The sequence below is a fragment of the Eumetopias jubatus genome, unplaced genomic scaffold, assembly GCF_037043125.1.
Source record: "Eumetopias jubatus isolate StellerSeaLion01/CBP00866 unplaced genomic scaffold, mEumJub1_p1.0 scaffold_8, whole genome shotgun sequence".
NCBI lineage: Eukaryota > Metazoa > Chordata > Mammalia > Carnivora > Otariidae > Eumetopias > Eumetopias jubatus.
Window position 1 is genome coordinate 134714502 of NW_028274814.1, and position 523326 is coordinate 135237827.

General features: G+C 49.4%; 14 protein-coding genes and 2 non-coding genes across 25 annotated transcripts; 8 read left to right on the forward strand and 8 right to left on the reverse strand.

Moving 5' to 3' along the window:
- Nucleotides 1–12824: 12824 nt before the first annotated feature.
- On the forward strand, nucleotides 12825–97575 carry EP300 (EP300 lysine acetyltransferase). Its single transcript, XM_028115674.2, has 31 exons — nucleotides 12825–13567; nucleotides 33261–33898; nucleotides 43556–43732; nucleotides 45194–45455; nucleotides 46060–46173; nucleotides 47182–47427; nucleotides 55414–55507; nucleotides 56068–56205; nucleotides 58242–58359; nucleotides 59222–59396; nucleotides 67566–67643; nucleotides 68686–68795; nucleotides 70736–70873; nucleotides 71648–72082; nucleotides 73354–73533; nucleotides 73732–73876; nucleotides 75917–76035; nucleotides 77443–77682; nucleotides 78527–78615; nucleotides 80597–80677; nucleotides 82692–82748; nucleotides 84022–84099; nucleotides 86435–86502; nucleotides 87544–87694; nucleotides 87803–87949; nucleotides 88567–88680; nucleotides 89412–89577; nucleotides 90336–90500; nucleotides 91666–91827; nucleotides 93720–94001; nucleotides 94252–97575. The coding sequence occupies exons 1-31, from the start codon at nucleotides 13474–13476 to the stop codon at nucleotides 96454–96456; spliced, it is 7266 nt and encodes a 2421-aa protein (XP_027971475.1). The 5' UTR covers nucleotides 12825–13473; the 3' UTR covers nucleotides 96457–97575.
- On the forward strand, nucleotides 87274–87375 carry LOC114218561 (U6 spliceosomal RNA). Its single transcript, XR_003611215.1, has one exon. It is a non-coding gene; the product is annotated as a U6 spliceosomal RNA (small nuclear RNA).
- A 42503-nt stretch (nucleotides 97576–140078) lies between the features above and the next one.
- Nucleotides 140079–140185, reverse strand: LOC114218567 (small nucleolar RNA U13). Its single transcript, XR_003611220.1, has one exon. It is a non-coding gene; the product is annotated as a small nucleolar RNA U13 (small nucleolar RNA).
- A 14408-nt stretch (nucleotides 140186–154593) lies between these two features.
- Nucleotides 154594–176279, forward strand: L3MBTL2 (L3MBTL histone methyl-lysine binding protein 2). 2 transcript variants are annotated; one of them, XM_028115477.1, is made up of 18 exons: nucleotides 154597–154674; nucleotides 155698–155831; nucleotides 156506–156749; nucleotides 158000–158133; nucleotides 161883–162006; nucleotides 162803–162882; nucleotides 164380–164497; nucleotides 164919–165053; nucleotides 165328–165416; nucleotides 168897–169128; nucleotides 169524–169600; nucleotides 169776–169880; nucleotides 170608–170755; nucleotides 171159–171241; nucleotides 171779–172013; nucleotides 172492–172557; nucleotides 173725–173841; nucleotides 174212–176279. In XM_028115477.1, the coding sequence occupies exons 3-18, from the start codon at nucleotides 156527–156529 to the stop codon at nucleotides 174322–174324; spliced, it is 2079 nt and encodes a 692-aa protein (XP_027971278.1). In that variant the 5' UTR covers nucleotides 154597–154674; nucleotides 155698–155831; nucleotides 156506–156526; the 3' UTR covers nucleotides 174325–176279. The 2 variants fall into 2 exon arrangements, with proteins under 2 accessions (XP_027971277.1, XP_027971278.1); XM_028115476.2 differs by lacking the exon at nucleotides 155698–155831 and having other exon boundaries at nucleotides 154594–154674.
- Nucleotides 173660–184371, reverse strand: CHADL (chondroadherin like). The gene is made up of 6 exons (XM_088025388.1): nucleotides 184364–184371; nucleotides 182754–182922; nucleotides 180354–182054; nucleotides 179661–179827; nucleotides 178729–178927; nucleotides 173660–173914 (listed from the first exon to the last, which is right to left on the reverse strand). Exons 1-5 carry the CDS (start codon nucleotides 184369–184371, stop codon nucleotides 178747–178749), a joined length of 2226 nt encoding a protein of 741 aa, XP_087881514.1. The 3' UTR covers nucleotides 173660–173914; nucleotides 178729–178746.
- Nucleotides 184372–191413: 7042 nt separating this feature from the next.
- On the reverse strand, nucleotides 191414–224155 carry RANGAP1 (Ran GTPase activating protein 1). Its single transcript, XM_028115441.2, has 16 exons — nucleotides 222575–224155; nucleotides 219754–219903; nucleotides 214825–214952; nucleotides 211204–211263; nucleotides 208022–208201; nucleotides 205211–205345; nucleotides 202653–202811; nucleotides 201281–201394; nucleotides 200757–200856; nucleotides 200580–200664; nucleotides 199379–199547; nucleotides 198373–198492; nucleotides 196146–196248; nucleotides 194879–194967; nucleotides 194515–194636; nucleotides 191414–192467 (listed from the first exon to the last, which is right to left on the reverse strand). Exons 2-16 carry the CDS (start codon nucleotides 219863–219865, stop codon nucleotides 192398–192400), a joined length of 1746 nt encoding a protein of 581 aa, XP_027971242.1. The 5' UTR covers nucleotides 219866–219903; nucleotides 222575–224155; the 3' UTR covers nucleotides 191414–192397.
- Nucleotides 224156–232062: 7907 nt separating this feature from the next.
- ZC3H7B (zinc finger CCCH-type containing 7B) lies at nucleotides 232063–288621 on the forward strand. 3 transcript variants are annotated; one of them, XM_028115304.2, is made up of 23 exons: nucleotides 232063–232343; nucleotides 255346–255404; nucleotides 257998–258031; nucleotides 258170–258367; nucleotides 259089–259247; nucleotides 262058–262138; nucleotides 262959–263015; nucleotides 268205–268247; nucleotides 268797–268990; nucleotides 269334–269655; nucleotides 270622–270710; nucleotides 271533–271632; nucleotides 273074–273235; nucleotides 275188–275393; nucleotides 276329–276429; nucleotides 277836–278017; nucleotides 280379–280464; nucleotides 284055–284188; nucleotides 284350–284455; nucleotides 284598–284706; nucleotides 284960–285093; nucleotides 285226–285389; nucleotides 285748–288621. In XM_028115304.2, exons 2-23 carry the CDS (start codon nucleotides 255352–255354, stop codon nucleotides 285992–285994), a joined length of 2961 nt encoding a protein of 986 aa, XP_027971105.2. In that variant the 5' UTR covers nucleotides 232063–232343; nucleotides 255346–255351; the 3' UTR covers nucleotides 285995–288621. The 3 variants fall into 3 exon arrangements, with proteins under 3 accessions (XP_027971105.2, XP_027971107.2, XP_027971106.2); XM_028115306.2 differs by having other exon boundaries at nucleotides 270652–270710; XM_028115305.2 differs by lacking the exon at nucleotides 232063–232343 and adding an exon at nucleotides 241363–241576.
- Nucleotides 288622–293077: 4456 nt separating this feature from the next.
- TEF (TEF transcription factor, PAR bZIP family member) lies at nucleotides 293078–317999 on the forward strand. Of its 2 annotated transcripts, none has more exons than XM_028115514.2 (4): nucleotides 293078–293224; nucleotides 307653–307967; nucleotides 313008–313228; nucleotides 314417–317999. In XM_028115514.2, the coding sequence occupies exons 1-4, from the start codon at nucleotides 293122–293124 to the stop codon at nucleotides 314630–314632; spliced, it is 855 nt and encodes a 284-aa protein (XP_027971315.1). In that variant the 5' UTR covers nucleotides 293078–293121; the 3' UTR covers nucleotides 314633–317999. The 2 variants fall into 2 exon arrangements, with proteins under 2 accessions (XP_027971315.1, XP_027971314.1); XM_028115513.2 differs by lacking the exon at nucleotides 293078–293224 and adding an exon at nucleotides 303223–303466.
- Nucleotides 318000–340070: 22071 nt separating this feature from the next.
- Nucleotides 340071–348773, reverse strand: TOB2 (transducer of ERBB2, 2). Its single transcript, XM_028115484.2, has 2 exons — nucleotides 348265–348773; nucleotides 340071–341997 (listed from the first exon to the last, which is right to left on the reverse strand). The coding sequence occupies exon 2, from the start codon at nucleotides 341896–341898 to the stop codon at nucleotides 340897–340899; it is 1002 nt and encodes a 333-aa protein (XP_027971285.1). The 5' UTR covers nucleotides 341899–341997; nucleotides 348265–348773; the 3' UTR covers nucleotides 340071–340896.
- A 7436-nt stretch (nucleotides 348774–356209) lies between these two features.
- Nucleotides 356210–365811, reverse strand: PHF5A (PHD finger protein 5A). Its single transcript, XM_028115370.2, has 4 exons — nucleotides 365672–365811; nucleotides 365231–365254; nucleotides 364335–364501; nucleotides 356210–356858 (listed from the first exon to the last, which is right to left on the reverse strand). Exons 1-4 carry the CDS (start codon nucleotides 365721–365723, stop codon nucleotides 356769–356771), a joined length of 333 nt encoding a protein of 110 aa, XP_027971171.1. The 5' UTR covers nucleotides 365724–365811; the 3' UTR covers nucleotides 356210–356768.
- A 345-nt stretch (nucleotides 365812–366156) lies between these two features.
- ACO2 (aconitase 2) lies at nucleotides 366157–421745 on the forward strand. Its single transcript, XM_028115369.2, has 18 exons — nucleotides 366157–366262; nucleotides 398912–399048; nucleotides 403390–403648; nucleotides 407064–407156; nucleotides 410898–411056; nucleotides 411285–411435; nucleotides 412637–412741; nucleotides 413711–413802; nucleotides 414849–414954; nucleotides 416094–416251; nucleotides 416472–416545; nucleotides 417033–417144; nucleotides 418018–418140; nucleotides 418321–418476; nucleotides 419402–419593; nucleotides 420034–420166; nucleotides 420714–420835; nucleotides 421242–421745. The coding sequence occupies exons 1-18, from the start codon at nucleotides 366227–366229 to the stop codon at nucleotides 421377–421379; spliced, it is 2346 nt and encodes a 781-aa protein (XP_027971170.1). The 5' UTR covers nucleotides 366157–366226; the 3' UTR covers nucleotides 421380–421745.
- Nucleotides 421746–422415: 670 nt separating this feature from the next.
- POLR3H (RNA polymerase III subunit H) lies at nucleotides 422416–434237 on the reverse strand. 3 transcript variants are annotated; one of them, XM_028115725.2, is made up of 7 exons: nucleotides 434176–434237; nucleotides 433800–433929; nucleotides 431148–431244; nucleotides 426217–426303; nucleotides 425728–425791; nucleotides 423980–424181; nucleotides 422416–423006 (listed from the first exon to the last, which is right to left on the reverse strand). In XM_028115725.2, the coding sequence occupies exons 2-7, from the start codon at nucleotides 433908–433910 to the stop codon at nucleotides 422953–422955; spliced, it is 615 nt and encodes a 204-aa protein (XP_027971526.1). In that variant the 5' UTR covers nucleotides 433911–433929; nucleotides 434176–434237; the 3' UTR covers nucleotides 422416–422952. The 3 variants fall into 3 exon arrangements, with proteins under 3 accessions (XP_027971526.1, XP_027971529.1, XP_027971527.1); XM_028115728.2 differs by having other exon boundaries at nucleotides 434156–434198; XM_028115726.2 differs by having other exon boundaries at nucleotides 434070–434197.
- A 10157-nt stretch (nucleotides 434238–444394) lies between these two features.
- Nucleotides 444395–456403, forward strand: CSDC2 (cold shock domain containing C2). Of its 2 annotated transcripts, none has more exons than XM_028115621.2 (4): nucleotides 444395–444568; nucleotides 452282–452580; nucleotides 453744–453866; nucleotides 454477–456403. In XM_028115621.2, the coding sequence occupies exons 2-4, from the start codon at nucleotides 452405–452407 to the stop codon at nucleotides 454637–454639; spliced, it is 462 nt and encodes a 153-aa protein (XP_027971422.1). In that variant the 5' UTR covers nucleotides 444395–444568; nucleotides 452282–452404; the 3' UTR covers nucleotides 454640–456403. The 2 variants fall into 2 exon arrangements, with proteins under 2 accessions (XP_027971422.1, XP_027971420.1); XM_028115619.2 differs by lacking the exon at nucleotides 444395–444568 and adding an exon at nucleotides 444887–445030.
- A 327-nt stretch (nucleotides 456404–456730) lies between these two features.
- Nucleotides 456731–466189, reverse strand: PMM1 (phosphomannomutase 1). 3 transcript variants are annotated; one of them, XM_028115392.2, is made up of 8 exons: nucleotides 466043–466189; nucleotides 463381–463498; nucleotides 462205–462281; nucleotides 461987–462078; nucleotides 461645–461744; nucleotides 458543–458618; nucleotides 457651–457766; nucleotides 456731–457276 (listed from the first exon to the last, which is right to left on the reverse strand). In XM_028115392.2, the coding sequence occupies exons 1-8, from the start codon at nucleotides 466127–466129 to the stop codon at nucleotides 457154–457156; spliced, it is 789 nt and encodes a 262-aa protein (XP_027971193.1). In that variant the 5' UTR covers nucleotides 466130–466189; the 3' UTR covers nucleotides 456731–457153. The 3 variants fall into 3 exon arrangements, with proteins under 3 accessions (XP_027971193.1, XP_027971192.1, XP_027971194.1); XM_028115391.2 differs by lacking the exon at nucleotides 456731–457276 and having other exon boundaries at nucleotides 457426–457766; XM_028115393.2 differs by lacking the exon at nucleotides 456731–457276 and having other exon boundaries at nucleotides 457680–458339.
- Nucleotides 466190–475040: 8851 nt separating this feature from the next.
- Nucleotides 475041–494093, reverse strand: DESI1 (desumoylating isopeptidase 1). Its single transcript, XM_028115388.2, has 6 exons — nucleotides 493786–494093; nucleotides 483701–483722; nucleotides 482484–482553; nucleotides 480061–480170; nucleotides 479267–479389; nucleotides 475041–477574 (listed from the first exon to the last, which is right to left on the reverse strand). Exons 1-6 carry the CDS (start codon nucleotides 493871–493873, stop codon nucleotides 477481–477483), a joined length of 507 nt encoding a protein of 168 aa, XP_027971189.1. The 5' UTR covers nucleotides 493874–494093; the 3' UTR covers nucleotides 475041–477480.
- Nucleotides 494094–494308: 215 nt separating this feature from the next.
- XRCC6 (X-ray repair cross complementing 6) lies at nucleotides 494309–517671 on the forward strand. Its single transcript, XM_028115547.1, has 13 exons — nucleotides 494309–494382; nucleotides 495000–495083; nucleotides 497292–497404; nucleotides 501532–501670; nucleotides 501934–502188; nucleotides 502864–503047; nucleotides 505380–505566; nucleotides 507498–507666; nucleotides 508376–508537; nucleotides 510041–510170; nucleotides 510626–510726; nucleotides 514492–514605; nucleotides 517262–517671. The coding sequence occupies exons 2-13, from the start codon at nucleotides 495008–495010 to the stop codon at nucleotides 517453–517455; spliced, it is 1824 nt and encodes a 607-aa protein (XP_027971348.1). The 5' UTR covers nucleotides 494309–494382; nucleotides 495000–495007; the 3' UTR covers nucleotides 517456–517671.
- The last annotated feature ends 5655 nt before the right edge of the window (nucleotides 517672–523326 follow it).

The window sequence follows — 523326 nt, forward strand, 5'->3', positions numbered from 1 at the left end:
CCCTTGTAAATTTGTATCATAAATTACTTAAGCAGTCCTCAGCCATTGGGGATTGTAGCTGTTTTCAATTTTTTGCTCTTATAAACAATGTTACCTTGACTATCCTTGAATGTGTCATTTCACACATGAGCCCTGTTTTCCCTCTCTCTCTGTCCCTCCCCCCAACTCGGTTTTCTCTCTCTCTCAAATAAATAAAATCTTAAAAATAAATAAGTAAATAAAATTAAATCTGACAATACCAAATGTTGTCAATGAAGTGGGATGATAGGAACTCTCAGGCACTGCTGGCAGGAGTGTAAATTGGTAAACTGCTCAGAAAAACTGAAACAATGAATGCCCTATATCCCTCCCAGAAATTCCAGTCCTAGGACCTATACTCCTTGAGAGAGCGTTGCCCATGTGCACCGGTTCGGAGCAGAGCTGTTCCTAATAGGATAAAAATGAAAAGCCTTAAAATGTCCATCCATAGTGAAATGGAAAAGTAAATTGTGATTTATTAAGACAGTGGAAAACCCTACAGCAATAGAATGAACAAATCACAACTTCATGCATCAACATGGCTGGGTTGCAGCCATCACAAAAGAAGAGTGTGATTTCCTTTATACAAAGGTCAAAATGGGCAAAACTATTCTACAGTGTCTGATGATGCATGCACAGGAGGGAAAACCATATTCAACAGTCAAGGGGAGGGTAGTGACTGAAATCAGTGTAGTAGTTATGCTTCCGAGAAACAACAGTTATGTAATAGGAGAGGCCACACAGCCATGGACGGAGCTGCTAAAGACTGGCTATATTTCATTTCATGGCCTGCCTGATGTCACACAAGTGTTGGCTTTGTTTTTAAAATGTATATATATAGGGGCACCTGGGTGGCTCAGTCGTTAAGCATCTGCCTTCGGCTCAGGTCATGGTCCCAGGACCCTGGGATCGAGCCCCGCATCGGGCTCCCTGCTCAATGGGAAGCCTGCTTCTCCCTCTCCCGCTGCTGCTTCCCCTGCTTGTGCTCTCTCTCCCTCTCTCTCTGTCAAATAAATAAAATCTTTAAAAAAATAAAATAAAATAAATAAAAGGTATATATATATATATATATACATTTTATATATATATATGTATATTTCACACACTCCTCTGTATGTATGAAGTATATCACAGTTTAGAGAATAATTTCTCTTTTTATTTATTTTTATTTTTTTAGTAGGCTCCATGCCCAGTGGGGAGCCAGGCTTGAACTCACGACCCTGAGATCAAGACCTGAGCTGAGATCAAGAGTCAGATGTTTAGGGCGCCTGGGTGGGCTCAGTCGGTTAAGCGACAGCCTTCGGCTCAGGTCATGATCCTGGAGTCCCAGGACCGAGTCCCACATCGGGCTCCCTGCCCGGCAGAGAGTCTGCTTCTCCCTCTGACCCTCTCCCTTCTCATGTGCTCTCTCTCTCTCTCATTCTCGCTCTCTCAAATAAATAAAGAAAGAAAAGAAAAAAGTTAAAAATATAAAGAAATATAAATTTATTTGCTCAAATATGCACTGCTTTGCTCTGGAAGCATATGTAAGAAACTGGGGATAAAGATTGTCACTGGGGTGGGGCACTAAGTGACTAGGGGACAAGAGCAGAAGGAAAAATATACCTTTTCTTTTTTTCTTTTTTATTTTTTAAAGATTTTATTTATTTATTTGAGAGAGAGAGAATGAGAGATAGAGAGCACGAGAGGGAAGAGGGTCAGAGGGAGAAGCAGACTCCCTGCCGAGCAGGGAGCCTGATGTGGGACTCGATCCCGGGACTCCAGGATCATGACCTGAGCCGAAGGCAGTCGCTTAACCAACTGAGCCATCCAGGCGCCCCCCTTTTTTTTAAGTATTTATTTATTTGACACACACACAGAGAGAGAGAGAGAGAGAGCACAAGCAGGGGGAACAGCAGGCAGGGGAGAAACAGGCTCCCCACTGAGCAAGGAGCCCTATGTGGGGCTCAATCCCAGGACCCTGGGATCAGGACCTGAGCCGAAGGCAGCCCCTTAAGCAACTGAGCCACCCAGGCACCCCAAACTTTTCTTTTTTAAACATTTTATTTATTTACTTTAAGTAATCTCTACACCCAACACTGGGCTCAAACTCATGACCCCAAGATCAAGAGTTGCATGCTCCACTAACTGAGCCAGCCAGGTGTCCCAAAACACACCTTTTAAAGTGTTAAACCTTGTTGATATATTACCTGCTTAAAAATACATTTGCATTTTTGAAAAAGTAGTCCCATTTGTATTATTTTTCTATGGCTACATAACAAGTTACCACAAATTTAGTGGCTTAAACAATACAGACATTTATTATTTCACAGTTTATACCGGTCAGGAGTCCAGGCATTGCTTAGCTGGGTCTTCAGCTCAGGTTCTCCCAGGGCTGCAGGGAAGGTGTTGACAGGGCTGCATTTCATCTGGAGGCTTGAATGGGGAAGAATCTGGTTCCAAGCTCATTCAGTTGGTTGGCAGAATTCATTTCCTTGTAGCAGTATGACTGAGGGCCCCAGCTTTGTTGCTGCTGGCTATTGGCCTATAGTTCCTGGAAACCAATCACAGTTTCTTGCCACTTGGCTTCCTCCACATGGCTGTTTACTCCATCAAGCCAGCAAGGAGAATCTCTTGATCTGACTCTCTAATTGGCTAAGTCTTGATGCAGTCTTATATAACACAATTGATCTGGGAGTGATATCCTATCACCTTTGCCACTTCTGTTGATTAGAAACAAGTCACAGATTCTGCCCACACATAACGGGAGGGGACCACACAGAGGCATGAACATCAGGAGGTGGGAATTTGGGGGAGTCACCTTCAGGTTTGTCAGCCACCACTGTTTATTGTTTTGTGAGTTTTTCATCCAATTTCTTTTCTATTTTTTTTTCCTTATCCACATGCAAGAGCTCTGTGGATTAAATCGATTAACCCTTTGTTTGCCAAAGTGCCAATTCCTTTTTAATTTTTATTTATTGATTTATTTTAAGTAATCTCTACACCCAATGTGGGGCTCAAACTCACAATTCTGAAATTGTTCTGACTTTGATTTATGCCAAGATGAGTCAAAGTAGTAGTGCAAAAAATAAACCTGCAATGAGGCTGCAGGTAGGAGGACAAGGCAGATATTCTACCTGTGTCTCATGGAGATGCACCTGAAGTCCTTTGGAAGGAGCTGGTTTCCCAGGTTGGCATTGTGTGGAACACTGGGTTTGCTACTTTGTATGCTTCTAATGATCTCACCACCCCAGACTATCTCTTGTCACCGAGTGATGCCACATGTTTAGCTCCCCAGTAAGCCACATCACCAGATCACCAGTGCCCATAGCCCAGGGCCTGGGCTTTATATTGTTTGCTGTGCCTCCCCTTACCTATGCCTGGACTACAGAGCTAAAGAGTTGTTCAATTATTTCATATAGGACCTTTTGTTTTTGTTTGCTTGTTTGTTTGGTTTGGTTTGGTTTACCAGGATAGCCACTCTGAGTCATTCAAGACTCAGCTCCTAGGCTCTCTCCTAGAGGGACATCAAAACTTCCAGGTCAAGGTAGTTGTACCATCATCTTTGTGTGAATTGTAACTGTGAGTATTATAATTGATCTCTGTATTTACATTTCTGTCTCTTTCACTCAATAGCAAGACCCACCAGGGCAAGGACTGAGTCTGATTTCCCTATAGACCTGTATGTCCATCTGTCCATTGGAGATGTCCATATGGGTGTCCCAGAAGCACATTACCATGTCCAAAGCTGAACACATCTAAAGCACCCTGTCTGAGTGTTCATATAGCACCCAAGACTCTATCATTGCATCTTGTATATTAGATTATAGTTTCCTGTTTATGAGACTATCTCTACCACTAGATAGTGAGAAACTGAGGGCATAAATCATGTGAATTTTATTTATTTTTGCTGGAGCCCAGCACAGTGCCTCCATATAGGAGCTATTCAAAAAATGTTCAATGATCTGAATTGGATATCTGTATCTTCAGGACCAGGTACCACAGGAGTTCCTAGGAAATTCTCAGGACACATTTGTTACATTAGATTCTAGGAAAGATGCTTCTCCCAAAGCCCTCTGCCCGCCCTCCTTCTCTGGCAGGCTTAGATTAACAGTGAGAGCCAATAGTTTGTCACATAGCAACAATAGTAAAGAATGAGCTACTGCCGAATAGAGCAGACGCTTGCCTGCCGCAGAGAGCAGAGCAGAGCTATTTTGAGATCCTTTAGGTAGAGTCACAGTCTGATAGGCCCACACATTGTGGCGATAGTTACCATCAGCTTAGGGGTACAAGGCATTGAAAACATCTGATTTGCATGTCTGTCCTTTTTGCCATCCTTTGAAGAACCCTTTAAGAATATAAAGGACCAAATTTTAAGTCATGGTTTTCTTATTTTGAAGTCAATCATATTTTTATTTATAATACTGCTAACATATTTTAATATTCCACTGAATTGCCGTACATTCTAATTTGTAGATCAAATGACCACAAGTTCCAAATAAAAAGCAGGTCTCAGTCCAGACTTCCCGGTGTGGCACACGTGGTCCTTTGTGGCCTGGCCAGGCCACTCTTTCAGCATCCTCTGCTGCCTGGGTCCTCTCAGCATATCCTCCAGCCTCAGTGAGCAGCACCCAGGCACCAATGTGACAAACGTTTCACTCATGAATTATCCATCCTCATTTGCCTTGAGATAGATTCCATCACTCTGTCTGGTAACTATTTATCACTATAGATTTCTTTCCAACTAGATGGTGTGCCCAGAGGATGGGAATAGTGTCTTCTCCATCTTGGAATCCCAGTCCTCAGCAAAGTGCTGGACACAGAGAAGATGCTCAGAAAAAGTTGGTTCAGGGTGGAAAGATTGCAAGTTTTTGCTTGCTAGTAGTTATGCTCTGCTAGTCCACTTCAGTCCTTATGGTGAGACACCATGCCTAACAACATGGAAAGTTACAAGTTCTGTGGCTGCTTTTGTGGCTTTGTATTCTGATACAATTTAGAATTTGTATTCTAATTTTATAGAAAAGATTTTGTGATGGGGCACCTGGGTGGCTCAGTCAGTTAAGTGTCTGACATCTTGGTTTCAGCTCAGGTCCTCATCCCAGGGTCATGAGTTCAAGCCCCACCTTGGGCTCCATGTTGAGCAAGGAGTCTACTTAAAAGAAAAAAAAAAAGGATTTTGTGAATGTGTGTGTTTGAGTATATGTTTATGTATAGAACTTCCTTCTTCCCTTATTCATTCATTCACGCATTCACTCATTCAACAGATACTCATTGACTATGAATCCTATAGCAGTTCCTGTACTAGGTACTAGAGGCATGAGAAAGCATGAGACCCTCTTCCTGCCCTGAGGGTTCAGTGGTGAGAGGCCTGTATGTGCTGTTGGAAAACCTGAGTTCAAGCCTTCCCTTTGCCTCAGTTTGGGGTCTCATGAAGGACATTTTACTTGCTTTAGAGCCTTGGTTTCCCAGATCATTAGTGAATACACTTACTCTCCTTCTGTTATAAAGAATCTGGGTCAAGATAGTCATGATTCCAGGAGGAGGAAACTGGCCGGTACCCAATGGACAGGTATGATGGACTGTCCTTTTCAGGGCCAGATAGACTGTGTCCTTGTCGCTGCAGTGAATAAAAGGATGGGCGAGGAGACCTACTCACTCAGACCAGATTGACAAATCAGTGGTATCTATTCGTTTGCTCAAGAAGTTTGAGTTGAGGGCGCCTGGGTGGCTCAGTTGGTTAAGCGACTGCCTTCAGCTCAGGTCATGATCCTGGAGTCCCTGGATCGAGTCCCGCATCGGGCTCCCTGCTTGGCAGGGAGTCTGCTTCTCCCTCTGACCCTCCCCCCATCTCATGTGCTCTCTCTCTCTCATTCTCTCTGTCTCAAATAAATAAATAAAAATCTTAAAAAAAAAAGCTTTAAGAAGTTTGAGTTGAGGGCGCCTGGGTGGCTCAGTCGGTTAAGTGACTGCCTTCGGCTCAGGTCATGATCTGGGAGTCCCGGGATCCAGTCCCGCATCGGGCTCCCTGCTCGGCAGGGAGTCTGCTTCTCCCTCTGACCCTCTTCCCTCTCGTGTTCTCTGGTTCTCATTCTCTCTCTCTCAAATAAATGAATAAAATCTTTAAAAAAAAAAAAAAAAAGAAGTTTGAGTTGAGTTTCTACCATGCATCACGTCCTGAGTTAGGAGCCGGGAGAGAGAGAGACGGACAACACAGTCACCTTTCCTGCTGTCACTGGAAAAGGCCAACGAGGACTATAACACAGTGCGAAATGCAGGCAATTCGGAATTATAGGATGCTGGCTATGGGATGGCAGGGGAGAAGTCTGCAACCAGGATTTGGGGGCATCAGGAAGGCCTTTACAGGAAAAGGGATGTGTAAGTTGAGACCTGAAAAGTGATGGGGAATTAGGTGGATAAAAGGGGTGGGGGTGGTGAGTGTTTCAGACAGAAGGAATATGTGTGAATGTCTTGAGGACAGAGAAAGCACGTCACAAGCGGCACAGAAATGATTCCACTTGGCTGCAAGGAGGGAATTTGAAAGAAATGAGACAGGTAGACAAGGGCCATTTCTTGCACATGAAACTTTATCCTAATGGCAAAGAGGCATTGTTTAGGCTTTTTAAAAAAATACTTTTTACTTCTGATTTCACACACCACAAAATTTATTTATTTTATTTTATTTTTTTAAAGATTTTATTTATTGAGAGAGAGAGAGCACATGAGAGGGGGTAGGGTCAGAGGGAGGAGCAGACTCCCCGCCGAGCAGGGAGCCCGATGTGGGACTCGATCCGGGGACTCCAGGATCATGACCTGAGCTGAAGGCAGTCGCTTAACCAACTGAGCCACCCAGGAGCCCTACACCACAAAATTTATAATGTAGAATGAAAGCTCCTCATAACACTTCTCTTACTGCAACACCGTTGACAGTTTGGTACATATTCTCTCAGCTTCAAACCCATTATTATTATTAATTACATTTATAAAAATAGAGCCATTCTATACCTGCTGTTCTATAATTTTCTTTTTGTCTTTAGCAATATATGGATATTTTTCTATGGTAGTACATATCTACCTACTCATTTTTATTTTTTATTTTTGTTTTTATTTTTTTAAAGGATTTTATTTATCTTGACAGAGAGAGATACGGTGAGAAAGGAAACACAAGCAGGGGGAGTGGGAGAGGGAGAAGCAGGCTTCCCACTGAGCAGGGAGCCCGCAATGTGGGGCTCGATCCAACGATTGAGCCACCCAAGTGCCCCCTACTCATTTTTAAATGACTGCATTATATCCCACCATGGTAAGGCTATTTCATTGCTTGGGGTTTTTTTTGTTTGTTTGTTTTGGCTTGTTTTTTTCCTTTTGTGGTAAAAAATACATAACATAAAATTTACCAGTTTTTTTTAAAGATTTTATTTATTTATTTGACAGAGACACAGTGAAAGAGGGAACACAAGCAGGGGGACTGGGAGAGGGAGAAGCAGGCCTCCCGTGGAGCAGGGAGCCCGATGTGGGGCTCGATCCCAGGACGCCAGGATCATGACCTGAGCCGAAGGCAGACGCCCAAGGACTGAGCTACTCAGGCACCCCTAAAATTTACCATTTTAACCATTTAAAATTTTTTGTATAAATTGTGGTCAAATATACATAACAAACTTTACCATCTTTTTTTTTTAAAGATTTATTTATTTATTTATTTGAGAGAGAGAGAATGAGAGAGAGAGAGTACATGAGAGGGGGAAGGGTCAGAGGGAGAAGTAGGCTCCTTTGCTGAGCCGGGAGCCTGATGTGGGACTTGATCCTGGGGCTCCGGGATCATGACCTGAGCCAAAGGCAGTTGCTTAACCAACTGAGCCACCCAGGTGCCCATAAACTTTACCATCTTAACCCTTTTTTTAAGAAAAGATTTTATTTATTTGAGAGAGAGAGTGTGCGCATGCGCTTGGTGGGGGGGGAGGGGCAGAGGGAGAGAGAATCCCAAGCCGACGCCAGGCTGAGCCTGGAACTGATACCAGACTCCATGTCATGATACCGAGATCATGACCTGAGCCGAAATGAAGAGTGAGACACTTAACCGACTGAGCCACCCAGGTGCGCATCTTAACCATTTTTATTTTTATTTTTTTAAAAGATTTTTATTTATTTATTTGAGAGAGAGAATGAGATAGAGAGAGCATGGGGGGGGTGTCAGAGGGAGAAGCAGACTCCCTGCTGAGCAGGGAGCCCGATGTGGGACTCGATCCCGGGACTCCAGGATCTTGACCTGAGCTGAAGGCAGTTGCTTAACCAACTGAGCCACCCAGGCACCCCTTAACCATTTTTAAGTGCACAGTTAATGGCATTAGGTACATTCACACAGCTATGCAACCATCACCACCATCCAGCTCCAGAATTTTTTAATCTCACCAAACTGAAACTCTCTACCCATTAAACAATTATCTTCCCAGTCTTCTCAGCCCCTGGCAACCACCATTCTTTCTGTCTCTGTGAATCTGAGTACCTTCATAAGCTTATATAAGTGGAATCATATCCATAGTTGGTTTTTGTTGTTGTTGTTGTTGTTTTTAACATTCACCTAGAGATGGGCTGCTGGTTTGTTTAACTTTGGGAGCAGGGAGAGAAAGTATAATGGCTGCAAGAAACATTCTCATATCCATCTCTGTGCACTTGCAGAATACATTCTAGAGATACTGGGATTTTCAAAATCTGTAAGTGTAATCGTATGAACCTAGGGGCGGCTGGGTGGCTCAGTCGTTAAGCATCTGCCTTTGGCTCAGGTCATGATGGGCTCGAGCCCGACATCAGCCTCCTTGCTTAGCGGGAAGCCTGCTTCTCCCTCTCCCACTCCCCCTGCTTGCATTCCTGCTCTCGCTGTCTCTCTCTCTCTGTCAAATAAATAAATTCTTTTTTAAAGATTTTATTTATTTATTTGAGAGAGAGAGAATGAGAGATAGAGAGCATGAGAGGGAAGAGGGTCAGAGGGAGAAGCAGACTCCCCGCCGAGCAGGGAGCCCGATGTGGGACTCGATCCCGGGACTCCAGGATCATGACCTGAGCCGAAGGCAGTTGCCCAACCAACTGAGCCACCCAGGCGCCCAAATAAATAAATTCTTTAAAAAAAAAAATCATATGAATCTAAACATTTTTTCCATGCTCTTTTCCCATTAACATTGTATGTAAACACCAAGTCTCCACAACCTTGCCAATATTTTTTTTTAAAAGATTTTATTTATTTGACAGAGAGATAGAGAGCAGAAGTAGGCAGAGCTGCAGGCAGAGGGAGAAGGAGAAGCAGGCTCTCTGCTGAGCAGGGAGCCCAATGCAGGGCTCTATCCCAGGACCCCGGGATCATGACCTGAGCCGAAGGCCCCCACTTAACCGACTGAGCCACCCAGGCGCCCCCATCCTTGCCAATATTGACTACTAAAATTTTTTTCAAGAACAGATTTTATTAAATGTATGATATAAATAAAAATGTGTTCTTGCAAATGCTGACAACATTTTAGAAGAGTATATAAATCAATAATTCCTTGGAATGGATACGCAGCCACTTTCACAGCCCCATCCCCATTCGTATTTGCAGGAGGAACCCAAGTTCATGAGGCATTCTTCCCTTGATGACAAATGCTTGAGACAAACTTTGTTGGGCCACACCTAGAATAGCCCCTTCTAATTTAATTTTAGAATGTATGACTAGATATAGCTAAGGTATATTGAGTGCTTACTATGTGTTAAACACTGTGGTAAGCATTATTTATAAATTATCATGTTTAATCTTCATAATAAAGTAGGTCTAATCAAGAAATCCATTTTACAGATTAGAAGCCTGCTCAAGTCACACAGCTGGTGACACAGCCAGAATTTAACCCCAGGCCTGGTAGCCTTCAGTGCCCATGTTCTTACCTGCCAGTCTCCGCTCACTCCTGTGTCTCCCTCTCCCATCCCCCTTCCACGTCCCAGCTAGTGACTGACAGACAATTCCTTCTTCATGAACACTCTTAATCTACACATAGCATGGCACAATTGGAGCGAATTTTCTTTTTTAAAGATTTTATTTATTTATTTATTTGACAGAGAGAGTGCACAAGCAGGGGGAGCAAGCCTAGGGGGAGGGAGAAGCGGGCTCCCCCAATGCGATGCGGGGCTCCATCCCAGGACTCTGGGATCATGACCTGAGCCAAAGGCAGCTGCTTAACTGACTGAGCCACCCAGGTGCCCTTGAAGCAAATTTTCATTTGATTAGGCTGGATATAATCCAGGCTGATGATTCCATTCTGCTTTTTTGAAACTATCTGAAGTCCCATCTTGACTGCATTTGTGTGACCCTTATGTCTCCAACTCAGCTGACTTGAAGGTCTGGGTAAAGACCCCAAGGCGCAAATCCTGGGAAGGAGCAGAAGGCATAAGAACTCCCAGTTTACTGTGGAGCCTTCCCTTCTGGGCAGGTCCATGGCTCCCGATTCTCCTTTTCGCAGAATTCTCTCATGAGATGGTCCTCAGATCTTCTTGGACAGGCTTCCTTTACCTAGTCCTAAGGTATTTTTGGTCAGGCAGGCCAGTTATGTTTGAATGCTGCTTAGACTCAGGTTGGCTCCTCTGCAAAAGGAGGCAAATCTTTTTCCAAAGGTCAGAAACTCTTCAAAAAGTTGGGTGAGCAACCTTCCAGAAGGAAACTACCAGTCAAGTTTCCAGGTATTGTCCACATTTCTTTCCTATGTCCTCTTTACTGTGAATGTGGGTATAAACTATTAGAAATAACTGAATCATTCTTGAAGGCCTATTTTGACCTTAGTCCTACATGCTGAATCCATCCAAAACAACTTTCTTAAAGTACCTTTTCAATTTACCTGTTTTTCTACTGTAGTTGGGGTGAATTAGGCCCAAACATCACAGAACAGAACTCATCCTTGTTGGTAACCTGAATCGTTCCCTTAATATCTTCACTGCTACCTTATTTATTCTCCTCACCATTCACTTTAAAGAGCAAACCACCACCACCACCAAAGTAAATTCAACATAAGCAAACACCAACTAAGGAGGATGAGATTTGAAATACGTGAAAAAGCTTTTAACTATCTCCATAGATACTGGTTTGGGGGTTTCCCTGGGGAACGCTAACAACCTTGCCACCTCCTCAAGTACCAATTTACCCAAGGCCAAGCACAGCGGAATCCCGTAACGTGTAGGAATGTAAAAGCATGCTGGTGAGGCCCTCCTCTGCAAAACTGTGTTTTGCACACACTTTATTTATATTCAAGAATTTTCCTCTGTAGTTACATTTTTGCTTTTGTCCATGCTTGGATTATCTTTAGCACATTACGTTTTTGCGCTTTTCCGTATACACATTATCTTTAAAGCACTATTTAAACGTGGTCTTTTGTTGAGCTAGCCTACTGGGGGTGGGTGAAATAAGTAACATAAGATGTCCTCAGGTCTCAGATGTATTCAGAAAAATAAATTCAAGTCTCCTCTGGTGAGAGAGGTACCTGGTAGGGGCGAGGGGACACGTGGTGGGCAAGAAACGAATTTAGGTCTGGTCCCACAGTGTCTTCCCACCGCTGCGATTTTTGTTTCCTGATTATCAAAATAATATATGCTTATTGTAAAACAAATTGTAAAATTCGGAGAAAAGGGAAACAACTCATAATCAGTGTGATTTTTGGATGATCCCTCCGGGAAAGAGATGGAGGAGAGAACACAGGCCAACGACGGAGTACCCCCAGCCTGGTTGATTCAACCGGGGTTCGGAAGACTGGCCGCCCAAGGACCCGGGACACAGGGCCATCCCCACGGCGCTCCTATTCGGCCACTTGCGCGGTAACCTCACGTCTTCCCCAGCGCAGCTCCCAGGCTCCGTCACCCCCGGTTCCCACCGGTCCCCTACGCAGAGACCCAACCCAGGCACCTTCCCCCGCAAGTGTCCACCGACTGAAAATAGATCCCGAGGCTGGCCCTGAACCCCGCCCCCCGCCGCCGCCAAGTCCTCCCCTTTAAAGGGAGCCACCGGTGACGCCGGGGGAGTTTGCGGAAGCGCCAACCGCGTTGGGGCCTTGGGCGGATCCCGTGATTGCAACTGGTCCCGCCCCCCGGGTCCTCTTCCCCCATTGTGTGAGCGGCTCGGGCCCAGGCCCCGCCCCCTCACCGCCTCCCTCCGGAGGCCCAACCCCTCCCCTTTTTTTCACCCCCCCCTTGGCTCATTTCCGGCCGCCGCTGCTACCGCTAGCCTGTAAGGAGGTTTCGGCAGAGGGAAGAAACAACAGCCGCCATCTTGTTTGTGTGCTAGGCTGGGGGGGAGAGAGGGCGAGAGGGAGCGGGCGAGAGTGGGCAAGCGGGACGCCGGGCTGAGTGCGAACTGCGGGAGCCAGAGTGCGGAGGCGAGCCGGGCCGAAGAAAGGCGGCAGGGGCCGAGACAGTGGCAGGGGGCCTGGGGCGCACGGGCTGAGGCGACCCCAGCCCCCTCCCGTCCGCACACACCCCCACCGCGGCCCGGCAGCCGGGTCGGCGTCGACGCCTAGGGGGGACCATTACATAACCCCGCGCCCCGCGGCGCCTTCGCCCGCCGCGGAGGGCGGCCCCGAGCCGAGCCCCGGGGGGCGGGCGCTCCCGGCACCTGGCCGCCGCGGGTGGGGGCCGTAGCGGCGGCCGTATTTATTTCTGTGCCGCGGGAGAGGAGGGTGAAGGGGGAGAGCGCGGCGCGAGGAGAGGCCGCCTGCGCCGCCCGCCGGAGCGGGGCCTCCTCGGTGGGCTCGGCGTCGGCGCGGGCGGGCGGCGCTGCTCGGCCCGGCCCCCTCGGCCCTCTGGACCGGCGAGCTCCGCGCCCGGCGTCCTCGCCGCGCCTCCGCCGCCCGCCGCGCGATGTGAGGCGGCGGCGCCAGCCTGGCTCTCGGCTCTGGCGAGCTCTCTGCGGCCATTAGGGGCCGGTGCGGCGGCGGCGCGGAGCGCGGCGGCAGGAGGAGGTCTCGGAGGGTGGGGGCGCAGGTCCGGGAGGGGGCACCGGGAGGAGGTGAGTGTCTCTCGTCGCCTCCTCCTCTCCCCCCTTTTCGCCCCCGCCTCCTTGTGGCGATGAGAAGGAGGAGGACAGCGCCGAGGAGGAAGAGGCTGATGGCGGCGGCGGAGCTCCGAGAGACCTCGGCTGGGCAGGGGCCGGCCGTGGCGGGCCGGGGACTGCGCCTCTAGAGCCGCGAGTTCTCGGGAATTCGCCGCAGCGGACGCGCTCGGCGGATTTGTGCTCCTGTGCCCTCCTCCGGGCCTGGGCGCAGGCCCGGCCCCTCGCACTTGCCCCTACCTTTTCTATCGAGTCCGCATCCCTCTTCGGCCACCGCGACCCAGCGAAGAGAAAAAGGAACTTCCCCCACCCCCCTCGGGGGCCGGCGGAGCCCCCCAAGCCCACCCCAGGGAGCGGGGCGGGGAGCCCTGGCCGAAGAAGAGATTTCCCGAGGATTCTCGTTTTCCTCGCCTGTATCTCCGAAAGAATTAAAAATGGCCGAGAATGTGGTGGAACCGGGGCCGCCTTCAGCCAAGCGGCCTAAACTCTCATCTCCGGCCCTCTCGGCGTCGGCCAGCGATGGCACAGGTTAGTCCCGGGAGCCCTGGCCTTCCACATTCCCCTTAATCTTTTTTGCTCGGTGCACCTTTCCTCTTCCATATTTTCCTTTTTCTCTCTTCTTAGTTTTTTGCTTCTTGATTAATTTTAAAGGTGTTTGAATGAGCTGGTCGAAGACGTCCAGTAGCCCAACCATTTTCTTTGCTTCCTAATACATTTGTTGCAACACTATGTCATATCGATGTGTGTTCTGGAATTAGAGCTTTTGAGTGGTGCTATGGAAATAGCTTTTATTGTTGCTCCCATGCAGTTTAATTTTTGAAATGCCAGTGCATTTGTGTGTAAGGGTTTTTTATGCAATTTTGCTTTGAATTTTTTGTTGTTGAGAAATGAGGAATTGCGAATCCTTTCTCCTCAATTGCACTTACTCTGTTTTCTCTACTTTCCACTCTTTTCAAGATTTTCTCTTTTTTGCACAAGATTTTCCGTTGAGGATGAGAGTGTAAAAAATCTTGATTTTTATTTGTGTGTTATGTGTGATCCAGGATTTCAGGTTTGACGTTAGCTGTAACGTCAAAGCTGAAATTTGTTTCGAATTATTTTACCTACCATTCCTAGCTCCCCCCCTTTTTTATTTGCCTTAAGAATCAATATGGAGCGCAGTTCATTTTACATCTCCCATTTCTTTGGTGTGAGACCAAAATGTCTGAAATTCTGGGGTTTTAGGTTGTGAGAGAGCAGAGGCATTTTCTTTGCAGTTTGTAGTCACTTTCTCTTTTGGGGGGGCGGTGGAGATAACCAATTGTGTGGAGTTATGTACTTGGAAATCAAAATTAGGAGTTGTAAGGATCCCAGTCATGAACTGCAAACATAGACTGACCGTACAAAAGTTTAAAATGTGCATAAGGTACTGTATTTGTGTGTTTTTGTGGGTTTTTTTTTTTTTTATGCTTTAAACATTCTTGGAGATCCATATTTCAGCGTAGAAAAGCTCTACCATTCTTAACTTCACTCAGTTGTGGACCAGCCCTTTTGTCAAGGGAAATTCAGGGAGACTTCCCTCCATCATCCCCTCCTTATAATTAGTTTGGTGCTGTCCTGATGGCCACCGACCTTCTCTTTTGCTGTCGTAGTTGTTTGAGGTGCCAGGATAATGAAGAGGAAGAATGGCTGGCCATCTGACAGTCCACAAGATGTTCCCCCTTACTACGGAGCATCTCTTTAACTCCGCGTCATCCCTCCATCTGCCAGTGAGAGTGCATAATGGAGTTAAATGTACCCTATGAGTTTGTAGAGAACTTTTAAAGCATGTTTCTAAGCAGGCTTCATTTCAGAGGGTGAAAATGTAAGGATATGGCAAATGCTTTGGATTCTTTGCTTTTATAAGAAAAATGTGTCATGAGTTTAAGATAACCTGCAAAGATTGAGGATTTTTGCAGTTTTCTTGTAGTTTTCTACTTTCAGACTTGTAAAATTGGCAATGCAAGAACTTTGATCTGTTCTTATTCCTTGAACTTTCTGTAGTCTTCACAGATTTTTTTTCTCTTACTTGCCTTTTTTCCTTAGAACTGTTACACATATTGAGTATCATATTCCTTTGCACTTACTAAAATGTTCCGAAGGATTTTCAGATCACCTTTAGACGTATTTCTGCCTGTATGTTTTTGTGTTATTTCTTTAATTTTTGTGTAATGTGGTAATGGATTTTACATTTGAGTTCACTAGAGACTTGAGATACTGTAGAGAAAACTTCTTTAATGTGTGTCATTTTGATTACTCCTGATTTGAGTAGCTTACTCTTGGAGTAATGCAAGGCCTGAAGGGAGAGCTGCGCTCTGCTGTTCAGACACCTCTATTCAGGTGCACTACTGCCTTCTCCATATTTGATCTATGTACTTGGCAACTTTAGCTAACTCATTTAGTAGTGTCTCACCTGTCCAGTATACAAAAACTATTTTGCTACTTGAAATATCTTTGTATAATTAAAAGAGTCCAAAATGTATCAAGTGGGTTTTTAGAGTAAAAAACCCTCAACATTGAGATGAACTCAGTAAGAGTTTATCTTAGTATTAGTTACCTTTCTCTGAATTTTGTGATGAGAGTTGATCCCTCCTGCCCCCATTAAGATTGTACTCTAGGAATTCTTCGGTGTCAATTTTTAATCCTAATCAGTATGGGTTTTCGCGGGGGAGGTTGGAGGGAGGTAGTTAAAAAGAAAATACTGTCCCATTGTGAACGTAATACAAGTTGATGATTTTTTATTTTTATTTTATTTTTCTTTTTGCAGGCAGTAGTGTGTAGTATAAGTTGTCAGGGAACTTTTAACAAAGACACTTCACTTCTTAAAGTTTTTCAAACTGTTTAAGTTTTCAAACTGTTTAAGTTTTCAAACATGTAACTTTTCTGTGTTTTGACTTTTGAGTTATTACCTGGATATTTTATAAATGAAAGTAAGTTGTTTTTTGGTAATTGATTATGAATTTTATCTAGAACTGGGTCAAAATGATCCCAACATTCTAGACATCAGAAACTTTTTTTTATTAATGATTAGGACGTGTGATTTTAGTAGTGTTAAGTGTACCTACCAAGAGTGTTGGCATGTGCCAGTTTTATAGGAAAGAAAACTGGAGCCCAGTTGGGTTGACATACTAACATGTTAACAAAACAGATTAGTGTTTAAATTCCAATTTCTGAATTTTTAAGGTTAGCCACTGATGCAGAATATAAATGACTTTTTTTTCTTTTTAAAGATTTTATTTATTTATTTGAGAGAGAGAATGAGATAGAGAGCATGAGAGGGGAGAGGGTCAGAGGGAGAAGCAGACTCCCCGCCGAGCAGGGACCCCGATGCGGGACTCGATCCCGGGACTCCAGGATCATGACCTGAGCCGAAGGCTGTCGCTTAACCAACTGAGCCACCCAGGCACCCTATAAATGATTTCTTAATGAGATGTCAAAGATTCTTCTAAAACATTCCAGATTGATTCAAATAACTTGAATTAAGTTCAGGTTTTATGTGTTGGAATAGGGAGGGAGAGACTTACTTTTTTAGCTTTGCATCTTTATGTTCCTGCTTCAATATTTGTACTTGATCCATTGTAAATTTTATTTAACTTGGTATGGTTAGGACAAAACTATTTGATAAATAAAATAACTTTATGTTCTCCACCCAAAAAAAGATTATAAAAGCCATTTGTAGAAATATTTTGGTAAAATTATTGACCAAGAAAGTTAACAGGTAAGTCCTGAAAATATTTTTTTTTTCTTTTTAAGATTTTATTTATTTATTTGAGAGAGAGAATGAGAGAGACAGTACATGAGAGGGGGTAAGGTCAGAGGGAGAAGCAGACTCCCCGCTGAGCAGGGAGTCCGATGTGGGACTCGATCCCGGGACTCCAGGATCATGACCTGAGCCGAAGGCAGTCGCTTAACCAACTGAGCCACCCAGGCGCCCAATCCTGAAAATATTTCTTGAACCTATTTCTAGTAATAATAATCTGAGCAATGGGCTTGATGAGGATGATATAGTTGCTTTCATTGTTCATTGGATATGTTCTGTCTCTGCTTTGTAAACACTTAATGCTATATGCATTGAAAGAACAGACTCTGGAAAGGTGGATGACAGCCTTAGGATCTGGCATATTAAGTAACGATCTTTCTGGTCTTGGTACCAGTTTTGTAGTTCTACTGTGTACTCATGTCAGAATTGGCTTGGATTTTATCCCTGTTTTTCATTTCAAAGGAACAGGGCAGATAGTATATAAAATATATTATTTTGACCACTAGATTAATATACATAATAGAGAAGTGGCAAGGATTTTTTTTTTTTTTAATGTCAGTTATACTTTCTCAAAACACTGCTGTGGATTAATGGTTTATTATCCTAACCAGAATATTTTTGTTGGAGGCCATTTCTTTTTCAGCTCTTAAACCTATGATACTGTGTTTTAATTTTATTTTTAAGGCATGCATGTTTACATTAGAGTTCTCTTGGAGTTTTTCGGTTATGGCTCCTTGGTCCAATGAGGTATTGCTGACCTCAGTGTTATGTTGCAAAACATTTTATTAAGTGCCTTGAACTCTGGCAGTTGCTTATTCTCAAGGCTTTGTAAGTTCATTTATAGGGCTTCAAGAAGGCTATATGTGGTTGATAGTGAGATAGTGACTTTTGTTAAATTGTAAATCTTGTACATGTTACATACAGTATGGGTGCCCTTTTCCAGCAGAAATTCGTGTCTGTCACAGACGTAAGAAATGTACTGGCGTGTCCAGTGAATGTGTAATGGAGAGAGAGGAAACGGTTTCTGCCTTTGGTTGCCTTTTCGCATTATTTTCTGTTTTACTTTGCTTTTCCACCTTCTCCATAGTCTGTTCTATAAAAAGCGAGATAAATTGAAACAAGAAGTTGAAAATAAGTGCCTAGTGGTGTTTGTAGGGACATTAAGTGGTAAATAGGAAAGGGAAAAAAAGAGTAGGAAGAATGTTGCAGATACAAGTGGGAGTGTAAAATACCTCTTCCTGGTATATTTACAAAAACAGTTCAGGAGCTGTTCTGCCAATTCCTAACAGCCAACAATTAATAGAAAAATAAGATATGCTTGTTGTGTGTGTATTTTGTGATTTTAGGGTTTCTTCTTTGAGAATTTCCGAAGTTGAATTTTTTTAGTGTAGCAAATATTAGAGAAATTAATCGGCAAATTGAAACTTAAATTATGCCAAGTATAAACATTTAAAACATTAAATTTTGCAGGTGATTTTTTTCATGTGATGGGTGTTAGTTTTCTTAAATTTTGGTAGGAAATTTTTTATTGTTCAGTTCTTACAGGTTTTTTTTGTTGTTGTTTGTTTTTTCTCACAGGTTTAAGAGAATAAATATTAAGGTGTTAAGCTTCTCCTGAACAGTTTAGATATCCTTTGTTTTTAGATATAGATCTTACTTTATAAATGCTTCAAAAGGCAATTAGGAGTAATTTAGTTGAGAGAGAGAAACAAAAACTAAAACTCCTGGGGAAAAAAGTGAGCGGTTAAGAAAAGGGGTTTTGGAGACACTACTTTAGAGTTCTGATCCCAGACGTGCCTTTTTAACTGTGAACCTTGGGCCAGTTACTTAACCTCTTTCTCTCAGCTTCCTCACCTGTAGTACCCACCCTACAGGATTGTGGTGCGGAATAAACGAAAATTCTCTTTGTCGACAAATGTTTAGGATAGAGTGCTTGCTGCAGTGTAGCATGCGCTCATTGTGTTGATGGTTTTTAACCTTACTGGCTAAATATATAGCAACGACAAAGCAGTGGTGATTTTTTAATGGATTTATAGATAGATTGGATAAAGAGAGCCAAGTTCGTGAAGTTCAGAGAGTAGTAGTCCAAGAAGTAAAGCTTATGGTGCAGTTAGCCAATAGATCTCAAAGATTGTTTCTGAAGAGTGTAAGAATATGGTAGCAGAGACTAAAATAAAAGTAGAAGTACTATATGTACTGTCATATAGGGTGTCTTGAATATGTAAGTAATTAAAATGGAAATCAAGTATTTAAAGCGTGAGAAATCAAAGATTGTTCCTACTGGAAATGCTCAAGTCAGAATGGCTTTTTGCTAAAGAACTGTGTGATTGAGCACTACTTTTTCTATTTTCTGTTTGCTTACTGGGTTTTTTTTTTTTTTTTTAAGATTTGATTTATTTATTTGACAGAGAGATAGCGAGAGCAGGAACACAAGCCAGGGGGAGTGGGAGAGGGAGAAGCAGGCTTCCCGTGGAGCAGGGAGCCCGATGCGGGGCTCGATCCCAGGACCCTGGGATCATGACCTGAGCTGAAGGCAGACGCTTAACGACTAGCCACCCAGGCGCCCCTGCTTACTGGGTCTTAAAAGACTTTTTTAAAAAGGAAGAGGGAGAAGAAAAGAAGCAGTGCAGTGCTTTTCAGATTTTTTTGACCACACCCCGTAAGAACTACATTTTACATGGAGAACTAGAGACGCTACCTCAGCAAGCGGACAAACTACTTACCCTTACTATCTGTAATATACTCTGGTGTTTTCTATTATGTTTGTTTCTTTTTTTTTTAAAGTGCTGGTTGTGACCTACCATATTGATTTCATGACCCACTATTGGCTTGTGACCCACAATTTGAAAAATACTGGCTTAGAAGAGTTGACAAGCTGGCATTCATCTGTATTGGACCAATATTTTCTGTATATTAGGCATTTATCCTCAGTGCAGGGAATACTCTGGTAATCAAGATGGATATGGACCCTTCCTTCCCATTGCTCATAGATAAGGGGATGAGAGTGACATTCAAGACTGATGTGACCAGGGCGCCTGGGTGGCTCAGTTGTTAAGCGTCTGCCTTCAGCTCAGGTCATGATCCCAGGATACTGGGATCGAGCCCTGCATCGGGCTCCCTGCTCCGCGGGAAGCCTGCTTCTCCCTCTTCCACTCCCCCTGCTTGTGTTCCCTCTCTCGCTGTGTCATTCTCTGTCAAATAAATAAATTAAAAAAAAAAAAAGACATGTGACCAGCGTTGTATTTGGGAAGTACTCTGTACAGTGGGAGAAATAGGAGGGCCTATAACCTGTAACTACTGTTCCTCTGGTTGCTGTCTTTGAGGAATTGATGTCTGATCTTGAAATCTGAAGGATAGAATATAATCGTAAGAGTGAGCCCAGGCTGGGAACAAGAGTATGGCCTGTTCAGGGAACCTATTAAGTTCATCTGACTGGGGGGATAGCAAGAAATATAATCATAGAGGTGAGTATGGAGCCAGTTATGCTTGGCTTATAATACCTTTTTTTTTTTGGCTTATAATACTTATTGGAGTTCAGATTTTCCATTTCAGCTCTTTTTCAAAAGATTTTTATTTATTTATTTGACAGAAAGCAATCGCATGCAAACATGCACAATTGAGCAGCAGGGAGAGGGAGAAGCAGGTTCCCCACTGAGCGAGGAGGAGCCCGATGGGGGGCTCCATCCCAGGGCCCTGAGATCATGACCTGAGCCAAAGGCAGATGCTTAACCCATTGAGCCACCCAGGCACTCCCCATTTTAGCTCTTTTAAATGGATGGGGCATAATTGTACCTTGATGATTGACTAAAGTGAGGAATGCTTTGGAAAGGAACAGGGAAAAATATGAAACAGGGAGACCAGAGAGATGGCTGTTTTAGGATTCCAGCTGTGATGAGGGTGGCCTGAATTAGTAGATGGAAAGCAGTGAAAAGATTTGAGGAAAGTGGGTGACCAGCAGAACTTGGTGATTAATTACTCATTAGGATTTTGTGATAGAGGGATCAAGGGTAATTCCCAAGTTTCAAGTTTGGGCAGCTGGGTTGGAGAGGTTGCCATTTTCTAAGATAGCAAACATAGGAAGTGAAGTATTTGTGTATGGATGTGGTGGGGAGGGGTTGTGATGAGTTAAATTGTGAACATTTTGAAGTTGTGTGATTCTCCTGAGTTGAGTAGTCACTGTTTTCATTTGGTGTGTCTTTCTCTCCTTTCAGCCAACAAACATTAATTACCAAAGATCAATTATTAGACACTTGGAAATTTAAAAATGAATCGGTTGCACTTTTTGCTCTCAAAGCACTTAGGATCTGGTGGGGTTGGTATACATGTCCACACAATTTTCCTGTGAGTTATACAAATAAGTATTCTTTTTTTTTTTTTTAAGATTTTATTTATTTATTTGACAGAGAGCGAGAGCAGGAACACAAGCAGGAGGAGTGGGAGAGGGAGAAGCAGGCTTCCCGCAGAGCAGGGAGCCCGATGCGGGGCTCGATCCCAGGACCCTGGGATCATGACCTGAGCCGAAGGCAGATGCTCTACGACTGAGCCACCCAGGCGCCCTCTCATAAGTATTCTGAAAAGTAGAGGATAGGGATTGTGTCTGACGGGGTGTGTTTGGAGAACTGAGGGAAAACTTCAGAGGGAAAGTTGAACAGAGGTAGGAGAACTTGAAGATAACTTACCTTAGAAGTAGAGAAAATTGGAAGAGTACTTCTTTTTTCTTTTTTTCTTTTTTAAGATTTATTTATTTGACAGAGACACAGCGGGAGAGGGAACACAAGCAGGGGGGAGTGGGAGAGGGAGAAACAGGCTTCTCCCTAAGTAGGGAACCCAGTGCAGGACTCAATCCCAGGACCCTGGGATCATGACCTAAGCCGAAGGCAGACGCTTAACGACTGAGCCACCCGGGCGCCCCGGAAGAGTATTTCTGTTTAACAAATGCAGGTGGTTCTAATGTGGCTGGAATCAGACTATGGTGTATGTTTTCATGTGAGACAGATGGGAAAGGATTTTGGTGTCCTATTATGAAAAGACAGCAATGTAGTAAGGAGTTTGACATTTTTACCATCAGAATTAAAATTTTATGAATGAGAGAATGACATGGTCAGGGAAAAGGGAAGACTAATTCTGGTGACATGGTATAGGATCAGTAGCAAGGAGAGCACCTAATGGCAGGAAGACTAGGGGTATGTCATTTATCTTTTGAAGTGCACTTCCATTTGCCTTGGAAGTTTTCGGTAGACTGTAATTATTGATGTGAATTGTTTATTTTTTTAAGGTCCAAGTTTTGTTTACCAGTTGTCCTAAATGTAGAGAATAACAGCAGATAACTCAAACAATTCACTCTCTCCTTTTTCTTTGCAGATATGCAATCTTTAGAAATTTTTTTGGTTTTGTTTTTTGGAGAGATGGTATGATAGCTCTATCACGTAGGATCCCCTATAGGCATTTCATTCCCTCAGAACTAACCCCAGTCAAGCAAACAAATCTTATACTCACCACAAAGCTTCTCCCAAGATGTTACCACTACTCAAAATCAAGAAATGATCAGTGGTAGTTAAGTTAACATGCAGTTTAGGTTTAATATAAACATGTCATTGAGTTGATTTTTAAGGTGGGATTTTGATAAAAGTGTCCTCACCTTTTAGTTAATTTCATGCGAAGAAGTGTCACCATATTAATAAATAAAGAGCAAGGCAGATAGTCCGTATAAAACTTCTAAAAGTGGGCCGAGGTCACACATTTGATCAGTTATAGCACTTGATCTCTGTTTAAATTTTAAGACTAACTTAAATGTGTTGGGGTTAAGAGGCAACTTCAAGTCAATCACTTGCCAAAGTATAGGTACACCTTTTGATGTCATGGTTGCAGGACAATGTTAAGAATGCATATTTTGAAATTTGCTTGCACTTCTGCCCTTTAACTCCATTGGATTTCAGAATTCAACACTTGATAACATGCATAACTATGTGATCCTGTATAATCCAATATTGATCATCATCTTCAATCCAAGTTTGTATATAAAATCACAAATTGTTTTCCAGTTTTCTTGAAAAGTATTAGAAGTCATATCTGTTTTTCCAGCATGGATATTTCATTTAATTTTCTTAGTTTTTCAAAAGTAGTTTTAAGTGTTTATGCATCTTTCTTACCTTGATAGGTGGATTGTTTGTGATTAGATTAGTTCTGCATCTACAGAGTATCAAAATACTATTTTTAAATAAAGCACTGAATGAAGGTTAGGAAAGTTGTTTCAACCTAATTTCATGAAGTTTGCAAATTTGCCTCATTTTAAAGACTGTATCTAAAATGTCATGCTGCTTTTTTTTTTTTTTTAAGATTTTTATTTGAGAGAGAGAGCACAAGTGGGGTGAGGGGCAGAGGGAGAAGCAGGCTCTTCGTTGAGCAGGGAGCCCCATGCGGGGTTCGATCCCAGGACTCCAGGATCATGACCTGAGCTGAAGGCAGCCTTTTAACCGACTGAGCCACCCAGGTGCCCCTAAAATGTCATGCTTCTTAAGCACCCCAAAAAGTTGAGTTAATAATGTAGGAAGTGCCCTAAACCAGTAAGAATGAGAGATCTTTGTTATATTGTCAATGTCTAGCCAAACTGTTATCAGATTTATTGAAGTTACATAGATTTGACTTTCATTTCCATCCTTATTTTTTTTAAATCCCAGATCCCTCACCTGGAATAGGGACTCTGAGCATCCTGATTTCCGCCCACCTCATCACTCACTTTGCTCTCCCTACTTGTAATTCTTGCGGTTGAACTGGTTGAGCTTTAGGTGGTACACGTCCCATTTTCTTTCTCTCCACGCTTCACCTGCCCTGCTCCTACTTACCCTCTGGCCTTACCACTGGGTTAGAGGAAAGAGAGGTTTTGAGATCTGGAATGTTCGTTTTTTTAAAAACATTTTAATGCCATATAGAAAACTAATGAGATCTGGAATGTTCGTTTTTTTAAAAACATTTTAATGCCATGTAGAAAACTAAATGAAAGCAGAATCAGGGGCACCTGGGTGTCTCAGTTCGTTAAGTGTCTGCCTTTGGCTGAGGTCATAATCCCAGGGTCCCTCCATCGGGCTCCTTGCTCAGTAGGGAGCCTGCTTCTCCCTCTCCCTCTGCCGCTCCCTCTGCCTGTGGACGTGCGTGCGCGCCCTCTCTGCCAAATAAATAAAATCTTAAAAAAAAGAATCAGTGGATGAGTTCTGTCTTCTAAGTGGATACTTGAGAATTTACTAGTTTTGGAACAGTATGGTTATTAGTATGGGTATTTTGCTTATGTGCACAGTTTAAGAGCAGAACTGAGTTTTTATTTGACTTCAGTTTACCTGAAGCACAAAAATAAGCCTGTTACAAACAAATAATGTTTGAGCCTTCTATATAGGAAAAAAACGTATAACTGGGAAGAGGTGCTATTCAGTAAAATTAGATTTTGAGCCAAAATTATTTCAAGTTTCACATTGTAATTAGTAATTTAAGAAAAAGCCTCTTATTTATGCTCACAGCACAGTGCAGTGTGTGGGATTGTATTAAGAATTCTAATTTTGGGGGTGCCTGGGTGGCTCAGTCGTTAAGCGTCTGCCTTCAGCTCAGGTCATGGTTCCAGGTTCCTGGGATCCAGCCCCGCATCGGGCTCCCTGCTCAGCGGGAAGCCTGCTTCTCCCTCTCCCACTCCCCCTGCTTGTGTTCCCTCTCTTGGTGTGTCTCTCTCTGTCAAATAAATAAAATCTTTAAAAAAAAAAATTCTAATTTTGAAGGTTATGCTTCATTTATATATTTCATGGTGGGTAGTATTTATCTAGTTCTCACATATTGTGGAATCATCTTTATCTTGATTTTTTGGAAAGGCTAAGTGATGTCAGTATTCATTTTGCAAGATTATATGGCTAAATCAATATAGCAATGTAGAAAACACCAAGTGTGACCTACAAAATCAGTAGGTAATAATGAAAGGATTTTTTTTTTTGAAAGGATGTTTTGACTCAACACTAGTTTCCCACATATTCAATCCAAATTCGTTTTTGTTTAGATTGTCACATTTCTAAATACCTGGTCCATTGGATACACTTCATATATTCTAAACATTGCAAATCACATTTAAATCTGTCCTGTCAGTCACATTTGTATCACTGTATCACTGTGTTTGGGTTGAATGTACACTCAGGTGAAGAAACATTTTACTCAAAGTTATTTTGTACTTGAGCATCATTAAAGGTATTTGGGAACTTGTCAATGAACTATTTGGTAGAAATCATCTGCTAATGATATTGATTGGTTGATAATTTTGGAAAGTAAGCAGGAAATGTCTTATTGGAGATAGTGTGAGTTCATTCAACAGTTGTTTGTGATACTGTTTTTTGATACTTGCCATAGGATAGTTTAAAAGGTAATGGAATAAATTTCAGATTTATAAATTTCTAATCATAGAGAAAGGGGGCAATTAAACAAGTATTTAGGAGCTTACTTTAATATCTAGAAGAGATACTTGTTGTCTTTTCCTTTCTTACCTCCTCAGTCCGCTGCAGTCTGGCATTTGCTCTTTCCAACTCCACTGAACTACTCTTATCTAGATTAGTAAATATTTCCTAGTATATCTACATTTAGTAAATTCTGTCTGGAGCATGGGACACCACTAACATTTCCTTCTTGGAACCTGGTTTCCAGGACAGTGTTCCTGGTGGATGGGCTTGGGGAATGGTGGGTTTCAACATCCTTTGATGGTTAAGATTATTGTCCCTTAAATACTTGTATATCTGATGGTCCCCTTAATGTCTAACAGTGACTTTTTTCTTACATCACCATGTCGTCCTCTGGATTTCCCTTCTGGATAACAGAACTCCTGTATACTTTTAGGTTGTCCAACCCAGAAACTTAGGCGTCATCCTTGTTTTTCTTCTAAATCCCCTACCTATAGTCACAAAGAGTTCTTACAGTTGGCATCTTTGATGCCTCTGCCCATTTAGTACTTCTGCTCCAGATCAACTGCTAGTTTTTGTTACTTCTCCAGCAGCAGCCTCCTAACCAGTCTCTCTGACTCCAGACACGTCTGTCCGATTCATTCTTCATCTTGTTTGCCTGAGTGGGCTTTAAGAAATACAAATCTGTTCATACCAGATTTTTGCTTAAAAGTCTTCAGTAGACCAATTTTCTCTTTAGAATAAAAATTCTGAACTCTTAGGTTAAGGGATCATCTAGGTTTCTCATGTTTGTTGAACATCTAAATTTTATTCAGCTGATCTGGACTAATCCCTATGAAGGGCAAGTTGAGATAGGGGCCTGAGAAGATGATTTATTTGAACCTTCATTTTTTCCCCTTTCCTTGAAGGAAAAGGAAGAACTTGAAGAGCTCAGTAACAAGCGTGAAATTGAGACTGGTCAGTACTAAAATCCACCATCCAGTAGGATTTCCTAAATTGTGACATTACATTTTTTAATTATTCCCTTGCATCTTCATACATACTGCTTTTAGTTTGGGACTTGCTTTTCTAACAGGTTTTAGACCATGGGTTTCATTTGCTGTTGAGGACAAAGTTGTAGCTAAGGACTCACCCTGGAAGTTATCCTGGCCCTTCCCTCTGGACAGAAGGTTCTGAAATTTCTCATCAGGCATTCAGATTCTCTATCACTCAGCCAGGGACACCAGAATCTTCTGTGTGAGTTTACCTTTCTCAATGAACACTCTTCCTATCCCAAAAAAACAGAACAACAGTAGAACTCCATGAGGGAAGTAGAGAAAGTTGTACTGTCTCTTGATGGAAGGGGTGACTTGAGCTCACAGTTGCTAAATGAGGTCAGCTTATAGAATTGGGTTTAGACTCCCTGAGCAGTGCCAAGGTATAGGTAACAGTGATAGCTGATGGTATTTAGGAATTATAAATGTCCAGAGCTTTTAGGCACACAAAGTAGCTTAGGAGTAATGATGACTTAATGATATTAAATGAAATAATAGCATCTATTTGATCAAAGTATATATGACTTTTACAGTCTTCCAAATTTAATCAGTATAGCTGTTGAAAATGTTTTAAGTAGAGGTAAGAGAACTTTTATTAAGTTACAAATACCAAATCAGATATAAATAATTATAATATGCAATTTTAGAATTGCTGAAAACGTTAATTCTGTGAGCTTATGCTAGATCTTGTGAGAAATGTAAATATTTATTAAATACAACCCTTGGGGCGCCTGGGTGGCTCAGTCACTTGAGCGTTCGACTCTTGATTTCGGCCCAGGTCATGATCTTGGGGTTGTGGGGTTGAGCCCCCACATCCGGCAGGGAGTCTGCTTGAGAATCTTTGCCTTTGCCCCTCCCCCGTGCACATACTTGAGCTCTCTCTCTCTCTCTCAAATCTTTTAAAAAAGATAAATGCAACCCTTCTCCTTCAGATACTCATAATTTGGTAATGAAGTAATGATGCACACAAATATTTAGCCATAACAAAAGATAGAAGATAGTAAGTGCACAGTTGATTGAGAGCCATCTTGGAAAAGAAGAGAATTGGAATCAGTCTTGAGTTGAAACCTGAGTGGATCTCTTGTAGTAGTAACTACAATTTAGGTCTTTTAAAAGTACAGGATTGCCATTAAAGAACAGTCCTAAACTTTTATTTTCAGGGTCTACCAATGTAAACCCTCCTGTCTGGCTTCACAATGGAGCTTAACTTTGTAATGTGATGTGAAATGTTTTGCATAAACATGAGGCAGCCATCAAATGGAGCAAATTTGGCTGTAGTACAGATTAAATTAAAATCCTCAAGATTCTAGGGTCTACAGTAAGATTTGTGTATTACTAAAGTTGATTTCTCCTCAGTGAATTCTGTGTATGTGGCTCTTACCTACTTCTGATATTGTTGAGAGGATTAGTGGGAATAATAAAATTATTGAAGTGCCAAGAACAATCCCTGACAACGTTGAAAGTGCCTGATAAAAGTTTCTTGTTATTATAAGATTGTTTTGTCTCCTAATAGGGTAATGATTCCATTGAATAATAATAAAGTATTTTCATGGTGCTTAATATGTGTCAGCACTATTTTAAATACATATTAACTCATTTAATACTCAACAAATAACTTATGAAGTAGGTACTTTCCTATTATACAGAGGTGGAAACTAGGCTCTTCTGTGTGTACTTCAGAACCCTCTGGTCTGTTTCCCTGAAAAACTTAGAATTTTGATTGGCATTGCACTGAATGTGTAATTTTTCTTGTATTATTACTTTGGCTAGATTCTCCAGTACAACATTGAATTAGAAATGTTTGTCATAGGTATCTTTGTCTTGTTCTGATGCTAAAGAGACTTTTGGTGTTGGTCCATTAATGCATATTTGCTGTCAGTTTTTATGTTTTGGAAGGAACCTTTTTTATCACTTTAAGGAAGTTCCCATCACTTTCTTGATCGCTGTAGTTTTTTGTTGGTTTGGTTTGGGTTTTTTTGTGTGTGATTGGGTATTGAATTTTATACAGTGCTTTTCTTAGAGCCTTGAGATGAACCTTGTATTTTCTTTCTCCTTTGTTAATATGATGAATGACTTAAAGATATTCTAGGCTTCTAATGCAAACCCCTCCCCCCCGGATTCCTGACATTATCTCAACTTGATCGGTACAGTACATTTTAAAGACACTTGATGAGTTTGATTTGCTGGGGGTTTGTTTTTGTTTTGGGGGGTGTTTTATTTTTTGGATTTTTGCTTATGCTCATGATTTTCTTTTCTTGTACTGGCCATGTGATTTTTAGAGTATTCTGTTTTCTAGAAGTGTGTGTATGAGGTTGACTTGTCTTTTACTTGAAAGTTCAGTAAGACATGCCTGTAAAAACATTTAGATCTGGTGTTTTCCTTATGGGAAGATTAACCAATGATTAAGACAGACTATTTCTTTCTTTTCTTTTTTTTAAGATTTATTTATTTGAGAGGGAGGGAGAGAACCTGGGGAGGGGCACGGGGAGAGGGAGGGAGAATCCCAAGCCGACTCCTCCCTGGGCAGAAGCCTGATGCACGGCTGGATCTCATGACCCTCAGATCATGACCTGAGCCAAAACCAAGAATTAGACACTTGACTGCACCACTGAGGCACCCCCAGACTATTTCTTTAATAGTAATAATAGGCTCTCTATGTCTCCTTCTTTTAAACTTTTTTAAATGGGAAATTTCAATTTAATAGTATAAAGGAACTCCCGTGTGCCTGTTACTTGAAGTTATTTTTGCATACACATACATGCTCCCTCCTTTCTTTTTTTTGCTGGAGTGTTTTATAGCAAATCCCAGACAAGTCATTTCACCAGAAATACTTCAATATGTATCTTTTAGTTAAAAGGATTTGTTTTAACGTAGTAACTATGCTATTACCACACCCACCAAAATTGATAATTTAATATTACCCACCACTCAGTCGTATATAATTTTCCTGATTTTCTTTTTAAGATTTTATTTATTTATTTGAGATACATGAGTGGCACCTGGGGAGGGGCAGAAGGAGAGGGAGGGACAGAGAAACTCTTGCGGACTTCCTTGCTGAGCGCAGAGCCCAACTCAGGGCTCAGTCCCATGACCCTGAGAACATGACCTCAGCCAAAACCAGGAGTCAGATGCTCGACTGACTGAGCCACCCAGGTGCCTCGTCCTGATTCTCTTCTTAAAAATGTGTGTTCTTATAGTTGGTTTTCAGGTTCCAAACAAGATATGTCTAGTTGTAAAAAAAAAAAAAAAAAAAAAAGAAGATATGTTTAGTTGGGTCTTTTTTTTTTAAGATTTTATTTATTTATTTGACAGCGATAGCAGGAACACAAGCAGGGGGAGTGGGAGAGGGAGAAGCGGGGCTCAATCCCATCATGACCGGAGCCAAAGGCAGATGCTTAACGACTGAGCCACCCAGGCGCCCCTAGTTGTTGGATCTTTAAAACAACTCCTCCCATTCCTTTATATTTGTCTTTTTATTTTATTTTAGGTTTTATTTATTTATTTGACAGAGACACAGCCAGAGAGGGAACAGAAGCAGGGGGAGAGGGAGGGAGAGGGAGAAGCAGGCTTCCCGCGGAGCAGGGAGCCCGATGAAGGGCTCGATCCCAGGACCCTGGGATCATGACCTGAGCCGAAGGCAGACGCTTAACGACTGAGCCACCCAGGCGCCCCTATATTTGTCTTTTAATATCATTGATTTGTTGCAGAAACTAGGACGTTTATCCTACAGAATTTCTTTTTTTTTTTTTTCCAGAATTTCTTTTTGACTAAGGTTTCATGAATATTTTCTCAGGAACATATCCGTTTTTGACTCTTCAGTTTTTTTGTGTGAAGCTTATTAGATGTATTGCTTTCTGTTTTTTTTTTTTCTTAACCTTCCCATAAATTTATTTTTTATTACTCTTCAAAGAACCAACTTCTGGGCGCCTGGGTGGCTCAGTTGGTTAAGTGACTGCCTTTGGCTCAGGTCATGATCCTGGAGTCCCGGGATCGAGTCCCACATCGGGCTCCCTGCTCAGCGGGGAGTCTGCTTCTCCCTCTGACCCTCCCCCCTCTCATGCTCTCTCTCTCTCTCTCTCTCTCTCTCATTCTCTCTCTCAAATAAATAAATAAAATCTTTAAAAAAAAAAAAAAAAAACAAAGAACCAACTTCTGGTTTTGTTGGTACCCTCTCAGTTGTATCCCTATTTTTCTCTTCTGTTGATAATTGCTTTTATCTTTTATTATCTTGCTACTATTTTTTTCTAACATCATAACTTGGCTACTTAACTCAAGTTTTATCTTTATTTTTTTATTTAAGTTTTGAAATGTTACTTTTCTTTTGTGATTTCCTCTTACTCATATGTATGCTTTTAAAATTTCTAAGTGAGCGGAGGTGGTTTTTTTTGTTTTGTTTTTTACTTAAATGTTCAACACTAAAACTATGCAGATAATGGGATATTACCTTGTATACTGCAGGGGGAAAGTAAAATGCAAAATTGTTCATAAAATATGTATGATTTTAGTTTTGTGACTTGTGTAAGTGGAAACAGTGAAGGAAATACATCCACATATTAAGCAGTTGTCTTTCAGTAGTGATATCAGGGGCATTTTTTTAAAAAGATTTTATTTATTTGTCAGAGAGCACAAAGCAGGGGGAGCGGCAGGCAGAGGAAGAAGCAGGCTCCCCACTGAGCAGGGAGCATGATGATCCCAAGATCCTGGGATCATGACCTGAGCTGAAGGCAGACACTTTACCAACTGAGCCACCCAGGTATCCCGATGATATCAGGGAAATTTTATTTAAAACCTTATTTGTATTCCAAAACACCTAAGACACATTCTGTTTTTATAATGGAGGAGCATAAAATGATTTTTTCAAAAGGAAAGAATAATACTGTAAAAGTCTGGATTCTGAATCACGCCCTGAGATCCTGGGATGTGATTGATAGCAAATATATATATTAATATATATTTTCCATATATATTAGAATTTCCCATTCTTTTTTTAAAACAGATTTTGTTTATTTGACAGAGAGTGAGAGTGAGAGAGCACAAGCAGGGGCAGTGGCAGAGGAAGAGGGAGAAGCAGCCTCCCTGCTGAGCAGGGAGTGATGTGGGGCTTGATCCCAGGACCCTGAGATCCTGACCTGACAGCTGAAGGTGGACGCTTAACCAACTGAGCCATCTAGGTGTCCCAATTCAGAGTAATTATAATATGACCAGATGCTTAAGTGTGTTGGACATTAGGCAGGGAGTTGGTGTATAAGTGGTGAAACTTGTCCTTCCCAAAAAGCTACAGTCTGGATGCAGGCGTGGGGTGAGGGGTGGTGGTAGGAAGAGATAGCAGGGAGGAGGGGAGAGAGACACACACACAGATAATTTCAGTGCCATGATAGAACGCTTTTAAGAATAGGAAGGGCACATAGAGGAAGAGTTGGGCTTTGGAACCAAGATTAAGTGGACCAAGTAGATCATTACTAAGTGGTATTTTGTCTTCAAGGGATGGACTTTTAATAGTATAATGAGTTGTTGATTAAATACCCAATTATGCCTTGTTAATGTGAAAAGTACTTGGAGAATTAAAAGGAAAAAAAACTAAACACCTCAATCTATATAATGAGTTAATACGAATACTGTTAGTCCACAGATCAACCAGGACAATTTTTTCCCTCCAGTGGACATTTGGTAATTTCTGGAGATATTTTTTGATTGTCACAAATGGGCTGGGGGTACTACTGGCATTGAGAGAGACCGAGGATCTGCTGCTTATCTTTTTTTTTTTTTTTTTTTTGACAGAGGTAGACACAGTGAAAGCAGTAACGCAAGCAGGGGGAGTGGGAGAGGGAGAACCAGGCTTCCCACCGAGCAGGGAGCCCGATGCGGGGCTTGATCCCAGAACCCTGGGATCATGACCTGAGCCAAAGGCAGATGCTTAACGACTGAGCCACCCAGGCGCCCCTGCTGCTTATCTTAAAGTTCACAGGACAGTCTCTCCTTCCCCCACAACAGAGAAGAATCCAGCCCAAAATGTTCAGTAGTGCCAAGATTGAGAAACCCTGAGTTAATCCATAATTTGCATCCTCTTTTTGTTGGGTTCAGGGTGATTTGTATGTTGTTGAAGGAATAGGCATGGTTTTATATCCTGTGCCAGCGAGATTTTGGTTAAGGGAAACTGATCTGTAGCCTGAGGTCAGGTGGAAGTGAATTCACTCAGATCAAGGACTTGCTTTGTGGCAGGTACTGTGATAGGCACTTGGTAAAGAATGGAGATAGCCCCTGCATTTTTTTTTTTTTTAAAGAATATTTATTTGACAGAGAGAGCGAGAGAGGGAACACAAGCAGGGGGAGTGGGAGAGGGAGAAGCAGAGAACGTTATGAACAATTTTGCATTCTACTTCCCCCCTGCAGTATACAAGGAAATATCCCATCATCTGCATAGTTTTAGTGTTGAACATTTAAGTAGATGTTCTGCTGTCCCGCCGAGCAGAGAGCCCGATGCAGGGCTCCATCCTGGGGCTCCAGGATCACGACCTGAGCCAAAGGCAGTCACTTAACCAGCTGAGTCACCCAGGTGCCCCAGTTGTCTATTATTGTAATATTTTAAATCTTTTATTTCATTCTGAACTTAGTTTGTGTATATATAAGTTATTTTAACCTCTTCTAAGGAATTCTGGAATATTAAACGATTGTATATCTTTTTTTCATAAACATCGGTACAAACTGGGCAACTCATGTAATGGGTGTTGTGCTAACATTTAATCCTTTTTCCTTTGGTCTTGCGTTAGGTACAGTTCATAAGTGTTTAAATTTGTTGGCATAACCAAATATTCTCTAATTTTTAAATACATATGTAACAAAAAATTTTTTAGCATAATATGAAAGACTGCAGTACAAATAGTATCCCATGGAGTGAGGCTTGGAAATATTTAATGCTTATCAAGAACAAAACAAATTTGTGATTTTGATTCTTTCAAACTCTAACTTTTATTTTTTCTCTTCTCTTTTAGATTTTGGCTCTCTGTTTGATTTGGAGCATGACTTACCAGATGAATTAATCAACTCTACAGAATTGGGACTAACCAATGGTGGTGATATTAGTCAGCTTCAGACAAGTCTTGGCATAGTACAAGATGCAGCCTCTAAACATAAACAACTGTCAGAATTGCTACGGTCTGGTAGTTCCCCTAACCTCAATATGGGGGTTGGTGGCCCAGGCCAAGGCATGGCCAGCCAGCCCCAACAGAATAGTCCTGGATTAGGTTTGATAAATAGCATGGTTAAAAGCCCAATGGCACAGGCAGGCTTGACTTCTCCCAACATGGGGATGGGCACTAGTGGACCAAATCAGGGTCCTACGCCATCTGCAGCAGGTATGATGAACAGTCCAGTAAATCAACCTGCCATGGGAATGAACACAGGGATGAATGCTGGCATGAATCCTGGAATGTTGAATGCAGGCAATGGACAGGGGATGATGCCTAATCAAGTCATGAACGGTTCAATTGGAGCAGGCCGGGGGCGACCTAACATGCAGTACCCAAACCCAGGCATGGGAAATGCTGGCAGTTTAATGACCGAGCCACTGCAACAAGGCTCTCCTCAGATGGGAGGACAAACGGGATTGAGAGGCCCTCAGCCTCTTAAGGTAAGTGCAGTTTTGATTGGTATGCACTATCAGTATGTTGTTGATTGTTCCAATGATGGAGGGAGGACTTGAGGTCAGTTACTCAGAATTTCTTTACTATTCATGCTTAATCTTCTTACATGGTGTACCATTTCTCCCATACATGCCAAGGATCTGTGTTATAAATTTTATGAAGCTTTTACATTAATTTTAAGTAAAACCGTTATTTTATAGTTCGTTGATATTGTATGCCTTCAGTTTGTTCCAACTGATTGCTAATTCATGTTCTCTCAGTGTTACAATATTAGAATAAGTGTTAGAATATTTTCACAAATATTAGAATATTTTTAACTCCTTTCTAAGCCCACTTTAGCCTTCATAGCCTCCTTGTAAAAATAGTTTTGAGCTAGCTGGCTTTATACCATCGTCAGAGAGACATCACTTATTTCCACCACTTGGAATGTCCCTGGTTTTCAAGAAGTATTTATTCTAATGTTACTTTTTTCTCATTAGTTGATGGACATTAAGGTGCATTGTGTACTCTGAAACCTCAACTAACATTCCAAGTGTCCAGTTAACCTAATTTTGGTCATTGTTTGAAAGGCTTTTCTTTTTCAAAAAGCCTACTTTTTAGCTTTATTAAGTAAAGCATACTAAATATGTTTTTCAGAACTTTTTAAATGTGTTCTTTATGTATAAAATTAAGATGTTACAAGCATATATTTGATGCTTATTCCTTCATATTTTTCCTACATATTTTTTTTCTCGAAGTGGATCACACTACAATTGCCAACACCTGGTGTATAGTTAGTAAACATTTGTTGAATAAAAAAGATGACTTTGCTTGGGAGGTGATACTGGAGATGGGTAAGATTTTCACAAGGAGTTAAGAAAGCTCTCTCCGTTAGAGGAATAACTGAGTAGGCATTAGGACTTTGTGTTCCTGAGAATCATGATGAGAGTTCAGGGATCAAATTAAGACATTGGGATAAGAGGCGCCTGGGTGGCTCAGTTGGGTAAGCATCCGACTCTTGATCTCAGCTCAGGTTTTGATCTCAGGGTCCTGAGTTCAAGTGCTGCTTTGGGCTCTACAGTGGGCATGGAGCCGACTTAAAAAAAGGGATAAATTGGGAGTGAGAAGACTGAGGTCATTTTCATATATGAAAGCTCCTAATTTTATTTATTTATTTAATTTATTTATTTTTTTGCCACACAGTAAACATTGACCTCTTAACTTAGGGAAAGATTCTGTTTGCATTCCTACCTCCTCTGTAGAGTCTCCCTTTTTGGCACTTTCATGTTGCTGTGTTAATATGGTTGAGTTTGAATATTTGGAGTGGAAACCAGAAACAAGAAGGTAAAATATTTATTAGGTACCTCTTCCAGGTTCTAGAACAGAGCTGTGAAGAGTCCCTGCCCTCCTGATGGTTATACTCCAGTGGGGAGTGGGGTGACAGACTAAACCTTCACTGATTGATCAAATATTTATTGAGCCCTAGCTTTGGTGAATTAAACTTATTTCATAGAACTTACTTTCTAGTGTGCACATAAGTTACAAGTTTGTAGTATTCCAGGTATGTGCTATGAAGAAAAATTTTAAAAGGAAAAGCCCAGGGGTGGCTGGCTGGCTTAGTTTGTTGAGCATGCGGTTGTAAGTTATCTTGGGGTTGTAAGTTTGAGCCCCACGTGTGTGTAGAGATTACTTAAAAATAAAATCTTAAAAAAAAAGGAAAGGCTCAGTGGGAGTGGGGCACTGTTCTTCTTATAATCTAAATCACAAATTTCTCGTATCAGCATTGTTTCAGGGACTGGATATATAGCAGTGTACAAAACAGACAAAAATTCCTGTCTTTGTGGAACTTCTGTTTTCATGGGATGGAGAAATTCAAATATAAAAATATTATTAAAATATTTTTGGTTTTAAATGAGTCCCACCTATATTTTAAAGTCGATACTTGTACTTAGAGCAGTGCTAAGAACTCTAAATGCTTATTTATTAGTAAATGAGTTTGGAGGAATTATGGAAGTTTACGATGAGATACCCAATTAATATACAACTAAGTACTTTTGTAAAATGAGTTTTCTCTTTATAGGAGGAAAAAAAGCCTTCCGTATTTTCCTATTGAAGATTAAAATAAATTCAAGTCAAGGTGTTAAAATAGCTCCATGGGACCAGGTCCTAAAATTACCTCTAAGAGCTAATTATATTTATTACATTTCTTCCAAAATTCTTAGAGTTTAATGATATTTAAGAATCAGGAATTAAGGAAGTTTTCAGTGAGACTTGAATATTTGAACCTTCTTGGCAAATGGCAGTGGCTTTTGTACACAGTTCTTTTTTATGGATGAATCTATGGTTCAGAGTGTGCACGCAGGTTGTGACATTACTACTTAGAACATTCTTCCAAAGCCTAACAGTGGTTAATGGGGAAAAACTTGGATCATATCCTCTTTTAAATCAAGTCTTTGATTTTAAAGTTAACATAAGATAAAGACAAAATGTTTTAATGTCTTAAAGTTACTTCTGACTGATTAGTTCAGGAGGGTACAGTGAAGGGCAGAATAGTGCCAGTTTGGAATTCTGCTACCCGGGTTAGCATCTGGGCTGTTACCATCCATAGTCGTCGTCCTCTTCAGCTGTATATTGCCAAGCTTCTTGGTTAAATCGTTTCACTCTCCAACAACGTCCCAAAACATTCTGTCTGCCTCCTTAAAAATGCTGGTGACAAAAGAAATAAACATTTTCGAAAATCCTTTCCCTAATAGCTGCTCTTTATGTGTAAAGAAAGAGATGAAGTTAATTATCGTAGTTAATGGTATGGACTGTGGAGCTTTACTGCCTGGGTTAAAAATGAACTCAGTCACTCACATAGTAGCTATATTACCTTGGGCAACTTGCTTGCTATACCTCAGTTTTCCCATCTGTAGAATGGAAATAGTAAAAGTGGGTGTAACCTACCTCATGGGATTATTGGGGAACTAAGTGATTAATAGAAGTAAGCTCTTTGTGAGTGGCGTGTAGTAAGGACTTGTGGGGTAGTGATAGTAGTGGTAGCAAGTGTTCAGTATTATTGTAGTTCCCGTTTTGTGACGTTCTTAAAACTTTTATGGGGGAGGGGAGAAGTCAAATCCAGGTCACGGAAGTTGTAACCTTCTAGAGGCGTAGCTCTTGGCTCTAACAGGAGATAAACGACCTACTACGTGAACAGCTGTTGGCTGGAGGATATGGGAATGCCCACTAGTAGAGACTTCAGTGGATTAATATTCTATAAATTTGGTGGAAAGGTAACTTTCTTTGGAACTAAGGACTTTTTATTCAGGAAGTGTTTATTAATATTCTGGAGGGTTCCTCCCGCCCTTAGAAATTAAAAAAAAAAAAGCTGGGAACGCCTGGGGGACTCAGTTAAGCAGAATCTGCCTTCAGCTCAGGTCATGATCCCAGGATCCTGGGATCGAGCCCCACATTGGTGCTCCCTGCTCAGCGGGGAGTCTGCTTATCCCTCTGCCTCTTCCCCTGCTCGTGTGCGCGCACGCTCTCTCTTCCTCTCTCTCTCTCACTCTCTTAAATAAATCTTTTTTTTAAAGGAATAAAAAAATCTGTTCCATGAAAGAGCTTGTTAGGATTAAAGAGATAAGATTCAGAATATTGTTAAATAACAACATCAGTATAATTGTACCTAAATTAGTGTTAGGCTCCAAAAGTTAAGGAGCTACTGAATGTTAATAGGTTTAATATGTGTTAGAGCCATTAATTCTAATATCAACCCTATGGTTTTATTCTCATTATACAGGTGAGGGAACAGAGTCAGGGAATGGGTATTACAGAGAACTCTTGTCTTTCTGAATTGAAAGTGCATGTTGTTTGGGGCACTTTGGGTGGCTCAGTCGGTTAAGCGTCTGCCTTCGGCTCAGGGTCATGATCTCAGGATCCTGGGATCAAGCCCCGCATCGGGCTCCCTGCTCAGCGGGGAGCCTGCTTCTCCCTCTCCCTCTGCCTGCTGCTCCCCCTGTTTATGCGCTCTCTCTCACTATCTCTGTCTCTGTGTCAAATAAAAATAAATAAAAAATCTTTAAAAAGTGCATGTTGTTTACCACTATAGTATCATGTCATTCTATTATGATTCATATATTGATAAGACACAGCTAAAAACATACAACGCTTTTATGTTTCTTACAGCAACAGTCCCTCCTCACTTACTTGTAACTTTGTATAGGGGTGATCATTGCTAGACTAGGATCTATAAGAGCAGGAGCCTTGCCTGTTTTCTATAATTCAGTCTTAGTGATTGCTGGACCTTTCACAGTCTTGGAGCATCCTTTTGTTTTTAAGATTTTATTTATTATTTATTTGAGAGAGCGAGAGGAGGAGCCGAGGGGAAGGGAGAGAATCCCAAGCCGACTCCGTACTGAGCACAGAGCTGGATATGGGGCTCAGTCCTATGAGTTGCAAGATCAACCTGAGCCAAAATCGAGAGTCAGACACAACCAACCGACTGAGCCACCCAGGTGCCCCATCTTTTTTTTTTTTTTTAAAGATTTTTAAAATTTATTTTAGAGAGCACAAGCCAGGGTTAAGGGGCAGAGGAAGAAGAAGTGGACTCCCCGCTGAGCAGGGAACCCAAACTGGGGCTCCAACCCAGGACCCCAGGATCGTAATCTGAGCCAAAGGCAACACTTAACTGACCGAGCCACCCAGGCGCTGCCAGTCACCCTATCTTGGAGGATCTTTGTGTATTACTCTTTAGTTTTTATTCTGTAGTCCTGGATCTGGGGGATGACAAATCCTAACCCTCCTTTCCTCTGACTCTGGTTAGCTCACATGTTGTGAAGAATTGTGTGTTACTTGGCATCTGGATAAATTAATATCCAAATTTTGTATGAATTGTGGCTGATGATATTTATTTATTTATTTATTTGACAGTGGGAGAGGGAGAAGCAGGTCTCCCGCCGAGCAGGGAGCCCGATGTGGGGCTTGATCCCAGGACTCCGGGATCATGACCTGAGCCAAAGGCAGACGCTTAACGACTGAGCCAGCCAGGCGCCCCTGAAATTGATATTAAAAAAACAAAAACAAAAACCTCTTCATTCAAATGAATATTGGCCTTAGGAATAATTCCCTTTTCCTTCTTTCTTTTTCTCATTTTAAAATTTTTTTGAGGAGGTAGGAACAGTAATGTCATTTTTGGAGCTCTTCTCTTAAAATTAACATCACTTAGTGATGGTCTTTGGCATATGATATTAAAGAGTATTTAACCTATAAAATTTTAAAGTATAAGAGCAGTGATTGATCTGTTTTAGAACTTGGATTGGCCAGGAGTGAAGCAGGTAAGGAGGACCAGTTGGGACCGCAGGTATTAAGTGTAAGGAAAGGAGGGAGAATCCCCGTTGAGAGAAAGACTAATTTTAAATGCTGTAATCTGACAGGTTTGAAAGAGGAGAGTTTTTTTTGTTTTGTTTTTAAAGATTTTACTTATTTATTTGACATAGCACAAACAAGGGGAGAGGCAGGGGGAGAGGGAGAAACAGGCTTCCTGCTGCAGGGAGCCCGATGTGGGGCTTGATCCCAGGACCCCAGGATCACGACCTGAGCCGAAGGCAGATGCCCAACGACTGAGCCACCCAGGCGCCCAAAAGAGGAGAGTTTTATACCCAAATTTACCATCTAGATGGATGTGGTTTTAAGTGTGTAATAACAGTTTGAGGGGTAGTCCCAGTGGGGGTGATGAGGCCTCCTAAACTAAGGCATTGGTATAGGGGTAATGGGAACGAGTCTGAAAAGTAATGTTTAGGATTTGCTGTAGGTTCTAAGAGATCCCTTGTCTTCCTTGTTTATCATTGTACCCTCAGTTATTAACGTAGTGTCTGGCATCTAACTTGGATACAGATTTACATAACATGTAACGTAACATGTTACATAACATGGGCATTTATTAAATCCAGTAGGTAGTAGGAAATGTCTGATTGTAGTTTAATTTTGTTTTTATTATTTGATGAATCTTGGAGTCACATGCATGGTATTGGTTTGTTACTGTGGTGCCTGCAAATATTAAGGGATTTTTTTTTCTCTGTGCTAAATATTCCTAAACAATTATTTTCTTAATATTTGAGGTACTACTTTTATTTTTCCTGTATATTTGCCAATTATTGCCACCATCGGGTGTTTTTTGAATTCCTGTGCTCCATAAGTTTCTGCTCTTACTATATTGAAAACTTAGAAAAAACCTGTAGAGTCAGATTTTTTTTTTTTTTAAGGATTTATTTATTTGAGAGAGAGAGAATGAGTGAGGGGCAGAGGGAGAGCTGAGCCAGGGATGCCCCCTCCTTCCCCCCACGCAGGGCTCCCTCCCAGGACTCTGGGATACTGACCTGAGCTGAAGGCAGACGCTTAACAGACTGAGCCACCTAGATGCCCCTGTAGAGTCAGATTTTTTTTAAAAAGAAGAGAGATCCCCTGAGGTGTTTTTGTTTTAGTTGCCTAGAACTGTTGTGGCTTCCTGGTCTCCTGGTCCTTTTCCGTTTAGGTGGTTATCTGTATCCTTGTGATGCAGGTAGGTGGTGGGGAGTTGGACATCAAGATCACTTGAGATACAGAAAAGGGGAACAAGATCAAATAAGGAACTACAGTGCATCGGACATTAAGTCCAGTATATTCCTTTCCTGTTACATTTGGTGGGGGAGTACTGAGGGTTAGCAAGATGGAAAGGAGAGGGATGGGGGATGGGGAGATTGGTTGTATTCTGTCTAACACTGGCAGCAGAACTCTGAGGAAGACAGAAAAGCCAAAAGCCTGAGAGTCTTTGTTGGTCAGAGTGACCAGAAGTGTCAGGAATGAATTACTGCCGACAGACCAGCAGTCAGTGCAGTCTGTATATTTGAGACCATGGTCCACTTTGGAGTTTCTAGGTAATGCATTGTGATTGGGAAAACAAGCAATGTCAGGAACTGGTTGAAACCTAGTTGTTGTAAGCAGGTAAGGCAGTGTCTGTGTGAACAAATGTGAAGGACCAGATTCTACTGTGGTATATTTGAGTAGAGATACTATGCTTATCAAGAGACATCAAGGCAGCTTACAAATTCCTGTGTTTTATTTTCGTAAATAATGGACTCCTAAAAGCTGAATTTATTGTCTGTTGGTCTTTTATGGTCTGTCTTGCAGATTCTGTGTTAGAAGAGCTTTCATTTTATGTCTGTCATGAATTTCTACGCTAGTAGGAAACACAGTCAAGTGAACTGTAACTCCCCCAGATACAGGCTCATGTACTATTAGAACTATATTCATGTAAATATTAGTACATTAAAAGCATATGGAGGAACAGCACTTGCAGCCACACTTGAAACTACCAAAAGAAACCTGAACTTGGCGTTTAAGCCTGTTTCTGTATTTGATAGTCTCTTTAATCTTTTGGCCAGATTCACTTAGGAAATTCCAGTTACTGGGGACTGAAGCAGTTAGCTTTTCACGCTGGATGCTTCCTCTTCAGGCTGCCCCCATTCTTGTATGCTTTCCCCCGAACCTTGCCACTTCCCTCAGGCTTATTCCCTTAGTTATCTCATTTGGAAACTGTAAATGTTCTTGAATTTTTCATTACAGGCAAACCTTTAAACTGATAAACGTATCATATTCCTAAAAATTCTCAGAATATATGCACTCAGAGTATAGATACTGCATATGATTTAAAGAACAGTTTTATTTACAGAGGTTTATGTGTTTATGACTTTTATATTTTTGTTTTCCTGAGTCAATGGGCTCTTTTGGGTCGATTAGGATTAGGGCAGTGGGGCTACAAAGATAAGTGAACTAAGGTTCTTTCCCTTAATATGTGTGGCCTGGGGGGATAGAAGAGGCATGAATTTTATTTTATCACCTATGTTGTATTATAAATGCACAAACATTTATTTGGGAGAGGAAGAGCTCTTTAGCGGTCTAGAACAATAGATGCTTCACAGAGCTGGTAACATTTGGAATGTATCTTAGAGGATGAGTAGAATCTGTAGCTGCTTCTTAATTATGGTTGTACCAACTAAGTAAGCAACAAAAAATGAAAATTGGACTGCCTCTTTGTGAACTAAGTATTTTATTTCCTTTACAGGTTATCGTTCAGGAATCAAATAGGAAGGGAGGGTATGCCACTGCCTAGTTATAGGGAAAAGGAAAATCTTTAAGGCAAATGCTAGAGATTTAAGAAACAAGTTGCTCCTCAGATTTGCAAGTTAATGGGTGCAGGCTATAGTAGGATACCATGGATAGATAGGCCTGATGAACATCATGAGGCTCTGGGTAGAAAATAGAAGAGACAGAAGGCAAGAAAACCTGTTGGACACAGTCTACACAAGCTGTGATGAGGGGCTTGAATTAAGACAGTGACAGCGGACTGGGGACAGTTTCAGGGTGTGTGTGTGCGTGTATGTGTGTGTATTTAGAGGTAGAATTTGAAGGCCCCTCTTATAGAATTGGATCTGGCTAAGAAGAATAGAAATCTAGTATGACTCCTTTTAATTGGGTAGTAGTACTAATCTCCTTAGTTTCTATTCTGAGAGCTTTGCTGTATGTTTTTAGTAGGTGGTGTTTGACTACTGGTGGGTTCTTCTATGGAAGAATAGGATTGTAAGTTGCATCATTGCTATCAGTAAAACATTTGGCTTCTGAATAATTAATACTCTGTTCTTTAAATTAATAACTACACGCATGATTGCTCCAGACTGTTGTAAATACAGACAATTTTAGTATATGTGCTGCCGAAGCGAGCACTGTAAATACAGACAAAAGTCTACTTTTTAAAATATATACAGGTTACAGAAAAACTCAGATGACTTTAGGAGCCAAGCAGGTAATTTAATGAATAAAGCAGCTAGGTTTAAGACTGCAAGGAATGATGTGGACTCTGAACTTTGCATGTTCTATCTAAGGGATTCAGATTTCAAAAGTTTTAAAATCATTGTGCCGCCATATCCCTAAATGAAAAAGGACATATACCCTAAATTATGTTTTCTATCTTTTATGTGAACAAAATGCTGGAATAAGCATTCAGATCCACACACTCTAACATATTTAGGGATTAGGTCATTTATTGAGTTGAATTTATTAAGCCGTATTTTGTACATTAAATAAAAATGCATCTTCTTCATTCAAGCGAAGATGAATGGCAAACCTTGATTTGTAGATACAGCTTGGTGAATATGCTTATAAGTTTTTCTAAAACACATTTATCTCAAATATTTACAGAAAATAGCTCTGTAAATTTACTCTACCTGAGCTGAAGCCCCTAAATCTTAATCTTTTTTTAATAATTTCTTTTTAAAGATTTTATTTATTTGAGAGCGTGAGTGAACAAGAGAGAGCACAAGAGAGTGTGCACAAGTGGGGGGGGAGGGGGCAGAGAGAGAAGCAGACTCCCGGCTAAGCAGGGAGCCCAACTGAGTGTGTGATCCCAGGACCCCAGGATCATGACCTGAGCCTAAGGCAGATGCTTAACCGACTGAGCCACCTAGGCGCCCCCCCATAAATCTTAATCTTTGAAAACATATGAGTATTTTCATGAACATACTTCTATAGTCTGTTTATAACAGCAGAGAACTACCTTTAAAATTGTCTTTACAAATTAGGAAGTGGAAAAGGAATAGTAATGTTCTGTTAATGCAGGGAATAAGATTTAATTTCTTGTCTGTTTTTATTCTTAGATGGGAATGATGAACAACCCTAATCCTTATGGTTCACCATACACTCAGAATTCTGGACAGCAGATTGGAGCCGGTGGCCTTGGTCTCCAGATTCAGACAAAGTCTGTACTACCAAATAACTTATCTCCATTTGCAATGGACAAAAAGGCAGTTCCTGGTGGAGGAATGCCCAACATGGTGGGTAGTAATCTATCTACAGATTTGTCTTTAAACTGGCATTTTGACAAAAGAATTGTGTTAAACTTTCATGCTGTCTGCTATACACACTAGGAGGTAATGGATGGACCCGGACCCCATGATTGAGGAGGCTTGTGCCTTCCTTCCATTTCCCATGGATTTTTTTCTTACCGTATTGTTCAGTAAGGGTGCTTGGCCAAATGGGAGCAAGTGGGGCTTCTACAACGAAAATTTTGTGGCCTGCTATACTACATACCTTCTGCTTGTGAGCATTTCTATGGAATAGGAAAGTAGAACCTTTCTCCTCTCGGGAAGGACTCTGTGGCAAAGGATTCCAACTCTCAATGACCGTATCTATGATACAATGATTTGTATCTGATACTGCTATACAAGAGTAACCTCCCTCAAAGTTACACATTGTTTTATTTTTATTTATTTATTTAAAGATTTTATTTTTTTATTATTTTTATTTATTTTTTATTATTTATTTGAGAAAGCACAAGAGCGGGGAGGGGAGGGTCAGAGGGAGAAGCAGACTCTCCACTGAGCAGGGAGCCTGAAGGGGACTCGATCCTGGGATGCCAGGATCATGACCTGAGCCGAAGGCAGTTGCTTAACCGATTGAGCCACCCAGGCATCCCATTACACATTGTTTTAAACAGTGATTTTTGTTTTGGGAAATCTCCAAAGCTTCTAACATTGCTATTTTTCTTTCTTTTTTCGGTACAAAAAGGAATTTTATTAAAGCACGGGGACAAGACCCATAGGTAGAAAGAGCTGCTGCTTGCTATTTTTCTAAAGTAAAACAATCTCTAGCTGTAAATTTGTTAAGTAGTCCGTGTTCACCTTTGGAAAAAATTGTCCTGTAGAAATGCTGCTTCTCTTTCAGATTTTTTATTTGTATTTTTTGCTTTGTGTCATATAGTCACTGAATTGCCTGTATTTCAGATACTTTAAGTACTGGAGATATAAAAATGAATAAAACAGGGCATCTCTGTCCCCAGAAGTGTTTACTTTTTTTACTAGGGGAAAAAGGGGGTTTACTTTGTAATTACAAAAACTGATTTTTCACCCACCTAAAAGGCCCATGCTGGGTCTCCCAAGGAGTTCTTCATTGTTACTGTGTTTCAAAACCTGACTTGAACATTCTCTTCACCACAGACTCCTTGCCTTTTCCTCTCCCAGCCCAGCTTATCATGCCTTTTTTTTTTTTTTGCTTTGCATACTATATATGCTTTGAGTATATTACTTGGTAATGTAACTTTGTTTTCTTATTGAGCTTCTTGATGGTAGGAACCATTGTTTATTTACCTTGGACTCACCTGTGGCACATGGTAGACTGTCCTTAAAGGTTTTAATTGAAAATGTCTAGGTCTATATTTATTAAAGAGCACACTGGGACACACCTATAGACCTAGATATTTTCAACGTTAAATGTATCTTTGTTGTTTTTTCCCTTAGGGTCAACAGCAGGCCCCACAGGTCCAGCAGCCAGGCCTTGTGACTCCAGTAGCCCAAGGGATGGGTTCTGGAGCGCATACAGCTGATCCAGAGAAGCGCAAGCTCATCCAGCAGCAGCTTGTTCTCCTTTTGCATGCTCACAAGTGCCAGCGCCGGGAGCAGGCTAATGGGGAAGTGAGGCAGTGCAATCTTCCCCACTGTCGCACAATGAAGAACGTCCTAAACCACATGACACACTGCCAGTCAGGCAAGTCCTGCCAAGGTGAGTGGGCTTAAAGGGTTTCTGTGGTCAGCAATTAACATTTAGAGTCCAAGAGAAAACGTGATCTACTCTATTTTGAAACTCCTTTACTGATAATGTCTTAACTCCATATTAGGATGTGATAAAATTCAGTATCATTTTGTCAGTATCTAGGGATATGATAAAAATTTTAAAGGATCCTTATTGACTTTGATTTGCCCCAGCATAGCATATTTTAAATATTATTGAGGATTTGCTAACTATCAGATAGGCAAATACTAAAACAATGTTACCCAGCTTAATGCATTTTGTATATTTATGGAGTCATTAGAAATCTGTTTTTATAAAGTAGATTGCACATCTTGGTGGAAAATATGGGCTCTGGAGCCAGGTTGCTTAAGTTTGAATCCCACTTTGAGTACTCTGACTTTATGCAAATTGGTTAACCAGGTTTTGCCTGTTTTCTCAACTATAAAATGTGAGTGCTAATAGCTACCCTATAGGGATGTTAGGAAGATGAAGTGAGTTAACATTTGTAGCACTTGTTAAGTGATCAGTAATTTAGCTGATACTAATATAAAAAAGTATAAGCTGCATTTGAAAAAATTATTTTTCTTCTTTTTAGTGGCACACTGTGCTTCTTCTCGACAAATCATTTCACACTGGAAGAATTGTACAAGACATGATTGTCCTGTGTGTCTCCCCCTTAAAAATGCTGGAGATAAGAGAAACCAACAGTGTAAGTGATTAAATCTTTTGAAGCTTTCATACCGAAAATATTCTTAGACTCTTACGACATGCAGTTTGGTGGGATTTAGAGTACTTCTTGATTATGTGAAGTTCCTGTGTCTTCCTTGTGTTATTCTACTTGGTTGTTTGCATTCCTGTTAACTTCATATTAATGAGATTAGAATTGATCTACCTATTACCTAAAGTAAGATCTAGAAACTGTTAATAGTCATTCTTTAAAAACGGTGAATTTATACTTCATATTTACATTCATGAAAACTTAAAAGGCAGTGACATTGGGCACGTTATTCTTTTATACTTGTGGTCTAATAATTTAGATAATCTGAAATTTTTTAAGGAGAAAGGAAAAAAGTTTGAGATTATTTTTAGAAGCTTGGGATGTTGAGGAGCTTTTCTTAGAGAAAGACAAAAGTAGAAAGATTTAAGTGCAGCTACCACACCTCCTCTCTAGAAACAAAACAGTAAGCATTTAGGGCTGAAAAGATGAATTTGGAAATATATGTATAGCATGTGAAGAAGGAATTAAGTACCATAAATTAAGAAGTCATAAATAACCCAGGAGAAAATTGGGATAAGGAAATAGTTTAATAGAGGGAGGAGGACATACCAAAAAGTTCACTTATTAAATTAAGAAATGAAATGTGCTATTTCTCTCGCATCACATTGGCAGAAACGATGCTCTCTGGTGTTGGTATTTGTGTGGCTCTGAGTCATTCATACACTGTTAGTGGGAACACTGATACAGTCTGTAGGGAGGCTTTTGCGTATTCTGGATCAAAAGCCTCTCGTGCCATTGACCCTCTTTTGACCATTCAGTTCTGCATCTAGACTTTTTTTTAAGGAAATAATGAGAAACAAGATGCATGTACTGAGATGTTTAATGATCACATAACTAATTTGGTGTCTTTTAAATTCATGATGGGTTAGTCTATTTTTCTTACATCTTTAACATTATAATCCCTTTTTTTTTTTTTTTTTTTTTTTTGGTCTTCTCTAGCAATTCTGACTGGAGCACCAGTTGGACTTGGAAATACTAGCTCTCTAGGGGTGGGTCAACAGTCTACCCCCAGCCTAAGCACTGTTAGTCAGATTGATCCCAGCTCTATAGAAAGGGCGTATGCAGCTCTTGGGCTGCCCTATCAAGTAAATCAAATGCCGACGCAGCCCCAGGTGCAAGCAAAGAACCAGCAGAATCAGCAGTCTGGGCAATCTCCCCAAGGCATGCGGCCCATGAGCAACATGAGTAAGTTTGTGTCCTCTCTGGTGACAGATGTGATGTTGGTTATATATGTAAATGCCATGTAATATGCAGAATTATCTCCTTAGTTTATTTTAGTCTAAGTGTGTGTGTGTCTGTCCCCACTCTTAATTTTTTTGTTACATGATTCCTTTTAAGGTATTTTTTTTTTAAGTCTTTATTTATTTGTCAGAGAGAGAGCACAAGCCAGGGGGAGCAGCAGAGGGAGAGGGAGAAGCAGCAGGGAGCCCAGTGTGGGGCTCCATCCCAGGACCCTGGGATCGATGACCTAAGCCAAAGGCAGATACGTAAAACCAACTGAGCCACCCAGGTGTCCCATGTGATTAATTCTTGAATTAATTTTTTAAAGACTGTAGTAGAAAAAATTAATTTTTTAAAGACTGTAGATGTCTGGTATACTGACATCACAGTCAGTGTACCAGACGCAACTGCTAGTGATTTATATCTTTCTTAATTCTTTCATGCATATGTGAATTTGTATTTCCAGAAGTGTGATCTTGTGTATTACTCTATAACTATTTCTTTACACAATTGAGGACATCTTTCATTTTACATACCCATGTATCCTTTCTAATGGTTGAGAGTAGTTCATTGTATAGAACAGTCTTTTACACATAGACATTTAGGTTTCCTTCTCCCTCCCCCCCCATCTTAAACCGCACAGAGAAATTCTTGTGGGGGCCCCTGGGTGGCTCAGTTGGTTAAGCGTCTGCCTTTGGCTCAGGTCATGATCCCAGGGTTGGGGATCAAGTCATGGGGAGCCCACTTCTCTCTCTCCTCCCTGCTCATGATCTTTCTTGCTATCTCTGTCGCTTTCTATCTCTCTCTCAAATAAATAAAATCTTTAAAAAAGAAAAAGGAAATGAAATTGTTATATTTTGGTTTGAGATGTGTAGAAATGAATGTGGTTATTAATACAGATTCCCGTATTCTTGCTAAAGTAGTGTGCCTTTTGAAATAGCTTATTGAATGTATGTGTTTACTTAACTTCTTCCTATGATATGACTGAGAAGGAAGGGGAAGAATGAGCAGTGTTCTAGTATCCTAATTTGGGGCATATTTTTCTTTTCCTCTAATTGTGTAGTGAAGTAAAGGAGATTTGCATTTAGATTGTATCCCTTTGCTGTTAAGAAGTTGAACATCTAAGCAATTTTGTTTAAATAAATAAGTAGGTCCACTGGTGAGTCAGTGACTTTTAATACCTTGCCTCTTTATTCTAAAATTGTCCTCGGTGTTGAGTTCTTTGTAACTAGAAAACAGTCTGGGGGCGTCTGGGTGGCACAGTCATTTAAGCATCCAACTCTTGGTTTTGGCTCAGGTCATGATCTCGGGGTCCTGGGATCAAGCCCCACAGTCAAGCTCTTCGCTCAGTGCAGAGTCTGAGATTCTTTCTTCCTATCCCTCTGCCCCTCTCACTTGTGCTGTCTGTCTCCTTAAATAAATCTTAAAAAAAAAAAAAAAAAAAAAAACTGGTTCTGTATGATCCACCGTGTTTTTTCCTATGAAGTCCATTGTCTTCCTTCAGTTAATATTTATAGTAAGCTTTAGTTTCTGCCCATTATTGTTCAGTTCCAAATGAGGAAACAAAATTGGGCATACTGCTCTTAAAAAATGTAATCTGGTTGATTTTTGTGCTTTTTAACTTTAACGAAATGTACATCATTCCTTGATGGGCAGTGCTAACTTGTTAAATAATTATTGAGTGAGGAGTTTAAAAAGCTAGACCAGAAACTGGGATGAAGAGCTAATCCTGCCTTTTCAGGCTAGTTTTCAAACTCTTGTGTATTCAGATACATGAAAGGGGTCAGAAATAGAGATCTGGGGACTTCATTTCCCCCCTTTTTTTTTACTTAAGATTGCTTTTTTCTTCTTTCTTCCCATGTTATCCGAAGTGTTATCCAAACTCTTTTTTTTTTTTAATTTTTTTTTTATTTGAGAGAGAATGAGATGGAGAGAGCATGAGAGGTGGTAGGATCAGAGAGAGAAGCAGACTCCCTGCTGAGCAGGGAGCCTGATGCGGGACTTGATCCCAGGAGCCTGGGATCATGACCTGAGCCGAAGGCAGTCGCTTTAACCAACTGAGCCACCCAGGCGCCCTATCCAAACTCTTCTTGAGTTTTAGGATCTCAACCCAGTGCTGTTGTCTATCTGTGCCTGGCCTGGATTTTCATTTTTGTAATTGGTTATTTCCGATTAATTTTTCAAATTTTCTGTGTTTAATTCCTAGTTTTGTTCTTTTTGTCTCCTCTTGTATCATCTGTGTATGTACATTTGCATATAGCCAAAATCATTTGAAAGTTAGCTTCTTGAGATTTCTTTTTTCCTTACCTCAGTGTCTTTATTTTAAGATTAAAGATTAATCAAGTTTCCATCTATTTCTTCTTAGTTCAGTTAATGGTGCCTTATTAGTAATAATCACCATGAGCCGAAACTTCTAGAATACCTCATTTATCTCTTTTGTTGTGTTCAATCTCATCCTAAAAACTACTGTGAAAACATAAACTCTTCTTTTTGGCATGTTACAGCCTCATGGTTTTTATTCATCAGGCCCAAGCCAGATGGGCAAAGGCTTATATATGAAGTGTTATTTGTTTTTTATTTTTTTAAAGATTTTATTTATTTATTTGACAGAGAGAGACGCAGCGAGAGAGGGAACACAAGCAGGGGGAGTGGGAGAGGGAGAAGCAGGCTTCCCACTGAGCAGGGAGCCCAATGCGAGGCTCGATCCCAGGACCCTGGGATCATGACCCGAGCTGAAGGCAGATGCTTAATGACTGAGCCACCCAGGCGCCCCTGAAGTGTTATTCTTTTATACCAAAGCCCTTTTAAAAGTAATTAATCCTGTGTGTTTATGTTGAAGGGTGCCCCCCGTCTTTTCATTTTCTTTTTTGAGTTCCGTAAAACTTAGACAATAAAAGAAATGTAGCTCAAAATGAAATCCCCCTGACTGGGGCATGTAATTTTCTCCACACTCTTTTCTTTTTATTTTCTTTTTTGAGAGAGGGGAGAGAGAGAATCTCAGGAAGGCTCCACACCTGGAGCCTTCTGTGGAGCTCAGTCTCACGACCCTGAGATTATGACCTGAGCTGAAATCAAGAGTCGGATGCTTAATTGACTAAGCCACACAGGCGTCCCTCTCTGCAGTCTTTAAGAGGGTTTTAAGAAAATATTTTATTGCATGTTATGAACATGTGACCTCTTTTTCACTTCACACCAAAATCTTAACCAGTTAGTTGTTGTGTTGTTTTAAAGATTTATTTATTCATTTGAGGGTTGGGGGAGAGAGAGCGAGCATGGGAGCGGGGGCAGAGGGAGAGGAAGGGAAAATCTTAAGCAGACTCTGCACTCACTGTGGAGCACATTGTGGGGCTCAGTCTCACAACCCTGAGATCATGACCTGAGCCGAAACCAAGAGTTGGATGCTTAACCAGCTGCGCCACCCAGGCGCCCCAGCAGTTTATTTTAATCTGATCTTTATACTTCTGAGTAATGTTTGGACTAGGGATTACTATAAATTGATTTTTGGGGGGTACTTAAAGTGATCCTTTCAGGCTTCTATTTTTAGAGTTTTATAATGGATTTTACTAGGAATATAATGATTCTGATGATCAGAAGTAATGACTCTGGAGTTGCATCTTGGCCTTAGCCTAGAGCCATATTATCAGAAAGAGTAAAGAAATACACAGTTCAATACTCAAAATTAGTGTTAACTGTATTTTTTTGATGTCTCATGATTTTGAAATACTAAACCAGACTCCTTTCACTTCTGTTTTCTTTCATTAATGGTCTTTATTTTAGGACACGAGGTTTGAACCTGATATGGTAGACTGTATCCACAAATGGGACTATATTGTGTCCTCCAACAGTGTAGGATTTTTATGGCATTTGTAAACAAAAGCAGTTTACTTGAGTATATTTCCATTTACTCAGCAACCTAAAATGTTTATCTTTTGTGTTTTTCCAAGATCGGACTCCCAAGTGGTTAGTGCTGTCAGGTCTCACCCATATTATTTTAGCCCTAAAGTATTGTTGGGGGCTCTGCCAAGAGGGCAGATTGGATATATAATCAGAAATCCAGGGGAAAACTTCGTCAGGAAATTTGAGACATAAAAACATTTTTTGTATCCTCCTTTACAGCAGTTTAAAATACTCTAGGTTCGGGGCACCTGGATGGCTCATTCGTTAAGTGTCTGCCTTCAGCTCAAGTCATGATCCCAGGGTCCTGAGATAGAGTCCTGCATCGGGCTCCCTGCTCAGCGGGAAGCCTGCTTCTCCCTCTCCCACTCCCCCTGCTTGTGTTTCTGCTCTCGCTATCTCTCTCTCTGTCAAATAAATAAAATATTTTTTTAAAAAATTAAAAAAAAAAATACTCTAGATTCTTCATAATCGTTGCAGATTTAAGGTAAAGGTAGTATTTACATGTTTTCTTTTCCCTATATGAATACATTTTTTTCTTCTAAATTTTAGTTTGGAGTTTTCAAAACCTACCTAAAAGTTGTAATACTCCATTAAAGACCATATACATACCTTTTACCTAGATTTCTTTATTCTCATCATTTTTTGCCAAATTTGCTTTGTTTCTGTGTGTTCTTGAGCTGTCCTGACATTTGACTGCTGTTTCAGCATGTGTTTCCTAATCAGAGATTCTTCTCCATGACCACAACACCATTATCATGCCTACAAAATTTAACATTAGTTAATAATGTCATCTAATGTGTACAGTCTATATTTTAATTTCTCCAGTTGTCCCCCGAAGTTATTCAGGGTTTTTTCCATTCAGTTATGTGCCGTTTGTTTCTCTTAATTTAGAAGTCATCTCCCCTCTCTTTATTCATCTCACATTGACTTTTGATGAACACTGTAGATTGTCCTATAATTTGGATTAGTCTGTTGTTGCCTTGTAGTTAGATCCAGATTAAACATTCTTGGTATGAATATGTCATGTATAGTGGTGTTTATGTTCAGGTTTTAATAATCTCAGCATAAAAATGTCTTGGGACTCTTTATTTGCCTTTAACTGGCCTTTATAGTATCCTTATTCTCTTTATTACTGACCTTCAAATTATTGGTTAGTTATCTTTCAGCTATTTTATGGATATTCTGGAACTATTACTGTTAAGAACTCCTGGGTTTTGTTTTGTACTCTCTCTAAAGGTGTTCTGTTTCACCTATTTGTCAGATACAAGTGGTAGTTTATGTTCCGAGGCTGTTGGATTTTTAGAAAAGGTAGTATTTGTGTTTATGGGTCTATGTCATAGCATCTTTCCCTGAGGTGTGTAGTACTGGGTAGGATGAAGCACTTAAGCAAACCTTCATACTAGTGCTTTTAAGCAGACATATTCACCAAAACAACTTGCAACTCCAGATGTGTCTCCCACTGTGGCAGAACTGGCTGTAATGCTGGAATCAGTTATAAATTTCAGGTACCTTTGATTGATGGGGACATTTGAATAAATGAGAAACAGCATTCATTCAAATGTGCTATGTGCTGGAAAAAAAATTAAGAAAGGGGAATGGCCCTTACTTTGAAACATCTCTGGTTTGGGGCGCCTGGGTGGCTCAGTCGTTAAGCGTCTGCCTTCGGCTCAGGTCATATCCCAGGGTCCTGGGATCGAGCCCCGCATCGGGCTCCCTGCTCGGTGGGAGGCCTGCTTCTCTCTCTCCCACTCCCCCTGCTTGTGTTCTCTCTCTGGCTGTCTCTCTCTGTCAAATAAATAAATAAAATCTTTAAAAAAAAAAAAGAAAAAGAAACATCTCTGGTTTGGATGGGCAAGGAAGCTATTAAGCAGACAAAACTACAAGATCTCTGTTAACATATATCAGGTTATGGAGATTCTGTAGCCAAAAGGTAGAAACCCTTCTGGAGCCCTAAATTAGAGCTTTTTTTGTATAAGACTTCCTTGACCATATTTGACCACATTCTTACAGTCCCTGCTGAGTTCCCTTACTTTATAAAGGTTAGTATGGGGTTCCTCCTAGGGCTTAGAAAACAAAAATACATTCTTTTTTATTTTAAGAGGGGAAGGAGGGGCAAAGGGATGGGGGAGAGAGAATCTTAAGCAGGCTCCATGCCCTGGAGCTAGATCGCACTACCCTGAGATCATGACCTGAGCCAACAGCAAGAGTCAGATGCAGGGGGTGCTGGGTGGCTCAGTTACGCTTAGTCTGCATTGGGCTCCGGTCATGATTTCAGGGTCCTAGGATCAGCCTGCATCCTTGGCTCCCTGCTCAACGGGAAGCCTGCTTCTCCCTCTCCCTCTGTTGTTTCCTTTGCTTGTGTGTGCGCACGAGCGCCCTTTCTCTCTCTCTCTCTCTCTCTCTCTCTCAAATAAATCTTAACAAAAAAGTCGGACTCTTAACCGACTGAGCTACCCAGGTACCCCAACAAAAATATATATATATATATTTTTTTAAGATTTTATTTATTTATTCGACAGAGAGAGAGAGAGCGAGAGAGGGAGGGAACACAAGCAGGGGGAGTGGGAGAGGGAGAAGCAGGCTTCCCAAGCAACAAGAAGCCCGATGCGGGGCTCGATCCCAGGACCCTGGGATCATGACCTGAGCTGAAGGCAGCTGATTAACGACTGAGCCACCCAGGCGCCCCCAAAAATATATTCTTGATGATTTTTAGGTGTTGCAATTCCCTCCCCCCACCGCCTTCTGACTTAATCTCAGGCAGTGCCCGTATTGTTTGACTTCATTTTTGTATTCTCAAGTGAATGTTTGCTCTTGGAATTTTTTTTTTAACCCCCTCTTAGGATCTTAAATATTAACCTATATAAGGTATTCCTTCTCAAGTTATGATTGAGCCATAACTTGGAGTCAATGCCGAATATTAAATGGACTTGGGGACGTCATAGAGAATGTTTTGCTATGTTTTCATGTGCCATCAGAAGACAGTAAGCAAATAGATGGAGTGTCATCACTTTTTCTTTTACCCCTTCATGCTGTTGCCAGCAATAAAGCAAACCAATGTGATGGGTACCTAATTTCTCTAAAAAGGAGTATTTACACATGTAATGTTTACATTGGCAAATACAGAATTAGGAACAACACAATTCTGTTTTAAAAAGACCACTTCCAGCAACTACATTTCAGAGCTGGGCTGATGTTAGAAGCAAATTTCTACCTAAATATTTAGGAAACATGGTGAAGGAAAGCACCAGCATTTTTTTTCATTAAATGTTGTTTACAGATCTTGCCAGTTATTTGCATTATAGTGGGAAGTTTCTTTTTTTTCCTTGTTTTTAACATACCTTGAGGTATATTAATAAAATTGTGTATTTAAAGAAAAAAATTTTTTAACCACATGAAAATCTGGTTTAGTGTGAATATTGCTGTTAGCTTTTGTTTTTAAAGAAATAGACTATTCATTAAAATTGCTAATTGAAGAGGTAATATATGCACATAGAGGTATTCAGGCCAGTTTGAAGGAATATTCAGATGTTTAACCAAAACACCATCTTTCTGATTAAGATTTCATTCCCCCCTCTCCAGGGATCATCACACTTAACTTTCCTTATGTCCTTACGTAAGTTGTACTTATGAAAATATATGCATATATAGTTATGTCACCTAAACCGTTTTGGTTCTGATTTTTTGCTCCTTTTGACATCATTGTAGGCATTGTCTGTCCATACATATATGAGTAAACCTATAAGACAAAGTATCAGAAGTAGAAATACTTAGTCAGAGTGTGCGTGGATTTTTTTTGTCAGCATTTGGTAAATAGCCCTACTGTTTTCTTTGTTTTGTTTTTTCCCCTGGTTTGTCATTTGTCTCTTTGCTCATGGTGATTATTTTATTACTCAAGTTTCTAAATGTTGTCCTTATGGCTTCTGGGTTTTGGGTCTTTGAAAGCACAAAAATTTCCTGTGATATGTTCTTCTAGTACTTTTATAGCTATTCTTTTTTTTGTTCTTTCTTTTTGCTATGGTATTTAAAATATTCCTTTTGTTTGTTTTGACCTAGGTGCTAGTCCAATGGGAGTAAATGGAGGTGTAGGGGTTCAAACGTCGAATCTTCTTTCTGACTCAATGTTGCATTCAGCCATAAATTCTCAAAAGTAAGTTTTTTCTCAGTGTGTTCCCTATGTCATGTTTTAAACACTTGTTAGAATTCCTTATTTGAGTTTTTTTGTTTCCTTGATTTGAAGCTATCTTTGATGAATGAAGGCAAAAACTATATTTGAGTCCATGCTTTTGGCTTTCTACAGTCTTATTTGAAATTGTATCAATTATCCGGGGTAACCTGTACCTTCCCTCTATATAGTAAGAAGTTGCAAGTATGCACCTACTTAAAATATGAGTTATCCCAGAGGTAAGAATTAATCCATTACCTAGTGGATTCCCTGGGATAAGTTGTGTCAGAGTAACAGTTTAGTTTTACAACATAACACTTAATCTTCTAAACCCAAGACTTCGTCCTCCCCTCCAGAGGATGAAGTATTGTGGGTTAACTCTGCCTCACACAAGTACAAACACATATACACTGTTTCTCTCAGATTTCTTTATATAAATAGACTTGTCATAGTGTGTTGGACCCGTTGCAGTCATCACTGTTAGCTCTAAATGAAATCTTTCTCCTACCTTCTTCACTAAAAATATTCACAATTCCTTTTTAAAGTCCAATGATGAGTGAAAATGCCAGTGTGGCCTCCCTGGGTCCTATGCCAACAGCAGCTCAACCATCCAATACTGGAATTCGGAAACAATGGCATGAAGATATTACTCAGGATCTTCGAAATCATCTTGTTCACAAACTGTATGTCTTATTCATAAAGACTGGGCATGTCTTATTCATAAAGAGTTACCATGTCAACATGCTTCCAATCTGCCAGGCACTTAACCACAGAGGAGGAGTATTGATTTTTCTGTAGCCTGGCTCTTGCTGCTAATGCTTCTGTTCCTGTAGCTTTCTTGCTTCCTGTTCTCTGCTTCTCAGCTTTTCCACCACCATTCGTAGAAGTCTTTCAGCTTTAACAGTGTATAAACTATTCTACCTAGTGACCGTTTTCAATATATTAGCTAAAAATTATTTTAGTGTCACTGTCTTTGCAACTCAAATTTTAGAAGAAAAACCATGTCTCAGTGCATTAGAATATGGTAGTGGTAAATATCCCTAATAAAGATCTTAAGATGTTGAATGGTGGCCGCTCTGTTGTCTTCTGGCCCTCCAAAAATGCATGTCAGTGGTTTGTGAGATACCTCTGCACTGTTGTGGAGTTGATATATACCAGGCATTCAGCTTATTTAAAGAAGCATCTTGTCAGATGAAAGGGGAGGGATAGAAAGCAGTAAAGTGTAATGTGCCCAATATCATAAAAGTAGAGCTTGGACCTCGCTCATTACAGAGCTTGTGCTGTGAATAACGTCCAGCTTTTTTTTCTCAGAGAGAGCAATCTTTTTCATTTCTCTTCCACTTAATAGAAGGGTCTCCTTCATTCTATCCATATTTTTTATTGGTTTAGGATCATGTGGCCTATCTTTTATCTAAACTTAATTTTATCTTACATAAGCCTACCAAGTATATTTAAGTTTCATTTAGGAATTCAAAAATGATGGCACTAGAAGTGGAATTTGACAACAAGGAGGAAACTCCTAATTTTTAATAAAAAGAATTAAAAAAGAACAACCAAAACAAACTTACTTTGTGACATTCAAATTGTTTAACAACCATTATCTCATAACAGATAATAGATTATTTGGGATTGATCATCTGACTTGACATTAAAAGTATATTATATACTTGTGAATTTTTTTACCAACTCAAATATTCTTCTAAACTTCCATTTATTTCTTTTCCATCTGGTTTTTCCAAATCCTGCACAACTGAACATGAGATACCCAAATAGTAAAGTTAGTGACTGGAAATATATTTGTCAAATCTTCAGGAACACTAGTGCCAAGCATTTTGTAGGGAATTGTTAGAAAGTAAAAGACACTTGAATTGGGCAGAATCATCATGCATCTCTGCCCCTTCCACTTCATGTTTTTTATCTTGTAAGATTTTGTAGTGATTATTAGGTTTTATTTGTTTATTTATTTATTAAGAGAGAGAGAAAGAAAATCCTTTTTTTTTTTTTTTAAGATTTTATTTATTTATTTGAGAGAGAGAGAGAGAGCACGAGAAGGGGGAGGATCAGAGGGAGAAGCAGACTCCCCGCCGAGCAGGGAGCTCGATGCGGGACTCGATCCCGGAATCCAGGATCATGACCTGAGCCGAAGGCAGTCGCCCAACCAACTGAGCCACCCAGGTGCCCCGAGAAAGAAAATCCTTAAGCAGCCTCCATGCTCAGTGTGTGGAGCCCGACGTGGGGCTCGATCCTATGTCCCTGAGATCATGACCTGAGCTGAAATCAGTTAAGAGTCGGGTGCTGAGTTACCCAGGCACCCCGTTAGGTTTCATTAAGCTGAATAAATTGAGAATAGAAGGATCTGAAGGCAGTTGGATCTTGACACTATGACAGAGGTCAGGTTTCCTCACTTCCTTTATGCAAATAGCTTGGTATAATTTTTTTACTCTGTGTTAGAGTGACAGGGACCAGCGGGGATTTTTGCGGTGTCATTTCTTATGTTCTGATCGGCGGGGAAGCCTTTTGTTTACCACAGAGACAATGTCATTTGGGCCAGTATTATTTAATATTTGAGTACGTCCCACCCCTTTTTATTTTACTTAATGCGCACATTGTATAAAAATGAGAAAGCACTAATCAGGAAAAAGTTTAAAGTACTGTATATTTCTATGATGAGAATGAAAAGTTGACATGATATAATAGTGGTAGAATTTTCTTTTCCTAGTGTTCAAGCCATATTTCCTACTCCGGATCCTGCTGCTTTAAAAGACAGACGGATGGAAAACTTAGTTGCATACGCCCGGAAAGTGGAAGGGGACATGTATGAATCTGCAAATAATCGAGTGAGCGTCTGTTTTCCTATATAAAGGCAGAAATGGAACTGTCCTAGTTGTTTATTCTTCTTTGTAACATATACAAATAATAGTGTACTTTAGCTATCCTGTCTTATTCTCACTGTGCACAGTCAAGATAACAAAGCAATTTTCTTAAAAGTGTATGTCATCAAGAATCTTACATTTTTCCTCTTAATAACACAGTGTACTCGTGTGGCACTTTATCTGGGTTGTCCTTCTGTCAACTTAAAAAGTGGTTGAGCTGTTACCAGCTCTGTGCCATTTTCACTTGAGTGTGGTGAATCAGCTGCTTAGTATTTTCATCTCAAGTATTCCAGTTTCTCTTCATCATTTGAACTTTGTTCTTTAAATTGGCAGTTTTTCAAAATATAGCATATTCATCCCCTGTGCTGCAAATTGCCAGCATGTATTTTGTAAACCTACTTTTGAGAGGTCATGCTTTACTATATAGGTTCATAATTAAGCTGCTTTTCACATGATGATTTCAAACATGAGTTCACATCTGGAATGATCTAAGAAAGTAGATTAGATGGTGGTTATCAGAGGGGAGGGGTGGGGGATGAGGGAAACAAGTGATGGAGATTCAGAAGTGCACTTGTCATGATGAGTACCTGGTGTGGTGTATCAGGTGTTGAGTCACTGTATTGTACACCTAAAACTAGTATTACACTGTATGTTAACTAACTGAAATTAAAATAAAAACTTTAAAAAAATAGATTATATTTTCCCCCTTTGGGTTTCTGCTTAACCTCTTTAAATGAAGCTAATATCTGTTCTTCGTTCATTTTTTTCTGTTACCTAATGGTAGTTACTCTTTTTTCCTTATCTTTTATTTCCAACATTCAAAAAGGCGGAATACTACCACCTGCTAGCTGAGAAGATCTATAAGATCCAGAAAGAACTAGAAGAAAAACGAAGGACTAGACTACAGAAACAAAACATGCTGCCCAGTGCTGCAGGCATGGTGCCAGTTTCTATGAATCCAGGGCCCAATATGGGGCAGCCACAACCAGGAATGACTTCCAGTAAGTGCTTTTTGTTACAGTTATTTTGGGGAGAAATTGGTAATAAAATGGTTTCTAACCAAAGTCATTAATTTGCACTAGCTTATGTACCTATTCTAGAGCTTCTGAATGATCCTTTTTTTTTTTTTTTTTTGACTTTGCAAAGAAACTAATTCATCCCTTAGTAAAAGAAGTAACAGCATATTTAAGATTTCTGGGCATAGTAAGTACTTAACAAGTCTTGATAATCTGACATCATTTTTAGAAGCCCAAGATACTGTTCTCTCAAAGCAACACCTAGAAAATGATGGCCCACAAGTTTACACTGACCTGAATTTGGTAGGCATCTAATAAATACAGGCCAAGCAGGTTCAAAGTCCCCACCAGCTTTCATCCTAAACACACAATAAATATCATGTTACTTAACAATGTCACACTTTCTTCTTGACACAATATGTTTGAAGGCTAAGAACTATTTTTTAGAAGCATTTAAAATTCATCTTGACAGTTGTAGTGTTCTGGTTATAGGAGCCTTCTCAACCTAATGATTTAACCAGATAGCCAAGATTATTATGCATTCCCTTATTCACTGTCTCATTACTAGATTTCAAGTAGTGAAATGAGGAGTTTTGTACATGGTGAAGAACAACACAGGCTATTCTGAATGATGTGAGAAAGGTTATGAGAAGGAAAAGCCTGTATTTTTTGACTGACTACCTTTAGATAGTGCCATGTGAGCTGGCAGGTACCAACTCATATGTCAGGGTTTTAGGAGGGCTAAGAAATTCATCTCCCTCAGGACTTGAAGTAGTAAAATGGTGAACTCCAGGGTTGCCAGTGGCCTTTAGCAGACCCATTTGTTAAATGCAGAGTGCTGGTTACATGTTCTCATAGGGCGGTGATTTGAGCAAAATTGAGAAGAGCAACAGTGTTTCTGGCAGAGGAAGAGTATACAGGGAGGTCCACTGGCAAAGGAAAAGCAGCTTTTGTTTTGTTTAAGATTTTATTGAGAGAGAGCATAAGCAGGGGGGAGGGGTAGAGGGAGAAGCAGATTCCCTGGTGAGCAGGGAGCCCAATGCGGGGCTCAGTCCCAGGACCCTGAGATCGTGACTGGATCTGAAGGCAGATGCTTAACCAACTGAGCTACCCAGATGCCCAAGCAGCTGTTTTTTGAGTAGATAGGAGAACAAATGTTCAGAAACAAAGTTAAGATTAAAATTGACTAGACTGATTCAGTGCTGATGGTTTAAACCAGGACAGTTAGGTATAGAGACAAGTGGGCAAACCTGAGATACTTGGGTGTGATACAGCCCCGCCTCTGGCTCTTTAGAAATTTGAACCAATCGGGCGCCTGGGTGGCTCAGTTGGTTAAGCGACTGCCTTCGGCTCAGGTCATGATCCTGGAGTGCCGGGATGGAGTCCCACATCCGACTCCCTGCTCAGTGGGGAGTCTGCTTCTCCCTCTGACCCTCTTCCCTCTCATGCTTTCTGTCTCTCATTCTTTCATTCTGAAATAAATAAAATCTTAAAAAAAATATTTGAGCCAACTCTAAAGTCTACAGGTATTAATTGTGGTCTTACATTAGAGGGAAATCAGTATGGTGTATTGATGCAGACAGGAACAAATATTAATTAATATTAATATTAATACTGAATCACCTCTAAGTATATGTTGACCTTTAGCCTGTACTAATTCTGGCATTTTGTAGAATGAGATCACTGCCTTATCGCACACGCAAATTAATTATAGAAGAATAGAAAGTTTTAAATTTTAAACAAAAAATTAAAAGTAGTACACAGAATGTATTGAAGAAAATATAAAATGAAATGAGAAACGTCTTTAAACTAGATACTACCTAGAAGTTTTGAAGAAAAAAATGACAACAGAAGATACCATAAACATAATTAATGGACAAACCAAGGTAAATATTTTCAACATTAAAGGTGCTAATTTCCTTTAGTATGTGACTGGGGAAAAAGATGGAACATAGGAAGACAAATGAGAAAAGAAATGGAAAGAACAAGTAAAATCGACATGACCTTTTGGAGTCTCTAAAGGTTAAAGTAGGTATTAAAGATTGTATAGTAACATGGCTCTGGAATATGCTGTTGGTGAGAATTTAAACTTTTTTTCATTTTCTTAACTCCAATTGTGAAATATTCACAATAACCTAATCTATAGTATAGAAACATCTGCAAAGTGCCTCCAGTATTGCATTGCTGAAGTAGCCATACAGCTGTACACTAGAATATTTTAATTGAGGGTTCTCCAGAGCATTCCCTTTTTACCCAAGCAGTTGGAAGATTGAATAGACTTAACCAACCATCTGGATCCCTTTACTTAAAGGTAAAGGGCAAGGTGTGGCTGCTACAGAAACCACTCTTAGGGTAATTCCACCTACCCTCTGGAGCAGACAGCACACCCTGAGGGGACTGCTCCCTATATAGAGATAAATAATGATCAGGAAGGATTCATCCTGTGGTCCTTGTATAGATAATTAAAACTGCAAGGGAAATTTATTATACAAAAAGGAAATGTTCAAAAGAAAAATTACTACACAGAAGGAATGAAAACAAAAAGGATGGAAAACGAACTGGGAGGGGCACCTGGGTGGCTCAGTCTGGTAAGTGTCTGCCTTCGGCTCAGGTCATGCTCTCAGGGTCCTGGGATCAAGCCCCGCCTCTGGCTCCTTGCTGAGTGGGGAGTCCACTTCCCTCTCTCCTCCCTGCTTGTGTTCTCTATTTCTCTCTCTGTGTCAAATAAATAAATAAAATCTTAAAAAAAAGAAAATAAATAAAACGAACTGGGAGAGTTGATGCAGTATAAAACCAGATTAGCATTTAAAAAAACAAGATAAGATTTAAAACAGCTTTATTTTTTATTGTTTTAAAGAATTTTATTTTTATTTGACAGAGACACAACGAGAGAGGGAACACAAGCAGGGGGAGTGGGAGAGGGAGAAGCAGGCTTCCTGTGGAGCAGGGACCCCGATGCGGGGCTCGATCCCAGGACCCTGAGGTCATGACCTGAGCTGAAGGCAAACGCTTAACGTCTGAACCACCCAGGTGCCTCAGACAGCTATTTAAAAAGGTACAAAATGTGGGTCACCTGGCTGGCTCAGTCAGTGGAGTATGTGACTCTTGATCTCAGGATTATGAGTTTAAGCCCTCCATTGGGCTGTAGAGCTTACATTAATAAAAAAATTAGTAGATGATAAATACATAGAAAAAAAGATTTGAGCGATAATCTTAGGTACTGTTGCCTCATTTTACCAGTGAGGAACTGAGGCATAGAGAGGTGGCCTAACTTGTGGTCACAATGTTAGTGGCAGAACCAAGAATCAAACCCAGGCATTTTGTCTTCACAGTCTGCTCTAAACTATTAGATATGTTAAATACAATTGTAATTAAAAATAAAGTTTTCTTGAAAGAAAAAGCTGAATTGCCCAACCAAACCTAGCTCATCACTGTCTTAACATAAAAGTAGATGAGAAAATATCCAGAAAATAAAACCACACCATGAAGAAAGATTTGACCAGGTAAAAAGCCCGAAGTGTATCGTAAGGAAGAAACTAGTTAAGAAGATAAACATACATGCACCCTCATGTTCATTGCAACATTATTTACAATAGACAAGATATGTCCATCAGTGGGTCAAGAAAATGTGTGTGTGCGTGCACATGCATGCACCCACAAATACTACTTAGTCATAAAAAAAAGGAAGTCTTGTCATTTGCAACATGGATGGGCCTTGAGTGCACTGGGTGCAGTGAAGTAAGTCAGAAAGACCTACCATATGATCTCCCTTAGATTTGGCCTCTTTATTTAAAAAAAATGAGCTCATAGATACAGAGAACAGTTTGGTGGTTGCAAGAGGCAGGGTGGGGACAGCAGTATGGATGGGGTGGGTGAAATGGGGGAAGATCAAAGGTACAAACTTCCACTTATAATTTAAGTCCTGAGGATGTGTAATGTACCGCATGATGACTATAGTTAATAATACCGTATTAGACATTTGAAACTTGCCAGAAGGGTAGATCTTAAAAGTTCTCATCACAAAAAAAACCCTTGTTGTTCTGTATGGTAGTGGGTGTGGGGTAGACTTACTGTGGTGGTCCTTTTGTAATATACACAAAACACTGAATCATGTACACCTGAAACTAATACACTGTCATGTCGGTTATGTCTCAGTTCTTAAAAAGATAGACAAACGCAATGGGAAATTTGGAAAACAGTTTCTATACTCATTTAATATAATATGTCAAATTCAGTATGAATTTATTTCTACCTCATTTTTATATTTGCATGAGAAAATTATGGGCACAAGGATGGATTATGGAAGACTTGAACTTTCTCATTTTTGTATTTCTATAAGGTCCCCCCACCCCAAAGAGCATGCATTATATAATCAGAGGGTGGCTATGGTAGGTATTTGTATAGACTAGAAAGGTGTTTATAATAAGTGGATATAAACAACATATATGTGTAGTCTTAAAATGAGGAACCTAATTTTTAATGAGTTTGAATAAGGAACTGACTCCTCAATTTTTTGCAAACATAAAAACATTAAGAGAAAGTTGACAAGTATGTGTATTATCTGAATAATATTTAATATGGCAAATTCCCAGAAAAAAAGTTCTAGAAGAAATAAATACCTATTAATATTGGTTTCTTGTGGGGGTGATAGGCTTACTTGGATATATTTAATGTTGTGTTTTAAAAGGTTTTTGATTGTCCAGTCTGTGTGCACTTTGCGTTGAGAGTATTTTATTTAAATGTGAATGATAAGCATTTTAATTAATGGTTTTGTATGTGTCTGTGTGTGTACATGTTATAAAAATTTGTAAATAATTAAAAATTATCAAAATGTTCCTTCAGTGTCCATCAGATATTCCTTATAAGAGAATTTAAGACCTGCCTAATAGGCCAACAGTAGGTTTTATGACACATTTATACCATGTAGCCAGAAAAAACTAGCATGTGCATCATAGTTGTAAATGAAGGTATTAGGGCCAGATGTGGGCCATAGAATTAGGTTTTTGATTTTTCATTTGATTAGTCTCATATATTTGAAAAGATTTTGCATTAGAATACTGATTTTTGGTTTCCTTTAAGAAGGGAAGGATCTAGCAGATTTGACCCTCTCCAAGGGTACCACAGTCTCCATCTGGAGTCGTGACTGCTTGTTAGAAGAGTTGTGCCTTCCCCACTTCATCCCAGTCGCTCCTTGTTCCTTCCCTGTTGCTTCAGATACCTAGTCTTTCCCACTCATTGATATTAACTGCCTGGTCCCTGCTGGCATTTAGCTTACAACACCTATCCATATTATTATTTTTTTTTTTTTAAAGATTTTATTCATCCATTTCAGACAGACAGAGTCAGCGAGAGAGGGAACACAAGCAGGGGGAGTGGGAGAGGGAGAAGCAGGCTTCCCGCCGAGCAGGGAGCCCGATGCGGGGCTCGATCCCAGGACTCTGGGATCATGACCTGAGCCGAAGGCAGACGCTTAACGACTGAGCCACCCAGGCGCCCCACCTATCCGTATTATTGACAGGAAAAACGTTCTTTATATATTAGGTGAAAATCTTGCTTTTACATAAAGTCTAATGAATACACATATGGAAGATTATATAGGTTTTATCTGTCTTAGGGTCTCTAATTTTTATATAGTGAACCTAGGTTATATGCATAATTTTATAAATCTTGCAGTTGTGTATAAAAGTATATGAATAAATGTTTAGAATCCAGTATTCAATTTGACTGTTTTAATTTTATTAAGAACAATATTAGTGTTAAATCCTGGTGGATTTAGTTACTTGAATTGCACTAAACCGCTTAGTTGTGTGATCATTTTTGTTGTTAGTATAGCACACTTGCAGAAGTGACAGGGAATTTTGAGTTGTCTGAAGTGCCTTCTCTTTAGAGCATAGTCTGCCACAAGCACATCTGAGGATTGTGTGCACAGCACTTTGGTTTGGCGGGGTGTCCAGGGCAGAGCTGGGTCACTTATAAGCATCTTGTCTTTTCCCAGAGTGCTGGAGAAGTATTATTTTCTCTGCACCATGGTATGGAAAAGGTTGGAAAGCACTGTGCTAGAGGATATCCAGATAATCCACGAAACCATTAGAATTTACGTACTTTTGACCCTTTGAACAACTCAGGAGTTGGGGGCGCTGACCTCAACACAGAAATCCACAAAAAACTCTCAACTCCCCCCAAAATTTAATTATCAATAGCCTACTGTTGACAAGAAGCTTTAGGGATAGCATAAACAGTTAACACATATTTGCATGTTATAGATGTTAAATACTGTATTGGGGAGCCTGGGTGGCTCAGTTGGTTAAGCAACTGCCTTCGGCTCAAGTCATGATCCTGGAGCCCCGGGATCAAGTTCTGCATCAGGCTCCCTGCTGAGCAGGGAGTCTGCTTCTCGCTCTGACTCCCCCCTCTCATGCTTTCTCTCTCTCTCATTCTCTCTCTCTCAAATAAATAAAATCTTTAAAAAAAAAAAGCTAGAGAGAAGAAACGTGGGCGCCTGGGTGGCTCAGTTGGTTAAGCGACTGCCTTCGGCTCAGGTCATGATCCTGGAGTCCCGCATCGGGCTCCCTGCTCAGCAGGGAGTCTGCTTCTCCCTCTGACCCTCTTCACTCTCGTGCTCTCTGTCTCTCATTCTCTCTCTCTCTCAAATAAATAAATAAAATCTTTAAAAAAAAAAAAAAAAAAGAAACGTTACTAGGAAACTCCTAAGAAATATATATTTACCCAAAAAAACTTGCATAAGTGGACTTGTGGAGTTCAAATGTTTTTTTTTTTTTTTAAGATTTTATTTATTTATTTGAGAGAGAGATTGAGATAGAGAGAGAGCATGAGACGGGGGAGGGTCCAAGGGAGAAGCAGACTCCCTGCCGAGCAGGGAGTCTGATGCGGGACTCGATCCCGGGACTCCAGGATCATGACCTGAGCTGAAGACGGTTGCTTAACCAACTGAGCCACTCAGGCGCCCCTGGAGTTCAAATGTTGTTCAAGGGTCAACTATATTTATATTTTGATGTCATTTTAATTATTTCTGCTTTTGTATTTAAGAGGTCCTTGGCATATAGAGCAGTATAATAAGTGAATTATTTAAGGTCAGTGGTCACAGTGGGTTTGTGCGCATGAAAACACATGGGGGTACACATCAAATTTGGTCACTGAACAAAACGTGTGGCTGTCTCTTGGAGGTATTCTGCTGCATACCAACCAAAGAATCCAGCTTAGTCAAACAGTAGCATATTAAATGCTATAGTAGCCTTTGTCTTTTTTTTTAATTTAAGATTTTACATTATTTTCCTGTCAACACTGAAAGATTAAATAAAGATTATACTATAACTATTTGGAGACTTTTTTTTCTTTAGATTTTATTTATTTGACAGAATAGTGAGAGAAGGAACACAAGCGGGGGAGTGGGAGAGGGAGAAGCAGGCTTCCCACTGAGTGGGGAGCCCAAGTGGGGCTTGATCCCAGGACCCTGGGATCATGCCCCGAGCCGAAGGCGGACGCTTAACAACTGAGCCACCTCGGTGCCCCTGGAGGCTTTTCTTATATACCAGAAATAACGTTTTCGTCAGGTTCCTAAGTTCATAGCTTTATTCTTTGGAGATTCAGGCTAAATATTTCATGATATTGTTAAAGATATTTTGTGAGGGTTTTTTCTTTTTTTCCTTTTCTCTCCCTCTCCCTTTCCCACTCTCTCTCTTTTTAATGGAAGGGCCACTGGCTAAAAGATGGTATTCTAGGGTGCCTGGGTGGCTCAGTAGGTTGAGCATCTGCCTTCAGCTCAGATCATGGTCCCAGGGTTCTGGGATCGAGTCCCTCATTGGGGAGCCTGCTTCTCCCCCTTCCTCTGCTTGTACTTTCTCACTCTCTCTGTCAAGTAAAATAAAATCTTAAAAAAAAAAAAAAAAAAAAATGGTTTTTTAGGGATGTCTGGGTGGCTCAAGTCTGTTGAGCATCTGCCTTCGGCTCAGGTCATGATCCCAGGGTCCTGCGATGGAACCCTGTGTCGGGCTCCCTGCTCAGTGGGGAGTCTGCTTCTCCCTCTCCCTCTGCCCCTCCCCCCTGCTCATGCTTGCTCGCTCACTCTCTCAACAATGGTTAAAATCTTAAAAAAAAAAAAAATGATTTTCTAACCATTTCTCTATTCCACCCTAGATGGCCCTCTACCTGACCCATCTATGATCCGTGGCAGTGTGCCAAACCAGATGATGCCTCGGATAACTCCACAGCCTGGTAAGTTATAAAAGAAATCCATGTATCTAACCATGGCTTTTTTTTTTTTTTTTTTAAAGTAAGCTCGATGCCCAGCATGGGGCCTAACTAAACTCACAACCCTGAGATCAAGAATCCCATGCTCTACCAACTATGCAAGCCAGGTGCCCCAACCATGGCTTTTTTTTTTTTCCCCCCCAAACCATGGCTTTTTAAAAGAGTCTCTGGTGTACTACAAGATTATTCTTGCCACCTTGATTCCTGCCTCAGACCAGCATATTTCATAATTACCTACTTGAGAAATCAGAACACATTTTGGAGTTGGAGCCCAGGGAGGGAAAAAAGGGTATTAGAACACAGGTTGGCTGGCAGGTCAGGTGGCAAAGATACGAAATGATCAAGCATCTGTTTAAAGACAACTGGTCAGGGGCGCCTGGGTGGCTCAGTTGGTTAAGCGTCTGCCTTAGGCTCAGGTCATGATCCCAGATCCTGGGATTGAGCCCCGCATCGGGCTCCCTGCTTGGCCAAGAGTTTGCCTCTCCTTTTCCATCTGTCCCCCTCCCCCCCAACTTGTGCTCACTCGCTTTCAAATAAATAAATGAAATCTTTTAAAAAATAATAAAATAAAAACAACTGGTCAAGATGGGTTTATTCCAAATTATAAAAAATTTTTTTAAAGATTTTATTTATATTTATTTATTTGAGAGGGAGAGAATGAGAGATAGAGAGCACGAGAGGGAAGAGGGTCAGAGGGAGAAGCAGACTCCCTGCTGAGCAGGGAGCCCGATGTGGGACTCGATCCCGGGACTCCAGGATCATGACCCGAGCCGAAGGCAGTCGCTTAACCAACTGAGCCACCCAGGCGCCCCAAATTATAAAATTTTATTCAGAGAACATATGTTAATTAATTAACCGTGTCCTTCTGTGGCTGCTGTGATTGAAACAAATTCATTCACAGTTGAGAGCAGGTTCCTTTATTTGTCCTGATAAAATGTTACAAAATCAGAATTCATTCTTTAGTTCTCCAATGAAGGTATTCAGACGAAATATTTTGTACTTACAGGTTTGAATCAGTTTGGCCAGATGAGTATGCCCCAGCCCCCAATTGGACCCCGGCAAACCTCTCCTCTTCAGCACCATGGACAGTTAGCTCAGCCTGGAACTCTCAACCCAGTAAGTGTGTTGTCTTTGGGTAATTATTTTGGCCTTTACCTAACATTTAAGAATCCTTTTTATTTGTTTCTACTTTGTAAACAACAAATCTTAACAGTTGCTTAAATAGCTAACTATAAGTGATTAACCTTTAACGTTGATTTTTTTCTGTAATTCTGTTTATTTGGCCCTTATACACATGATAAATGATTATATATGTGTTTTAGAGCTGAGAATAGTTTTTTTTTTTTAAAGTGGAGTAGGAGAAAACTAAACCATATACCACAGTTAGGCAGTAAATGCTATAATCCCTAATTTTCATCTGTCTCTTTTACCAATATTGTATTTAGAAATTTACCCTACAAAATTCATCAGTAAGGTACCAAAAGGATATATGAGAAAATTCATGTTAAGGATCTTATATTACATACTCTGTTTTTAAAAACAGGCCATATCCTGAATGTACAGTAGCGGATTCATTATGGTTAAATTATGGTACATTTGTAAATTGGAATGCTCTGTAAGCAAAATTTCAGAACTTACATGGTGGCATAAAAGCTGTTTATAGCTTTAAATGAAAAAACCAAGTTTCTGAAGTATATGTTATTAGAGGATCCAATATAGTTAAGAACTCTCTTGATTATAATCTATATAAAATAAACACTAAAAAAAATTTATTTCCAAGTACGGCCCATGGTCTTCATACTAGAAAGTTGGTAAGAGCAGCCAGTCACCTTTCCCTGGAATCTCAATATTTAGTAGCCTGCACACTTTGATAGTTGCCTCTTTTTTATAATGTGCATCAAACACAGATAGGTTCTATCCAGACAGGAAACTGTCTCTTGCAGGAGTGATGTAGGGACAGTTGCTTGGTTCTAGAGACTGGAGGGAGAAGAGGGACTCTGAGCATTCACTGCTCATTATGCAAATTCTAAGGCAATCCACCTTTTCCATGTTAACCCCAACCCTTAAGCTTTCAGAATTAGATAGTGCCTTTAGTCCTTGAGCACCAGACTGCCATGTTTATAAGATAAATACCTTTCTTAGATTATGAAGTTTTTGGCCTTTGTTTTTCCATAATTCCTTCCTCTATTAAAGGCCTATATTTGTTTGAGGGAATTTTAGAAATGAAATTTAATAATCCTCAAGCACATTTCCACTAGAGAGTGCCCTCATGTCCCCTTCCACTCAATCACTATCTCCTTTAGACAACTGATGCCGTGATTTCTATCACCATGGATTAGCCTTACCTGTTTTTCAACTTCATATAAATGGAATTATTGAGATGTACTCTTGTGTCTGATCTTTTTGGCTCAGTATAATGGTTTTAATGTTCATCTACATTGTTGTTTATGTCAGTAATTTGTTCTTGCTGAGTAGTATTCCATTTTGTGAGTGTGCCACAATGTGTTTATTCTTTGTTATTGATGGACATTTCAGTTGTTTCCAGTTGTTGACTTTTATGAATAAAGCTACTATAAATACTCCCCCACCCCCAGAAAAGAAATGAAATGTAACAATCCTCAAATATTTGTGGACCATGAATGCTACCAAGTTCAGCCACAACTTTTGTAAGATTTTCATTGTACCTATTACAGAGTCTTAGGATTTGTGCTACTACAACATCATTACATGAACACAGACCTCATGAAGGTGTAATTCACTGTCACTTAACAAACAGTATGCAAAGAGCAGTTATCTCTGTACCTTGTCAGGTGCATTTGTGTATCAGGAGAATTGGTTTGTCAGTAACCTCCTGTAATTGCTTTAGAGTAGGCTTGGGTCAGCTGTAAGGCTGTTCTCCATTATCTTTGCATGAGAGTCCAGTGTTGCACACTTTCTTCCTTTTCTACCCCACTTTCTCCTCAGCAGAGCCATAGCAGTTGTGATTCTAGCTGTAGTAGAATAACCATAATGAAGCAATTGGTGCTCTGTTTTTGTTTTTTTCCCCCCCTATGCAGCCTATGGGCTATGGGCCTCGCATGCAGCAGCCTTCCAACCAGAGCCAGTTCCTTCCCCAGACTCAGTTCTCAACACAGGGAATGAATGTAACGAATATGCCTTTGGCTCCGTCTGGCGGGCAAGCACCGGTGTCCCAAGTAGGTCTCACAGATGGGTTTTTTTCACTTGTTTTTGTGATTCTTTAAACTTCTCTTGATCTAGGTTTTTACCGGAAAGGGTAGCAGCAAATAATGGGTGAAAATAGATGGTTTTAAGTTTTTGTTTTTGTTTTTTTTAAGATTTGATTTGACAGAGACACAGTGAGAGAGGGAACACAAGCAGGGGGAGTGGGAGAGGGAGAAACAGGCTTCCCATGGAGCAGGGAGCCTGATGTGGGGCTCGATCGCAGGACCCTGGGATCATGACCTGAGCTGAAGGCAGACGCCTAACGACTGAGCCACCCAGGCACACCCCGTTTTTTAAGTTTTTAATAAGAGCAGTTATGGACATACGGTATTCTGAACATGAAGAGATTATTCTGTGAAGTAGCAGTGCTGCAATTGTTACAAACTAGGAAAGAGAATAAATTGATAGTTGTAACCATTTTTTTACACTTCTTAAAATGGAATCTTAGAACTATAATGCAGAAGAACGAACTGTGGCTAAAGAGCATCACCAGGCAGAAAATACTGTGTACTCAACTGTCCCATGCCCCTGTAGCAGCTGAGGCCATTCTGGTGTGGGTTGTTTTTGTTTTGGTGAATTTTTTTGAAGTCTACTAATTAAGTACATTGGATTATCTGAAGGTATACCCCCCCAGTAACAGGATTTTTGACACATTTTTAAATGGAAGCATATTGCATATAGTCTGCCTGTGTAAATATTTCTTTTATTGTGTTCTCAATTGTCATCTTATGTTTCTCATTTAACAGGCACAAATGTCCAGTTCTTCCTGCCCTGTGAACTCTCCTATAATGCCTCCAGGGTCTCAAGGGAGCCACATTCACTGTCCCCCTCTCCCTCAGTCAGCTCTGCATCAGAATTCACCCTCTCCAGTACCTAGTCGTACCCCTACGCCTCACCACACTCCCCCAAGCATAGGGGCTCAGCAGCCACCAGCAACAATTCCAGCCCCTGTTCCTACACCTCCAGCCATGCCACCCGGGCCACCGACCCAGGCCCTCCATCCACCTCCGAGGCAGACACCTACACCACCACCGACGCAGCTTCCTCCTCCAGTTCAGCCTTCGCTTCCTGCTGCTCCTTCAGCTGAGCAGCCGCAGCAGCAGCCTGTCTCCCAGCAGAGCGCCGCGGCTTCTGCCCCCACCCCGACGGCGCCGCTGCTGCCCCCACAGCCTTCGACTCCAGTAAGCAGAGATCTGGGTTTCGGCAGACCCTCAAATTGTACTGTAGTGTTAAGATTATTTATATGCCAGTTCTAGTCTCTATTGTGTTGTTTCCCCTGTTAAACTAGAATTAGGACTTTCTTTACTTCCTGTTCTTTCTTCCCAGGGTAGTACCTAGCATAGAGGGAGGTCAAAGACTTTGTTTAGGTCTGACATTGACCATGGTATGTTTTGTGTTGTGTTCTGAGACTTGAAGGCATATAACCAGGGTGACAAGGGGGAAGAGTCTGTAGTATGTTTAGTGTGCTAAACATAAGTTTTCTGTTAGTTTAAAGAATCTTTTTCAAACAGTCTGAGCTGTAGTATTTGAGAATGAATGAACAAAACCATAGATTTATGAATGTCTGTGGTCCTAGCCAAGGTTAGAAAATCATGACCTAAGATGAGAAAAGTTTGGGCCTGGAACAGTCTGTAGCTTCCTTGTGAGAGGCTCTTTATGTACATAACAGAAATCCAAGTTCACATCTAATAGTTGCATCCTTACTGATAGAATTCTGTGTCAAGGCTCAGAACTTTCTACTTGCTCACCGATACTTACATTTTACTTCTCTGTCATGTTGGTGAATGGAGAAGTCCCATGAATCATAGCTACTTCATGAAACACTGTAAGTCAGCAATTGGTTCATCCCACCCTCTGATAGGCAAGGAACAGCAGAATTCAGAAAGGAAACTTTTGATTAGGGTAGTTCCTGAAAATACTAACTACTCATGAGGTTTCTTATTGGAAGACCTAGGAAAATGAGAGATTGCTCGTTATCCCATTAGAGTGTGGTGATTCAGAACAGCCACTCAGTATGGGAGTTCATTATTTGCTCTCTGCTTTTTCTTTACACTTGCAGCCTTCTCACTGGAAAGTTAAAAACAAAACAAAATAGCTAGTCAATCCATCATTTCTTTGGATTTCTCTGTAAATGTGAGCTCCCCTGAGGAAGTCATCTCTGAGACCCCAGCCCTCACACACTGCTACAGAATGACAGCTAGTGCAGAAACTGTTGAGTGTCTCTTTCATGTATAGCCAGCCAGCCAGCCAGTATTTGCAAGTCCTCAGTCTTCTGTTCTGAAGCACCATTTACTTCAAGGAGTGAAATAGGCCGAGTACCTGAAAGCACCATAAATGAATATAATGATAGGACTCTAGAGATAGGTGGTTAATCATGCGATCTTGTTGTGGAGCTTAAACTGTGGTTGTATAATTGGCAAATTTTTGTGTGTTTTCCTCTCTTTCTGCCCAGCTTTCCCAACCAGCTGTAAGCATTGAAGGGCAGGTATCAAACCCACCATCCACTAGTAGCACAGAAGTGAATTCTCAGACCATTCCTGAGAAGCAGTCTTCACAGGAAGTGAAAATGGAGGCAAAGATGGAAGTGGATCCACCAGAACCAGCTGATGCTCAGCCAGAGGATATTCCAGAGGTGAGAGCAGGGCGAGGACTGCCGTTGGTTAGGACCTCAGTCTGGGAACCCAACTTAGCATTCTGATAATTCTCATTTCACTGATTTCTGCATGAGACCTTTGGATAGGTCTCCAAGACAGGGTAAATAAGATAATGATCTTGTTGCTTCCTGGTGGCGAGTCTTTGGAATACTAAAAATATTTACCTTTTCTTTCAGACTAAAGCAGAAGACTGTAAAATGGAACCTATAGAAACGGAAGAGAGAGGCACTGAATTAAAGACTGAAACAAAAGAGGAGGAAGACCAGCCAAGTACTTCAGCTACCCAGTCATCCCCAGCCCCGGGACAGTCAAAGAAGAAGAGTAGGTCTCTTAGGCTCTCTGTTCCTAGAGGCAGGGAAAAAACCGTAGACTTTGAGTAGAATGGGATCAGGCTTCTTGGATTTCTGAAATTGATTTTAAAGTGATTTCATTAAGCTTAGAGCCCTTTTGGCCTGGTATCTGGGTTATTACTAATGTTGGGGAAGACTTTTCTTTCTTTCTTTTTCTTTTTTTTCTTTTTTTTTTTTTAAGATTTTTATTTATTTATTTTGACAGACAGAGGGGGGGAACACAAGCAGGGGGAGTGGGAGGGGGAGAAGCAGGCTTCCCGCTGAGCAGGAAGCCCAATGTGGGACTTGATCCCAGGATCCTGGGATCATGACCTGAGCCGAAGGCAGACACTTAACAGTTGACTGAGCCACCCAGGCACTGAGCCACCCGGGGAAGACTTCTTCTTTTCTGTAGGTGCATTTCCTTCCTGCAGTCATTGGGTCAGTCACACCCATCATTTCTTCAGGGTTGGGTGGTTAATAACTTCTCAAAATTGTTTTTTTTCAGAGGAGAAAAATTGTTACATATCCTTGACTGAAATGCAGGAAATAATAGCAGTGATAATAGTACTGTTTATTGTTAACCTCCTGGGCACCAGGCATTGTGCCACCTGCATTGTCTCCTCTAAAAATTTTACAACAACTCTGAGTTATTGATCCCTGTTTTACAGGCAGGGAAAACCTGAGGCTCAGCAAGGTTAAGTAGCTTGCCCCAGCTTACTCAGCTGGTAAGTGAACCCAGGCAGGCTGATTCAGAGTCTCTGCTCCCAACCAACTCTTAAATATTAATGAGTCAAGCCGAGCAAGCAGCTCTGCTTGATATAGAGTGTTACTCTCTTTAGTTAATTCCCACAAAAACTGATTTACCAACTACTTTAGGACTAGAACTTCTCATGGCTCTTAGTGATCCCTTCTATGGCAGAGGTAGGACTTCTCCCAAGGGAGGAGTCTGCTGGCTCCTAAAGATGGTATATATAAAGGTGTTCATTAATATAATGCAGCTTAACAGGTTGGGGTTAAAACAGTTATTTAAATAAGGTTTATATAACTGAGATGTTATTTTAATATAGGCTGCAAGAAACCCAATCTTATTGTTAGGAATCTGTCTTTAAAACAGATTTTGTTTCTTTTGAGTATAAGCAGATATGAAAAAGTATTCTCTCCCTTCTGTTTTTTCATTTTTTTCATGGTCACCCCCACCATGAAGTGAAAAATACCTAAAGTACTAACAGATATCCCCTCCTGAAGATAAAAAATAATTGGTAAATAGAAGAAACAACAAGGTCTCTGCTGAGAGTATTTTAAAGTTCAATACTAGACCCTTAATGAATAGCTTCTTAAATAGCTTAAATTAATTCCATTTGGATCACACCAGCAAATCTTTCCTGACCTTTAGGAAACATTAAGAACATACTGGGATGAAATTTGATCAACTCAGTCCATTGGCAATAACAATTTAGTTCTCTCTTTATTTAGACTTAAATCTAACATTTGCCATTAAAATAATAAATGTGTCCTCCTCAGCTCTAAAACACCACGCTAAATTTAATGAGGGACTCTTCCTTCAGGGATTCGGATTCCTTTAGTGTTAAGACAATACCAGGTCTAATTTCTGACTTGTTAAATACTGTTATCGTTAATGAGGACTTCTTTCTATTCTTGACAGCATCCCCTGCCTCTCCCCATTGCTAGTATCTTTTGGAATGTTTTTTTTGACAAGTCTGTTCATAAATTTTTAGAATGCTTAGGATTCTGTTTCTACTTGGTCAAGACTATCTTAACTGAATTTCTGACTGAAAAATTAGCTGAGCCATGAAGGGTGTTTAAAGCTGACTAGACATGGTGTTTTAAAGGTGCTACCTGATGCAGACCAGGAATTAGAAATAGGAAGTGTGTCCTAAGTGATAACCTTCATGGAGATAATGTAGGCAGATTTGTGTTTTGTGGTTTGTGAGATATTTCCATAGCTTCAACTCAAGCGTTTTTTTCTTCCTTTGCTTCATTGATAACTAATTTTAAATGTGCTCTTAAGTTTTCAAACCAGAAGAGTTACGACAGGCACTGATGCCAACTTTGGAGGCACTTTACCGACAGGATCCAGAATCCCTTCCCTTTCGTCAACCTGTGGACCCTCAACTTCTTGGAATCCCTGTAAGTATGTGGTGGTACTTTTGATTTTTTTTAATATGTTAACAGCTTTATTCAGATATAATTCACATATTATACGAGACACCCATTTAAACTGTACAATTCAATGATTTCTGTGTATTAACAGGATTGTGCAACTGTCACTAGTCAATTTTGGATCATTTTCATCACCCCCCAAGAAGACACCCCATGTCCATAAGCAGTCACTCCCATTTCCTTCCCCCATCCAACCACTAGTCTACTTCTGTCTCTATGGATTTGTTTGTCCTGGACATTTCATTAAATGGAATTAAATAGTATGTGTTGTTTTGTATGACTGACTTCGTTCAAGGTTCATCCACATTATAGCATGAACTTATACTTTGTTCCTTTTTGTGTCCCAGCAATATCTCTCTGTATGGCTATATCACATTTTGTTTACCCCTTCATGAGTTGATAGACATTTTGAGTTGTTTACACTTTTTGACCTTTGAGGGTAGTGCTGCTATGAATATTCATTCGTGTACAAAATTTTGTGTGGGTGTATGTTTTTGTTTTTTGGGGGTATATACCAAGGAGTTTGATTACTGGGTCATACATTTAGGATTTTGATTCCTGGGTCATACGTTTGTTTATTTCGTAGAAAAGATGGACCAAATTAGCTTCATCTGCTTCTAAAGTTGCCTTTCTACACCAGGCTGCTGGCAGGCTTCACTTGAAGCTTCTAAGTGGTATTGGATAAGGCAGTGGAGTGCTTACAGAGGCAAACTCCATTAGTAACTTCTTTTTTCCTATATTTTTCTGTGGTCTTAGATCACTGATGTTCACTGGGCTTAGTTTTCTCATCAGTAGGCTCTTTTTAGTACTAAAATGTTAAGGTCGTTTGACTTATTGGTCATTAAATGGATGGCACATATACTATGGTAAAGTATCTGGAGTTGTTTCAGTAGATCATCAGCCTACTTTCCAGCCTACTGTCTGGAAAGTCTACATAGTAGCTCTGTTATTTCTGCTGTCTGAGCTGCTTCATAATCTCTATAGACTAGTAATTTAAAGAAGCGATGGAGATGCCTGAGTGGCTCAGTCGGTTGAGTAGCCGACTCTTGATTTCAGCTCAGGTCATGATCCCAGGGTCCTGGAATCCAGCCCCGTGTGTCGGTCTCCATGCTCAGCGGGGAATCTGCTTGAGGATTCTCTCTCCCTCTTCCCCTACCCCCAGTTGACACAGTCGCTCATGTGCTGTCTCTCTCTAAATTGAATAAATCTTTAAAAAAAAGTGATGGCCATCAGTCAATTTCTTGGACATACAGTCAGGTCAGAGACTCAACTTTTCTGGAAAACTCTCATGATGCTAATAGGAAGACACACCATCTACCTTAAAACATACTGAGACTTTGAGGTAATGTTTCTTGGTGTCACTTACCTTTCTAGGATTACTTTGATATTGTGAAGAGCCCCATGGACCTTTCTACCATCAAGAGGAAGTTAGACACTGGACAGTATCAGGAGCCCTGGCAGTATGTGGATGACATTTGGCTTATGTTCAACAATGCCTGGTTGTATAATCGGAAAACATCTCGGGTATACAAATACTGCTCCAAGCTGTCTGAAGTCTTTGAACAAGAAATTGACCCAGTAATGCAAAGCCTTGGATATTGTTGTGGCAGAAAGGTAAGAAATTTTTGCATGGACAAGAATTACTGAAAACTTGACTAATTAGAATCCTACATCATCAGATTGTAAACTTACCTGGAGTAGGACTTTGGATCTTTTTCACCTATGGGTGCACATTGCCTGGCATGTGCTGGTTTTTCCGTGCATACCAAGTCACAGGGAGCTCATCTTATCCTGTTGAGTTTTTTGCTGAGTGGTTGAAGGACATGACTGCTAAGCTTACCTCAGAGTGGTGAGCTAATACAGTACCATAGTCCCTCCTTATCTGTGGGTTTCCTTCCCCTGGTTTCTGCCAACCATGGGTCCAGAAACAGATGCTCCAACTTCTGACATACTAGCAAGAGGTCAGTAGTAGCCTTTATGCTACATCGGAATACCTACATCATTGACTTCACTTCATCTCATCACCTAGGCATCATAGCATCACAAGAAGGGTGGGTACAGTACAGTAAGGTATTTTGAGAGAGACCATAATCACATAACTTTGTTTATAGTATGTTGTTATTGTTCTATTTTATTATTCGTTATTAATCTCTGTGCTTAATTTACAAGTTAACTTTATTATAGGTATGTATGTATAGGAAAGAACATATACGTAGGGTTTGGTACTATGCGAGATCTTAGGCATTCACGAGAGTGTGGTCTTTGCCTGTGGGTAAGTGGGACTGCTACAGTATACTAGAATGGTTTTAGTTCTCTCTGTGCTCTTGGAAACTGAATTAGCCCATTATATAAATGAGAACTTAAGAATTCACTGACTTTCGTTTCTGATCTGCCATTATGAATACTCTAGCTTGTCTTTCAGGCCTATGTACTATTTAACAAATGGTTTCTATTGCAGTTGGAGTTCTCTCCACAGACACTCTGTTGCTATGGCAAACAGTTATGCACAATCCCTCGTGATGCCACTTACTACAGTTACCAGAACAGGTAAGCTCGACTGTGTGTGGACCATGGTCCACATATCCGTGTGTCCAGGGACTGCATGCGGATGGACCAGCACACATACATTCATGGTTCATGTGTACCTTGCTTGAAAACAACTGTATAGCACAAGTTCTGGTCTTAGCATTCTGCCTTTGTTTGAAGAATCAGTACAGTTTTCTAGCAGAAAGTAACCTTGTGTCAGTTGTCTGGCCCCTTATTTTTATAAGGCAGGAGCCCGAGTCCTTGAGAGGTTAAACAACTTTTTGTGAGTTGGTGGCATAAGTGGGACTATATTCCAGCCCCCACTTCTCATTGTCCTGTCTTTTTCACGGCTTACCACACAGCCTGAGGCAAACTGAGAAAATTTTTAAACGAATTAGTCTTTTCTTATCCCTGAAATTGCTGCAATCTAGCTCCTTTCCAAAAACTCTCCAAAAAACTTTTAGCCAGAAATTTGTTAGCCAGCTATTATCTTTTGGGAAATGTTTCCTTTTTGTGTGCAGCCTATCACTAAGTTGTTCTTCTCAGAGCATATGAAAACAGAGGATTTCAGAGTTTTTTGCTTTGCCTCTGTTAAGCAAATAAAAAGGAGCATCTCCAAAAAATAGGTCTGTACCAGTGGATGCTAGAGTTCTAATAAATTAGGGACCTCTGCCTTATTTTCTCCTGGCCAAACAGTGGCTGTAATCACCCAGATGGCATTCATTAATCTATCTTAAGCATGATCTGTCTCCTCTATTTTCAATCATCAGCCTACAATATAACTTCTGTAGGATGTTTATTTGGGGCTCTGAGACAGTCATAACAAGGCTGGGCAGTTAATATTCTTTAATAAAACCAAGTCCATGGTGGTGGTTCTTGCTGAACTTGTGTGCTACAGTTGCATTTCTAGCTTTGAAAAAGTCATTTAAACTTTTTGTTTTGTTTACAAAAAGTTAGGTGCACTCTCCTAATGCTTTGTTGTAATCATTAGAATCCACAGTTTTTCACTGTTAATACCTACGAAAACTGAATTAAGTTGTTAAAAGCACTTAATGTTTTAAAAAAAAAAAAACTTGCATGAAACTTTGCTCATGCTGCAGTCTTGACATACCGTTTTTGGATTTTTAATGTCGGTGTGCAGTGTTTGTAAACTTTGTACCTAAGGAACATGTAATCATGTGCCTGCTCGCACCACTGCCTTTCTTTTTGCCTTTTCAGCTATGTCAGTTGATGGCTACAATCAGTATTTAAGCACTTGTGCAGATTTTTCATTGAAAACAAAAACAAAATTTTAATGTGGCTTCCTTGGGATCAAAAAGAAATTTTGTGGATTTTTTTCAATTCAGGGTTGTTTTTAGGTGATTGCTTCCTGGTTCTGTATCCATGGTGGATTTTTATTTGTTACTTATTTTGTTGTGGAAATGGGGAGAAGTGTGTTGATTGCTATGTTTCAGTAATAGAGTAGCAATTCTTCTCTCTCCAGTATATTTATCCTTCCTCCTTTTGATTATTTGCATCAAGTAGCATTAATTACTAAAATGAAAGAATGTAGGTCTGTGTAAGTGAAACTTTTTTATTTGCTGTAATCATTTGCTACTTGTGATCCCATTTGAGATATTTAATGCTAATCTGTGCTTTGCCTTGGCTTTCTGCTTTGTGTTGTCTTGTCTTGCTTTTATGTTTTTTGTTGTCTTGCAATCCCTCATTTCTTCGTTTGTTTTGTGTTTTTTTTTCTCCCTCATGCTTGTCGTTGTCTGCACTTGGCTTTGATTGCAAAAAAAAACCAAAAAACAAAAAACAAAACAAAAAACAAAACAAAACAAAAAAACCAAACTGTGGGGCCCATAAATCTGCATCATTGAATGTCCTTGTCGCCGTTGATGACCTGCTCTCTGCTCCCGTCCCCCTCCTTGGCCTGCTGTGATTGGTGGCTTCGTTGCTTGGCTTGGGCTGTGTTGTGTGAACGGAACAGTTCACCCCAGTATGGCCTTCTTGCCGACAGGTATCATTTCTGTGAGAAGTGTTTCAATGAAATCCAAGGGGAGAGCGTTTCTTTGGGGGATGACCCTTCCCAGCCTCAAACGTAAGTAACTGCATTATTTTGGAAAGTGCTGTCTTGGTTTGTTGTCAAGTGATTATCCTTAAGCTGCTAGGTGGTCTTGGGTTACACTGCCAGTATAGTAGCCATTAGCCACAGTTTGCTATTTAAATACAAATTAATTAAAGGAAATAAAGTTAAAAATTCACATTTCAAATGCTCAGTAGACATCTTTGGGTAGTGGCTGCCATGTTGGCAGAGAACATTTCTGTCACAGCAGAAAGTTTTTTCAACACTGATATGGGAAATATATCAACAATGGATTGGATGTTCATTTTAGGTATTTCGTCTATAAGGAAACAGCTTCTCTCCTAAAAATTGACAGGTTGTAGTGCAAGGGAACTTCATTATTAACTGTTTTAAGTTGAAGGGGAATTGAACAAATAACTTCCTTTTATAGCTTCTCATGTAGGTTATCAATCCTGAAATCACTATAATCATTGACATTCATTTCACATTAGGGGTTTAGGCACTTATTAGAGTGGCCTAGAAGAAAGAGACTTGGTTGGGCTTTTGCAGTCTCACAAGCTCTTACCGTGTGTGGTAAATGCCAGGACAAATTTTCAAACATAGCCTAAATCGGCTAATAGCTCTCCTGATTGCTAAGATGTAGTTAGACACTGTGTTTCAAGTGTGTACTGTTTGAGAAAGAAAGAACTATTTGGTGTGCTTTTAATATTCTTCAGTTCCTTCTTTCCTGGTTTAACCTATAATAAACAGAAGCAGTTTAGAACATTCCAAAAAGTGTGGAATTGTTAAACTAGTAAAAAATAGGGCTTCTGAGGAAAAACTGGTTAATTTTTCCTTCAGTCACCATTGAACTACAGTATAATAGAGTTGGGTGCTAGTCTGGGGAGTAGATGCTGGGTCCCCTTGAACCTTAAGGAGATTTTCTGACCCTTGGCTAAATAAATCAGCCTGACTAGCTCTAACTAGGTTCCTTCTATGATAGGAAAGGAAGGCAACCTTACCATTGGTACAGCTGAGTGGCTTCCCATAACATCTAAACCATAGGACAGTGAATCTCTTAAGACTAAAGGGCATAGAAACCGCTTTCCAATTCTATAGGTCTATAGTGGGCCTGAGAGTCTGCATTACTGATAAGCTCCCGGTCCTTCTATGCCTCTGGTCTTCAGAACGCTCTTTGAAAAGCAAGGACTTTGGCCATTTAGAGAATCTCTAGGCTATACCTAGTAGGAAAGAGTTTAAATGTGGCGATGTCCTCATTTTTGTGAGGAGGAATAACAGTAGTCAAAGTTGGGCCTCCTGAAGTTTATTCTAGGTAGAGAAGGTTAAGACGTTAGCTCTCTAAGGCTGTGAGCAATGTGGTGTGCTAGATTTGGGGATAGGCCATGTGAAAGTTTTAAAATGAATATTATAAAGAATTTTTACCCTTTAAAATGACTTCTGGGTAACGATAAGTAACCTGAAATATGTATTTTTAATATTGAGATTTTTTTTTATTAAAATAAAATGTTGACTAGACTGCCCTGAGAAATGAATATTAATTTTAAATAGGGGTTTAGTGCCCTACATATATACAATTTTTAATAGCTCACTAACATTAAAATATTAAAAGGTGTAAATATTGGGGGCACCTGGCTGTCTCAGTCAAGAGACTCTTGACCCTCGGGGTGGTGAGTTCAAGCCCCACGTTGGGTGTAGAGATTACTTAAAAATAAAATCTTTAAAAAAGAAAAAAGGTATAAAAACCTAATACCAAGAGTAGTAGACAAGACTTTATAAGTTCCTGGGTTCTCCATTTCCTCTAAGAGGAAATAGATTATAAAGTTCTTTCCAAAAATGTAGGCATTCCTTTATGTAAAAAATGTACATTGTGTGGGAGCCTAAAATATACCTGTTTAATGTATCTTCAGTATCTTCTTAGAAGACTTAAATAATCCATTTTTACAAGATTTGTTCCTTTGGTTAGAATAGTAGTCAGATTGCTCATCTTTACATATTGCATTTTCTCATTGTGTCCCTCTTTTCTCCTTAGTACAATAAATAAAGAACAATTTTCCAAGAGAAAAAATGACACACTGGATCCTGAACTGTAAGTAGTTACGCTTGAATGGTCCATATACTTTGATATTCCCTCTTCCTTTCATTCTCTGTTTGCATAGCTGGTGCGGTCTGAGGATAGACCGACACAACATACGTGCACCGTGCACTGTGCACCTGGGCATGTGGAAGTCTGCATTTCACTAAATCCCCTTGAATAGTTTAGGCCCAAGTGAAGCTCCAGCCTACCTGTGCTGAGTGTCATGTGTTCCGTTCCTGTTGTCCTGTGCATTTTCTTTCTTTCTTTCTTCTTTTTTTAAAGATTTTATTTATTAGCGAGAAAGCACAAGCAGGGGGAGTGGCAGGCAGAGGGAGAAGCAGGCTCCTCGCTGAACAAGGAACCTGATGGCGGGACTTGATCCCCGGACCCTGGGATCATGACCTGAGCTGAAGGCAAACGCTTAACCGACTGAGCCACCCAGGCATCCCTGTCCTGTGCATTTTCAAACATCTTTATACTCCCCTACTTTGTAGTGAGGCCACTCAGAGAGTACAGAACCGTGCTAGTACTCTGGGCACTCCTAGAATGGGTAGGATGGCGTCAGACTTCGTTATAGATTTTATTTACTTGTCAGAGAGCGCACAAGCAAGGGGAGCAGCAGGCTGAGGGAGAAGCAGCCTCCCCACTGAGCAAGGAGCCCGGACTCGATCCCAGGACCTGGGATCATGACCTGAGCCGAAGGCGGACACTTAACTGACTGAGCCACCCAGGCATCCAAATGGCATCAGACTTCTTTGGAAGTTTAAGCAGCAGTGATCTTTCACTTTTTACTGCCTGCCCACAGTCACATTTAAAATTATCACATCCAGGAGCACCTGGCTGTCTCAGTAGGTAGAGCGTGTGACTCTTAATCTCAGGGTTGTAAGCTTGAGCCCCATGTTAGGTGTAGAAATTACTTAAAATCTTTTAAAAATAAAATTTTTGATGTGCCTGGGCGACGCAGTTGGTTAAGCGTCTGACTCTTGGTTTCAGCTCAGGTCATCATCTTGGGGTCATGTGATCGGGCTCCACACTCAGCAGGGAGTCTGCTTAAGTTCTGTGTCGTGCACTTTCTCTCAAATAAAAATAAAATTGTCATAGTCAATGACTTAATTTTTTTGAATTTTGCTCTGCCTATAATACTGAAGAGCTTTTTAAAAACAATTCAATTCTTTGGATGTGATCTTGGCTGTCTTAAATTGTCAGGAATCAGGGGAAATGTTGGAAAGTTTTGATTTGGTTAAAGTTTTGGTTCTAATCTTGACTTTTTGGCTTTTCATTCTAGGTTTGTTGAATGTACAGAGTGTGGAAGAAAGATGCATCAGATCTGTGTCCTTCATCATGAAATCATCTGGCCATCTGGGTGAGACATTACTATTTTTTCTAGACTTTTTCTTTGTGAATTATAGCAAGTTTTTGTCTTTGCAATGATGGTATCATATTTTCAAAGTTACTGTCTCTAAAATTAGTTTCGGATTGAGAGAGATAACTAAAATTCACTTTTAGGGGCACCTGGGTGGCTCAGTCTGTTAAGCGTCTGTCTTCGGCTCAGGTCATGATCCCAGGGTCCTGGGATCGAGCCCCGTGTCAGGCTCCCTTCTTATTGGGGGTCTGTTACTTCTCCCTCTGCCACTCCCCCTGCTTGTATGTGCTCGCTTTCTTTCTCTCTCTCTCTCCCTCTCCCTCTCTCTCTCTCTCTCTCTGTGTTAAATAAATAAAATATTTTTTAAAAATTTTCAAATTCACTTTTAAAACATTAAACTAGAATCCAAAAATACAGGTCTTTCTGTTAATTTGCATGGCTTATTTTAATCCATGTACAAATATTTTATTCTGCTGGTATTTAAAATTATTTTGTCGGGGCGCCTGGGTGGCTCAGTAGTTAAGCATCTGCCTTTGGCTCAGGTCATGCTCCCAGAGTCCTGGGATCGAGCCCTGCATCAGGCTTCCATGCTCAGTGGGAAGCCTGCTTCTCCCTCTCCCACTCCCCCTGCTTGTGTCCCCTCTCTTGCTGTCTCTCTCTGTCAAATAAATAAGTAAAATCTTTAAAAAATAAAAAATAAAAAAAAAATAAAATTCATTTGTAATCATTACACATCAAAAGTAAGTATTTTGGGGGGCACCTGTGTGGCTCAGTCAGTTAAACATCTGCCTTCGGCTCAGGTCATGATCCCAGGGTCCTGGAATTGAGCCCCCCATCAGGCTCCCTGCTCAGAAGGAAGCCTGCTTCTTCCTCTCCCTCTCCCACTCCCCCTGCTTGAGTTCCCTCTCATGCTGTCTCTGTCAAATAAATACATAAAATCTTTAAAAATATATTTTTTTGAAAGATTTATCAGTAGAGATAAGAAATCTCTAGCACCTGGAAACTAGCAAGGAGTTGTTAGAAGGAATTAAATTTGCCAGATTTTGAGTGTTACTTATACTGGCTATAGTAGGAAAATTAGAAGATACAGAGGGTGTCCATGGGCAGCTCTGTTCTTACCTGTGAGAAAATGTCATGCTGTGAATGGTTTACTAAATGGTGAAATGGGTTAGGATTTGATGTTTTGAGGGGTTGGACAGTAAGTTACATGTCTATTGTCCAGTGAAAGAGTTTCATAGAAATGACTGCAAACAGACTTTAGTAAACAAGCTGTTCTTGGGCCCCGTGTTCTTTTTCTGAATATTCTCCACATGTAACTTAAGTTGCACATCATCAAAGACTTTGACAACAGTAAGTGGATTTTTGTCCATTGTGACACTTGTCTACTACTATGGGTCTCCTTTCACTCTCCCAGAATGGAGTTGATCCCAGTTCTGTTCCAAGGTTGGGGGTGTCTGTGAATGAAGTGATTCATTAAGATGGGATCTCAGGATTCCTGGCTGATCAGTTGGAAGAGCATGTGACTCTTGATCTCAGGGTCATGAGTTTGAGCCCCATGTTGCGGGTAGAGATTACTTAAATGAATAAATAAATACAAACTTAAAAGAAAAAAGATAGGATAGCTACACTATCCTCTGCTCTTTACTTTGATTGTTGATACTGGTTTGGGGATCACAGGAAAGAGGTGGCTAATTAACACATTTCTAGAAACTAACATGCAGGGAAAAATCACAGTCATTTGATGTATATATGGCTTATCTTTAGATAGGCCTTTTTAGTGCTCTCCTTAATTAAAGAGTTGGGTAAGAAGAACAGTTAAAAGACTTGCAGTGATTCTTGCAACTTGAAATCAGTCACTTTGTATTTAATGTGCTCTCAAGTTTTTGTAAGAAATTCTACTTACACACATCCTTATGTAATTGGGACAAAGAGAATGTTTACCTTTTAAGTCTATTGGTACTACTCAAAACATACTGATTTATATTCCTACCAGTAGGAATATAGACTTTGGCCAAACTGAAATTCCTGTTTTCATCTGTAGTCCATCATATTTTCATATGTCAACCAGTTTATATGCCCTTCACATTTCCTCATGGTTTTCTGACTGTTCTTCAGTTAGGCTTTTTTTATTCTTTTTTTTTTTTTCCTTTAATGATTTCTAAACACTTTTTGTATATTGCTTATTTTAAGATGTTATATATTTAGAAATATTTCTCCCAGGTTGTCTTTTGAATTTTAACTTGGTACATATATATGGTAGATTGTGTTACTAGAATATTGTTAACTTTAAATGTTTATCTAAGCTGTGTAAGCAAAGTCTTGGTTTACATTTTAGATTTGTCTGTGATGGCTGCTTAAAGAAATCTGCACGAACCAGGAAAGAAAATAAGTTTTCTGCTAAAAGTAAGTTTTATTCTTACAAGTAAAGCCTAGCAATACTTAAGTGAAGCATAGTTAAAATAAACCCATCCAAGGGGCTAGGCGGCTGGTTCAGTCTGAAGAGCATGTGATTCTTGATCTCTGGGTTGTGAGTTCAAGCCCCACGTTGGGTGTAGAGATTACTTAAAAGGATCAGGATTTGAAATGTGCAAGATACGTGTTTTTCTTTCTCCTATAATTCTTCATTTTGGGGGCCACATGTAGAAATACTACCCAGAATTGCCATCTCATGTGTGGTTATCTCAATTTGGTCCATACCATTAGCAAGGCTTCTTTCAGACCTATCTTGCTTGGGGACTGGGGGGAATTGTAGTCAGAGATTGTACCATACAGTTGAGATTATCACATTATTTGGTATTTGGTTTAATTTTGGGGATGCTTTGCAGTTTGTTATTGACCTACAAATTGCTTTTTTTCTTGTAAGGTTTCTCATAATACCCAACCATTGTCATTTTTTTAAATATTACTGTAGTTGAGGCATGTTTTTTTTTTAACTTCTGAAATTGGAAAATTTTCCAAATAAAATGTTGGGTGGAGGGGTGCCTGGGTGGCTCAGTTGGTTAAGCAGCTGTCTTTGGCTCAGGTCATGATCCCAGGGTCCCGGAATCAAATCCTGCTTAGGGCTCCCTGCTCAGCGGGGAGTCTGCTTCTCCCTCTCCCCACCCCCCGCTCATGCTTTCTTTCTAATAAATAAAAAAAGAAGTTGGGTGGGAGACACTTTAAATTGACTATCATGTCTGCTTCAACTGCACATAGGCTGAAATTGGAATGACACAGAGATTTGCATAGCCCCTATGCAGGGATGGCACACAAATTCATGAAGTAGTCCATTTTTTTTTTTTAAAAGATTGTTTTCAAGTATTCACCACATTGCTTTAACAAAATCAAGTTATCCTATTTGTACGGAAAAAGCAGAAATTATATTTGATATTGAAGTGTCAGACTTTTAACAATTATAAATTTGCACCTTGGTTATTGCCAAACTTCTCACTTCTTCGTTTCTAGGGTTGCCATCCACCAGGCTTGGTACCTTTCTGGAGAATCGTGTGAATGACTTTCTTAGGCGACAAAATCACCCTGAGTCAGGAGAGGTCACTGTTCGGGTAGTTCATGCTTCTGACAAAACTGTGGAAGTGAAACCAGGCATGAAAGCAAGGTATCCAGTAATTTTCCCTTTTCTTCCCTTGTGCTTAATACAGTTACTGCTGATAATTCTGATCTGAATGAGATGTTGTGGTTTTTCTTTCCAATCTGAACTGTGTAGGTTTGTAGATAGTGGAGAGATGGCAGAATCCTTTCCATACCGAACCAAAGCCCTCTTTGCCTTTGAAGAGATAGACGGTGTTGACTTGTGCTTCTTTGGCATGCATGTTCAAGAGTATGGCTCTGACTGCCCTCCACCCAACCAGAGGTAGGACTTAACACAGCTATCTTCCAAATTTGAGGGGGGGGGTTGAAGTTTAATAGGCAAAAAGCATTATGGGCAAGAAACTATTTGATGTGCTTGATTTGGAAATGGAAATGCAAATTCTCACTGCTCAAGACTGCTTTTATGCAGTCATAGTAATAAGGAAGGGGATATGAACAGCAGCCTGAAATTGGAAGTGGGAAGCAGACTATTTTTCAGAAAATGGCTTAAATCTAGATTGTGTTAAGTACCTTGCCTGAGAAGTATGTGAAAGAATGTCACACAAATAAAGTTAGGATATGGTTTAGAATTTCTTTCCAAAATAGTATAAAGGCCAGAATAAGAATGCTGCCAGAATACATTTGGATCCATAAATACTAATATACTATACTTCAGGCACTACAGGGTACTGAGACTATAATAGAGACTATAATAGAGCCATAGGCTCACGAAAGTCCCCTAAAGGGTGCACAGTCTTGTCATTTATCTAACTGTGACTGTGTGATGTGTAGTGTAAATGAGGTGAAAAAAGCACAGAAGAGAGAGATTGTGTTTTTAGCCACATCAGCAAGAACTCCTTATGTGACTTGACTTGGTTTCTTTCTCCCCACTTGATACAGGAGAGTTTACATATCATACCTTGACAGTGTTCATTTCTTCCGTCCTAAATGCTTGAGGACTGCAGTCTACCATGAGATTCTAATTGGATATTTAGAATACGTCAAGAAATTAGGGTAAGCATATCGATAAATGTTATCTTTAAAAACAATTAGCTTAAACTAATTAGGTCTTAAACTAATTACCACCGTGGTATTGTGGTGAGACGTAGGTTAAAACATGGAGATAGGTGACTTTTTTTGCTTCCTTTTCTCAGTGTTGCCAATTGGACAGAAATGGGTATTTTGACCCTAGGCATACTCCTTCCAGATTAGTTTTATTTTGTTCAGTTGAGCTGTTAGGTACAGTTTGATTGGAAGGTTGTTACTCATTTAGGGCCAGAACCTGAAACTGGAGTTGATCCTTTCATACCTGGATTTCAGAACCAAAAGCAAACTAAGGTCTGGAGATACGCAAATGAGTCTGATTCCTTACCTTCAGGGTAAACATGTGCTTGAGAATATTCACCACCTCACCTTGCACTTTCTTCCTCTTAACATTTTGCATTCTGTTTAACTCTCTTGTTGGAATGGATCCACATCCACGTTCCTTTGCATTGTAGCTTTTGTTTGGTCTTCAAATGCAAATGTGGGATTTGGGGATCCAGGGTTAGCCTCTAACAAGAACTTCACAGTGTGGACCCACTTTAAGTGCTGTAGGTTAGGCCTGGGTTCTGGCCTGATGCTGGATAGTACACTTAGTATTGTCTTAGAAAAAAATCACTGGTTTCTGTACTGACTCCACCTTGTAGCATTCTTTCTGGAATGGACGATAAACTTTTCAATATTATACCTCTCTGTGTTGTTAGATATACAACAGGGCATATTTGGGCTTGTCCCCCAAGTGAGGGAGACGACTATATCTTCCATTGCCATCCTCCTGACCAGAAGATACCCAAGCCCAAGCGACTGCAGGAGTGGTACAAAAAGATGCTTGACAAGGCCGTGTCTGAGCGAATCGTCCATGACTACAAGGTCAGGAGGAGTGGGGGGCAAGGACTGATCCTGTTCCTCTGTAGTCTGCCATTTGACTATCTTAACAAAAATCTGTTTGTTCTTCCTTTTTCAAAGCAAGAAAAACTCAGTTTTAAAAGAGTCTTAGATCAACAAATCTCTGTTTTAAAGATGTGATGAAAAACGTATTCTTAATAGCCATTCACGATTAGAGGGCGTCTCATGATAAGAACTTGAACAGATAAGTTTCTTATCTGTTTTTACTCCTGGGGAGAAAAGCAAGAACTGGATGTTTTCCCAGCAGAGCAGCCTGTAGCCATGCAGTTTCCAGTATTTGTGGTTTGGGTTGTTTTGGACATATTTCTCTGTCGGGATGGGTGATGGGTACAAGGCAGGCATTCCTCACATTGCACTGCATTGTGTTATCAGCAGTAGGAAAGGCCACGGCATGATTAATGGTGCCTCCGCCTGTGCCTTCGGTCCTAGCAGGAAGATGTCCCACTCGGCTTTATAAAGGCAGGTAACCTCCCTGTCCTCACAGGCAGAGGAAAGACAGAACCAGAACTACTGACTTCAGACCTTGAGTTTTCACTGTTTAGGACTTAAATGTCTCCCTGGGGCATCAATAAAATCTCTGCTACTTTTCTTTCAGAAGACGTTTTAATCCTTTGTGTTTCTTGTGTCCACTAGCTGTGATTGCTTTTGAATGATAAATGCTTTTTTAAAAAAAATTGAGAAAAGAAAAACAAATACCTGTTTGTCCCGGGGTGTTTTCACAGGATATTTTTAAACAAGCTACTGAAGATCGATTAACAAGTGCAAAGGAGTTGCCTTACTTTGAGGGTGATTTCTGGCCCAATGTTCTGGAAGAGAGCATTAAGGAACTGGAACAGGAGGAGGAAGAGCGAAAGCGAGAAGAAAACACCAGCAACGAGAGCACAGATGTAAGGGCTTTGTGTTTTCCTTTCCAGCTTCTGCCCTGATTCTCTTGTGTAATCCACGAGTGGGCTTCAGCCTTTGACTTGGTCTTAAAGCTCTCGGGTGTAAAAGAGCTCTTCAAATTGGCCAAGAAATAATTGGATTAGATAAGTTATTAATGTTCTGTTTTAGTGATTTTTGACCTTTTTAGCATCAGACCCCCTTTTTAACTGCAACGTTGGATTTCTGGCAGTGGAAAACGGAAGGAAACCCTGAAAAACTGATAGGAAATTAGCTATGTAGAGCAGGGGGCTGGCAAAAGTGTTTTCCATAAAGATCCAGATTGAATATTTGGGACCTTTTTTTTTTTTTTAAACACTACTTTATAAACGTACAGAGCATTCTGAACCATAGGAAAACAGACCTGGGCCAGAATCTGGCTTTGTAGGGGGATCATCTGAGGAGCTTTTCCCCATAGCATAGCTACCATGGTCTCCATTGAGTCTGACCTAACTAAAGTCACTTTTAAGTAGTAGCCTATAAACTCCTCACAGCCTTGTAGTTTGAATCCATTGATTGACTTTTCAAGTTGTTTTTTTATGGTAGGCCCATAAAATTCTAGAATGTTCGGTATCCCACCCTTCCACTCCTTGTGCCCTGGCCCCAAATCTGGAATAGGATGGATCTGAGTGGTATCCAAATTGGGGCTCTTCTAGTCAAAAAGCTAAGGCTGCCATTGTCTTATTGAAGGCTTTTGGTATAGGGATTCTTCACTGGAGGAAAATTAGTGCAAAAACCTTAGTAAACATTAGTCTACTGTAAGTAACAGGTTAAAAAAGGGGGTCTGTGAAAAGAGTTGGTAGAGGCAGAAGATTAGAATCTCCAGTTCCAAAGAGAAGAAGAACCCTTTTACCATTAGTATTATTCAGATCACTTAACAAAAATGTTAACGTTTTGGGCGCCTGGGTGGCTCAGTTGGTTAAGCGACTGCCTTCGGCTCAGGTCATGATCCTGGAGTCCCGGGGTCGAGTCCCGCATCGGGCTCCCTGCTCGGCAGGGAGTCTGCTTCTCCCTCTGACCCTCTTCCCTCTCGTGCTCTCTCTCTATCTCATTCTCTCTCTCAAATGAATAAATAAAATCTATTAAAAAAAAAAATGTTAACGTTTTTTTGTCCCTCTTGCTAACCTGCAGGTGACAAAAGGAGACAGCAAAAATGCTAAAAAGAAAAATAATAAGAAAACCAGCAAAAACAAGAGCAGCCTGAGTAGGGGCAACAAGAAGAAGCCAGGCATGCCCAACGTATCCAATGACCTCTCGCAGAAACTGTATGCCACGATGGAGAAACACAAAGAGGTAAGATGTAGCCACTTGTGGGGAGAAAGGCGGAGAGGGAAGTCTGAAACACTGCCCACCACGGCTGGTGTTTAAGACGTGAGCGCCCGACCATTTGAAGTTCAGAAGGAAGAAATCAAATCGAGACTAAGAAGAAAGAAGAGAGGATAGCTAGAGTGGGAGGCGGGAACAGGAAGTGGTAAGGTTTCTTTGATTTGTAGCTGTTATAAATCTCCGTGGTGGTGTATTGTGTCTGGTGCATTAAAAGCATCAGCGTAGTTTTTCCAACCCTGTTTGTAATCTTCAGGGTTTCTGAGTTCTGGTGAGTGTCTCATTTTGATATTATCAACAATTAATTATTAGCTGTTTCGAGCAGTATTTAGTGTCACGAGATTCTGGCATAACAAAATAGTTGGGAAAGGTCCCTAGAGTATATTATAATAGGCTTGACTTAAATTGTGGATCTAGTCTTCTGCCTTTGTTTAGTCTGAAGATGTAAGTAGTGGATACCTGTTGGAGATTAGAATCTAAGGTTGTCAATTTAGCTTAAATTTGAGTATTGTCTTAGCTAGAGGGTAACATAGAGCGGAAATACTCAATAAAATTGTTACTGGAGGGTTGGCCATAGTAAAGATTTCCAAGGGAGTCACCAGATGGTTTTATTTATTTACCTCTATTTTAAATGAGTTGTTAGAGGCATTCCCCGCTTGTTAGAGTCAGTGCTTTCCTGTGCATCACACTTTCACAATGCTCTTCCATGCTTTAGGACTGCTTTGAGCCACAACCTTAAACCCAATATTATAAGGTCAAACACCCATCACAGTCCTCCCTTGATGCTTTTAACTTTTGGCATCTGTTCAGGTGGTGTCTCAGTGTGCTCTCTTGTCCTGTTCTTTTTTAGAGATGTCTTAATCTTGTTTTATTCAAATATTGCTGCCCAAGTATATTACATGTGTTACTGCCAATTGGCACAGATTTTCAGTCTCTGAGAAACTGGTAGAATGTAGTGGGCAGTACAGCAGTTACTCACAAGTTCCTCATCTCTTGAAGGTACCTTTGCATTTTTCATCTTTAGAGTTACATACTAATTAATGTAAAATAGACATGCAATATCAGCTTCCTGTTGTAGCCTTTATGCTAATGGTTATGGGAATTAGGGGTGGTTGTGTCATTTCAGACTTGAACGAACAAGACTTTTCTTGTTCTGCAGCAAGGACTAAGAAGGTTTTGCTAAATTTCCACCCCCACAAACTTTTCCCATCCCCAAAATTTCAGACTTACAGAAAGTTGCATAGCGGACCCCCTGCCGTACCCCTCGCTTAGATTCACCAGTTGTTAACCTTTTTCTACACCTTCTTTATCTGTAGTTCAGCAAGCAGCTTCTAAGAAAAGAGGACCTCCTCTCCTTAACCACACTGTGGCTTCGCACTCGGGAAGCTTCCCCCCGTGCCACTCTCTAATGTCTGGTCCTTATGCTCCAAGCAAGGATTATGTGTCAGGTTGAGTTGCCATTTCTCAGTTTCTGGCTTTCTTTTCATTCATAATATGGGCATTTTATTGAAAGTGAAGGCCCAAAATCGTTTTGTAGAATGTCCCTCAATTTGGATCTGTCTGACTTGTTCCCTTGTGATTAGATTTGGAGTCACCCATGGATTGGATCTCAGAGTGGACCACTTTGAGGTGAAGTGTCCACTGTATGTATGCTGTCATCCCCAGACCCTTTTTATTTAGAAGGAATTACTGAGAGAATAAGATGTCGATTTTAGGCCCATTGTAGTCCTCCTCAGAGAGGAGACCAGAGGTCTGTGAGCAGCCTTGCGAGCATCCGGCTTGACTCACCCGTCGGCTGCTGTCGATCCAGTGCCACGTGGTGCTCTTATTCCAGAGTCAGACTGGGGCGGTCTCTTCCGTAGGTCTTCTTTGTGATCCGCCTCATCGCCGGCCCTGCCGCCAACTCCCTGCCCCCCATCGTCGACCCTGACCCCCTCATCCCCTGCGATCTCATGGACGGGCGGGACGCCTTCCTTACCCTCGCAAGGGACAAGCACCTGGAGTTCTCTTCCCTCCGAAGAGCCCAGTGGTCCACCATGTGCATGCTGGTGGAGCTGCACACCCAGAGCCAGGACCGCTTCGTCTACACCTGCAACGAGTGCAAGCACCACGTGGAGACGCGCTGGCACTGCACTGTCTGCGAGGTAGGCCCCAGGGGGCCGGGGGGAGGGTGTCTGGGTTCCCGAGAGGCAGTAGGATCAGCTGTCACACAGGCCTGTGCTCGGTGCCAGTGGTGAGGCGGCATGCAGAGGGGGAGGGGCCTGGTCTTAACAATCTAGTGGTGGAGCTGCAGGGTCTTTCTCTAAAAGGGGGCTTCGGGGCCGTAGCAGAATACACAAAATGTTTTTGAGTGACTTAAATCTGGGAGAGTTGACTGCACCTGTTCTCCCCCAGGATTATGATTTGTGCATCACCTGCTACAACACTAAAAACCATGACCACAAAATGGAGAAACTTGGTCTCGGCTTAGATGACGAGAGCAACAGCCAACAGGCTGCAGCCACCCAGAGCCCAGGAGACTCTCGGCGCCTGAGCATCCAGCGCTGCATCCAGTCCCTGGTGCACGCCTGCCAGTGCCGCAACGCCAACTGCTCACTGCCGTCCTGCCAGAAGATGAAGCGGGTGGTGCAGCACACCAAGGGCTGCAAGCGGAAAACCAACGGGGGCTGCCCCATCTGCAAGCAGCTCATCGCCCTCTGCTGCTACCACGCCAAGCACTGCCAGGAGAACAAGTGCCCGGTGCCCTTCTGCCTCAACATCAAGCAGAAGCTCCGGCAGCAGCAGCTGCAGCACCGGCTCCAGCAGGCCCAGATGCTCCGCAGGAGGATGGCTAGCATGCAGCGGACCGGTGTGGTGGGGCAGCAGCAAGGCCTGCCCTCCCCGACTCCTGCCACTCCCACCACACCAACAGGCCAGCAGCCAGCCACGCCACAGACACCCCAGCCCCCGCCTCCCTCTCAGCCTCAGCCCACCCCTCCCAACAGCATGCCACCCTACTTGCCCAGGACTCAGGCTGCTGGCCCTGTCTCCCAGGGTAAGGCGGCGGGCCAGGTGACACCTCCCACCCCTCCTCAGACTGCTCAGCCACCCCTGCCGGGGCCCCCGCCTGCTGCAGTGGAAATGGCAATGCAGATTCAGAGGGCAGCTGAGACGCAGCGCCAGATGGCCCACGTGCAAATTTTTCAAAGGCCAATCCAGCACCAGATGCCCCAGATGACTCCGATGGCCCCCATGAGTATGAACCCACCCCCTATGGCCAGAGGTCCCAGTGGGCATTTGGAGCCAGGGATGGGGCCCACAGGGATGCAGCAACAGCCACAGTGGGTCCAAGGAGGATTGCCTCAGCCCCAGCAGCTACAGCCTGGGATGCAGAGGCCAGCCATGATGTCGGTGGCCCAGCATGGTCAGCCCTTGAATATAGCTCCCCAGCCAGGACTGGGCCAGGTAGGTGTGAGCCCTCTCAAACCAGGCACTGTGTCTCAACAAGCCTTACAAAACCTTTTGCGGACTCTCAGGTCTCCCAGCTCTCCCCTACAGCAGCAACAGGTGCTTAGTATCCTTCATGCCAACCCCCAGCTGTTGGCTGCGTTCATCAAGCAGCGGGCTGCCAAGTATGCCAACTCGAATCCGCAGCCCCTCCCTGGGCAGCCTGGCATGCCCCAGGGCCAGCCAGGGTTGCAACCGCCTGCCATGCCAGGCCAGCAGGGGGTACACTCTAACGCAGCCATGCCGAACATGAACCCCATGCCAGCGGGCGTCCAGAGGGCTGGCCTGCCCCAGCAGCAGCCGCAGCAGCAGCTCCAACCACCCATGGGAGGGATGAGCCCCCAAGCCCAGCAGATGAACATGAACCACAACGCCATGCCTTCGCAGTTCCGAGACATCTTGAGGCGGCAGCAGATAATGCAGCAGCAGCAACAACAGGGAGCGGGACCCGGAATCGGGCCCGGGATGGCCAACCATAACCAGTTCCAGCAACCCCAGGGAGTTGGCTACCCGCCGCCACCGCCCCAGCCCCAGCCGCAGCCGCGGATGCAGCATCACATGCAGCAGATGCAGCAAGGGAGCATGGGGCAGATGGGCCAGCTCCCCCAGGCCTTGGGAGCAGAGGCAGGAGCCAGCCTGCAGGCGTATCAGCAACGACTCCTGCAGCAACAGATGGGGTCCCCTGCTCAGCCCAACCCCATGAGCCCCCAGCAGCATATGCTCCCAAGCCAGGCTCAGTCCCCACACCTCCAAGGCCAGCAGATCCCTTCTTCTCTCTCCAATCAAGTGCGTTCTCCCCAGCCTGTCCCTTCTCCGCGGCCGCAGTCCCAGCCCCCCCACTCCAGCCCTTCCCCAAGGATGCAGCCTCAGCCTTCTCCACACCACGTTTCCCCACAGACCAGTTCTCCACATCCTGGACTGGTAGCTGCCCAGGCCAACCCCATGGAACAAGGGCATTTTGCCAGCCCGGACCAGAGTTCAATGCTGTCTCAGCTCGCTAGCAATCCAGGCATGGCAAACCTCCATGGTGCAAGCGCCACGGACCTGGGACTCAGCACCGATAACTCAGACTTGAATTCAAACCTCTCACAGAGTACACTAGACATACACTAGAGACACCTTGTAGTATTTTGGGAGCAAAAAAATTATTTTCTCTTAACAAGACTTTTTGTACTGAAAACAATTTTTTTGAATCTTTCTTAGCCTAAAAGACAATTTTCCGTGGAACACATAAGAACTGTGCAGTAGCTGTTTGTGGTTTAAAGCAAACATGCCAGATGAACCTGAGGGATGATAGAATACAAAGAATATATTTTTGTTATGGCTGGTTACCACCGGCCTTTTTTTCCCCCTTGTGTGTGTGGTTCAAGTGTGCACTGGGAGGAGGCTGAGGTCTGTGAAGCCAACCACATGCTCCTGCCTTGCACCTCCAATAGGTTTTATTATTTTTTTTAAATTAATGAAAATATGTAATATTAATAGTTATTATTTACTGGTGCAGATGGTTGACATTTTTCCCTATTTTCCTCACTTTATGGAAGAGTTAGAACATTTCTAAAACCAGAGGACAAAAGGGGTTAATGTTACTTTAAAATTACATTCTATATATATATAAATATATATAAATATATATTAAAATACCAATTTTTTTTTCTCTGGGTGCAAAGATGTTCATTCTTTTAAAAATGTAAAAAAAAAAAAAAAAATTCCCCTTTCCTCCCCTCAAGTCAACTTTTGTGCTCCAGAAAATTTTCTATTCCGTAAGTCTGAGCGTAAAAACTTCAAGTATTAAAATAATTTGTACATGTAGAGAGAAAAATGACTTTTTCAAAATATACAGGGGCAGCTGCCAAATTGATGTATTATAATTGTGGTTCTGTTTCTTGAAAGAATTTTTTTCGTTATTTTTACATCTAACAAAGGAAAAAATTAAAAAGAGGGTAAGAAACGATTCCAGTGGGATGATTTTAACATACAAAATGTCCCTGGGGTTTCTTCTTTGCTTGCTTTCTTCCTCCTTACCCTGCCCCCACCCCATACACACACATACACACACACACACACACACAGACACACTTTCTGTAAAACTTGAAAATAGAAAGCAAAAACCCTCAACTGTTGTAAATCATGCAATTAAAGTTGATTACTTATAAATATGAACTTTGGATCACTGTATAGACTGTTAAATTTGATTTCTTATTACCTATTGTTAAATAAACTGTGTGAGACAGACACCTGACCTTGTTTTACTTCTTTGCTATCACATCTTTGTCTTAGAATGCGTCAGTTTGAGTCAGTGCCTGATACATGGGATTCAGAGGAAAAAGCAAAAGCACTAGCTTGCAGTTTTCCTAAACTATCACAGAAAGTGAATTCACAAATAGATTTAGATAAATTTATCCAAATGTCAGGGAAAAACCCAAGGACCAGCTAAATGTCAATTTCACTAATTTGACTTGATACAAATGAGCTGTTAACTGGTTTATAGAGGACAACCTTCTAACATGGTTCCCTATGGATGACCTGCTCTAATCACCCCTCATTTTACAGGGATGAGAATTTACACCTCAGAGGGATCATGTATCTGCCTAAGTCAGAAGTAACTTCTTGAAAAAGCAGAACTTGGTGCTACCTAGCCTGTTACACTTTGGTTTTGCTACCTGCCAACCAAGAAGTCAATGGGGGGTATGAGGTTGTGAGAAAGGAAAATGTGTGGGAATAAAACCTGGAAGCCTAAGAGATTACAACAATGAGTCCAGTATTGTGCTAGGTAGCTAAAGAATGAAGAGGTTACTGGTCTCCCTCCAACTGAATATCCGTTGGCTATAAACTGAAAAATTAGACTACTACTAATGGCTTTGGCATCACTGGGCAAGCCTTGTCTCTGTCCTAAAGCTTCACACTATGATAAGTCTACTAAGGGCTAAAGAAAGATCTTCAAGTAGCTTAATTCAAACACCTATCTGTTCTACTATTTTACATTGTCTCAAAAATAACCAGTATCTTAATGTAAGGTTTACTTGCACACTGAGCATTAATCAGAGACCATCCCAGAAAAATGTGTCAAGTGCCTACCAGCCTCTGGTCCGTGGTCCAGCAGATCCACCTGGAGCACCTACATCAGATGCCAGGCCAGATGGCACACAAGATGCAACGCTGCAAGAAGATGGAGGGATGCTTAAGTGAGATAAAACCGAAAGGGGTGATGGTAGAAGCAGGGGAACAGATGGAGTTGGGGAAACCTGCTGATGGAAATTGGGCCAGTTTCTGGAACGGATAGTATTTAAAATGGATCTTGGAGGGGCGCCTGGCTGGCTCAGTTTTGTGATTATCACAGGGTTGTAAATTCAAGTCCTGCGTGTGGCATACAATTTACTTAGATAAAATAAAATAGATCTTGCAGGGAACATGAATGGGAAAAGGTGGAAAGGAGTGAGGAGGAACTCCCCCAGAAGAGTCAGATCCTGTTGGGGAAACAGCTTCAGGTCCACTTGGCTGACACCAGATTACAGAAGAGGCTGAATGCCTATGTTAGAGAAAGACCCCCCATTTTCTCCCTAGTACTACGGACCCGGGATCAATTGGAGCCCTCAACAGGGAAACACTCAAGAATTCTAACCCATTTCCAAGCAGTAAATATCCAGCTTTCACAGCTCTAGCCTCTTCAGCTTAAAGACAGCTGGGTTGAAGTGTTCAAGTACATTTTCCCTACAATGTTGCAAAGAGAAAAGTGGGAGCAGAAATAAATGGGGTGCGGGGTAGAAGCTGTCCTTGTCCAGGCCGGAGGCAGTGCTAGGGAGGGGGAAGATAAGAATTAATCCAGAGTCAGGAATACAAGAAGCTGATTTCAATGTTTCTGTATATTTGAAAATTATCACCAGGAAAAGTTGGGAGGAGCCGAAAGGAGCCACAAGTCTCCAGTTGAGCTGTTTATAACACGTCAATCTAGGAAATAGGCCCAAGGGGGACAAGTGGTGTTCAGGTGCTTTCATTTACTTAGCTTACTGAAATCCTCAAAAACAGCCCCAACTGATCAATGAGAAGACTGCAGCTCAAGTGAGAAGTTGCTCAAGGTCACACAGCCAGGATATGGCTTACCAGAATGTCAAAGGTCTCGGGCTCCAAAGCCTTTCTCCTCCATACCCTTCATCTCCCTTACACTGTAGAGACTCCCTAGTCATGGCAGCAAACTAATACATGTGACACAGGGGACCTGCTCCAAGCAAATGCAACACACAGACTAAAAACTGAAAGGGGAGAAAGAAACCAAGGCATCCTAAAGATAAGTTCCCCAGGCTTCTCCTTTTACAAACTAGGAAGCTGGTCTCCAGATGGATGGTTTCCTGGAATGTTAACGTTCATGGTGAGGTCGCCCTGTTTAAAGAGCACATAGAGCAGCATCAAAAAGAACAAAATGTTTAGGAATAGATTTAACAAAAAAAGTATAAGACGTGTACGCTGAAAACTAAAAACACTGAAAGAAAATAAAGACCTAAATAAATGAGAAGACATTGTTCAGGGATCAGAAGACTGGGAAGACCTCACTAATTTGTTAGGGAAGAGGTACTCTCCAAATCCAGCTAGAGATTCAGTGCAACCCCTACCAAAATATCTGCTGGCTTTTGGCTTTTTTGGGGGGGGGGGCAGAAATTGAGATGTTGATCCTAAAATTTGTATGGAAATGCAAAGGAGCCAGATAGCCAAAACAATCTTGAAAAAGAAGTATGAATTTGGAGGACTCATACTTCCAAATTTCAAAACTTAAACTACAAATCTAATCAAGACAACAGTAGTAGCATAAGGACAGACATTTAGATCAATGGAACAGAGTCCAGAAATAAAGCCAAATATTTATGGTCAATTGATTTTTGATAAGGGTGCCAAGAGAACTCAATGCAGAAGGAATAATCTTTTTCCATAAATGGTGCTGGGACAACTGGATATCCACATAACAGAAGAAAGAAATTGGACCTCTACTTCACATCAAATACAAAAATTAACTCAAAATAGATTGTTAGAGGGGCACCTGGGTGGCTCAGTCGTTAGGCGTCTGCCTTGGGCTCAGGCCCCAGGGTCCTGGGATCAAGCCCCGCATCGGGTCCCCTGCTCCGCGGGAAGCCTGCTTCTCCCTCTCCCACTCCCCCTGCTTGTGTTCCCTCTCTCGCTGTGTCTCTCTCTGTCAAATAAATAAATAAAATCTTAAAAAATAAATAGATCGTTACACCAAAACGTAAGAGCTAAAACTACAAGTCATAGTAGAAAACACAGGTAAAGGTCTTCATGACCTTGGTAATCCATGATTACATAGGACACCTAAAGCACAAGCAACCGGGAAAAAAAAATGTACTTGAACGGAATTTAAAACTCTTGTGCATCCAAGGATACGATCAGGAAAGTGAAAGACACCCCACAGAATGGGATCATATGTTCGTGAATCATATCTGATAAGAGACTATATAGAAACTCTGACACTCGACCCAACAAAAAGACAACCCAATGAAAAATTGGGCAACAGATTTGAAGAGGCATTTTTCCCCACAGAGGAGATACAAATGGCCCATAAGCAGTGGAAATGAAACTGCTATAGAAAAGTACAGATGCGGGGCGCCTGGGTGGCTCCGTTAAGCGTCTGCCTTCGGCTCAGGTCATGATCCCGGGATCCTGGGATCGAGCCCTACATGGGGCTCCCTGCTCAAAAGGAAGTCTGCTTCTCCCTCTGCCTCTGCCTCTCCCCTGCTTTTGCTCGCTCTCCCTCTCTCTCAAGTGAATAAAATTAAAAAATATTTTTAAAAAAAGAAAAGTGCAGATACATGAAGATGAAGATGGACGCACGAATGCTTCAGCAAGGCTTGACTTTAAACTCAAGGAGGTTTTCTCTTTTCATTCTTGATGCCTCCTCCTCCTCCCCTGAACTTGTTTTTCTGTGGATCCTTTGTCCCAGGAACTCCCTTCTTATCCATGTGGACATCTCGCTGATCTCAATGTATACTTAGTAACGAGACTCAGATGGCTGTTGCCAGGGCTGGTCAGGAGACCACCTTAAAGACATGACGAACGTGGCTGGCAGCACATACCAGATTCCTATCGAAACCGCCCCGATCCTGTATTTTCCTATAAAACCCTTCAGCCTTTTACCCCCAGGCAGCTCTGCAGTTTTGTTTTGTTTTGTATTAAAGTAGGTTCCACACCCCAACGTGGGGCCTGAACTCACAACCGGGAGATTAAGAGTTGCATGCTCTACTGAGTAAGCCAGCCAGGTGCCCCTGGTCTGCAGTTGCAGACTAGCCTGTTGCAACCTCCTTTGCCTGGCAAAGTAATAAAATTATCACCAAACTGTCTTTGTGTTCTATTTTGGCTCCAGAGCACAGAGGTTGGTTATCGACAACAAAAAGATGCTCAACATCATTAGTAATCGGGGAAATGCAAATCAAAACTACAATAAGATACCGTTTCACACCTGGTAGGATGGTTAGTATCAAAGATACAGGCTGGTGAGGATGTGGAGAAAATGGAACCTCACACACTGCCGGGGGGATGTAAAACGGGATAGCCACTTTGGAAAATTGTAGCAGTTCCTCTAAAAAGTTAAATATTTAGGGGCGCTTGAGTGGCTCAGTGGGTTAAGCATCCAACTCTTGGTTTCAGGTCAGGTCATGATCTCAGGGTCATGAAATCAAGCCCCCCTTTGGCTCCGTGCTAGGTGTGGAATCTGCTTAAGATTCTTTCTCCCTCTCCCTCTGCCTTACCCCCATTCTCTCCCTCTCTCTCTCAAAAAAATTTTTTTTAAGTTAAATATCTATAAGAATGATTTGTACGCTGCAGAAAATTTATCTCAGTAAATATCTGTCCATAACATAAAAACTAGTTATACATAGAGTTACCATATGACCTGGCAATTCCTCTCCTTGTTATAGACCCAAGAAAACTGAACACATATGTTCACACGAAAATCTGTACACAAACATCCATGGCAGCATTATTCATAATAGCTGAAAAATAAGCAATTGACACGTCCGTCAACTGATAAATGGATACCCATCCAATGGAATAGTATTCAGCCATTGAAAGGAATGAGGTAGTGATTTACACAAGAACCTGGATGAACTTTGAACACATGATGCTCAGTGAAAGGAACCAAACACAAAAGACCACATACTATACGGTTCTATTTTTTTTTTTTAAGATTTTATTTATTTATTTGACAGAGAGAGACACAGCGAGAGAGGGAACACAAGCAGGGGGAGTGGGAGAGGGAGAAGCAGGCTTCCCGCTGAGCAGGGAGCCCGATGCGGGGCTCGATCCCAGGACCCTGGGACCATGACCTGAGCCGAAGGCAGATGCCCAACGACTGAGCCACCCAGGCGCCCCAAGCCTGACATTTTTGAGAGGGATGTTTATCACCCTTCTTACTGGCTACACGGGGGGGGGGGAAATTAACCCAAAACCAAGAATACGCAGAAATTACCCAAAACCAAGAATACGCAGCAGTTAACACTTCCCAACTATAATCCTTAAACCTAAGTTCAGTCATTTCCCATTTATGAAGCATTGAAGATCTATTGTGTATGATAAGCTCCGGAGACAGAAGGAAGAACTAAAACAAAAACAAAACCAAAATGAAGTGGTAGTCACAGTAAACTATAAAATCAAAAGGTTTGGGAAACAACCTAAGTGCCAAGAGATATGAATGTGTAAAGAAGTAATGGCATATACATATACATACGCAGAGTGGCATTCAGCCCTGAGAAAGAAGGAAATCCTGCCAATTGAGACATCGGTGAACCTCAAGGGCATTATGCTAAGTGAGATAAGTCAGAGAAAGACAAATACTGTTTGATATCAGTTATATGTCTAAAAGAGCCACATTTGCAAACACAGAGAGTAGAATGGTGGTCACCAGAAGCTCAGGGGTCGGGGGACTTGGGGAGATGTTGTTTAAGGGTACTCACGTGGAACTAGGAGATAGCTACATGAGTCCTGGAGATCTAATGCATGGCATAGTGATGAGAGTCAACAATACTGTAGTATCAATTTCAAAGGTGCTAACAGGCTAGCTCTTAATTGTTCCCACCACAAAAATAAATAAATAATTATGTGACATGAGATGTTAGTTAAAATGGTGGTTATCATATCACTATATAGAAATGTAGCAAATTAACATACTGCACCCCTCAAACATACACAGTGTTATACCATCAATGATATTTCAATTAAAAAATATCAAAAGGCTTGGACTGGTGACTATGAAGTGAACTCACCAGTCTATAACCTTCGGCAAGTAACTGGACTTCAATAGTCTCAGCTGTGAAGTGGAGATAATCTTGTCCATGCTGCCTCACTGAGCAGTTGTAAAGATACACGAGTATTGGCGAGCATGTCAGAAATTAGAACTCTTGTGTGTTGGTGGTGAGAATGAAAAATGGTATAGCGACTATGGACACAGGATAGTGGTTCCTCAAAAACTGTACATAAAATTACCCTATGACCCAGCAATTCTAATTCAGAGCATATACACTAAAGAATTAAAGGCAGGGACTTGAACAAATATTTGGACGGCCACATTCATAGCAGCATTACTCATTGGCCAGAAGCCCAAGTGTCCATTGACGGATGAAGGGATAAAGAAAATGTGGTATATCCATACAGTGGAACATTATTCCTTAAAAAGGAAGGAAAATCAACAAAGGCTACCACATAGATGAACCATGAACCATGAAGACATTATGCTAAGGGAAACAGACTAGACACAAAAGGACCAATACTGTAGGATTCCACTATGTGAGGTTCCTAAACTGGTCAAATGCATAGAGACAGAAAGTAGACTGGTGGCAGCCAGGGGTCGGGGACAGAGGCGACTGGGGTATTACTGTTTAATGGGCATAGAGTTCAGTTTGGGTTGCACAACAATGTGAATGTGCTTAATGCCACAGAATAGCACACCTAAAAATGGTTAAAATGGTCAATTTTTTGTTATGTATATTTCACAATAAGAATACATAAAATCATGTCAATAAAAGTATGTTGTCAACAATAAAGCCCTGACCCATATATTATTTTATTTCTTTCCTTCCTGGATGCTGTCAATCAATTAGCCAACTAGGGGCCAACTATGTATTATTACGTGTAAGGATGACGGAGAGATTTCTGGCCATGAATTCTAGTCCTTTCTCCTAGTTCACACATACTACAGAGCCCGATATACAGCACAGCCAAAAGGAGGGGAGAGATGGTGGCTTATGTCCTTGAAGCAAACAACAAGATGAGTGCCATTTTCCATATACAGCCTGCTGGGAAGAACCACATGAAATGAGGCAGTAGGTGGTGACAGTCCGGAATGAGATACACAGAACAGACCCCTCAATTCTCAGGGCTACCAGGTGGTCACAGGCAGAAAAAAAAAATTAGAAGAAGAAAGAAAACACAGCCCATAAAGAGTGTATGACTGGACGTTCCTATTCGCGTAGCAAGTGCGTACTGCGTGTGACGCACAGGCCTGCGCTGAGTAAGGTCCTGACGGTGGGGCCGGTGGGGGGCATTCGTGACTCCAACAAATGGAAAACACAACATCTGAAATGGAAAGTCAACGAATGGGATTAACAGAGGATTAAATACAGCAGAAAATTATGATTGGTGAATTGGTAGATATGATGATAGAAACTCTTTACAATGTAGAGAAAAAAGACTGAAAAAAAAATGAACAGAGACTCTGTGGGACAATATCAAGCTAATATATAATTAAAGTTCCAGAATAAAAGGGCAAGAAAATATTTTTTGAAATAAATGACCGAAAAATTTCCAAATATGATGAAAACCGTAAGTTCACAGATCCAGGAAGCTCGGTGAACCCTAAGCAGGATAAACTCATAGAAAATAATACCAAGACACATAATAAAATTACTGAAAAACAGTAATAAAATCTTTTTTTTTAAGATGTTATTTATTTACTTGACAGAGAGAGAGAGCACAAGCAGGGGGAGCAGCAGAGGGAGAGAGAGAAGCGGGCTCCTCACTGAGCAGAGAGCCTGATGAGGGGCTCGATTCCAGGACTCCGGGATCATGACCTGAGCCCAAGGCAGACACTTAACTGACTGAACCACCCAGGTGCCCCCAAAGAGAAAATCTTAAAAACAGCCAGAAGATTAAAAAAACAGCCAGAAGATAAAAAGACACATTTGGAACAAAGATAGATTTCTTATCAGAAACTATGCAAGTCAGAAATCAATTTAAAAAAAAAAACTGTCACGACGCGGATGGAACTGGAGGGTGTTATGCTGAGCGAAATAAGTCAATCAGAGAAAGACTTGTATCATATGATCTCTCTGATATGTGGAATTCTTAATCTCAAGAAGCAAACTGAGGGTTGCTGGAGTGGTGGGGGGTGGGAGGGGATGGGGTGGCTGGGTGATAGACACTGGGGAGGGTATGTGCTATGGTGAGCGCTGTGAATTGTGTAAGACTGTTGAATCACAGACCTGTACCTCTGAAACAAATAATACAGTATATGTTAAAAAAAAAAAAAAAAAAGAAGATAGCAGGAAGGGAAGAATGAAGGGGGGAAATTGGAGGGGGAGACGAACCATGAGACACTATGGACTCTGAGAAACAAACTGAGGGTTTTAGAGGGGAGGGGGTGGGGGCATGGTTTAGCCCAGTGATGACTATTAAGGAGCGCACGTATTACATGGAGCACTGGGTGTTATATGCAAACAATGAATCATGGAACACTACATCAAAAACTAATGATGTAATGTATGGTGATTAACATAACAAAATAAAACTAAAAAAACTGTCAACCTAGAATTCTATACAAGCGAAAATAACCTTTGATTTATTAACTTTTGAAAGTCCATTTGAAACAGTCTGTTTGCCTTCATATTTAGAGGGGTTTTTTAATTTTTTTTTTAAGATTTTATTTATTTATTAGAGAGAGAGAGGAACAGCATGAGAGGGGAGAGTGTCAGAGAGAGAAGCAGCCTCCCCACTGAGCTGGGAGCCTGATGTGGGACTTGATCCCAGGACTCTGGGAGTCGCTTAAGCGACAGTCGCTTAACCAACTGAGCCACCCAGGCGCCCATATTTAGAGGTTATTTTCTCTGGTTCTAGAATTCTAGGTTCAAACCTTTAAATATGAAGGCAAATAGACTGTTTCAAATGGACTTTTCCCCCCTCATTTTCTTTTAAGTAAACTCTGTGCCCAACATGGGGCTGAAACTCACAACCTCAAGATCAAGAGTCACATGTTCTACTGACTGAGCCAGCCAGGTGCCCCTCAAATGGACTTTTTTAAGTTACTAAACTTGGGGTGTCTGGTTAGCTCAGTTGGTAGAGTGTGCAACTCTCACCCTCAGGGTCATGAGTTCAAGCCCCACATTGGTCATGGAGCCTCTGTAAAAAAAATAATAATAAAAATAGAAGTTGCTAAATTAATGCAAAAGATAAGCAAAGGGGGAAAATGTTACAAAGAGCAGATAGATAAACAAATAGCAAGACCTAGATTTAGACTTAACCATAATGATATTTTTTTTTAATTATATTTATTTTATTTTAGAGAGAGAGAGAACATGAGAGCAGGGGGATGACCGGAGAAAGAGAGAGAGAGAGAATCTCAAACCGTATGCAGGGCTCGGTCTCACGACTCAGATCACAGCCTGAGCCGAAACCAAGAGCCTGTTGCTTAACTGACTGAGCCACCCAGGTGCCCCTCAACCATAATGATAATTATAGTAAATGTTCCAAACACTCCAATTAAAAGGAAGACATTAGGGGCACCTGGGTGGCTCAGTTTGTTGGGCATCTGCCTTCAGCTCAAGTCATGATCTCAGGGTCCTGGGATTGGACCCCAAGTTGGGCTCTTTGCTCAGCAGGAAAGCCTGCTTCTCCCTCTCCCACTCCCCCTGCTTGTGTTCCCTCTCTCACTGTGTCTCTCTGTCAAATAAATAAAGTCTTTAAAAATAAATAGCTCTAAATCTATTTAAGAAATTTAATTCATAATTAAAACCTTCCCACAAAATTCCAGGCCAAGATTATTTCACTGATGAATTCTATCAAACATATAAGGAAGAAATAATATGAATCATATATAAGTCTTTCAGAAAATAGAACACTTTTCAACTCATTTTTATGTAATCAACATTACCTTGGTACCAAAATTTTTAAAAATTATAAGAAACCAATAGCCCTCATGAACATAGATGTAAAAAATCTACAAGAAAAAATAGCTATTACATTATATATATATAATGAGAACAAAGTCTTTCTCCCTAAGCTTGGGAATGAGGCAAATCTCCATTCTCACCAATTCTTTTCAACATTATACTGGATGTTTTAGGCAGCAATATAAAGCAAAAAAATAAATCAAAGACAAAATCGTTAGTGAGAAAGAAGTGAACTGTTTTATTCTCAGTGTCATGATTGTGTAAATAAAAACCCCATAACGAATCTACTAAAAAACTACTCAAACTTATACGTTAATTTAGCAAGGGAGGAGGGTACAAGAAATGTTCACAAAGTTCACTTGCATTTCTATATAACCAGCAATTAACAGAAAATGACATTTTTAGGAGCTCCTGGGTGGCTCAGTCGGTTAAGCATCTGACTTTAGCTCAGGTCATGATCTTGGGGTCCTGGGATCAAGCCCCGCACCAGGCTGCTAGCTCAGCAGAGAGTCTGATGTCCCTCTCCCTCTGCCCCTCCCACACTTGTGCTCACTCTCATGCTGTCAAATAAATCTTAAAAAAAAGAAAATGAAATTTATATATTCTAAATAGGAGTCTTCTGTCAGATGTGTGGTTTGCAAATACTTCTAACAGTTTATAGCTTGGTTTGCCATCCTCTTAACAGGGTTTTTGAGGGCAAAAGTTATATCGTTTTTTTCTTTTTTTTTTTAAAGATTTTATTTATTTATTTGAGAGAGAGAGAATGAAAGATAGAGAGCACGAGAGGGAAGAGGGTCAGAGGGAGAAGCAGACTCCCTGCTGAGCAGGGAGCCCAGTGCGGGACTCGATCCCGGGACTCCAGGATCCTGACCTGAGCCGAAGGCAGTCACTTAACCGACTGAACCACCCAGGCGCCCTCGTTTTTTTTTTTTTTTTTTTTTTTTTTTTATGGAGCATGCTTTTGGTGTCATGTCTAAGAACGCTTAGTTCTTGGAGATTGTCTCCTATATTATCATCTCAAATTGTATAGTTTTATGCTTCACATGTAAATCTATGATCCATTTTGAGTTTATTTTTATACAGAGAGGTTTAGCTAGAGGCTTTTGTTTTGTTTTTGTGTTTTTTAGGGGGTTTTTTGGGGTTTTTTTGCTTACAGATATCCAGTTGCTCCAGCATCCGTGGTTAAAGACACTCTCTTTTCTCCCCTGAATTGCTTGTATAGCTTTGTCAAAAACAAAACAAACAAGGGGCGCCTGGGTGGCTCAGTTGTTGGGCGTCTCCCTTTGGCTCAGGTCATGATCCCAGGGTCCTGGGATCAAGCCCCGCATCGGGCTCCCTGCTCAGTGGGAAGCCTGCTTCTCCCTCTCCCACTCCCCCTGCTTGTGTTCCCTCTCTCGCTGTGTCTTTCTCTGTCAAATAAATAAAATCTTTAAAAAAAAAACAAAAAAACAAGAGTTGGTGATACTTGTGTGGAGCTATTTCTGGGTTCTCTACGCTGTTCCATGGATCTATATGTCTGTCCCTTTGCCAGTACCACCATAGCACTGACCAATGTAGCTAGAAGTCTAAAATCAGGCAGTGATTCTTCCCACGTATTCTTTTTTTTTTAAGATTTTATTTATTTATTTGAGAGAGAGAATGAGATAGAGAGAGAGCATGAGAGGGGAGAGGGTCAGAGGGAGAAGCAGACTCCCCGCTGAGCAGGGAGCCCGATGCGGGACTCGATTCCGGGACTCCAGGATCATGACCTGAGCCGAAGGCAGTCGCTCAACCGACTGAGCCACCCAGGCACCCTCTTCCCATGTATTCTTTTTCAGAACTTAGTTATTTTAATTCCTTTGCTTTTCCATATACATTTTAGAATAACCTTGTCTATACTTACAAAAAAAAAATCTTGCTGTGGTTTTGATAGGAAATGTGCTACACCTGTATACCAACTGGGGGAAAACTGACATCTTTACTACATTGCATCTTCTTGTCCAGGAACACAGACTGTTTATTTACATCCCTTTGATTAACGTCATCAATGTTTTGTAGTTTTCCACATACAAGTCCTGTACATGTTTTGTTACATTTACACCTAAGTATTTCTTTTCTTTCTTTTTTACTGATTATAAATGCTACTTTGCTTTTTTTTAAAGATTTTATTTATTTTTTATTTATTTTTTTAAAGATTTTATTTATTTATTTGACAGACAGAGACACAGCGAGAGAGGGAACACAAGCAGGGGGAGGGGGAGAGGGAGAAGCAGGCTTCCCGCGGAGCAGGGAGCCCGACACGGGGCTGGATCCCAGGACCCTGGAATCATGACCTGAGCCAAAGGCAGACGCTTAACAACTGAGCCACCCAGGTGCCCCAAAGATTTTATTTATTTATTTGAGAGAGAGCACACCCATGTGTACATGCACCAGAGCGGGGGAGGGGCAGAGGTAGAGGGACAAGCAGATTCCCCGCTGAGCAGGGAGGCTGATGTGGGGCTTGATCCCAGGACCTGGAAATTATGACCTGAGCCGAAAGGCAGACGCTTAACAGAATGAGCCACCAAGGCATCCCAATGCTATTTTACTTTTAATTTTTATTTTTTTGAAGATTTTATTTTTAAGTAATCTCTACACTCAACGTGGGCCTGAACTTACAACCCCGAAAGTGTTGCATGCCCACCAACTGAGCACCCCTTGATTTTCACTTTTTAAGGTTTTTTTTTTTGAGTCTCATTGATACATAGAAATACAACTGATTTTTGTATTTTTCTCTTGTACTGAACTCATTTATTAGTTCCACTGAGTTTTGTTGCTGCTGATTGCATGGGATTTTCTATGTAGACCATCATGTCATCTGCAAAATGAAATGTTTTTTGGTTTTTCGTTGTTTTAAAGATTTTATTTATTTGACAGAGAGAGAGAACACAAGCAGGGGGAGCAGCAGAGGGAGAGGGAGAAGCAGGCTCTCCACTGAGCAGGGAGCCCAACACAGGGCTCGATCCCAGGACCCCAGGATCATGACCTGAGTCGAAGGCAGACGCTTAACCAACTGAGCCACCTCTCACTGATGTCTTTTTTTAACAATAATTTTTATTTTTTTAAAGATTTTATTTATTTGAGAGAGAGAGAGAGCAATCGGGGGGAGGGAGATGGATAAGCAGCTCTACACTGAGCACAGGGCCCCATGCGTGGGGCTTTGAACTCACGACCCTGAGATTAAGAGTCATGTGTTCTACTGACCGAGCCAGCCAGGCGCCCAAGCTCATTGATTGTTTTATCTTTATTATATCCTTCCTTCTATTTGCTCTGGGGTTTTTTAAATCTCTTTCTAGTTTTGGGGCGCCTGGGTGGCTTAGTGGTTAAGCGTCTGCCTTCGGCTTGGGTCGTGATCCCAGGGTCCTGAGATCAAGCCCCGCATCGGGCTCCCTGCTCGGTGGGAAGCCTGCGTCTCCCTCTCCCACTCCCCCTGCTTGTGTTCCTGCTCTCGCTGTGTCTCTCTGTCAAATAAATAAACAAAATCTTTAAAAAAGATTTTTTAATCTTTTTCAATTTTTTTTTTAATTTCCCTGGAGACTTCATCTATGAGACATGTACTATTTAGAAGTGTGTTGTTTAATTTCCAAGTGTTTGGAGATTTTCCTATTATCCTGTTACTGATCTCTAGTTTGATTCCATTGATTCCAGGGGTCAGAGAATATACTTTGATTTCAATCCTTTTAAACTTGTTGATATTTGCTTTATGGCCCAAAATATAATCTATCTTGGTTCCATGGGCACTTGAAAAAGAATGTATAATCTGCTGTTGTGGGCAGATTGTTCTATAATGTTTATAATATCCATCAGATCCTGTTGGTTGATGGTGTTTTGAGTTCCATATCCCTGCTAATTTTATGTCTAGTTGTTTACCATTTGTTGAGAAAAGGATGTTGAAGTCTCCCAACTATAACTGTGAAGGCATCTATCAGTTCATGTTTCACATATTTTGCAACTTGTTGTTTGGTGCATATACATTTAGGATTTTTTTTTTTTTTTTTTTTTGAGAGAGAGAGAGAGAGAGAGAGCTTGAGCCAGGGGAGAAGTGGGAGAGGGAATAAGAATCTTTTTTTTAAATTTAATTTAATTATGTTATGTTAGTCACCATAAGGTACATCGTTAGTTTTTGAGGTAGTGTTCCACGATTCATTGTTTGAGGGAGAAAGAATCTTTTTTTTTTTTAAGATTTTATTTATTTATCTGACAGAGAGAAAGACAGCGAGAGAGGGAACACCAGCAGGGGGAGTGGGAGAGGGAGACGCAGGCTTCCCGCGGAGCAGGGAGCCCGATGCAGGGCTCGATCCCAGGACCCCGGGATCATGACCTGAGCCGAAGGCAGACGCTTAACCAACTGAGCCACCCAGGCGCCCTGAGGGAGAAAGAATCTTGAGCAGGCTCCACACTCAGTGCAGAGCCCAACACGGGACTCAATCCCACAGACCTGACATCACGATCTGAGCCAAAATCAAGAGTCAGCCACTTAACTGATTGAGCCACCCAGGTGCCCCTACATTTAGGATTCTGTCTTCTTGGTATATTGACTCTTTCATCATTATATAATACCTCTCTCTGTCCCTTGTAATTTCCTTTATTCTAAAGTCTACTTTGTCACCTAGATGGCTCAGTCAGTTGAGCATCTGCCTTCGGCTCAGGTCACGATCCCAGAGTCCTGGGATTGAGCCCTGCATGGGGCTGTCTGCTCTGCTCCCTCTGGCCTACTTGCGCTCACTCTCTCTCTCTCTCTGTCAAATAAATAAATAAATAAATGTTTTTAAAAAAATAAAAATAAAGTCTACCTTATCTAATTTTAACAGTCATTCCTGCTTTCTTTTTATTAATAATTGCATATATTTCTTTTTCTATCATTTTACTTTCAATCTACAATTATTATATCTAATATTCATTATGTGATATTTAAAACGTACCTCTTATAATAGCTTATACAAGTGCCTGGGTGGCTCAGTAGGTTAAGTGTTTGCCTTTGGCCAAGGTCATGATCCCAGAGTCCTGGGAGGGAGCCCTGCATGGGGCTCCTTACTCAATGGGAAGCCTGCTTCTCCCTCTCCCTCTACCTCCTGCTTCCCCCGCTTGTGCTCTCTCTGTCAAATAAATAAATAAAATCTTTAAAATAAATAAATAAATAAATAAATAACAAATAAATAAATCCATTCTGCCAGTCTCTTCCAATTGGTGTATTTAGAAGATTTCCATTAATGTAATTGTTAGTATGTTAAGGCCTAAGTTTGCCATTTTTAAAAATTTTCTGTTTGTTCTCTGTTTTTCATTTTTGTTTTCTTTTTCCAGCCTTACTGTGCATTACCTGAATATTTGCAGAATTCCATTTGAATTTATCTATAGTGTTTTTTAGTGCATTTCTTTGTATAGCTTTTTAGTATTTACTCTAGCTATTTCATTATATACACATAACCTATAAAATCTCGGGGTGTTGATATTTTACCACTTTGAATAAAGTACTGAAACCTTACCTCCATTCACACTCCTTTATCCTGCCTCATTCTAGTATCTTCCTCTACAAACTTTGAGAACCACATTAGGTAATACTCAAGTTTTTGCTTCAATTGTCAAATATAATTTAGAAAACTCAAAAAAGAAAAGTCTATGTATTTACCTATATTTTCGCTCTTATAGTATTCTTTATTTCCTTTCTGATGTTATAAGATTCCATTTCTTTTGTTATTTCCTTTCTGTTTGGACAACTTTTTTTAGTCATTCTTTTAGGGTAGGTCTGCTGGAGACAAATTCTCTTAGTCTACCTCCGTCTCAGAATGTCTTGATTTCTTCATTCCTATCTTTCCAGGCTGCCCTTTCCTGAGCCTTTGGCTTGAGGATTTCTTTTTGTCTGTCTTTTTGATGGTTCCAGGTTCCGGGTTCTGGGTTCTAGGCTTTTCCAGATCCAGTCTGGGAAGTGTGAGGTAAAAAAACACTCAGGAACTCACCACATATCATTCCTTCAGTCCAAATCTCCCTATCTGGTCTGCTTCCTTCTCTCCACCTTTCAGAAGCTTCTTGTTTGTTCAGTATATGGTCTCCATATATATAGTATCCAGGGCTTTTCACTGTACTTAGCAGGGGAAATAGGGAAACTATGTCTACTCCAACTTCCCGGAAAGAGAAGCCCAGGAAATTATTTTTTAATAGGAGTATCTATAAACAGCATTTAAATATGAAATACTTCAGAATAAATCTAACAAAACATGTAAAATGCCTATACAATGAAAAGTACTAAACTCCAGTAAAAGAAATTTAAAAAGCCTAAGTAGGGGCATGTGGGTGGCTCAGTCGATTGAGCATCAGACTCTTGATTTCGGCTCAGGTCATGAACTCAGGGTCATGGGATCAAGCCCCCCATGTGGGCTCCTCACTCAGCAGGGAGTCTGCTGGAGATTCTCTCTCCATCTTCCTCTGCTCTTCCTTCCACACTCTCTAAAATAAATAAATAAATCTTTTTAAAAAAATAAATCTTTAGGGGCACCTAGGTGGCCCAGTGTGTTGAGCATCCAACCCTTGGTTTTGGCTCAGGTCATGATCTCACAGTCATGGGTCAAGCCCTGAGTTGGGCTCTGCATTCAGTGCAGTCTGCTTCAGATTCTCTCTCCCTCTCCCTCTCACTCGCTCTCTCTCTCTCTCTCAAATAAATAAATAAAATCTTAATAATCCTATCTTTAGGGTGCCTGGGTGGCTCAGTTGGTTAAGCGACTGCCTTCGGCTCAGGTCATGATCCAGGAGTTCCTGGATCGAGTCCCGCATCGGGCTCCCTGCTCGGCGGAGAGTCTGCTTCTCCCTCTGACCCTCCCCCCTCTCATGTGCTCTCTCTCTCTCTCTCTCTCTCTCATTCTCTCTGTCTCAAATAAATAAATAAATAAATAAATAAATAAATAAATAATAATCCTATCTTTAATAAAAATAAAAAATTAAGTAAATCTTCTAAAAAAATAAAAAGTCTAAATGGAGTGACATGCCATGCTCATGAATTGAAAGGTTCAATATTATTAAGATGATATATTCCCCCAATTGAATTAACCAACTGAGCCACCCAGGCGCCCCCCCCAATTGAATTATAGATTCAATGCTATCACAGTAAAAATCCCACAGCTATTGTTTAATTGACAAGCTGATTATAACCTGTATATGGAAATGCAAAGGATATATTAGCCAAAACAATTTTGAAAAGAAAAACTAAGTTCAAGGACTTCTACCTGATAAAGACTTATGTAAGTTACAATAATCAAAAGAGTAAGACATTGGGGCCCCTGGGTAGCTCAGTCGTTAAGCGTCTGCCTTCAGCTCAGATCATAATCCGTTTCCTGGGATCAAGCCCCGCATCGGGCTCCCTGTTCTGCGGGGAGCCTGCTTCTCCCTCTCCCACTCCCCCTGCTTGTGTTCCCTCTCTCGCTGTGTCTCTGTCAAATAAATAAATAAAATATTAAAAAAAAAAAGAAAATCATGAATCATAAAAAAATATTTTAATTTGACTAAAATACAATTTAACACTTCTCTTCAAAAAAACACCATAAGAAAATGAAAAGGCAATCCACAGACGAGGAGACAATGCTCACAATACATATGTTTGATGTGCTTAGTAAGACTGACGTGTAGAATAGATAAGGAAGCCCTACGACTTAATAATAAGAAGACAACTAACTCAATTAGAGAGTGGGCAAAAGATTTATTTTGGCTCAGGTCATGATCCCAGGGTCCTGGGATCGAGTCCCCCGTCCGGGCCCCAGTCTGCTTCTCCCTCTCTCTGCCCCGCCCCCTGCTCGTGCTCTCTCTCAAAATATAAATAAAATCTTTAAAAAAAAAAAAGTAGGGGGACACCTGGGTGGCTCAGTCAGTTAAGCATCTGCCTTCAGCTCAGGTCATGATCCCAGGGTCATGATCCCAGGGTCCTGCTGAGCAGGGAGCCCGCTTCTCCCTCTGCCGGCCGCTCCCCCTGCTTGTGCTCGCATCGCTGTCTCGCACTCTCGCTCCTTCTGACAAATAAATAAAATCTTTTAAAAAATAAAAATTTAAAAAGTGGACAAAAGATTTAAACAGAAAATTCATACAATAACATATGCTAATGGTCAATAAGTAAATGAAAACTGCTTAACAGCATTAATCTGCATGCAAATTAAAATGACAATGAGATATATACCCACTAAAATGGCTCAGATTAAAAAGACTGTCTACACCAAGTGTTGGTGAGCATGCCAAGTGTTGTCACAACTAGAATTCGCCTCAATTTCTGTTTGGTGTGTAAAACGCCAAACTATGGAAAAGAGTTTGATGGTTTTTTTTATAAAAGTGATCATACACTTACTGTAAGACACAGAAATTCTATTCCGAGGTACTTACCCCACACATTTGTCCATTGTATATGCATGTTCCCAGCAGCTTTACTCACAATAGCCCCAAACTAAAAATTACCTAAATGTCTGTCGCCAGGCGAACAGATATCCATACCCTGGAATACTACTCAGCAATGAAAAGAAACAACCTAATACATGCAAAACCATGGATGAATCTTAAAAATTTCATACTGGGTGAAAAAAGCCAGATATAAGAGCATATACTGTATGATTCCATGTATGTGGAATTCTAGTGGGAAAAACCAGAATAGGGGTTTCCTAGGGGCAGGATAGTGGGGGTGAAGTGCGAATGACTGCCAAGGATAGGCAGGAACTCTTTGGAATGGCGGAAATGTTCTATTTCTTGTTTGTGGTGGGGGGTTACTCAAAGAACTATACGCTTAAAATGGAAGCATTTTATTGTTTATGCATCATATGAAAATAAAGTTGACATAAAAGACATTTAATTATTTTTTCCCCTTATTTCCTTACACCTTTCTGCACAATGTGATGTTGTTGGCCACTCCTTGCTTCTAAAACACTCTCTCTGACTTCCTTAATAACATCTCTCCTGATTTTCCTTCTCCTTCTCCAACCACATGCCTTAAACCTTTCCCAGACAGGTTTCACAATTTTGGCCAACTTCTTAAGTCTTGTTTGTTTTTGTTTTTTTCAGATTTCTGCATGCTCTCTCAACATGCTTTCCTGCCTGTGGCTGACCTCTTTCACTTCCAAAGTTTTATATTAATTAATAACCTCTATTTGGGGCCTAGGACTGCCCCCTAAGCCACAGGCCCACACTTCTCCCAAAGGCAAGAGAAACAGCTCCTCTTTGAATTTACTAGACACTTCCAACTCCACATGCCCAATCCTGGGCTCATCACCAACTCCCTAAACACACCTTGCTATCTCTTTATTTTTATTTTTTTAGATTTTATTTATTTATTTGACAGAGAGAGAGAATACAAGTAGGCAGGGTGGCAGGCAGAGGGAGAAGGAGAAGCAGGCTCCCTGCTGAGCAGGGAGCCCGAAGCAGGGCTCAATCCCAAGACCCTGGGATCATGACCTGAGCCAAAGGCAGACGCTTAACTGACTGAGCCACCCAGGCGCCCCCCTTGCTATCTTTTTAATGACCACTGACCCCTAGCTGCTCAAGTAGGAAACCGTGGAGTCTTCCTGGTTCCTCCCTCTACTCATTCCGCGTCCAGTGCAAGTCTTGGCTAGTCTATCCCCTAAGTCGCTCAGGGACTTGGCCCTTCTGGCCACCTCCACTGGCCTGGGTCAGGCCCTCAGAGACTCTCTTTCATAGTCTATCATAGTGGCTTCCAAACTAGCCTCCCAATCTCCAGGCTTTCTCCCTCAACGCATCCCCCGAACCACAGCCAGATTACCTTTGTCATCCTTTTAATTAAAAACTCTCTAGAAGACAAATTACCTATTGGTCAGATTCCAAATTCCAAATTAGCATGGCATTCACAATCCAGTCTTCCTTCCTTCCCCAGTATCGCCACCTTCCAACACCATCTTGTGACAACTCCAACACGCAGAGTGTCACACTATTTCTCACTAAAACACGCTTTGGATGTGTTTTCTCTTCCCTGGGCTCATGAAGTTTCCTCTGTCTGGCATTCCCACTCACCCCTCAGGACCCAGCTCCATATTCCTGCTCAATGAGCATTCTCTGGCCATCCCTCCATGTTCCTAAAGAACTCGACTTCTGCCTAGACTCTAGCATATGAGCACATATTACACTGTATTATAACTTTCTCCTTTTGAGTGCGTGTCCCACTGGACTGAGCTCCTAGAGAGTGTCATTCATCTTTGTCTCTCTGGGCCTAGAGCACAGAGTAGCTGCTCATTAAATGTTGGATGGATGGATGGATGGATGGATGGATGATTAAATGAAGGAGAAAAAAAGGAAGCTCTTGGGCCCAATGGTTTCTACTTTGTAATACTACACATCCATACACACACATTCACATCCCTCTTCAATTCATTCCTTCTGAATATTCCTGTGACTTTTTTTCTTCCTGTTATATTTTATGAACAACTGGTGATGCTCGTACGAGCATCACGATGTGTCGGCCTGGTCAAGCAGTTGTCATGGAAACAGGAGACTTACTGCACAAACGGTTCTAGAGACCCCTGATGCTCTTTGGATCATTGCTGTTTCTTCTTCCTCCCCCAGCTGGTGAGAGTGCAGAGAACATCAACGAGGGCAGCTGAGGAGGGGGGTTCAGAACTTTGAGCCCTAATTTTCCCCTGCAACTGATGAATTCCAGGAAAAATCCTGAAGTCAGAAGGAGCAACAAAAGAAGAGAAGGAGGTGTAAGGACAAGTCTGGGTGGTTTCCTTCTCAAGGGACGGAAGCAAGGCCCAACTCAAGGTTCAGTGTCCCCATGGAGCCCACCCAACCCCATCCCCAGCATACATTCTCAGTCCCTTCTCTGCTCTCCTCAAGCCTAGAAGGAATCTTTCAACTCACATAGGCCCCTCCAGTCTGCTATATGACCTTATCGTGGGTCGATTCATGTCCCATCTTATCTCATCTAGACAAACCTCTTGGCCAGAGGCCACATCTTCTCTAACACTCGCCGGCACCAGGCCACCAGTCCCAACAACCATTTGAACTCGGCACCACGCACTGCGTTCTTACACATTGTTTCACTGAACTCCCTGGAGAGGACACTCTGTGATGGTGGAAATGTTGTAGCTCCGCACTGTCCAGATCAGAGCCACCAGCCACAAGGGAGCCACTGAGCACTTGAAAGGTGGCTGATGCAACAGAGAACTGAATTTTTAATTATAATTAATTAAACTTAAATAGTCATATGTGGCCAGGGGCTGCTGCATCACATAGCCCAGCTCTAGCTCTGCCCGAAGGGAGGATGACGACCCTCATTTTGCAAGTGAGTGAACTGGGGTTCTTGTGTGGTCTCTCTATCAGTACACAGGGGAAATGTTAGGGTTCTCCCAACCACTTAGGGAGGAAAACAGAAACATGAAATGGAATATCCCCTAATGGATGAGCTTGACAATGCAAAGTCAGCACAAGAAACAGCAGGTCCCGAGGCTACGCTCACATGCATGGCTGATGTTAGCACATCAGAAGAAAGAAAGGCCAATCAACAACAGCTAGAAATAAAGGATGGCCAGATACGCCCACCATGCTCCATCAGGAGAAGGTAGTGTGGGGGCACCTGGGGGGCTCTGTTGGTTAAGCGTCCGGCTATTGATTTCGGCTCAGGTCATGATCTCAGGGTCGTGAGATCAAGCCCCATGTCAGGCTCTGCACTCAACAGGGAGTCTGCTTGGGTCTCTCTCTCCCTCAGCTTCCTTGAGCTCATGCTCTCCAACCCCCACCCCAGATAAATAAATAAATAAATAAATAAATAAATAAATAAATAAATAAATAAAATCTTTTTAAAAAAGAGAGATTGAGAGAAAGAGAAGGCAGTGTCTTCTCAAACGCACATCCCAGCCCCGGCAAAGGGTCAGCCCAGGCATACCCATGAGTCTTCAGGCTCCCAGAGCTTAAGGACACTCATTGCCAACCAATTTCCATTGCACGAGTCCCACAGTTCCCAGAAATGGCCAAATGATAATCGGGCATCCCATTTGGCCTGCCTCCCAGAAGAGCGTGCTCAATCAGTTCCCAATTTTTCCATGTAAGAGCTAGCGTTTGTTCGTCAGCCTCTGTCTCCTTGCTCATCACGCGGCAGGGCGCTGAGGATGGGAAGTGCCCTCCCGGGGCTGAGCTGGGTTTCTGAGCCTGCCAGCAGAGATCCCAGCCCAGGACTACAGCTGGCTTGCTAGCATGATGCGTGTCCCCTGGTGGGAATCTGTCTCGGCCCAGCTGGTCTTTCCCAGGTCACTCCCCAGCTTTTCTGCCAGTGTCATTTCCAGTTGGAACTGCAAACGTCCATGGCCCTTAGCACAGAGCCAGGGCGTGCAGAGTGCACTCAGTGGTGGCTCAAGGCCCGCCTCTCCCAGAAAGCTGCCCTGATCGCTGGCCCACAAGGACTCCTTTCCTCTCAACTTACAGAGCCCTTGCTCCCACAGCACATCTGAGTTCTGGTCACATACGCTGCACACACCGCCACGTTCCGGCTGTAGGCCACGCTGGCCTGCCTTCTGAGCTCACCATGCTCATCCCGCATCAAGGCGTGTGTGCACTTGAGCTGGCCCAGCCTTGCCCATGACCATCGCGTGACAAGCTCCTTCTGATCATCGGCTCTCCGCTAAAGTAGCACCTCCTCAGACAGGCCCCCTGACTTGGGCTGCAGCAGGCGCACAGCTGCCGTCCAGCACATTGCCCTGTGTCCATGCTCCCCAGAACCCTGTCGCTCTCATTTTTCCTGTGACTGGCTTAAGTCCTGGTTCTACTACCCACTAGCTCTGTGCTTTTGACCAAGAATAAAACTTACAGCTAAAAGTTCCTGAGGAGCTGTGGCCTGCTAAACTCCCTTAATACTCCCCGAGTCCCAGGGGGGTAAGTGCTACCGTTACTCCAGCTCTACACGCAAGAAAACTGAGATGCAGGAAGATGAAAGAACTTGCCCGAAGTCAGATCAGGAATTAGTGACAGAATGACACGAATTCCCCTGTACCACAGTGCCCTCATCTGGGGCAGGAGGCTCACCTCTCAAGAGGAGTAGGAGCAGAGAAGACAGTGCCTGAGAAAATTCCCGGTAGTGTCTCCTCTGGTGCTGGGGACCGGATGTCAGGGCTGTCTGGAAGCCATGAGCTGGTGGCAGCCTGCCCACGTGTCCCTCTGTGCGGGGAGGTGTTCTCACGGCCTGAAGCATCACTCGACTGGCCACAGGGACCTGGCATGTGCCAGGACTGTATAAAGCACACCACTGGGGACAAGGAAGGCCCACAGCCCTCTTGGATTTAGTGTGGATGGTATTTTGATCTGTTCCTCTGTAGGCAAAGTTATTAAATGAACAACTAATGATCCCCCGGGGAGAAAATCAGCTCAGGAATGTGAACTCAGTGCATACTACCCCGAGTGCTGGAATTCTAATGCGACCTGGAACAAAGAGAAGACCATGCGGGAGAGTAAGAAAAACGAGAGACAGCTCAGGGAGCAGGAGGAAGCGAACAGATCGGTCTGACCTGTGGCAGGCAGGGTCCGTCTATCCGGGAAGAACAGGAGTGGAGCGAGCCCCACATCTCCGATTGCCGCGGCTCGCTGCAGGGTGCGAGGCAGGACAGATTCTGGGCATCTGCGTCTCCGCCACTTACTGGACTGTTGCTTAAGCAGCTCTTGAGTGTCTCCCAGTAGAGAAGTTCTCAGGGGATAATAAGAAAGTAGCAGAAGGGATGGGAAGGGAACCAGGCTCTGGGGACGCCCCCAGGCTGAGAGGAGGCAGAGAGTCCGAGAACCATGAAAAAAGAGCTAAGTGGCTGAAACGGTAACTTGCTAACTTGCAAGAGAGCTACACAGACGGTGGGCATTTCAAAGCCAAAGTGGACTCGAACGGTGGCTTGCACGCCATTCTGCCGCTGACGCACACGAGGCAACGGGGCAAGGACACGGTGGCCCACGCTGAAAACCAGGAATGAGGAAGGGGCCGGAATCACAACCGCGTGCAAGATGAGCACATGGGGAACACCCCTTCCTTCAGAGGATGCCCCCGAATGTCTGCACGCTCCGTCAGCAGGGAACATATGTCATATTGTATGTTTATTTTTAAATTTGTATCCTATCTCATCCCCAAAATGATGAGATACTTTATAAAGAGTCAAAGAAGATTAAAAATAAGGGACGCCTGGGTGGCTCCGTCGGTTAATTGTCTGCCTCCGGCTCAGGTCATAATCCTGGGGTCCTGGGATCGAGCCCCGCATCCGGCTCCCTGCTCAGCAGAGAGCCTGCTTCTCCCTCTGCCTCTGCCCCTGCTCTCTCTCTCACTCACTCTCTCTAATAAATAAATAAAATCTTAAAAAAAAGATTAAAAATAAGTGAAAGTTCCAGCTGTTAGTAATGGTAGTGTACCTTATATTAGACTAACCCTATCTCCCAGTAAGAGAAAATTCTCACGTATATGTATGTATATATATATACACACACATTTACATATATTTATATATGTATATATGTATATTATAAATCCATTTATTTATTTTTGTGTGTGTGTATATATATATAATTTTTTAAAACAATTTGAAAGCACTGAAGAGGGACAAAAAACAGGCAAAATGGAGAAAACTCTACCCATTTTTATTTTATTTTTTAAATTTTATTTTTAAAAAAGATTTTATTAATTTATTTGACAGAGAGAGAGCACAAGCAGGGGGAGTGGCAGGCAGAGGGAGAGGGAGAGGGAGAAGCCAACTCCCTGTTGGGCAGGGAGCCCCAACAGGACAGTAATCTCTATGCCCAATGTGGGGCTCAAACTCACAACCCAGAGATCGAGATTGCACACTCTACTGACTGAGCCAGCCAGGCACCTCAGAAAACCCTACCCTTTTAAAAAGAGACCACCCCTGGGTGAGATCCAACTTTGTTAAGCTTTTCCCCCAAAAGTGCTCCAGTCCATGGGCTAGGGTTCCCACTGAAAGTGGCCATCTTAATAGCCTGAGCAGTCAGAGGTCAGAGTTTGGGGCTACCAGAGAAGCTAGAAATTGAGCAGGTTGGGGAATCATAGAAAGGAGAGAACCACAAAAGGAGCCCCAGAATATATGAATGGCTCCCTTCTAGCCATTGGCTGAATCCTGAGCTGCACTCAGTGGTAAGATCCTCAGGTGCCCAGGGGGAGGCTGGAAGGTCAAGCAGAGGTTTCAGCGGCTCCCCACTACAGGGGAACAGCAATTTTGAGTCTGAGTCCTGCAGGGTTGGAGGGGCTCAGAAAACACCTTGGCTTTCTACTGGCACCCTAGAAGAGCTGCACTTGAAGGGTACATCTCAAGACTAAGGGATTGATTCTACCATTAAAGGTAAAACCAAGATAGGCTGCCCCAGTGAATCCTAAAAGCAGGCCAGAAGATCAAAGTGGTATTTAACCACCCACTAAAACATAACTCGACCCATCCTGAGTCACTATTCCCTATCATCCATAATGTCCACCACACAATGAAATACTGCTAGACATGTGAAAAATAGGAAAATGTGATCTACTCTGCAAAGAATTACCAGGTAACAGAAATAGGTACACGGACCACGGCAATATTGGAATTGGCAGTCAAATTATTTTTTTATTTAAATATAATTAACACACATCGTTATATTAGTTTTAGGTGGCAATTAAACTAAAAAAAAAAAAAACTGGGGTGCCTGAGTGGCTCAGTTGGTTAAGGTCTGCTTTTGGCTCAGGTCATATCTTAGGGTCCTGGGATCAAGCCCAGCATCAGGCTCCCTGCTCAATGGGAGTCTGCTTCTCTCTCTTTCCCTCTGGCCCACCCCCCAACCCACTCATGCTCTCTCTAATAAATAAATAAAATCTTTTTTTAAAAATCCAATTTTTTTTTTTTAAGTAGGCTCCATGTTGGTCATCCTGAGCCTGAAATTAACACCTGAGCTGAAGCAATGTCCACAAGAGCCAAACTGTGGAAAAAGCCGAGATGCCCTTCAACAGACGAATGGATAAAAATGTGGTTCATACATACAATGGAATATTACTCAGCCATCAGAAAGGATGAATACCCAACTTTTGCATCAACATGGATGGGACCGGAGGAGATTATGCAAAGTGAAATAAGTCAAGCAGAGAAAGTCAATTATCATACGGTTTCACTTATTTGTGGAACATAAGGAATAGTATGGAGGACATTAGGAGAAGGAAGGGAAAAAGGAAGGGGGGGAGTCGGAGGGAGAGATGAACCATGAGAGACTGTGGACTCTGAGAAAGAAACTGAGGGTTTTAGAGGGGAGGGGGGTTAGGGGGATGGGTTAGCCTGGTGATGGGTATTAAAGAGGGCACGTATTGCACGGAGCACTGGGTGTTATACGCGAACAATGAATCATGGAACACTACATCAAAAACTAATGATGAACTGTATGGTGACTAACATAACATAAAAAAAAAAAAAAGACCTGAGCTGAGATCAAGAGTCAGAACTTAACCAACTGAGCCACCCAGGTGCCCCAAAACTATGAGATCTTTTATAGTAAAATTTGCAATATCTCAAAAAGAAAGAGGAGGAGAAATAGCTAGGTATAAATCTAATAAAATGTGTGTAGGATCTTTATGCTGCAAAGTACAAAACACCAATGAAAGAAATCAAAGAAAACCTAAATAAATGGAGAGAAATGCCATGTTTATGGATTGGTAGACTCAATGTAGATATAATGTCAATTCTCTCCAAATTGATCTTTAGATTTAACACACTCCCAATAATCATTCCAGTGCTGTTTTTCCATAGATATAGAGAAGCTGATTCTAAAGTATATGTGGAAAGGTGAAGGAGCTAGAGTAGTCAACAATTTTCAAAGAGAAGAACAAAACTTCAGAACTCAGGCCACCTGATGCTAAGACTTACTATAAAGCTACAGTAATCAAGCCAGTGTGGGTTCTGGAGAAAGAACAGACACGTAGATCAAAGGAACAGAATAGAATCCAGAAATAGAGCCACACAAATATGGTCAATTGATTTTTTTTTGTTTTGTTTTAAAGATTTTATTTATTTAATTGACAGAGAAAGAGAGAGACAGAGAGAGAGGGAACACAAGCAGGGGGAGTGGGAGAGGGAGAAGCAGGCTTCCCGCGGAGCAGGGAGCCCGATGCGGGCTCGATCCCAGGACCCTGGGATCATGACCTGAGCCGAAGGCAGTTGCTTAACCAACTGAGCCACCCAGGCGCCCCTGGTCAATTGATTTTTCACAAAAGGTAATTCAGTGGAGAAAGTAAAGTCTTTTCAACAAATTGTGCTGAAACATTTGGACACCCACACACAAACCTCAACCTATACCCACATCAACTCTAAGAATTCACTCAAAATGGGTCATAGACTTAAATGTAAAACATAAAACTACAAAACTCATAGAAGAAAACACAGGAGAAAATCTTCATGACTTTGGGTTAGGCAAAGAACTCTTAGATAGGACTCTATACATGCGACTCAAAAAATGATAAAGTGGACTTAACTAAAATTTAAAACCTTTACTTTGCAAAAAGAATGAAAAGACAAGCCATAGACTGGGAAAAAATATCTGGAAATCACATATACAACAAAAACTGGTATCCAAGAAAACAAAGGCAACAAAAACAAAAGGAAATAAGTGGGACAACATCAAACTTAAAAGTTTCTGCGCAGCAAAAGAAACCATCAACAAAATGAAAAAACCCAGGAGGAGCCTGACGGGCTCAGTGAGGCTTGATCTCAGGGTCATGAGTTTGAGGCCCATGTTGGGCATAGAGTTTACTTAAAAACAAACAAACAAACAAAAAAACCTATTGAATGGGAGAAAATATATGTCTGCTAAGGAGTTAATATCCAAAATAGATAAACAACTCATACAACTCAATACTAAAAAAAAATCCAAATAAAAATGGGCAGAGCATCTAAATAGACATTTTTCCAAAAAAGATATACAGATGGTACTTCAAAACCACAATGAGATATCACTTCACACCTGCTACAATGGCCACTATCAAAAAACAAGAGGGGCACCTGGCTGGCTCAGTCAATAGAGCATGTAACTCTTGATATCGGGGTCGTGAGTTCAAGCCCCACAATGGGTGCAAAGATTACTTCAAAATAAGTCAGTCAGTAAGTAATTAAATTAATTAATTAATTTTTAAAAAGGATAAGAAATAACAAGTATTGGTGAGGACATGGAGGGCAGAAAGGTAACCTTTTTGCCCTGTTGGTGGGAATGTAACCTGCTGCAGGCACTCCATGAAATATGGAGCTTCCTCAAACAACTAAAAATAGAACTACTATATAATTCAGCAATTACACTTTTTTTTTAAAGATTTTATTTATTTATTTGAGAGAGAGAGAATGAGAGACAGAGAGCACGAGAGGGGAGAGGGTCAGAGGGAGAAGCAGACTCCCTGCCGAGCAGGGAGCCCGATGCGGGACTCGATCCCGGGACTCCAGGATCATGACCTGAGCCGAAGGCGGTCGCTTAACCAACTGAGCCACCCAGGCACCCTCAGCAATTACACTTTTGAGTATTTATCTGAAGGAAATGGAAACACTAACTTGAAAGGATATCTGCACTCCATGTTCATTGCATTATTTACAATATTTTGTATTGTATTTTACAGTATTATATACAGTATATTTATAATATTTTGTATTATAATACAACAGCATTATTTATAATAGCCAAAATACAGAAACAATCTTAATGTCCATTCATCAATGGATGAACAGATAAAATTCACTCACACACACACACACACACACACACACACACACACACACACGTATATATACACACACAAAGGAATTTTACTCAGCCATAAAAAAGAAGGAAATCCTGCCATCTGCAACAACATGGATGGACGTTGAGGGCATTATGCTAAGCAAAATAACTCAGACAGAAAATGGTAAATACCATATGATCTCACTTATATGTGGAATCTAAAAAACAAAAACAAAATAAGAAACCCTAACTCATAGATATAGAGAACGAAGTGGTGGTTAACAGAGTTGGGGGGGAAATGGGTGGAGGGGGCCAGATGGTACAAACTTCCAGTTATAAGATAAACAAGTCCTGGGGATGTAATAATGTATAGCACAGTGACTATAGTTAATAATACTGTATGGCAGGGTGCTTTGTTGGCTCAGTTGGAAGAGTGTGCGACTCTTGATCTCAGGGTCATGAGTTCAAGCCCCATGCTGAGTGTAGAGATTACTTAAATAAATAAAAACTTAAAAAAATACAGTATTGCATATTTGAAAATTGCTAAGACTATAGATCTTAAAAATTTTCATCACAAGGGGCACCTGGGTGGCTCAGTCGTTAAGCGTCTGCCTTCGGCTGGGGTTGTGATCTCAGGGTCCTGGGATCGAGCCCCACATCGGGCTCCCTGCTCCATGGGAAGCCTGCTTCTCCCTCTCCCACTCCCCTTGCTTTTGTTCCTGCTCTTACTATCTCTCTCTCTGTCAAATAAATAAATAAAATCTTGAAAAAATTCTCATCACAAGAAAAAAATTTGTAACTATGTGTGGTGATGAATGTTAACTAGACTTATGATGGTGATTATTTCGCCATATATATCTTATATCAAATCATTATGTTGTGTACCTGTAACATACTGTATACTGTTATATGTCAATTATATCTCAATTAAAAAAAAAAACTAGTATCCAAAATAAAGGACTTGTATCTCAAAACTCAACAAAACAAAGCAAACAACCCAATCAACCCAATTTTCCAAAACAAGTAAAAGATCTGGACACTTTACCAAAAAAGACATATAAATGGCAAAAAGACATAGGAAAAGAGACTCAACAGACATTAGGGAAAATGAAAAATTAAAACCACAGTGAGATATCACAACACACCTATAGAATGGTGGCAACCTGGCTATAGGGTCCTGGTGAGAACATGGAATGAGGGAATGCATGGGGAACGCAAATGTACAACCATGTGAAAAACAGTTGGGCAGTTTCTTATAAAGTTAAACATACCCTTACTCACCTTGTAACTCAGCAATGCTACTTCAAGATATTTACCTTAAAGAGAGGACAACTTATGTTCACACAAAAACCTGTACAAGAATGTATGTAGCAGCATTATTCATAATCATCAAAAACTGGACACTGGAATTCGTGTTCTTTTTCCTCTCCCAAAGATTTTATAAAATTGTGACAGAATATGGATAACATAAAATTAAACATCTAGCCATTTTATGTGTACAGTTCAATACTATTAGATACATCCACGTTGTCATGCGACCGATGTCCAAGACTTATTTCATCTTGCAAATCGGAAACTCTGTACCCACTAAACAAGAACCCATCCCCCCCCAACTCCAGTCCCTGGCAACCACCTTTCTAATTTTTGTCTCTATGAGTTTGACTACTCTAGGTACCACATACAAATGGAATAATGCAGTGTTTTGTCTTTTTTGACTGGCTTATTTCATTTAGTATAAGGTTAATGTATATTGTAGCATGTGTCAAATTTTCTTTTTTTTCCCAAATTTTTATTTAAATTCTAGTTGGTTAACACATAGTGTAATATTGGCTTCAGGAGAATTTAGAGGTTCATCACTTACATATAACACAAAATTTCCTTCCTTTTTAAGGCTGAATAGCATCCCTGTGTATGTATATCATGCATTCATATATGTATATGTAATATGTGCATAATATACATATATAAATGCGTGCATAACACACGTGGGAATATTATATAGACACACATTTTATATATATTTTTGTTTGTTTATTCATCTGTCAATGGAAATTTGGATGTTTCTACTTTGGGCTACTGCAAACAATGCTACTATAAATATGGGTGTATAAATATCTCTTCAAGACCCTGCTTTCAATTCTTCTGGATATATACTCAGAAAGAGAATTGCTGGATTTTTTCCACTTTTAGTTGTGTGTTTTTGTTTTTTTTTGAGGAACCACCATATTATTTCCCACAGCAGCTGTATAATTTTTCATTCCCAGCAGCAATACAAACAGGCTCCAATTTCTCCACATCCTTGCCAACACTTGTTACTTTCTGTTGTGATTCTTATTTGCATTTCCCTGAGTGATGATGAGTGATATTGAGCATCTTTTCATGTGCTCGTTGGCCATCTGTGTATCTTCTTTGGTGAAACATCTATTCAAGTACTTTGCCCATTTTTAAATTGGATTATTTGGAGTTTTGTTTTATTTGAATTATAGGAGTTCTTTATATATTCTGGTTGTTAACCCCTTATCAAATATATAATTTGAAAATATTTTCTCCCATTTTGTAGGCTGCCTTTTTAAATTTTTTTTAATATTTTACTTATTTATTTATTTGAGAGAGAGAATGAGATAGAGAGAGCATGAGAGGGGGGAGGGTCAGAGGGAGAAGCAGACTCCCCGCTCAGCAGGGAGCCCAATGCGAGACTCGATCCCGGGACTCCAGGATCTTGACCTGAGCCAAAGGCACTCGCCCAACCAACTGAGCCATCCAGGCACCCTGCCTTTTTTTTTTTTTTTTTTTTTTTTTTTAAATAAACTCTACCCCCAACATGGGTCTCAAACTCAGGGCCCGGAGATCAAGAGTAGAAATGCTCTACTGATTGAGCCTGCCAGGTACCTATACAGGCTGTCTTTTCACTGTTGATTGTGTCCTTTGATTGACAGAAACTCTTATTTTTGATATAGTCCAATTGATCAATTTTAATTTTTGTTTCCTGTGCTTTTAGTGTCATAGCCAGGAAATCACTGCCAAATCCAATGTCATAAAGCTTTTCTCTATGGTTTCTTCTAAGAATTTTATGGGTTTGGTTTTTTTTTTAAGATTTATTTATTTGAGAGAGAGAGAGACTGCGCATGGAGGGGGGGGGCAGAGGGAGAAGGAGAGACAGTCCTAAGCAGACGCTGCACTGAGCTAGGAGCCTGACTTGGGCTTGATCTCAAGACCCTGAGATCAGGACCTGAACCAAAACCAAGAGTCGGACGCTCAACTGACTGAGCCACCCAGGTGCCCCTAAGAGTTTTGTAGTTTTAGCTCTTAGATCTTTATAGTTCTATCTCTTGGGTCCTTTAAGTCTTTGATCCATTTTGTGTTAAATTTTGTATGTAAGGTAATTCTTTTACGTGTGGATAATCCAGTTTTCCCAGGACTACTTGCTGAAAAGACTCCTTTCCCCATTATATTGTCTTAGTACCCTTGTTGAAAATCATTTGACCATATATACAAGGGGTATTTTTCTGAGCTCTCTATTCTATTGGGAGTTCATGTTTGATGAGGACAGGGTTTCAGTTTGGGAAGATGAAAAAGTTCTGGAGATGGATGGTGGTGACAGTCGCACAAAAAATGTGAATGTTGTTAATGCCACTGAACTGTACACTTTAAAATGGCAAGTCTTATGGGTATTTTACCACAGTTAAATAAAAATTTTTAATGAAATAGACATTTTCAGATAAGCAAAGACTAGGATAATTTGTAGCCAGCACTTACTCCAAGAAATGCTAAAGGAAATTCTTCAGGCTGGAGGGAAAGATGAAAATGTAAACCTATAGGAAGAAAAGCACACTCAAAATGGCAAGTATGTGGGTAAATGTAAAATATGATTGTTCTTTTCTTAAATTGTTTTAAAGAGTCAGCTGACTGTTCAAAGTAAAAATAACAGAGGTACCTGGCTGGCTCAGTTGGTAGAGCATACAACTCTTGATCTTGAGGTTGTGAGTTCGAGCCCCATGTTGGGTGTACAGATTACTTAAAAATTTAAAAATATTTTTAAAAAATGTAAAAATAACAGTGCATTGTGAAGTTTATAACACTTATAAAAGTAAAATAAGTGACAATAATACAAAGGACAGTAGGGGTGTAAATACAATGCCATTGTTGTAAAGTTTTCATTAAATATAAATCAGCTGTGGAAGATTAAGGATGTACACTGTAATCACTAAAGTAACCACTTGAAAAAATGATCCAAAGAACTGGCTAAAAAGTCAACAGAAGAGAAAGAATGAAATACTTAAAGATACTCAATCAGGGGCACCTGGGTGGCTCAGTCGTTAAGCGTCTGACTTTGGCTCAGGTCATGATCCCAAGGTCCTGGGATCGAGCCCCACATCGGGCTCCCTGCTCTGCGGGAGGCCTGCTTCTCCCTCTCCCACTCCCCCTGCTTGTGTTCCCTCTCTCGCTGTGTCTCTCTCTGTCAAATAAATAAAATCTTTAAAAAAAAAAAAATACAAGTGGTGCCTGGGTGGCTCAGTCGTTAAGCGCCTGCCTTCGGCTCAGGTCATGATCCCTGGGTCCTGGGATCGAGTCCCACATCGGGCTCCCCGCTCCGCAGGAAGCCTGCTTCTCCCCACTCCCCCTGCTTGTGTTCCCTCTCTCACTGTGTCTCTCTCTGTCAAATAAATAAAATCTTAAAAAAAAAAAAAATACTCAATTAGGGGCACCTGGATGGCTCAGTCATTAAGTGTCTGCCTTTAGCTCAGGTCATGATCCCAGGGACCTGGGATTGAGCCCTGAGTCAGGCTCCCTGCTCGGTGGAGAGCCTGCTTCTCCCTCTGCTGCTCCCCCTACTTGTGCTCTCTCTCCCCTCCTCTCTCTCTGTCAAATAAATAAATAAAATCTTTAAAAAAAAAAAAAGAAAAATACTCAATTAACCCAAACAATAAAGGAACAAAAAACAGAGGGGACAAAGAGAAAATAAATATCAAGATGGCAGACTTAAAACCAATCTATCAGTAATTACATTAAATGTAAATGGAATAAGGATTCAATAAAATAGATAAATCTCTGACTGAAGAGAGAAAATATAAACTACCAAAATCAGAAATGAAAGAGAAGACATCTCTACAGAACCTAAAGAATAATAAGATAAAATTATGAACAACTTTATGTCAATATATTTATTGGTTTCAATGAAATGGACAAATTCCTTAAAAATATAATTTACTAAAACATATGAAAATATAAAATATATGAATAGTCTGTTATCTATTAAAGAAATTGAATTCATAGGGGTGCCTGGGTGGCTCAGTCGTTAAGCGTCTGCCTTCAGCTCAGGTCACGATCCCAGAGTCCTGGGATCGAGCCCCGCATCGGGCTCCTGCTCGGCGGGAGGCCTGCTTCTCCCTCTCCCACTCCCCCTGCTTGTGTTCCCTCTCTCACTGTGTCTCTCTCTGTCAAATAAATATTAAAAAAAAAAAAGAAATTGAATTCATAATTAACAACATTCCCACTAGAAAACTCCAGGCCCAAATGACTTCATTGGTGAATTATCCCAAATATTTAAGGAAAATATAACACCAATTTTATATAAAGTCCTTCAAAAAGAGGAAGAGAAGGGAATACTTCCCAACCTGTGTTACAAAGCAGCATAACTCTGATACCAAAGCCTGTTACTATATAAAAAGAAAATTGTAGGTAATATCATTCATGAACACAGACAAAAAAATTCACAAATTGAAAAATATTACCGAGTTGTAAAACAAAATATTAGCAAATTAAACCCAGCAATATATAAAAATGATAATCATATCCATATAGATTTTATACCAGTAATACAAGGTTGGTTCAGCATTCAAAAAATCATGGGGTGCCTGGCTGGTTCAGTCAGTAGGGTGTGTGACTCTTGATCTTGGGGTTTTGAGTTTGAGGCCCACATCAGGTATAGAGATTACTTAAAAACAAAATTTAAAAAAAAAAAAAAGAAAAATCAATGCAATCTACCACATTAGTGTAATAAAGGAGAAAAATCAGATACCATTTCAATAAATACAGAAAAAGTATTTGACAAAATTTAATACCTATTCAAGATAAAAATTCTCGGGGTGCCTGGGTGGCTCAGTCAGTTAAGCATCTGCCTTCGGCTCAGGTCATGATCCCAGGGTCCTGGGATGGAGTCCCGAGTCGGGCTCCCCGCTCAGCGGGGAGTCTGCTTCTCCCTCTGCCTCTGTCTGCTGCTCTGCCTACTTGTGCTCTCTCTGTCAAATAAATAAATAAAATCTTTTAAAAAAAATAAAATTAAATAAAAATTTTTTAAAAAAAGATAAAAATTCTCGCAGAGATGGTAGATAATTACTTCAAATTAATAAAGAGCATCCAGGAAAAATCTATAGTAACATCATACTTATTGGTGAAATAATGAGTGCTTTCCCCCTAAAATTAGAAACAATACAAAGATGTCTACTCTCAACACTGGTCAACATCGTAATGATGGTCCCAGCCAGTGTAATGTAAGAAAAAGAAATAAAAGGCATTAATATTGGATATAAATAAGTAAAGCTGTCTTTATTTACAGACTACATGATTGTGTAAATAGAAAGTCCTAAATAGGGGCGCCTGGGTGGCTCAGTTGGTTGAACATCCAACTCTTGATTTGGCCCAGGTCATGATCTCAGGGTCATGGGATCGAGTTCCACATCAGGCTTTGCACTGACTGTGGAGACTACTTGGGATTCTCTCTCCCTTTGCCCCCCCCACCACTCATGCACCCACGTGCACACACTTTTTCTCTTAAAAAAAAAAAAAAGTCCTAAAGAATATACAAAAAAGCTACTAGGATGAGTGAGTTTAGCCAAGTGGCAGGATACAAAGTAAATATTAAAGACAGTGTAGTAGTGATGTAAAGTCAAATCAGTGGAACAGAAGAGAGAGATCAAAAACAAATTCTTTTTTTTTTTTAAAGATTTTATTTATTTATTTATTTATTTGACAGAGAGAGACACAGTGAGGGAGGGAACACAAGCAGGGGGAGTGGGAGAGGGAGAAGCAGGCTTCCCGCGGAGCAGGGAGCCCGATGCAGGGCTCAGTCTCAGGACCCTGGGATCATGACCTGAGCCAAAGGCAGACGCTTAAAGACTGAGCCACCCAGGCGTCCCTCAAAAACAAATTCTCACATGTAAATTGATTTTCAATAAGCATCAAAATAATTCAATGAAGAAAAAAACATTCTTTTTAATATATACTGTTGGAGCAACTGGATATCTACATTATAAAGAATTAAACTTGATCCCTATCTTATACCAAATATAAAAATTATTTTGAGGGGCACCTAGGTGGCTCAGTCATTAAGCGTCTACCTTCAGCTCAGGCCATGATCCCAGGGTCCTGGGATTGAGCCCTGCATTGGGCTCCCTGCTCCGTGGGAAGCCTGTTTCTCCCTCTCCCACTCCCCCTGCTTGTGTTCCTGCTCTCGCTATTTCTCACTCTGTCAAATAAATAAATAAAAAGTTTTTAAAAAATAAATAAATAAATGTAAAATCTAAAACCATACAATTTCTAGAAGACAACATAGGAAAATATCTTTGCAACCCTAGGATAGGCAAAAATTTCTTAGAACACAAAAAACACTAATCAAAAGAAAAAGCTGGGGGTGCCTGGGTGGCTCAGTCATTAACCGTCTGCCTTCGGCTCAGATCATGATTCCAGGGTCCTGGGATCGAGCCCCACATTGGGCTCCCTGCTCCGTGGGAAGCCTGCTTCTCCCTCTCCCACTTCCCCTGCTTGTGTTCCCTCTCTCATTGTGTCTCTCTCTGTCAAATAAATAAATTAAAATTTTTTAAAAGCTGATAAATTGAACTTCATCAAAATTAAATTTTTCTGCTTATCAAAAAAAATGAAAAGGCAAGTCTTAGATTGGGAGAAAAATATTCACAATACATATATATGACAAAGGATTTATAATTAGATTATGTTTTTTAAAAAAACTCCAAAAACTCTGGGGAGCCTGGGTGGCTCAGTCAGTTGAGCATCAGACTCTTGGTTTCAGCTCAGGTCATGATCTCATGGCTTGTGGAACTGGGCTCCACATTGGGCTCCCCGCTCAGCAGGGAGTCTGCTTGAAGATTCTCTCCTTCTGCCCACCCCCGAACTCGTGCTCTCTTTCTCTCTCTCTAATAAATAAATCTTAAAAAAAAAAAAACTCCCAAAACTCAATAAAAAAAAGACCAACCCAATTTATTTTTTTTCCAATCCAATTTATAAAAACAGGCAAAAGGCTTGGACATTTCATAAATGAAGGTATAAAACTGGCTAATAAGCACATTTAAAGATACTAATTATCTAGTATCTTAATTGTAAAAAAATTTAGTAAAATTTAGTAATTTAGTAAGTAAATTACTAGTCATTTAGTAATCTCTAGTAATTACTGTGAAAATTAATAAAGGGAAATCTCACTAAAGTGGACTTGGAGGCTGGAAGAAGAGCCTACCACTCAAAATAAATTACAGGAAAAACTGTCAATTACAGATCCCAAGAGAAGAATGTCAACAGGAAAGAATCATCAATTGCAGACCCCAACAGGGAAAGATTTACATTGCATCTCCTACAAGAAATCAACTACCCTTTCAACTTAGCCAATGAGAGACTGTTGCCACCCTGAACTCTTTTGCTTTTCTCCAATGGACTTTCATTCAAAACAGCCCCTTCTTTGTTGGACTTGCCTATGGTTTTGCTGTAACTTGGGTGTCCTGGATTGCAATTCTCTGTCATTCCTGAATAAACCCATTTTTGCTGGTAAAATAACTTGACTGCTTTATTTTTAAGGTTAGCATTATGAAAATGCGAATCAAAACCACTGTGAGATCCCACTACATACCTATTAGAGTGGCCGACATGAACAAGACTGACAAGACCAAGTTTTGTCAGGGACATGGAGCAACAGGACCTCTCACCCACTGCTGGTGGGAATGTAAATTGGCATAAACACTTGCAGTTTCTTATAAAGCTAAAATATACTTAATACGCCACTCAGCAGTCCTACTTGCAGATTATTTACCCAAGAGAAAAAAACAAAAACTCTATGTCAGCACAAAGACCCTCATGTGAATATTGATAGCTTTATACAAAACAGCCAAACTATGGAAATAGCCCAACAAATGGTGGATGTATAACGAATCTGATGGACGCATACGGTACATTATTACTCAGCACTCAAAAGAAACAAACTACTGAGGGGTAGGGTTTTGTTATAAACAAACAGGGGCACCTGGGTGGCTCAGTGGGTTAAGCCTCCAACTCTTGATTTCGGCTCAGGTCATGATCTCAGGTCGTGGAATGAACCCCATGTCTGGCTCTGTGCTCAATGTAGGGTCTGCTTCTCCCTCTCCCTCTGCTCCTCCCCCTGTTCTCTCTCTCTCTCTCAAATAAATAAAAAAATCTTAAAAAACAAACTACTGATAAACATGACATGGATGTATCTCAAAATCATTGTGCTAATTGAAAAAAGTCAGATGCAAAAAACGAAACACCAGATGAAATTCTAGAAAAAAACCATAAAGAAAATAAAGCAATGGAAACTCTCATATCATGCTAGAACACAGTAAAACCATTTTGAAAAAAGGTTTGGCCATTTCTTTTGTTTTTTACTTCTTTCTTTTTTTTAAAGATTTATCTATTTGACAGAGAGAGACACAGCGAGAGAGGGAACACAAGCAGGGGCAGTGGGAGAGGGAGAAGCAGGCTTCCCACTGAGCAGGGAGCCCGATGCAGGGCTCGATCCCAGGACCCTGGGATCATGACCTGAGCCGAAGGCAGGTGCTTAACGACTGAGCACCCAGGCGCCCCTTTCCTTTTTCTTTTTTAAGATTTTATTTTTAAGTAATCTCTACACCCAGTTCGGGGCTTGAACTCACAACCCTGAGATCAAGAGTCATATGTTCTACTGACTGAACCAGCCAGGTGCCCCTGCCATTTCTTATAAAGTCAATCATATACTTTTCTTCTGACCCAGCAATTCTACTTCTGGGATTTATTCAAGAAAATGAAAATATTAAATATTATTCAAGAAAATATTTATTCAAGAAAAGGAAAGGAAGGGAGGAAATGAAAATATTTGTCCGTGAAAGGAATGTTCACATCAGCTTCATTCATAGTAGCCAAACCTGGAAACAATTAAGTTGTCCATCAACAGGTGAATGGATAAACAAATTGATACAGGGAATACTACACAATAAAACTGTTGATAAATGCATGAACATGGCTAAATCTGAAAAACATTAGGCTGTGTGAAAGAAAATGCAAATGAGTACATACTTCATGATTCTATGTATATGAAATTCTAGAACAGGTAAAACTATGATTATAGAAATCATTATAATGGTTGCCTGTGGAGTGTGGAGTAGAAGTATTACATATAAATTATAATCTCAGAATTTTTTTAGTCAGTTGAAACAGGGGTGCCTGGCTGACTCAGTCGGTAGTGTGTGAGTCTTGCTCTCAGGGTCATGAGTTCAAGTCCCAAGCCGGGCCTAGAGCTTACTTAAAATAAATGAATGACGGGTGCCTGGCCAGCTTAGTTGGTAGAGGGTGTGACTCTTGATCTTGAGGTCATGAGTTCAAGCCCCACGTTGAAAAATAAAAAATAAATAAAATGAATGAATTTGTTTAAGTAAAATAAAGTTGAAACAGGGATTCAGCTAGTATACAGAATGCCATCAGTCTTACACACTTGTAAGAAGAGGGGTTGTAGACTTGACTTTTAGCTTGTTAGTGACAGAAGCGAAGAATGAAAAACAATTGGTTATGTGATTGCAGCCAAAAGATCAGAAAAAAATCAGCTCAGTATTTTCACAATTTTTGGAACTGGGATATGACTGAGCCTCATGGTGGACAAGATTCTCAACAATAGCCTCAGTTTCCACACAGCATTTCATTTGGCTGTGGTTTAAAAGGTCTTGTGATGAAATGAAGTTCAATTCAAGCAATTCCAGGAGAGGTCATGACACATCCTCTGATGGTCTAGATCTTTCTAAGGGCAAGCATTTGATGTCTCAGGAGAAATGGCGTCAGGGCAGACGTCACCTCCACAGAGGGCTCTTCCAGCCCCTAAAGTTGAGCAACCCAAGATGCTGCCACAATACCACACTTTTTCTCCTAGCCCTTATCCCTGGTTGACATTGCTTACACGGCTACTGTCTAATTATACAACTAGAATGGTTGCTCCATGTGGATAATGACCTTAACTTGCATTGTCCGTCATCCTACACCTAACACCGAGGCGGGGCCCAGTAAAGACTCTGAATGAAAGAACGGACTGTCTTTGACACGATCTTTTATTTCTCCCAACCATTTGATGGCAACCACATCCATCCAACTCAGGCTAAACAACACAGTCATTCGAGCACATAAGGAAAGACAGCAAACATTGCTGGGCCCACTCTCACTACCCTGTACCAGTCCCTTAGAAGTTAATGCTGGCTTCCCAACATTTCCAGAATCAGACTCTCCTACCACTTACCCTAATTCCTCTGGCCTCACTATATCTTGCCCAGTTTTGCCCTAGCCTCCTACCACGGCTTCCTACTCTGACCTTTGCCCCTCACCACTCCCATGTCGTTCCCAGTATAGCACAGCAGAAGACAGATCTTGTCGTTCCTCTGCTAAACACTCATGTGGCTCCACCTCACTCAGAGCGGAAGCCCAAATCCTCCCCAGGGCCTCACAGGCCTGATGTGAGCAGGAACACTGTGTTTCTCGTCTCTCACCCAACCCCAGCCTGAGTGTGTCTGGAACTTGCCAGACTTTTGCTATGGCTGTTCCTCAGGCCTGGAATGCTCTTTCCTCAGAGACCCATTGAGCAGATTTCCTTGCCTTCTTCACGTCTGCTCGAATCTCGCCCTCTCAATGAGATCTACCCTGACCACCCTATTTAAACATGAAATCTGCCCTCTTCTGCCATAAACACAAAGGGCTTACTATATGCCAGGGACTGTTCTGAGCCCTTCAGGCTTTCTTCCTGGGTCCCATGTGCCAAAACCATTTTATTTCTGCCCTTCTCCCCCGGGGGAACCTTAGCCGCCTGCCCAAGTCCTGGGGGCATCTCTCTGGAATGTTAATCACTAGGAACTGCTTCAAACAAGGCTATAAGTTTCCTTTTGCCCCTGAAAAGGGGGTGTTAACTACCAATATCACAGCTTCCTAGGGGGCCAGGTGTGCCTGGTGATGGGGAATCATGTGCCTCTCGCGTGAACGATCCTGGAGAATTCTTAGCCAAGGGAGCAACTGTGAACACTTTCTGAGACCACTATTAGTAAAGACCCTCAGGGGGAATGCTGGCTAACCTCCTCCCCAGCCCACCTCAACCGTGACCTACCTTTACAAGCCTGGCTCTTAGAACTCCAGCAGCTCTGTATTCAGAATGGTTGCTTGAGCCTGCTCTTAAGCAGAAGACACTACAGACAAGTACCAGGGAGAACTAAGAGGGCCTTGGGCTTATTCCCAGAGCCGAGATACAATTCCCAGAGGTGGCAGTGACCAAGCAATCTTCCAGATTCCCTGGACCTATTTCAACATGAGACAGCCCTTAGCTTTCTCTTCTCGATGAATAACAACACCTTATCTTTGGGTGTCACGGTTCTAAATCCCTTAGTCTTTCTTCTTGGGTCCCAGGTCCCAAAAACACTGTAATCTCTGTTCTTCTCCATTGGACTTGAAGGCTCCCATCTGGCTCCTCAAATCTGAAACTTAATGGAATCCTCAAGTGACCAGAAGTTAAAATCCTCAGGGACCTCTTTTTTTTTTTTTTTTAATAAAGTTGCCTCGATTTTATTTTTTTTTAAGATTTTATTTATTTATTTGAGAGAGAGAATGAGATAGAGAGAGAGCATGAGAGGGGAGAGGGTCAGAGGGAGAAGCAGACTCCCTGCTGAGCGGGGAGCCCGATGCAGGACTCGATCCCGGGACTCCAGGATCATGACCTTAGCCGAAGGCAGTCGCTCAACCAGCTGAGCCACCCAGGCGCCCTCAGGGGCCTCCTTTCTAATCCTGTTCAAATTCTATGCCATCTTTTTGTGTCACTGAATATTTTCAACAGGTCCTGGAACTAGGCTGTTCATCTCACAAAGTAACATTAATAATCTGTCTCTGTAAAGCACTTTATGGTTTACAGATTTTTTTTTTTTTTTACATTCCTTCTGTCACTTGAGGCAAACAAGATGTTACATATCTGCTAGAGAACACGCCTTTAACAGTAGACACTTTTGGGGGCACCTGGGTGGCTCAGTTGGTTATGCGTCCAACTCTTGATTTCAGCTTAGGTCATGATCTCGGGGTCGTGGGATTGAGCCCCATGTCCAGCTCCATGCTCAGTGGGGAGTCTGCTTGAGATTCTCTCTTTCCCTCTGCCTCTCCCCCACCCGATGCTCTCACACTCTCTCTCTCTCAAATAAATCTTAAAAACAAAAACAGTGGACACTTTTTCTCCGCCTCTGAATTATAGATACGGAGTTGGAACAACAGAGCACTGAGGGTTTAAAGTCCATTTGCATTATTGACTTAGCACAATTCAAGCCAAAGAACCAGACTTTTAGCTTTGCAGGAACAACATTTTATTTTATTTTTTGTTTTATTATTATTATTATTTTAAGTAAGCTCTACATCCAACATAGGGCTCAAACTCACAAACCTGAGATCGAGAGTTGCATGTTCTACCAAATGAGCCAGCCAGGAGCCCCATTTTATATTTCTCTTGTGTCATCCCCTGTGTCTTTCAATAGGTACATGGTAAATACTTATTAAAATATTTTTTATTACTTAGCATTGTATAATTCCCACAACCCTCTTTTTACTTCACTAAATGGGTAGTGCTACTAATGGGGATACATAAACTTGTTTATTGACTTCTAGACAGATTATTTTCTATATCAGACAGGTCATGTGCCAGTGTTGTGATAAGGTTTGAGGGTAGTACATCTCACACAATAATAGCATGAACTCCCAATCGTCACATCTATGAGCCACAAAAGGATCTACAAATTTTTTTTATTAGACTTTTAATTTTTAGAGTGGTTTTAGGTTTAAAGCTAAATTGAGTGCAAAGTACAGAGATTTCCTCTACCCCCCTTACCCCCCCACAGTCCTTGCCTCCCCACTGTCAACATGCCCCACCAGAGCAGTACACTTGTTACAATCAGTGAACCTACAATGACACGTCATTATCATCCAAAGTCCATAGTTTACATGAGGTTCACCCTTGGTGTTGCACATTCTATGGGTCTGGACAAAAGTATGGTATAAATCCACCATTACGGCATCACACAGAATATCTTCTACCCTAAAAATCTTCTGTGCCCTGTTCATCTCTCCCTCCCCCAACCCCTGGCGACCACTCATCTTTTTATTACCTCCATGGTTTTGCCTTTTCCAGATGTTGTATAAGTGGAATCATAAAGCATGTAGTCTTTTCAGATTGGCTTCTTTCACTTAGTTATATGCATTTAAGGTTCCTCCATGTGTTGTCATGGCTTGAGAGCTCATTTCTTTTTAGCGGTGAACAATAACCCATTGTCTGGAAGGACCACAGTTTATTTATCCATTCACCTCCTGAAGGACTTGCTTGCTTCCAAGTTTTGGCAACTGCTATAAACACCCATATGCGGGTTTTCGTGTGGACATGTTTTCAACTCCTTTGAGTAAACACCAAGGAGCACAATTGCTGGATGGTATGGTGAGATTATGGTTAGTTTTGTGAGAAACCATCAATCTGTCTTCCAAAGTAGCTGTACCATTTTGCATTCCCACCAGCAATGAATGAGAGTTCCTGTTGCTCCATATCCTTGAGAGCATTTGGTGTTGTAAGTATTCTAGATTTGGGGGATTCCAATAGGTGTATAGTGGCATCTCATTGTTGTTTTCATTTGCATTTCACTGGGGTTACATGATGTAGGGTATCTTTTCATATGCTTACTTGCCATCTGTTCTGGGTCTGTTAAAATCTTTGGCCCATTTTTTAATCAGATATCATTGCATTTTAAAAGTTCTTTGTATATTGTGGATAATAGTCCTTTATCAGTTATGTCTTTTGCAAATATTTTCACCCAGTCTGGCTTTTCATTCTCTTGACAATTCCTTTGCAGAGCAAAAATTTTTAATTTTAATGAAGTCTAGTTTATAGGTTATTTCTTACATGGATCCTGCCTTTCCTGTACCTAAAAAGTCCTCACCATCTCCATGATCATCCAGATTTTCCCCTATGTTATCTCCTAGGGGGTTCACAGTTTTGCATTTTACATTTAGGTCTATGATCCATTTTAAGCCAAATTTTGTCAAGGGTGTATGGTCTCCGTCTGGATTCATTTTTTTGCATATGGATGTCCAGTTGTTCCAGCACCGTTTGTTGAAAAGACTCTTTGCTCCATTGTATTGCCTTTTCTCCTTGGTCAAGGAGCTGGCTGCTTTTACGTGGCTTTATTTCTGGGTTCTCTATTCTGCTCCATTGACCCATTGGTCTATTCTTCACCAATACCACACTGGCTTCATTACTGTAGCTTTATAGGAAGTCCTGAATTTGGGTCGTATCAGTCCTCTTGGGATAGGGGAACTGAAAGACTGCAGAGAAATCTGCTTTTTGCTCCTTTTCCTGCTTCTATTCTTGCTAGGACCTGCACCCCTACTTTTACACAAGCCTCAGAATGCACATAGCGTACGTCCTCCTTGTAAAGGACAAGGAGTTGGTGATTTCTCTAGAATAGACAACATCTAAGGAAGGACCGGGTGAGAATGACCAGACAAGCCATCATATGCATATTCCAGACCACTGGTGCTAGAAATCAAGACACCAAGACCCCCCGGGCCCCAAGGAATAACACCTGGACCTCATCTAACTGGTTCCTGGTTGCCTAAGAGGACACATATACCAGATTATAATCATCAGTAAAAATCCCTTTGCAGAGCAAAAATTTGAGCAAAGATGAGACTCTCTCTCCTTTCCTTTCTGAGTTTCCCAGACATTCTGTCTGTACCTGATCTCTCTATACCTTCAATAAACTCTCCTCTCACCTCCTGCTGCTCCCATTTGATGTCTTCTGCATGCACCCTGGGACCGTCTTGGTCCTGTAGGACCCCCTCCAGATCCTCAGACCTGGCCTGCCTACATCACCCTGACTTCGTTCTTCTTCAATATTGAGTTGGCTATTCTTTTTGCCTCTACATATAAACCTTAGAACCTGTCAACATCCACAAAAGAACTTGTGGGATTTTGACTGGAATTGAACTGAATCTATAGACCAAGTTGAAAAGAACAAACATCTTGACAATATTGAGTTTTCCTATCCAAAGACATGAAATATCTCTCCATTTACTTAATTCTTCTTTAATATCTTTCATCAGAGTTTCATGGTTTTCCTCATATAGATCTCACACAATATAATTTTTTTTTTAAAGATTTTATTTATTTGACAGAGAGAGACACAACGAGAGAGGGAACACAAGCAGGGGGAGTGGGAGAGGGAGAAGCAGGCTCCCTGCCGAGCAGGGATCCTGATGCAGGGCTCGATGCAGGGCTCGATCCCAGGACCGTGGGATCATGATCTGAGCCGAAGGCAGAAGCCCAGCCACTGAGCCACCCAGGTGCCCCACAATATAAATTTTTAAAATGCATGTGATGGGGGGCACCTGGGTGGCTCAGATAAGCATCCGACTCTTGATTTCTGCTCAGGTCATGATCTCAGGGTCCTGGGATTGAGCCCCACATCCCTGCTCAGCACGGAGTTTGCTTGTCCCTCTACCTCTGCTTCTGCCCCTCCCCCTGCTCTCGCTCTCTTTCAAATAAATAATCTTTTTTAAAAAATGCAACTGATATATTCAACATGGAGTTTGTCCATGTAATTGCTGCCTTTGAGATCAGGGTCATGTCTGTTTTTAAGCAGCAGATTGCCATGACATTTGCAGGTGTGGATATGAGAAATGCTCAAGAAGAGGAAGAGAATCTGGTAGTTCGTTAGAATCTGGATTCTAGTCCCAGCTCAGCCACTAACTTGCTGTATGACCTCTGGCAAAACATTTCCCTTTCTAGGCCTTCATGAAGGGGTTAGGTTAGACCAGTGGATCCCAAAACTGACCCAGGGCTTAACTCCCAAATATTTTTTCAATAGGTCTAGGGTGGGACCTAGAGAAATCTGCTTAATTAAAATCTTCCCTGGTGTTTCTGATCTCTGGGATCCACTGACCTGTTTGGAGTAAAGGAGGTTGCCAAATTTTCACAACTCATGGTGCATCTAGTGTCTCCATAACTGTTTCATGACCCCCTAGGCCTACAGAAATACCTAACAGTTCTGTTCATTAAGTAGGTTAAGTCCAAACAAATTCAGTAAGTATGTCCTAAGAACTTAATGCCTGTTTGGCACCGCACACCTTCTCAAACCTTGGAATTAGGACTCATTGCCTGTTCCACATTCATCTACACACAATACTTTTTATCACAACCACCTCCACAACCTCAGCTTTGCAAAGACAGGATGTGATCTAAAGGACTGTAATGTGAGCCGGCAGTTTTGTGCAGTACCAGACAGATGTCGTTTGTGTGATGGCCTGAATTGTGTCCACCCCCTTTCAACTGGTATGTTAAAATTCTAACTCTAGTACCTCAGATTGCAACTGTATTTGGACATAGGGCCAGTAAAGATGTAATTAAGGTAAAATGAGGTCACCCAATTGGGTGAGGTGGGGCCTCACCCAATTTGACTGGTGTCCTTATAAGAAGAGCTTAGGACACAAACGTGTGCACACAGATAAAAGACCACGTGAGGACACAGCAAGAAGGCAGCATCTGCAAGCCCACGAGAGAGGCCTCAGAAAAAAGAAAACCTGCCGACGCTTGAATCTTAGGCTTCTGGCCTCCCAGAACTGTGAGAAAATAACTCTCTGCTGTTTAAGCCACACCGTCTGCGGTATTTTGTTATAGCAGCCTAGCAAACTCACACGGTAGGGTCAGCCAGCACATTTTCATTTGACATAATAAACATAAACAAACATTTCTGCCCTGATAACACACCTGATTCTTTGCTTCCGGCAGCTATCAGTTTGCAGTCAGGAGAGGGGCCCGAGGCCAGTGATTTAGGCGACCAGCTGGGAGGTGGTCGTGGTGTTTCGGAGGGAGCCAATCAGGAGCTGGAGAAGGACAGGAGCAGTGGGAAGGCAGAAAAGTGGACATATGGGGATATGTTTAGTGGTGAGAAGTAGTTCTGCTTCAGGATTTGCAGATGGAATTGTGAGTGACAGAGAGCAGAATCAAGGATAATTCCTAACTTTTTGTTAATAATATAGTTCTATTTCTACTGTGACTACGATCTTTTCATTCCATGAGTTTTATTAAGAGCCTGCAAAATGCCATGCCATGTCCAAGGTGCCAGGATGCAGACGTGGGAAAGATAAGGTGCCTGCTTTCACTTAAGAGGGTGGATGCTGTTTTTCACAGAACTGGAATAATTCTAAAATGTGTACAGGACCACAAAAGACCCTGAATAGCCTAGCAATCTGGAGAAAGAAGAGCAAACGGGAGGTATCACAGTCCCAGGTTTCAAGATACACCACGAAGCTGTAGTAATTAAAATAGTATGGAACTGGCACAGAAAAAGACACGCAGATCAATGGAAAAGAAAAGAGAGCACACTGGGGGCCTGGCTGGCTCAGTTGGTGGAAGATGCAACTCTTGATCTCAAGGCTCAAGTTCGAGCCCCACACTGGGTGTAGAGATTACTTAAAACTAAAACCTTGGGGCGCCTGGGTGGCTCAGTCGTTAAGCGTCTGCCTTCGGCTCAGGTCGTGATCCCAGGGTCCTGGGATCGAGCCCGGTGTCGGGCTCCCTGCTCCACAGGAAGCCTGCTTCTCCCTCTCCCACTCCCCCTGCTCGTGTGCTCGCTTTGGCAGCACATATACAAACAAATGAGATCTTAAAAAAAAAAAAGATTTTATTTATTTATTTGACAGAGCAAGCACGAGAGAGGGAACACAAGCAGGGGGAGTGGGAGAAAGAAAAGCAGGCCCCCCGCTGATCAGGGAGCCTGATGCAGGTCTCGATCCCAGGACCCTGGGATCATGACCGGAGCCAAAGGCAGACGCCCAATGACTAAGCCACCCAGGCGGCCCTATTTTTTAAAGATTTTATTTATTTGAAAGAGAGAGACAGCGTGTACGCACAAGTGGGGGGAGGGGCAGAGAGAGAGAATCTCAAGCAGACTCTGCACTTAGCATGGAGCCGGATGCCGGGCTTGATCCCGGGACCGAAGATCATGACCTGAGCCTAAATCAAGAGTCTGACGCTTAACTGACTGAGCCACCCAGGCGCCTACCCTGATTTAGATTTTAAAGAGATCAGTCAGGCTATTATGTGAAGAATAAGTTTTAGGTTGGCAAGTGAGGATGCTGGGAAGATAGTTAGGTGACTACCGTAGGACCGCAGGCAGAAACTGATGCTGACTCATCTGGGGTGGTAGGTGAAGGAGGTAAGAGGACAGATTTGGGATGTGTCTTAGACACAAATCAACTAGACTGGTACTTTACATGGCAAGTTCTGCTGTACAAAGATCTGGAGAGTCTGCCTAGTACTAGTCACAGGTGTTTAAGTTTGGAACATAGACAGATTTGCAGCCTTAAGGCTTTAGATTCAGACAGATGTGGATTTGAACTTTGGCTCTACCACTTAGTCACTGTGTGACCTGACACAAGTCATCTTCATCACCTCCTACCCTGTAAAATGGGGACAACAGTCTTTAGCTCAAAGGGTACATAAGATAATGTGTACAAAGCCCCTTGCACAGAATCTGGCCACACAGGAAGAGCTCAGCAGATGATAGCGGTTAGCATTTTTATCAATTACTGGACACTTCCACATTCATTCCAATTAACTAACTGCAATAGTTCTTTTCCGGGCCTCCCTGCTTCCATTCCACCTGCTCCAATCCCTCCTCAGCTCTGCAGCAGGACTCCACCTACAGCATATACCCATCATGTCACTTCCCTTTTAAACACTGCCGTGGCTCCCACCGCCCACAGATTAAAACGCAAATGTCTCAGAATAACATCCAATGCCCTTCAAACTCGGGACCCCTGCCTGCCCACCTATCCACCCCCTTCTCACAGCCTGGCTTGTAGCCACGCCAGAATTTCCACCTGATGCTTTTTCATAAGTAACACCTAATTGATCCAAGGGTCAGATCAACGGCGAGCCCCAGTCATCATGATGTGTGCATCTATCACAGGAAACCAACGGCATTTTCAGACTTAATTGTCATCAGTGGAAGAAAATGCTCCCTCCAATTCAAAGTTTGCCGTGTAAGTCCCATGTTTTTCCTTTGCACCACTCTTTTGGAGATGTCAGGATTGTACTATGGGAGCTGCTGCTGTTGGTATCCCCACAGCACCCATCATATTTAGAAAGGGGGCCGTAACATTCCCATGGATTTACAGATGTTTATCTCCTGTCCTACCAGTGGGAGTGGGCTATTTTCTTAGAAGGCTTGCTAATTGATTTTAAGGTGATCAGCTGAAATGAGCAAAAGGGATGGTAGGTTGTCATGAGGATTCAATAAAATACTCAAAAGCACCTGGTGTTAAGTAGATGCTCATTAAATATTTGTCGACTCTAAACCTGGATCAACAACATGAAAGGTGTGCTTTAGTGAAAAGGTTTTCTTTTGGCAGGGACAGGGCTGGTTTACTTAGCCTTCCTAAGCTTAAGCCTCAGTTCTTAAAAAGATAAGAATGCCTCCTGCCTTTTAAGTTTGTTGAGGACAAAGGAGGTTACAGGATAAATGAAAACACTTAGGCCAAAAAACACCTGCCATACATCACAGACATTAGGAAACACACAGCCCAGCTTCCCTTTTACAGGCCCAGAGGGACAAGTATCTCTCAGGATACTTGTCAGTGCTTGTGGTGACAGGCCTGTGTAGACCCCACTCCATGTATTAAATATACTTTTCGAAAATGGGCATTTGATAATTAACTGCCAATTAACTGCACACATCCAGAAATGGTATCGCCAAATTAACTGCCATCATTTCATAAACAATTTAGGTTCCTTTAACTGATACTTAAAAATCCCTACTTACATTTCTCATGTTCATTCCAAATAATTTGCTAGGAGGTGGACCTGTCAATAGGAAGGACAAAATTATTACTATTTACCACCAATGCCCTCAAAATAATCATTATTTAGAAAACCCAAAACAGTAGAAATTTTCAGAATTCAATCAACTCCCCATCCGACTCCCTCTCAGTTTTGACTTTGCCTAAAGGACTCCCCATAGCCCAGCCCAAACCCGAAAGTAACATTAAAAATAATAGTAATAGCTCCATTTTGGCGATTTGGGTTGCTGGGATAGAGCTGTTGGTAGTCCAGGAGGACAAGCAGATCCAGCAAAAGTATTATTCTAGACTAGTAGATGATGAGGTCACAGGAGTTTCTGAGCTTTATGCCCATCCAAGGCAGTTATCCTGAAAAACCACTGATTTAGTCAATAGTAATGCTCTGGCAGTGCTCCCTGATCTAACAAACCTCTCTAGGACACAGTTTCTTCATCCGTCGAAGGAGGCTAATAAAAAAAGCTTATTTGGTGAGTTAATTGTGAGGCATTACCTATGACAACGTAATTGAAAATGCTTCACGGGTTGCAAAGCATTTACTTACATATTAGTTAATTAGTTTTCCTAAGTCCAGCCACTTTTACGGAGGAGGAAAGTGTGGCCTATAAAAAAAATCAAACGTCTTCCCAAGGGCGATTAGGGCAGAGCTCGCCCAGTTACGGCCATTCATCAAACCCTTCCTGGTTTTCAAAACCTGGTTCAAATACACGTTTTCCTCGGCCTGGCGCTCTGGGCCAAGAGCCAAAGGTCCCAGGTTCGTATCCCAGCTCTGCCTCTTCCACAATCCTAGGATCCATGCTTGTGCCCCATGTGCCTTCGCTGCCACCTCAAGAAGGAAGGGGTGGTGACCGAGCCCGTCCAGCCTGGGTGCTTAATAATGGCAGTTACCCCTGGTCAGCCCACTTATCACTCCCTTTTCTGTTTCCCCCGCGCACTGTGGTTGCAATCAAAGCCCGGGTACTCTAAGGGCTCGCTCGGGGCCAAGCACTGTGCTAATCGCGAGCAGCCCCCACACCTCCGCGTACCTAAGACAAGGGGGGAGGGGTCTCGCCGCCCCCCGCCCCCAGGGGCGCAACCCCGGGGCGGTGTCCCAGCTCTGCCAACCCCCAGCTCAATAGTCCCCCGAGACCCGGCTGCCCGCTACGGCCCCAGCGCCTCGGTCCTACGCGGCCGGCACTGACCGGCCCCTCGCCCCCCCAGCCTGGGCCCCACTGTCCAGGCGAGGTCGCGCCGCGCTCCTCCCCGCTCCGGCCGGGCTCGCTCCCGCAAGGGCTGCAGCCTCCCTGCCCGGGAACCCGCGGGTCGGGCGCGCGCCCGGGGCGGACCGCGGGACGGGGCAGGCGGGGCTGCCGGCGGTTGGCGCTCGGAGCCGGCGCGCGGCCCACGGCCACGTGGCCGCGGGCCCCGCCCCGCCCCGCCCGCGACCACCGCCTCTCCCCTCCGCCTGCACCTGCACTGCCTGCCAGGGGAGCGCTGGGACGGAGCTACCCTTTGTCGTCCCATTTTGCAGACGAGGCGAACTGAGGCCTGCCCAGAGTCACCGGTCGCAGGCCGGCGTCAAAGCAGTTAGCACCGTGCGGGCCTGAGGTCGGGGTCCGAAAGCGTTGGGCTCCTCTCCTTTAGATCGCATTGACATGGAAGCCCTATGATGACAGGAACTGTGACGTCCTCTCTGCCCCCTCCCCCCAAGGTCTTGTAAAATAACTGGGGGGAAAGGCCAGGCAGAAGTGGGTGATTTGGTATGGAAAAGAGCACCCAGCCTGCATATCGGTGATGCAGGGGAGTTAATCCATATAATTTATGGGCTAGGGTAAGAGAGGAGACCAGCTAGGAGGCTGCAGGGGAATCCAGGGGAGGGATGATGGATTTAAGTGGTGGCAGTAGGGATAAAACGAAGGGGAAATATTTGAGGTAGGTTTTGGAGAATTAATGGGCTTTGCAGACGGATTGAAAGGACGGATGGAGAAGGAGGAATCCAGAAGTTCCTTGAGTGGTTTAGTAGTGCTATGTACTGAAATGGGGGAAACTAGAAGAGAAATAGGTATGGGGTAAGGGAATAAAGTGTTCTGTTGTGTGGTTTATGATGCAATGTCCTGTTGTCATCTATAAGGATGGGTATAGGAGTCTGGAGCTCAGATGACAAACACATGAGCTGGAGATGTGATTTTGGGGCATATAAATGGTATTTACCGTAATAAAAATAAAAGACCTCACTTATGGTGAGAAGTAAAGCGAAACAAAGCAGGCCCAGGGCAGAATCCTGGAGAATGCCAATACTCAGGGTTCAGGCCCTGCAATGGGGAGAGAACTGGCCAGAGAGGCAGGAGGAAGACCAAAGGGATCCCGAGAAAGGACAGCGTTTCAGGAAGGGTGGGATGATCAGTTGTGTCAGGTGCTGCTGAGAGAAGAGAGGTGTGTCTGCACATCCGAGAAGTTGTATGTAAACTTGACAGAGCAGTTTTGGTGGAGTATGGGGACAGATGGAGAAGCAAGGAGAAGCAGAAGTGGAGGTAGTATGTGCAGACAAGTCTTCCAAAAAATTGGGGGTGGAATGCAGGGGACAGAGGAGGTGGGTTCAAGGGATTTATTTGTATAGTTTGGGTGACACAAGAGCACATTTGTGTTGCTATTGGGAATGATCCACTAGAGCAGGAGAGATCAATGACCCCAGAGAGAGAGAGAGAGAGAGAGACACGGTGATTCATGGAAGGGAGGCCCTGAAAAGAGAGGGGTATATGAAATCCGTGTATAAAGGCATGACTCTGACCAGCCGAAAAGGGTACCTGTGCTACAGCATGAGACCCAGGCCCAGGAGCTCTGTGGCAGAAGGAATGACCACATGGTTCCAGTGGCCACTGTTGCTTAGCAACCTGTGCTTGGTAAGATGTTAGTAAGAGGTTTCAACTGAATTCCTAATTAACGGGTCATTTCAACTTATGCTAACGGTTCCTGTCACTGGGGTGCGCACTCTGCTTCTTTCCCTCTCCCAAAGTCTGGTACTTCAGACTCTTGTTGAAATGTTCTGAAACTAATGGAAAGCCCAAATTTCTACTTTCTTGTACTGTTGATAAATGTATGCATCAAGATGTGAAAATTAGGGACTCTCACTCAGTCTTAAAGGGAGGGTGCCAAAGAAGGCAGGATATAGATCTCCAGTTCAGAGCCCTCCAATGGACTCCACCCGCCTTCTTGCCCTCTTCCCCACAGGCATCTCAGACTAAATAGAGTCCTTAATACCTTCTATTCAACCACCCAACCTCATTCATTCATCCTACAGTTTTTAACTATTAGAGAACATGCTCCCAGCATCTACCCATTTGACATGTCTTCCCAGAGTCATTCTGGATTCCTTACTCTACCCACTCTATACAATTAATTACGGCCTCCAACACATTTCTCAAAAATTCTACTTTTCTGCATGCCCTCTGAGTCTGCGCTGGTCCAAGCCACCATCATCCTTCATTGGGATCATTACAAGAGCCTTCTAACTGCTGTTTCTCTCAACTCATCTCCAATCCGTTCTCCACACTGCAACCAGAGAGTGGTCTTTTAAAGCATAATCAAATGAATTTACTACCCCGCTTAAACCCTTCAAAGGTTTCCCATCACATTCTCCTGCCAACGAGCTGTTTGCCACCCTCCCTAACTTCTGTGTCTCTGGAATGCGCTTTCCCCAACAACCTTCCTACCTTAACTCGCTACTTCTCATCAGGCAAGTCATATCCCCTTCTAGGCGCTCCCTTCCCTAGTGTCCATCACTGCACCCTGCCAAGTACCTTCTCAGCTCAACTAGATGTTAAGTTTTCACTGTCCTCCTGCAGGAGGCAGTGAAATCCATGTGGATGGACAGAGATGTTCATCTGCGTCTCCCCAGAGTCCAGCACTGTGCCTGGCATGTAGGAAATAAATATTTGATGAACAGCATGATTAGCTATGAGCAGATTCCCTGCCCGTGAAGTTTATGGTTGTACTTTTTTTTTTTTAAGTAAGCTCTATGCTCAACATGGGGCTTGAACTCATAACCCCAAGATGGAGTTGCATGCTCTACCAACGGAGACAGACAGGTGCCCCTGTGGTTGTACTTTGAAAATTAATAAAAGATTAAGCAACATATGAAAGGGATTCTTCTTGGCTGTTTTATTCTTCTAGTTGCTGCCCTCCTGGTGTCTAATAGGATGATGATAACCACCATTGACTGTGCCTGGTCTATGGCAGGTATTGCACGTTTCTTATTTCTAGTTCTTACAACCCAATGAGCTGACCCTGTCATTTCCACCGTACAAAGTAAAACCTAGACTCTCTCTGTTTAAGCTTGATGAATCTTGTTGATTCCATATTCCATTTGAAATCATGGAATTTTTTGGGCGCCTGGGTGGCTCAGTTGGTTAAGCGGCTGCCTTCCTTCCGCTCAGGTCATGATCCTGGAGTCCAGGGATCGAGTTCCGCATCGGGCTCCCTGCTCAGCAGGGAGTCTGCTTCTCCCTCTAACCCTCCCCCCCTCTCATGTGCTCTCTCTCTCAAATAAATAAATAAATAAAATCTTAAAAAAAAAAGAAATCATGGAATTTTTCAAGTTGAATGAGAGTAACTTAATCCAGTTTACTTGATGAAGAAGGTGAGGCCCAAGAAGGAAGGCTATAGTCTCCTCATGAAGGAACGGGGCCTAGAACCCTGTTAGTGGTAAAACAAAACCGCTCACCGGAGAACAGCAAGCTGCCTAATCCAGTATTCTGCCTTTAAGAAGTGGCCTGTTTAATCCTTGAAGTCTTATTATCTATCTTTTTAGTCCCTGAGCACCTAGTATATGCTAGGCTCTGTTCTTGGCTCTGGAAATACAGTAGAGAACAAGACAGTCTAAGTCCCTGCCCTTAGGGCACTTACATTCCAGTGGTGGGAGATAGACAATAAAGAAATAAACAAGTGAACAAGATAATTTCAGACAGAAACAAGTACTATAAAGAACTATAAAATGGGTGAAGGGATACAGAGTGAGGGGAGGGAAAAGTTGCTTTAAATAAGGTCCCCGAGGAGGTGACTTTGAGCTGAAATTTGAAAAATGAAAGCCATCCAGGAGAAGAGCCACAGAAAGAACATTAAGTGCAAAGGCCCTAAGGCAAAGTCAAGCTTGGCAGTCAAGAACAAGAAGTGAGTTGGGGTGGCTCAGTTGGTTAAGTGTCTGCCTTCAGCTCAGGTCATGATCCTAGGGTCCTGGGATCGAGCCCCGCATCGGGCTCCCTACTCGCGGGAAGCCTGCTTCTCCCTCTCCCACTCCCCCTGCTTGTGTTCCCTCTCTCACTGTGTCTCTCTCTGTCAAATAAATAAATAAAATCTTAAAAACAAACAAACAAAAAAAAAAACAAGAAGTGAGTAGGGAAAGCCGGAGAGGGTAGTACAGGAGCAGATTGAAGAGAAAGCAGAGTGTCATTCAGGGTCTTGTGGAATGTTTGAATTTTCAAAGTGCAAGGGGGAGCTAGTAGAGGTTTCCAGCAAGAGGATGCAGATGATGTGGCTTATGATTTAAAAGATCACCGGTGTGGATTAAAGAAGGGGAAAACTCTAACAGGGACCGTTGGAGGGCTGTTGCAGTGGGCTGGTGACTTCTATTTGGGTGGTAGTGGTGGAGGAATACAGGCTCTATTTTGGATGTAGAACCAACGATACTGGTTGATAGCATGAATAGGGGTTGGTGGTAGAAGGGGTTGAAGAAAGGAAAAATCAAAGACTTCCACATCTATGTGGTGGACCTCAAATTTAGAAATATATACAAGTTAGAAATATATATGTATATATATATATTTTATTTATTTGAGAGAGAGAATGAGAGAGAGAGAGAGCATGAGGGGGGGAGGGTCAGAGGGAAAAGCAGACTCCCCGCCGAGCAGGGATCCCAATGTGGGACCCGATCCCGGGACTCCAGGATCATGACCTGAGCCGAAGGCAGTCGCTCAACCAACTGAGCCACCCAGGCGCCCTATATATATATTTTTTAAAGATTTTATTTATTTGACAGAGAGAGACACAGCGAGAGAGGGAACACAAGCAGGGGGAGTGGGAGAGGGAGAAGTCAGGCTTCCCGCTGAGCAGGGAGCCTGATGTGGGACACGATCCCAGGATCTGGGATCATGACCTTGGGAGCCGAAGGCAGATGCTTAACGACTGAGCCACCCAGGCGCCCAAATTTAGAAATATTTTTAACATATATTCAGCCTCCACTTACTACATTTAGATTATTTTTTTCTTTTGTCTATTTTTTTTAACATTTTATTTATTTTTTGACAGAGAGAGACACAGCGAGAGAGGGAACACAAGCAGGGGGAGTGGGAGAGGGAGAAGCAGGCTCCCCGCTGAGCGGAGAGCCCGATGTGGGGCTCGATCCCAGGACCCTGGGATCATGACCTGAGCCGAAGGCAGACGCTTAACGACTGAGCCACCCAGGCGCCCCTCTTTTGTCTATTTTTTTCAGTTTATTTTATTTTAGTAATCTCTGCACCCAATGAGGCTGGAAGCCACCACCCTGAGATCGAGAGTCCCACGCTCCTCTGACTGAGCCAGCCAGGCACCCCTACATTTAGACCCTCAATTAGAGCACAACATAGCACAGGGAAAGAATATGGACTTAAATTCCAATCCTGTATGATCTCGGAAAGAGCCACTGCTTCATCTTTGATAGGGTGATTGGCTGTCTCCAGATTTGAGCCGTTTGTAAAGCTCCACCAGAGCACCTAGAACTGATTGTTTACGGAGGTTGTGGGACATCCAAAATGAGTGAGGCAGAGTGCCTCATATTCTAGATTTTATTCAGGAGATGGTGATAGAGGGGCAGTGTTGCGGGGTTTTGAGCATGCGAGACATTTATAGCACTGGGCAGAAATTCCAGTTTCTGGCTGAATTGGAAATGAGTCTCTCTGCTAGTCATCCTGGCCCAAGGGCACCTTCAAATTCTTCGAATCAGGGAGAATGCGATGTCTTTCTCGGTGCCTGGAACAGTACCTATCGTATGTGCTCAATAATTATTTGATAAAGAATGGGGTAGGAGTGAGAGGAGGTTAGCGTACAGAAATGAGATCTGCCCCGGCTGCGGCAGGGCCAGCGCGCAGGGATTTTCACATCTCTATAGCAACGTCCGCTTCCACGAGCACCCACAGGGGAACTACAAGTCCCACAAGGACCCGCGGCTTCCCCGCCCCTAGGGGCAGGGGCGCGGGCGAGCGCGGAACCGGCTTTTCCTCCTTCCTGCAGCGTGATTGGCCCGCAGCTCTGGGAAGCGGCCAATGACTGCGCTCAGGAAGAGCCGCGAGGCCAATATGGCTTCCTGCACCTGGTGACGGTTGAAGAAACGGTGTTAGATCTCATGGAGAAGACTCGGGGCGTCGAGGTGAGAGGGAGAGGACTTATCGTGACTGGGAAAGGGAACCCCGAGAACCTCGCACGCGGGACCGTTCTTTAGGCCTTTTAGCGACGCCTGGAGGGTGGAGAGTGGAAGGATGGATAAACTGAGGTAGTTAGGCTGAGCAGGGCCAGAGGCGATTGGCGTTGCCTTTTGCCCCATACTGCTGGGCCCGACGTCCGGCGAGTAGTTCAGGGCGGAACAGCCTCCCTGGGCTCCCTGGAAGGGGACCTGGGTTCAGGATTTGAGAGCTCTTGCATCTTCTTTGTCCTCCCTTTCTCGTGGTCGTTTCTTTGGGGATTAGGAGGCCAGTGACATCCTGGTGGGACGTGAGGGAGATTAAAGTTTCATAAAACTACGTGCCTGGAGCGTTCACGTGCATTGTTGCCCAGTTTACTCACAACAATCCTGTGTCACTCTTTCGTTGTTATGGTTAAAGTAGCTGAGGCTTACAGACAGGTGGTGACTCCCCAGGAAGGCCACACAGCTGTAAGGTGAAGGAGATGGGCACTTAGTCTTGCGGGCTCCAAAACTTTCCCCGCTCTCCTACAGTCTGTCACCCACTCGTCCTTGGAGTGATTTGGCTTATGGTCACCTTGTATTTAAATTCGGTCTCTTTTCTACTACATTTGCGTGTGTAGTTGTAAACATAAAATGGAGTAGCTCAAAAATTCTGTAAGGGAAACGGAGAATAAAAGCCCACGCTTTTAGAGCTGTCACTAACGGCTGGAAACAGAGCTAGGCTTTACATATGTCAGGCTTTGTTCTAGCCATCTAAAGAAGGCTTGCTATTGTCTCCGTTGTACTGGTGAAGAAACAGAGCAGCAAGGTTCAGTACCTTGCACAAAATCGCAGTTAAGTGGTGGAGCCAGGATTCAAACCCAGGCAAATCTGGTTTGAAAGCCCATGCTTTTAACCGGTAATAATTGCCAACATGTGTGGAACACTTCCTACGTACAAGTTACTGTTTTGAGTGCTATATCTGTATTAATCCTTATTTCTCCCTCAAAGCTTCTGAAAGAGGTGGTATCCCAAAGATGTGGGAACTGATGCATGGAGAGATTGACTTGCTGCAGATCATACAGCTAATCAGCAGTAGAGATGGTATTTCAGCCCTGATCTAGGACCTTTTCTACTAAGTGCAGGTAGATTGATACACAAGATCTCATTTACATTTCACGTCCTGTGATCTGACTACTTTTCTTATTTCATAGATGAGAAAGTTGAGGCCCAGAGGGGTTAAATGACTTGCCCAAAGACCCACAGCTAGTTAGGATTGAAGCTGAGTCCAGAGCTATGGTACATACCACTATGCTCTAACTAGTGTGTCATCTGTTTCCCAAACACTCCTTAGGGCAGTCTGTGTCCCAAATAACTTTTCTGTGGCTGAAATTGAAATTGTTTCTGAATTGAGTTTGTTTTGGTGTACATATGCTGAAGGGGGAAGAATGATTTTCTAATTTACATCTTCCCCAGAAAGTCTTCATGAGATAACTTAAGGGTATTTTCACGTCATTGTATTCTATGTGATTCATGTTAAAATGTCATCATTTACAAACCCACAGGAGGAGCTTGGTGAATTCCTAATACATATTTTCTGTCTTGTTAAGCTGTTCTGATGAGTTGCAGTTAAGAATTATATAAACAAGAGTAATGGTCCTGGTGTTTGCAAAAGGGGTGTTTAATTCTGCCTGCCCCTTGGCCCCAAGGTGTTGACCAAGAACTGGAAAGGAAGCTGATAGCAGACCTGCATCCTTCTTCCCCGTACACTAAGGCAGACCTGATTCCTCCTGCCTCGTATGTGTCATCCTTCCACTAGGAGACTCCATCTTCAGAACCTATGGAAGAGGAAGAGGAGGGGGAGGACGACTTGGAGCTCTTCGGTGGCTACGACAGTTTCCGGAGCTATAACAGCAGTGCGGGCAGCGAGAGCAGCTCCTATCTGGAGGAGTCAAGTGAAGCAGAAAATGAAGATCGGGAAGCAGGGGAGCTGCCCACCTCCCCCCTGCATTTGCTCAGCCCTGGGACTCCCCGCTCCTTGGATGGCAGTGGTTCTGAGCCAGGTGCTTTCAGAGTGTCCCCTGAAGACGGGGAGGTTTCAGGAGATTATGACGGAAGAGGGGGTTATAGGCCATGTGGGCGGAGCTGTCCAGGTGTAAAAGCTGTTTGATCTAATGTCTAAGGGCCTGTGAAAGAGACAGAAGTACCCCAAGTAGCCCCAAGGGGCATTTCCTCTGTTGCAGTCTGATTTCAAACTGCAATTTCCTTTGGTCTTTCATACGACTAATACTTATTTGGCACACATTAGATGCCAGTCATTAATATGGTGCTGCTTTTACATTTGTGTGAATAGCCGGTTGATTTTTAAGCCTGGATGTTGAGAAGGACACCTAAAATGTTCTGATTTACTATCCGGGAAAGGACAAGAAATAGCTTGTGGGTTGGACGTGAGGCGGGGGTGGAAAATACAGAATAAAGTGACTTCCTGGGGAGAGGGTTACTGATGAGAGTCCCTGTAGAGCATCTGGAAGCCAGTTAATTTCCGAGCCGTGCTGCTTGGACAGCTGCTGGATCCCTATGTCAGGGCCCCCAGTGTGTGGACTGCCTGTGAAGAGAGACAGGCTAGACGTATATGAGGACGCTCCTGTTCCTTAGTGCCTGCAAATACTCTGCCACTCTTTCTGTCTACCTGTCTTCTCTTCCTCCCTCCCCTCCCTCTTTTAAATCTTTCTGCCTTCTATCTTCTTCCAACCATTCTCTTAGAATCTTAGAACATTGGAACTAGAACCATCGGAGACCGTTGAGTCCAGGGGTCCTCTGTCATGGCTGTGCGTTAGGATCACCTGGGAGCTTTCAACAGACTACAGATGCCTGTGTCCCACCACAGACCAGTTAATTAGAAGCTCAGGCTTGGGTATTTTTTAAGCTCCTCAGGTGATTCTAATATGATGTCAGGATGGAAACACTGATCTAGTTCAGTCTCTTTATAGATGAGAAAATCCACAGAAGTTAGGTTGGAATAGACACTTTTTTTCTTCTCGTTTTCTTCTTTACGGACTTTCCAACACTCAGCCGTTGCCCTGTGGATTTTCTTTAGCTCCGCTGTTGACATATAGCCAGAGGATGCCAGGCAGCTTATCTTAGACAAAACAGATTCAGTTGTACACAAACCTGCTCCTGTTCCAGTCCCGTCAGTCTTACTGGGGGCTGGGACTCACCTAGTTAATGCCATTCCAGGTTTTGAAGGGCCCATCATTTTGTTTGATTTGGGGTGATAGTATGAGGTGGGTTACATGCTAAGTTCTCTTCCCAGCTGTCTGTGAGATGTGTGGTATCGTGGGTACAAGGGAAGCCTTCTTCTCCAAGACTAAGAGATTCTGCAGTGTTTCCTGTTCCAGAAGCTACTCCTCCAACTCCAAGAAAGCCAGTATCTTGGCCAGATTACAGGTGAGAGGCAGTCACTTGGAAGACCCTTCCTGGGGTCCTGGGAGCCGAGACAGGAGCAACCAATTGGCTGATGGCAAGGGGCCGAGAGGGCTTGGGAGGAGCTTGCTTGTGGCCTTCTGGGGTTTTAAGTTTCCTGCTATTTATTTAAAATTGAGAGGGCAGAGGAATCCATTTATGGAGCTTGATAAATGACAGATTTCTAGAGCTGCCCTCATTCCCCACCTTCACTCCCTGCATAGTCTGATGTGTTTAGTATGTTTTATTTCTTTTCTTTTCTTTTTTTTTTAAAGATTTTATTTATTTGAGAGAGAGAGAATGAGAGAGAGAGAGCATGAGAGGGAAGAGGGTCAGAGGGAGAAGCAGACTCCCTGCTGAGCAGGGAGCCCGATGTGGGACTCGATCCCAGGACTCCAGGATCATGACCTGAGCCGAAGGCAGTCGCTTAACCAACTGAGCCACCCAGGCGCCCCTGTTTTCTTTTTCTTTTTTTTTTTTTTTTTTAAGATTTTATTTATTTGACAGAGAGCGAGAGCGGGAACACAAGCAGGGGGAGTGGGCGAGGGAGAAGCAGGCTTCCCGCGGAGCAGGGAGCCCGAAGTGGGACTCGATCCCAGGACCCTGGGATCATGACCTGAGCCGAAGGCAGATGCTTAACGACTGAGCCACCCAGGCGCCCCTGTTTAGTACGTTTTAAACAAGAGCCTTGGGAGAGTCTGATGCCCTTGGCCTTTGCCCCCCATATTTTTATAAATGCTCTGAAAGGAAGCTAGGAGACAGGCGTATGTTTCACCAACCACAGTGGGTTTAGGAAGTTAGAGCAATCATGGTGGGGAGGGGGGCAGAGGTGGAGAGGGACAGAGAGAATCTTAAGCAGGCTCCACACCCAGCCCAGAGCCCGACTCAGGGCTCAGTCTCACAACCCTGAGATCATGACCTGAGCCAATATCAAGAGTAGGACACTCAGTGGACTGAGCCACCCAGGCGCCCCTACAAATGGAAGGAGTCTTAAAGAGATGTGTTGTCAAACCCACACATTAGTTGAGAAGTGTGCTGAGGTCCAGAGAGGAAGAATGACCTACCTAAGATAGTTCTGTTGGAAGAGCAGCAGAACTGGGACTGGACTGTAATCTCAGGTGCCTGGCTTTGTGGTTTCCTGGTAAGTATGGCCACCATCCACAACACTGGTTCTCAAACTCGCCTGCACGTTGGGATCACCTGGAGAGTGTTTAAAATACTGACACTTGGTGAGACTTGATCTTAGGCTACGAGTTCAAGCCCCATGTTGGGTGTAGAGATTACCCAAAAACCAAACAAAACAAAGCCAAAAAAATGAACTTTTAAAAAAATAATAAAATATCAATGCTTGGTCTTACTCCCTAGGTTCTGATTTAACTGGGATGGAGTGTGGCCTGGACACAGGGCCTTCATTTATTATTTTCTATTTATTTTTAAGTAATCTCTACACCCAACGTGGGGCTCGAATTCATAACCCCGAGATCAAGAGTCACACACTCAGGGTGCCTGGGTGGCTCAGCTGGTTAAGTATCTGCCTTCAGCTCAGGTGATGATCCCAGGGTCCTGGGGATCTAGCCCCGAGTCACACTCCCTGCTCAGTGGGAGCCCCTCGTGCTCGCTCTCAAATAAGTAAATGAACAGGCTTAAAAAAAAAAAAAAGGGGGCACATATACTCCACCGACTGAGTGAGCCAGGTACCCCCTGGACATAGGGACTTTAAAAAAGATGAGTAGAGGCGCCTGGGTGGCTCAGTCATTAAGCCTCTGCCTTCAGCTAATGTCATGATCCCAGGGTCCTGGGATCGAGCCCCGCGTCGGGCTCCCTGCTTGGCGGGAGCCTGCTTCTCCCTCTCCCCCTCCCCCTGCTTGTGTTCCCTCTCTCGCTGTGTCTCTCTCTGTCAAATAAATAAAATCTTAAAAAAAAAAAAAAGACGTCCCCTCACAGGTGACTGTAATGCATAGCAGAGCTTGAGACCCACTGCTCTGACATTTATTGAAAGTCACAGTGTCCCAAGGTTTCTGCTTAGTACTTCATACAATTTATCTCTCACTTTTGTGAGATAATTGTTTCCCTTATGCGGATTTTAGTCAGGGCACAGAAAAATCTCTCTCCTCAGCTAATAATAGTATTGTTAATAGCTACAATTTGGGAGTACTTGCTAAGTGTTTGGACTGAGTCCAACCAATGATCTCTTAAAAATGAATTTTTTTAAATTCCCATTTTATTTAAGATTTTTTTTTTTAAGTAATTTCTACACCAAACATGGGGCTTGAACTTAAAACCCCAAGATCAAGAGTTGCGTGCTCTACTGACTGCACTAGTCAGGTGCACCTTAAATTCCTATTTTATTTTATTTATTTATTTTTTAAATGAAAACATTTTTTAAAGATTTTATTTATTTAATTGACAGAGAGAGACAGAGAGAGAGGGAACACAAGCAGAGGGAGTGGGAGAGGGAGAAGCAGGCTTCCCGCCGAGCAGGGAGCCCGATGCGGGGCTCCATCCCAGGACCCTGGGATCATGACCAGAGCCGAAGGCAGTCGCTTAACCAACTGAGCCACCCAGGCGCCCCTTATTTTATTTTTTAATCTTTTTAAAAGATTTTATTTATTTGACAGAGACATAGAGGGAACACAAGCAGGGGGAGTGGGAGAGGGAGAAGCAGGCTTCCCGCTGAGCAGGGAGCCCGATGTGGGGCTCGATCCCAGGACCCTGAGACCACGACCCGAGCCGAAGGCAGAGGCTTAATGACTGAGCCACCCAGGCTACCCTAAATTCCTATTTTAAAGGCTCAAGTATTTTTAGTAACTTACTCAGAGGTATACAAATGAAATTGTAGAGCGAGGATTTGACCCCAGGTCTCTGTGGGATTTAAACTCACATTTTTACTTCACTGATATTTTTAAGTAAATTATCTGGGGGCGGGGCGGGGGGGCGGGGAGAGGGGCGGCGCCTAGGTGGCTCAGTCAGTTAAGCATCTGACTCGTGATTTGGGCTCAGATCATGATGCTCAGGGTCGTGAGATGGACTGTGTCAGGCTTCGCGCTGAGCGTGGAGTCATACTTAAGATTCTCTCTCCCCCCCAAGAAAAAAAAGATTCTCCGCCTCCCTCTGTCCCCTCCCCAACCTCATTCTCCCCGTCTCTCCCTCCCTCTTGAAAAATAAAAATAAATTCTCTGGGCCTTTCTGAGCAGTGCTTAAGTTACAAATTATAGACCAGATTAGTGGCCTTTCACCTTTGGGGATGCCCCCTTGGAGCACCTGATGAAAGCCACGGACCTGCTCCAGAACATTCATGTATGTGTACAAAATATTGCCTCCTGACTCAGTTCACAGACCTCTCTGAGGCCCACTCTCTGCAATAAGTCTGTAGGAGCACCGGAGGGAGGAGCTGGCTCAGTTGAAGCCGTGAGGGAAAAGTTCCTGGAGGAAGCCAAGACTTAAAAGATAGAAAAGATAGAACAAGCGTCCCTCCCTGCCCTGTAGCTCCTCTGACCCTGTCCTCCCTTGTCGAACAAAAGCTAAGCACTGACTGAGTGCCGGCATAATACAGTAACTCTCATCCTTGCCACCCCCCTCTGAGTTAAGATTGTTATTGTTATCCACTTGATTTACAAATGAAGAAACTGGAGAGGTTAAGTAACTGGATGAATCCCAGGGTTTGAACCTAGGCGGTCCAACTCGAGAGTCCTGTCCTCAGCCATTGGGTAACACACATGTTCTCCTCCCTCCAGGGAAAGCCGCCGACCAAGAAAGCCAAAGTGCTCCACAAGGCAGCCTGGTCTGCCAAAATCGGAGCCTTCCTCCACTCGCAAGGGACAGGACAGCTAGCAGATGGGACACCAACAGGGCAAGACGGTAAGACAGCAGGGCACTGGTGCTCAGGAAGCTGCTGAGGGTCGGGTGGGAGTGGGGTGCCCGTCCTGGGGTGGCCCTGCCTAGGAGCCAGGAATGGGAACGGTGGGGCAACTAGAGAGTGCCCTGGTCCAAGCTCACTGTGGATTGCATCTTCCCCATCAGTAGGTGGTGTGGAAATTACCCCAGAGAATCCCTTTAGTCATTCCTAAAGTGCCAGGACCCCTACTCCCGATAAATTCAGAAGCCAAGAATTAGCTTCTTTTCTCTTGTATTGCTTTTGGCCCTTTGGCTTCTGTTTCCCTTGGACAGTGAAGACCCCTCTCTGGTTTGGAGAGGGGTGGTGGGGTAAGGAAAGGAACCTTTCTCTCTGAGTGTGTATAGCAGTTTCTAAACATACAAGCATTAAGCAACTCTGCTTTAGGTGGTCTGAGTTTCTGACTGCAGTTGAACTCCACAGGCATGAGGATTGGAGGAGCCTAGGTGTGCACCCCTCCCACCCATTCTGATAAGCTGTGGCCAATGAGAGGTTGGGGGAGGTCTAAGGAATTTAAGCCCAAAGGTCTTTGGATTTCCTTCTCTTTTCCGGGGAAGAAAGATCAGACACTCCCCTTGAATGTTTCCTCCACTCCTGAGTGTCTGTCACCCTTTGGATAAGGTCCAGCCCTGTTCTGATGGCCACTGACGGGGCAGGTATGGGGCTGCCCGGGTGGGGAAGGACCTGTTTCTACAGGCTCCTGGGGCCCCAGGTTCCTAGCAGGGCTGCTGACTTCCAGCTCTTCCTCTTTCTGCTCTGCAGCGCTGGTCCTGGGTTTCGACTGGGGGAAGTTCCTGAAGGACCACAGTTACAAAGCTGCTCCCGTCAGCTGTTTTAAGCACGTGAGTGCCCTGGAGATGAGGGGAGGGAGAGCTGGGAACCTGGGCGCATGCCACCCCTCTCACCCGCCCGCCTCCCAAGCGTTCCAGGCTGGCATTGGCGCCCCGGAGAGAACAGTGGTGAGATCTGGGTGGGCGCAGTCCGGCTTTGCCACTCGCTGTGGTTTACCTTTCTGTCCACCTTTCTTCAGCATCCTCCCACGAAGCCTCATCCAGCCCGTCTAGCACCATGCGTCCCTCTGAGGTCATTTTCACTATGCTTACTTAGGTAATGGGACTTTGTGCTAGAAATCCTTTTCTTTTTTTCTTTTTTATAGAAATCCTCTCCTTCTGTCTTCCCCATTGTTCCATGTTTTCCCACTGAAAGCTTGTTCTGAACTGCCCTGGGCCCTTTGGGCCTTGGGAGGCAGATGGGGGTCCTCCTGGAGCCCACTTCTGCACAGAGAAGCACAGAAGAGTGAGGTCCTGGGGGGCTGGGCCTGGAGCAGAAGGACAGGCAGAGATGCTTCCCGTCTTCTGGGGGCCAGGGAGCTGCCCAGAGTGGTGCTCCTGTTTGGTCTTTCAAGCCAGGAAGTGGAGGAGAGGAAGCCTCTTTACTCTTGGAGCCCTCTGGCCAGAGTCCCATCCTCGTAGCTGCTGAACTCTGGGGAGCACCGCGGACAGAGGAAAGTTGGGAAGTTTGACTCTCTTTCTCCGCATTGCTCCTGAAGGCGCACACCTTCCCTAGTGGGAAGCTCTTTTGCCCTGAGTTTTCACTGCAGGGGAGTTACATCGAACTTGCATTCAGCATACCTGAATGTGTAGCCCTTGTGTGCGTGGGTGGCATAACCATTTCTCGGTTCTTCTCTGGCCAGAGAGATGGAATGGGATACCCCGATGAGCTTAAGCCAGGATGAGAATGAAAAAAATGGTGAGTTTCTCCAAAGGGGAATCCAGGTGCTGTTGGTGCAAAGTGAGGATTAGATATAGGGAAGGCAAGCAGGAAGGGTCCGCTGCTGCTGGAGAGCATCTGAAGAGGAGAAGGCCGGTTGGAGAAGTGGAGAAAGAATATACCAGAAGTAGTATGTGAGAGCCAGCATGGTGATGGCTGAGAGACTACTGCCCAGGCTTGAGTGACGATTGAAGGAGGTGGTATTTGTGCCGAGGACAGTCCCTGGCACGTGGCGAGCACCAGGCGGTGTGAGGTGTAGTCACTAGATGATAGAGTGAGGAGCTGGGGTCCTGTGAGATCAGCACTCAGGGCTGACTCTGGATGTCTGGCTGTTGCACCCGCCCTCCCGTCCCATCCCCCCCACCCCTCCTGTCCTGCCTCAGCTCTTCAGGGGCAGCGGACTCGTCTTGCTCCTCTCTTCATCCCTAGTCCCATGCCTGGCTGGCCGCATGCAGCGAGTGATGTGCACTGAGGTGCCGAGAAGGACGCCAGGGCTCATGAGGCCAGCCGCTCTCCCCTGTCCACTCGGGCTGCTCACCATCCCCCCGAATGCTCTCGTGCCCACACAGGTCCCACTCTATGACCAGTGGGAGGATGTGATGAAGGGGATGAAGGTGGAGGTGCTCAACAGCGACGCCGTGCTCCCCAGCCGGGTGTACTGGATCGCCTCTGTCATCCAGGCCGCAGGTGGGTGCTCGCTCCTCTGGCCCAGGCAGGGCCTGGGTCCGGAGGACCTCTCCACGCAGGGGGGCAGTATGGCACACACAAATTGGCTTCATGAAGCAAACAAAAAGTCCAACCCCTGGAGTTCTGCCAATCCTTTCTTGGGATTCTCCTACGTTCCCTGGCTTCAAAGAGGCCACAAAGCATGGCAAGTGTGTAAAGTCCCCTTTTTAAGGTTTTCTTCCAGGAACAACCAGGCTGCAGAAAGTTCATTCCCCCTGCTGTGTCGTACAGCTTTCCGAGTGCACGACGTGGGTTTGTCGTGCCCACTTGCCTGGAAGGGGTTCTTGGAAGAGGAGTCGGGTTTAGGCTCAAGAAGAAGGAAGGCCTGAGAATATACCTTTCCCCATCCCGCCCGCCCTCACCGGTGCCCCCCTCCTTTCAGGGTACCGGGTGCTCCTTCGGTACGAAGGTTTTGAAAATGACGCCAGCCACGACTTCTGGTGCAACCTGGGGACGGTGGACGTCCACCCCATTGGCTGGTGCGCCGTCAACAGCAAGATTCTGGTGCCCCCGCGGAGTGAGTTGATGAGAACGTTCCCTGTTGTGGTTCGTGCAGAGCCCTTGGTAGAAGGGGCACCCTTTGTCTTAGGTTAGCCCAGAACAGAACCCACTTGCCAGCCTGCTTCCTGTCCCCTCCGGTCTCAGAAGCCCCGTGGCAGATCCAAGTTGTACAGCGGGCTTTATTAGATGTCATGGCTGCCCTGAAGAGGCAGAAATAAGTTGCTCTGGTGCCCCCTGTTGGTGGGAGCGTTGTCAGTCTGTGTAACCAGGATTCTGCTGTGTCTCCACAGCCATCCATGCCAAGTTCACCGACTGGAAGGGGTACCTCATGAAACGGTTGGTGGGCTCCAGGACACTTCCCGTGGATTTCCATATCAAGGTCTGGCTCTGAGCCCTTTGGGTCTCCTAACTGATCTCCTTCCTGCCCCTCTTCCATTTTCTCTGTCCATGCTACTCACTGGGAGTATTTTCTCAAAGACGCCCTTGCTTGCCAGTCTTTAGCAGCTCCACGTTTCTCCAGGAAGGATGTCGGTTGCCGTCCGCCTTCCCAGCCTAGTAGCAGCCTCCCCCGCTCAACCCAGACTCTGACCCTGCCATGCTGATCACGTTGCTCTGTCTCCTGTTTGCTCCTCCAGAGCCTTACTTTTGCTCATAGTATTTTTCAGGAGCATTCGTCCCACAGATTTTATTAAGTACTTGTGTACAAGGAACTGTGGGAATACAGACCCTGTATTCAGGACCCTCCAGTCTGGCAGAGGAAACAAAGTCAAGCACAGGAATATAAAATAGACTGGGTTCTGAACCAGGGGTGTGTCTCTGAGTCATCTCTGTGGCTTTTAATTTTAATTTTGTAAAATTTAGCTCCTTAACTTAAAAAATCACACATGTGGTTAAGAATTCAAAGAGAATACAAGGATACATAGTGAAGACTTCGTTTCTCCCACCTCTGTGCACCAGACCCTCTGTTGTGGGGCTCGCTCACATAGGGGCCTGGACTGCGTCTGAGGTCTCCGGACCCAGATGCGCACAGGTGCGGTTCTCATGTTGCCTCCGCAAGCGGCACAGCAGCAGGCAGGGGACACAGAGCGGGTGCTGCTGTGGCACGTGGTTGAACTGGCCCTGTGGCCTGAAGAGGAGCAGCTTTCAAGGAAGGCTTCATGGACAAAATGGCATTTGAATTCTACCTTGATGGGTAGGGTTTGGGTGGTCTGGAAGCCAAGAGTTTCGGAAAGTAAGGATGGAATAGAAGCCGGGGCCATCTCATCCAAGGCACCGGGAGAGGTTGCCACCGTGAGTCTTAGCTGGTGCAGAGTGGGCCTATGGCAAGGAATGGTTCCAGCACTTCAAGGAAGCTTTCCTTGGCTTTTTCCCCTAAAGTAGAAATGATTTTTGCTTTAGTTGAACTTGCTGGGTACTGTCCATTTACTCTTTTATTTCTCTGTATTTTGCTAATTTATCTTTTCGTACTCTCTTTTTTTTGTTAAGATTTCATTTATTTATTAGAGAGAGAGTGATAGAACATGAGCAGTGGGGAGAGGGAGGGCAGACGCACTGTTGAGCAGGGAGCCTGATGCGGGCCCGATCCCAGGACCCTGGGATCATGACCTGAGCCGAAGGCAGACGCCCAGCAACTGAGCCACCCAGGCAGCCCCATACTCTCTTTCCAACAAAGCTATAAGCTCCTTCTTCTGTTCTCATAACGCCTTGCACAGGGGACAGATTGAGCAGTTGAAAACAAGCGTTCACTCCTTCTCTCCTGGCACTTGTCTGAAGATGAGGTAGCTGATAGTGGCTGGTGCAGCCACTGGCGTTATCAAGCTGGCCTCTCCTCTGCTTGAATTAAAATGAGGGTCACCTTGGGGGGGGCTCTGTTGGTTAAGCATCCAACTCTTGATCTCAGGGTCATGAGTTCAAGCCCCACGTTGGCCTCCACGCTAGGCATGGAGCCTACTTAAAAAAAAAAAAAAAAAAAAGAAGAGCTTGATTCTGGTTCCATGTGAACCAGTCAGCAAGCACACAGTGACTCACTGTCATGTACCCAGTCCTGCAGCGGATACAAAAGCAGCTGCCTCTGAGGATTGGGGGTAGGGAAGGTAAAAGGGGGTGGGTTTGTGAAGGAAGCTCTAATCCAAATCCAGTCTGGTTCCTTTGATGCCTATAGTGTGGTAAGTGCTGAGTAAAATGTTTTGAATGAATGACCCACTGGCCAAGGTCAGGTGTGTACTATGTGTTTGTCAAGGAGAAAAACTGTTGACTGAGCACTAACTCTGTGCCTAGTTCTGTGCTTGGAACTGAGATGGTCGAGATGAATCCTCCCAAACCTGGCTTCTACCCCTACGGAGCTCAGGTTCTGGGCGTGACTGAACAAAGAGGCCATGAAAGTGGTGTTGGGCTGTGGGCTGCCCTGGGTGGGCGTCAAAGAAAGGAATGTGTCAGCAAAGGCTAGGAGAGGAAGGTGGCCCAGAGGGACCCCAACCCAGGCCTCACCCTGTGTCTCTCTCCTAAATGGGCCAATCAGGCAGTCGGTTTGGACTTGTATTCCAGGCCTTGGGCAGATGTCTGACCGGTCTGTGGTTTGGGAGTCTTATCAGCTTTGCCTGGTGGCTGCTTTGTGACCTTGGAGATGCTCCCCCTCCTGGTGGGCTTTGAAATAGCACAGCTTAGGGACGCCTGGATGGCTCAGTCTTAAGTGTCTGCCTTTGGCTCAGATCATGTGTGCTCTCTCTGACAAATCTTTTTTTTTTTTTAAGATTTTATTTATTTATATGACAGAGAGAGACACAGCAAGAGAGGGAAAACAAGCAGAGGGAGTGGGAGAGGGAGAAGCAGGCCTCCCACCGAGCACGGAGCCCGACACAGGGCTCGATACCAGGACCCTGGGATCACGACCTGAGCCGAAGGCGGATGCCTAACGACTGAGCCACCCAGGCGCCCCTGACAAATAAAATCTTTTTTAAGATTTTATTTATTTATTTGAGAGAGAATGAGAGACAGCACGAGAGGGAAGAGGGTCAGAGGGAGAAGCAGACTCCCCGCTGAGCAGGGAGCCCGATGCGGGACTCGATCCCGGGACTCCAGGATCATGACCTGAGCCGAAGGCAGTCGCTTAACCAACTGAGCCACCCAGGCGCCCCTGACAAATAAAATCTTAAAAGAAAAAAATAGCACAGCTTAGTCCCCACCTTGCCTAGGCTGGGGCTGGTTTTCCCTGGCTGTGAAAGCCCTACAGAGCTCACTGTTCCCATTTCCCTACCCCAGGCAGGACAGCACTGAGGTCACAGTGACCTGAAAGACTCTCCTACCCCCTCATCCGTAGCCTGTAATCAGGGCTCTCTAGAACATCTTACGGGCATCTTGGTCACTGTCCCTTGCTGGGTCAGTGGATAGCCGTTCAGAGTTGCAGCCCAGTGGGTTCACAGCTATAACGACATAGGGAGGCACCGAGGGCCTCAGCTCTCTGGACATTAGAGCCATATGTGCCCTCAGCCGGGAGGTGGAGGCCGTGGGAAAGCGCACAAGGCTGGACACTGGGACCAGTTTCAAGGCCCAGCTCTGGCACCAGTGAATCTGGGTGAGCATAGGCAAGTCACTTGAGCCCTCTGGGGCACCTGTGTCCTTCGTCTGCAAGGGGTATTTATACTTCCCATCATACTGACTGACTGGCATTTTGGTGCCCACCTTGTAAGCTGTGTGCTGTCCTTCCACATCATCCTGGGGAATTGGGGGCCAGGGTCGAACCTGGTGGGATGGGAGGGCTCATCTGCCCATTTCCTGACCCAGGGCTGGGTGCAGTAAGAGATGACACAAGGAGGGTGGGGGAGCCCCAGGACCACAGCAGGCCTGTGCTCTGATGTTGCAGATGGTGGAGAGCATGAAGTACCCCTTCCGACAAGGCATGCGGCTAGAGGTGGTGGACAAGGCCCAGGTGTCCCGGACCCGCATGGCCGTGGTGGACACAGTAATCGGAGGTCGCCTTCGGCTCCTCTATGAGGACGGCGACAGTGATGACGACTTCTGGTGCCACATGTGGAGCCCCCTGATCCACCCAGTGGGCTGGTCACGGCGAGTCGGCCACGGCATCAAGCTGTCAGGTCTGCTGTCGGGGCCGGGGCGGGAGCGGCTCTGCACCCCACAACACCACCGTGTGGTGGGGGTGACCACCTCCAGCATGTGCATGGTGGTACCAAGGTCCAGAGTGGTTGCATGATTTGACCACAGTCACTCAGTTTGTAAGGGTTTTAAACCGATTGGAACCTGGAGGTTACGTGATGTGGGAAGCGTCTGGATCTTACGGGTTCAGTAGTTCCCACAGAGAGCTCCGGACGTGTTCTGTCTTCTGGTCTAGGTGGGGGGCACGGGGTGCCAAGATACAGATTAGAGCACATGCAGGGCAGCCCCCACATTTCTGGGGAGGGGAGGGAGCTGGCCCTGTGAGCAGCCTGCAACTCCCTTCTCTCCCTTGCTCCCTCTGCCATCTCCCCAAAAGAGAGGCGCAGTGACATGGCCCACCATCCGACCTTCCGGAAAATCTACTGTGATGCTGTTCCTTACCTGTTCAAGAAGGTGAGGCACAGCCCTCGGGCACTTCTCATCTTGGCCACAGGCCCATTCCAGGCCTCACGACCCCGGGGTGTTCCTTTCCCTCCCTGTTTCCTTCCCAGGCCTGTGGCAGATGAGGCCAGCTCCCCCCACCCTCCTCCTGGGCCACCCAGTTTCCCCACTGCCCCATTCCTTTAAGGTTCGAGCTGTCTACACGGAAGGTGGTTGGTTTGAGGAGGGGATGAAACTGGAAGCCATTGATCCCCTGAATCTGGGCAACATCTGTGTGGCAACCATCTGCAAGGTGAGCCTGGGCCTGGCCCTGTAGCTTCTAGGGTGGCTTTCGGGAGCTGGTGAGGTGGCACAGAGCCCTTCACATCCGTCCCCTCTTCCCCACTCTGGCTGCTCTGGGAGTGCCGCACCTCTGAGAGTAGGGGTCTTACCTGCTTCTTGCCCAGAATCGACTTTCGTGTCAGGTCCCAGGCGTGTTGGAGAGGTGCTTATTGAACACCTGGCCTGAGCCTGGTCCTGTGTCGGGTGTAGGCCCCGCCCTGTCAGCCTCCCTGGGGGCCTTCCCACCGCCACACGTCCTCTCCTTCGAGTGGCGGCCTGGCCAGGAGCCATGGCTGTGCTGACTTCTCTGCACGCCACCTCCATTATTGCTGTGGCCTGAGCACTCCACCTTGGCCCCCCTGGGGACATGCTGATTTGTGCATCCAGCCAGTCTTCTCCAGGCTGGGCCTGTGTGCTCACCACCAAAAACACTGGAAAAGACAGACGTAGTCCCCGCGGGAACAGCATTTGCTGTCTAGTGAGGAAAGTAAAGAGCCTCATGAGTATGAGGCTCATGAAGTATGAGACACCCAGCGGTGCTGAGTGCTCGGAAGCAGAAGCTCAGGGAAGGCTGAGATCTAACTCCGGTTGGATCCATCTGCCTCGTGTCCCCACCATAGCCACCTTACCCTGGGATGGGGGTGCAGTTCATGATACCATGGTGTCTGCCTGCCCCCGCCCCTCCCCCCCACCACTAGGTTCTCCTAGACGGCTACCTGATGATCTGTGTGGATGGGGGGCCCTCCACAGACGGCTCAGACTGGTTCTGTTACCATGCCTCCTCCCACGCCATCTTCCCAGCCACCTTCTGCCAAAAGAATGACATTGAGCTCACACCCCCAAAAGGTAAGACAGTCCTCATAGTCAGAAATGGCAGTGTGTGCCCACAGGCCCAGATTCCTGCCCAAGCCGGACCCTGGGCCTTGGAGTCTTAGAGTGGATTGGAGAGCTATCAGAGCCACCCAAGCCAACACCACCAGCCCTTACACTGGGCTGACTTAGCTCCATGGCTAATGGGTATCTGGGTGAGCAGAGCTCCCACTTGTTCCTTTAGGCAGTGAACAACCTGTACGACAGGACCAGGGTCCTAGAGCAGGTACCAGCCTGGGGAGGAGGGAAGAAGGCTGCTGGGGAGACTCGGGCTGGGGCCTGACCCAGCTGTGGGTGCCCATTTGGCCCGTGCTCCTCTCCTAGACTCCCTCCTGCCTTCCTTCCTTTCCCTCCAAATCTATGTTTTCTGCTCCACCAGGCTACGAGGCACACACTTTCAGCTGGGACACCTACTTGGAGAAGACCAAGTCAAAAGTAGCTCCGTCGAGACTCTTCAACATGGTGAGGAGAGGGAGCCTGGGTGGCTCAGTTGGTTAAGCGACCGCCTTCGGCTCAGGTCATGATCCTGGAGTCCCGGGATCGAGTCCCGCATCAGGCTCCCTGCTCGGCAGGGAGTCTGCTTCTCCCTCTGATCCTCCCCCCCTCCGTCATGTGCTTTCTCTCTCTCAAATAAATAAATAAGATCTTAAAAAAAAAAAACAAAAAAAACATGGTGAGGAGAGCGAGGAAGCACGGGGCCTGGGGTGGCCCTGCCCGCCGTCAGCGGTGTTAATTCCAACCCCCTTCTCCCTCCTTGAGTCTGGACGGTGGAGACCAGCTGCTTTAGGGGATAAGTCCCAAACCCTGCCATAGGCATTCTGCCAAACAGTCCAGCCTGCTCCCTTTCCCGGAGGGGCTGGTGCTGGGAACAGAGAGCAGTGGGACCACTGCCAGGGGGCACTCCCCCACAGGCACTCCCAGCCCACTCGCTCTCCCCAGTTCAGCCCCACCGGGGCAGGGAGCTGGCTGCCTTGGTCACTGCGTCTCCCCACTCCCCAGGACTGCCCCAACCATGGCTTCAAGGTGGGCATGAAGCTGGAGGCCGTGGACCTGATGGAACCCCGGCTCATCTGTGTGGCCACGGTGAAGCGGGTGGTGCACAGGCTCCTCAGTATCCACTTCGATGGCTGGGACAGCGAGTATGACCAGTGGGTGGACTGTGAGTCCCCCGACATCTACCCCGTCGGCTGGTGTGAGCTCACTGGCTACCAGCTCCAGCCACCGGTGGCCGCAGGTCTGGGCTCCCGCGGCCCCAGGGGACTCTTGACTTTCCTTTTCTTTTTCCTTCCTGCCAACCACTCCCCTGCCCCATACCTGCCTCATTCTTTGGCATGAGACCCAGAAGTCTCCTGGACCACTTCTAATGAGAGAGCGGCCCTCGTGCCCCCACCTCCCACTCCTGACCTGTCTCCCTCTCCCTCCGGCCTGCAGAGCGCCTTCCTTGACCTTGCCCACCCTGTCGTATGCTCGTGCCCTTGTGCACCAGGTAAACCGCCCAGGCCCCTCAGAGCAGCCCAGGTGACAAGGGTGGGAAGAAGGGACAGCCGCTCCCCGTCCCTCCCCCATTCTCATTGCCCAGCTTTGGCTTTCCTTCTTGGGGTGTCCTGTGTGTAAGGGAAGCTGGTGAGGTGTGGAGGGGCTCTCGGGGTGCGCCTGAACCGTGTCCTCTTCAAACTCTCCTGTTACCTTTTGCCCTTGTCTTTCGACAACAGAGCCAACCACACCTCTGAAGGCCAAAGAGGCCACAAAGAAGAAAAAGAAACAGTTTGGGAAGAAAAGTAAGTGATGCTCTCAAGCAGCCAGGCTGACGTGGGACTTGGAGCAGCTGGGCCTGTGTCTCTGGGAGCAGGGGGGGGGTCACCGCGCAGGTAGCACTCTTCACGGTCCCCCCATCTGCTCTCCTTTGCCCTTCGGCCCCAGCGGGCCTGTCAGCCTTTGTCTCAAGGGACCCGAGCACAAAGAGGGAGCCTTCCGTCTCTGGCAGTGGTCAGGATCCCAAGGAAAACAGGCAAGAGATGCCATTTATAAGAGAGAAAAGGGGGAGGGGTCCCCATCCCTGCTGTCCTGTGGTCAGAAGTCAGCACGGCCCCATCGGCCCCCCGGCAGTGCACAACTGCTGTTTGACAGTAAGATGTATGGGGGCTGGCAGTTTCTCCTCAAGCCTGTCGTTCTTCTCTTGGGACCCTCAGGGGTGGGAGCTTCGGTGTCATTTCCTTAGGCGGGGCCCCAGTCTTCAACGGGTCCTGAGCCCTGTGCGGGCTCAGCTTGCGGGGACGGCAGGTGGAGTGGGGCGGGGAGAGGGGGAGGTAAAGCCATCCTTCAGAGCTGCCGGCCTGTGGCAGCAAGATGGGCTCCATGAGGTGGCACCACACAGAGAAGAGCTTGTCCAGAAACAGGACAAGGAGGAGGCAGATGCGGTCCCTGGGCAGGATCAGGTTTGAGTTGATCATGTGGGCAGGCCCTGTGCCATCCACAGTGCTGGGGCTGGGAACGGCACTTCACAGGTGAGGAAAGGAAGGAAGCTCAGCAAGCACACCCAGGGGAGCCAAGCTCTCTGCGCCCGAGGGGCAGCGTCAGAGTTCACACTCTGTTCCCCCACATTGGCACCTGCCCCTCCAGTACACTGCCTCTGCTCACCGCTGGATGGCCCCCTGCCGTCGAGCCTCCCATGGATACAGCCCTGTGCTGAGTTTCTTTTTTCTTTTCTTTTTTTTTTTTTTTAAAGATTTTATTTATTTATTTGACAGAGAGAGACACAGCGAGAGAGGGAACACAAGCAGGGGGAGTGGGAGAGGGAGAAGCAGGCTTCCCGCTGAGCAGGGAGCCCGATGCGGGGCTCGATCCCAGGACCCTGGGACCATGACCTGAGCTGAAGGCAGACGCTTAATGACTGAGCCACCCAGGCGCCCCTTCTGTGCTGGGTTTCATTCTGTTTTTATTCAAAGGGAAAAGAATACCACCGACCAAGACCCGGCCCCTCAGACAGGGGTCCAAGAAGCCCCTGCTGGAGGATGACCTGCAGGCCGCAGAGAAGATCTCACCGGATCCTGTTCCTGAAGAGAGTAAGAGCCTCCCGGGCAGGGTCAAGCCAGGGCCGGCCTGCTCCAGTGCTCAGAGGCAGCCCTTCTCCCCCACCTGGGCACAGAAGAGGAGAGTCCAGTGTGAAGGGACTTTTCTGGGCACCAAGCAGTCCTTCTCGGACCATTGGGCCTGGAGAGCTTCCAAAACACCCACCCCCACCTCTGAACGGAGCCACACATCTCCAGCCGGGCCCTCTCCATCTTGCCGCCTGCCCCATGGGGAGGAAGGTGCCATTCCCACCTCCCCGCCACATCCCGAGGGCCCCCATTTGTAGGGAGCCAGAGGCCCCGCCCTTCCCAGAGTTTCACGCACACTCACTCTGTTCTCCAACCGCCCCCCCTTCCTCTTTAGTCATTGCCGTGCGCGTGAAGGAAGAACATCTAGACATGGCCACGCCGGACAAAGCCCCGAGTCCAGAGCTGCCTGTTCCCCTCGAGAACATCAAAGAGGAGACAGATGACTAAGCCTTCCCCACGGCCAGCCCGGGGCTCCTCTGTTGCTACCACCCTTACCCCTGCTTTAGTTTGGAGACCGAGCCTTTTTGCCTAAGTTCTGCCAGGTGCTGTGAGGGCGGGCACCGAAGGACCTCTGCCCTCCTCTGGCCAGGCCTGCGTGACCGGGGCTGCCCGAAGCCTCCAGATTTGTCTGTGAGCGACTCCTTCTGCAGCTACAGTTCCCAAAGCTCTTCCTCACAGTAACTTCCCTCCACACCCACAAACCCCTCAACTGCCATGGGGTCGGGGGCTGCCCCAGTCATACTGGAAGACGAGTCCGTGAGGCGTGTATGGGTGTGGCCGAGCAAGTCCTGTAACAGAGGCCTGGAGCGGCTCTGGAGGGGGAGCCAGCCGCAGGTTGGTGGTGAGTGGTGTGGTGGGTGCCTGAAAGCAGCCACGTGGAGCAGCCTCTCACCTCTGGGCTTGGCGCTCCGCTCCTCCCAGCACCCTAGGGAGGCCAGGGAACCCCATGCGCGCGCCCACCTCTGGCAGGCAGCTACGCAGCAGTGACCAGGAGGCAGGTTCTGGTGACTTGTGAGGTGGCCTTAACCTGGTTTCTCTGTTGGCAAGAGGACTGACCCCTATTTCCTAAAAGGAACAGTGGAACAGAGGTGGGGCCTGCCCCTGGCTAGGGGGCTTGCACCAGGTGGGGAGGCTTGGTGGCCGAGGGGATGCAGAGGTGGCAGGACTGGAAGGCAAGGCCAGGGCGATGAGGAGGCCCCCGCTGGCCGGGGGACCACTGCCAGCTTTGCGCTTGGCTGGGGCGTGTCCTTCCACCCCCTTCCCCCTGTTAACCAGGGCCAGGTGCAGCCCTGCCTGGGGGTCACGGGGCAGGGGCGCGGTCAGCCCTGAGGAAGGGAGAAGAGGGTAGCGGGACATGCTTCCTGGCTCTCTCTCCTTTCCTGTCCATCCTCCTCTCTGAAATTACATTCTAGAAGCTCCCCTAGTGTCTGCCCAAATTTCAGTAGCTTTTATTTTTCCCAGTTAGTCTCCTTGGAAACCGTCTCCTCTTTCCGTCTCTTCAGTAACTTCTCCCGGAACGTGAGGTGGAGGCAGGCTGCCCTTATTTCTTGTCTCTGGGTGGAGACGCACCGCCAGGTGGGCCCCGTGTCGTCCCCCACGTGGCACGGCTGTGCTGCCGCGAGCGTCCAGCTACACTCTCTGAGCTGGTGTGTCAGGCTGCCACTGCCCGTGCTTGCTGGGCGGGGTGCCGGCCACGCGTTTGCTCGCGACCCGGGCTGATGGGGTGACCAGCCCAAGGGGAGCTGATTTCCAGTCACTTTTTTCCCAGAGAGAACTTGATCCTCACTCCTTTACTAAAGGCACTAGAAAGCCCCACATGGTGTAGAAACCAGGCCCAGAAAGCGGTCAGTTGGTGCAGCCTGAACTCCCCCAAAAAGTGACTAGATTTGGAACATAGTGAAGATCAAGGACAGGCCATGCCTTCCCCTGCTGTCACACACGCACCCCAGCCCTGGACAGTGACAGGTCAATAACCTCAGCCCCCAGGGGAGAAAGATGGCCTGGGGTACGCATTTGGGCTCACAGTGTACCCATGGAGCTCTTGCAGGCTCCTGCTCCCAGCTGAAGCTAGTGCCTCGTCCCCAGACCCCTTGCAGTTCGGGGATCCCGTTCTGACTGGAGCTTCTGGGAAAACTGGGCTTGGATGGCATTGTAACCTTCAGTTCCTTCCTCCTGAGCGAACTGCAGCCTGCCTGTGCCCTGATGAGGATGGCAGGGTCGGAGGACAGGCCAGCTGCCATTCCCGCCCTCGACTGGCCGCCCCGGACTTCCTGAAGTCCTTCGTCAGATTTCTGTTTCTTAGAGCTGAGTGTATTCTCATCTGTCACCTCCTGTGAAGGCTGGGTTCACACATGAGCACAATGAATAAATGGCCTCATTTGAGCGCCCCATCTCCATAGCAACCACACTGTGGGTTACCCGTATTTGCGTCTCTGCCATTCCTCTCCTGCAAGACCCTGAGCTCCCCAGGGGCCGAGCCCGGGCCTGGTCTGCCGCAGCAGCCTGGTACTAAGCCCCATGAGTGTGTGACCTGAAAATATGTGACTTGTGTTGCTGGGGCCGAAAGGTCTACTTGATTCATCACAGATGGAAGTGTGGGCTTCTGGGAGGTTTTCACTCCAGGCACAGGACCAACTTTGTACCTCACTTGCCCTTGGAGCGAACCGGAGAGCTTGGAGTCCAGCCGGGGGTGGGGGTTGCTGCTGGTTATGAGACCTCCTGAAGAACCGTTTCCATTCCCTGTGCCCGCCGCTCCATGACCGGCAGTGGCTCCCTGGTGCAGATGAGACCAAGTGCAAATGCACACACCTTTCCTTTACTGTTCCCCAGTCTAGACACAGTTCAGCTTCACAGGAACCCTGAGGTACAGGTTGACTTCATCTTATCAGAGTTTAGTAACTTGTTTGCTTAAATTCACAACTGTTAAATGACAGCAGCAGGATCAAACCCAGGGTGGTCTGCCATATTACCACCAGGAGGTACTCTTCATTCATTCAGTGTCCTTTCTGAAGAATCTTCTACGTGCCAGACAGCACGCTAGAGGTTGGGCCTCAAAATTGCAATGCATGCGTGCTCCTGCCGTGGCCGTGAGCAAGGTGGGCACGCCCAGAACGGGACTTGGGGCCTTATGTGATCCTCGAGGTCAGGGTCCTTTTTTTTTTTTTTTTTTTAAGTAGGCTCCATGCCCAACGTGGAGTTGAGATCAAGTGTCATGCTCAAAAAAAAAAAAAAAAGTCACATACTCTACCAACTGAGCCAGCCAGGCACCTAGGGCCCCTATCAATTCTTTCGTATTCCTGGGAGGAAACTGCCACTTTCAGCAAAAATGAAAAGCCCATAACTCCAGGGCTAGCATTCGGTGGATGATCTCCATGTCCAAAAGGGTGGGTGGATGGAATGGTCTGAGATGTACCAATTCCTGCTGCGGCCAGCATACCACGGGAGTCAGGGTGCGGGGTCTTCCCTTTCATCCAAAGCCCTGACCTGCAGCCGGCCCCGTCAGCGCTGCGCTCAGCATCCACGTGAGCTTCCAGGGCTGCCGCCGGGAGAGAACACGACGCTCTTCATCAGCGCCACCTGGCAGGACGTGTCCGCGGCCATTAATGCCGTTGTCATTACTGCTAGTTCCAGATCTGACCTCTAAGACACAATTGCTCACTTTCAGCTTGGGGTCTTTCTAGGGGTTCCTTCCTCCCAGCCTACCGGACAAGGAACACTTAGGAAGTGAATTGGGCACACCCCCCCGCCCCCCGCCGGCAAAGAAGACATACCTCAGAATGAGACCTTACTCGGAAAAAGGGTCTTCACAGAGGTAATCAAGTTAGAACACGGTCATCAGGGTGGGCCCTAATGCAATATGACCCCTGTCCTTCTAGAGAGAGGGAATTTGGAAGCAGGAAGATGGGACGGGGGGACATGCCATGTGAAGTCAAGCAGAGGAGTTGTGCGGCCACAAGCCAAGGCACATCTGGGGCCACCAGAAGCTGGAAGGGGCTCAGAAGGCTCGCTCTCCCCTGCAGCCTTCAGAGGGGGCACAGCCCTGTGGACACCTTGCTCTCCGGCTTCTGAGGACAGTGAGACAAAAATGTGTGTCGTCCTAAGCCACCCGGTTTGTGGTCCTTTTTCACGGCAGCCCCTGGGCGCTTCTACACCATCTCATGGTCCCCGGGCACCCAAGTCCTGCGAATGCCGGTCCAGGGGCAGGCTGAGCCCCGTCCTTGTCTTACCAGGACCCACTTTTCTGTTCTCATTTTCCCTCTCAGGACTGGCCTCACCTCCGTGTGCCCTCAGCACACAGCAGGGGTTCCCGCATGCAAGGCCCCCCGTATCCTGCTCGCCCTTCAGTGCGTGCTGCACAGTTTCACTACAGCCGAGGGCTCAAGGACGTGAACGTAAATGCCAGGCGGGTGATGGGACACCGCAGAGCAGGGGCCAGCGTGCGGCTGACGAGCCCCGGGAGGCGGCCGCAACAGCGCCTGGGCCTCTGCTCTTTCTGTCCCAGGGGTGAGCCAGGCCTTCGAGGCCAGGAGGGGGTGAGTCAACAATGACCCAGCAAATACGGTAACAGCGGCATTGCTTTTAGGAACACGTTGGGTCCAGGTATCCTGTGGCTCCTCGGAAAGACCGCTGTCCCACAGGATGTGGTCATTTCCCCATACACCCACCTGGGCCCAGCCAGGGGTGGAGGAGGCGAGGAGCAGGGACAGGTATTAGGGCAGGGAAGCAACGAGTCATTGCCCAGATCTGGAACCACATGAATTAGAACCGAGAGACGCCAGATTCCTGCTCCCCTGGGCTCTCTGGAACCTGACCCACCCACCGAGGCCTCCCCCCAACCTGCCTCAGGCCAACCTTGTCTGCTGTCCACCGTCATCCCTTCATGCGGGCTCTCCTGGCACTGGACCTGGGGGCGGGCATCCGCTTGGCCTTCCTGGCAGCCCAGCCGGGGCAGGTTTCAAAGAGAGCAGTTGCAGCCTTCACCCTCTGGCCATGGGCGCCGGGAGGGGCGGCACAGACGGCCCCCACTCGCAGGTTCAGCCCCATGAGCCACCTGAGGAGAGGAGAGAGTTCAGGGACCCCGCTGTGCTGAGCCTTCCTGAGGGACGCGAGGAGGTCCTCGGGAACTGGGGGGCCGTGGAGCCTGGTGGGCGAGGGCGGGCTCTGGAGGGGAATCCTGGCTCAGCCCCTCACCAATCAGGAGACTCAGAATGAGTCACTTCAATCCTCAGATCCCTTCTCTGTAAAAAGGGGACAGTAATAGTAATAAATAGAGACAGAGAGCTCAGGGTGCTCCAGACACTGTTCAAATCAATCTATATATGCGAGCTGACAGTGTCATCCTCACGAAGAACCCCCACGAGGTGGACATGATTCCTTCCGTCCCCTTTACAGATGAGGGAATGGCACAGAGAAGGCGTGGGGCCCCGAGTTAGTCGCACAGCAGGATTGGAGCCCAGCTCTGCTGGACTCCAGGGTTCCTGGTGCTTTCTTATGAAATTAATGAAGTGCCCACAAATATTTATTAGGTCCCGCCCCACTAGGCTGGGAGGATTGCATTCCCACGTGATGGGTGAGGGAATCCAGGCCCAGAGAAGTTCACCCCAAGCCCCAGGCCCTTCTGGCTCCCTCAGGAACGGCAGCTGGCTCTGGCAGGACCCTCCCCTCCGAAGATGCTCAGCGAGCGCAGCCACGGTGCCCTGGGGAGAGGGTGGGGCTTGACTGAGAGCAGCTGGTGGGTCCCCAGCTGGGGCGGGGGCGGGGGGGAGGCCGGTGAAGGCGCCCACCTGTGCAGCGGGAGCAGCTGACAATCACAGTGGAAGGGATTGCCGCTGAGGTCGATGAGCTCCAGCTGGCTGAGATGAGGCAGGGCAGGCATGGCCTGCAGCTGGTTCTTCTGCAGGTGCAGGCTCTGCAGCCAGGGCCCCAGGCCCGAAAAGGCCCTGGGAGAAATCTGCGAGGACATTCCAAGCCTTGGTGTGAGCTCCTGCCAGGCCCGTCTCACCCCTAGGCCTGGGAGGTAGCCCCATGCTCCCCCAGCAGAAGGGAAGTGGAGATCACAAGGTGGCCCTGGCAGAAAGGGCAGTGCGGACCCTGGTTGGTCTGATCCCAAAGCACCTGCCCTTTGCATGTCCCCCGGACGCCCAGCTCATGGTTCTTTCTGCTATGCCCGAACACGCCCCGATAATGGTAGATCCCCTTGGTGGCTCCAGCCCTGCCCTCAAAGTGCACAAGAACCCCATGGACCCACCTCCTCCTTCCTCCATGCTCCGGCAGCACCCTCCCTGGCTGGCCTCTCTGTGTGGCACCGGAGTCCACCTGGTCTGTCCCCTGGGGGCAGGCATAGGGTCTGGCCTATCCCAGGGGCACCCGGACCAGCCTCAGGCCTGGCTGTGGGGGCAGCAGTGTCTGCCGGAGTGAGTGCATGCTGCATGGGGCCTCATGCCGCCTCCCCCACCCCTACTCTCTGCCCCGCGCACCTGCTCCAGGCCACTGCTGTTCAGGAAGAGGTGCTGCAGTGAGCGGCCCACGGGCCGGAAGGCCCCGTCTGGCAGGGCTTGGAGCGGGTTCCCCGAGAGCTGCAGCTCCAGGAGGGCGGGCAGCCCCTCCAAGGCCCCGGTGGGCACCCCTTGCAGCTGGTTCCTGTCCAGGTGCAGCTTCTCCAGCTCCGGGGCTGGGCCTATTGCCCCAGGGGACACTTGGGTGATGCGGTTGCCGCTCAGGTAGAGCCAGCGCAAGGCTGGCAGGCCTGTCAGGTCCCCAGGTTGCAGGCGGTCCACGGCGTTGTTCTGCAGGTGCAGGGAAAAGAGGCTGGGCAGGGCGCGCAGGGCGGCCCCGGGCACTTGCCGGAAGCGGTTGCGCTCCAGGTACAGGTAGCCGAGGCGGGGGGCCCCCTCCAGGGCAGCGGCGCGGAGGCCGGCGAGCTGGTTGTCCGAGAGGTAGAGGTAGATCAGGCTGCCCAGCCCGGCCAGGGCGCCCGCCTCCAGCTCGGTGAGGCCGCAGTGCTGCAGGTGCAGCGACACCAGCTGGCCCAGGCCCGGGAAGGCGGCTCGCGGCACCGCGGGGAAGTGGTTCCGCCTCAGGTCCAGGAGCTGGGTGTCGCCGGGGAAGCCGCGGGGCACGGCCCGCAGGCCCCGGCCCTCGCAGCCGCTGTGCCGGGACTCGGAGGCGCACACGCAGGCCCGCGGGCAGGGCCGGGCGGCCCCGTCAGCCTCGTCGGGGGCGGCAGGCGGGGGGACGCGGGGCCGCGCGGCCGCCCGCCACTCTTCCTCCGCCGCCGCCCCCCCGTCTCCGGGGCAGCGCAGGTCGGCGGGCCTCAGGGCGCCCAGGGCCTCCCCTCCAAGGCGCCGCGGGCCCCCGCACGTGCCGTCCGAGCGCACCCGCGCGCGCGCCAGCCACTCGAGCAACGGCCGGGCCTCACAGCCGCACCACAGAGGGTTGCCCTGCAGCCGCAGCCGGCGCAGCCGCCCGGGGCCCTGCAGCGGGGGCAGGGCGGCCAGCTGGTTCCCACGGAGGTCCAGGGTGTGCAGGCGCGGGCAGCGCGCGAAGGCCCTGGCGTCCAGCGCCTGCAGGGCGCCGTGGTCCAGCAGCAGCTCCCGGAGGCCGGGCAGCGCCAGCCCGTCCTCCTCGCCCACGTAGGTGAAGGGGTTGTGGCCCAGCTCGAGGCGGGCCAGGACGCGGGCCTGGGACAGGGTCGGCCCCGGCAGGGCCTGCAGCTCGTTGTGGTGCAGGCTGAGCCGGCGCAGGGCAGGCAGGCCGGCCAGGGCCTCGGGCGCCAGCACGCTGAGCGCGTTGTGGGCCAGCTGCAGCCAGCGCGCGCGCGCCAGCCCCTGGAAGGCCATGGCGGGCAGGTAGACCAGGGCGTTGTGGGCCAGGTTCAGTGTGGCCAGCGCGCCCAGCGCCCCGAACGTGCCCGGCCGCAGCTCCTCCAGCATGTTCCCCTCCAGCTCCAGCCGCTGCAGCGAGCCCAGCCCATCCAGGGCCTCCTGGGGCAGCGAGCTCAGGCGGTTGGAGGCCAGGTTGAGGAGGAGCAGGCGGCCCAGGCCGCGGAAGGCGCCCTCGGCCACCAGCTCCACCTGGCAGTGCCGCAGGTCCAGATGTGTCAGATAAGGCAGGTCCTGGAAGGCAGCTGGGGGGATCACCTTCAGCATGTTGCCTCGGAGGTCCAGCCGCTGAGTCAGCTGAGCGGGGAGAGGCAGGGGGAGGCTGAGCAGCTTGAGGACTACAGCCTTTGCACGCGCTGTTCCCTCAGCTGGACACTCTTCTCCCCCTCACCTTTTCCTCATTCTCTTCATCCTGCTCCCCGACACCTCCTCCAGGAAGCCTTCCTCCCTAGCCACCTGGGAACTGTCGCTGCCTGTTTACTTTCCCTCTTCCCTCCTAGCTCTTGACTCCACAGAGCAGAGACCATATCTTATTCCGGTACGTCCCCTGCTCTCTCTAGTTCTCTCCCACAGGGTTTGTAATTAATTCCATATATTTTTAAGATTTTTTTATTTATCAGAGAGAGAGAGAGCACAAGCAGGGGGAGGGGCAGAGGAAGAAGCAGGCTCTGTGCCGAGCAGGGAGCCCGATGTGGGGCTCGATCCCAGGACTCTGGGATCACGACCTGAGCCGAAGGCAGACGCTTCACCAACTGAGCCGCCCAGGCGTCCCAATTCAATATTTATCTTACAGGTCACCTACTTGTTCCAGTCACATAGAATTTGAAATAGATTGTCTCCCTAGTGGTGGTGGTTATTCCCATTTTACAGATGTGAAGACTGAGGCTGAGCGAGGAAAGGTGACATGCCAAGGTCTCCCAGCCAGGCAGTGGCAGATCCCCTGGTGCCAACACAGGCTCCTCCTGCTGTCCTCCCTGCCCCCCTCACCCTGCTGACCTCAGAGATGGCGTCTGGCACCTCAGTGAGGTTCTGGTGCCGACAGGCCACGTGCCGCCTGGGACTGTCGCAAACGCACGTCTGTGGGCAGCGTTGGGCAGCTGTATGCCAAGCTGGGCCCAGTGGCAGCAGCAGAAGGAGCAGCAGCACCAAGGAGACTCTCCGGGGCCTGGGAGAGGGAGAAAGGGTCCGTTGTTCACAGGGGCAAGGGTCCCATGCTGTCCCCTCACCGAGCCCAGCTCCTGTTTCCGGAGCCCCTGAGACGTCTTCCTCCTTTGGCCCCAGGGAAGGCGTCATTGCTCTGAGCCTCACGACACTCCATGCAGCAAAGCTTCTATTGTTAGCCTTGTTTAACGCTGGGGGAAACTGAGGCTCAGAAAGGCGACTTGGCAAGTCTCCTCCACTGCCTGCCCCTCGGCTCAGGGAGGCCTTGCTGGAGGCAAGGATGACCTGAGGGCTCAGAGGGTGTGCCCAGGCTGTGGTGAGGCTCCCGGGTCCAGGGGGAGGCCTGGACCTCCCAGCGTGAGGGTGGCAGAGACAGAAGCAGCCCGTCCCCAGACATGGTGGCAGGGAGCATAGTGGCACCCGCTGTAGGAAGACGGCCTGCAGCCAGAGGGGCACCCAGGCCGGGCCCAAGTGTGTAAGGCCAGGTTCAGGGGACCAGGTGTTACAGGGTCCGAGGGGCTTGAGGAGCCTTACTGGCTGGTCAGAGCCACACTGGCAGGTGAGCAGGAGGCTTAGGCCTGTCGTCCATCTGATGCCACCCCGCCAGCCCGGACTGGGCCGGGGGTGCTGAGGGGATGGGCCCGGGCTCTGCTTTGGGTAGCTCCATCCCCTTCCCCATCCGTCTTCCCCCAGCGTATCCGTATCAGCCTTCACCTCACAACCACAACCGCTGCCTGTGGCTCCCCCACACTCTGCTCACCACCACCAACCGAAGGCAAACTTCCAAGATATTCCAAGATACAGACGGGCTTCTGACACTGCCACCTTAAAGCCCTCCAGCATCTCCCCACTGCCTGACTCCTGATCCCACCTGGAATGTGCTCCGACTCTCCAGGGTCACCCTTGGCTCCCAGAGCAGAAACACACACGACAGAGCTTCCTCCTCGCCGCCCGTGACTCCCAAGTCCCCCGGCTCTTGCTGCTGTTCCCAGCCCACATCTCGGCCTCCGGGCAGCCCGTGCCGGGCCCTGGGCCCCAGGCCGGGCCCCCATCCTCAGCCTCCTCACTGCTCTTCGCCCTCTATTGTTCAGTCTCCTTGAGGTCCCATCCCCTTGAAGGCTGGGGCTGCTGGCATCCTTCCGAGGCTCAGGGTGGGCCGGGGAAGGGGGGCCCGTGGGGACAAAACCCTCAGGGACAAGCGTCCAGGTCGAGGCCTACTGAGGTTGAGGACGCGCCCACAGCGGCTCGCTGGAGCATCCACCCTGCCATTCACCACCTTCCTCCGAAACCACTTCGGGGACAGCCTTGGAGAATCTGTCCCCCAACAGATCCCAGAGCCCCTGTCCCCCAACCCGTCAGAGGCCCAGAGAGGGCCAGGGGCTTGCCTGCAGCCCCTCAGCTTCTGTAGACGCCCCCTGGTACCCTCCCAGGGCCCAAAGACTCACCCCTCCATGCTGCCTCGCCTCGTACTGCCAGTCCAGCCTGGATGCAGCGGGAGCCCCCCTGTCGGGCCCGCAGGCCTGGCAGCAGGGACAGGGCTGAATGGGAGGCATTGTGGGCAGCCCAGCCCGAGGCTGAGGTGAAGGAGGGGCAGGCAGGGGCGGGAGAGTGGCTGGAGTTACAGGGCCTCCTGCCCGGCGCCAGCTCAGGGCTCAGGATCGCAGGCCAGGTCTGAGAGCCCAGCCCGGACAGCTGGGTCCCCGGCGGCTGGCAGGGAGGGGCGTCTCGGGGCCAGCCTGTGGGTCCCAGACCCGGGCTCCCTCCCAGCTGTGGGCTGTCGGGCAGTATTAGTAACTAGCTCACGGGGTTGCTGTGGGGGCCCAGGAAGTCACCTGGAACATAGTAGGTGCTAGAGAATGGTTCACTCTGTCCTGTTTATTACACATTTACGTACATTGTTTAACACCGTACAGATGCTATTCTGCAATTTTTTTCTTTTTTTTTTTTTTTAAGGCTTTATTGGTCAGAGAGAGAGCAAGCACAAGCCGGGGGAGCTGCAGGCAGAGGGAGAGGGGGAAGCACGCTCACTGCTAAGCAGGGAGCCCGATGCGATGCGGGACTCGATCCCAGGACCCTGGGATCACAACCCAAGCCGAAGGCAGACGCCTAACCGACTGAGCCACCCAGGCGTCCCGATTTTTATTTTTATTTTTTTAAAGATTTTATTTATTTATTTGACAGAGAGAGACACAACGAGAGAGGGAACACAGGCAGGGGGAGTGGGAGAGGGAGAGAAGCAAGCTTCCCGCTGAGCAGGGAGCCCAATGCAGAGCTCAATCCCAGGACCCTGGGACAATGACCCGAGCCGAAGGCAGATGCTTAACGACTGAGCCACCCAGGCACCCCTGCAATTTTTTTTTTTTTTTCCACTCAACATCAAATTATCGAGTGATCCTGGCTAATTCTTCTTAGTCATGTTCATTTTAACGGCTGTGTAATATTCCATTGTGTACAGGTGGCAACTCTACTTATCCATTAATCTTGGAGATTTTGGTTGCCTCTAACTTTTTTTTCTTCCATTTTATTACAAATAATATTGCAAAACAACATCCAAATACTTATATTCCTGGGCACATGTGCATTTAGTAAAAAATGCAACAGGGGCACCTGGGTGGGTCAGTCAGTTACACCTCTGACTCTTAGCTCAGGTCTTGATCTCAGGGTCGTGAGTTCAAACCCTGCCTTGGGCTCCACGCTGGGCATGGAGCCTACCTAAACAAAAAAAATTTTTTTAATGCAACAGTTCGTGTAAACTGTAGCAAACTTTTATACATCCTGTGATTGTTCAGATCCATGTTGCTGGTGGATTTGCATGTGTTGTTATTCAGTTTGCGTGGATCTTTTTTTTTTTAAACCAGAAATAGTGCCGGACCACAGGCTTGTGCTTTATTTCACCCAGCCAACTTCATGTCAGTGGCATCACAGAGTGTGCAGTCCTTGGTTTTTTTCCATTCAACATTATGTTTGTGAGCTTCATCTGTGATGCATATTTTTAAAATTTAATTTTTATATAGCATTTCAGCACTCCATTCCAAAAATATCCCACAGCAGTGGCATGGGGGGGTTGGAGACCGGAGGGCCATCTGCCCCAGATGCAGGCAACAAAGGGGTGTGCGGTCGGTAGGGAATTTAAATGCAAGGGGACTCAGTTGGTTTGCTTTATATTGTCATCACGTGCTGGTGATTCTAAACACCGCTGATGCTAAAATATTCCTGCCTGCTTGGGTGGACCATTCTCACCTCCGCTTTCTTGGTACCACATGGTGCAATTAATCCATTCCACTCTTGATGGACATTTGGGTTGTTTCCAGGCGGGGGCTATTATGAAGAGGGCTGCTTACGACATTTGCACGATTTTTGTTTTCTTTTTGAAGATTTTATTTATTTGAGAGAGAGCGAGAGGGAGTGAGGGCGCACAAGCGGGGGTGGGGGGGGGCAGAGGGAGAAGCAGGCTCTCCACTGAGCAGGGGACCTGATGTGGGGCTTGATTCCAGGACCCTGGGATCATGACCTGAGACGAAGGCAGATGCTTAACCAACTGAGCCACCCAGGCATCCCTGTTTGCACGTCTTTTGGAGAACATAGCACGACCCATCTCTGTCAGATAGACAGATGGGTGGAACTGCTGGCCATAGAATGTGCTTATTTTCAGCTTCAATGGATATTGCCAAACAGTTTGTCCGAGTGTTTGTACCAATTTACACTTTCCCCAGCAGTGTAGGAGCTCCATTGCTCCATTCTCACCAAGGCTTGGTATCATCTGTTTTGCCATTCTTTTGTCATTATAATAACAATAAATAAAATCTTTTAAAAAAAAGTAAGCATCTTTTCATATGCTTTTTGTGAAGTCCCCATTCGAACATTTTTGTTCATTTTTCTAATGAGATGATTTTATTTTTAAGTAATCGCTACACCCAATGTGGGGCTCAAACTCATGACCCCAAGATCAAGAGTGGCATGCTCTACCAACTGAGCCAGCCAGGCGCCCCTATGATGCCCCCTTTTTTTTTTAAGACTTATTTTAGGTGAATGAGAGCGTGAGCAGGAGGGGTAGAGGGAGAGGGAGAGAGAATCTCAAGCTAACTCCATACCGAGCGCAGAGCCCAATGCGGGGCTTGATCTCAGGACCCCGAGATCATGACCTGAGCAGACACCAAGAGTCAGACGCTTAACCAACTGTGCCACGCAGACGCCCCCCATGAGACCTTTTGATAAACAAAATCCTGTTCTCACTGCTACACAGTATCCATTGTGTCAATACCCTATAATGGCAAACTAAGGAAGGTCTTTATGATATTCACCGACACACGATCTCCTAAAAGATCAGTAGTTTTGGCTTTTACATTTAGGATTTTTTAAATTGTGGTAAAATGTACATTACATAAGATTTACAATTTTAACCCTGTAAGTGTACAATTTTGCGGCATTAAGTGCATTCACAATGCTGTGCAAACCATTACCACAATCCATTTCCAGAACCTTGTTGTCATCCGAAACAGAAAAATTTTACACCCAAAGAGACAGTAACTCTCCTGTCTTCACCCAGCCCCTAGTAACCTCTCTTCGAGCTACCTCCCATCAGTGCAATCACGTATTACTTGTCCTTCATGTCTGGCTTCTTTCACTGAGCACACTGCTTCAAGGTTCATCCATGCTGTAAGCATGTGTCCGAAGTTCATTCCTTTTTATGAATGAACAGTTCTCCACTGTGTGTGTGTGTATTTTTAAAGATTTATTTATATTTATTTTAGTGAGAGAGAGAGAAAGCAGGGGGTTGGGCAGAGGAAGAGGGAGAGAGAGAAACTCAAGCAGACTCCCTGCTGAGTGTGGAGCCCAACACGGGGCTCGATCTCATGACCCTGAGATCAGATCTGAGCTGAAACCAAGAGTCGGACGCTCAACTGACTGCGCCACCCCAAATATGTATATTGATCACATTTTATCTGTCAACTGTTAATGGACACTAGGCCGCTTGCACCTCTTGGCTCTTGTAAAGCTGCTGTGCACATGGACATACAGGTATTTGCTGGGCTCCCCCCATTCCCTTCTTTTGGGTGCACACACACCAGAAGTGGGAGTGCAGGCAGTTGGAAGCCCCCTTTTCTCCACCTCGTCTCATTCTCTTCCCTCTGTCTCCCCCCAGAGGCAACCACTTTCCCAAGGTAGTGTAACTTCATTATAATATATGGCATTAACCATTTTAAACTATCAACAGTACGTACTGCTTTGCAAACTTGTTTTTTTCACTCAACATTTTCAAGGTTTATTCACATGAATGAAGACAGCTCCTGCATCTCCTGTATTCACTTTAATGGCTGCATTTAAAAAAAAAAATTTTTTTAGGGGTGCCTGGGTGGCTCAGTCAGTTAAGTGTCTGCCTTCGGCTCGGGTCATGATCCCGGGGTCCTGGGATCGAGCCCCACATCAGGCTCCCTGCTCAGCAGGGAGTCTGCTTCTCCCTCTCCCCTGCTCCTGTTCTCTCTCTCCCGCCTCTCAAATGAATGAATAAAACCTTTATAAGCTTTTATTTAAGTAATCGCCACACCCAACCTGGGGCTCGAACTCACAGCCCTGAGATCAAGAGTCACGTGCCCTTGGGACTGAGCCAGCCAGGCGCCCTGTAACTGCGGCATATTATCTCACTGCATTCTGCACATGCTGTAATTAACCGTTTTTTTCCCGATGGACATTGAGGTTATTAATTTTCTGGACTCTTTCATGAAACTGCCCTTGTAACTTGTTACCTTGTGCACGTGTACAACGGTTTCTCTAGGGTAGACCCTTAGAAATGGAATTTGGGGTCACAGGCTACACGTATCTTCACCTGAGTACCTGCCAGATTGCTCTCTGAGGTGGTTTTATTAGTCTGACATCTCTCCAACATGTGCAATGTAAGAGATTCAGCTCTTTCCTGGGGTCATGACCTCTCAATGACATCTGCCAGTCTGATCCAAAATGGCGTCTCGGTGGCTTTATTTTGCACTTTCTTGATTTCCAGTAAAGGGGAACATATTTTTGCTTCTCAAGTTGCATCCTCTGTGAACTGCCTGTTCATATTCTTTGCCCATTTTCAATTGGACGTACTATTCTCAACACTAATCCTCAGGCAACATATGTTACAGTCTTCTTGTATTTTATCACCTTGCCAATTCTTAGGGTGTTTTTCTTTTTGACAGTAGCAAATTTCCTTATGCCTGTGCTTGTGTGATGTCAAACAATGCTCTTGTATTTTAACCTTTTTTTTTAAATAAAAATATGGCTTTTTTTTTTTTAATATGGCTCTTAGATGGATGGATCTGGCTCACTTTGAATGTTTGGTGGATGGCTGTGGTCTGTCCTTCCACCCCATCCTGTCGCCCGCCTCCCCCAGACTAACTCCTATCTTGAACGCTGGCTTTACCACACATACGCGTACGCCTAAACACAGTTGCTTTTGGCCCCATGGTATGGTACTGAGATTTTTCTCACTCAGCATCCTTCCTGATTCATCCACACTATGCATGTAGCCGGAGTTGATGCACTTTCATGGTTGTGTGATGTTACACTGTATAGCTTTGCATTTTACCCACTTTCCTGATACTGGCCTGAGTCGTTTCTAGGTTCCTGGGATCAGGAAGTGTTGTTTGGGAGTGCCTTTGGCCGTGCTTCCTGGGGGCTTCAGAATGGAATTATTGCTGGTTTAGCCCCAAGCCCATGGCTGGACTCCCTTTAGTGAGAACAGCCTGGTGCTGAGCAGGCCTTTCCTACCTGGGGGTAACGTGCCGTCTAGGCCAAGGCATCTCTCATCTTGCAGACCCCAAGGCATGGCCCTCAGAGACCTGAAGCCTGTGTAATCCCAGGGTTGGCTGTAGTTCTTGGGAGTGTTTTGAGTCCAGGGAAGTTCCAAAAGCTACACAGCTCTCTCAGTAAGCAGCCGAGTTAGAGGCTGAGCCTCAGGCCCTTCCCTGCACCTGTAGCTGGTCAGGAGTTTTGAACTCTGAGCTGGTCTGAAGGACTGAGTAGGGGCCAGGGCCTATACCCCTGAGACCAATGGGACCCTCTGCAGCGTGTGGGTCCGAGGAGCCAGGCAGTGCTAGCCTGCTGCAAGGTTAAATGAGATCGTAGTGCACTTCTCAGTCTGAACTGAAGCTTGCGCCTTCATAACCTAGGAGGCCACAGGGGCCAGCACCAGGTAGCCCGGAAGGAAGAGCCAGGCCAGAGAACCTTGGGCAGGTCCCTAACGCAGCCCTGAGCCTCAGTTTCTCCATCTGTTAAATTATCACCTGTGAGAAATTCTACTTCAATCTCCAGACTCAGCTCTTACATCCCTTTTATTTTAAAATCTATTTGAGAAGGAGCACATGCACAGGAGGTCGGGGAGGGCTAGAGAACGCAGGAGAGGGAATCTCAAGCACACTCCCTGCTGAGCGCAGAGCCCAACGCGGGGCTTGATCTCAGAATCCTGAGATCATGACCTGAGCCGAAATCAAGAGTCGGACGCTTAACTAAGCCACCCAGACGTCCCTTGCGCCCCTAACTCTTGAAGACTTCCCTGACCTCACTGCCCACTGTCCCTTACACTAGGCCATGACTGTTAGTCTCCTGCACCAGACTGGGAGCCCCCCCAAAAGCTGTGCCTGTGGTCCAGAGCTCAAAACAGGGCCTGGAGAAGGGGTGGGGGTTGGAGTTGGTCAGACCTCCACCTGCCTTCCGCCGTATCACCTCACATGCGGGGTAGGGGGGTAAGGCATGGGCATCTCTTCTGCCACCTGGCCAAGACAGAGAGTGCCTGTTCCTGAGTGATCCATAGCCAGTAAGGAAACGCTGCCCCCTAAGAAAGCCTGGAGGGACCTCTTCAATTCTGTAGGAGACACGGGCTCCCCAAGTGTGCCTGCTGTCTAAGGTAGGCAGTAAGGAGGGTCTGCTTAGCTGTCCTCACACCACATGTGGCAAAGGGAAGGAAGGACCCCGGTGGAGGTGCCCTCCACTCCAGACCTTATGGCCAGATACCCTGTGGTGGCTTCCCAGCCAAGCTCAACCCTGTGAAGTGACCTTGCTAGCCAGACCCAGGGGGTTCCTGACTGTGCAGCCAGTGGGGCTTGTGGCAAAATCCAGACAGTGTCCGGCTTAGCCACGTCCAAAAATGGAGCGATGCAGAGGCTGGAGGAACTGCAGCCCAAAGGCTAGGTAAAGGGTAACACGAGGCTGGACAGACGAAACAGGCCCAACTCAGGCCCCTCGGTGCCCAGAAAAGGAGATCCTTCCACCACCACCCCACCCCCGACCCCCACGAGTCACGGCCCACTCCTGGGCACGAACCGCCCAGCTGTTCAAGGGGAGCTGATGTGTCCACACACATCTGGGCCTGGGCAAGAGTGGCTGCCCCATGGGACGACACAAGGTTGGCACAGGGGCTCTTCTGCGGACGGACAAGCCCGTACGGATCGAGGTGGGACTCTAGGTACTAAGCCCCAAGAACTGCCCACCTCAGGTGAAAAATTTCTCAGTCCCCACGCTTGCCACACATGACTTTATTTGTGAAGCCCCGGGCACAGCCCAGACACACAAAGAGCACAAAGGGGAAAGCACAGAGCGTCGGGGGGGAGGGGGGCAGCTCCAGCGCAGTCCCCACCCTGTCCAGGTCCTTTAAGAGCGTCCTGAGCCGCAGTTCAGGCTCTGCGGGCCCTGCCCCTGCCCCCTGGGGCCGGAGAACAGTTTTGGGCCTGCCAAAGAGCGCCCCCTCCAGCTTGGCCCCCAGGCCAGTCACAGACCTCTCAGCAGCAAGGGGCAGGCCCCATGGGTCTGGACCCAGCACCATCTACCCAGCAACTCCTGCTCCTAGAACCTCGGTGTCCGCCACTGGCTTTTCTTCCTGTCCACACGGCCTGGGAACCAGGGTCTTGCCTTCTGCTGACTGCCCCACGGCCCCACCCCCGTGGCAGGCCCTGCCCGTTAGGCCGTAGAGATCAGCCCAGCAGGGATGGATAGTGGGGGTGGCAGTGGCTAAAGGCCTAGGGCTTAGTGACAGGAGGCAAAGTCAGCCACTAGGTGAGCAGCCCCAGGCAGGGCGGGAAACGCAGCCCAGCCGCAACACAGAGGGAGGGGATGGTAGACAGACAGCAACTCCCCAGGCTTTGGGGCAGCCCAGAAGGGTAGGGAAGGCAAGGTGGGAGGGGACAGCCACCAGGGCCTCGAGCTGGAGGCATGGAGCAGCAGAGTGCCCTCAGATGGCAATGAGTTTAATGGCAGAGCAGCTTGCAGCCCTCTCAGGGGGGCCAGCTCCCCTCCAGTGGGACCAAGCCAGTCCAGCAGGGAGACCTTAAAAACCCCAACCCTGACAGGAAGCGCACACCTGCACACGCACCACACCGACACGCACTCGGGGACCGACATGACACAAGTGACAAAGACCCTCCCTGCCTCTGGCCAGAGTCCTTCATCCGAGTCCCTTCCCAAGTCACTGGTCCAGGCCAAGGGCTGGGGGAAGGCTGGCTTCGCATCTAGACCTTGTGCAGCGTCTGTAGCAGGTTGTGGCGGGCAAAGGAGCAGGACTCCAGGGCTCCATTAGGCCTGTGAGGAAAGGACAGTCAGTGGGGGGGGGGGGGGGGGGGACACCACACAGCCCGGGGCCAGGGACTGCAGGCTGCAGCAGGGGGCACTTTCCCCACGACTTGGGGGTGGGGAGGGCGCGTGTTTCTGAGGCTGACGACTCTGGGAGGGAGACAGATGTTAGGAGCCCGCCTTCGGTACACTGCAGGGTGAGGCGTGTGTGAAGCTCACAGGGGCAGCAATGCACCCAAGGCCACACGGCCCGGAGCCGGCCGGAATGCACGACCGGGCAGCCAGGAACCCAGGCCCCTGCTCTCCACCCAGCGGCCTGTGTGAGGGCCCTTCCACGGGGCACAGGGCCACGGTGTCCTCACAGGCACTGGAATCCCACCTGGGCCCTCAGAGATAACGGGTTGGCCATTGTCACCATCAAGATCATGAATCTCACTACAGACGAAGAAAGGAGGCTGGGCGAGTGTGGGGTGCAGCCAGGATCCACAGCCCACAGACACTGACCTGGTCTAGGATCGCCCTGGGATCCTAGACCACTGGGCCAGGAGTTGAGGGAGGGGGAATGTGCCTGTCACTCTGTGGTCACTCAGTCGCCTCCAAGGAGGCCTAAGGGACAGCTTTTACCAATCCCCCTCTTTTAAAGTAGAACAGACTGACGCCTGCGCTGGGGGTGGGCAAGAGGAGGCAGCCTGCCACTGACCAACAAGGGCAAGGGTGAGGGTTTCTTCTTTTGAGTCCACGCCTAGCCCAAGAGCAACAGAAAGGCAAAGAGAACAATTCTGACTAGAGACCGAAGAAGACAAAAGGAGCTGGGCTTTGTCCGGGGTGGCAGGCAGGGGCTGGGGCCATCATGTGGAGATGTTCCAGGGAGCTAAGCCCTGGGGTCAAGTCCCCTGCTGTGTGGGAACCGGCACGGGGAGAGCGCACCTTGTGGGGAGGCAGGGCCGTGAGCTCTGCGGCCAGGGTGAGGGCTTGCCCAGGACTCTGGCAGACGGACCAACCACTCAGCTCTTCACCCAACATGGGGCTTGAACTCATGACCCCAAGATCGAGAGTCGCAGGCTCCGCCTACTGAGCCAGCCAGGCACTCCACAGCTCAACTTTTCACAAGGGCCAGTGCAGCTGCAGCGGAAGGGGTGGTGTGGGCCATGGCGGCGGTGGGGGCCAGGTGTGGTGGCAGGCAGGTGGGCAGACACGCGAGAGCACGAGGCCCAAGGAGCACATGGGACCGCAAGACGTCGTGGTGGCAAAGAGGCCGTGGCGCCGACAGTCCCGGAAGCTGGCCGGAGATCCTCACCGCGCCGAGCCAGATCACCCCACATCACTTGTTCACGTCCCCCGAGGCAAGGGCTGCATCCTTGCCCCATTCCCACTTTCCCCCAAGGCACTGGATTCACAGGAAGTGTGGATGGTCACAGCCACCAGAGACAACCTCATGCAACAGCTTGGTGGGCCAGACAGGGAGACTAAGGCCTAAGGAAGGCCAGGAGTTGGCTGGGGCCACAGAGGACCTCAGTGAGGACAGGGGATGAGCCTTCCGACTCATCCCTCGTAGGCGCTGGGGTCTGAAGGCTCCTTGCCACCCAACTGTGGCCACTGCCCCACCATGGCCCAGGACCCTCCTCCGGGACAAGGCCAAGGTTTCCAGGTCTCTGAGCATCTGGCATCCGCAGGGGAGCGGCCTATGGCTGCAGCAGGCGGGAGTGACAGGCCCCTCTGGCCTCAGCCCTGTGGCTGAGGAAACGGACACAGAACTGCTCCCAGAGACATCACTGAGGACAGGACCCCAATCAGCACTGCGAGCAAACCCTTTAACTCTCCAGCGCTGTTTCCTCACCAGGAAATGAGGGCCATTCCATGTCCTGTTTCTCTCAGGAAAAAACACCGTTCCTGAGTCCCACATCCTCAGCTTGGCACCCCGGAGGAGAGACTCAAACATGGATGCTTGAGAGCCCCTCACAAGCCTGAACGAGCAGCCCAGGGAAGCCTCCACGGACTAGGGGTCTGCATCCGCACGGGACACGGCTGCCACATGAGCCGACGAGGGCACACTCACTTGGTCATGAACGCCAGCAGCAGGGGTGCAAGGGCCTTGGGGAAGTAGTCCTGCTGTACCATGTGGTTCAACGCCATCAGAGGGCCGTACAAGTTGGCAATGGCCTTGATCTTGTCTTCACTCTGTGAAGGGAACACACAGCACCAGGCAGGGTGAGCTACAAGGCCCCCTGGGGTGGGAAGCCCTAGGTCTCCAGCACCCAGCCCCGGCTCCGAGAGCCCCATGGTCGAGGTCAAGCTGAACCCCATCATGAAGGGAGGCTGCTTAAGCAGACCCGGGCCCCAGCAGGACTCAGGTGTGGGCTGGGGTGGGTGTGGCCCGAACTGCCCCTGGTTCCCCCCGCCGGCACCCCCGGTAGCCTCACCTTGAGCAGACCCATGTGGACGAGGAGCCGGGTGAGGAAGGCATTGGAGTTGAAGGAGGGTGAGCTAAAGGCCTTCTTCATCAAGGCATCTGCAAGGGAGAAGCGGCCATGGGGCAGGGAGTCCGCTGCAACAAACGGCTGCTCACCAGTCGAGGGCACGCGGCCCTGGCACACACGGGCTGCGACCTGCCTTCCGCACCAGTCAGGTGAACACAGGGCGGCAGCCAGCGGTCCCACGTCCCAGACTGAGCAGGCAGCCAGCACCAAGGGAAAGGCTCAACCTGCTCAAGCTGTGACACCTTGCCCTTCAGGTCCTGACCTCAATGAAAAGGGGCTTGGGGACCTTGCACAACCCGTGAGGCAAATCACCCCAGGGGAGGTTTCAGCCACTGTGGAGGCAAGGAGCGGGGGATGAGCAGAGAAGGGAGGGAAAGGAGGCGTGGGGGGGGGGGGGGTCTACCGGCACTGTGTGGGTACCTGCTTCTAGGCTAGGCTGTTCAGGAAAACAGAATTCAGGTAACTTGCTCCCATCAATGCCCACGGGGCTGGGACCTCAGGGAGCTGACTTAGGGCTCCACCCCAGCCTCGCTCCCCACCGGCCCTCTTGCCTCCATGCTGCCCACGGCGCACCAATCCAGGAAAAGTGCCACCCGGACCTCCACCCCTCTCTGCCCTTTCCCACATGCCGAGCCCTCCCTCCCCTCCCTGCCTGAGCAAGCCTGGCCCACATGGCGGGGCTCAGACACATGTGCTCAAGGTGGAAGGTGACAGGTGCCACAATGGAGGCAGCGGAGGGAATGGGGTAGCGAGGGAGGGTGGCGGCAGGACAAGAGATCTCAGGAAGCCCTGGGAACACTATCGGGAGAGCAGGCATCCTCCAGGCTTCCAGGTGGCGGGACAGTGTGCACTGGCTCACAGGTGAGGACAAAAGCTCAGCTCTCAGGACCTCTCCTGAGAGGACCACCCCCATAAGGGCCTTCGGACTGTGACTATCTGGTCTTCCTATGGCAGATGCCACCTGGATGAGGTCTAACTAGACATAATTGTACGGCTTTGAAAGGGCCTCAGTTTCCCCATCTGCAAAAAATAAGAGAGGAGAGCAGCCAGCCCACTCCATGGCAAGAACCCAGCAAGAACAGGCAGGAGGGGGTGGAGAGCGGTACATACGTTAGTGCTGGGACAAGGGGCTCCAGGGACTACAAACGTCACCTGAGCCCTGAGGCAGCAAGGAGGCAGAGCCAACCATGCCCCGCCCACCCCGTGTTACCTACTGCATCCTGCACGGCTGTCCTCACTGTGGCTTCGTCCTTAAACACAGAGGACACCTTCAGGAAGGCAGAGACCACCTTTTCTGGGTCGGATGTGTCAGTCTGCGGACACAAGAGACAACGGCGGGTGAGAGGGGCCAGAGCCCCAGTGAAGATGTGCCTGCACTCTGCTGCTGGCTGGAAGAGGCCTGTGTCTCGCCAAAGCCCCCGGTGGGCAAGGATGGGTCCTGCCTCCTCACCCCACTTTGTCCCCCTGGAGCTAGGCATGGGCCTGGCCCACTGTGGTATGTAACCCATAGAGTGAGGGAGTCAGCATTAACCACGGTTATTCCCATGACCCGGTGATTCCCCCCCCTCTTTTTTAAGATTTTATTTATTTATTTATTTATTTATTTATTTATTTATTTATTTGACAGAGAGAGAGAGAGAGAGAGAGAGACAGCGAGAGCAGGAACACAAGCAGGAGGAGTGGGAGAGGGAGAAGCAGGCTCCCCGCCGAGCAGGGAGCCCAAGGTGGGGCTCGATCCCAGGACCCCGGGATCATGACCTGAGCCGAAGGCAGACGCTGAACGACTGAGCCGCCCAGGCGCCCCTGCGATCCCCTTCTCGTAATCTAGCCTGAACAAATAATCCAGAGTACAGACAACATTCGCGTGCAAGGAAGCTTAACTTCACCGAGGTGGAGACAAGGGGAAACAATGCGAGTGTCCAGACACAGTGCCTTGCCCAAGCGTGACCTCCACTCATAGGGACGGAGGGCACAACAGTTTTGCTAACACAGGAGATGACAAATGGTATTACAGGAAAAAGTGGGCCTTTCATCTCGGGTATCACAGGAAGGAAAAAAAAGAACGCAGATAAAACATAAATAGGACATCAGCCAAAATGCCAAGCCAGCTTTGAGAACAGGCCCATTTAATTTCTCTATACATTTATCACTTAGGCTCATCGAAACTGTTTTCTCACCTGTCACACAGGGTAACAGGGTCTACGTGGCGGGTTGCCAGAAGGCTTAAATACCAGAACCGTGTCCGAACACTCGGGACAGTGCCTGGCAGACAGGAGGCGCCGGCCAGCCGCCTCGGAACGAACTGGTGAGTAAGCAAACAAGCGAGGCTGGAGCAAGGGCAGGGTAGGCATGTGGCCTCCATGGGAGCTCTGGGCAGGACAGGTGTTCTAGAACAGCAGGTCCTGTAGAACCTGGGCGGGGAGCCTAGATGTGTGCACACAAGAGGGTCCTGGGAAAACTCCCTAACTCCCCAGGTATCACTGGGTGCAGCACGCCTGCCTGTCCCGTGGCCCACACACGTCCCCAGTGGCACGTCATCTGCAACCTCCGGGGGCTGACAGATACCTGGGTCACACTCACTCGTGTGTCTATGGATTTAAAAAACAAACGTCTAGGGGCGCCTGGGTGGCTCAGTTGTTCAGCGTCTGCCTTCGGCTCAGGTCATGTTCCTGGGGTCCTGGGATCGAGCCCCGCGTCGGGCTCCCTGCTCCACGGGAAGCCTGCTTCTCCCTCTCCCACTCCCCCTGCTTGTGTTCCCTCTCTCGCTGTCTCTCTGTCTGTCAAATAAATAAATAAAATCTTAAAAAAAAACAAACAAACACCTAGGTATTTATCCAGAGGATACAAACATAGTGACTCGAAGGGGCCCCTGCACCCCAGTGTTTACAGCAGCAAGGTCCACAATAGCCGAACTATGCAAAAAGCGCAGATGTCCATCAACAAAGGATAAATAAAATGTGGGATATAGACAAACGGAACACTACTCAGCCATCAAAAAATGAAATCTTACCATTTACAATAAATAGCATGGATGGAACTAGAGAATAGTGCGCTAAGCGAAACAAGTCAGAGAAAAGCAAATATATGATTTCACTCTTATGTGGAATTTAAGAAACAAAACAGACGAACACAGGGGAAGCGTGCGAAAAATAAGATAAAAACAGAGAGAGAGACAAACCATAAGAGACTCTTAACTACCGGGAACAAACTGAGGGCTGCTGGAGTCAGGTTGGTGGGGGGTGGGCTAACTGGGGGAGGGGCATAAGGAGGCCACTCGATGGAATGAACTCTGGGTGTTAAGTGCAACTGAGGAATCACTAAATTCTACGCCGACACTAAAACACACACAAACGCCGGGCAGCCCCCACTCCCACTGACCGCGTCCCCTCCCAATCCGAGGCACGCACGGGCCTGGAGTTGGCAGGGCTGTTACCCACCTGCTGGGCTATCAGCACGGGGCTCTTGGGCCCAAGGCGCAGCAGCTTCTCCGGAGAGGGGAAAGCCAGGAATGTGGAGACGTCTGCAGGAGGCGGGGCGGGCAGCACGGGGGCTGGCTCCTGAGGGACAGGGGGCACAGGTGGCTCTGGAGAGGTCCGAACCCAGACTCCTCATGCAGAACACGCACCCCTCACTCCAGGCGGCCAAGGCTCGGAGTCTGGTCTTCTCCCTCCGGTTCACGGGCAGTCCCCCAAAGGGCGAGGGGCCCGCAGATGCTGCCCTGGCTGGCTCCCAGGGCAGGAGCCTCTGAGGAGGGGGCAAGCCACCTCCTTAGGCCACGTGGCTCCTCCCCGGGACACGCGATGTCCCAGAAATGACACAGGAGGTGCGTGGGGGCTAAAGGGGGCCCCACCAGGAGCTTGAGTCTAGCCGGGGGAAGCAATGCTGGCGAACACCAGCGGCGTCCCCGCAACAACTGAAGCAGGAGTGCCCAGCCACTTGCTGACATGCTTTCCTCAACTGGGACAAAAGTGACATTCAACATGAGCACGGGGAACCCTGTCCAACCCACAGTTCTCCAGAAGCTCCGAGACCCGGGCGTCCTGACAACACCAGCCTCTTAGTGAAGCGAGGGGACGCCAAGTGTCCCGGGTGGGCCACAGTCTCCAGAACGGGGGGGCTGTCCCTATGGGTTACCAGGACGGGTGGGAAAAGAATTTCCATTTCTGCTGATTTTTCACCCTATTCTTGCAGAGATAGTTATGCGGGTTCCACGATAAACAGTGCAGCGGCATGATTCATGCCTTAGTCCTGTCAAGACGCACAAGTACACAGACACACCTGTGCTGAGACACAAATACAGCCGCGCCGCGAAGGTTCTCTTCTTTCGCTGACGGGAGCGTGCGTCCAAAGACAGGCTCGCACACTACTGCCCCCGTGGACACGACTCCGGGTGTCACATTCTAGGGCTGGGGCTCTGATCCGCGCAAACCACAGGGGACTCACTCCGCTGTCTGGGTCCAGAATCTTCCTTGACGCTGTGGGCGACGGCTCTCCTTGCCCTTGCTGTGCCTCCTCCTCCTCCTCCTCCTCCTCCTCTTCTTCATCCTCTCCTTCCTCCTCCTCCTCCTCCTCCTCCTCCTCCTCCTCCTCTTCCTCCTCGCCCTCGTCGTCGCTGCAGAGGGGAACCGGCTAAAGCACCCCCTTCCTGCCCAGCGGCCCTTGTGGGCTCTGAGGCCTGGCAACGCACACCCACGGACCCCAGGCAGGTGCGAGGGCGCCTGCGGGGGGCAGGGGGCGCAGCTGCTCCTGGGGGGGGGCCGGGGGTCACCAGGGGGCCCATCGTTCGTCCCTCATCACCCAGGGAAGCCCATGCTGTGAACATGGAAGAACCAGACCCCATCCCCGTCCCAAACGGGCCCCAGTCCCACTGCAGAAACAGAGAAAAGGAAGAAAGCGGTCTGTCACAGCTGAGGCCCGGGGCTTGGCGGGAACACTGCCCAGGCCGAGATGCCAAGACTGTGCCCCCCGTATCTCCCTGCCCACAGAAAACTGCGGTTGGGGGGGGCAGCAGGGGGAGGGGGGCTTCTGGGACCGTGGGCCTCTCGAGGCCATCTCTGAGCGCCCAGTTCCTAGCAGCAGCACAGACCTGGCACTGAGGGGACACAAGCGAGGGGCCGACAGGTGAATGAAGCTGACCTAGGGGCAGGGGGTGCTGAAGGCCCAAACCGACTCCCATCCCGATGAAGGAGGCAGCCCCACCGCCCCGGCCCCTGCTCCCGCTCCATGTGGGCCCCGCAAACCCAGAACCACAACAACCCCCCCGCAACAACTTCTTCCCTTCCAGACTCTGTCCCCAAGTCTGATCTTCAGAACAATCCTGATGGAGCCCACGCCCACTGCCACCCTGACCTCACTGCTTCCCTACCTGATCCGTCTCAGCTCAGACCAAAGCTCATCCCTTCAGAAGTCTCCCCAACTCACCCACTCCGAAGGCCCTTACTGCCTCTTGGCTGAACATACAGAAACCTAACTTTCCTCGCCCGCCCATCCTGCCGGAATCAAGTCCCACGGGTCAGAAAGCTTCACTGTCTTCCGCTCGCCTCCCTAACGCCTCGCACAGCACCTGGCACAGACAGGGGCTTGAACAACGGTTTCGGCACGAATGAAAGTAGAACCACAGGCGCCACGGCTCACAGCTCCCTACCTGAGGGAGGCCAGCACCTTGGCCATGTGGAAGCCGTCCAGCACTTCCTGCAGCTGCTCGCAGCCTTCGGCTCCCAGCGTGTTGCCTGTTCGCGGGCGGGAGGCAGGGAGGGCAGGGAGGTCAGGAGGCGCAGCAGGCCCCCCCGGCAGGCCTGGGCCAAGGCCCCACCCCCGTTACCATTGAGGTCCAGCTTTTCCAGCTCACTCTTGTCCGCCACGGCCTCGGCAACAGCCAGAGCAGCATCTCTCTTGATTTCACAGAACGACAAGTTCAGCTCCTAAAAATAAGAGGAAGGAGTAGAGGCAAGCAGAACCACAGGTCAGGAGACCGGGTCCTACTCTGAAGCCTCTGTTTTCCCCGAGGGAGGGTGAGGCAGGCTCTGTCCTCCAGCCGGGCACGGTACCACCCACAGTAAAGACAAAGCCGTTTCCCTCGCCACGGGCCGGACGCTCGGGATGTTCTCTCGCGCTACACCCTAACGACCTCATCGCTCCCTCCTCCCGTTTCAGAAAGGAAGAAACCGGCTCACATCACACGGGTGACAGGAACCGCACAACATCAGAGGGAAGGTGTGGAAGAACCGGGCCATGAACCCAGGCCCACCTGGCCTTCAAGACCACCCCACCCCTGCCCTGCGTGGCAGCAACCCCGAGTGCGGGGGAAGCCTAGACCCGCGAGGGAAGCCACGGCAGCGCTGGCACCTTCAGCTTGGGCAGGCCCCCACGCACGGCCTCTGACATGGCGACGGCGCCCTTGGAGCGCACCAGGCAGTCCCCGAAGTTGATCACCTCCACCTGCCGCAAGGTCTTCAGCGTCTGCGGGGAGGAAGCGAAGGCTGGGGTGAGGGTGCAGGCCTCCGAGAGCCTCCGAGAGCCCACGGCACACCCCACGCCAGTTGCCACACCTTCGTCCTCCCGCTCGCCGGGACTTCTCAGTACTTCACCAGCTCTTGTCCCCTCCTGGCCTCTGGCGAACCTCCCTCCATCCTACTTCTATGCTACAGCCAGAACCTTCTTCTCGAAGCACAAATCTGACCAAGTCGAACCTCAACTTAAAACCTTACACAATTCTCTACTCACGGGACAGCCTCAGACTTAGAAGGTCACAGGGTCTTGTCCCCCTCTCCTCTCCTCCAGCCCTCAGACACATCCTGAACCCTGGTCGTTTCAAACCAGGACCAATGGAACAAGGCTCCCTCCCACCTCTGAGTCTCCCCCATGCTGCTGATCCCTCTGCCCAAAATACCCCTCTCTGTCCACAGTCCATTTGTCCTATACAACTTGGTCAAAATGTGACCTCTTCCAGAGAGTCTGCCCGAAGTCTGATTTGAACTTCCCTTGTGCTCCCCACACTTGCACACACTTGTGCTAACACCCCACAGGAGCAGGACTAGCCTTTTGTGGGGCTTGGGGCCTGTGAGGTCCCGACAGCTAGCCAGCCAGCAGGATTCAGGCCCTGCACCGTCGCTGGCCTGGCCCCGCCCATCCCTCCCTGAACTAGGGGCTCCTCGGAGGTAGAGTCTGATTCAACTCTGTGTGGCCTGCACTCGGTACAGGGCTCAATAAGCAGCTGATGAAAGAGTCAATGAGAAAAACAGGCTGCAGCAGCCTCCCACGCACCCCATGGACAAATCCAGCACCAACAGCTGGGTGTCCAGAGGCAGCACAGAGGAAGGTGGTATGGACATGCCCAAAAACGTCACAGGAAAGCCTGTGACATGTGCCCCGTTCTGGAAGGTTCAAGAGAGCCGGGGCACACACCTGGTGGATGGGCAGAGGAGCTCCCCTGCCGATGCGTGCGTTAAAAAGGCAGTAGCCAGGGCGCCTGGGTGGCTCAGTTGGTTAAGCGACTGCCTTCAGCTCAAGTCACGATCCTGGTGTCCTAGTATCGAGTCCTGCATCGGACTCCCCGCTCAGCAGGGAGTCTGCTTCTTCCTCTGACCCTCCCCCCTCTCATGCTCTCTCTGTCTCATTCTTTTTCTCTCAAATAAATAAATATAATCTTTAAAAGAAAAAAAAAAGGCAGTAGCCAGTCCCGCTCGCCTCCACCGTGACCCTGCCACTCCCGCCTCACCTTGGCCATGGCCACGGCACCCTTCTCAGTGAAGGTGTTGTCATTCAGGTTGATGACACGCAGCAGGGGGTTGATGGCAAAAGCCTGGGCCAGGGCCGTGACGCCGGGGTGATTGATGCCGTTCTGCGGCATGTGGACCTCCTCCAGAGTCCCAATGATCTGTGAGGGGCAGGAGGGACAGAGCAGGGCGGTGGGCTCCCGAGCTCCAAGGGCAGGCCCAGCACCAACAACAACCAGCAGGCAGGAAGGGGGCACCTCACACTAGACACAGGGAGGGGCTGCCATCAGCTCGGGCCCAGGCTTGTCTGTGGCTACTGGGGGCATGAATCTCAAAGCAGAACTTTGGGCAGGGCTATGTCTGATCCTCTCTACAATCTCATGAGGGAGACCTACCTGGGATTAGGAACTCCACCAGACAGAGAAGACTAGGGGATCAGAAAGGCTAAGTAACTTACACACGGTCACACAGCTCGAAACACAGGTTCCTGCATCTGGTGTCCTCCACCCCGCAAGGACCCTGGGCGCTGACCCAGGGTCTGGCCACAGTCCTTCCTTGCAGACTGCATGCAGCTCCACTGTGCCTGTCTTTCTTGGGGCTCTCCTGTGCTATTTACACAGTACAACTGGTGCCCCACATTCCCTCCTTTTCTGGGGGTTGGGGTCTTCTCCAACCACCTAGCCCTTTTTCATCCCAACCTTCTGACACTCCTCTCTCTTGGAACACTGTGTCCTTATTTGTTGGCATTTTCTTGATAGGCTGACTCCTATGTTGCTTTCCTATATACCTCTCATTTTGGACACCAGGATCCCCCCCACCAGGCATAGTCCAGTGCTCTTCCCCCATGCCCCCAGAACACTGTTCTTCCTCTATCACGGTGTTCATCACCCTGGACGATCAATGCCACCTTCCTGTCTACACCCCACCAGCCTCTGAGCTCCCAAGGAGAGCCAAGTCCCAATCTCTACTGCTACCAAGGATTGAGGCCAGGCCTGCGAGGACTCTCCACCTGGGTACCTTTTGTAGTCCCGTGGTGCCCAGAACAGCACAGGGGGTTCACAAGTAAATACAGGCCAACGGAGGAACATTACCAGTCAGAGCTTCTCAGTATCTTCTGGTACCAGACCCTATGGGCAGTGTGATAAAGCCCCTGACTCTCTCCTGAGCCTGTTTTAAAATGCTAAGATAAATCACATACGACTACAAAGGAAATCCATTCAATTGGAAGAGAGTCCTCAAAATATTGAGAAAAAACCCCAAATGTGTGTTGCAATAGTAAATGCACTCCTTAGTACAAAGGCACTGAACAACAGGACCTGGACGCCAGTCCCCCGCGACCGTAATGCTGATGCGTGAGAAACAAAAATTTCTGTCTCTGTAACAACTATAACTTGATGTGAAAATACCTGTGATTTCTACGCTTACCAAAATCACGGGCATTTCAAAAGTTGCTGAGGTTTATAATTTACATTCACAATTCAAGGTAACCTTACATTTTAGTTACGTTAGTGGTAATAACCATGTAATCTTCTTCTGTCCGCATTCAGACTCCCTGAATTCTATCCACAGACTAGAGACATCCCAGGGACCCCGAGGGAAGAACCCCACTCTAAGAGCATGGCGGACATCTGCTGGAGGCCTAGCAGACACAGTGCATTCCCCCCCTTCCCAGCGCACTGGGGACAGCAAGCTGAGTGAGGGGTGCAGAGAAGGCGTAACCTTTAACAGCATGGTGTCTGCAAGGATGGCAATGAGGCACCCCCTCCCCCCGCCAGCTCTGGAGACACCTGGAAACCCCTGCAGCCAGGGGCCCAGCAAGGCCCAGGGCACTTCTCCCCTGCTATGTTCACTCTCTGCCTAAGGGTAGATGAGCTCCGGCAGGGAGGCAGCGGGGAATGCCGCTCTGGCCCCGAGTGTGGTTAATGTTTGCCAAAGAAAACATTTAAATTAAGAGAAAAGAAAGGGACTCCAAAGTTCCCAGCGCCGTGGGGCAGGTGTGGCCCTCTCACAGAGCTCACGGTCAGGGTCTCAGCAGTGTGGGGGGAGGGGAGGGGGCAGGGTACTGGGGCAGCCGTGAAGGGTGACGGGAGAGGAGAGTGGGAGGAGAGGCGAAGGGGATTAGGGTACCTGAGCCACTGCTCCCCTACGTCTCCATCTCAAAGGTAAGTCTGATGACTCCACCTCTGTGCCCCACCCAGTAGAGGCCAGAGACACCGACCCTCTGTGAGCCCAGGCCAGCGCCGGGCCAGGCTGTTGTCCGGCTCACTGCTCTGGCACCCCCACTCCCATTTCTGAGCCTGACCTCACTCACTGATTAGAGCAACCTCACAATCTTCTCAAACAGCATTCCAGGGAGCCGCAGTGGTGGATCATGCAACCTTTCGGACACGTGACAGGAATTCCGACCCCCTGCTGAACGAGCTGGCAGGTGCAGAGGGGGAAGCAACTCGCCCTAGGTCTCGCAGTTCAACTCCAGAGCTGGATGCACACCAGCTCTGTCAACCTGCAAAGCTTAGCCTGCCTTGGGGCACGGCAGGGAGGATGTGCAGAAACCACTCACCCCGAAAGCTTCTGCCAAGGCAGTGGCTCCGTCGTTCTCCAGACGGTTTCTGCCGGCCACAAAGACCTTCAGGCCCAGTGGCTTGCCTTGGGCACTGGATTTCCGGTGACACTCAGTCAGAGCCGCTGCCAGGATCTGGGGGGAGGGGGAGGGGGGAGGAAAGAGGCCCAGCCCTGAGGCAGGAGGCCCTCGTCTTCGACATCCCATGCCACCTACTGGCGGTGGCAGACCTGGGGACAAAGAATGGCTCACAGGCACCACGGCCATACTGCATGTGCACCTAGCACCTTACAGCTTGCTTCACGTGTGTGTCCCACTACCCTGTGGGGTCTAGCCTCATGTGAGAGGTGGGGACAGACACCCAGAGAGAAGAGAGACACCAACATGGAGAGGTCAACCGAAAGCCAGCTCCTGGGGAAGGGGCTTCACAGTCAGCTCACTATACTGCCGGAAGCCCTCTGTTGGGGTGGGGGGACGGGAAACCATGGTGATTCCCACTTCCCAGCTGAAGAACCTCAAGCTCAGAGAGGGACAGAGACACTCCTCTGGTTGCTAAACAAGTGGAAGACTCTGGACCAGAATCCAAATCTTCTGGAATCTCTCCCCCGTAGCCCTGCGCCTCAGGGGAGCTGGCCAAGACCACGGCCCTGTCACACTAATCAGACACACACCATATGGTTGGGGTGGTGCCAGGAGATAGCTTCTCCCTGGGTGATACCAACAGACCAAGAGTTAAAAAATGCTGGCTGGTTGCTGGGAATCAGAGAGGCCACGGTAAATAAAACAAAAGATTCACAAGAAGTACAACAGGAGAGAAGCAACTTTTGTAGAGCATCTCCTGGATCACCGGCACTCTCAATAAAGAAAGGTACTTTCACACCTCACTTCAACCACAAATTGAGCCTAGGAGGCAGGTGGGACTGGCTTGACTATCAACGAGGAGGCTAAGGCTCAGAGAGGTAACTGCACTGGCCAAGGGCCCACAGCAAATGGGACAGGGGAGCCACAAGCGGCAGCCAGGTCTGCCTGACTGCACAGCTCTCCGTCCCTGGGGGCCAGAAGGGCGACCGCCAGCCCGGCTCCTGGGGGTCGTGCGCATGCTCAGTGCAGAGACCGTAGACTTCTGCCGTAAACCAGCCTCCTAAGGAACCTGTGAGGAGGCGGGCGCCAACCGCACCAGCGCATCCCATTCTCCCCAGTTCCCCCTGGGGCCACCATGGTGAGGCCCCAGCTCCTACAAGAGTCCAACCTGGGGCCTCTGGGTCTGGAGAGCCCCAAGCACAGGGCTACATCTCACTCCCAGTGAATCCTTCGGGCCCCTCCAATTCCCATGCGTGTGGCACACGGGCCACGGCGAATGCACTCCAGCTGGAGGGACCAGATTCCGAAGGACCCGGGGGCGCAGGTCAGTAAGGCCAGCACCCACCAGATGCCACAGAAAGGTCTCCCTGAATCAGAGTGAGGGAGGTCAAGACAGGTACAAGTCAAATTCCAGAGTGGAGCTGGGCTGCCAGGGAGGCCTCTGGCCGCAGGGTTCCCACCGTCTTCGTCCCCAAGCCATGCCGCACACTGGAGGAAAGGCGAGGCCTACGACCAGCCCTGGGCAGCTCTAGGAGCCTCGGTTCCCCGGGCCAGCCACGTGGCAGAGGAGAGCCGATGGAAAGCTGGGGCGTTGCCCAGGCGCGTCGCCAGCTCCCTCAGCACACCCCGCTCTAGGTTGGCCTGGACCAATTTTCTGTGCTGATGCCAACATTTTAATGTCTTCACACACGCACACAGCTTATTGCCCAATTAGACTGGGGGGTGGGGCCGGCTGAGCCGCCTGGGAGCACGTCCGGCTTTCCCTCCCACGGGGCAAGAGGCAACAGGCAGCCCTCGCAGGGGAGGCCGCTCCGGCCCCTCAGCCTGAGGCACCGCGAGCACAACACAGTCTCCCCTCGCCGCTCTGACAGGCACAGAAGCAGGTTCAAATCCCACATTAGTCCCACCCCAGCGATGCCATCTGGGGACTTGACCCAAGGTCTCTAGCCCCAAATCCGCTTCAGTGGAAAACTGGGAATAGCATCACCCCCTTTTCGGTGTGGGTGGGAGAATGAGGGCGATGCATTTAACACATCTGCAAAGAGAAGACGTCCCCAGCTGCTGTAGGTTCCTGCGTCCCAGCTCTTTTCTCCTTTTGGTCAGAACGTGAGTGGGGACAGGGAGGGTGGGAATTGGCCTTTCTAGTGCCTGGGCCTAACGGAGCCAGAACGGACCACAAAAGAGAATAAACAAGGCTGGGCTCCCCCCGTGCAGGTTCTGGAAAGAGAAGAGACGCCTTTCTGTGCTGACCAGCCCGACCGGCTGGCAGGATGAGGCAGGCACCTCAGGTAAGGCCCAGTCCAGGAAAAAGGTGAGCTGTGCCCAGGCCTAAGGGGTTTCTCTTTCTGGGCTCCCTCCCCTCCACATACACACCGGGCCTCACGTGGCTCTGCCAACTGTTCTGAGGGCACAGCAGGTCTGGGATGCCCAAGCCCGGCACTCTGCAGAGCCAGCAGGTCACTGCCTCTGTGTTGCCAAGACAACACGCGAACCGGGATGGTTGCTTGGCAACCCCGCCCTCCAGGCCTCCACCACCTCTCCCCACTGGCCACAGGCTGCTGCCTTTGATGCCTTTCTCCTCTGAAGAGAAAAACAACAGACCAGCCAGCCATCCCAGATGGTGGCCAAGGGCACATACTTCCTGCTCCAACGCAGCAGGAGACCAGGCAGGGAGAGAGGGGGGAACGGTGAGGGACAATGTGGACGTGGGGGAGGGCCCGCCGCACCCACCTTGCCACCGCCGATGCCCATGCCACAGTTGTTGAGCTTGAGCTCATGAAGGGTGAAGCAGGCGGAGCTCTTGAGCAGGGCCTCAAAGCCTCGCACGCCGTCAGGCCCGAATGCGTTGTCGCTCAGGTCCAGCTCCACCAGCTGCGCCCCGGCTGTGATGAGTCCCTCCCCTAGTGAGGTCTGGACACAGAGAGGGTTCAGCTCAGTTTCACAGACACCTCCCCGGGGCAGCTCCTATGCCAGGCCCCCCCCTGCCCTCAGTGGGCACCCAGGCAGAGACACAGACGATTTCGCTACAGAGCTATCATTTTATACCCAGGACCAGAAACCCTGAAGAAGGTTCCCAATCCAGGTGGGGCGTGGGGTTTGGTACACATGGGGGTGGTCAGGGAAAGCTTCTTATAGGAGGGGGCACTTGAGCTCAGGCTGAATGAGAATCAATCAACCAAACAGGAGATTCCAGCCAACAGTACAAACATGAACAAAGAGACATAAGCATGAAGCAGCATACTGTGTGTCTAGAGACAAGCAAGCAGTGGACTCCAGAAGAAGCTGAGGCTGGAAGGAAAGAGAGGAATCAAATCAGTCCTGGCCCTGAATGTCAGGCCAAGGACCGTGAACTTGAGTCCGAGAGCTCTGAGGGCTTTGATGTGGGTGAGGGATATAGAAGACACATTCCCCCAAACCTGAGGAGGGCAGACTGGAGGCCAAGTGCCCGCCCAGGAGTGTGAGACAGTGATTCAGGCAGCAGAGAAGGAAGCTTGACTGGCCAGTGTGGTGGGAGACAGAAGAGAGGGAACAGAGCCTCAGGTCGGTTCTAGGTCCCACAAAGGGAAGGAGACCTGCAGAAGCTGCATATTCAGTGGATGTGCAGGAAGGAGGCCAGCACCACTGATGCCGCCAGGGTTCCTGGTGGTGACTGGGCAGATGGGTGCCTATCTCTGAGCCACAGCCCAAGACCAAGGTGGCAAGATGCTAAGCTCTCCTGGGAACCTGCTGGGCTGGGGATACCTACAGCTCCCCAGGAGAGATGGGTAAGGAGAGAAGGCTCTGCCAGAGACGGGGGGCAGAAACAGGGCCGGGCATGCATCGTGCATGGGGCTCCCAGGGGACACAGCGGGGGAGGGGAGACACTCTCCCTGCCTCGGCCATGAACAGGCTACCTGAGGCAGTTTCCGCTGCCCTCCCCACCACCGACTCAGCAACAGAGGGCCACTCTCAGGCTGCCCCTGCCCACAGAAGGACCAGCCCCCATCACCTGGCCCCACCGGCCTCTAGCCCTCCAGCAGCCAGAGCTGCCGAAACCCTCTGTGTCTGCTCTACCTTCCCTGCATCTCATGCCTTTCCCTGACCCCAAATTCTCTTGTCCCCCTATGACTCACTCTGGTTGTTGGTAATATGGAGAGAAGAGTATCTCCCTCAAAGACTGAGAAACTTAAATGCTAAAATTCAGGTAGAACAACGTGCACAGGTCCCATAGTTCGTATCTCCCAAGTACATTTTCTTCACCCCCTCTTCTAACTTTAAATCCTGTTACTGGGCGCCTGGGTTGCTCAGTTGGTTGGGCGACTGCCTTCGGCTCAGGTCATGATCCTGGGGTCCTGGGATCGAGTCCCACATTGGGCTTCACTTGCTCTGCGGGGAGCCTGCTTCTCTCTCTCCCTCTACCTGCCACTCCCCCTGCTTGTGCTCTCTCTGTCAAATAAATAAAATCTTTAAAAAAAAAAAAAAATCCTTTTACTTACAAACCCTCAAACGAATTACTTAACCTACACTCTAAATCCTCCTTTCACCTGGTTCTTCTTCACCCTTTGAGGCTGGTAACTAATGGAATCGGCTCCCCAAGGGCTTCCTCAATCCCCCAAAGGAGGAGCCCTCCCTCTGGGGTCCCCATTAGGACATCTGTAACTTTTTTTTTTTTAAGATTTTATTTATTTTCTGACAGAGAGACAGCAAGAGAGGGAACACAAGCAGGGGGAGTGGGAGAGGGAGAAACAGGCTCCCCACTGAGCAGGGAGCCCGATGTGGGTCTTGATCCCAGGACCCTGGGACCATGACCAGAGCCAAAGGCAGACACCCAACAACTGAGCCACCCAGGTACCCAACTTATTTTTTTTTTAAAGATTTTATTTATTTATTTGAGAGAGAGAGAATGAGAGATAGAGAGCACGAGAGGGAAGAGGGTCAGAGGGAGAAGCAGACTCCCTGCTGAGCAGGGAGCCCGATGTGGGACTCGATCCCAGGACTCCAGGATCATGACCTGAGCCGAAGGCAGTCGCTTAACCAACTGAGCCACCCAGGCGCCCCCAACTTATTAATATATTCATTCATTCTTTCAAATGTAAACTCTATGCCCAACATGGGGCTTGAACTTGACCTTGCGATGGAGTCACTTGCTCTACCGATGGAGCCAGCCAGGTGCCCCCGGACTGAGGTGCTTTAGAAATAAGGGTGGTCCCTGGCACCTCAGGAACTACAGTGCTGGCTAGATACATGGAGGTCTAAGAAGGCAGCCCCAGCAAAACCAGGGTGAAAGACCCAGTAACACAGTGCCATGCTAATAATTGACCAAGAACCTCACCCTGAAGGCACCTCATGGGCTAGGCCCCATGTTACTCAAAGGCTGCCTATTACCAGCCCTGCCTCTTTCCCTTGAGCCCCAGGCAAGCCACCTTCTGCTCAGTGACGGCCCCCCTCCCAGCCCACCCACCCACCCCAGGCTGGGAACCTGATCTCAAGCCAAGCTGAGCCCCAGGAATGGGGAAATGGAAATCAGAGGGGATGGAAGCCACCCACCATGAGAAGCAAAGTAGAAGAATGGTATGGAGAAAGGGAGGGCCCAGAGATAGGTGGGGGGGCCACAGAAGGGCGTGAGGGAACAGAACAGGAGGTGCGAAACGAAGAGGGATGAGAGCGGAGGGAGCGAGATTCACAGTGGGGGTGAAGCCACAAAGCGCAGGAAATGAACCCTAGGATCCCAGGGCTCTGCTGCACCTCCTGTGACTGGGCCTCGAGTCTCCCAGAGGCTGAGCCCGTCAGGACATGGGCAGATGCTGCACCTGCCTGGCTTCCATTCAGCACCTCAGTCACCCACAACGTGAACAAAGTCTGAAAATAGTCCAGGGAATTGCCAAAGGGGTCCCTGTCCCCAGGGGAGGGGAACAGTGGCCTGGTGCCCTTACCAGAGCTGGCGGGATCTCGGACCGCAGCCTCCCGGTGAACATGTCGCTCCAATGGCATCGCTTTGAAAGGAGGAGGAAGAGAAGAGTCAGTGGAGCCCCTCAGAGGTGGCCTGCAGGCAACACCTCATCCTTGTGGCCATGGACTACTGAGCATTACGATACTTCTGAAGCTGGGTTTCCTCAGTGAAAAGCTGGTCCAGCTCTGGCTGAAGCTGGGGGTACCTGGAGGCCCCCAAAGGCCATACAGGGCTCAGAAGAAGTATGGGGGGCAACCCCCAACCCTCTGGTTTTCCAGGAGAGAAACCAGGCCAAGAAGGAAGAGACTGGCCCCAGGCCCCAAGGCAGGGCAGTGGCAGGACCAGGGCCAATACGCCAGACTCCTTGTTTCCAATGCCGGTTTCTCATACACTGTGGGCCCAAGTGACGCGTGACAGAAGATCTGGGTGGCAGAGGCAGAAAGTAAGCAATACGGATCCATCAGCGAGGAAGCTACTCGTTTTTTAAGGTGCCTTTTTTTTTTTTTTAAAGTAATCTCTAAGCCCAACATGGGGCTCGAACTCATGATCCCGAGATCAAGAGTCTCATGCTCTACTGACTGAGCCAGCCAGGCACCCCTCAAGACTCTTTCCAACCCTTCTGATCACCTCCAGAAAGCGGTCTTTCTTTGGGGCTGGTGGATCTTGCCCACCTCTCCACTCCTTGCTTGTTTGCCTTTTGAACAAAGGGTGAGCAGGCCTCATGCTCAGAAGCTTTAGGTGACAACTTTTAGGTGACTAGAATTTAATAACACTATTTTGTTATCTTTATGGTAAGGAATACCACTTTCCATTTACAGAAGAGATCATGTTTACTTTTAAATTACATCAAAGTGAGGGGCGCCTGGGTGGCTCAGTTGTTAAGCGTCTGCCTTCGGCTCAGGTCGTGATGCCAGGGTCCTGGGATTGAGTCCCGCATCGGGCTGCCTGCTCAGCGGGAGGCCTGCTTCTCCCTCTCCCACTCCCCCTGCTTGTGTTCCCTCTCTCACTGTGTCTCTGTCAAATAAATAAATAAAATCTTAAAAAAAAAAATTACATCAAAGTGAGCTGATTTAAAGAAAACATTAGGTAAAGCCACAAAGGTGGTGGCCCTAGAACTAGATCGTGTTACCACACATGCCAGCAGAATTTAGTTTCTAAGCACACAGCCCTACCCTCCAACTGTGGTCGCTCTGTCCACCCAAAATGTCAGCTCTGGCAGCTCCAGCCTCTCCTGGGCCAAACCTGGGCATGATAGAACCCAGAGAAAGCAACTTTCCCCTGAAAATCCAGTCCTTGAAATGTATGAACTAAATCCAACCTTTAGTACTAAGCAAACTGATTTCTGTTGAATTCTCAAGGCCTCCAGTAAAGCAAATCACCAACCCACATGGAGCCTTAGGGGACAGTCTACATGGGTCTGCTCAGTGAGGTACACCTGAATGCAGGTGCTCAGGGCCATGACAGGCAGCCACAGCCTGAGCACCAGAACCCCTGACAACTGGCATCTCACCTGGAAGCTTCCCCAACCCAACCGTGTCGGCCTTTTGTTTTTGTATTTTTTTTAAGATTTTTATTTATTTATTGAGAGAGAGAGAGAGAATGGTAGAGAGCGAGCATGAGAGGGAAGGAGGTCAGAGGGAGAAAAAGACCCCCCACTGAGCAGGGAGCCCGATGTGGGACTCGATCCCGGGACTCCAGGATCATGACCTGAGCCGAAGACAGCCGCTTAACCAACTGAGCCACCCAGGCACCCCCAACTCTGATGGGCCAAGGGTCAGCATGGGGTTTGGGGCACAAGAACGAGGTTCCAATTCTGACTTAACCTGACTCCAGGCCTGCCACTCCCCACTCCCCACCTCTGACCCCCAGTATCCCATCTCTGCAATACAGCTTCTGGCCTCAACAATCTCTAAGTGAGCAGTAGTTACTACAGAGCAGTTATGAGGCTGGGCTGTTATCCGGGCCCTAGTCCCAGCCCCCTCCTGACACGTGTGGCCCTGGACCTCACCTCCCTCATCTGTCAAGACCCAACTTGTGCCTGTGTTCCAACAGGAGAGGGAACATCTCTTCCACTAGCACCTTGGCCAGAGCACTACTGGGGTCAAGGGCAGCTCCCACCTGCCCCGGACCTGACCCCACGGGGGTGGGGTGACTAAAGGCCCTAGGCCTGCTCAGGATGACACGTTGCACATGGCACTCCTGTGGTCATGCTCTCTCATGACACAAGCCCACATGTGCTCACCATGGCAACCTCACAGGGAAGAAAAAGTTTTTATAAAGGACCCCCGACTCAGAGTGGAGTTTGGTGCAAGGCCACAGAAAACAAATACGGTGGTGGTACCAGGGCTTGAACCCAGACCCTCAGATGACAAAGCTCAGCTTCTGCAGCCTCCAGGCCCAGGCCACATCTCCTCTGTTCCCGCCCTTCACTGGCCACTGTGGAGGGTTGAGTTTTTTCACAGGAAAATGTCCCAGTGACTGCTCAGGGAAACGACAGGCCCAGGGCAGAAGAGAAGGTACAACCACCGTCTTAGCTATTACCTGACCATGATGATCCTAAGGAAACAAACAGTAAGGGCTGCCTCATGAGCCAGCCACTCCGTTCGCCCTGGCCCTGCATCCTTTCCCTTCAGCAAGCACAGTGGGCCAGGAAAGAGCACCAGACTTCGGAGTCTGCCACGTGGCTTACTGATCAGCATTAGGATTCTGGGCTGTTTACTCAGCTCCTCCGAGCCTCAGTTCCCTTGACTTACAAATGGACACAGTCTTTATTACATGGGGTGCCCCGAGGACTAATGACACATGCGCTGCACGCACTGAGCATCATTTGCAGTCGGAAAAGCAGGTCTCTCCCCCAACGCTCTGCAGCGGCTTTATGTGCTAATGCACACTAGGAGTCCCAGGAATGGAGAGTGTGCAGGGACGCTCTCCTGATATTTTCAACACCTGATACCCCAACTCTTCTCACAGAGCATCTTGAAGGGCTGCTGTTTAGTGGGACCCCCTTTAGGACACAACGGAATAGAAGGATCTCTGTATCAGCCAAAGAGGAGCATCACTTGGATCTAAACTTTAAGAAAGACTCAGCCATTCAGCTTTGAGGAGTGCAGCACCTTCCCAAACCCACCACAGCATCTGAGCTGAGGTCTGGCCACTTCTGTCCAATACACGACTGTTCTGTGGGCAGTCTTTGCTCTGGAGCTCCCTGCTGGGGAGGCTTAGCGCTTGCCAGAACAGCTCCATAGTCCAAGGCTTGGTGGCCAATTCTGTGCCCTTCCCTCCTCACAGATGCCAAACCTACAATGCTAGCTGAAGGCTCTCCGTGTCCAGTTCTGCTTCTTCCCCCTTTATCTTTCATGCATATTACCTGATAAACCTCTGACACTCCTGTCTGTTACTGGGGGATCCAAATGGACACATCACCTAGGGAGAGGGGCCCTGGCCAGTGCTGTGTGCTCTGGGGAAGCCAGAGCAAGAGGAGTTGTTTGTGGTGACCACCACCAAGGCAGGACCTAGGAGGGTCTGGACATAGGCAGGGGCTGTGGTGGCATGAGTAGAAGCTTGTCCCCAACCAGTCTGGGCCTGCTCACCATGCAGATCTCACCTTCAACTCTGACTTCTTCTCCAAGGCCTTGGCGATGACCCTGGCTGCCTCCACGCCCACCGTGTTGCCCTCCAGGCGCAGAGCCTCTAAGCCATCAAAGTCTTCAATCTCTTTAATCACGTCTTTGGCTGCCAAGGACCAAAGAACAGAAACTTAGATTTTGGGAGTCACAAACAGCTGAGGCAGAAGAGAGTCCAGCCACTACCTCATCACTCACAATTCCAACAGCAATAGTATACCTGCTGCGTGCTGGGCCCTGGCTTGCAAGGGAGAATCAGGCGGGCTCACAATCTAGGAGGGGACACGGGTACAAAGAAAATTCCTCTGTACTGAGTGTTAAAACAGGCTCAGATGGAAGGCTTGGGAGCCAAAGGAGGAAAGAAATCCGCCACGTGGGGCAAACAAGGGGCTTAGGGCACCTTATGGTGGTGTGTGTGGAGCCTCCCTCTGCAGGGAATGCACAAGGCCAAGCAGGGAGGGGCGCCTAGGTGGCTCAGTTGGTTAAGCATCCGCCTTGGGTGGGGGGTTGCGGGCACCTGGGTGGCTCAGATGGTTAAGTGTCTGCCTTCAGCTCAGGGCATGATCCTAGGGTCCTGAGATCGAGCCCTGCATCGGGCCCTCTGTTTGGCGGGGAGCCTGCTTCTCCCTCTCCCTCTACTGTTCCCCCTACTTGTGCTCTCTTGCTCTGTCAAATAAATAAATAAAATCTTAAAAAAAAAAAAAAAGCATCCACCTTCGGCTTGAGTCATGACCTCAGGGTCCTGGGATCAAGTCCCACGTAGAGCTCTCTGCTCAGCAGGGAGCCTGCTTCTCCCTCTCCTTCCTGCTCGTGTTCTCTCACTATCTCTGTCTCTCTCTCTCAAATAAACAAGTAACAAATAAATAAATAAGAGGCCAAGCAGGGAAAGAGCATCCAAGTGAGAGGACCAGCAGGTACAACAGCATAAAGCCTCTCAGAGTTACATGAATCATGTGTGGGGTGTCGTTCACTACTGTATTGTTATGATGAAAAATTCCAAACAAGCTAAATGTCCATCAACAGAGAATAGATTAATTCACTGGAGTACATTATACAGTTACACTGACATCATTATAAATGGTGACACAGGTGTTTACCTGACTTGGAAAATATTCATGTCATAGTGACAAGTGAAAAATGGGGTTTCCCACGGGTATTTGATCTGATCACACTTTTAAAATGTTACACCTATTAGAAAATACATAAATAAAAATAAAAAATAAAATGCTATATATTCGATCTTACACACACACACACCCCCCAAGGTCTAAAAGCATAAAAACCCAATGTTAAAACAATTATCTCTAGGTGCTGCCATTATGGGTGATTCTGTGCTTTTCCATCATCTGCTCAATTTATTCCTAATGTATCAGGTTATAAAACAGCTTTTAAAGTATCTCTAATTATGATCCTAATTGAGAAAGAAAGAAAAGAGAGAGAGAGAAAGGAAGGAAGGAAGGAGGGAGGGAGGGAGGAAGGGAGGGAGGGAGGGAGGGAGGGAGGAAGGGAGGGAGGGAGGGAGGGAGGGAGGGAGGGAGGGAGGGAGGGAGGGAGGGAGGAGGAGGAAAGGGGAACTCAGCTATGGTTAGGAAAAAAGCTAGAAAGAAAAATGCACCAAAATTAATAGTAGTTGTACCCTGGGGTGTGAGATAATGAAGATGTGGGTTTTTTGCCTTCTTTCAGTGTTTCTGTATTCTATAATGAGCACGTGTTAATTTTACAATCTGAACAAAAACACACAGGGGCATGAGACAAAATCCATCTAGCCTAGCTGGCACAAGACGGAGTGGGGTGAGGCAATGGAGATGTGTACAGGAGAGAAAAGTTGGACTTGACCTTTTAGGTGACAAAGGCCACAGAAAGGGTTTCAGAAAGGTGGTGCTTTGCAACCCGTAAGGAGCTTGCAGAGAAGCTGTCCCAGTGGGGCCTCTGAACACTGCTCCCTCCCTAGGCCACAGTGACACTTCCTCAGGAACCCCTGCTGAACTCCCAGCCAGGTCAGATCCTGCTTGGCAGGTTTCACAGCCCTGGTCTCCCCACAGACATTGCCTGCCACAATTTTACACTCTTCTAAGTGATGACTTGGTCATTATGTGGAGACTTTGTTCATACCCCCTTCCTCACTGGGTCATGAGCTCCAGCCAGGACTTGGCCTCAGCTCACTACCATGCCCCGCAGAGAGGAATGCTTAGCATTCTCCCCGACACAGCCTAGTTACTATTACGTCTATCTCACAGTGGAGTAAGTTGAGACACAGAGAGAGCACGTACATGCCTACTGAGATCACACAGCCAGAAAGTGGTGACCAACATTTATTTTCCTTTTCTCATTTCACAACCAGGAAGGCTGGACAGGTATGAGCCTTCCATTTTCTAGAAGGGGAAGCTGACGTTTCAAGGAATGAAGCAACTCTGCCCAGGAATTCAAGAGAAGAGGAGAGCTAGGCTTCAGACTGGTCTTCTAAAACTCTATCCACGAGCTCCTCCCCAAATCCTTGCTTCCGTGCACAATCGTGGACTTTATGGAGCAGCCCCCGACCCCCCCACCCCCGCAGGAAGCCCCTCAATCCCTTCCCTCCTCCCCTGGGTCCCAGGTGCCCAGGTGTCCTCCATGACCGGCACGCAGTGCGCTGCTCGAGGGCTGAAATAATCTCTCAGCGCTTTGGAAGACCTGCTCCAGAACGGAGGCCCCTGAACACCCAGGGACTGGCCAGGTGAACAAGGAGGGGGGACAGCCGCTCATGGGAATGTCTGCGCAATCCTTAAGAGCCAGGCAACAGAGGTGCCGGAGCCCCAAGGGAAGACTTCTGCCGTACAAGTGATGCACGCACAGAGCAAGTTCAGCCCTGGGGAGAGTAACAGGCACAACGCGAGCTGGGAAGAAAAAGCACCAACTGGGAAGAGCAGGGAGAGGAGAGTGGGGGGATCACTCTGGGTGGCCTCTCTCATTCGTTTTCAATCCGTGTGGAGTTCTGTGTAACTCAAATACAGGCTAGGGCTGCATCCCAACCACTGCCGGATAGCCGGCTGTCAGGAGGCTGAGCAGCAGGGCTTGCTTTTCAGCCTCTACCACCTCACACAGTGACAGGCTTCAGGTGGTCACCATGCAGCCATGGAAAAGCAGAAAGGCCTTTCTTTGGTCCTTAAATGACTTACTGGGGAGAGAAAAGAGCCTTGTTCCAATCATCAGTTTGTTGACTTCTTCACACAGGCCCTTGCTCTCTCCTGACGGGGCCGGCTCACTCGCAGCCAAGATGGAGGCCCTTTGTGGGCCCAGGATTTGGCTGCCAGGCTCCCCTGCACAGCATTCAAGGGCCTCTGCACTGGGCTCCCTATGGCATCCTGATTTCTTCTCTCCCATGCCCACCCTACGTGTCTCAGCTCCTCTGCCTAACTCATGTCATCCTCCCTGCCTCTAGTGCCTTTTCGCCTTCAAGGACAGTTCAAACACCACCTCACCCATGGAGACTTCCAGGGCCCTCCTAAACTAGAAGTGACCCCTTTTCCCTCGCCGTACTTCCCACAGCTTTCTGTTCATGTCGCTCAGAGTAACCTTCACCTTCTGCCCCCAGTAGTTATCTGAGTACCTCCTTCCTACTCCAGGACAGGAGCTCCTCAGAGGCTGGGGCTGTAAGCTGGGCATCCCTGGGGACTTAAAAATGGAGGCAGCATGTCCAGCCTGCGCCAGTGAAGTGGTGATCTGCATGGATTTTAAGGCTAGACAAGCTTGAGTTCTAATCCCAGCCCCACTGCTTTCTAGCTGCGCCCTTAGGTGAGTCCTTTCACTTCCCTCAGCTTTCATTTTCCAATCTACAGAATGGGGATGAAACCCACCTCAAGGACTGTTGTGAAAATAAACTGAGATACTACGTGCATGGCACTTAAGACAGCCTGACTCAGCATTCAGTGAATGGCATTTAATAGCAAATTCATGTTTACTGAACCGAGCTGAAGGTCTACTGAGAAACACAGGAACACGGATTCAGCTGGAACTCTGTTAAAATCCTGGCTCTGCTATGTACCAGCTGTATGACGTTGGGCAAATTAGGTCTTCCAAATCATTTTTCCTTATTTATAAAAATGGTAACATTTCCACCTTCCTCCCTCCCTCCCTTCCGGATAATGCATGATCGAAAGTGACAAGAGCACAGGGAGGAGCTCTATAAATTTTAAATGGCCACGCTCCCAGCAACCCCAGGACTCAAAGCAGTTTCTGAGCCAGTGCAGGGGAGCAAGCCTGCCTGCACTCCATGACAACCAGGCAAGTCCAGACCAGTTTCCCTGGTTGGGCCTGAACCTCAAGAGGCTGTGCAAGTACTGACGTAGGTGCCTTCACTTCCAAACACCAGGGGATTCAGGATTGACCAGTGTTAGCCATGCTTTGGCTAGGGATGAAAAGATAGAGCCTGCATTCTGGTTCCTAATTCCCGCCAGTCCTCATTCCTCTACATAGACAAGAACATCCATCCCTCTCCCAGGAGCATTCAGTTGCATGGACCGGACCTCCAGGAAGGCCTTACCTCTGGAGAAGGCAACCGGTATTCCCAGACCAGCCTGGGATCATGGTGGTAAAGACCTGATAGGAAGCCAGGGGCTATATCCTGACACTGCTGTCATGGTCACTCATTGTTTACTATCCTCTCCCTCTAAGACATAAAGGGGCCCTTCCCACCTAAGCTGTCACCAGCAAGGATGGCCTCCAAAAACATGATGACTAGCAGGGAAGCCTATATGTGCTTGTGGACACATCATCTCTGAGCTTCACTGTGAGACGGGCCCAAAGATTATCTCACAGAACTACTAGGACAAACAACGTAATAATGCAGCTAAACAAGCCGGAACACGAGTAAGAGTAAGTGGTCATTTGCACACTCCCTTTCTTCCCCTGGGCCAGCCCAAGCAGGAACTCACCATCTTCTGCAGTGTTGAGTTTGAGGCTCTTGCCCTTGAAACTCAGCTGTCCCCCGGCCACCTGGGTTTTGGCAAGCGTCTCTGCTAGCTTGGCAATGTCTTCAGAGGCCATGCTGGCCACGTTGCTGGGCTCCCCTGGAAATCTGCAAACTGAGCAGGACAAAGTTTCATTAAGAGAGAGGAGTCTCCTGGGGACCCCCGGCTGGGGAGGGCAGGGTAGGACATCAGCCTTTTCAGGGGCTTGACCCCCTCTCCCCCAACTATGGAGACTCCAACAGCTAAACCACTGGGAGAAATGAAAACAGCATTAGGGAGGGAACAATTCTAGAAAGGTGGAGAAAGTGGCAAGAATGTAGTAAAATCACATTTTAGCCTCTGGACAGTCACTAACTCACTTTAACTCCTCCCCTGCCCAAATGCCCCAGCTGGGACACCAAGCATAGCCATGTGAGTTGCCCATTTTCTGGGCCACCAGTGAATGGCAGTTGAGTCCCAGACCAATAGCTGCAAAGAGCCCCAAGCACACACCTGCCTGATCATCTTGGCTGCTCTCTGTCTGAGGGTCCCACTCCTCAAACAGGACTAAGATGGCTATGGGATCCAGGTCATCCATCCCAGGAAATGCCCCACCACCCATGCTGGCATGTCTCTGGGGGTGGGGCACAAGGGGCAGCCCACTGCACGTCCAGTTTCAACCTTGGCCAGGAGACTGGGCAACCCATGGCGGCCAGACCTCAGGGGTTCCTAGGAGACCAGAGGTCTCTACATCACAACAGCCACCATCACAATAGATCCAGGGCAGAGTTACTGAAGAAAGGAGCTTCCAGCTTGGCAGAACTCAGCAGACTGGAAGAAAGGACCACTCCATTTCCCCAAAGAGGTCATCGGGGGAGACCAAGGAAGACTGATAGGGGGGACAGAACCAGGAGGTGCCCACAGAGACTCCGTCTTATCCAGAACATGTTCTTCCCCAATCTATTCATCCTCAAGTTACAATTGTGATGGCCCCCCAAACCTCTCAATCCCCCCAGGCTTCCTCTGGGCTCCTTCTCCTTATCTTAACCCTGATCACCCTGGTTTGCCTCTCTTTACCAGTAAGCATGAATCATTCTTCTGGGTAAGGAGGTGTCCATTCATTCAAGAAAATTTATTGTGTACTACTGTGTTCTGGACATTGTTCCAGATACCGGAAGCACAGCAGTGAATGAAAAAAAACCATACGCTCTTAAAATAAGTGTTTTTTTTTTTTTAAGATTTTATTTTTTTAAGTATTCTCTATGCCCAATGTGAGGCACGAACCCGTAACGCCAAGATCAAGAGTCGCAAGCTCTACCAACTGAGCCAGCCAGGCACCCCTTAGAGCATGTGTTCTAAACAAGATATGTAGTATCTTAAGACAGTGATAAGAAGAAAAATAAACAGAGAAAAGGGTAAGGAGTTTTCTGGGGGTTGCAATTTAAAACAGACTGGTTAGAGGAGTGCCTGGTGGCTCAGTTGGTTAAGCGTCCGACTACTGATCTCAGCTCAGGTCTTGATCTCAGGGTCATGAGGTCAAAGCCCCATGTTCGGCTCCACACTGGGCATAGAGCCTACTTAAACAAACAAACAAACAAACAAAAAAAACCCACAACAAATCAGAATGGTTAGAGAAGATATTATTAGGAAAGAAACAAAGACTTGAAGGATATCAAGGCCTGGGCCAGGCAGATGTGGGGGGGGAGGGCGGGAAGAGTATTCTTGCAAATGGAATAGCAAAAGCAAAGGCTCTTGTGGGGGGGGGGGGGAAGGGAGATTAGAAAAACTGCAGGGAGGCCAGTGGGGCTGGAGGGCAGAGAGGGAAGGAGAAAGAAAGCAAGAAATGAGAAAGAATTAGCAAGAGGCCCAAGTCACAAAGACCATTTAAAGAATGTGGCTTTTACTCTGAGCGAAAAGGAGAGCCACTGGTGGGTTTCTAACAGAGAAGAGCAGGCTCTGACAGATGTTTTGACAGGATCACTTATACGCAACCTAAGGCCTGGCATCTAGAAGGTGCTCCAAGAATGAAGAGATGAAACTGAATAAACGTGAGCCTGAAACCCCGCCATCGCTCGCAGTTGTGGGATGGGACAATCCGAGGCAAGAAAAATGGTGGTGGGGCTCCCAGATATGTTCCTATTGGAACACAGAACTTCTCAGCTAGAAAAGGGCCTATTCCTCAGTCCAATACACACGCACCACCCACTTTAAAGACTACGAAACCGAAGCACAGAGAGGTGCTTGATTTGCCCAAATTCTGCAAAGGGTCAGCAGCAGAGCAAAGACAAATAGTAAAGACACAAGCAGTCCTCTCCTTTCTGGGAACGCAAGTCGCAGATTTTCTCAGGTGCACATCCATCGCTCCTGCGAGGCGTCAGCAGTGGCTCACGGCGATCCCAGGGGCCACGGGCGTGGGACTACTGGGAGGCGGCGGCAGCGGAGCGACGCGCGAGTGCGGGCCGCAAATGACAGGCGGGCGGCGCGGGAGCCCCATCCGGGATCCCCGGCGGACGCGCACCGCCCCCAGCTGTCACCGACGCCAACGGGAGACGCCACGGTGGGCAGCTGCGCCAGACGCCCTCTCCAAGCCTCAGCTTCCCCATCTGGGAAAGGGGGCTGCGCCCCGCAGCACCCCGTCCCTCAGCCCCTCCGCGCTTGGCCGTCGAAGCGCAGGGGAGAAGGCCGAGGAGGCACGCAGAAGGCGCTCCGGGGCGCCACATCGTCCTCGCCCAGTTGCAAGGCCGCGCCGCCCCCCGCCCCCAACCCAGGCAGGTGACGGGGAAAGGAAAGGGACCCCGACCCTTACCGTAAACAGGCGGCGCCGCCGCGTGGGGCGACCTGAGCGCGCGCGTCCGCCCGGCAGGGGCGGGGAACGATGTAGGGTCCGGGTCAGGTCAGGTCGGGGTCGCCGCCTCTGAGCCCAGAGGTCCCGATGCCCGGCCCGCTCTCCCGTCAGCTCTCCCAGCAGTTCTCGCCACTCCCGTCTCCGACACCACCTGCTCCCCGCACGGCGGCGGATGATGGCGGAGGAGGAGGATTTTGAAAGCCGGCAGTTTCTTTCCTTCGATTTGATTTGTTCGAGGCCCAGGCCGGGTTCCCCTTCCCCCGCGCGCGTGGCCTACTGGGTATGGTAGTCCAGTTCTTCCGCGCGGGGCGCGGCGACCGCGGCAGTAGTGCTCCCGTGAACTACCAGTCCTGTGATCCACCGCGTCCCAGCGCGCCTCCGCCGGCTCCCTCGGCCGCCCTCCCTTTTCGGCTTCTGGCTCTTTCTCCAGGAGGCCACAGGGCGGCGTGTAACCCCGGGCGCCCAGGGAGACTACAATTCCCTTCATGCCTTGCGGTCCAGCCGACTCAGCCCTTCCGGAAAGGTTCACGCTCACGTAACTTTATTGAGAAAGGCTGTTGCTCCTGAAGGCGAGCTGTTGGGTCTGTTCGGCAAGAAATAGGTATCCATTTCCTCAAAGGAAAGCCTCGCTTTTTTTCTCCCATGAAAGGGAAAGGCTATTCGAAGTCTTTCACATAAACAGCCGCAAGTTATTTGATAATTAAAAAGGTAGAGAAGCTGAGACACCATCTTAACCAAATGGTCCACGTTAACATAAGTAATACGACAAACTGACGTCCATTGCACACCTGCTGATGTGAGGCACTGAGAAGGACACAGCGTCACCACGCAGTCAGCAGTGCATAAAATTAGTCTAATCCTGAGGAAGCATCAGCCAAACCCAAACTGAGTTTCAGTTTCTTCTGCTACAGAATAACTGGTCTGTACTCTTGCAAAAATGTCTGTGTCATGAAAGACAAAGAAAATCTGAGGAACTGTTGCAGATTAAAGGAGACTAAAAAGACGTGACAATTAAATGCAACGAATGGTCGTGGACTGGATCCGGGACTGGGGAGGAAATTACTGTAAAGGGCAATATGGAGACAAATAGCAAAACTTGACTGTATATTAGATGATAGTATTGTATCAATGTTAAGTTTATTGATTATTATTGTGCTGGGTTATGTAAGAGACTGCCTTTGTTCTTGGGAATGAATGCTGAAATAATTAGGGGTGTGATATCCGCAGCTGACTTGCCAATGGTTCAAAAAATGTGTATATACATAGAGCACACATGTGACCAGATATTCAAAATAAGTGAATCTGGGTGAGGGGGTATATGGGAGTTCTTTGAACACTTTTGCCACTTTTCCCTAGGTTTGAGTTTTTTAGGTATCAGAACACAAATAGCTTTTCTTTTTTCTTTTCGCAAAGAACATTTTATCCATTATATAAATAACATGTGTTTGCTATAAATACTTCAACCAACATAGAACAGGATAAAGAGAAAAGTAAACATTACCCGAGAAACTCTAGCACCCAGAGATAATCACCATCAACATATGCAGCCTTCTCCAAAGTCACCTCTCACAACTTGGCCCACGCACATGCTTTTGCTTTACCTGCAATTGAAAGTTAAATATATTATGTGCCAGATCTTTTCACACACAGTTAATTTAATCTTTACAACCACAAAGGAAGCAGGCATCATTGCACCCCTTCCAGCTCAGAGATGAGAAAACAAGCCCCATACCCTGGTTTACACCACTACTGAGATGTGGGTCTTCTTTCCACCCTCCCTCTCCTCCTCTGCCTACAAGGCCCATATCAAATGCCACCTCCTCCGGGAGGCTTTTCTACACCACTGTCCAGAATGAGTCACCTTCCTCTGGGCCCCACAGTGGTTGATCTGCAGCTCTGAAGACTTTTTCACAATGTTAATAGTATTATTGGCGGCGTCCTTGTCAACCTGGGAAAGCTTTGGGGCAGGTACTGTGCCCATCTTTGCAGCATCTTTTCCGGGATTCACCTGTCGTAAGTGCTTCACGTTTCCTCGTTTGAACTGGATTCCAGGCAGGGTCACTGGATGTTTGCTTAAAATGAGTCATCATCTGAGAAGGCTGAGATGCTCCCAATTAGGCCTGATGCTATTCCTGTGCTGATTACAGCTAGGACCTATCAAATCAGTGTGGATTTTCCTTGGGGTGGTCCCCAGCCTTCCTTTCCAGTTTTCCTTCCTGAGGCCTTCCTTGACCCTCTGACAAGGACCTCCCAAAGGGAAGAGGAGGGCGGACGGTAGGACATCTTAGGTGATCTTCCCTGTCCTCGCCTAGCTGATGGATCATAGGGTTTTCAAGATTGGAAGGGAATTCTTAGTAAGAAACAACAGTCTTCAGGGTGCCTGGCTGGTTCAGTTGGTAGAGCATGTGACTTGATCTCAGGGTCGTGAGTTTAAGCCCCACACTGGGTGTGGAGCCTACTTAATTTCAAAAGAAAGAAAAAGAAACAACAAACTTCAAGGGCCAGAGAGGTGTTAGGAGGTAATGGGAGCCTGGTGGGGCTTGTGGAGAATTGGAGAGTAAATGTTCTGCCTGAACATGTTCACATTCAAAGCTCAAAATCACCAAACCAGCCAGACATCACCCCTTAGCAATCCAGATTCTGTTACTCCTGAATCTAGATTCTTATCTCAAACCACTTTAAAATGGGAACACTCGGGGCACCTGGGTGGCTCAGTCGGTTAAGTATCTACCTTCGGCTCAGGTCATGATCCCAGGGTCTTGGGATCAAGCGCCGCATCAGGCTCCTTGCTCAGCGGGAAGCCTGCTTCTCCCTCTCCCCTCCCCCTGCTTATGTTCCCATTCTCGCTGTGCCTCTCTCTGTTAAATGAATAAATAAAATCTTTTAAAAAAAGGGGGGGGAAGACTGTTGTTGTTTTTTTAAGATTTTATTTATTCATTTGACAGAGAGACAGTGAGAGAGGGAACACAAGCAGGGGGAGTGTGAGAGGGAGAAGCAGGCTTCTGACAGAGCCGAGAGCCCGATGTGGGGCTCGATCCCAGGACCCCAGGATCATGACCTGAGCCGAAGGCAGACACTTAAAGACTGAGCCACTCAGGCACCAAATACTGGGATTTAAAAAGAGAAGGAGGTTACCCAATGGTACACAGTGTCAGAGGAGTCCAGAGCCATCAGTGTTTCTTTCCAAGCAACGCATTTGTCATCTCTCCTCTTTCTCCAACTCTCTCCCTTTCAAGTTACCACCTAAGAGGTAGTTTGACGTGCCCAGTAAATGCAATCATAGCCTTTGACCCATGGATTGAGTCATCTCAGGTCACACCTTTCTTCTTTTCAACACAAAGAATTGAGGACCAGAGAGGTTAAGTAACCTCCCCAAATTACACAGTAATTTAGACAAGAGACAGTAGTTTGTTTTTTTTTTTAAGTAAACTCTATGCCCAACATGGGGCTTGAACTCATGACCCCGTAATCAAGAGTGGCATGCTCTTTCAACTGAGTCAGCCAGGCGCCCCAATATAAGGGACAGCAGAAGCCAGATCTCTCGGGTCCTTTTCAACACACATGTAAAACAAGTGATTTTGTGAGTATGAGGTGGGTATAAGGGGAAAGGGGAATGTTTTAGACCTTTCTGTCTCTGTTATGCAGCTTTTTTCCCTTTTTTTTTTTTTTTAAAGAATGTTTTGAAGAGAAAAGCAGGCTGCCTCTGATTCATTTGGTTTACTTTAACTGAGTGTTTTAAATTCCATTGTGGTGCCTGAAAACAAACTTAATTGCTAATTGTAAATGGAATAAATAACAATATTTATACTGGTACTAAGAACTACTAAGGCTGCAGACTTGCCATTTAGTGAGATCAAAAACAAAGGCCTGAATTATGCCAAACATGTGAGGAATGTGGAGAGAAATTCCCAAGACCCATCCGGGTGCGGGTGCTCGCCTAGGGCCCCTAGAGAAAGGTGGGCCTGGCCTCTCAGCATTGCAGGGGAGCCTGCTCCCTCACCCCCAAGGGTCACCTCCCCTGGTGGGAAGGGGTTGCTACAACATCTGTTAAAGGCCACTCAAACCACATTCTCCCCTGGGTTCAAGCTCAGGGCTCCCCATCAGAATACATGACCTTTTTAAACTTTGATAAATAACCATAATTAAAATAATTCATTCCCCCCACAAATAGTAATCGAGTATCTACTATGTACCAGGCACTGTTCTGGCTCTGAGAATCCAAAGGTGAGTGAGACAGAAAAGGATGTTGTCTATGGAGGAGGTTAGATTCTGGTCTAAAGTTTCTGGAGAGTTTCCTGATACCAAATACTGTTGGTAGATTATTTTCTCTTTTAAGAATTCTTTTGTCAGGGGCGCCTGGGTGGCTCAGGTCATGATCCTGGGGTCCTGGGGTCGAGCCCCTGCTCAGCCAGGAGCCTGCTTCTCCCTTTCCCGCTCCCCCTGCTTGTGTTCCCTCTCTCGCTGTCAAGTAAATGAATAAAATTAAAAAAAAAAAAAGAATTATTTTGTTCCAGGGCGCCAGGGTGGCTCAGTTGGTTTTAAGCATCTGCCTTCAGCTCAGGTCCCGATCCCAGGGTCCTGGGATGCAGCCCCGCATCGGGCTCCCAGCTCAGTGGGGAGCCTCTTCCTCCCTCTGCTGCTTCCCCTGCTTGCGCTCTCTCTCTCTCTTTCAAATAAATACAATCTTTAAAAAAAAAAAAAGCAATTCTTTTGTTCCTGGGGGCACCTAGGTGGCATAGTCGGTTAAGCGTCCAACTCTTGGTCTCAGCTCAGGTGGTGATCTCGGCGTCCTGGGATGGAGCCCCACATCAGGCTCCACACCCAGCATGGAGTCTGCTTGGGATGCTCTCTCCCTCTTCCTCTGCCCTCTCCCCTGCATGCTCTCTCTCTCTCAAATAAATAAATCTTTTTTCTTAAGATATATTTATTTATATGAGAGAGAAAGAGGGAGAGAACATAAGTGGGGGGAGGGGCAGAGGGCGAGAGAGAAGCAGACTCCCTGCTGAGTGGGGAGCCCCACGTGGGGCTCAGTCCCAGGACCCCAGGATCATGACCTGAGCTGAAGGTAGATGCTTAACTGACTGAGCCACCCAGGCGCCCCAAATAAATAAATCTTTAAAAAAAGAATTATTTTGTTCCAAAATGGAAATAATTTTTTAAATAACTATTGACAGGGGCACCTGGGTGGCTCAGTCAGTTAAGCATCTGCCTTCGGCTCAGGTCATGATCCCGGGGTCCTGGGATCGAGCCCCGCATCAGGCTCCCTGCTCAGCAGAGAGCCTGCTTCTCCCTTTCCCTCTGCCTGCCACTCTGCCTACTTGTGCTCTCTTTCTGTCAAATAAACAAAAAATATATTTAATAAATAAATACGGAAATTTTTAAAAAATAGTATAAATGCAAAAGAGCATTAAGAATAAAGTTAAGGGGGTTGCCTGGGTGGCTCAGTCGGTCAAGCGTCTGCCTTCAGCTCAGGTCATGATCCCAGAATGCTCCACAGGGAGCCTGCTTCTCCCTCTGCCTGCCACTCCCCCTGCTTGTGCTTTCTCTCTCTGACAAATAAATAAATACATAAATAAAATCTTAATAAAAAGAGAATAAAGTTAAGGGGTGCTTGTTTGGCTCAGTCAGTGGAGTATGTGACTCTTGATCTCAGAGTCGTGAGTTCAAGCCCCACATTGGGTGAAGAGTTTCCTTAAAAAAAAAAAAAAAAAGAATAAGTTAAAAGTAACCTGTTTTGTCTTTTGTTTTGTTTTGAACAAAAATGTTATGTGGGTTGATGAGTGGACGGATGGATGAATGAGTAGGTGATTGAGCGACATAGCAAAATGTTTACAATTATAGCATGACCTAGGGCATGTGAATATTCACTGCTCAGTCCTCTCAGCTTTCTGTATGCTTGGACATTTTTGTAATAACATGTTGGGAACAACGTGACCGTGTTTTATTGCATTTCCTGCCCTGTATGCTAGTCTGGGGACTAGCCTATCTCAGCCTCTAGGTTTCTGAGTCCCTTCCCCTTCTCTCTTTTTAAGTCACTCTCACCTTTGAGAATCTGAATTCTCTGGACTAGTTCCCAGAAGAATTTATTATTTATTTTTAGTTAATCACACAGTTATCAACGTTTTGCATGCAAGGACTTGTTTAATCCTCACAATGACCCTGTTGGGAAAGTGCTCTTATTATCACCGACCTGAGCCTCAAGTTGTGCATCACATCTTCAGGGCCCTTCCCTAAACCCCAAATTAAGATCCCTTGCTGGAGGGCTGGGACATGGAAATATGCTAGAGCTGTGGGGACATGGGGTTTCTCTAGGACCCAGCATGAGGCCTTGCAACGAATGTTTGTTGAGTGACTGAATGAACATTGCACATGCTTGTGGCAAAGGTTGCCATGCACTCATAGCCTCCCCGCCAGAAGGTAACAAGGCATCTCTGAGGGCCTGACCATGGCAGGCCTGAGCTCAGCAGAGGAGGTGCTCCCTGCAGAAGAGATAACCGAATGACATAACGCTCAGTTCCTCAAAGTTGAGAGCATGAGTGTCTGACTCCCATTCTCCAGCAACCCTCTCCGGGGACTGGTCCTTAGGGGTGATCAGGGATGTATCCAAACTTAAGATGTCCACATCATGGGGCAGGGGTCAGGCTTTATAGGTAGACAGGCCTGGGTCTGGATTCTGTCTCTGCCTCTTTCTTAGCCGTGTGGCCTCAGCCAAATCACTTTGCTTTGTGTCTGTTTTTTTCACCCAAAACCAGGGCAAAACAATCCCTACCTTATAGGGCTTTAGGGGGGAGGGGATAAGAGAATCAACATGTACAGAGTACTTGGCTCATAGTAAATAAGACGTGGTAGGTGTTGCTGCTATTTAGGCTTCAGGGTGTGGACACAGAGCATTTGCTGCCCAGTAACACTGGCCTTCCCAGAAAACACCCTACTGGTACCAGCCTCGAGGGTTTTCTCTCAAAAGCACCACCACATAGGGTTGACATCTTGTAAAGGCCCATTTACCATCTCAGGCAGCATGGACAGTTTAACTGGTTGGTGTCAAATCGAAAGGCGGGGGGTGTCCAGCTGAATCCCCTTTAAATTATGGACAGTCTTTTAAGGATATGTGTTCTTTTGCTGGCCGCTTGGGATGGTGGAATCACATCGTTTGCCAGCTAGTTCATTTGAGGCAAGATGTGGGGATCCAACGGGCCTCAGCATCCTCCTCCATAACATGGGAGTGATAGTAACAGTGGTGCCTAATCTGATCAATTGTCAAGAGTGTTTCACTGTGCATCGTACAAGGGGCATATTTATCAGATATTCTTATCCTTGGGGCACCTGGGTGGCTCAGTTGTTAAGCATCTGCCTTCAGCTCGGGTCATGATCCCAGGGTCCTGGGATCCTCGGGCCCTTCCCTTCCTGCTCGGCGGGAAGCCTGCTTCTCCCTCTCCCACTCCCCCTGCCTGTGTTCCTTCTCTCGCTGTGTCTCTCTCTGTCAAATAAATAAATAAAATCTTTAAAAAAGAAGAAAAAGATATTCTTATCCTTGCTTTACAAATGAGGAAATTGATGATGCTGTAAGATTGTGCACCATCACCCAGCTAGCAAGAGGTGGGAGCTGAGACTCGGACCCACCCTGGGCTTCCAATGCCAGCACATCACCCAGCTCCCCTAAATTGCCAGGCTCCGCCTGTGGCTGCCTTTGACCCATGATCTTGGGTCTATCCCAGGTGACCCAGGGATTGATTTCCCATGAAATATCAGAATCCCCAAGGGGCACTTGTTAGAAATGCTGAATTCAAATCTCTTGAGAGCAGGGGATTAGAAATCTTCATTTTAAGCCAACCCTGCTCTGCAGTAAGTCCGAGGGTCTCTGGACTCTGCTTTTCATTTCTGGACATAAATGTCCATCCTCTTCATGCCAGAGGCTGCCTTTTTGTTTCTTAGAGTATCAGGGGGACAGAAAGCATTCACAGGAAAAGGAGTTTGAGAACATCTGATGGTGCAGGTGCCTTCCCCCCCGCACCCCCCCCCCCCAAGGCTTCCTTAAGGTAGATAGTAGAAAATCGTGGGAGGTCATATAAAACACACAGGCTCTGGAGTCAGAATTGCCACGTGAGACAAATCAATCTCCAGGCCTTAGTCTTCTGTCTATAAAATGCGCAAGCGAAAACCAACCTTCCAGGGGCACCTGGGTGGCTCAGTTGTTTAAGCATCTGGCTCTTGATTTCGGCTCAGGTCATGATCTTGGGGTCCTAAGAACAAGCCCTCCCCCCCACCCAGGGCTCCTCGCTCAGTGGGGACCCTGTTCTCTCCCTCTCCCTTTGCCCCTCCCCCTACTCATCCTCTCTCTCTCTCTCTCTCTCAAATAAATAAATCTAAAAAAATAAATAAAACCAACCTTCCAGGATCATTGTGAGAATTAAATAAGCAGACACATCTGCAGGTTCTTGCCCTACTAGCATTTACTGTGTTGTGTTTAAATGTTAAAAATTTGTCCCACAGGGGAACCTGCATCTGCCTTTGGCTCAGGTCATGATCCCAGTGGGATGGAGCCCCATGTCAGGCTCTCTGCTCAGCCGGGAGCCAGCTTCTCCCTCTCCCTCTGCTGCTCCCCCTGCTTGTGCTCTCTCTCTGTCAAATAAATAAATAAAATCTTTTAAAAAAAATTTGTCCCACCAATATACCCCCAGCTCCTCAGATGTGTCTGGCGCAAAGGTTTGGGGAAGAGATAACATTTACAAAGCCCATCGGGCTCACAGCTGATCCTCAATAAATTAAACACACACATATTCACGTGTAGAGACATACATACACACCTGTAAGTATGTGTGTGTATAAATATAAGTCCGTGTGTGTGTATGAAATTAGGAGGGAGAAAGAAGGACATTTGAGAGAACACTCACGGGGGTGTGGGAGTACTGTGGATTCAGTGCAGGCGGTGGTAGCGGGGATGACACTGTATTTGGAATCAGAAGCTCTGGATTCAAAACCAGTCTGGGCCCGACTCGCTCTGAGGCAGTGCCAGGGATGTCTTACGGCCCGTCTCTCTGGTTCATCTCCCTTTCTTTACCTACTGGGTCGTCTAAGTAGCCTCAAATCCTTTCGGGAAAGATCTCCAACATAAAACACCAGCCGACTGAGGGTCTGATGCCTCTCTGAGCCTCCAGTCCTCATTGGTGAAAAGGGCACAAAGCAGCTAGGGTTTCGGGGGAGCCCTCTCTGAAAGCACCTGGCACCGCGGGGGCTTTTTACACCTATGGGGAAGGGCCGAGGCGCTGAGTTTGACCAGCATCAGCCCAGAAATCAGACCTGCCCAACGAAAAAGCCCTAAAAGGGAAAGCCACGTTTCAAGAAAATAAAGGTGGATTCCAGGCATGAGCTTTCCGCGGGGCAGGGGGACTTCCCCGCCCCCAGGTGCGCAGCCCGCGCCGCCCACCCCGGGCGCGAGGCGAGGGAAGCCGCGCTCTAGGACCCGAGGAGGAAGAGCTGCAGGGAGACGGTGCCTCCAGCGGGTGCTCCCGCGAGCGGCCGGCCGAGGGGGCTGGAAATGAAAGTAAAGCGCTCCGGAGCCACATGGACCGAGCTGCCGGGGCGGCGGCGCCGGGAGCAGGATGCGGCCGCCCGTAATTAAATAGCATTTACTCTTATTATTACTAATAATAATAACGTAATCATACCTCTAGTCATAGCATACCATTTATCGGGCTCGGCGCAGGCCCGCAGGGAGCGCAGCCCGGCCGAGGTGAGTGCTGCGCGCGGCCCGAGCCCGGCGGGGCAGAGGCCGGGGCCCGACGGGGTCCCGGCGGCCGGCGCGGGAGGGCTCGGGGGCGCCCGGGGACCGCGCCGGGCCGGGAGGAGGCGCGGGGAGCCCTGGCCAGGCCGGAGCTGCGCGGGGCCACCCGCAAAGTGCATTTTGCAGAAATAAAGAGCCGCCGAATCCTCATTTCCTCCTTTTGGGGGCTCCCCCTCCCCGTCCCCGTGCCCTGCCCCAAAGTTTCAAAGTTGTGCGGCCGGGGGCACCTGCCGCTGGGTGATTTGGCCGCCCCTGCAGCTCCCAGGAGGGTGCCTCGGAATTTTCTTCCGTGGGGGGCTCCCGCCTCGGCGTCCGGAGCTTTGGGGTGTGCGGACGCTTTGCCGGCCCCCGCGAAGGGGGTCGAGGGGGCTGGCAGGGGCGTCTCTGGCAGCGCGCCCCTTCCTTTTGTGTGCGCCTTGGCCCCGCAGCGCCAAGAGTTGAAGGGACCGCAGCAAGGGCCGAGGACCGCGGCCGCCGACGGGTCGCCTCTGCCGGCTGCGGCGGCCACGCGAGCCCGGGGATCCGGGGCCTGCGGCCCGGCCAGGGGGGAGGGGGCGGCAGGAAAGGGGGGCGCGGTCTGGGCAGGGGGGCATTTCCGGTCGCGAGATCCATCCCTGGGCTCCGAGGCCTGAGCGGGGCGGGTCGATGGGCTGGGAGCGCGCGGGGACTGGGGTGGGGGGAGGGCAGCTTCAGCGCCTGGGGGGGCGCCCCCCGGAGATGGGCGCCCCGTAGTCACTGACCCGGGCCTCGGACCCTCCTCCCACCCTCAGCGGGCCTCAGAGACTCCCCCACCTTCCCTCCCCGGGCCTGCTGCCTCCTTTCCCCTCTTTCCCTTTAAAAGGGTGTTTTAAGGGAAGGCTCTCTGGCTCTCGGATGTTTATAAGGTGTCTGGTTTGGGGGTCTTTCACAGAGACAAAGCAGTTTTCCCAGGAGGAAAACAAAACAAAAAAAAAAACAAAAAAAACGTCGAAACGTTCTCTCTGCCCCTGATGGCTGTGGTGCCAACATGGCATCAATGGGGAAGAGAGTAGGGGCTGGGGCCAGGCAAGGGGGCTGGGGAGTCGGGGGCTGGGGAAGGGGCATGGGCCTGGACTGGGGGACTGGGGGCCCGTAGCAGCTTTGCCGGGGATTTCAGTTCTCTGGGGTTGCTCACAGAGACTTTGGTGTCTAGGTACTAGATTTTGAACCCCAACTTCTTACCATTTCCCTCAGCATCTGCAATTCATCCAGTCCCATGAAAATAGCAGAATGCAGATCCTTGGATTTTCACACAAATGGGATAATTATAGTACATTTAGCAACTGTTGGACACAAAATTCCAGCGGAATCTTTACTTCTGCTACCAAGACTACTACTGCCCCTCTCTCCACATACAGCCATACCCACCAAAGTCGTCCGTCTTTCCCCATTTGGACTTCCCATAGAAATTGGACTGCGAGGTAGAAATGATGCCTGGCCAAAATGCTATTGTGGCGGGTTTGAGGCATGGGGTACCTTAAGCTGGGAAGGAGAAACCTGTGTTGAGGAGGGATGAGATCTGAGGTTGGGAGAGAGCTTTTGTGGTCCCGGAGCTGGAACCAGGTTTGTGTTCCATGGAGGCTGTGAATTCTAGGCCGTTGGCTTTTTGCTTGGGATGGACAATTAAGAATGCAGATGTAGGTGGATTATTTGGGGCTAAGAAGCTCTGTGGGATGAGCTAGTCTCTAGGTATAAGAAAGTTAAGGCGTCAGTAGGTTTGGATTTGAGACTCTGAAAATAATAATCCCTTAAATAGAACTTTTTAGTGTATAACAAAAGAGCTTTCACATATGCTGCCTCTTCTGTGCTCCATAGCAACCATGTCAGGTAGACATTATTCAATCCTCATTTTCCAGATGAGAAACCTGAGGCTTCTAGAATTGAATGTCCCCCTGGAAAGTCACATAGCAGAGCTAGGATTCCCACTTAGTTTCCAGACTCCAAATCTTCAGCCTTTCCCAGAGGCCTGGGCCACCTTAGCAAGTTAGTTTTTGAACGCCTTCTGTGAGCATGGTGAGATGCTGTGGGGCAGGCTTGGGGTTGAGTTTGTCACCTAGATTCTGGCTGGAAAGAGAAGGTCAACTCTAGTAGAACCCATGAGAGGACCAAGACGTGCTCAGGACTGGAGTCAATGCAGTGGGAGGGAGCAGAAGAGAGAGCTCTCGGGGTAACCTGGAAAAGTTAGAAAAGGCTTCCTCCGGCAAGTGGATTTTGAGCTTGACAGAATGGGGAGGTTTGGCTGGGGGAGAGAAGCGGAAAGGAATTCCTGGGCTGGCCATAGTTGCTTCTGTGCCGGGAGGCTGACGGATATTCTGACTCTTAGAGTGGTTCCATGAGGGGGGTGGCATTTTTATCTCCATTTCACAGATGGAAAAACTGAGGGAGGCAGGATTCATGTGGCTGGCCTGATGTCAGCCAGCTGGATTGGAACCCAGGCTTATGTGACTGTTGAGTGTACTACGTCAGGATTGGTGTTAGAATTGGCTCACCTCCATTTCAAATGTGTAGACAAAGAACAGAGACCAGGACAGTCTGATTTGGCAAATGCAATGGGGGTGGGGGAGTTTTACTGAACTCCCTTATATCCCAGGGCCTCACGGGGCTGGCCCAGTGAAAGGACTTAGGAGATTTCTGGAAGCATGCCTGGAGAAGGCAGAATGGTGGTGAAAGAGGACTGGGCTCTGAGTGTGGAATCTAAGTTCTCTTCCTCAGTGCCTGAGGGTGCCTGGCTCGACACCTTGAACGACACACGACACACGGGTGATTTACCTGAGCTTTCCAAGGGCAGACACTGGGTCTGATTCACCCCTTGTGCCCCAGGCCCCAGTGGAGATGCCAGGAGGACACATTCAGCCAACGTGTTGTCATATTGAATTATACTCCAGTGTAGGGGAGGAAGGGTTTTTGGGGGTTTTTTTTTTGTCTCTGTGGTGAAGGTCTTCCTAGAAGTGCCATTTGAACATTTGGGACGTGGGTTCAGAAAGGCCAGAGAAGGCATCCTGAGGAGAGGCAGTGAGCTGGACAAAGGTAGGGCAGTGTGAAGAAGGAAGTGGCAGATCATCTGGTCCTGCCACGAGTGGGGGGCAGGCATGAGTTCACATCCCTTCGGCTCTCTGGGCCCAAATTTCCCTTTCTGAAAATGAGCCCAGCGGTTTGATGGTGTGTGATGGTGACCTGTAGGGAGAAGCCCAGTGCCTGGGAATTGGGGCAGGAGAGTCAGCTGAGAGGAACTACACGTGGAGGGGTTTTAAAATTTTGAATCATGTAGTCATTACCCAAGCCAGCGTTTCCTATAGCCCAGCCCTGTTGTGAGCGCTTTTTTCCTAGATGAGCTTACTTAATCTTCACAGCAGCCGTACAGGGGAAGCACTATAATTGTCCCCGTTTTACAGATGAAGAAACTGTCAAGGGAGGTTAAGCGGCAGAGCTGGAGAGCAGAGCCAGGCAGCCTGGCTCTTGAGTTGGCTCTGCATGGGACTAGGGATTGGGAAGGACGGGGCGGAGGGAGTGACCAGGAGAGCAGTGGTAACTTCAGATGGCAGAGGTGGAGGTGTCCTCTGAGGAAGTCTGGCTGCAAGCCGAAGCCTCAGCCTGGGCTGATGAAGTGACTGCTATGTGTCAGCTCCCAGGAGCCCCCACAGAAGCCAGCTCCTTTCATCATGTTTAATGGCCCATAGAAAACGGGCTCGCTTTCCTTTCTCTGTCATCACCAGCTACGGGGCTCCTTCCTGCCTTATTTATTTCCCTAGGAAGTCTGTTTCTCGGCTAGCGCCCTGATGGCTTCTGCAGGTGTGTGAGCACTGTTTCCCCATCAGGCTGTGGGGGCCACTGCTGCGTTCAGAAGCTGGCTGTGGCCGACTTCAGTCCAGGCGCGGGTCCTGGGCCCCCACCCCGAGCTTGATGGCAGCAGTGGCCGTTCGGGACACCAGCCACCACGTACTTAAGGCTGCCATGTGCCAGCCCTGTGCTTGGCACTTTCTGGGCCTTCTCTGCCTGAATCCACTCAACAACTCTCTGAGGCAGGAACGAGTTTTAGCAGCCCCATCTTGCAGATGAGGAGACAGGGTCCAAGATCACCAGCCTGTGGTGGAGCCAGGACTCAGGGGGTCAGAGGGGGCCAGGCATTTTGCATTCCTGAGCCCAAGGTCTTTGCCGCGCTGCAAGAGAGGTGCCTTCAAGGTATTTTGTTTATTTAGGTAGTCAGTCATCTCTGCGCCCAATGTGGGGCTCAAACTCGCGACTCTGAGATCAAGGGTCGCGTGCTCTACCGACTGAGCCAGCCAGGCGCCCCACGAGTTCTTTTGAGTCTCCATGAAGCTCTTATCTCTCCGGAAACCTCAATTATCTATCATTTGTATTGTGCTTTGGCCCATATTCTCATGAATCCTCTTGACACGCCTTTAAAAGGCAAGAAGTCCCTGTTTTGCAGAAGAAGAAAGTGGAGGGGTCACCTGCCCTCCAGCTCTTCCTACCCTGTCCACACTGTGACTTGGAAAGGGAAGGTCCCACATTCCCTGGGACCGAGAGCCATGTCTTCCGAAGTGCTGGGGACAGCCAGCGAGCATCCATTGATCACTTGCTCTGAGGGCTGCAGGGGAGGTTGAGGCTGTGACCCTTCTGGGGTTTACAGAGGTTCATCTATGCTTTTGTTCTCTGGAGAATTCGGTGTCATGCCCTGTCCGCCTGCAGGCAGAGGAACTTAGGGCAGGGAGTCCAAAGTCCTGAGTTTCATTCCCAGCTCCAGCACACACTAGCTGTGTGTTCTGGGGCATAATCATATTGTCACTCTTGGCCTCAGTCTCTTGTTCTGTGAAATGGCCTCACCGATTCAGTCCCATCTTCCCTGGGTGTGCTGTGAGACTCAAATAAAGAGAATTTGAAAACTATAAAGACCACTGGTGTGACAGCATGCTTATGGTGGCCATAACCTCCAGAATGTTCCTGAATCTTCTCCACTGCCTACCTTGATCTGGGCCCGGACCACTGCAGTAGCTTGCTAACTCTTCTCCCAGCTTCCCCTCTTTTAATCTACCCTCAGTGCAGCAGCCTGATGGATCGTCTCAAGATTTATTTTTTTTTATTTTTTTAAAGGCTTTTTTTTTTTTTTAAGATTTTATTTATCTGACAGTGAGAGACACAGCAAGAGAGGGAACACAAGCAGGGGGAGTGGGAGAGGGAGAAGCAGGCTTCCCGCGGAGCAGGGAGCCCGATGCGGGGCTCGATCCCAGGACTCTGGGATCATGACCTGAGCCGAAGGCAGACGCTTAACGACTGAGCCACCCAGGCGCCCCTCTTCTTGAGATTTAAATGGGACCTTGTCACGCCTCTGCGGAAAAGCTTCCAGTGGCTTCCTGACACACACAGAATGCAGTGCTGGCTCCCCGGTCTGGCCTGCAGGTAGCCTTCTAACCAGCCTTACTCGTCCCGTCGAAACTTGCTTCCTACTCGGCTTGCCCTCACTTCTAGTGCTATAGTCACACTGGCCTTCTGTCTTGTCCTCGAACATTCTGAGTTTGTTCCCACCTCTGGGCCGTTACCTTTCTGGACCCTCTGCTGGTGCACGCTTACCTACCTTCTATGTTCCCATGGCGGGCTCCTTCTTGTTTCTCTTAAATGCTGCCTGCCCGAAGGGCCATCACTCCCTGCCACATTTCCGGTTTCAGTTTCCTTGTAACTCTTCTCTGTAGCTTTAATTGTCATGAGCATTTAACATTGGCCTGTTTATTTGTCTTCCCACGCCTGGACCTCATGTTCCACAAGGTCAGGGACTTTATTAACCTCGCTCCCCCAGCATGTGGCAGAGCCCCTGGCACATAAAGGTGCTGTGTGGTTATTTGTTGAATAAGTGAGCAATAGTAGCAGGGTGTCCGGAACAGCTCTTGCCAAAAAAGAACGGCCTAGATAGATAGAAACTGCAAAGGAGTTGGTGTTGACTGATCAAAAAGCACTTACGGGGTAATTTTGTAAGTTGCCAGGTGCTCTCTAACAGTACGGGTGCAGGAGAAATACAAATGTTTGATCTCCTCTTGGATACAGGGGTTAGGGGCATGCTGTGTACATTTTCAAAATCGTCTTGCAGGGTGGGTATATCATTAGCTCCGTCTCCCAAAGGACAAAACCGAGGCTCAGAGAGGTGCCCTCAAAGCTAGGGTGGGGCTGTGCTGGGATTGGAACCAGGTCTCCCAGACCCCTGGAGACAGAGTTGTGGGTTTGAACCCTTCCCATGCAGTGTGGACCCCAAGTAGCTATGAGCGCAAGACAAGAAAGTAAAAGCGCTTTGTAACCAGAGCGCTGCAGGTGGGGAGGGGTTATGCTCTGTCGCTTGGTTTGGCTTAGAGTGGGGCCATGGGGGAGGCCTGAGGGAAGTTTCCTGAACTTTGGTTTCTGTTCAAGGTAGCTAAAAGAAAACACACTGCAAGTTGCTGAGGCCTGTGGGCGGTCCATTTCTCGAGGTCATTCCTTGAGGTGGTTTCTGGGGGAGCCTGACGCAGTGTTAGTACCTCTAGCTTCCTTCCTTCGCTGCTGGGTGGCGTTGGGCAGGTCAGAGACTCCCCAAGTCGCACTTCTGTTTAAGACTTTTTTTTTTCAAGATTTTATTTATTTATTTGACAGAGACACGGCGAGAGGGAACACAAGCAGGGGGAGAGGGAGAGGGAGAAGCAGGCTTCCCGCGGAGCAGGGAGCCCGACGCGGGGCTCGATCCCAGGACCCTGGGATCATGACCTGAGCCGAAGGCAGACGCTTCACGACTGAGCCACCCAGGCGCCCCTGTTTAAGACTTGTTTTTTTCAAGCCTAGCTTTTCTGTGGAGAGTGGGGATAATAGCACCTGCCTTTGAGATTGTGGTAGGGATACACATGACTCCTCAGGACAGGGCTTCTAAATCGTCTCTACATTGCAGAACCGTTGGGCAGCCTGAGGGAGCCCATGAACACCTTTTCAGAATACTGTTTTTATTATTTATTTATTTAAAAGATTTATTTATTTGAGAGAGAGAGAGCGAGCATGAGCAGGGGGAGGGGCAGAGGGAGAAACAGACGCCCCGCTGAGCACGGAGCCCGATGGGCTTGGTCCTTGGAGGAGCTGAAATCAAGAGTTGGACACTTCACCAACTGAGCCACCCAGGTGCCCTCAGAATCCTGTTTTTAATTGTGTAAAGTAAAATACACAGGATCGCAAAGGAAACCAGTTCTCCTGAACTGTAGCTGGGTTCTTCTATCAATGCACTTACTGGAAAACAAGATCTGGCAGTAAGTCTAATCGAAGCACCATAATTTTGAAGTTGTGACGAGCGGGAACAATATTTTATTGTGCCGACAGTAGCTGAAATGTGATAGGGAAAGAGCTGCAATTTCTAGCACGGCACCACTGTGGCATATTGCCTGCATTTGGAATTGAAGGGAATGCTGAATACCAGGTAGGGGTTCGTGAAAAGAACTTGTAAATGTTTTTTCCCCTCCCAGTTCATGGCCCCCTGAATTCTCGCCGTGGGCCCCAGGTTCAAAACCCTTGCCAAAAAAGGTACATGACACCCAACACATAAGCTCCAGAAATGAGCCCAGATCCCTCCTCAACCTCCTTGGAGCAGAGGGTCCTCGGGTGGACAGACAGGGTGCACCAAGCCTCTGGGGTAGGGATAAATGCTGACCTGGAATTCTGACTAGTGAGGTCGAGGACGGTGGAATGGAACCTTTGCTGGTCTCTGAGTGAGCTGTCGAGGGCCTGGTGAGTCAGGAGAAGTGTCAGGCATCTTTGGAGATGACGTAACCTCAGGTAGTGTTCATGCGGTGTGTGGCAAGTCTGCAGTCTGGACCTACTGCTCCTTTTCCATGAATCCTGGGGTAGGGGAGGGCCAGGCAGGTGGAGTGGGGGATGAGGTTGGAGGCAGCCTGTGGGGATGGGGGAGGAAGCACCTCTGAGTTGGGAGGTGAGAGTGTGTGGGCTCCAGAGCCCAACTGCCAGGGTTCAAGTTCCCACTCTGTCACTTACAACCTGTGTGGCCCTTGGAGGTTAGTTTACCTCCTTGTGCCTTGGTCTCCTCATCTGTAAAATGAGGATGATAATAGTACCTTCTTATGGGGTGTTGTGAAATTTTTTAAAGATTTATTTATTCATCTGAGAGAGAGAGTGGGGAGGGGCAGAAGGAGAGAGAAGTGTTAGCAGACTCCTTGCCGAGCTCAGAGCCCGGTGCAGGGTTCCATCTCACAACCCTGAGATCATGACCTGAGCCGAAACCAAGAGTCGGACGCTTAACTGACTGCGTCACCGAGGGGCCCAGAGAATTAAGTATTATATTTAAAGCTCTTCGAACAATACCTGGTAAGAGAAAAGGCTTAATAAAGGACTGAAATCAGCATCTTCACTGCTCCTGTGTGTGGCCCAGAGATGAGTCAGGTGCAGCTTCTTCCTTCACGGGGCTCATAGTTTAGGGAGAGTTGGGGAGATAAGCACACAATGTTGGTTAACTAGGGTAAGCGCAATGGTTGTGGTGGGCTTCAGGGGCTGCGTTAGGCTGGGGGTGGGGGAAAGAGTCTTCCTGCTAGAGGAGCCACCTCAGCTGGGCTTTAAAGAAGCACGGGGCGCTTGCTGGGGTGGGAAGGAAGCCGTGGGTGTGAGGGTTGTTCCAGACAGAGCGGGCGGCTTGGGTCTGCTATTGTCAGCGGGTAACCTTGCAGGCCAGCCATGGGGCTGGAGTGGAGGCCAGGCACTCCCTACAGTACTGTGTGCCAGGGATGAGCAGCTTGGCCTTTGTCCTTCTGGTAGTGGGTGTCATGAAGGTTTTGTTTGTTTTTCAACTTTTATCCACAGGAAGTAGCAAAAACAGTACAAAGAGTTCCCTTTACCCAGCTTCCCCTGATGGTGGTAGGTAGTGGTATCAAAACCAGAAAATCGGTATTGGTACATTATGAGCCTATAAAGCTTACTCAGTTTTCACCCTAAAAAAAACCACAACTGCATTCATCTGTGTGTGTGCATGTGTGCACCTGGAAGAGTTTTGAGCAGGGGAGTGACATTGACATATGTGCTGGACAAACATCCTCGACCACCAAATGGCAGCAGATTGGAGGGGCCTTGTTGGAAGCTGTTGGCAGGAGAAGCTGAGGGCTTGGGAGCTGTGGTCATGGAGATGGTGAGGAGCTGCAGAGTGGAGAACCGTTTCAGAGGTAATGGTAGAAGGAACTGGTGACTGAACAGGATGGCAGTTGGAGCTATGACTGGAGTTTGGGGGAAATGGAGGAGGAGTAGGAGCAGGGGAGATGCTGCCGAGTTAAGGTTAGAATACTGTTAAGTTGGAGGAGCACCCAGCTGGAATGGGCACCAGGGAGGACTTTCTGGGCACGGAGGCATGTGAGCTGGGTCTTCACGGATGAATAGGAGTTGGCTAGGTGCGTGTGTGGGGAGAGGGCATGCCAGGTAGAGGGCCCAGGATTCTGCCTGTTGGACATCTAGGTAGCCCCGCTTAGAGGATAAGAGATATGAATATGAAATATTGGGGAGGGGGCGAGCCTGGCGGGAGGAACAGATTTGTGAGTCATCGACATGACTCATGAGATCATGAAATGTAAGAGCTCATCTGGGGAGAGCATGCAGAGTGAGGAGAGCAGGAGCACTGTCCGTTGAATGGAAGCTCGGACGCATTGGTCTTGAGACCTGGGCAGAGGAAGAAGAGCCCCTAACAGACAGAACAGGACCAATCAGAGAGGTGTGAGAAGGACCTGGCAGTTGCAGCCGAGAGTCCCGAAAGAGGCGAGTGACAAACTGTCCCTCGACTGGACTCAGCAACCAGGAGGTCCCTGGGATTGGGAGGACCCTTGGCAAGTACCTTTGGTGGAGTGGAAGGGGGGGCTGCTGAGATTTGGGGAGTGGAGTATGGAGTATGGGGAGAATGGAGTATGGGGAGGTGAGGATGTAGAGACTGTAGACTACTATTTCACAAAATGTGACCAAGGAAAGGAGGAGAGGTTGTGCATCATTCAGAAGGAGATTCAGGATCAGGGGAGGGAATTATTTGGGGGCGGGGGAGACTTGAGCATGATGACAGGTTGAGGGGTCCTAGGGCTGGGTCCGATTGCTTAATGGGCAACAGAGATGGTGACGTGTGTGGGCCCCAGGGCTAGGCTGATGGGATTTAAATCCGAGCTCTACCATGTGCCACCTGTGTGACCTTGGGGAAGTCACGTAACTTCTCTGTGCCTCTCTTTTCTCCTCTGCAAAATTTGGATGGTAGGCTCTCTTACAGGGTGTGCTGGAAGGTATTATGTATAAAGAGATCATGACATGCCAAAAAGAGAAAGAGAGATCATGCTAGCCCCTGGCACGTGGTAACCCCTCAGCAAATGTTATTATTATTATTACTTCATTATTCAGTGTCCATTTTTTTTTAATTTATTCAACTCATTCATTCTTATCTATAGAATGCCTGGGTTGGATGAATTGATTCATTGATCCATTTCTTTTACCACCATTTATAGAGCACTTGCTCTGCACCAAGGACAGGGCCTAAGCATTGAGAGTTTGAAGAGGCTGGTGCAGTCCCTTCCTGGTCTGATGAAGATCTGAATCTCTGAAATTCTGTCATCATCAAACTCTTTTCAAAAGTGAGGGAAAAGGGGCGCCTGGGTGGCTCAGTCAGTTAAGCGGCTGCCTTCGGCTCAGGTCATGATCCCAGGGTCCTGGGATGGAGCCCTCATCGGGCTCCCTGCTCGGCGGGAAGCCTGCTTCTCCCTCTCCCACTCCCCTTGCTTATGTTCCTGTTCTCGCTCTCTCTCTGTCAAATAAATAAAATCTTAAAAAAAAAAAAAAAGTGAGTGGAAAAAAAAAAGAAAAAGAAAAAATATGCTTCCATCATGGTTTTCAGGTCAATGGTTTGGTCTTTCTCCTGGGAAGAACAGCCCATGGACACTTGGGCAGACCTGGAAACACTGGGTTTGAAACCAGGCTTCTGGTTCCCACTTGGCTTCTGCCCTACCAGGTTGGCCTCAAGTTGGTCATCTCATTTTCGTATTTTAGATTACAAGGTTAATACTTGCTCTGTGCAGGGGCGTCTGGGTGGCTCAGTCGTTAAGCGTCTGCCTTCGGCTCAGGTCATGATCCCAGGGTCCTGGGATCGAGCCCCGCATCGGGCTCCCTGCTCCGCGGGAAGCCTGCTTCTCCCTCTCCCACTCCCCCTGCTTGTGTTCCTTCTCTCGCTGTGTCTCTCTCTGTCAAATAAATAAATAAAATCTTTAAAAAAAAAAAAAGAAAAATACTTGCTCTGTGCAAAAAATCCAAATCATGCTGAGGTCCATAAAGCAGAAAGTGTTCTGTGTCCTGTTGCCCCTTGACGGATCCCAGTCCCCAGAGAGAACCAGTTAAATTGGAGACTACCTTTCAAACATCCTCTTGATGTAAACACACACTGCACACGGATGTGATCATACAACACAGAATGTTGTGGAATCTGCTGCTTTTTTTTCTTTCTCAACTATGAATGGCGGCATCTCCATGACAAGGCATGTAATGGATTCAGTAGCTGCACTGTATTCCATAGTAGGGTATACTGTACCTCAGTGGATTAATTCTCTACTGGTGGACATTAAAGTTCCTTCTAGTTTTTCACTCTTAAAAAAAATACATCCTGTACAAATACAATTGAGTGCTTGTACGAGGATTTTAGTAGATTAAATTCTTGGAAGTGAAATTTCTGGGTCAAAAGGAAAGGGCGCTTTATCATGTTGAAGGCTTTAGGCTGCAAGTAACAATTCCTACCTCAAAATGGGAGTTTATTATAATTTCATGTGATAAATGAGGCAGAGCAGTTCCAGGATCAGTTAACTTAGGGGTCAGACACATTCAACGGCTTTGGTCTGTCTTTGCTTCGCCATCCCCAGTGCGTGGGTCCCCCTACAACCTGTCATACAGCTGCAGAAAAGGAATCACGGCTTCGGTCCTTTTTTAAGTGTGAAGAAAACCCTTCCCAGAAACCCCTTGGCAAACGTCCCCTCCTCTCTCATTGGCCAGCATGATGTCATGGACCCTTGCCTAATCCAATCACCGGCAAGTAAAAGGACCGTTATGATTGGCTGAGTCCAGTGCAGGTTCACCTGAATGACTGGGAAAGGAACAGTCTAGGGGCTGTGCTGGGGAGGATGAAGGGCAACTGGCTGCCTTGCTCTTTTTGGTGGATGTGGCCACACTGCTTCACGGCAATGCTGCCAGGCCATGCTCTCAGTGTACTTGTGGCATTGGCAAGTGCCCATTCCTCTGCTTGCATCAACCAGGCTGGCCAATCACAGTCTCAGAGGGGCGAAGGGGCGTCTTGTCGTTTACCTTGTGGTTCTTTTATCAGTGAGTTTGAGTGTCTCTTCTTCATGATGCATAGCTCCTGTGGATTTCCTGTTTATGTTCTTTGCCCCTCTTTTTAAGTAATCATAATGACCCTGCAATAGTCATGGTTGATATTAAGTGCTTATTCCATGCCTGGCATCTCATTGAATCTTCACAACAACCCCGTAAAGAAGGTATTAGTATCCTTGGGGCGCCTGGGTGGCTCAGTCGGTTAGGCATAGGACTCTTGATTTCGGCTGGGGTCATGATCTCAGGGTGGTGGGATCAAGCCTGGAGTTGGGACTTTGACTATGACTCCCCACTCTGCTTTTCCCTCTGCTCGTCCCCCATTCACGCGCTCAGGCCACTCTCGCTCTCTATCAAGTAAATCAATAAAATCTTTAAAAAAGAAGAAGGAGGTACCAGTGTCCCTGTTTTAGAGACGAGGGAAGTGAAACAGGAGAAATGAAGCAACTTGTATACAGTTACTAAGCAACAGGGCTTGGCTTTGAACTTGCTTGTGAACCTGGGTGTGTGGTCCCATACTGTGCTGCCATCCTGAGGGAATTGTTTCCTGCTGGTTCCTTAATTCATGGCTCTTTCTCGGAAGAACCATTTGAGATTTGAAGTTAAGTCTAGCTTCAAATTCCCAAATTCTAAGAACATGGACCTAAAGTAGGGAAGAGGGGCTGCCCCGCCTGGCGGTGGGATCCTGGGGGAGTCTTGGGCCTGTTTTCTCCTTGGACTTTTTTCCTTCCCTCCTTTCTTTTTTTTTTTTCCTTGAACGTTTTTCTTTAAAAAAAGAGATTTGTTTGACTTACATGCTTTTTGCTCTTCCACCAGGTGCAGTGACCAAGTATGCCCCACCCCTATCCTCACTCTCAAGGAACTCATCTCCCTCTTGAGCTGAGAACAAATGCTTCTTTAACCACTGTCTCAGTCTGTTGGGGATGCTATAAGAAAGTACCATAGACTGAGCGGCTTAAACAACAGAAATTTATTTTCTCACAGGTCAGGAAGCTAGAAGGCTGGGATTAAGGTGCTGGCAGATTCCGTTTCGGACAGGAACTCTCTTCCTGGCTTGCAGATGGCTGCCTTCTCATTTTGGCCTCAACTGACCTTTCCCCCCTGTGTGGGCAGGGAGAGAAGGGAGAGCTCTCTGGTGTCTCTTCTAATAAAAACACTAATCCTATCAGACTATGGCCCCACCCTATGACCTCATTTAACCTTAATTACCTCCTTAGAGGCCCTATTTCCAAAGTCATAAAGGGGGTGAGGGCTTCAACATGATTTTGGGGGGACACAAACATTCAGTGTATAAATTCTGACCCTTGCCCCCCAAATTCATGTTCTTAGCAGATGCAAAATACATTCATTCCATCCCAACAGCCCCCAAAGTCTTAACTCGTTCGCATCCTCTAAAGTCTATAAAGTCCCAAGTCTCATCTAAATATCTAAATCAGGTCTGGGCGAGACTGGAGGCAGATCATCCAGAGTAAATTCCTCTCCACCTGTGAACCTGTGAAACCAGACAGGTTATGTGCTCCCAAAAAGTAATGGTGAGACAGGCAAAGAATAGGGTTCATTCAGAAAGAAGAGAGAAGTGACGGGCCCAAGCAAGTCTAAAACCTACTGGGGCAAATTCCATTTGATTTAGAGGCTTGAGAATCATCTTTGACTTGCTGTTCCTCCTTGCTGGCCCACCGGAGTACAGCACACCCCCCCACAGCTCTGCCAGTGGGTCACCCCCACCCCCCCCCTGCAGCTCTGAAGAGGAATTGGTGGCCCCATCAAGGCAGCTCTGATGATCTGTGACTCAGGGTCAAACTTCCCTTTTCTTGAAGGATAAAGCATGTTTGCCTCCAAAGAACTCTATGGTCCGGCCCCGTAGAATCTGAGAAGTCCAGCAGCTTTCCTGCATTCCGTCATCCAGTTTTCTCTGTCCCCTCTGGTTCTAACTGGTAGTGTTTCTGCTGCTATAATCCCATCTCTATTTCTGACTTCTGCTGAAAGCTGATTTGATATGTGGTTCATGCCCATACTCATCTCCTTATCAAATGGTTGTTCAGCCACATCCTTAGTGTTCTCTTCAGGACACATGTCCTCATTTTTTTGCGATAAGGATAGGCTGAGCATTTTCCAATTCTTCAATTTCTGATTCCTTTTGTTTAACAATTCTTTCTTCAGTTCATCTCTTTCCTCTCAAGTTTTACTATAAGCAGTAAGGAGGACCCGTGCCGCACGTTCCATACTTTGCTTAGAAATCTCCTCTTCTTAGGGGCGCCCGAGTGGCTCAGTCGGTTAAGTATCCAACTCTTGGTTTCGGCTCAGGCCATGATCTCAGGGTCGTGGGATGGAGTCCTGCGTCGAGCCCTGTGACAGCCTCCATGTTCAACGTGGAGTCTGCTTGAGATTCTCTCTGTCCCTCTCCCTCTGCCCCTCCCCCCACTCATGCTTGCTCTCTCTCTGTCTCAAATAAACAAATAAAAGCTCTTTAAAAAAAAAAAATCTCCTCTGCTGAATAACCATTTTCATTGCTTGCAAATTCTACCTTTCACAAGAAAATCGAACACAATTAATTTTTTAAAGTTTATTTATTTATAATCTCTACACCCACTATGGGGCTCAAACTCACGACCCCGAGATCAAGAGTCATGCGTGTGGTGCCTGGGTGGCACAGTCGGTTGGGTGTCCAACTCTTGGTTTTGGCTCAGGTCATGATCTCAGGGTCAAGTGCTCGAGCCCTGCGTCAGGCTCTGTGCTCAATGCAGAGTCTGCTTGAGACTCTTTCCCTCTCCCTCTGCCCCTCCTGCTTCTCTCTAAAATGAATAAATCTTAAAAAAAAAAAAAGTGCCACGTACTCTATTGACTGAGCCCTCCAGGTGCCCCAGTAGAGCACAATTTAGCCAAGTTGTTTTTTTTTTTTTAAAGATTTTATTTATTTATTTGAGAGAGAGAGAGAGAATGAGAGATAGAAAGCATGAGAGGGAAGAGGGTCAGATGGAGAAGCAGACTCCCTGCTGAGCAGGGAGCCCGATGCGGGACTCGATCCCGGGACTCCAGGATCATGACCTGAGCCAAAGGCAGTCACTTAACCAACTGAGCCACCCAGGCGCCCAGCCAAGTTGTTTGCCATTTTATGACAAGAATCACCTTTCCTCCAGTTTCCAATAACCTGTTCTTCATTTCCATCTGAGGCCTCACAGGAACTGCCTTTAACATCCTTATTTTTATTTATTAGATTTTATTTATTTATTTGACAGAGAGAGATAGGGAGAGCAGGAACACAAGCAGGGGGAGTGGGAGAGGGAGAAGCAGGCTTCCTGCTGAGCAGGGAGCCCGATGCGGGGCTCGATCCCAGGACCCTGGGATCATGACCTGAACCGAAGGCAGACGCTTAACGACTGAGCCACCCAGGTGCCCCTAACATCCTTATTTCTACCAGTCATCCCTTCATGGCAATCAAGGGTTTTTCTAGCTGCACCTCCAAGCTCCCTGAACCTCCACCCATCATGCAGTTCCAAAGTCACCTCCATATGTTTAGATATTTCTTGCAGCAGCATCCCACCTCTTGGTACCGAAATCTGTGCTAGTCTGCTCAGGCTGCGGGAACAAAATACAGGATCAGAGCCCTACCCTTATGACCTCATTTAACTTTATTTACTTCCTAGAGGCTCCATATCCAAATATAGTCCTATTGGGGGTAGGGCTTCAACATATGCACTTGGGGGGGACACAGACATTCAGTTCATACCAACCACCTCTTAAAATGTTCTTCCCAGAGGAAGGAAATTGAGAAAGGAGGGAGGAGTGTGAGCATTAGGTGCTTGCTGGGGTTGGGGGCTCTTGCTCACTTGGCACATTGTTGTTGTTGTTGTTTTAAAATTTTGTTTATTTATTTGACAGAGAGGGCCAGAGAGCACAAGCAGGGGGAGCAGCAGAAGGAGAGGGAGAAGCAGGCTTCCCGTGGAGCAGGGAGCCTGATGCGGGGCTCGATCCCAGGAGCCAAAGTCAGACACTTAACCGACTGAGCCACCCAGGCGCCCCAGCCTGGCACGTTATTAACGAGGCTGTCTGATGCCCATCTCCCCAGGCCCTTTGAACCCAGGCTCCAGGATCACTATGCGGCCTTGAACAACTTTCCTAGCCTCTTGGAGCACTATTTTCCTGCCTGACGGGGTTGTGGTGAAACTTAAATAAATTGCGTTTATTTAATGATGACTCGTTTTCATGTAGGACAAAGCCAGACACAGAGCTGCTTTTTTGTTCAAAACCTCCTGTGACTTCTCATCTTACTTAGGGGGAAGCTGCAGTCCTTGCCTCACGGACGAGAACTGATGTATGGTCTTCCCTGCTAATCTCCCTGAGCTTCCCCTCCTCCACTCTCCCCACTGCCCACTCTGCTCCGTCCACACTGGCCTCCTCGCTCTTCCGCAAATACACCAATCCGTCTCTACCTCAGGATCTTTGAATTCACTGCTCCTTCTGCCCAAACACTTTTCCCCCCACGGCTTGCTCCCTTCCATCATTTTGATCTCCGTTCAAATGTCAAGAAGGCCTTCCCTGAGCCCCTGTATAATTATAACATCCTGTCACTCTATCGCCTTATTTTTTCCTTCACTATGTGTGTCCTTCCTGTGTTCCGTTATGCATTTATTTGTCATATGTCTCCTCCAACCAGAACAGACACTCTGAAAGAGGACAGATTTTGTCACCTTTGTTAATTGGTAAACCCCCAGGGCCTAGAGCATTGAAGGCTCGACGCACAGGTGGATGGATGGATGGGTCCACTGAAGCTCCTTTCTCTTCACGTTGTAGCAGTGCCCCTGCTCCCTGGTTCCCCGGCTGGACAGTGAGCCCTTTGAGGGCAGGGATCTTGTTTGTGTCATGGCCGAGTCCCCTGCACCCAGAGCAGGACTTGGCACAGTGGAAAAGCCACTCATATTTAATGACAGAATTGAGGGCATGGTTGTGCTTTGCCCACTTCCCCCAGCTCACCCAGGGCCACTGTCTGGCAGCCTCTCTGGTTTTCCTTTCCAGACAGTGTGCTTTATACTTTGCCTGCCCTTCCATCCAGGCATCTGGCACTTAGCAAGTGCTCTGTAGCTCATTTTCTGGGATGGGCACGGCCGGGCAAAACCAGATCTGGTACCAGACTGTGGCAGCTCTTGGGGTGGTCTGTGCCCCTCCTGTCGTTAGCAAGGATCACTGGAGCTACCAGCAGAAGGCCCTTCGATCAGAGGGAGGTAAGCCCAGTATCTGGTGCATGGTGGGTACCCAGGAAATGTGGGTTTCCTTCCCCTGCTGCCACCTGACCCTCTGGCTTTCTCCTACCTGTGGGCCAGGCCTGACCCCTGTTGGCAGCCTCGGAGTGGGTTGGGGCCTGGGCTTCCTTCCCCATCATAGCTGGGCAGATTGCAGGATGCCATAGGGAATTGGGGGGTTCAGGTCAGTCTCAGTGCGCATGTTTCTGGACAGTTGTCCTGTAAGAACTATCCCTTGTCTCCCAAGCTATCCAAGAAACCTGTCATTCCCTTTCACAGCCAGCTCAAGGAGCACCTCCTGCAGAACCTTCCCTGGCTTCCCCCAATGGACGCACCTCTCCTTCCTCTCAGGCCCCAGGCCCTTTGCACCCACTGCTAGCCTGCACCGCAGCTGGTGGCTCACCTGTCTTTTCCCTCCCGCTGGACCAGGAGTTCCTGGAGGGCGGTGCTGGGCTGGGCCTGAGCCACCAATTCCTTTTGTATCTCCCCTGCCCCCATGCCTAGCACTGAGTAGGAAGGTCATGGATGTTGGTTGGACTGAATTATACCCTGGCTTTCTGGGGCTATCTCTGCCCTTGACACAGAGGAGACTAACTCAATACATTACGGGAGTCAGAAAAATCTTCTCAAAGGTGGGGAGGGATGGTGGTTTCTTCTGTATCCTGGGTCCCCGTAAGACCTGGGCCTCCAGCTTGGTGTTACTTTGTATTACTGAGAATTTTAGCAGTGGTTGTACTCTCACTGGGGAGGGGGTGTCTGAAGGCCTGAGGCATATGCATCTCTACTGGGCATCCCTAGTTTATTATGGCCGATCTTGCACACGGTGGTACTCTTCCTGTAAGCATCACTAGGACCCAGCCCCTTGGGGCAGCCCTACCAACCTCTACCAGCCTGGCAGCATTGCTTATGAGATGAAATATATTTGGCAGCCCTGGCCTAGGGCCTTTACACTCAAGAGAAGGACCCTAGCATGGTCAATAATAGACCCTAGAACAGGACATTGGAAGAAGCATAATATTTTTTTTTAAGATTTTATTTATTTATTTGAGAGAGCGAGAATGAGAGAGAGAGAGAGCACATGAAAGGGGGGAGGGTCAGAGGGAGAAGCAGACTCCCTGCTGAGCAGGGAGCCCGATGCGGGACTCGATCCCGGGACTCCAGGATCATGACCTGAGCCGAAGGCAGTCGCTTAACCAACTGAGCCACCCAGGCGCCCAAGAAGCATAATATTTTCACACAGAGGTCTTCCCCCCGAATCGCCCCACAGACACATCTGTGTTTTCGGGGCCCCACGAGTATTCACAAACATCAGGCGCAGGCTCAGGTGCCTAGGAAGGTTACCGAGCAGTTCCACCTCTACTGTGCCTTTGAGGAGGGAGAGCAACAGTATTTTTACTGACATAAAATCAGTAGTTCCAGGCCGGGCCCCCACGTGCTAGCTGAGCCTCACTTTCCTCGTCTCTCAAAATGTGGGTCCCAGAACAGCCCAGCCCCAGGGTCATTGGTCAGGATCAGATAAAATGGGGGAGATGACAGAGATTTCATAAACAATTGGATGCAGCCTGTCAGAAGGCCCTCTCTCCCTGACACCACTGAGCCAACTCCTATTCACCCTTCAAAGCCCAATTCAGATGTGGTCCTTTTTGTTTCCCAAATGTTTCCACTTTGTTGTACCTCGTCCCAGCCTCTGTTTGCCACAGAAGTCTGGTTTGGAGTGGAGGTGCCGGGATGTTCTTTCCAGGTCTCTAAGTAGGTTAGAAGAGCTGTGTAGAGGGTGGGCACCCTGGCCTTCTCATCTGTATATAATGGGCATATAGTAGATACTGAATTGAATGCCCAGCATAGGAATTCTGATCCAAAAGTCACCAGTTGCTAAGTGTCTGCAGTATCCCAGGCCCTGAAATGAGTGCCTTCTCTGTACTAGTCCTGTCAGTAGGTGCTATCTGCAATCTCTGCCATACAAAGCAGGAAACTGCAAATCAGGGTGGGCAGAGTAGCCGGCTCTGGGATTTGAACCCTCTCCATAGTGCCTGCACACAGCGAGGCTGCTGCTTTGGGATTTGGGTGGTCAGAGAGGAGGATTCACGCTGGGCCGAGTGAGGAAGCTTCTACATAGCGCCTGGGGCAGGGAATATTTCTTTCCTTGGCTTTGGATTCAGACTTCGGAATTACCTCTTGGGATGGATATGGGCACTGCTTGTTGCTCTTAAGTCTGCTCAGACTGCATGGGAACACTGCTCTCTGACCACCGTGGTTTTCTGAGAGAGCTACAGGCTGAGCTGGGCTTAAGGAAGGTAACAGGCCAACTGCCCCCACATGGCGTGAGCCAGTGCAGGGAGCCGTGATCAGCTGAAATTAAAGCAAGTCATCAAAAGGCTCTACGTGGGGGAGGGCAGGGTCTGATTTGAGGGCTCGAGAGCCTACCCCCTCCCCGGATGGCCTCAGGGAGGTGGGGGGGCAGTGAGGAGGCTGGTCTGCTTGTCCTGGGCATAGGAAACACTCCCAAGTGATGGGGAGGGATGGGGGCTGGGTTCTGACCCGGGTCAGAGTGACAGGGCTTGGTGGTCGTGACCCTGTGGTGCTGGTTGTCTAGGCCTGTGAGGGTCTGGCCCCCCTCTCACCGGCCCCCTGCCCTTGCTGGGCCACACCGCATGGTGATAGGTGCACCCTTGTCTCTTCCACCAGGTGAGCTTCCCTTGCAGGGCCAGGACTGGGTCTCAGCCGGCGGTGGCTCCCCAGGCTCCCAGGAAATAGAATGAATTGAGCCTACGACGGTTCCCATCGAAGGGCGGGGGAGAGACTCTGTGGAGGGTCTAGGCTTCGAAGGAGGGATGGAGCTTCCTTTAGAGAATGGCGGCACAGGTAGAAGGAACCACAAAGGCAAAAGCCAGGAGACAGGAAGGCCACCACAGCCCGTTCTGGCTGGAGGCCCAGAGGAGCGTGTGGGTGTGAGGGGGATGAGCCCTTGTGTCCCAGACAGGGAAGCCGAGGACAGAGAGACCAACCAGAAGGTGTGCCTGGCAAGGCCCAGGCAGCCCAGGGCCATCCCCGCCTGCCTCCTGTGGGAGAACAGGGTCCTGGTTGCGTCCACCCCAGGACACACTCACAGGTTTTTTGCAAGAGGGAGGAGCAGGGTTGGATGACGCATGTTCCCCGGGGTGGTTGGACTGTCGCCCTGCCCCGGGTGCTCTGCCTGTGTTGTCTCCTGAGTGCTCATGACAGCGATGAGGCAGGGGCCACCATCAGCCCCATTTTCCCCATCAGGAGACCGAGGCCCACCGTCACAGTTGCACACAAGCCTAAGTGGTAGCATTCCCAGCCAGGTCTGTCGGAGTCCTGAGCCCTGACCCACGGCCCCGGCGGGCAAGCAGATGTTAGCGGGCACGTGGCGATGGCGCAGGCCCTGCCCAGTGTGAGGATCTGGTGTGAAGAGCACTGTTCTGGGAGCCTGAAGACTCAGTGTGGCTTCACCCCTCCCTGGGAAGGACACACGGGAAGAACGAGATTTGGGGAACTGAGCTCCCCTGATCCCACGCTTGTTATCTCTAGAGCCTCACAGCCACCCTTCCAGGTGGGGCTTGTCACCTGACAAGCTGCACAGAGGAGGAAAGTGAGGCCCAGAGCAACGCAATGGCCACATGGCGTCTCACAACTCCGAGTGTGGCTGAGGACATGGTGTGTGGTCTGACGGGGCTGTTTGCCTGCTCACTGGTCAGGTGGTCTTGGGAAAGGAACTTCATACCTTGTGCCTCACTGTCCTCATCTGTAAAATGGGTTAGTGACCCCTACCCTTCTTACGAGACAGGATTGTGAGGATGTGGTTGATGCAGATGGAACTAAAGAACAAGGAAGCGGGACGCCTGGGTGGCTCAGTCGATGAAGCGTCTGCCTTTGGCTCAGGTCATGATCCCAGGGTCCTGGGATCGAGCCCCGAATCGGGCTCCCTGCTCTGTGGGGAGCCTGCTTCTCCCTCTTTTCCCTGCTCGTGCTCTCTCTCTCATTGTCTCTCTCTCAAATAAATAAAATCTTAAAAAAAAACCAAAAAGAACAAGGAAGTAAGGAAGTCTGGGAAGGTATTAATTTGACACACTTGCTCCCTCCCCAGAGTGGCTGTGTGGTTTTCACACCTTTTAACATCTTGGTGCCCCTGCTTGTGTCTGCACTCTAGCCCTCGCTAATGGAGCTCCCCCTTCCCAGCACAGCCCGCCGTCCTCTCTCTGGGACCATTTGGTGGGGGAGAAAGTGATCGTGGAAGGGGCCCGTGAGTAGCCTGGACAGAAAGTGCTGGCTTGAGATCAGGCAGCTTCCAGCCCCCTTCCCACTAGGAGGTGGGAGCCCCAGGCTCAGGTTCTGACCCAGGGGAAGGCCCATATCCCTCCTGGGCTGCCACTGGGTGGGACAAGCTGACCTCCAATGGGCCTTCTAGTCCATACATGGTGCCGTGGGAGCCGGGTGCGCTGTCTAGATCTGGCCAGGAGCTCCCAGCCCCCGGGGGTCTTGCCCTAAAGGAACCTGAACCCTAGCTGCTCCTCCTGAGCCTCCCTTCTCCTTAAGCAGTTTTCATTCCCTGCCTCTCAAGCAGGTTCCCAGCATATGTTCGGTACCATTCACTTGCTCTGCATCAGCAGGCCAGTCCTCAGCCTTGCTGAGCCTCTGTCTTCCTCATCCACAACATGGGAAATTCCCTCCGTCTTGCCAAATTGGGGCACACACTATGCTACCTGGTCTGTTATGGGCCATGCGGGCTCCCGGGTGTGTAGGGGCTGCGCGGAGGGGCTGTTGGTGGTAAACGAGGGTGGCCTGGGTTCAAATCCTTGCTCAGGTGCCTGCCTGCCAGCTCACGACTGGGACTCCCTGAGCTTATTTCCACCTCGGTAAAATGGAGACAAAATGACACCTGCCTCATGGCATTGTTGAAAGATTCAAAGAGATTCTTACACAAAGTGCCCGGCCCAGTGTGTGGTGCTACATTGTAGCTGCAATCATTGGCATCATTTTGCATTCTCTGTATCTCTTCTCCTTGGGCTGAGTTTGCTGGTGAAACAAGGTTTTCTCCTTGAACTTGCGGTTTCTGGTGCAGAATTGCCCCCCGAGCCATGTGTGAGAAAAGGCAGGCGGCCTCCAGGCATCCGCCTGCCCATCAAAGGCCCTGCACAAAACTGGAGTCCAGTGGGGCGTGGGTGTGGAGGGCAGGAGCTGCATGGCTGGGTTCAGAAGGTCTTTGTGGGCTGTGAGATGGGCCACTGCCCTCAGTGGCACCTGTGAAATGGGATGAGTGTGAGAATGAGAGCACACAGTGGGGTGGGGACTGTGACCAGCCACTGGCCCCTGCTGACTAACTGATAGACTGCTCTCTCCCCCAGAGACTGATGGAGAGGCAGAGACGGAAGGCGGACATCGAGAAGGGGCTGCAGTTCATTCAGTGAGTGTGGGGCAGGCTGGGCAGGGTGGGTCCTCTGAGGGCAATGCCCGAGGCCCGCCCAGGCCTCCCCAGCTCCCCTTTTCTTCTCGCGAAGCCTTTGCTGCTCAGGCTTCCGTGTGTGCTGGGGAGTAAGGAGGTGGGACATGCTAGGAAGGGGCTGGGGGAGGGGGTGTAAATCTGTGAACTGCCCCCCTCCCCCATGCACAGGCATTCCCTGACCCTGGTTACCCTTCAGTCCTGCTCCGTATACCATTTTACCCTCGCCCTCCACATACACTGGCACACTTACAGTTAATTCTGCTGGTCTTTGTACGTCTTATAACCAATCAATCAATAAATCAGTTTCTAGTTATTAAGCACATCTCTCAGGCTCTGTGTTGGGCCCTTCACATCCATCATCTTCTTAGTCCTCACAACGGCCTCGTGAAGTAGGTGGCCTTATTTCCATTTTGCTAAGGCTCAGAGAGGTTAAGAAACTTGTTTATGGTCACACAGCTATAACGGGATAGGATTCTAACCCAGGTCTGGCTGACCCCAAACCCACATTTCTTTCCATTATTTGCCCCTCAGTACCCACATGCCATATTTGGGTTTGGTTTTGTTTTTTCTTTACACACAAAGTATTTTTACTATTTTCTTTTATTTTTCTTATATAGATCCCCAGAGGCACATTTATCATGACACTACTGAAGTGCTGGGTGCAGGACCCCTCACTTGCTCGGGTCCTTTCCGAAGCCATGGAAGGCTCCCTGAGCAGTTCTTTGTTTCTAATTTTGTGGGGTTTTTTTCTTAAATGGGAATCCCCACAAAACTAGGATTTACAGCTACATACCCTCATATAAACTCTCCAGTTTTGTTTCCCACAGAGACGTGTAAAACACGACCTGCCTCTTCCCCACAGACTGGGCCCCTTGTCACGCACGCGGTGTCCACATGGCTCTGATGGAGCGCATGTCGACATTCACACACTGTCCTTCCTCAGCTTGCTCAGGCCGCCGTGAAAACTGTGGTCCACTTTTCACTCCTCTCTGGGCCGGTCTCCTCCCATCTGGGGGAGAGCTTTGGTTTGGCGGCACTTCTCAAAATTTATTCAGAGGCCAGTCTGATGAACAAAGTGAGCCTTGCAAATACTGTCTTTCATAAGAATTATGTCTTTAACTTAAGTCACTGATTTCTTAAGTGACTGCGAAATGAATTCAGCCCCTTCCCTCACAGAGTCATTGCGCTTGGGGTAAAGGTAGCTCGGTGTTCTTCCCCTTTCCAGAGGGGAGTTCCAAGAAGGTTTAGCAATAGGACAGCCTCCTAGGAACCCATATGGTAGTCTCCTAAGGGATTGCTTTACAAGATAACACAGTAGGACCTGCTACTTTTAAAATTAACTGTGTTTTCTTATATAGCCTTTGTGCACTAAGCATTTGTTAGGCACCTCTGGGCACAGAGCACTGTAGGACCATAAAGTGGTTTGCACAGGTGTGGTGGCGCTGGCTTGTGTGGAGCCTTGTACACCGGGATGAGGTGACGTTTCGGTCAGGGTGTGACCTACTGGACAGGGAGCTGGTGCTGGAGGTGGGAGGTCAGGAGGGAGGGTAGTGATGGGGCCTGGCTGGGGAGTACAGGGAACAGTGATGGGCCCTGGTCCCTGACGGCGGAGAGGCAAGTGAGAGAGCAGGATGTGAGCCCTGCTGTCACAATCAGGGACACCCCCTCCCCCACACACAGGGGACCTCGGCATCTCCTCTCACTGCTTCTCACTCACTGGCTCAGGCTGATCTTTCTTGCCCAGATGTTGGCGGCAGCTCCAGGCAACAGAAAGAGCCCCAGCCCTGCACTCTGGCCCTGGTGCTGCCACCGACCTGCTGGGTGACTTTGAACAAGTCACTGCCCCCTCCGAGTGTCTGTTTTCCCCTTTGTGATGTGAAGGACCAGGAGACTGCCCCTCTAGCTCAGCTAGTTAGCCTGACCGATGTGCCTCCGTTCTCCTTGGCTGGCGTTTTCTTCTGTACTGAGCTGGCATTTTGTTGGCCCCCACAGAGGAGAGGGTGCCCACAGCCCCATCTGCTTTGTTGAGGCTGGCACGAAGGGTCAGGCTCTGAGCGTACCTGGCATTGGCTGGGGTCCTGCGTGTTTTGCAGGAAGGGATGGGAGAAGGGGGACCTGAGGTGGACTCTCGGTGCTGCCTGGGGCGCCTGCATTTGCAGGTTTGGTGTGTTGAGGTGTGGTCATTCCCAAAGAACTGGTTTCTTGGGAAGAGGACCGCCAGCTGGAGCTGCAGCTGGCCTGTGCTTTCTCAGCATCTGCACCTGGGAAAGCCTGGCCGTCGCCCTGGGGCAAACACAAGGCCTTGCTCCAACCCTTCCATCAGAAGTGGAAGACCAACATCGTGTTGGTTTAGGGAGAAAAAACCTGCTGTCCCCTTAAACATGGTGTCAGTTTAGGGAGAAAAAAACTGTCCCCTTATTCCAATCTGCAAAGTGACATCTGAGGTCCAAGCTAGAGAAGTCCATTCCTGGCATGATCTGTGGCCTTTGGCTTGGGCTCCTGGGGCCTCCATGGGGCTCACTCAGACTTCGTACCCCTCTCCTTTTCCTGCTAGGTCGACACTACCCCTAAAGCAAGAAGAATATGAGGTGAGTGTCAGCTGCTGGGCTGGGGGAAGGTGAAGGCGAAGGGCAGAGGTTTCCGGGGGGTGGGGTGTAGAGGCCAGGTGCCAGGCCTTGGGCTGCATGAAGACCCCTGAGCCCCCTCTGTACCCTGCCCCCTGGCAGGCCTTTCTGCTCAAGCTGGTGCAGAACCTGTTTGCTGAGGGCAATGACCTGTTCCGGGAGAAGGACTATAAGCAGGCGCTGGTGCAGTACATGGAGGGGCTGAACGTGGCCGACTACGCCGCCTCTGACCAGGTGGCCCTACCCCAGGAGCTGCTGTGCAAACTGCACGTCAACCGGGCCGCCTGCTACTTCACCATGGTGAGCCCGACGCCCTCCCTTCCTCTCCCTCTACGCCCTGGGCCCTGACCACCACTTCCCCCAGATGCCCAGCTGGTACCCCAGTGAGCCTTTGCAGGGCCGGCCCCTCACGTCCTCCTGTGTGAGTCTCACCATCTACTCCCGTGGCTCTCAACCCCAGCCGCACCACGGACTCACCTGGCGAGCCTTTAAAGTACTAATACGCGATACAAACATTGGTTTGTAATGATACTAAGCCCCACCCCGGAGGAATTAATTTAGACTCTCAGGGCGGCCTGGGCACTGGCAGGAGTCTGTGGGCAGTCAGGGCTGAGATCCGTGACCCTCATCATGTGCTGCCTCTTTCTGCAAAGCCCTGGCCTCTCCCTCCTGGGCTCCCTCCCTCCTGTCTCCCCCACCCCCTGAAAGCGGCTCTGGCCTCCACCTCTTTCCTGTCCTGCTTGCTCAGTGACTCAGTCACTCACCAGATCCTTTGGGAGGCTCTGCTGGGAGCTCTGCAGAGGACCCACTAACACCTTTGCAATCCGGAGTGGACTGTTCTGGAGAAGCACGTCTACCAGATGCCTAAGAGTATGAACGCCAGAGCTGTTTCCTGGAGCTCTGAGCCCCCCTCCCTGACCCCGGTCCTCCAGCATCCTCCATCTCTGCAGGGAAAGAGGCGGGAGGTGCAGGGAGGGAGGCAGCAGGTGCCGAGCGCTGAGCCACCCGCTCCTCTCCGCAGGGCCTGTATGAGAAGGCGCTGGAGGACAGCGAGAAAGCGCTGGGCCTGGATGGCGAGAACATCCGGGCACTGTTCCGCAAGGCCCGTGCCCTCAGCGAGCTGGGGCGTCACAAGGAGGCATACGAGTGCAGCAGCCGGTGCTCCCTTGCCCGGCCCCACGTGAGTGCCCTGCGTGCCGGCGCTTCTGAGCCAGCTTCCTCCCCTGGGGCTTGGACTCGCACATACTGATACGGACCCTGAGCTCTAGTTGTGTTTCAAGCACTGCTGAAAATGCACTGTATGTATTAACTCACTTAATCCTTGCATCTACCTGTTGAGGTAGATACTGTTATTATCCCGTTTTATTTTATTTTATTTTATTTTTTTAAAATGTTTTATTTATTTATTCATGAGAGTCAGAGAGAGAGAGAGAGGCAGAGGCAGAGGGAGAAGCAGGCTCCCCGCCCAGTAGGCAGCCCGATGCGGGACTCGATCCCAGGATCCCGGGATCATGACCTGAGCCAAAGGCAGACGCCCAACCATCTGAGCCACCCAGGCGCCCCAATACTGTTATTATCCCATTTTAAAGATGAGGAGAGAGGCACAGAGAAAGAGGAACTTAGCCAAGATCGCAGCTGGGGGTGGCAGAGTCACCCTTGAACCCAGACAGTCTGATTCTAGAGTTGGCATCCTAACCTCTGTACTGTGACGGTACAGGGTTGCAGCGGGGACTAAAAGGGGTGCCACATGTGCCGGGATCCTGATGTCCAGGCTGCCCCTAGGTGGGGGAGAGACAGGGAATGGACCAGTAGTGAGCCTGGCTTGCCCTGGCCCACACACAGCTGGGCGCGTGCCCTCTTCCCCCTTTATTCATCCACTTAACAAGTATTTACTAAGCACCCACGCAGTGCCCAGATCTGTGTCCTTCATGGACCCACAGTCCACTGGGAGATATGGAAAGAGCCCTGGGGTCTAGACCTGGCTCCACCACTGACCCCCAGCGTGACCTTGGACAAAACACTTCCCCTCTCTACACATCAGCTGCATGTCTATAAAAGGCCCCTCCTACTTTACCCCTGAAATAATGAGTATGAAAGGGCTCAGAAAAGGCTCAGTTCTGCCCAGGAGTGATCAGGATCTTAGAGGGCTCCCTCCCTGGAAGAGAGTGGGCTTGAGTGGGGCCAGAAGAAGCAGGAAGGATCTGGGTGGTCAGAACAGAGGGAGGGCCGTGTGCACAGTGGTCCAGGATGTTGGTGTCAGAGAGCTGGGTTTAGGGTTCTAATCTTAAGTCAGCCATCTACTAGCCATGTGGCCTTGGGGGGGACACATACAGCTTAGTCTCTCTGAGCCTTGTTTGTACCCCCTGTCAAACAGGGGTGATAATATGCCATGCACCATTGGGCTATGAGAATGGAATCTGAAAATCATGCAAGGCAGTTGGCATAATGGCCAGAAAACATGCACTGTTACTGTACTTTTTGTTTATTATTCATGCCTCTCCAACTCAGTTTAAAGATTTTATTCATTTATTTGTCAGAGAGAGAGAGAGAGAGCACGAGCAGGGGAAGCGGCAGGCAGAGGGAGAAGCAGACACCCCACTGAGCAAGGAGCCCGATGCAGGATTTGATCCCAGGACCCTAGGATCATGACCTGAGCTGAAGACAGACACTTAACTGACTGAGCCACCCAGGTCTCTCCAATTCAGTTTAGTTCACAACTGAGATCCTGTCTTATGACAATAGTCCCTGAGCTGTACAGCATTTTCTAGTGTCTGTAGCAAGTCCACATCCAAGTCTCATGTCTACCGTTCATGGGCAGGCAGGGTGGCGTTTACCCCACTGTACAGGTGAGGACACTGGGGCCCAGCAAGGTTGCTAACTTGCCTAAGGAAAGTGCCCAGATGAGGACTTCTGACTCTGAGTTGGGGGACTGCCCGTTTTCCAGTCTTTGTTGGCAAATACTGGCTGAACCCTGCTCTGTGTTGGGTACTGGGGACCAGAGATGACTAAGACTCTGGCCCTGGGCTCCAGGAGCTCATCAGCTAGGGAGGTGTGGACAAAGGCACAGGTTGTTACAACATCCTTGTTCCCCCTTTGGTCCTTGGACCATAGTTACCATTTCTTTGTTTATTGGTTGGTGTCCCCCACTAGACTGGAGCCTCCCTGAGGCCTGGGCCCCGTCCTCCCTGTGACGGTGGTGTCCCTGGCTCCTAGCCCTTGCCTGGCACGTAATGTGCATACAGCAGTACAGCCTTGGAGGGCGGAAGGAATGTCGGGTGCTGTTACCGAGCACTAACCGTGGGCCAGCCATGTTCCAAACTTCCCACATTCTCGCTCCTATGGGCCTGGGCACCACCCACATGTCCTCTCTTGCAAAGAGATCTAAGACATTGCGTGGTGAAAGAAGCCAGTGGTAGAACAATAGGTACAATATGATCTCACTTATGGGAAAAAAAAAAAAAGGAGAAAATCCTCACAAAGCAAAACGGAGCATCCTTTATAGGTCCATAGGCACATACGTAAATTCCTAGAAAAGATCTGTAGGGAGACAGATCAGAGCACAAGGCATGCTCCCTCTGGGGAGGAACCTAGGGTGAGGGTGGGGATGGGGGTGATCCAGGGGAGCACTTGCTCTCTCTGCAACATCTCAGCCCTCTACAGTGACACTACTATTTGCTGAGTTTTAGAAATAAAAAGATCATCTTAAATTCCAAAATAAAAATTATTCCTTTCCCATCCCCACAGTGAAAGGACAAAGGGAAGCATGAGTTCTGGTTCAGCACCCCCTACGCACGAGTGGTGTGACCTGGGCAGCCAGTGACCCCTCCTGGGGCCTCACTCCCTTGTCCGTAACATGGGGTAACAGTGGACGCCCCCCCACACACACACATGCCCCGCTGTGCCCCGGAAGGGCGGCTCAGGGTCTCCCGAGCAGAGCTCTGTGAGCTAGGGCAGACTAACCTGCTCCACCCTTTGTCTTGCCGTTTCCAGGATGAAAGCGTAACTCAGCTTGGTCAGGAGCTGGCTCAGAAGCTTGGGCTTCGGGTTCGAAAAGCGTATAAGAGGCCCCAGGTAGGTGGGCTATGGGCGCTGAGGGTGGGCGGGGGTAGAGATGGGGAGGTCTGAAGGGGGACCAGGCACCTTGAGGCAGAAGTGGGTGAGGGTGGCCAGGGCCGGGTCAGGACAGAGGGCAATGATAACAGGTGATCTTCTCTCTCTGTTGGCTGGAAGCCCTGGACCGACTTCCAGAAGGTTTTGGAAAAGGAAGGAACAGCCAGAGTTTGCAGTTCACCTTAGACACTAGCTGCTAAAACCTGTTCCCTCCCGTGCCCTGGCCAGCTTAAATGCCCCAGAGATGGCCCGACTCGACACTGGTGTCCTTCGGCCTTGTGTTCTCGAATAACCTCTGTCGGGTGCATATTGGAGACATTGGCATCTGTGTGGCTCTTTCAGATCCACGTTTATTCACTTGGCACCTCTTCTGTGTCAGAAAGCTGCTTGGGGGAGAGGGTATGGCTCTAGAGTCAGCTGTGACCTTGAGCAACTTATTTCTCTCTCCCCTGGGGTTTCTACATCTGGAACATCTGGGTAATTATGCCCACCTCAGGGGGCTCGTGGGAGGATCAAAATGAAAGGATGTTTGATGTGGTGCCTGGCACGCAGCAGGAGCTTGTATGTGGAAGTCCTCTGCCCAGGTCCCAGTTACAGGAAGAAAATGCCTGAATCTGACCCAGAAACAGGGCAGGTGACTCGGGCAGGCCTAGGGACAGGGAGCCTTAGGGTACTACAGACCCCAGCTGCCCATGTTGGGGCCCCTCTGCTGCCCTGGCTGATGGGACCTGGAGCATCTTTCTAGAATCTTCATCTCTTCCCACTTCTCTAACCTCTGCAGGAATTGGAAACATTTTCTCTGCTCAGTAATGGCACTGCGGCTGGCATGGCAGATCAGGTAGGTTGGGGGCCAGGACCCCAAGCCCCCTCCCCGCCGCCAGTACCAACCTGTCATGAGGGTTTTGGATTCACTCTCTGGGGCGGAATGACCCCAGCAGGGGGTCCAGGGCCATCAGACTGAAGGGTTGGGCTCCATCTGTCCCAGACCGCACTGCTGTGAGCCAGACACCTGCCCTGGGAAGAGGGGTGACTGACTGCCTGGGCCTGGGCCAGACCCAAGGATAGCTCTGGGATGCACAGCACCTCCACCTCTTAAGAGGGGCCTCCTGGGACCATAGGGGCAAAGTGTGGGGACAGGCTGTGGCCGCTGTTGGCGGGCGGGCGGCCCAGTCCTATTGACCTTCTGCTCCCTCACCCCCATCCCTCCTGCTGCCGTTGCTTTCCACCCCAGTGGGCTTTCTGCATCTAGGCCTCCAGGTCTCTACTGTCCTCCCTCCAGCCTACCCTACTTTCTCTGCCTTTCCATTTTCAAGACCCAGCTAAAGCACACCCCCCCACTGAGGCCCTTCGTGGTACCCCTGCCCAAGTGACTGCTGGGGAGATGCACAGAAGTGGGGGGCAGAGCTCATACCTGGGATCCCATAGAGAAGAGCCCAGCCTGCCGCTGTGCGGGCTGTTCTTGAGCAGAATCTTTACCTCTGAGCCTCAGCTTTCGAATCTGTGAAATGAAGGTGTTCTGTCCCTCGGCCAGAACCAGGGAGCATACCCTGAGAAGTGTGGCACCTGCGAGAGCCATGAGGAGCAGTAACTGCTGGTACTTCAGCGTTATCCTAGGTTTTGGATGTACCCCCCCTCCCTGGCCAAGACCCTTGTGCAACCCTGGCTCATCCTGGGGGTGGCGGCAGGACCTAGTACACACACTGGACTCCCCCACTGCTCACCACGCATGCTCAGGTGGACTTTGAGGCTTTTTGGAAGACAAGGAACAGGCTGTAGGAGCACTGATGGAGGCTGGGGTCCTGCCTCTTTGTTGTACATAAGGGGAGACTGAGGCACAGAGCGAGGAGGGGACTTGGCGAACATCACACAGCCAGGCAGCAGCAGGCCTGGCTGCCTCCGAGTGTTACAAGGTTTTCATTCATTCACTCAGCAAACTCCCAGAGAACCCTTTCTTGGCCCTGGGCTGGGTGCTGGGGCATAGTGGAGTCAGGCAGCATATCCTTGGCCTTGGGGACTTCCAGGTGCCAGATTCACATCTCCCTGGATAGCATTCCTCATGGATTGTAACCGGAAATTTTGGGGCCTGGCACATACTGGATGCTCAAAAAAAAAAAAAAAAAAAAAAAAAATTATGACATTTTGCTATAACAAAATGCCATGGACTGGGCGACTTATAAACAGCAGAAATTCATTTCTCACAGTTCTAGAGACTGGGAAGTCCAAGATCAAGGTGCTGGCCAATTCGGTATCTGTTGAGGACCCGCTTCCTGGTTCACAGATGGCACCTTCTAGCTATAACCTCACATGGCGGAAGGGGTAAGGGAGCTCTCCAGTGTCTCTTTTATAAGGGCACTAATCCCATTTGTGAGGGCTTCACCCTCATGACCTAATCACCTCCCAAAGGCCACACCTCCTAATACTATCACGTTGAGGGTAGGATTTCAACGTGTGAATTTGACATACGTTGAACATTTAACAAATATTCAGACCATAGCAGTGAATGAATGACTGAAGAATTGCAAATAATTTCACAATGCCTCGAGGAGGTACTACTTACCCCTATTACAAAGAAGAAACCAAGGCCCAACAAGTTAGATGACTTTTCTGAGTTCACTGAGCCTGGGGCTAGGTACGTGGTAAACAAAACATTTGTGGTTCCTGCCCTCAAAGAGCTCACAGTCCAGGGTGAACGGATGCTAGCCTGATAATTTCTGGTTACAAACCATCGTGAGAGCTGTAAAGGCAAAGTGTGAGTAGCCACGGGCCACTGGAATAGGGAGGCCTGATTTAGATTGGGCATCAGCAAACTTTCAAATGAGACCTGAACGTTGAGGAGTAGGCAGGGGCATGGTATGCTGGTAAAGCTGCATTTCAGACAGGATATTATGTGCAAAGGCCCTGAGGCTGGGAGGACCTCAGAGAATGGGAGGGACCAAGTAGAGGGGAGGCAGGGCCCTAGTGGGGCTGGGACAGTAGATAGAAGCCAGACCACCTTGCCCCTGGGGAGGAGCTGAGTCTTCATCATAGGAGTGTTGGGAAGACATTGAAGGGGAAGAGTATTGAGTCTGTTCATGAATTCAGAAGAGATTTATTGAGGGCTCCTGTGTGCCCAGCATAGAGTCGATCGAGGCGCTGGATATACAGCAGAGGGAGAAATAGCCAAGGAGCCCCACCCTCATAGAACTTACAGCTAACTGGAGGAGACAGCAAACAAAAAGCGATCAGTGCCTTGGAGACACGGGCTGGGGAATGCTGGGGCAATTGGGAGGGGTTGCAGTTTTAAACAGTGAGCAGGGAAGGCCTCAAGGAGAAGGAGACACTGGAGCAAAGACCTGAAGATGAGGGATGTGTCTTGAGGAGGTCTAGGGGAGCAGGCAGAGGGAATGGCCAGTGCAAAGGCCCTGAGGTAGGGGTGTGCCCAGTGTATAGGTAGAACAGCCAGGAGGCCAGGGTAGCTAGAGGCCAGGGTGCAGGGCTCCTCTTTCCTCTTGCCAGAGGTGATAGGGAGGCAGGGAGTTATTCAGGCAGATCTTACTCAGAGTTCTTGGATATCAAGGGCTCCTGCCTCATTCCTGGAGCTGAAGAAACTGTCATGATTGCACCTTATAGGACTATGCTGGGGTGACCCTGGCTGGGTACGTGATGGTATGTCCCTGCTTCTTCCTTCCCTTCCCGCAGTGACTGCCCTGGTTTAAGCCACATCCCACTTGGGCTAGCTTCCCCTTCCTGTACCCTCAAGGTGAACTCTGACGATCAGGCCTCTGGATCTCTCCGCAGCATAGAGACCCTCAGTGGTTATTAATTAAAGTGTCTGTTTAAAAGGAATCAACTCCAGATACGCGTGCCTGGCATTTAGGCTCCCCAACAGTCTAGTTCCAGCGTCCCTCTCCATCCTCACCTCCTACCCATGCACCAGACAAAGCGTGTGTGCTTTTCTCACCGGCTCTGTGGCAAGCTCCTCTGAGAGCAGGACCATGGGTTCCTCTGTTCTGGGCCTCCACATGGCACCCCTTTGGAGTCAGATAGGTCAGGTCTCTGCTCACTGGTGGCATGACCTAGAGGAAAGGACTTGTCTCTGAGCTTTGGGTTCCCCTCTATAAAACAGAGATGATTGTGCTCAGTTCCCAGGGTGCTTGTGTGGATGACATGAAGGCAGGCCTGGGAGGCCAGCAGCCTGGCGCCCCCAGCGGGGGTGGGGCCCCTCCCCATCCCGTTCCAGCCCAGCCCACACGTCTTTCCTCAGGGCCCGGGGTTGGGGAGCCTCCAGGATACACGGAGTGGGGCAGGGGGGAGCGTGCCGGCCAGATCCCCTGCCCCAGGAGGTTTCCACAGACATCATGCACGAACCTGGCCACAGGCTCCCCTGCAAGACTCTCCAGCACCGGAGCCCCGGTGGTTCAGCCAGCCGGTCATTCCACATGCATGCCTGGTTGTGGAGACTCATGAGCTGCACCCCACGGGGAGCCTCATGGGACTTGGAGATGGGACGGGCAGGCATGGTGTCCACACCTGAGCTTGGCAGTGTGAGGGGCAAGACAGAAGGAAGGCAGTGAGTTTTAGGGACAGATAGAACCTGAGGCGGCCTTGTTTCGAGAGGACTTGACAGAGCCTGCATGGCAGGATTCAGGCAGGTAGAGAGGAGGGGGCAGAACTCAAAGCAAGGGGAACAGGCTTGAGTACTGAGCACAGGCCGAGAGGCAGGAGAGGGGAACGTGTACCCTGGACCACAGGACTGGTTCTCCCCGTGGGGGTTTGGAAGTGCCTGGGCTCTGGAGCCGGGCATGGGTTCTGTCTCAGGTCCCGAGTGCACCCTTATCTGAGGCAGCCACTCCACCTCTCGGGGAGCCTCTGGGCCCCGCCATGTTGTGGTGGCTGTAGGGGAACAGCGGGTCCTCTCTGAAAGCCGCGGGTACGAGGCCCGTCAGAGAGGGGGTGCTCCATCAACCTTGTTGCCATGTGAGTGCCCCTAGCAGTGAAAGGCAGGGACAGACGAGCCTAGCAAGATGGGCTGGAGCTGGGTGGCGGGCAGGGGGCCTGGAGAGCCCAGTGGGCAGGGAGGCGCACGGCTGTCCCTAGCGTTGTCCACCTGACACCTCTTTCCCTCCTCCTGCTCTCTGTATGCTGTCCGTGAGAGCAGCAGCTCTGACCCAGCGTGGCAGCCTCGGTTTGTGCAGCAGACACGCCCGAGACACTGAGCTGCACGTCTTTGCCACGCCAGGGCCAGGCTCCGGGGCGTGAGAAGTGTTCTGTGCAGGTGGGGCTGGGAGCGCAGAGGCCTGGGGCTGGGGTCGGGGCCGAGTCCCGAGTCAGACAGCCCCTCTCTGGCCCGGGAGCGGCAGCTTCTCTGGACCCCTGGACTGTGCAGGGGCGGGGTGGAGGGACAACACCTTGCAGGGCACCTGGACCAAGGGCTGAACTCGATTGGCTGCAAAGTGCTGGCCCGGCCCGGCAGGAGGCAGGGCACCGGATGCATCTCGCTGCCGTTAGCGCCACTGCGGGTCCACGGGGCGGGATGGCTAGCGGGGAGGCTCTGGCCCTCCTGTTGCCCTCGGTGGGCGCCCAGATAAGGAACTTGGCCAGGCCCCAGAGCAAGCTCCGGACCAGCTTTCCCTCCGACAGCAGGTCCGTGGGTGGCAGTGGGATCGCATCTGGGCTCCTTCAGCCTGGGGCCGTAATTGGGGGAGGGGACACTGGTGATTTGGGGAGTGGCACTTTGGTCTTTGAGCTGCAAACTATCCATGCAGGACATGGCTGGGTAAAAACCCGCCACCCTCCCCGGGGTAGGGACCCTGTCCTGTGATGGGTAAGGAAACTGGGGCTCAGAGGTTATATCTCTTTCCTCCCAGGGTACCCCTCCAGCAAGGGGCAGATGTGAGGCCTGTCTGACCCCACTCCCCCTGCCTCCTGGCCCCCGCCCCGCCGGCCCTGTGCTTAATTCCAGCAATAGTCACGGGGTGGGGTGGGGCGGGCACCCTGGCCTTCCCGGCCCGTGTCTGCCTGACTTGTCTGTGTCCTTCCTCTCCACAGGGAACTTCCAATGGATTGGGATCCATAGATGACATCGACACAGGTAGTGTCCCTGATTTGAGGGCACAGGGCAGAGGTGGGTCCCCAGGCAGGGCTCAGCCTGAGGGCTGGGGGCTCCCTGCCCTAGGAATTCCTCGAAGCATGAAAGTAAACAGCGGGCCTGGGAAACCAGACTCCCTCTCAGGGAGGAGAAGGTGGGGGTCAGCCACTCAGTAGGGTAGCGCGGATCTCGTGTCCTCTGCCCCAGGCCGGCACCTCCCCCAACTGGGAGTCCCCTTCTCTTCCTCACTGGCTTGACAGTGTCCCTTGGAGAAGGCATTGCTTCTCCCCGGGTAGGATGTTCAGGCACTGAGCCAGGTCCATTTGAGAGATATCGTAGGACTGAGGAACCCTCTCCTGCTCTTCAGTGACCTTCCTTCACTGTGACTGAGCCTCCAGCCATGGAGTCAGGCCCGCCGGGCAGACAGGGTTCCTGACAGGAGCTAGGGAAAGGAGGGAAGGTGTAGCGTGAGGATCTTAGGGCCCTGGAACACCTCCCTCCACCACCAAGCAGGACCCCCTGTGGCTGCTGATCCCACCCTCCCATCCACAGACTGCTACGTGGACCTGCGAGGCTCCCCGGCCCCGCTCCCCTCTCCCCCCACGATGCCCCTGTTCCCTCATGTTCTGGACCTGCTGGCCCCCCTGGACAGCAGCAGCAGGGCCCTCCCTGGCACTGAGAGCCTGGACGACTTCTCTGACGGGGATGTCTTTGGGCCGGAGCTGGACACCCTACTGGACTCACTGGTGAGCCATGTTGCCACCCTTCTGCTCCCCCGAAACCCTCCCCCACCCAGGACCCCCAGACATTCATCCTCCTGTCACAAGGTATGGAGGGAGGGTCCCATCTCCATGTCACAGTTGGAGAAACTGAGGCCCAAGGAGGGAAAGGGACCTGCTTGGGGTACAAACATGAAGCTCTAGAATGCGCAACGAGAGCGACCATGAAGATCCCTGGCTCCGCTCACGGGACAGGTCAGGGCTGAGGCACAGAGGGGCTGGCTGGCCTGCGGCCTGCAGCGCTTGTGTCCGCCCAGGCCGGGGTAGTCAAGTTCTCCTCCAACCGCTCCTTCTCTTCCCCACCTCACAGTCTCTTGTCCAGGGTGGCCTGCCTGGCAGCGGTGTGCCCAGCGAGTTGCCCCAGCTGATACCTGTGTTCCCTGGTGGGACCCCACTTCTGCCACCCGTAGTGGGTGGCTCCATCCCCGTCTCCAGCCCACTGCCCCCGGCTTCCTTTGGTCTCGTCATGGACCCCTCCAAGAAGCTGGCCGCCTCTGTGCTGGATGCCCTCGAACCCCCAGGCTCGGCACTGGACTCCCTCGACCTGCTGCCATACTCGGATACGCGGTTGGATGCCCTCGACAGCTTTGGGTCGACCCGTGGTGCCCTGGACAAGCCCAACTCCTTTGTGGGTGAGGCCTGGGTGGGCACGTTCACCCCCACCCCCTTGACAGTTTTCAAAGTACCACCACATCTCCAGTCTCTGGGGAGTGGAGTTGGGATTACAGCTCTATTCAGCCAAGGTCCAGGCCCTCTCTCCACATCGTGGTCCAGGGCCACCACCTCTGAGTTGCTGTGTCTCCTGCAGTGCTCAGCACAGTGTGCGGCTGAGACCTGAGGGGCTGGATGTCTTGTTCAAGATCAAACAGCAGAGCTGGGATAGTCCAGGACTCTGGACTTGCAGTATGGTGCTCTCTGCCCAGCCTTTTGGGGCCCTGGGGCCGCCAGGCTGGTAGGATCCCATGGGGATGATCCTGAGGCTGGGGAAAGGTGCCAGGCCCTAAGCTCCTTCAGCACCACCCTGAGCAGGGCACCAGGGACCCAGAGAGGAAGCAGCCCTGTCAGGACCCTTGCAGGACCAGCTTTCAGACAGTTGGACCTAGCTAGCCCAGGGTGCTCACGGCTCAGGGGGATTCGAGAGGCTGCAGGAGCACCAGTGTGCTTCACTCAGCCCTGGAGCCAAAGGGAGACTTCCTGGAGGAGCTGATGGCTGAGGGAGGTCTTAAAGGCAAAGGTCCTCTGCTGGCGGGGGGAGCAGTATGACACAGGCTTGCATGACAGAGGGACTGACCGATGAGCAGAGTCATCAGCCAGAGGGGAGGGTGGGTTGGGGGCCTTGAAGACCTGAAGCCGGTGTCAGAGGATCTTTGAGTCACACTGAGAGCTTGGGCTTTCTTCCAGGAACGGGGGCTGCGGCCGGTGTAAGGACAGGGTGCACATGCTCAGGCTGGGACGTCGCTCTGTCCCTGGGCAGTGGCCTTGAGGGTAGAGGCAGGGGATCAGCATGAACAGTAGAGGATGTATGGCCTGGGTGGTTTCTACAAGTTACAGATGCGTACAAGGAAGTCCTCAGAGGACTTCTCACCCCTTCCGAGCAGGGCAGGTGACCCCTGTGTCTTCTTGCCCAGAGGAAACCAACTCACAGGACCATCGTCCCCCAAGTGGTACTCAGAAGCCAGCCCCCTCGGTGAGTACTTGGCGCAGATCCGTGACTAGGTACCGTGTGCCCTCTCGGGAGTGGAAGGGAAGTGGTTGTGGGCTCCAGAGTGGAAGTGAGCCTTCTGCATGGGATGAGGTGCTGCCTCCCCCAAGGAGAGGCACCCTCAGAATGGATGGGCCAGAGATGGTCTCCCTAGCCCTTCCAAACTGAGCCACGTGCTGGGAGGGTGAGCTGAGGGCACGGCCCAACCCTTGTCTGACAGAAGAGGACACTGAGGCTCAGAGGGGTTAAGCAACTTCTCCAGGGTTAGTAACATCCCTGTTCTCGTGACTCAGCCGGGTGCTGAGTTTAGGAGAGCGCTTGGGCAGGTGGTAAGGCATTCTGCACTCTGCACTCTGGTGTTAGTCTAGACACTAGCTTTGTGGCCCTGGGAAGTAACCTAACCTCTCTGAGTCTTGCCTTTTTCCCCATCTGCTGATGTCTTGGGGGCTTGGGAGATGGAGGCTGGGAGTGGGGAGGACATGTGCATAGGCCCCAATTGGGGCCATTCTTGTTTCTCTGCTTTCATGTTGGGCTTTTGCTCAAGGGAAGGTTCTGGGCCAAGGTCACTGTCAGCCATGCACCCCCACTAGGCTGGTTCAATCCCAGTGTTACAGATTCTTGGATCATGTTGTAAGGAATTCCCTGGCCAGGAGGGTAGGAGAAAGGGGAGGGTGCTAGGCTACAGTTCTGCTCTTGGGTAGGATGGGGGGGGTCATAGAGCCCCCCCCAGCCTCTGGTGCCCAGGCTGGCTCTGGTGGCTCCAGCCAGGGTCCAGTGCCCAAGACGGCCAACCTCCTCCCATCACAGCCAGAGCCCTCCATGCCCAACACCGCCTTGCTCATCAAGAACCCGTTGGCTGCCACCCATGAGTTCAAGCAGGCCTGCCAGCTCTGCTACCCCAAAACAGGTAATGTCACGCCTTTATGTTCCTCTGTCCTCTGCCCAGAGATACTGGGAATCCAAGAGTATAGCCTCCCAGGATAACAGAACCCTAACGTACCGGCCAGAGATAAGTGTGGGAAAACAGGAGCCCCTCTGGGTATTTTGAGCAGGTGAGGAATTGGGGGAAGGTGCAGAACGTGGGGGTTTGGGGCTTTCAAAATTGCCAGAGAGGCTAGAGGAGCAGAACCTGGGAGTGTCCCCTGGCCTCTAGGCTGCTTCTCCACAAGCCAGGGACCCCTCTCACACAGGGGTCGGGGCTGCTGGACCCTCCGGCCTGTATCACAGCCACCCACAGCCCAGAGGCGGGTGCTTGGCCATGGAGTGGCGTCCAGCTCGCTGCTGCAGGAACACATTCGCCAGAGGAAACGCAGCCCACACGTCGTGCCACCTCCACCTCACAGTCCGCTTCTCCCATGAGTGCATCTCCCTGGGTGAACACAAACCTGGCCTGGAACCCAGATGGCAGAGGGGTCTGGGAAATGTAGTTCCTAGACTCCCAGCCCCCAAATCCAAGGGAGGTGACAGAAGCAGTTCAGAATGATGCCCAAAGCTGGGAGACAGTTTTCAGCACACCTGGAATCTCAGAATTCTAGTCTAAGACTCGTTTGCTAGAATCCCTGAAGTTTTAGTGTGATACTGTCTTGGGATGCCAGGGTTAAAAATCTTAGCAGTCTCAAGAATTCTCCATCTCAGGGGTATTAGGGTTGATAGGACCTTAGAGGTTGTCTAGTTGTTGTCCACACACTGCAGGACCGCCCGCTTCATCCCCCGGCCACTTGCATGTCACCCTTGAGAGTCATCCCACCAAAGCGCCCATGGACTTGTAGGGGCGGGGAGCAGGGCGCCATCCTTTTGGATGGCTATGCCCGTGATGAAGTTCTTCCTCACGGACCTCGGACTGCCTCCCCAGTCCACACACCCACTGCCTTTAACACGCCGTGAACTGCTGTGCAGCTGGTGCTGGCCCAGTCAGGTTACACGGGGTCCCCACGGGGCTATTTCTCCATTGTGAGCGGGGTGGAGGCCCTGGGTCAGAGCCTTGGCAGGAACAGGGCCGGGAGGGTGAATCTGAGCAGCGCCCTTCCAGGCAGGACAAGAAAGGGGCGGGCCGGCTCTCTGCCAGGCGCCGTCTTCCTCATTCCTTCTAGGAAAACACTGAAATGTCTGGAGAGTCAGAGTGGTGATGGAAGGGGGGCAGGTGCCTAGAAGGGGGTCCTTGGAGGGTTGGGGGGGCCCCCTGTCTCTAGGGAGCACTTGGCTAGGAAGGGTGTGGCGGGAGCTGGTGGGAGGCCCAGCTGACGGAGGTAGGTTTTTAGGCAGGGGTCCAAGGCCCACTGCTCAGGCCCGTCAGCGGTCACCCCTCAGTTCTCCACCTGAAATCTGTGTCTGTTCACGTGTCCCCACAGGGCCCAGGGCGGGCGATTACACCTACCGTGAGGGCCTCGAGCACAAGTGCAAGAGGGACATCCTGCTCGGCCGGCTCCGGAGCTCTGAGGACCAGACCTGGAAGCGGATCCGGCCCCGGCCCACCAAGACCAGCTTCGTGGGCTCCTACTACCTGTGCAAAGGTGGGTGGGCTATGGCGGGAGCAGGCAGCGCGGCCAGGGCCTAGCTCCGCTCACGCTCAGCTGTGGCTCTGCTCTTCATCACCGGTAGATGAGGGTGGACGTTCATCGAGGATGCATCCCACAGCAGAATGAGCATCTGGCTCCTCTCTTGACAGCTCCACAGACCGAGGGGGGTGAGGGGAATATTCGGGATGTTCCGTTCCAGCTAAAGCCCCTACTGAGTGTGAGGGTCAGGCGGTTCGCGGAGGTCCTGAAGGGGCTGTGGGAAAGGTGTGGGGAGAATCCATGTAGAGCACATAGGACCGGTACATAGTATAGTAAAGGGCTTGATAAATAATAGCTTTTAAATACTATTGTGTTATCGTTGTCCCCACTTCTGGCTCACGTCGACGTGGCCGGTATTTAATGGACGTTTGTCGCGTACCTTGCTTGCCGGCTTCGATTCCCCAAGCAAGCAGTCTTCATGACTCTATACAAACAGTCATGACATTGTTAAGCGCTTTATAGTGTCACCCTTCTGTACCCAGCATCACGCATCCTCACAACTCCAGGCTAGGAAACTGAGGCTTTGGGAGGCTCCACCTTTGTCCCCCAACCCAGCCAATGGCAGTAGCCCCAGACTGTCTGGACCAGTTCGCTGTCCTTCCGGCAGGATCTTAAGGACATGTCGCTTCTGGACTTGAAGGCCTCAGTTAGCTCTCCCCTGGCCAGTGTAGATGAAGTCCAAATTCTGTGAGGCTTACACATCCCCCGTCTGCCCTAACCACTCCCCAAATACCAAGAATCCGGACTCCTTTGCACACTCCTTTGAACTTGATCAAGCAACACCCGGATCTTGGGAAGCCCTTCCCTAGAGGGCTCCCCTCTGGGGTCCAGCACAGAGCAGTCAGTGGTGATCATCTGCTCATCGGCTCCCTTGTCCTTGTGCACCTCCAGCCCAGCAGAAGGATGGGGCAGGGCAGACAGAGAGTGTGCGCGCAGGGGAGAGAAAGAAAAACCGTTTCCACCACGAGGAGATGGCAGGGTTCCAGGTTGTGAGCCTGCCGCCCTCCCAAATCCCTGGTCCCCAGGGGTTTTTTGTTTTTTGGGGTTTTTTGTTTTTGTTTTAAAGTAGGTTCCATGGGCGCCTGGGCGGCTCAGTCATTAAGTGTCTGCCTTCCGCTCAGGTCATGATCCCAGGGTCCTGGGATCGAGCCCCGCATCGGGCTCCCTGCTCCGCGGGAAGCCTGCTTCTCCCTCTCCCACTCCCCCTGCTTGGGTTCCCTCTCTCGCTGTGTGTGTCTCTCTCTCTCTCTCTCTGTCAGATAAATAAATAAATAATCTTAAATAAATAAATAAAGTAGGTTCCACACCCAATATGGGGTTTGGACTCCCAGCCCGGAGATCAGGAGTCGCCTGCTCTACCGACTGAGCCAACCAGGCCCCACTGGTCCCCAGGGGTTTTATTTATTATTTCACTTAATCCCCACAACAACCCACTGTTCTCTGTTTATGGGACAGACAGCTGAGGAATAACAGGGAATCCCAGCCCAAGTCTGCTGGATTCCAAGGCCCAGGCCCTTAACCAATGGTATTTTCCTGGTGAATAATGAGAATAAAAGCCCTTGTGTTTATTTAGAGGCTTGTATTCATCTACAAAGCCCTTCGTCCTACCGCTCAGCCTGCCTGACCCACATAAGGCGGCTCTGTGGGGTGGTAAGGTGGGATGACCGCATGCTCTGGAGATGGAAAAGGCAGGTGCTCCCCCCAACACAGGTACAGAGCGAAGAAGGGACCTGGCCTGGGAAGGGCTTTCCCCAGCTCGGCCACTCGGCCCCTCCCGAGTCCTGAGTAGCAGGCCACCACCCGTCACGGTGGCGATGAGCCTGAGTCCCTGCCGCGCAGCGGAGGTCCCGGGGACTGTGGGCTGCCGTCCCGCCTGGCAGAACGTGTGTCCTGTTGCCTCTTTGCAGACATGATTAACAAGCAGGACTGTAAGTACGGGGATAACTGCACCTTCGCCTACCATCAGGAGGAGATCGACGTGTGGACAGAGGAGCGGAAGGGCACCCTCAACCGCGACCTGCTCTTTGACCCGCTGGGGGGCGTCAAGCGCGGCAGCCTCACCATCGCCAAGCTCCTTAAGGAGCACCAGGGCATCTTCACTTTCCTCTGCGAGGTACCCGCGCACCCGCCCCGCTCTCCTGCCATCTCCACAGTCGATGGCACAGATGGGGCTGGGGGAGGGGCTCCCTGGCGTGCCCCATTATCAAATGCCAGTCCTGGCACCTGGGGGTTTGGGAGGCCTGACTAGAATCACTCGGTCCTTGGACCGCCAGAAAGGCCCATAGGACCCTATCTTGCTAAAGAAAAGAAAGAGAGAGAATCATACCTACCCTTTCCAGATGGCCATCAGAGGCCAGGCTTGGCGCCAGGCGCTGGAGGTACTCATCCTCCCTGCACCTCCTTGTCTAGCTGCGTGGGCTCCGGTGCCTATTACGCCTTCCTGCCCACTTCCCTGCCTGTATCCAGGCCGTCCCCTCTCCCTGGAGCACCCTCCCTGTGTTTCTGCATCTTGGACCCTCTGAGGCTCAGCTCGGATCCCAGCAGCTCCACCAAGTTGTCGTTAATTCCTTTCCTGGAGCTGCCACAGCAGACCCTGCTGGCCGCCTGCTTCCCTGCCTGGTCAGAGCATGATGAGGGCAGTGACAGTGTCGGGCCCATCTCCGTGGAGCTGGAGCTCTGGATCCGGGTTGCTGGCAGGGTTGGTGCGGCTCAGCCCGGACATGACCCAGTGCACAGCCAGCAGCTGTGTGAACTTTACAAAGCACTTGCAGTTCTGTCATGTCCTTTCTGAGCTTCCCAGTGAGCCTGTTGGGACAGCAGGCATGGTCACTCCAGTTTCCAGAGGCTTGGAGTTACCCCCTGCCCCAGGCGTCTGGAACAGAGAGAGCCACAGCCCAGGTTATCTGGGAACTAGAGCCAGAGAGTGGGGGCCACGGAGCCCGGGGTGCCCTTTTGCACTCCCCTGACTCAGAGCAGGGCTGGCAGGGACCCAGTCTGCCCCTCCCCGGGTGGTCATGCTGGGTCCCAGCCCGTCCCCTCCCTGGGCAGATCTGCTTTGACAGTAAGCCCCGGATCATCAGCAAAGGCACCAAGGACTCCCCGTCTGTCTGCTCCAACCTGGCTGCCAAGCACAGCTTTTACAACAACAAGTGAGTAGGACCCACGGCCTGGGCCTGGGAGCGGGGGCGCAGGGAGAGCTGGGGTGGTTCAGATCCCTGGGGAGCAACTGAAGCCAGGGGGGTGGACCTAGGGTGTCAAGGCGAGGGGCAGAATTTAGGGCTCAGATCCAGCATCTACCGGAAAGACTGGAACCACGTTTATTGAGATCTGTATTCCAAGCATCCTCTCGGGTATCTTAACGATCTCCACAGTCCTGTAAGGGGGGAGTTACAGTCTCTGTTGTACTGATGAGGCTTGGAAGTAGCTCACTCAACAGGCACGTGGGAGGCCACGTCCGCGACTCCCATCTGGTGCCCCGCCACTGTCATGACATTGAGTGGGAGGGCTTGGGTCAGGCCTGGCACCCACCTTTGCCCCTCTGACTGCCCTTGGCTCCGCCCCCACAGGGATGATAGAGCCCAGGCCCTGAGACAAACCTGGGTCCACATCCCAGCCTGGTCAATGCCTGTTTTATGTCCTGTGGCCCTTGCGTTCCCTGTCTGTGAAGTTGATGATGATCCCAGTCTCCTAGGGTTGCTGTGAGCATCATTAAAATCCTGTCTCACCAATCTAATGTATTTGACTTGTGTTTTATCTTAACCACCACACCATTCCTTCTGTAGCTCAGGAGAGCACCCCTTCCCCCAGTGGCTCAAAATATGCTATCATCTTTGTGCTCTCCCTGCAGTTCTGTGGGTTCCATATTTTCCTCAGTCCCCTCCAAATCTAGCTGGATTGCAGAATTATGGTTTTGTGTTTTTTAAAGATTGATTTATTTGAGAGAGAGAGAGGGAGGGAGGGAACATGAGCAGGAAGGACAGAGGGTGAGAGAATCTCAAGCAGACTCCACGCTGAGCGCGGAGCCCCACGCAGGGCTCGATCCCACCACCCCGAGATCACAACCTGCAGAGTTAAGTTTATGATTATGAAATACAAACTAAAGAACAACAACAAAAAATAATAAAATAAAATTGCTGTCCCAGAGGAGATGCTCGATTGCTGTTTCTCCTGATGCAGGAGCAGCTCTGGAGCGTGAAGCTGGGGAACCTGCCCTTCTCGCGCCCAGGGCACTCCCTTCTCCCAGCCTCCTAGCAGGTGGGATCTGTGCCCTCCTGCTGGCAGCGCCCCCTTGAAGCTGGCTGGCCCTGGATTGAGGCCAGGGGAGGAGCATAGAGCTGGGACGACCTGAGTGTCCGACCCCCACTTCTTGCCTACTGTGCTGTCCTTGTCTAGAAGCGTTTTAATAGGGCAGGAAGACCCAGGGCGAAGCCCCTCCCCTCAGGCTTGCGCAGTGCGGGGGGGGGGGGGGGGAGAGCAGCCCCTCCCCAGCGGGAATGATGGGGGAGCGGCGCGGGGGCTGCCGCCTGCATCGCGCACCCCGCCCTCTGCCCGCCAGGTGCCTGGTGCACATCGTCCGCTCCACCTCCCTCAAGTACTCCAAGATCCGCCAGTTCCAGGAGCATTTCCAGTTCGACGTGTGCCGCCACGAGGTGCGTTACGGCTGCCTACGGGAAGACAGCTGCCACTTCGCCCACAGCTTCATCGAGCTCAAAGTCTGGCTGCTGCAGCAGTACTCAGGTGAGGGGGCGGTGCGGAACTGGCTGAGGGTAGCTGGGCCAGCCCCTCGCAGGTGGCAGAGGGAGTTCAGAAGGGGCGGTTACAGGGTGGCGGGGGCGCTCTGCAGGAGCCCGTGCCCCCGCGGAGACTTCACAGAGGAAGGACACAGGCTCTGCTCTCAGGGAGCTTCCAGGCTTGAAAGGTCCTAGGTTTATCCGTAGCCAGGCAATGCCAGGGGAACACACGTGGGAAGGGAGAGGAGGCAGAGCCGGGCTGCCTGGTTGGTCCCCAGCAGGTCACTTCCCCTCCCTGAGCCTCCATTTGCCCACCTGTGAATTGGTGATCATAATCTCCACCGTCAGGGCATCTGGGGGGCTCAGTCGGTTAAGCGTCTGCCTTCAGCTCAGGTCACGAGCCCAGGGTCCGGGGATCCAGTCCCCCGTCCGTCCGGGCCCTGCTCAGCAGGGAGTCTGCTTCTCCCTCTGCCCCTCCTCCCTGCTCGTTCTCTCTCTCTCTAGCTCTCAAAAATAAATTTTAAAAATCTTTAAAAAAAAATAATCTCCCCCTCAGAGCTGAGGAGATTAAAAGATACTCACTTACTCGTTCATCTAATGGGGTGATGAGTACACCTGCTGTGTGTCAGGGGCCCGAGCAAGAACTGCTCGAGGTCCTTGCTCTCCAAGAACATCTGAGATCTTTAAGTAAGGACAAGGCAGACAGCGTAACAAGGGGGTAGTAAATCCTGCATCCCATCTGTTCTAGGACGCACGTTTCCCCCACTGCGTGTCGTACTGTAATTTAGCAGCGTTGTTTGGGATGTAAGATAAAATAATGGTGCATCTAACAATCGATGTCTTCTTAGAGTTGATGAAATAGGGTTATGTAATTTCAGACGTGCTCAGTGCTGACAGGAAAGTAAGGCAGAGCAATAGGTTGGGGAGGGACTCAGGCTGGGGCGTTTGGGATAAGATGGTCAGGGAGGGCCTCTGTGAGGGGGTGGCGTTTGAGCAAGGAAGGATAGGGCGAGCATGCCAGGCAGAGGGAAGAGCAAGGCTGGAGGCCCTGAGGCAGGAGCAAGCTTGGTACAGGAACGCTGTCCCTGAAAGCAGAGCAGCTTAGTGCATGGCGGGAAGAGGGTCTGAGAGGTTGGTAGGGACCCGACTGTGTAGAAATCTCTAGGTCGTTCTTAGAGTCGGGACTGTTCTAAATATGATGTGCAGGGTCTGGAGGGATTAAGTGGGTGGAGGTATATGATCTGATCAATGTTTTTTAAAAGTCACTCTGGCTACTGGGTGGAGAGTAGAGGGGTGAGGACAGACAGAGGGGGACCAGAGAAGGTGTGGCTCAGGCCAGGGCGACAGTGGCAGGGGTGCAAGGAGTGATCAGATTCTGGGGATATGTTGATGGACCAGGTATGAAGTATGAGACAAAGGATGGCATCAAGGTCACCTGCAAGGTTTTTGAGCAGAGTAACTGGAAGTATAGGGTAGCTGTGTTCTCAGAAGGGGAGGCTGTAGGAGGAGCAGGTTTGGGGGGCATCCCATCAGGGCTCACTGTGGGATGTGGGGAGTTTGAGCTGCCTCTTGGACTTCAAGTGAAGATGTTGAACAGGCAACCCGATGTGGAAGTCTGGAAGTCACAGGTGAGGTCTGGGCTGGTGATCTGTATTTGGGAATCCTTAGCAAAAAAATGAGTGTCAAGCATAGTGCCTGGCCCAGAGTAAGCCCCCAGTGACAAGTGGTCACGTAGAACAGTATCCATAGGACAAGGTCAAAAGGGAATCAGTCTGGGAAAGGGGCTGGAGGAGATGGGAGAGGCTCCAAGCTGTACCTCAGAGGGTGGGTTCCACCGTCAGCAGTCAGACTGGGAAGGTCTGGGCCACCAGGTTCTGCCCCTTTGCTAACCTGCAGTGAAGAGCATTGGGCCTTCAGTGGGCTAGTGAGCCAGGCTGGGCCAGGCCCGGAGCCCTAAGAACAGTGGGCCCGGGACTGCCAAGCAGCATTCAGGCCTGAGACCCCACTGAAAGAGGTGGGGGTTAAGGAAGGGTGCTGAGCAGCTGGGGGGACCCTGGCATGAGGCAGGGGAGTCACCGTGCCATGCTGCAGGGCCAACACCTTTCTTCTGCATTTCCCCACTCTTGGCTGCATTTGATTCTCCTACTCCCTGTGAGGGCTTGGAGCAAGTCCTGCATTCCCAATTGCAGATGAACAAAGAGACCCAAAGAGGACCCAGCTTTCCCTGCTCCCCATGTCTTTCTGTGGCAGGGCCCGGCTGGGGAATGGGGCTCCTTCCCCTGGGCCTGCGTGGCACCTTGCAGATCCCCTGCCTGTGTCCTCGCTGAGCTCTTTCACGGACGCCTGTGTCTGGTCCCACCCTCCACAGGCATGACCCACGAAGACATCGTCCAGGAATCCAAGAAGTACTGGCAGCAGATGGAGGCCCATGCCGGGAAGGCCAGCAGCAGCTTGGTGAGGCCCTGGATTGGCGTTGGGGTTGGGACCAGGTCCCCGAGGGCCATTCCCCATCCCTTTAATGGAACCTAATTTCAGACTTACCAGAAAATTGTCAGAACAGTACAAAGAATTCGTGTATACCTGTTTCTGGATTCCCTGGATAGTAACCATTTTACCACGTTCCACACTTGCTTCATCCTGTGTGTGTCTGTGTGTGTGTGTGTGTGTGTGTGTGTGTGTGTGTGGACGTCCACACATAGACATTTATATGCAATTATATACATAGCTTCTTCTGAACCATTTGAGAGTAAGTTGTAGACATGATGCCGTATCACCCCTGAATACTTCGCTGTCTCTTTCCTAAAAATAAGGACTCTGTCTTACATAATAACCACAGGACAGTTATCAGCACCACAGAGCAAACTTTGGGGTAATTTTTCAGATTATGGGGTCCTATTACTTAGATTTTGTGAATCATCCCCAAATCCCAGGTGACGCTGCATTCATTTGTTGTGTCTGTCTACTCTCTCTCTTTCTTTTTTAAGATTTTATTTATTTATTTGAGAAAGAGAAAGGGACAGAGAGAGGACAGGTGGGGAGGGGGCAGAGGCAGAGGGAGAAGCAGGCTCCCCGCGGAGCAGGGGGCCCGATGTGGGGCTCGATCCCAGGACCCCGGGATCATGACCCAAGCCGAAGGCCGATGCTTAATGGACTAAGCCACCCAGGCGCCCCTATCTAGTCTCTTTTAATCTAGAGCAGTCCCCCAGTCTTGTCTTGCATGACATTGATGGTTTTGAAAAGCAGCTGTCTTGTGAAAGGCCCATCCATTTGGGATTGTCTGATGCTTCCTCAAATCGCAGAGGTGATACTATGTTCTCCGTTCACTCATCAGGACGCACGTCATCTCAAGGTGCCCCTTTCCTGGGGATCACGTGGTTAGAGGCGCCCACACTGTAAAGGTTTCTCTACTGTGAAGTTATGTTTGTCTCCCTTTGTAATGAAGTATCTTCCAGGGAGGGTCCTTGGGACCGTGTGAATATCCTGGTATTCCTTCCCACTGGTCGTATCGTCTCCCATCCGCCCCAATCCTCACCCTGCTCCCGAAGAAGTGAGCTGTGGCACTGTGGCATTTGCAGATGGGGAAACGGAGTCTCAGACATGCCTGAGACTAAGCCAGGGGCACACTTAGTGGAGTAAATGCCTGGTTCTCTGACATCTTGTCCAGAGCTCGCTCTGCTCCCCCACCACCCGGCCCCATCCCTGCCACCCCTGAGGATTGCTCCCCCATAAAATGGGAATCATAATCCTGCCTGCCATCTCCCAGGGAGGGCGGCGTGAGGGTCACAGAAGCTGACCAGGCTGCAGCTTGCCGAGTCTCTGCTCTGCACCGGGCCCCGTGCCTTCCCCCGTCCTCATACCCTCTTCCCGGAGAGGGAGGGACCATTGTAGACCAGGGTTGACGGTGGGGACAGAGGGGTGCCTCAGGCCTAAGAGATAGTGTGAGGTCAGACCTCTGTGCCATCCACACGTGAGGGGTGGCACCCTCCCCAGGCCAGGACCACCCACTGGTCGCTTTGGGAGAAGGCTGGGCCCCTGGCCCCTGCTGAAGCCAGCGTGGGGCTGGGAGTGAGCCAGGGAGCAGGGCAGGCTGTCCCACAGGGCTGCCTGGTCCCCTTGGGACTTCCCCCCCTCTCTCTCCCTAGCCTGTCTTTCTGCTCCTTTCTCTTTCCCTCCCCCCTTCCTGGTTGTCTCCCTCCCCTGTCCCTTCCTGTGCTACCCTCCTCTCTCTCCCCCCTCTCTGCCATGTGGTTGGTTTTTTGTTCCTGGCCAGGATCCCAGCTGGAACGCAGTGAGGGGCTTGGGTTGGACCTGCAGTGTTACCTTCTAAAAGAACTCTTGAGTCCTCACCACCTCCTCCCCTTCTTCCTCCTCAGGGCTGCTCCCAGGGTCCCCAGGTGCCACGACAGGCTTCCACCCCCTCTTCCTGCCAGGGGCTCCACCCGGCCCACCCAAGACGCCACCCTTGGGCCTGGCTCGGAAACAGGGCTTCTGTGCCAGGCCTGGCTGTGACCAGGGCATGAAGCGTCTTGCTTGCTCGCCATCAGAGGGCGGGTCGGCAGCACTGGGAGGCCGAGGGTGAGGTGCCAGGGTAGAAGCTGCTCGGGCTCAGTGCCCACGGCTCCGCAGCTGTGCCATCCCACAGACGAGCATTGGTCTCTCCAGACTCCTGTCCTCGGGCCACTTAGCCGGGGCTGGATAAGTAACCTCTCTGAGCCTCTGCTTCTATCGGTCTAGTGGGAATGAACCCCCCGCCCCCACCCCCACCCCCCAGGGCTGCAGCAAGGACTTGGTGAGGCTGTACAGATGTGAAAAGGGAAGTTCAGTGAACTGGCATGGCTCTTCATTAGAGCTGTCTCCACTTACCTCACCTGTGAAATGGGTCCCCTCGGGCTTCTGTGAGAACCTGGTGGAACACCTGGAAATCAGGAGCGATGTGGAGAACCTCCTGCCCGCTCTTAGCACAGGCCGTGCCCCAGTTACAAAGGTCTGCTTTTACCTTGTCCCTGAGGTAACATGGGGGTGGGGTCATCCTGGGGCCGAGCCAGGCTGCGAGTCGTCCAGCACCAGGCCAGGGGTCAGTGAACACATGTGGACAGAACCCCTTCCTGCTCAAGGACGGGCCCTGGGCTAGGTAGTGCCAGGCACACAGGGTGCTCCCTTGGTAGGGGACATGTACCCTCCTCCAGCCTGGAGGAGAGAGAGCTGCCTGGAGGGGTGACCCCCACATCTGAGGCTCCAGGGAGGACAGGGAGGCTCTAGGTAACAGGAAGAGTCAGTAGGTTAGCCAGCATAACTGGGTGAGGGTCATGAAAGTGGCAGAAAACAAGGTTGCATGGGCATTTTTCCCACCTTTCACCCTCCACCCCATCCCAGGGGTGAGGAGAGCAAGCCCTCCTGCCTGCAAAGGAAAGACTAGAGCAGAGGATGGGGGATCAACCTGGTGGGGCCTTAGGGGATCCAGGGCTGCCCAGAAGTCGGTGCCACTCCCCAGGGCAGGCTCCTGTGCAAGTGGCTTCCCACCTGGGCCCTGCTGTCCACCAGGCCCAGGCCTCATAACGAGCTGAGCTGATCAACATGACGGAGTTCAGGTACTATGGGAGCTCCTAGGATGGGCAGCTACCACTTAGGAGAGCTCCAGGGAAGGGTTCCTAAAGGAGGTGATGCTCGAGCTGAGTCTTGAAAGTTTCCAGAATCAGCCTGACGAAGTACAGAGGAAGGGCATTGCAGGCAGAGGGACAGCATATGCAAAAGCATGCCATGCTCAGGGAAATGGAAGCAGTTCCAAAGAGCAGACCCGTGGGGACTCGCCAGACAAGGCAGAGAGTAGTCGATCGGGAATCAGGGCCCCCTCCCAGGCCTGGCTCCCACACTGAGAGGCTGGGGGGCCTAGCGTGGGGAGGTTACTTCCCTCTGGCAAGTGGTAATGGTCTGGCTCTTTCTGAGGCTCTGGGTGGGCCCTCACACTCCTGGAGGGGCCACCTGCGTGACAGACCCCAGGCCTCAGCCCTGATGCGTTTGGATTCACCAGCCCCTTTCCCCAACAGGGCGCCCCTCGGACACATGGGCCCAGCACCTTCGACCTGCAGATGAAGTTTGTGTGTGGCCAGTGCTGGAGGAACGGGCAAGTGGTAGAGCCTGACAAAGACCTCAAGTACTGCAGCGCCAAGGCCCGGCACTGGTGAGCCAGGCGCCAGGCGGGGGTGGGGGGTGGGGGGGTGGGGGGGTGGGGGGGTGGGGGGGTGGGGGGGTGGGGGGGTGGGGCCCACCCGAGCCACACGAGTAAGGAGGCCGGGCCTCTTCCCCATGCCTCTCCCCAACAAACCCCCCTCTGTCCTACAGCTGGACCAAGGAGCGGCGGGTCCTTCTGGTGATGTCAAAGGCCAAGAGGAAATGGGTGTCCGTGAGGCCCCTGCCTTCCATTCGCAATTTCCCACAGCAATACGATGTGAGCGCCGGGAATGGGGTTTAGGGTGGCGGTGGGAGCTCAGATGTGAGGGCTGAGGGGCCCTAGGGGGGCTTGCCTGCCGGCTGGGGCCATGACAATCTCCAGTGGGACTCAGCTGGCTCTCCCCACACCCACCCTGCAGCTCTGCATCCATGCGCAGAATGGCCGCAAGTGCCAGTACGTGGGGAACTGCTCCTTCGCACACAGCCCGGAGGAGAGGGACATGTGGACGTTCATGAAGGAGAACAAGAGTGAGTGCAGGAGTGGCCCAGCACCCCCGCACTGCCAGACACCGCCCCCACCATTAGAAGGCCCAAGAGCACCTGCTCGCTCTCCCTTTGCCGCCCCAGACGGTACCCTCTCAGCGTCTTCTGTCGTTGACCCGGCAGCCCGACAGCAAGGCCTGGGGTGGCCCCAGCTCCCATGTCCGGGGGCGGGGGGCAGGGGGCAGGACGGAGGGAGGATCCCCTCCCACCGAGCACCCTGTCCTCTCCTCTCCACCAGTCCTGGATATGCAGCAGACCTATGACATGTGGCTGAAGAAACACAACCCAGGGAAGCCAGGGGAAGGGACCCCAATCAGTTCTCGGGAAGGGGAGAAGCAGATCCAGATGCCCACGGACTACGCCGACATCATGGTAACGGCCTCGCACACGCTCGGGCCCGGGTGTGAGGCTGATCTGGGAGGGTGTGCGGAGGGCCCGGCCTCCCCGGGGAACGGTGGGGGCCGAGGTGCACGGACTGGGCACCCATGGCGGCTCTGTCCCCAGATGGGCTACCACTGCTGGCTCTGCGGCAAAAACAGCAACAGCAAGAAGCAGTGGCAGCAGCACATCCAGTCCGAGAAGCACAAGGAGAAGGTCTTCACGTCTGACAGCGATGCCAGTGGCTGGGCCTACCGCTTCCCCATGGGCGAGTTCCGGCTCTGCGACAGGTGCTCCCGGGCCGGCCAGGGCCGTGGGGTGGGCTCGGCGGGCAGCGGGGTGGGCCTGAGATGAGCCTGTGGCCAGCCCTGGCTCCCCTTTGGCCCGGAGATAACATGCGGGGATGGGGGTGGGGGTTGTCCTAAAGCAGCTGCTTCTGGATGCCAGGAGCCTGGGGGCGGGCGGGCTCAGAACTGCGGACCCACTGGCAGCCCTGGGGCAGATGCTAGAGGAGGCTGGGACGGGCCCCCTTTCACCAGGACCGAGGGAGAGGCTTGTCTTGGGGGAGGTTAAGCAGCCGGCCCAAGGTCCGCAGCCCATGGTGGAAAGGGCGTGGGGCTTGGGCAGTGAGCCTCCTGCTGCCCACAGGCTCCAGAAGGGCAAGGCCTGCCCAGATGGGGACAAGTGCCGCTGCGCTCACGGGCAGGAGGAGCTCACCGAGTGGCTGGACCGGCGCGAGGTGCTGAAGCAGAAGCTGGCCAAGGCCCGCAAGGATATGCTTCTGTGCCCACGGGACGACGACTTTGGCAAATACAACTTCCTGCTGCAAGAGGATGGGAACACCGCTGGTGCCGCCCCGGAAGCCCCTGTGGCCGCCGCTGTCACCGGGGAGTAGGGCCAGCTCTGGGCCTCGGGTGAAGTCCTCGGGTTAGGGGGCAGGGGTGGGGACAGAGGGCCTGATAGGAGGGCCAGGGCAGGCCAGGGGCTGGGGGTGGGGGGCCGCCCTCCTCAGGCAGCCCCCGGCCCCCTGGGGCCCCACCCGTCCTCTCTGCGCCCACCACCTGTGTGCATACCCAGGTGCCACGTGTGCTGCAGCCCGAAGCGGTCCCAGGATCCTCATCTTGCTGGAACCCCGGGCAGCTACCCCCCACCCCACCCCACCCCCGGCTCTCCTGGTTGGGGAGGGAGGGGCCTGGCCAACCCCTCCAGCTTCAGCCTACAGCTTTAACTTCCGTCTGGTCCTAAAGGGGGCCCAAAGCTCAGGGCTGGGGAGCCTGGGGTCCCCACTTGAATCTGCAGCGGGAGGGTCCTCCCTGCCCCACCCTCACCCCACCCCCACCTCCCCCAGGGGGCAGATCAGGACATAACAGAGGGCTGGAGGCCCCACTTAGCTTTAAAACACAGCCCCAGGATGGAGCTGGGAACACACTCCTGGTCGCTTGCCCTCTGGGGCCTCAGTTTCCCCTCCGGTTGGAAGAGTGGGAGGGGCTGGGCTAGACGATCTCTGGAGCCTCTCCAGTCAGGCCACCGGCCTAGCCCTCTTCCCTGTGGGCCACCGAATGTAGACTGTAGGTGCTCAGAGTCCTTGGAGAGGGCTCAGCCCAAACGCCCTTATTACAGAGAGGGAGACTAAGGCCTGGAAGGGATGGGTGATCTGCCAGGGTCTCCAGCCCAAGGCACAAGGTAGGGCCAGGAGGCAAACTAGTCAAAAGGCTAAGGGCCAGTTGTCTGCTGGAGCCTCCGGGCTCTTGGCAGGAATAGGACAGTCTCTGAATCGGTGTGGCATTGGGGTCCCCGGCCGTGCCCCCTGTGGGCTGAGGAAGGGAGGCTCAGGCTCACGTCAGCACCCTGTAGCGGGGCTGTCCCCTCCCGAGGATGGTTGCAGGGAGTGTAGCGGCATGTTACTTCCCACGCCCACTAGGGGTGGTGGTGATGGGCAGGGCGCCCCTGGGCTCAGCTTCTGTAGGATGAACTGGAAGGAAGGGGAAGGGTGGGAGTCAGGGAATGCGGAGGGGAGGGAGATGACCCTGGGCACCAGGGGCCACTCCAGGATCGGACCCAGCACGGCCCTCTCCCCCTTCTCCCCAGACCCAGACGTACAGTTGCCCCTGTCTGTCCTAACCCTCCCTGATTCCCGGCCCTACCAGCTGCCTGGGACCTCAGCCGACCCCCAGCACCTGCCCCCAGCCACCAAGCCCTGCCCCATCCCTCTCGTCTGACCTGTCTGCGTGCACCCCCTTCTCTCCATCCCACCCCCTGTGGGCAGACCCCGCCTCCCCTGGTTCCCGAGACATTCCAGAATGTCCCACGTGGTTGGCACAGGAGTGGGGCCCCCCCCGGAAGGAACCGGGGACCACAGCTGGAGTCAGGGGTGGGGGTGAGACAGAGAGAATGGAATCCCCCCTCATTTCTCCTCAAGCAAGGATCGATAGTGAGCGATGATGAGATTCTGGGCACCCCGGGCGCAGAGAACCCTGTTCCTCCTGCCGTCACTGCCCAGCCTTCCCCAGTAATCGTGGCATGCACCCTTTCCTCCCCCTGCCCCTCCCCCAGCAGGCTGGCACCTGGTGCCGGCGGCATGACTGGAGGGGAGGAGAGACCACACCCAAGGTGGGGGCCGTGGCTGTGAACGTGGATGACACTTGTTTTCCCTGATCCGTGGTGTTGCGGTCTGTCGTCACCAGCCTCGTTTTTAGTGTGTATATATGTCGCCCCCGTGATGCATATATACACAGGTATTAAATATATCGCTCTATATAATATTATATATGTGTGTGGTATCCAAGGAATCATTTCTAATGAGGGCTAAAGATAAAGAATTTGGCCAGAAAATGCAGCCATCCTGGTGTAATTAAGAGGGATTTTTCAGATACAGGGACTTGGAGCTGTGGGGTGGAGGGGGTTTGGCAGTAGGGGCGGGAGCGGCCCTGCCTGGGCCCAGTTTCCAGAGCACTCCGGCCTCACTGGGAGCAGTGGTGCTCCCGGAAAGGAAATGATTGGTGTTTGTCTCCCCCCCCCGCCAGAAGAATAGGATTAGAGTCCAGATTTTTCTTCTTCAACTTGTTATCCATCCAGGGGCCGTTGGGATCTGGGGCTCCCTGGCCTGGCCAGAGCTGGATCGCCCACAGGGTTGGGCAGAGAGCAAGAGGCAGGGGGTGGGGTTACAGGAGTCCACTTTGAACGATGAGCGTGATTACTTCAGTCGTGACCCCGACTGGGAGGCTTGGAGAGTTGGATCAGGGGCCCGTGCCCCCTGCCAGCTGGCAGAGACTAGGCTTCGAACACGGCGGGGGCAGGTGCCCCCTGATGTGAGTGTCCCTTTCGGGTAGGGGAAAGAGGGATGCTGCATTTCTCAGCTGGGCAGTAATCCGTTTAATGGTCCTTTTAAAATGTCTGTGTATTAAAAATTTAAGAATACCACACTTTAATATTAAATATTCATAAGGTCTAGTATCTTGATAATAATGTAGATGTTTTAATAACAATTTTTGTCCTTCTTAAAATAAAATGAAAGAAACTTGATTCTTTTAGCCTTTGTTCTAGAAAATAAACGTGTGCACTTTGACCTCTTTCCCCAAGGTGTCGCTCCCGTTCCTCCCTGCCTGGCACTTGTGCCTGGGGGCCTGGGCTGCTCCATACCCGGGGCGCAGAGCTGCCTGGCGCTGGGCAGGCCTAAAGGCGAACATTCCGAGGGGTGAGGGGTGGAAGGTCTGTGTCCCTGTGTAAACAGGGCAACCCAGCTGACCCCAGCTCAGGCAGCACCTCGGCTGGCGGGGACAAGCTGTACTGTGTACAAGTGGGCCCAGCAGCACCCTTCACCCTGCTGCCGCCTGCCTGCTCCCAGCCCTCTGCATGGGGCCATCCAGAGGTAGCCACCCCTCCCTGCCTCGATCAAGGGCACCGTCTTGAGTTCCAGAGGGCTGGCTCTGTGCCCTTGCTGGGTGTGGCTTTTCCAGAAAAGTAAGGGGTCATGCCATGCTTTGGTATAGGATTCTGACTACACCCCTGGACTCCTCTGGGCCCAGATTTCTCATCTTTTAAAGGAGAGAGCATATTAGATTGGGGATTCTCGATCGGGGAAGCCCGTATCTGCTGGGGTTAGAGGTGCTTTTCCAAATCTCTTGCATCGTGCACGTTGCAGGTGATGGGGAATCCTGATGGGTGGGGCTATCCATGTTCAAGAACCAGCTCCCACCAGGCCGCTTTTAGGAACAGGGGTCCAAGGCCTGTGAATTGTCCACGGACAGAGTCATTTGGGCCAGATATGCATAGGGGCTCAGGTGCTTGATAAATGACCAGATGAGCAAGAGAAACGGCCAACTTGACTGAGCACCTTCTGTGTACCAGGCAGTGGATACAGCGTGTCTGTTCTCTACAACAACCCCACACGTTTGATGTCCACATCTTCTAGACGTTCAGCAGAGGTTCCAAGGACCCTCAGAAAGGACACAGTAAAACAAGAACCACTGGGAACTGAGTGATTGGCAAAGGTCCCTTCAGCACTGATGTTCTGGGGTTCTTGGCACCCCTGGCAACACTGTGAAAAACCAAAGCGGCATGGCAAGGTACCACTCCCAAAGGAAAAATGCAGACCCGTCCTCAGGCTGGAGAGATCAGGAACCTGCATCCGGACCTCCCTTGAACTCAGAAAAAATTAAAGTAAGATAAGCAGGACCTCAATGGACCTGGTGGGCGAAATTCTTAAATTCTCTTCTGGTCCTCCTTTAGCTCAAGTTGCTAAACAGTCACTGAGCACACACTCCATCTCAGGTCCTGGGAACACGGTTACTGAAGAAACGTGGCTTCCCTTGACCCCGCAGTCTGCCAGACCCTACATGGGAGAGTGTAGGAAGGTCGGACAGGCACAGTGGTGGGAGGTACTCCAGGTGCCAGATCCAGGGAGGGCTTCCTGGAGGAGGCGAAACTGGAATAGACTTAGAAAGATTGCTGGATCACTGTCATCGATGTGCCCTTACTGTCCTGCATCTTTCTTTTTCTCTCTGTTGTATTTCGCATGTGCGTCTCCAAGCCCCGATGTAAGCTATGTATTTACGATCAGTGGCTGACACTTCATCCATCAAGGGGCCAGGACTGGTTTGAGCAGCCTCCGGTTCCTGAGCACATGCCCATTTCTGGTCTTCGCTCCTGTGGGTAAGGGCTGCAGTTGAGCGCCCCCCCCCCCCCCCCACCGCACCACCATGGAGCCCCAGCAGGCTCCTCTTCCCTGCCTCTGGGGAAGCTGCTGCTAAGGGGACCTGCAGGTGGGTGGGGGGAAGCTCTGCACCTCTCTCGAGAAAGCCCTTGAGGGCTCTGCCAGAAACTGTGTCCACATATACCCCCTATGGGGGAGCCACCTACAGCAGGTGTCAGACCTCTGAGCCTGGAAACCCAAGAAGTGCAGGCAGTCCCAACAGCGCCGCCTTGAGGCCCTTTCCAAAGGTCTCCAGGTTTCTCTGCAGCCTCCCCTCCCTCTCCCTCCCCTCTCCAGCAGCTTGACCCAACAACCCGCTGATGTGGCCCCTGTGTGACCATAGGTGACGCTGCCAACTGGACACCCCGGGTGCGGGGAAGGGGAAGGGTGCCACGTGGACTGACTTGCAGTGGCATGAAAATCCCCTAAGGGTAGGGACCTGCCTGGCCGGGTTTGTTACTTAACTTTGAATCCCTCACAAGGTCTAGGCTGGTGTCGGGTATGCAGTAGGCGCTCATTCAGTCTTGGATGCTTAGTACATTTGTACATTGAAAGGGTTCAGTGTACCAATGTATGAAGAGGGGCGCCTGGGTGGCTCAGTCGGTGAAGCGTCTGCCTTTGGCTCAGGTCATGATCCCGGGGTCCTGGGATCGAGTCCCGCATCGGGCTCCCTGATCAATGGAGAGTCCGCTTCTCCCTCTCCCTCTCCTCCTCCCCCTGCTCATGCTCTCTCTCTCGCTCCTTCATTCTCTCAAATAAATAAAATTAAAAAAAAAAAGAAAAGAAAAGAAAATGTGCTGCAGAGAGTTCACAGGAATGGGTCTCCGAGGATGAAATGTCATTCGGCAGGTGGGTGTTTTTGAGACATGTAGGGCATTTCCTGTTGCCTCTGGAGTCGTGCTCTGTGGACACCTACCCACTCCACCTTTGTGGTGAGCCGGTCGAGCACGTGAGGGGGTTCTTGGGCCAAGCAGTGGTTCAGTCAGCCCCAGCCTGCAAATCCCAGCTCAGCTTGAGGCCGCCAGCACACCAGGCCCACCTCACCCTCACCGCCCGGTGTCTCAGAACCAAAGGGCACTGGAAGGATAAATAAGAAACTAAATTTGTTTCTGAGGAAGAGGACTAGGGAGGAAGGACAGGAAGAGAAACCAAAAGTGCTGGGCCCCTGCTTGGCTCGGTGGGTTAGGCGACTGCCTTCGGCTTGGGTCATGACCCCGGAGTCCCAGGATCGAGTCCCACATTGGGCTTCCTGTTCAGGGGGGAATATGCTTCTCCCTCTGACCCTACCCCCTCTTATGCTCTCTCGCTCTCTCTCCCTCAAATAAATAAAATAAAATCTAAAAAAAAGAAAAGAAATCAAAAGGGTTGAGCTTTGCACCATATAATGTTTTTTGTATTCAAAACTTAAAATTAATTTGTAATTAACTGGGGGAAAGAGCATAGTTTGGGGAGCGCTATTAGGGAAGAAGGGGGGGTAATTAGAGGACAGGCAGAGGGCTGTTGGGGAGGGGAGAGGCCAGAGAGATTCCTGGAGAACTTTTGCTTCTGTGCAAAATAGAGTTTTGGAAAGCAGTGAAGAACTGCCTAGAAGTCACCCACATGCAGGGAACCAAATGCTTATTGCATCCAATTTGGAGCGTCAGAGACATGGAACCAGAGCTGAAGGGAACTTCAGAGGTCACAACACTGAGGAGTTTGGGAACTGAGATCCAGAGGAGCCGTGTGGCTTGTTCAAGATCCCACATCAGTGTGTGGCACAATCGAGAGCCTGACACCATCCCCCTACCCCCACCCCGCCAGCCAAGTCTGATGTCGGTCTTCGGTGGAGGCGGACATACAGACCTTGGCTTTGACCACACATTCAGGTGGCCTGGGGACCACAGAGGCCAATGTCCTGGAGAGAGGGCCAGAGAGCAAACAGCCAATTGCCACCGAGGTCTGCCGGATGGGCTGGGAAGCAGGACATCACCCAAGACGAGTCTAAGCCAGGTTTGCGGAGCTGCTTCCTTTCAGGGGTGCCTGCTCTGCCTGCCCACCCAGGGCTGGTCTGCTGGGCCCCTGCCGCTCTTCCCCTCCCCAGAAGACCAAAGGAATCCCAGGCTGCAGGTTTTCTCACTTCTTTTAGGAGAGCAGGCTTCAGACTCTGCAGATGGTGCAAATCCCCACTTACCCACACCACATGCAAACCTGCTTGCGGGACACACGTGCCTCACATATAGGTATCGGCTTCGAAACAGGCCAACCACCCCTCCAGGCTCACAAGCTGCGGGTGAATGCATGAGGCGCCTTCCTGTGCTAGTGTGCGCCAACACAAAGTATGTCCTTTGTGCTGAGCTGCCTGGGGTGCCAGGTCTCAGGTCCCGGCCCACACTGATTTCCACGGCCTGCCCTGCCCTCTGCTGCACTGGGCCACCAGGTCCCCTCGGCCGAGTGTGCCTGAGTGTGCAGTGCACGCTTGCCGTGGGCGTGGAGCATTCTCCCTGTTCTCACCTGTCAGGCCCTGGTTATGGCTCCCGGTCTGGGGGAGAACTTGCCTTTGCAAAGTTAGGTAACAGGCCGGGCTCTCCGTGAGAGGATTGGCGCGGTGGCTCCACGTGCTGTGGCTGGCGCAGGGCCAGGCCCGCCCTGCCAGGCAGCGGGAAGGGAAGGCCTGGCTGCAGCCCGAGCTGGCAGGGGGCCGAGCCGGGGGTGGACGGGTGGGCCGGGGCCCCTACTGCCCATTGGCTGCCTCGGGCTCCCGCCCCGCCCGCCTCCAGAGCCTGCGGCTTTGGGCCAGCTCCTGCGTCTCGAGCAGCTTCTGAACTCCCCGAGCAAGCACCTCCTGCCGGGCCATGTCGAGCTGTGACCGGATTGGAGTGGCCCCTGCCATGGACATGCCCGAGGTCCTCAAGTCCCTGCTGGAGCACTCTCTGCCTTGGCCAGAGAAGAGGACAGGTAGGAACGAGGGTGGCCTGCGTTGGCTGGCTGCCCATGTGCTGGGGGCGGGAGGGGGGGGGCGCGGGGAGGGGGATTCGGTCACAGGCACAGTGGCAGGACGGGCATCTCCGAGTTGGGGAGGGTCTGCCCCTGGCCCCTTCCCGGGCAGGAGGAGGGCTGGGTGCGGAGAGGGACACAGTGGGGAGTGCCACTGCAACTCAGGGGCCGCCTCCCAGGCCTGCTAGCTTTGGGAAGCTGTGGCCAGCGTGTGGCCACTGACAGGTGCGGTGCTCACGTGGGGCGAGGGCAGGACCGGAGCGCCCTGCTGAGAGAATGCACCGAACGCTGTTTATTAAGTTCCCTCCCTCTGCGTGCTGGGGTGGTGGCGGACTGGCAGCGACCGTCTCCAGCGCCTGGAGAAGAGCCTTCCCTCCTTCCTCCGTTCGCCTGCCTCAGCTCCCGCTCGCTGGAGGGCTGAACCCCTGGATGGGATGGAAGCTGTTATGTAACAGGACCTCGGGCTCGCGGCCCCAGTTCCTAGGAGACACAGGCAAACACAGGGCCAGGGAGCCCGCAGAGGAGGGCGTGGACGGGGCGTGGGGGGGGGGGGGCGCAGAGCCAGCAGCCAGCACCAGGTGTGTCTCCTGAGCTCTGCCTAAGAAGCAAGCCTATGTCTAGATGTTAGGGCCAGCCTGCTCAGAGTGCTCCCTCCTGATGCATTTTTCTCCAAATCTCTTCTGTTCTAAGATGTCAGGGGCTCAAAATCCACATGAGCCTTTAAAGGAGCCCAGCCGTCCTCGGCTGCCGGAGTCTGACTTAGGAGCCCCACATGTCCCCTCAGGGGACCTTTCTCGGGCTCGCCCTCATCCTGCTGTGCTGGCACCTGATCTGTCTCATCACCAGAGCCCCGTTGTCCCCCCAGGACTTCCTTCCAAAGGACTCTTAGCCATTCCCAAACTCCGGACCCTGAGGACAGACACCACAGGCCCTGCCCTCTTTCTCACCCCTTGGGGAGTGAGGAGGTACTGCCCAAGGGGGGAAGGTGGCTCCCCGAGCTCAGGGCAGGGTCCCTGCGGGCTCTCTCACAGAGCTCTGGGCCCAGGCCCCTCAGACCACACCCTGTGGTTTGAACGCTGGGCCGGTCGGGGCCACCCCCAGAGGCGGGCATCCGAGAAGGAGTTCCTATGCCCTGTAGCCTCAGGACCCCGGCTGCTAACCAGGAGAAGCCCAACTTCTCGGGAAACCCTCAACTTAGCCCGGCAGATAAACCGCAACTGACTTTCTTGCCCTCTCTGAAGGGCCGTGTGGGTGGGTGATGCTAGAAGTCCTTCCAAAAGCTAGAGGCAGAGGGTTCCCTTTTTGGTCCAGACACCCAAGGAAGGTAAGGTGTCTCGGGATGGCCCAGCGCATGCACAGGGAGCAGCTGGGTGGACAGCAGCTCTGCAGGGACACCTCATGGCTGGGCAGAAAAGGGTTCTCAGGGCGATTCGGGGCACTGCTCCTTGGACCAGGATAACAAAGCTTTTGAAATGTGTCAGCAGCTGCTGCCCACTGGCTCCCAGCTGATCCCTGAGCCCTGCGACTGCCGGAAAGTCCCCAGTGCTTACTGTGGGTGGCAAAAGCGGGGTCCAGCACCGAGGGGACTTGCCCAGGTTCTCAGGCAGAGCTTTCCCAAGAGCTGGCGAGTTCTGACTGAAGATCAGTTTGTCTGGTATGGCTGGGTTGGTCCAAGGGTCATGAACCAGAGGCTCATGCCACCTCTTATCACTTCCCCATGTGGCATCTCACTGAGGGTCAGAAGCATGAGGTCCCAGGGGAATGACAGATGCCAATAGGTACATAAGATGAGGGGATGAAGGTTGAGCTAAAGGGGTTAGTGCACCCCACAAAGACCTCACTCACCCCAACCCACCATCACCACTTTCCAAAGCTCCCAGACTTTCCACAGCTTTTTTTTTTTAAGATTTTATTTTTAAGTAATCTCTACACACAACCTGGGGCTCCAAGTCACAACCCTGAGGTCAGAAATTGCATGCTCCACAGACTGAGCCAGCGAGGTGCCCCTCTCCCTTTTATAAAAGTAAACGTATCTACCTGAAAACCAATATCCCTTGGTAAAAAGAATACATATACTACACAGAACTAGAATTTCCAGCAGTCATGTAGCAAGTACTTTATAAGGTCTCTCCCCCTGGGTCCCCCGACCCTGGCATCTGACCTCAATGGGAGGAAGACAAGAGAAACAGCTAGTTGCCCTCAGGATTGCTCACCCTTTGCTTTGGTGTGAAAGGGGTGGTTTCTGCACAGGGGTCTGAGGCTTATTTACAAACTCCCCACTTTCTTCAGCACACATTTGGGTCACGTGCAGAGCATATCTTGGGTCCAGTGTGAGGGAATTTTAGAAGCAACCCCTGCAGAGTGTGAGAAATCCCAGGAGCACTCTCACAAGACCCTGCTCTCCCTGCAGCCTCTTACTCCGTGTTCTAGTTCAGAGATGTTGCCTGAGACCCAGCCTTGGGACCCCTCTCCCTCTTGCTGTCCCTGGGTCCCCCAGCAGCCTGCACAGACCTTCACTTCTTTCCTGTCCCTAGTCAAGCAGAATTTCTCTAGCAGAGCTGACCAGGCTGGAGCCTCCCGTGGCTTCAGGTCACAATGGCCACCTGGTGGCCCCTCACTCTGGTCAACAGTTTGACTGATTTTCCTGAGGACAGACAAATCCATGTCTGGCAAAAGAGGGGGTCCTGACTCAGTTTCCCTCCCCTCTGTCTCTGGTTCCTGATCCCTCAGGATGATTCTTGTTTCCACCCCTGCTCTTTCTGGGGGATCCTCTTCTGAGGTGATTCTGTTTCAGGTTACACATTTTCTCTCTCACTTTCTTCTCCAGCTTCTGGAAGGACCTTGCTTCTCTCAGCCACACTGTTACATCTTATCTTTCCCTCAACCCATGGGGCCTCAGCTGTGCTCAGAGGCTGCTCCCCCCCCCACTTTTCTGCCAGCGTTGGTCGCTCAGGCCTCCTTTGCAGGGAGCCATGGGGCATGAACCCACACCCGGAGGTGGGACAAGGCCCTCACTTGGAGCTGGGCAGGCAGGGTACCGGCCTCAGGGAGCTTCTGGCTAGAACCACTTGTGGGCCACCAGCACGGTATCCTTGACAGACCCCTACCCCCAATCTGTACAAAATACAAAGCATGCCTGCTTCACAGGTGTGTTGCCAGGATTGGCTGACTTATCCTATGGGAAAGCCTCTGCAAACTGTGAAGTGCTGCACTGTTTTCTCTGTGAGGGACAAAGAGCCGCTGGGCCTGGCATTATGCTCCTTCCGCCAACATCACATTTGTAATCTGACCCTCCATTCCCCTCTTTCTACTCTCCTTCCCGCGGATATTCTCCTTGAAAGGACTGGATGTTGCAAGTTTGTGGGAGCGTGTGTGCACACACGCACGCACACACACACACACACACACACATACACGCACCCGGGGCTGTCTCCTTGGAAACCCGTGCTGAGGCTCCAGGGCCATGGTGCCATTGTCTGCACCTACCCATGCCCGCTGTGCTGACCAGAGTAGGGGCTGAATGATAGGCCGCATCCCAGTGGGACTTGCTAGGGCAGAAGCAGGGGTGCACAGGAAGGGCCTGGGCGTCCTCCCCTTGGAGGACTCGGTTAAGCGGGCCAAGAGCTAGACTCAGTGCAGCCTGGGCTGTCCTGAGCTGGGCCTTGGGAAAAGTCCATGTGGTTGCCTCCACTCCCAGCCTGGCGGAACCAGAGAGAAATACAGAAATTGTGAAGTTTGCTTTCAGGGAAGAGGAGGGGGAGCAGGGACTTCACCGTTAGTGGGCACGTTAGCTCCTTTAATCCTACCACTTCGAAATGGTGAGGAAATGCACTCAGAGGGATCAGCTCCCCTCCGGGCCAGTGTGTGGACCAGCCCCTCTTCTCGGCTCCCCCGTTAGGGACTCAGAACCTTCTTTCCTATTTGTTCCCCACCATCACCGATCCGAGAAACGTGATCAATTCATTCCTATCGCGTGTCAGAAACTAATGGTGTGTCCAGGGGTGGCCCTTGCCGATGGTTTTGCATCTCCATGAGCCTGACCCAAGGCTAGGCTGCCACAGGAATGAATCCTAATTCTAAGAGCCACCTTTCCTGAGTGTGAGCTTTTTCGTTACCATTTGTGAAGTGGCTTTGCGAGGGAGGTATGATCATCCGTTCCACGATGAGGAGACGGATGCTCAGGAAAGGGAAAGCCACATACTTATCAAGGCTTCCAACCCAGCTCTGCCCTCGGCCAGGCTCCTCCTTTCCCCAGGCTCTCCTTCAGTCATCCAATCGCCTAGTGAGTGTTTGCTACACTTGTGGCCTGGGGGTGAATGACCCAAACACTGCCCCCTCGCCTGTGTTTGCATTCCAGTGGGGAGAGACTGACAGTCAGCAGTGAGGAGGGTCAGGGCCAGCTCTCTGAGGGGGTGACATGGGAGCAGAGGCCCAGAAAGTGAGGGAGAGTGAGGAACACAGAGAACTTTCAGGCTGAGGGAACAGCACCTGCAAAGGCCCTTTCCTGGGTCAGGAAAGACACGTATTTGAGGAATAAAAGCCACTGTGGCTGCCGAAGGTGAGCAAAGGAGGGAGAGAAGGAAGAGGTGCGGTTGGAGAGACCCACAGAGGGGAGAACCTGCAGGGCCTTGAAGATCCTAAAGAGTGAAGCTGTCCTATCCCTGCCCCCGCCCCACTATGCAATTAGGCTGAGTTAACTTCAACTGAGCACTTGCTAGGTGCCAAGGGCTGTTCTCAGCAGAGTGCCTGAATTGTTTACTTTTGACATTCAGGCACAGAGAGGTTAAGTAACTTGCCCAAGGTCACACAGGGAAGTAGTCAAAGCGGGAATTAAACCCAGACGGTCTGCTCCAGAGCCCACACCCTATCACTGCACCATCAATGCAGATTTTACTGGAGAAACCGTGGTTGTCAGTGGCCGTTGAGACGTGGCAGAGGCTGGAGGTGATGGCTTCTCTGGAAATGGCACTCCCGGGGCAGCTCTCCATCTGTAATCCGAACCCTGGGAGTGGACAAGAGGCAAAGCCAAACAGGAAACTCGTACTGAAGAGATGGGCAAGAGTTAGTGAAGAGCCTCCACCTACCACTTCTCCTCTAGAACACACTGATACCAAGGTACAAGCCACAGCCCAGAACTATGCAGCCACAGGTATGCAAGTTATGGGCCAGGCTTGTGCTGGGGGACTTGCCATTAAGGATGGCTCACGTTCTTTATTCCAGGTTCCACCATGAATCAACACAATGACTGTTATTTAATAATAACGTTCCAAATGTATAGGACTTGGCTCTGAAAGATTTTGTCAACCTTCCTACCAGCCCTGCCAACAAAGCGAGCCAACAAATATTTACAGAGTTACTACCCTGAACCGAGTTTTGTGCTCTCCAGCATTGGGTACTGGCAAAGCCCACAGATAACTGGGCTTTGTGAGAGCTCAATGGAAGCCTTCTCATTGTCCTGTTTTTACACATACACCACGCTGAGTAAACCCAGAAGATTGGAAGAGGTGCTGTCCTACTGGATGCTGACTATGTGGCCAAACGGATCTTTGTGGTAGTATCTGGCCAAAGGCTCCCGTGCTGGAGTTACAGCTCCTCTGAAATTCAAATTTAAATAATAATACTCTGAATCGGTATTGTGCCTTAATGAAAGGCACTTGTTCTGCATATGCTCAATTAAGTTGGGGTTTTTTTAGTAAGTTTTTTTTAAAAAAAGGCTCCAAGCCCAGTGTGGAGCTCAATGCGGGGCTTGAACTCATGACCTTGAGATCAAGACCTGAGCTGAGGGACGCCTGCGTGGCTCAGTCGTTAAGCGTCTGCCTTCAGCTCAGGTCATGATCCCAAGGTCCTGGGATCGAGCCCCGCATCGGGCTCCCTGCTCCGCGGGAAGCCTGCTTCTCCCTCTCTCACCCCCTCTGCTTGTGTTCCCTCTCTCGCTGTGTCTCTCTCTCTCTCAAATAAATAAAAATCTTAAAAAAAAAAAAAAAAGACCTGAGCTGAGATCAAGTCTGACGCTTAACCGACTGAGCCACCCAGGCACCCCTCAATTATGTTTTTAATTTGGGTTGGTTAGCAGGTTTCTGAAGCACTAAAGAGAATTTAAAGCCAGTCTAGCTCTGGAAAATGGAATATTTCACATCCGTGTCTCTGCTGTAGATTTGACTCTAGAACCCAGCCTCCCAAAATAATTCTACTCCTGACCCAACAAAACCTGAATGAAGGGGAAGGGTAGTGGCCCACCCACTCCATGACATACACTGTTCAGGTGGGCACTTGAGATTGCTTCTCACATATTATCCTCATAACCGTTCTGTGAAGTAAGCATATCCACCACGGTTTCTTTTTTTTTTTTTTTTTAAAGATTTTATTTATTTATTTGACAGAGAGAGACAGTGAGAGCAGGAACACAAGCAGGGGGAGTGGGAGAGGGAGAAGCAGGCTTCCCGCTGAGCGGGGAGCCCGATGTGGGACTCGATCCCAGGACCCTGGGATCATGACCTGAGCCGAAGGCAGAAGCTTAACGACTGAGCCACCCAGGCGCCCTCCACCACGGTTTCTGAGCAACAAACAGGAGGCTTAGGAGAAGTCACTTGCCCAAGGCCAGGTGGCTAGTCAGCAGCTGAGGGGAGGAGACCCAACCCATGCCTGCCCCCCAAAACCATGCTTCCCTCAAAAAGTCACTGCGTTGAAACCCTACCACTAAAGAACACTGAAGTACCACTTCATACCTTTAAAGTCTTAACCGTGTAATGACATGTTCTTTTTGTGGAGTTTTTTTCTTCGTAGGGCTCACACACACTATGGAAATCAGCTAATTCTCACAACATCTATTCCTCCACTATGAGAAGGGGTGAGGCCACGCTGTTATTCCCACTTTACTGACTGACAGGAGACGGGGTAGACAGAGGCTGCCATGGTTCTTCTCTGGTCAGCTGGAGAGGGAAGCCCAGAATGTAATGGCTTTCACCCCGCCTCCAGGGTGGTGCTGTTGAATGCTGCCAGTCCACAACGCAGCTAACCTCCTAGCTTACAAGCAAGCACGAGAGAGGACATGTTCGTAATGTTCCCGCAGTGTTTGTGACACACCATTTACCCTGTGGTTATCCAGGAGAAAAGAAAAAAAAAAAAAAAAACCCTTTCTGGGGAGTGTCAGAACACGAAAAGAGAATGGAATCAAAACTGAGTTTTATTTTTTTAAAGATTTATGTGAGAGAGAGAGAGAGAGAGAGAGACAGAGCATAAGCAGGTGGAGGGACAGAGGGAGAGGGAGAAACAGACTCTCAGCTGAGCAAGGAGCCTGATGCAGGGCTCAATCCCAGGACCCCTGGATCATGGCCTGAGTCGAAGGCAGACACTTAACTGACTGAGCCACCCACGTGCCCCTCAAAACTGAGTTTTAAAGTCCCAACCTGCTTGTCTTGCTCCTCACAAGGGACACAAGTGTCCCTTGCCTGTTAGTTTGGTTGCTCCAGGCTGGGTGGTAAACGGAGTTGGCATTATGCCTTTTGGATAACTAGCTTACAAAGAAATCTGAATCTTTACTCCTTCCTACCACACCCACCCTCGTTATAAACAAATGTTATAACTTTCCACTGTTAAATTATTGCAAATCCTCCTCTAATACCTTGAAAATTGTTTTCCCCTTCAAGAATGTCACATTCGCCATGAAAATAGACATTTAACTCTAAGGCAGCAAGTCTCTCCATGGCCAAACCAGCCATTTTTGAAAAAGCTTCATGTCAGTTTCCTTGGGCTACTCTTTGAAATTTGTTTCTGAAAACCTCTAGGTCGGTTTCTCCTAAAGATATCTTTTTTTTTCAAGATTTTATTTTTAAGTACATCCAATGTGGTGCTCAAACTCACAACCCTAAGATCAAGAGTCCCATGCTCCACCAACTGAGCCAGCCAGGCACCCCCTAAAGATATCTTTGTTTAGCCACATACGTAATTCCCACCAATAAGTTCCCAATGCAACAGATTTTCTGTGCACAATTTAGTATTTCTACTAAACAGAGAATCGGTATACACCACGAGCTGTATGCAGATCTGTACCCATGAAGTTCTAGTAAAATTATGAAAACTACCATTTGTTGCAGGTTTACAGTTGTGCAGTGCATTGGCTTACGGAAACCTCAAAGGTAGACTCTGTCCTAACTCCATTTGCTATAACAGGAAAGGAGGCCTGGAGATGTGAAGCAATCGGCTGGAGGTATGAGCCAGAACTGACCAAAGTGTAACGCGCACAGCAGTAGGAACTTGAATTTGGAGTCAGATGCCATCAGCCTGTCCCAGCCATTTCCCAGAATCCCCTCAAACCTCTTGCTTTCCAGGCCTGCTTAGGGCCCCAACTTCTTTTTCCTCCTCAACTCCCGGCAAAATGGCAAAATTCTGATTGCATCAGCAGGACAGCTTTCAGCTAGGCAGGTGTTGGCAGTCACACACCTATCCCATGCCCCAAGGACTGCACTCTACCATTCCCCAGCCTGACTACTGGAAGGTCCAGGCTCATGGGTGAGAAACCAGATAAACAGGCCAAAGCCCCCATCCCCACCCGGGAAGTTTAGACAGGGAGAGTCTAGTACTGTTTGGGTGCAAAGCAGAGTGTGATTTGAGCTCTAATGAGGTACAAAGTTCTGGGCCCTGTTTGGGATTAGCTTCCTCTACCGTCTCCACATTTGCGTACCCTCTCACATTTTACACTTTCACAGGTTTCCTGAGGCATTCCCAGAGGGTATTTGTGTTTTAAGAGGACGTTCGCCCACAAAGTGTGTCATCGGTACTCTGTGTAAAGGAATTTTGTTTTGTTTCGTTTTTCCTTAGGAAAAGGAAGGGAAAGTCCTAGAGAGGAACAGAATTGCAGAGCTGTTTAGGAGTTTACAGATTAGCCCAACCCCTTCATTTTATGGATGAGGAAGCAGGCGCAAGTGAAGCCACTGGACTTTCCCAAGGTCGTAAGCTAGTAAGTGGGAGGACGGAAGCGTGTACCCGGGCCCTGGCGCAGGGCCGGCCCTTTCTCTCCACCCGCGGGCCTCAAGAATGCGCCCTCCACACTAGTATTTATCTGGCTGCCACACCCGCACCAGAAACCGGGATCAGTGGGGAACCTGACACCCCGCCTCCTGCCCCTCCGCCCCGCAGCAGCGGCCAAGCTAGCTCGGGCCAACCCAACGGGTAGGGCAGGTCGCCGTCTGCAGCCCTGCCCTCAGCCAACCTCTGGGCCGTGGGTGCACGCTGGGTTTTGCGGTCCTGTCCCACGACCCCGGGCAGAGTCCCCGGAACAAAAAGGCCCGCCCCTCCCCTCCCCGCCGCAGCCTCGCACGTGCTACGCCTCGTGCACCGCCCCGGGCCCCGCCCCCGCCCTCCATTGGCTGCCGCGCGCCTTCCTCCTCTTCCCCCTCCCCCCGCTACTAGACTCGGCTGCGGCTCCACGTGATCCGCGGGGGGGGAAGGCCGCGCGGCCCGAGCGGGCGATTTGATGGGCTCCCCCGGCCAGCCTCGCCACGCCCTACCCAGCTTCCCTTTGGTGGCGCGTCCGGGAGGTGGCGAGATTGAGATGAGAAGGAAGAGGGAACGGCTGCGGTGGTCTGGGAGGAGGGCGGGGGTTATGAAGAGGGAGGCGAAGGTGAGACCGCGGGTTGAGGGTAAGGGGCTGCGGCCGAAGAGGGCCCATGACTCCGACTCCAGCAGGCGCCAATCAGGTGACACAAAGGCGGACGGGGCGGGGCCTCCGGCGTTGCTCCTCACCTGGCCCCACACGTGCCGCGCTAACCCCAGCGTCCTAACCAATCACGGCCCGGAAGGCTGCGCCTGCCCAACTTACAGGGCAGACCAATCCAGAGCCGCGATCCGGGGAAGCTGGCCTGGCCTCATGAATAATTAATATGCCAGAGCCTGTCCGCAGGCGGGGTAGGGATGGAGGGAGGTGGGGGTGCCGCTGGGCGCCTGCGCAGTAGCTGCCCGTGTCGGCAGCTGCTGCGGGTCGCACGGCTCCGGCCCCTTTCGGGGGGCGGGCGGGGGAGGCGAGGCGCGCGAGCAGAGCGCGGGGCACGATGTCGGACGCGGGCGGCGGAAAGAAGCCGCCTGTGGAGCCGCAGGCGGGGCCGGGCCCGGGCCCGGGGCGCGCAGCTGGGGAGAGGGGCCTGCCGGGCTCCTTCCCGCTGGTCCTGAAGAAGCTGATGGAGAACCCCCCGCGGGAGGCGCGCCTCGGTGAGGCGGGGTGGGGGGGGTCTGCGCGCGCCTGGGGGCGGGGTTTCTGCAGGGGCGGGGCCGTGCGAGGGCGTGGCCGGGGAGGTCGGAGGTCAGGGTGTAGTTGTCCTGCGGAGAGGCCTGGAGGGCGAGGCAAGGGGTTGGGAGGAGAAGGTCGGGGTGACTGGAGAGAGGCTAGGTCAGATGGGGGTTGGCGGGGAACGGGCAGGAGGGAGAGGGTGGGGTGGGGGTCGTGGTGAGGGGGTTCATTCCGGCAGCCTCACGGCGCCCGCGACGTGTAGGGGTTACTGAGGAGGCCGAAGGGGTTCGTAGCTGCCAATTAAAGGACGCTCCAGGGCGCCTTCTCTGGGGATGCCTGCATCAGAATCATTTGGGATGCTAGTTGAAAATGCTGGTTCCTGGGCCCCACCCTTCGCCCACCGAATCTGCCGCTGCTGGGACAGGAATCTGCATTTGAAGGAGCACCCCCACCTCTGCGATTCCAAAGTCCACCAAAGTTTGAGAATCGCTGATATACGGTGGCAGATTGTCTTTGTATATAGACTTCCCAACTTCTGGGAGGAGGACCTCTCTTCATCCCTGCGTGTGCGTATCCCCAACTACTAGGTACACACAGGAGATTTTTTGCTGCTGAGGTGGGGGAGGGGGTGTCAGGAGAAGGGATTCGAGGTGCCTTCCCAGGGGGAGGTTGGGGCGAGGCAGGTAGAGGGATGAGGGTCAAAATGAGGCCACTGTGGCACCTTCACCCCGTTGTTTGGGGCTGACCCTAGACTTTGAGGCCACTGTAGCAGGGCTGGGCTGCGCCTTGTTTCCTAGGCCACAAAGGTCCGTGGAGACTGTGTGGAAAGCAGGTTTGGCCCTGTTTTTTGGTCTGAGAACATGAGGTTCAGGGCACAGGAGGTATGCCACCTATTGTGAGGTTTTAGGTGCACTCAGGTATGCTTTCAGTCTGAGATCTTTGAATTTCTAAGAACCATCAGTGTAGTTCAAGGATTTGGGAAGGAGTAAGCCTTCTGTGAATTACCTGTCTTGAGGAATTAATTTTTTTTAAAAAACGCTGTTTTTCTTCCTTTCCTGGGTGTGTTCTGAGGTTCCCTTCTCTGTGGCTGTCACTGTTGTGTTATAAATAGCTTCAGCACCTCAGGTAAGGCCAGGCTCTCCCCTCCTGCTTTGGAACCTCATGTGCACAGACCCTTTTCTTTGTTTTGAAGGCAGTGCTTTATTCCAGATGTGGGGATGAGACAAGATGCTGGAACAGGTGTACACATCTCTCAAGTTCTTATTCAAGATTACCAAGTGTCAACCATTGATAACAATAATTCTACCTTACATTTGCACAGTGCTTACAAAGCACTTTGACATAATCTTATTTAGTCTTCCATAGCAGTCCTGTAAGATATTATCCCCACTTCCCAGATGAGGAAAGCTGAGGCTCAGAAGGTGAGGATGCTTCCTCAAGGTCACCTAGCTAAGCCTTAGAGCTCTCAGCCTGGTCTGGTGCTTTTTACTGTATCACTGGCAACCACTGATGTCCATCCCTGTGACTATGCGATGGGCCTAGTCCTTTATCATCTCTTATAATGAAAACTCTGATTATAATTTATTAAAAAATTATGAAAACTGATTAAAAATATTTTTGGGGTGCCTGATTGGCTCAGTCAATAGAACATGCAACTCTTGTTCTTGGGATCTTGAGTTCAAGCCCCACGTTGGGCATAGAGCTTATTTAAAAATAAATTTAGGGGTGCCTGGGTGGTGCAGTCGGTTAAGCATGTGACTCTTGGTTTCAGCTGAGGTCATGATCTCAGGGTCCTGAGATCGAGCCTGGCATCGGGCTCCTGCTGAGCATGGCATCTGCTTGAGATTCTTTCTCCCTCTCTCTGCCCTTCCTGCTGGTGCTCTCTTTCTGTCTCTCAAATTTATAAAGATAAATAAATAAATTTTAAAAATAAATTAAAAGAATAAAAACTTCGGGGCTCCTGGGTGGCTCAGTCGTTGGGCGTCTGCCTTCGGCTCAGGTCATGGTCCCGGGGTCCTGGGATCGAGCCCCGCGTCGGGCTCCCTGCTCAGCAGGAAGCCTGCTTCTCCCTCTCCCACTCCCCCTGCTTGTGTTCCCGCTCTTGCTGTGTCTCTCTCTCTGTCAAATAAATAAAATCTTAAAAAAAAAAGAAAGAAAAAAACTTCAAAAATATATTTTTTCATTGCTTACATCAGGTAAAACCTGGAACTTACTGTTACTTGTCCTTCAGTATGGCTGTTTTTCTGTCCCTTCCCTTTTCCTGCCTCCTTTGAGCCCCATGATCCCACCCAACATGGGTCTCAGTCGTTTCTGAACAGAACGTAGAGTCAGGACCTCAGAGGAGGAGGACAGGGAGGCCATCTGGCCTACCCAGCCCACCAGAGCTTGGCTTTCTTACTTCCCGTTTGGTTTTAAACCAAAGCTTGGTACAGGGGCGCCTGGGTGGCTCAGTCATTAAGCGTCTGCCTTCGGCTCAGGTCACGTTCCCGGGGTCCTGGGATCGAGCCCTGCATCGGGCTCCCTGCTCTGCGGGGAACCTGCTTCTCCCTCTCCCACTCCCCCTGCTTGTGTTCCCTCTCTCTCTATCTCTCTGTCAAATAAATAAATAATATCTTTAAAAACAAAAACAAAGCTTGGTACAGTAGGCAGTTGCAACAATTCAGGTTAGAAGCTGTGACCAAATTCTGTTTGTCAAAACTTCCACCTTTTTAACACACTGGGTGTGTCCATTTTTATTGGACCAACAGGCTGATTTTTGGCTGGCTGTGGTCTACGAGTCCATGCATGACTGGTTTATTTCTAACATAATCATATTTGATTTCTCTTTTTTACTTCAGAATCCAGAGTTCAAAGTTGTCTCCCTCAGTTTGAAAGCCCATTATGAACTTGTCATGATTTTATCTCCCACTTCCCTGATTAGCCTCCCTGTCACTTTGATTTCCTTCTAACCTTGTCACATTTCATCTTTTTTTCTTAATTTGCCCTTTCTTGGATACCTACGTGCATAGCTTTTGGGCTGAGACAATTAGGTGGGAACCCGGCCGCGCTAATCGGTTAGTTTTGCTTTGAATGGGAACAAGTTTTTTTGTTTTTGTTTTTGTTTTGTTTTTTTTGTTTTCCGGAACAATCTTTTCTTCTTCAGCCCCACCCCTGTCCTTCCCAGAAAACCTGCATTCAGTCTTCTCTGCTTAATCAGGGATAGAGGTCTCTTGAAATGGTTGCTCTGAAAAAAGTCCTGAAAAGACAGCTCCAGGCCCTCTCTATCCGCTAAACCTAAAGGGAGTCAGTTTGCAAACCCAGCATTTTTCATTCAGTATGCCCATTTTCCCTCAGCTTGCTCCTGTAGTGGTCCTTGAGATGTAGAAATGAATCAGGCATAGTCCCTGCCCTCAATGAGCTCACAGCGATAACGAATGCCTGCTGTGTTCCGGGAACCCTACCAGACACTTTCAAATGTTAATCTCTAGGGGCACCTGGCTGGCTGAGTCAATGGAGCATGCGAATCTTGATCTCTGGGTCGCAAGTTCGAGCCCCACACTGGGTGCAGAGATGCCTTAAAAATAAAAAATCTTAAAAAAATATGTTAATCTTTAGTCTCCACCAAAGAGGCTACTTTATCCTTATTTATGGTAGAGTACACTGAGGCTGAGAGAGGTTAAGTAATGTGGCTAAAATCACACATCATAGCATGTGGGTGGCAAAGCTGGGACTCAAGCCCCAGGCTGGGTTCCTGTGGAGAAGCGTGGCTGGAGGGGACAGGGCAGGAGAACACAAAAGTTCTGGGTCTGAAGAATCTTAAAATATCCTTTCCTAAAACATTACTAAGATAATCAGAAACTCCATTCCCTCCCTGAAGCCTCTCTCCCGCAGATGCCAGTCCCACAGCCTATTCTGAATTAATCCTGGGACCACATCAGGCCCCGGAACTTGTGGAGGACACTCTGGGAAGCCCGGGCATGGGTGAGGCCACACTGCCGTCTCTGAAGGAGACCAGTGGGCCTGGGTCAAACAACGGGTTATAACTGGGGAGCAGAGTGGGCTCTTGAAACCGATGGGCTGCACCAGGGCTCAGATGGAGAGGAGTCAGCCCCGAGAGGTGCACAGCTCACCTCCTGAGATTGAATTACCCTCTTGTGTGGTGTCTCAGCACAGATTTTGTGTCTGCAGATAAAGAAAAAGGGAAGGAAAAGCTGGAGGAAGACGAGGCTGCGGCAGCCAGCACCATGGCCGTCTCAGCCTCCCTCATGCCCCCTATCTGGGACAAGACCATCCCTTACGACGGCGAGTCTTTCCACCTGGAGTACATGGATCTGGATGAGTTCCTGCTGGAGAATGGCATCCCCGCCAGCCCCACCCACCTGGCCCAGAACCTGCTGCTGCCTGTGGCCGAGCTGGAAGGGAAGGAGTCGGCCAGCTCTTCCACGGCTTCCCCACCGTCCTCCACTGCCGTCTTTCAGCCCTCTGAAACCGCGTCCAGCGCAGGTGGGTGCCTGGCCACCCGGCCCATCCAGAGAAACCCAGTTGCCACTGAGGGCTGCTGAGCCCATACACCCAGTGAGGCCCTTCTCTCAGGGGAGGTCCCGGTGGGCCTGCAGTGTGGAGAAATCCTTGAGCACAGTCCCCGGAGGCTGGCGACGCAAACAGCAGCCACATCAGTGCAGCCGGGGCCTTTCTGTGGGTTGGCGTGCTGCAGATGGCTGGCACAGTGGAGTGAGCCCTTCCAGTCTGAGGCTTTGCAGGATAGAAATCCCATGCGGCTTTTCCTCAGCACTGCTCTTTCCGTCTGCATGCACTTTGCCACAGCTTATTGGGCAGCTCGGGCAGTAGTAGTAGTAACAACAACAACAACAACAACAACAACAACAACAGTACCAGCTAACATTTATTTAGCACTTACTCCATGCCAGGCATTAACACATAATCCTCACAAGAACCTTAGGAGACTGATACTCTGATACCTTTCTTACAGGGGGAGGAAACTAGAAGTAACTTGCCCAAGGTCACACAGCTGGTAGGTAGTGGAGGCAGCACTTGAAGCCGGATGCCTGACCCCATAGCCAGGTACTGCTTAGGCACTGGCACGAGGAAGGCATTCCTGCTTCCAGGACAAGCATCATCTCCGGGACTCCTCCCTTTTCCTCTTGTCCTTTTTCTGTTTTGCCTCTTGGGGTGGATGGGTTGGTTTTCCTGCCGCTTGGACACGAACCCTTCAGAGGAGGCATGGCTGCTGTCTCAGGGAGCCCTACAAGGGTTTTTGCAGGCTCAGTTACAGGCTGATGGCTCCCAGGAGCTGGTATGGAACCCAGGGGACCCACCCCCAAGGAATTCTCATGCTTTATTTTTATTTATTATTTAACTTTTTATTATGGAAGCACTTTTATTTTTTTTTTAAGATTTTTTTTTTTTTATTCATTCGAGACACAGAGATAGAGCATGAGCAGGGGGAGAAGCAGAGGGAGGGGGAGAAGCAGAGTCCCCGCTGATCAGGAAGCCCGATGCAGGGCTCGATCCCAGGACCCTGGGATCATGACCTGAGCCGAAGGCAGACGCTTAAGCATCTGAGCCACCCAGGCGCCCCTGGAAGCCCTTTTAAATACAAAAGTCAGAGACTACTATATGAACCTTCATGTAACCATCACTCACCTTTCATAATTCTTAACTCATAATCAATCTTGTATTCCATAACCTCTTCCAGTCTCTCACCTCATTATTTAAAATCAAATCCTGGGGGTGCCTGGGTGGCTCAGTTGGTTAAGCGTCTGCCTTTGGCTCAGGTCATGATGTCCTGGGATCGAGCCCCGCGTCGGGCTCCCTGCTCAGTGGGAAGCCTGCTTCTCCCTCTCCCTCTGCCTCTCCCCACCCGCCTTGTGCTCTCTCACTCTCTCTCAAATAAAGAAATAAAATCTTTAAAAAATAAGTAAAATAAAATCCTCGATACTATAGCATTTCATCTGTGCATATTTCAATATGTACGTAAAATGTAAGGGTTCTTTTAAAAAGCATAACAAAAATACCAGTTTTACATAAGAAATTGACAACATATCCATCAGCATTCAAATTTCCAAAAAGTTGTCTCAGAAATGTTACTGTTTAGAGGGGTGCCTAGGTGGCTCAGTCAGTTAAGTGTCTGACTCTTTATTTTGGCAAGGTCGTGATCTCAGAGTCATGAGATCAAGCCCCATGTTGGGCTTTGCACTCCCTGGGGAGTCTGCTTGAGATTCTTTCTCTGCCCACCCCCGTGCACGCATGCACACACTTTCAAATAAATAAATCTTTTTAAAAATGTTACTGTTTTACAGTTTGTTTGAATCGGGATCCAAACAAGATGCACAGATATCATTTAGTTACGTCTCTTAAATCTTTCGTAATCTATGGGATCCCCTCTTTTTTTTCTTTGCAATTTATTTGTTGAAGACGCTGAGTCATTGGTCCTGTCGAGTTTTGCACATGCTAGATTTTTCTGACCATATCCCTATAGTGCCATTTAACACGTTCCTCTGCCCCTTGTTTTTCTCCTGTAAACTGATTCGATCTAGAGGCTTCAGCTGATTCCAGCTGAATTCTTGTTTGAAGGCAGCTCATTTTTGTGCTCATCAGGTTGTCCCGGAAGGCTGGGTCCGTGTGTGGGAAGGGGACAGAGCTGGAAATGAGTCCTCATTTTATACCTTAGGCAATCTAGGTGTCCTTTGCCTCATTTATTGTTGTTGTTTTAAGATTTATTTATTTATTTATTTTAGAGAGAGAGTGCAGGGGGTGGGCAGAGGGAGAGGGAAAGAGAGAATATCAAGCAGACTCTGAGCTGAGCACGGAGCCCCGCATGGGGCTCGATTCCACGACCCTGAGATCATGACCTGAGCCAAAACCGAGAGTCAGAAGTTCAACCAACTGAGTCACCCAGGTGCCCCATTTTGTTTCTTTTTTTTTTTTTTAAAGATTTTATTTATTCATGACAGAGAGAGAGAGAGAGAGAGAGAAGCAGAGGGAGAAGCAGACTCCCAAGGAGCAGGGAGCCCGATGCGGGACTCGATCCCGGGACCCCGGGATCATGACCTGAGCCGAAGGCAGACGCTTAACCATCTGAGCCACCCAAGCGCCCCCATTTTGTTTCTAAGTAAACCTTCTCGATGAAGTTTGGCATACAGAAGTGCCCATTTCACAGCTCGATGAATCTTCACAAAGTGAACCCACCCATGTAACTACCACACAGATCAGGATAGAGAACACTATTGGTACCCCAGAAATGCCTTGTGACCCCAATTCAGTCATTACTGCCCAGAGGTAATCACTATCCTTATTTCCATCACCAAAGATGCATGGAATTATATATTGCATATGTGTGTATATTATATATTATGTTTGTTTTGCCCATTATAATTATGTTTATAGTCTGACATTTATAGGTGCCTATAGCTAGCATTATAATACACATATAAATTACATGGGCATCAGAATCTCTTTACGCTAACAAAATATATCTACAAAACATGCTTATGGAATACTCCTGTGGCAAAAGAAAACCACAATGCAGGTAAAATAAGTTTTATGAAGAATTATACACATGGTAGAAATGAAAGAATTCCCTCTCTTTAATTTTTCAGTTCCTTCTGTTAAAAGACACAAGTAGCATGTATGCTCTGTCTAGCTGCCTTTCCTCAAATTTGTGTGGAAATTTATATCGTACCTATAGCAGTTTGTTCATTCTCGTTGCTTGAATGATTCCATTGTATGATCATAGCACGTTTATCCATTCTATGGTTGATGGGCGTTTGAGGCGTTTCTAGTTGTAGGTTATGCACAGCCCTGCCATGGTCATTTACATGCGTGTCTTTTGGTAAATACATCTGTGCGTTTCTATGGGCTGGGGTCATCAGACGTGTATACATTCAGTCTTTGTAGGTTCCGCCATACAATGTAGAAAGTGTTTGCAGCCATGGCTGCCCGTCCCAGCAGGGTGTGGGAGTCCTAGTTGTCAGGCTTTGGCACCCTGGCTGTTTGTCTTGCGGGTGTAGGGTTTGGCAGCTGCGGTACTCCCACAGTTACCACATGGGTCCCTGGTCATTCACTGTCCTGGTATTCAGCCCTTTTAGTAATTAACCCCCTCTAATAGGATCCACTGAGTTTATGTGCACGATCCAGTGAAAACCTATCATGTCACCCCTCTGCTCAGAACCCTCCAGGGGCTTCTCCCATCTCAGGGAAAAAGTCAAAGTCACTGGGACTATTGACATTTGGACCAGATCATTTTTTTGCTGGGGTGGAGGGAGGGACTGTCCTGTGCATTACAGGATGTTTCACAGCATTCCTGGTTTCTACCCACAGATGCTAGCGGAACCCCCCCCCCCCCGTGTGGTCACATGTCTCCTGTGGGACAGAATCACCCCCTGTTGAAAACCACTGCTTTCTGGGGATTAAAAGCCCTGTATTTTATGTCCTCGACCAATCCTATTACTCTCTGCTCCCATCCTTCCACTTCAGCTACATTGGCTGCCTCTCTGTTTCTTGCAGACCACTGCCTGCCTGTGCACATCCTGCTGCACTTGATGTTCACTCTGAAATGTTCTCCTCCCAAATAGCCACACGGCATCCAACGCTCTTGTAGATATTTTTAATTTATCTTGTGTAATGTCAGCCTTCCCCCACTAGAATAACATTCCACGAAGGCAAGGATTTTTACTTGCTTTGTGCACTTTTGTCTCTGCAAGGACAGTCCCTGGCATATGGTAGATATTTAACAAGTATCTGTTGACCACATATTTTGTGTACTCCTATCAGTAGCATTGAATGAGCAGGCCAAAAGTATGTTGTTCTGTTTTTTATAACTTATCTCTAGTAATGCACAGTCTTTTGAGTTCTGAAAGTGCCTTAAATCCAATGTCCACTACAAAGCCAGAAAGGGGCGGCAAAGACAAGGATTCGGAGTCAGCCAGACCCAGACTCAAATTGTAGTTCAGTCCCTTACCATTTGTGTGACCCTGGGACAACCAGGTTGTGTCTCTGAGTCTCAGTTTCTTCATCTGTAAAATGAGGTTAACACCTGTCTGCCTTTGAGAGTTGTCCCGAGACTGAATGAGCACCTTGACTGATCTGTCCCAAGGGATTAAAAAATGGAAGCCATTTTGTTGTTCAGTCTGTGTGCCTAGCCCATAATAGTTCACAGAGAAATTCAGCTGTTTCTCATTATTTGAGAACTTGAAACCACAGGAAGTTAAGGGGGTATAATGATTTAATGTTTTGCTTAACATTTCTGGGGGGAAAAAAAACAATCGGAAAATCCTGTCTTTTTCGAGGGCCTCTGTTTCCTTTTGAGCATTTTGTTCCTACAGGAAAGAATTCTTTCCATATTTGTGTTCTTGAGTTGAATCACTTATACCAGCCTGGAGGCTGATGCTGTTGTGGTTTTTCTTCCCTGCAAGTGGCAGAGGCTGGTGCAACCTTGAGATTCAGGCAGGTGTCTGGGTGTGGGACATGAGTCTTTGCTGTCCAGGGGGCTGCTTCAGGACCACCTGCCTCTGTGTTTTTCAGAATCCTCCCTGGAAAAGGAGAGGGAGACACCCAGTCCCATTGACCCCAACTGTGTGGAGGTGGATGTGAACTTCAATCCTGACCCTGCTGACCTGGTCCTCTCCAGTGTCCCCGGCGGGGAGCTCTTCAACCCTCGGAAGCACAAGTTTGCAGAGGAGGACCTGAAGCCCCAGCCCATGATCAAAAAGGCCAAGAAGGTCTTTGTCCCCGATGAGCAGAAGGTAACCTGATATCTGTTATGAATGAAGGTTCAAGAGCTGAGGGGCTGTGCTTTCTCCCATTCGATTTTATGTGGAGGACCCTCTCTCCTTTGGACACTGTTTAGAAAGGCATGAGTTCAGAGCACAGAGCCATATCCTGCAGCAGTTGGTAGAAAGAAAGGGAGTCAGGTAACATTTGGCCTCAGTGTGACTCCCTGTAGCTTCTGTCTTTTCTTACCGGCCGCCACCGTGGTGATGTTCCCACTTCCCTGGCTTTGGCCCAGCCTTCGGGCGAGAGCTCACTAGGCCACAGGAACTAGGGTTGAACAAGCCCTTGCTTTGAAGGACAAAAGATAGTTGTAAGTTGCCATCCCCAGGGAGAAGCAAGCAGCTTTCAAGCTGATGCTTTTGTAGGAACTCGGAGAGTGGGAGGGAGAGGAGGGTTTTTTTTTTTTCGTAGTCTTTCCATCCTTTCTTATGAAAAACTCAAAGGAACCTATTTCATCCAAGCTTTAGAATCAGGCAGACCTGGGTTCAAACTCCACTTTGCCACCTAGAGCTCTCGCCGGGCCTCAGCTGCCTCATCTGTCCATTCCCGCCTCTCAGGAGGTTTCTGAGGCTTCAGTAACCGTGACAGTGAAGATGGGAGACATTTGTGTGGTCCTTACCATACGCTGGGCACTATCATAGGCCCCTTGTACACAATAACTCGTTTATTCCCCAGACGGCTCTGTGCCGGAGTCACCGTTACTATCCCACATCCCTCATCGCCCGATGAGGGACAGGAGACAGCGAGAAGCTAAGGGGCTCACACAGTTCCGCCGCCAGGAAGTGGCAGAGCTAAGATTTAAACTCCGGGAGCTGGACACAGGGTGCAGGCCCTTAGCCACGACCGAAACGCCAAAGTGAGGCAAGGGGTGGACAGTGCTTTCTCTTGAAGTAGCCCAGAGCCAGTGATCAGCAAAACCCCCTCCCTCCACCGCACATCCCCACCAAGGACTTTGTTTCTGATTCCACCTTCCTGGGGAAAGGTTAGGGCCACTCGCTGTCCTTGGTGCACACAGCTCCTTCCCTGGGGTCCAAGCTTTTGGCTGGTTGCACCAGATGAGTTTTAAGAGGAATCTGGGATGCAGGGTGCTGGTAGGAGGGGAAAGGTTGGGTTCCCTCATGGGGGAAGAGGAGAGACCCACAGAGGACACTTCCCCACAGGACGAAAAGTACTGGACGAGACGCAAGAAGAACAATGTAGCGGCCAAACGATCCCGGGATGCCCGGCGCCTGAAGGAGAACCAGATCACCATCCGGGCAGCCTTCCTGGAGAAGGAGAACACGGCGCTGCGGACGGAGGTGGCAGAGCTGCGCAAGGAGGTGGGCAAGTGCAAGACCATCGTGTCCAAGTATGAGACCAAGTACGGGCCCTTGTAACCCGTGCCCCCGCTCGGGCAGCGCTGCCTGCAGCTCAGACCTCTGCCTGGGGGCTCCCTGAAACCCCACGCACGCGTGGAGACTTATGACTCGTCACGGTCGAATGGTGGCACACCTGCTCCAGGAGCGTTCACGTCCAAGCTTCATTATCACATGGCCAGCGCACGTGGCGACTTCTCTGGGGGGCCGGCCTCCTCACCAGTGGGGGTGCGAGAGAATCTACGTAGATGGGTGAATCAGCCTTAGTTTCGATCCTTGGGTGTCCCAGTTGAATCGGAAGGGGACCTCTGGGGTACAGAGCTCCTTTCACAGGGGGCTCAGGCTTCCCTGACTCTCCCCCGGTCTCCGGCCTGGGCCATTGAGCCTGTCTGCACAGAACGAGTCATGATCCTTGTCGCCCAATGTCTTCTCAGGTAGCGGGGCGCATTTCCAGGTGGGGCGTGTCTGTCACCCACCTCACCCTCCCCAGAAAGTCTTCGAGAGACACATCCGTTCCCATCTCCCTCAGAGGTAGAAAGACAAAGCAGCTCCTCCCAGAGGGGGCCAGGCCACAGGAGCAGGGTCTCTGCACAGCCTGGGATGGGGTGTGGGTCTGGGGCCTGCAGCCGAAGTGCACCCAGCTGTTCTTCGCTCCCACACCCCTTTGCTCCTGTGGCTCCAAGGCCTGGAAGCCAGGGAGGCGGCCCTGGTGAGGGGCTCTCCCCATGTTTCATCTGCTTCAGAGGAGGGACTCCCAGGGCGGCTGGTCTCCGAATCTTGACCACAGTGCAGAGGGAGGCCTTTTCATCTCCTCTTCTCCAGGCCACTTGTGGAGGCCCCCTGAAACTTCTTTGTCCCACCACACTGGGCCTTGGAGCCTGCTCTTTCTTTTTACCCAGTGATCATGCTCAGATCTTGGATTTCAAAGGAACCCCCCGCCCCCACTCGCCTAGGAAGCTTAACTTCCTGGAGCCAGGATGCCCTGTCGCATGGTGTTTAGAAAACCGGCCTCCACGGCCCCGTACACTGTGGGTGGAGAGCTGGGGCATGTTTCCCAAGAAGTTCCCCTGTTTTCTTGCTCTGCTCTCCAGTGTGGGCCAGGCCAGAGTCCACTTTCCCTAAAAACAGAAGAGGGCTTCCCAATTCTCGCTTCAGGATCCCTCCCCCATGCGAGCTGCCTGGAGTGTCAACCTACAGGACCCAGTGAGGGGTTGCAGGGGTCACAGCTTAGCTCTTGGGCCATTCACTCGGGCTAGGGGCCCCTCCGTCTGCGTCCCCAGGAGATACCAGCCACCCACGTGAGCCGGGCTGTCGTGTGGAGGGCAGAGGTCCTCGCAGCTGTGGCTCCAGCCCCTCCCAGCTGCTCCTTCCTCGTGTGTTGGCGGACTCCGTCGTCCTTTGGCTGTACCTGGAAGATTCACTGAGGAAAGCCGTGGAAGCCTCTGCTCACCGTGGTCAGCTGGGGCACCTGGAGATGGGTGTATTTATTTGCTCAGGGCGGGTAGCCTGTGGTAAAGAGGGGTCAGAGGTGACAGGCGCACTTTGTCGTACTTACCACTGGCTTTATTTAAAGTGGTGGCTCCGAGTCCCGGGCCCTGACCCTGAAAGACTTTTCACAATAGATGTTAAGACCGGGGGAAACCATGCACTGACCATGGACCACACCCCAGGGGAATGCCACAGCCCTCCAGGGACCTGCACACCTGCCCTTCTGGGTACTTGACAAGGGTCCCTGAGGCCAAGGGAGGCCACCCCCTCCCTCCTGATTTTGACTTTGTGGTTCTATAAAAACCGTGTTCACTCTCACTCTCTTGTAACCACAACAGGGTCGTTGCATCTGGCATGTCAGTGTCCTGCCCCGGGCAGCTCGCCCGCCTGGACACCTCTGTCTGGTCTGGCTACCCACCAAGAGGGCAGTTCTCATTTTGTAATTAGGAGAAGAGCCTCCAGCTTAAACGCTCTTCATTTTCTTTGGCCAGAAAGTATACGGTTTGTGTTGTGTTGTGTTTTGTTTTAAGGATGGACATTTAATCTCTGGTTGGTGTCCATGTTCCCCCCGCAGCGGGTGGAGTGATGGCTGATGTCTCTCCTCTCTGTCTCACCTTCTGCCTGCTCGGTGCCCTCCTTTTCCTTCCCGCCAGGCAGTGGGTGTCTGGTTCCTTCCCAAAGTGCTTACTTGGAAAGAGTGTGGCTGCAGGCCTCTTTCAGAAGAGCTCCTTGGAGTCAGGAGCCTGGCAGGGACAGGAATGGGAGGGGTCCACGGAAGGTTGACATTTTGGGGAAGAGGAGCGCTCAGGTAAAGCATGTCTCCTTCCCAGGCCTAAGAAACGGGTGCTTGGAGCAGGAGAGGGCTGCTGCCTGCTCAGTATCTGTCAGGAATTGGGAGTCTCCTTGACTCCCTCCTTGGGGCCGACAGCCAAAGAGTGCGGCTCCTGGGCTCAGATCTTTGACATCTAAGGAGCACTGGAGGCTAGGGAAGCCAGCATAAATGGCTTCCCGTTCAGTTTATGATCGCTTGGGAAGCACATGCCTTCCTAAGCTCCCTGTCTTCAGCTTTGTGGCAGCCTCATTGCAACCTCAGAACAGACAAATCATGAATGAGCTAGAATGTTGAAAGAATATACATATAATAAATGTATATCGAGAAATAGAAATATATATATTTAGAGAGCTTTCATGATGGCTAGCACCTTGTGGAGGACCTTGGCCAAAGGAAGGGGTTTGCCTGTCCGGGTCCTGAGGTTGGGGAGAGCACTGGGCAGTGACCCTTGACTGGGTAAGCATCGCCCTGCTGAGGGGGGCTGCTGGGGCCCTGGGCAGGCAGCTCATACAGTCCTCCAGCCTGAGGCGGGGTGGCAGGCCTGGGAACCAGCAGAGGAGGGCCCCTTTGTGCTGGGCAGCTCTCTATCCACGGCCCTGGGAGCTCTGCTCCCCGTAACACAAAGGGCCAGGAACCCCTGGTTTTCGTGGCAAAGCCCCACCCCAGAGCTCCTTTAACATCTGTTGATTAAGTGCAATAAATTTTTCTAGAAAATGGCAAAGATGACTTCCAGGTGGATATTGCTATCTTACGGTGTTGGGGATGTCAGAACACCACTTGGTTTTATTTTTCTAAGTGCATGTGATAGAGTGTGTGGGGCTCTGCGTCCTCCCCTGGGAGCCGGCATTCCAGCGGGCCCCTCTCCCCTTTACCCTTGCTGGGTGAAGGCGGCAAGGAGAAAAGCCCTTCTTCCCAGCGGGAGAGGGCAGAAGCAGACCGTAGCCCATTGGCCTTATGTGCGTGTGTGCGTGCGAATGTGTCGCTGCTGGTGGGCTGGAGTGATGTGGCAGGGAGGGAAGCCGGGAGTGTGTCCTTTTCAAAACAAAATTAAATATTTTGAGATGAGAATTGTGGGACTCTCTTTTCTGTCCTCCCCTCTTCCCACGTTTCCTCTGTGTGTGTCCCAGGCACCCCTGCATCACCAGCTGGGTAGTCTCGGCCACTCTGTGCCTCAGTTTCCTTATCCGTCTGATGGGAGTAATTCTGCCTTCCTACCTCACGGTGTATTGAGGAAGGACAAATGTCAGATCCAAAGTAGTTGGAACAAGGAAAAGTGCAGTACAAAGGCTAGAAAGACCGGGAACTGCTCAGGAAAAGAGTTCCCAACAGGGGACCCTGGACGGCAACTATGCGAAAAGGAGAAAGTACAAAGACTAAGAGTGGGGTCCTGGGGGTGGGAATCCGGGGGCTTTCCTTTTCTCCTTTGGCTGAGTTTTCTGTCTGTGGCCAGGAGACCCCCGCACAATTAGGAGATAACGTTTACGCACAAGGATGCGCCAGCACCTGCTCAGGGCCGGCCCGGGGACCCCGGGGGCTTTCCTCGGAGGTGGGGGCCGAGTAGGGTGCAAATCCGCCGCCGCCTCCCCAACCCGCACCGTGTCTTCATCCTCCTCCCTCTACTACTCCCTCTGTGTGCGGAGCTGGTGGGGCCGGCGGCCCAGCGAGGCCTGGAGCTGCCTGTTGACAACCAAGCCCGCCCTGTGCTGCCTCCCCACGTTGCATGTCCTCAGCGGTCAGGGTCCCTGTGGCTTGAGGGACCAGGAACCGTCCCTAATTTTGTTTCAAAGGGGAAAAGCACTCATTTAGAGTTTGCAGACGGGCTGGCAAGGTGGGCTTTTAAAAATTGGTCATTTTACAGAGTGCCAGGCTGGCTCCGTCGGTGGAGCATGTGATTCTTGATCTCAGGGTTGTGAGTTCAAGCCCCACTTTGGGTGTGGAGCCCACTTAAAGATTTAAAAAAAAAACAACATTAAGGCTATTTTACAAATAAACAGGCTCAGAAAAGCAAAGTGATATGCCCCAAATAACAGCAGCAGGGCTGAAATTCAAACCCAGAGTGGGTTTCAAATTTTCAAGTTCAAATTCCCTGACGGTAAAGGCAGGCAGACTGTTCTTGGCCCTGGGGTCAGGGCAGTGCCACATAATTCTGTCTTTTAACCAACTGCACCCTTGGGTCTTCCCACCTCCCCACAGCTTACAGAGGCCTTCCAGCCCAGCCTGCCACTCATTCCAGCTCCCAGTATCCTGAGTACCTTCTGTATCGGCCTGGGCTGCATGCTTTGAGATATTATCTAACTTGAATTTCACGGGGGTGGAGGGGAGATGTTAACCCCATTGTACAGATGGGGAAACCAAAGTTTAGAGAAACTTCATTCAGCAAATATTTATTAAGTGTCTATTCTGTGTCAGCCGTGCCTCCTGCCCTCCCAATCTGCTAGGAAAGACAAACATTCCACAGACAAAAATAGAGGATGATGGATCGTACTAAGTCATGTGACTGAAAAGACTGGGGAACTGGGAGAGAGACAAGCAGAGGGGTCAGGGAAGACCTGTCTGCAGGCGGCATTTAAGCTGAGACCTGAAGAGTGAATGGATATGACTTGCCCTTAAGGCTCACACACAAGTTGGGCTCAGAGCTGAGTCCTCCGGGTGGCTTGTGACCTCCGTCCACATGCCTCAGTTCCCTGGGCAGACACGGCCTATCCCTCTGGCCAGAGAGGTGAGGCACCAGGAGGGCAGTTATGAGAGGACCCAGGGTGAGTGGAACCTTGACACAACACCCTCTTGTCACTGAGGTTGGGACTAGGACCCCAAGGAGCCAGGGAAAGCAGAGGTAACTTGAACAGAGCCTTTGGCCCTGTGGTCGAATCCTTAGGCAAAGGCTTTGTGTCGGCCCTAGCCACCCCCAAGCCCCCTGGGGTCTCCATGGTTACTAGCCCTGGGCCCTGTTGATTGGTTAAGGAGTGAACATGTGACTAAACTGGGCCTATAAGGTCCTTCCCTGGAATTTGTCAACTTGAGGTCTGTTTCTCTGTGGAGATGACCTGCTCTAGCCCACTGCATTTTCTACTCTGCATACAGATGCTCCCACCCAAAGCAGAATTTTGTGCAGCCATGGGAACATAGGGGATTTGGGCTCAAAATATGTCAAAGCTACAAGATCTTTGTCGAGGATGTGGCAGGTAAGAACACAGGCTTTGGAGTTCATCCTGGGTTCAAACATTGCCTCCATCACCAATTTAAGCTGTGATTTGGGCAAGTCTGGGCTTCTGGGGGTTTTTTTTGTTTGTTTTTTGTTTTTCTTTTTCTAATCTTAGAATGGTACACCAGCTTCCCAGGCTCCGGGGATGGGGTAGGTGCTCAGCACTTGGCTGATGCACTGAGGTCATGGTGTAGAAGGTGCTACACAGAGATGGGCCCCCCGCAGTCCTAGCAGCTGGATGGTGTGGGATGCAGCCAGGCTCAGACCAGCTGCATGGCCTGAGGTGAGTTACTCCACCTCCCGGAGTGATTTCTCTCTCCATACCAGGTGAACGTGTTACACTGATCACGTGTGAGTCCCTAACACAATGCCCCTCTCCTTCCTACATCTCTGGAGGACAAACTTCCAAAGCTGGACACGTGCCTCCTTCCTTGACTGTACCCAGCTACCAGCTGGCCCTCACACACCTCCCCAAGGCTGTGCCAGGCCGGCCCAGCTAGCAGCTCCTGACGTCAGCTGCTAATCCGGGCAAGCTGCCAGCCAGAGATAGGGGTGAGCTGCAGAGGAAATCGGAAACAGTTTTGAAGGTGGGTGTCCCTGGCCCCCGGCCCCCAGCCAGCCCTTCCTGTGCTCTCATCAGCTTCTTCAGCAAACCCTCCCAACCCCATGAGCCGATACCTGGATGTGGTAGAGCAGGGGCCTCTGGCTGTGAGCCAGTGCTTCCCTGCAGTGACAGCTGGGGCCGTGTGGTGCACTGTGCTCGGCCTCCCCCAGCTCCAAGGCTGCAGGTGTCTCCAAGCTGGGTGGGGGGCGTCCGCTCTGGCTTGGATTCCAGGCCGACTCTAGCTGGTCCCATGTGGGCTGCAGAGAAAGCAGAGGAAGGAGGAATCTCAGCCAGTTCTCTGAGCCCAAGCCGGGGGCACCATTCCTCACCGCTCTCCTGCCATGTCAGCCTCATGACATCTAGGATGTGTGTCCCATCTTACAGAGGAGGACACTGAGGCTCAGCGAAGTCTTAGCTGACTTGCCCAAGATCTCACAGCTACTAAGTAGCAGAGCTGAGTTTCTAGCCCAGACCTGGTGGCTCCTAAGCCCAAGCTCTTCTCCCACGTCAGTCATCTCCTGGCCGAGGTGCTGGTGCTGCCTAGGCCTGTCCACACGGGAAGTACACCCCCACCTTCCACCTAGCCAGCCAGAGCAGCCAGACCAAGGCCTGGTCTGACATCTTCCCGTGGACTGGCCAAACCACCATGACCAGCAGCAAAGAGGCCAGGCCCAGCTGCTGGCTTGGGTGAGGAAAAGACTGATGTTTGTCCCACACGGAGTGCCAGAACCTTCACGGTGACTCCCACTGGGAAAATGTGTTAACTGAGGTTCAGAGAGGGCACGTGACTTCCTCGAGGCCATACTGCTGCTTCTCCACACGCTCCTCCCAACCTCTTCCTTGGTCCCCATCCACCCCTGGACCAGTGTCTTTCTCCCTCCCTCATAGCATGTCCTCTCCTGGGTGTCAGGGCCAGAGGCTTTGGACAACAAGGACCTTACAATTTATCACCTCTAGGCCCTCCTGGAATGGATGGGAGAGAGGCCCAGAGAGGGAAAGGAGCTAGCCAAGGTCACACAGCAAAATGAGATTCGGATGAAGGGATCTTGCATCTCCATGTTTCCTATCTCCCTGAAATCACATCGAAGCTGGCTGGCCCTTCACTCAGGAAGGGTCCTACCCCTACCTGGACCATGAGCTGTTCACAAAAACCTGAGCTCACAAGGAAACGCCTTCATCCTGGGCCTGCCTCTAACTTGCTGTGTGCCCTCCTGCAAACCACATCCCTCTCTGAGCCCCTTCCTCATCAGTGCCATCACCTTCCTCACAGACTTCTAATTCTACCATTAGAAAAGCTGGCTGGAGGGCAGAGAGAGAGAGAGAGAGGTAGAGGCAGGAGATGGGGCTGGAAGTCACCAGGGCCAGGCCAGTCAGGGCTGAAGAGCATGGCTGTCCTGCTGGGGTCTGAGTCCAGAACTGCTTTGACCCAGGTCTGTGGCAGAACTGGGCCACACCCCCGATACCGGTACTCTGTCTGAGAAGCTGCTAGATTGAGCTCAAATTACCTTGAAATCCTACCTAAGAGCCTGGCTGAGGCCCCAAGTGCGAGCCTCAGGGGTGAGACCAGAGCAAGGGGAGCCACCCAAAGCCGGGACTGGAGTCCTGGGCCCAACCTACCGATGACTCGCTGCAGCCCTCCTTGCTCTGGGTGTCAGTTTCCCCATCTGCCCAAGGACACTGGAAGTGTGGGTCTCAGTACTGATGTTCAGACTGCGTAACACCACCCGGCCTTTGTCCATGTTCGGGCAAGCCCAGCCTCCCTTTCCTCTCTTCTCTGCCTCACAAACTCCTAGTCATCCCTCCAGGCCCCAGTCCGCTGTCACCTCTGCCAGGAAGGCTTCACCAACACTCTTGGGGACAAGTTGCCCCTCTTGCATGATTCCACACCTTCTTCTGCAAGCATCCAGCCAGGCCCAGTCCCGCCCTCACACTTGAGGTGAGGAGCCAATGAGTTACAACACACGAAATCCTTAGAATAGCACCAGGCACGGAGCAAGCAGCTGTATGTACCATCTATACCCGGGCAACCTGCCCTGTGTGTCTCTAGCCCCATCCGCTCCCCCAGCTCCTGACGCTTACCTGGCACCTCAACTGGGAGGTCTCTCAGGCATTTCACCTTAACCTGCCCAGAGGCTCCTGGTCTCCCCCACACCTGCTCCTCCTCAGTCTTCCCCTCACGGTAAAGGGCCCCACCGTTCCTCAGGTGCTCAGACCAAAGCCTGAGTCCCTCCTTTATCTCCCAGCCCCATCCAGTCCGTCCACAAATCCTGTCAGTTCTCGAATCCAGCCGCTCCTTACTACCCCCATGGCCGCCCCTGGTGTCTGAGCGGCTGCTGTGTCCTGCCTGGATTGTGGCAGCATCCGCCCCCCTCTTCTCCCATTTCCTCTGTTTTCGTTCTGCCGCAGTCTGTCCTTCTCACGACACCCTTTCAACCACCTACCATATCCCACGGCTCCCATCACACTCAGAAACAGATCCAAACTCCTCCCCACAGCCTTTGACCTGCCCCCCCCACCCTTGCACCAGGCTCTAGCCACTTTGCCCCTGGGCTCCTCCTGGGTCACCCCCAACTCTTTCCCATCTCAGAGTCGGTGCACTTGCTGTCCTGTCTGCTGGAGTGCTGTCCCCCAGGTCTTATTGGCCTGGTCTCATTCTCCGGGCCTGGTTTGCCCAACCCTTGACACTTGGCTCACTAAATGGCTCATTAAATGGCTGCCAACAGGGCCAGGTGTTGGCCAGAGTGCTGTGTCATCACCAGGTGGCGCTGCAGACACGTCCCTGGGCCGTGACCTCCGGTCCAGCCTCCAGATTTGTGCTGTCAGCAAAGCCTCCCCGCCTCCCTCCCGTGCCAGGCCGTGCTGTGGGACACCAGCTGACTGGGCCCCGGCCCTGCCTGTCTTCCAGCGGCTACGGGTGGACGTGGTCCAGGGGTATCCACAGAAGCGTGGAAGGGAGGGAGGGAGGCCTGACGGCCTCCCATGGCCTGTACTTGAGGCTATTTCTGGGGAGGGAGTGGATGTGTCAGCATGGGGGGAGGCGGACTGGGGGCTCAGCCAGAGCGAGCTATCTGGGGTGAGGGGTTCTGGGTTTGTATCCCCCCTCCTCTAGTCCTCTGGCCGCTTCTGACAAGCCTGGTCCTGTCTCTGAGCCTCGGCTTCCTCATCTGTCAGCAGGAGATAAAATGTGAGCAAGGACTGGAACACTATGTCAGGGAGCCGAGGTGGGCTGCTCTATCAGAATGAGGCAAAGGGGCTTTTGGGGGGCCTCCCCAGTGATGGGTGAGTGGGTGGTGTGTGCATCTGGGGAAGAGGAAGGCAGACAGGAAACCGGCCGCCCCGGGGACCTCAGCCTCCTGCTGCATCAACCGGGAAAGTCTCTAGGGCCTCCCTTGCCTTGAGCCCTGTGACCTGAAGCGTGTGCGCGCGCGCGTGTGTGTGTGTGTGTGTGTGTGTGTGTGTGTGTGAGAGAGAGAGAGAGAGAGAGAGAGCGAGCACGTGTGTGTGTTAGAGTCCCTGGATGTCTGTCGGAGTGAGCGTGAGTATGTCTGTGTGTGTCCACACCTAGGAGCCCATGGGTGAGGATGAGCAGCCTCTCACCTTGGCACAGGAAGATCAGAAATTCCAGGGAACCAGGGGCTTTCATCTCCCTGCCAAGCGGGGCCCTCAGGGCCTGGAGCGCCTGCTCAATCAGTACCAGGGATGGTGCCCTAAGTGGGCACCAGGTCACCCCACTTCTGTCCCAGCCCCCAAGCACCTGGTAGCTGGATCTTCTCTCTCCATCTCTCCCCAAGAGCACCTGCACTGCCTGATTTGACTTCATTTGCATTCAGACCCCCCCAGGCTCTCCTTCCCTCAGATGACAGTGTCATTCTCATGCCTATCAGCCCCGTCAAGGAGGCTGCAGACTTCCTGTGGGTGAGGGGCCAAGGGTTATGTTGGAGGGGCCCTGTCCCTGGCCTACCCACTTCTTCATGCAGAGAGTCAGCCTGGCTCTTTCCCTTCTTAAGAGATAGACTTATTAAGTACTCACTCTGTGCAGATAATTTATATACCTGTTCATTACATCATCACTTTAAGGTACTTTTATGTCCGTTTTACAGAGGAGAAAATTGAGGCTCAGAGAAATGAAGTGACTTGGCTCAGATCCCACAGTAAGTGGGACTGGAAGTCAGCTCTGGTGGACTTTCTGCAGACACACTGGGGTGTGGGTGTGGGAAGCGGGGGACACAAGCTCTCTTTCTTGGCTCCCTACCCTCCTGGTGACAAGCCATCTGCCTTGCCATCTGGCTCTTGGTCTTTTCACTCAAGTGACCCCCTGGGGAGATGAGGGTGGTGGCAGTAGTAATGGCAGAAGACAAAGGGGCTGCTGAGGTTTTGGCCTCTCTCCACACACTCACCCCAGTCCAGTCAGAGGTTTTCTCTACAATTCTTTCTCCCAGACCAGTTGAGCTAGCTACCCCCAACTCCTGATGGCCCTGCCCAGACACCGTCTGGAGAGGCCAACCTTCCAGGTCCAGCTTCAAGGTGAAGATTCAGTGACTGTTTGCTTAGGAATAATAATAATAGTAATAATAAAATCTGCCATCAGTTGAATGCTCACCAAGTGTCCAGCCTGTGCTGAGTGCTTTTCAGGCAGTCTCTCAAAGCAGTATTTCCTGCAACTAGAATTGCATCCTATCATTATTCCCTTTTTTCAGGGGAGGAAACTGAAGCACAGAAAGGTAAAGTGACTTATCCAAGATCACACAGCTAAGAAATGCCACAGGCAGGTTTCAAACCGAGCCCATCTGGGTCTAGAGTCTGTGTTGCACTGAAGTGAACAGTTAAGAAATGGGTATTCTAAGGGCTTGTCCCCCCTAGTCACTGTGGGCTGTGGAGGTGTCTTAGACCACCGACCCCAGGCTGGGCTGGGCTGGGCAAGGTAGAGCCATCTCACCTCACATGGACTGGAGGACAGAAGCACCCTGGATTCCAGCCACTGCACAAGTCACTCTTCCCCTTTGGGCCTCAGTTTCCCCATTTGCTGAAGGAGGCTCTGGCCTTGCCCAGCCTCCCAGGGCAGCTGTGAGGACGGAGTCAACGCTGCCATTGTCAAATGGCTTTTTCCAGTAGAACCTCTTTTTCAACTACAATCTCACCCAGAAGGCCAACATATGAAACTGATAAAAGGGGTGTTTCATCAGCATACGTTTCTAAGCTCAGGGTGCTGACAGGTCCTTAGTCTAAAGTCACTTGAGAGGGTAAGTGTGTGACACTTGTAATGGGACACACATCCTGCTTGGGGTACTGGGGAGGGCCATGGTGCTGGGAGCTACCCCAGCACCCAGTCTGTTCCTGCAGCTTGTCTGAGCTACACAGCATCAAGAAAGCCTTGAGGCCTGCAGGCAAAGAAAAACATTAAAAAAAAATGAATTTTAATTAAGCTCTGGTGACAGCCGTACAGCCCAACCAGGGGTTCCAGGGGTCTACAGAACCCATCTGATGACCCCTGGCCCTGGCTGTGTGACCCTGGGCACACCCCTTGCCCTCTTTGGGTTTTAGAAGGCACAGGAGGCTGGGGTCCACGTCCAGGGGCCCATCTGTTTACCTCAGCAGGTCTGGAGTTGGTGATCAGAGACACGTGGCTGATGACCTGGCTCCCCACAGCCCCTCAGAAGCCTGGCTGGTGAAGCAACAGAGTGTGTGTGGAGAAAACCTTCAAGGCCTGGCCTGGGGGCTCAGCTGGGATGAGGTGAGGTGGGATGGGGAGGAGGGAGCTGACCAGGCCCTGAGAGTTTAAAAATAAATCTTGTCTGAGTTCTGTTAGCTCCAGCCAGCCCCAGCTTCCAGGCTCTGCTGACATCACCAGGGCACAGGATGTCCTTGGCAGGGCCTGGGGGTGGCAAGGGGAGGGTGGAGGGGGTCCTGATTTGCCCTTTCTGTTATTTGTGTTTGGGGAGAGCCAGCCTGGGTTGTCCTGGACAAGAGGGGCTGCCGGGGATCCCTCCTCAGCCAACACTTGAGAGCATTCCCTTTTGCATCTGAGAAAACTGAGGCCCCAACTTGGAGAGATTTGGCAGGTCCAGAACTCGAGGCCAGCAGGGCTAGCTCTCAAGCGGTGGTTCTGGAAGTCTGGTGAGCATGGGATGGGGGACCATTTGGGCAGAGGTCTCACTTGGGTGGAGGGCAGGGGGAGGCACCGAATGGGCAAATGCCTAGCACTGTACTTGACATTGTTCAGAACAAACAAGTTCCTCCTGACCATCCTTCGCCTCTGCATTTCCCTCGGACCCTTAGGAGGAACTGGCAGGGATTAGCGCTGTCCCCATTTTATAGATGAGGAAACTGAGATCCGGAGACAGAACCACCTACTCTAGTCCTCACAGCCAGCATATCATGCCCATCTGGGATGGGGTCCAGCATCCCCTGGCAGTCCCCAGCTTGAGCTGCTAATAGCGAGGGAGCTAAGGTGGAGCCAGGGTGGATGTAGGGGCTGGGGGCAAGAGGGGCTGCCATGAGGATACAGGGAAGGGCTGGAAAGGAGACCCTGCCGCCTCCGCTGTCGGGACGCCCCATTCGTTGGGCCTCCCTCCCATAGCTCTCCCTCCCACCCCTCCTCTACGGGCTTCCTGCCCCCTTGCACTCAGGACAAAGTCAGGTCTTGCCTGGTCAAGGCTTTCCCTGCACATCCAGCCTCATTTCTCATCACGTACTTGACACACTCTAAGCCTCGGCCTCAAACTGCTTCTAGATCCCTACAGCGATTGCTATTTCAGGCCTCTGAGCATTTGAACAAGCTGTTCCTGCTGCCTGGAATGCCCCCTCCTGTGTCTTCCTGGGGAACTCCTATACATCCTTCACAGTTCAGCCCTGAGCTCTCCTGCTCATCAGACCACGACCCTGACTCCGGAATTGCTGTTTGCTGCCACCTCTCCTCTGGACCCACAACTCTTTTAGGGCAGGAACTGTATCGTATTCCCCTTTCTGTGCAAGGGCCTAGCAGGTGCTTGGATGAAAGAATTCAACCGGGTCCTGAGCCTGCTTGTTTCTCTCCAGGGACTTTGTCCAAGTCACATCCCCTCTCTGAGCCTTGTAAGGTGAGGGCAAGGGCCACTTTGCAAGCTTGTTGGAAAATGGTGGGATTTCCTGTGTCCCTTAGTAGGCATTAAAGGGCTTTACCGGTGTGGGGGGTGTTGTTCCACGGCCACAGTTCAGTCTCTGGCCACAAACCCCAGTCTAATCACCCCTCCAAGTTAGGCCCCTCCCTTGCTCTGCCGTCTCTCCACACTGCCCACCAAATTAAAACAGGGGCAGTCCCAACCTGCCACCCTCCTGCTGCTTGCTTGCTCCCTCCCCCCAAAGCAACCTCAAGACGCCCCGAACCTCAGAAAGCCCAAAATTCCCCGAGGGAGCCTGTTTCAAATGCTGAGTCCCAGGCCTTATCACCAGAAGGCCCACTCAGAAGGGTCTGGGGTGGAAACCCTCAATCAGCACTGTTAAGCAGCCGCCCGGTGGCCCCGACCCAGCTTTCGGAGCCTCCTGAGTGCAGCATGACCTGCGGCAGGGAGGGAGAGCCGGTGCCACCATGGAGGGGCTGGGGCTGGGGACGATCTCAGGTGGTAGCTGCCAGCAGCCTTTCCTCCATTTCCCAGGGGGAGGCGAGCAGGCCCTAAGCTAGGGGCTTCGGCAAGGGGCTTCCTCGGCCTAGTGGCCAAAGGCGGACCCCCGGGCGGCCGGCACTGGCCGCACACGGTGCGCGCGCGCGCGCGCGCGGGCCCCCGGGCCGGCCCCGCCGCCGCCTCCCGTCAGAGCCGTCTGCTGGGGAGCCAGACGCGGATATAAATAACAGCGAGGCCAGGCCGCATGAAGTAAGCGCGAGCGGAGGGAGGCCAGGAGCCGCCGCCGGGGAGCGGGGGACGCAGACGAGCGCGGCGGGGAAGCGGCGGCGCGGGCCCGGGTGACCTTGGGGGAGGAGGGCGGGCACTCCGGCGGTGTGACGCCGCCCCGGCCGCGGGAAGCGCAGGAGCGCTGCGGGGGGCCGGGGCCTGGCCAGGAGGCTCGGGGCACCGAACGCCGCCCCTGGGGAGCCGGCCAGGGGCTCTGGGCTGGAGGGCTCGCCCGCCGGTGAGCGGCCTCGGCCCCGGCGCACACACCCGTCCGCTCTGAGCCTCGCTCTCCCCGGGCGTGCGCTTCCGCCCTTCCTGCTCTGCCCCCACTACGTGCCCACGGCTCGGCGGGCGCGGAGGGGGTAATTCTGGTGTCGGAGGACGGAACAGCCGGGCTATTCCTAGGAGGGGCCGCCCCCATTGGCTGCCCTCCTCCGCCCCGCCCCCCGCGCCGCCCGTTACGTAACCCTTCCCCCTCCCCTCCCCCCCGCCTCCGCTGGGGTTGGGGGCCAGGAAAGGAGAGGCCCCGGCACCTCCCTGGGCGCGGTACTGCGTGGCTCGGCAACCCTCCCTGCCGCTTAACGCCCAGGGGGAAACTGAGGCCTTTGTCTGGCGGGGCCTGGCGACGTGGGTCCCTGCGGGGATGGCGTGCCCGCGCAGGCGAGGATCCTTGGCTTACAGGCGAGCCCAGAGTGTGATGGGAGCCTCAGCACCGCCTCGGGTCCCGACTTCCTCCTCTGTGCTAAGGTTCCCTCCCTGGCCGGGACCTTAGGGGCCCCGGAGGTCCCCGGCTGCGGGAACCTTGCACAGCTGACCCCCACCCCCCACCCCGTGCCTGGGCCGCAGTGTATCTTGAATTCTAGTCGGGCAGTGATACCCAGTGGTGCCTGGCTCCTCTCCCCACCCCATGGGTGACCTTGGGTAGGCTTTGCCTCTCAGAGCCTCGGTATCCCCGCTTTTAAACTCGGACTGCTCATGGGGCCTCCTGGTGGTGTAGGGAAGAACCCAGGCATGTCGGCACCGGCTGAGTCCTTAGCGAGGTCTGTGAACTATCCTAATTCTCTAGTCCTCTCCCAGGGCCCAGTGCAGGACCTGAGCCCAGCCTTGGGCTCCTACGCAGTGCCCCATTGGGTCAGTCTGCTCGCCGTGGACCTTAGCCTTTGCCCAGGGAGCACATGGTCCGGGCCTGCCCTGTGGCAGCACAGGGGGCCTTGCCTGGTACCTTCTAAGAGCAGATGTGGGGACAAGAAAAGTGTCTGCCCGGGTCGTCTGTGTGCTCCTCAGACTCAGTGGGAGCCTCTGTCCCTTCATCTGCAAAATGGGGAAGATCACACCTCCTTCCTTCCCCTCCTGCTCAGCCTCTGCCAGGATGAGGAGAGGCTGCTGTCCCCCCTCCCAGTTACTGGGCCGGGACCGCGAGTCCAGGGCATTATGCTCATTTTACCTTCCAACAGGTGAGAATTGGTGTCCTTTTACAGTTGAGGAAACCAAGAGGTAGAGTAACTCCTCCAGGTAGGGTGACCGACAGTTCTGGCTTGCCTTAGACTGAGGGGTTTCCTGGGACACAGCACTTTTACTGGGAAAACTGGGAGTCACCCTGCCTCCAGGACATACACCTCACAAGGTGCAGTATCTGAATCCAAAGTCTGGCAGTCCAGCTCCAGACTGTGCTTCCGTCTATCAGTATTTGCTAAATGAATGAATACATCCCTCCCCACAACTGTCCCTCAGCCTTTGCTGGGCACCTTGGCTCATATATCAGGATAGAGTTTGGACTCTGCCGGAAGTGTCGTGTGGGAAGTGAATATGGTCTCTGGGTTCCGCTGCTGGGTTTCTAACATCCCCCTCAGGCCCTCCCTGGTTCACCTTGACCTGAGGGGACCCCCAGGGTCTGCTCGTCGGGCTCTTCCCCTTTTTCCTACAGGAGTGAGGAGGGCCACAGGCCCCTTAATATCAGCTGTGTCACTTTGCTTCCTCACCTGTAAAATCAGGGAGATAAAACCTGCCTTCTGGTTGCTGCAGGGATTCAGGGAAATGCAGGTAGAGCTCCTGGCACACAGGAAGTCCTCAGTACATCCACGTTACTGCAGCTTATTAATGTGGTAGTTATAGTCGACTACTCCAGCAAGCGCTTCCTCCGTGAGGGGAACTGTCCTAAATGCCCTCCGTGCATTCAAGCCCCAAAAAGAAGTGGGTGCCATCTTTCAGGTGAAGATCTGAGTCTCAGAGAGGTCGTGACCTCCCGAAGGTCAAGGCCATAGTGGGGCAGGGCCAGCGTTTGCAGGGTACTGTCCTCTTGTAGAACTTAGCTCAAGCGATGGCAGGCAGGAGTGGTCTGGGGAAACTAAGGCGTACGTTAGGGAAGGATTGCTGAGGCCCTTGCAGGGCGCCAGGCCTCCCTGGTCTCCCTCCCAGACCAGCTGGTCCTCTCCTCGCCCAGGGTGGCAGGTCAGGTTGTACAGACGAGCCCTTTGCTCAGGCCAGGCCGCTCCCTGCCCCCCTCGGCCGGCTGCCCGTGCCCTCTGCCAGCTACTGTTCCCTGTCCATCAGCCAAGCCGTGAAGCAGTCCCGGACATTGTGTCCAGAGAGAGGGCCAAGGAGGCCCCCCTACCGGTAGCCGATGACCTCCCGCCCTGCCCCTCTGGGCCTCAGGCCAGCCTGGCCTGTGCCCCGCCCCGGCCCAGGCAGCAGGCCAGAGCTGCCCTCCCAGAAGCCAGACCGGTGCCTTGCCACCTCCTGCCACCCTGCGAGCCCTGCTTAAGAGGGGTGCCCCTGCTGCAACCCGGGCCCCGCTCTCCAGAAGGCAGCCCTAATTTCAGAGGGCTGGGCTCCCTAGGGTGCCGATCAGGAGAAGCCAGCTGGGCTCCCGAGAAACCTGTTTTCCTGCCCTGGGCGTTTCTGCTCGGCCTGTCCCCAAATCCAGCTGAGCCGAGGCGAGTGGCCCCCTTGGGCAGAGAGCTGAGTGTGGGGGGCGGCTCTGTGCCCATGTGAGCTGGGCCGACCCTGTTACCACGCCGTATGGCTAAGGAAGCTGAGCTGCACAGAGAGGCCCGGATTCTGGCAAAGCCACACAACCCGGCTGAGGCTGCGGCGGCGGCGCGCGGAGCAGGAAGGGCGGAAGGGCAGCAACAGCTGGGAGGGGCCGTCCCCGAGGGGCGGGGGGGGCGCGACGCAAGGGGGCCCGTCTGGTTTTAGCTGAGCTGCCCCCCGCCCCGCCGGCTCAGAGCCCCTTTCCCTCACTTCCCCCCACCTAGTGTTCCTGCCCTGTCCCCCGCTTTGCTTCCCTGAGGATGTTTCTCCCCGTGGCTTTTGTGTATCAGTTGTATTGTTCATCTTGCGCACGAGACCGGGAGCCTGGTGAGGGCAGGGACTGCGTTGTTCCCGCTGCATCTCCAGGGCCAAGAACACAGGGTTTTGCACATAGTAGGTCAATCTATATTTGTGGAACGGACAATCGAGTATCGGCTGTGCCTTTTAGTCACCAGAATCAAAAAAAGGAACATGTCCGTCACCCTCAAAAGTTTCCTTATTCCCATTTTTAATCCCTTCCTCCAGTCTCTTTCCCTCCTCCTCTCCTGTCCCAGGCAACTACTAATCTGCTTTCTGTCGCAACGTGATTAGTTTGCGTTTTCTAGAACTGTCTATAAATGGATTCAAATAATATGTTGGGTTTTTTTGTTTGTTTTGGTCTTTCACTCATTTTAATATTTTGAGATTCATTCATGTTGCGTGTATCAGAGGCTCATTTCTTTTTATTGTTGTGGAGTGTTCCAGAGTGTGATGCCTGGAGTTCAAGCCTTCACCCCTTGAAGGACATTTGCGTTAGTTTCCCATCTGGAGCTAACACATCAAGTTGCTGTGAACATTTGTGTACAAGTCTTTGTATGGACATTCACTTCCTTTTCTTACGGGCAAATGCTTAGGAACAGAATGGCTGGGTCCCGTTGTCGGTGTGTGCTTAACTTCTAAAGAATCTTCCAGTTTATTCTACAAAGTGGTTGTAACATTTTCCATTCCCACAAGCAGTGTATGAAAGTTGCTAATTCCTCCACATCTTCCTTAACACTTGGTATTGTCAGTCTTTTAAATTTTAGCTGCTGTAATAGGTGTGTTTATTGTGATGTTAGTTTGCATTTTTCTAATGACTATTGATGAACAGTTTTTCATGTGCTTATTTACCATTCATTTATTTTTTTTTAAGATTTTATTTAGAGAAAGAGAGGGGGGAGGGGCGGGGAGAGAGGGAGAGAGAGATCTTTTTTATTTTTAAGATTTTATTTATTTTGGGTGCCTGGGTGGCTCAGTCGTTAACCGTCTGCCTTCGGCTCGGGTCATGATCCCAGAGTCCTGGGATCAAGCCCCGCATCGGGCTCCCTGCTCCGCAGGAAGCCTGCTTCTCCCTCTCCCACTCCTCCTGCTTGTGTTCCTGCTCTCTCTGTGTCTCTCTCTGTCAAATAAATAAATAAAATCTTAAAAAAAAAGTTTTATTTTAGAGAGAGAGAGAGAGAGAGCAGGGGGCAGGGGCAGAGGAACAGGGAGAGAATCTCAAGCAGACCCTGCAGTGAGTACAGAGCCTGACATGGGGCTCAATCTCACGACCCTGAGATCAGGACCTGAACTGAAATCAAGAGCCACCCAGGCACCCCGCCCCCATCATATATCTTTTTTGTGAAGTGTCTGTTCAGATCTTTTGCCCAGTTTTGTATTGGGTTGTTTTCTTATAATTGAGAGGTGTTTAGTTCTGTTTTTTATTTTTTTAAAGATTTTGTTTATTTGTCAGAGAGAGAGAGAGAGCACGCGCACAAGCAGGGGGAGCGGCAGGCAGAGGGAGCGGCAGGCAGAGGGAGAAGCAGGCTCCCTGCTGAGCAGGGGGCCCGATGCATGGCTCCATCCCAGGACCCTGGGATCATGACCTGAGCAGACGGCAGATGCTTAACCAACTGAGCCACCCAGGCATCCCTGTTTTGTTTTTTAGATATAATTGACCTGTAAAACATTATATTAGTTTCAGATGTATAACGTAATGGTTTGATATTTGTATATATTGCAAAATGATATAATTGAGTTTTGAAAGTTCTTTGTAGATTCTATATAAAACACTTTTATCAGATACATATAATTTGCAAAATATTTTCTCCCAGTCTGTGGCTTGTCTTTTTATTCTTTTTATTTTTTATTCTTTTACCAGTCAGTGTTTAAGGAAGATTTTTTTTTTATTTTAATAAAGTTCAGTGTATCAATTTTTTCTTTTATGGATCATTTTTTTTAAAGATTTTATTTATTTATTTGAGAGAGAGAGAATGAGAGACAGAGAGCACGAGAGGGAAGAGGGTCAGAGGGAGAAGCAGACTCCCCGCTGAGCAGGGAGCCTGTTGTGGGACTCGATCCCGAGACTCCAGGATCATGACCTGAGCCGAAGGCAGTCTCTTAACCAACTGAGCCACCCAGGTGCCCTTTTATGGATCATTTTTCAGGAGTCATATCTAAGAACTGTTTGCCTAACTCAAGATCACAAAGATTTTTCTCTTTTGTATTCTTTTAGAAGTTTTTAATTTTAGTTGTATATTTCTGCCTTCGGGATATCTCTGTGGCTTCTCGAGGGGGTGGTCTTTACTTGCTGTGCCCCTGGCTCTCACTCTTCTACTCCCGAGTCTTGTTCCTCTCCTCGCCTCCCTGCTGACTGCCTGGAGCCCCCCAGTGCTCAGTCCGGGTGTCACCTTACCAGCCCACGCTGGAGCACTTGGCCTATGTTCCGTGCCATAATTCCTCACTCACCAGCTGCTGCCAACCCTCTGAAGGGCCTTCCCAGGCTGGGTGGGAGCCTCCTCTGGGCACTTGTGTCTCCCTGGGCTTCCTTCTGGCGTGAACCTGATCAAGAGGTTGAAGTTCTAATGACCTGGGTGTGTCTTCCATCACCAGATGTACCCCCCACTTCCTCCAGCAGGCCCATGTGCTGGGCCTCTCCTCTGTGGCCAGCTCAGGGCCTGGCACAAAGGAGGGGTTCCGGGAAGGTTTGTTGATTGTGTGAGAGGACATTCTCTCTGTTAGCCACAGACGGGGCAACCTGGAGGTGAGAGACTGAAATCTCACATTTAAGATAACATCCCGACTCCCCATCTGGGCTCCGGGCCCATGATGTGGGACCTCTTGACCTGATCTTGAGCTACTTGCTCTTGTTTACTACTGGCCTTTTCGTTCCCTAAGCATACCAGGCTTGTTTCTGCCTTGCCCTTGGAAGGGGCTGACCCCTCTGCTGCTCACTCTGGTAATTCTCTTGTAATTCAGATCTTCGATTCAGAGCCCCCTCCTTGGTAAGGCCCCTTCTTCCCCTGACCAATCTAAAGGCCACTAGCAGCCATCGCTGGTTGTGATTATGGCCCGTCCTCACTGTCTGACATTTTCTCATTTGTGGTTGATCGAACATGGTCTTTAGGGGAGCAGGGATTTGTTTCCTGCTGTTCACCCTTATTTCCCTCATGCCTGGAACAGTGTCCAGCACTTATGGGGGCTCCACGTTGTATGGGGAGTATTGAATGTTGACTAGAGCCAGTCAGGGCAGAGCTAGCCAGAGGGCCCAGCTGAGTGGCTGGCCCAGGCCTCTTCTCTGCAGCCCTTCTCCTTACTCAGCCGGCCACATCCCAGCAGTATTCTGAGCAGGTCCTCATGCCTCGGGCAGGGGTGAGGGGCCTCAGCCAGTAGCCATGAGCTCCTGCCCAGGGCCTAGCCCGTTACTCTTCCCTCCCCACCCTGGGAAAGGTGCTACAGCACAGGGTGCTCATCACGTCTTGGGAGCCACTGAGACAGGAAGAGGCGTTGGCCCGGGGAGTGGTTTAGCTGGCCCGGCGCCCAGTCCTGCATCCCTTGTCGTACAAGTGGGACAGTTGTCAAGACGGAAGAGAAGTGTTCGAAGTTACACAGAAAGTGAGCAGCTGTGAGGACCAAGAGCTCACTTCGCTTGCTGGCAGGGACATTCCCCAAATTAAAACCCAGGGGATCAGTACGTCCCTATTGCCCAGGGCCTTGGAGACTTCCTGGCTGGTTCCAGCCTGTCCTTGGGCCCTGCCCAGGCACGACTTGGTCCAACTGGCCAGGCCCAAGGGGAGGAGGAGGGAGGACGAGAGTGTGCCCCTCCGCCCCTGACTCACTCAGAGGACCAGACAGTGGCATCCCCTTGGCCTAGGGGCGGGCCCTGACTCAGGCGGTCAGTGACCGACGACGGAGCAGGGCTCTCCTGCCGCCATGACTCACACCCACCCGCCCATCTGTTCTCCAGAGGGAAACTCCCCGGGGGTTTCGGGACGCGGGTCAAGGGCCCGTTCCACCCCAGGGCTGAAGGCTGGGCCCCTGAAGAGGACAAGCGGCAAAGAGCATACTTTGTAGCATGGGGTGGGGGGCATTGTTGGGGCACAAGCGGCCTCCCACCTGGGCAGAGGGCAGAGCAGGGGCCCGCCAGCCTAGTCTCTGCTCCAGGATGGAGTTTCCTGTTCTGCCCCACTCTGGTCCTGCTGCTGGCTGGGTCCGGTTTCGGCGTGTTTGCTGATGCAAGGAAGCCTCTGGGAGCGGGCCGGCTGGTGGTGTTTGAGGACAGACAGGGACAGCCCCGGGGGACGAAGGTGACACTTGTTGTTCACTCTGGGAGGGCCACTATGCGCAGCATTTTCCACTCATTATTTCATTTAATTTTCACGAGTAATACAGTTACTATCCCCATTTTCGAAGTGAGGGAACGGAGGAGCCGGAGTAGGTGAAGTGGTTTGCTTGAGGTCCCCCCAGCAAGGGAGCAGCAGGGGGTGGGACGGGAACCCGCGTCTTCTGGGGGGTGGGGAGAGAGGAGTCGCTTCCCTGATGGTTCCCCCTGGGGAGGGGTCTGGCTAACTTGGCCTTTCTCTGCCTCCTGATGCCCAGGCCCTCAGGCCCCCGGCGCACGCCTGTCCTGTAACGGCCATCTCCCCTGTGCTCCCAGGGCAGACCTTGGGTGTTCATGGAGGATTTGTCGAGTGAATAAATGACTTTTTTCTGAGGAGCTGAGTCTACCAGAATGCTCTTTCCTCCTATCAGGGCAGAGCTCTCCAGCACGTGCGCAGGGAGTGGGAATGGGTGACCACGGGCACCTGTTGTGACAGGACCCGTGTTAGGTACTGTTTACATTAGCAGACGTAGGAGTGAGTGTGCGGCCCTGGGTCCCACAGGTAGGCCGGCAGCCTGTACACAGGGTCCCAGGGACAGGCGGGGCTTCTCCCTGGCAGGACGGAGGAAAGGGAGACCCCTGGGAATGGCCTTATGTGCGTCAGGCGAAGGTCTGGGCATCCTGAACAGGGGCCTCCCTCCATTTGATGGGCTCCGTGGAGGAAGGGGCCCAGGGAGGGGGCCGGGCATCAAGCGCTCCTGGGACCCTGTGCAGAGGTTGGAGGCCTGGTGGGAGAGCTTCTAGGCCTCGTTCACACTCTTGGTTGGGGAGGGATCAGTGTTGGCCTGTTCGGGAAGCGAGGGGCCTGAGGAGACCCCCCCATCGCACTGATGCCCCAGAAGAGCTGCCCGCCCCCCCAGCCCCTACCAAGCTGGAGGTGGCACGTCAGCCCCCCCATCCCCTCCAGGGGAGCGTCAGGCTTCTCCAGCAGTTGCCATGGCTCTGTACATGAAAACGTCACACACAAAAGCTCAGCTTCCCCAACTGCCAGTCTTGTGCATCTAGACTTGGAGCCCTGTTCTCAGTTGTACTGCAGAGAGAACACACCTCCATCACCAGGTTGCTGTGAGGGGGAAAGAAGATTCCTCCAGTACCGGGCCTTCCTCTTCAACCCAGGGCCCACGGGGCTGATGTGACCCACGGCCAGGGAGAAGGTACACCGAGAAGTTTCCCCAGTGACGGGCAGGGATGGGCCCTGCGAGAGGGAGATGGCCGAGCTCTTCCCCAGCCCCAGGCAGGCCCTCTTGCCTCTACGGCGGCTCGGCAATCGCCCGGCCCAGAGAAGGGCTGAGAATCCAAGCCCCGGGTTTTGGGACAGAACCTAACTCGGGTGGGCTCCTTTTGTCCTTACCCACTTCTAAGGGAGCAGTCATCTGAGGGAGGCAAACACTAGACATAGAGCAGGGGGGAGGTTGATCCCTCCCGCAGCCTCCAAGGAATCGGCCATTCCTTAAAAAAGCCACGAGGTGATCCTGTTCTGTTCGCAAGGCTTGCTTCCAGTATAGGCTCCACAACCCGGCAGCAGGGGGAGCTTGGGCAGTTCCCAGCCTCGGGGAGCAGGTTTCCAGGGTGGCAAAGAACCCCTCGAAGTGGGAACTCTGGGTCCTGTGATGGTGCGACAGGGGGTAAAAAGGGGCCCTTGGCACTGAGGCACCCCAAGGGGTGAGGTGAGGAGGACCAACGGTCTCTTAAAGCCGACAGGGGCCCCAAGTAAAAACAAGCCAGGAGCAGGCAGCAAGCTATTATATATCATGCTTTTAATACAAACTTAAAAAAATCTGGAACAATATAAACTGTACAGATTTGATCAATCTTTTTGTTTTGTTTTTAAACTAAATCTCTAAACACACCAATGTCCCATTCCAAAATATTGCACAACATTCTGAATACAAAATGCTTGATTGTATTCCTCCTTCACTAAAGAAAACAAGTTCATTACCCTGCTCCCCCAAGCTCCTCTCCACATTGCCTCAATGCCCTCCTTCCCATCCCGAGGGGTCAAACTAGAGAATCTATAGCTCACTGCATTGAGAAAAATACATCATTCTGGACTAAAAGTTTACATTCTTTACAAGACGATCCACCTTTTGATTTGTTCCTGGGAAAGAGGGGCAGACAGAGAGAGAGGATGGGGAAAGGGGAGAAATAGGTTTAATTCTCCTCTTTTTTTATTTTAAAGTTTGTTTTTCCTGAAAAAATATCTGTTTCTCTCCTCTTTTTAAGAAAAAATCTTGAAAAGAAAAAAATTACGTTTTTTACGTTAGAAATATACATATATTATATATACCTCTTACATTTTACAAATGTAGCAAATTATTCAATACAAACGGACACCAAAAAATGTAAAAAATAAAAAAAAAAGTATTCCTACGAAACCAGGTAAATTAGTGCAGGTTTTTGTTTCCATTTCCTTAAAAAAAATAAAATTGAAGCAAAAATGCCTAGATTTGAGACGAGACAGACTGAACTGGGCCCAAGAGTCCAGCAGTGGAGTCATGCTCCTGAACATACATTTTTCTTCGTATTTCAAAAGACACTAAGGGGTTGGTCTCCCCCTCTCCCTAGATGTGGTGAGAAACAAGCTGACCAGGGGTGGCGGGTACCTGTGTACTGAGTGTAGGGGCATAAATAAGGCAGCATCCAACCTTTCCCAGAGAGCAGCCATCTGCCTGGGCCTGTCACCTGTGTGGGAGCGGAGGGCTAGGGAGAGGGTCGCCCAGACTGGGCCGGCCCCTGAGAAACCTAGGGGACAGCTGGTGCTGGGCTGAGGAGCCAGGGCGTTGCCCCGCTGGGGGAGGTAGAGCTGGTGCCCAATGCAGGGGGAGGAGGCTGGCAGTGTGTGTCTGGGCTGGACCCACTGCCGCGGTGGTTGCCCCACTTGGGGTCACTGAGGAGGGCGGGGTGGGGTGGGGTGCCAAGGGCTTTGGTACTTTTTGGTGATGGGGGGCCCTGATGCCATGTGGCCCACCAGCCAAAGCATCATGGCATGCATGGAAGCTGGCTCACTAGGGTCAGGTGGGAGAAACTTCTCTTCCAGCAGAGAGAGGAGGAGCTGAGGCTCTCTTGTAATCCGCACACACCACCTGCGATGGCCAAACGCCTGTCTAAGCCGGCCTGCCCAAGAGACCACTCCTCACAGCATCGAGGCCTAGTGGGGTTGGGTCAGGCAGTGAGAGGGGCTGGCAAGAGGTACCAAGAAGTTCTCACGCAGGCTGGGGCAGAAACATACTAAAATAACATCTAAAACCAAAGGACTAAGAAGTCTCAATTCAAGGCTCAGGACTGCCCACTCTAGGCACTGACCCAAAACTCCCCCCCCCCCACTCCACGGGTGCTCAGGTGAGCAGCTCCCACCCTGGGTTAAGGTCACGAAACAGGAGGATCTGAGTCCAGGGACTTCTCTTAGGCATCAGGGGCTGGTAGGCTGGTATTCCCTCAGCCCCTCACAGCTAACCCCCCATTTTTTTGGTCAAAAACAAAAGTGCAGATCCCTCCGCAGTCTGGAAACCAGTTCCTTCTGCAGTATTTTCCCCTGGGAGTGTCTCAGGCTCAGCCGCAGTCTCACCGCAACACGTGACCCACCCTACAAAAGGACTGACAACCCACCCGGCCCATTCCCCAACCTCCTACGTAAATAAGCACTTGCCACAACCTGGAATCATGCTGGGGAGGGGGAGGGGGTTTACATGGCTTGGAATCCTTTAGAACAGGACGGCAAACCACGCGCGCGCGCACGCACACGCGCGCGCGCACACCCCACCCCCACCCCCCCACCCCCGTACCTGCCCCGCCTCCTTCCCACAACCTCAGGCCCAGGGAAGAAGGGGCTGCACGAGAGGCCACATGTGTCAAAGGCTGGGTCTCTGGGGCCATGGTGGGGGTCTGGGCCGGGTGGGGATGGTGGTGTAGGGCCACAGGACAGAGATGAAAGCAATTCCACTAGACAGAGTGCTAACCTCTCTAGCGGGAGGGTGTCAAGTAGCCAGCCAGCAGCTCCCCATGGTTCAGGCCTGGGAGGGAGCGGGGGCTGGGGTCAGACCTTTTTGGGTGGCAGGGCCCAAGAAGGCCTGATGAGGTTGGATGGCTTTGAGTGAAAGCAGACCTGGGGGACAGAGGCAGTGACACAGGGCAGCCTCTCTCTGCTCTGGGCAGGGTTAGGCCCCAGCCTGTGGCTCTTCCTTCCCTGTGAGCTTGGACACACCAATCCTAAACCAGGCGTGTGAAGGAGGGTGGGAGGGAGGGAGGGAGCAGCAATTCACATCTGGACCATTCTTAGCACAGGAAGCCACTAATTAAAGATGTTATATAGAAAACTACATGTAAAAAAAAAAAAAGAAAAAGAAAAAAAAAGAAAAAAATATAAAACCCAAACCAACCAAATAAATCAGAGGCAGGCAGGAAAACAGCAGGGGGTTGAGTTAACCTCGATTCGGTGCTTCAGGAGCCCCCTCCCACTCCCTGCCTGGGCTGGATCTTTTTTTCTAGAAGCCAGAGTGAGAAGACTGGAAATCTTTTTGTGTATTTTTCTTTTCCTCTTTTTTTGGCCTTTCTTTTCCTTTCTCTTTCCTGTGGTCTTGGGCGCTCCTGGCCTCGCGACCGGCGGGCGGTCAGTTGGCCAGCACGACAGGCTGGAAGGGCTGGCTGGGGTAGGGCATGGTGTTCAGGTTGTAGCTGAGGCCTTCCACGAAGGGTGTCTTCTCCAGGAAGAGGCTGTTGGTGCCGCCCCCAAACACCTGGGCCACGTCAAAGCTGCTGCTAGTGCACGAGGCGGCCCCAGCACCCCCACCATCGGCCCCGTCAAAGAAGAGGCTGGCGGGGCCACCGTTGTACACGAACTCCTTGGCGTTGGGGGAGAGCTGTGACTGAGGGGCCGGGCTGGCCGCGACGAAGTTCAGTGAGTGCAGAGACAGGGAGAGGCTCTTGTGCTTCAGCAGGCTGCTGGTGGGGGAGCGGGCCAGGCGGGGCTGTGGAGGCTGGGGGACCCCGGGCCCACCGCCCGCCACACCCCCGCCCCCTGCGGCCCCGCCGCCCTTCTTCATCTTGGTGGAGCCAAACTTGGTGGCGGCGAAGGAGGCGGTAGTGAAGGTGATGGGCTGGGCAGAGCGGGGGATGAAGGTGGGGCTGGGCGACTGGCCGAAGGATGGTGATGGGGAGCTGGACAGGGAGCTGTCCTGGCTGCCGATGGGCACGAAGACCTGTGCGTCGGGGTTGAAACTGCTCTTGAACTCCTTGTCCAGCTCTGGGGCGACACAGCCCTCGCTGTCATCCAGGTACAGCACTTTCACCGCCCCCTTCTCGCCGATCTGGTAGGACACTTCGAACGGGTCGATCCAGACGCTCAGCTCCTCAGGCACGTTGGCCCGCACATCCTCCACAGCCAGGCCGCTCCGCCGGGCGGCCAGTTCCACCACAGGGTCCACGATCTCCCCGATGTGAACACAGCGGAAGCCGGAGCCCTTCAGGGGCTTGTCAGGGTACCAGTGGCCTTCATATTTCTTTTTCAGGAGCCGCTCCAGCTCCTCGCCGAACAGGTCTGCCCGGCGCCGGGGCAGCTTGTTGTACAAGTAGGAGATGATAAAGTTCAGGGCCACTTTGATCTCCAGCTGCATGGTCCTTTCCGTGGCGGCAAATCAGCTCCGGGCACGTGTATACAAGCCGAGGGCAGTGGCAGGTGATGGAAGGTAGGCAGCCTTGGGCTCCAGACAGCTCTGCAAACCAAGAACAATGCAGGGTATTATGAGTAAATGTGCAGAAAGCCTGTGGCGGGGGGGGGGGGGGGGGGGGGGGGGGCGGGGAGCGGCGGGCAGGGGGATCAAGGGGAAGGATAGAAAAGCACCAACTTTAGATCTCAGATTCAGAGCCCCCTTTCTGCTCCACTAGTGACTAGCTTGACTGTGTGGCTGAGGGCAAGCCACTTTCTTCTGAGCCTTAGTTTCATCAGTGACATAAGGCTATCATGGAGAGTAAGTTAGCTCAAGGATGTAAACTCTCTCAACACTGACCCTGCTATTTAGAAGGCACCTGATAAAATGAGCTACAGTTTTTCAAGTAATTCTAAAGAAACAGGAGTGCTGTGGTTTCCACTATTTTGAGAATCCAAGTCACTATACAACTGCTATCAAAAAACAAAACAAAACAGAGAGCCTAGGTAGCTCAGTTGTTAAGCGTCTGCCTTCGGCTCAGGTCATGATCCCAGGGTCCTGGGATCGAGCCCCACATTGGGCTCCCTGCTCAGTGGGAAGCCTGCTTCTCCCTCTCCCACTCCCCCTGCTTGTGTTCCTGCTCTAGCTCTCTCTCTGTCAAATAATAAATAAAATCTTAAAAAAAAAAAGCAAAAAGCAAAAAACCCACAAAAAGCTGAGACCCTAATTCAACTGGAGAAGGGAAGGCTCTTGGTAACTAATCTCCATAACATCTTGGTGAAGTCGTGCTCCCAACAGTCACAGGCCAAGATATAAGTTTAAAATCCTTAGTTTTTCTCCTTAAATGGAAACGGATACAGATCACTGAACAGGAAACAGCACTGCCAACTTTTCACTGGGGGCTTGGACTCCAGTCACACCCAATTTGTCATCCTGGGTCCTGTTGGTGTACATGCTCTCTGGCTCGCTCTGGGTTTGCAGAACTGATGTTTCAAGAACACACTGTAACCAAAGGGTGCATTTCCATCGAGGCAGCCTCCAAGAATGGAGACAAGAACACGATCCCCAAGAAGTCAAGACCTGTTACAACCAGAGGTGTGGGCCAACAAGGGACTGCTGAGCAGGGGCTGTCTCAGGGGAGCAGAGGAAATGAAACGGAGGCAAGGCCCCGTAGGCCAAAAAGTCCTTAAGAGCAGCACTGGTGTGGCCGGAGGGAATCTCTAGCTTTTGGCTAGAGTGTAGGTGATGAGGGTGGCAAAGAGAAGAAATTTTCCATCACCCTGCAGCCTCCAGCTGGGGACCCATCATCACTCAAGTCTCCTGGGGACCATCTGACCACCTGTCCTTGGCACCAGATAAGACTTATCAAGTGTTTGGAGATCCCTGGAGAGGAGACAGCCCAAGATAAACACTCAGATTGTTATTTTGGGATTCTCTCACAGCCAGCTCCCACAGAGGTCAAAAAGGTTTATTCCTGAGGTCTGGGCCAGCCTCATGTCTCAGGAAGATGATCTGTAAAGTCCTGAGAGCGAGTGATCCTCATCTCCTCACTCTGGATCTCCAAAAGGGCAGCTCCCGGGTCATGCTGTGGGAAGACTGAGAAGGACCACCTTTAAGGGTCAGCAGGGCCAGAACCTGTTCCCAGCCAGGCCTCTGGATGGGAATGTGCTGCTGAGCTCAGTGCAGAGACAAGACTAATCCATGATCCATCAAGGGCATCTTCTGCCCAGTGATAGATCTGGAGCTGGATTTTGATTAAAATCCCTTCTGGGTCCAGCATAGAGTATTCAGGTGCTAATTCTAGGCTTGAGGATCTTGAGTTTTTTGAACACCTGCCCCAGCTCACTTCCTTATAATTCTTTGGCTCCTAGGGGTATTTTTTAGGACTGGATCCTTGGGCAAAGCTCTTGGGTGAAAATCAGAGAAGCACTGGGTCAATCTGGAGCATCACGGGACACTGGCTAGGTCTAGTCGCACCCTCATTTCAGGTCTGAGCAGAGGGTCACATGGGGATTCAACAGAGGTGCCATGAGCACAGATCAATTCCAGAAGGTTTAAAGAGGAAAAAAAAATGGTAAAGATAGGGGGCTTTCTGTTTATAAGGACTGCGTTCATCACCAGATGCAAGGCTAGCCACCAGGATGCAGGCATCCCACAAGAGGAAGTCTATAAGGGCCACAGCAGCCCACCAGAGGTGTCCAAAATGGAGGAGATTAAAAAGTTATGGAGAAAGTTGGCACTGGTTCCCAAGGATGGGCCTGGAGCTAAAGACAGTGTTTTCAAAGTGTTTTTGAAAAGTAAAACAGACTTAAATATGACATTATACTTCCCGAAAGCACCACGTGGCCAAGAGGTGCACCACTCACACCAAAGGGCTCCTACAACCTTTCTAGGCCTCTTCAAACTTTGCTGCATACATGCCTTCCAAGTTAACCTCCCCTGAAGTGTTCAGCCTCAAAATGGGAGCATTTTTATTTATCTATTTTTTTAAATTGAATTTTACTTAGTTAACATACAGTGCAATATTGGTTTTTGGAGTAGAATTCAGTGGTTCTTCACTGACATATAACACCCAGTGCTCATCACAACAAGTGCCCTCCTTCATCCCCATCACCCATCTAGCCTGTCCCCCACCCACCTCCTTCCATCAACCCTCAGTTTGTTCTCTATCGTTAAGAGTCTCTTACGGCTTGTTTCCCTCTCTCTTTTTTTTCTTTTCAAAATGGCAGCATTTTAAATGCAGGCCAAAGTCATTGGGAAATAAGCCTCCCACCCCAAAGTACAAAAGAACCACTGTCATCAGCCCTGCCTAGCTGACCATTTTCTGCAGCATAAGCAACTAAAGCTGCACACCAATTTATACCTCAGTGATGCTGCCACACAAGTAAGGAAGTATATAATGCCATCTTTGCCTCTTCAACTGGAGAACAGGCCAGGCCAGATGGCTGTGGGGCGGAACCTTTCAAAAATGCTGGACAACCAGAATGAGATTTTCTGCTCTATCAGCTCAGGCTCTAATTTTGACTTCAAGAAGCTTATGGAACAGAGGATTAAAGCACTGGTGCTGTCTCGTCTTTAACTAAAGATAGGAGTGACCACTCAGATGAGTTTGTTCATTTTTTTTAAGGCTATGGACAAATTCTAGGCTTACATATAAATATTCATAGAATGTGGTAAGATTGGAAAGCTTAGTAATAACTACTCTTCAATACAAGTAACAAGTAGATTCAAGTTAAGAGGGAAGAGAGGACTTTAAGATCTTCTCCAACTCTGACTCAGGTGCAAAAGGCCAGAAAGGTGGCAAAAAGTAAAAACAAAAACAAAACCAACCAAACAACTCCCTTCCCCCCTCAAAAACCAGTGTTTAACAATAGCAACATCTACCTTTTGTCAATATATGAAAAAGTTGCGAATGTGAGAGTAAATTCTGTCCAATTTCATTTAGAATCTAATCCTCCTTCACTTGTTTATTCCCAACAGCAAAATTAATGTGGGATTCAGATCCCTTGGGCTGACTCGTGTTTTATTTTTTTTAAAGATTTTTATTTATTTGACAGAAAAAGACACAGCGAGAGAGGGAACACAAGCAAGTTGCTGAGTGGGAGAGGGAGAAGCAGGCTCGTCGCTGAGCAGGGAGCCCGATGCGGGGCTCACTCCCAGGACCCTGGGATCATGACCTGAGCCCTATGCGGGGCTCACTCCCAGGACGCTGGGATCATGACCTGAGCCGAAGGCAGATGCTTAACGACTGAGCCACCCAGGCGCCCCTTGACTTGTGTTTTAAAGAGTGCTTAAGAGAAGGACAAAAACGAGGTAAGAAAGGTGACTGCTACAGTCAATGATATGGTAATGGAGTTTCCAGAAAGAGCTTATAACAAAAATGCGAAGGAAGGTTAAGAAGAAAATCAATATGTTTTAAAGAGGAAAAGGAGGGATAATGGCGAGGGAACTCCTCGGGCCCCCAAACCAGGAGTACCTATAAAATATTCAGGCACCTCAAGCCTTAACAACCAAATGGTCCTACAACCAAGCACTATCAGGTTCAAACGAGTCCGGAAAGAGGAGTCGGGAAGGAGGGGTCCTCAATTTTGACAAGGCCAGCAGGTGTCGCACACCGGATCCCAGGGAGTGAGAGCCAGGTTCCGTGGGACCGCCTGGCCCCACCCCACCAGTCCCAGAGGCAGCGACCCAGACCGGCGGGTATGCTCGAAGGCCTTCCAGGACTTGTGCCGACGGACCACAACACCCCACCCAGAGTCTCCACCATGTCCCTCAAACATGGACTATGCGAGTCCAACTCTTCCGACTAAGAAGGCCCTTTCTGGGGCACTCGGTTCCTGCGAAGCCAGGAAGACCTCACTGAACTCCAACGTAGGCCGGCAGTGAAGGCGCGCTCTGCACTCTGGGAACTGTAGTCCTCAGACACCTCACGCTCAGATTGGAGCAAGTGACCTACTTTCTCTGCACACTACACTTCCCTGCGTGCTTTGCGAAGGTTCAGCCAGCGAATTACGCAGGCCTGGTAAGGGGAGCTGGCCGAGGTCCGGGGAACCGAGGAAAAGTTTCCGATGCACATGCGCGCTGTGGTGGACGCCCCCATCCCCCCCGCCCACCGCTTAATACATTTTGTATAAATTTACCCATAAGGCCTACTCTCCGTATTGTACCACCCTACCGTATTCACGTCTTGGTCTCAAGAAAGGCTGAATTGCCGCCTCTTCCTCTTCACAGGCTCCCTTGACTGTTCAATTAAGGATCTCCTTCTAATGAGTTTTTTCTGGGTGAACACGGTGGGTTGGGACAGATAAAGGTCACACATCCCTCCGCCGGCCCCCCCCACCCCTCCCCCGTCCCTGCCGCTCAATCTGTATTCCTTGGGCTGGGTGGTCTCCATCTGGAGTTGCTGTAGGGACGGTGAATTCAAAGAGGAAAAAAAGCGTTTTCACTTAATGCCCGGCGGGCTCAGCTCCAACACCCCCACGGCCAGAAAAGGCAGGAACTAAACCCAGTTCTCCCCTCCTCTCAGCCAAAGAAATTCCCAGTTAAGCTGCGGGGAGGGGCCGGGCGGAAAATCAGAAGGCCCAAAGCCAGCAGGGCCCAAGCCTCACCCGTCTTCTAATCCAAGTCCGAGTAACTAGACCCAGCTAGGGAAATGGGAAAAGGTTCCGGGCAGGGAAGGAAAAACTGTGCATCTGACACCCGAACAACATATTCTAATACTTGAAATTGTCTGTGGGTCTCCTCCCATTGCAAGGCCTGCTCTGTGACCAGACTTAACCAGATCCTCGGCAAAGCTCCCCTACACGCTGTTAAACCTCCCTAATCCTTCCTCCCACACAAGCTTCTTTCCCCCACTGCTTAAGAGGGGGATGGGGGCAGGCGCCCAAGAAAGCAATAGGAGTATTTTTCTGCTGGAAAATCAAAGATGAGGGGCTCACTCCCAAGGCAGGGTGGATAGGAAGGAGAAACAGAAAGGTCAGACACTGAGCAAGGCACCTGAGACCCCCTCCGAGGGCCCAAGCTGCAACCCGCTGTGTAGGGTTCTGGTTCCTCTGCGGGGTGGGAGAAGGCCTGCCAACTGCCCCTCCTCTCTCTGCTCCCTCCCGCCCCCCCCCCCCCCCCCCCCGTCAAGGGCACAGTCCATCCTCTGGGCAGGAGGGGAACGAGCTTAGAAGTAGGGCTCTTCCTCCCAGGCATCTCACCGGGATCAACCAGAATCCACTCACTGGTATTGCTGTAAACGCACTTCACCAGCCCCCTCCCCGCCCGCCCCGCACAGTTTTCCCTTAAAACACGAAAGCGAAAACGGTAAATTCTGGTTCAGCGGTCGCAGGACAGTCACCACTGACCCGTCCAAAAGGGGATGTCTACCTTCTATCCCTCAGCTCCACAGGGCCAGAAATAAACCCTATTAATTATTACCACCCCCTTTCCCGCACACGGGAAAAGCAGCAGAAAAACAAAGCCTGGATCCCCTTCCTTCCTCTGATTTATTTAATGGTGGTGGAAGTTATGTTTTGCGGGGGATACAAAGAAAAATCTAGCGAGTCTCTACGATATGAAGAACTGAGGGGGGCGGAGAGGGGAGGAAATGCACCCCACCCAGAAGGGGGCCACACTCAGAGCACGGAGCGGAGAGGAGCACCGGGGAAAAAGGCGGGGGGGGGGTTCTATCGGGGAGGTGGAAGGGGAAAGGAAAATGTTGGCCAGTCCTCGGGATGGGCGCACGATAGCAACGTGCAGCGTCCAGCAAAGCGAGGAGCGAGAGTGGGACGGGGGTGGGAGAAGGCGTCTCAGGGGTCCCCGCCGCCCGCACGCTCCCCGCTCACTCACTCGGGTCTCCGCGGTGGCGGGGCGGTCTGCCGGTGGCGGGGAGGCTTCTCCCTCCAGGGTGGTCCTGGGCGCGGGTCGGAGGTCGCTCTTCCTTCCTTTCTGGGCGCCGCCGGGCCGGAGGCTGATGGGTCCTTTTATTCGTTGAGGGTTGGGGGACAAGTGAGGGAGTTTTGGGCTATGACTCTCAATAATAATTCTTTCAGCTTTTTGGAGGTCAGGCTCGGCGGAGAGGGGACGGAAGGCGGGCGGGCCGGCCGGCGGCGACGAAGCGAGGATGTCGGACCGCAGGGCGGCTTGTGTCGCGGGGCGGAGAACGGTCCGGGCTCTGGCTAGCGGGCGGTCCTGCCTTTCTGGCCCCGCGTCGCCCGAGCCACTCGCTTCTCTACCGCGACGACGCGCACCTTCCCGCGCCCCGGCCCGAAGTGAGCAAAGTCAATGAAAAGTTTCACCCTTAGCAACCCTGCGCACGGATCCGGCTTCCCCACCCCTGCGTGATGCGTCCCTCCGCCCTGCAGGGGCGGGGCCGGGCGCCGGGCCGGGACTACTTTCCAGCCGGCCAGGCGACTTAACCCTTCGCGCCGAGCGGTCGGCGGCTCTACATGCCTCCCGGGGGTTCCCCGGGACCTCCTTCCGCCAGTCCTCCAGTGGCCGGCCTCTTCTCACTCAGATCCCAGGTTAAACGCCAGCAAGGCCGCCTTTAGCCGGTCCAATGATGCTCGCCTCCCCTCCCCAGCACAGCGCCGTGCCGTGTATTTTCTTCATGCCCCAAACCACTGAAAGCGTGCTCATCGGGTACAATGTTTCCCCACGTAGACAGCGAGCTCTGGGAGGGCAGGGTCCTGGACTGGAACCCGGTGGTTCACTTTAGATGTGTGAGAGGAATGGATGTGGCGGGGAGGGGAGCTCCCTCACCCAGCTCCCCGTGGCTTGGGCCCTGCACCTGCCCTAGCGCCGACTGTTCTTAGGTTTCGCCGGACCTGTTCCCCCAGGCCAGGTCGGCGAGTCCCTCCGGGTCTGGGCGTTTGACTGGCCGACCAACCCCACGGCTCTCGCACCGCCCCAGTTACCGTCCCTTGGCGGGAGGGGGAGCTGAGGGGATGGCGCGAGCTTGGGAGACGTTTCGCTCCTTTATTAACTCGGGCTGGCTCGAGTCTTCCAAGCGCCCCATGCCTCGGTGGGTAATGTTAACGTCGAAGGGAGGGCGAAGGGGAAACCGGGGTCTGAGCACGCTGAGCGGGAGGAAGGGGATGCGAGGAGAGGCCGGCCGGGAAAAGGAGCCTAGCGCCACATAAACCTTCTACTTGCTGCTTCTGGCCCCCTAATTACCTTGCGGCCGGAAAAGGCCCGCGCCGGCTCCGCGCAGGCGCGCAAGCGCGCCCCCGGCCAGCCCCGGGTGGGGCTCAGACCTGCTGCAAATCTTCGCGTTTGCTCTCCCGGCTGGCGACCCCCGTACGGGGGACTAGACTGAGCAACTTTTCTTCTATATAAGAGCCCCCCGCTGGCGGGGTGTGGCGCCTGCCCGTGCCAGGGGCCCCAGGCTCACGCACCCGACGGTCCATGGGTTGCAGACCAAGGCTCGCTGGCCCTGCACGGGCGCGCAGGTTCGCGGGCTCGGCCACTTTGTGACTGCGGGGAGCGGAGTTGAGGGTAGGGAGGCCTGTGCCCAGGTGAGGTCACAGGGGGACCGAACTGCCAGGTTGCGAGGAGCCCCTGGGAGCTTGCGCGTTAAGGCTTTTGCCCAGTCGCCCATTCCCCAATTCTCTCCCCAACCCTCGACCTTTATTCTCATTCCAGACGGTTCCAGCCCATCGGCAGTCGCCGAACCCACGTGGGGTGGCGAAATCCGAAAGTTTCCAGCTACGAACAGTTAGCATTTGTTTGTTCCTTGATCTTTTTTTTTTTTTTTGGCAACGGCAGAGAGCAGCGGTAGTGTGGGGGTTTAAAAGCGCTTTCCTTGACTGCAGCAGAAAAAGGCCGTACTGGAGGGCAAACTCCAAGGGGACAGGGAGGCGCGAGGGAGCCTAAGCCCGAGATCCCCCATCCCCCACACACTGAGCGCTTCGGCCCCTGGGGCACCTCCAGGAACTACTTGCCTCGTGCGTCAGTGAGTGGCAGAGCGTCACACATACGCCCCGCGCCGCTTTGCCCCACTCCACTCCTTCTCTTCTTTTTCCTCCCTCTCCACCTCCCTCCCCTCCCCTCCCCATCGCTCCCCACTCCTCCCTTGCTCTCCCCTAGCGTAATCCATGCTAGCAGTGAGACCCCACCGACCTACAGGGTGCCAGAGCACTGAAGAGCTAAAAATATAACTCGTGTGTTAGCAACAGTCTTCCCATTGGTCAGGGAGCAGGGAGAGGCGGCTTCTGATTGGGTTTCCCATCCAACCGCTAGGATTAAGAATGGGGGCCAAAAACCCGGGCGCTGGGCCTTTGAGAAGAGTGTGCGTTTGCGCAATGAGGCATTGCAAAGGATGCTGGTATTTGAAGTCATTTATTAGAGGCAGCAATGGGTTTGAATCCCAATTGTGTCCACCAACCCTGTTATCTTGATTTTATGGTAACGAATCTCTTTACATCATCAACTGTTTTCTTGTTCTTAAAATGGAGATCGTATGAAGATTAAATATGATACAGGATGTAAAGCCTGGCTCAAATAGTTGGTATCCTTAATTTAAAGGTAACTGTTCAGGCCAGCTTGCATCCTACATATCCTGTGCACGGTTCGGTGTGTATTCCCCAACAAGAAACCTCACTATAAAGAACGATGAGAAAGAACGGTTAGGGTGAGCTGAAACGAATTCTCCTAGGGCATCTCAGGAAGGAGGGATGGAGTCCATATAAGTAGGTAAGGGGTAGACATCTACCTAAATTTAATGCAGGCTGAGGGAGGGCGCACAGAATCCCTGGACAGAAGGCATAGGATTTCTGCGTGTTCGTGCTTTTGTTTTACTCTCCCCTGCAGTGCTGGAAACACACCAGGCCTGAGCAACTTAACTAAAACAAAACTGAGAAATCCAGCCTCCTTGGCAGTTGGGAGCTCTGGGTAAAGGGTTGGCAAAGAAATAGGAAGCGATAGAATAGAGGGGCGAAAGGTAATCACCATTCTTAACTGCTGATGTCTCCATTTGTCATGTGGCGAGGAGGAGAGAGGACTTTTCTCTCCTCAGTGTGTGACTTCGTCTTGCCAGGGCTTAATTGTGAGCTTAATTCCACTCAAGCATTCCACAGTCCCCTCCCATTTTAAATAATCATGTTGAAAGGTACACACCATGTTTTTCAAAATGGTGAGCTTCAGAAGCAACTCCCCTGTCTGAGAGTAAGCAAGTTATACCAGATGTTTTGTTGCCTTGACAAGTCAGGCTGGTAATAATTAACCCCAATTAACTCTCAGGGGTGAGTCACTCTCTCATACACACATGCTAGGGTGAAAAATTTTGTAGTTCCTTTTATGTTATCTAAGTAAATAGCTCCTCATATTTGACTTTTTCAGATCCACTGCTCCAGCTGGGCAGGAGCAAAGACAACCCCAACAAAACTGGCTTCAGGGAAGTAATTGGATGCAGGGCAAATGACTGCTATTTATTCACCAACAATGTGAGAGAACAAACCTCACTAAAGGTTTGCTTGGACACTGAAACTGCAGTGTTCAAAGAAAGCAACATTTTAGCTTTGGTGGCAGCAGGCCACTTGGGATAGAGTTGATAAGCAACCAAATAACTGGGAAAAGATGCCGGAGTCCTTTTTTGCAAGGCAAGAAAATTTCAACCAAGGCAAATAATCTTTCACTTTTATGCCTAGCTTCAAACTACTACTAAAGAGCTGCAGGTCAGAATAGGGTGACATCGTTTTTCTGAAATTTGGTCAGTTCAGTTTGATTCCCTGTGGAGTTAATTTTCTTTTTTCTTTTCCTTCTATTTCCAGTATAGTTAACAAACTAGTTAATCTTAAAGATTTTATTTATTTATTTGAGAGAGAGGGGCGGGGTGGGGGAGGGGCTGAGGGAGAGGGAGTGAGAGAATCCCAAGCAGACTCTGTGCTTAGCGCAGAAGCCGATGGGGGGGGGGCTCGATCTCACAACCCCAAGATCATGACCTCAGCTGAAATCAAGAGTGGGCCGCTCAAGTGTGGGCACACCCAGGCACCCCAATCTTAATTTAGAACCTGCTAACTGGCAGGCCAAGGTCCACACCTGGTGGATATATTGTCTTGGTGTATACTGACACATTAACATTTTAAAAATGAGTTGACATTTAAAACTTGGGAGATTGCAAAAAGTTATCCTAATTTACCACTTCTCCTAAATTCAAAGGATCTGGGCATCCAAGCTGGCAATCGTCTGGAGTTGAATGGCAGCTGCCTCCTTTAGGCTGAGCCTATACTCTTGGGTTCCCCAAGTCCTCACCACTCTCTATTGTGTCCCAGACACTGAGACCAAGGGTCACATACCATTTATCATCCTGTTTGAGCTATTCTTCTTACACCCCTCTTTTCTCTGTTTTTTTTTTTTTTACAGAATTTATCTCACATTTATTTTTATTTATCTTTTAATAGGTTTTTTTTAAGATTTTTATTTATTTATTGAGAGAGAGAGAGAGAATGGTAGAGAGCATGAGAGGGAAGAGGGTCAGAGGGAGAAGTAGACTCCCTGCTTCGCAGGGAGCCCCATGCGGGACTCAATCCCGGGACTCCAGGATCATGACCTGAGCTGAAGGCAGTCGCTTAACCAACTGAGCCACCCAGGTGCCCCACTTTTTTTTTTTTTAAGATTTTATTTATTTGAGAGAGAATGAGAGAGAGCACATGAGAGGGGGGAGGGTCAGAGGACGAAGCAGACTCCCTGCCAAGCAGGGAGCCCGATGTGGGACTCGATCCCGGGACTCCAGGATCATGGCCTGAGCCGAAGGCAGTCGCTTAACCAACTGAGCCACCCAGGCGCCCCCCCCTTTTTTTTTAAGCAAGAGCACATGGAATGAGTGCAATATTTATTTTTTTTAATTTTAATTTTTTAAAAAGATTTTATTTATTTATTTGTCAGAGAGAGCGAGCGAGAGAGCACAAGCAGGGGGAGAAGGAGAGGCAGAGGGAGAAGCAGACTGCCCCCTGAGCCAGGAGCTGGATGAGGGACTCAATCCCAGGACCCTGGGATCATGACCTGAGCTGAAGGCAGACGCTTAACTGCCTGAACTACCCAGGCATCCCAAGGGCAATGTTTAAAGGAAATTAAATTACTAAGGGTGTACAGTATATTTGAGAAACTGGAAGACACCTATCCTTTTTAAAACCTAGAAATGAATATCAAATACTGAATACTTAATAAATAATAATAATGCCATAAATCCAGGAAATGGCACTGCTTTCTCAGGCGGACCATGATGAGTTCAATTATTTCAATTAGACCTATGTAGGTATACTTATTTTTTAGGTAGTGCTTTTTTTTTTTTAGAGGCGGGGAGGAGCAGAGGGAGAGAATCTTAAGCAGGCTCCATGCCCGGCGTGGAGCTTGATCCCACAACCCTGAGATCATGACCTGAGCTGAAATCAAAATTCTGATGCTTAACCAACTGAGCGCTGGCCCAGATAATGCTTATTTAACAATGGAGAAAAACACTTAATAATTTTTAAGACCATTCTGATTTTTTGTAGATATACACAGTTGGCTGAGATCATTTTCTAATTCTCGCCACAGAATTGTATAGTGTTAGAGGTTAAAATTCAGTTTGTTAGTTATGTTTTCCCAACAGCATAGAATTTGGTACTATTATTATCCTAATTTTTTAAAATTGAAGAGGACTGAACTTGAAATTCCAGAATAGACAATTAAGGATTTGAACTTCAAGACCAATTGCTTCTCGGCCTTTTGGCCAAGATCAAGTGTGAACCTCAAGACCATTCACTTTATCACAGGTGTTCTTAACTCATTAATTGTATTGTTCTCTTGGCCTTGGAAATGAAACAAACCAACAACTAGATTATGAAACTAGGTGAGAGAGGAGCAGAGTTCAGCAGAATTCACTGGGTTGAAGTTGAACTTGCTCCATTCAGCAATGGAGCATGGGGGGGGTATGCCCTTGAAATCATCTGGGCATTCATCTTAAACTCGCTTGCAATACCTTTCAGAGGTATGCTTGCTAAGGCTGATGGAGCACAGTTAAAGGTGGTGTTTTGCTGAAACTAAGGAGTAGCTTTTGATGTATTTGTAAATGCAAGATGTTATGTGGACCAGGGTGGTTAATAAGCAAATTTTAAAAGTTGATTTGTCTTTATCCAGACAAAACATTGTGACTTACAGTATACATTAAAACTAAAATTACTACAGGGATCAGTTATAAATTCTAATCTGAAAATTACCTGGTCTCTACAATTTTGACACACCATAATCCCCCTGACCCACAGTTTAGAATTGCTCAGAGTGCTCCCCAAACACATTGCCCAGATTGCTTCCCCACATGTTGATATCTACCCACCCCACCCCCTTTGCCTGTAGATTCCAATATATCCTTCAAAGCCCAGTTTATTAACCAGCTTGACTTCAATTATTCATTTAATACTGAGGAGCTGCTACCTGCTGGGCCATGGGCCAAACAGACTTGGTTACTGCCACCGTGGAGCCAGCCTAATGGAGGGCTGTCAATAATCACCAAACACCATCAACAAAACGCTACGGTGCTATGTGGGATTACAAGAGGAATGAACTTAGATTGGGGGTCAGGAGAGGTATCGTTTGAGGAAATATTATCTAAGGTCTGAAGGATGTGTAACAGCTGGACAAAAGGGGGACCGAGCATTACAGAGAGCTTAAGAGGTAAAAAGCACCGAGCAGGAAGGAAACCAGCAGCTGAGGAAGTGAAATGAGCCCCAGGGGCTAGAGTGTGAAGAGTGGTAGGAGATGAGACGGGAAAGCTTTAAGGATTATCGTTACCCCTGTGGCTATGACCTTCCACTGGCCTTCCTGAGGTGCCCCCAACCTAGGCCAAGAACCTTCCTTTGTGCATCCTCCCTGGGTTATTCTAAACGGTGTCTGGCTGCCTTCATTATTAAATTTCTTGAAGGCAGAGATTATATTTTAATTCACTTTTTGACCCTCAATATATCCCAATTAATCAAGCGTTCTGTTGATCCAAACCAAAGCTCTGGTAAGTAGTCAGAAGACAATCTTTGTTCCTTGGCTTTGCTGCTAAATTTCAGGGTAACTTGGGCCAACCCTCTGTATTCCTAAGGACTCAAAACCTGCTTCAGATCCACGGTGTCAAAGACCACTTGACTGAAGCCTCAAATTATGATTGTGCTTCTTTAGGATAACCTGCTGATCACCTCTAGGAGGCAAAAAGTAAATAGTTGTGTTAAGGTAAAGGATACGTCTGAATTTGCCCTTATTCTGTGTATTTACTTAAAAATAATAAAAAAAAGGAAACATACTCAATGTATTTATGTCCGCTTTGTGAAACGAATCAACCAAGTTCCGTTCTCTGAACTCATCAATTTGAACACATTTTGTCTCATCCCTGTGACCCTGGTTGGAAGTCATTTCTTCAGTTCACATTGAAGTTGAACAGGAAGAAGGGACCCTGGGTGGCTCAGTCATTGGGTGTCTGCCTTCGGCTCAGGTCATGATCCCAGGGTCCTGGGATCGAACCCCACGTCGGGCTCCCTGCCCAGTGGGAGGCCTGCTTCTCCCTCTCCCTCTCCGTGCTGTTCTGCCTACTTGTGCTGTCAAATAAATAAAATCTTAAAAAAAAAAAAGTTGAACAGGAAGAAAAAACTAGTAAGTTTCTAAAAACAACCTTGATTTATCTATAATGAAAGGCATCGATGGTTTAGAATTCCTTCCAGCAATAATAAGAGAACAAGGTGCTTGATGAATCCCAATACGTCTATTCTGAATCACAAATTCCTGGGTGACTAAAATAAATTCCTAGAGTCAAACTTAAATTGGGACTGTGACCGAGTACCAGAAAAGAAACACCTGCTTTATTAATACAACAGCAACAGAAAAGGATTCCAAGTTCTTAGAAGAAAAATAACATGAACAGGCACCACCTGCTAAGTGTTACAAGATCCAATGCCCACGATGACTGTTTGGAGAGCCCCCCACCACACTGCAGATGTCTCATCAAGGACAGCTGCCAAGAACAGGTTTCTCACTGCAGTAGCTTCACAGTCAATTCCTCAAACAGAAGACTGAGATGATATTATTCCTGTTTGAGAAGCTCTTGGTATAGAGAGAACATAGCAATTTGGAAAACATGCTTGTTTCTTGAATTCAAGAAAAATCATGAACCAGTCTATCAATTTTTCACTGCTACGGTGTGCCAGAGTGTTCTGTGAAAGATTTCTTTTCCGATCCTATCCCGTGTCCAGGTGAGAGGAGAGGCAAGGTGGAGAGGGGGCCCGTGTACTAACAGGCACTCAGATGGTGCCCTGCGCCTACTTCCTCTGTGCTGGCGGTGGTAGGCGTCTTTTCTGGCAGCTGCAGCAGCTTGGTGGGAGGAAGAGGCCACCCACCAATCACCTCTTCTTGAAGCCGTATTTTTTGCGTTCATAGAAGAGATCTGTCTTAGAGCTCCCCAAATTGACAATCTTTGGGCAACCATCTCTCTGGAAAACAGGATAGAGAAGTTGTTAAAAGTCTTTGAGCCCGAATTGAGAGGGACTGAAGATAAAAATAACTTTTGGATCAGTGGGTTTAGCTATTTACCTTATCTGTTCAGTTATCCTATTCAGTCAATCATCAAGAATTTATTGAGCATCTAGAATGTGCCCAGGGCTTGTCCACTCTCTAGACAGGGTGGCTTACACTTAGAATGTTGGATTCTTAGCCCACTTCTGTTGCAAATATGATATAGCTGAGATAGAATTTAACTCTTAAGACATCCAAAGGGTGGGGCACCTGGGTGGCTCAGTCGTTAGGCGTCTACCTTCGGCTCAGGTCATGATCCCAGGATCCTGGGATCGAGACCCGCATCAGGCTCCCTGCTCAGCAGGAAGCCTGCTTCTCCCTCTCCCACTCCCCCTGCTTGTGTTCCCTCTCTCGCCGTGTCTCTCTCTGTCAAATAAATAAATAAATAAATAAATAAATAAATAAATAAATAAATAAATAAAATATTAAAAAAGGTATCCAAAGGGTTTTCTTCAAGTGAGAGGTAAAAGTCTGTAATGATCATCTACAAATCAAGCTCTTTACCTCTCCTCCACCATCTCAAGAAAGGGAAGAATACCACTAAGGCAAAAAAAAAAAACCCTACAGGCTTTAGGAGATAGTACTTTATATGTTAAACACCATAGGAGAAAACAGGGCTTGATGTGTCCTTATTAATTCACTTAATCTGACACATGGTCTTGGGGGAAGAGTGTTCCTGTGTTAGAGATGGCTGCTGAAGGTCTGTACTGATTTGTAATGACACGTTCCCCTGGCCATTTTGTGAGCTTGAGCGGTTTCAGTGAAGCCCCTGGGAAGCTGTGTTCTGCAGAAATGATGACTACATCAGTTGATTTGGGATGATGGGAGGAATATTGGAGAAGATGCTACTAAAGAAAACCTTCACAGGTCTGATTTTATTAAACACTGCTATCAAAGGAAGTTGCTCCCTGGGACACTGGGCTTTAGAATGAATTAATGATCCAATCTTTAGACATCTCATTTCTAATTTAGGTGACTTCTCCTTTGGGGGACCAATATCAACACCGTACAAAAATCTCTAAAAACACACAAAGCCAACACTAACATCACATTATTTTCTAAAAAACATGTAGTATATGCTACCTTGAGAACTGCTATCTGTGGAGTTCAGTGTGCTGAGGGAGCCAGGGAGTGGGCCCAGCCCCACCAACAGCTCCCAATGTGAACTCAGGCCGTGTAATCTCTATTGAAAGTCCTGGGGCAAATGAGGGAGCACCTGCCTCTTATGGTGAAGGTGGCCTGATACCAAACACAACCATGCTCTAAGTTCTTTAACTTTAGAGATGCTATGAAATGTTGTGCTATGAGAGCCTGTTTAGGCTTATTATACCTTACTGACTTGCATGACTGTGGGCAAATCACTTCTCTTTGGACTCATATTCCCTAACTGTAAAATAAGTGGACCAGATCAGGTCCATGTGTACAAACTGTGGAGAGCCCTGGAGAGTTCTGTGAGGTGCCAGGTGATACAAGGACCCATCCTTCAAACTGGGCAGCTCCGACTCACAGCTTAGGCTAAGATGGTAGGCTGTGGTGTCAGGCCACCTGACTTTTGATGTTATTAATCTCTTTGTATCTCTTTTTAGTCACGTATAAAATTACCACAATGGTAGAACCTATCTACAGAGTTACAAATCAATAAATACTTAAACAAATGGATTTCCTGATTTTATTTGACAGAGAAAGAGTGCACAAGCAGGGAGAGCAGGAGATGGAGAAGCAAGCTCCCAGCTGAGCAAGGAGCCCAATGTGAGACTCTATCCCAGGACTCTGGGATCATGACCTGAGCCGAAGGCAGACGCTTAACGACTGAGCCACCCAGGTGCCCCTGTAAAACACTTTTTGAAGATAGGACTCTACAAATTAACAAACAGTTGGGGGGCGCCTGGGTGGCTCAGTCGTTAAGCGTCTGCCTTCGGCTCAGGTCCTGATCCCAGGGTCCTGGGATCAAGCCCTGCATCAGGCTCCCTGCTCGGCAGGAAGCCTGCTTCTCCCTCTCCCGCTGCTTGTGTTCCTGCACTCGCTCTGTCAAATAAATAAATAAAATATTTAAAAAAAAAGTTGGAAAACCAATGTATCAGATTATGAGATCTGTGGTTTTTATGGCATTGTCTCTCACAGACTGTTTTCTGTTTCCTTGCCTAAACACTCCTGCGTTTTATTTTCTACACATCTCCCAAGGGTCTAATTGTTGTTTCCAAATTCTACCAATGCTGTATGAGGTGAGGATGTGCTCTCTGGAACAGGCTGGCTTTTGTCGAATATGCCTGTAAATGAGATCCTGAGGTGGGGCTCCATCCCAGGATCCTGGGATCATGACCTGAGCCGAAGGCAAATGCCTAACTTACCGAGCCACCCAGATGCCCTGGTAATTGTTTTTCTGATCTCAAAATTTTTTTCATTGCCTTTTCCTGCATTTCAGTTTTGTATAGATTTCCATTTGATATGTTTTGGTAATGATAAGTGTTGGATTTAAAATATTAGTTGGGGCACGTGGGTGGCTCAGTTGGTTAAGTTTCAACTCATTTTGACTCAAGTCATGATCTGAGTCTTGGGATTGAGGCCCGGACTGCACTGGGCTCCGTGCTCAGTGGGGAGTCTGCTCCTCTCCCTCTCCTCCTGCTTGCTCCAGCAAGTGCCCCTGCCTCAGGATCTCTGCTCAGTGGGGAGTCTGCTACGCCCTCTCCTCTGCCCCTCCTCCTTGCTTGTGCTCTCTCTCAAATAAATAAAATCTTAAAAAAAAGAAAAATACAATTCCTGAAAGTGGGCCTACATCTTTCTTACAAATGATAGCAAAGAATTATGAAATGGGTGCTAGTGGCAGGGCCTGCTTTATTAATTGAAATTAAATGTGTAGTTCTTTTTTTTAAAGATTTTATTTATTTGACAGAGAGAGACAGCGAGAGAGGTAACACAAGCAGGGGAAGTGGGAGAGGGAGACACAGGCTTCCCGCCGATCAGGGAGCCCAATGTGGGGCTCGATCCCAGGACCCTGGGACCATGACCTGAGCCGAAGGCAGACGCTGAACGACTGGGAGCCACCGAGGCTCCCTCCCCCCACGTTTTTTTTAAGTAATCTCTATACCCAACGTGGGGCTCAAATTTACAACTCGGCGATCAAGAGTCTCATGCTCTACTGACTGAGCCAGCCAGGTGCCTGTTTTTTGTTTTTAATTAAAAAAAAAAATCTTTATTTGCGGGGGAGAGTGAGTAGGAGCAGGGTGGAGGGGGAGAGGGAAAGGGAGAGAGAATCCTCAAGCAGACTCCCCAGTGAGGGTGCAGCCTGACGTGGGGCTCAATCCCAGGACACTGAGATCATGACCTAAGCTGAAATCAAGAGTCAGCCACTTAACTGACTGAGCCACCCAGGTGCCCGTGTTTTATTTTTTTTTTAAAGTAAACTCTACTGACCAACATGGAGCTCAAACTCAAGACCCTGAGATCAAGAGTCACACGCTTTGCTAACTGAGCCAGCCAGGCACCCCAAATGTTGTTCATTCTTTTGACAACTGTTTAGTGATTAACAATAATGTGAAAACCAGACTGTACATTGATTGGGACCTTAACAATAGTATCATGTTTTCCATCTGAAAGGCCTTTAACCTCTCAATAATGGTATCCATGAAATAACAGGGATATTACTTCCTTTTTGGAGAGAATTCCCTAAAGCCACCCACATGTTCGCAGCAAAGCAAAGACTTGAATATGGGCTTTCTGGCTCCTAGTCTGGTGTTTTTACTACCCGGGCTTCTCAGAGGCAAAAACCAAAATTTTCCCATGGTTTAAGAAGTTGTAAAGGAGGTAAACTATGAATTAATTTTGAAAAGTACCAAATATCCTTTTTTTTCAGCCTAACGGCTCTGCTGTTCACTAAAGAGGGAAAAAAGAGTGATATAAATAGTGAGAGGGAGGGCGCCTGGGTGGCTCAGTCATTAAGCATCTGCCTTCGGCCCAGGTCATGGTCCCAGGGTCCTGGGATCGAGCCCCATATTGGGCTCCCTGCTCAGCAGGAGGCCTGCTTCTCCCTCTCCCACTCCCCCTGCTTCTGTTCCCTCTCTCGCTGTGTCGCTGTCAAATAAATAAAATCTTAAAAAAAAAAAAATAGCGAGAGGGAGAGGCACATCCTGAACCACCCTGAGAATAGCAATATAGTGAGGTGGTTTGAGGAAGTGCTTTGACTGTGATCACTCATTTTTTTTTTTAAATTTTCATTCTTTTATTTTTAAGATTTTAGTTATTTATTTGACAGAGAGAGACACAGCGAGAGAAGGAACACAAGCAGGGGGAGTGGAAGAGGGAGAAGCAGGCTCCCCTCCGAGCAGGGAGCCCGATGTAGGGCTCAATCCTAGGACCTTGGGGTCACAACCTGAGCCAAAGGCAGATGCCTAAGGACTGAGCCACCCAAGGACTGAGCCACCCAGGCGCCCTGACCACCCATTCTTAAAAGTGATGAAACCATCTTCAATATTACCATGGTTTGTATTTCTCCTCACCCAATAAAATATTATTTCTTAGTGCTTAATTTCTCTCGTTAGAGAGAAAACATAATTTGAATTTTAACTTTCTCTTTAGGGGGCAATAATGAAATGAAAAACATGAGAAACAGGGAGTCAGGAAACTTGGGTTCTAGTCCTGGATCTGCCATTGATTAGCCATGTGACCGTGGGCCAAGTTGCTTAACATCTGGAAGCCTTAGTTTTCTCATTTGTATCACAAAGGACTTTTGAAAAGAATGTTCAGCACAGTTTGGGGCACACAGCAAGAGCTCTGTAAGTATTAGTGGCTATTCCCCTTGTCTTCTGGTTGGGAGAGCTGAAGAAAATATAAGAGAAATAAAGAAATCGAAGGATAAGGGGTATCAGATCAGTATGACGCTGCACTATAAGAAACTACAAATGAGGGGCGCCTGGGTGGCTCAGTCGTTGGGCGTCTGCCTTCGGCTCAGGTCGTGACGCCAGGGTCCTGGGATCGAGCCCCGCATCGGGCTCCCTGCTCCGCGGGAGGCCTGCTTCTCCCTCTGCCACTCCCCCTGCTTGTGTTCCTGCTCTCGCTGTCTCTGTCTCTCTCAAATAAATAAAATCTTAAAAAAAAAAAGAAACTACAAATGAGTCCTCTGGCAGCAGCGCACAGATATGACTCCTGAGTATTCTTGATGCTAAAAACTAAGTGAGAACACCCGTTTAATGCACTCGTCTAATTCCCTGATAAATTATGAAAATGGCACGAAGAGGAGTACAGTAACTGGGCTTGCTTTGGCTGCAAGATTTCTGCCTAGGAAAAAGGTCCGGGGGACTTAATCTACATGAAGATCTGTAAGGCTGAGAGGCTGGATCATGTCACTGGACTGCTTTGGGGTCCTTGGAAACTACTGCTGAGTAAATGTAAGCTAGATGCCATCTCAAGTATCCTCAGAACATTCCTGTACAGTATGAAGTAGACGGAGTGATGTCTAGAATTATCAGGAACAGAATGAAGCACAAAGATCCAAAGTATCAGTTCACACACCACATGCAGACAAGTCAAACAGTAATTAACATTTATTAAGCACTCTGGTTACAAGCTTATTCCAGACAAGAACTCTAGCTACAACCATGTAGAAGTTAAAAAAAATGTTCTCCTTATGGGCTCTGTAGCTAGTCTAAGACCTGTTCATATTTTTCTCATCACTGTTGTTGCCTTCCCATAGTTTCACTGCTTATAGATTATAAATAATCATCAGATACTTACTGTATACCAGTAAGTATGGATGGCTTACAGGGGAAGCACCAAAATGTGGACCACGCTTATAATACATACCAGACACCATACCAAGAACTCAGGGAAAAGAGAGATAAATAGCGAAACCAAGGTCCTTTCTCTAAAGGAGTGCAACCTAGCTGGTGGATCAGATAGATAAAGATATGCTTTGACACACAAAGATAAATGCAAATCAGGGGCGCCCTTCAGCTCAGGTCATGATCCTGGGATCCTAGGATCCAGTCCCTCCCTCTCACCCGGGGGGGCCTGCTTCTCCTTCTCCCTCTGCAGCTCCCCCTGCTGGTGCTGTTGTGTGCGTGCACGCGCACGCTTACTCTGTCAGAGAATTAAACATAAAAGATTTATTTGACAGAGAGCAGGCACTTGCGAGAGGGGGGAGGAGCAGGGGGAGAGAGAATCCTCAAGCGGACTCCCTGCTGAGCACAGATCCTGACCCTGGCTTGATCCCAGGACCCTGAGATCATGACCTGAGCTGAAACCAAGAGTCAGCTGCTCAACCTACTGAGCCACCCAGGCATTCCCTCATGTATCTTTTGCCTTACCCTAGATTAGGTAATCAGGTACCTTCTATTATCTTAGTGGTACTATTATGACACTTAAAAAATTTTGGGGGGGGGCACCTGGGTGGCTCAGTCTGTTAAGCGTCTGCCTTTGGCTCAGGTCATGATCCCAGGGTCCTGGGATCTAGCCCTGCATCGGGCTCTCTGCTCAGCAGGGAGTCTGCTTCTCCTTCTCACTCAAATAAATAAATAAAATCTTAAAAAAAAAACAACTACAAAACTTTTTTTATGATTTTATTTATTTGTCAGAGAGAGAGCATAAGCAGGGGGAGTGGCACAGCAGGCAGAGAGAGAAGCAGGCTTCCCGCCGAGCAAGGAGCCCAATGTGGGACTTGATCCCAGGACCCGAACTGAAGGCAGACGCCTAACCGACTGAGCCACCCAGGCGTCCGACACTTCTTTTTACTGTGTCATACGTAACGAGAAGAAAACAAGCAGATTCATAGTCCCCACCCCCCTAAGGTTCCTGCTTCCAACCTAAACAAAAACAGTAAAACTTGCTTTTGTTATAGATCTACAAGCCCTCTATCCTGGCATTTGACTAAAGGAATTGAACCGCCACTGCCACCACACGATGTCAAGGGGCAAAAATGTCACGAGACAGAATCACAATCCTGCAATATCAGACCAAAGGCATTCTTTAGCCAGTTAAAGTGGGAATCAACTTGAGTTGTCCCAAATTCAACTGTGACCACATCCACTCAAACAATCTTTAATGATAGTAAAGAAAATGACTGAGTAGCTATTACATACTGTGCACTGTGCCAGGACTCACAAAGTGCAGGATGTTGTTTCTGAATAAGAATAATCAGAGAGAGACATCAAAGGAGTAGAGAGGGCTCTTCAAATTGCTGATGTTGACAAAGTTTTGCTTCTGTTGCATTTTAGCCCTTGATGCAAAATAACTGCCTTTTATTGGACTACACCCAGCTCGCCTCATAGAACTTGAGGAAATTATAACCTATGTGCCTAGCTGAACATAGTAATCTCCACAGGCCATAGGAGTTTGCCGTGGTTGGCAAAGAGTTACTAAATAAAAGCAGCAAAGATCAGACGGAAAGCTTAGTATACACTCACATCCTTCTCCTGGATGGTGCACTCCTTACAATAATAGGCATCAGAGACTCCAGGGCCTCCACAGATCACACAGCGCCCCTGGTAAGAGCCATAATTACACTCATCACATATGCGCACCAGAGTGCAGGGACGCACGTAGGAGTCACAGATCACACATTTGCCATCACCTGTGAAGAAGAGAGAATGGAATTATGCCCACATGCAAGTACCTCCTTAAGTCTACTACCCTCCTCCTGCTATGGGGAAATACGGTAGTCTCCGCCTGATTGTGACTTTAGGACCCTCTATTTTGGTTATCACAAAATTCAGCTAACCCAGCGTCCATCTCAATCCCTTCAACATGTAAGTTAACCAACTAATATATAAAGAGGTTAGGACATCATCTCATAGACAAGAACTCTCTATCATTACTGGCAAAGAACTGTGTATGTGTGTTTTGGGGACGGGGTCAGGCCATCTCCTGGCCAAAGCTAGAGATTTTCTCAAAACGTAAACATAGGGACGCCTGGGTGGCTCAGTTGATTAAGCAACTGCCTTTGGCTCAGGTTATGATCCCCGACTCCTGGGATCGAGTCCCGCATGGGGATCCTTGCTCGGCGGGGAGCCTGCTTCTCCCTCTGCCTGCCGCTCCCCTTGCTTGTGCTCTCTCTCTGACAAATAAATAAAATCTTTAAAAAACAAACAAACAAAACCCCTAAACAATGTTTAAAACGTGCAAGTTGGAGCGGGGAGATGGAGAGGGCTTTGGCTGCAGCCTAGTACTCAACGTTCACATACTTCCAGGCACATCTACTCAAAACCCTCTTTGTGTTACTGCTGGAAATGCCTGTTTGCTGGCTTTACACAAACTTGTGAGGGGAAGGAGTGGGGTGTTTGGGAGGGCGTGTTCCACTCACATTTTTCACACAGTCTTCCGATGGCTGCAAGATGAAAGATGGTAAAGAGTACAATTAGAATTGGTTTTGACGAAGATCCTCGAGTTTGGGGTGGCGACACAGCAGGGACTGCAGTGAGCCTTAACGGCTCTTATCCGTCTCACCCTCATCGTAAGCTTCCAATAGAAGCAAACCCACACCCTTCTGAGGCCGCTCCCAGGTCCTGGGCAATCTGAGCTTCCCCGGACCTCACTTCGGCCGCCCGCCTCTGGCTCCCAGCACGCGCGCCACCGCCCTCTTTGCATCAGAGCCCACAACCCCGCGCGCTCCCATGCTACCAATCGTGAGGCGGGAAACGTGGCGCCTCCGAGGCAAAACCCTAAGGATGAGATGGGAGCCTCTGACCCCCCAGCTCCTAACACCATCCCCACCCACACAGCTGGGAGCAGAAAGCTGTCTCACCAACACCAGCCTGCTTGCGGCAAAAGATCAAATCCGGATGATGTTTAGCCATAGTCCAAACGCTAGCCGGCCACCGGAAGCTTAAAGAACTTCCGTGCGACCTTTAGCCTCCATTTTCCAGCCTCCCCGTCGCTGTGATTGGTCCTCCAGGCTTCATCAAGACCGGCTCGCTCTCGCGTGATCAAAACCTCCAGTTAAACGGTAGGAGTTTCCGTCGTGGCTTGGGAGCCAGGTCCTGGCAGATGCATGGAAGTCATTAAAAAAATGCCTTTCCCAGATTTGGATGGAAGAGACAACTGAAATTTGCCCTTCGATGACACATTTATATGTCCGGTATCTACTTCCGCAAGTGTTTTTAGACAGCTCTTTTCTTTTCAGGCCTCCGTTTCTAACACGGAAGCTCCGCCCACTGCGTTCGCCGGGATCTGGCCCCTCAAGGGAGGCTCCGCCTTCACCGTTATGCGTTTCTCTTTAGGCCCCGCCTCTGCCCCAAAGCTTTAAAAGCGCAGTGGTTCACGTCATTTTCACGCGACCTCATCTTTGTCAGTGCACAAAATGGCGCCTTACAGCCTACTGGTGACCCGGCTGCAGGTGAGCGGGTTCAGGGCCCTCTGGGTTCATGAGGGCGGGGTGCTTCCTACTGTGCCTGCGGCTGTGGGCGAGGCAAGGCGAGGCGGGCCCGACCTCCCGCCGACTTTTCGTGTACCTGTCCCGACCGCGGGCCCAGTGTCGGTGCCTGCTCCTCCCGCGCCCGAGGTCAAGGCGTCCCGGCTCGGCTCTCCCGGTCCTCTCCCCGCCCCGTGGGAAGCGTAGGTCTAAGCAGCGGCTGTCAGGTGAAGAGTGGAGGCACCCTTTTCTGAGGACTGCACTCTCCTCTCTTGTAGGGTGTCTTTGCCCCGTTCCTCAAGGTGAGGACAAGGTGACTGAGGGGGCGCGGTCATTGTGGAGCCCGCTAGGCCCAGAGTCTGAAGGCCTCATTTCTCATCTCTCGGCAGCAGAGTCCTGCTAGCCAGGTGCATCTACGATTGCCAGGCCTGGAGACTGTAGAAGAGATTAGTACCCTGTTCCATTTTAAAAGGATCCTGTGGAACATATAGCCAAGAATGCGAGGGGACTTTCCTGGACCAGACATAGTAAATAGTAACGATAACAGTAGTCTCTCATCTTTGCAAGATTGCAAGACTGTTCTAATTCCTTGTCATATCATTTGATTATTCATATAATCATCTGGTGAGGTGATAATTCTCATTGGATAGGTGACAAAACTGCTAGACAGTAGGTGAAAGTTTGTGCTCTCTTGCGTGTCACCGAGGTGATGTGGCCGGAGCATGTGCACTACTTACCCTTTTGTTCTTGTTCATGTCAGTCTGTCTTCTGTGAGCCAGAGTGTGATCCCTGGGCTCACATTTGTATTTGTGAGAGTACTAGTATAGAGTATTTTGAGCTCAGTTAGTTTCTTTTCAATCATTAGGTGGAGGATGAAGAGACGCAACAGTTTGACCTTGACTCTCCTGTTATGAACCATCTATTAAATTGTGATGGCCGGATGGTTTTCTTCACTCCTAACTTAACAACACTAGGGAGGTTTTATATGTAAGGTTTCAATGTCAAGCATGTATTTTTTTTTTTTTTAAAGATTTTATTTTTTTATTTATTTATTTGAGAGAGAGAGAATGAGAGAGAGAGAGAGTACATGAGAGGGGGGAGGGTCAGAGGGAGAAGCAGGCTCCCTTACTGAGCAGGGAGCCCGATGTGGGACTCGATCCCGGGACTCCGGGATCATGACCTGAGCCGAAGGCAGTCGCTTAACCAACTGAGCCACCCAGGCGCCCGCATGTATTTTTTTTTTTAAGATTTTATTTATTTGACAGAGACAGCGAGAGAGGGAACACAAGCAGGGGGAGTGGGAGAGGGAGAAGCAGGCCTCCCGTTGAGCAGGGGGCCTGAGGGGCGTCAGACTCCAGGCTGGATCCCAGGATCCTGAGATCATGACCCGAGTGGAAGGCAGTCGCTTAACCAACTGAGCCCCCCAGGTGCTTCAAGCATGTATTTCGTTAATAAGCAATAAAGTAGACATTCTCTAACAACCTTTTACATTTAACTTCGTGAATCTGCTTTGAATCAAGTGGCATAGCTTTGATTATAAAATTAAAGAAGTTATGTGCTGTACTCTCAGGAAGCATTGCCTTCCGCTCAGGTCGTGATCCCGGAGTCCTGGGATTGAGCCCCGCATCCGGCTCCCTGCTTGGCGGGAAGCCTGCTTCGCTTCTCCCTCTCCCACTTCCCCAGCTTGTGTTCCCTCTCTCGCTGTGCCTCTCTTGGTCAAATAAATAAAATCTTTTTTTTTTTTTAAAGACGGTTTTTCTTTTTTAATTTATTTGATTATTTTTTATTTATTTATTTGAGAGAGAGAATGAGAGAGAGAGAGAGAGCACATGAGAGGGGGGAGGGTCAGAGGAAGAAGCAGACTCCCTGCCGAGCAGGGAGCCCAATGCGGGACTCGATCCCGGGACTCCAGGATCATGACCTGAGCTGAAGGCAGTCGCTTAACCAACTGAGCCACCCAGGCACCCAATAAATAAAATCTTAAAAAAAAAAAAAATTCTAAAGAGAAAATTAGGGCAAACCCCTTATCTTTGCCCGGAATTGAGAGATCGTAAGTGTTTAAGACAAATGATTTCATTTTTTAAAAAAAATATTTATTTGACAGACATGGCGAGAGAGGGAACACAAGCAGGGGGAGTGGGAGAGGGAGAAGCAGGCTTCCCGCAGAGCAGGGAGCCCGATGCGGGGCTTGATCCTCAGGACCTGAGCCTCAAGGCAGACACTTAACGACTGAGCCATCCAGGTACCCGTCTCTTTAGAATTCTTGATTTTCTAGGTTAATAATGTAGAAAGAAAGGTAGTTGTTTTTTCCTGATCCTGCTGTCCCATGATGTAGTGAAGTCAGACAATATATTTGATGTTAAACGATTACAGATTTGGTGATCTTGGAAGAGAGGACTAATATTACAGTATTTTTGAACTGAAAAGGGGTTTTGGAAAGCATTAGTGTTAGACTAGTATAGAAAGAGATCTGGGCCATAGTTCATATTCTTTCCTGACCCTGTGACCTTGAGCAAATTACTTTTGAATTCTAGTTTCCTCATCTGTCAGTTTGGGATGATCTTCATTGATAAATGCTTATTGAGCACTTGGTAATAGGCTTCCATTCACATTGTTATGAAGTGATAAGAAAACGGAATATATTTGTTTATGATCATCGTGTAGTCCAACTTCCTTTTTTATAGATGGATAATATAAGACCTTGGGAGCCTGGGTGACTTCCAGTAGCAGAGTGAGGATTAAAATCCAGGTATCCTTGTTTGTTCATTCAGTTAAGATGAATGAGTAGCAGTATACTACACTGCCTCCCAATAGCCAGGCTGTCTTAAGTAATGGACAGCTAACACTGTCCTCTGAGAACCTTGTAAATTTACCTCTTTTGTATTTAGCTAGATTTGAGAAGTGATGGTACTACTGTAGTTGTCATGGCTGCAGAACCCTGTCCATGCGTTCAGTTTATTCCTACCTCATTCACTGCATATTTATTGAATAACCACCACTCGCTTTGAATACAATGATGAGCAAAGCAGACAGGTCCCATTTTCGTGGAATTTGTACTATATTCTAATGTGTTTTACTGCAGAGGGCCTTGGAAGTCTTTCTCAGCCAAAATATTTTTCTTCTACCCTTGGCTGGACCAAAGGTGAAGGTCAGTAATAGAATGATGACAATTACTACTGCCATGAAGAGTAGCTAATGTTTGCCTTGCTGTGTGCCAGTAATCCCACATGATCCTGTGAGATAGGGCAGACCTCGTAGCTCTAATAGACAAACAGGATTAGAGAAGGAACACAGTATGAGGGTTAAGAACCTGGATTCTGGCATAACACTATCTTGACTTGAAAGCTGACTCTAATATTCCCCAGCTGTGACTGGGAAGATTACTTGACCTCTCTCTGCCTCTTCCCTCACCTGTAAGATACAGATAATGATAGTACATCTGGCCTATTTAATTATTGTATTACAGTTGCAAACTATTTAGAAGCCTGTCTATACCTTGTAAGTGCTGTATAGTTAAGTATAATTAAATTAGGGTGCCTGGGTGGCTCAGTTGGTTAGGCGACTGCCTTCGGCTCAGGTCATGATCCTGGAGTCCCTGGATCGAGTCCCATGTCGGGCTCCCTGCTCAGCAGGGAGTCTGCTTCTCCCTCTGGCCCTCCCCCTTCTCATGCTCTCTCTCTCTAGATCATTCTCTCTCTCAAATAAATAAAAAATCTTTAAAAAAAAAAAGTATAATTAAATTAAGTAACATGAAATAAACCTGCCTAGGGCCTTATCACTAGTCGTTAGCAGGTGTGATTTGAATCTATACCTTTTTGATTCCAGAGTCTGAGGTCCTAGCACCTGCACTATACTGCTTCTCTTTGGCATCAAGACTCAGCCTATCAGCCAGGGTACAGTTAATGCTTCATAACCTGAGAACAGATCTCCTTAAGTTGAAAGTGTTCCACTGTTTAACAGTGCCCGCCATCAGCTTGTAAGGTTAGAAACAGTGAAAAAAATGGTAGTCAACATTTTGAAAAGTCCCGTTTACCCTTTGGTGTTTATTTTTTATTTGTGTGCACATTACTCTGGATGGTAGATAAATAATATAATAAATAATAAATAAACTTGCAAATATTTTTCTTAGGTCTTTGGTTTTGCCTTGAGGTACTGGGTTGCTGAGTTCTCATGTGACCTTGGGGAAGTCCTGTAACCTCACATGTAAATCCGAGATGGCCTTTAACTACAAAGGAGTCTGACAAATTTGGCAGAAGTTCTCTATAAAGTGCCATATTAAAACAACAACCACCACCACCTTGGGAATTAGGAAATGGGTCCTTCTGATTGCACGTCACTGTACCGTCCTGGGTACCCTATAGTCAGCTGTTGACTGGAGTTGAGTAAATGAATGAATGATTGAACGCATGAGTAAACAAACTTCCAATCTAAAATTTGGGCAGAGGGAGTAGAGTCATCTTGAGAACTAGGGGAGCACATTGTTGCCATTTGAACTAGCTGTTTCCAGAATGTTCATTGAATGCTTTGCTATATGCCTAACACTGTTCTAGACCCTGCGAGAGTGCAACAGTAAACAAGAATAGTGGATCTTATATTGTAGTTCTGGGCAAACAAAATAAAGAAGTGGACAACATTGTAGCTACTAAGTGTTACGAGGAAGGTAAAGTAGGATCCTGTGGTAGAGAGGGTAAGTGTGGGGATGTATGTGAAATGGCTTTAACTGGGGTGGTTAGGGACGACCCTTCAGAAGAGGAGATATTTGAGCTGATACTTAATTGCTAAGAAAGCAGCCCTTCAGTATTTTTTAAAAAATATTTTTATTTATTTATTAGAGAGCACGAGCAGGTGGGGGAAGGGGCAGAGGGAGAGGGAGAAGTAGACTCCCCACTGAGCAGGGAGCCCACCATGGTGCTCAATCCCAGGACCCCGAGATCATGACCTGAGAGCTGAAGGCAGACACTTAACCGCCTGAGCCACCCAGGCGCCCCAGCCCTTCAGTGTTTTGGGAGGAGAGATTTCAAGTAGGAGCAGCATGTGCAAAAGCACCTGATGTAGGTGTGAACTTAGTGTGTTGAAGATAAGAAATAAGGCCCGGCTGGCTTAGTTGGTGGAGTGTGTAACTCTTGATCTCAGGGTTGTGGGTTCAAGCCCCGTGCTGGGTGGAGAGATTACTTTAAAATACAATCTCCCCCCCCCAAATATTTTATTTACTTGACACAGAGAGAGAATGCACAAGCGGGGGAGTGGGAGGGAGAGGGAGAAGTGATGTGGGGCTCGATCCTGGGACCCTGGGATCATGACCTGAGCCGAAGGCAGACACTTAACCAACTGAGCCACGCGGGCACCCTTAAAAATGATATCTTTAAAAACAGAAAAATAAGGCCAGGGTGGCTGAGGGTTGAGAGGGAAGTCTGAGCAAGAGGTGGGGGCCAGGGTTATGTAGGCTTGGGTTTACCCCAAGTGGAATGAAAATCCCCTGGAAGGTTTTGTCCCCCAGCTCTCCCCGCTGGAAGGTTTTAAGCCAGGGAGTGACAGGATCTGATTTATGGTTGAAGAAAATCATTCGGGTTGCTGCATGGATGATGAACCACAGTGGGACAGATGAGGAGGTAGCGAGACCAGTGGGGGCTGTTGGAATCATCCAGGGAGTGGTGATGGTGTCTGGGACTAGGGTTCTGGTAGTGGAGATATTTTGGAGGCAGATGGGTTGGACGTGGAGTGTGAGGGATAGGGAATAATTAAAGATGACTCCTAGGTTTGTGGCCTAAGCAACTGAGGGATGGGTGAACTTGAATTTGGTAATGTGTTTTGCATAGTACTTGTAACATGGCCAAAGTTTGTTCATAAATTCTTGATTCTTGCATCAACTCTCAACAAGTACCTGTATTTCATAGGTGAGGAAGCTGGATGGGGTCAGGTGTCTTGCCCAGGGGTCCCTCACTTGAGTATGAACATCATTTCCGAAATGAGCCCTGGTCTTTCTGTCTGTGGCCTTTTTCTGGTACCTGGTGCCTCCCAGAGGGCCATCTGGTCAGTACTGAGTGTTGATGCTTGAGCGGTCTGTCTTCCTTGGCTCCAGCTTTGTTTGACACACTTGTTTTTTCTTGTACCTGGTTTGGAAGGCAGTGGTAGGCCTTGGGCCTCTCAGTATGCAGGACGGGAGGGACTATGGGAAGGCTGCTTCTATTCTTTAAAAAGCGCAAAGAATATCGACCCTGAGAGAGACTTCCTCTGCCTTGGACTTAGCTATCCTTATCCTGATCTGTGGCTTCAAGCAAGGTTTCAGCCCTCTGTGGCCCTCAGGTTACACATTTGCAAAACATGACTATTAATTGCTACCCTCCCATTAAGGGTTCTGAAGGCTAATAATATTTGAAGAGTTCTTTAAGCTCTAATACACTGTAAAAATTTGTGAATAGTTTTTAATGTTATTGTAGGAATAGGCCCTTTAAAAGGTTTATTATTATTATTATTTTAAGGAATAAGCCCTTTCTAACATTGAGAATAGGGGCAGATTTTTTCCATTGTTTCTCAATGAACCCATAGATGCTCTTCTTTATTTTGGGGGGGTTCCAAAAGGCATGGGTAATGCTTTTCTTGGGTTCATTCTGCAAAACTTGGATCAAAGGAAAGGGCACCAGTTTTGGAGCTGGGTCTGGAATTCTGCCTTTGCTGTGAGGCCATGGATAACATAGTTAACATTCTAGAGCCTCAGTGTCCTCATCTGTAAGATGGGCTTAGTACTTTCTGCCTCTCAGGGTAGTTGTGAGTATTAAGTAGGACTGTGTGTGTAAAGCACCCAGGGCAAATCTGGTGCAGGTACAGGCCCTTGGTGAATGGCACCCCTGAGCTCTCAGGTTTAAAAAAGATTGGCTCATTAAGCATCTGCCTTTGACTCAGGTCGTGATCCCAGGGTCCTGGGATCGAGTCCCGCGTTGGGCTCTTTGCTCAGCGGGAAGCCTGCTTCTCCCTCTCCCACTCCCCCTGCTTATGTGCGCGCGCTCTCTCTCTCTTTGACAGATAAATAAAATATTAAAAAAAAAAAAGCCTGGCTCTAGGGAAACTGCTTCCTCCCTTAATCTCCATGGACTTCCGGTATGTAGTAGTTCAGGAAAACCTTTCAGGTGCTGCTGTTAAGAGTTGGGAGAAGAGGCAGAAATGAATCTGTTGGCTTCCTGATTTTATTCTCTAAGTTGAAGGGCAACATTGGGAAAATGAGCTTTAGAATTACATTTGTACTATTTTTTCTTTAAAGATTTTATTTACAGGACGCCTGGGTGCCTTATTTGTTAAGCGTCTGCCTTCGGCTCAGGTCATGATCCCCGGGTTCTGGTACTGAGCCCCGCATCGGGCTCCCTGCTCCGCGGGAAGCCTGCTTCTCCCTCTCCCACTCCCCCTGCTTGTGTTCCCTCTCGCTATATTTCTCTCTGTCAAATAAATAAAATCTTAAAAAAGATTTTATTTACTTGAGAGCAAGAGCAAGCGTGGGAGCACGAGTGGGGTAGGGGCGGGGCAGAGGGAGAGGCAGGCTCCCCGCCGAGCAGGGAGCTCAATGTGCGGCTCTATCCCAGGACCCTGGGATCGTGACCTGAGCTGATTCTAGCCACCCAGGTGCCCCACATCTGTACTATTTTCATCATCAAAGCCTGGGTCCTGGGGGAAGTTGGGCCCAGTGGGAGTATTTCTGCTTCCATCCTGCAGAGACTGGGACAGCTTCTGATTGGGAGCTTGAATTCTGGGGCCAGTTGCAGGAGGAACCGAAGAGGTCTCAGAAGCCCCTCTAATCCCCCACACCTCGGTGCTGCGTAGCTGGATTCCTTCACCTTCTGCTGGACATTTGTGGTGTTCTTATTGTTCATTGAGAGAGCTGTGGAGCTGGTTTAAGACAAGGGCCCTGCCTGGGGAAGAGCTTATACGCTGGCGAGGAGGAAGTCACTTCTTAACTATACAACACCCTGGGCTGAAGCAAGGAGGGAATGGGTGTGCTGGGCCATCGTGGGACTTGGGTGTCCTGGGGACTTGTTTAGTCTGTGCCACACCATCGCTGCCATTAGAGATACCAGTCACTGAACTAGGTCTTATTTTACAAAGACTGCCTCATTTGCCCTTCACAACACCTGAGAACCAGAGAGGCTAAATGGCTTGTCTGAGGTCACAGCTAGCACGCAGCAGGGCCAGGTTTTTTTTTTTTTTTTAAATAATATTTATTTATTTGAAAGAGAGCAAGAGCGAGAGACGAAATGCAAGCAGGGGAGTGGGAGAGGGAGAAGCAGACTCCCAGCCGAGCAGGGAGCCCGATGCGGGGCTCGATCCCAGGACCCTGGGATCGCAACCCGAGCCGAAGGCAGATGCTTAATGACTGAGCCACCCAGGCGCCCCAGCAGGGCCAGGTTTTGAATGCAGATTTGTTTGATTGCAGAACCCAGGGTTTTTACCACTCTACCACACTGTTTCCCCAGAGTACTTTCCCTGAGGGTAGAGAGTAGAAAGTAGACCTCTGTGGAGTAGGCTGGATGTAGGGGACACAGTTCAGTTAGCTCCCTGCCCTGTTTAGATGTATGTTTATTTGGGGCCTTGATTGCCTTCTGCCCCAAATACCAGCCAGACTTGAGAGGGAGAGGCTAGAGGGGTGAGTCCCACAGAGGCAGCTTTATTCCTTGCCTGAGCTGTGGGTTAGCCTCACAGGCAGCCTATTGAGCTTGCAAAAGATGTCCTTCCTAAGTGTGTTAGTGCAGTGCTTTGCCCTGGGGGCCAGAATAGGGCTCAGGATTTGTATGCAGTTCACAGTGTGCCTGGAGTCTCTGCCACTGACACCAGCAGCAAAGGACAAGTAGGCAGATGAGTGAATATATCAAGCAATTCCCTAAAGAACACACACACACACACACACACACACACACACACACTCTCTGCCTTGGAGCCCATTTAGAGGCTGACTTGGAGAGACCCAGCTCCCTGCCACTTTCCCAAGCCTCTGACAAGGACTGCATCACCTTTTGTGCCTGCCAGTTGCATAGCAACCAGGCTAGCTGATTGCCTCCTGGTGGGAGAGAATTGTTTAGCTTTGGATTCTTGGGAGAGGTGCCAGGCTTCGCCTCCCAGGGGTGGGAGAGAATTGTTCCAAGCAGCAGAGGTGTGGGAAGATGCTTTTTCTTAGGACATTGCTGACTGACAGGCATTCCTTGTGGCCCACCAAGCCAGAGCCTGCCTGAGGCTTCCCTGCTGGGAACAGCGGGGCAGCTCCAAGCTAACAGCTATGAGCCTGAAGGCTGCTGAGGGTCATGGTCAGAGGAATAGGGGCCTTACCCTAGGGAGACCCTGAAGTCATCCTGCTGGTGAAATAAGTACGCGTTCCCCCACCTCTGGGCACAGGTTGGACGGCATGCCCAGGCAGCATGAGAGAATAGATGAGACCTTTTCAGTACCATTTCAGTTTGGTAATGTGCCACCCTGGTGCCTGGGACCTGCTCTGGGGTCCCTGGTCTTTGTGAGCGAGGAAGGGGGTAGAGGACATGGTGGGAAACAGCACCCTTTCTTAGTCCTTTCTGTAATACACAGGCAACGTATCCTCCCAGGAGAACTGAGTATTTATTGAATGCCTGTCAGGAATCCAGAATGAGCTCTGTGCTTTTCTTACATTTTTTCCTTAAAGAATGTAGTGTATTCATAAAAACTCTTTCTCTACATTCCAGTCCACAAGAGCAAACACTGATAGGAATTTTGTGTTTTATCATTGTAGATGGTTTTTTTCTCTGCATTTACAAGCAATACATTCTTTGTAATCCTCACAAAAATATCTGCTCTTTTACCCCCATTTTATAGAACAGGAAACTGAGGCTCAGAGAGGTGAAAATCTTGTCTGAGGTCCTGTGGCTAGGGGAGCTGAGATTGTAAGCCAGATCCACCCAGCTCCAGAGTGGATACCCTTTCTTTGACTTGGCACGGGTTGGAGTGTTTCCAAAATGGCACTCGACAGGTCCGTGTAGGGCTGGTGGCTGCTTTTTGTCTTGCTGAAGCAGCTACCTCAAGAGACCAGGCCTCTTCCAGGAGCGCAGGCTATTGGGAGAGCTCAGCCACTTCTGCTTCTTGGCTTGCTCCAAGTTCTGGTGCTCAGCGACACGTGGTTCCAAGGCAGTGCTGCTATGTGCCGTGTCTCACAGGGTGGACCAAAGGTCAGGCTGGCCTCTTGCCTGAGAATATGTCAGTCTCTTTGGTTTGGACTGTTCTCGCTATACAAGTGGTCCCAAGGGAAGACTTGTGTCCTTTGGAAAGAGAGTAACATGTCTGACCTTGGCCAGTTGGGAAGGCCAGAGTTTCGAGTGGGTGTGCACACAACATGCCACAGGGTGGATCCCCTTTCCATATGCTTTGCCTCCGAGAACGGGCGCGGCCAGCTCAGCACATCTGCTAGAGGCACTCAAAATGTGAATTTGAAAGCATGATGGAGAGGCTTGGTTTCAAATTATGGCTCTGCCTTCATCTTTTCCATCACCAAGTATTTCTTGAACTTCTGTGTGTCAGACATTGTTCTAGGCTCTGAGTATGCATGGTAACGTGACTAGACAGGTTTTCTGCCTTCAGGGGGCTTACAGTTTAGTGGAATTTACTTTCTCATCTGCCTGAGTCTCCATTTTCTCTCTGTACCAGGGACAAGCTGACCTGTAACAATTCTACTTGGCACACTTGTTGGGAAGGTGACATAAGATAACCTTTGTGATCTTGTCTGGCATAGTTTTGTTTCATTTCTTTTCATTTCTTACCAGGCTCCCCAGTGGGGTCCACTTTGGGTATGTTTCCTCCTTCAGAATTTGTTCTGTGTCAATAAATGCAGGATCAGCAGAGTCTCCCTTACTCCCTTGGAGCCCTGGAGATTGGATGTCATCCAGTAAGGGAGGGGGCACTACCAGGACCCAGGAGCCAGACTCCACCAAAGACACTTCAGTTCAGCGGTTGGGACCAAGAGCCCCCCATTGAGGGCTGAGCCCGCCTGGCTGTTGGGCCAGAGCAGAGGCTGGGAGACACCTTCTGGAGCACCATGAGAAGACCATGGGCTCTGTAGGTTCCCAGCTGTGTGACCTTGGGCAGGTCATTTCCTGTCTCTGGGCCTCTGCATCTTCAGCGCAGTTAGGGAGGCTGAGCTCGTACATCAAGGTTTAGCAGAGTAGCTGGCACGGAGCAGGGTGGCAGCTAACAGCTGTTTACTCCAAAACAGATCTGTGGGCATCTGGCTACTATGGGAGACTCCCACCCAGTGTAAAATTAGGGCGTTGTTTTGTAGCAGAGGAAATGCTGTGTGGATGCTTAGACTGCTGAAGACACGATTCGAGTTTTCAAGGATTTGAAAGGCTGAAGTGTGGAAGAGTGACTAGGCTCATTTGATCTGGTTCCAAAGGGCAGGGCTAGGAAGTGAGGCCTGTCGCGTGTCAGGCACTGGACTGGGTGCTTCCTGTAGGTGCTCTCTGAGCCCTCACTGCGGCCTGGGAAGGCTGTCCCCACTTAGAGAAGGTGATGTTTAGATGCTAAATACGGCTGCACGAGGTTACACAGCTTATTGGGGGCAGAGTCTCTGGTGCTGGAATCTGTATTCTGATGTGACTGAGGCATGTTTCAGTTCAGTATAAGAAGCATTTGTTGCAGTTGGAAAGTATTAGAACTGTCCAGGAGTGGAATAGGCTTTCTGGAAGAAACTGAGCTTCCTGGCCCCATCCTGTTGAATCAGGGGCTTAGGGAGGTTGCCCAAGAGAGGTTTCTGCTCAGCTTTGCTCTAGGCTCCTTTGTTCCAGAGGAAGTGGAGGGTGAGGGCTTAGTGAAAGTACCCCTTCTAGATGAGGGTCTGGTATGTACCCATGAGAGTTTCACAAGACCTGAGACTTGGGCTCCAGGTATGGGAAACAACTTTTCTGTTTCCTAGTTGTTGCGACATCTGGGTTGGTAGGCCTTAGGAGTGATCTCAGGAATGTTTCTGGGTCCCGGGGCCAGGTGGAACTGAGCACTGAGTATGTTTTACCTTTGGATTTAGGAAATAAAAACAAAATCTTAGTAGGTTGTTTTTTTTTTTAATATGCCCACAAATCATCATCCTTTTTTAACACTGGTCCAGACTACTCGACCCCCAACCACAGTTGTTGGCATATTATAGGACTCAGTAATATCTGTTTTTAAGGTAAAATTAATTTCTTAACTTTTTTCTTGTTTATGAATTACCCATTGTAGGAAATTACCCATTGTAGGAAACTTGGAAAATACAGAGGTGTAGAGAATATCATAGAAGTTACCTATAATTAGGGGCACCTGGGTGGCTCAGTTGTTAAGTGTCTGCCTTCGGCTCAGATCATGATCCCTGGGATCGAGCCCTGCATTGGGCTCCCTGCTCTGTGGGAAGCCTGCTTCTCCCTCTCCTACTCCCCCAGCTTGTGTTCCCTCTCTCGCTGTGTCTCTCTGTCAAATAAATAAATAAAAGTCTTTAAAAAAAAAAAAAAAGTTGGGGCATCTGGGTGGCTCAGTCGTTAGGCATCTGCCTTCAGCTCGGGTCGTGATCCCAGGGTCCTGGGATCGAGCCCCGCATTGGGCTCCCTGCTCCGTGGGGGGCCTGCTTCTCCCTCTCCCACTCCACCTGCTTGTGTTCCCTCTCTTGCTGTGTCTCTCTCTGTCAAATAAATAAAATCTTTTTAAAAAAAAGTTGCCTATAATTATTTGTGGCAATACCCCCCTTTTACCCAGAGATAACTACTGTTAACATTTTGGTGTATTTCCTTCCAATGTTTTTAAATTTTTACAATCCAGGTTAAAAACATGTGCAATAATATGTGTATTTATAATCATAAAAACAGCAATGAGGACATTCTTTTTTTCCTAAAGATTTTATTTATTTGAGAGAGCGTGTGAGTGCAGGAGCAGGGGGTGGGGGGGTGGAGAGGAGACTGAGGGGGACAAACAGACTCCCCACTGAGTAGGGAGCCCAGTGTGGGGGCTCAATCCCAGGACCCCAAGATCATGACCTGAGCCTAAGGCAGATGCTTAACGACTGAGCCACCCAGGCGCCCCAACAATGAGGACATTCTTATAAACATTTGAATGCTTTTTTTTACATTCTTATAAATATTTGAACGCTTTTCCTTTTTTTTTGTTAAAGATTTTTATTTATTTATTTATTTATTTGGCAGAGAGATACAGAGAGAGAACAAGTAGGCAGAGAGGCAGGCAGAGGGAGAGGGAGAAGCAGGCTCCCCGCCGAGCAGGGAGCCCGATGCGGGGCTCGATCCCAGGACCCTGCGGTTATGACCTGAGCCGAAGGCAGCCGCTTAACCAACTGAGCCACCCAGGCGCCCCTTTTTTTTCTTTAAGTAACGTCTACACCCAACAGGGGGCTCAAACTTGGAACCCAGGAGGCATGCTTCACCGACTGAGCCAGCCAGCCAGGTGCCCCTGAACACTCTTGATAAAGCTAAAATCTTTCTTTTCTGCCAGAACTTTCCTAAACTTACCACCTCCTCCAGGAGTAATAGCAGATCAGGGTATGTCCTCTTAGGTGCATATCTGTGAACATACACTACATACAGAAATAGTGTTAAAGCAGTATGTTGTATGTTTTATTTGTAACTTTAACAGCGAATCTTAGAGATTTTTCCCAAAGTGTTACAGTATTCCACAAAGTGGATAAAATGTAACTTAAAAAAGGAACATTTAAGTTGTTTCTAATTTTTTTAAAGATTTTGTTTTTAAGTAATCTCTCCACCCAGTGTAGGGCTCCCAACTCACAACCCCGAGATCAAGAGTCACATGCTCCGCCAAATGAGCCAGCCAGGCACCTCGAGGTTGTTTCTAATTTTTTAAATATTTTGCTTCATGGTGCAGTGAACATTCTTGTAGCTGCCTTCTTGTGCGTGGTATAGGGGTGCCTGGGGAAGCGGACTTGCTCAGTCACAAGTATACTGGGTTCTGGTAGCTATTGCCAGTTCCCACTGAGAATACTTTGCTAGTGTTTTCTGATAGCAAAATTCAAGGTTATTCTTTCCTTCAAACCCTTGCCTGCACTTTATGTTGTAAATCTTTGAGATTTTTGCCAATTACTTTTGTGTAGTGGGGGTGGAGGGAAGCGGTCATGTTCTTTAAAAAACATCTGCCTTCATTCTTCTGCTTTTTAATAATCCAAAGTAGACTGCCCATTGTAGGAAACAGTGTGGTGTTTAGAAACATTTCTATTTCTTTAAAAATATTTTTCTGATCCTAAAACAGACGTACGTACAGTATTAAAGGTTCACACTTAAATTTAAAAAAGTTAAAATGCCTCCATAATTTCACCCTCCAGGGAGAGCTGTTGGTAACAGTTTGGCATCTATTCCATTTTGATTTTGTTTGTTTTAATTCATTTGTGTCCAGATCTGTACTTAGAATTGGCAAGAGACACTGGGAGGGTTTTAGAGCTAGGCTGTGTTTGAATGCTGGTGTTATTATTCACTATCTGTGAGAATTTGGGCAAGTTGTCACCCTTTTCCAGCTCTCAATTTCCTCATCTGTTAAATGGGGCTCATGTTATTACAAGAGGGCTCTTCATCCATGTAGAGCACTTATAACTTGGCATTCAGTGTGAAGTATTAAATATTACTACTAATGGTCTTTGCTTAGAAACCTCAGCCATGACACCTGTTCAGTGTGGATATAGTGGGTACTGTGGTACTGGGGACTGTGAGGAGGGGTGGATGTGGCATGGAACAGGTGTTTGCTGCCTCTCTTGGAGTCACTGCGTATTCAGTACCACTGGGTACCTGGTGTCAGGCCAGGGAGTCTGGTGGGAGCAGTGGTGGTATTGGTGGATATCCCTGGATGAGCTTCAGGGAGTCTGTAAAGTTGTGTTTTATGTGTTTTTTAACTTTTCTTTATGAAATGTGTCCTACTTTTTGAAATGGCTGGAAGAACCCTAGTAAGTGCTATTTTTTTTTAAACTGCTTTTAGCATTTCATATAATAATTGCTGTTTGAGAGGAGCCCATTCATGTCCTTTTTTTTTTTTAAGATTTTATTTATTTATTTGACAGATGGAGGCACAGCGAGAGAGGGAACACAAGCAGGGGGAGTGGGAGAGGGAGAAGCAGGCTGTCCCCTGAGTGGGGAGCCCGATGCAGGGCTCGATCCCAGGACCCTGGGATCATGACCTGAGCCAAAGACAGATGCTTAAGGACTGAGCCAACCAGGCACCTCCATCATGTCCTTTCTTAGGTCACATAATATGCAGCTATTACTCCCTTTTTCCAAATGAGGAAACTGCGTTCAAAGGTGAAGCCCGCTTAAGGTCACACAGCCAGTAAATGGTGGAGCTGGGCTTTGGAGCTGGATCTAGTTCTTTTCACTGTGCTGCTTGTAAACCACAGGTTATAATTCAAGTTTTAGGATAGTCAGCTTACACCCAGCCTGACCTTCCACTGTTTCCTGCTTTGTCTGTACATCCTACCATTCTGAGTGCCTAGTAGCTTTTGCACACTTGACTTGATGATTCTGTATCTTTACATACTGTGTGTCTTCTTCAAGTGCCGTGCAAAGTCCTGTTCATCCTCCACAGCCCTGCTTGGTGAAATCCTGCCCTGGCTTCCCAAGCCGAGGTTGTTGTTCCCTCTGCAGCCCTCCTGCCTCTGGCCGGTGCTTCCTTTTTGCACAGGTGACAACTGGTTATGTTTATGAGCTGATCTTGGTCAGACTGAGGTCTGTTAGCTTAGGGACTGTCTTCCTTGGTGTCTGTGTCCTGTTGCTTGGCACATAATAGGTGTTCAAGTGTTACAATGCACAGACCCCTTTCCTAGAGTGAAGAGGGTACGTGATAAGCCACCATCAACCTATTCTCCTTTTGTTCCTCTTGAATGCATTGTCTACATAGCAGCCACAGTGTTTTTTGTTTTTTTTTTTATGTAAATCTGATCCAGTCATGATCCTGCTTAAACCTCCTGTGGCTTCCCACAGCTCTTAGGATCAAGATAAACATTAACATGTCCTGCTGTAAAGTTCACACACGCTTACAAGACAAGGTCAAGACCTGAATGATTGGATTGGTAAAGGTACAGTGAGGCGCTTTCATAAACAGACAGTTCTTTGCTGACAAAAGACGACAAGAACAAACCAAAGGTGCCAACTCCCTGGGTCCCGGTCCCACACACCAAATGGACTACACCAAAGCTAAAGGAGCCGATGACTGCACACATGTTGTGGGTACCCTCTTGCAGCTCAAGTGGGTTTACATTCTGCAGCTGTAGTCTGAAGGGTCCAGGGCAGAAAGCTTCATACCTAATCAGATTCTGGGAGACAGGAGAAACTGTCTCATAATAGTCTCCCAGGGGAGATAAGGAGGCAAGTGGGAGATAGCCTCATGGCATCTCCTTTAGAGGCCTCCCATCTACTGTTCCAGGGGCATCAGAAGGTGTTCTGGCAAGACTCAGACAAACCACATGTGGTTCAAGGTTGCTGGGGTACTTTTCTCCTCCTACAAGGTTCCTTATGATACCTGGCTGCCTTTTACCTCTTAGCCTTATTTTCTGCCATTTCTGCTGCACTTTGCTCACTTTGCTCCAGCCAAGCTGGCTTTCTCTGTCTTCATTCAGTTATAGGTGATTTCCTGCCACGGGGCCTTTGCACATGCTGCTCTGTGCCTGCAAGTTTCCTTGGACTCCCTTCCCTGGAGTTAGCCTGGCTAACTCCTATAATGTTTCAGTTCTTAGATTAATATCACCCTAACCCTTCTCCCAGTCTAGCTTAGGTTGTCCCACTTTCTACTGTTACAACTATTAACTTTTTTTGTAACCCTTCTCTGACTTAGCTGCCTATATGGTCCCCTGAGTGATTACTTTGTATCTGTCTTCTCCACAAACTGTAAACTCAGCATAGGCAGGGTCGTGCCTATCTTATCTCATTAATTCAGCACAAATTCTGGGGCTTGATAAATATTTGTTGAATGAACCTGTATCACTTTAGTTTAAATTAGGGAAGTAGTGTGGTGGAAAAAGCACTGACTTGAGAATTGAGTTGCTTGAGTTCTCCTAACTTCTGTTAACTAGGTATGTGACCTCCAGCTTTCATTTCTTCATCTGTCAAATGAAGTAAAATACTTGGTGATCTGGGCTTACCTGTGCTTCTGATAATCCATGATTCTAGATGAACTACTTAGCAGGGTTCTAGAGGGGTGGGGCCTAGGATAAAAATCCCACTGCCTCGTTGACATCTCCACCCAAGGGTCCTCTCCATAAGGAAACTCCTGATCTCACCCTCAAGCCTGCTCTTCTATTGCCCGCGCCCCCACCCCGTTTCAGTGTGTAGCAACTCCATTCTTCCAGTTACCCAGGGCCCAAACCCAGTGATGTTCTTGACTCCTCTCTCACACCCCTTGGCCAATCTGTCAGCAAATCTTAACTGTTAACTACCTTCCGAATATATCCAGACTCCAGCCCCTTCTCACCACCTCTACCACTCTGACTCTGGTCCACATCACCACCATCTTTCACGGGCTGTTGCACTAACCTTCGACTTGGTCTCCCTGCTGGAGATCCTTGTGAAAAAGTCGGAACGTTGATTCCCGTTCAGAATTCTTCATTAGCTCCTCGCTCAAAGTCAAGTCAGAATCTTTACTAAATTCTGCAAGGTCCTGTACAATTTGAATCCTTGCTACCTCTTACCTTACTCCCTTTTGTTTATTCTGCTCTGGCCACACTGGCTTCTTTGCTGTTTGTTTTGTTTTTTAATTTTTTACAACCATTTGTTTTTTAATTTTAAATAACCAGTTTCAGTATACAGTTCAGTGGCATCAAGTACATTCACGGTCGAGCAACCATCACCACCATCCATCTCCAGAGCTTTTTCATGATCCTGTACTGAAACTGTCCCCATTTAGACACTAATTCCCTACTTCCCCCTCCCCGCAGCCTCTGGCAACTACCATCTACTTTCTACTGTATCAGTTTGCTTACTGCCGGAATCACTGGAATTCATACAGTATTTGTCCTTTTGTGACTGGCTTATTCCACTTAGCATCATGCCTTCAAGGTTCGTTCACCCATGTTGTAGCACGTGTCAGAATTTTTCAGGCTTTTAAAATTCCTTTTCAGGAACACCCAGCTGGCTCATTCGGTGGAGTGTGCGACTCTTGATCTCAGGGTTGTGAGTTCGAGCCCCACGTTGAGTGCAGAGATTACTTAAAAATAAAATCTTTTATTTATTCCACTGACTGAGCCAGCCAGGCACCCTAAAATTCCTTTTCAAGGAATGTTCCATCGTATGTATGCATCACAGTTTGTTTATCCATTCATCTGTCAGTAGACACTTGGGTTGCTTCTACTTTCTGGCTCTTGTGAACAATGCTGTTATCAATGTGGGTGTACAAATATCTCTCTTTGCTGTTGTTTGAACACAACAGTTACCACCTCACTTTAGAGGCCCCTTAGATTTTCTGTAGGGGATGCTTTTCTTTCATTCTGTAGGTTGGCTTGGATCTTTTGTCAGGTCATTGTTCAATGTCACCTTCTCACAGAAGCCTTAAAGAAGCCTTTCCCAGCTATCCTGTTTTAAATGGCACCTCCCCCCACTGCCCTGGCTCTTTTTCCCAATTGCTGCTGCTTCATTATCTCTCATCACACTTATCAACATCTGACTGAGGTTTTACTCTTTTCTGCATCTCTGTCTGTCTCTTTGTCTGACTTCCTCTAAGGCCCCGGGAATGTCAGTGCCAAGAGGATCATTTTATTCATTGCTGTATCCCCAGTGCCTAGAACAGTGCCTAGAACAGTGCCTGGCACCTGTAGCCACTCAATAACTATTTGATGGCTAGACAGATGAATAAGTGAGTGAATAAGGTTTTGTGGTAGGAGGGAAAAGGGACAGAGAACAGCAGTGAAGACAGATGTTTTTCCCCAGTCAGCTGTGCTCACCCCTTCTCATATTTCTGGCTGCTACTGAGACTTTTTTTTTTTTTAAGATTTTATTTATTTGACAGAGAGACCACGAGAGAGGGAACACAAGCAGGGGGAGTGGGAGAGGGAGAAGCAGACTCCCCGCTGAGCAGGGAGCCAGACGCAGGACTCCATCCCAGGACCCTGGAATCATGACCTGAGCCGAAGGCAGACGCTCAACCAACTGAGCCACCCAGGCACCCCATTAAATTTGACTTTTTAAAAAAACTTGCTGTGTTGTTTTTATTTTTCCAATTTTCTTGGTGGATAGCTGTGTGCAGAGAGGCACCAAGTGGGTGGCTGAGGCTTGGGTTCCTCTGGTGCCACAGACTGAACTAAACACTGCAGAGAGCCTGATAATGCCCAGCAAAGGCCCAGGGCGATTGTGAGCCAGTCATGTCTTACAGCTATTTGGCTCTGACATTTGTAACTCGTTTTTTCAGTTGTAAGTTCTGTAAGGTGTTGTTCAAATTGCCTTTCCTGACCCATCATCTGATCATGAATTAATGGGGTGCAACTTGCCTTCACGAACAGATAATCTAGGGGCGCCTGGGTGGCTCAGAGGGTTGAGCGTCTGCCTTCGGCTTGGGTCATGGTCCCAGGGTCCTGGGATTGAGCCCAACGTCGGGCTCCCTGCTCATTGCAGAGCCTCCTTCTCCCTCTCCCTCTGCCATTCCCTCCACTTGTGCTCTCTGGCTCTGTCTATCCCTCTGTCAAATAAGTAATATCTAAAAAAAAAAAAATCTAGAATGCTAAAGGAAAAAAGCCAGACACAAAGAGCCATGTACTGTATAATTTATATGAACTAGCTAGAATGGATCTGTAGAAACAGCAGATTAGTGGTTGCCAGACACTGGGGCAAGGAGAGTGAAGGGAATAAGGAACAACTGCTGGTGGGTATGGGCTTTGCTTTGGGCTGATGAGAAATTCTGGGACTAGATTCCACTGCGCATGTGCCCAACTGGCCATTTGGTAGTTACAGTGGTAAATTTTATGTTTATTTTACCACAGTATAAACAATAATAGAATAAAAAGTACTAGAGGCCCCTGGCTGGCTCAGTCAGTAGAGCATGTGACTCTTGATCACAGGGTTGTGAGTTCAAACCCCACATTGAGCCTGGAGCCTACTTTAAAAAAAAAAAGTATCAGCGTGCATTGCACTTGGCGAGTGTTGTTTAGTGAAACTTGTTTTAGTTACACCACCCTGGGAGTAAATTTGGCCTGGATCACAAAATAAAATGTATATATTGTGTGTGTGTGTTCTCAGTCAGCATGTGAAAGCCCCCTCTCTAAAGCTCCTGTTAGCTCAGAACATCCTCTGTGCAGTATTTGGAAGTTGATAGGACTGTCCCTCTGAGGTGGCTACACGAGGATACAGTGGGCTTTGAATGACTTTCCTTCCATGATGACTCCACAAATGCGTGATTTTAAGTGAGTCGTTCTGTTTGGCTTTTGCATTTGTAGCCAATTTTTTTGAACTTGAACGTGATCTTAGAGAACGTCTTGGCCTCTTTTTCACTTGACCACTCATATTTCCGTGCCCTCGCTGAACTTTGGACGTAATGTCTACAATAGCAACTTTAACACTTCCACACTTTCTGTTTCCGTGTCTGTCACCCCACCAGATTGTGATCCTGCGTGTAGGGACAGCATGGTGGTGTTCTGGAGTTTAGTGGGTACAGCTAAGCTTTCCTCAGGCATGCTGTAGCAAATGGGACACAGGTGTGCAGAGATCCTGACCCCCCCCCGCCCCCCAGCCAGTTGCCTCCCAGCAGCAGCCTGGTCTGTCTGCCTAGCTGTGCTGTCCAAAATGAGTTATTTTGTTCATGGGCCTTAACTTGGAAAGGTTTGGGAACCATGTGCTAACAGTATTTGGCACCTAGGGAGGTGTTCATTGTTTGTTAAATGAGGTAGTCTGGACAGGGGTTATTCTCCTTTATTTTATTAATATTTTAAAATAGAGTAAGCATTGGCCAGTCATGGGGCCAATAATAAACAGGTAGTGTTCTGAGTCTATTGTGCTTTCTGTGCCTCCACACTGGGTTGCATTTTATGTGCGCATACACACATAGCATTGCATCCTCACCCGTGTGCAAACTATGGCTATGGCTAATTCAGAAAAGCCTTCGCTCTGGGGTTTTCTTCCCTGGGACAGATAAATCTATTCTGACATTCCTACATTTTCCTCTGGGCCTTTGGGGAATACACGGATTTATCTGAGAGCCTGCTTGCTGGGGAAGAGTATTTACAAAATCTCTGAGCTGGAAAAAACTTTGGAGAACATCTAGCCCAGTGGTTCCCAGACATGGCAGTATCAGAGTGACCTGGGAGTCTTTACCAACGCTCAGGCTCCACCCCAGGTGATTCTGAGGGAGAAGTCCGGGAGTGATAGGGTCTAGAAGCTGAAACCTCCCAGGTGGCTTTGATGCAGCTGGAATGATCCACTTCTCCCATTTCATAGACGTGGAAAGGGAGGCACAGAAAGGCGAGATTACTATAAGGGTACCTAGTGACCGGGCCAGGAGGCCAGATCTCAGGACTCCCATGCCTGGAATGTTCCCTTTCGTCCCATGGGGCTTTCACTGTTCATTCCGCACATGGGGAAGTGGCCCATGGGGGCAGGCTCACCCCGGCTCTTTGGCCATGTGAGGGTGGTGCCCTCACTGGAATGTTGGATTGCAAAATTGGAGTTCAAGGACAAAAATACAGTGACACCAGGGGACTCCAGCTCTCTCTGTGCCAGCTGAAAACAGCTCGCTATCCATTGCTTTTCATCCACACATCACCTTAATACAGGTTTGGGGAATTATAGGCGAAAATAATTCTCCGTCTTAACCCAGACATTTTTTTATGATGTTAGTGCATTTCCTTTTGGTCTTTTTTCCCCTGTGAACATGGGTTTTATAGCATTGTAGTCAGTGTGTATGTAACATATCACCAGCTTTTTCATATATTGTATCATAGACAATTTCCTGCATTGCTACATAGTGCTTAAAACTATCATTCCTACCAAGTGGAAATTATACATGTTAAGTTGCTTTTAGTTTTAGGGGCTATAAGTAGTAATGCAGTGAACTGTTAAGTACATACATCATTTTCTTTTTTTTTTTTTTTAAGATTTTATTTATTTGACAGAGACACAGCGAGAGAGGGAACACAAGCAGGGGGAGTGGGAGAGGGAGAAGCAGGCTCTCCCCTGAGCAGGGAGCCCGATGCGGGGCTCGATCCCAGGACACCGGGATCATGACCTGAGCCAAAGGCAGACGCCTAACGACTGAACCACCCAGTTACTCCCATACAATATTATTTTCATGTTTAGAATTATTTCTCAAGGATAGATTTTTTTTTTTTTAAGATTTTATTTATTTGACAGAGACACAGCGAGAGAGGGAGCACAAGCAGGGGGAGTGGGAGAGGGAGAAGCAGACTCCCCACTGAGCAAGGAGCCCGATATGGGGCTCGATCCCAGGACCCTGGGACCACGACCTGAGCCGAAGGCAGACGCCCAACGACTGAGCCACCCAGGCGCCCCAGGGATAGATTTTCAGATATGGAATTGGTAGGTCAGAGGGTATGGATGTTCCTGTGGATTTCATACTGACAAGCTGCTTTACAAAAAGATCAATTTCTTTTACTCCACAGCAAGCAGTCTATAGGAATATTTATCTTTGGTTTTGAGCATTTTTTTTAAAGATTTATTTATTTATTCATGAGAGACGGAGAGAGAGGGAGAGAGAGAGAGAAGCAGAGGGAGAAGCAGGCTCCCAGGAAGCAGGGAGCCCGATGCGGGACTCGATTCCAGAACCCTGGGATCATGACCTGAGCCGAAGGCAGACGCTTAACCATCTGAGCCACCCAGGCGCCCTGGTTTTGAGCATTTAATTTTTAATTAAAAATTCATGTTGGTTATATTTTTTTCTAATTATAAGAAGTATTAGGGATGCCTGGCTCAGTAGGTAGATCATGAGACTCTTGATCTTGGGGTCATGAGTCGAGGCCCACATTGGGGGGGGTAAAGATTACTTTTTTTTTTTAAGATTTTATTTGTCAGAGAGAGAGAGAGTGCGCACAAGCAGGGGGAGTGGCAGGCAGAGGGAGAAGCAGGCTCCCTGCCAAGCAAGGAGCCCCATGCGGGACCCGATTCCAGGACCCCAGGATCATGACCTGAGCTAAAGGTAGACACTTAACCGACTGAGCCACCCAGGTGTCCCTAGAGATTACTTAAAAAAAAAAATTTTAAACCATAATTGGTGTCTTTCTCAAAATATTTTTTTGTTAGAAATTTTTTTTTGGGGGGGGCACCTGGGTGGCTGAGATGGTTAACCGTCTGCCTTTGGCTCAGGTTATGATCCCAGGGTCCTGGGATTGAGTTCCACATCGGGCTCCCCGCTCCTTGGGAGCCTGCTTCTCCCTCTGCCTCTCTCTCTCTCTCTCTCTCTGCCTCTCATGAATAAATAAAAAAAAAAATCTTAAAAAAAAATTTTTTTTGTTATAAATTTTTACACATAAGGAAGTCAGGGGCACCTGGGTGGGCTCAGTCACTAAAGAATCTGCCTTTGGCTCAGGTTATGATCCCAGGGTGCTGGGATTGAGCCCTGTGTCAGGCTTACTGCTCAGTGGAGAGTCTGCTTCTCCCTCTCCCTCTGCCCCTCCCCCCTGGTCATGTGCTCTCTCACTCTCACTCTATCTCAAATAAATAAATCTTAAAAAAAAAAAAGAAAAAGTCGAAAATAGTAGCAAGAACATCCATATATATACCTACCATCTAAACATTTTGTTTTACTTGCTTTGCTATGTATTACTTATTTTTGTCTTGCTTTATTATGTATTATTTCTTTTTGTAGTTATTTTTTTCTGGACCATTTCAAAAGAAATTGAAGGCATTGTGACACCTCATTCTTAAAAACTTAGAACATTCATTTCTTGATAAGTCAGTAAGCTATCTAACTACAATGTCATTATCTGTTCTCCCAAAAATGTCTTTGGTAGTCGTCTTTTTCCAAATCAGGATGTACTAAAAAATTTACACATTGCATTGGTTTTACTTTTTTAGTCTTTCTTACTCTAGAACACTCTCCATCCCCCCGACCCAATACGCCTTGGTTTTCTCTGATGTTGACTTTTCAAAGAGACCAGGTCCATTTTCTTGTAGAATATCCACATCCTGGATTTGATTGTTCTTTTATTCCATGATTTTCCCTTAAGCTGGAGCTAAGGTTCCAAAGCTTGCTTAGATTCAGGTTAAACATTTTTTGACAAAGAGTTCTTTTTTTTTCCTTCTTATTTTTTTAAAGTAAATTCTACTCCCAATTTGGGGCTTGAACTCATGATCCCAGGTTCAAGTGTCACATGCTCTACAGACTGAGCCAGCCAGATGCCTTGACAAGAATTTTTTTTTTTAAGATTTTTTTTTATTTATTTGACAGAGACACAGCGAGAGAGGGAACACAAGCAGGGGGAGTGGGAGAGGGAGAAGCAGGCTTCCTGCTGAGCAGGGAGCCCAATGCGGGGCTCGATCCCAGGACCCCGGGATCATGACCTGAGCCGAAGGCAGACACTTAACGACTGAGCCACCCAGGTGCCCCTCGACAAGAATTCTTCATAGGTGATGCTGTCCCATCAGGGGCACGAGTGTCAGGTAGTCTTGCTATTGGTGATGCTAGGTTTGATCTCTGGGTTAAGATAATGGTGGTCCTTCTGTATAAAGGTATTTTTCCCCCTGTTCCTTATTTTTTTTGAAAGATTTTATCATTAGAGAGCAGGAGCGGGGGAAGAGGAAGAGGGAGAAGCAGACTTCCCGCGGAGCAGGGAACCTGATGTGGGGCTCAATCCCAGGACCCTGGGATCATGACCTGAGTCAAAGGCAGACGCTTAACCAACTGAGCCACCCAGGCGCCCCTCCCTCTTCCTTATTAATGACAAATTCCTGTAAATTAACTTGCTGAAACAAAGGGTTTGCCCATTTAAAAAAAAACACAGAACATTGTTGATTGTCAAATTGCCAGTAAATGATTGTGCTATACCACTCCACACCATGCTTTCTGCACCTATTTACCTTGCTCATTCTTTTTTCCTGGTTACAAAAGGAACTCCTGTATATCATGTCACATTTAAAAGTTACAGAAATACTTAGCCTAGAAAGTAAAAGTACCCATAATTCTAATCCCTAGTAATAATTGCTATGCACAGTTCAGACATGTCATTTCATTTTTTATATCTACCTTATTGTGTATTATTACTTATTATTATATAGAAATGAGCTCTCATACTACTATCTTGTTATGTATTTTTTTCCCTGAATGCTCATGGAAGTTTTTCTCTGCCTGTAAAGGTAGATCTAAATTATTTGTATATTTATTTATTTAAATTTTTTATTTTTAATTTAATTTTTTTTTAAAGATTTTATTTATTTGACAGAGAGGTAGCGAGAGCAGGAACACAAGCAGGGGGAGTGGGAGAGGGAGAAGCAGGCTTCCCGCCGAGCAGGAAGCCCGATGTGGGACTCAATCCCAGGACCCTGGGATCATGACCTGAGCCGAAGGCAGACGCTTAACGACTGAGCCACCCAGGCGCCCCTAAATTATTTTTTTAAATTATGGTAAAATGTATGTAACATAAATATTGACATTTTAACCATGTTTAAGTATTCAATTCAGTGGCATTAATTACATTCACAGTGTTCTGGGACCACCACCTCTAATTCTTTTCTTTTTTTAAGTTTTTAATTATTTACGTAAACTCTACACCCAATGTGGAGCTTGAACTCATGACCCGGAGATTGAGTCGCAAACCAGCCAGTCACCCCTCAAGTTAATTCTTTTTAAACAGCTGTAGGATGGCATTCCTTGGTAGATGAGCCAGAATTTATTCAATCAGTGCCCTATTTTTGGACAGTTGGGTTCTCTTAAGAATGGTGCTGGCAGAGAATGTCCTTGCCTGTCCCAGTGCTCATTTATGTGAGCATTTTTGTGAGCTAGCTTTCTGGAATTGGGGAAAGCTGGTTAAAAGGCACAAACGTTTTGCATTTCAATAGGTATTACCTAATTGTCTTTCAAAAATGTTGAACTTGGGGGCACTTGGGTGGCTCGGTTGGTTAAGCAGTTAAGCACCTGACTCTTGATCTTGGCTCAGGTCTTGAACTCAGGGTCCTGAGTTTAAGCCCTGTGTTGGGCTCCATGCTGGGCGTAGAGCCTACTTAAGAAAAAAAAAATGTTGAACCTGTTTATACTCTAACCAAGAGCGTCTGAGACTGGTAAATTATTGATTTGTTAACTGCACTCACAAGATTAACCAAACCTGCTCTGTATTTAACCCTGTTCAATATGGAAGAGCTAGTTGGTCAAGCAGAAGCAAGAGTCGTTAAATTGATATTTATGTAGCACCTCCTGTGTATCAGACCTAGTGTTCAGGCATGGGAAGTTTATTATGAATAAACAGACACTTCCCTCCCTGGTGGAACTTACAGACTAGTGTAGACAGAAACCATCTCACAAATGAATGTTAAGAAGTAGTAAGTAGGCATAGAGAATAGGCTTTGGTTGGGCTGGGAGTTCAGGAAGAATTCCCTGTTAATTTGGAACTTGAAGGATCAACGGGAGTGACCTAGACAAAGAGCAGATTGGGAATGAGGGTAGGCAGAGAACATTCTAAGCAGCACAAACAGCATGTACAAAGGCCCTGTGGCAGATCAATTTAGAATTTTTACTGGCTAACAAAGTTCAACATGTTTGGTGCCTTTGAGATATGCAAATTCTTAATGACTGAGAGACCAAATAGATGAGATCCCACCACCAGGACCCCATAAGCAGGAAGGATTACAGAGGGATGAGGGGCTTTCCTAGGCAAATTCTGACACATTGCAAGTCATCTGCAGGAGAGAAGGAAGAGATGCACCTAAAGACATCAGCTTAGACAACTGGAGGGCAAGTAACCAAGGAAAAATTATACAGCCACTGGAATACATTAGAAGAGGGTCAAGAATGCCAAAGGCCCAGACAAGCTAAATCTTCTGAAAAATGCTCATCAACCAAAAGAGCCTTTAAAAGCTGTGTTTGCAGTAAGCAAAAGAAGAGACCTGCAGCTCTGCCAGCATCCAGAGAAGGAGCACGGCTTCACATCTCACTCTGCATCTGTCTCCTCTGTGAAGGAAGATAACACAATAACATGTAATGAACAGGCTCTGTGCCAAAACCCAATGTAGGTTATTTTATTGAATAACAACACTGTGAAGTTTATCTCCATTTTCTCTCTGGAGAAACTAAGCCTTGGGGAGGCTAAATAACTTGTCCAGGGCCATAGCAGCTTAGTGGTGTTGCAGGGTTGGGCGATCTGAGTACAGATCTTCAATCTGGACCAGCCATCACACCGTGCCACCTTCAGTGAGAACGGGTGGGCTGTGAGAGGTGAGAGAGTAGCAGAAGCCAGGGGAACTGACCCGTCTCAGAAGGAGACGGACCTGAACTTGCATCCCGGATTCCCTGCTCACCACTTACCGGTATGTGATTTCTGACTTAACCTCCCTGATCTGCATTTCCCACGTCTGTGAGACCGGAGGAACAATGACCTGGCCCTGTTGTCATGGGAATTCAAAATTAGGCACAGAAAGTGCTTGGCACAGAGCAGGTGCTTAATAAGTAACAGCTGTTTTATTCCTATTCGAGGGGGGGTGTGGAGATCACCTGTAATGTCATTTTCATTTTACATGTGAGATTTGTGGGGATCGTGAATGAGTGATACATGATGTCTTTGCCTTTGAAGTCCGTCTCTGGGGTAAGCATATTATGATGTGGAGCACTCCAGAGTTTACACGGGACATTTCATGCATGTCATCCTCTCACAGCCCTGAAGTGGGGAGCAAGACAGATTTCACCTCTTCTAGGTGTGAAAAACTAAGGCCTTGAGGGATGAGGTGAATTGCGTAAGGTCTCACGGCAAAACTAGCATCTTTTACTTTTTGTTGGGATTAGTAGTTAGATTAGTGAGAGTGAGTATTGATTTCTGCGGGGAATTCCACTGGTCAGTCAGGCTGGTCCCTAACAACAAAACAAACCAGGCCTTAGTGACAAAGCACTGAGGTGGCTGTTGGGGCGCCTCGCTGGCTCAGTCCATAGAACATGCGACTCTTGATCTCAGGTCATGAGTTCAAGCCCTACATTGGGTGTGGAGCCTATTTGAAAGAAAATACAGTTAGGTAGCTATTGTAGTGGATGAAAGATCTGGACCTCGGGAGTGTTGCTAAATAGACCACCGTTGACCTGACCAAACGTCTGCCCTGGGGAGCCCGGCCTGGAATGGGTCACATTGGTGTTGAGGCTTGGATGAACGACCTGGGAACTGTGCTGTGTTTGTGGCTGACACACACTGGAAGGGCCAGCCTGTCAGGATGTGGGGTGACTGACCAGGACTCCTGTAGACTCCAGGGGTGGGAGGCAGACAGAAATCGATGATGAGATTAAATCAAGATTAAGGTAGAGCTTTGCATGGAAAACCAAGCCTACAAGTACAGTGTGGCTCAACAGCAGTCAATGAGGAAGATGGCTAGTCAGATGTTAGGGTATCTGGAAGTGACATGTGTGTCCTCGGTGTGGTGGGCTGTTATAGACAGCCTTAAAGGAGGTGATGATCCCTTTGCCCTCAGCCCAGGGCATGGTAGTGCTATTGCGGAATTGGGAAACCTGCCATGTAAAGGGATGGTTGAAAATAACTCTGGGCCACCCTTGGCCAAGATGAGATTTTAGAGAAGATGACAGGGCATGGCTGATTTCAGGTAGGTGAGGGACCCCACCCTGGAGACAGAGTCATTGATGTGGGTGGGGTGTAGAATTATGTATTTTTAACAGACTCAGAAGGTTGTGATGCATCTGAGGTCTGGGAGCCATTGTCCTGAGGAAGAGAGCTGGGTCCCGAGGGTGGACCCCAGCTGGAAAGCAGACTGTGCAAGGAAGCAGAGCTTGACTGAGCATGCAGGAGAAGATTCTGAAATCATGCAGGAGGGGGTTGGGTGGTTGTGTGGGATGATGAGCTCCTGGCGTGGGGAGATGTGTGTGGGTGGTGCTCCAAACTTAAAAGCATAAAGGCACCTTTACAGAAAAAGGGTTCTAATGAACATGTGAGTTGTTAGGGCTTCTGAAAAATCGCTTTCCCTCCTTATTAGTACATAAACCTGAGCCATGTGGCAGCTTCATTTTAAGTTCATTAAAATTGAATAATATTGAAAACCCCTCAGCTGCACTCACCACACTCCAGGGTGCTCTGCAGCCCCGTGTGGCTAGTGGCCAGTGTATTGGTTGTGCGGATCTAGAACGCGTCCATTGTGGCCGGAAGTGCTCCTGGCCACTGCTGGCTGTTGTGCTCAGATGTTTGGAAAGCAGAGCACGTGGTGATCCAGGGTTGAGCACGCAGTGATTTCATCTGTTACTAACAACGGTGTTCATCTCCATTTTGGAGGGAAGGCTTAGGGAGTTACGTAACATGCCCAGGGCAACGGCAGGTAAGTGGGTCAGTCGGGCTGGATTCTAGTCCTGTTTGCTGCTCTGTGGCCTTAGTCACTTGTTGCAAGCCTCAGTTTCCTCACTTGGAAAATGGGCTAATCATAGGAGACATTCACTGGATGGCTGTGAGGATGAGATGATATAACGCTTGCAAAGTACTTAGGGTGCTGGCATCACTGAGTGTTAAAAAATAATTTTCTCTTATCCATAAGTTGTAGTCTAGATGAGAACATCTTATTTTGTCCCTTTTTTCTCCAACTGGCATTGTTTCTTAAACCTATTAAACCTATTATTTATTGAGGTGCCTGGATGGCTCAGTTGGTTAAGCATCTGCCTTCGGCTCAGGTCATGACCCTGGGATACTGGGATCAAGCCCACATTGGGCTCCCCGGCTCAGTGGGAGTCTGCTTCTCTCTCTTCCGCTCCCCCTGCTTGTACACGTGCTCACTTGCTCTCTCTCTCAAATAAATAAAATCTTAAAAAAAAAACCCTATTTTTTTTTTTTTTTTTAGTTAAAGCTTTTTATTTTTATTTTTTATTTTAAGTAGGCTCCCTGCCCAACGTGGGGCTTGAACTCACAACCCGGAGATCAAGAGTTGCGTGCTCTTGCTGTAGGGAATTTGGGACTTTACCTTTTCTCTACACTATAATTATGATTACAGTTAATTTTTTAGCCTCCTGGACCAGACACTAGGTATTGTTTATTTATTTATTTATTTAGAGAGTGAGCAGGAGGGACAGAGGGAGAGAGAATCTTTTTTTTTTTTTAAGATTTTATTTATTTTAGAGAGTGTCAGCAGGGGGTGGGGTAGGGCAGAAGGAGAGGGACAAGCAGACTGACTCGGGGCTTGCAGGGCTCATAGGGCTGGTTGATCCCATGACCCTGCAATCACGACCTGAGCTGAAACTGAGTCGGATGCTTAACTGACTGAGCCACTTAGGCGCCCCTTTGTTTTTATTTCTAAGGAACCTTAAGCTTAGGACAGTTAATTTATAGAAAGAAAGATCTGGGGCGCCTGGGTGGCTCAGTTGGTTAAGCGTCTGCCTTCGGCTCAGGTCGTGATCCCGGAGTCCTGGGATCGAGTCCCACATCGGGCTCCCTGCTCAGCGGGGAGTCTGCTTCTCCCTCTGACCCTCTTCCCTCTTGTGCTCTCTGTCTCTCATTCTCTCTCTCTCAAATAAATAAATAAAATCTTTAAAAAAAAAAAAAGATCTGTATATGGACATTGGAAAGGCATCTGAGGTGTGTTGATAAACGAGAAGAGCAAGTTGCAGAACAGCCTGTGTGGTTTCTCTTATGGGGTAATAATAGAAACTGTGCCAGTACTTTATGTAACTGCTAATCCCCACAGTAGCTCTGCGAGGAAATAAGCGCTTAGGGTGAATTGACCGAGATGACTCGATCGTCACTGGCCGCCAGGCTTCAGCCCCCCTTTCTCCGTCCCCCTGCTGTGCGTGGGCCCCCGGCTGCAGGGGCGCGGGCAGAGCTGTATCTGCTGTTGACCATGTTCTGCCTGCGCACAGGCTGTTTAGAGTCTTTAGATGCACCATTGGTGAACTCTTCACACTTAGCCCCTGAGGCAGATAGTGAGGATCCCCTGGGAGGGGGCAAGGGGTCTGCAGTCTGCACTGGGGAGGACCCTCCTGCTGGGGCAGTCAAGTGGGTGGTGGTTGGGGTGCCGTTTCCTAATGGGGTGGGCTAATGATTCACTGTCACTAATGATTCACTGTCCTGGTTCAGATGCCGGGGTTGGTAGAGTTTGGATTTGAATGTTCCGGGGACGTAAAGAAGGGGGCCTGGGGTAGTGGCTTGAGCTTTGCCTCTTCCCTTACCCATTAGAATGACCCTCTAGACAGGGAGCATCACCCGGAAGGGAAGCAGCCATCCCTTTCCCTCTCATTTTTGGGGTTCCTTTATTCTTCCCTGATCAGTGTACCCTATGAAGGTTGTCACGGTTTAAAATGAACTAATACAGGCCCCATCATAACAATCACTTACTATTACTGCAAAACAAATTGCCCCCTCATTGAAAGACTTAAAACGATAAAGATTTCTCACTCTCAGTTTCTGTGGACCAGGAATTTGGGAGCAGCTTGGCTGGGTGGTTCTAGCTTGGGATCACTCAAGAAATTGCAGTCCAGGTGTTGATCAGGGTTGCAGTTACCTGAAGGCTTGGTCTTGGGCTAGAGCACTCACGTGCATGGTGGTGCTGGTTATTGGCAAGAAGCCTCGGATCCTGTCTGAGTGGACCTCTCCTAGCACTGTGTAAGTGTCTTAACAACACAGTGACTGTCTTCTCCCAGAGCAGTCAGAGAGGGCTGGGCAGAAGCTGTCCTTTATTTTTTTTTAAGATTTTATTTATTTATTTGACAGGGAGAGAGCAAGAGAGCACAAGCAGGGGGAGCGGCAGGCAGAGGGAGAAGCAGACTCCTCACTGAGCAGGGAGCCCGATGCAGGGCTCGATCCCAGGACCCTAGGACCATGACCTGAGCCGAAGGCAGATGCTTAACCGACTGAGCCACCCAGGTGCCCCAGAAGCTATCCTTTATGATGGCTTTATCCTTTATATTTTATGACTAGTCTTGGTGGTCACATAGCCTCACGCCCCATTCTAATCATTAGAAGTAAGTCTGTGTGCTGCACGTTTAAGGGGGCCACCTTTGAAGGGATGAGGAAACATCAAAGCTCATGCACTGGGTTTTCCTCATTTTTTCATCCATTTAGTAATTATTTATCAAGTCTACTCTGTCCCAGGACTCCAGATGCAGAAATGTAAGACAAATAAGGCTTGATCTCAGCCCTCAAGGAACGTGTTGTGCAGGTAGAATGATAGCTCTGATTTGGGCAGTGCTTTACAGCCTCATGAGGACGTTCACATATGTTTGTATTTAACCATCCTGGTAACCCGGTGTGATCACTGTGGCCAGTGGTAGCCCCAGTGCCCATCTCCTCCGGGGCTCAGATGATGGGGTATTTTCTTAAGTTGATAGACCTTGACTTTAATCCCAGCAATTCTGACTACGAATCCCTTGCTCTTTCTCCTGCCACGGGCTGTGTTCCTGTGGCTGCTGGATCAACCCCTGCCTCAGAGGAGGACACTGAGGCTGCAGTCACTGGGGAGCTCTCAATACTTCCTCAGTTTTTCACCGCACTGAGCTGTCCTCCAGGGAGGACCACCCTAAATACTCCATTGACAGTCGCTGTTGTCTTTCTTCTTGCAGAAAGCCCTGGGTGTGCGGCAGTACCATGTGGCCTCAGTCCTTTGCCAACGGGCCAAGGTGGCAATGAGCCACTTTGAGCCCCATGAGTACATCCGCTATGACCTGCTAGAGAAGAACATTGACATTGTTCGCAAACGGTAAGGCTGGGGGGGGGGGGAGCTGTAGAGAGTTCCCCAGGGTGTTGCTTCTGCTTCCTGCCCCTTTCAGGCAGCACAGGAGGTGCTTGGTAAAGGATGGCTGGTGATGGCAGGAGGATCAAGGCCTTTGGGGTATGAAGTTCCCTGCTGAGGAAAGGCATTGCAGATTGGTGATGGGCCTTGGCCTTCTCTGCCAAGGAAAAATCTATCAAGAAGCCTGGTGATTTGGGCCATCAGGAAGGTCTCAGACACTCTTTGGTGCTGTGGCCTGAACCTCCCAACAACCCTTTCCAGGACAGACTGCCGACCCTGAGCCAGCCCCCTGGGATCCACCAGGCCCAAAGGCTAGAATTTGTATTTCCTCTGCAGTGGGTAGGCCTAGAGGAGAGCTCAGGCTCCAGAAGAAAGCTCAGGTGGGATCTTGAGCATATCTTTTTCTTTGGGCCTCTCTTTCCTCATTTGGTAAGATGGTGGCCATTTTTGCATTGCTGTCCTGTGTCCCAGGTCCTGGGCTAGATGCTGGCACCGGAAGGATGTATGTGATGCCACAGGAGGATGGGGAGGGGTGGGCTGGTAGTACATAGCAACCAGCACTGCCCCCAGAGCGCGAATGACTATAGACAGAACTGGGCACTTGCCCACCTGGTGACCGTGACCCTGGGAGTAGGAGAGAATAAATATGAGTAGACCCATTTATAGCCAAGGAATAGGCTCAGGTGGAGAAGCAACTTGCCCAAGGTCATACAGTGAGCAAGTAGTGGGACCTTGTTTCCCTGCCCTCATCCAGTGCTCTAGCCCCCATCCCACACTCCCTCTCAGCTGCCACTTGGCTTCCTCTTTACTGGTATCCTCGCTGCAGTTTTGAGAGGGAGGGACTATCATAGTCTGTATCTCCAGCAGCCTCCAGCCTGGCATCACCTAATTATAGTAAGAACTGATGAATGTTCATCGAGGATGCCTGTAATAATAGTAGCTGCCTGAGTGTCCAGTTCTAGGCACTTCACGTACATTTTCTTTTCTTCTCAACAACCCCTAGAGGTTGTTACTATATCTGCCTTCCCATTTTGCAGATAAGGAAATCAAGTGTCAGATTGGGGAAATACCCAGTCTGAGGTCATACATCTGTTGAGTGGTTGGACCCAAACACAAGCCAGGTCTGTCTGGCTCCATTGCCTCCCACTGTTTGTTCTGGCATTTTTGTGTGGGTTTCGTCTAGGCTGCGTGTTGGAATCACCTTAGAAGCTTTTTTTTTTTTAAGGTTTTATTTATTTGAGAGAGTGAGAGAGATAGCATGGGGTGGGGAGAGGGGGAGGGGGAAGCTGTGGGGCTCGCAGAACCCCGAGATCATGACCTGAGCCGGAGGCAGATGCTTAACCGATTGAACCACCCAGGCGTCCCACCTTGGAAGCTCTTATTGATTTATTTGTAAAAGATTTTATTTTTTTTAAAGATTTTATTTATTTTATTTTTAGAGAGAGCACATGCATGAGCAGGGGGAGGAGCAGAGGGGGAAGGAGGGAGGGGGAATCTCAAGCAGATTCTGTCCTGAGCTGGGGACTCGATGTGTGGCTGGACCTCAAGACTCTGAGATCATGACCTGAGCCGAAACCAGGAGTCAGACGCTTAACTGACTGAGCCACCCAGGTGCCCCAAAAGATTTTAAGTAATTTCTCCCAACTAACATGGGGCTCGAACTCACAGCCCCGAGATCAGGAGTCACACACTCCACCAATGGAGCCAGCCCAGCGCCCCACCTCAGAAACTTTTAGAACTACCATCACCTGGGCCCCAATTCTGATTCAGTTGGTGTAGGCCTTACTCCTCAAAATGTGGTCTATGAGTCAGCAGCACCAGCATCACCCTGGGAACTGGTTAGAAGTGAGGCTATTCAAAACAGATTAGTGGATGAAAATGTAAGAATGTTGTAGAAGGCCAGGGGACCTGCAGAGGGACTCTTCCTTCACCTTGTGTTCATGACAGAAGGGGCCCAGTTCTGTTCGTGGGAAACTAGGTCTCTATCATCCCGTAAAGCAGAAGGACAGACGGACACAGAGGACCCATTTTGCCATCCCTAGTTAATCCTTAAGGAAATGTGGCGCTGAACTTGTCCTTAGGCTTTTGTCATTGTCAGGCTTTTTTGTACAACTTCAGGCATTTGCTGTCAAGGTCTTTGGTTTTAAAGCCCATGTGCTATTTTTTGTCTCCCCTGGGGCTGGGAAAGAGGGGCTGTGCTCTGTGCAGTGAGTCACTGCCCGTACACCAGCCTTGCAGATGCTGCCATTAAAGGGGGCAGGCTGTCCCTCAGGCCAGTGCTATTTTTATTCGAGGTTCTCATGACAGCAGAACTGTAGAGCTCTTCAGAGTTGCCAGTGCTCTGCTGCTGTCCACCGAGCCAGCTCCTTAGGCCGCTCCTGCTTTCGGGATTAGATCAGCGTGGGAGTGGGGGGCCGGAACCCGGGCTGTCGAAAGGGAGTTTCTCTGCTTTCCCAGCAGAGTCCTAGTGGTGACGGCCCTGAGAATGAGTAATCAGGCACTTCCCAGAGCCTGGGCCCAGTTCTAGCTTCCGGGTGTTCCGGAGGGACGGCTGAGCCACACTGCTCGGCTCCTTGCGTTCTGGCTCCGCCCCTCGCTGGCTCGTGACCCGAGGTGGGTTCCTTCACCTCGCGGTGCTTCAGGCTCCTCATCCTTGTCTTGAGGAGCTGGTGGCTCGCGTACATTAAAGCGCTTAGAGCCATGCTGAGCTAAAAGGACGTGCTGCGAGGAAATGAATCTGTGGTGATAGAAGGCAGGTCACTCTGCTTGGGAGATGGGGACAGGAGGGGGGGATGACAGAGGGCCACACGAAAACTTTTGGGGCTCATGGGTGTGTTCATTATCTTGATTGCAGGGATGAGTTCACAGGTGTATACGTACATCAAGACTAACAAATTGTGTATTTTAAATACGCATAGTTTATGGCGTGCCAATGACACCTCACTAAAGCTGTTTAAAAACAAGTGCCACATAAGTCCCAACTCTCCTCTCGTTCCTGTCCAAGCACCGGACTTGAGAGATGGGGTGGCGAGCTCCCTGAGACGAGCAAGCGGTGGCTGGCCTGGTTACACACTGGGATCAGTAGTAGGGTCAGGTCGAAACCCAGAGCCTCTGACTCCTTCGTTTGATACTGTTTTTCTTTCCTGGCTTGTAGGGTGTGAGTGAACTGCACCCCTTCCCAGGAGGCCTCAGGTTTGGGAGGCGAGTGTGAGGTCCAGCCAGTGCTGCTGGGGCAGGCGGAGGGGAGCCTGCTGGGTGGCGCAGGGCAGCCAGGTTGGGTGGGCGGCAGCAGGGAGCCTCAAGGTGGGTGGCTGAGGGTCCTGCCCCAAGCACAGTCTGCTGGTGGGGGGGCGGGCAGCTGGTGAAGAGGCCACCAAAGCCTGGCAGGGGCTGCACCTCCCCAAGAGCCAGGTTTGGACTGCTCCTTTGGCCCTGACGAGGAAGGGAGGGGTGGGACGTGCAGGGAGAGGGGTTCTAGGAGGAGGGTCTAGTGAGGGGCTGGACGCGGTGACTCGGTTTCTGTTCTTGAGAGCTGACAGCCATGCCTGTCTGAATGGGGTGAGAGCAAGTAGGGCTAATGGGAAAGGCTTTAGCACAACAGTGTGAGCACCAGAGGATTGTGGGTGGTGGGCAGGGCAGGTTGGGTGAGGGGCATGCTGGTGGGATCCCCTGTGTCTTACTGGGGCTGAGGGCACAGGGGAGGTGGCTGTGGACAGAGAGAATTAGAGGATCCAAAGCAAGACTCTGGCTGTGAGCTTGAGCTATTACCACCACTGTGCTGAGTCTCCCTTCCCTCTTGCTTGTTTGATTAAATGATCCTGGAGTCCCGGGGTCGAGTCCCACATCGGGCTCCCTGCTCAGCAGGGAGTCTCCTTCTCCCTCTGATCCTCTTCCCTCTCGTGCTCTCTGTCTCTCATTCTCTCTCTCTCAAATTAATAAATAAAATCTTTAAAAAGAAATGACAAGTTTACAATGAGGATTGAATAGTGAGATGTACATGTAATAGCTACTCATCAGATAATAGTGGTCAGTATGCTGGAAAAGCAGGTATCCTTTAGAAAAAAACTACCCCGTCGACCTCTTGGGATGTTGTCACTTATTCATCGAGTAATTTGGAGCACCTGGTGAGTGCCGTGTGCCGGAAGGACCGCAGCGAGCAAGACTGATTCGTGCCCACCCTCATGGAGCGCAGGCAGCAGGCACCCTTGTCCCTGCCCACTGTCCCACTCTGTTGCTGTGGAACAGAGAGGGCGTGGCTGTGGGTGGGCAGGGGGATCGTGCAGCCCGTACCCCTCCCTCTCCCTGCAGATTGAACCGGCCTCTGACCCTCTCAGAGAAGATTGTATATGGACACCTGGATGACCCAGCCAAACAGGAGATTGAGCGAGGCAAGACATACCTGCGGCTGCGGCCTGACCGCGTGGCCATGCAGGACGCCACGGCCCAGATGGCCATGCTGCAGTTCATCAGCAGCGGGCTGCCCAAGGTGGCCGTGCCGTCCACCATCCACTGCGACCATCTGATCGAGGCCCAGCTCGGGGGCGAGAAGGACCTGCGCCGGGCCAAGGTGAGCTGAAGGGGGCATCGGGGACAGTGCATGTGACATGGGACGAGAGGCAGATTCCTTGAGCTAGGCTCTTTGGTATAGTCTTGTTTTAAACATTTTTGCTCTTTTCTAACTCTGAAAATACCATTTGCTTATTGTGAGGATGTTAAAAGATAACGGAGAAAGCCTAAAAACAAAACAAAACCCCCCAAATCATCCTTAATCTTCCCACATTTAAAGGTTATTTTTTTGTGGTCATTTTTCTGTTCTGCTAGAAAAATGATGCAGACCGGCTTCTGGTACAAGAGGATGGCTTAAATCTCCCTACCTACCAGCCTCACCTGTGCGCTCATTCGTGCTCTCGGCCAACCCCCGGGACCCTGGCAGGGAGCAGGGAGGCAGGTGGATGGCGTTGCTGTTCATGAATCCCAAGCAGCTGAGGCCCTGTGCAGGGAAGCCCCCCTGTCTTGAGTGCTGTCTCTTACTGATTGGCCTCCTTGGGGGGCTGTCTTCTGGGAGTTTGCTTCATGAGGTAGAAACAGGTGTATGCCACATGGAATTGTTTTTTTTTCCTTGAATTCCTCCCAGCCTTCCTTATGAAATCAGATTCCTGCCCCTTTCCCCAGCCTCTGCTTGTGGTACCTTTGTGTGTGCCTGCTCTTGACCACAGCGGGTCTCCGCCTGCTCTGGACCTCCACCCTTTCTACCCCTTGCGCTGGAAGTGGGCCCCCCTCCTGGGGGGTTGTTGGCAGGAGCTGAATGCTGGCAGGGCTGCCATTGAAAGTGCTCCAGCTCCCAGGGTCAGCAGAGCTCCCGGAGCCTCTCAAACCCATGGGAAACACTCCGTTTTCCCACTCGAGCCCTCTCTTCCCACCCTGGCCTGTCAGTCTGGGTCCTGGCTGAAGGTAGCTCTTTTTCTACTCTGCTGAAAGAGCCCAGCCTGCCGGCCAGAGGTTTCCCTGTTAGCAACAGCGGGGGTGGAAGGTTACAGGGGCCCCTGCGGTGCCGGGAGCTGGCCGTGGCCAGGAACAGGGTCCTCTCCAGGCCTGCAGATGACTGCCCGCTGCAGGCCACTGCCTTCAGGGTCTGGCCCTCCCTTTACTTTATGGGTTCAGAATCTACCTTCTGGAGATGAGATTCACAGGATCACAGGATTTCAGTGTTTATTGAACACTAATGATGTGCTAGGAACTGTGCTAGACGCTGGGGATACGATGTGAACGAGACGGGGGCCCTGCCTTCGTGCATCTTAGAGTCTGTTAGGGAGACAGACACTAAACCATCACACAAGCAGGTAATTGCCGATTCGGTTATATCTTATGACGGGAGACATAGAACTCTGTGAGAGTATAAGAAAAGAAGTCTAATTTATTTTATTTTTAAAGATTTTATTTATTTGAGAGAGGCACAGCGAGAGAAACACAAATAGGGGGAGTGGGAGAGGGAGAAGCAGGCCTCCCGCTGAGCAGGGAGCCCGAAACAGGGCTCGATCCCAGGACCCCGGGACCATGACCTGAGTCGAAGGCAGACGCCTAACAACTGAGCCACCCAGGCGCCCCAAGAAAAGAAGTCTAATTTAGACTCGGGGGGGAAAGGGACAGCCTCTTGAGGAGGATGTGACATGTAAGCTGAAACCAGCACAGATAAGCTGATACTAACTGGAGGAAGAACATTCCAGGCAGAACAGTATATATAAAAACCCCAAGGCAGGAAGCAACTTGAGGCATTTGTGCAGTTGAAAGGGGGCCCGTGGAAGAGAGGGTGGTGTGAGGTGGATTGGGGCGGGCACAGGCGGGGCTTTGAGGGCCACGGGCACCATCCTGGGAGTCCCTGAAGGGCTTAAGCAGAGGAGGGTTATGGTCAGATTTACATGTATTTGTAGAGTCCCTTTGGTTGGGGACCGGAGAGACAGAGTGACCTATCCAGGGTCACACAGCCAGAGAAGGCTCTAGGCTGAGTTCAGGCCAAGACTCTGCTGCACCATCCTGCCCCCCTTCGCCACCACCACCACTTGCCCATACACAAGAACACGTACTCAGGCACACAGCTGCTCCTCCTGCCCTTGGTGCCAATGTTATAAGTGACTGATTTGAATGAAAAAGCTGTCTTAGTAATTATTAATCAGAGAGACGGCTCCAGGGGCCCCAGTTTTTTGTGTGCTGTTCTTTTGCCTGGGGGTACCCAGTGGGCCTCCGAAGGAGGCATGGTTGGTCTGGAGTTTAAATGAAGGAGGCTGCGTGGTCTTGAGGGTGTGCTATTGAGGGCCAAGGAGCTGGCAGTGTGAGTCCCTCTGCCTTGGAGCTTGGGTCTTCCATGCTCAGAGGCCAGCATGTCTCACTGCCTGGTTCCTCCTTTGGGACTCTGTGCAGTCTGCCCTGGTCCCTTCCCTTTTGTCACTGGAGTCTCCCCTGTCCAAGAAGATACCATGTTTTCCAGATAGACCCTGACCTTATATCACCTGTGCTGGGAAGCCTTCCCTGCTCACTGAGGAAGCCACCTTCCAATTCCAGGCAGAGTGGGCACAGCCCATCCTGTTGTGTTGCTGAAATCTGCATTTAAGAACATGGTCCATTTGACAGTCTTTCATTTGGGGCCCATCAGTTGTATTACCAAATATTGAGCACCTAACACGTGCCAGATGCTGGGGTTCCTAGATGTGCTCTTCCTTATAAGGGAGGAAGCTCTGTTTTATATTAGAATGTAACTCTTCAGTTATGTGGCTGCACAGGCCTGGTTTCAAACCCTGGGATTTAATTCAGGGATCTCCAGCAAGTTATTTCACTCTTGAGACTTTGTTTTTTGTATCCGTAAAATGGCCTTGATGACAGTACCTTCCCTCTTTCGTGCGATGGATTGTGAGGATGTTTAGTGCGGTGGGCATTCGGTGAATGTTAGCCAGGATTACTGGCATTGCCTTAAATGGGGCATCCGAGGCTTAGGTGGGGAAACAGCCCCTTGCGTGAGTCACCGCAGCACTGGAGCACCCACTTGATCCCACTGCTTCCCTTTGACAGCCCCCTTCCCCCAACACCATATCCCAGTTAGACGGTCCTGTGGTGCTGGGCCCCTCACTGCTGGCCGGGACTGAGGACTTGAGTGCCAGAGGGACCCTTAGAGATGACGTAGCCAAGTTCCTTCTACAAATAAGGAAACTGAGATCAGGATAGAGAAGGGACTTGTGCCAGACCCACTCCCTCGCCAGGTGTCACAGAACTGAGGCTGCCTCTGCTCCCTTGCCTTTGTCCCTAGGCCAGCCAGCTGAGACTGGGCCAACATCCAGGCCCTTTTGGAATTATTTGTGGAAGGCCTCCAGTAGAGGGCCTGTTTCCATAGCGCCAGCATTTCAGAGTTGCAGGGTAGGGGTGGCGGGTGAGCAAGGGTTGTTCCAGACACACACTGTATTACTAATGCTCTGGTTATTGATTTGTCTCACTAGGACATAAACCAGGAAGTGTATAATTTCCTGGCAACCGCAGGTGCCAAGTATGGCGTGGGCTTCTGGAGGCCTGGCTCTGGAATCATTCACCAGGTAAAGCAGGGCTTGACCTGCCTTTCTGGGGGAAGGGCCCTTAGGGAACCAGAGAGCATCTCCTGGCCTACAGGAGCAGAAGGCCAGAGGCTCAGGAGGGTGGAGGGGGGTTATATTATTTTTTTGTCTGGCTTTTTCCCACGAGTGTTATTCCTTGTTGCATGGACAGCTGACATTTGATGGGTGTGTACAGGCACTAGACTTAGCACTTGACAGATGATAATGTACTCGTTCACCACAACTCTATGAGGTCGGTGGTTTCATTATTTGTGCCTTACAGATGAAGAAACTGAGGCACAAAGAAGTTAATCCACTTGCCCAGGGACAACTGGCTGAGGGTGGAGGCAGGATTTGCCTCCGGCAGTCAGTGTTCTGCACCGTGGGCTTCAGGCTCGCCTCCCACCACACCAGGGGTTCTTACCCCTTTGGGCCCCTTATTCTGTAGGGTGGAGGTGCCCCAGGTCACGTCGCTTTGTCAGCCAGGAGTTCTTCCGGGGTCTCCTGAAGGATGGATGATCTTGTGGTGGGCGATTTTGTCTCTGCAAGTGCAAGTGTGTGTGCATGTGTTTCTAGGGAGATAAGTACTTCGATTTCATCCAAGGTGACTAGTTTGTGGGGTGTGCACTGGTTTGTGTGTCCATTTGCCATCCATCCTGTATGTGCGAGACCTGCCTCTTTACACCTTTCCAAGGTGACCCTTCTCCCCACCTCTGTCCCAGGCCCTCAAGATGAGCTGAGTCAGGCTGTAATCTGACCCTGCATGGGCTCGAACACTGCCCCACTCCGAAACCAGAGCCCACGGATCACTCCTCTGCCCTTTTGAGCCATTGCCCTTGCCAGGAAGGGACTGCCTGGGAGTGGCAGGTCACAGCTGTCTGCAGGGTGTAGAAAGCCTCTCTCAGCGGTAGGGCTAGGGAGTCAGGTGGATCCAACTTTGGACTTCATCGCGAAGAGCAGCCCAATCCAAGGGTCTCCCTTTCTACCCCATTACAAATACCCAGGCCTTTTTGGCAGCCCCTGGGCCAAAGTTTGGGGCTATGAGTGATGGTAGCTCACAGCTGCCCCTGGCTGCCAGCTAAGTGTACAGCGTGATATATCTTTTCCTTTATTTTAAATTATTATTTTATTATTTTTATTATTTTTAATTTTTTTATTAAAATATTTACTTATTTTAGACAGTGTGAGGGAAGGGGCAGAGGGAGAAGAGAATCTCAAGCAGATGCCACACTGAGTGCAGAGCCCGACATGGGGTTTAATCCCAGGACCCTGAGATCATGACCTTAGCTGAAGGCAGACACTTAACGACTGAGCCACCCAGGTGCCCTATTTTTATTTTTTTTAAGATTTTATTTCTTTATTTGAGAGTGACCAAGAGAGAGCACTCATGCACACACGCAGGGAGAGGAGGAGAGGGAGAAGCAGACTCCCCACTGAGCAAGGAGCCAGAAACAAGGCTCCATCCCAGGACCCTGGGATCATGACCTGAGCCGAAGGCAGACACTTAACCAGTTGAGCCACCCATGCACCCCTATTTTTCCCTTAAAAAAGAAAATTCCCATGAAGCATGTGATCTCTGTGCAGCTTTGATTTTTCTCTCCTCCTTGATGTCAGGCCACCAGCAGCTTTCACCCACCATGTCGAAACCAAACCTTAACCCCTTTCCCTCTGCTTTGAATGTCCTGTGCCCAGGCCTGGCACATCCTTCCTCCTCCACCTCTCTGCCTTTTGGTTACCTCTGTGAGGCGCCCCCTGCCTTCCCTTGTGCCCAGCATTAGAGCACCCTTATGTGATTCTCTGTGGGACCCCTTCACGTTATGACCCCTGTATGTGCCAGGACCTTCTGCACCAGACCATGCGCTCTGGGGACAGAGACTGCACTTTACCGATTGCTCTGTAGCTCTGGGCCTGGGGCCAGGTAGGTAGAGACTAGGTCCACAGTGTACACATGTGTTGTGTGGGTCAATGGCTAATGTACACTTTCTCCTCCCCTCCCCCATCCGCATCCAGCTGCCCGAGGAGGTCACTGTCACAGCCAGTTTCATTGTGACACTTTGTGCAGTCCTTAGGTCTGCACTAACCCCTTCCTTTTGGACATGGACCATGTTGGTGGTCTGCACTGTGTAGACCACACTGAATTCTGTGTGTCTGCTCTTCATGGTCAGACTTGCAGAACCTTGAGGAGCCTTACATTAACTAGGTTTAAACTTTGGTTTGTGGCTGGGGCAAGGAGGCCAGAGAAATGAAACAGTTGAGCAGTGTCCTTTCCAACAGTTGTTTGTCTAGGATTTCCTCTCTGTTCGTCTTTTCTCCCAGCCAGCTGTCACCCTCCTGAGGAAGGAACCAGCCCTTCTAACTGCCAACAGTCCTGAGAGGCAAGACCCCTCACTCCTTGCTGAGTCTGCTGGGAGATGTGTATCCCAGGGCAGGGGCCCTGGGGTTTCTGTAGTACTCCATGGAGCCTGTCCACCATGAGGCAGGCCCGACCATTCATGGAGCCTTTCACGTCTCTGACCTCCTTTGCCCTTCCCAACATCTGAGTGTGTGCTACAAAAGAATAAATAGAAGTACTGTGTCTCCCAGGCACGACTACAGCTTAATACACATGATCTCAGGGGCGCCTGGGTGGCTCAGTTGTTAAGCGTCTGCCTTCGGCTCAGGTCATGATCTCAGGGTCCTGGGATCGAGCCCGGCATCAGGCTCCTTGCTCAGCGGGAAGCCTGCTTCTCCCTCTCCCACTCCCCCAGCATGTGTTCCCTCTCTCGCTGTGTCTCTCTCTCAAAAAATAAAATCTTTAAAAAAAAAAAAAATACACACGATCTCATTGAGTTATCACTGTGAGCACCAAGGGCTGTTTCTATCTATGAGGAAATAGGCCTGGAAGGTGAAGTGACTTGCCCTAGGTCCCACACCTACTAGCAGGCAGTGGGTCTGGGGCTCAGACTGAGGGCCCCTTGGCCAGGGCTTTTCCAGTAACATCCTGTGGCTTCCGATGCCTGCATGGGGGGCAGGACTGCTCTGGGATAGCTGTACCTCCGGAATCAGATGTTTTGGGGAAATGCTTACTGCCAGCACCTTCCCAAGCTGGGAAGAGGCCCTCAATGAAGGAGCCATTTTGAACAGGAAAGGGGAGGAGGAGGCAAGGCAGCATCTACATGAGCAAGTCATTTCAGTTCTCAGAGCTACTACCAGGCCTTGGGTTGGGGAGGCATTGTCTGTACTTGCTTTCAGTTCACCAGCAGAAGAGCCCAGGGCCTGTGCTCCTGTCGGGTCTCCAGTGCTTCCTTGCGGACACTGGAGCCGGCTCCTGAAGAAATTGTCCCCTTGAGAAGCCCAGTGGGCATGTGCCATGCCCTAGGCCACGTGAGATGGGGAGCAGGTGTCAGGAGCACCTGTAGGCAGTCACATTTCCCACAGGACACATTCCTGTATCTCTGCTCGTCTGGTTCTCACCATGATTCTAGGGTCAAGGCGGTGCAGGTGTTCTTGGTACCATGCCACAGACACGGACCCCGGGGCACGAGGAGGCACTTGCAAGCCCAAATCAGACTAGTCCAGAACTGTCGGAGCTGGTCAGGGGCCCAGGCTTCCTGTCTCTCTTCCAGCCACCTTTGAGAGGCTCTATCCTGGAGGGGTGCCTGGGAATGGCCCAGAGAGCAGCTTTGCCAGACCGTTTTGGTCCCTACTTCTCTTCTCTGATGAGTGCTTTTAGGCTGAAGATCTTGGGGTCTTTTTTTTTTCCAGATCATTCTGGAAAACTATGCATACCCTGGGGTTCTTCTGATTGGCACTGATTCCCACACCCCCAATGGCGGTGGCCTGGGGGGCATCTGCATTGGAGTCGGGGGTGCTGATGCAGTGGATGTCATGGCCGGGATCCCCTGGGAGCTGAAGTGCCCCAAGGTGAGGAATAGGGAAGGGCTCTTTCAGTGGTGGCTGCAGAGGGGTGGTTGACGGGGAGGCATGGGAGCCTGTGAGACCCAGATGGGTTGAAGGAATAGTTCAGACTCAGACCTCTCTAAGAGAGAGGCAGTGGTAAATAAGCAGGAATGGGAATTCCAGCAGGCGGACCCTTTTGGTTAGAGCATGACACATGGTGCCTAAAATTGCTGTCTCGCTCCACCTATTCAGGTGATTGGTGTGAAGCTGACAGGCTCGCTGTCCGGTTGGACCTCCCCCAAAGACGTGATCCTAAAGGTGGCGGGTATCCTCACCGTGAAAGGTGGCACGGGCGCCATTGTGGAGTACCACGGGCCTGGTGTAGACTCCATCTCCTGCACGGGTGAGGAGGGTGGCCATGTGACATTGCCCGCAGACTGTGTAGGGCCTGATGGGGCCTGTCATTGAGCCATGGAAGCAGTGAATGGCCTTCCCCTGAGAACCCATCAGTTTGGAGACTTGGATGGACACCTAGAGGTGGGGGGGTATTATCTAGTCAAGGTCCCTCAGTACACTTCAGCTGCCATGGCACTGGGCTGCCTTGGGGGACCCGGAAATGGAATGCCAGAAAGGATGGAGGTGGTGGTGGGAACGGGGAGTCAGAGCCAGGGCTTCATTCACAAAGCAGCCCCCTTCCCACGTCTTCCCTGGAGCCTCACTCAGATCCCTTGAATTAGACTTCTCACCTACTAGGCTCTAAGACCAAGTAAGTAGGAGCCAGGCCCTTCTCATCACTCCAGGTGACCTGGCTTCAATGCCTGGGCGCTCCGGAGTGCAGGGACACTTGGAACAAACCTTCCAGATGGTCCAGTCCAGACTTCCCCAGGTTCAGAGCCCCCACAGGGATCCTGTTCAGCTGGCCCCTTTCCCCTCCAGAGATGGGGCTCAGTCCTACAGGTAGCCCTTACTGCCACTGGGCAGCTCAGTTTGGGAGTGGGTAGCAGTCCCGTGCCCCAGCAACCCCATGAGACTAGCGTCCTGGTGCAGTCAGGACATCTGTAAGCCTCACTGCTGCTGCGTGAGGCTCTGTGGTCCAGATAGTGGGTGTCCTTCCAGTCTTATTGCTGGAAAACCTGAGACCCAGAAACATTTCCACTGTGGTGGCTGAGAGGAGAGCAGACCTGGACACCAGGCAGGTGGACCTAGACCTGAATACCGATGCCAGCACCTGCATTTGCTCTGTGGCATGACCTCGGACCTCTCTGAGCCAGTTCGCTCACCTGCAAAATGGCCACAGTAACAGCTGGGCCGTCTGGCCGGGTCAGCCTTCAGTACATGATGGCCGTCTGGTCAGTCAGGCGGCACTGCCAGGCCCAGAAGTGGAACCTGGCTGGGAGGGGCTGAATCTTGTGTTCTGTCTGCGGGCCCTGGTTTTAACCCTGGGCCACGAGGGATGAGTCTGTCTGCTGCCACAGGATGGCTGTGTGCGTGAGGGAGGGAAGGACACCAGCTCCCCAGGGTGAATATGTGTGTGCACACCCAGCAGGTGTGTGGGACCCATGCCCAGCTGCTCTGCCCGCTTCACAGGCTCTGTTTCTCTACAGGCATGGCAACAATCTGCAACATGGGCGCAGAAATCGGAGCCACCACGTCAGTGTTCCCTTACAACCACAGGATGAAGAAGTACCTGAGCAAAACAGGCCGGGAGGGTGAGCCGGCAGGGCCAGGGGGGAACGGCAGCACAGTCGTGTTGCATGGAGACCCCGGAGCTAAACCTTTCCCTTCAGGGCAGGGGTCTTTAATCTCGTGTTTCCAGTCTGGCTTCAGAGGCCCTGAGAAGCCCCCACAGCGGTGTGAAAAGTTGTGCACGCACGCGCGCGCGTGTGTGTTACTGTTTCTGAGTAGAGTGTCTGCAGCTCCACCAGCTTCTCGAAGGGCCTGGCATCTGAGATACCTCTGCCTTGAGACTGGAATTTAGTTCTACCTGAAAGGATGGCCAAGTCCAGGGTCTTTTTGGTCTGGTCCCTGGTGCCCCCTACAGGAAGCTCTGGAAATGACATGAATCTGCCTCTGTTTATGATTCCTGCCCAGTAGGAGGAAAACATTTGGAACCAGAACCACTTCCTCAGCCTCCCCCACAGTTTTCCTGAGGTTCTAGCTTGGCTTCTTTGAAGCTCAGAGGAAGAAATAGGGCCTGTGGGAGGGATCATTGGAGCCTCCAAAGGGAGGTGAGCAAGGATGGTTGGTGGAACCAGAAGCCAGGGGTCATGGGGAGAGCTTGTCCAGTTGCTTCCAAAAGCTGAACACCTGGAGTCCTACCTGGCTGTCCCGTCCCTCTCTTTCATTATCAGGTAGCTTCTCCTTCAAAATTCAGTGCTTCTCATTTCCAGGAAGCCTTCCCTGACTCTGAATCTCAGTTGTTACTTCTGTGTCCCCGTGTTCCTGTGTCTCGTATCATGTTGTAACTTCCAGTTCATTGATAGCTCCTTCATTAGATTGTGTGCTCCTTGAGGGCAGGGACTGTGTCCTGTGCTGTTTTCATCATTTCTTCAGGGAACTGGCTCAAGTGGATGGATGGATGGATGGATGGTCGGTCGGTCGGTCGGTCGGTCGGTTGGTCGGTCTCATAACCAGGTTCTGTCCCACGTGCTTTAATCTCCCTCCCTTATTGGTTTCAGAAATTGCCAAACTAGCTGATGAATATAAGGATCACTTGGTACCTGACCCTGGCTGCCATTATGACCAGCTGATTGAAATCAACCTCAATGAGGTGAGGAAGGCAGTTGGGTCCAAGGAATTTCTGACGGTGGGGAGTTCAGGCCCCATCTGGGGACTCCTAGGGGGCCCTGCCTGCACACCCAGCAGGGTAATTGGGCCTTTGGTTCCCCAGTGCCCCTGCAAACTGCTGCCCAAATCAGGCTGCAGTTGGGTGGGAGAGGCAGCTGTGGCTGGTGATTCAGAAGCTGGCTCAGTTTGCCTCCACCTTGGTGTTAGCAGAAGCCAAGACTTTGCCCTGGAGTTTGCTTTGTTATCTGAGTTCAGAGGTCATGGCCCAAGATTCCCAGTCGTGTTGCATGGAGACCCTGGAGCATGGGGAGCGTTTGGCACCCTGAGACCTACAGACCAGAGTGAGTGTTTGGATGGCTGGAGGATAGGCAGGCTGGAGGAAAGGAAGCAGCCGAGTAGACTGGTTGAAGGTTTAGGCCCTGAAGACAGTCTTCATGAATTCAAATCCTAATTCCTGACCCTGCCAACTGAAGCCTGTGACCTTGAGCAAGTTCCTCAACCTCTTTTGGCCTCATTTTATCATATGTAAAATCTCAGGTGGCCATGGGACCTGAATGCGCTAATTCATGTAGTAATATTTGGGCACATGTATTGAGAGCCGTGTGCAGGCGCTTTGCTAAGTGCTTTGCATTTATTGGTAAGTATTATCACAGACAAAGCACCTGACTTTAAGTCTGTTTTTGTCATAAGATTGATTACAGAGCATCACAGTGTAGGAGACAATGGACTCATGATGCTGACTTCCTTCATTTCTTCCATGCTCTTGCCATCTCCTACTCTGTGACCTTGAGCAAGGCATGCCATCTTCTTCATCTGCACAGTGGAGATAATATGAGCCTCACAGGGTTGGAGGGATCCTGGAGCTGGTGCGTGTACAGAGCCCACCGCTCGGGTGTTTCCTGGGTTTGAGCTAGAAGTCAGCCTCCTGGGTCCTCTGTAAGGACCTGGGGGAGTGGGAGCCACGCAGCCTCTGGAGAACAGTCTAAGATTTCCACACTACGATTTGTTCTCTCCCTTTTGTTTTTTCAGCTGAAGCCACACATCAATGGGCCCTTCACCCCTGACCTGGCTCACCCTGTGGCAGATGTCGGTGCCGTGGCAGAGAAGGAAGGATGGCCTCTGGACATCAGAGTGGGTGAGTACCTTCCACCCTGTCGGCTTCACAGGCTGCGGGACCAGGAGGCCTGCCCAGGGCTGCAGACGCCTGCCGGCGCTCACCATGGGCACTTCCTACAGGTACCAGGCACTTTCTGAAATAGTTTGTTTCTTCTTTATGGCTTTTTTAAAAAATTAGTTTTTTTGGTAATACCAAAAAGAAATACATGCTCATTGTAGCGAATATTCACAAACAGGTGAATTTTAAAAACTCATCTGAACCCTTAACCAGAAACCAGCTCAAGGAGCTCCTGGAGGGGTTCTTTCTGCGTACGTGTACATATTGACATGTGTCTACTTCTGTTTTACAAACGTTTCATCAGCCCAACCCTGTCGCTTGATTTCCATTCACATGCTTTGCATGTACGGACACACTGGCATGTCATTATGACTGGCCCGTCACCGGACAGTGTGACTGGAACGTGAACCACAAAGCCAGGTGGCCTCGGCTTGAATCTGGCTTGGGTACTACAGAGCTAGGTGACCCTGAGCAAGTTACATTACCTACCTGTGCCTTGGTTCCCTGTCTGGAAAACAAGGGTGATACTGTGTTTACCTGTAAATGTTGGAGGGGCGGTGAGTTAACACAGTGTCTGGCGTAAAACAGTGCCATGTGTTCTCCCTCAGCCGTTGAAGCAAATGTAAAAAAACGGTGGTTTCATCAGAAGCAGATTGCTGAACTGCTGAGTGAAGAATGTCTTAAGGTCTGTCAGTAATATGTCATCCAGTCTTTATTGACTTTTTGAATAACTATCGTAGACTTTTAAAAAATAATTTTTTCTCCCTGATGATAAAGCAATTAAAGAAGGAGAGAATACTCAAAAGTATGAAAGAAGAAACTTTATCTCCTAAAAGCCCCGATCCAGCCATGGTCACTGTTCGTGTCCTGGAGTGAGCCCTCTGACTAACCTCACTGGCCACGTCACCTTCCCCTGGAAGGCCGGGCCGTGGAGCAGCCTGTCCTGTGGCGGCAGACAGTTGGATTGCTTCCAGCTCGTCTCCGTTAAGAACAGCCCCAGGCCCGGCACGGTTGGCGAACTCCTGACCAGGTCTGGATAGTTGAGGTCAGGTGGAGACCTCTGGTCCTGACCCCTGGCCCCACCACCCACAACGCACCAGGTCTGATCGGCAGCTGCACCAACTCTAGCTACGAGGACATGGGGCGTTCGGCGGCCGTGGCCAAGCAGGCACTGGCCCGTGGACTCAAGTGCAAGTCCCAGTTCACCATCACACCGGGCTCCGAGCAGATCCGTGCCACCATTGAGCGGGACGGCTATGTGAGTGCCCATACGCCCTGCCCCTGGCTTCCCCTCCCCGCCACCGAGCAACGTGGCTTCGGGCAGGACAAGCCACAGCCTTGTCAGCTGGGGCGGCTACAGGTTCCCCTGCAGCTGCCCCAGGGTTCCAGAATGGCTCTTCATCACTCAGGCTGCTGACCCACCCTTGCCCATCAGCCACCAGCCTGCCCCTGACCTTTCCGTGTCCTCCTCTCTGCAGGCACAAATCCTAAGGGAAGTGGGTGGCATCGTCCTGGCCAATGCCTGTGGCCCCTGCATTGGCCAGTGGGACAGGTGAGAGGCGCACCTCTGATAGGACAGCCTGTTGTGTTCTGGGGTCCGGAGCCCCACATGTTGAGGGGAAGTGTCACTGGGTGGAGAGAAGAGACTCAGCCCCAGGCCTCTCTAGCTTCAGGGGCTACTGCACACTAGAAGACTTTTCTAGGAAGGACTGGAAAGTTGGGCTGAAAGTAAAGAGGAAGGAGTGGACACCTGGCTGAAGCCAGATGCAGCCAGGGGCTCTGAGGGAGCGGTGTGAATGGAGGCAGTGGCCCAAGGTCGGGAAAGTCAGGCCTTGGTCTGGGCTCTTGCCTGCCTTACGTGTGGTCCAGGCAAACCTCTGGGCTCTCCCAGGGTCCCTCCCGCTCTGTATGCGTGAGTCCCAGGGAGGAGGTGGCTGTTTCAGGGTCTTTCTGTTTCCCACTCCTCTGTCATAAGCCAGGCAGGACGGGCTTGGTGACAAGGACAGACACGCTTAACCCTGTCTCCTCTGGCCTGGCAGAAAGGACATCAAGAAGGGGGAGAAGAACACAATCGTCACCTCCTACAACAGGAACTTCACAGGCCGCAATGACGCGAACCCTGAGACCCATGCCTTTGTTACATCCCCGGAGGTGAGCCTGCCCGGCCAGGCCGTGGCCCGGGACTGCCTCTGGGGCCGGGCATCTGACCTCATGGGGCTGCTGAGGGGAGGGTTGGCATCATAGAGCAAGGGGCTGTCTGGGTGGAAACCAAGAGCCACAGGCTTCAAGTGTCACGCTCCCTCTGCTCCCTGCCTGGCCCCCTCATGGCCCAGGAGCCTGAGGGGCTTGTTGGCCACAGTTATGGTCACAAGCTGGAGCTTGGAATCCCTGCCCAGGACAAAGGGCAGCCCTGCCTCTACCCAGTTGTATGGCCTTGGCCAAGTCACTGTCCTTCTCTGTGCCCCAGGCTCCTGTCAGGATTACAGGAAAGTGCATGCACTGTCTCCTCCAGGAAGGCGGCCTCTGACTAGGAACGCTGATGTGCCAAATGCTCCAGGGCAGAGTGGCTATTCGGCCTCGGCCATTGGCAGCACACGGCCAGTCTTTCTTGCCTTATTTTTTATATAAAAGATTTTAAGTAATCTCTACACGCCATGCAGGGCTTGAGCTCAACCCCGAGATAAAGGGTTACACGCTCTTGTTTCTTGACTTTAAATGAGTATTCCAGAAATACTTTTAGCCAACAAAAGTGACTGAAGAGGTGGCGCCTTCCTTCCATGTCTTCAGCCGCCCATTTGGGAACATTTTTGTCGCAGTGGCGTTTCTGTGCAAGGGCCCCAGCGCATGCCCGTGACCTGCACCCCCAGAGACGTTCTTGCAGCTCTGGCCTCTGTCGGGAGGACTTGTGTGTGGAGAACTTAGATGTACCTGGGCTCCATTCCCCGTTTCCATCTGGGCTCCTGCTAGGGTGGGGGATGGGAGTGGTGTTTGGTGCTAACCAGCAGTGGGCCACCTCCATTCCAGATTGTCACAGCCCTGGCCATTGCTGGCACCCTCAACTTCAACCCAGAGACTGACTTCCTGACAGGCAAGGATGGCAAGAAATTCAAGCTGGAGGCTCCAGATGCAGACGAGCTTCCCCGAGCGGTGAGCAGGCCCTGCCGCTCTCCATGGGGCTAAGACCCTGCCCTTCCTGGGCAGGCAGGATGGCACTGGGAGAGAGAATGAGGCAGCTCCGTGCACGGGGGGAGAGGGGCCTTCTACAGGAGCCTGTGCTCATGGGGACGGAGGACTTGGCACCCAGCATGTCCCGACCTCCTCCTGCAGGAGTTCGACCCTGGGCAGGACACCTACCAGCACCCTCCCAAGGACAGTAGTGGGCAGCGGGTAGATGTGAGCCCCACCAGCCAACGCCTGCAGCTCCTGGAGCCTTTTGACAAGTGGGACGGCAAAGACCTGGAGGACCTGCAAATCCTCATCAAGGTCAGCGGCAGGGGGAGAACAGCCCCGGCCTGCCCAGGCCCTGCTCTCAGCAGCAGGAAGGGCTGTGGAACCACGTGCTCTCCCCGGGGCGCCGGTGGGGAAGGTCGGGGCGGGGGCCGGCAGGGAGGTCCGGCTGCAGAGGAACCAGGGCCTCCACGGCCCAGTGTCCCTTTCTCCCCCGCCCCATGCCAGGCCGAGCTGGATCTGGCCAGCTGTGTCTGGGGTGCTCAGCCATCAGCGGCAGCTGGTGAGGGCCACCTGCAGTGGCCACGGGCCGTGGGTGCAGCACAGGAAAGGCCAGAAGGGCACCAGGTCTCCACGCCTCTGGCTTGACCACACAGGCTCCAGAAGCCACAGAGTTCTCTGCTCCCGCAGTTGGGGGCATCGGTTGGTCTGGCCTGTGTCTGGGAGTCGAGCGGACACAAGCCTCTGTGGTGTGGCCAGAGGCCTCAGACCCATGTCAGGCATGAATTTTTGCTGTTTACTAAAGGTCCTCAGGCAGTGGCAGTCGGTATTAAGCCCACATGATCGATAAAACTGGTGACCAGCCAATCAGGACACGTCCTTGGGCTCCTCTGGGTCCAGCATGAGGTCTGTGGCTGGTCTTCCTGCCTGGGCATCACTTGCCTGGGGGCCTAGGTCAGAAGGGTGAGTGAGCAGACCTGCCTGTGGGTGTCCTGTCCCGGACAAGTCACCGAGCAGCCCAGGCCCTTCAAGGGGTCAGGGACGGTCTGGCCTGAGCCCTTGTCAAAGTATAGCAAGGCCACGGTGGCAGACTGTGTGTCCAAAGCCAGACCTGCTGCCTTTGTCACCCTTCCTGGGTTGCAGGTGCTGGGCCTGCTGCCAGCCTCTAGAGGGCTTCTCCCTTCGTCCAGCTCTCCCGCGCCATGCCCTGATCTCTGTCCTCTCTTCTCACCCACCCAAGGTCAAAGGGAAGTGTACCACCGACCACATCTCGGCTGCGGGCCCCTGGCTCAAGTTCCGTGGGCACCTGGACAACATCTCCAATAACCTGCTCATTGGCGCCATCAACATCGAAAACGGCAAGGCCAACTCCGTGCGCAATGCCGTCACCCAGGAGTTTGGTCCTGTCCCTGATACTGCCCGCTACTACAAGGTGGGTCCCGGTCAGTGGGGGCGGGGGCAGGGATGCAGGGAAGGGGTGCTCCCCCCCCAGGAGCCCACACCAATAGCTCTGCAGTTGAAGGATGCCCTGGTGCCACAGGGGCAGTCCTGTGTCACCCTCACCACATACCCCTGCTCTGGGCTCTGCTCCGATCCCACACTGGCCTTCCCCCAACACCTGCCTCTGTCCTGAGTACGGATGGGTAGGTGGCACCTCCCCCTGCCCCTTGCAGAGAGTTAGGGCCCGTGTCTGATCACCTCCGTCCCCTCAGGGCCTGATTGGGGCCTGATTGACCTCTGATTTCTCAGCCCCTGGGGAGCAGATAGGGAGGGGCCTCTCCGGCCCCCTGACCTGTGAATCTCAGGAAGCCCAGGGCCAGCAGGCAGGGGGCCAGCGTCCTCTCCCTCATGGCCGCCTCATTTGTCTGACAGAAACACGGCATCCGGTGGGTAGTGATCGGAGATGAGAATTACGGGGAGGGCTCGAGCCGGGAGCACGCAGCACTGGAGCCTCGCCACCTCGGGGGCCGAGCCATCATCACCAAGAGCTTTGCCAGGATCCATGGTAAGGTGGAGTCAGGTCGCGCCACATCCGCTTCCCCTCCCTGGCAGCCCACGGTCACCTGCCCTGCCGGTGGTGGAGTCAGGCCTGGAGCCACGCGACTGGTTTCCACACCGTGTCCACAGCTCCCGTTTTCCACCAGTCTCTGCCCCTTCTGAGTTGCGGTGGGTCCAAGGCCCACTGCTTCCCAAGATGGGAACTTGCTTCCAAACTTGCAGACCTAAGCAGCAGAAATCCAGGGCACGTGGTCAGGGGATGTTCTGATTGTGTATGTCTGTCAGGAAGGCCAGTGCAGACCCAAACCAGCACGCTGACGTAGGCTCAGGCAGAAGGGACCCTGTCATTGGGAGTATAGCCACCCTGGTCCTTTTAGTTCTGCTCAGAGTTGTCTCCAGATGGCAGGACCAGGGTGCCTCTCCCAGAGCCTTCGCTGGGCTTAGAAAAGGAAGCTCTTAGGCTGGTGAGGCTCCCTGTGCAGAGAAGCGGGGGGGGCGGGGGGGGGGACTGGCCCTGCGTGCTATGGAATGACCCTATGCTCTCTGCCTTCTAGAAACCAACCTGAAGAAGCAGGGCTTGCTGCCCCTCACCTTCGCTGACCCAGCCGACTACAATAAGATTCACCCCGTGGACAAGCTGACCATCCAGGGCCTGAAAGATTTTGCTCCTGGCAAGGTCAGGGGGCCAGGGAGGGAGGGCAGGTCGGGGACAGCCACCTTGCTTCCCCTCCTTCTCCTCCCATGAGTCTTTGTTTCAGCTGCAGGGGCCCTTAAACTCTCATGGCACCCGCGTCGGAGGGAAGGAAGTGCCTTCCCAGAGACAAGGGTGGAGCCAGCTCAGGCCCACGCATCAGGGCAGGCTTGGCACTCAGGCCAACAGCCCATGCAGAGCAGGACCCTCTTGTCCCTGGGAGTCATGCCATCCAGGTCTTACTGGGGCCACCCAAGCCAGGACCTGGCCTAGAGCTTGGTTTGCCTGCTGGCCCGAGGTTCACCTTGCGTGCACCCCACCTCCCTGATCCTGCACCAGAATCCAGGGCCGTGTTCCTAAGACCCACTCCACTTCCCCCTACTCTCAACAGCCCCTGAAATGCATCATCAAGCACCCCAACGGGACCCAGGAGACCATCCTCCTGAACCACACCTTCAACGAGACCCAGATCGAGTGGTTCCGTGCCGGCAGTGCTCTGAACAGAATGAAGGAACTGCAGCAGCATTAAGGTCGGGCTCTGCACCCTGCCCGCCTGCTCCTTGGACCCGACTCCGGGGTCCCCAGTGCAGTCCACACGTCATCAGAACTGGATCCACCCCGATCCAGCCACGGCTTCCTGCTCCAAGACGGTGTGCTCAGCCTGAGTGACCCACGGTTGGGGGCGGGGGGGTTCTTAAAAGAATGTTCCAGCCCCCCCTGCCTTCCCATGTTTAGTCTGATTGAGATCTTGAGCAACTCCATTCAGCTATTTATTTTTGATGACAAGACTCCCGTCTAAAGTTTTTCTCCTGCCTCATTTCACTGGTGGCTCAAAGATTTTAAAGAAACTTTTGCTCTTACAAGGAAAATTAAGAATCCAAACTCAGTGACTGTCCCTGTGTGTGAGTGGTGGTATCCGTACCGTTACCGACTCCAGGGCGCAGGGTGGGTCGCTGTGGCCAGTCGGCAGAGGCCCCCACTGGCCACGCCACAGCAGACCTGCCACTGCCAGGAAGTTCAAGTGGGAAGGCCGCTTTCCCACTTCTTAGTCCCACCTTCCTGCCCCCTGGGCCAGCCTCCCCTCCCCGCTCCCCAGCATCCGCATGGCCCCCCTTGTGTCCTTCCCCTGGTCATGGACTTATCCGCCTCCCTCAAGGCCATGGGGCCACGCGGGGGCGGGCATCGTTCTGCAGCTGCTGCTTCCCCTGGAGCGCCGTCCCCAGGCAGGACCCACGCCCCGGTGCCCTGGTGCCCGTGTGAACAGAGGCGGCCAGAGCAGGAGGTGGGCTCCAGGGAGGGCCCTTCCTCAGCACGAGACTTGCCTGACAGAAACTCGGTGTCCCGTGGGTGCCATAAAACAAGCCTGCGGGTCCTGTGGAAGTGAGTGAAGAGGCAGGAGGAACCTGGCAGAGCCCCTGTGCTGAATAAACAAGGTGCCGTTTGCCCTCGTCTGGGATTTGGTGCCGACAGCAGGCCCACGCAGTGTTCCTGGCATGGCCGAGGTCTGAAAGTAACTGTGGTCCTGCCGGGGGGGGGGGGGGGGCGGGTAACACAGCTGGTCACCAGCCTGGCCCTCGGGCCACCTGAGCCCACGGCCTCCACTTTCCTGGCGGCGCTGGCTTGCCTGAGTCCAGGCCCCCGCCTTCCAAACACTGGTGGGGAAAAAGGCGGCTGTCCCTGAAAGGTCAAGACCTGACAACTAGCAGCTACCCCAGGTCAGCCTCTCGCTCAGTTACTTTAGGGAGCCACCGAGCTTAGCCCAGAGTCCAGCCTGAGGCCCTCAACCCCCCAAGTCCTGCCACGGGGGCAGGTCACCTGCAGAAGTGACCCGGGGAGAAGGACCGGTGGTCTCAGCTGTGGCAGCTCAGTGACCTTAGATCACGGAGACAGGGTGGCTCCTCCCTGACTGATGCCGTCTTTTATTAAAAGTCTGTGCCGTCGCCGAGAGGCAGAGGTCCAGAGGGAGAGCGGACTCCGGGGATAGCTCCAGTCCGGCGGGGCACACACTCTGCTCCTCGGCGTCTGCGGAAGTGGCTGTGGTCCTCACGGCCGGCTGCACCGCTTCCCCAGGGCTGGCCGAGGTCCGCCGTCGAGCCCCAGGGCTAGCTGCTGGTCCACCAGGAGAGAAGGCCCAGGCCTGGCTCACTGATGGATCCCTGCGCGGGGAGAGAGAAAACAAGACCATTTCATCTACCTTCAGGGCTTGAGCCACCTCGGGAGGCAGAGGGGCCCACCCTTCTGGGTGCCCCGCACAAAGGGAATAGTGGAGCAAGCACACACCAGCCAAGAGGAGGATGGGGGAAATCCAGAGGCCGCCCCAGCGCTCCCGGCTGGCACCCGGAAACACAGCCCAGCTCCCCTTTCCTGCCCCAACCTCACCTGAGGCCTCTAAGGAAAGTGCTGGTTCTCTAAAGGGCATGCCTCTGGCCCCAAGGCCTCAGCTGGGTCAGGTTCCCTTCCTCGCCGCCAGGCCCGTCCAGACATGGCCAGCGGCAGGCCAGGCCTGGGCACGCTCTCAGTCCTGCCAGGAAGGCCTAGTGACCCTGCACCCCAGCCTCCAAAAACATGCAGAGGGGATGCCCTTGGCCACCCAGATTTTTGACAAAGCACAAGCAGCCCCCCAAGCAAACCACCTGCAGCGCAATCCTACCAGGAAATCCTAGCAGGCCCCAGAAACGTGTCCTACTCTGTCCTGCATCACAGTCACTTCATGAGGGTAGAAGACCCAGGTCTGGTCACAGCTCCCCTGCCACCCCATGTGCACACCTGGTCGGGTGTGGGAGCGGCCCCGACGGAGGGCCACCCCTCCCCGAAGCCCCCACTCTTGTGCTTGACCTGCTCCCAAGCCCCTTCCCCACTTGCTTTCTCCCTCAGCCTGCGTATCAGCAGCCTTGTCACCCAGCGTGGGCTCAGTCCCTCTTGCCGCCAGGAGTCTGACGCTCCCAGTGTTATGCCCTGGCTTCTGAAACACGCTCCCCAGGGAGAAGTGACCACCTAAGAACTCATCAGGGACTGGCGCCCTGACCTGCGGGGAGAGGGGCCCCAGGCGGGGAACCCCAAGTCAACACCCTAGGAAGCCGCTCCCGTGCCTGGGTTCTCCCACCACGCCGGTGCCCGTGCGCATCTCACCATAAGCGTGTACGGAGCCTCCTTCTTTGGCAGCTCCTCACTGGAAGACGTGGCCTCGGCCGAGCTGGGCCCCGTGGGGGACGTGTCCACAAAGCTCTCGTCCACCACCCGGAAGCGGATCTCCTCGCCGGTGTCCATGTACAAGTCGTGCGCTCCTTCCTCTGTCTCGTACTCCCACACCCACACCTGCTCTGCCTCGTCGCTGGGTGGGGTGCGGAGTCAAGGCAACAACCAGGGAGGGGGCAGCCCGCGGGTGGGGGGGGTTCCTCCCCCAGGCAAACCCCATCCAAGGATGAGAGCCCCTTGGCTGGGGGTGTCAAGCAGAGACAGGCCCACACCACGTGCATGAGGCAAGGCTGGGCAAGGTCTGGACCCCACGGGCAAGAGCAGGAACGCTGGGGGCTGGGGAACACAGGCCCCCCCCACCCGGCACCACAGCCAGGCGGGCACACACATCCTCAGGGCCCCAGAGCAGGAAGAAGGCTCAAGAGCAGAGCGAGCCCCACCTCTTGAGGCAGGAGTGACGAAGGCCTCTTGCTGCCCGGGGCCTCCCAGGCCAGCCGCCACGTTCAGACCTCCGCTCCACCGGCTGTGACCCGGGCCAGGCGCAACCTCTGAGCCTCGGGTCCCCATGTGTAAAACGGGTTGTGGCAAGGCCTGCCCGCGCAGGGCTGTGGTGAGGAGGTAATAACGCAGCACACCCAGAAAGTGCTTTCCGTGGGACCCGCACAGTCGGCCCTGGGGTGCTAGCTGAAGCTGTGCTATGTTCTCTGCTGTCCGACTCCACACCCCTTTCCATCACACCCTGTGAAAATGACCAACATGAAGCGCAAGGACTTTCCCGGTGCTCAGGACAGACACGGCTGCCGGAAGGCCACCTGCCTGAGGGCCCACAGCCAGCGAGAGCCCCAGCCGGGCAGGGCCAGGTTTCCTGACAAGCCCTGGCGTGCCCCACAGACCCTGGCCCTGGCCCTGGCCCGCACAGGCCGAGCCGGCGTGCGCCGATGAACCAGTGAGGGCAGCACCCTGGGACTCCCGCCAAAGCCCCAACCCCTCCCTCAGACCACACTGAGGAGCCACAGCGCCCTCTAGTGGCGGTCCCGCGCAGGGTCCGGCCTTAACACCCTCCCTCCCCCGCCCCACCCCCCCACCCCCCCCACCCCCCCACCCCCCACCCCCCCCCCCCGCCTTGGAGCCTGGTCCCCTGCTGGGCCCTGGGGACACAGTCCTGACAAGATGGGGTCCCTTCCAGGGAGCAGTCTCAGTGAGGACCCCCAGAAACAGACAACCCTAGGGCGACCAGGCAAGGGCTCGGGCAGCGCAATGGGGGAAGCCAGCAGAGGGAAACTCAACCCAGCGCAGGACCAGGCACAGTCAAGCCCTCAAACGTCAGCCAACGGTACGGTTCGCATACGAGGGAAGCGGGGAGGCGAGCGAGTCAGAACAGACCTCTCCAGGGACGGGATCTCCGAGATGATCCCTGAGAGGACAACCTAAGCCAAGGGAACAGCACCCCACCTACAGAGCACTAGAGCACAGACGGGGGCAGGCGCGTGGGGACACCACGGGTAACATGGGAGCAAGGGCAGGACAGCGCTTCTGGAGCACGAGTGCAGGCCGGGGCGGGGGGGGGTGGACACAAAGTCAGCAGCGTCAGATCCAGGCCCCAGGGTCACCCCAAGGAGTGGGGACGGTCCTTTGGAAAGACCTGAGCTCCCCTGTGACCCACTTTAACCTTGGGAGGATACAACTTGGCTGGCTGCTGCAGCGACTCAGGGGGGATGAGAATGTCCTCGAAGAACCCTAGAGAGACTGGAACACACGAGAAAGTGACGGCATGGGACAAGGGCAGTTGTTGCCACGGAACTCTGAGCCCCCCACCCCCACCTCGGAGCCCCACGCCCCCGCCTAGTCCACTCAGCCACCAAAACCTGCAGTGGACATCACGCAAAACCAGGACCAGAGGGTGCCTGGGACCCCGAGCCCCCTCTGGCAGCTGCTGTGTCCAGGCGGCGGTCCTGAGGGAAGGCCTCACGGTGAAGCCCCACAGCTGGCCAAGGCCTTCACTGCTGCGTGAGCACGAGGGGGCTGCGTACTGCCCTCCCCCCGCCCCCAGCTTACCTGACACCCCCGCCCCGACCTGTGGCCCAGCCCAGAAGCTGAAGGGAGGCCTGCTGGCCTGGCCACTTGCCCCAACGGGCTCCCAGGCTTCGTCTGAGGATCGGGGCCACCGTTACCGTGCACTCCCTCCGGGCTGCAACCTTTGATCTTGCCAATCAGAATCTCGTCCAGGAAGGGATGGAACACCACATAGCGAAAATGGACTGGAAGTGAAGGAAGAATGTCAGTGACGAGCAGGCACGTGAGGGATGGCTGCTCTGCAGCGGCCCCGGCTTCCCAGTGTTGACCATACTCGCCAGCCCGCTGACCTGGAGGCCCTGTGGCTACCCCAGAGTCCGCTGGGCCCTTCATACCCAGTCCCTCTGTGGGTCCAGACCCACCAGTGGAGCTGCAGGAACCCACACCCCGTCCCCTGCAAGGCCACAGCGCAGCCCCCGTAACAGGCCAACAGCAGTGGCCCTGAACGGAGGGCTGGCCCCCAAGCCCACCCGACAAGTCACTCCTGAACCCAGATTCTGGGCCATGGATGACTCCAAAGTCAATTCACCCTTCCTCCAGACTCACTCCCTTAAATTCTAGAAGGGGCAGAAGTAACCGGCAAAGGGAGCCAGGTTCAGAAACAAGTCTTCCGTCTCCCTCTGATGGGAAAGTTTGCCCCGGGCACAGCTCTGACCTGGAACAGGACGTTAAAAATGCCCTGAAATGGACGGGGCCATGGGGAGGCAGAGGCAAGAAGCCAACAAAAATGCCTCTGTGGGCTCGCAGGCCCTGCCCTAGGTGGTCCCCAACGCGGCAGACCCCCAGGACCTGGCAGAAGCCATTACCTCGTCACTCCTGCCCAATAGCCCCAAAGGGGTGACCAGCACTGGCCTGACCCCCGCCAGAGCTAGAGAATAACCGTGAGGCTACGTCCTGCCGGTCACACGGTGCCCATCGCCACCCACCCGTGTCGGCTGTCGCGCTTCCCCGCCGTGAGGATGGGAAGCGGCGCAGAGGGGCCGCGTGACCTGCTCACAGCCACTCAGCTCTTCTGTCCTGCTTTGCCAGGGGAGGACTCCAAGCCTTTCTGGGCCACCAAACACGGCCACAGGGTGGAATCTACCTTCCCAGACAGCTTTCACCCCCACACAGGCTCCTGCCCGTAGCACCCTCAGCTCCCCGCTCTGCCGCCGCCGCCCTAGGGCCAACGGGGCCCCCAGCTCCCTGCCAGGCGGCCTCTCCGCGGCCCCACCAGGCAGGAAGCACGAGGGGAGAGGGGGCGAACGTAATGCGGTCTATCCACACAACGGAATATTACTCAGTCTTAAAAAGGGAGGAAGTAGACACCTGCCACACCACGGATGGAGCTCGAGGACATCACGTCATGTGAAATAAGCCAGCTCCGGAGGACCACATACCGTGTGACTCCGTTGTATGAGATGTCCCGCATAGGCGAACCCAGAGATGGAAAGTAGATCCGCGTTTGCCAGGGGCTGGGGGAGGGGAGCATGAGGAGCAACTGCTGGTAGGTACGGGGTTACTTTTCGGAGGTGGGGGAAAATGTTCTGGAATGAGATTGTGGTGACAGTTGCACAACTCTGAATATCCTAAAAGCTACCGAATGTAAGCTTTAAATGGGTGAATTTTATGGCATGTAAATGAGATCTCCATTAAAAACAAAAAGGAGGCCACAGACCAGCAGGAGGGCCAGCCAGGCCAGGGCCGTATTTGGAGCCACCTTCCAAGAGCCCGACCTCAAGTTCCGGGGTGTGTAGTGGACAGATGGGAGCCGGGAAAGTCAATAAGGATGGCACTGCAGGATCAGTAAGAGGAAGACCCGCTCTCAGGGGCAGGCTCGGGCCAAATCCCAGGAGCAGCGGGGCTGCCTCGGGATGTAGTGAGTTTCTGCAAAGGACAGACACTAGATGATTCCACTACACGAAGTACCTCAAGTAGTCAAATTCATAGAGACAGAAAGTACAACGGTGGTTTCCAGGGCCTGGAGCTGCTGGGAATGGGGAGTGGAGGCTTAAGAGGGGCAGAGTTTCAGTTTGGCAAGATGACAAGGTTGGTGATGGTCACGCAGCAATGACTGTACTGGAAGCCATTGAACTCGGCACTAAAAATGATTAACATGGTAAATCTTATGTTATATATATTTTATCACAACTTAAAACCAAAAAAAAAAAAAAGAACCAGAATGAAGCAAACGGTGGGCATGAGGACAGTCCACTCTGGAGCTCCGAGCAGGTCAAGAGGGGCTCCCCCGGGGCCAGTCAGCTTGTGGGGCAAGGGGAACATGGCCATGGTGCCATGTCCAAGTACCCTAAGTGACAAGAGCTGAGGCTGGACACCCGGGCGCAGTGTCACAAGTCACAGAGGCTGACGTCTTGTGAACACTTACCGTCCGAGAGAGGTGAAGCGACCTGGCCCGGGGAGAAGGAAGTACAAGGCAATAAGCAAATGAAGAGCCCTCAAAACAAAGGGGGAGGCATGGGGCTGAGGCCTCCCTCCACACACCCTGGCCACAGCCCTGGGTGAGGCAGTGGGCTGGGGGGGCGGCAGGAACGGGGCCCGGGGTGGAGGATCAGCCTTAAAGCACGGCATTGATCCCCACAACAGAGCACCACCATGCACGGCGCTCCGCAGACCACAGCGAGCTTCACAGCTCCAAGTGCTGACCCCATTTTACAGATGAGGAACCCGAGGCCAAGACAGGCGGCGTTACCTGCTCAAGGTCCGCATCCGGTGCAGGGCAGGGAGCAGAGCCAGAATTCAAATCTGGGTCCATGTGACATGCTTCACCCAGGGCCCTAATCCTCACACCTCATTCCCAAGGAACCAGGGGGCCCAGGGTGAACTGGGGGTGGGGGGACAATGAAAACCAACAGTGGAAATCTTACACCAAGTGGCAGAAACAACCAAATGAAAGAACAGAATTTCCTCAAGTTTAACTTCTTCCTCCCAGTCTTCCTTGAAGTTCTGGTGCCTCTCACCACTTGTCCAGGGCAAGTCTAAAGGCAGAGACTGGGCTCAGCTCAAGGGCATCCTTCTCCGTAAACAGAGGCCCTGTGGTCTTGTTTTCACGTCTCCGTCTAATTTCTCTGCTAAGTGCTCCTAGGGCTGTCCACAGAGCACGGTAACATCTCTGTGAATCTAATTAAGTCTCTGGACTCCTGGACACAGACACGAGGCAGCCTCATGGCACGTTCTGGAATGCTCGACATCTCTGTGTCCAGAGGCTGACCAGGATGGGCTAGGGCAGGGCTCCTCACACTTGGCCTTGTGTGAGAAGCACCTGGCTCCTTGTTAAACACAGTCTGCGGGCTCATCTCCAGAGATTGTGATTCAGCAGCTCGGAGTGCCTAGCGCGTGGCAAGCTGCAGGCCTACCCGCTAATTCGCCCCGAACCACGTCAGCAGCCCCTCCCTTGCCCTCTGCTGCTTCGGCTGGGTCCAGGGAGGACAGAGAACGCCCCACGCCCTCCCTGAGAACCCTAGCCAAGGTGACCATCGCTCTACTCGTCCAGGACTGCTAACCAACCTTGCCTTCCTTCCCAGGGTGCACACCCCTTTGCTACGGGACTGCAGCTCCTCCCACCGAGAGGTGGAGTCTATTTTCCCATCCCTTGGCCAGCCTCAGCCATGTGACCTGCTCTGGCCAATGGGCTCTTCCTACAGGAAGAAGAGACCACATGCAGCAGAGATGAGCTGTCCCCCCTCCTCCCCAGCAGCCAGTCTGCCAACCACCAGACACATGAGGCCATCCTACCCCACCCAGCCCTGGACAGGCCAGCCCAGAAGAACCCATTTAGCGGATCCACAGAAATCAGGAGAAACAGTTCAAATCAAGGAGCCACTGAGCCCTCCTGATGTGCGAAGGACCCATCCTAGGACCTTTGCATGTATTAATTTAGTATTCTCACAACAGTCCTGTAATATAAAATCTACTGTTAACTACATTTTATAGGCAAGGAAACAGAGGCATGGAGAGATTACATATTCTACACAGGACACAGAGCAAATAAGCGGCCAAGTGGGATTTGAATCCCAGAGACTACACTTAACCATTAAGTTCTAGGGCCCCTCAAAGTCCCCCACCCTCAACCAGCCTCCTCCCTAAGAGACAGATGCACTCCCCTTGGCTCTCCACACTTTTATTTTTATTTATTTTTTTAAAGACTTTAAGTAATCCCTACACCCAACATGGTCTTGAACTCACAACCCGAGATCAAGAGTCACGCACTCTACCAACGGAACCAGCCAGACACCCCTGCTCTCCACTTTTAATCCAGCAATGACCGTTCCAAGTGCCCTCACCTGTCTGGCCACCCCTCCAATCAGACTGAGCAGCCTGATGGCCAGGCAGAGTAGGGCTCAGTAATAAATGAGACCAAAGGGGGCACAGACACGGAGCCACGATCTCAGAGCAAGAGAGGCCTCCAGAATCACCTTGTCTGGGGCACCTGGCTCAGTCACGTAGCGACAGAGTCTTAGCTCAGGTCTTGACCTCAGGGTCATGAGATCGAGCCCTGCGTTGGATTCCACATTCGGCAAGGAATCAGCTTGGGGTTCTCCCCCTTTCCCTCTCCCCCCACTGGTGCGTGCACACTCTCTCGTGCTCTCTCTCTCAAATAAATGAATAAGTGAAATCCTTAAAAAAAAAAATCATCTCGTCCACCATTTCTTATAGGTGAAGAAACCAAGGCCTAGACAGGGGAAGATTCTGCCCACTGTCACCCAGTCAATTCCTGGCAGAGTCAGGACTAGGCCTCAGGTCTCCCAATCCCTAGACCAGGATTCCCACAACCAAAAACCAAACCCCAAGAAACCCAATGCCAAAGAGGAAAGGGCAGGCTGCCTGGGTGGCTCAGTCAGTTAAGCGTCTGCTTTCGGCTCAGGTCATGACCTGGGGGTCCTGGGATCGAGCCCCACATCAGGCTCCCTGCTCAGCAGGGAGTCTGTTTCTCCCTCTCCCTTTGCCCCTCCCCCCCGTGCTTTTGCTCATGCACACTCTCGAATAAATAAAAAATCTTAAAAAAAAAAAAAAAAGAGGAAAGGGCACCCACCTTTGGTGTGCGACGCGCCGTCCCCTGGGAACACGTAGGCGTCCTCCAGCTTGGTGATGTCAAACAGACAGATGCAGAGCCCCACGTTGTACACGACCTGTGTGCATCCACACACACACACACACACACACACACACACACACACACACCGTGACACTGAGGCCCAGCTCCCCAGCATGCTCTCCTGAGACCCTCACCACCCACGGCAGGTAATGATTACCCCGTTTTACAGCCAGAAATGAGTTGGGGCACCGTCTGAGGTAACCATGGGTCAGGGGCCTCTGAAGGATGCAGAGCTCTGGAAAGAGTGGGGCCTTTGTGACAAGGCAGATCCCGGTTACACTGCCAGTTCCAACACTCACTGTGTGACCTCCAAGGTCACTTCTCTGAGCCTCAGTTTCCCCCATTTGCAAAAATGGACCTCCCAGGCTGCAGGTTTGTTAAACAGAGGGAATGGATGTGAAGCCCCATGCCAGAGTCTGGCTTACACGCTAGAAGTAGTAATAGTCAACCACGGATCACTATTATTAGTCAGGATCCCTGACAACCAGGGAAACCTGGTTTAAACCTGCACTTCCCAAAGTCTCAGGTCCATGCTAGAGCTCAGGGCTTGGTGTCAGAGGCCCGGCTAATCCCCCATGCCCCTCACAAAGCAGGAGACACAGCCGTGGCTGCAGGGACTGAGGCTGGCAGAGTGACCCAGGGCCAAGGCCCCGAGACTAGGCAGACAGCATCCTATGCCCCCTCCGCACCCTACAGCGCTCCAAACCACCGGCCCGCTGGTGTCACCCTATCTGCCACCAGTGTCATCACCTCCCAGTTACAGCCCTGCAGGACTGTTCAACGATTAGCAAGAAGCTCAGAGAACTTAGGGTCCGGGCCAGACCTCACCACAATGAAGCACAGAGTCTGGCTGGCTTCGGCAGCATAAGATCTGTGCCCTTGGCGGGACCACGGACCTCTTCTGTGCAGCCTCCTCGCAAATGACTCAAATACAGAAGACTCATCTCAACAGGTCACTGAAGGACCCAAAGGGACTACATGCCCTTCTTGGACTTTTCACACCTTCTCTCTCCAAAATGCTCACACTTCGTCCCTCCACAGACCCCTTGACCTTCTACCTCACAAAGTAACCGGAAGCCATCCACTAAGGACTTCATGAGTTCTCTCCACCAACAACTCCCTAGATCCATACACCTCCCTTCTATGACCTCAGCCTCTATGGAAGGGACTGGCCTCCTGTCTAAAGCCAGCCCAACCTTCCTCTTGCTGGCTCCTTCTCAGCCTATCACTTCCTGCTAGTCTACAGATGAAGACCAATACCGCCATGACATCCTGCAGGCCCTGTGCGGCTTGACTCCTGCCACCTTTCCAGTCTGCCCTCCCCTCTCTTCCTCTGGCCAGGCCACACCAGCCTCCTCCATGTTATGATGGGTGAAACATTCCCTCCTGCCACAGGGCCTTTGCGCATGCTGTTTCCTTTGCCTGCCCAGCTCTTCTCTCTGCACAGCCCTCTCCCACCCTCAAAAATGAATCCCCTCGGGGCGCCTGGGTGGCTCAGTCATTAAGCTTCTGCCTTCGGCTCAGGTCATGATCCCAGGATCCTGGAATCAAGTCCCGCATCGGGCTCCCTGCTCCGCGGGAAGCCTGCTTCTCCCTCTCCCACTCCCCCTGCTTGAGTTCTCTCTCTCGCTGTCTCTCTCTCTCTGTCAAATAAAGAAAGAAAATCTTAAAAAAAAAAAAGAATCCCCTAGTTAGTTCCTCTTCAGCATCATCTCTCAGCTCAAGCTCAAATGCCACATCCCTAACAAAGCTGCGTTCTCCCTCACCGTAGGCAGAGTTCTCCTCCATTCCAGACTTGTGAATGCCTGTCCTTCACAGCACTTACCTCAACTTGTCATCACATACTCAACTGTGGGTCCCTCTCATTCATATCTGCTCTCCCCACCACACTACAGGGTAGAACCTTGTCTGCTTCATTCAATCAACAGACAATTATGGAACATCTGCTATGTGCCAGGCTCTGGCTAAATATGAGGGCACCGTGTGGGGAAGACAAAGGTGCCTGCCATCATGGAGCCGGAAAAAAAACCACAATCATCTAAGAAGGAAAGAGTGATAGGACACATTGTAACTGAGGAAGGGTTACTACAGAAAAGGCAGCAGGAAGCCCCAGACTAGCTGTCACTAAGTCATGTAGGGCTGGCATATAAAAGGTGCACAAATACTTTTTTGCAGGAATGAATGGATAGACCTCCTGACGGTGAACTCTAAACCACTCTGTCCATCTTCACAAAAACAGTGCGCGGTTGGACAACCATTATTATTTCCATTTTACAAATGGAAACTGAGGCCCAGAGGGGTAAGTGATCTGCCCAAGACTGCAAAGTAATCTGGCAGTGCAGAATCTAGCATTTCCCAGTTACAAGAGCCTTTTTCAAACCCAGTTTCTTTTTTGATTCCCTCTGACATCCTTCGTGCAGAGGGATTACCCCCATCCCCTGTACAGGTGAAGAAACCGAGTTCTGAGACGTCAAGCTACTTGACCAAGGCCAAGGTCTGGCATGACCAAGGCCAGGCCTGCAGCGGGCAGGTGGGTAGTGCTGCGCCCGCCGGTGCCAGGGCCTGCCAGCGACCCCGTGGGCCCAGTACCTTGTTGGCCAACTTTTTGTTCAGCTCCTCGGCAATGGAGTCGTTGAGCTTCCTCTCAAACTGCCACGGGGGAATCCGCACGGTGTCCACCATCTCCACCAGGACAAACATCCCGGCCTGCGCTGAGGCCCTGGGAATGGGAGGGTCAGTCACGCACCGTCTGGGGCGGTGGGCATTCCCCAAGCCCTTCCCACGCCCCCACCCCCAAGCCGGCAGTGGGGCTGCGAGGTAGGGCGCCGGGGCGTGCTCAGCCGCTGCAAAGTGAGGAACCTGAGGATTAGCGGGGGGGGGGCCCTCGCTCCCGTGGAAGAGGTACGAGCACCCGTCGCACGACCCCGCGCTGCCCCGCCACGAACCACGCGCCGCGGCCACGCACCGCGCTCCCACGCGCAGCCGACTTGGGACGAGACTCCGAATCTCACTTCCGGGGAACAGACCAATAAGAAGCCTTTGCCCGCCCCCCGACGCGGCGCGGGGGCGGCGCGGGGGCGGGGCGGGGCCTCCCCTTCTGCCAGGGCGGAGCCGTCCACCCTCCGACCGCGCTTTCTGGTTGCTAGGCGACCTCGGTGCATTCCAGACTTCACCGGCTTGGCTAGGGCTGTACTCTCTTCTTCCGGGTCTCAGGTTGTGCTCTGCGCCGCAGCCGGAGGGGTCCTCTCAAAAGCCGGGACAGGATGCTTAGACCCCTCAGTACCCTGGAGGCGGGAGAATTAACTGGAAAGGGGCAGGCGGGACCTGATAGAAATGTTTCGTATCTTCTAGGGGGTGGGTTACACAGATGGATGCAATTGTCAGGGGTGCCTGGCTGGCTCAGTGGGTAGGGCATGCGACCCTTGATAACAGGGTTGTGAGTTCAAGCCCCACGCTGGGTACAGAGGTTACTTAAAAACAAAATCTTTTTAAAACCCGCATTGAACTCTATAGTTAAGATCTCTGCATTTAATTGTAGGCAGATTACATCGCAATTGAAAAGTGATAATAAGTTGGGACCCAAAAACAACCTCAGTAGCTTCCCACTAAACTAATAATAAAGTCCGAAACTTTGAGGCGCCTGGCTGGCTCAGTCAGTGGAGCCTGCGACTCGATCTCTAGATTGTGAGTTCAAGCCTACACCTTGGGTGTAGAGATTACTTAAAATAAATAAATTGGGGCGCCTGGGTGGCTCAGTCACTCAAGCAACTGACTTCAGCTCAGGTCATGATCTCAGGGTCCTGGGATAGAGCCCTGTATTGCTCATCGGGGAGTCCGCTTGTCCCTCTCCTCACCCTCCCTCCGGTCCTGCTAGTGCGCGCGCTCTCTCTCTCTCTCAAATAATAAATATCTTAAAATTAAATAAGTCCAAAACCTTTATGGTAGCTCACAAGGCCCTGCAGGGTCTTGCCTCTAAAATAAACTCTTTAAAAAAAGGCGGGGGGTGGGGGGGGCGCGCCTGGGTGGCTCAGGCGTTCAGCGTCTGCCTTCAGCTCAGGTCATGGTCCCAGGGTCCTGGGATCGAGCCCCGCATCGGGCTCCCTGCTCCGCGGGAAGCCTGCGTCTCCCTCTCCCACTCCCCCTGCTTGTGTTCCCTCTCTCGCTGTGTCTCTCTCTGTCAAATAAATAAATAAAATCTTTAAAAAAAGGATCTTGCCTCTACCCACACCTCCAGCCCCATTGTGTTCTTTCCCCTGCCACCCCTGCCATTCCCACTCATCTTCATATGACGGGTAACACGGGCTTGGTAAGACAATTCAGTAGCTTGTCCGAGATCACGGGCTGCTAAGTGGTAGAAGCGGGCCCATCTAAACCTCTACACTGCCTCTAAAAGTTGGTGGGCTGTGGAAATATACTGGCTTGTGTTTAAACAAAGAAAAATTTGAGAACTTAAAAGAAGCCTTGGGGTGGATGAGAGGCACTCAGAAATGCATGGTGCTTCACTTTGCAGATTTTACACGTGTGGCGATATCTGTGTGAGGCTGGTGCAGCGATACTTAATTTGGCCTTCTCTGCATCCATATTTTTATTTTTAGGTCTGTCTGCCTTTCCTAGGATTTGAGCTACTTGAAGATAGGGGGAAATGCTACTTCAGCTCTTTAGTCCCATGATCCCCTAATATCATTTCTAGGGGGCATTCAGGAAAAGTATTGAGGAGGTGAGTCTTTTCCTCGGTCTCTCAAACCTCCGTCTTCATTCCATTCCCACTGCTACTGCCCTGGTTCAGGCCCTTCCATTGCTCTGCTGGAGCTTAGCCACACCCCTGGCTTCTGGCCTCAGTCTCTCCTTAAGTGACTCTCACACTGTCACGAAAACCTTCCCTTCATGAATATCCTCTGCCTACATGGAAAGGTCTGGACCGAATGCAGCCTTTCTCTCCAGTCTTACCTTCCTTCTGTTTCCAAGCACTGGGATGGAGCAAGTTCTTTTAGTCCTTCCTCAAACACTTGTTCACCTGGAAAACTCCTACTCATCCATCAGAACCCAAACACAATGCCTACCCCATTCATTCATTCACTCAACATACTGTGTGCCCAGCTTTGGAGATCCAGTGGGGAAGAACTGGGCCCTGGGCCCAGCTTCAGCTCAGAGGGGTTGCAGGGAAGAAGGAGAGAGAGAGAGAATTTGATGCTCTCGGGAAATTAAAAGTATTTCAGCTGATTTATAGGGAGATAAGAACCGTGAGACTGGAGACCTCAGCAGGGTCCAGATCACAAGGGCCTTATCATTATAATTTAATCCTCACAACAGCTATATAGTAGGGTCTATAATTATCATTACCTGATTTATCTCATTCTCATTTATCTCATTATCTCATTTTGCCTCATCTAAGGCAGAAAGAGGTTAAGTAGGTCGCTCAAGTTCACACAGCTAATGAGTGGCAGAGCTGGGATTCAGGCTCCAGAGCCCATGATCCTAACCACTGGGCTGTACCAGGACATTATTAGCCCAAGGACGGCAAAAGGAAGCCTTAGATGGTAAGAACAGGGGAATGACACGTGACGTACCAGTGGCCTGGCCAGTGGGTGGGAAGGGGCTGGGCCGGAAACGTGAAGACCAGGGAAGAAGTTATTGGGTGGCTCCTGTAAGAGAAGGCCTGCGCAAGGCTGGTAGCCATGGAGCGTGAGGCTGGGCAGAGTCCAGGGGTCTCCAGGGGGTGGTCTCAGCGACAGAGCGGATGACCTAGGGACAGAAGTGGGAGGAGCCAAAGGCAGGAGGGCTGTGGGCCCTGGCTGGGTAGGGGGCCTTTCACTGAGAGGGGAAACTGGAGGAGGGCCAGGCTGAGGGGATGGGGCCAGCATCGCAGCGTTACTGTTTTGGGTTCCCAGGCTTCTTTTATGGTATTCAGCTCACACGACTGCAACAGTGATTTGTTGGCACGTTTGGTTTCCTCATTAGGAAAAACAGGGACTGGGCTTCTTTGTTTATTCTCTGCGTTGTTCCATGGAAGATTTGAGGTGGCTTACAAAAACACACAAAGGCAGTGTGTAAGCTCCTCGATGGCAGTGGACTTCTCTGCCATGTCCCTCTACATCCTCTGGGCCTAGCCCTGTGTCTGGCACATGGTCAGGGCTTGTAAATATGTGTTATTTGAATGAACAAAAGGATAACAAAATAATTGTTAACTTGAGGAGTGAGGGAGAAACAGGGTTGGAAGCTAACCCGGGAGGAGGGGGAGAGTCCAGGGAGGGGTTAAGGGCATGGCGTTCCCACGCCACAGCACGCTAAAGCCCGAGAACCTCTCAGTGCCTCGGCTCTCTCTCTGTAAAGCAGAGATAATAATAGAACTGATCTCAAATGATGGTCCATCATGGAGGACTGGATAAAAACTATATATGGTGCCTCATAGAAAGGAATAATATGAAGGCACAAAAAAAAGACTAGAACGCTCTTTGTGTATTGCTATGGAATGATATTCAGGATACGTTAAGTATAAAAACACAAGGCACCGCTCAGTGTGTCTGGGATGTTACCATTTGTGGGCAAAGGGGAAAAAGAATACTCTGTTGACAAGCATCTGATTACATGGGGAGACCACAGGGCGAGGAACAGAATGGCTGAGGGTGTGGGAGTGGGGGAGGCGGGGGAGATTACCAAACGCCCTCTGGAATCTTGGATAATTAGGATCATGGGAATATCTTACCTATGCAGAATTTAAATTTAAATTAAAAAAGCAATTAAGAGTTTTTACGTCTTAAAAACGCCCCTCTCTCGGCCCTCCAGCTAGTGGCCCATTTTCTGCTCCCTTTACTGGCAAAACTGCTCGAAGGTGGCGTCGGAGCTTGTGGTCTCCAAATCTCTTCTTGTCCTCTCTTCAACCTGTTGTGGTCCGGTTCTGGCCCTGCCACGCAGCCCACACCGCTTTCTTCAGTTCACCAGTGGCCCCCACGTTGCCCAGCGCAGTGCTAATTGTCAGTGCTCAGCAGCCACGGGCCCTCCTTTGTCCTTCACACACCCCTGCTTGGCTTCCAGGGGACGGCGCTCACCCGGGTCCTCCTCCCATCTCTAAATGCTGGCGGGTCCCGGGCCCACGTCGCGCCATCTCCGCACCTCCGTGCATGCCTGGTGCTGTCATGGGGCCTCGGCGCGGTGACCAACCAGCACCTTGCCACGGAGGCTCCCCCGTGGCTCCCTCATAGCCCTCTCCCCGAGTGCCAGATTCACCCCCTGCCCGCTCCATGTCCCTGTTCAGCAACTTGAGTTTAGTCTGGGCCAGAGTGGAACTCTTGGTCACGTCTCTCCTGCCAAGCTGCCCCTGCCCCAGTCTTCCCATCTTAGAAAATGACTCCTCCATTCTTAGGTCGCTCGGGCCCAAACATGGGGATTATGTTTCGTTGTCTCTCACCCGCTCCCCTACACAACGTGAACAAATACTGTTGTTTCTACCTCCGATGCAAACAGAGTCCAACCCTCCTGCTCACCCCCACTGCAACTCTTGGGGCCCAGCCACCCTCACCCTGTACTCCTCACTCCACACTCCTCACCTGGGCCTTTGTTTTAGCCTCCACCCTGGTTTCCTTGTCCTGGCTCACGCCCCACCATCTCTGCTCAACACAGAAGCCGGAGAGACGCTGTTAAAATGCCGACCAGAAATTCTCAATCCCCCTCTCCAGACCCTGCGATGCTCCGTCTCATAAAAGCCAGGCCTTAGGACGTCCTTCACAGCCCTCGGGGTCCTCTGCCCCTCACCCCCGTGACCGCATGTCCCACTGCTGTGCCCTGTGGCTGTTTCTGACACCCCAGGCACGCTCCCCACTGGGGCCTCTGCCTCTCCCCAGAACGGTCTCCCCTCCCCACCCTCCTGTCTTCAGTCCTCACCTCCTGCAGACCTTTGCTTTAGTGACACCTCCGTGAGGCTTTTCCTGACCCTCCACCCGGAGCCCCCCATTTTAAATCTCAAACCACCCAGCCACCAGCCCCCACTCCCTACCCCACTTACCAGTTTCCCACAGCACATGACCTGCTTTATGAGGTTCTTCTATTGCCCCTCGCCCCTCTCCCTCTTCCTGATTGTAAGCTCCATGAAGACAGGCATTTCGTCTGTTTTGGTCACTGTCAACTCCCCACCACCTAGAAAGGTGCACAATCAGTTCAGGACAAATATTTGTTGGATGATTGAATGAAAGAAGGGAGGAAAGAAAAGATTGGCCCTGGGATTCCTCCTCGCCCCGCCCCCCCCCCGCCCCCGCCCCCGCCCCCGCCGTGGTCTGGAAGCTTGCTGATGGTGGAGGGATTTGGCTCTGAGCTTTCCAGCATCCACAGCCAGGAGGAAAACATTTTCAGTTACAATATGGAAACCAACCAGGTGACAGTAAGTCCAGATTGTCTTGATTCTGAGCCCCAGAGACCTCCCTCCGGGTTCTTAGGAATGGAAGCTTTGAGGAACAGCACCAGGCCCTTGACGGTCTGTCTGGACGGGCCCAGGAACGATTCTCATTTGGGCACTTTTTAGAATGTCCTTCCATGGGGCACCTGGCTGGCTCAATCAGAAGAGCATGCAACTCTTGATCTTGGGGCTGTGAATTCGAGCCCCACGTTAGGTGTAGAGATTACTTAAAAATAAACTCTTTTTTTTTTTAGATTTTATTTATTTATTTGAGAGAGAGAGAGAGAGAGAGAGAGAGAGCATGAGATGGGGGAGGGTCAGAGGGAGAAGCAGACTCCCCGCCGAGCAGGGAGCTCAATGTGGAGACTCGATCCCGGGACTCCAGGACCATGACCTGAGCCGAAGGCAGTCGTTTAATAGACTGAGCCACCCAGGCATCCCTTAAAAATAAACTCTTAAAAAAAAAAAAAGTTCTTCCATGGAAGCCAAAAGCACAGCTGAAGTACCACTGGGAATAGTGATTCTAGAAGGGACCTAAAAACAGAGCCTCCCGGTATGTTGCTCTCTGTTCTGGCTTGAGCCAAAAGCAAAGTGCAAAAAGTCAACAGGTATTTGTTGGGGGCCGTTGTGCATGAGGCCCTGCTCTGGGGGCTTGTGTTCCAGAGAGGGGAGATCATTCCAGGCATTGCTATGGAGAAAGGTCACATGAATACTGTGACAGTGAGTGACTAGCACTCTAGCTAGGGCAGCCAGAGACAGCCTCACTCAGAAGATTCGGATGGAGGTGAGCCTAAATGTTAAGAAGCCTCAAGGTGTTCAGGAATGGGTGTGTGAGGGAGGCCTGGCTCACAGCCCATCCCAGCCCTGGGTTCACTGGGAGTCAGCCTGGCTGCTCCAGCCCCAGGGCCTCAGGGCAGGATGCAGAGGGGGCCAGCTGTGGGAGGGACCCCTTACCCTATGACAGAGAGCACTTCCCAATGACTTGAGGGGATTTAAGCACCAGGAGACCCTCATCCACAGGCCAGAGAGTAATCTCCAGCCCTGGGGTCAGGGCCAGGGGACCCCTCCATCTTCCTCAGTCTCCCGTCTGCATTGATCATTACCCAGGATGAGGCTGTGAGGCCACCAGGGATACTGTCTGGAGGCAGGAGCATCTCATGCCTTCCTATCTCATTTCAGATGAGGAGCAGGCCTCTTGCCAGGTCCCCACACAGCCCTACACAATGTGACCCCAGCCCTCCTCTTGCTTCCTCATCCAGTCACACCAGTGACCTTTGGAACATGCAGCGTCCTTTCCTGCCTCTGGGAGTTCACCCATGCTGTTCCCTCTTTGGGAAACACTCTTCCCCTGCTTTTTACAAGGCTGGCTCCTTCTCACCCTTGGGGATCAGCTTACAAGGGCCCTTTCTCAAAGTGGCCTCTCTCAGCCCTCAGCAGGTGGACTCAGCCCTGCCCATCTCCATCTGCCCACCCCGCTTGTGTGCTGCCTTCATAAATCGCATTCAAACATTTATTCGTTTGCATACTTGGTACCATGTCTCTTCCTAGTTAGGACATGAGCTTTGTAAACTCAATGTGTGTATCTGTCTGGTTCACTGCTGGGTTCCGGCCTAGACCATCTGAGGAGTCAATAACTATTTGTCGAAGGTTTGACTGAATGAACGAATGACGTGGTCAAAGCTGCAGAAGAGGATCTTCCCACGGCCCAGGAGACGGGCATGCAGGGAACCGAAAAGACATTTCAAAGGCAGTGTGGTGTGGCAGAAAGAATAAGAGGGTAATGAAGCCAGAACTCCTGAGTTCTCACCAGTTGTGTGATGTCGGGCAAGTTTCTTAACCTCTCTGTGCCCGAGTTTCCACATCTGTCCAACGGATGGCACTGACATCTTAAGGATGTTATGTATCTTAAAGCATTACATGGTTTCAGGGCCAGGTAGGCCCAGGTCTGGCCCCCAGGGGTGGGGGGGCAGTAGGCAACAGGGTGTGAATGAGGACTCAGATGGAAGCCGTAGGGCCTAGGGGCTACTCTCCTCTTACCCACCTCTTCAGATTCTCTGAGGTGAGGAAGGCTTTCGAGGAGATGAGCTTTTTGAATTCTCAGCTTTTCACAAAAATAGCCTCGGCGGCAGAACCCCTGGTTTCAAGCAGACAATTTCTTTGTTACTCAGCTGCTGGTGGGTGGGTGGGTGGTGCCACGGGCTGCTCATTTCCTGAATGAACAGCTGTGCCCTCTCCTCGTTGTAGAGAATAATCATAACACTACTTCAAACCTTGGCCCAGCCTCCTTCATTCACAGCTCTCCGGCTGCCTGGCAGCCGCCACACATGTCCACCAGCCGGCAGGTGGGGCCTCCAAGAAAGGCCGGACACGAAGTGAGGGTCAGGCCCGTGGCCCTTGCCTTGGCCTTGTCCGTGGCAGACCAGGCCTTGGCCTCTCACACGTAGCCTGGATATCTTCCCCCTCCATTCCCTCACCCCCGTCCGGCCACACCAGCCTCCTTCCTATTCCTCAGGCACTCCGAAGCTCTCACCCATCCGGGGACCTTCCGACCGACCATTCCCTCTTCCCACAGTGTCTTCTCTCTGGATTCTGGCAAGTCTGGCTCCTTCTTGTCACTTGGGGCTCAGCTCAAACATCATCACCTCAGAAAAGTCCTCCCTGGCTACTCCCCGCTGGTGGCCCATTGGCTTGTAGTCCATAGCTTGCCACCAACAGCCCACGGCCAAAGCTCTGCCAACTCAGGACCCATGGGGAGAAGAGCCGGCCTTGGCATCGACGTTCCAACCCAACTCCTGACTCTGGTTCTGATGGGCCACCAGGGGTCCGGTGGCTCAGGGGAGAGGAGAGGGCATTCCCCGGATGAAAGCATGGGGGCCGTTTCCCGGCGGAAGGGACAGTGGGTGGTGGGCAGGGGAGATGGCAGCCATCCACCCCAGCCCCAGCCCCAGCCCTGCTCCTGGAGCGTGTGAACCATGGGTCTAGGCCCCTGTTCCGTCACTCTGTCACTTCCAAGCTGGATGACTCTGTGAGGTCCCCCATCTCTCCCAGCCCATTTCCTCATCCAGGTAAACCTCACAGAGTTGTTATAAGCAGCAGGTGAGCTGATGCCCGTGCAGGCACTTTGAAAACTATGATTATCTTTGGAAGAGAGGAAAACAAGAAGAGAAGGGTTTAAGCAGGTTGAGGTTCCTCTGGGTGGGGTCCTCAGTCTAGCGGGTGGACTAGAATCCGAACTCCAGGCTTCAGGTGACAATGGGCAGCAAGGTTCCCCATCTCTTGTGTAGGATCAGAAACCTAGGCTGTCTGAGCCTGATTGTTCTGGGAGGTTCTGGAAGGGCAGGGATACGTGGTGGCATTGGAGGGCCCCGGGTGCAAATATCCTTCTAACCAGACAATGAACGCGGGCAATTCCCTCCTCCTACCTGAGCCTTACGTCCTCGCCAGCAAAATAGGGGTGGTGATAATAAATTGCTGGATCGTTGTGGGCCTTGAATGGTGGCAAAGCCTGCTGCCCCACAGCTGGGGAGTCCTGGGGTATCTGACCGGCTGTTGTTATTATTTGCATATTTCTTGATCATTTCCCTTTGACTCCCTCCTCCTTTTAATTTCAGTAAGACTTCTGTTGAAAATGCCAGCCTGCGTCAAGAGTGCTAAGGATCACAGGCGGGAAAGCCTTCCTTCTTTCCAAGCTGAGGCTGAGGAGAAAGGAGGGGGAGGAAGAGAAGCCCCTTTGTGGCAGCCTCTGTAGCCGGGCCTGAGGCTTAGCTACGGACTGTTCTGGAAACACCGACAGTGGCTCAGAAAGGGCCTTCTTGCCTCCTTTACAGAGAGGCTGTGAGGATCAGAGTCAGTAAAAGATTTTCCCAAGTGCGCACAGCCTGGGAGTGCTGGAGCGGAGATTCACACCCAGGGCCTCTCTGATGTGGAAACCAGGGCACTGGGAAGGGGGCAGGGGCTGTCTGGCCTGGAGTGTGTGTGTGTGTGTGTGTGTGTGTGTGTGTGTGTGTGTGGTGTGTGTACACGTGTGTGTTGTGTGTGGTGTGTGTGGTGTGAGTGTGTAGCAAGCTTATCACTCCCTATGGGGCTTCTGAATTCAATTCAATTCAATTCAATTCAATTCAATTCAATTCAATAGAAATATCTTCTCCTGTGGGCCAGAGAAGATGAGCGCCTGTGATTGCCCACGTTCACGTACTCACAAGGATCTCCACTGAGCAAGGGATAGACCTGAGCCCAGGGTTGTGCTAATGGAGGCCGGGGGACCCTCTGAGAATCAGAAGGTAGAGGAAGGTCTGAGAGTCCCTCGAAACTGGGCTCTCCCCGCCCTCTCCCCTCAGAGAGGGCTCCTCTCTGCTGAGACCTCTGTTCTCCCAGACTTACCCCTCTCCACCCCGCGGCCCCCAGTACACGCGCATGTACACACACACATACACACACGCACGCACGCACGCACTCCCACTCTCTAGCTCTCTAACTGCCAGGAATGCAGGCCGTCCCAGCTTCTCTCTCCCTGCATTCCTCAGCGGCTACTCCCACCTGGCAGGGCAAATTATACCCTGGCCTGGCAATAAAAGCCACTTTCCAAAAAAAGAAGCTTTAGGCCCCGAGAGATGCAGCTCTCTCTCTCACCCAGCCTGTGCCTGACTCCGGAGGCGGTGTCTGGCCCAGAGGCAACGGGGCCCCGTGTCCCTTTAAGCAGGGAGTACAAATTCTCATCGCAGTCCCTCCCTCCTGCTCTTCCTGACGTCAGGAGGAGGGCGTGTGTGAGTGAGTGAGTGAGGGGCTCGAGGTGCTGCATGCTCACACACACACACACACACACACACACACACACACACACACACACACACGAGTCGTACCCACAACACATCCTTCAGACCATCCCCTGCTGGCCAGCTCCGAGCCCAGAGAGAGGCGGAGTGCTGAAGGCGGCTGCAGGAGCCAGTGCCTGGACCTCGGCAGCCAGGGAGAGGTAAGGGTCAGGCCTGGGCGGCGAGGGCACGGCAGCTTGGCAGGGGCAAAGCAGGGAGGAAGGACGCCGCGGGGCTGGGAAGGTGGGTCCCTCCCCTGGGGCTGGCCCAGCCCCGTTCAGTTTACAGAGGGGGGTGTAGGAGCGGATGTGGATGAGCCCACCCTGTCCTCCCTCCTCCCCGCCCGCCCTCCGTCCCTCCTCCTGGCCCCCAAGGGAAGCTGAGGCCCTGTGGCTCCCTGTGAGAGAGAGAGAGAGAGAGAGAGAGAGAGAGAGAGTGTGTGTGTGTGTGTGTGTGTGTGTGTGTGTGTGTGTCTGGGACTTGTGTCTGGCTCAAGAGGCAGAGAATAGCAGACACCTGCCAAGCCCCAGCCTCCTGTCTGGGAACCAGGGGAAGAGAAATGACTGGGGAATGAATAATCGTGCTCCTACCAGATGCCAAAAGGAGAATGCAGCAGGGAGCATGTGGGTCTGTCCCCCTGGAATTTGGGGCTGGGGCCGGGGAGGGACCATCTAGGGCAGGCAGATAGTTGGACCTGGAACAGCTGTCTAGTCCTGACTCTATTTCATCCCCAAACGCGATGGGGATAATTGTTTTAATTGGCTTGGAGATGTGGCTCCATGTAATTATCTTCGCCTCAGAGCCACCCCTACCCAGAGCTCTCGCCTCTCCTGAGGCCACTCCTCTCCCCTGCTTGCTGGTCTTGCTCTGACCTCCCCCCTTGCCAGGGTGTAGCCCCGGGGGCAGGGGGCGGGCTAGGCTGCTGGCCGCCAGCTGCGGGATGCAGGGACTCGGGGCAGCCTGGGCTAGCCCCAAGTCCTTGAGGGGCCTTCCCCGGGCACAAGGAGTCCAGGCAGAGATAAGGGGTGATGCTGGCCCCCGAAAGGGAGACAGCAGGTTCCTGCAAAGCTGCCAGCCTGCAGCCTCTTCCCAGGGAGAGGGGAGGGACGCTGAGCGAGAACAATAATAAATACAGAGTGTGAACTGCTGCATCCGCTGGGGCTGGGGGAGGGGAGGAGGAAGTGCGCCTGGGTGGAGGGTGGGCAACCTCTCTGAGGGCCTGGCACCGTGCCCCCCTGGATGTGCTCCAGAAGGGGCCTCTTGATGGGGAGGGGCAGTCTCCGGCCCCTTGGAGGATGGGGAGCCAGTTTTTGTCCCCCAAACTGACTCCATTCCAGAGGCCTCTGGGCCCTCCAAATTCTGGATGTTTCCTTCACCCAGACTCCCTCCGCCTACCCTCACCATTTCCTTGAAGTCCTTTCCAACATCTATTTCCCATATCTGTCCCACCCCGCTGGGTCTGTCTGCCCTCCACTCCAAGAAAAAGGTCTAAGCAGGAACTGGCCGCACAGGGGCCTGGGAAAGGCCAAGGGACAGTATGGGCCACAGAGTCCCCTCTCAGGCCTGGCAATGTTCACGGATGCCCACCGGCCACGGAGGGGCTCTGGAGGGAGGAATAGGGGGTCCTACACAGCTAGCCTGTGGGGAGGGGACACCCACGGGCTGGTTGTTCTGGAGGCAGGTCCCCCAGATCGGCACCAGCAGAGGGCGCTCCGGGCTTGCCTGAGCTGCTCACATCTACTGGTCACAACCAGCACAGCCAAGTCCGGGGGCTTGGGACAGTTGGGACCCGTGTCCACGCAGAGCAGCAAGGTAGGAGCAGAAGGTAGTGGGGGGTCTTCTCCCCTGCTCCAAAGCTGATGGAATGATGGTCACCGGGGTGGCGGCTGGCACGCTGGAAAGCTCTGGGCTTTGGGGTCACACTGATTTGAGTTCAGCTACCCTAAGTGTGACTTTGACAAACCTTTCCTTTCTCTGGGGGGACTCAGAGTGGGAAAGTGACTTGCTCAGGGTCACACAGCCTGGCAGAGATGGGATGTGAGCATGGCTCTTGAGGTGCCCATCCTGGCATCTTCACCCTCACTGATGCTAAGGAAGCCCAAAGCCCTTGTCACATACCCCAGGGCAGTAGGGGCCTGTGACAAGGAGAGTGAAAAGGTCTCCATGAAGCTCAAGTATTCGCTGGGGCAGTCCCTCACCCCCATACACACATGCACACACACGCACATGCTGCCGGAGGGGGAAGAACCAGGTTTAATTAGGTCACCTCCAGCTGCCGGAGCAGCTCTGGCACTGATGTATTTTAAGGACTGTCTGGGTGGCTGGGGGAGGGGAGGGACTGGGGAAGTGCCAGCTTCTGGCTGGTGGTCCTGAGGCTGTTTCCTCAGGCTCCCAGGGCCACCCACCGTAGATAAGACCCCAATGTTCAGAAAGCCCTCCCAGCACCATCCTGTGCTCCATGGCCTTCCCCTTTTTAAGTCATCATATCCTCTCCTCCCCCGGCTGTTCCTCCACACTGGGGGCTCGGGGCTGGGACATTTTTATTGGGGGAGTTGTTTTTAGGCTTGCCAGAGTTGGCAAGTGATTCACCCAAGGTCATAGTCTGAGTCAGCACAAAGCCAGAAATAGAACCCCAAGCCCTGACTCCCCAGTTCTTCCACGCCCCTGTTCTTCCTTCTCCAGGGGAGGGCAGGAGATGTCAGAGAGCTTTCCTCCCGCCTCCCAGAGGCCTTTCTGTAACCCACCCGCCCCCCAACATCTCAGGTGCAGAAAGCACCACTCCTGACCAGCTGTGGGAACCCAGGAAGCCTCTTTCGCTCCCTGGGCCTTAGTTTACTCTTCTGAAGAATGGGGATAATAATGGTCATTGTCATGTAGGGGTGTTGTGGGGACTGCCTGAGGAAATGGGGCCAGGGACTTGGCAGAACACTGGCACGTGGCTAACGATCAATACACGATAGCTGTCTCTCGTCATGTTATGCTATGTTGTGCTCTGGTCAGTCTGGTCCTCCCCCTGGAGGGTGCGGCTGTCTCCTCTCCGGCCTGTTGTCCCAACGCCTGGCATTCAGCTTCCTTCCAGTTACGTGTGTGCTTTTGACAACCTCAGAGGACAGTCGGACTGACCTTCAGTAGGCGTCTGGTCCAGTGATGTTTCGAGTAGTGAGGCCCAGAGAGGGTTGAGGGCTTGCCCCAGATCACACAGCACTGGGGGGGGGGGTGGAGCCAGCTTGCTCTCCCTACTCTGCCCCGAACAAGACAGATTTCGCATGGTCAAGAGAGGACTGTGACAGCCATTTCCTGCCCCATTCTTTTTGGGGTACCTGAGAATTGGAGGAGGCCCAGCACCAGGATGATGGTCACCTGCTGATGGGGCTGAGTCACACTGTATCACAGCCTCGCCTCAGGTTACCTCTGAACAGTCCTGATGTTCTGGTTTTACCTCCCCTGGTCCTTCCGTCTGCAGAATTGCCAGGGTTTGGCCCCCACGCAGGGAAATGAAGACAAGCTCGGCCGGGAGGGTCAGGGCCAGACCGCGTGGGCAGGGAGATGCACCCTCACAGGTGGACCATCCACACAGCGGCTCCTCAGCCCCTCCCACACGCGGGACAGGTGCTAACTATTAGCCCTATCTGACACATAAGGAAACTAAGGCTCAGAAAGGGAGGGTCACTGCCGAGTCAGGGTTCCGGCCCAAGCCAGAAATGGTCCCGGCCTGTCTTCGAACCCCCGGGGGCCAGTTCTGAAGGGCATCGTTCTGGGCAAAAGGTGCTCCCAGACAGTCGGACCGAGTCCCTTGGGGGCTGGGCTTTACTCTGAATCGAAACAAACGTCCTACACACTCATCTGTTTCTCTGCTTTTGGAGGAGTTTATTTTCCCCTTTAGTTTCTCAGGGAAAGTTCTTTTGGTAAAAACTCCAGCCGTGTTTTGGCTGAACCAGGAGCAGAATTTATCCTCACGAGAAGAGCACCCACCGTTTGCTTTCAGATGGATCTGAGCTCTTGTCATTCACGTGCTGTGTGACCTTGGGTGAGTCACTTCACCTCCCCGAGCCTCAGCTTCCTTATCTGTAAAATAGAAACAATGGGAATTCCAAACTCTCAGGGCAACTGGGAGATTTCAAAATGGAGAGTAGCCTCTGTAAAGACTTTTGCGCCGGGTACCGCATTCAGACAACAAAAGCCCATCTTTCCTTGTCCCTTTCTGCAGCCACACTCTGGGGAGAGGGCCTGAACCAGAGGCTTGCCCTGCATCCCCTTGTTCTCTTCTCCCAGGGTTCTGGCAGGGCCCAGAGAGGGGAAGATCGTCCAAGGTCGCACAGCAAGTCAGTGGCAATGCAGGGCCTGAACCCAGGGCTCCAGAGCCAGATTACCTTGGTTCTTGAGTCCTGGCGCAGACATTAATTGCTGTGTGGCCTTGAGTGAATGACTTAGTCTCTCTGAGCCTCAGTGTCCTCATCTGCAAAATGTAGGCATAATAGCAGCTGCTGAAGGGGTGGCTGCAGGAATTAAAAAGGGAGGGGGCTGGGCAGGGACCTAGTGGGTGGGCAAGTCCTTGGGGAAAGAGGAAAGAGGAGAGTGCGGGTGGGCTTGCCTCAGGCCGGCTGGGGCTCTCCTTCCGCCCACTCCTTCTTCCCCCTCAGCCCAGTTTAGCAGCCCGGTCTGGGAGGGCGGACCTCTCTCACCCAGCACCTGCTGTTCTTCCAGCATTCCGTCCCATCTCATCCTCCCAGGAGCTCTGGAGGACAGGCTCTTGCACTCCCCATTTTCCAGAAGAGGAGGGAGGTGGGGGAGATCCCACAGCAGAGCTCTCTGCCCCGCGGAGGCTGCCTTGTCTGCGCCCCCAGCCCTAACTCCTGCTCTAAGGCTAACTGTGGGCTTCTCAAACGAAGCTGGCAGGGCGAGTGGGGGTGAAAGAGCCCAGAGCAGCCAGTCCTGTGGGGCTGGAGGGCACGAAGGCCTATCACTGCCCTGATTCCATTCTCCTCCCTTCTGCTGCCTGGTCTGCTATGGGGAACTTATTTTGGGGAGGGGAAGGAAGGGGGCTGCTGCCCTCAACTCTAACCCTGGGTGATCGATCAATGCATCTGTCCCCCTTCCCCGCAAGAGGCCTTGGGTCAGGAGGCCGGGAGGCCGGGAGGCTGGGAGGCCAGAGCAGGGCCCGGCTCAGCTGCGTCTCCCTGGTAACGGCTCTGGGCTGTCTCTGCCCCTCCTCCCCACGACCTCCCAGCACCGGCTGTCACCGCCAAGCACAATACCAGCTCTGGGAAAACTGTGCAGTGGGCAGGCCGGGACCAAAGGAAGCAGAGCCTCTGTCCACCTGCCACCCCTGCTCAGGTGGGGTGGGGGCGCCCGGACGTGCGCCAAGGGGCCCGACGTCTCTTGCTTTCCTGGCCCTGACATCTTGGGTAGCTTTGCTGCCTGTTTTCCTTTTTTGATAACAGCTTTATGGCGATATAACTCACATACCATATGTTACAACTGTTTAAGGTGGACGAGTTAGGGTTTTCAGAATACTCACAGAATTGTGCGACAAGGCCACAGTCAACTTCAGGAGCTTCTCATCACCCCGGAAAGAAACTCTGCACCCATTAGAATTTACTCCCCATCATCCCTTCCCCACCAACTCCTGGCAACCATGGATGTCCTTTTCGTCTCTGTGGACTTGTCCATTCCGGACATTTCACGTAAATAACATCACGCAATGTGCTCTTTTGTGACCAGCTGGCTTCTTCCACTCGGCGTAATGGTCTCCAGGCTCGTCTGTGCTGTAGCAGGTGTCAGGGCTCCGGACTCCATTCCTCTTTATGGCTGAGTCATATTCCACTCTGTGGCTAGACCACGGTTTGTTTATCCACTCCTCTGTTGATGGACGTGGGGTTGTTTCCACTTTGGGCCTATTGTGAATTACGCTGCTGTGAACGTTCAAGTCCAAGTTCTTGTGTGATTGCGTTTTCTTCTCTCTAAAAATGGGAATAAAAAGGCCAAACCCGGCCTTGACTCCTGGAGCAGGCTCAGAAAGAAAAACCTCACATCAGCTTGGGGGCGCTGTGAGGAGCTGTGAAGGGCCGTGACAGGCCATTCTCAGTCCCCGGCAGCTCTCCTGGATGGAGAGCGATGTTGGGGCACGGGGGCTGGGGGGGAGAAAGGCTGCATCTCCAGCCCCGGGGATGGCAGAGCCGGCTTATCAGCCTGACCCAGAAAAAGCCCACTTGCTGTGTGACCTTGAACGGCGGGCAGGAGACCTGCCCCACTGTTGGATGGTGTGACTCCAAGGCTCTCCCAGCCCTTGCCACACTGTGTTTCGGTGCAAGTCAGCCCTGGAAATTCTAGGCTGGGAGTGGGGCGCAAGATGGAGGCCAGAAATAGGGCTGAGGCTCAGGGATTTACCTCTGGCACTAGGGTCTTTGAATGAGGGGGTGAGGTGGTGAAGCACGGGGGTGAGGAAGTGGAGGACCCTGTCATCCTCACTGCTACGTGACTGTGGATTATGAGAGCTTCTTTATCTCCCCAGGCTTAGCCAAGCCTCACCACAGCCTGCGAGGGATCGAGGCAGGGTCTATCTGCTCCGTTATACAGATGAGGAGACTGAGGCCCGTGGAACTACTCCCCAAGGTCGGCAGCTGGTACACGGCAGAGCTGCAGTGCTCCTGGTCCAGGTGTCCTGCCTGGTCCCGCTGTGGCCCCAGGCTCTGTCCACAGCCTGGCTCAGTACTCTGAGCTGCCCTCCGTAGGGTTCCACGGCAGGGTCTCTTAGGGCCCGAGGCTTCCCAACCCTTGTGGGGAGAGGACTATGTTCTCTTCCTTAGTAGAGGGAAATACAGGATGAAGTTTTTCAAGGTCATCCAGGCACTGAGCAGGTGACGAGGGTATTTCTATCCATGAGCATTGATGATAGCAATTCAGTGGGTATCTCTGAGATGCCGGGAGCTGTCACACACTCTATCAGGGACTCCTCAGCAGCCTGGCATGGTAAGTATCCCCAACCCCATTTCAGAGCAGAGGAAAATAGGGCTAAGGCAAACTCACCAACGTTCCCAAGGGCTTACCACGCCCGGGCACGGAGAGGGTCATTGACAGCAACCTCTCTGTGAAGTGAGAACCAGCACTAATCCCCATTTTACAGAGCAGGAACTTGAGTCAAAGGTTAAGAGCATGGACCAAGGCTGCACAGCCAGTTAGGTGCAGGAGGCAGGATTGAAACCCAGGTCACCTGGGTCCAGAGGCTGCACTCCCACCCGCCATGGTGGAACTGTCGAAGTCCCCAAGGTACAGCGACAAAGCTGAGATTCAAACCCAGCTGTGTGGTTGTGAAGCTGCTCACACTTGTGCCAAACTGTGTTCCAGACTGTCACTGGCCACTTTCCCCATCCCACCTCCCAGGCCCCTGGAGTTAGAGAATTGAGCTTCAAGCTGGAAGGACTTTGAGATTAGTTTTAGCTTGGTCTGTTCTAGTGAGAGCCCTCTTCCTGTTTTGTAGACAGCTCCCATTTCGCTGTGTCCCCAGATGGCAGAGAGGAAGCAAGCTCTCTGGGTCTCTTCTTCCAAGGGCACTAATCCCATCATGGGGCACCCCGCTCCTGACCTCACCTACACCTAATGACTTCCCAGAGGCCCCATCTCCAAATACCACCACCGTGGGCGGTTAAGACTTCCAGATATGAATTTTGGGGGGAACAGTTCAGTCCAGAGCAAGGATATAGGACTGTTTTGTCTTTCTGGGGAGGACCCCGAGTCAGGGTGGGGGGGGCCGTGAGCGGCCTGAAGTCACTCTGTGAGGATTGGCGAGCAGGCCCAGCCCTCCAGACTTGGGCCGGGTGTCCAGAAGCCGCTCAACCTGGCCCACACTCACCTGTACCTCTTTCTTCCCATTCCAGACGGAGCCTGCGGCTGGTGCGGCTGCCGAGCAGGGCCAGGCCGGGCCCTGCCCGCAAGGACGCCCAAGCCCTTCGCCGGCCCCTGTGCCCGAGAGCCCACCAGGCTCTCTTGCTGGACCCACCATGACTTCAGAGCCCACGTCACCCCCAGTAGTGCCCCCTCTCCACTCCCCCAAGTCTCCTGTCTGGCCCACCTTCCCCTTCCACCGGGAGGGCAGCAGGGTCTGGGAGCGGGGCGGCGTCTCGTCCCGGGACCTGCCCAGTCCTCTGCCCACCAAACGGACCAGGACGTATTCAGCGTGAGTACCCGCCCCTCGCCCAGGCTCCAGTGATTTTCCCCAGGACAGGGCTCCAGCCCTGTCCAACCCCTGTTGTCCTCACTCAAGGACAGAGGAGCTGTGTATGGACCTTCCAGTAACTTCTGTGTTCGTTCATTCATTCTTCACTCCACTAAGATTTATTGAGCACCTGACCAGGGGACCCAGGGATGAATAAGACAGTCTCCACCCATAAACTGCCTACAATCCAGGAGGAATTTGTCCAGCATTCACCTCCACCCAGGGTTGGGGGAGAAGGCACATCATCAGGCGTCAGGGAGGGGAGGATGAGGTCCTAGTGGGTTTGGAAACTGTGTCAGGTGAAGAAGGAAGTTGGGTGTTCCAGGTCCGTGGGTCAGCCTGGACCAAAACGGAAGCAAGGGACTGACCTCTGGTGAGGGGTGGGCAGGCGAGACGGAGACCAGGCTTGGGCCTCTGGCACAGGTCACTGGCTGGGGTCACATGGGGGAGGCGATTTGGAGAAATCACAAGGGAGACTGACTTGCCTTGGCCAAAGGAGAGATTTTTGGTTTTGTTTTAAGTAAGCCCTACGCCCAACATGGGGCTTGAACTCACAACCCCAAGATCAAGAGTCGCACACTCCGCCGACTGAGCCAGCCCAGGGTCCCGAAAGGAGAGGTTTTGGATGGCAAGCACTAATTGTCCCCTGTGTCCAACCCAAGGCCAGGCACAGAGCAGATGCTTAATAAATGATGAATGAGTAGATACGAGACAAATAAGTCAATAGGATACTGCGACCTCAAGAGGTAGTGAGCTCCCCATTTTGAGAGAAATTCGAGTTTAGGCTGAGCATTCTTCCCTCAGAAATCTTACAACAGGAGCCCATGTAAACCTGAATCGTCTCAGGAGGAAAGGGTCCTGTGCACAGAGAGGGGCACTGGCTGGGAGTTAGGAGGCCCACTTGCTGTGCACCCTCGAAGGGCCAGCTCCCCTCTCTGGGTCTCAGTCTCCTTGTTGTCCAATGGGACCATAAGAGAGCATTACTGTGTGCAGTTTCTGGCCTGGGGAGGGTTTTCCACAGCCCTGGGACAGGCTCTGCAGGCAGGCAGGGCCCAGGGGGGCTGTGGGAGTCCAGGGAGGGGAGGCCCCAGGCCACAGCTCTTATCCCCCTACTCTAACCTCAGGACAGCCCGTGCCTCGGCTGGCCCCGTGTTCAAGGGCGTCTGTAAGCAGTTCTCACGCTCACAGGGCCATGGCTTCATCACCCCTGAGAATGGATCCGAGGACATCTTTGTGCATGTGTCTGAGTGAGTCCCTCCCGCCTCCCTATTCCTGGCTGGGCCCCTGCTGCAGGGTCCCGGCAGGGCCTCAAGAAATGCCTCTCCAAGCCTCTCCCCTGGCTGGCTGAAGTCTGTGTCCCTGGCATCTTTCTCCTCCTGTCGCAGGGGCTGCGGGTGCGTGTGTGCGGGGTGGGGGGGGGGGGCGGTGGCACGAGGAGGAGGAGGGCCGGAGCCATGTGGGGAGGGGACACCCAGGCCGCAGAAGTCCCGGGAACCGCTGGCTGAGCCCTGGGATCCTGCATCACGGGAACTGAGGACTGGGCCAGCCCCTGGGTCTTCTGGCCTGGAGGGTAGACGGACATGGGAGAGATGATCTAGGCCTGGCCCCCAGCCCTGATGCCAGGCAAGACCTGGTGGGGGCGGGGGCACTGAGCTTCTCCAGGCCTCCGGACCTCCCTTGCCTTTCACGGCTCAATCCCCAAACAGCACAGACAGGGAGGGACCTTTTCGGGTTCCCATTTTACAGATTCGAGCTGAAGCTCTGAGAAGGGAGGGGAGGCAGCCCTCAGGCCAGCCCACAGTGGGTGTCTGGGAGCGGGGCCTGCTGCTGGGCTGACGCCCCTCTCCCGCCCACCAGCATCGAGGGGGAGTACGTGCCCGTGGAAGGCGACGAGGTGACGTACAAGATGTGCCCCATCCCGCCCAAGAACCAGAAGTTCCAGGCTGTGGAGGTGGTGCTCACCCAGTTGGCCCCACATACTCCCCACGAGACGTGGTCCGGCCAGGTCGTGGGCTCCTAGGCCGGGGGGGCTCACGTGTCAGCTGCCGGGCAGGTGGGGAGCCACACAGGGTAGGCAGGCCGCCGCGGGCTCCAGGCCCCTGCACCTGCCGGGTCCCCCGGGCGGCCTCGGCGTACACGTGTCTGTCTGTGCTTGTGACCGCGAGCACGTGCCTCCATCCACCCCCCCGTGACCCACGACTGTTGTGTGAGCTGGACCAAAGGTGAGGCCCCCGGGGCCTGCCTTCTTGTTGTCGGCTCTCTCCTGCCCCTCCCTGCCACATCCGCACAGGACCCTCTCGCCCTTCTGTCCCCCGAGCCCCTGGGGCCTGCGTCGGGCCTGGGCCTGGGAGGCAGGGGGCGCCAGTGGGCCCCTCCCCGTGCAAGCGGGTTCCCCTTGCCTCTGCCCCAGGCCCAGCCCAGGGCCAGATTCTGCTTGTGCTACTTAACACCTCCCACCCTGGGCTTGGGTCTCCCGCGGTGGCCTGGACCCCTTGCCACAGAAGCCAGGCCAGCGAGAGCTCTGGGGGAGCCTCCCAGCCTCTGGCAGGGGAAGAGGGCAACCCCTGGAGTAGCAGACCCCTCCTCACTGCCACGGGCCCAGCTTCCCTTCCCTCCATCTGCTCTCTCCTCTCAGCATCCCCGAGAGGCAGGCAAGGAGCCGAGGGCAGAGGTGGTTTTGGGGTCTCGGTCCCTCCTCCTCCTCCTCCTCGGCTTGGCAATGGCTCTGTGAGCTCCAAGGCTGCATCCTCTCCCCTGGGCCGCGCTGAGCCACGCTGCCACCACTCTCCGAGACGCAGATCTGTGGAGGGGTGGGGGCACATCTCCCCCTGCTTGGATGGAGCCAGCCCCTTCGCCCTGACCCACAAACTCCGCTGATGCTCTGCCCATGCCCAGATAAGGCTGCCGAGGACCTGGCGAGGCAGACGCACGTCCCCTCAGGCAGCGCCAGGCCTGGGCACCCACAGGATGGCCCTCAGCCCGAGACCACTAGCCCTGTAGCCCCTCGCTGGACCCTCTCCCCGAAGCACTACTGCTGGCCCCCACTAGGCCAGTGGCTGAGGTGTGTGGTCCCAATCTCATGCGTTGAGTCCCTTAAAGGGTGTGTGTGTGTGTGTGTGTGTGTGTGTGTGTGCATTCACTCTCGGGTGGGGGGTTGGTCTGGCCTGGGAGGCCAGAAAGGAGAGGCTTCGCCTCAATTCCCCCCATCACCACCATACCCCTTCCTAGAAAACACATTTGATGCAACAAGAAATGGGGGTCGAGGGAAAGCCTGCCAGGGACAGTAAGCCTTGAGACAGGGTCTGTGAGTAAAACAGGGGCTCAAATGCCCAGGATGAGGGTTATCTGTTTAGAAGGATCCCCAGTACTGCAGGTACCCCTTGGGCCTCGGGGTAGAGATCAGCTGGGGTACGTGCACCCCAGCCCCCAGGCTCTACCAGGCTGGGTGGGGGGTCAGAGCTGCTGAGAAACAGAATGGCCCAGCCTGACACCCCAGTCTGAGCTGGAGCTGGCCTGACAAGGCCTGAGGACTTGTCCCAGAGGAATAAGGACTCCCTGGCTTCCTGGGTGGAAGGTTTATTGGTGCAGGTGAACTCCTGGAAGCTCCCCCCCCAAGACTCCCTCCTGTGAGCAGACCCCCCCCCCTCCGTTTTTAGGCACTAGCCAGTAGACAGGATGTGGCAACATCAGCCCCAGGGCTGTCTGGGAGGCAGAGGGGCGGCAGTACCCCTCCAAACCCATAGCCCTGCAGTGTGGAGTCAGAAATCCTCCCAAGACCCCCAGCCGCCTGGACTCCGCCCCCCCCCCCCCCCCCCCCGGCCCACCAACCTCCCATCCTTCCTAACACTGGCAATAAACCCTCAACTGTGACTCAGCCTGGCCCAGAGCTGCCTCTGTCTGTCTGGGTCCCGGGGGAGGCGCTTGGGGAGGGTACCCCCAACTTAACCCTTGTTTAGGGCTTCAATGGCCCACTCTCCTCAAGTGGATCAAAGACTTCCCGTGTGACCAGGCAGGGGGTGAGGGGAGTCCCTGCCCACTCTGCCTCGGCTCCCTCACGTAATGTCATCTGTGATTGGGGCCAATTATCCATTCAGACAGAGCTGACACCATACCTTGTTCCAGGAATTTTAATGTTTGTGAGAGAAAGTTCTGGCAAATACGCACCTTCCCTGGTGCTCTGCGCCCTGCCTGGGACAGGCAAGCAGAGCGGGCTCTATCTCGTACCAACACTAGTGCAGGTCTCCTCCCGGCGTAGACAGAAATCTGTTCTCTTTACAAGTACAAGCAGCAGCTGTAGCCAGGGCTGTCGGGGTGGAGGACGGAGCCGGCCCCCCTAGGAGCTGACCGGCTGGGGACGGTTGTCCACGCGGACCCTGGCCCCATCAAGGTGGGCCTTGCAGCAGGTAATAGGAGGTAGGCATCCTGAGCCGGAGGAGGAGGGGCCCTGGCACCCCACCCAACACCAGGGCCAGGGGCTCTCTTTAGGCCTGGGTGGAGCTCTCTAGAAGTCCCTAGGAGCGGGCCTGGGCCCTGGTCATGCCTCATGGGCTGTCTCTGGGAAAAAAATCTCACGGCATCGCTGTACTGTATCCTGCGGAGAGACCACACTGTGGCCGACGGTCCGAGGGTCAGCGTAGATCTCGAAGTCATTCCCACCCTGCACACAAGGGCAGGAAGATGCACATACACGTGGTGCCTGGAGGAGGTTCCCTGGGCTAAGGCCCAGCACGTGCCCTGCCATGGGGTCCCCTCCCCACACTGGCCCCTGCAGAGCTGCCTCTCCTCCTGCCCCCTCAGAACCACCCGGACCCCCACCTTCTCAGCCTTCACCAGATCTGCCCTGACTTGCTCTGTGACATGGGACAAGCGGCCAGCCAGCTCTCAGCCCCAGCCTTCCAATCTGTGTAATGGGGCTGAGGAACACTGGCTGGTCTCCGGGAGTCTCCCCAGGGACAGTTCTGTCGCCCTGTGTCCTGGCCTTGACCTGGGGGTGAATTGGGGTGGAAAACATCTGGGCTGAGCCACACTCACGGGGCTGGTCTCGTTCCCAAAGAAGTGAATGGTGTCGAAGCTGTCCTGGCCGAGGCTGTCCAGGCAGTAGCGCTTGTCCCAGCCCTCGGGGAAGACGTCAAAGCTGATCATGCCGCCTGCAGGGGGTGGCAGACAAGGCGAGCACAGGGGTGGCCCATGGGATGAACTGGGGCAAGATCCTGCATTTATTCATTCATTCAACAACCTGGAGTGCCTACGCAGAGCCAGGCACAGGGCATGGGAGCCTCAGGCTCCTCACTGAGAGCTGTGGTCCCAGGGGGGCCGAACAGGCAGTGGGCAAGCCAGGCCACCTCAGAGCCGTGGGGCGGAGGGAGGGAAGCTGCCCCAGCCAGCACCACCGGGGAGACCTCTCTGGGAGGGGCCACCGAGCTAAGGCCTGAGCCAGAGCAGCCACTGCGGGGAAGCAACCATGGTCCCCGAGGCGGAGAAGGACACGGAGTGTCCCAGCACCAGAGAAGGCAGGGCAGAGGTGAGGCCATGCAGGCCCTGGGGTCCAGCAGGGTCTGCTTTTCGGGGAGCATCCCTCTAGACACTAGGCGGTGGGAGGACAGCTGCGCTGGAGTCAGCCAGAGCCTGAAAAGAGGCTGCTGGTGGCAGAGGTGTGAGCCGTGGTCGGATTCCAGGATTCTGGATGCAGGGCCCTGGGGCCGGCTTGCTAGGAGACTGCCCTTGGGAAGGGGGTGCGGGAGAAACATTGAGGGAGGCCTGAACTACTGGGTGGGCGGCAGGGCATGGACTGGGTTTGGGTGGGGAGCACCACCGGGCAGGAAGGCTTTCTAAAGGCGCTGGGGAGTGCCGCGCAGCCTGGGGAGTGAGGCCCGGGGCTGGGCCAGGCTCTCGGACCCTCCGCGGGATGAGTGGATGCACGTACCTCGAGAGAACCTCAGCCCTTTGCCGGCAAACTCTGTTTTCAGGGCTTCCACAAACTTCTCCCGGATCTTCTCCTTCTGCAGGAGGGGAGGGAGCAGACTGAGGCTCAGAGGGCTGCCCTGTGCCAGGCCCTGTGCCGGGCACACAGCTGGTGGGAGCTCAGAGTCTTCCAGGTGGAGATCGTGACCCCCATTTTACAGATGAGGAAACCGAGGCTCAGGGAATGGCTGTGTCCTGTTCAAGGTCATCCAGCCTCAGTGGCAGGATCCTGCCAATGGGGGTGTGGGCGGGGTATCTAAAGGAGGCCTTGGAGTGGAGGCATGAGGAGAAGTTGAGGGGATGGGCTTTCCCCAGCTCAACAAAGCAAACCAGACACCAGAAATGAGCACGAGGAGCAAGAGCACGTGGAGACCTGTTACTACGTGGCAATGCGTGCTCCGAGAGAGGTCAGCAGGATGCCGGGCACAGCCACAGCACCAACCACATGGTGCAGGGGGCTGGGGGCCTCAGCAGTGCCAGGAATCCCCTGCTGCACCCCAGCCCTCGGGCAGGATCTTGTAAGTCTGCAGCATATCTAGAGACTCGGACTAAGGAGACATTCACTTATTTGGCTGAGGACCCCCAGCCTGGCCCTGCTGGGGCCACAGGCGGAACAGCCATGCAGGGCCTAGAGGGGCAGCATCTTGGCTCCTGTGCCGAGGGCCAGCACCACAGGGAGGGAAGGTTTGCGCAGTGCAGGCTCGCTATGCCCGAAGCAGCAGTGAGAGCCTGGTGGGACAATCAGCTCACAGACGGTCTGGAAAGGAGCTTGGACACATCCTAGGGGACCAAGAGCCACTGAGGATTTTGAAGCATAGGAGTAGAGTGCCTAGGACTGTGGGTCCACGTCGGGTAGGACTGGAACGGAGAGAGGCAGGCAGTGGCCGATGGTTTGGGGCCTGAAGTGGGCCAGGGAGGACATGAGCTATCAGGCCAGATATGACCCAATCTGAGAGATAAAGGCAGGCCTCCTGGGTTCCAGGCCTGGCTGTGTGACCATGGGTGAGTCACCTGACTTCTCTGAGCCTATTTCCTGGGCGAAAGGAAATTCTCTCCTAGAAAAGCAGAGAGGTGGGAGGTGGGCCCCCAGGAAGGCCAGAGTCCCCATCAGAGGCTACTTTGTGGGCCCAGGGTTAGAGTTAAGGGTACCCCAGGCTCAGAATAAATGTTCCCACACGGCCCAGGATGGCTGTACCTCCTGTCTCTGGAGAACCAGGCTGACGACTGGACAGCCCCATGTGTCAAGTTCAGCCTTAGCAAGGACCAGCGCTGTGACCTGGAGCTAGTCAGCCTATGGCCTCAATGTCCTCTTCTAAGGAAGAGGACTGCTACTGCCCTTGGGATCTGAAGGACTAAGGATGAATAAAACATTTATATGGGATCCTGGCTGGTGTAGGTCACACAGATCAGGAAGCTTGTGCCCTCCCCTCATACCAGAAGGGGGCGAACAAGAGCCAGAAAGACAAGAGAAGACCCTGGGAGCTGCGGGAAGGGTCAGCGTGTGCCAGACTTCCATCCCAGTCATTACAGCCCACGAGATGGGAACTATGCTCACCCCCACTTTACAGACGCACAAACGGAGGCACACGATAGTAAAGCCACTTTTCCAGGCTGCTCGGCAAGCAGGAGGTGGAGCTGGGATTGGAAACCGGGTGGCCTAAGTAGGGGCCACCTCTCAGTATGTGTGTGGGAGGGGTTCTCTGCCAATGGTCAGTCTTCACCACCCCAAAAAGAAAAACCTCCGTGCCCGTGGGCAGTGCCTACCCTAAGCCTTGGGACATGGAGTGGGAATGGGGGTGGGGGTTGGTGAGCATCCCTGAGAGTCCCACCCACCCTCAGGGAAGCATCACCAATTCCCTATGTGACCTTGGCAAGTCATTTCCCCTCTCTGAGCCTCAGTTTCCTCATTCATAAAATGCGGACGACACCACCTATTTCATTCATTCAGAAAGTATTTCTCGAGCACTTGCTGTGTGTTGGGCACGTGCCAGGCACAGGGGATCCAGCAGTGAACAGCCACAGAAATCCTGGCCCTTAAGGAGCTTACAGCTTCAGTGTGGGAGACAGACAGTAACCAAGATTTGAAAAGTAGGTGACGAGAGTGTATTAGAGGGTGGTGATGGCTGCCTGGGGAGTAACTGGATAGGCGAGGAGCAGGAGGGGCAGGGGTGCCATGTTCAATGGAATGAGAAAGTGACACCTGAGCAGAACTGGAGGGGAATGGGGAGAGGGCGAGTGGAGTCTGAGGGAAGTGTGTTCCGGGTGGAAGGCATAGCCCTGAAGCTTGCTCTGTCTCTATCTGCTATCTCTAGAATCAGCAAGGAGGATGTGGCTGGAGCAGAGACAGCAAGGGGAGAGAAGGCCAGAGATGGGCCGGTGGCAAGAGGCTTGAATGGATGGACTTACTCCATCCCTGAAAAAGCGGGGTGGGCGGTAGGGATGACAAGCAAAATGCAAGTCAAGGTTCAGCAGGGGCAGCATACCCAAAGGCAAGAGAAATGCTGGTATGTTCTAAGAACAGACGCACAGAGAGAAGGCTGAAGGGGTGGGTCCGAGCTGGGCAGACCCCTCAGGGCTCAGGGCAGCAGCGGAGGGGCTGGGGCATTGCAAAGCTGGCAAGGGGAGCGATGGAAGGACTGTAAGCAGGGAGTGGAGGGGGCCGACATGCTTGAAAAGGTTCTCAGTGGCCCTGCTGGAGAACAGACTGGCAGGGGTTTTGGGGGGAGAGCACACAGGTGAACAGATTTGAGGCCACTCTGGAGGCTGAATCAAGAGGAATTACTGCTGGACCCCACATGGGCAGGAAGGTAGAAATGATGCCCTTGGTAGGTAAGTGGTAGCTGCTGATGCTGGTCACCAAGGGAAGGAAACCAGCCATGTAGGAAAGATAGGGGAGTGCCTAGACCATGGCACATGGTGGGTGACCCAGTGGGTATTAGTTGAATCAGAACCATTCCCCCCCCCCACCCCCGCCTCATCATCCATCTCGCTGATGAGAAAGCAAAGGCCCAGAGAGGCTGAGTGACCAAGGTCCTAGAGCCTAAGGTTGCACAGCTGGTGGCACCTTGTCCAGTTCGGAGAACTCGATTCGTTCCTCCAGGGTACAGCTTCGGCCGATGGGCGAGATGTTCAGCATGCCATTCCGGAATTCAATGAAGGTTCCGCTGGTGGTAACGGGGGTAGGAGAGAGGGCAGGGAGCCAGGGAGAAGAAGGGCCCTGAATTCAAATCCAGCCCCGTCTGGGACCACCGCCTCCCTGGACTTCACACGGGACAAGAATCCATACACCGAGAAGTTGGGGCCCCAGCACCTGCCGGTTGCGTCCAAGAGACCTGCCCCTGTCCTCCCTCAGGCTTGGGATGGTTGGGGGGAGGGAGGCTGGATGCAAGGCTGGGAGGGGTCTCACCGCTTCTTGGGCAGTCTGAGCAGGGCCATGTAGCGGAGGCAGAAGTTGATCAAGTCCTGCAGTAGCTCCTCCCCCAGGTGGTTCTGGATGGTCTGGGCAAGGAACACGGGGCTCTGAGGGTGGCGGGCACAGGGCGCTCCCCCAGCCCAGGGCAGAGGGACCACAGGCTGTGCCACTGTGGAAAAGTGTTGTAGGCTGAGGCCCTGGGGGGCACTGACCTGCTTGGAGAGCAGTCGTCCGTGCTTATATTGCACGGTCCCATTCTCGGCAAACACATAATCAAACTTCTCGATGACTTCAGGGGCCCATAGAAGCCAGGAAAAAAGAAAGCGTGTGAGACCAAGCACCCAGAGCCAAGTAGAGGGATAAAGCCCACACTCCTGGGTTTGGCATTCATAGCCCACTTGTTCCATCCTAAACCTGCTTTCCTAGGCTCTTCACCTTCAGCTTTTTTTCCAAACAAGCCAGCAAGCCAGTCACACCTCTGGGCCGTTGCTTACACAGGTCCTTCTGCCTGGACCGCCTTCCCCTCCTGCCCCTCCCCCCTCCAAGATCCAGCTCCCTCCTCTGGAAGCCTCCCAGGACTCCCCCGCAGGGGGCGCCATTTCCACTTGCTCCCACAGCCCCAGGGTCCAGGGGGCTTCTGCTTTGTTTTATCCGTCACTGTTTTTCAAGAATGGCTGCATGGGGGAATTTTCAGCTCTGGCTGCCACAGTAAGTGGCTGGAGGGGGCATGAGGAGGAGGCTCAGGGAGCGCAGTCAGGAGGGAGCCTGGACAATGGAAGGGCGGTGGAGATGCCGACGTGGACCCACAGGGAGATATTTCTAGACTTGTTGATGGAATGCACAAGGGGGTGAGGAAAAGGGAAAATTCAGGTAAAGTTTCCGGTTTGCAAACTGGTGGGATCTGCCTCAATGGTGCTGAGACGGGGCACTCAGCTGAGAACAGATGCTCTGGGGCCAAAACAACTTCCCAGGTGACTTCAGAATCCTTCTGTGTTCAATGGGGTAACTGTGCCCACCCTAAAGTGTGGTGGTGAGGATGCATGAGAAGAAATCAACACATGGTCATTTTCAATAACGGTAACCATTACTGACTGCGCACATTTTAAAGAGGGCACCTGAGACTCAGCAGAGAGAGCTGAGAATGTCAACTTCTCCAGAGCAAGATGCTGCCTGCTTTGTTTCCTGCCCTTCCTCCAAAGCTGACACGGGGCCTGGCACATGGCCGGCGCTCACTATGAATCAGTGAGGGAGCGATCTGGCTGTTCCCTCTGCTTCCTCTGCCCCACAGATGCAGGGCTGGGTCTTTGAAGGCACATGGGTCCAGGGACCTCCCCAACTCCCCCCACCCCCATCCAGACTGTGGAACTGGCTCTGGGTGCTCCTCCTACCTTCATCCCCCTCTCCCAGCTGCTCAGCAATCTTAGAGTAGTCGGAGCCGCCGACCACACCGATCTGCACCCTACTCCGCAGCTTCTGCAGGAAGGCAGCCACCTCAGGGTCAATTTTCTGCAGGGGGTGGGGGTGGGGAAAGCACAAGATTTCTGGCTGTCAGCGTGTCTGGGACCTCACTCAATCCACACTCAGCGCTCAGAATCCAGGAAGCCATGTTCCATCTGAATCTGAGGTAGCTCAAGGTTTAGAACCCAGACCTCAAAATGAGATGTAATGGATTCAAACTCTGGCTCAAGTCCCTCAGTTGCAGGCTGATCTTGGGCAATTGGCTTTGCTTTCTTTGCCTTAGTGATTGTCCCATTTACAAAATGGGGATCATAGTAGCAACCAGCTGGAGGTGGTCAGTGCTAAGATTAAATGAGATAGCGCACCCAGAGTGCTTGGAAACGAACAAGCAATTAACTGGTGACTAATCACATGAAGATTCCCCAAGGACATGAAAACTAATGAGGTACACTCCACGTTTTCAGGCTTCCAGCTATTTAAAGCTGACAATTCCTATAGGGAATGACCATGTCAAATTCTGCCAGAGTACAAATTGGTGCAGCCACTTTATAGGGTAATTTGGCAAGAAAACTTAAAATGCATGAACCCCGTAACCCAGAATTTCCACTTCTCTTGCCTGGGTGTATATGGAGGCTCACTGAGGTATGGTTTATCATAGTGAACACCTGCAAACAACTCCTAGGCTTGTCACCCGGAGAATGGTAAATATGTGCTCTGAAATACTACACTGTGGTCACCCAGGGTAAGGCAGGCCTGTGCTTCCAACAGGGGAGAGCCCCTAAGACATGCTGTTAACTGTCAAAAGGAAGGTGCTCAGCACAGAGTCTGCTTGAGACTCTCTCTCCCTCCCACTGCCCCACCCCCCTAAAACAAATAAATCTTAAAAAAAAGACAAGTTGCAGGAAGGCACACACAGTATGATACTACTCATTAAAAAAAAAAAAAAAAAAGAGGGGCACCTGGGTGGCTCAGTCAGTTAAAGCGTCTGCCTTCAGCTCAGGTCATGATCCCAGGGTCCTGGGATGGAGCCTGCTTCTCCCTCTTTCTCTCAAATAAATAAATAAAACCTTAAAAAAAAAAAAAAAGAAAGAAAAGCCTCACAAAAACTGCGTAGTATTTGTTCTGAGCAAACAGATCTAGATGAAGGTCTGGAGGGAAGCCACATGACAGGCAACCACCTGTCAAGTGGGGTTGGGCCTGGGATCCTGATGTAGTCAGAAGGCATTTTAGCATCTCTGTTTTCATTCTTCACGAGAGAATGTGTTCATGAGTATGTGTATAATTAAAAATTAACTTTTATTTATTTATTTGTTTTAGTAATCTCTATACCACGCGGGGCTAGAACTTAGGAACCCCAGATCGAGTCACATGCTCTTCCGACTGAGGCAGCCAGGGGCCCCCGAAATTAACTTTTTAAAAGCACTAAGGATAGGGCTTGGCACTAACATTGGTGGACAGCAGTGACAACACTTGTACAGGCTGTTGGGTCAGTGGAGCAAAGGGTCAGAGGGAGGGGTTGGGGCTGGGCCTTAGACCTTGCCACCCTCCCTCCACTGTATCTTTCTCCCGTCTCTGGGGACCCTGGGAGCTGCTGGAGGCAGAGCAGCCTGATTCCTCCTTGTGCTCCCAGAGCCTACCTAATCCAGGGCCCTCAGGCAGGGAAGGAGGGGTGCATTCAGGACCTAAGAGGGGAGGCTAAGATCTGTCTTCCCATCAGCCTCTGCTCGGCAACCCTGCCCTATGGCTCCCTGCTCTAGGGGATCCCAGTGTTCTTTATGGCCCGACTGGAGGGTGGAATACCCTCAAGGCTGGCAAGAGAGAGGCCTGCTTCTTTATGTACCCAGCTGGTGAGGATCGGTCTAGGGGCTCATCTAGGGTGAGATCCAAAGCTAGAAAAACTGAGCGTGGAGCAGAATTTGGAGGATCAACACGGTGACAAGTCTTTAGAAGAGTTGTACTCCCACCCTCCCTGGGCCACAATACCTTCACGATGACCAGGGTAGGCCCGGGGACTCTCACTTCCAGGTGGGCAGGGCCCAAAACTCATCCAAAAAGGTACAGAAGCCCTCCCTCCCTCCATAACTGAGGGTGGGAAGGAAAGTGGTTGAGGAGCTTGAGAAATTAGACCTAGGCCCAGGCCTGTAAAGGTCGGGGGGTATGGCTCCAAGACTCCCGGACTCTCACTAGATGGCGACTCGTGCTAGCGCGCGCGCCGCGCCCTGTCTAGAACCCCGGGCTCAGATGCCAGCTTCAGGCTACAGGTGCGTCCTAGGGGCGGGAGCCGGGGCTGGGGAGGCGGGGGCGCCCGGGGACCAAGCTTCGGCGAGAAGAAGCCTGAGCGGGGGTAGGGAAGCTAGGTCCCCGCTCGCAGCCTCCTCCCTCCAGAATTCCACCCGCCCCGACGCTCCCGGGCAGAAGGTGGGCGCAGACGCTCGGGGGCTGCGACACGGGGGACCGGGGCCGCATCACTCCCATTGGGCGGCCCTGGGTGGGGGACCGCTGCATCCCACACTCGGTCCTGGGTCACCACTTTCGGCCTCTGAGCGTCCGCGTGACACTCCCGACCGGAGCTGCTGAACGTCGGGGACTTACCTGGCGAGCCGGCGTGAGGGTCCCGTCCACATCAAACAGGCAGAGAACGCGCTCCTTCCTGCGGGCGCCCTCAGCGGAGACCGCCATGCCTGCAGCTCCGCGCTCGCGGCCGAGGCCCGGGATGCGGCCGCCGGAGCCGCTTCGGAAAGAGGCTTGACCGGGCGGGGCCTGGGAGGGGCGGAGCCAGAAGGCCCGCCGGCGGGTGCCAAACCAAGAAGGGGCGTGGTCAGGGCGTGATCTTGGCGGGAGAGGAACTGCTTGGACCGGTCGGGGGCGGGGCCTGAGCTGACTCAGGCAGGCTGATTCTGATTGCACCAGGAGGGGAGGGGGCGTGGCATAGGGCGCAGCAGAGCCCGGCGGATTGGTCAGACTGTTCCAAACCAGACGCGGGCGGGGCCTGGGCCTGGGCCAGGCGGGATGTGAGGGATTGAACCCGGAAGAGAGGAGCGGGGCCAGAGTTGCTCCTCCGCGGAAAGATTCTGATTGCATCTGGTCGAGAAGGGGCTGGACGGGGGCGGAGCCTGAAACCCCGCAGTGCAGTGCTGTGCCGTGCAGTGCAGGGCGGGGCGGGGCGGGGCGGGGGCGGGACTCAAAGAACCCGAGCTGTCCCCGACTCGCTCCGCCTGCCATCTATGACTCACCCGCTCGTTGCTAATGTCTTGGCCCTACAAATCTTAAGCTTTATAAGTAATCACCTGATGTCCTTTGCTCAGGCTCTAGACTTTGCCAGCTGGCCTTCGCCGACCTTTACTCCTCGTGCTGTCATTCTGCCCACCCCATGAGGCCCAGGTCATGGTCCCCCTCCTTCAAGAAACCTTCCCGGATCCTAATGGTCACAACTATTTAACCATCCCATTGACTTTACGGTCAGTTCTAGATTTTCTTCGCAGCTCCACCACTATGTGACTTTGGACAAGTCACTTCACCTCTCTGAGGCTTTGTGTCTCCATCTGTAAAATGGGAAGAACACCACCTACTTCCTACGGTTGCTGTGCACCTGCAAAGAAATAATAAATGAAAAAGCCCACATAGTACCTGGCAAAGCCCACAGCAGACCTCCTCCAAAGGAGAATTTATACAGATGTGCTTGATATTGTTACTGGTTAAACAGCTATTGGCACATCAGAAGTCTTAAAAATGGGCAGACCTTTGAGCCAGCAATTTAACTTGTAAAAATAAGGGAAAAAATTGGGAATTGGTTAAATTATGATCCATTTCTGAGATGAAGTGCGGTGAAGCCGTAGAATCTGTGTTATAGAATATTTAACATGGAAAGAGCATTGCAATGGAAAGTAGCAGGCTGTCTCCAGGTGGTGGTATTATGGTGAATTTTAACGTTTTTCTCCCCTTGGAAATGCATCGACTGCAGCTTCCTCTTCTCCAAGACTCTCTTTTTTGGTTTCCTTCCATACTGCCAGAGCCAAGCCCACCCCTGCTTCCCTCTGCTCCCAGGGGGGTGCCATTCAGCTTGAGAGTATGCCTGGGTGGGCATTTTTGCTGCACCCACCATTCTTGCCCTGATGCCTGTGATCAGTTCTGGCAGTTTTGGTCATGCAAAGACACACATCCACACACCCATGAGTGGCACTTCAGTGCATCATGCTTTTGATAGTTGGGCTTTGTTTGTTTATTTTTGTCTCGGTAGCTGCAGTGGCCTGGGAAGATCATGGGAGGCAGAGTCAGGAAAACTGTAGTTTGGTCCCTGCTAACTGTAAGGACTTGAACAGGTCACCTTTCCTGACCTGTTTCTCCATCTATGTAATGGGGATGTAAATCCCCACCTGATATGACTATGAACAGTGAGATAGTAGTGATGAAGGAGCAGAAGGCAAGCTAAAGACAAAGCACAAGGTGATATCCTGGAACCCCCACCCCCTTCCTGGGTGGGATATGTGTGACATTCCTCCAGGAAACTTGCAACTATCTTCACATTAATGCTTTACTAGAGGGAAAAACCACCTTAGCCTGATAATGTCAAGGCCTCCAGTATCCTGAAGGTCCTCTTTAGCAGATGAAAGTCGTTTTGGACACCTCCCTTTTTCCTTAACCCCAACTCCCAAGTATATAAGCAGCCACCCCTCACAACCCTAGTGCAGCAGCTCTCTCTGCCCACGGTCCTGTCCCTGAGCTTTAATAAAATCACGTTTTTATAAAATCACGTTTTTGCATCAAAGACATCTCAAGAATTCTTTCTTGGCTGTTGGCTCCGGACCTCACCAACATTCCAAAACTACATCAGTAGTAACCGTTATTTATTGACCCCTGACTGTGTGCTAGCCCTCACACTGGGCACTTGACCGCATATCTTCATTCATTCTCAGGGCAGTTCTAGAAGGTACTATTGTTGTTGCAAGATTTATTTTCCTTCTGTGCCCGCGGTCCTTAGTCAACGTCGCTTTGAAGAATGAAGAGGTAGACCAGACGAAGAGTGGTGGGCAGCAAAGCAAAGTTTATTGAGCAATAGTATAAAGTTTATTTATTTTTTTAAAAATTTTTTAAAGATTTTATTTATTTGAGAGGGAGAGAATGAGAGATAGAGAGCACGAGAGGGAAGAGGGTCAGAGGGAGAAGCAGACTCCCTGCTGAGCAAGGAGCCCGATGTGGGACTCGATCCCTGGACTCCAGGACCATGACCTGAGCCGAAGGCAGTCGCTTAACCAACTGCTAACTGTAAGGACTTGAACAGGTCACCTTTCCTGACCTGTTTCTCCATCTATATAATGGGGATGTAAATCCCCACCTGATATGACTATGAACAGTGAGATAGTAGTGATGAAGGAGCAGAAGGCAAGCTAAAGACAAAGCACAAGGTGACATCCTGGAACCCCCACCCCAGGCACCCAATAGTATAACGTTTATTGAGTGATAGTACAAAGCTCCTGAAGAGGTAGGAGACCCAAGAGGGTTGCCACCGGAGTTTCTAAGTCTAGGGGTTTTTATGGGCTTGTTGGCGGGATGTTTTAATCTGATTAATCCTCTATGTGGGGTGCCTGGGTGGCTCATTCGGTTAGGCGTCTGCCTTTGGCTCAGGTCATGATCCTAGGGTCCTGGGATCAAGTCCTGCATCAGGCTCCCTGCTCAGCAGGGAGCCTGCTTCTCCCCCTGCCCCTCCCCCTGCTCGTGCTTTCTCTCTCTCTCTCAAATAAATAAATAAAATCTTTTTAAAAAATAAAAAGCCAGCTAAATTATATCCAACAGCATAGTTCTAAAAAAAAAAAAAAAAAAAATCCTCTATGTGCCTGTCACCCAATCAGGTTTTTGTCATCTATCTATCATGTGGAAAAGGGTGGAGGGCTTCTTCCAGGGTGGGTGTAGAATCCTTTTAAGGGTGGTTTCCTCTTATGGTAGGGGGATTTGGGGGCCATGGGGAGGTAAAGTGAGTTATCCGCCACAGGCAAAATAAGTTTTTAACCTAGGAGAGTACCAAAATAAATATAAGAATAAATGGCATTTTAATTTAATTGTTTTCTTTTTAACTTAATATTTTTAAAAAATCAAAATTAATGCAAAAGAATCCATGATGAGCAGAATATCAGAAAAAAATTAAAAGACAGGATCAATAGGGGTGGCGCCTGAGAGGCATAATCGGTTGAGCGTCTGGCTCTTGGTTTCCGCTCAGGTGGTGATCTCAGATCCGTGAGATCCAGCCCCGAGTTGGGCACCGTGCTGAGCTCAGAGTCCGCCTGAGATTCTTTCTCCTTCTCCCTCCCACTTGTGCTTTCTCTCTCAAACAAATACACAAATCCTAAAAAAAAAAAAGGATCAATAATTGCGCCCTGCTGAGGAGCCCTATTCAAGCTGGGCAAAAGAAAAATCTGCCTTTTTTTTTTTTCCAGGCGCTGTACCAGAGTCTGATTCATTCATTAAGCAAATGCATTGTGCTACACACTGTTCTGGGTTCTGGGAACACCATAGAGAACAAAACAAAGGCCCTGCCCTCAAAAAGCTTTTGTTTTCTGTTAGATACAGACAGCCAACAGAATCATCTCTGTGGGAGGGAAAACCCAACTCGTTCTGCTGCTCCTCCTGCTCCATCCAGATCTGTTCCCTGGGATTTTGGGCACTGGCAGGACCTAAAACCCCTCCCAGGGCCCAGGAGCGTAGAGCCAGCGGGTGGGGCTGGAATTGTGTAGATTCGCCTCTCATATCTCACAGCCAATACCTGTTCCATTGCCGAAGAATTCCTACGAACTGATTAAATGCAGATACCCAGGTCTCACCCCTGCTGCTAGGTTCCAGAAGCTGTAGGATGGGGTTCACAGGGAAGGACAGGGTTTTGTCTCCTGTGGATTGGGTCCACAACAATAGCACACATGTGCCTTAGACCTGTGGTGAACTAGTTTCCTTACAAATACCTTTCACAGTCTCTTCCTGAATTCTCACCTCAACCAGAGGGAGTAGCCCTTGCGGCCACCAATGTGTCCCTTTAAGAGAGAGGCTCATCCCTGGCAACTGGTGCTCAGATGGGGCCCTGGAGCTGCCCTAGGGAGAGGGAGGAGTAGAACTGGGGGAACTGGGACTAGAAAGACTGGCCGGAGGGCATTTCCAGAGCACTAGAGGAAGCCAGGCCTGAAGACAGGGGGCCTGAGACCCTAGCCTGGAAGGCTCCTGCTCAGAAAGGCTCTGGCCCTATGGGGCCAGGCATTTGCCTGAGGTTTGGAGGTTAGCGGGGCTTCCATATTTGGTTTGGACACTGTGGCTCCTACCCTAGGTGTTTCACTTGCTTTTTGCCAAGAACCCTTGGAGGTGAGTACCCTTATATCAATTTCTAGAGGTCGGTACTGACACCAGAGAGGTGAAGTTGGCTTTCCAGGATCACAGTGTGGTCAGGATTCACATTCAGTTCTGTTCCTCCAAAGCTCATGCTTTTCCCTGCCCCCTTGGTGGAAGGCCAACTGTCAGCATGTGCTGAGCGAATATAGGGGGTATGGACCCTCTTTTTCCCCATCTGGAGTGTGACTTTCTGAGGGTGCCAGTCCCAGCCTGAGGGGCAGTCCTGATGTAGTGTGTGGACAGTCAGACTGACCGCTCCTGGGCTGCCCCTCCTCCCCAGCTGGGTGACCTTGGACAGGCCCCTCCCAATGTCTGAGCCTGTTTCTCATCTATAAATGGGGCCACCCAGTGCCAGCTTCTCCCAGGCTGTCAGGAAGAGGAGGGTGCAGGAAGGGAGACGTGCTAAAGAGGCTTTGCAAAGAACAGTCAGGGCTGATCTCTGGTTCTAATTCCTTCTGGGTTCAGGGGCAAGTGGGAAGTTGGGGGAGATTGTGGATGTTGGCTTTTTTTCTCCCTCTTTCAGAATGTCTGCAGGGCTTATGTTGTTTTCACAATAAACAAGTGCATGGAATTTAAACAAGTGGAAGTGTGCATGCTCAGAGGTGTTTGTGGAGGGGGTGGAGGGCTGTTGCTGGGTTGGCACAGGCCCCCTTGGGGCCAAAGCCAGTGGGGACAGGGATGACACTGCTCCACCTGGAGGTGGGGGGCAGGGGCAGCAGCCCTCCCTCCGCCTACACCTGGGGTTAGTGATCTCTGTGGATCAGAGCCAAGCCCCAGGACTGAGAACTTGGGTGATTCACTCCTTATCTCTGGAGCCAGAGGTCGGGAGAGGAGTCCCCGTCAGGGGGGTGGTAGAGACCATCTGATCCATAGACTTCATTCTACAGATGCAGATCTGTAGATCTTGATCAGGGTTATTTGAGTCAGAGGCTCAATCCAGGTAGGTCTGTATCTAAGTCCAGGGTTTTTTATGATCCGATCTCCCCTTCAGTGTTGGCCCCACAGGAGATGCTGGCTCTGTGCCAGGTCCTGTGCTGGACGCTGGGCACACAGGTGATCGGAGCCAGGTCCTACCCCTGGAGGGTGCCTCAGCTAGTAGGAGTGTGCCAGGAAGCACCCACAGGAGGAGGGGTCCACTCTGGGGTGGGGAGTAGCCAGGAAGGTTTTGTAGAGGAAATGCTGGAGCTAGGCCTTCAGCTCTGGGTAAGCAGTTGCTCTGAGGATAGGTGGGGAGGGGAGATCCAGGTCCAGCAACAGTAACTGAAGCTGGAGGTGGAAACGGCTTTGCAGTGACAGGGGCCTGCCCTTGCAGCAGGATGTGGGGGTTGGAGAGGTCCAGGGATAAGTTTAAGAAGGGCCTTGATAGAGGCACCTGGGCGGCTCAGTTGGTTAAACATCAACTTTTGATTTTGGCTCAGGTCACCGTCTTAGGGTTGTGAGATCCAGTCCCGCGTAGCTCTCTGAGCTGGGTGTGGAGCCTGCTTGAGATTCTCTCTCCCTCTCCACAGCGCCACCTGGTGCCCATCTCTCTCCCTGCAGCACGACCTTGGCGGTGGGGGTGGGGTGGGGGGTGGAGTCTGGAGCAGAGATCGCCGCAGGGGACTCTGGGCTCCCAGGCAACCCTTCAGACCAGGACCAGTCCCACAACCCCTGCCCCCTTCCAAAGCAGCCAGGCTCCGTGGTCAAGGGCTCACATTCAGAGATGTGCCAGGCCCCTCCTGGGTTCTTTGCTGCCCTCTCAGGCCAGAGCACCTCTGAGCTTGAGGAGACATGGGTCTCATGGTCCAACCTGCCTGCCTGGGCAGGTACCCTCCTCCACCGTCATCCCACTCCAGAGCAGGTCCAGCCTCCACGCACACAACTGTGATAAGCGGCCCACTCTTACCTAATGGTTCCCTCAAGCTTTGGGGAACTTTGCTGGAATGTTCTCTCCTTAGAGCTTCCTCTATCCAATACCACCAGGCACCATCACTCCCTCCTCGATGGTTCTCCTTCCACCTTCCTGGGCCTTACAGATCTTCACTACATGCTGAGAGAACAAAGGCAAGTACCACACAGCATGTCTTCAAATCCACAGAAAGGTCTGCAGAGATGTTCACAAAATCCAGTATCTCTTAGGATGATGGAATTTCAGAATTTCATCTTTGTACTTTCATTGGTTGCTTACATTTTCTAAATATAGATTACCTTCTAACCAAAAAAAAAAAAAAAATCACTTTGGGCAAAACAAATTAAGAAATTTAAGCACACCCCAAATCAAAGCTGGAGTAGCTCCGTCAAAGCTCATGGATACAGGGCAAGAGGCTGACAGTGGCTCTGCAGGCACCGCAGCTCTCGCCTTTCCTATTTCCCAGGAGCTGACCATTCCTCCCTGCACTCCGAACAGCCGGGGAACGGGGAGCTGCTTCACAGCTCCGGGCACTTAGCAGGTGCACAACACACCTCACCTGTTACCTGACTTCTGCACTACTCTCCTTCCCGGTTTTCTGCTGCTCTTCTTACACCACCGCATCCCCAGTCTGTTCTCAACATAGCAAACCGATTGTGTCATTCTTTGACCTACAAGGCCCTGCACCATCTGACCCACCGCCTCTTCGGCCTCCACGCCTGCCACCGCCCCCTCGGCTCTCGTGCTCCAGCCGCTCTGGTCTCCGTTCAGCCCTTCCAGTGTTGTTTCCACTTGCTGCTCCCTCTGCCTGGAGCACTTCCATCCTTCGGCAGGTAGGCCTCAGATTAAACATCACCTTGTCACATGACTTGCCCAGCCTCCTCACACATATCCCCCATTCACACACTCTGCTGCCGCCTGGTTTTATTTCCTCCCCAGCACTATGCCACCTGAGATTACCGAACTTCTCTCCCCTTTTGTCTCCCAACCTCCCCCGAATAGAATCCCTGCCAGCCAGGGGCCTTGTCGGGCCTGCTCAGCACTGCACCCCTAGCGCAGAGCCAGTGCTGCTTTATATAAAATAGGCCCCCAAGGGAACCTTCGTGGGGGTAAATGAACTCACCCTATTGACTTGCCGTGAGTCAAAAAGGCTAAAGGTAAAACCATTTGCCATTTCCCCCACCAGTAGGCGGTACACATCTGCAGCATCTTGGAAACCATCCTCAGCAGAGAGGAACGGCCGCCTCTGCGCGGAGCCGGTTCACCAGAGTCCCCACAGTCAGTGGCTGTGGGATGCATTCTGCCCTCAGCCCGACATTCATTATTTCATCTGTGCCAGGCACTGAGCAGAGCACTTGGCATTTACTCTCTTGAAAAGCACCCTGTGAGGTAGGTACCATTTACCCCATTTTACAGATAAGGAGACTAACAGACTGGCCCCCAAGTGGCAAAGTTAGGACTGAAGGCCAGGCTGTGTGATCTCAGAGCAGGCGCTCTTAAGGAGTTCTGCCTCTGAACATGCCAGCTTTGGGGGAAAAAAACAATGTCAGCCAAAGCCACCTACCCTCTGTGTCCTCTGGAGGGACAGAACTGTCTCCTCTAGCTAGCACGCTGAAGACACACAGTGCCTCAACAGCGAGGTCTCACGGGTCTGGTGGTGAGAACACATGACCTAGACTGAAGGGCTCAGCCACGTGCCCCCTGGATCACTTCCTTTCTCTGCACCTGTCTCCCCATCTGTAACATGAGACCCATATCTACATCTCAAGTCCGTTGTGTGTGAAAGCACCCAGCAGAGGCTCAGCCTGGGGAAGCTGCTCACGCAAAGTAGGCCAACTGAACCTACAGACACCTGCAGCCACACTGCTGTGTCTGGTAGTACCAGGGGATGCTCAGAGAGCTAGCCACCCATCCCCAAACTTGTTCAATGAGGTCACGGTAACAAGGTGGGGAGAGATCCGTGGGGCCATAGACCCAGGCGATAGCCAAACTGAAACCAGAAGTGAACACTTTTTGGTGAGGTCAGATGTCCTCTGATGGCCAGCATCCTCTGGAGGAAGATCTCAGAAGTTGGGGCCAGGAGATGAGGCTTTGAGTCTTACTCTACCACCAGTTGCAAGGTGACATCGGCCAAGTAATATTCTCTCTGGGCCTTGTCCCCATTTTTGTAAACCAATGGTGAAAGTCATACATTATTCCCTGCTATCATCACTTCTTATCCATAAGGCTCACAACCAAGCAAAGGCAGAATATCCAGACTCAGCGAAGTTAAGCTCAGACGGAGACAGAAGCCTGGCTATGCTGGATGCATACCCAGCCCTTCAAGCACTACACAAATGCAGCAGGCAGAAATGAGTTTATTGCGTTAGAAAAAACACCAAAGAACACCAGCAAACACCTCCGTACTAGACAGTTACCAGTTTGACTTCAAGGGCACAAAGGAATCTCAAAGGTACAGCTTGATTTCGGAGAGGGGGTGATGGTCTCATCCCCCCTCCTTCCCTGTCCCTTTAAGCCAGTGGACCTCCACGGAGGTGGCCACAGTACGGTACGATTACACACATGGCTCATTTCCCTCTCTGCTCACCTCGCACACCTGTGTGGAGCTAGCTGGTCACAATGAGCACGCTCCTGGGGTTCTGCTATTGGCCGAGAAATGTGAGGATGGGGTTGGGGGTCGTAGCCTGAGCCCAAGCTTCCCAAATGAGTGACGGTGGGACTTGGTTGGGGAAAAAGAGTGTGCCTTCCTGGAGAGCTCCGAGGAGACGGCTGGTTGATCCCTCCATCTCCCCCCACAATCCCTAGGGCACAGGCATTGGCACAGATGGCTGCTGGCATGAAGGGGGGCTTTCGATGAACCCAGTGACTCAGTCTCTCAGGGTAGCTACTTTGGCTAACTTCTCCTGGGTCTGGAGAGACTGCTATTAGGAGTGAAGCCAGCTGAGCCTGGATATGGAGGAGAAGGGGGTGAGGAGCCTGTGATGCCCAGTGCCTTCTGGATAGAGCTGAGAGTTCTGGGAGGAGAGGTCTGGAGCAGGAGCCTGGAAGAGAGGGCTAGGAGAGGCAAGCGGAAAAGGGGAGAAACTGGGTGGGAGGCGGGGCAAAGGCCTCCGCCAACGAGCCGTCCTCCTGGGAGAAATCCAGCCTGAAATCTATTCTCCATGAGCCCAATTCCGCCAGTAGGTCCACCACATTAAATAACAGTCTCTGCTGGGTTCTGCTCTCCAAAATGTCCTTTGACATCACAGCTGGTCACCGTGGAGGTGCCCCTGGTCAGGTCACGGGCCAACACTAAGGCAGAAAACCGTCTTTTCCTCTAGCTGAGACCGCGCTGGTGCCAACTGCTATGACTCATGGCAGAGACAGGAGGAGATGAGGCCAGAGATGAGCAGCAGCTTTTTGAAAAGCAAAGGCACCTGCTACGGGCCAGACCCCGGAAAGAGAACATAATTCAAGTCTGAGAAGTGGCAGGAGCTGTGGCAGGAGGGGCCTACAGATGCCAGGGCTGGGACTCAGGGGCCTGGCAGTTCGAAGTCCCTTCACCACACTCACTCCCCAAAAACTAACTTAAGGGAGCCATGTGAAGAAAAAGAATCTGAGAGCCTCTCCAGAGAAGAAAGGTCTGGATTGTTCCTCCCTATAAGCTCTAGCAGCAGCTCATTAGGAAAATGCCCAGGCAGGCTCTCAACAATGCATCCTTAAAGTCAGAATGACAACGGAAATAACATGTGCCTTCAAAACACATTGAGGATAATGTAAAAAAATCTCTATTGGAAACAACTCCAAATTTTCTTGCCACCTTGATTCTGCATTATTATTATTTCTACATCAGGGATATTTTCCCAGAGCAGGGAACCCCTTCCCCTTGGTCCCTAGCCGAATATTGCATATTGGTTTGGGGGGTGGGGGGTACAGCGACTGATAATATAACCTACATTATTACTTGCAGACAGAAGGCCCAGGGGTCTCTGCCGCTCCAGCCCAAACCTTCATCACTATGACAGGTCAGGAGGAAGGTCAGGCTGCTGAGGAAGAGCAGCCCACAGGCAGCAAGGCAGGTTCTCCAAAATTGACGTCAGAGGATTGGCAATCAGGAGGCGGAAGGAAGAATGGCTTTATCCTGTACTCTCTGGCCTGACACTTGCTGTCACTCTCCCTCGATCCTGAGGCTTCTGGTTGCTCCAGGCCTGGCCCCATGGCCTTGCTGGGGTAGGGAGGGAAGGTGAGAGGTTGCGGCTACAGCGTTCACTTAGGTTGGGTTAGTCTTGCTGAAACGGGTCCCAGGTGCACCAAGTCCTTTGGTTCATTTAAAAACCAGGGAGTAACTGCTTCCGGAACGTCGCAACTGCTGTTCCACGGATGTCGTAAAACTCATCTGGGTCCCGCAGGTGGTGACAACCTGGGTAGAGCACGGGCGTTCTCTGGAAAGAGGTGCTAGGTCGGGGCTCCCCCAAACTGTGCCTCTTGCCTTCTGCTTAAACAAACCCCCTCCCTTTCTCCAGTGTGGAGGACGCTCAGGAAGCAGCGTCAAAAGTGAACTCACAGACAAGACAGCCTTAATAAATTAGTATAATACTATTAGAAGGGATGGCATTTTGTTCTGTGTCTTAGCAGCATTGTCCTACATGCAGCCTGATGATCTCCTTCCCTGGGAAATTTAAAAAGCCGTCCCTGGTTGTTAGATCTGATGTAAAATTATAAAATAGAAATCTGGTAGGGTTTGTTTTGTTTAAAAAGGAAAAGCCCCTGTGAGGCAGGGCGGTCCCATGCAGTCCTGTTAGCTCTGGCCGTTGGGTCGGCCCACGGGGCTCCCTCCAGGAGGCTGGATCTGGACGGGGTCCAGGAAGGGCCGCAGGGCCTGTCCGAAGGGCCTGTGGAGAAAAGAGACCCAGGGGCTGGGGTGGGCTGGGTGCAGAGTGTCACAGCTGCACCCACAGGGGCGGTGGTGCCACCAACACAGCCTCATTCAGTTTTCTCACATACCCCGCACATGACCTTCCTCGAGGGGCTCTCGAGATAACCTGCTCTGCCCTTTCACCCCTGGGGCCCTCTCCTCAGTAGGGGCTGCCATCTGCTAGATCCTGGTTAGCTGTGGTTTGAACAGGTTAGCGACACACAGGGAACCAGAGCTTTCTGACCTTTCTGTACCTGAAGCTTTAACTCTCATGGTACAAGAAGATAAAATAAAGTTTGAACGAGGAAGCTGAGGCAAAAGAATAAGGGTATGGAAACGAGATCTTCTAGAGTACAGGGAATATTCAGGGAAAATGACAAATGCAGGTTACCAGAGGGCGTTAATGCCACTTTCTAAAGGGCTCCCTGTTCACGCTCAGAGTAGCTTGGCTGGAAAAAAACACTGCAAAAACTGGAGTCTTAGAGATTTTCCAAAATTCCTAGAACCTTAAATCAGGGGGCCCACAACACATCTCAGTTACTGGCCTTCTTTTTCTTTGGGGGATATTTCCATTTTTGAAAATCCCATCCAGGTTTAAAGGGAATGAAGCATTCTTGAGCATAAACAGATGAAACCCTAATCCAGACAAGTCCTAGAACTCCACCCATCAAATAACAATAGCAAGAATGTTCCAGCTACTTCTACTTGCTTAGGGCCCCATAACCTAGATCCTTTAGCAAGGCTGTGGGGGTTCGACACACCCACTGAGGAATAGGCAGGGAGGGCCAGGGCCAGGAGATGGGGCTCTCCTCACCAGCTGGACACAGCTGTCCCATTTCCTCTGCAAGTTTTCCCTGAGGGTTTCCTACCCAGGTGTGAAAAACAGCTCATCTTCCCGAGCCTGCTAAACCTGTCAGGATCTCTGGTGGACAGGGTGCCAGTTCAGGAGAAACTGAGTCAGAGTCAGCAGATGGACATGGTCCTGGAGTGGGTAGAGGCTGCCTGAACATAATCAACAGCGAAGGAGGGGAAAGGTATAATGGGTTTGGGTGTGTGTGTCCTTTTAGGGGACACTGCCTGGATGATGGCCCACAAAGCTGGGACTACACCAGGGTGGGCGGGGCTACAGTGTGTACCTAAAGAAAACGTTTACAGAGGGCTGACTTTGCACTACAAGATATGAGGGCCAGTAGGATGTTGTCTTTGAGAGCATCAAAGAGCTCATGGTGCAGGGGAAGCAAGACCAACAAATGACATTTACAGAATAAGCCACACTATTAATTCTCTGATCTGTCCTCTGCTTGTCCATCTAAAAGTGTATTTTATGCAAGCACTGCTGGGAGCGGCCTGCTTCATGAGCAATGTGAAAGACAGATGCCAGGAATCTGTACAAATGCTGGAGCCAGATTCAAGTGGGTTTCTAAGTTCTGTGGTTGCACTCAGGCCAGGGTAGAACAGGTCCAACTCCAAGGAGGGTGAAGGTCACAGAGGTGGGCACCAGTGACTGGAGGGAATGGTGGCTCTCCCCGTTGGCAGGTGCCATCACGACAGGGCCCACCGAGGACGGGAGGGTTCCGCTGAGAGCAGGGACGGCGGACGTGGGCCAGACGAGCCGTACTGACTGTGAATGGGGGCTTCAGGGGCAGGGCCAGAGATCGAGGCCACTTACGTGGACAGAATTTCAGAGGGAAGGTCAGTGATGTAAGAAGGGATCTTCCTTCCGGTCAGGAACTGTGCCACTTCGTTGGTAAAGGTGTTACAGTTGTTTTCAAAGACGTTGTAGGCCTCTCTCCTGTGCATTGTGGGAAAGGTTTGGCAAACAGATCAGAGGAGCAGCAAGCACATATGTGGAATAACTCAAACCGAGTAAAGGCATGGTGAGCACAGCTGGGTACGAGGACTAGGGTTCTCCTTCTCTCTTACGCTCCAAAGGACTGCTGGATTTGCCACCTTGGACCATAAAACACCGATTTTTAAGGGAAGGATGAGATAAAAATATATGGCTCCTCTACAGTTTCAGGAGAATCTTTATATTCACAAAAGCAGAGCTCAAGGGTTAGATTGAACACTTACTGCAAATGACTAAAGCTTCTTGAAGAGAAAACCTGCTCAAGGTCGCATGTCATCCCAACCCCTCCACAAGCCCCATTTTTGATTTTTCAGGACAAGATACTTGCCCAGTATGGGTTGAGAGCAGCAGCTGCTGATTTCAGTCAGGAGGAATAAATAGCCCTTCCTTCCCTCAGAGTTTCAGCAGAAGGTACGCTGGGACAGAGTGTCTGCCTTGGAGCAACGCTGAGCTCTATCTGTGGCATAACTTCCTTCTCTTCAAATTTATTCAGCAAATACTTGGCCAGACCTTGTGCTGAGTGCTCTAGGGGATGTGAGCTGGTGGCTGCCTCCGGGGCCGACTGTCTAGCGGGGGAACAGACATGACTAACCACCACCCATGTCTCCACTCACCGGAACAGAGACTCCCCCAGGGAGGACAGGTACTCCTGAAAGAGTTCTTCTGTGACTTCTGTGCTCCCCACATCAACCACAGAGTCTGGGGGCCCAAGCAATGTCCCTCCCTAAAAAAGCCAACCCAGAGAAAGTCATTAAGTCACCATCTCCACTGAATTTTTTTCACGTGGCTTCCCATGGAAGACCACCAAAGCTCTGTTCCAACAACGTTTACCTTTCAGAGCACCCAGGGCAGATGAAGAGTGTTATTTCCTATTTGGATCGAGGCTGCAATGGCTTAGAGCTTCTTGTCAACTCTCCATTGCCACATTCTGGCAACATGGCTAAGAAGCTGGGCTGCTGGTTTCTGGCGGGGCCCTGGGAAGCCAAGTCTCTGGTTGGTCAGACCCCTGATGATGTCTACTCATCTGGTTGATTAAAAAAAAAAAAGAAACCCAGAACCTGAAGTCTCCCTTTGTCCCCAACGTGCCTGATCCCAAGGCACAATAGGATAACCAGAAATGGCTAGCACCTGACAGGCCATCTTTCTATGCCTAATTTAAGTGTATGCAGCCAGTTTTTTCTTGTGACACACTTGATATCCCTTATAAGACTGGGAAAGTGTGAAGGACTCTGAGAAATCTGGCGGGCTGGCAAATACTTCCACAACTCAGTCCTATTTGGATCTATGAGGCTAATCTAACAACGATGATAGGGTTCCCCAGGCAAGGGAGTTAATGGCCCATGGAAGGCCTGCAGAAAACCCTCTGCCGTGGGTTAACAGACTGCCATAGCAGACCAAAGGAGAGACTGAGGCCAAGGGAGAACGAGCCAAGGGTGAAGCAACAGATCACTGGGGAAGACAGAGCTGGAAATGGATTGGGGGCGTAAGGGAGAGCACTCCTGAGCAGAGCTTCCAGAAAAGACCATTCATTCATGCAATAGCTATTGAGCACCTACTGTGTGCCTGACATTGTTTGAGGCACTGGGGAAAGCATGGTGAGCAGGATAATTATGGTAGTCCAGGAATAATGGTCTCAGAATTGCAAGAGACTGAAAGGTCACTAGTTGAGCCCCTATTATTCACTCATGTAACAAACATGCATTGAGAACTTACTAGGTGCCGGGCCTTATGCTAGGCACTGGGGGTACGATGTGGGAAAAACAGATGAGATTCTTGCCCTCGTGGAGCTTATAGTCTAGCGGGAAAGGCAGACAAGAAAATTCCATAAACCAATGCATAATTATGAGCTGCGGTAAGGGTCTTGCTGGAAAAGTACAGAATGCCATCAGTACGTACGACAGGGGACCTTTCCAGTCTGAGGGGTTTGGGAAGACTCGCCTGAGAAACTGACACTGAGCTCAAATCTGAAGGATGGAGAGGCAGAACCAGGTGAAGGATCAGGGAGGTGGACTGAAGTGAGAGGGAAGGTTCCAATGTCCTCAGAATGTTCTAGGAATGAGAAGGGGGTGGGGGTGGAGAAAGGCACTACCTGAAAAGAGGTCATTCAGAGGGGGAGACTGAGACCAGATCAGATAGGGCCTGGAGGTCGGGCTGAGCTTGCTGGGTTTTATTCCAAGGGCAGTGGGGAGAGTTCTGACTGAAGCGGGGGAATGCCATGATCAGATTTTCATTTTGAAAAGATCACTTCACCTCCTGTGTGGAGTCCTGACTGAGGAGGAGCAGATGTATTGCTGCAGTCCAGGCTAGTTGTGAGGGTGGCATGGATGAAGGTGAGAGCTCTGGAAATATGGGAAGAGATGAAGAGAGAGAGACTGACTTAAGATACATTTACAAGGTAGAATTGACTGGCCTTCGTGAAGGATTTGTTAGAGAAGGTGGGGAACAGTGAGCAGAAGAAATCAAGAATGACTTTTCATTTATGAGTATCAAAATGAATGGTTGCTTGGTCTTTGCTTGAACACCTCCTATGAAATCTCTTAGATGGCTCAGAGAGAAATTTCTTGGAAAGGTGCATGGACTTTAGAGACAGAGAGTCCTGACTTTTAGCCCCGGTGCCACTTACTGGCCCTATAACTTGGGGCAACTCACTTTACCTCTCAGAGCCCTAATCCTTCGGCTGAACACTGGCTGAGTTCACGCTATGAGGTAGGCACTGAGCTGGTGACGGGAACAGGGAGGGAGACACAGTCTCAGCTCACAAGGAGCTTACACACAGCTCCCCGCAGAGACTCAGGAACAGCTCATCTACCATATCATGCTCGGTGTGACCCAGAGGGACCCACACATGCTGAGGGAGTACAGAGGCGGCCAGGGAAGGGTGCTCTTGAGCTGAGTCTTAAAGGAGTTATGAGGAACCATGCCACAGGCTGACATCCACTGGGCTAGAAGCCAGGCATACAGAGTGGTAGCAAATCTCCTGGTCTACGGGAACCCCGGGAACTTGAGACTGGGGAAGGGTGTGGGGGAAGCCACTCACTGGGGGACAGCTGGAGATACCGCCACTGCCGAAGTAGAACTCATCCTTGTGCACAACTATGGAGGTGTGCCTGCAATGCAGAGAAGAAAGAAAATAAGCCAGAAAACTTAAAACTGGTCTGAGAAAAAGCAAATACCACACTGTGAGGAGAGTCATTTCTGCCCAAGGATAGACTTACAAGGTCAACAGCCTTATGAAACTAACCAAAGGCACAAATATCATAGATCAGAGTTTCTCAACTTTGGCACTATTAACATTTGGGGCTGGAGAACTCTTTGCCGGGGGGCCATCCTGTGTATTCTAGGAGGTTTAGCAGCATCCTGGCTTCTACCCACTAGATGCCAGGAGCACCCTCCCCCCCGACCCCCAATTGTGACAATCAAATCTGTCTCCAGACACTATGGAATGTCCTTGGGGGCAGAACTGTCCTCCTTGAGAACCACTGCTACAGATTATGTTAGCAGAGGGGAGGCCCTCGATTCACCGATACTGACAAACCATTAGTGAAATAAAGGTCTGCAGACCAAGGTGTGTTCCCAGGCTTTTAAAACTAACAGGAGCAGTTAACCTGGACCATGCTGAGGGCAAGACTAGATCTGGACCTATTTCAGGGGAAGGTGCTCATATTACTTGGTTTGAATCAAACAAAGCAAACGATCATTCTGGTCATCCCCAATGTCAGCAGGCTCTAGGAGTCTAGATGGAATACTGACCTATGGTTTCCTCATTAATGGAACTGAGAGCTCAGCTACCATCTTGTCTGACAGGGATGGATCCAGTACAGAGAGACCAAGATTGACAGACATGTGGGGCCCTTGAGACTTCTGTAGTTAGAAAGCTTGGTCAGGGGTGGGCATGACATCATTCTGCCTTTCTTTAGGGCCGGGTGTCTCAACCTCAGCACCACTGCCATTTTTTGGCTGGATAATTCTTTGTTGTGAAGGACTGTCCTGTGCATGGTAGGATGTATATAGTAGCATCTCTGGCCTCCCCCTACCCATCAAAAATGTCTCTAGACACTGCCAAATGTCCCTGGGGTGGGTGGTTGGGGCACAGAATTATCCCTGGTTGAGAACCACCACTGCTTTAGGAACTGGAAATTTTATGATACGGAGTACTGGCTTTCAAGCTGGAAGCCACAGACCGGGACCTGAAATGCACAGGTACTGCTTTGTTTCATAAACTAGCCAATCAATGTAGAGTCCCACCCAACTTACCAGATGCCTTCCAGTTGTTTCCCTGTAGAGAAAAGAAGAGATTTAGCCACTTGGGATCAGACTAAATGGCCTCCCAGCCTGAGTAAATTCAGAACATCACTCAAACCCAGAGTAACCCAGGGTTGCCTGCGTGGCACAGTCGGTTAGGTGTCTGACTCTTGGTTTCAGCTCAGGTCATGATCTCAGGGTCGTGGGACTGAGCTCCGTGCTGAGCGCAGGGTCTGCTTAAGACTCTCTCCCTTGAGGGGAGAAAAAAAGAAAAAAGACTCTCTTTCCCTCTCCCTCTGCCCCCCGCCCCCCCGCCCCGCTCTCTCTCTTTCTGAAATAATCTTAAAAAAAAAAAAAGAAAAGAAAAGAAAAGAAAAACCCAGAGTAACCCATTATAAACCTCTTGGGGGACTCTCTAGGAATGCAGTTCTCCTCCAATAAGGTCCTTAGGTCCCAATACAGGTATGTTGTGTTAAGTAGGTTAAAAAGTGATTAGCATCCTTCATCAGAATGCAAGATAAAAAACACTGGTATACGGACACCTGGGTGGCTCAGTCAGTTAAGCGTCTGCCTTCGGTTCAGGTCATGATCTTAGGGTCCTGGGATCGAGTCCCACATGGGGCTCCTTGCTAAGCAAGGAGCCTGCTTCTCCCTCTGCCTGCCTCTGTCTCTTTCTCTCTGATAAATAAAATCTTAAAAAAAAAAAACACTGGTATAGATGAACCCCAATTTTGTGTCTGCTTTTCTTTTCCCTTCAGGGTCAATTCAACTTTGCCTTTTCTTTGTCTCATATATAGAGACAACAGAACAATGGTATAAAAAAAGCTATTATCCACTTCTTCATTGAACATATGTGAGGTGAAATCCTTCTTCAGGAAATGACTGGGCAAAACTTGACAAATGCCATCCATCTGAATAGTCAATGCAAATATATTCTGTATCTCCATATGGCAGAAATGATGTTAGGTATGGAAATGAAAATATGAACAGATCACTGTCCTGCCTTTAAGGAGCCCAAAGTCAAATGGAAAGAGAAACACACACACAACTAAGTAAAATACAATGTTGATAGGCTCTAATTATAGAGTGGAATAATTACAGAGTGGTAAAAATGAGATGCTATATATAATAACGATAAGGAACTACCTTTATAAGCTGCAATTCAACTGGGGAATGAGTAGGGGCAGGGATGGACTCTCTGCCGGGGTGAATATTATGTGCAAATGCACAGTTGTGATAAAGCGAGGTTAGAGGAGAGAGGACAGTGACGGTGATAGGAGGGAAAGTGGCCAGCAGGGGCGCCGGCAAAGTGGGGTAAGCCCAGACAGAAGGCTGCCCTACACTGTGCTGCATTCATGGTTGTTAGGCAGTAGAGTGCCTTGATCAGGTCCATGTTTTTAAAAAGACACCTATGGGGGCGCCTGGGTGGCTCAGTCAGTTAAGCGTCTGCCTTCAGCTCGGGTCATGATCTCAGGGTTCTGGGATCAAGCCCCATGTTGGGCTCCCTGCTCAGTGGGAGCCTGCTTCTTCCTCTCCCTGCCGCTCCCCCTGCTTGGACTCTCTATTAAAAAAATAAAAAAATAAATAAAAATAAAAGACACCTATGTCTTTTAAGAGAACTGTAGGGGCACCTGGGTGGCTCATTGGTTAAGCGTCCAACTCTTGATTTCGGCTCAGGTCATGATCTCAGGGTTGTGAGATCGAGCCCTGCATTGGCTCCGTGCTCAGCGGAGAGTCTCCTTAAGATTCTCTCTCTCCCTCTACCCTTCCTCCCCTCTTGAAAAAATAAAATAAAATAAGGCATCACAGTGTGTGGTACCCAGAGGTTTGATAAATAGAGACTACATTAGGTATAATGGCCTTGGGGAAAAGGGTAAAGACCCCCAGAAGATAAATTTTACCTCAGGATTGGTGGTAAGATCTAAGAAGAGATTTCAGTATGTAAGGAATTAATATGAAATACTATGTCTATTTTACATATAAACATTTCATTCCCTGTTAGTGTTGCCAGGCTAAATGAAATAACAAGGAAAAGAAAATGTAGCAGAGTTCTGTCTCTCCTCTAGTTAGGAAACCAGTGTGCTTTTCACTAAAAGACCTGCTACTTTGGCCCACAAGGCCCAAATGGACAGAGCGATTCTGGACTGGGGTTTCTGAGGTAGTCCCCTAAAGACTGTGGGGGCAGGCTCTGCCCTTATCCAAACTGAGCTGAAATCTCACAGTGGTGGATGAGAAACAGACCGGATGCTGACGGGCAGTGGTGACCCATTTAGGACAAGCATCTTCAAATGTGGACTAAGCAGACTTACATCCTTTCTTAATGTGAACTGCTTCACAGTTATCCTTATTCTCACAACATCCTTATGTGGTAGAGTAGGGTAAATATTTATTAACATCATTTTACAAACAGGTAAATAAAGATGGATGGTTTGTCAGGTATAAAAGCAAGAAGGAAAAACACGATATGACAATGTACCCGTTGGAGCAGCTCAGGTAGAAATACTGCTCTGCAGCCTGTTCTTGGGAGGAAAAAACAAGGGCCATGGTCTCCTCCATTGGGTGACAGGCATTGGAAAGTGGAACTAAATTGATTTTTTAATTTTTTTGGCCACACTGGGGTGGGAGTAGGTGAGTAGGAGGTGGTGATTTGAGATTGAATTAGGTCACAAGACCATTTTGGAACATGAATTAGGCTCAGTGGATATTAGCACACTACAGAAGCAGATTATTTTCCCACTAGGATTTCCTCAGCAGGTCAAAGAGTGGGTGGGTCAGATGCCTGCCTGTCTCTAAGCTTGTTGGCACAACCAGTGCACTGATTTCGAGGCCTACGAAGTATGTACATGAAAACAAATGGAAGACATGGATATCAGTCCTGTTTTCATCAAGAGTAACAAAGAATGCAGAGTGAGGTCTGCATTAGTCAGCATTCCACTGATTGTAAAGTTAAGTTAGTATATAAAAGCCAAGGAGAAAATACTCCATCCACCTCCTTATCAGTTAACATGGATGGAGCACATAGACATACATGCTGGTTGTAGGACATGCTCAAGATCAGCACCTGGAATACTGCTGGTGTTCTACAAAGGTCTATTTGGTGATGGGGCAGCACGGGCTCTGTGCAAGTAGCATTAGGTCACTGGTATAAATCAAGTGCAGCTCCAGCTCACCTCCCAAATTTCTCTAATGATAGTGTTTTTATTTATTTTATTTTAATTCCAGTATTTTAATTCCAGTTTTTTAATTCCAGTTAACATACAGTGTTATTGAGAGTATATTTATTTATTTTTAGGATTTTATTTTTAAGTAATCTCTGCACTGAATGTGGGGCTTGAGCTCACAACCCTGAGATCAAGAGTCATATGCTCCGCCTACCGAGCCAGCCAAACACCCCTTGACAGTGGTTTTAATTGGCATTGTTTTTTTTAATTAAAAATTTTTTTAGGTTTATTTTTAGTAATCTCTACACCCAATGTGGGGCTCAAACTCACAACCCCGAGATCGAACCACATGCTCCTCTGAGCCAGCCAGGCACCCCTAACTGGCTGTGTTTTAATCTGCTGGTTGGCTCAGCATCTGCCAGATTACCAGCAATGTGAAGGGGTTAATGTTAACTTACAAAATCAGCTTGCTCTTCCCTGGGGCCACTGGATAAATATTGAATCTAGGTGGGAAAAAGGTAAAAGGAAACATTTGCATAACATAAGTGGGCCTGTGTGCCAATATTGTAAAGAAAAAAAAAAAAGCCTATTGGCAGGAGGGCTTTCCCTTCCTTTAGGCAGAGAAAGGTTATCACAAAATCAAATGCAGTACATTTAACATCAGTTAAAAACTGAGAGGGTATTTTGATCTTCAAAAAAAGTAGGTTTAAAACTACTTGATATTCTAATGCTAGGGTTTGTTGGAGCCAGTACAGGATTCTTTCCTTGTATAAAATAACTGACATATGAGTTCTTTTCCTCAGTACTGTGAGGGTTCCCTTTTCTTTCTTTCTTTCTTTCAGAGATTTTATTTATTTTTCAGCAGAGAGAGAGACAGCGAGAGAGGGAACACAAGCAGGGGGAGTGGGAGAGGGAGAAGCAGGCTTCCCACTGAACAGGGAGCCTGATGTGGGGATCGATCCCAGAACCCTGGGATCATGACCTGAGCTGAAGGCAGACGCTTAACAACTGAGCCACCCAGGCGCCCAAGGGTTCCCTTTTCATCACTGCTTGTTTTCATTAGTCAGGCCTTATAGCAATGCTTCGAGGTAGGTCTGCAACATTCCACCATTCAGCCAGGCTATATTTACTGAACACCAATCACTGTGCTAGACTCTGAATAAATCTTGTTCCCAGTGGAGAATAAGTTCTTGTCCCCAGTGGAGAATAAGTTCTTGTCCCCAGTGGAGCTTCCAGTCCAGTTCTGGGGATGTGTGCACACTGATGAGAAAAATAAGCAATTACAGGGGTGCCTGGGTGGATCAGTTGGTTCAGCGTCTGACTTTTGTTTAAAGATTTTACGTATTTATTTGACAGAGAGAGAGAGCGAGCGAGAGCGCACAACCACAAACAGGGGGAGTGGCAGGCAGAGGGAGAGGGACAAGCAGGCTCCCTGCTCAGCAGGGAGCCCAATGTGGGGCTTGATCCCAGGACCTTGGCATCATGACCTGAGCTGAAGGCAGATGCTTAACCAACTGAGTCACCCAGGTGGCCCAGTGTCTGACTCGATTTCGGCTCACTTCATGATCTCAGGGTCATGAGACTGAACTCCACGTTGGGCTTTGCGTGGAGTGTGGAGCCTGCCTAAGATTCTCTTTCTCCTTCTCTCCCTCTGCCACCCTGCCCTGCTTGTGGGTGCTCGCTCTCTAATAAAGAAAACAAGCAATTATAAAATAGAATGATGAATGCTATGTACAAGATGTTATGAGCATATACTAGGGACACATGACCAAGATTTGTGGGGTGGGGGTCAGGGAAGGCTTCCTGGAGGAAGAGACATGTTAGTTGAGACCTTGAGGATGAGCAGAAGTTAGCCAGGCCAAGCGAAAGTATTCTGGGCAGATGGCATAGCCTTTGAAGAGCCAAGAGGTGAAAAAGCTGAACAGGTTCAGTCCTATTAGTGTATCTAGCCCTTTTCCACCAGGGTTCTGCCAGAGCATTAAGCCTTCATGCCCTAAGGTATCTATTGGCAGAACTGAGAAAATAGTCATACAGATCATTTCCCCTAGAGCTTAACTCTTGTGGAATCCAGTGGAGAAAGGCTCCTGCTGATTGTGTTGAGCATGTGTAGACAGATGAGGGTGGAGAGAAAAGCAGAAGGATCACAAAGGGCCTTGTAAGCTGCATTAGTTTTCATTTTGCCATAATGAAATCTCATGATTACTAAATTAATTCATTAGATGGATAAAAAGTAGTTCACACAAGCAGCAATAAAAATCTAAATAGATGGCATTAAAAATCTAATAGATGGGCATTAAAACTTTAAAACCCCTTCAGATTCAAATAAATTCTATGTAATCTTCAAGCTTGAGTTCAAGTCTCAATTGTTCCTATAATCGATACTTATTGTGGGGCCCCTGGCTGGCTCAGTCAGTACAGCATGCGACTCTTAATCTCAGGGTCGTGAGTTCAAGCGCCACATTGGGTGTAGAACTTACTTTAAAAAAAATTAATGAGCACCAGCTCTGAATGGCCACTGGGGACATACAGAGAAATGAGACAGTGTCTCTGCCCTCCAGCAGCTCAAGGTTCTCACTGAAGTCTTTCTGACACATGCAGCCCACCATGGCCTTTCCCTTCTTTCAAGATCTAAAATAATTGCTTCACCACTTGCTCATTCTGGCATCCAGTTACAATCTCTTTTATGCTGTTCTCTTAATACTGCATGTGCCCGTATGTTATTTTTAGTGAAATAAACCCCTGGAGGACAGAGTTCATGGTTGTTTTTTTAAGATTTTTTATTTATTCATTTGAGAGAGAGAGAGGTAGAGAGTGCACATGCACAAGTGAGAGCATGAGGAGGGGGGAAGGTCAGAGGGAGAGGGAGAAGCAGACTCCCCGTTGAGCAGGGAGACCTACGACAGGGCTCCATCCCAGGACCCCAGGATTATGACCTGAGCTAAAGGCAGATACTTAACCGACTGAGCCACTGAGGCACCCCTCAGAGTTCATGTTTTTTATTTCATTACTATTTGTATTACAGAATTAAGCAAGGAACTGAGTATAAAGTAAAATCTCAAATATTCATTAGGTTGCATTCTGCCAAGAAATAAATATCAATGTTCTATATCCTTGTCTTTAAACCCAAGAACAATTTTGAGATAGGCTTGTGAAAAAAATAAAAAATAAATGTAAACCTGGGATATGTGCATGCACACAAAACTTTAGATTAGAAAACAATCAACAAGGGGCGCCTGGGTGGCTCAGTCGTTAGGCGTCTGCCTTCGGCTCAGGTTATGATCTCAGGGTCCTGGGATCGAGCCCCGCATCCAGCTCCCTGCTCCGTGGAAAGCCTGCTTCTCCCTCCCCCACGCCCCCTGCTTGTGTTCCTTCTCTCGCTGTCTTTCTGTCAAATAAATAAGATTTTGTTTATTTATTTGACAGAGAGAGAGAGAGAGAGAGCACAAGTAGGCAGAGCAGTAGGGAGAGGGAGGGGGAGAAGCAGGCTCCCTGCTGAGCAGAAGGCCCAATGCGGGGCTTGATCCCAGGACCTGGGATCATGACCTGAGCAGAAGGCAGACACTCAACCGACTGAGCCACCCAGGTACCCCAAGATGGGGTCTTACAATGAGGAACCATCATAACAAGAATAAGAAGGTACAACTGATGAGGTCACACTAATTTAATTTGGGAAAATGAAGGCTATGAGGAATGATCATAAATCTATGATTATGAATGGCACATACACATTGAACCCAGATCCTTTTCTCATCCAAATTTGAAACACTTGACCAAAGATGCCTTTACAAACTTGAAAAATTATAAAGGGACACATTACACAGTAGAGGTGATATATGATATAACAAAATGATTGACAACATGAGCTCTGAAAGTCAGACTGCCTGTGTTTATAACCTATCCCTACCACTTACCAGCTGTGTGAGCTGGGGCAAGTTTCTTAACGCCTTATGTCTCAGGTTCCTCAAATGAAAAATGAAAGTAATGACAGGACCTACCTCACAAAATTGTGGTGAGGATTATAACACACACAAAGTACTCAGAAAAAAAGAGTCTGACACTCTCAATAAATGCTAAGTTCTTAATAAATTCTCAATAAATGCTAGCTATTAATATGCTTCTGGAAGTCATAGCAAAAATCAGGAAAAAGGTGGACTTTTTAAAGGTTCAAATAATATTTAGGAATGGGAAATCAATATATGGCTGCTCACAGAACTGGGACATACCCACCGTTAAGGTTGGTGATGTCTGGATAGGATGAACCAGTAAGGCAATGCCCATTTCCCCTAAGTTTCCAACTCTAGAAAAGTGTGATTATTAGCTTTGATAACCCTTTCATTACTTTTGCAAAAGACAAAAGGCAATATGGGGAAAAAGGGATAGAGAAGAGAGAATTAGATTTGCAGGCAAGGTTATGTTCTCAGAAATACCACTGTGGTCAGATGTGCCAAATTGGTGAAGTTCCCATTTTTGCCTGTGATCCTTCTAGGATTTCACATTTATTTAAAAAAGAAGGGGGAGGGGGCAGGTCCGGCCCTCCACCTTCAGTTATGGCACTTTTCCCTTCACCCATGATGCTCCACAAAGACCTTCTTTCAGTTCCAGGACAAGGCCAGGCTCTATCCTACCTCAGGGCCTTGGCAGATTGATCCTCCTTATGCCTAGAACACTACAACTCCCTTACCACCCTCCTTGTGACTACTTCTTCCTCCTTGACTTCCCAACTTAAGTCATTCCTTCTGATACCCTTACTTAAAGTTAGGTTTCTCAGGGCACCTGGGTGGCTCAGTTGTTAAGCATCTGCCTTCGGCTCAGGTCATGATCCCAGGGTCCTGGGATCGAGCCCCGCATCAGGCTCGCTGCTCTGCGGGAAGCCTGCTTCTCCCTCTCCCACTCCCCCTGCTCGTGTTCCCTCTCTCGCTGTCTCGCTCTCTGTCAAATAAATAAATAAAATCTTAAAAAAAAAGAAAAGAAAAATGTGGCCATGATTTAAAAAAATAAAGTTAGGTTTCTCTTGTCACTTTCGATCTCAGCATCCTGTTTGCTTCTTGCACAGCCTAACACTTACCACAGTTAGTATTTGAAATAATTATTTTCTTTGCTTATATTTAATATTTTCCCCAGTTAGCAGCTCCATGATGGCAATGAACATCTTTGCTCAATATATTGTCCTCAGTTAAGCTTAACACATAGACTAACACATAGGAAGCACTCAAAAAACAATCGTTGAATGAATCATGAAGCAGTGATCCTTCAAGGCACTTATAGCTATGATCAAACTAACCAAATAATGGCTCCATTCCAAGAAGTTTAGTTAGAACTTGACTGATGTAATCTGTTAGTGATTAGCACGTTCCCCTGTGACTTTGTAAGTTTTGCTTTCAGCTTTGCCCTACTCATTTTAAACAACTGGTGATCTAGGCCCAAACTTCTAGCCAACAATGGACTGACTACATAACAATTACCTGAAGAGCTTATTAAAAATACAGGTTTTTGGATCAAAACTCCAGAAGATTCTTATTTCGGACCTGTGTAATGAGGCTCTAGAATCCATATATTTAAAACTTTGTTTATTTTGAATAGATAATATATGTGTGTAGTACACAATTCAAAAGGTACAGAAAGTTTATAGTAAAGTCTCCCTTCTATTTCTGTCCTCTGGCATCAAGTTCCCCTTTCCATAAGTTACCACTGTTTCAATTCCTTATGTATTCTTCCAGATAATTATTTGCCTACACCAGCATGTATAAATCCTTTGCTTTAAACACACCTGAATATTTAAAGAACTGTTCCAACTTTGTTTTCTCTATTTCCATTGAAAAAAACTTGTTGAAAGTGAAGTTATCTGTATTTTTAACAAGCATCCCAGGTGATTCTGATGTGAGGCCAAATATGAGTAACCATTCACTGGCCCAGGGTTAAAGTGCAACTCATTATGATACATCAGAAACTCAAGGACATTGAAAAGATGCCTTCCAAAGTAGCCTTGCTTACTTGACTTCAGCCTCTTGTCTTACCAAGATAAACTAAAACACTCTCTAATGCGTCCATAAAAGCCAGGAAAAACTAGCCATTCAAATTCAAATGGATGTTGCCAAAGCTGTTCAGTTTTTCAATTCCTGGAATCCTTTCCTGCCCAATATCAACTGAAATCACAAACTGGACAATTTCTATGTTAGATGAGACATTTTGGTATTTGGGTTATAATGAGGTTTGATGTACAGCGAACTAGGGCTGATTTTCTCTCCTGGTAGGTTAAGTAGTTTAATGGAGCACAACGGAAATACTTCCTTTACTAATCCTTACTGACACAACTGTATCCAATCCTCTCCCAGAATTGCTTTCTAACCATCTGGGCAAAAGCAATTAACTTAGAAACTGTTGACAAGACCGCATTGTCAGGGCAGAACTTGAATTCTCGAGTTCGGGCCCCAGTAGACCTGACTTTACCTCTACCTGGGAGCAATGGCTGGGCCCCCGTGCGGCTCTAGCTTCCTATTCCTATCTACCCCAGAGACGGCAGTTTCCTTTTGGCACGGACGGAAGGCTCTCTAAGGGCCACCTGGGGATCTCTGCAGTGTCCCTTTCACCACGAGGGGCATCGCGCGGCAGGCATCCTCACCTCCCCTACACTGCGCCGAGGAAGGAGTGTAAAGGGCTCCCCAAGTGAGGCAGGGGAGCCGCCGGGCAGCAGCGCCCGCTCACCCTACGGCTCGGAGGGGGCAGGGGGAGGGCGTGACTTCTCCATCCCTTCCTCCTGGATTCAAACGTGAAGTCGGGAAAGTGGGGCTCCAGGCGCCCGAACCTCAGACCTTTCCCTTCTACACTCGCGCTTTCCTCCATCCTCTGGGCCCCGCGTCTCCCCCTGAGCGGTGGTCCAGGCCTCTCTACCGCTGCCGGCCGGCCCGGCACCCTCTCACCCGCCCCCAGCCCCCTCACCCAGCATGATGGGGCTGAGCCGCCGGGCCAGGCCCTTGGACAGGTCGTACACGTAGAGCTTCACCGGATAGAGATTCGGCGGCTCCATCGGGACCCGTGGCGGCGGCGGCCACGAAGTCCCTCAGGCACCCGGCAGCGGCTTGGACCTTCCCGTACCCGACGGGGGTGGGGAACGGAGGGAGCGGGGGACCGAGCCCAGGCCCGGCCTGAGGGGCGGGGGAAAGGCGGCCCTGCGCTGCACGCGCCCCGGCACCCGCCACCGGCAACGACTACTGTGAGGTGACAGAGCCGGGACTGGCAGGGTCCGCGCGGAAGAGGGGGCGGGGGCGGGGACGCACTCTTGCGCATGTGCCTACCGTCCCGACGGGCGGCGAGGGGCGGGGTTTCGCGGTAGGGGGCGGGGCTCTCGCGGACGGGGTTGGCTTAGTTCGGGACAGTTGCGGAAAGGGGGTGGTGGAAGTGGGCGTGTCAACTTGAGGAGGAATGTGCGCACTATGCGTGATGACGTAAGAGACGTTGATTGGGAGCGAGAACTGGAGCCCGTGCGTGCGCGGCGCCCCGCCTTCTGTCCAAATTGGCCTCATCCTTGTGCTTAAGGTATGGAAGTTGGGGCAGTTCGCTGTGTCCCTTGCTTTCCGGCCGGGGCTGGCCTCGACCTGCTTCGTTCACTTAGTCTTGAGCGTCCCTCTAACCTCCCCGCGGGGCAGAGTGAGCACGAAGTGTGCAGACCCGCGGGGTAGAGAGTTTCTGGTCCCCGTCCCCTCCGTGCGAGGCGGCACCTGGCCTTGAGGCCCGCCTGCAGTGAGACCCCCCGCTGGGCATGGCTGGCGGAGGAGTTGGGGGAGATTTGGGAGCGGGATGAGGTCCGCTAGAGGATCGAGTACTCTGGAGCAGGAATCCCGTAGGTTCAGATGGTGCAGGAGGCCAGACGGGACCTCCAGGTTGGGCTGCCCCAGCACCCCAGTCAGAGGGCCACCACCAGCCCTGAAGCGGCCCTAAGGGATAGACGAGGTGAGGCTGCTGCTGGAATGATGCCCATGACCATATACTAGTGCGTCTCAATTGCTGAGAGCTCTGGAGGCAGCAGGATCCAGCATCCACATTCCTCATCAGTAACCTCGAGACTTAAGATCTCAGAGGAGCTTAGGAGTCGATATTTTTTAGGTTTAAATTTGCTTCTTACTGATCCTAACTTTCTTTCACCTGGTGAGCAGTAAACAATATGTCAGGTTGGGAGTCTTATTACAAAAACGAGGGCGATGAAGAAGAAGAACAAGAAGAGGGCCTTGAAGCAGGTGGTAAGTGTCTTTAATGTGTGCACTGTTCTGTGTGTAAGAAAGACTTTCCCGACTGTCTCTGCTGTGTAATGGCCTACCCTTCTCTCCCTAGAGATTCTCAAATGCTTTTTTTCCATTTGAACTTTGCAGAGCTACCCAAGGCTCTTTTATTCAGGTCCTACTCTAGTCTATGGGACATTCCTAGTCTTAATTTTTCACTGTTACTGGTAGGTTGACATCTATTGAGCTCCAGTAAATGACCCTGAGCATTGGTATCCTTTGTCACCTTAGGTGGCTCAGGTAAGACCCTTCCTCACCCAGGAGAGTTGTTTTGTAGGACCTCAGTATAAAATTGTAGGACCTCAGTATAAAAATGCCTTCACCCTACAGAAACTGTAGCAACCAAAGTGAAAACATGAGGAGCACAGTTACAAGACTCATTCTATCACCATGGAGGCGGGGGCGGGGACGCACTTTCAATGTTTGGAGTGTATGTTCAGGCAAGGTAGTAACACAATAAAGGAAGAGAAATAAGGGGTACATGTAATCTACATACTGATGAATGTAAGTCCTGGGTAAGAAAATTTTAAAGTGTTTTTACTAAAAGTGAGAAACGTAGGAAATATATAACATAAAAAAAGAGAAAATTTACTGTGATCTATGTAACCTACCATCCTAACGCTACCTGCCGCATTTTGCATATTTCCTTTATCGAAGGAGATTTCCTTCATCTTTCATTCTGATATTTCTTAACTATTTCTTTGGATCTGATTTTTTATAGTTAATCATAATGAATATATTTTTTCATTTTAATTTGCACGAGTCTTTTTCCAAAAAGAATTTTAAACATATATACATAATTTTGTGTTCTGCCTTTTTTCCTTAATGTGTTATAGATATATTTTCCCATGTAACTACATATATATTGTCTTTATAACTCATTTTAAAGGTACCATAATTTATTCAGTCGGCCTCCCATTGGACATTTTAGTTATTTTCAGTTTCTTACTTTAATGAACAACATTGTGGAAAATTTTGTATAGGGGGTTTCCCATATCTTATGTTCTTTAGATTGCTAAAGAATTCACTGAATTCACTGGGATGCTAAAGAATTCATTGGGTCAAGATAGAATTTTTGATTAGGACTCTTGACCCATAATTGACATAATGCTTTACAGATGGGTAATTACATTTATTGTATTAGAAAGCAACAGTGTGAAAAAAGGAGACAACCAGACATTTTATGTGTTTCTTTTTTATTTTTATTTTTTTAAGATTTTATTTATTTATTTGACAGAGAGAGACACAGTGAGAGAGGGAACAGAAGCAGGGGGAGTGGAAGAGGGAGAAGCAGCTTTTGGCTTCCAGGAGCCTGATGTGGGGCTCAATCCCGGGACCCTGGGATCATGACCTGAGCCCAAGGCAGACGCTTAACGACTGAGCCACCCAGGCGCCCCTGTGTGTTTCTTTTTTAAAGATTTTATTTATTTATTTGAGCGAGAACAAGAGAGAGCGCGCGTGTGCATGTACATGGGGGGGAGGGCAGAGGGGGAGGGAGAAGCTTGACACAGGGCTTGATCCCATGACCCTGAGATCATGACCTGAGTTGAAGGCAGATGTAACTGAGCCACCCAGGAGCCCCCATTTTATGTGTTTTTATACAAAACTCAGCATTGCCTATGATGAGGAAAAAAGAACACCTGAATCTGATGAAGCCTCTCTAGGTCCTCAGTAGGAAAGACAGAGGATTATGTCAATTTACACCAAAAGAATACAATCAGCAAAATCCAGAAGGTGGAAAACTATATACCACAACATTCTGGTTCTTCAACAAATAAGTTATAAGACACAGAGACAGAGGGGGTATCTATAGATTAAGAGGCATCAAAAACTAATTATTTTTTCTAAGTAGGCTCCATGCCCAACATGGAGCCCAACTTGGGGTTTGAACTCATGACCCTGAGATCAAGTCAGATGCTTAACTAACTGAGTCACCCAGGCGCCCCCAAAAACATTTTTTTAAGTCAAAACTAGTGTTTAGTAATGTTCACTTGAATGATAAAACTATAAAAGAAATAAGGAAGTGATTATTAAAAGTCAGGATATTGGTTACTCTTGGGAGGAGGGTGGGCATTGTAATGGGCTTTTTTCTGTTTGTTTTATATGAATAATAAGCATGATAAATATGAACACAAGGGCAAACATTTTCTTCTATTTTTTTCCCCATAGGAGAATATACATATTCGGGAAGAGATAGTTTGATTTTTTTGGTTGATGGTTCTAGGGCCATGTTTGAATCTCAGGGTGAAGTTGAACTGACTCCTTTTGACATGAGCATCCAGGTAAGACTACCTTCTGTTTAATTAAAAAAAAAAAAAGGAGAGAAAGAAAAAAGTATTAACACCACTCTAAAAACTACGGACTCTTTGAAAAACTTGTTTGTGAATGATCAATGTTGGTTGGCCTCCCAGGATGGCTACCTATATTCTGAGCTAAAAAGTAGCAGTGTTGGAGAACAGGCCCATTTTATTCTGTGTTTGAACTTCAGACCCTAGGAATACATTGCTCCCAATTTCTGCGTTAGCCCGGGTAGTATGGAAGGGCTCCTCCTTCCATAGAGATGTGTGTGTGAAGGAAGAAAGGAAATTCCAGTAGTTATGGTGTCAAAATGAGTCCTCTTGTAATTGGTATTTAGAAGTTGAGTATTACCCGTGGTTGAAAAAAGGTTACAACAAAAAACCTCATTTAAAAATGGGCGTAGGATTTGAATGTACATTTCTCTAGAGATCTACAGATGGCCAAGAAGTCCACAAAAGGATGTACAACGTCTTTATAGTCATTACAGAAAAGCAAATCAAAACCACAGTGAGGTATCACAACCCACTAGCGTGGCTATATTTTAGAGGGGAAAAAAAAGGATACTAAGAAGCATTGGCAATGATGCAGAGAAATTGGAAACCTACATTGCTGTTGGGAATGTGAGATGGATTGGCTACTGTGGGAAACAGGGTGGCAGTTCCTCAAAGAGTTAAACATAGAATTCCCATATGACCCAGCAATTCCTCTCCCAGCTAAATACCCAATAGAATAAAAAACAGGGACTCAAGACCTGATTCTGTCACTTACAAACTATATGCTGTCAGAAGAGTTGCTGAACCTTTTGGTATCTATTTCCTCATCTGTATAATGGAGAGAATAATAGTACCTGCCACATCAAGGAGTAAATATTTTGTTCTGTTTTTTTTTTTTAAGATTGATTTATTTAAGGGGCGCCTGGGTGGCTCAGTTGTTAAGCATCTGTCTTTGGCTCAGGTCATGATTTCAGGGTCCTGGGATCGAGCCCCGCATCGGGCTCCCTGCTCCGCGGGAAGCCTGCTTCTCCCTTTCCCACTCCCACTGCTTGTGTTTCCTCTCTCTCTGTGTCTCTCTCTGTCAAATAAATAAATAAAATCTTAAAAAAAAAAAAGGATTTATTTAAGAGGGAGAGTGTGAACAGGGGGAGGGGCAGGGAGGGGTAGAGAGTCTCAAGCAGACTCCCCACTGAGCGAGGAGCCCAATGTGGGGTTTGATTTCACGACTCTGCAATCACGACCTGAGCCAAAACCAAGAGTCCGACGCTCAACCAACTGCGCCACCCAGGCACCCCAATATTTTGTTTTTTAAATTGAGGTATAGTTTACATAAAATGAACCATTTCAAGGTGACAATTCAAAGGTTTTAGTCATTCATAATGTTGTGTACACCACCTCTATCTCATTCCTGAACATTCTGAACAGATAAACAAAATGTATATACATGCAGTGGAATATTTCTCAGCCGTAAAAAGGAATGACGTATTGATACCACAAGGTGAATGAACCCTGAAAACATTATGTTAAGTGAAAGAAGCCAGACAAAAGGTCACATGTTTTTTGATTACATTTAAATGAAATAAAGAATGCATAATCCATGGAGAATGTAAGTTCGTGGTTACCAGGAGTGGGGATGGGGACAGAAGAATGGGGGGAGCAGCTGCTTAATGGTAAGAGTGGTGTTTGCTTTTGGGGTGATGAAATTGTTTTGGAACTAGATAGTGGTAGTGGTTGCCCAGCATTGTGAATGTATTAAATACCACTGAATTATTCATTTTAAAATGGTTAATTTGGAGGCTCCTGGCTGGCTCAGTCAGTAGAGCATGAGACCCTTGATTTTGGGGTTGTGAGTTCAAGTCTTACACTGGGTATGGAGCCTACTTAAAAATAAAATAAAAATGGTTAATTTTGTTATGTGAAGTATACCTCCAGAAGATTACCATTTCTTTATAGAGAGGAATTATAAATTATGAAGACATCATATGTATTATGTTTTATATTTTTAGAGGTTGGAACCAAACAGAAGCTTCTGATGTTCTGATATGTATATAAACAGTTCTTGTAGTTGGCAAATCAGAATATCTTGCATCTAGAAAAAGAATTAGTGAGAATAGGCCTTAACTTTATTTTATTTATTTATTTATTTATTTTTAAAGATTTTATTTATTTATTTGACGGAGAGAGAGACAGCGAGAGAGGGAACACAAGCAGGGGGAGTGGGAGAGGGAGAAGCGGGCTCTCTGCCAAGCAGGGAGCCTGATGCGGGGCTCGATCCCAGGACCCTGGAATTATGATCTGAGCTGAAGGCAGATGCTTAATGACTGAGCCACCCAGGCGCCCCAGCCCATAACTTTAAAGCAGTGGTTTTCAGAATCATCTGTAGGGCTTGTTAGCACAGATACAGAGCCTTACCCCAGAATCAGAATTTCTGGTTCTATAGGTCTAGAGCTGGCACCAAGAATTTGCATTTCCAGCAAGTTTCCAGGTGATGCTGATGTTGCTAGTTTGGAGATCACTTTTTGAGGATCACTGCTTTAACCTTTTTCAGATTGTGACCTTCTTTGAGGATGTGGCGAAAGCTATGTACCCTGTCTCCAAAAAGATACACTCACACTTCCACATGTAATTTCAGAGGGTTCTTAGAACCTTCGATGCCTAAAGAACCCAGAAGAAAATGTAGTATTATGTAGCAACTAAGTGAGACATTCACAGATGAGTATAATGTATTTGATAAGCAATGAAAAAACATTTTCTCAAAAAAAAAATTTTTTTTTTGTAGTTTTAATTCTTAGAACCTAAAAGAAGCCCTCACCAAATTTCTGTAAATGTTTAGAGACTAACTCAAAGTAGATTAAAACTTGGGATGAGGGGCGCCTGGGTGGCTCAGTCTTTGAGCGTCTGCCTTCGGCCCGGGGCATCATACCCAGCCTCGCATCAGGCTCCCTGCTCAGCAGGAAGCCTGCTTCTCCCTCTCCCACTCCGCCTGCTTGTGTTCCTGCTCTCACTATCTCTCTCTCTGTCAAAAAAAGAAAAAGTTGTGGGAATGAAAAGTACAGCAGAAGGAATATAGTCAATGGTATGGTAATAGCTTTATATGGTGACAGATGGGAGCTACACATGTGGCAAGCACAGCATAATGCATAGACCTGTTAGATCACTGTGTTGTACACCTGACACTAAGGTAACATTGTGTTACAGCTACAATAAAGAAAAAGGGTAGATTAAAATACTTGTAGAAATAACTACTTGCCATGCAGATTATTGTCGATGAGTAGACATACTTGAAGTTCTGCCTTTAAGGAGAGAATTCCTGTTGAGGGAGGCTGGGTAGAGTCTCATACCTGACATGGGGACAGGGTGGGACGTGTCACCATGGTTGCATTATTTCTCAGCTTTGCAAATTTAGAAACTGGATGTTGTCAGTGCCCTCCAGAATTAAGTAGGTCACAGGACTGAGCAGCTCTTCTGACACACTGATTTACCAGATGCTAACATTAGTTTAAATGGGTAGACAGGACTTTCCTGGAATACTGGCATCATTAATTGTGTAATTAAGCAAATTTTATTCTACAAGATGCTGTTAGGAATAAAAAAAGATGCTGTTAGCAGTTATGGACTTATTGTCGGGTCACCTCTACTTATTGTTAGCTCAAACCTTTCACATATGTAATTATTTTACATATGTACATTCTGTTTCTTGGTCTCAAGCTGCTTGAGGGCAGATCAAGTGGCCTCTACAAACTCAGTCAATTAAGTAAATGACATCAGTGGGACTCATATCCAGGTTTTCTGATTCCAGTACTGGGCTGTTTTTCCCTCCTATAGCAGAATTTCCTCCCTGACTAATATGTGTTTTTAATTCTCTGTTTTCTTATGGTAGGAACTACTTATACTTCTATTATATACTTAACACACTCTGCCTTTTGTTATAGCATAATATACATGCCTGTCCCTCTCACTGATTCATGACTTTCCTGAAGGTAGGGGTCATGCCTTAATCTAATGCCATGTACAGATTCAGCAAATATATTAAGCACCTGCTATGTGCCAGGCACTTATGGAGTTTAAATTTAATGCCAAGTTAAATATTAATTGAATTTTTATTTTGATTTTGTCAGTGTATCCAGAGTGTGTATACCAATAAGATCATAAGCAGTGCTCAAGATCTCTTGGCAGTGGTGTTCTATGGTACTGAGAAGGATAAAAATTCAGTGAATTTCAAAAATATTTACGTCTTACAGGAGTTGGATAATCCAGGTCAGTAGAGGTGTAAGATCAGCTTTTCCCTTACATTGGAAGGTCACTACCCTGAACAAAGAAGGATGTGGAGAAGGAAATAGATGAAATCTTGACTAAGAGTATGCTTTCCTGCACAAGAGGGTTCTTCCTGGGATGTGGACTTTATGGGTTAAACACTCCTGGGGTGAGAACGGGACCTCGGCTCTTCTGTTAGCCTTATAAATGTGGCACTGACTCTATTCTGATTTTTCTGCCTGTTTGACTTTCCTGTCTCTGATCAGGTGCTAAACGAGTGCTTGAGCTTGACCAGTTTAAAGGGGAGCAGGGGAAAAAACATTTCCAAGACCTAATTGGCCATGGATCTGACTACTCACTAAGTGAAGTGCTATGGGTCTGTGCCAACCTCTTTAGCGATGTCCAGGTCAAGATGAGCCATAAGAGGATCATGCTGTTCACCAATGAAGATGACCCCCATGGCAATGACAGTGCCAAAGCCGGCCGGGCCAGGACCAAAGCTGGGGATCTTCGTGACACAGGTTGGCATTTTCCCTGTTCTTTTAAATTGGCACTTAATCTTACTGCTGCTTTATAGCTGATGTCAAACATTTGTTTTTCTCCCCTGAGTGTGAAATGAAAGAATAAAATGAAGCCAGGGGGAGACACCTGTGTAATATTCCTATTGAAACTGATGAGGCCATTCACGTTCTCTCTTTTTTAAAAAGATTTATTTGTTTTGGGAAGAGAGAGCGTGCTTGTGTCGGGAGGGGGAGGGGCAAGGGAAAGAATCTCAAGCAGACTGTGCTGAGTGTGGAGCCTGACTCGGGGCTCAGTCTCACGACCCTGAGATCATGACCCGAGCTGAAATCAAGAGTCAAACGTTTAACCAAAGGCCATTCGCTTTCTGAAGGGCTCTACTAGATCAAGCTTTTCTTGACTTTTCATGCTACCATGCGTGGTGGTGGTTTGAATAAGTTGTCAGGGCACCTGGCTGGCTCAGTCAGTGGAGCATTCAACTTTTGATCTTGGGCTTGGGAGTCTGAGCCCCACATTGGGTGCAGAGCCTATTGAATAAGTTGTCCTTAGAGCAGCTCATTCCCTTAGGCATTCTATACGTCCTGAAAATGTTAATAATCCATCTATTTCTTTGCATATTTGGGCTTAACTGAAAAAAATTCTCGCTTGCTGAAAATCGTTTGTTTTCCTTGCCCCAGGTATCTTCCTGGACTTGATGCACCTGAGGAAACGTGGGGGCTTTGACATATCCTTGTTTTACCAAGATATCATCAGCACAGCCAAGGATGAGGACCTAGGGGTTCACTTTGAGGAATCCAGCAAACTGGAAGACCTGTTGAGGAAGTTTCGTGCCAAGGAGACCAAGAAGCGCGTGCTCTGCAGGTGTGCTCTGAACCCAGGCCAGCCTCCCACAAGTGCCCTACCTGATCGTAAGCACCGAGCTGCTTTGACAAAGCTTCCCTGGCTACTTACCGGCAGTGCCTCACTAAAAGCTTGCTTTATTTCAGCCTAGCATATTTGCATATTTGCTTCTCTTACTCTGGCAAGAGCTGGTAGGCTGGCTCTCTCCAGAATAACACGGGTCTCCACTTCATTGGGGTAAACCGTTGTGGCTTACTGCTGTCCTCAGATGCAGTCACTAGTATGTCATCTGCTTGCTCCTCCGTAAATTGTGGATAACATTAGTACTGTATAGAGCAAAAACTTAGTATGTGCTAGTTATTGTCACTGGCGTTGAGTTATTCTGATTTCTTATAAACTTGATACCAACAGGAACCCACTTGTTAAATTACTTTCTCTTAGTAAGAGAGTCCCAAGGGCTCTCCCGTTTTGCTTTTTAAGGTCACATCAGGCTTTCGTTTTATTTTTTTAAATTTATTTTTATTTATTTTATTTATTTTTTCAAAGATTTTATTTATTGGGGCGCCTGGGTGGCTCATTCGGTTAAGCGGCTGACTTCGGCTCTGGTCATGATCCCGGGGTCCTGGGATCAAGCCCCACGTCCAGCTCACTGCTCAGCGGAGAGCCTGCTTCTCCCTCTCCCTCTGCCTGCCGCTCTACCTACTTGTGCTCTCTCTCTATCTCTCTGTCAAATAAATAAAAATCTTAAAAGATTTTATTTATTTATCGGAGAGAGAGAGAGGGCACAAAGCAGGGGGAGCGGTAGGCAGAGGGAGAGGGAGAAGCAGGCTCCCCGTTGAGTAGAGAGCCCAACACGGGACTGGATCCCAGGACCCCGGGACCATGACCTGAGCTGAAGGCAGATGCTTAACCAACTGAGCCACCCAGGCGGCCCAGGCTTTCATTTTAGGCCAGGTTCCTCAACATAGGGAAATATGACCATTGGTAGTTTTTGAGCAGTTTTCAAGAGATTACTGACAATTCTACTAGAAAACCCATGAAATGATTTTAGGGAAACCACACACCAGCCCAGTGCTACAGCTGTAGTTTGGCTGTTGGCTCTCCTTTCCCCCTTAGGAATGATTTCTTTTTCTTCACACAAACACCCTGGCATCTCTCCTCCCTTCCTGAAATAATGGAGTATTGTTACTACAGTTTGGAAATCTAGCACACATTTTGGTGGGGATGGCAGAGAGGGTAAAATAGTGGTTAAATGTAGGTCCTGGAGTCAGGTTGGCTTGGATTGTAGTCCTGGTCCTTCTGCTGGGCAACCTGGGGCAAGTCATGTAACTTCTCTGGACCTCAGTAAAATGGGGGCAAAAATGGTCCCTCCTCACAGGACGGCTGTATTGAGATAACCCAGGCATGGTGCGTGGTGCGTGGTAATTATTTACAAATGTTAGCTGCTAGTGTCATTCTGTGGAAGAGTTGTTATGGGATACTTGAGAGGAATAATAAATTGGAACTGTTTGAGAACTAATAATGCCTTAGCGTAAAAAATGATTAATGTTCCCACCATAATCAAATAATAGAATTATTTTATTTCATGGTTATTGTATGCCAGGCACTGTCCTAAGTTCTTTATTAACATATTAATTTGTATCTTTTTTAAGATTCTATTTATTTATTCGAGAGAGATCAAGTGAGCGAGAGAGAGAGAATACCAGCAGGGGGAACAGCATGCAGAGGGAGAGGGAGAAGCAGGCTCCCTGCTAAGCAGGGGGAGCCCGATGTGGGGCTCGATCCCAGGACCCTGGGATCATGACCTGAGCCGAAGGCAGACGCTTAACGACTGAGCCACGCAGGTGCCCTTTTTTTTTTTAAAGAGAGAAAGAGAACATGTGTGCACGTGGTGGGGGAGGGGCAGAGGAAGAGGGAGAGAGAATCTTTTTTTTATTTGTTTTAGAGAGAGAGGGTTGGGGGGCGGGGAGAGGGAGAGAAGCAGACTGCCTGCTGAGTGCAGAACCCCGTGTGGGGCCTGATCTCACATCCCCCAACCCTGAGATCATGACCTGAGTTGAAATCAAAAGTTGGACGCTTAACCGACTGAGCTACCCAGGCGCCCCAAAACAATCATTTTTATTACAGTACACTCTTCCTCATTATTTTAGTAGTTAACAGTATATTCTGAAACTAATTTTTGCGGTATAGACCCTGAGATAGTATTATAGCAAACTCTATTATTAAAACTGTTATATTTATATTGGAGAAATTTGGATTATTGGAGAGAATAAAATGAGGCTTGGGTACCACAAAAGAATTTTAGCTAGGAAAGCATAATCTTTCCGTGGTTTTTTGTTTTTCTCTCCCCCAGGTTGAAGCTTAAGCTTAGCAAAGATATCGCACTCACTGTCGGCATGTATAACATGGTCCAGAAGGCCGTCAAACCTCCTCCTGTGAGGCTTTATCGGGAAACCAATGAACCAGTGAAATCCAAGACCCGGACATTTAATGTAAATACGGGCAGTTTGCTTCTGCCTAGCGACACCAAGAGGTCTCAGGTAGGTCTGCGTTCTTACTGAATTTTGTCCCATTGAAGAGTTAACAGGGAGGGAGACATTGATTTAGCCTAACCAGTTAGATACCTTTCTGTGTGAATCTTTGTCACTAAGCTCTTAAAACACAAAGCCATTCCTCTTTGGAACTCTGGCATCTAGGTGTTTTGTTTTAAAGATTTTATTTATTTATTTGAGAGACACAGAGAGAAAGAGAGAGAGAGAGAGAGAGAGAGAGAGCAGGAGCAGGGGGAGGGGCAGACTCCCCGCTGAGCAGGGAGCCCAACAAAGGGCTTGATCCCAGGCCCCTGGGATCATGCATGACCTGAGCCAAAGGCAGACCCTTAACCGACTGAGCCACCCAAGCACCCCGATCATTTTTTTTTTTTTAAGATTTTATTTTTAAGTAATCTCTACAGGCAACGTAGGGCTTGAATTTACAACCCCAAGATGAAGAGTTGCATGCTTCTCCAGCTGAGCCAGCCAGGTGCCCCAGCATCTAGATTGTTGGTACTTTGACAGCTAGAAAGTTGGAACCAGTGTTTGACTGGTTAGGGCATTCTGCCCTAACAGTCGAATTCCTTGCTTGGGTACAGTAGCAGAAAATGCTTTATAGTTAACTAGGGAGATGAGCTAGGGAAAGTGTGTTAGGTGTGAAGTGCACTTTATTTTAGGGAGAGTTTTTTTTTTCCCCAAACCAAATTTTTTCCTGTGCTTTGAAATGATACACATGTGCTTTTCTTAATCTGAAGGACAGACTAAGAATGCAGAACATTATCTTTCTTCATTCTCTCACCTTTGTTCAATCTGTGGAAGGATTGGATATCTAAAATTAAAATCAAATGAGTCATCCTTTTAATTAATGCAAAATGTGGGAGAGAATCTGAGATTTTTTTGCATAAGTTCAGGACCTAGAAGGATCAACTAAGTGACTAAAATTAAATATTATTTTGATTCAACCCATGAGATATTTTTTGGAGCACAAATCTCAAGCCAGAGTATTTCATCCTACTTTCTGAAGGAGAAGACAAGAAATTTCCTCTTCCATTTTGGAAGTAACTAGTTATCCATGTTGGTTTATTCATAGGTGGTAGCTCTTCTGGTCATGGAGTTTCTTTCTTGATTCAGTATGCCTTCGAAAAAACTTGAGGGCTCTGTTTTGTTGATTAAACTCAAGTTGGACTCTTGCTAAGTTCTGTTACCGGTCGTGTATCTATGACCACAGTGCAAAATTAAAGTTTGAAAGTGATACTTAATATGCGTGTTTTCTCAGACCTACTGCAGTACCTGACATATGTCCTCTTGATAAATAGGCGTGTTTTGAGCTTCCTTTGTGGGTCAGGGATGATGCTGAGGGTTGGAATAAATGCCTGAAGAGAATGGCCTTCAGCACCAGAGTGGTGGTGGCTGGTGGTTTAAAGCCCAATTCAATTATGTAACCTGGAGCAAGTTACCAACCATCAAGACTCAGTTCACTCATCTGTAAAACAGTTTTTAACATCTATCGCCTAGGCTGGACACAGAAGATAAATTGGATGACGAATATAAGGTGCCTGGCAAGCACTCAGTAAATGTTCATTCCCCATGGTAGGAGGAAGATGCCCTTGGTGAACCATCTTCCTGTTCCTTAGAAGAAAGCTGATTTTGGGCGCCTGGGTGGCTCAGTTGGTTAAGCGACTGCCTTCGGCTCAGGTCATGATCCTGGAGTCCCGGGATTGAGTCCCACATCGGGCTCCCTGCTCAGCAGGGAGTCTGCTTCTCCCTCTGACCCTCTTCCCTCTCGTGCTCTCTATCTCTCATTCTCTCTCTCTCAAATAAATAAAATAAAATCTTTAAAAAAAGAAGAAAGCTGATTTTAACTTGCTAGTGTCATGTGGCAATCACTTTGCATCTCCATGTAGCCTATGTACATGGCCCTCGTGTTCCCCTTCCTTTAGAACTATGGGAGTCGTCAGATTGTACTAGAGAAAGAGGAAACAGAAGAGCTGAAACGCTTTGATGAACCAGGTTTGATTCTCATCGGTTTCAAGCCCTTGATGTTGCTGAAGAAGCACCATTACCTGAGGCCCTCCCTGTTCGTGTACCCCGAAGAGTCCCTGGTGAATGGTATGTGGTATAGACTGAGGGTAAATGAATGAGTAACAGAAGGTAGTTCTGCTTGGAACCTGGATAGGATGTACGTGTTAAGGGGGTATTTTGAAAGTTTTTCATGCTCAGACAAGTTTTGGAAATTCAGGACTAAACAAAATTAGAGATTTCTTTAGGACCTATAATAGACTGATACACATTGTGAATAGCCAGGAGGGGATATGGAATTAGAATTTTTAAAACTTAGTTCCTCTGGAAGTCTTTCTTTGAGGCATCAGGTAGAGAATTGAAAAGAAAAACCCAGTTTGTTCCCTAGTGTTGGCAATTAAAGATGCTATGAACTAGGTCATTGTGTTTGTCCAGATCTATATTCCTCTGTGCTATAGCTAATGAACCCCTGGATTTGACCTGGTTGGCTTTTATTAGTAACTGGGGCTTATCTCATTAGTCTAAAGATAGTAAAAGTAAACTAATGTTAATAATTCACACTCTGAAATGGAGTGTTTGAGGCATCTGATCTCTCATTGCTTTCCTTTCCTCTTCCTTTCTGCACCTCTGCTGTCCCCACTTGCCCTTCAGCTCTGGGCTCATCACACCTTACCTAATGAAGTGTCATAAGCCCTTTTAAGAAAATGGAAGAGAAATCGTAAGCTTATAACATGGGCTAAGAGGGAAATGAGGAAGAGATACCTTTAGGTTGCAGACTCCTGGGATGTTTGTTTTCCAGGGAGCTCAACCCTGTTCATTGCTCTCCTCACCAAGTGTCTGGAGAAGGAGGTCATGGCAGTGTGCAGATACACCCCTCGTCGGAACATCCCTCCTTATTTTGTGGCCTTGTTGCCACAGGAAGAGGAGCTAGATGAGCAGAAAATTCAGGTGACTCCCCCAGGTATGTGGAAGAGATCTTTTCAGTGCTTCTGAACCTTGCTCAGACTTTGGAATCCCTCATAGGATCCCAACTCAGACCTGCTGAACCAGAGTCTCCAGGAATGGGAGCTGGGAAAGGTGTATTTTTAGGGTTTCACAGGTGGATTTGATGCAGAGCCAGGTAAAGCTGCCAAATATGGTTGTGCAGTGCACAGCATGTGCAACTGTACCAGGCAGCTCTGCAGCCATAATTGAGCATTGGCTGCATAGGGACTGTTTGCAGATTACTGACAAAGTTTATGGCTCAACTGCTGGCACCTTTACTAAAAGCCATTGTTAGGCACCTTTGCAATGTTTAACATTTGGTTTATCCTCTGTATACCAAGGCAGTGAGGTATAGCAGAAAGACCATGGGTTTTGAAGTCAGACTTGGCTTATTCTTATGTGTGGGAAAGTTTACTTTCTTTTGTTTCAGGCCCATCTCAGCCACTTGTTACCTGGCCAACTTGGGCAAATAATTTAACCTAGAATTTCTACTTATATTCCTTATCTGCAACGATGAGAATTCTGGAACACCTTACTCTTCAGGTTGTTTCCCATTTGAAACAAGTTAATAAATGTATAAGTGACTAGTACAAAGTTGCCGAGAGATGGTAGGTAGTCTTCTTTCTTCCTTAGCCTTGCTAATAAAAATGAACTATAAAGTAACTCTTTGAAGATGTTATATTTGTAACCCTGGTGATCAGACGGCTGAGGAATAGCTTTGTATGTCAGTTAGTAAGCTCTTGTCTCTCAGCTCCAAATTCCTATTACTCTCTGTGCTGCTGAGGCTGACACTCTCCAAACCCAGTTTCCTCCTTTGTCAGCCGACTCTCTGTCAGGCTGTGTCAGTAGTTGGTGCTTGAGGGAGACCGTAGGGCAGAGGAGAGCAAAGGGACTTGCTCCTTCCTTTTGCTCAGCGCTGTTGGCTTTGTGAGCAAGGGCCCTTCACCTTGCAGCAGCCGTTGGTTCCAGTCTAGATTTTCGAGTCTCTTAGAACCTGGAACAAGAGCAGCCGGATAACCCTTCCTCTTTCCTTTGAGCGTGGGGTGGGGATGGGGGAGCCGAGGGGAGAGGCTGAAGCTCAGAGGGCCCCATGGAGCTGGGACTCAGCCCTTCGCGGGGGGGGGGGGGTGCTGCCCAGCTGGCTCTGGGTGAGTCAAGAAAGCTGGAGGCTGGAACCAACCGTTCCAGGTAGGTGAAGGGCCCTGACAGAGAGCCACGGCTGGGGCAAGGCCGGCAGGGACAGGAGGGCACGGGAAACAGTACTGCTGCCTCCCTGTCCGCTCTGCAGGCCCCAGAGGGAGGTGCTCAGGCGGATGCTCACAGGAATCAGCTGCTAAAGGAGAAGCAGGGCTGGCAGGGTCCCAGCCCCAGCATCACAGGTCCTGGAAGGGCGAATCTGGAGTCGAGAGGCAAATGGCAACTCGGTGACTGAAACCTTTTGTGAAGTCAGATCTCAGAAAACTTTATCTCCCTTCTTCAGGCTTCCAGCTTGTCTTCTTACCCTATGCTGATGATAAACGGAAGGTGCCCTTTACTGAAAAAGTCGTGGCGAACCCAGAGCAGATAGACAAGATGAAGGCTGTCGTTCAGAAGCTCCGTTTCAACTACAGGTGAGTAGTGGGTCCGTTGCAGGCTTTCTTCTGGAACTGTCTCCTGAGGTGAGAGGATTCTTTTCCTCCCAGCTGCTGCTGAGCGTGGGGAGAAAGAGTGTTCGGGTTCTTTCTCTCCCCGTGTCCCAACCTCTGTCCTTCGTCTTGTTTCTGTACTTCACAGCCCTGCCTCCTCTGTGTCTCTCTCTGCCCACTGCTTCTCGTGACAGACAGATGGTCAGGTGTTTGCTTCTGAATTAGCTTTTGGATTTCAATTCAATTTCAATAAATTGAAAATTGGCGAGAGAAAACTTGACTCAAGAGACAGGATTCCCCGCTGTTTGATTCGGGCTGTTTTCCTCAGCCGACCCCGGGCCTATGCCGCCTCAGTCGGGTTTATTTAATAATTTTATTCATTTATTTTTTAAGTGTTCCATCGTTTCAGTGTATTTATGCTATTATGATTGTTTTACTAGAAGTGACAGCTTCGAGAACCCAGTGCTGCAGCAACACTTCAGGAACCTGGAGGCGCTGGCTTTGGATTTCATGGAGCCCGAGCAAGCGGTGGATCTGACACGTAAGAAGGCTGTGGCGAAGCTCAGTGGTTCTTTCCACGGGAGCTTTTCGTAACTACCCCACTCTGGACCAGACAGGTGGATGCATTTCCTAGCACCCTCTAAAAACTTAACCTCCTTGTTCCAGCCATGTCTGAGAGATTTTCTAGTCCAGCGTAGACCGCCTCGGAGCAGATTTGGCTGGTTCTGTCGTGAGAGGAGAGGAAAGTGCCAGGCTTCCGAGACCTGCCTTTGAACGAGGAGGCCACCTCATGACTACATGTTGGTAAAAGTGAAAAATAATCATAATAATCTGTAACATTTATTGAGCGCTCACTGTGTGCCAGGCACTATTGTCCTGTATGTTGTTGACTCATTTAATTCTCGTAACTACGAGGTAGGTGCTGCCATTGGCCTTGTTTTCTAGAGAAGGGAGTGAGTGATGTGCCGAGGCACAAAGTGGTGAGCGGTGGATCGAGGTTTAGAATCCAGGGAGTCTGGCCCGGAGCCCTTGCTCGGCACCACGGTGCAGACTGCGTGCTCTACCTGAGAAGGTCCGCCTCGTTACCCAGCATCGGGGAGCTGGGCCTGGCCTCCTCGGTCGAGCTCTGAGCTCGCTACCTGTCCCTGTCTTGATTGTGATTCTCTTACATATTTCACGAGAGTTTAGTGATGTCAGTAAACACCCAGCGGGAAACAGATGGGACTTAATGAAGGCTCTTGACAGAGGTTGAAAAGATCCGAACAATTAGTGGGGCCTGCTTAGCTCCGCAGTTATTAATGATCTCTCTTAGGCCGGACCAAGCAGCCCCGCACGAGTGCTGTAAGCGCCAGTACACCTGTGCCGTGGTGTGACCGTTAGCGGATCCGGTGGGAGGGCAGGGCCAGGGTGACGCGGCCCGTCGTTCTTGGTGGCCTTTAGCGAATCAGGAAGTAAGTGGCCTGGTCTCCAGCAAGGTGGTGAAGGACTCGGGCTTCGGAAACAGCTGATACAGGTTTAAATCCCCGCTCTGCCACATACTAACTTGATTAGCCTTGGGATCTCATTAATCTCCCCGAAACTCAGTTTCTTTCTTTCTTTTTTTTTTTCTTTTTAAGATTTTATTTATTTGTTTGAAGGACAGAGAGAAAGAGAGAGAGAGCGTGAGCAGGGGGAGGGGGAGAGGCAGAGTCCCCGCTGAGCAGGGAGCCTGATGCAGGGCTCGAGCCCAGGACCCAGGGATCATGACCTGAGCCGAAGGCAGACGCTTCACTGACTGAGCCACCCAGGCGTCCCTGAAACTCAGTTTCTTTATGGGTAAAATGGGGACAGTGAGTGTTCTTACAAGGGATTAACCACATCTCGGTCCTGATGCTCAGGAAGTGGTGGTTCCCCGTTATTCCGCAGCGTCCTCTCTGTTCCTTGCCATGGCCTTGGCCTCTTGCATCCTGGCACCTGTCCTGTAATTTCACTGCAAGTCATGTTTTCTCTTCCTGCGTCTGTTTTCAAAACACTTTCGGCTGCTGTGATGTTCCCTCTAACTCCTCAGCCCCTCTGCTCTCCCTTTACGTTGGTTTTCTTGTCTGCTCCTATGGCCTCCAGCGTCCCCTCATGTCCGTAACTCCTGAGCCTGTGTCCCCAGCCCTGTCCGTTCTGCTCGGCTCTGGCCGGAACCGCAGCTACCCTGCCCGGTGGGCCATCTGCTGCGCCACCCGGCTCTCCTACCGCTCAGACATCGGACAGCTTTGACTCTTTGCCCTTTCATGTTCTTCACTCAGCTCTACTCCGATGTGTCTCTGCTTCCCTCCGACACAGTGATAATGGCTTTCTCTTCATAAATCACTTACTGAAGACTCACGATCGCTGTCTTGGTTTTTCTCCTGGGTCCACAGCAGCCCAGGACTCCGTTGCTGAGCCTGCTTCCTTTTTTTCCTCCGCCAAACATGGGAGCGCTCTAGGTGACCTTGGGCCCCATCTTTTTCTGTCACTTCACTTCTCCCTCGGTGGCCTCGCAGGCTACCCCAGTGGTTCTGAGTGTCCTCCCCGGACCAGCAGCACTGGCATCACCAGGAAACTTGTCAGAAATGCCAATTTTGAGCCCTTTCCCAAGCTAATTCTGAAACTCAGGTTGGGACCCAGCAATCTGTGTTTTACAACAAGCCTTCCAGGTGATTTTGAGACATGCCCCTACCTCTAGCACGCTGGTTCTCAACTTCGGCCTACAACAGAATTGTCTGGGGGACTTAAAAAAAATCTGGCTGTTTAGGCCTCACCCGCAGACCAGTTAAATCGGAATCTCTGGGGGAAGGGTTTGGGCATCAGTGTTTTTTAAAAGTCCTAGCTGGTTCCCACGTGGAGAACCAGAGTTCTTGCATACGCTCATGTAGCCTGGGACGGGGGGCTTCCGACTTGGCCGGAGCCCAGTTTGGCTGTGACATTGTGCCAGGAGCTCCCCTCAGTACTTTGCAAACGTGGCCACGTGAGGAGATGATGAGACTCACCTCATGCCTGTCCTTGATGTGACACAGCTCACGTCACAAGCTCTACAAACCGTAGACAATGGTAAGGTAACACAAATACTGTCTTTCCCCCAGAGATACCTTGTTCCTATTGTATTGGTCCTGGCGAATATTCCTGGCCTCCCAACCAGCCACCACCTCCCCACTGGCTGCCCCGACACCTCACATTCCGTCTGTACGTCCGTCAGTTCTGTCACTTCTTGGGTTTATGGGCCCTTCTCCCTGCCTGCTGTCTCACCATCCTCCAGTTCATACTCCACACATAGCTCCAGGGGATCTTTCTAAAATGCAAATGGGGTCCTGCCCCCCGCCCCGCTCATAGCCCTTCAGTTTCCCCACTGTTCTCAGGATAATGTCTGAGTCCCGCGCGGGCGTTCAAGTCTTCCATGACCTCGCCATGACTGCCTGGAATTCCAGCCTCCTTGCTGGTCCTGCCCTCCTGACCTACCTTCAAGCTGTATGTCACCTGCCCTTTCTTACTCCTGTGCCTTCTCCTGCTTGGAATAGTATCTGCCCGAGGAAGAGTGCTCAGCTTCCCAGACCCGGCTGCAGAAAGTCTTTGCCGACCCCTCTCGTGTTCCCAGTGTGCCTTGTTCAGTCCCTTCATGGCATTGCCACCTCCTGCATTTATGTTTTCACCACCTCCTTACCCTGACTAGACTGTAAGCCCACTGGGGGCACAGACTCTGGTTTGAAACCCCAGAATCTAGCCCAGTTTGTGACTCTATCACTCCCAGCTCTTTGGCCTCGGGCAAGTCATCTAACCTTTTGGCTTTCCTCTGTAAAACAGGGAGACAAATTTACCTACCCTCTAGAGGATTACATTAAAAAATAAGTTTAGGGCGCCTGGCTGGCTCAGTTGGTTAAGCGGCTGCCTTCGGCTCGGGTCATGATCCTGGAGTCCCAGGATCGAGTCCCGCATCGGGCTCCCTGCTCAGCGGGGAGTCTGCTTCTCCCTCTGACCCTCCCCCCTCTCATGTGCTCTCTCTCTCATTTTCTCTCTCTCAAATAAATAAATAACATCTTTAAAAAAAAAATAAGTGTAAAGCATTTAGAAGGGTGCCTGGCTGTAGTAAGTGCTCATTAAATGTGATTGTTAGAAGGTACTTGATCAATATTAGAGAGGCATTCATGGCCAGGTCATTTGCCTCCTCCTGGACCCTCCCGTGACTTCCCCCTAACCCCGGCAGTTAGGTGCTTTCTCCTCTGGTCCCCGTAGACTTGGAACAGGACAGGAAGCCAGGACTCGTGACTCACCCGGCCACTCTTCCTGTGTTTTGATTTTCTAGTGCCTAAAATTGAAGCAATAGATAAAAGACTGGGCTCCCTGGTGAATGAGTTTAAGGAGCTTGTCTACCCACCAGATTATAATCCTGAAGGAAAAGTTCCCAGGCAGAAACAAGGTGAGGAACTGGGTTATTTTTTAAGGTTGACTTTATGGTCCTATCACAGAGGATCATGTCCCTTCAGAAATTTCTATACAAACCTACAAACATACATATTTCAGCACAAATGGACTTTGTGTATTCACTTTGTTTTCTAGTTTATTTTGTTACTTAGCTACATATATTGAAGAGCTATGTCCATACAAAGCTACTGTATTTAAACAACAAGGCTCCAGAGTACTTCACTGGATAGATGTAAACAGTTTGTTCAACCAGACCTTTCTTGATGGGTACGCTGCAGTGAACATGAACCACTGTTGCGTTCTTGTGTGAGTGGATCCATAGTTTATCTAGGATAAATTCCTAGCAGTGGTATTGATGGGTCAAGGTGTCGACATTTAAAATTCTGATCAGAATTGCCAGTTGGGGGCACCTGGGTGGCTTAGTTGGTTGGGCGACTGCCTTCGGCTCGGGTCATGATCCTGGAGTCCCCAGATCGAGTCCCACATCGGGCTCCCTGCTCAGTGGGGAGTCTGCTTCTCCCTCTGACCCTCCCCTGTCTCATGCTCTCTCTCTCATTCTCTCTCTCAAATAGATAAAATCTTTAAAAAAAAAAATAAGAATTGCCAGTTGGCCTCTGAAAAAGTGATACAATTTATATCCTATTCAAGAAAGAGTGGGTGTATTTCCCTACATTCTCACCGGTACTGGACTTGATATACTATTTCCTTTTTTCACTAAGAATAATAGAGGGAGGGGTGCCTGGGTGGCTCAGTTGTTAAGCATCTGCCTTCGGCTCAGGTCATGATCGCAGGGTCCTGGGATCGAGCCCCGCATCGGGCTCCCTGCTCAGCGGGAAGCCTGCTTCTCCCTCTCCCACTCCCCCTGCTGTGTTCCTTCTCTCGCTTTGTCTCTTTCTGTCAAATAAATAAATAAAACTCTTTAAAAAAAAAAAAAAGACTTTTTTATCTGAGAGAGAGAAACACAGCGAGAGAGGGAACACAAGCAGGGGGAGCGGGAGAGGGAGAAGCAGGCTTCCCGCTGAGCAGGGAGCCCGATGCGGGGCTCGATCCCAGGAGGCTGGGATCATGACCTGAGCCGAAGGCAGACGCCTAACGACTGAGCCACCCAGGCGCCCCTCAGATAAAAAAGTCTTAAAAAAAAAAAAGAAAAAGAATAATAGAGGGAAAACTATATCCTGTGTTCATTTGCAATTTTCTGGTTATGAATGAGATGTATTTTTTTTATTTTTTATTTTTTTTTGAGGATGGGAGGTTTATTTAACACCGGCAGGCTCAGAGGACAGTGGTCTCCAAAGGTCTGATGCCTGAGCCTTGTTTTTTAATTTTAATTAAAAAAATTTTTTTTTATTTTAAGTAAGCTCCGTGCCCAGTGTGGAGGTCAATGTGGGGCTCGAACTCACAACCCTGAGATCAAGACCTGCGCTAAGATCAAGAGTCAGACACTTAACTGACTGAGCCACCCAGGCGTCCCAAATGAGATGTAGTTTTATTGGACTTTTTTTTCTGTGAACTTCCAGTGATTGGCTTTAACCATTTTTTCTTTAACAATCTTTTTCTTTACTATCCTTTTTTCTTACCACTAGACCCAAAATACTCTTCACCATGATTCTCATCTTTTTCAGGACAACATGTTGTGAGTTCCTTAGCATGGGGGAATAGTTCTGGCTTAGGTTGTACATTTTGGGGCTATTTTTGGTCTAGTCAAGCCAAATGTGGGCTTTGCTTGCCTAGCAGCCCTACAAGGAAGTGGAGCTGTGAGAGCCTGGGTTGGTGGCCATGGAGTTTTCTGTTTTGCATCAGAAGTGACTCTTATAGTGTCCTCTGGGAACTGCTGTCATAGCTCTTCACACCTGTGTACACTTTAGTGATTTACTTGTGTTTTTTTTTTTAAAGATTTTATTTATTTGACAAAGACACAGCGAGAGAGGGAACACAAGCAGGGGCAGTGGCAGAGGGAGAAGCAGGCCCCACATGGAGCAGGGAGCCCAATGCGGGGCTGGATCCCAGGACCCTGGGGTCATGACCCGAGCCGAAGGCAGACGCTTAACGACTGAGCCACCCAGGCGCCCCAGTGATTTGCTTGTTTATCCCCCTCCGTCTGCACTTTCTGATCACCGAGTATGGTGCCTTAGTATTTTATGCAGCACTCGGTAAGTGCTTTTTCAATGAAGGAAGGAATGAATGACTTACCCAGAGTGAGCACCCATTTTGGGTAAACTGTGGCACTTACACTACTTTGAACTCCCTTCTCAGTGTGGTACAGTTTTGACTTTATGCTTAAATGAAGCTGCTTTATCAAAACACCCTCCAGGGGCGACTTGGTGGTGCAGTCGGTTAACCGTCCAACTCTTGGTTTTGGCTCAGGTCCTGATGTTGGGGTTGTGGGATCGAGCCCCATGTTGGGCTCAGTATGGAGTCTGCTTAGGACTCTCTCCCTCTGCCCCTCCCCGCCGCATTCTTTCTCCCTGTCAAATAAGTAAATCCTACAAAACCAGATAACCAAAAGCCACCCTCCCATGGTGTTCTAGGTGGGCATCACAGCCTTATGGAAGATGGTTAACTGCATCCCAGATCATAGGAGGGCCCCTGTGCAGTGTAGCTGGGTGCCATGGTATCATTTCCAGTCATTCCCTCCTGACCTTTTCCCCCAGATGATGAAGGTTCTGGAAGCAAAAGGCCCAAGATGGAGTTATCTGAAGAGGATCTGAAGGCCCATGTGAGCAAGGGCACGCTGGGTAAGCTCACTGTGCCCATGCTGAAGGAAGCCTGCAGGGTGTATGGGCTGAGGGGTGGGTTGAAGAAGCAGGAGCTGCTGGACACGCTCACTAAGCACTTCCAGAACTGACCAGCCAGCCAGCGCCCCCCGTTCTGCACTCTAGCCAGGCTGCCTGGTTTTGTTCTCATCAAGTTAAAACATGTTTCTCCTGAGCCAGGAAGAGTCTGCCTGATACAAGCCAAGGGCTTTACATTTATGAGATGTTCTGTTGCCGTGGAGACAGCATAGCCCTCCCGCTTTGCTGCGCTTTCCTGTCTGAATAAAGAGCCCTAACTTTGTACTATATACTGTTCTTTAGTGTGACACAGAAAGACGTGTCTGCCGCACATCCAAAGATCACTTGCCATTGGCTATTAGCTTAATTTTCTCTCCCATTAGGAACATATCCTCATCATAATGGAGACAAATATCCGCGAAGGCGGGGGAGAATGTGACAGTGAAGGACAGGTGGACGTACTTCAGGAATGACAAGCCCTAGCAATAGTCAGTCACCCATCCTCTGGCCTCCCGCCTGTTTTCCCTTTCATTGCGTCTTAATATAGATCTAAAGAGCAGATTTCCAGAAGCAATAAGTATCTAACATTTCTAATCCTGGTACCATTTGCTTCATCAGTAAATAGCCCCCTTCATGCTGCATTCATCTTAATGTGACATTCAGGTATATGAAGATATGTACATTTTCTGCTGCCCTGAGAATTTCGGTTCCAGCAGTTTCGGGGAAGAGGAACAGGGTAGGGTGTCTTTCTCTTCGTGTCCCCTATGCCCCCAACGCGCCATCCCTCTTCTACCCTCCCTGTCCCTTTCCTGCTCTTTCTGCTCTACTGCTTTTGAAGAATTAGCCTGAGAGAAGGAAGGAAAGCATCTGAAAGGATTTGCATCCTCCAAGGATGGCTTGAGATTCAGAGTTTGTAGGTCCTTTGCCTTTCAGGACCAGAGTGAGCATCTCATGAGACATAGGAAGGGTCAAATTACTCTTGTAAGAGATTTTTGGTTTTGGATTCTTTGTTCCTTGACTATTAAAAGGTTTTTTGTTTTGTTTTTACTTGGAAAGCAGATGTTATGTTCTTGTTTGGCTTGCTTTCTTTATCTGGGGAAGAGGGAAGTTAAGTCTCCAGTTAGAAGAGATGCTTTTGAGGATACAGCAAGATAATGTGAAGTCATTTACTATAGTAAATGCTTGTTCTTTTTGAGAAATTAGACCATCCCTTAAATGCAGCGTGCTTGGAAACCCTAGGTTCTAGGGGACCTTACTAATACTAGAAAGATAGATTTGAATCAGGCTAGTCACGAGTAGGAGAGTAAGAACCGAGTATCATTGCTGGGCCTTTGTTTTAAATGCTGGATTTCCTGGCTAGTGATGAGGAGCCCTCGAGTGAGTTCCAGGCTTTTCTACGCACTCCTGAGGGGACCTTACCCAAGTCCAGGCTCCTTTCCCTCAGTTCTATTTACAAAGTGTTGAGAATGAAAGAGCTCAAGGTAGTGTGATGTTAGAAAAATAACCATCCGAGGTCTGTGGTATGATCTCTCTCTCTGAATTAATGACCTTGCTTTCTCTGCTGTTGATCCTCCAGGAGAGAAGACACATAACCAAAGCGTAATTTGGTTGGGCTTTTGTAAGCTCCTAAGTCAGATTTAGTAAATGGCGCGAACCAAGCTACTCATGCTGTTTGACAAAGTCCAAGTATGGGGGATAAACCTGAAAATCAGGAGACTCCACAGCTGGCTCCTGCTACTTCCTTTCATTTTGTTTGCGGCAATCTTTATAATCTTGGGATTTTTCCTCGGGTTTCATGATAAAATGATCTATAAATTTAGTTATGCCTATGTAAGCAATCATAATGAAACTGATTCCAAAAAGGCTGACGATGGGCCAAGAAATAAAATTACCCAATGTCCTCCAATCTGTAATTCATCTAACATGAGCAATGCGGAGTTCTTTAATAAGCTTCGCTTAAGGGAGCTGTTGGATCCAGGCCCAGTAAAAGTCCCTATTGATGAGATTCCTCGGGCACCTCTGAAACATCAGAGTTCTAGGAAAGGAAAATCTCATGTCATTCCCACAGTACAGGGACCTCCCAATGTTACTTTGATAGGATAGGGTGCACACACTGTAAGCTGCCTTGGGAGGAAGAATAAACTTTAGATAACCTTTAAGCAAGAGTAAAAATATAACTTTCTCCGCATTAGCACACAATGGCAGATAGGTTACGCTTCGTCTCGCATGGTCACGCTCTGTCCAGTACCTTTGTTTTTAAATCCAAAATGATCTAAGATGATTGCAATAAGATGTAAAAAATAAAATCACATGTTATGAAAGAATGGAAAAACAAGGAAATATTCTAATGTATAAATAAAGTCCCTCCGAGGCTATCAGGAGGAGATGCTTATAACCCGATCCTGTGTCCGTGTCTCCTCACTCGCCGACCGGCGCCGTCCTTTCCTTCAAGGACCCTTCCCCTGCTGGAGCTGGGCTCCGCGAGTAAATGTGCATCTTGGCTCCCTCACATACATACAAGTGAGCGTGGGCAATTTACCTGGCATTTTCGAGCCACAGTTTCCTCATATTTATAATAAGAATGATAATGCGGAATGGTGAAAATGAGAAAACATGTAACATGCTGCTTAACAGGTACCAGCCGAGTCGTCTAACCCCTCTGGCTGCAAACACGCTTCAGTCCACCAGGGGGTGGTGACGTGCGGGGGGGGGGGGGCAGTGGAGAAACGGCCGCGCATGCGCGCCGCCGGCAGGAAGGGTGAGGTCAGCGCGTCCTCCCCGAGTGGCTGGCAGCCTGCGCAGGTGGTGGAGCTGCGGCGGGCAGCCGCTGGAGAGCACGGATTCGTCCGGCCAAAGCCACGGCAAGCAGACGTATGCGCAGACGCGTTAATACCCCCGGGCCAGATGCAGAGGGAACATCTCGTATGTCTTGTTTTAATGTCTTATTAAAATATTAGAAGAAAAGCAAGGCAGGACCACAAACTCTGGGGAGAGATTAGTCATCCACTTTCTCTCCCTCCCCCTCATCCAGAAATTCCAGCCTCAAATCCGTACAGGGGGGAGAACACACACCTGATAACACTCAGCTAGACGACTATCCAGCTTTCTAGTTTGAGCCCAAACTGTCCTTGAATGTGCGATAATCCTTATTGTAACTGACTGCATCGCCTATGACAGCCAGTCCCACGTGGGATTTACTTCTGGCCACTCTGAAGCAGCTGGGGACATTCCCCTTGTGGGCCCTGCCAGTACCTCTGGTGTTCTGCATGACCCTACAGTTTTGAGTGGCCCTGTTTATTGCTGTGTTGACCAGACAGCCCCCACAACCTTAGTTGTCTGTTGCTGTGCAACAAGTCAGCCCAAAACTTGGCTTAAAGACAATGAACACTTACTGTTTCTCACCATTTCTGTGTGTAAGGAACTGGGGAGCAGATAGGCTGGTTTGAAGTCAACCATGAGGTTGCATTCAAGATGTTGGTCAGTCCTGCAGTCCTCTGAAAGCTTGCCTGAGGCCGGGGGATCCACTTACAAGAAGGCTGATTAATCTTGTTTTTAATTTTCTGTATCTTGTTTTGACATCTGGGACGGGGGGTGCTTATAGGCCTGGGGAAAGACTGCCCCTCCCAAAGCTAGCTAGTTCCTGAACATAGTTAAGAGTGTATTTGCCAGCATGCCTCTCATGCACCCCCCCAGAGACCTTACCAACATTGTCCCTGCCCTAAATCATCCCAGAGCCAGCTACTAGGCAACTCGAAACCACTCTTATGGCCCAAAGCCCCCTGGAACTGTTCAGACTAGTGAATCCTAAGCTGTTTTACTCTGCCCTGCCTTGCCTTTGCCACAGAAACCCCCATAAAGACTGTGGCCTAAGCTTTCCCCTTGCTCTTGCTTCTACCACCTGACCAAATCCTGGGTGCTTCCCCTGTGGCCCTGTGTGGTGTGGCATGCCCCCTTCTCTTGGTAAACATAAGTAGTAAATTCTTCCGATGGCATCGACCTCTCCTCTCCTTTAATTTGTAGTCACCTACAAATTAAGATCTTGTGAGTACAGATGAGACAGAGGCTCATTGCCATGGCTGGCAGTTAATGCTAGCTGTTGGCTAGAAGGCTTCGGAACTCTTCACAGGTTGCTTAAAAGACTTCATGACATGGCTGTGACTTCCCTCGTAGCCAGGGATCCAAAGACATGAAGGCAGAAGCTGTAATGTCTTTTATGGAGCTTGGAAGTCACACATCATTCCACCATGTTGGTCATGCAGGCCAGCTGTGAGTTGGTGTGGGCTGGGACTGCACAAGGGCATGAATTCTAGGAGGTGAGGATCCCTGGGGACCATCTTGGAGGCTGGCTGCCATAGGACATCATGGAAAATATTGACTTGCTACTTTCTTTTTCTTCCTTCAGAAGAGGACAAGCAATTATACCCACCCACCCCTGGCCCCCACCGTAGGCAGATATGTCTGCTAAAGTCAGAGGCACATACCTGATTTTTCAAAATGTAACTTAGCTGACACTGAGAGGGACTCGGGGATACTGTCTAGAACAAGCGCCCCTTCCTTCCCCGTCAGTTTTTGTTTAGTACTTAACATGCCACAAATGACCTTTTGCAAGGTCATTGCAAATGTAAGAACATTCCTTAATCATGGGTCCTCTCAGGAAACTTATTCTAAAACAGAAGTTCCTAACCAGTGTGTTTTTGGGGTCAGAGGACCCTTTCAGACCCGATGAAAGCCCCTGGACTCTCTCCAAAATGTTTATATGCAAAATTCTGCAACCAACTTCATAGATGGCTGGATGGAAATTACTAGATGTCCTTGCTTGCATGTCTAGGCTTTAGGAATTATCATTCTCCACTTTTGGAGCATCTATGTTAGGGCACCACCGCAGGTGCTAGGACATCACACAAGTTCCTGCTCTCTCATGAGGGCAATGATCAGAAAACCACCTCTGAGATTAGTTAAAGACATTAAAAATCGAATGTCACAGCGCTGGGGGAAAGAGAGATGAGGTAGTTTGTACCTCAGGCCCTACAGAAGTGATACTAGAATGAAGACTGGCATGAGGAGAAAGCCACCAGTGCAGTAAAGCAACACCAAATATGAGAAGAAAGTAGGTTTGGAGTGTTCGAGAAACCAAATGTGAAACACTGAGCAAAGACAGAACATGGTGGAGAGGCAGACACAGGACAGGCAGGAGGCCACCAGGAGCGGGGAAAAGAGCCAGTTTTTTTCGGAGGATCGTAGATGGACACCCTGCTCTTTGAAGGCTTACAATGGGGCCGGGGTGACTAGGCTAACACTCTATAGTCAACTGGGCACTAGGGGTGAAGATCCCAGGAGCCCCTGCCCCACCCCACTTCTTAGGGCTCAAGTGGAGATGGCCCAGTTTCCACCTAGGTGGAGATCAGACTTCTTGATCTTTCTGCACCCCCTAAATTATTTGTCTTTTAAAGTATGAGTATAAATGTTCATACACAACAAAAGACAGTAAGCACCTGAAACCACCCTCCACAAATATAAAACTGCTGGGGGTGGGGTGGGGGTATATGAACACTGGAGTGAGCCAGGAGAAATGACTCACCCAGCAGGTACAGAACAGCCTTAGGACAGGCTGGTTTCCAGGTTTCCTGCATATGCTCCCAAACTGGCTGAAAGGACACTAAATAAAATCCTCTTATCCGACCGTTATGGTATCCAGTTATCGGCACTTCGGAAGAAAACTTCTCTTGCTGAGGTACGTGGATCTCACGGTGCTTACCCTAAGATAACAGAAGAGGCACGTGAGGTGGCAGTGGCTACCCCCCCGCAACTCTCTAGCATGTGCCAAAGGCTACTAGGAGCCCCAATTCTGCAACAGTTCTCAACTAGGGGGGTGACTTTGCCACCAGGGAACATCTGGCAGTGTCTTGGGGGTGGGCGATTGCTACTGACGTCTGGTGGGTAAAGGC

Excerpts from the sequence above, each read along its gene's own strand:
- EP300 (XM_028115674.2), top strand. The coding sequence starts at position 13,474 with ATGGCCGAGAATGTGGTGGAACCGGGGCCGCCTTCAGCCAAGCGGCCT. Across the intron at positions 67,644-68,685 it reads TCGGATAACTCCACAGCCTG|GTTTGAATCAGTTTGGCCAG; the intron begins GTAAGTTATAAA and ends TTGTACTTACAG. Across the intron at positions 86,503-87,543 it reads AAATAAGTTTTCTGCTAAAA|GGTTGCCATCCACCAGGCTT; the intron begins GTAAGTTTTATT and ends CTTCGTTTCTAG.
- L3MBTL2 (XM_028115476.2), top strand. The coding sequence starts at position 154,651 with ATGGAGAAGACTCGGGGCGTCGAG. Across the intron at positions 154,675-156,505 it reads AGAAGACTCGGGGCGTCGAG|GAGACTCCATCTTCAGAACC; the intron begins GTGAGAGGGAGA and ends TCCTTCCACTAG. Across the intron at positions 165,054-165,327 it reads GATTCTGGTGCCCCCGCGGA|CCATCCATGCCAAGTTCACC; the intron begins GTGAGTTGATGA and ends GTGTCTCCACAG.
- CHADL (XM_088025388.1), bottom strand. Across the intron at positions 179,828-180,353 it reads ACAGCAGTGGCCTGGAGCAG|ATTTCTCCCAGGGCCTTTTC; the intron begins GTGCGCGGGGCA and ends ATGTCCTCGCAG. Across the intron at positions 178,928-179,660 it reads CAGCTGCTCCCGCTGCACAG|GTGGCTCATGGGGCTGAACC; the intron begins GTGGGCGCCTTC and ends TCCTCTCCTCAG.
- RANGAP1 (XM_028115441.2), bottom strand. The coding sequence starts at position 219,865 with ATGGCCTCTGAAGACATTGCCAAGCTAGCAGAGACGCTTGCCAAAACC. Across the intron at positions 202,812-205,210 it reads CCTTGGCAGAAGCTTTCGGG|ATCATTGGGACTCTGGAGGA; the intron begins GTGAGTGGTTTC and ends TGCCCCTCACAG. Across the intron at positions 194,637-194,878 it reads TCCACATGGGTCTGCTCAAG|AGTGAAGACAAGATCAAGGC; the intron begins GTGAGGCTACCG and ends TTCCCTTCACAG.
- ZC3H7B (XM_028115304.2), top strand. The coding sequence starts at position 255,352 with ATGGAGAGGCAGAGACGGAAGGCGGACATCGAGAAGGGGCTGCAGTTC. Across the intron at positions 258,368-259,088 it reads CCGCCTGCTACTTCACCATG|GGCCTGTATGAGAAGGCGCT; the intron begins GTGAGCCCGACG and ends TCCTCTCCGCAG. Across the intron at positions 268,991-269,333 it reads ACACCCTACTGGACTCACTG|TCTCTTGTCCAGGGTGGCCT; the intron begins GTGAGCCATGTT and ends CCCACCTCACAG.
- TEF (XM_028115513.2), top strand. The coding sequence starts at position 303,310 with ATGTCGGACGCGGGCGGCGGAAAGAAGCCGCCTGTGGAGCCGCAGGCG. Across the intron at positions 303,467-307,652 it reads CCCGCGGGAGGCGCGCCTCG|ATAAAGAAAAAGGGAAGGAA; the intron begins GTGAGGCGGGGT and ends TTGTGTCTGCAG. Across the intron at positions 307,968-313,007 it reads TGAAACCGCGTCCAGCGCAG|AATCCTCCCTGGAAAAGGAG; the intron begins GTGGGTGCCTGG and ends TGTGTTTTTCAG.
- TOB2 (XM_028115484.2), bottom strand. The coding sequence starts at position 341,898 with ATGCAGCTGGAGATCAAAGTGGCCCTGAACTTTATCATCTCCTACTTG.
- PHF5A (XM_028115370.2), bottom strand. The coding sequence starts at position 365,723 with ATGGCTAAACATCATCCGGATTTGATCTTTTGCCGCAAGCAGGCTGGT. Across the intron at positions 365,255-365,671 it reads CCGCAAGCAGGCTGGTGTTG|CCATCGGAAGACTGTGTGAA; the intron begins GTGAGACAGCTT and ends TTCATCTTGCAG. Across the intron at positions 356,859-364,334 it reads GCACCATCCAGGAGAAGGAT|AGAGATGGTTGCCCAAAGAT; the intron begins GTGAGTGTATAC and ends CCTGTTTTCCAG.
- ACO2 (XM_028115369.2), top strand. The coding sequence starts at position 366,227 with ATGGCGCCTTACAGCCTACTGGTGACCCGGCTGCAG. Across the intron at positions 403,649-407,063 it reads AGGACCTGCGCCGGGCCAAG|GACATAAACCAGGAAGTGTA; the intron begins GTGAGCTGAAGG and ends TTGTCTCACTAG. Across the intron at positions 419,594-420,033 it reads ATACTGCCCGCTACTACAAG|AAACACGGCATCCGGTGGGT; the intron begins GTGGGTCCCGGT and ends TTTGTCTGACAG.
- POLR3H (XM_028115725.2), bottom strand. The coding sequence starts at position 433,910 with ATGTTTGTCCTGGTGGAGATGGTGGACACCGTGCGGATTCCCCCGTGG. Across the intron at positions 426,304-431,147 it reads CGGCGCGTCGCACACCAAAG|TCCATTTTCGCTATGTGGTG; the intron begins GTGGGTGCCCTT and ends CTTCACTTCCAG. Across the intron at positions 423,007-423,979 it reads AGGCTCCGTACACGCTTATG|GGATCCATCAGTGAGCCAGG; the intron begins GTGAGATGCGCA and ends CTCCCCGCGCAG.
- CSDC2 (XM_028115619.2), top strand. The coding sequence starts at position 445,001 with ATGCCAAAAGGAGAATGCAGCAGGGAGCAT. Across the intron at positions 452,581-453,743 it reads CGGACCAGGACGTATTCAGC|GACAGCCCGTGCCTCGGCTG; the intron begins GTGAGTACCCGC and ends CTCTAACCTCAG. Across the intron at positions 453,867-454,476 it reads ATCTTTGTGCATGTGTCTGA|CATCGAGGGGGAGTACGTGC; the intron begins GTGAGTCCCTCC and ends CCCGCCCACCAG.
- PMM1 (XM_028115391.2), bottom strand. The coding sequence starts at position 466,129 with ATGGCGGTCTCCGCTGAGGGCGCCCGCAGGAAGGAGCGCGTTCTCTGC. Across the intron at positions 462,079-462,204 it reads GACGACTGCTCTCCAAGCAG|ACCATCCAGAACCACCTGGG; the intron begins GTCAGTGCCCCC and ends TTCCTTGCCCAG. Across the intron at positions 461,745-461,986 it reads CTCAGACTGCCCAAGAAGCG|CGGAACCTTCATTGAATTCC; the intron begins GTGAGACCCCTC and ends CGTTACCACCAG.
- DESI1 (XM_028115388.2), bottom strand. The coding sequence starts at position 493,873 with ATGGAGCCGCCGAATCTCTATCCGGTGAAGCTCTACGTGTACGACCTG. Across the intron at positions 480,171-482,483 it reads GTATCTCCAGCTGTCCCCCA|GGAGGGACATTGCTTGGGCC; the intron begins GTGAGTGGCTTC and ends TGGCTTTTTTAG. Across the intron at positions 479,390-480,060 it reads CTGGGGGAGTCTCTGTTCCG|GAGAGAGGCCTACAACGTCT; the intron begins GTGAGTGGAGAC and ends CACAATGCACAG.
- XRCC6 (XM_028115547.1), top strand. The coding sequence starts at position 495,008 with ATGTCAGGTTGGGAGTCTTATTACAAAAACGAGGGCGATGAAGAAGAA. Across the intron at positions 495,084-497,291 it reads AGAGGGCCTTGAAGCAGGTG|GAGAATATACATATTCGGGA; the intron begins GTAAGTGTCTTT and ends TTTTCCCCATAG. Across the intron at positions 497,405-501,531 it reads CTTTTGACATGAGCATCCAG|TGTATCCAGAGTGTGTATAC; the intron begins GTAAGACTACCT and ends TGATTTTGTCAG.